General features: G+C 42.3%; 5 protein-coding genes and 1 long non-coding RNA gene across 19 annotated transcripts; 3 read left to right on the forward strand and 3 right to left on the reverse strand.

Annotated features, from left to right (window-relative positions):
* Positions 1–2614: 2614 nt before the first annotated feature.
* Positions 2615–91366, reverse strand: CDK8 (cyclin dependent kinase 8). Of its 3 annotated transcripts, none has more exons than XM_068143607.1 (13): positions 90916–91366; positions 64604–64679; positions 49493–49603; positions 46378–46518; positions 28875–28932; positions 25988–26119; positions 23802–23945; positions 21221–21290; positions 20145–20217; positions 11177–11274; positions 9762–9840; positions 9484–9639; positions 2615–4465 (listed from the first exon to the last, which is right to left on the reverse strand). In XM_068143607.1, exons 1-13 carry the CDS (start codon positions 91041–91043, stop codon positions 4340–4342), a joined length of 1392 nt encoding a protein of 463 aa, XP_067999708.1. In that variant the 5' UTR covers positions 91044–91366; the 3' UTR covers positions 2615–4339. The 3 variants fall into 3 exon arrangements, with proteins under 3 accessions (XP_067999708.1, XP_067999700.1, XP_067999716.1); XM_068143599.1 differs by having other exon boundaries at positions 9484–9642; XM_068143615.1 differs by lacking the exons at positions 28875–28932; positions 49493–49603; positions 64604–64679; positions 90916–91366 and having other exon boundaries at positions 2770–4465; positions 9484–9642; positions 46378–46466.
* LOC137442942 (uncharacterized) lies at positions 57411–63903 on the forward strand. The gene is made up of 3 exons (XR_010987799.1): positions 57411–57525; positions 61462–61647; positions 62847–63903. It is a non-coding gene; the product is annotated as an uncharacterized lncRNA (long non-coding RNA).
* Positions 91367–98040: 6674 nt separating the features above from the next.
* RNF6 (ring finger protein 6) lies at positions 98041–110567 on the forward strand. Of its 6 annotated transcripts, none has more exons than XM_068143636.1 (5): positions 98232–98315; positions 100236–100395; positions 101729–101941; positions 102852–102959; positions 104154–110567. In XM_068143636.1, exons 2-5 carry the CDS (start codon positions 100344–100346, stop codon positions 105887–105889), a joined length of 2109 nt encoding a protein of 702 aa, XP_067999737.1. In that variant the 5' UTR covers positions 98232–98315; positions 100236–100343; the 3' UTR covers positions 105890–110567. The 6 variants fall into 6 exon arrangements, with proteins under 6 accessions (XP_067999763.1, XP_067999773.1, XP_067999754.1 ...); XM_068143644.1 differs by having other exon boundaries at positions 98309–98355; XM_068143662.1 differs by lacking the exons at positions 98232–98315; positions 100236–100395 and adding an exon at positions 98041–98098.
* Positions 110568–124199: 13632 nt separating this feature from the next.
* Positions 124200–486422, forward strand: ATP8A2 (ATPase phospholipid transporting 8A2). 4 transcript variants are annotated; one of them, XM_068143701.1, is made up of 37 exons: positions 124200–124275; positions 166220–166364; positions 179297–179396; positions 179924–180022; positions 180827–180872; positions 185745–185785; positions 187421–187494; positions 189521–189590; positions 191616–191743; positions 192687–192798; positions 193470–193635; positions 196430–196557; positions 197869–197946; positions 199122–199210; positions 199934–199978; positions 201230–201305; positions 209413–209518; positions 212021–212103; positions 214265–214314; positions 216400–216469; positions 218066–218150; positions 219393–219532; positions 224391–224529; positions 227377–227441; positions 260532–260704; positions 317390–317573; positions 323175–323285; positions 361694–361768; positions 364333–364455; positions 365410–365488; positions 368934–368995; positions 369295–369351; positions 373990–374097; positions 444550–444638; positions 451286–451390; positions 453282–453318; positions 467837–467922. In XM_068143701.1, the coding sequence occupies exons 1-37, from the start codon at positions 124233–124235 to the stop codon at positions 467849–467851; spliced, it is 3396 nt and encodes a 1131-aa protein (XP_067999802.1). In that variant the 5' UTR covers positions 124200–124232; the 3' UTR covers positions 467852–467922. The 4 variants fall into 4 exon arrangements, with proteins under 4 accessions (XP_067999802.1, XP_067999785.1, XP_067999793.1 ...); XM_068143684.1 differs by lacking the exon at positions 453282–453318 and adding an exon at positions 478420–486422 and having other exon boundaries at positions 124201–124275; positions 467837–467928; XM_068143692.1 differs by lacking the exons at positions 124200–124275; positions 453282–453318 and adding exons at positions 154330–154394; positions 478420–486422 and having other exon boundaries at positions 467837–467928.
* A 10734-nt stretch (positions 486423–497156) lies between these two features.
* Positions 497157–502760, reverse strand: SHISA2 (shisa family member 2). 2 transcript variants are annotated; one of them, XR_010987980.1, is made up of 3 exons: positions 502112–502760; positions 499224–500110; positions 497157–498890 (listed from the first exon to the last, which is right to left on the reverse strand). XR_010987980.1 is itself a non-coding variant. In XM_068143724.1 (2 exons), exons 1-2 carry the CDS (start codon positions 502413–502415, stop codon positions 499557–499559), a joined length of 858 nt encoding a protein of 285 aa, XP_067999825.1. In that variant the 5' UTR covers positions 502416–502760; the 3' UTR covers positions 497157–499556. The 2 variants fall into 2 exon arrangements, 1 of the variants encoding a protein (XP_067999825.1); XM_068143724.1 differs by having other exon boundaries at positions 497157–500110.
* Positions 502761–516119: 13359 nt separating this feature from the next.
* NUP58 (nucleoporin 58) lies at positions 516120–552570 on the reverse strand. 3 transcript variants are annotated; one of them, XM_068143750.1, is made up of 16 exons: positions 552253–552570; positions 547506–547645; positions 546535–546570; positions 544648–544800; positions 543557–543688; positions 542964–543074; positions 539973–539997; positions 539511–539576; positions 538612–538786; positions 537231–537310; positions 536457–536575; positions 534472–534554; positions 531933–532134; positions 526048–526095; positions 523055–523150; positions 516120–518210 (listed from the first exon to the last, which is right to left on the reverse strand). In XM_068143750.1, exons 1-16 carry the CDS (start codon positions 552366–552368, stop codon positions 518041–518043), a joined length of 1752 nt encoding a protein of 583 aa, XP_067999851.1. In that variant the 5' UTR covers positions 552369–552570; the 3' UTR covers positions 516120–518040. The 3 variants fall into 3 exon arrangements, with proteins under 3 accessions (XP_067999851.1, XP_067999843.1, XP_067999861.1); XM_068143742.1 differs by having other exon boundaries at positions 525997–526095; XM_068143760.1 differs by lacking the exon at positions 526048–526095.
* Positions 552571–555866: the final 3296 nt, after the last annotated feature.

The raw sequence follows: 555866 nt of genomic DNA on the forward strand, positions 1-555866 counted from the left end.
TGATATGGCTAACTCCTCCATGCTTCACTCACACTACTCATGCTTTGTCATCTTGTTTCAGCTGGCAAAACAGAGTTGAGTTGATAACTCTTCTTACAAAATAACATCTTACTGATCAGTCTTATAGCAATGTGCTGCTCCATGTTGCAGAGAATCAGTCCATGGCCTCCCTCTGACTGGTCTTCCCACCACTAATGCTGAGTCTTTTTAAAAAGCATTACTGAAAAAGATTATTTTACCTGATTCTTCTCAGGTATGTCAAAATTGAGAGCTGCCACAAGCTGGGCTTGCCAGGAGTATCAAGGTGAAAATACAACAGCATATTTATCCTCACAATCCAGCTTGTGGCCCATTTTCAGCATAAACCCATCCTAGAAAAACAATTTGTCCTTTAATCAGAGCAACAAAGACAGACTCCCAGATTCCAGCCATTTCTAATATGCTCAGATCAGTCCAGATAACTGTTGGTGAAAAATGAAAAGCTTTGAAGTTCCTGAATCTAGTAACAAAAGCTCATCTAGGTGAGGAAAGAAGCCCAGCTGCTGCTACTGCATGCCAAGCTAACACCTCCCTCACAGGAACTTGCTAGTCTTCTATCTAACATTCTGAGACATGCTTGCTTTCTTCCCTTTCTGTAACCCTCATCTAAAAAGCTCCCCCTGAGCAAAACAGCAACAGGATTAATTACTTGGTTTTTTAAACAGGAAAGTTCAGGACAGTGATTTAGAGCCTTGCCCTCAGTATTCCTAAAACCATTATTAAATATATACATTTAATTACAATATATTTGATGCAGAAGAACTCTGCCCAGGGAGGTGGTGGAGTCACCGTCCCTGGAGGTGTTCAAGAGGGGATTGGAGGTGGCACTTGGTGCCATGGTCTAGTCATGAGGCCTGTGGTGACAGGTTGGACTTGATGATCTTTGAGGTCTTTTCCAACCTTGGTGATACTGTGAAGTCACCATCCCTGGAGATGTTCAAGAGGGGATTGGAGGTGGCACTTGGTGCCATGGTCTAGTCATGAGGCCTGTGGTGACAGGTTGGACTTGATCTTTGAGGGCTCTTCCAACCTTGGTGATTCTGTGAAGAGGATTTATAATTGTCATGAATAACAAGATTAACCTTACCTGCAATAGAACTATGCCTCATCTTGAAGGTGTAAGAGATGAAACCAAGCACTAAAAAAAAATCTCTTCCTTCTGCAGTTCTAGAGAAACCTCAAATTTCTCCTCCAAAATGACCAGCTGACTCAACTATCAGAATAAACCAAATCTTAAAATGTCACTTCCCCACAGGACCTCAGCGGAGGCCTACCAGAAATGGAGCAAGAATGAAATTAATTACTGAGCAACAGACTATTTAGAACTACAGTGTGATTTAGTTTTATTAGAATCAGTTGATTGGCTGCATCTTCATCTCCAATACCATTTTAATAGCCAAATTAAATTCAAGCTTTGTGTCAGTTAGATGGATTTCCCTGTGCAAAAATGAAATGAAGCCAGCCTGATACTTTAAGAAAGCATTGGAGATCTCACAACATACCAGTATCAAATGAGGTTTGCATTAATATGAATAATATGAACTGTTATTAGGCATTAATAAGAATTTCAGGTTCCTCACTAAAAGGATGAGCGTGTCCAAAGAAAGGCAGCAAAGCTGCTGAAGGGTCTTGATCACAAGATGTATGGTGAGGGGCTGATGGAAGGGAGGTTGTTGAGCCTGGAGAAAAGGAGGTTGAGGGGAGACCTTTGCACTGTCTACAAATACATGAAAGGAAGATGTAGCAAAGTGGGTGTTCGGTCTCTTCTCCCAAATAACAAGGGATAGGACAAGAGGAAACCTCCCCCGGCCCCAAGGGAGGTTGATGTTGCATATTACAAAAAGTGTCTTCACTGAATGGGTTGTGAGGCATTGGGAACAGGCTGCACAGCCAAGTGGTAGAGTCACAATCTCTGAAGGGGTTTTAAAAAACCAAACAGCTGTGGCACCATGGGACATGGTTTAGTGGTGACTTTGCAGTGCTGGGCTAACAGTTGGACTTGATGATCTTAAAGGTCTCGTCTAACCTAAATGGTTCTGCATACACAACAGGGGTAATGTGATTTTATGAAGGCACTGTACTTTTGTCTGCTATTAAAAAAATATTGCTGTTTAGGACATAATCTGATACAGATCATAGAATATTAGAGGTTCAAAGGGACCTCCAGAGATCCAGTCCAACCTCCCACCCAAAGGAGGATCACCTAGGGTAGTCCACAGAGGAACCCATCCAGGTGAGTTTTGAAAGTCCAGAGAAGGAGACTCCACCTCTGACTCTCTGGGCAGCTTGTTCCAGTGCTCCATCACCCTCCCTGTAAAGAAGTTTCTCCTCATGTTGAGATGAAGTCTTCTATGTTCAAATTTGCATCCAGTCTCAAATTGTGCCAGGAAAGCTTTAGGCTAGATGTTACGAAGAAGTTCTTCATAGAAAGAGTGATTGACCATTGGAATGGGCTGCCCAGGGAGGTGGTGGAGTCACCAGCACTGGAGGTATTTAGGAAGAGACTGGATGGGGCGCTTGGTGCCATGGTTTAGTTGATTAGGTAGTGTTGGATGATAGGGTGGACTTGATCTCAAAGGTCTCTTCCCACCTGGTGTGGTGTATTGTATTCCTTGTCTTACCACTGTGCACCACTGAAAAGAGAGTGGTTCCATCCACTTGACAACCACCCCTCAGATATAAACATTGATCAGATCTCCTCTCAGCCTTCTCTTCTCAAGACTAAACAGCTCCAGGGCTTTCAGTCTCTCTTCATAAGGGAGATGGCTCAAGTCCCCTAATCATCCTCACAGCTCTCTGTTGGGACTCTTTCCAGCAGGTCCCTGTCTCTCTCAAACTGGAGAGCCCAAAACTGGACACAGTATTCCAGGTGTGGTCTCACTAGGGCAGTGTAGAGAGGGAGAAGATGTAGCGGGGTGGGGGACACAGATATATGATGGGAGCACATGGTGATGCTGTTGATAATAAAAAAAAGGAATACAGACCAAGGTCATATGCAGATTTATGAAAAATAAATTTATTACATAACACCTTGTTTTAACAATGTTTGATTTTTTTTCTCTTTTTTCTTTTACTTCAGAATACTTGTGTCATTCATGTAAAATAGTTTGATACAGTACATCGTATGTAAGTTTTCCCCCCCCATAAACTCTAAGGCTCTCCTAAGACCTCGCTCCTCTGCTGTAGGAACGGCACCCCTAAACGACGGTGTTTGAAAACAAAACCAACCAACCAACCAACCAACTTCAACTGAACAAAACTTAAAACCCACTACACCAAGCTGGTTCTCAAGAAATCATGAGGAAACATCTGAATGGATGCCGCACCTTTTGAGGAAATAACCATTCATGCTTTCTGAATCCCAAAGCATGCTCACAAAATCGTTTAACACCAACAGGAAGGGGGGCGGGGGGGGGGGAATAAAGGAAACAAAACACTGTCTATGACCATCATTTGAGTTTGTTTGCTGAACCAAACATGTTTATATCAATGACAACATACTTATTTTTCACTATCAAATAGCAGCTTTAATACCAGTCAAGTCATAGATTGGAAAAAAAAAAAAACCCCAAACAAAACCCAAAACCTTACATTGAAAATTAATCTTTGGGCCTTTTGTAATTGGGGGGAGGGGGGGGAGGGAGGGGGAAATAAAAATGCAAATGTCTTCATGTTCTTGGAAAATAAAAGTAATAAAATCCTCATTGTAGCAATTGTCTCGGTCATAAAACGTTGATCCAGGTGGAAAAAAAATGAACCAACCCACAAAAGTCACTAAAAAATAAAGGGTCTATCAAAATTGTGTCAATCGGAGTCACGGTTAGTTTGCTCGGGTGTTGGTTTTTTCTGCCATGGTAACATATACTGTACGCTTCAAGTACCAGTTCAAAGATGTTGTGTACTATTGGTCTGATAAAGTTGTTACATCAAGAGAATTCACCACATACAACAACAAAAATGCTTGCCCCTAGCACATTTCACAGCTTCAACTGCTACAGACTGTCACTGAAAGAAATAAAACGCATCGGTCAGTCTGAACCATGTCAAGTAAACTATGGAAGTAGCATATCCACAACACAGACTGTGCTAGCACTTTCTTTTCAAGTCTAACCCCAAAAACAGGTACAATTTGGGAGCCACTACTCCGCTCTGTGGAAGGGGGTGGATCGTGGCGGTCGGACAGGTTGGAGGTGTGGTTTTACAGTACATTCTCGTGGCCCAAGCCAGGTTTCCAGGCAGGCAGCTGTGGGGCTGGTCCTGCAGCATTAGCAACAGTGCATTGACGTTACGGGGATGCAGCTCAGTACCGGTGCGTCTGGTGCGAGTACTGTGGCGGCTGCTGGGAGGTAGTTGAATATCCCATGCTGCTCTGTGGCTGCGATGTGCTTGGTCCGGGGTTGGGGTACGCAGCATGGGGGTTGGAACGCTGCAGAGGGGTAAAAGCAGAGGAAATGCAATCTCTGCTAACAGGTACATCACAAGACAGCCTTGCCTACCCATTCATTTCAAGAGGTACAAAGCACTACACTGTTTGAAAGTAGCTGCACTTCCAGGCATCTTTTCACTTACTCCAGTTACAGTACGTGCAGGTATGGACATCAGGAACACCGGATTAGAAGGTGACAATTACCACCCTTCAGTTCAGCCTCCATGAATCTACAACCACCATAGTCAAACCTCCAGCCAACCCCACAGATGACTACAACACACCTGCATGGAAGTGGTCATCCCCACTTGCTGCTTTCCCCTACTGAGAAGGTATGCTAGGGTACAGGTCCAAAAGGTGTATCTTACTGCTGATGAGCCATTCTGCCTTACTCTGGAGATGTTCCTATACACACAACATGCTTGCCATCCTTTTGTGCAACCAAGGATTAAAGGCTGACAGCACTGTGATTATTTAGGCTAAGGTGTCATCTAGCAGCAGCCTTACACATATTTGAAGGAGAGTTAGACAACAGCCACATGCTTCTCAGTGGAACCAGGTATTTCAGAAGGAAATGGCCACAAACTGAAGCTTGGGCTGGGTATCTAGGGGGGAGGAGGGGAAAAGTGAAGAAAAAATATTTTCTTTTAAATGTGCTGAAAGATCAGTACAGCTCTAGAAAAACTTGCCCTGAGAGACTGTGAAGTCTCCATCTATGGAGGTTTTTAGGACTCAACTGAACAAAGCCACGATTGACCTCATTTAGCACTAGCACAAGGCCTGCTTCAAGGGGAATATTGAACTAGATGGTGTCCAGAGGCCCTTTTCAACCAGCATTTGGTGCAATTAATTGAAGGGAGCATTCATCATTGCAAGAAGCTCTGACTAAACCAGCAACTGCCTACTTCAATTTTAACTTAAAAGTTTGTTATTTACATATCATGCATTAGAAAGAAAAAAAGGGCTGCATGCAAGCTTTTCAGAGTTAACATATGACCCCTTAATAGCATCTAACATTCCATTAAATGAACAACTTCAGTACATTACTGTGCTGATTTATATTTATGTTAAGGTTTGCACACACACAAATGTGCAGCATTTGGAAACTGCTGTGAAACTTCTGGACTCTTGTTATGGCACAGTGTCTGAGGACTTTTAGGAAAAAGTGATTCTAGTCAAGGTCTGGAAACTTTTCTAAGGTGAATATTCGAGGACTAGGATATTGCTACTGAGACCTGAACATGCAAAACTATGGTGAACCAACATCCTGAAAAAGTACAACATTCCAATAGCTTTACAGATTTTATCAGTCACAACATAAAAGCATAACTAACAACTCCATTTTTCCTGTCATTCAGCATGGAAGCTACTATTTGGATGCTGATATGATGGCAGAAATGGAAAGGCAAACTCTTACTTTTTAGCATGTGCTCACAGGACTGAGAGAATTCTCTGGGTTTGTACAGCACAAAGGGGAAGAAATGCCTGGACTAGCGCTTAATGGCAGCAGGAAGAAAGCAGCGCTGCTGAACAGCACCGTTAACACAGTGCCTGAACTTTTGTGACATTTGCCTTCAGTCCTGAGAGACAGGCAGAGTCATTCATCAACAGAAGTGCTCCAGCTCTGGGTCACCCTTCTCAACATAACAAATGTACTTCAGAGAGGAAAAAGAAATCCCTGAAGGTTCTTCCCCAAGCACGGCTCTCGTATGCGGTAAATACACAAGCTAAACCATTTAAAAACTGACCATTCGTGTCAGTTGCAAATACTTTCTGCCTCCTGGCTTCTAAGCCAGACCTTATTTTAAGACAGAGGAAATTAAAGAACATTGGATTCTTTCATGACACCAGCACAACACATGGCTTTGGTTTAAGAACAAACATAAACATCCAATCCCTTCTAAATACCATTAAGCATCCAGAAGGTTATCATAAGCAAAAGTGGAATTGCTCCAGCCTGTTTAATCACACTGCCTTTGGAAGTGTCACGTTGCACATTTAAACAAGAAGGCAAGGAAGTCTGTGTGCCATGTGTCTACTATTTTTATGCATGGCAGAAAAGGATACAAGGTCAACTCGCCCTGCAGAGAATAATTTGACTTCTGAATGGATGGAGAAACTGTCTTTGTGTGCCTTGCCCAGGAGATGGCAATCCTTCTTCACAAGCTTTATGTGGGGAATGGGAGCAAATTAAAGGAAGAACAAAGGAACAGGTGTTTGATTAAAACAGAGGGCTGTATTGTAATATTTGTTTGCCATCTCCTCAAGTTGCAGGATTAGAAGCAAAAAATGTGAGGAATTTTTTTTCAGGGAGACCTGAAACCACTAACCAGCAGTTTCTAACTGCTATTGTTCTAGTGCTAGCAAGTTCAGGTCTCCTTCCTTGATTACCACGTTCGGTACCTTAATCAGAACAAATCTAGCCACTGCCTTCTTGCAAGATCAGGGGGCAGGGTAATTGAGTGAGAGAGATGCACTTTTGAAAAACAGGTGTTCTGCCTCCCAGAGAGACAGCAAAGAGCTTAATCAGGAGCAGTCAAGTTTACCACTAAGAGCTCCTGAAATAGAGAAGGAGCAGTTATCAAAAGTGTTCTGAAATTAGGTTTGTGACAAGGGCTGCCCCCAGCTATAATCCCAGGATGGATATTTGAGAGTATGAAAGTTTTCATCAACATGAGCTGAACAGAAAATAAGGTCAACTCCTGCCAAGGCAATTTGAGTCTTCTGACTTCTCAACTAGCAATCCTCTTGTTTACAGAAGTGGAAGCTGAAGTTTGTTCAAAATGCCAAGCTGCAGCAGTAAACTGAGGTGAGCGGTGTGGAAATAGGACACATAAATGGGGCTCCCTGACACAGTACATGCAACCTTTGCATCCATCTTCTCCAATATGTGACTCAACACAAGGGGAGGATTAAGAGTTATGGCTGTGTTTGCCTACTTCAAAAAACACACAGAGCAGAAGTGATGGGAAGAGCCAGCTAGAGGGCCATAACTGTGCTGCACTACAGATTTCCAAATTGAAAGGGATGAAGCTCCTGTAAGGGAGTGCATTGTGATGCACAGACTAAAAGAAGGAAGATGTTAATATTTAGAGGCACTCCACACTGCAGCACTGAAGTTAAACTGACCACTGTTTCCAACAGATCAAAAATTAAGATCATTCAAGGAGAATGGCTTAAAAATTTGTATGCTGTTTGAAGCTGAGCAACAGCACTTGGGGACTGCATGAAGGATCTCACAATAAAGATCCTGAAAATTACCTTTTTTTACATTTTTTTCAGTGCTTTCAAGCTTTGGCCAATGTCAAAAGCATCCAGATTTATGTAAAGACAAGGGTAATGCCCCCAGGCAGCCTTTGAGGAGAGTACTTGAGAGATTTCAAGATGAACTCTGAAATGCAATATGTCAAAGCCTTTTGGTGTTTATGGAGAAACACTATCAAACTGTGAAAAGCAAGCTGACAGCAGTAGTTTTACTGACACCATTCCTTAACTCTCCCTAAGTTTTACTACAGAATATAAGCATAGCTAAATGGGTTTCCAATCTTAGGGTCTCAGATTTAAATTTTATATTAACTAAAAATACCACCAGTACTGTCTGAATTCCCTATCTTGATTTCATCCAAGACTCTCTCCAACTGACCTTCGGTACTGTGCATTCCATGTAAAGTGGTATATAATACTTCATAGTATCAGTCAGGGTTGGAAGGGACCACAAGGATCATCTAGTTCCAACCCCCCTGCCATGGGCAGGGACACTCCACACTAGATCAGGCTGGCCAGAGCCTCATCCAGCCTGGGCTTAAACACCTCCAGGGACGGTGCCCCAACCACCTCCCTGGACAACCCATTCCAGGGTTTCACCACTCTCATGGGGAAGAACTTCCTCGTCACCTCCAGCCTCAATCTCCCCACCTCCAGCTTCATTCCATTCCCCCTAGTCCTATCACTACCTGAGAGCCTGGGAAGTCCCTCCCCAGCCTTCTTGTAAGCCCCCTTCAGATACTGGAAGGCCACAATAAGGTCACCTGGGAGCCTTCTCTTCTCCAGACTGAACAGCCCCAACTCCTTCAGTCTGTCCTCATAGGAGAGGTGCTCCAGCCCTCTCATCATCCTCGTGGCCCTTCTCTGGACATGTTCCAGCACCTCCATATCCCTCTTGTAACAGGGGCTCCAGAACTGGAGGCAGTACTCCAGGTGGGGTCTCACCAGAGCTGATTAGAGGGGGGAGGATCACCTCCCTTGACCTGCTGGCCACACTTCTCTTGATGCAGCCCAGGATCTGATTGACTTTCTGGGCTGCAAGTGCACACTGAGAGCTCATGTTGAGCTTCTCGTCCACCAGCACCCCCAAGTCTCTCTCCTTTGGGCTACTTTCCAGCCAGTCACTGATATCCTAATGTCTGACCAAAAGCCCAAATGCAGGAAGGCAAGAAGGATTTCAATTGTTCCTCAGGCTTTTTGCCCTACACTCCTCCTTACCTTTGTCACACAGTGATCACCATCACCTCACCTGTCTCTTCAGATCTGTAACACTGGGCTTACATAACCTGGGATCTCCCTTGTTCTTCAAAACAGATTATGACAGCATGTTTGTTATCCAAAACACTGTTTTCCCATCCATTTGCCCAATTAAAATTCTTGTTCAGATTCTGATTTCACAGCTTGTTTACTGCAATATCCTTTGCCTCCTACCGTTGCAGACTTGTCCAAATAAGGAATGGTATTTTTAGGTCACAGAGAGCACAGCACAACAGGCTGCTGGTCCATAATCACAACTCCCGAATACAATGGTGATAAAATCACTAACTGCAAAAATTTCTCATGCTAATTTCCTCACTGCTAACCCACAGATCATCACAATATCAATTTACAGACAAACTATCTACTAAACACACCTAACAAAACACATGAAAGATGCCCCCAAAAATACCAGTTAATACAGTGAAATTTTTTAGCTTACAGAAACACTGCTGTCAAAATGAGAACCAAATACAAAATATACAAATGAAAAATACCTGATAGTCTGAGGTCATAATAAGTCCACCTGAGGTAGTGGTAGGAGGAACAACTCTCACTTTTTTCAGTGGGGGTCCCTGTGTGTGACTGTTGTCTTGGTTCCCTGGATGACCAGTTCCATTAGTGTGGTTATTGCCCTGCTGCTGCTGCTGGTTCTTCTCAATTGTTCAAACACAAAGAGAAATTTCAACTCAAAAGCAGTACGTGAAATACCATGAAAACAGGAAATAGCATGAAAGCCAGTGAAGCATGATGAGACTGTTCTTCCAGTACTTACTTTGTCTCCTTTATCATCTGGTTCTTCTTCTGTTAAAAATTCTCGTTTTGGGTAAGGGATTTGACAACCTGCAAAAACACTGCCCCCCAAAAAAGTCTATTTATCACTGTATTACAACAGAAGGGTTAGACCTGCAAGAGTCATACTTTGCCCATGCTAGTTTTCAAATTACCTGAGCCACAGCCACCTGCAGCTACAGGAGTTTTCCCTGTCTTACTTCTATGGCATTCTAAACTTAGTAAACCTGTTTGTATTTGATCTGCAGTTGCCTTCTACACACTTATTTAAACTCCTACCAATTGCTGGTGACCAGTGACCAAGCTGGTGGCTTGAAAGGTACACCAGCTGTTAAGTGACTGCAAGGGTACAAAGAGCTATCTTAATCCAGTTACCATGCAGTTCACAATCTCAGAACTAAGTAAAAATACTCCTGGAAACTCCACTGACTATAAATAAACCCACCTGGAACAATTTAAAAATATAAGCAGAAATTTCATCTGTCAATTCATACCTCATGGTCCACACAAATTTGGTACTGCTACTACAAGCTAATATCTACCTGCCCTTGAAGAGTAGAATGTATTTATAGTAAAGTACACCTATTAGCATTACAGATTGTGTATTCACATCAAAATGACAACCTGAGGTTGAGAAAAAAGCCAAACACTGTCCTAAAAGTAGGTTCTGCAAATCATTCACATGATAACCTTAAATCATACAGGCAGATCAGGACCTATTGAAAGTCACCTAGTAGGTTTCAGTGAAATAATTCCACTTTTAATTAATTGCTCATACACATAACATATAAATTCTTCAGTAAATAATGGTAGACCATAGACAGGACATACTAATAACTCTCCTAAAAAACTATGCTCTCTGGTTAGTCATTTGGGAGAGGGCTTCATTTTTAATGAAATCACTCATTGTCCTTGAATTTTCCTCCTTTTGTTAATCTCATTGCACCAACAAAAATGAGGAGTGTCTACAGAAAATGGATTTAAGTTGTTAAGGATATCAGCACAGAGACACAGAGCTGATTTCCCCCACCCACTGAATTTACAACAAAGGCTAAGACACAAAAATGTAAACTAATTAAAGAGAGTCATCTGGCATTTTGGAGCAGAGAAGTAGACCTGCAGGCACTTAGCTGTTGTCTACAAAGATCTGTAGCATGCATAATCAACCTGTCAGTGAATAACAAGATTAGTGCTGTGACTAATAGGATCAAAGTTCCATAAAGCAAAAGATTAATAAGAATGCTACTTAATTTCAAAACCCACAAATGGCATTTTAGTGGTTATAGCTTCCTTTGGTTGTTAGACAGTAAGTATTTAGCTCAACATTCACATTGATAGCAGAGAGAATGTCTGAAGTGCCTCTCGATGCACCGATACGTTAATAAACTGACCACTTACTCGGATGTGGGAAGAGGATCTTCTAAGAAATAGGGATCCTGCATAGCCTGTTCTGAGGTAATTCTCTTTATTGGATCCATAGTGAGCAATTTCTGAAGCTGCACAAAATAAACAATAAGAATGCTCTGCGTTACGGAAAGCGTCTACAGAAACTTCACTGTGTGAAGCTTGAAAGACAAGCTGATACCAATGTGCCTGAACTCAAACTCTTAACCATAAATAGCAAAACCACATTCTTCTCTCTGGTTATAGCAGTGCTCCATTTCCCATCAAAGACCACCTGTTTTCACTTGCAAAGCCCAGGACACTCCATTCCAGTCACAAATACCATAACAAAAACACTTTAAAAGTTTCCACCATGTACCCAGCAGCTCTGTGGTCTGTTCCCTTCCCACAGGAAGATGTGTGACATGCACATATTTAGCCTGGTTTCTTCAACTAGCTGCACTTCACAGGAAGCAGCATCATATCCTTTTAAATTAAAGCATTTCTTAGCAATTAAAGTGATTCCATGTCCGGTAGTGCTCATTATTTAGTTCTATTATATTAGTACAGCTACTGTCACTCATAGTATAGCACAGTATCACAAAGGTTGTAAGAGACCTCGAGGATCATCGAGTCCAACCTGTCACCACAGACCTCATGACTAGACCATGGCACCAAGTGCCACGTCCAATCTCCTCTTGAACACCTCCAGGGATGGTGACTCCACCACCTCCCTGGGCAGCCCATTCCAATGACGAATGACTCTCTCGGTGAAGAACTTTCTCCTCACCTCGAGCCTAAACTTCCCCTGGCACAGCTTGAGACTGTGTCCCCTTGTTCTGGTACTGGTTGCCTGGGAGAAGAGACCAGCCCCTTCCTACCTACAACCACCTTTCAGGTAGTTGTAGAGAGCAATGAGGTCACCACTGAGCCTCCTCTTTCCAGGCTAAACAATCCCAGCTCCCTCAGCCTCTCCTCATAGGGCTTGTGCTCAAGGCCTCTCACCAGCCTTGTTGCCCTTCTCTGGACACATTCAAGTGTCTCAATGTCCTTCCTAAACTGAGGGGCCCAGAACTGGACACAGTACTCAAGGTGCGGCCTAACCAAAGCAGAGTACAGGGGCACAATGACTTCCCTGCTCCTGCTGGCCACACTATTCCTAATACAGGCCAGGATGCCATTGGCCTTCTTGGCCACCTGGGCACACTGCTGGCTCATGTTTAGGCTTCTGTCAATCAGCACCCCCAGGTCCCTCTCTGTTTGGGAGCTCTCCAGCCACTCTGACCCCAGCCTGTAGCTCTGCATGGGGTTGCTGTGGCCAAAGTGCAGCACTCGGCACTTGGACTTGTTAAATGACATTTCATTGGATTCTGCCCATCTGTCCAGTCGGTTGAGGTCCCTCTGTAGAACCCTTCTGCCCTCTAACTGACCAACATCTGCTCCTAACTTGGTGTCATCTGCAAATTTGCTGATGACTGACTCGATGCCCTCATCCAGATCATCAATGAAGATGTTGAAGAGGATGTCAAAGATGTCACAATGAATTAATTTCTTAGAAAATCTTTATGCTGTAAAAGAAAGTGGGAATCAACACATTCAAAGACGACCACCTGCCCAGGTATGTTTCTATCACCTGCTGCAGTAAGTGCTTCTTGATTCTGACAAACACAGACACATCAGTGTGCAACATGCTGTTCCCAAGAGCAGTTGTGCTAAATTTTCAGTTTTAGCTGATTTCTTGCATGAATGATGCAAAAAACCTCAAGAAGTCTAATAAGCTGCCTCCTCCATGACCATATTAAGTCTAAACCATGATGCTGTTGCATTACAGTGAAAAACCTCAGTCTTTGTCACAACTGAGGAACCAACTACACAAAAATAATCTTTCCAAAATGCCTGTGTTGGTTAAGAACAATGAAGGGGACCACAACACAGAGTATGTTGAAGACATGGCAAAACACAGTATTTTACAAAATAGTTCAACTAAAACTCTAGCATAGCCTTACCCCTTGAGAAAGCTCATCTTACTCTCATTGGCAAGTGACAAGGGAGGGCCACAAAGCACACTAGGTATTTGCTCAGTGCTTAACTTGAAATATGCAAGATGCTGCAGTAACAGGCAGCAGAGCAAAAATCCTAAGGTAAAACAGAGATAAGAACTTAACAAAACATGAAAATTTCATATAAAAAGAGTTACAAACACTGCTACCTCAAGAGACATGCTATGTGAAATGCTTCATATACAAAGCCAGAAAGTCTTCTTGAGTAACTCCAGATAGTTTTTATCCATTTTAGGAATAGCAGACCAGAGTAATTTTATTTAACTCCTGCACTGAACCAGAAGTGAAACATTCTGCAAGTGTTTCCTACTCAGAAGGCCTAGTGTATATGCACGTGTTTTTCCCCATCCACCAGCAGTTACTCTGTGTGAAACAGATGCTGGACAATTAATATCCATAAACAGAAGGAGTTTCAGATACAAACAGAAAAGGCCAAACAATGAGTTCTCACATTTCACCATGGAATACAAAACCCAAGGAAAAACTACACCATCAGGTATTGGCAAAGGCAATGATCTTTAAAAGAAATACTACACTTTCAACCTGTTGGTTTTGCTTTCAAAATCATAGATCACAGGATCCTACAAGATATACAGAAACTACCTAGGCACATAATATTCAGGTTACATTTTTTACTCATACTTTTCATGGGATTAAACTAACCTCTTAAGGAAGACCCAGAGTCATGAACTATGCCTGAACTGGTTTTCTCCTTTCACTAGCTATTAAGGGAGCATACACAACCATGAGGCAGACCTTTACACTGCATAGTTAAAAGTCAGAAAGTACATCTCTCCTCAGCCTTCAGATTTTAATGGCATGCTAAGAACAAAATAAATATGTATTACCACCATCAATCCAGCTTTGTTTTTCACATCAGACTCACAATGAGTTACTGCAGCTCTCTGAGTCTGCATGTAGTCTTTGTAGAATACCAGTTTGAACAGAACAATTCTTGTTGCTCTGAAAAGCTCAAAAAGCAATCCCAGGAGCCAGAAAAAGGGAAGGGAAAAAAAAAATGAGGAAAAACTGCCAACATGCTGAAAAACATCACAGTCAAAAATCATTGCAAAACTCTGGCAACATTTCAGGCAATTAGGTGATGAATTTGTCCATCACACGCTGACAAGAAGCGAGCAAACTTGGGTCATAATCCACAAAACAGAAATAGCAAGAGAAGTTCAATGATTGTGCAACCATTATCACACAGGGGATCAAAATTCCTATTTTGCCCCCTTGCTCAGGTGACAGCACATGAAGGGAACCTTCTAACTGTTATTCCAAATATTTTCTCTCTTAAAAATTGTTCAACCAAAAGATCACCTAGCTGAACAACAAAAATGCAGTGAACTACACATAAATCAGCAATGAACGGGACAATCACAGCACTTGATATGGACCACTGAAACCAACTGAAGGATGAAGCATCACTCAATCAGCCAAGAGCAGCAGCCACATACCCAGTTTCTAGGACATAAACAAGTGTGTGTGTGAAGCAGGGGGAGGTGTATCAAGAAAAGGGGGGGAAGCAAGCTGCAAAAGCAGGAAGAAGCCAACACTGTCTCATGTAACATGTAGGTTCTGCCTACGAAGAGGGGCCACGTGCATGAATGTCAGTAAAGAGACAGGGGATATTCGGTTAACTGAAGCTGGGAAATCAAAATACTTCAGTTTTGGTACTAACAGCAAATTCTGGATTTACTAGTCCTGGAATTACCAATTCTGGAATATTTCACAATAGCAGATGTAAATAGTTTCTCTGTTCTGATGCAGAGAGTCAAAAAGGCAGCGTGACAGCTTGTGGAAGCCTAAAAACTGGAGTATCTCTGGAAGAGCTGGTAACAACAGATGCACTGAGCTTGTACAGGCTGCAGAGGGGTCCAAGGAATTCATCTGCAGTTCAGCCTATCCTCAAACCGAATGCAAACCTAAGGCACCTGCAAGTTCTGACAGTGTCAGAGCAGAGATACTAGACATTACTCTGGAAGGACCAGAGGTTTTATATGCAACTCAATTTTCATTGAACTGTTCTGACAGAAAGCAGCCAGTAGAAAACTGAGTGGATCCCCTTTGGGCTAATTAGCCCTAAACTTCACAGTGCTTCCCTCAATCTGCACCTATGTGAGGCATACAGGAACATGGTCATGCCTACACTACTAAACACCCTGCTTTTTAGCTTGCATGACACTGATGACATCCAAACTACATGAAGTGCTCCATCACCACAAGTTTTGTTGAGAAGGTGGGTGGAGACCCAAACTGAAGTGAGTGGGAGAGGCAGTACTAGAGCAACACGTTCATCCAAGAATCCATGCTCAAACTCACCTTCTGGTACTTTTATTTGCTAGTCACAGATATGACCAAGAATGAAGGGGTGGGTAGTGGCCTGGAAGAGGATCATTCCTTGATTTCACATTTCAATGCAACAACTGCTTTTTGGTGTAAGTACAAACACCTTGAACAGAAATGCTGAATGCATTCAAACATTTATCTTCACAAGGAGAAGATAAAACACAGCAGTAAGTGATTTGAGTTATTCCCATGATAATTATGTGACTAGTTTTGTTATTCTATTGAAAACAATTTCCACACTTGCAAGATTGGGAGAGCAGATGAGAAATTTCAGGTTGGTTTGCTCACAGCACTCACTGCTTGTAAAAGTTGCTAGTTCATTCAGAGAAACTCTTTTTATTCCCCCCCAAGACATTCAGAAAAGCTGGCTGACACTTTTACATGAGCTGCTGTTAAGCCAGCAGAGAAGAGGCTGGTGAGAAAGAAAGAGGTGAGGAATTGAAGGATGGCAAAGCATTTAGGTTACTTAAAGATGAAGTCACTGTCCAAGTTATACAGATTGTCACATGGCAAAAAGTTTTACCTCAGATTGCCTAGATATGATATAAAAATCTAAGGCAACTGATCTTAAAAGGCAGAACTAACTGAACTTTCTCAGATATTTGGCCAAGAAGGCAAATGGCATCCTGGCCTGAATAGTGTGGCCAGCAGGAGCAGGGAAGTCATTGTGCCCCTGTACTCAGCACTGGTTAGGCCACACCTTGAGTACTGTGTCCAGTTCTGGGTCCCTCAGTTTAGAAAGGTTGTTGACTTGCTGGAATGTGTCCAGAGAAGGGCAATGAGGCTGGTGAGAGGCCTCAAACACAAGCCCTAGGAGGAAAGGCTGAGGGAGCTGGAGAAGAGGAGGCTCAGGGGAGACCTTATTGCTGTCTGAAGGGAGGTTGTAGCCAGGAGGGGGTTGGTCTCTCCTCCCAGGCCACCAGCACCAGAACAAGAGGACACAGCCTCAAACTGCACGAGGGGAAGTTTAGGCTTGAGACGAGGAGAAAGTTCTTCACAGAGAGACTTGTTAGCTGTTGGAATGTGCTGCCCAGGGAGGTGGTGGAGCCACCATCCCTGGAGTTGTTCAAGAAGGGACTGGACGTGGCACTTGGTGCCATGGTTTAGTAGTCATGAGGTCTTGGGTGACAGGTTGAACTTGATGATCTTTGAGGTCTTTTCCAACCTTATTGATTCTATGAGTTGGCACTAGTGACAACTAGCCACTTCCAGATTTTGGTACAGCAATATAAACTTAGTTTTAGCAGCCTCAGACTTGAGATATGTTACAAGTGCAATCCGTAGGTGACAAGCAGCATGCTTGTCCTGAAAGACGACGCTGGAAAAGTAAGCACTGATGCATGCAGTTGTATAAGCTTATGGAACACACGCCTAGGGTGACTGATGAGAAGGATCTGCAAATGTGTGCAATTTGCTGCACTGAAGTTTCCAAGGATGAGTTTTTATATCTAAACTTCATCCTTACATGAAACATCATATTCAACAGATATTTCATGTTCATTGCTTTTTGTTTGTTGAATTGCTTACATTTTCAGGAATACTGTTTAGGCTTTGATAGCAATGTAAAGTATTATCTATTTGCCATGTCAAATATGTTTTTGAAAGTATGTATTGTCATAGTAAACCAGAACAACAGCTTGGTAAATACACAATATGCATTTTCCAAAGCTGAGTTATAAACAGATACATGGTAAAAATTCATTAATTATGAGCACTTCAGTTCTTCACATGTCAATACAAACTTTTTATGCATCACAAATACACAGAGTGTTCAGCAGCTTCCAATTGTACTTGGATAAAAAAATTTACATCAAAACTAAAAAAGTCTTTATCAGAACTAGTTTCCTTGCTTATGTAAGTATCATAGAATCATTCAGGTTGAAAAGAACCCTGAGATCAGACCAACCATTGACCCTACTCTACAAGGTTCACCCCTAAACCATATCCCCAAGCAACAGATTTAAATGACCTTCACACACATCCAGGGATGCTGACTCAACCATTTCCCTGGACCACCCATTCCAATGTCTGACCCCTCTTCCTGTTAAAATGTTTTTCCTAATGTCCAGTCTAAACCTACCTTGTTGCACTAGGAGACCAATTCCCTCTTGTTCTATCACTAATTACCCCCCTACAATGCCTTTTCAGGAAGTATCTCTAGTTTTTCACTACTTTCAACATTAGAGAGTGGAGACGCTTCATAGAAAATGAAGCACAGCTTCCCGGTAATTTCTTGCAATAACCCCTTGGTTCACCTGGTTATACTTTTGGGTTTAATCTGAACCTTGAACACACATTCAGTTTTAGACTGGTTGAAGCATAATTCATCTGCTTGGAAACCTCCATTCAAAAATGCTCACGCAGTATGCCACTGAAAGAAAGCTGCCACTAAAGTACTGTGACAAAGATAAATACCAACATTTACACAGAGGAAAAAGTAGTGAATAGAAAAAAAATATGGCATCTTAAAAATCCACAGGCCTGATCATTAGAGAAGGCACAGCTTCCAATGACTGCAACAAAAGCCACATGGTCCTCAGACACTCAGGCCTCTTGACCATCTTCCTTTTGTCCAATTTATTCCTTCCGTCTCCAAGGTCAAAAAGCTTCCTGTTGTCTTGCCTTGCTCCTGACCCCTCAAATATTTACCCTATATTCTAGGCTGAAAACATTTGACTTTAAAACATTAAGATAAGGAGCACATCCATTCAGAGAGAGCAGATTCACTAAAATTCTTTCTCCATATCATATATGTGTGTGTGTATATATATAAGATTTAACACATCCAAGTGCCAGGTTCTGCACATTGGCCACAACAACGCCATGCAGAACTACAGGCTGGGGTCAGAGTGGCTGGAGAGCAGCCAGGTAGAGAGAGACCTGGGGGTACTGGTTGATGGTAGGCTGAACGCGAGCCTGCAGTGTGCCCAGGCAGCCAAGAGGGCCAATGGCATCCTGGCCTGCATCAGGAATAGTGTGGCCAGCAGGAGCAGAGAGGTCATTCTGCCCCTGTACACTGCACTGGTTAGGACACACCTCGAGTACTGTGTCCAGTTCTGGGCCCCTCAGTTTAGGAAGGATGTTGGCTTGCTGGAACGAGTCCAGAGAAGGGCAACAAAGTTGGTGAGGGGCTTGGAACACAAGCCCCATGAGGAAAGGCTGAGGGAGCTGGGATTGCTTAGCCTGGAGAAGAGGAGACTCAGGGGTGACCTTATTGCTGTCTACAACTACCTGAAGGGAGGTTGTAGACAGGCAGAGGTTGGTCTCTTCTCCCAGGCAGCCAGTACCAGAACAAGAGGACACAGTCTCAGGCTGCACCAGGGAAGGTTTAGGTTGGATGTTAGGAAGAAGTTCTATATAGAAAGAGTGATTGCCCATTGGAATGGGCTGCCCGGGGAGGTGGTGGAGTCACCATCACTGGAGGTGTTCAGGAGGAGACTTGATGGGGTGCTTGGTGCCATGGTTTAGTTGTTTAGGTGGGTTGGATTGGTTGATAGGTTGGACGCGATGATCTTGAAGGTCTCTTCCAACCTGGTTTGGTTTATTCTAAATAAATGGTTTATTCTAAATAAAGTTTATTTTAGAGACCTGACTGTTCTTTAAAACAAAGAAACAAAAGGTCAAATAGAGTAACTTCAAAAACTACATAATGCAGGCACTTCCAGGGTTCAGCAAGTGTGTAAATTAACTGGAGACACCATTAAAAAATAAAACAGTACATGTTCTACAGAGAAAATAATTCTTGTAAGAGTACTAGGAATTCTTCATAACAAATCTGCAAAGGATTAGTACACCAGGAAGACACATGAAACCCTTCTGAGATACATGTTTGAGCCTCAAGTTAATTTTGTTTCAGGATGTAATGAACATGTAAAAAATTAGGCATTCAGGATTTTAAAAGTAAAAATTAGGCTATTAAAAGTATGCAAAGCAGGAAAGTGGCTAAGGACTGTGGCAACCCTGCAAACACAATTACAAACTAAACATGACTTAAAGAAACTTCTGATATACTTGGTATAGAACCTAATTCAGTGAATCACTCTCAATCTTTTTACCAGTGTGAGAAGATCACAGAATGTTAGGGGTTGGAAGGAACCTCCAAAGATCATCAAGTCCAACCCACCTGCCAGAGCAGGATCACCTATACCAGATCACACAGGAATGCATCCAGACAGATTTTGAATATCTCCAGACAGGAAGACTCCACAACCACCTTGGGCAGCCTGTCCCAGTGTTCTGCCACCCTCACAGTGAACAAAATTTTCCTTGTGTTTCCATGGAATTTCCTGTGCCTCAGCTTCCACCCATTGCACCTTGTCCTGTCAATGGGCATCACCGAGAAGAGCCTGGCTCCATCCTCTTGGCACTCACCCTTTACATATTTATAAACATCAATAAGAAATAGAGTGGGTGGCTTTGCAGTTCTCCAATTGCAGCACATCAGTTGTTCCTAATGTTATTTATAAAAGAAAGCTAGTCACAGAACACTTGACACCAGCTCAACTCTCAACTTGAACACCTGTAACTTGTATGAGGCTTTTGATTTTGTCTTTATGCATGCAAGAACTTACCAAGTGGAAAGCCTTACTATCTGGTTTGACTTTATGTTTTTCCATGTATTTGATAAGGCTGCAGTTGGTATACCTAGAAAAGGAAAAAATGTGACATTTCCAATATGCAAATTTGAAAGAGCAAAGCTCTCTTAGTAGCCACAAAACATCAAGAAGGTTTTTGTTTCCCTTGCTAATCCCCTATGCAGGGCAGGGGGGAATCTCCTAACACCAAAGACTGCTTAAAGTCATTCAGACACTGAAGAAACACATCTGTTTCCATCACATGCTTGTAAAAGCATATCACATCAACATAAAATGCACATTTTAACCCAGGTGCAGACACCAAGCTATTACTGGATTTAAACTGCCTTTCACCAATTTTGCTATCACATAGTTTCATTCTATATATTTATAATGCCAGTAAACATGCAGATAAATAGTAATCCACAAAAACACCCATGGATTCACTTTTTTGAAGAGGAGCTCAAAAACAAGGTTTCTAAATGGTTACAGTAGAATGGCAGATGCAAGAAACATAAGTAACAGTACAGCCTCAAATCCCTCAGCATGCAAACAAGGCAAGGGTAGGGTCTTAAGTGCAGGTATCAGACTGGCAATGTGACAGTAAAACTGAAAGGTGTTCTTTTCCTTAGCCTTCATAATCTATGCTAGGCACAAAACCTGACAATTATACCCACTGCTTGTTGGAAACAGTATAACATTGCCAGATGCCTTTTAGGCAGCCATCACAGAAAAAAACATTTCTAGTACCACAGATTTGGAAACAGCTGTGACAAACTCTGCTCAGCAATCTTCAGAGCTGTGTGGGGTCTTACTGGCATTACCCATTTCACACCTGCCACCTTACCATTTATGTCTGTCTCCAGCTACTCTTGTGATTCACACCACCTCAACAGGTCAAGGTCACCATTATGAAACCTCAAAATTATTTTTTGTTTTGTGGGTTTTCTTTAAACACAACCTAAGTCACAGCCATTTCATAGTCCCTGTTTGGCACCTGCATAGGAAACAATGGGAGCTACAAGAAAAGCAAGTATGCCTTCTTAACAAGGCTTAACTCGAAGCAGACTTACGTGTTCCTCCGGAAGTCTTTCATTAAAGTTGAATGTTCAGGCATCTTTTTTATGTCTTCCCAATCTTTATCTGCAAAATCAATATGTATTAATAATTTTTTTCCTCCCCCCTCCCCAAAGTAAAGCAAAGGCTGTTGAAGTATCTCTATAGCCCTGATTTAAGTCTGCTTCTCTACCCTTGCAGTTACTGATTTCTCTGTACATCTTGACTCATATTCCTTCATCACCTCTTCACAATAAATCTTACCAACACTTAAGAGGCTCCAGCTGTGTGCTGATTAACTCAAGAACGTGAAACATCAGCTGCCAGCTACAGTGAAGATCACCATACACTCAACAACAAGCTTGTATGCTTTAGGAAAGTTATTTATTTAGGCAGAGTTGTGATCTCAGGACAGGAGTAAGTGAGACTCCCACAAACATTTTCCCCTTCTAAGGAATTTCCCAATCTGACAGCACTGTCCTTAGTTACAGGAAAATGCCCAGGGGTATTGTGCAAATTTCTGCTGTCTCAACATAAATGTTGTTAGCCAAGAAAAGGTTAATAAAAACTAAGATTTGCACACCCAAAGAATATTTCACCTAAATGTCTCTGTGCAGACAAAGCCTGAAAGTGATTTAAAGACAAAACAAACAAAAAATCCCTACCAACACCTAGCCTCAAGTGTATTACGTTCTGAAACTCCTGAAAAGGCTCCATGGACAAGTAGATTGATTGCACTCAAATCCTTACTAAGTCTTAACACACCTGCAGAACACTGGAAGCTTACAAATTTTAAGTGAATACAGAGATCAGAGATGAATTATTAAATGTGTCCAGTTCTGGGCCCCTCAGTTTAGGAAGGATGTTGACTTGCTGGAACGAGTCCAGAGAAGGGCAACAAAGTTGGTGAGGGGTTTGGAACACAAGCCCTATGAGGAAAGGCTGAGGGAGCTGGGATTGCTTAGCCTGGAGATGAGGAGACTCAGGGGTGACCTTATTGCTCTCTATAACTACCTGAAGGGAGGTTGTAGACAGGCAGAGGTTGGTCTCTTCTCCCAGGCAGCCAGTACCAGAACAAGAGGACACAGTCTCAGGCTGCACCAAGGGAGGTTCAGGTTGGATGTTAGGAAGAAGTTCTATACAGAGAGAGTGATTGCCCATTGGAATGGGCTGCCCGGGGAGGTGGTGGAGTCACCATCATTGGAGGTGTTCAGGAGGAGACTTGATGGGGTGCTTGGTGCCATGGTTTAGTTGTTTAGGTGGGTTGGATTGGTTGATGGGTTGGACACGATCTTGAAGGTCTCTTCCAACCTGGTCTACTCTATTCTATTATTATTTAAAGATTCTCCTCTTCCCTTATGCCCCATCCCAAAGAAAACTGACACTTTCAAATACAGCAGGTGTCAAAAAGCATAAAATTTGCTGCAATTAAAATATTTTTTTCCTGACAAGAAACAAAGACTTGGAAAAAAAAATTAAATAAAACAAATCAAACAGAGAGCACTTGAAAGAATTATTTCAACCACTCAGAAACAAAAGTGAGAATATTGTCTTGTTATGCAAGCTACACAAAGACAACGTAAAAAATGAATAATGTAAGAAAAGGGTAAAATTCTGGGCTAAAGGCAGAAAAGGGCAGTATTGCTTAAAGAAACACCATGAAAGGGGATGTTCAAGAAAGTAAAAGTACTTAATACACAAAGACAACATTTCCTGGAATCTCACAGAGTAGTGGAAGCAATGAAGCACATACAGGACAAAGAAAAGTCAAAGGGAAAAATATGAACAAATGTCATTTAAAAATTGTAAACCAAAACCAAAATTCATGTGATGGCAAGAAGAAAGTCTATCAGAAGAGTAAAGAAAAATATTATTAACAGTGAATGGACAAGAGCTGAGAACACAAGCCGTGAGAAAGATGACCAAGAAGTAAAAATATCACTGACATCTGCGATCAAGTGAACAATAGGAGACAAAGCATTAACTGAAAAGATGCAAGGCAGCCTGTAGAAAAACAAGAGATGAGCAACACTGAGGGGAAAACGCAACAAGTGGTATTCACATTGTAATTTGTTTTGGTTCATGCAACCAGTTCTCTGTTCCAGTTTGGAATAGAGATTTTCTCCGTGTCGCAAGCTTTCTATTGGGGAATTAATGAACAGATTAAAAAAAATTATATATATAATAAAACTTTCCCCCCCCCTAGCTTCAAATGTCATGTTTAATTTAGCATGAATTAAACATCTGCATAATATTCACTAAATACATAGACTTTTTTCCTTGGTTTCGTACTATCATCTGTCACTTTCCAAACCTAAAAATATTCCTTCTGATTTTTAAATCATCCACCATTAAACAGGACCTTTTAAAACTATAAAATATTGGTATGTGTAAAAGCACAGATAATCCTACCATTAATAATGGGGGGGGGGGGGGAGCTAATAGGACTGTTAGACTCTAGATTCATAACTCGTGAAATAAAGACTGTGTTTGAACAGCTTTGTTGCTTTGATCGGCTGCCACCTTCATATGCAAAGAAAGCAATACAGATATCTTTCTTTGAACAGCAGTGGGGAAAAAAAAAAGTACAGTGTGTACCTGCAGGAAATCCCATTACATTGAATATTCTGTCCAGCTGGTCATGGTGATAAGGATTACTAGTTTTGATATCTTCTTGTCGACAATGGAATATTGGCTCTGATGTTAGCAGCTCTGCAAATATACACCCTATGGCCCAAATATCTTTAAAAAAAAAAGGAGAACAGGAAAACAAAAATTCAAGTGAATCTTTCCAAAAGCATTTTGGTGAGGCAGAATGTTAGTTTTCAGCTTATTAAAATTTCAAGTTTGTTTTGTAGAACTGCAACACTCCCTGGACTTCTTTTGCCTATCAACTCAAGTACACAATTCAGTAACTACAGAGGAGCAGAGAGAGTAGCATACAAGTTCTTGTGGAGTTTAAAAGTGTAGTTACCAATTATTGCTGAGAAAATTAAGGAAAAAAATAACTAACAGGAAACTACTTGGGTAACTGCCCACATAAAATACAAATGAAATCAACCAATATTTAATCCATTCACTGCCATACCGTCCCCACCAAGAGATGAGCCCTTTCTGATCAGCTATTGGGTTTAAGAAATACTAAATGACCCCAAAAACACCAAGATGAAAAGCAGTGAGACTGGAATAAGCCAAATGCTATCTACAAAAGCTTGCAGAAAGAGAGCAAGAAGAAAATCCATGCACACATACCTCACCAACCCATTAGATAATATTCATTTAAAAATATACCCAAAACACCAACCAAAACCAAACCAAAGCAACCCAACCAAACCCTTTCTGTTATACTCAAACCTGCAAAACTGGATAGACTGAATTTTCCTGGTTGTCTTCCTGATTCTTTTTCTAGTATATGTAAGTGGAACTTAACATACATAAAATAATGGTAGACTGAAACTTGAATGAATGAGAGAAGTTCATGAACAAGGGCAAAAGCAAATGAAGCAGAGAGCACAACCCCATTACTCAGTGTTTGTGTACAGACAGTTTTTATCTATGCTGAAAAAAAATCATGTACTGAAGGCTATGACCATTCATGCAGTTTCACATGCTGCAAGCAGAAGGAAATGCCAGTGAAGGAACATGCAAACAAAACAAGAGAGAGACATTTAAAGGAACACAAAGAAAGGTATTTAATCTGTGAAAGAAATACAGTATCAAAAGATAAGTAGATGAAAATACATAGAGTCACAAACATCAGAATTTCTGACAAGAACTTCAAAAAATAGTGGCTACAGTCTGACAAAAGAACTTCTGGTTATAGAAACAACAACATGTATGCCCACAGACAGCCTCTGTGTTTGCTGCTAAGTAAGCAGAGCATTGCAGGGGAAGTTATTTCCCCCAGAATGGTTGCTAGGCTTTAAAATATCTTTTAAACCCAGCCAGAAAGAGAGACCTTTCCAGTCCTCTTCCATACAATCTCTCTCCCCCTTCCAGGGCAAAGCTGTTCACACCTACTAAAGGTGAACATCCCTCCAGTCTGCTACGGGGCTATTGCCTCTGTCCTACAGTCACAGTCCTGAAATGGCATGGGACTGGCAGAGCTAACTCAACTGTGCCACGCTTCAGTCTGCTAAGTATGAATTAAGTGGTGAGGAGGGTCAAGCATTAAGCTGATGTGACTAACGCCATCCTCACCACATCTGCATTGTCATGTTTGTTTTATTCTGGATATACCTTACACAGTGTCACAGCCTTATCTGTTGCATGACTGACCACATCTCACTACTTCAAACAATTCCTGTTCACATTTATGCATAGAAAGAGAGGCTAAAATAGAGCTTATTTTTACACTTCAGTTTCAGTACAGCAAATATATTACTCATTCTACACATTGCTGATTTCATCTGTTTATTACACTAGGCACAAACTTACAATAAAATGAATGCTTTGTGTCTAATCATTATATAGATTCTACTAGTAGTTCAGAGATGCATCCATGGTTTGGCTTTGCCTCTAACAGCATTTACAAAGTCCTGTGTGAAAGCCACAAACTTGAACTGCATTGCAGGGCATGTGGAGCCAGCACCCAGAAACACTCCACTCATATATAGTCAGAAATCACAGTGAACTAAACAATTTGTCGAAGTCTAATATTACTTCAAGAAAATAGTAACATACCTTTAGCTCAGCTACTGTCCTTAGCGCTATTTAATGCCTCAACACTAAAGCACAGTCGAGATGAAGAACAAAATGGCACATTTTTTCCCCATTTTACTTACCAATAGCTTTGGTATAATGCCTCGCTCCAAGAAGCAACTCTGGAGCTCGATACCAGAACGTTACAACTACCGGATCCAAGTCTGCTAAAGGCTTCAGGGGTGAATTAAATAGTCGGGCAAAGCCCATGTCAGCTGCAAAATTCAAAGAGAGAGGCTTTAAAATTTGAGGAAAACCACCCTGATTTTTTTGTTGTTTATTTTATACAAACTGTTCACTTGTTAGTGCTACCATCACTGCTAAACAAAATACAAATGTGGACTGTAGCAGGTAAGAATTCTGTGAGCAGATTTTCTTACAGCTTTGGCAGAAGATACCGGATGTCATGACCTACGAAGTATATCATTATAAATCATTGCTAACACGAGCCATTTAGAACCAAGAATTAACCACTGTTCTGAAAAAGCGCACCAACTCACTTCTCAGGACACTGGTGAATCCCCATTCATTTTACCTGATATTCTCCAGTAAAATATTCCATTATTACAGGATGGTCTTTCGAGAAGCATCATTTTAAAAAGTGAACAAAATGCAGGTTCTGCAAAGGTTAGAATGATTTATAATACATACATGCACATCATCACAAAAGCTCCCTCCTCATCAGTTAGCTGTAGCAAAATTTCCTTCACACAAAACCAGCAGCTAAGCCTACGGCATCTGCCTCTCTGCTATTTTCTGCCAAGACGTATTTCCGGTATCAAGATACAAGTACTAAATAACATTTAGGCTATGATTTTATATGTCTGTTGGGGGGGGTTATAGTATTAAAAATTGCCTTTTTTTAAGAATTGGTCATATACCAATACAAAAGCTGTCTGAGCTACCAAATAAGTGATACAGGAAAACACGGGCAGACTAAAACACGCGCCTTCTCCCACCAAATCACTTTCTGAACCCACCAGTCCCCAAATCACAAGCCAGAGAGACTCTGTGGTGCGGGGAGATACACATGCTGAGAAAGGCTCAAATGAAACAGGAGGAGTAGCCATTCTGAGGGAAAAGCAGCTGCAGGTTACAGCTCACTGGTTGAGGGAAGGCTGCAGTGCAAATGTGGGGCTAACTCGACTGCACAATCTGAAAGCTCTGTTTTTCATAAGCATTCCTATTTATGATTGTTTTAAAAAGAAGCATTTTACAATAGTCTACATTAAAATACCAACTACTCAAGGTATGATCAATCCATTAGTAACTATGAAAAAAAATTATTTGCAGAAAGTGAATTTATGACTCAGATGACACAAAAAGCCTATAAAAATGATTTTAAGTTAAATACCAGTTATGTATTTTTAAGAAAAATTAGTTACATTGAAAAAGTGGAAGCCCTTGGTATAGGTGGAACTTCTGCATTCTTCTCCTGCTGTGGCAATATCTTAGGAAAATAAGAAAAAAAACCCCCTACATTTTGACAACACACTTAGAAATGCAGGGTTCCCCCTCCCTCTTCCCCCACTGGGAATGGATGGCTCAGAGGACTGGTGGTCCCATACAGAATCTTTCACCTGTCCATTAACAGAGTCTGACTAAATTTAGTTGTGCATTAAGTTATTCCCAATTTAATTCAAAACTAAAAATTAAGAAATAAATGGGTGGTCTACGTGCAATAACTAGCAAGTAGTTGTGTACAGCAAATATCACCACCACGGCTGAAAGCAAATGTGCCCAGAGGATGACATAGAGTCTCAATTTTGGAAGCAACTGCTTTGTGTAGAGTAAGGTAGAGTAAGCAGAAGACATTTTCCCTTCTGCTGTCCATGTCTTGTACAGAGAAGTCCTCAATCTCTGCTGTCAACTTTAAGCCTCAGAAGGGCATTAAAAACTTTCAGGGTAGGATCTGCAGAAGTGTTCAGCACTGGTCCATCTGCTCCTTGTATTTCAAAGGGCAAGGGGAGGACTAGAGCAGCACTGAGCGCTTGAGGAAAATCCTAGCCTGAATCATTACACTAGTGATTAACAATGTCGTTCAGATAAACAAAACAGTAAGAGTACAAAGCAACAATGCAGAAGAATAATCTCACAAAAGAAAGCCAAAGGGAAGTGAAAAAGACCAACCAGGTTTAGAAAAACCCAGTTTTCAAAAACCTTCCAAACAGGGCTGCATTACCGTAATATATAAGCAGACTGTGCATTAGCAGTTTGCTATCAAAGCATTGCCATGCTAAAGCACAGCCTGGTATAACTTATTACTGTTAGAATACAGTTAATGTTTATTTATTTATTTAATTTAAAACAACTGAAGTTCTACAAATTATCCTCTCAATGTGAGCAGTAACTCCCACCAGATGATGTTACAACAGGGGGAAATGGGTTGCGTCCTTCCTACTCTGGTACACCCTGGGTTGAGCATTTAGCAGTAGTTCTGTATTACTATGTTTTCTGGACTTTTAACATCCCTTGCCTTGATATCCAAGAGACCTGTCTACCCTTTCAAGAATGTTTGGTAGGCTAAATGCCACCTTTGACTCCATTATGAAAATTTAAGGTTTGTAGCAATGAATAGTTCCCTATTTAGATTTTATAAGCAGCAGCAAAATAATGTCATGGCATTAGAGGGGTAAAGGGTGAACATTTTAAAATCCCACTTCTCTCTTCTCCTTTCCCCCTAGCTGGCTGTCATCTTTATCCCCCATACAAAAATCCCCCACCCCACACAAACACCCACTTAAACAGAATATAATGACATTTTCCACTTCTTACTGATGAGGCTACAGCATTTCATCATCAGAACTGATGGGGCTAATATCAAGAAGCCAGTCACTCAGAAAACAGCATTTAGGCAATGTGCCCAGGCACATACTAGTATTACAGTGACTACTTTAGATGGTACAACGGCACCTTCAGAACATTCTAACTTAAATGCTACACTGGGACTTATCAAAGATATAAACATACCAATTTTTACTCTTCCTCGCTCAGGACCTTCACCCATAACTAAAATATTAGCAGGTTTCTGTGGAAAAAAAAATAAATATACAATACATATACCACGATAAACCTAAACATTAGTCTCTGAAAAGTTAGTTAAGCTTTGTTTTGCCAGTTTTAAACCAACTTTGATTTTGATAAAAATGACAAGTTTCTCTATCACCAGAAAGCTGTGCAAGGACCCAAACACAGACTCTCCCTGACAGCATGTTGTTTGTTTCTTTTTGGTGTTTCTGCACTCCAGCAACACGCTTCCTAACTAACCCCCTGGTGTCTGTCCTCAACTGGCAGGAGTTGCAGTTGCCGACCAACCAAGACTTCTACCAAAGCTGCCCCAGATCTCTCTGGTGGGAGGCAGTCCCATTGCCGCCTTCATTCCCAGCACAGGGTTGGGTGGCCAACTCTACAACATGCTTTGTCCAGGGCTATTATGAACATTTGCAGACATTTTACATGAAAAGATACCTGAGTAAGATACAGATTCAACATTATCACATGACTTCATAATGGAGATAAAAATCATCTAGATTAGTCCTATTTAGAAGCACATACTAATTCAGATATCTGCAAAACTACAAAGCATTGATTGCCCTTTATTAGAATAAACCTTTATTAGAATAAACCAAACCAGGTTGGAAGAGACCTTCAAGATCATCATGTCCAACCCATCAACCAATCCAACCCACCCAAACAGCTAACCCTTCTTTTCTTTTTCTCTCCATCTTCCTTGTCTTTTACTGAAGAAGCGAGTTAAAAAATTGAGGTAGAGTTCAGCTGGTTAGAAACATAACCCACTCATCACTACTTCATTCTGTATTTTCTGTCATCCTGCTTCTCATAGTCCAGTCTTGGCACCTGCGGTCAGAAGATTCCTAGATTCCTCAAACACTAATACTGTTTATACAAATCAAACCTGCGCTGCTTATTTTGAGAGGGGGAAAAAAAACAAGTCAGGAAACTCACAACTAAAGCTGAAAATGTATGCTAGTCTTGTTTTGAAATGAAGTGGTTTAGATACTCATTCATACTCTACATCCTGGACAGAAGCTCCTGCTCAGTTGTGAACTGTGAGAATACACAACTCTTCCTTTGCTTCCCCAGTTTAAACTGATCTGGAAAAAAACAAAGGCACCCTGGCAAAACAGACTACCTAAGAGTTAAAATAAATCTTAACTATCTTAGTGTGATTTACAAAAGCATTCCAGGAAATTCTCAAGTCTTCCTGAACCTATCAGGCTCTGGTGGAAGTACATTCAAAAAGACAAAAGACCACAATTTGATACCTATCTAGAAGAAATTAGTGCTGTGTAAAACAAGGTACAAAAAATACATAATCCAGTACAAGGTGTCCTTGAGAAACTTAATTACTGCTGTTTATGGAAGGCAACAACATGGATTTCTGAAACAGTACAATCCACATACAAAATACATAAACAGAATTTGAGGTGTTGCCTCTCTTCTCTGAGAGCAGCTTGAAGACAGAAGAAAATGTTACAGCCTAACTATGATTAAAAGGTAAAATACATCCCACTGTCTTTCCAACAGCAATAACAGATCCAACTTGTGCTGCATTAGCTAAGCAATATGCAAAAAGACTTGTGTCTGTCCCACACCAACACATTTCCCCCAGTGTTGGTGTTGGGGTTCCCCCCCAATAAAAGCATACACTCCATGTCAGTACTGCTTCATCACAAAACAAATGCAGCATGTGGGCATACACCTCACACTGCATTCCATCTTGATTGTATCTAGAAACATCCTAGAAATAAACAAGCAGCACACAATCTTTAAATTCAGAGTTCATGTCACAGTTCAAAGCAATTCAAACTACTAGGTAAGCAAACAATTTCACCACAGAAGTGATTCTATCACTAGGCTGTGACTCCGAGGAAATATTTGTGTTTTTTACAAAAGCTCTTCTCAGCATATCTGAGGGGTTAATAAGCTACATGCCTAATCAATATTCCTTGGGTAGAGTTACCAATACATTACACAGCCATGACAATTTTTCAGATAAACAATACACTGACCTCAAGTACCATTTCCTCCTCTGCATTTTCGCAGGCTGATAACACTCCACAAAAATGCTTGCAGCGTCCTCGTGATGTTTTTTTACCTTAAGATATTTTACGGCCTGGATTTTGACAGGGACAAGGAGCCATATTCACACACAGACTCCCTTATGCCAGATTAGCAACGAGCAGAGCACTGAGTAACAACTCCTGCCCCAAAAACTCTTCCACCCTAAGTACAAACTAGGCAACAGATTGTAAAGCAAAGTACAAAGATGAGACAATGCTAGCGAACAAAATCAGTAGCAACAGGCTGATTCACATTCAGATTTTTTTTCCTCTTGGCATTTACAGAATATATTTTTTTTAAATACAGGCAATCTGGAAACTCCATAAAGAGTCTTATAGGCCACAAAATAAAAAAAGCCCTCAGGCAATCCAGAATAAGCATTTACAGCAGTTCACCTCTTTCTCGAGACAAAGGCCCTGCACTGAAACAGTTCTGTTTGAAACAAAAGGATTTCTACAAGACAGAAATATTTGTATAGGCATATCACTGTAAAGATACATTTGAAGACTTTGAAGTCACAGTTGAAGACTTAATAATTTCAAGATCACTGGTCTTATTCTGAAGGCTCTCATTCCTAAGAAGCATTTCATCAGTAGGCTGGAACATCATCGTTAGTTGAAAACATCTTTTTACACACAAGACCATTAATCAGTATTTAAATTCAATCGGGGAATATTTACCAGAAAGCAGTGTAGGGACAGTACTGGTGTTCCTAAAACATAAGCATTTTGAAGACTCCCTGAAAAAAATTCAAGAAGACTTCCTGAAAAACACTCCACAAATATCAGAACTCAAGTCCACCATCTGGAGGAAAAAAAACCAACTCCCCAGTTCTGTCTCTGTGCGCAACTCATTACATATTAAAAATGTATTTGTAATGAAAAATAAGCAGGCACTAGAAACAGAAGGGAGAAATCTGGACATACTTCAGTTTCATTTCTTAAATTTCAGTCTAATCATCCAGTGAAAATTAGAAATTATTCAAAGCACTTGGGCTGAGCAAGTGAAGAAAAAAACGGATAAAATCTATCAGCAGTTTTTGCCTTGTGTCTGAAAACACACTACTTCAAAAACAGCTACCTTCTTTTATAATTACAAGTAAGCACCTTTAAAAAGTCATTTCTTTTTGTTCCAAAAGAGGCATATTTACTTTTGCCATCAAGCGAAATAATTTGCTCCTGCTGGATAAAGGCAAACGAGAAAGCTGTTATGAACCTAAACCAAATGTGAGGAGTCATGCACCAATGTACAGCTGAATACTTTGGAGACCAACAAAGCAAGTTTTCTGGCAGCTCTGTACAGTGAAATTTAAGAGAAATTGCTCTTCTCCCCTCCCTCAACATCCCACTTCAGCAGCAGAGGAATAATTCATTCCCATGGAAGAATGGACTCACGACCATAGCACAGCACTAAATCTTATCTTCACCTACATCTGGCCTTGTCAGACTCCTTGTGTGACTCCTAGACAAATTCTGACTTTTTGCATTTTATCACTACTACTACTGTAGAGAGAACAAAGTCCTCACTGAAATATTTTTTAGGTACTTAAAATTTAATCAGAAATACTAAGAATCAGGCTAATTCCAAATAAAGGAGCTAAAAACCACCCAGATGCTATACCAACAGGTTTGTAGATCCACAACGGACTTCAGTGTCACCTTCATCCCTCTGCCTGACCTGGCCCACAGTACTGCTCTCTGTTCACCCACACCATGAAGGCTTTGATGATGAAGGCTGCACAATTCACAGGCAGTCTATTTCACTCATCTCTGTTTCAGTGTTTTTCCTGTCCTTCTAACTCCACAAATGAAATTGCCTCTTTCCTACACACCAGCAGAAAGGGCAGACAACTACTCCTTCACTGCAAGATCTTCTTACACTTCTAAAGTTCTACAAATCTTTTCAGGCTACCACCTAGATTAAAAGAACTCTCTTCTGCTCAGTGGTCCCTGGTAGGTTGGCTTTTTTTCTGGATGTATGATCATTCTTCTTGTTCCCCTCTAGCTGTTCTGCCTTGGTCCACCTATTCTTCTGAATCCGAGTGCTGCAAATTACATGCGGCTCCTGCTGAGGCTTCACTGATGCTAAACACAGCAGAGAGAGAGTCGGACATGCCTTGCACAGCATGTTCCACTCCATACAATCCCAGTATGGTATCTTCTTGTTTCTCATTGTGAGTCATGTTAAATTTGAGCTATGTATTTTCTGATACTTTTTTTTACTTACTAAATAATTGTTCCATCTGAACAAACACTGTAGTCCCAGCCTGCTTCTTACCATACTGAAAATGCAGTCAAAGGAGAAACTCAAGACTTTGCAACTCATTTAATGCAAATGCAAACAACACGACAATGATTCCAACCTATGTCTTGATGAGATATAATTGTATCAAAAAAGACAGCATTCCTGTTGCTCACAGCAAGTTATTCATAAGAGTGGGAGATGATTACTTACTCAATGTCAACACACTAGATGTCTGGAACTCAGGAGATACTGTCTCATGCTGCAGGAAAGGCATTCTGCTGCTCGGTCCTCTTTCCACTAAGTTTTACTTATCAAAGCAGTGAGGAAAAAATTGTCTTTTTGGACAGCTTAGCCATTGTGATCTTTGACATTTCTTACTTTCAGCATCAAACTAGGTCTGTAAGAATTATCATTCCACATTTTTTTGCTACTAGGCTGTTTCTGAACTCAGTTTTCAAGGGTTGATTTTAACTACAGCATGAACAATTAACCAAATTCCCTTGGAATTATCTATGGTATTGTAACATACATGCTGCCTTCCTTCTCCCTCCATTTATCAACAGTTGGCTGTAGTTCCATATATACTTATGAACAGATTCACTTTGTTAAAAGTGTCCATTTTAGTACATGTTTTAAGGCTTTAGTATCATCCTAACCAGGTTCTATTGGGATAGTCCCATGATAAGAGTTTGGCTGCTGAACCATTACTGAATAGAGGATTCACAGTGACGGGTTAAGTCACACCACTAACTTTTGTTATATACTAGTATTTGTGCATCACTGACGGTTGTGCCACCAATTTTCCAACCATCCATTCCACTCATTTCTACCTGTGATGAACCAAGATCATTCAAAAAGGTAATACATTGAATTTTTAATAAGCAACTGTAACTTTTAAAGAACAATACCAAGTCAAGTACTTTTAGCCTGAAATTAGTTCACCTTTCCAATCATGGCCCCAGCAATGATTCTTGGAAGATTAATACTTTGAAGCATTATAGTAAATGATACAGGAATGGATTGCACAATCCCACAATCATTAAAAAAAATAAAGAATTCAAGTTCTTCAGCTGTATGTTGAGCAAGTGCCTAAGAAGCATGAAACACAGGTTGGACTCGGTGATCCTCGAGGTCTCTTCCAACCTTAGTTATACTGTGAAGTAAGTACAAAATGTTTTGCCATGAAGGTTGTAATTCAATAACATTAAAAAAAACAACTAAAAGATAAGAAAAAAAAATGTTTTGAAAGGCAACTCTAAGAGCCTGGATGAGCACTTTTGTGACTTAGTGGTGGAAATCTTAATATACTGATGTGGTTTAATGACCTTGTAGTTATGCCCTCAATAAGAAAAAACTATGCAGGGAAAACCTACTGAACCTTCAGCTGGCCTTGCAAAATTCACACGCCGTCTCTGGGTCTATGAACCAGCAAGATATTTAAGTTTCTTAAGGCACATCTGTTTTAACAGTCTTGTTGATCTTCAAGCAATCACATTTGCTTATTACCAAGGTGGGATGCTCCCCTACTGCAATCTAAGGAATTGAAACTGACATTTTTGGTTAAATACAATAATTACATTATTTCCACTTTGAACAAAAGTGATTATGTCAATGCTAAACAGCACTCTAGCACAATGAAAGTGTCAACAGAACCACATTCAAATGACAGTATCAGCTCTTTTCGGAGGATAATTTATTTCCTTGAATTCAGAGATGTGCATTCACAATTAAGATAATTTTCATTCTATTCATCAACTGATTTGCAGCTTGAAAATAAACGGATCATGAAAAGACCACTACAAACACCAGTGAAAACACTGGCTTCACAGAACTCAACATGTATTAAAGCTAAACATCAAAGCCATCCTTTTAATTACAAAAGCTTAAAAAAAAAAAGTGAAAAGCACTGGAAATTAAGGAAATATATTTTAATACACTGTGTTAAATATCATCTTATACAGATCTCAGAGCTGTTAAAAAAAAGAGACAAACACACACCCCCAAGCATCTAAATACAATTGTCATTAGAATTACTGGCAACAGCCAAACAAAACCAAAACCCTAGAGTTATCAAAGCACACATGCTCAAAAATTTTATAAGTACAGAAAGTATTTGGATAGGATAGGATACCATGCCTATGCCAGGGAACCCTTCTGCTAGTTCCCATCATGATATTTTCTCTCTGTTTCAGCCTGAGGAAAGCTGTTAGCCTCACTATTGTATTTTTATGCTCTGAACACACTCCAAGAATTTCTCTTCTCTTGCTGTCACTCAATTACTGCCAATTTGGGGCAATGCAACTTATTACAGTCTGTACATTGCCTCATACAGAAGCTTTCTAACACTTTCACTGGAAGACCAAAAAAATTCATTACACTTTTCAGGCTGAATCTCCTACTGCCTAAAAATGAACATCAGGACAAGCTGAAGGACATGACCTTCTACACTAAGTCTCCAGGGAAGGAAAGGTGGGTATCGTAAGTAAAAATGTTATTTCAGCAGGAAAACCTCACATGTCAAATATCATTAAGACATCATCCAAAACCCTAATAGCAAACATAATATATTAAAACAAACAGTCTTGCAGAAACTTACTTCCTGTGGATTTTGCTACACAAGAGATTACTCTGTCCACAGGTCAGGATGTCCATAGGACTGTGGATGCTGTGTACACATCAGAGCAGGATCAAAGGCAAGAGGACAGTGTGCACAGAAATTGGGCAGTTTTGTTTGGGGGTTTTGTTGACGGTGGCTTTTGTTGTGGTTTTGGTTTGGTTGGTTTGTTTTGCTGGGTTCTTTTAGGTGCTGTGCTATTCCAAAGAGAATTCCATCTCCTTTTTCAATTTAGAGTTCTGCCTCATAAGAAGAGATTTTGAATGGGTAATATAACTACTGAGCACCATTTTCACTCACTCATTTTGTTGAAGCAGCTTCCCCAGGTTGCCAGGCATTCAAGTTGTGCTGCAATCTCATACTTCGTAATACTTCCACAGAAAAGAAGGAAACTGCCTTATTTACTCCTTGGTTTGCATGCACTTGAGGTAGCCTATGTCATTTTGCTTAACAGCTCTATTCTACCTCCAGTTTTCCTTTAACTAGTACTCTGACTTTCACATCACCCTACTGGTATTGAATAATACAGAACTGTTCCTGTTCTGGAGAAAGAAAAACAGAAAAGATGAAAAGCCTACACAATTAATACTATCCACTTTCCACTGGTTGTCTGGGCTTTGTTTGTGTTTCCTTGTTTACCTCCTTTGCATACAGAACACACAATACTTGAAAAAACACCCCAAAGGTGAAGCTTTGTGCCACTCAGAGCAAATCAGATAAAGCCAGGAGTTCAAATAGACCAAGCTTTTACATGGGCATAAGTGTGCCCTTTTTATAAGGTGAATTTTTCACAGGCTACTTTGAAGCTGCTCAGATTTAAAGTTGCTCAAAAGACTTCTTTCTTTTCTTTTCAACTTGTCTATATTGTGAGTATAGATCATGCACACAGATCACTGCATTTGCTTTCTATTGCAGGCTATTTCCTATATTTTGAATGATTTATATTCCTACCTTCCACAGCATTTTACACAGTGATAACTTCACTATAACTTTAAGAAGGTATTAAGTACTAAAAAAACCCAAAACAACAATCCTAAGCTGCAAACTGCATCTAAGTGTTCCTAAAATCATACTCTAGGGTTTTTACTAAACCTTACTAGAGAGTTTTTATTAAGTAAGCTTACTTCAAAGGTACATTTATGATCAAAGAACTCCTGGTTCTCCACACCTCTTTCATGTGAAAACCAAAAGTGATGTTGATTCTTTTTCTGTCTCAATAGTACAGTTTGTTACCTTCACAATGGGAATTAGATCTAAAGTTTCTAGAATGCCTTTTCTCTATACAAGTCTTACCTCTACTTCCATTTATGTATCTGCATATGAAAGTTAGATAGTTTACTGCATGGAAATTAGTCATTGGAATGGGTTGCCCAGGGAGGTGGTGGAGTCACCATCCCTGGAGGTGTTCAAGAGCAGATTGGACGTGGCACTTGGTGCCATGGTCTAGTCATGAGGTCTGTGGTGACAGGTTGGACTCGATCCACGAGGTCTCTTCCAACCTTAGTGATACTGTGAAATGCATTGAGATGACTGAGCTAACCTGCAAACAGTGAAGGACTACACATTACTCTTTCCAACTCCATAATCAGTATCTGGACATCTTGAAAGGCCAGCACATTAAAAGCCAGCCTAATAACACCCAAACCCCCAAACTTAAAGCTATAGCAAAAAAAAAAAAGCAAGGTAGTACAGTCTGCCCACCAGTTAACACACTAGTAGCCCCCAGGTTTCATAAGAGACCTTAAATATCATCTAGTTTCAAACCACATTGCTCAAGGCCTCATGCAAACCAGCCTTCAACACCTTCATGGAGGGAACATCCATGACCTCCCTGGGCAACCTGTTCCAGTACCTCACCACCCTTTTCTTCCTAATATCTAACCTAAATCTACCATCCTCAAGCTTAAAACATTCTGTCTTGAAATGTCACTACAAGCCCTTGCACAAAAACCCCTTCCCAGCTTTCTTGTAGGTTTCCTTCAGGTACTGGAGGGCTGCTATAAGGTCTCCCCCTAAAGCCTTCTCTTCCAGGCTGAACAGTCCCAGCTCTCTCAGCGCATGCCTGTAATAAGTGCTCCAGCCATCTGATCATCTTTGTGGCCCAGGATACAGTCGGCCTTCTGGGCTGCAAGGGCACATCACCAGCTTATGTTGACTTTTTAATTAACTGACACCCCAAGTCCTTTTCCTCAGGACTGCTCTCGAGCCACTCCTCAGCCAGCTTATATTTGTGCTTGAGATTTCCCTGACTCTGGTGTAGGATGTTGAACTTGGCCTTGTTGAACCTTCATGAGGCTAGCATAGGCCCACCTCCCAAGCCCGTCCAAGTCCCTCAGGATGGTATCCCTTCCCTCCAGCACGTCAATTGGGCCACACAGATCTGTATCATCTGCAGACTTGCCGAGGGTGCACTCAACTCCACTGTCTGTATTGCTGACAAAGATGTTAAACAACACTGGTCCCAGTACTGGCCCTAACTCAGGCAGGACTTCTACTATTAGAAGGATAAAAATGGGTTTGGGTTACAGAAGTGTTTCATGCCCAAAGCTGGTTACAATTTGATGATCCAATAGAAATACATCTTTCATTCTACAACTATGCAGCTTCCAAAACTTTTGGGGATACATCACCTTCTTTCCCCCTCACGAAAAGAAAAGGGCACCACATCCTCCCACTCATTATACGGTTGTCAAGATACCTTGCCAAAAAATTCCTCCTTGGTTGCAAACACTTTGTGTTTTACTGCTTTAATCACATTGTTCCTAATTCTGTATGAGCTCTTTGATCCTTCACATTCTTTTAACACACCTGCTCCCGCTACTGCCCCAGCTTCCCCTCTATCAATTTGTCATGAGCTGGATTTTAGATTTGAAGATGTAGCAATGTAATTTTTCATAACAGATCAAATGGTTAAGATATGCACAGAATGACTGAGATTGGAAGGCAGCATTGGAAACCATCTGCCAACTTGTTGAGGGTGTGCTGTGTCCCCTTGTCCAAGTTAAACAGCACAGAACCAAGTACCAGCCTTTGGGACACTCCACCAATGACTGGTGTCCAGCTCAACTTTGTGGCACTGATCGCAGTCCTCTGAGCCCACCTATTTGGCCAGTTTTCAACACACCATTCACTTCACTGACCTGGCCTATACTTCACTAATTTGTCTACAAGGATGTTATGGGATGCAGTGCTCAAAGCCTCTCTCAAGTAATCAACACTCACCACTCATCCCTATTCCAAGCTAGTCATGGAAAGCTTTCAGGTTGGCTAAGCATGATTTCCCTTTCATATATCCATGCTGACTGCTCCCAATCACCATCATGTCTTCCAAATGTTTTGAAATGGCCTCCAGGAGGATTTGATCCATCACCTTCCCAGTGATCAAGGCAAGAATGACTGGCATGTAATTTCCCATAGCATCCTTCCTGCCCTTCTTGAAGACTGGAGTGACATTTGCTTTTTCCTCGTCACAAATCTCCTCTGATTGCTATGACCTTTCAAAGACAGTGGCCTCAATGATTTGCTTATATGAAGCAAATGATTTTATAGATCCCTACAGGATTCTCCATGGTGAATTCAAAGAGATGCTTTCTGCATCTCTGACTGGAAGGCTGGTGGTACTGCAGCAACAGAATCTGTATTCCTAGCTTCAAATCTGCATTTGTACAACGTTGACAGACATGGCTCAATGGAAATCCTGACCAAACAGGTCATTGCCAACAACAACGCCCAAAAAGAAAGCAAGCCAAAAGGATTCTCATTCACACAGCAGTTCAAGATAAATAAAATTGAAAACCCACACAAAACCTCACACAAAAAGAAGGCAAGTTTGTTTGGGGTTTTAATGGGGTTTGGTTTATTTTAAGTCACTGGCATAAGCATCAAATGCGTAGTCTGATAGCCGCTTCTGACCATTTCTACACTTCAATTACTGGCTTGAAAGTTTGTTCTAAGATCACTAAAGAATGCTCAGAAAAGCAGGAAAGGGAGTAGCCATGCTCCCTGTAAATAGGAGCATTAAAGAACACCAGCTAATGTTATTTTACCTATAGAACATTCAGACCTACAGTAAACACAACTCACAGGAAAGCACGTTATTACAGCCTAGGCAAGAAAACAAGGTTTCACCAGACGCATTGTTCTTTTGTGATCTCATGAAAGCACACACTTACATCGTGAAAAACACCTTGGAAACAAAAATCTTGGGAACTACAACAGCTGGCAACCAAAACAGTGATTGGGGTGTTTGGCTTCACCCACCACCCCACCCCCCTTTTGAAAGCAAATCACCAGTAAGTCATTATGATATCTTCTGGGAAAAAAAAATGCCTCCTATCTTTTTACATACTTAAATAGGGGAGAAAACCACCCTGCTTTTAAAACATGCTAACTTCTTTCTAGTAATGTGCACAGCTTTCCCTACAACTCATTCTTAATTAATTAGGTTCATTGCTTAAAATGACCCTAGTTTTGTAAGCGCTAGAGCAGGACCGAAGGGCATTCTTGTATTTCTGAAGTAATCATTAAATACCGAGGGAGACATGCTTGGATCTAATGTGGCAAATGGTAAATTGGCAGGGTAAATGTTCCACATACTTAACTTTGTTTAAAACACATACTTAATGATTCACAGCCAGAGCCTGGAAAGCAATTAAGATATTGTCTACTGAAAACCACCCTGGCAGTGGCTTCTCCTCATTTTTTGTTAAAAGAACATCTTTTATGTTCCTGCTAATCCCAAGTCTGGCAGCAGGTATCCTTGGGAAGAGCTCAGCTCCCAGAAACCTACATTTCATCTGTATTAAAGCTTGTTCACCTGAAAGCTTACTAAAAAACAGTGCTCATTCCACAGCAAGAGTTTAGCTGAGCTGCACACTCTGGTAGCACTAGCTCACACAGTCACATCCACAGTGATACTGTCTCAGACTACCTAGAACGTGGATGTTACTGATAAAGGCTAAGACACTGTCATGCCTTGGCAAGAGATAAGAGGAGGGAAATGAAAAGCTGGAATCCAGCACTGTGTAGCTTATTTCCATACCTGATATACCAAGTGGCAATTCATCTGTTCAGCACCCACTCACACTACGCACAAAAAAATAAGCCAGGGAATTCAGTCTGAAAATTTGGGTACAAAACATGTTCAGAACGTCTCGGCAGCAGTGCTACAAAAGCTGTGAGATATCCTTCAGGGTTTTGTTTATTTGGGGTTTTGTTTGTTTGTTTGTGTTGTGGGGGTTTTATTCTTTGTTTGCACATTTGTTTTGTGGGGTTTTTAATTTTTGTTTTGGGGATTTTTTTGCCTTTTTAGGGGGAGATGGGGATGGCTTGGGCGTCAGGGCAGTGTTGCATTGCTACACCACACGAGCACTTTAGTAACGGATTTTGCACTGAAACTATCTGAATTGGAAACACAATCACCACACAAAGCCCATAAAGAGCTGATCCTCTCATAGATAAGACTGGATCCTGACTGTAGGCATGACCACTGCAAACTAGTATTAAATAAAGGTGCACTCCAAAATGCTAACAGGCATGGCAGAAGTTGCTGTACCATGCAAATCATGTGCCCATTACTTAAAGAAACCTTCCAAGCACACTGCAAAGCCCATGCTCTCTTTTCTCTCACTATTCCAGTTCTGGGCCCCTCAGACCCAAGTTCTGGGCCCCTCAGTTTAAGGACATCAAAACACTTGAACGTGTCCAGAGAAGGGCAACAAGCCTTGAGCACAAGCCCTGTGAGGAGAGGCTGAGGGAGCTGGGGTTGTTTAGCCTGGAGGAGATTCAGGGGTGACCTCATTGCCCTCTACAACTACCTGAAGGGAGGTTGTAGCCAGGAAGGGGTTGGTCTCTTCTCCCAGGCAACCAGCACCAGAACAAGGGGACACAGTCTCAAGCTGCACCAGGGGAGGTTTAGGCTGGAGGTGAGGAGAAAGTTCTTCACTGAGAGAGTCGTTCGTCATTGGAATGGGCTAAGGCAGGTGGTGGAGTCACTGCCCCTGGAGGTGTTCAAGAGGAGATTGGACGTGGCACTTGTCACCACAGGCCTCATGACTAGACGATGGCACCAGGTTGGACTCGATGATCCTCAAGGTCTCTTCCAACCTTAGTTATACTATGATACTGTTCTGGTTGCAGATTGATGAGAGCAGATCTATGGCAAATCTTCTGCTTACAGTAATTTTTAGTGTGGAATAAGAACTTGGAGTAAAGGAAGAAATACAGTAGCTGAATATCATAAAGTGGGAAAACTGCTAGGCAAAGAAGTCAGCAAAATGCAGTATGTGTCAAGCATGCTTGATAACTAAACTCAAAACATTATTAAAACGATAATGCATTTTGTAGTGATTACATGAAGTGTCCTTATTTCCTTCCTGCTACAGTCAGAGCATGAATAAACAATCTGCTTTCAATTGCTTTCAGTCACAAAATGTAAAATAAAAGCTAAAGACTATGAAAGTCAAATCAGGAACTTTTTTTTTAAACTGGCATTTATTTGTTGAAAAATGTTACTGGTATGTTTCAAAGACTTATGGAAAAGCTAACTCCTCAAGCAGAGGAGTTAGTAAATACAGGAGATAAATAAAATGAACATCTCCCTTGCTCTGCTGAAAATGGTGAACCTCTTTTACTGGTTACATGAAAGCAAAAAAAGTTAACTATTTAAACAGTTATATTACTGCTAAAGCTTGTATTAATTTCCTCCATAAAAGACAAAGTAGGACTAGAAAATAACACAACAGACAATTATTGTCTTCCTATAGTTTTTGCTGTTTCATACAGAATACATCCATCCCCCAGGGATCAGTGCTGGGCCCTGTCCTCTTTAACATCTTCATTGATGATCTGGATGAGGGGGTTGAGTCAGTCATCAGCAAATTTGCAGATGACACCAAGTTAGGAGCAGATGTTGGTCAGTTAGAGGGTTGAAAGGCTCTGCAGAGGGAACTCAACCGACTGGACAGATGGGCAGAATCCAGTGGAATGTCATTTAACAAGTCCAAGTGCCGAGTGCTGCACTTTGGCCACAGCAACTCCATGCAGAGCTACAGGCTGGGGTCAGAGTGGCTGGAGAGCTCCCAAACAGAGAGGGACCTGGGGGTGCTGATTGACAGAAGCCTAAACATGAGCCAGCAGTGTGCCCAGGTGGCCAAGAGGGCCAACGGCATCCTGGCCTGCATTAGGAATAGTGTGGCCAGCAGGGGCAGGTAGGTCATTGTGCCCCTGTACTCTGCATTGGTTAGGCCACACCTTGAGTACTGTGTCCAGTTCTGGGCCCCTCAGTTTAGGAAGGGCATCAAGACACTTGAGCATGTCCAGAGAAGGGCAACATGGCCGGTGAGAGGCCTTGAGCACAAGCCCTATGAGGAGAGGCTGAGGGAGCTGGGATTGTTTAGCCTGGAGAAGAGGAGGCTCAGGGGTGACCTCATTGCCCTCTACTACAACTACCTAAAAGGTGGTTGTAGCAGGAAGGGGTTGGTCTCTTCTCCCAGGCAACCAGCACCAGAACAACAGGACACAGTCTCAAACTGCACCAGGGGAAGTTTAGGCTCAAGGTGAGGAGAAAGTTCTTCACCGAGAGAGTCATTAGTCATTGGAATGGGCTGAGGCAGGTGGTGGAGTCACCATCCCTGGAGGTGTTCAAGAGGAGATTGGACGGGGCATTTGGTGCCATGGTCTAGTCATGGGGTCTGTGTTTATAGGTTGGACTCGATGATCTTTGAGGTCTCTTCCAAGCTTAGTGATACTGTGATTTAAAACTAGTCTTAATTCCTCCATTCTGCTGTTATGAAGATGAAGTTCATTCCGTTTGTGATTTTTAAGTTTTACTGCCTGGCTTGAGGATGCAAGCAAGAAAGGAGTTACTTCATCATATTTTGTTTCTGATTACAGAAAGTCTAAAAAAAATAAATATCCAAAATATTAATAACCTACCTAAAAGCTCTAACTTCATTAAGAAATCTTTAAAAAGCCCCAAAACAGCAAACCGCACTGAGGTGGGATATCATTTCCTTCCCAAAAGATGAGCTCTCTTGCCCTTTAAAAAATTGTTATCCTATGCCAGAGGTAGAGCAAAGAAGAATTTTTCCTGCCAAAGAACTATATTCTTTAGCTTGCTTACACTTACACTCCCCACCGCCCCTCCCAACACCATCACTCTTACAATACCCAGTATATGAAATGAAAGTAAGCATATTACTTAAGCAACTCTTGTGTGTATCTGCGCACATCTAAATCTCAGGAAAACCTTCAGAATTACAGCAACACTAAACAGCTCAAAGAAACACAATAAATCTGCCCAACCATCCAGTAAGGAGTTAAAATTGAGGATTTAACCACCAATATTCCTGAAGGCTAATACTACAGGTAGCCTGGAACAGAAACCCACACCTAACCACAAGGCATTAATGCCAGTTATTTTGCTGGGGATCAGAATATCCATGCTACTGAAGGCCCAACTTGCAAGCTTAACTTTGCATTGATACTTCCCTGTCTTGCTAAGATAAAGCACTAGGGAGAATCTCTTCTGTTACTCAGCTTATTCCCAGAGATCCTGATAAAAGGAAGAACACATCTGGCAGGTAAAATTCCTTCTCGCCTGCTGCATGAAACACATGCCTTCAAAATTCAGCTCAAACCAAACGGTTTCAAAACGACAAACCAGAAGGTTTCCAAGGACAAGGCAGCACAGGCAGCCCCTGCACAGCTTTCATAGGATTCTCACCAACATGACTTGACAAGGTTCCAGTGGGAAGACCACTCTCAGTCTCTGCCTCAAGCTTTTGGTCTTCTCGTCAGATTACCAAGAGATACCCAATTGTGAAGGTGGTTTTTCTGCTGGAAGAAAACTTCATGCTGGACTGAGACCACCAACTCATTTCACACAGGTCAGAAAATGACATGCTAAGAGTTTTTCCACAGTTGCCAACTTAAACTGTATTTGAGCTGTAGACCTAGATGTGAAAGGCTCTGTAATAAATTACCAATCTCCTGAGCCATCCAGTTAACACCAGGCATGGTTTTCTTTTTAAACTCAATTATGCTTAAGTTCACAAATTATCTGAAACTGTAGAAAGTAAAGCATTAGCAAAATTAAGATATTTGATGACAGGTCAATTGTTTTCTGTAAGCCTCTTAAAAATATGCTGAAGAGTAATGTTGCAGACAGAGCATTAGAGTAAGACCTTTTTTTATCTTTCAAACAAAGTGTATCTAATAAGTAACATGCACTATGCATTTCTACATTGTGTTTTGCTCCCGCTGTGACAAACCCACCACAAGCTTTTTGACTTTCTCCCTCGGTGCTGATGCTTTTGTTCCATTTCTTAAACAGGGGCAAATTAGAAACAACAGCCATACAATTATTTTCCTAAAGGAAAGCTTCGTTGTGTTTCATCTCTGCAAATGTTATTTATCAAAGATAAATCTTTCCCCATCAGTTTAAATAGAGACTGGCACTCTGTAAAAGCATTTATTTGGCATGAAAAGACAAATAACTAGTCATTGTCTACATTACCAGGAACACTATGAAACCTACTTCAAGGACAAAAAAAAGTGACTCTAGAAGAGGAATAAGGAAGTCAGCCTCACTGCACTGCACAGAGAATATCACTGGTAACACTGACTCATGGGAATTAAAGGTCAAACTAACAATACTCTCATGCACTAATGAAATGTCAGTAATTAAAAACATATGTAGACAGTATCACACTTGGATAGACTTTTTTCCCACCCCCCCTCCTCCTTTTTCAATTTACTTCTAAGAATAAGAGCTACAGAAAACTGAGTCAGGAAAAGTACCCAATTTTAAGATGACAGAACCAGCTCAACCAGCTGTGGGCATAGTTCAAACAGGTAAGACTTGGTTAGATGCACCAATTACAAATCAATAGTACTTGCTGGTTAAGAAACACCAACTCAGGCTCAAAATGTTTTGCTTACAAGGTAGTTTGGGAAAACATGATTGTATTAGCAGAATACTTAAAAAGTTGGCATGGCTATATTTCTGATATAGATTATAAGTATTAGGAGAAGATAATGACCTTCCAAAAAGTTACTTTCTTAAGTAGGAAGAAGAGAATGACCTTCAAAAAAGTTACTTTCATAAGTAGGACTGATAATTTTAGGGAGTTCTTATTTCATTAAGAGTTCTTAATAGCCAATCATCCTCTCCCCCACCTACACACATGCTGTATTTAGTTATTTATCTTGCCTGCAGTGATACTACCACAGGCATTTTCTGCACCTCAACATGCCTGTTATTTAAATGAACACTTGCAAAAATAGTTTATTTAGAAAAATGAAAGACAACAGGCATCTGATACACTTTGCTGTCATAAGCATATCAGATCATAGCCAGCTTTTAAAATTCTCTCTACTAATCAAGGCTATCTGACTGCAGCATAAGAACACATATTCATTAATACATGCCTTCAGCACAAAGAATTGTTTCCCAGCAATCTTTCATAAAAGACAATCCTTGCCCTCACATGTCCTCCCGGTGCTAAAACCCATTGCAGATCCACTTACCAAATCCCTGTGTAACACCCAGTTAGCATGCAGGTAGTGAATACCATCTAGGATCTGATACAACAGTGACTTCACCATTCCCCGAGGTAACTGAACTGGTTTCTTGTTTGCTTTAGAAGCCCTGTGAAACTTGATTATGTGCTGTAAAGGGGAGAAAGAAATAAAAATAAAAGAGTGTAATGTTTTGATCTATGGCATCACACAAAAAAAAGATTGCCAGCAATTCCTTACACAGGAGCTTTCATCATTCATTTTCAAAACTAGAAATGTGCACCTGAAGCACTAGAAAATTAATACTGTATGAGGTAAAGTGATCGCTGTCCCAAGCAAGGGTCTCAAACAGTAACTCTGTTGTGACTGTGGTTTAACCTTGGTGGGCAGCTAAGCCCCACAGAGCCACTCAACACTCTCCCCACAGTGGGATAAGGAATACAAAAGTGAATACAACTGTCAAAACAGTTGGAGGTTCAGGGGCAATTGTATTGGGGGGTTCTTTTTGTTAATATAGGCTGATTATCTTGCATATTACAGTAATGATTCTGTGATGTAAAAGTGCATTAGCTAACTCCTAAATCATTTTATTTCTAGGTGTTCTCCTAGAGCAATAATGACACTGTAAGCACCCAATCCCAGACAGAAATTCTTGCAAACTGTGTTGGGAGTTTCAAACACTTAAATGAGAAGCCCAGACTTATCCCTTCTTTATTTAAAGCACAGTAGTCTGAAAACAAAAGCTATTGGAAGTCAGCCACCAAGCCAGACACAGAAAGGAACTTTATCAATTTTAAGTGTATACACAGGCAATGACGTTTGGCAACAGCAAGGAGTCCAAAAGGATATGTTGTCTTAGCACTTGAGTCCCAGGTGACACTAACTTCAATAGCATGAGGTGTGTCATGGTCATGAGAACCACTTCTGTGTTAGTCTCCTTTTGAGAGAAGTGATTTCTAGAACAAACTTTGTGTGCATTCTCTCTTTCATAGCAGTTCACCCTTTTGTGATTATCAATACAGCCCTGGTCTTGTCCATCCAAAACCTGGCACCAAACTTGTATCACATGTTCTTCTCACATTCCTGAACTTGCATATTTCAGGTGTTGATTAGGTACCCAACTACTCAGACCCCTCTGAGAAATTGCCTTTTCTCCCCTGCTGCAACTCAGCTCCATATAGCCTGGCATCCTACAGTTCAAGTGTCTCACTTGGCTTTTGTAGGAGGGCAAGGTAAAAGTGGAGCTGCACAAAAGAGATAAACACAGATGGACAGGTGACAGCCCCTGCCTCATCAGTCAAACACCATGAGCACAACCATTCCTCAGCCTGAGACACGAGTTTCACCACCTCCTGCCTCCCACTTCCACTGACTTGAATACAAATGTTATTTTTCATGCAGCAGCCAAGAAAGAGAAGTACATCTTCAGACAGGCAGAAAGACAACTTTTTTGTTCCTGCTCTACTACACCCTGTGCCCTTTTCCCAGCCTTGATTCAGACCTGCTGTGCTAGCTATGCTCAGCGCTGGAGGACTGGTCTGTAGCTAACTCTCAGGGGCACAGATTGAGCCCAGTAGTGTATTCTCTTGCATTCAAATATAGTGAACAGGCAGGAACTGGTACAGCTGGGGAGATGTACAGTTTATACAGGCAAGTAAACATAAAGGTCAAACTAGAGGGTCATTCCTAAGTTACTTGTATACAAGACAATGTTTCTTTAACAGAACTGCTTCTATACTGATTTTGCTTACGTATGAAGCAACGTAGAAAGGTATAAACATGAGGATAGGTCACTACTAGTCACAATCATCCAAACACAAAGCCTTGTAGTGCATTTTAAACCAAAACAGACCCCACAAACTCAAACATCCTTAAACTTCTGTAGCTTGGAGCATCACAAATATAGGAAAGCAGTGAGGGGAAAAAAAAAGTGCTTGCTTTCTCTCCACTCAAAAAACCCCTTTACTCCATCTCCTCAACGTTTTTGCTTGTTTCTGTACATCAGCACTTCAGCTGTTCGGTAACTCCTTTTTCCTCTAAGCTGATTTTGGTTACAGAAGCTCAATACCAAGCATCAGAACTTCCAAGACAAATTTAACTGGGAGAAAATGTCCTTCAGTTAAGCGGAGTTGAAGATAACTGACGCACCAGCTCTTGGGAAAACACTGAATTATTCCCAACTATATGGAATACCGTTTCCAGCAGAAAATAGCTGTACTACGGTTTGTGCTGTCTGTCTAAACTACCTGCAGAGGAAAAGCCAACTCATGATTTGTACAGCAAAATTCTTCTATGAACACATACATCAAAATGTCCATTTCATTCCAAATGGCCTCTCTTACACCTTTCTTACTTCTTTGACCCTTCTTAATACCTTTTAAGGTTAGTAGTACAAGGCTTGTTCCAGTGAGAGCAATGCTCAAAATGTATGCCAGTTGTAATTTGAGGCACATCCTTTTTTTTTCAGGCTGCATGGTATTATGAATTCTTGAAAAGAATACTTTTTTGTTAAATAGTCCCATAGATGTTAAGCTTACAAATACTACAGTTAAAGGGTATCTATCTTAAAAAAGAAATTACTTCATCTCCAATGTTTACATTTTACAGCTAGATCTTCTAAGTATGACTAAACACCTTTCCTCCCAAATATATGAAATTTCAGCAAATGAGCTGAGGTAAAAAGCTCTTCCCACTGAAGCTTATTCATTAAATTTCAGTTACATACAGTGGCATTATTCTACATACTGCATGTGTTCATGGAAGACATGCCACATAACTAAAACTCTAACCTGTCCTATTTAGCCAGTAAGTTGGCTGGTTTTGAAAGAGAATCCTCCGACATAACCAATTACATTTGCCTGCATCCTGCTTTAGCTGTAAGGGATGGTAATATCTGCATTTATTTTACTAGATTTCTAGCTACTAAGCACTGAAGGCAGATTTTCTCTTCTTAAAGAGGTCACAGAGTGCCTACTCCACATTTTCAATTGCTTTTCCTTTAGTAGTGAAAATGTTTCCAACAGAGTAAGAGGCTACACTGGTTTTAAAACAATCCCTCTTTTCTGCCCTTGTCTCTTTTCTGCCAGTGAAACTAAGCCTGATACCTACAAGCGATGCACCTTACCCAGAGGTCATGCTCAGCGTAGTCGAAGAGAAGCCACACTTTCCTGTCAGCGTGAGAAAGAAACACCTTCTGCAGAGAAATGACATTTGGATGCTTGAGCTCCCGCAGCAACTGCAAAACAAAGAAAGTCCACAACAGTTATAGCCACACATCCAGAGCTGCGAAAGGGCTAGAGAGGTTGTCGAGGGTTGAGGGGAAGGCCTCAAGCTTTCTTTCCCCCCCCTGTAAGTAAAGGGAGGAAAAAAATGAAAGAAAACCACAGCCAGATTAGCAGAGGATTGTGTGCTGTATTTACAAAGCAGTTTAAGGAATGCAGGGGAATATATATACACAATTTACAGTATTTACAATATATACAGAAATATACAACAAAGTAACACAGGAATGAGATTCCCTTCCCCCACCAGGAGGAAGGGTTTCCCCCTGTACCCCCTTTATTTAGAATAAACCTTTATTTAGAATAAACCAAACCAGGTTGGAAGAGACCTTCAAGATCATCGTGTCCAACCTATCAACCAATCCAACCCACCCAAACAGCTAACCCATGGCACCAAGCACCCCATCAAGTCTCCTCCTGAACACCTTCAACGACGGCAACTCCACCACCTCCCTGGGCAGCCCATTCCAATGGGCAATCACTCTCTCTGTATAGAACTTCTTCCTAATATCCAACCTGAACCTCCCCTGGTGCAGCCTGAGACTGTGTCCTCTTGTTCTGGTACTGGCTGCCTGGGAGAAGAGACCAACATCCACCTGTCTACAACCTCCCTTCAGGTAGTTGTAGAGAGTGATAAGGTCACCCCTGAGTCTCCTCTTCTCCAGGCTAAGCAACCCCAGCTCCCTCAGCCTCTCCTCATAGGGCTTGTGTTCCAAACCCCTCACCAACTTTGTTGCTCTTCTCGGGACTCGTTCCAGCAAGTCAACATCCTTCCTAAACTGAGGGGCCCAGAACTGGACACAGCACTCGAGGTGTGGCCTAACCAGTGCAATGTACAGGGGCAGAATGACCTCCCTGCTCCTGCTGGCCACACTGTTCTTGATGCAGGCCAGGATGCCATTGGCCCTCTTGGCTGCCTGGGCACACTGCAGGCTCATGTTCAGCCTGCCATCAACCAGTACCCCCAGGTCCCTCTCTGCCTGTCTGCTCTCCAGCCACTCTGACCCCAGCCTGTAGCACTGCATGGGGTTGTTGTGGCCAATGTGCCCCTTTTTCCCTTTTCCCCAGAGAGGGTTAGAAAGAGAGAAAAAAGAGCCATTGTTAATTAAAAGCAGTTATATGTTAGTAGAGGCCTTATCTGCTCAAGGTCAGTCTGGGCGAAAGCCCAGAAGCTGCAAGCTGCAAAAGGGAAGGGAAGGGAAGTGTGAGACTGACTGAGACCGGTCTCTGCTGAACTCCGAGTTCAAAGTTGCTTTCTACCAATCCACCAATGAAATTAGTTTAGACCTGTCCCTTGTTTATAAAACATTCGGCCATGGTGTCCCTTTGTTAAAGGCACCGCCTCAAGCGGTCACAGAGGTGAACACTTCAATAGTCTTTGCTACATACTCTACAATACAAACAACAGAAGTTGAAATCGTCAAATCAAAGAAAGCAGCACATTGTTTGAAAATGAAAGAACCAGTCAACAGATTGAACCCAAAGCTGAGAGCAGGTCAAAACCCCCTTAAGGCATTCCCTTCCTATTCATTTTCTAAAAGCTGAAGCCTGTGTAAACCTCACTATTATCCAGGATCAAGGCAACTTGCAAACAGCCAGCTGTGCCATCTGCCCTTTCCCATAGGCTGCAATCTTCGATAGAGCCATTTGGGGTATCCAATTTTCTCCTGAATACCAATAACCTGAAATCTGTGCATTTTGGTTATAATGATTCAGGGCTCAGTGGGATGACTCATTTAGAGCCTGTCAATGTAGTCAGGCATTGTAAGATCAAATCACCTGATCTACAAGGACACTAGCTATCTACAGAAGAAGGTCCAACTCCCTCCCACAACATGTATTACACTAGTTACTGCACTCTTCGAAGTCATCTATGAAATAACTCCCAGTTCAAGAGAAAACTAACCCAGAAGCACAAAGGAAGTCATTCACTTGTGAGCTCCTTAGCTGAAATGATTCACAGCACTAGCAGCAGGACAAGCACTAGCAAAGGAACACAGCTAGGAGCAAGAAGTTCTTTAAGCAGCAGTGAGCAATGCATTAGGCCAGCTCAGCTGCTTTAGCAACTACAGCTTCAACCTCCACTAAAATGAAAACATAGCTGAGCTACAGCACCAAATCTGAATGCAGACATAAGTCTATTTGAGCTGTACTGATCGTTTTGCAATCATACTGTACTCACACAATTGCCAAGAAAGAAATAAAAACTTTATCTAAGCAAACTATTGTCAAGGGTGGCTACCCTAGATTAGACAAACTCTTGCTCACTCAAGAAATGATGATGTTTTTAGTAAAAGGAACAGGTTTGGTGTTTTGGGGTGTTGGGTTGGGTTTTTTTTTTTGGGGGGGGAGGGTGTTTTGTTGGTTTGGGGTTCTTTTTGTGGCCATTTTGGGTTAAGCCAAGGGAAACATGAAATATTTGCTTACAAAACAGAAAGTTAACATAACTGAAATTGGTACTATTTCAAATAAAAACATCATGTTCCTGCTACATAATAGAGGAAACATGAAAATTCATTCTTTTATACTGATACCTCTGACACATATGGTACTTGAGTACTGTGTCCAGTGCTGGGCCCCTCAGTCAAAGAAGAGACTGGACGGGGTACTTGGTGCTATGGTTGAGTTGATTAGATAGTGTTGGATGATAGGTTGGACTCGATGATCTCAAAGGTCTTTTCCAACCTGGTTAATTCTATTTTGTTCTATTTTAATTGCTACTGAGACAGTAAAATCGGAGTGGATATCTGCATGTTTGTTTCCCTCTTTTTCAGACATACTCCCATCCTTACTCTGCGAGCAGTCTTCAGCATGGCATTTCTTGAGCGAGAGAACCTATAGCTCACAGAGCTTTTATCTCAAGTATGAGATCAAAAAGAAGGAGCACTGAGGAAAAAGTGTGACTTTACAGTATCACAGTATCAAGGATCATTGAGTCCAACCTGTAACCACAGACCTCATGACTAGACCATAGCACCAAGTGCCACATCCAATCTCCTCTTGAACACCTCCAGGGATGACTCCTCCACCACCTCCCCGGGCAGCACATTCCAATGACTAATGACTTTCTCAGTGAAGAACTTTCTCCTCACCTCGAGCCTAAACTTCCCCTGGTGCAGCTTGAGACTGTGTCCTCTTGTTCTGGTGCTGGTTGCCTGGGAGAAGAGACCAACCCCCACCAACCCCCTCAGCCTCTCCTCATAGGGCTTGTGCTCAGGGCTTCTCATCAGCTTTGTTGCCCTTCTCTGGACACGTTCAAGTGTTTCGATGTCCTTCTTAAACTGAGGGGCCCAGAACTGGACACAGGACTCAAGGTGTGGCCTAACCAAAGCAGAGTACAGGGGCACAATGACTTCCCTGCTCCTGCTGGCCACACTATTCCTAATGCAGGCCAGGATGCCATTGGCCTTCTTGGCCACCTGGGCACACTGCTGGCTCATGTTTAGGCTTCTGTCAATCAGCACCCCCAGGTCCCTCTCCATTTGGCAGCTCTTAGAAATCAATGCAGAAAGTAGCAGTTCCAGCATCTTAAATACTTTCAGATTTGTAAAAGCATTACACAGAGGAATTTTAAGGCAGGATCTGCAAGAAGTATAGAATTCTATAAATGCCTATAATTCCTATAAAGCATAAGATCATTATGGAAAACCCCAAAAAAATTGCAAATATGCATTTCTTATCAGTTACAGGTGGGGTTTATCTGTGGTGGGTTGACTCCAGCCAGCAACTACACCCCACATAGCCACTTGCTCATCCTCCTTAGTCAGGAAGAACAAAAAAAGGTAAGAAAATTTGTGGGTGAGGATAAGACAGCTTAGTAAATAACAGAAAAAGGAAATAAAAGACAAACCCAAACCAGAAGCAAAGTAAAGGCAATCACACCTTCAGTTCCCACAAGCACACAGATGCCCAGCCAGTCTCCAAGCAAAAACTACCTTCCCAAAAGGAGAAGGGGCAGAGCAAGAACCAGGAAAAGGCTGGATGTGGCGCAACCATCCCTCAAGCAACACCCAGAACTCTTGAGTTCACACTGCTTCAGTCATGAATCCAAACCAATGCACCATACAGGCTGCTAGGGAGAAGATGCACTGCATCCCAGTCAAACCCAGTATAGCATCCAAGACCACAGGTGGGAGTCAAACTCTTTAAGAGCAAATTAAGTTACAGGATTTAAGGACACAGTGTGCAACTCCCTATAGCAAAGGGCTTTCTGTTGAATCCATGTAAATTCACAGCTTAAAATTATGCTCAACATTTTGATGAATTAAGTGTCCCCAGCAGATTACATCACAGCTCAGCAACTATGTGCCCATACCAAAATTTTATCAGACTTCCCGTAGACTGATGGCACCTGTACCAGACAACACTCTACTTCCCAACAATAGAGGCAGGTATTAGTCAGAGCTGTAGAAAATAATGTAGTTTTCCCCTTCAACCTTTCCTGTCCCATCAAATCAATTCCACTCCTTACTCCCCAGGTAGCAACTATCACCAACTTTAAAAGCCCAACCTCCTCACATCAGATGCAATTCGCAGAGAACACATCACCTAAACTGAACTTGAAACAAAGATGAGAAACTGAGTGACACAGCAGAAGGGTTCCCTGTTTGTACAGCAAGGCACCATGTTTGTGGCAGGGGTAGTCAATCCTGCAGACTGAGATTCACAGCATTCCTCTTGGTCTGCTAGAGGACAGGCTGCTGCTCTCGCCTGCTTTCAAATACAGCCAGTAGCAAGCTACAAGAAACTTAGGATGCATTTCCTACAAGCACACACACAATACAGTCGTGACCGGCCACACAGGTATCAGAGCCAGAAGAAAAGCATCTTCTGTGCAGGCTCCCACACAAGTACCAACAGTACCCATCTAAAACTTGGAACAAAACAACCAGCCTGGATCCTATTTCTCCACTCTGGCAAACCAGGTTTAAAGTACTCACAGATCCCCCTGACTCTGGTGCAGACCTTAAATCTGTTCAGAAACCAAGCTCAGACACCATACCCCTTCATCCAAGTTCCAGCTATGACATCAGGTGCCTCCAGATTTCAGTCTTCTACTTGCTGCTTCCGCAGGTTTGAGGTTCACAAGCAGGTCAAATAGATGAGCTACCAGGGATAGTTGTGCGAGTGTTCTCCTGACCTACATCTCTCCTATATCCGGCTTCTGCAGTTATAGAAGACAGACTGTGATGACCACGTACAGAACTTGGCCAGACCAGCATGCTGCCCAGTGGCCTGCTTACAGGAAACCTGCCTCTTACTCCAGCCTTGTTTTTCCATGCATTTTCCCCTGCCAATCCACCCAGATCACTCTCTTGCCTGCGCTTTATCCTTCCTTTAAACTTCTCACTGTAGTTTTACAGAGTTCCAGCAGTCCTCATATCCAATAAAGCCTCTTTCCTTCTATAAGATACATAGCCATCTGCTTTCCACCTCATCAGTTACAAAGCCCTGATTGACTCTCTTCAAGGACCTGAGAGGTTTCTTTTGTGGCTCATCACCAATGTTTTGAGAGTTCTGGCCTTTGTTACTGTCACTGATACCAGCTGTTATTGTTTATCATGCTTCCTGTGTTTTTCCTTTGGCTTTTATGCTGAATAGCCCTTAACTACATGTTATTTCAGTTTGCTTAAAAACAATGATGGATTGGGTCAAAGCTAGAGAGCTACAAGCACCCCAGTGAATAGGATGGCTAATACACATCAGCAAAACCATCAAAAGGAGGAAATGATTGCTACAGTGGTGACAGATTATCCCTGAATCACCATCTTGGAAATGCTGAAATGTTCCAGGACAGTCATAATGCAGAGCAACAAATACAGACACTGTCTGAGGGGCAGAAAGCTCATGCAGATGATAACACATCACATGGGTTTTAAACAGCATTTCCAGCAACCTCACTCTCCATAAACCAGGCCTCTCTAGCTCACATGCAACATACCTTTCCTACCAGATGACTTCACTCATGTCCAGCAGCTGACAAGAGCCCACCGAAAACCAAGTGGACTGCAAGAAATACAGTTTGACTATCAGCATGATGCCTGCTGCTGATTGGACAAAATATGGCCCTTATCCAATTGCTACTGTCTATCCCAGCTCAGTTCTACGGAAAACCAGGAGAAAGTACACAAAAAGCAATGTATTTGCCTCTCACTAAAATCAGCTTCCTTTTCATTTGCACATCACATGATGATTACAATTCATTTCCACACCCAGAAAACTTCCCACCAGTCTTGGTGCTTTTTGTAAAAAAGGCCCAACTCAACTTCAAAGAAATAAAAACCATCCAATTATGAAGACACTGACAGATATGTTCTGACCTAGAGTGTTAAAACCCCATGTTGTTCCTGGCTGGGCCTGCCCTTGCTTCCACAAACACTAACGGAAACAGGATCTCTGCGTGCGAGTCCTGGGTTCACACGAAGCTTTCTCCATCACACTCTTCAAATGCAGAAATACTCATTCCACAGCCATGGGTCAGCAGACACAGTACATGAAAGTGTCCAAACAGCACATAAAATTTTAAATTGTTTCATGATCAAGGATGAAGCCAGAAAAGACGGGATGGATGTTATTAAACAACAGCAGCAGCCTGGCAAACAGACACATGACTATAGCAAATCTGCTCTTGCACAGGCACACCAATTGCCTTTCTGTGGTGAGTTGAAACTACTCCCCAACTCATTTGGGGAAAACTACCACCAAAACAAAACTGCCAACTAGCTCAGCTTGGGATAGAAGCAAAGGAAGCTAAACTGACAAGCAAACTAAACTCTAGAAATATGAAATGCAATGAATATGTATAAAATACACAGTATATGTACAATACATGTATATTTACAATTTATAAACAGCACAGAAACTCCTCAGACCCCCAAATGGATCCTGGGGACCCATTCACCTCCTCCTTCACTCCCTCCTTCCCATTACCTCAACACAGTAGTCAAAACAGATACCCTGCCAAGGCCATATGAGAGAGAGAGAGCGAAGAAAGTTGCAAGCAGAAGCAACAGGAGAAGAACTGAACTGTTATGCCTCTGCTCCAGATTCCCATTAGCAATCCAGTTAATTATACAGACCTTATCCCTGTTTTCCTTTTGCATCCTATGGTAATTTCTTCTACTTTCAGTCTTTGCAGTCAGGGACTAGGCTACAGCTCCTACTTCAAAGTGTAACACTTCACAACAAATATGAGCTGAACCCAGCACAAGTCTTTACGAACATGATCTCCTTCATCTGCACATACTCCCACATCTCCTGTACAGCTCTCCACTACTACAGATACTTCTCATGAGCCAAGACATTGCACTCCACCTAAGCTCTACTGCAAACGTCATTCCACCCATGCTCGTGATGCTTACTACTGTATGCAGTCCACAGGGAATGTAGCAGTACTACCATGTTTACTTACATCATCAAGCACAGACTCATTTGTTAAAGCAACTGGCCAGGTGATCTGGCCCAGAAAGTTTCTTTGATGTCCAGCCATTTTAGAAAGGGCAGCTCCATGATCTCACTGCCTTCCCCTCAGTGCTACACAACACATTTCTCCCACAGCTTAGGACAGACAGTAGGTTGCCTAGGCACAAAGCCATTGGCAACATCAAGCAAAACATTCACTTAGGCAATGTGGCCGGTTGACGTTGCCCCCTTAAGAAAGGGAATATGGTGGACGGAAGTTGGTAAACGGAAGGAATAGTCTAAACTAATTTCATTGGACGAGTGGGAGGAAGCACTTTATGAGCTGGGACTATACTGAGTTTCTCCAGCACCTTATCTTCAGTCTTGCTTCCGCCTTTGCATGGTGCAGCGGCTCTGCAGCTAACTCTGTGCTGGGCTTTCTGCCAAGGCCCCGGCCTTGAAAACAAGATACCAGGCCTGTATATTAACTCTTTTCCAATTAACACAAAACTGCTTTTAACTTCTTTCTTTCGCTTTCTCGCTCTTCTAACCTGATCTGGGGAAAGGGGGGGAAGAGAGGGGAGAGCGGAGGTGGGGGACCTCTCTGCCGAGAGGGGTTCACTCTCATTTCTGTGTTACTCTGTTGTATATCTTTGTATATATTGTAGATATTGTAAATTTGTAAATATCTCCCTGCAAACCCTACATCGCTTTGTAAATATAGCTCCACTGCTTTGCTAATTCAGCTTGCGAGTTTTTTTTTCTTTTCCCTTCAATTTTTTTTTCCCTTTTACTTTACAAGGGGGAAGGGAGGAGGCTTCTCAGCCTTACCCCTTCCATCCCACCACAGGCAAAAAACACTGTGTCATCTTGCTAGCTTGATGGCACACATTCAAAACCTAATCATCATTTCATGCTTCAAAAAAGGCTCACATCAGTTCCACCAATTGATTCAGCAAACACTCATATATATTAATAGTTGCACTAAGGCTTTAAGATGGAAGACAGGCAAACAGGGACTTGAAACAAAAAGCAGAAGGCAATTGATATGAAAAGAAAAGTGATTTCCAGACTAGAAGATGACTGAAAGATTTAGGCATCCCATAACAGGTGAAATACCAGTGGAACTACTGCTACAGTAGTGAGCCATCACCTGAAATGCTATGCATAATTCTGGCTTATTTGGGGAAGATTAATCTCCTATTAAAATTATTCAGCTAAAATCCAAATTTTATTACACAAGTTCTTAAATCCCAAGTGGCTTAGCTGCTACCCCACAGATTTAAGGTCTGTTTGTTTCAATGTAAACATGATTTCACATTTTCATGCTCTAAGTCATCTGACTTCCCCAGTGCTAGAAAGGAACAAAACACCTACTGTTTGCCTTTCAAAAGCCTTCAAAGGAAAGCTTACAAAGGCAATGTTGAAGAAAAAGTTACAATGCTTCTCACTTGAATTGATTATGAAGCTGACAACGTGTTTTTGAAGTTCCAGTTCTTCAGACATACAACTGTGTCAAATTGTTGCCTTATTTTCCTTACTTCATTATTTTGTTTTTATTGCTGAAGTTCTAAGTGTTGGGAAGAAAACAAAAAAAGGAAAAATAGAAGCCTGGCAACATAAAGTGTCGAGGCAAAAAGAAATACAAATCCATATTTAGTAGCACCTCTTGTGTCCAAACACATTCAGCATACTAGAAGAAGTGTTATTAAGGGTTCTCTGAAAGTAAGGAGGTGGATGAAGACTCCATGAGAGAAACACAGGATGTCAAGCTTGGTCAAATTCTGCTATTCAAAGGTAGCATTATGATTCCTAAATGATTCCAATTTCTAACAATCAACATCTTTATCCTGCTTTCAGAGAATTAAAGTAACAACACTACCCTCCCGTCATACAGTACCTCTTAAAAAATAGCCCTGTAACATAGCTTGATACTCAGTCACAACTTGTTTGATATATCATACTACTATTAAAACATTCAAAAGTCACTAGACTTGCCCAGGACTGCCAAATCAAACATCTGCCATCTTCAATACCTTGTCACCTTTCACTACATGGAAACACTGCTAAGAAACTGTTACTTCTGACTTCAGCATTGTAGTCATCTAAATGAGTTCTGTGTTTGGTTATAGGGGAAACTGCTCTTCCTGTTAGTGTGGAAAGGACATGATAGCTGCTAGAACCTGAGTAACCTAACACCCAAATATTGCCCCATATGGTAGAGTTGATACAAGATCTCTCCCAGCTTGCTCACTGGGACAGTCATCTGCTCTTTACCAGGGGAAGATGTTTAAGACAAAAAGTCCTGGAGCTAGCCAGTTGCAGCTTCTGACTCATGAGGTTCCTCCAGCTGCTGCACACTGAATCAGTCTTTGTTCACCTTCATAACGCCTCTGAAAGTGCCCTTAAACCCTTCTTCCATTCCCTCCACTGACAGAGGGAAGAAAGATCTGATAATCATGCAGCAATATGCTCTTGTCACCCAGGACATGAAAGCCCCAGTGTGTGCAGAGGGCCAATTCATCTCTACAGCAGTCTGCCTCACCAAGGCTAACTCAGCCAAGAACACTAGTCACTGGCAGCTCCCTTGGACACAGACCTGCTCCTCTAGCACTTCCTCTCCCCCTCTGCCAGCTTTCAGGCCAGAAGCTGAAAGCCTGGGTGATGGAGCAGCTGCAGAGTTGAGCAGGACTGATGCAGATGCCTTCCCTATTAGGTGTGAGCAGCAGTCATCAATCAGCTAGCTTTGTGCTTACTCTCACACTGCCTGAGTGCCATCATGCCTACTCCCTGCACACCCAGCCAAGTTCCTGACAAAAGAGCTGTGCTGAGCCCTGAATGTCCTACCTGGGAGATTGAAATCAACATTCTCTTTTGCTAACACTCAGACATGTGAACACTAGCATTATATCCAAGTCACCTTTGCAAGATTCCTACCATTTTCCATCAGCTAGGCAGCAACGCAACCTAAGGATGGTTCAAGTCAGCTTGTTCACACAACAGGAAACTATTCGTTCTCCCCTCAGTGAAGATGACATTTCTCATCCTACAGCCATGCTATCACTGGATCCAACAAAGAAGACATCACCTTTTATGATGGCAGCCAGCATTTCTTGTAACAGAAAAGTACAAAATTCTAGGAATGCCCAAATGCCTCCAAGGCAAGCCTCAAAAGTGGGAATGATCAGAGAAGCCATTTGCTACTGTTCTGTAGTTGTCTCTCCCAGCCCCAGCAAACTCAAGGCTGTTCTAACTTGTACAAGCTGGCTATAGTATTTAAAGGACATTATGAAGACAGGATACAGCCAGAGTACATACACCCCACCCCCATTTTATCCCATTCAGCATTTCCACAATTGAGTCATGGACTCTTCAGAACCAAGACATGCTGGACAGATGGGCAGTGTCCAATGTTATGAGATTTGACACTTCTAAGTGCTGGGTTCTACACATTGGCCACAACAACCCTATGCAGTACTACAGGCTGGGGTCAGTGTGGCTGGAGAGCAACCAGGCAGAAAGGGACCCTGGGGTATTGGTTAATAGTAGGCTGAACATGAGCCAGCAGTGTGACCAGGTGGCCAAGGCAGCCAATGCCATCCTGGCCTGTATCAGGAACAGTGTGGTCAGCAGGAGCAGGGAGGTCATTCTGCCCCTGTACACAGCACTGGTTAGGCCACACCTCGAGTACTGTGTCCAGTTCTGGGCCACTCAATTTAGGAAAGATGTTGACTTGCTGGAACGAGTCCACAGAAGGGCAACAAAGCTGGTGAGGGGTTTGGAACACAAGCCCTATGAGGAGAGGCTGATGGAGCTGGGGCTGCTTAGCCTGGAGAAGAGGAGACTCAGGGGTGACCTTATTGCTCTCTACAACTACCTGAAGGGAGGTTGTAGACAGGTGGGGGTTGGTCTCTTCTCCCAGGCAACCAGCACCACAACAAGAGGACACAGTCTCAGGCTGCACCAGGGGAGGTTTAGGTTGGATGTCAGGAAGAAGTTCTATACAGAAAGAGTGATTGCCCATTGGAATGGGCTGCCCGGGGAGGTGGTGGAGTCACCATCATTGGAGGTGTTCAGGAGGAGACTTGATGGGGTGCTTGGTGCCATGGGTTAGTTGTTTAGGTGGGTTGGATTGGTTGGTGGGTTGGAAGCGATGATCTTGAAGGTCTCTTCCAACCTGGTCTATTCTATGTATTCATTCTCCTGCTTTGAGGACTGCAAAACAGCATTTGCTGCACTACTTCAGATGGATGGGCTTTAACAACTTTTTTCCTTGTCATGAAATCAGAAGAATTGAATGTTTGGGCTTGTACATTTTGTGTGTGTTTGGTTGTTGGTTTGGTTTTCTTACACAAATCTTCTCACCATCCCACCATTCTGCTCTCTCACCTCATACACTTTTATCTCTCAGAATGACGACTGCACAGCTTTAAGTGCCTACTTAAACCCTCAGAAGTGGAAGTGTAAACAACAAAAAGACTCCCAAAATCCCAGGTAGTGCACACATCTGCAGAGAGCAAGAGATGAGCAGCCTAATGTTAAGGTTCTGGAAGAGGCAAGATTCACAAATGCCTACCAAGGTGGATCAATGGAGAAAGTAAGTAACAATGTAACACTACAATTATCTTGACATTAAAAAAATAGCACATAATTTGCACTATAATTGCTAATACTAACAGTTAAATGGTTTACATTATTGAAGTAAGAGGTGTGTTTTTCAGTGATTTTAGAATAGGAAGCTAGCTAGGTACTTGAACATGAAGTCTAAGTTCTCATGCTGCAGGAATTCCTGAAAAAATCAAGGAAGTCTTTCATATATGTATACACACAGGGGATGAGCTCTCCCATAACTGAGTCACAGCTGTTTCAACTGAGGTTTCTGACCTAGTTTCAAGCATTTCCCTGTAACTGATGTATTACAACAGTTTAGGGGTTTTTTCTGAAGATCTGATGCTGTCCTTCAGCTGGGGTTTTTTTAGCCTGGAGAAGAGGAAGCTCAGTGGGGACCTTATTGCTCTCTACAACTACCTGGAAAGGAGGTTGTAGACAGCTGGGGGTTGGTCTCTTCTCCCAGGCAAACAGTTGCACAGTCTGAAACTGCACCAGGGGAAGTTTAGGCTTGAGGTAAGGAGAAAACTCTTCACAGAAAGAATGACTGGCTAGTGGAATGGGCTGCCCAGGGAGGTGGTGGAGTCACAGTCCCTGGAGATGATCAAGAAAAGATTGGATGTGGCACTTGAAGCCATGGTTTAGTTAGTCATGAGGTGTTAAGTACTAGGTAATAAGTTGGACATGATCTCTCAGGTCTTTTCCAACCTGGTGGATTCTGTGTGATTCAGCTCAGCTGTCTGCATCAAACAGAAGTTTAGGAGAGTGGCTGTGGGTGTTTTTAAACATAGAAGTCATTCAACATTCCAAAACTGGAGTTAGTGGGGAAGGGGAGGGGAATTAATTTCACTGAGACTCTTTTCGGAGTCACGTAGTAAAATATGCACCACGTAACGCAAACCAAGTCACTCTAGTTCCTCTTAATACCACAATGCTCATAAAAAGGATTGAGTAGTCCAGAATACATTGTATCAAAACCTGCCATTCAGCCTTATTTTAATTATGACAACAAATAAGTAAATTAATCAGATGTACAGATGACATTTTAAGGTACAACACTGATGATCAACTCAGTAGCATTTTAATATATGCTTTACACATACTCATAACTGACAAAAACAGGTCAAATTGAGGATAACAGCCATGCTATCTCCATTGTAAGGTTCCTTTTTTCCCCCCTTTTATTAGATGATAGAAGAGGACTGAAGGAGAATTCTGTGTAATGGAATTAAAATAAACAACACATTATAGGGGGAAAAAATCCTGTGAACTCCACAATGCAATGCCAAAAGAACAGTAAAGAGATCCAAACCACAGTGAATTATTCAATCAGCTGCAAGAAAAAGTCAGCCACAGTATCAGCAGTTGCAAGCCTGGAAGCACAGCTGGAAACAAAGTCAATAATGGCTCAAGATATGCTGCTTCAGTTTACTACTTCCACCCCTACACACCTGCCTCTGGGCTACACTTCTTGCCTTTGATGTCTGCTTTCTTGGCATCCCTCATGTCTTCAGTATGTTCCTTTCCTTTTCCCCACTAACCCTGTCCCACATAGACTCCACGTTGTATTGCTGTTCTCTTCAAAGGGTGTATGCTGCAATAAGCTCAGAGCAAGGATAAAGCCTCCCTTCTTGCTCCTCTGCTGTTACTACTGAGCATCATGCTGCCCCAAGAGGAATGGCTACACATGACTCTTCAAGCCACGCAATGAAGCCAAATCCTTCGTGAGTTAGTCTCATAACCAGAAAGGGAACCAGAACAGATACACCTCCCTAACACTAGCCAAGCCCCTTCTGCCAAATTCAAGCACAAGAAGAGTCTCAAAACTCTTCATGTAAATCACTACAACAAGGCAAACAAACCATTCCCCAAATCCCTCCGAAATGGTAGCTGAAAAATTCCTAAAACATTCAGCTTGAATGGGACTGAAGGAATTACTGCATTTGGAAAATCTGCCAGAAGAGTTGAAATAAGCCAAATGTTAGACCCAGTTTTAAGTTCCTTTACTTCAGAGTGGATGTCTATAATGACAAGGAGGCTCAGCATACAACAGGCAAGAGCTTCTCCTGAGGAACAGTCTTGGTGCTTCATTCCCCCCCCTCCCCCAGTTTCACTCAGTTCAAGAAAAAAAACATTTTTGAAACTACAAATCCAACTGGAAGTTGCGAAATCAGGAAAGCCTACAACTCACTTCAATCAATAAAAATGAAATTACTGCAGATGTAGCTTTAGACTCTTGAGGAATATGGATTGAAAATAAACGATTCACTTCCCTTCAACCACTTGTTACTTGCTTTTCCTTTCAGTAAGAGATTTCAGCTGAAACATTTCAAAGCAAAATAAATGAAAGCAGCAGTATAGCTGAAGAATACACAACAGTTAAACCTCAAAGTACCAGTTTTACCTGTATTTCTTTACAAGCTTCTTCCAAACCATAAGTAGACCACATTATTCACCAGTTTAACAACATGGAATACACAACTATAAACCTGAATAGGCTAGGAAAATGTTTGACTAATATTCAGGGATATACTACAGCCTGCAGTTTAGTTTGAAGTCTTCCCTTAAAGAGAAAATAGCATGCTTTAATCATCATGAGACAATAAGAACTAATCTCGTTAGGAAAACAAACTGAAGCACTAATGCAAAAGTCAGATCAAGCATGTAGTGTAAGCCACTGACTGTAATCATGTTTTTACACCACTGCATTTAAAAGTTAATCTGCCCTGAGGTAAGCAGTAAATTCCAACTTAAAACCAGACATCTTTGGACAGCAAACATAACAGGTGCACAGTCTCCCATAACATTTGTGTTCATTTTATACTTCTATGATAAAAATGTAGCACCCAGAAGGGAACATGATTCACCCAACATAAACCAGCATGCATTCAAATTAATTCTCTTAATAAGGCTGCTTGCTAGTAGAAAGAACTGTTGTTACTTACTGCTATTTCTCTGCACGCAGACATAGAAATTCCAGTACCTTCTATCTGCTTTAAAGCATAATCTTTATCATCTTTCCTGTGAAAGAAGAAAAGACTTTAGTTAATTGCACCATGAATTCAAAGTAAACTCATCATCACCATTCAGAAGATAGTTTAGTCAACACAATTCATGCAATTAATAATAATAGATGGGTATAATAATAGATAAAGCTAATAATTTAATTAGTACCATTTCTGCATCTTATTTTCTTTGGATTCTTTATTAGTTCCAGGTCTGGGTATCCAGCTAAATCATAAGCTAACCACACCACTGTGATAAAGCTACAATATAATTTTCCACTCACTAAATAAACAGGGATTTTTAAAAACATACTCATCAGAAATTCATAGAATGTAGGGGTTGGGAGACACCTCTGGAGATCATCTAGTCCAACCCCCCTGCTAACACAGGGTCATTGAGGGCAGGCCAAACAGGAGAATACACAGGCAGGTTTTGGAAGTCCCAAGACTCCACCACTTCTCTGGGCAGCCTGTTTCAGTGCTCCACCACTCCTGCAGTAAGGAAGCTTTTCTTCTTAAGGCAAAACCACAATAAACATTTAGTACATACTAATAACTCTAGCTGGGGCCACATCTCCCACAGATGTATTACTCTGGGACACAGTAAGTCTTCCCCATATTTTAACAGATTGAGTAGCCCAGAAGCAGCATCATAGTAACAGCTTACCTTTTAACAAAACAATGCCTTTCCCCCCTCCCCTCCCAACAAAAAGTGCCCTAAAAATTTTATTCCTACCAAACCAATAAAGCTACCAAGACTACTATTTAAAAACAAAAAAAATATTAAAGGCATCTGTGTAATCTGGAGAATCCCAAGAACTGTTTGTTCAGCTGTTCAATGTGTGCAACACTTCACCACCACCTCTTTAACCAGTATGCACCATACTTGATTTAGGATGAATTACATAATCACAGAATTATTCAGGCTGGAAAAGACCTCTGAGATCATCAAGTCCAGCCTATGACTTAACACCATGACATCAGCTAAACCATGCCACCAAGTGCCACATCCAATCTTTTCTTAAAGACCTCCAGTGATGTTGACTCCACCATCTCCCTGGGCAGTCCATTCCAGTGGCTCAGCAGCCTTTCTGTGAGGAAGTGCTTCCTAATATCTGACTTAAACCTCCCCATGTGCAGCTTCATGCCATGGCCCTGGGAGTGTTCAAAAAAGGACTGGACGTGGCACTTGAAGCCATAGTTTAGTTAGTAATGAGGTGTTAGATATTAGGTAATAGATTGGACTTGATGATCTCTGAGGTCTTTTCCAACCTTACTGATTCTATAATTCTGAATTTCAAGGCATGGGAGGATCTCAGCCTAAGCAGTGCTGCCATACAACTGACATCATTACGAGCATTCTGCTAGCCGTGTCTGTAATGAAGCCTGCTTTGCATTGAAGATTATGCAGCTACTTTTAATTGGTCAAAATTTTGCCAAATTAAGTCTGGACTAAAATTTTCCACACCAGATGGCAGACTTTCCCTGGAAACTTTTAGAAGTAGGGAAAAAAAAAAAAGACAACAAAACCCACAACAACTTCAGCTGTTTGCTGTGGCAATGTCAGCAACGAGCAGTGTGAGCAATCTGGCAGTGCAGGCCTTGAGCCTGACAGGGTGGTAGGCATCAGTGCAGAGCCAGCTAGCAGTGTAGCAAAACAGTGCTGTGCCTGCAGCATGCAACTAAAACAGGACACTGGTAGCTATAAACATAGAAAGTTATCTTGGAACAACAGGACATGCACCTGCATCAACAACCTCGCATGTCATTAGTAGTCGGACCGCTAATCTCTAATAGTGCGATGTGTGGTCACTCAGAAGGAACCAATGAAGCTATGCCAATGAGGCTCTCTGAGTTTATACAAGCTGTAGAAGTTCTCTTGATATGTACTTTTACCTTTCCTTTCCCTTCTTCTTTGCTTTGCTTTACTGTGCTATACTCGCACTATAGGCCTACAATACTGGAACAATAAAGGAACAATACTCGATCATATTGGTCAGCTGTATTGACTCCAATCTCCATCCCATCAGTTTGCTAGAACAAAACTGGAAGAACACTTCCAGCTGCATAAGCTAACTCTCTTACAATTATTGCTGTCATGCTGACATTTGACAAGGTGCTTCAAGAACATACCATTTGGTCTCCTCAAATCAGCAGATGAAATAAGAAGTCTCTGAAAATTCATCTTCTCACATTAAAAGGCAGTTAAAGACCTGAGATTCAGAGAACCCATGCCTACATTGCTCTGCCCTTACAGCAACCCAGGGCTGTGGGCAATTAACCACTTGCTTGTTTTCTCTGACCAGATGCTGCACGCAACAAGAGAAAATGAGCACATTGCAAAGCTTTAGTGTTCAAATGTCTGTTATTTCTACCTTAAGCATACTTTAGGCACAAGATATCCTACACATGGAAGGAAAAGGAAAAAACAAGAGGCTTACTACCTAAAAAGGAGTTAAAAAAAATAAATCAGCTCCACTGTTATTTCACCTCATGTATCACACATTTGGCACAAATGTGTTGACACAATGCTAAACATTATATCCTTTACGCAGATCATTACATCGGCTTAAAATTCAACTAATTGAGATAACAGAATTTTAGCCTTGGAATCAGTGGTAACAGACCTGAATTTACTGAACAGATTAAAATATTCTCCCTAATTCAAAATGAACTGGTCACAATTTCAGAGTAGTTTTGTCTTTAAAAACAAGGAAACATAAAACTTGGATGTAGTTAAATACCTGAGGGAAAGAGGCTCTATTAGTCTTACAGTTACCACAGGGAATTATAAACGCGGAATCTCTTCCACAGAAAATGCTCAGGAATCTGTTAATTGTTTATGGTTCTTATTCCCTACAGAATACAAGAATCCTGATAATTGAAAGAGAAGCCTAGCAATAAAACACATGGTTGGATTTTTTTAATCCTACCCTTGAGAATTCTATTAACATCAACAGCAGTAAAACTCACACATCCTGACTAAGCACCGCTGTCATACTACTGCCGGAGTGATTCAGCCTCAGCACTACTAACTCAAAGTTATCTCAATGCATTAAATACAGCCAAAAAGAACTTTGTGCAAATTATCTTTGAACAACTCACCAAGGTGAACACTTAGCATCTGAAGCCCTCAGCTCCACAAATGGTAGCACATTGTCACTACTAACAGCAAAACATGGCAAGCTTTCATACATGCTAAGGAGACAGGTAAGGCAAAAAACCATTACACTCTTATTACCTACCAGAAAGTCAAGCAAGGAAATAATGAATCAGAGGATTTAGTAAAGATCAGAAAAGCATTCAAGAGCGAAGATTTCAACATGGAGCTAAACTGAGGCATCCCATTTAATTTCCTCTGTCCCTCCTCCTATGTTATACTGAAATTTAACACAACAAATACACAGATATACTCCAGAAGTCGATTTGAGATGGAAGGAAGAACTCAGCAAAACACAATAGATATAAGTTAGAACATGAAAATAGAACATGTATGACAGCAAACTATATCCTTCAGGAGACTTGGCATTTTCACGTTATGACATCATCCCCACCTCCTCCCCCAAATCCCAGCAGTGTCACTGTTTGGTTTTGATTTTAAATCAAGTCTTTAACTAAATGAAAATCACCCGAGTCATGCATCACATCTAGTGAGGTCTGCCTGAAGAGGCAGCAGTACAGCTCCTCAGAAACATATGAGCACACAAATGCAGTTCTTGAAGCTGAAAGACTGCACACCTCTACACTAAATGCAATGCTGTATACACAGCAAACACTTAAGCACGCACCAAAACAGGATGTCATTTTCTAGAAAGCACAGCAAGATGAGGGCAGACTGGTGTCCATTCAAATGGTGACTTGGGCAGAACAGAATCACCTCCACTTCCTTTTCCAGCACCACATTCACAGCACCCAATAGTCTTGCTAGAGGAAAATCTTTATACAGGAGTGTTAGTTGTTTATTTTGCCATTTTGTATCTTCTAACTACCAACCCAGAAAAGGGATGTGGTGGGGAACCAAGTGACAAAGCACACAAAAGAGGCGCTCTGTGATAACTTATTGCTGGTTTTCACATCACAGTTCACTGGCACAGCCACCACATTCCCAAGGTTAGTGGCACAGTCTCAATAAAAGAAAATAGAAGAATACCACACTGGGGATGACTTCAACAAACTGGACAGACACAAGACCATGTGACTAGATGGGGGGCATTCAAGGGCACTTAATGGAGCTGGCAAATGTCATTGCAAAGCCACTCTATCATCTGCAAAAGGTCAAGAGGATCATGGCAGATTCCTGACAATTCGAAAAGGGCAAATATGAGGACCCTCTTCAGGGATGGCAAAAAGGTTCAATGATATTATAGGCCAATCAGTGTAACCTCAGTTCTTGAGAAGGTTATGCAGCAAACCTTTCTGGGAAGCTATTTTCAGGCCCATGAAGAAAAAGTACTGACTGCAAACAGCTGACAAGGATTTTCTAAGGATGAGTTGTGCCTTATCAGTCTGATTGTCATATAGTAAGAAGATTGGACAATGGAAAAATACTGGATGTTACCTTGGTCTCAGTAATTTGGTGACGTGATCTCATAGTATACTCATAGCCAAATTGGAGAGCTTGGACAGCTGAACTAACTGAACAGATGACAAATCAATTGGACTGCCAGACTTAGTTGTAATCAATGGTATGAACCCAACAGGCTGCCAGTTACTAGTGCATCCTGAGGGCAGATGCTGGGACTGATATAACATCTTCATTTATGAACAGACACCAGAAGGAAGGCATCCTCAACAAATCCACAGATGCTGCTAAATTTGGGACAATGGCCGATGCACCAAGGAACTGAGTCGGGCGGGGGGGAGGGGGCGGGAAATGAACTAATTCTTTGTTGTGCTTTGCCTTGTGTATGCAGCTTTTGCTTTACCTATTAAACCATCTTTACCTCAACCCATCAGCTTCTGCACTTCCACCCTTTCCGTTCTCTCATCCCACCTCAAGCAGCAGCTGCATGGGGCTGAGCTGTCTACTGGGGTTAAGCCTCAAGAAGCACATTCAAGATATAGAGTCTCTATAAGTGGAAAATGAACCAAATTTTACTCAAGTTTATAGTGACAGTCCAACTGGCTGCAACTGAAAAAAAAATTAAATTATAAAATTATTTCATGTATGAAACTCAGTTGTAACCACCACACACATTTAAATGTACAAAGCTGGAGGGCTGTACCTGTGCAGAAGGAGATACAAAGTTGGTGAGGGGTTTGGAAGACAAGCCCTATGAGGAGAGACTGAGGGAGCTGGGGTTGCTTAGCCTAGAGAAGAGGAGACTCAGGGGTGACCTTACTGCTCTCTACAACTACCTGAAGGGAGATTGCAGACAGGCAGATGTTGGTCTCTTCTCCCAGGCAGCCAGCACCACAACAAGAGGACACAGTCTCAGGCTGCACCAGGGGAGGTTTAGGCTGGATGTTAGGAAGAAGTTCTATACAGAGAGAGTGATTGCCCATTGGAATGGGCTGCCCAGGGAGGTGGTGGAGTCACCATCATTGGAGGTGTTCAGGAGGAGTCTCGATAGGGTGCTTGGTTGCATGGGTTAGTTGTTTAGGTGGGTTGGACACAATGATCTTGAAGGTCTCTTCCAACCTGGTCTATTCTATTCCTTACTTTTACTGATGCTCTGAGGATTTTATATATATATATATATATATATATATAAAAATTTCCAAAAAGGTATTATTCCACAAAAGCTTAATTGTCCAAGGGCCAACTGCGAATTTTGCTTCATCAGCAAACAAGAGAATTTCAGTTATATTGGCTAAAACTATTTGGATTAATCAAGACCAGAAGGTAAGCAGTAGCTCAAATTACTGCTTCATTTGACTGAACTTAAAAATATACTGCAAAACAGGATAGTCCTGTAACATGCATTAAACTCACAGAAAACAGGTTAATGTTACCTTCTCTATCAGACACTGCCTGCTACACAACCAGAGCATGACTATTTTTAAAAGTTCAGATTTATTCAAGCCCAGAGTATTTAAATGTATTTACAAGCAGCTTAAAGTTTATCCCATCATCGATTCTAGCTTGTTCCTTTCAGGAAAGAAATCTGCCAAAAAATCAGATCACAATCCAGATTCTGTTATGAAAGCCTCTTATATATTAATAAATGAGAAAGGATCATGAATAATGCAACCGAGTCACAAATGCTGGGAGTCCAAGCTACTTTGTCAAGGATTTCAGCTATAAAGAGCAGTTCACAACTACTCTTCTCTCCTCTAAAAAGTTACTCCCAAAGACATTCCAGGAAGAGGTGAAGAGAATAAAGAGCAGTTGGTACAAGCTGATCTGCTGAAGAAGATATATATTTTTCATAGAATAGTGTGAGGTTCATACATGCTCATGATAGCCACTAGAAGCAGAACCTCATACTTGCTCTCATGTGGCTGTTGGCATCACTGTGAGCTATACAGTGTCACACACCTTTAACAGCACTCACTCCCAAAGGGAAATTTCAGATACCTCTACAGCAATGTGTTATCTACTGCTTCTCTAACTTCAGACATGAGGTACACAAAAAAAGTCTGAGTCAAAAAATATGTGGAAGCACATTTGCAAAATTGAGAATCCACTAGAGTGGAACAGAAAGTCTGCAAACAACACAGCAGCCCTGCTCTGGCAGACCACCATACAACCACAAGCAGAACTGCACTGGCACACAAATGCACAGATTAGTCAAGACAGTGGTTGGGAAGAGGAAGCAGCAGGCATACTCCCCTGCTAATATCACCATGGGAGTCACTGCTGTAGTGTGGATGTAGACCAGCACTACCAAACTCAAGGAGCTGCTGTCTTCTCCAACAGGTGCATTTCCAATGGAATGTCCTCATTTTCACAGCTGCTTCTGACATGCAGAAGCATCTAACTAATCTCAGAAACACTAGTTATATCTTCGCTGGTTTCAGAGAAAATTTGACAGACTAAACCAGCACAGTTGTTTCATGGCCAAAAAAAATGAAAAGGAAAAAAACCAAAGGCATCACATGCTCCATATATTTAGGTTCCTTTTCCTTTGTGTTTAAACAGTGTAAGAACTACAAGTGAACAGGGGAAATCTAGAAAGCCAAATTTAAATTTCACTTTAAGACAGTAGTTCTGTATGAAAGATGAAGCAGAAACCTGTCAGTAGGAATAATGTGGCCAGCAGGAGCAGGGAAGTCATTGTGCCCCTGTACTCTGCATTGGTTAGGCTGCATCTTGAGTACTGTGTCCAGTTCTGGGCCCCTCAGTTTAAGAAGGACATCAAAACACTTGAACGTGTCCAGAGAAGGGCAACAAGGCTGGTGAGAGGCCTTGAACACAAGCCCTATGAGGAGAGGCTGAGGGAGCTGGGATTGTTTAGCCTGGAGAAGAGGAGGCTCAGGGGTGACCTCATCGCCCTCTACAACTACCTGAAGGGAGGTTGTAGCCAGGAGGGGGTTGGTCTCTTCTCCCAGGCAACCAGCAACAGAACAAGGGGACACAGTCTCAAGCTGCACCAGGGGAAGTTTAGGCTTGAGGTGAGGAGAAAGTTCTTCACCGAGAGAATCATTAGTCATTGGAATGGGCTGGCTGGGGAGGTGGTGGAGTCACCATCCCTGGAGGTGTTCAAGAGGAGATTGGACGTGGCACTTGGTGCCATGGTCTAGTCATGAGGTCTGTGGTGACAGGCTGGACTCAATGATCCTCAAGGTCTCTTCCAACCTTAGTGATACTGTGAAAGCACCACTACATGAGTGTCCTAGTCTTGCTTCACTTTCTGCAGATAGGCTAGAGTGAACTGTCCAGCTGGATAGACATCCCATATGATCCAGAGCAACCTCTCCCAGTAATTAATGCAGCCTTTCATGTTAAAGGCCTGCTACAGACTACAGCTACATCAATCCAAGTTTCAGTCAGTGTGCTGTATGATTACACCGTTTTGGTGAGCCTTAGGAAATGTTTGCATAGTTGTATCATTACATTCCAATGAATTGCAAAACTCAGAGAAGTTGACAGAAACTTTGTATTTAATTTTAATTACCCTACTGTTCTCTTGTCTTCTTCTCCCAGAAAGGTAGCCAAAACCCCATTATTTTAATGCTAGACAGCAATTACTTTCAAGTTTTTCAGTAATGTCCAGATGAAGTAAACTTAAGGAAAGACTAGCAGAAAACTATTTTTTAGATGTAAACACTAAACAATGCAGCATAATAAAAAAGGTAAAGGCTTATCTCTAAGAAATTTCAACAAATCTGCATGTTTACGTGATGGGTTTTTTTCCCTTTTAAAGGTATGTATATGATGCACAAAAGCATGCAGGTAAAATGCATGCCTATTGGAATGGGCTGCCCAGGGAGGTGGCGGAATCGCCATCGCTGGAGGTGTTCAGGAGGAGACTTGACAGGGTGCTTGGTTGCATGGGTTAGTTGATTAGGTGGTGTTGGGTGATAGGTTGGACACGACAATCTTGAAGGTCTCTTCCAACCTGGTTTATTCTATTCTATATTACTTCTATTCTATATTCAGAAGTGAGAAAAAAAGCCAGTTTGTGCTCTTCCTTGTTGCTATTAACCTCCCTCCTCAGAAAGACACATTACATCCTCACAGAAAAGTAATGCTTCAGCATGACCAAGTAATGCTAACATTTGCATAGGCTGAAGTATGTAAGGTTTAGATTGGGAGTGCTTTAAGACAAAAAAACCTTCTTTAACAAAAGGATAGAAGGGTACAAAGGACAGTGTGTGACTAAAGCATATTTCACGGACTTGGATCTAAATTTACAAGACCTCATGTGCAAATAGAGCCATGAAACTCACTAAATTGCTAATACAGAGGAATTACTGCAGAAGATGGACTAACAGAACTGAATTTAAGGACCTAACACAGGCATTCATACTTTATCCATCCTCCAATACAGAGTATGACAACATTGCCATTCCAGACAGCATTATTATTCTCATCAGGTACTAAGGCTCATGCCACAAATATTTTCTACTTCAAAATAAATCCTTCAGTAATCAGACCTTTTTGTGGGTAAATAAAGGTCATCTCCACAGCTGGAGGAAAAAAACATCAACAGGAAGCCAATATACACTAAGACTTCTGAGACAGCTGATAGTATGTGGTGAATGGCAATTACTGATTCAACTTGATTCCTTTTGTTCTTTGAGGTTTTTTTAAATTAGCACCTTTCTCCACAACAGGCAGTTTGGCAAGAAGTTAAAAGCAAGCAAGTACATTCAACGATACACTGTACACGTGGTTCTTCTGATCTGAGAATTCGCTGCTGCCAAAAGAAAAGCCTTTTCCTGACCTATCTTCCTTGCTGCTCACTTATGCCAGCTCTGATCTGTGCCACACTCCTCCATGACATGATTCACCTCCTGCATTTGCAAATGCAATTTCCTTTTTCCCTGGGTTACAAATTCTGTTAGCCTACAGTAGAGTATGGTAAGTATCAAAAACAGCATTACAATATGTAGTAGAATAATAGAATAGAATAAACCAGATTGGAAGAGACCTTCAAGATCATTGTGTCCAACCCATCAACCAATCCAACCCACCTAAACAACTAAACCATGGCACCAAGCACCCCATCAAGTCTCCTCCTGAACACCTCCAATGATGGTGACTCCACCACTTCCCTGGGCAGCCCATTCCAATGGGCAATCACTCTTTCTGTGTAGAACTTCTTCCTAACATCCAGCCTAAACCTCCCCTGGTACAGCCTGAGACTGTGTCCTCTTGTTCTGGTACTGGCTGCCTGGGAGAAGAGACCAACATCCACCTGTCTACAACCTCCCTTCAGGTAGTTGTAGAGGGCAATAAGGTCACCCCTGAGTCTCCTCCTCTCCAGGCTAAACAAACCCAGCTCCCTCAGCCTCTCCTCATAGGGCTTGTGTTCCGATGAAGGAATGGGTAGAAGAGAAATGAAGAAGAGGAAAAGCAAGATGCTGCTCACCTTCATTCCTTGCTTTCTAGTGGTGATGAAACCACAGGGAGGATGCCTGACCATAATTTAAATAAAAAAAAAGTCAACCTCTCACCCAGCCCTGAAACTTACTCCAGCACAGAAGTTCCCCAGAAGCAAGAATCCCAGGGATTTAATTATTTTCTCCTCCCTCACCCCACAAAATTGTAATTTGACAGCCAGTCTAAAAACTAAGTTTTAAAACCACACAACAAAGACTGTTTTCATGAGCAGACTAGTTGATGGACAGCAATATCCCACTCAGGACTTAAAGATCCATGCTGCTTTATTAAAGGCCATGGCAGTCTCAGCAGTACTTTCGCATAATGCAATACCAGAGATACGTATGCAAATTGTGTATGAAGGTAAAGATTGCTGGATTCCATTTGCACTTCCCTCTCTCTCTCAAGTAATCTCAATATTTGCACTACTTTAGAAAGCACAAGCTGCATAAAGACAGCTCAGCATTTCAAAGCATCTGTTCTGAAAAGCAAACAAAAAGGGCTAAAGCACCGGTCTAAACCTCAGAAAACCATTATTTCGTTGGGTAACTTCTATTTTTGGTACATTTCTGTTCAGTAGTCAATCTGTGACATTGTTGGGTTTACATGGAGGAAATAACATATTTGTTGCTTTTAAAAGACTTTTATGATGAGAAGACAATTTTAAGTCACAGAGTTGCCTAACAGTCACAAGCACACTGCTATAGGCACTACAGGATGACAGAGGATATTTTCTTCTTGAATAGCCCTTATGTTTTATAAATCCACCCAGTCACTGAGTAAACTGTTTCCTATCTTCCCAGTGACACTTAGGATTCTAGAGACTTTCCCTCTCTGTCACAAACAGAAGAGTCCTTGTCTATGGGAGCAAAGTGGCTCCACATTTAAGTATCCTTGTTAGTCCTCCTTAGATCTATTACACCCTGCCCAGGATGAAAGGATTAGAAGCACCTGCAATACTGGAAATAGGATTTACAGTAATAACAACAAGACAGTGTGTTTTGTTCTCCACTCCACTGCTGGTAAGCCTTGTGATTCCCACTGCACTTCAGCAGTTACTTGCACAGAGTTGGCACTTGCACAAAACCATCATTATAAACTCCCAAATCTTTTCCTTATAAAATAATCAATCCAGAGGCTATTGTTGTGTGTGTAAAGAAAGGACCATACACATCACATCAGTGAGTATGAGATATTGTTAGAGGAAAAACTTTGTGATATTGAGGGCAAAGCCTTCACAATTGGTCCTTGTCCTCCCTACTGCAAGTAACACTCATCAGCAAAGCTACTTATCAATGATTTATGAGAAGTGATTTCCAGACAAAAACCTTTGAGCAACAGATTCCCAAGTACCACCACTACAGACCTCTGATCAGTAAGTCACATCTCTAGCTTCACTATCCAGAGAAGGACCATCTCTAACTTGAGCTTAAGTTTTGGATAGGAGACTCGACCAAATGCCTTTTGGAAATCTAGACAGATGCCATCAACTATATTGCTGTAACCTGTACGTTAACTCTATCACAGGATTTTAGTGTTCTTAGGAGGCATTTAACGTGTTGAGCTCTCTGCTCCTGGCTCAGCTTACTAGTTAGTTTCCACATTCCAAACCAACCCTTTATAAAACTGGAAAGGAGCAGTGGTGATATCAGTCTTCCATGACTGAAACAATTCATAGCACTGGATTATACTTTCTGGTAAGTCATTTGCTGATTTCATTCTTAAAACTCCTTCAGATGTGGAAACATCTCATCTTGATGACTGACTGCTCTTGTTTGTTCTAAAGACCACTTCCCCAAAGACTGCAATTTAAGACATCCCCTGATACATTCCTTGATCTCCAGTTCTTTAAATTCTTTCATAATGTACAGATGAAACCAAAGCTTTTCTCCTGCTGTCCTTTGATAACAGTCTTTTCATAGGTCAGTGGTGTCCTGATTCTACAGGGAGCATTATACTCCTGATGCATCACAAGAGAGACAGAAAAGGGAACATAAATTTCATAGCCTTCTCAAGTAGTTTCTCAAGGTTGGGGAAGCTTGTGTGTGGTTTTGAGGGCTTATATAGGGACAGGTTACTAGGGATGCTTTCAATTTAGTCTTAAACTCAGCCTCCCACCACTTACCTTCTATTTCCATATTCATCATTCATAGAAGACTTATGTTTCCAAAGAACATATCATCCCCCCAAAGCTTTTCCCTTATTCTATTATTTCACCATCTCACATTTTTGTAACTGTTGGGTTTGCAGAGTATCTTGATGAGCCATACAGACTTATTGAGAGCCCAGCAAAGCTTCAAAAATAGTTCCCAAACAGCAATGTTTCACCTCCTTGGCTCTCTTTATTTTCAAGAAGCTATTCTCCTCACATCACCACTCCACTTTTTATTCCTGCAACTAAAGTTAAGCACTAATTCAAACATATTTCTTAGCCTTGTATGGATTCAGCATCCCTCCAGGAAAAAAGAACGAACCATGTTTATCACAGGCAGGCTCAGACTGTAGTCTGAATCCTACTGTAGACCAAGTCTTGAGTTGATTCTCCTGCTTGCTATTCACTGTTCTGAAGTTTTGCCTTCATATCCCTTCCTGATAAGAGCATCCACCTAAACAAAATGAGGCTAACAAGCCATTCATTGCTGTATTTTCTGCTTTGCAACCTCACTAATCTCATACAGTCAGACAGATGGAAATGCAGTCTTAATGCTATTTTCCCCCACCTTACATGTGCCTGGAATTCTACCCATAGAGCTTTCCGTGTTGCGATAGCTACTCTTTTCTTGGGTCCTTCAGTATCTGACACTCACCTGGCAGAGTCATATAAGCTCCCAGTTGAGCTTTTATAAAATTGAACTAACAGTGAATGGCACTGTTAGCACATTTACTGGTGAGGAGTTGTTTTGTTCAACCCTGCTTAAACAGGATTGACGGTCAGCCCAAAAAAGGCAAGCTTGAATGGCAAGCAGTTCAAGTTCAAAAAGGGAGGTAAGATTCAAATTACACTTCGGGACAAATTTGCTGCCTTCCTGTCTTGAAGCTCACTCAGGTAGAGCTTGAGCTTGCTCCAGTTGCTTTTGTTATTCTCCATGCCTTGAACAATAGCTCTGTGGGAACAACACAATTGATGAAACCTGACTTTCCAAGGCTTCGTTGTGGGATTATCCAGTGTCTGAATGCAAACTGTACTTGAAAGTACACCTGCAACAAGGCTCCCCTTCACATGGTACAGCTATGCCTCTCCCAGATAACACATCTTGGACAGAAACACAAGGTAGAATCAGGGGTTTGTTGTAATGTGTATTCCAAGTTCTGAGCTGCACATATTATTCACAGCAATGAATTGAGTCTTCTTTTTGAGTGCAACTCTCAAGTGTCCTTTATTCAAATGTCAACATCTTGTATGCAAGGTGTTACAAGCACATAGCACATAGCTTTCACAGGAAAACAGGCAGATTGTTTTGGTGACCTTTAGTTGTGTTCTTCCCTGCTAGCAAAATGTGCATTTTTTTCCCATGATTAATTTCAATTTTTGATGTTTAGGATATCATCTGTAGTTGAGAAAAATCCCTGTGTTCTCCTGAACATTTTGTCCTATAAAGAAAGTATCTGCAGCTTTAATCCTGGCTTAGAGCTCTTGGCTGCAAATTCTAAACACAGTACATTTTGCCATACTACCACTTAACATCAAGGTAGTTAAGACACTTGAATAGAAACTGTTGTCTAAACAGCAGTATTTGTGCAAGCATTGCATGCAATTTCACATGCTTAAGTCAGTGTTTCACTAGGAACAGGCAACAGGGCAAAATCAGTATGATTGTCTGTAAAAAAGTCGTAATATTAAGTTGTCCATTCAAGACCTTTTTTATGTAAGCTAAGGACTTGATATGCTTCTGTACAAAATTCAATATATTTATTCAAAGAGCTATTTCTCAAATGAGAAGCCTGAAACACACAAAAACTAGCAACTAGTGCACAAGTGGCCTTGTACCTACCAAAAAACTGTAGCTATGAATAAAGCTATGCTGTAATCCCAAATGTGCTATTACGGGGGCTTGACAAGGTCTCAGAAACCGTTTGTTGAGTCTCACAGGACACAAGAGAGAACAGCAGGCCAGCCAGCCAGAACACAAAACTCTCTTGAATGGTTATCAGCCTGCACATAGCAGTAACATGCAGCGTTACTTGCCAAGCACTCAAAGCAAAGATGGGGGCAGTGGGAGGGAGAAGAGCATGAGTTAGAGCACTGATGGGATGAAGCCTGAAACTGAAACTTTATACCCGTTCAAACGGAAGCTGCTCTGCTCTACACTCAAGGCTGCTTTAGAGTGGAAGGATATCAGAAAGAAAGCCAGCCTTTTATTATAGCAGCAAAGTTCAGAATCTTGATGTTCCTGACCCAGCTTTATTACTTTACTTGAACAAATGGACAAATTTTGTCTGAACCCAACTTTAAAGAGCATTTCTACAACTTAAGATTAACAGAGGAGGGTGACCTGATTAACATCGTCTACAAAGTCAGGATCCACAATTCCAAATATTTTGTAATATTACAAAACAGACTGCTGGCTTACTCTGTTAATACTTTAAACAAACATAAAAGAGAAAGCCAATTATATATTGATTAAACATAATCTTCGTGGGCCTACTCAGTTTCAAAATGAGATTTTTTCAATGAGGTCAGATATTCCCTCAGCGTGGGCCCTGTTGTCATGGGCATTCCCATGGGCTGGAGAGCGGCCAGGCACAGAGAGACCTGGGGGTGCTGGTCAATGGTAGGCTGAACATGAGCCTGCAGTGTGCCCAGGCAGCCAGAAGGGCCAATGGCATCCTGGCCTGCATCAAGAACAGTGTGGCCAGCAGGAGCAGGGAGGTCATTCTGCCCCTGTACACTGCACTGGTTAGGCCACACCTCGAGTACTGTGTCCAGTTCTGGGCCCCTCAGTTTAGGAAGGATGTTGACTTGCTGGAACGAGTCCCGAGAAGGGCAACAAAGTTGGTGAGGGGCTTGGAACACAAGCCCTATGAGGAGAGACTGAGGGAGCTGGGGCTGCTTAGCCTGGAGAGGAGGAGACTCAGGGGTGACCTTCTTGCTCTCTACAACTACCTGAAGGGGGGCTGTAGACAGGCAGAGGTTGGTCTCTTCTCCCAGGCAGCCAGCACCACAACAAGAGGACACAGTCTCAGGCTGCGCCAGGGGAGGTTCAGGCTGGAGGTCAGGAGGAAGTTTTACACAGAGAGAGTGATTGCCCATTGGAATGGGCTGCCCGGGGAGGTGGTGGAGTCACCATCACTGGAGGTGTTCAGGAGGAGACTTGACAGGGTGCTTGGTTGCATGGGTTAGTTGATTAGGTGGTGTTGGATGACAGGTTGGACAGGATGATCTTGAAGGTCCCTTCCAACCTGGTTTATTCTATACTATTCTATTCCCTTAGCATTGCCTTATGAAGATCCAGCAGCTCCACTTCCCCAAACACATGCCCAGAAAGCACATCTCCACCTCGGATCTGAGCTGATCAAATCTAAAATAATTCACAGTATCAGCCTGGAAGAGGACATGGAAATTATTACTTCTGCACAACACATTGTTTGCCTCATCCTGGGAGGCAGCCCTAGCTGCATGTATGCTTCCAATATGAATTGGCATTTAGTGGATAATTACACAATACAGCAAAGCACCTTTGTGAGGGGAAAAAATACGTTTAAATCAAGTTTCACAAATGCCATTGCTCACACAACTACGGTGTGAGCTACAGAAAATTACAACCACGACTAGTGCAGCCTGTGACTTGAAGACAGCAAGACTGATAGGATTAAGGCAGACAGTATCTTTACAAATGAAGAGCTGGCTAGAGGAAGTTGAGATAAAGAAAGAACCAGACAGTCCACCTTTGACAATGTTACACAGAAATCACAAAGAGCCTCTGCAAGTACCTCACCAGGGGTCTTGCTGTACATCAGCAGGGGGTTCTCCAAAGATAGCAGGCACTGAAACCAGACTTCTGAACTTTTAGGACAGCGGGCAGGCTTAATATGCTACTGAATATGACATTCTGCCCCCAGAGAAGTGAGGAACCTAATTTAAATGAACATACAATGTATGATGCAGGGGGCTATGTGTAAAGGCAGACATGTATTGGGCAGATCGGGAAGACCGTAAATTCTGAGTACCTCAGCCCATGGGGAAAAGGAGAGAGAAGCTTGCATCCAGGAATCTAGGATAAAAGAGAAGCTGTGCCTTCCAGCAATTTGAGAAATTCCATTAGGATTATTAGCCCATGGATTCTCCCCTTATTTGAATAAAGTTTTACAGGATTCCTCTGTCTCCACTGTGAACATGAACCTCTAGCAACAGACCAATTTTCCTTACAAGACCATCTTCCATTTTCCAGCATCTCTAAAGCAGCTAATACCTCAGATCTCTTCATACAAGGGCTCTGTACAGCCACACAATCGTTTGGAGTTTAATAGTTTCAGAAGTACAAAGGTTATCAAGTAGGTGTAGCTATAAAATTAATATTCTCATCATTTTTTCATTATGGTCAAGACATTTCTGCTGGTTTTGCAGAAATATCTGAGTGCTGTATTTTTCCATTGCAAAGTTACCACATGTAGATAACAGGAACAATATTTTTTTAAATCAACAGAAAGGTTAAGAAATATACATCTGGATAGTCATCCACTATGGGATGTTCCTTTAGAATCTGCAAAAAGCCAGAAAAGGTCCTGTGCAAGCATGGAAGGTGTCAAAGCCTCGTTACACTCACACCTAAAACTAAGGGAGCTACCACCACCACAAATCTGCTTTCAACCTGTTTGCTGAAGAACAGTGTTACCTAGCAAAAGTAGTTTGTTTCAAATGCACAAAACTAGAATCACCTTTTAATGCTACCATTTTATTCCTGCTCTCAGACATAATGGGCTTCTTCCAGGACAGGCTTACTAGGGTTTTTCCATCATTTCTATCAGGATCCTCAAATCTCAGTGCCAGAAACAAAAGCTGCAAGATCTGTTCTCCTAGCCCAGGAGACCTCCACAACCCAGTTTCCCGACCCATCTCTCTCCCCCTGCTCATTCCCTGAGACAGAAACACAATTCTACTCTACACTCATCACTGACTTCAGTCCCAGAAAAGTTTCCAATTTTGTAGTTTTTCTCCCTGTGTCCAGACTGCTTGGTAACACAAACAAGAATCCACTGTCCTAGTCCACACAGTCTAGCTGCACAGACAGGTGCTTTCCCATGCAGATACCATCCCAAGCTCTGAGCTCCTGAAACCTGCAGCACTTCCCAGCCACTTCCACCTCCTCACTCATTTGTCCCTGAAAACATGTAGTTTCACGTTCATCTGCTCTTCTTGAGCAACAGATGGCCTATAGCATCCACCACTTCTTTCACTGTGCCCAACTGCACTTATTCTGCACTGCCATCCCTGCAGCACAAAGCATTGCTTCTAGCATGCCAGTAGACATCTTGGCACCTATGGACAGATAATATTTGTCTCTCTTCCACCATTTATTTGCAGTGCATAATATCACCCCCAAGTACACTCTTTTAGATACTATTGATGATTACTTGCAGTCTTCATGTGGATGGGCAAGGAAACAGACCAGTCTCTTCTGCCCTCAGAATTTTTCACAAGTTTGTGGACACAAACAGGATCTAAACCCCCATGATTCATTCCTCATGGTGACTGGAAAAAATGCAACATGATAGTTCCTGGCATACTGAACCAGTCTATCAAAAAAGCTCTTGCTTACTGAAAAGCACAGGCATAAAAGCCCATTTTCACCACATACAACTCGCTTCCTTCTTGAGATTTTGCAGTCATTCATGCTTACTAACTACTTCCATTTTATTCTTTTCATATTCAGTTACATATTAGCTTCATGTGTTCAAAAACTAGGACGGCATTAGAGTTGAAAGGAAACTTAATTAGTCTGCCACTTTTGTTGTAAATATTATGACTTCTTTTTTCCACTCTCCAAACAGAAGACACTACCAGATCATGCAGTTAGTTATGATCCTCCCTGGACTCGCCCACCATCAGCATCCTCTACATGAGCATCACTGCAACAACCAATTTCTGCTGCTTCCAAGGCAGCTTTCCATGAAAGGAAGCTAGAGAAGTCCACCTATCACTGCTGTCATGGACTCTCACAGAAAAATTCTGATTAACATCACGCTTCAAAAGGATGAAAGGATTATCCTCTGGATTCAAAACCAGAGCCAAGACTGAAAGACAGGCTGCACAGCAAAAAATATAGACATGGCAAACATTTACCAAGAAAGCAGTAAAGACTGAAGAAAATGCGCATTTTGCCAGCAGAGAACAAGAGAAACCCTGTGAATCACATGAGGTGTCTCCTTTTGGGGCTGGAGCCTAGTATTTCTGCTAAAGAAAGGGTATTGGTTACCAGTTGCTAGGACCAATATGATTCTGCTTTCCAGTTCTCACTAATTATCATGTTTAAATTTAAATAAAAAAAGATGAAAGGCAACTGTACCCTTCTGGAACTGGACTTACAATTAACAGCATCAACCACATCAGGGGTGGGAAGACACAGCCCACGCCAGCAGCCTCTGCGCTGCCTTGCATGCTCAGTTCATTACAGCAGCCCAGCCTCCATCCCACGTAATCACAAGTCCACCATAAAGGTCCATAGTGGGAAGAAAGAATCCTGTTCCCAAGAATGTTGTCAGCGAAAGCAAAAAGCAGGATGCTGTTTAGAAGACACTGCTACACAGACATCTGCAACTGATGTCCAACTCATTGTTCCACTACTTGTCTATGGAAAACTATTTGAGTGGAGGATGAAGCATCTTGATCTTAAGTGGCTATTCTGGACGGTTCGCTTCTACCACCATTCCAGGTACATCACTGAATGGCTTGCAAGAAAACAAACCAAAAACACAAACCAGATTTTGATACAGTAGCACACCACCCCCTACTCCCTAGAGGTGTTGAAGGCCAGGCAAGATGGAGGTGTTCAGGAGGGGATTGGACATGGCACTTGGTGCCATGGTTTAGTCATGAGGTCTGTGGTGACAGGTTGGACTTGATGGTCTTTGAGGTCTCTTCCAACCTTGGTGATTCCATGATTTGGCTTTGAGTATTCTGGTCTAGTGGATGGTGTTCCTAACAATGTCAAAGGAGTTGGAACCAGATGATCTTCAAGGTCCCTTCCAGCCCAAACCATTCTATGAATCTAACAATCACCTTTTCCCACCCAAATGGACACCTTTGGACTGTAACTCCTTCTTAAGAAACGAGATTTTTCAGTTTCTGCTACAGCAGCCTGCACATCTCCATTGTTTCACAGGTTTTTATTAAAATAATTTTTTAACATTTCAGAAATATTTTTTGAAAAGACAAATCAAAGAGTAGCCAAGCACTAAACATGCTGCTTAACCACCATTTGGCCAAAAGCAACATTCCTTGATCATGTACACGTTCTCCGTAATTAGTACCCTCCAAAACCACCCTGCTCCCTCATGAGAAATTAAGTACAGCAGTACACACCCTTGTTATTTACATACATTATTCAAATTAATAAACCTAGAATAAAAGCAGATACAAATCTTCAGTGTTTTGCAAGAGTATTCTCACACCTTCCTTCTCTGCACTTGTCAAAGGCTTCGGGTAGGAATGAGACACCTCACCTTTGCCTGAGGCTACGAAAAGAAATGAACACATCTATGACAAGATAACACAAGTTCACAGTACATAAAGTTCAAGGGCCACAGAAGGACTCACTCCACTGCCTGCCCTTAAAAACCTACAAAGCTTGGATCCACCTAACCACATTAGAAGGGAAGGAAGCAGCTGCAAAGACAGTTTATGAGTGGTTTACCAGAAAAATGAAGGAGCACAAGACATCATGCAATACAGCATGCATACCACATTATGAAGATATAATTAGGACTTCCTAACTGCTATGGTAATGGATCCAAGACAGACTCAGGGCATATAATTTTAAAAGATAACACTACATACTACCTAAATAAAGTTTGTGGCATTTAGAAATTCCACACACTGTAAACAGGAGTCAGAAGCCAAAGGCTTGTATGACAACTCTGCAGCCCTCACCTCAGGTCTACGAAACAGAGAACAATTGTCTTACAGTGAAAACTAACAGCACGAGCTTCACAGTACAACTCCTGCAAGGGCTCTGTCCAGAACTAATCAAGAAGCTGTTAAATCAGATCTGTTCTTTCGCTTCTTGACAAGTAAAATTTCTCACTGGACGCATTATCTCTGTTTGTGACACTCCCAAACTCAATGTACATCTGATGTAAGCACTAATGAAATAAGCTATGACCCGACATAACTTCACAGCATGTACCCACAAGACAAATGAAAACTTACCCAATGACCTTAAAAAGGGTCAAGTGTTTTAATTATTTATTGGTGACTTTTTATTTTAACAACAAAACACACCACACCCAAAAAGCCAGCCCAAAATTGCTAAACAAAGGTGGGCTCCTTTGCGTGCACTGCAGTACGTGACCCCATCTCTAACAGAGCAGTCCAGATTCTAAAGCAGAGGAACAGTCAAGTTGTTAACAAAAGTTAATCAGAAGCAATGGGGTTTGAAAACATTACAGAAGAGACAGTAGGCTCTTGACTTATCTTTTTCCTTTGACAACAGGTTATGCACTTTATCTATGCTGCATCAAAACATTTCCTTATCATTCAAAAACACATTTGTGTCCTCCTCTGAAACAAGCATAGCACCAGCATCTTATACAATGAATGGTTTGGATAATGTATCCAAGTTAGACATATTCTACTTTGTTGGTTTTTTTTTTAACTCCAAGTGAAATATCACCAATCTCTTCAAGCTCTCTTTACAGAAAAATGTTTGAGAAAAGCATATTGCAAGATGATGATGATTCTAAGGAGTGAGTATAATATACCATATGAGACATTAAGCAAACCAGTAGTTCACAGGACACCCACTAGTTTTCCACCATCCTGTTTGTTACACAAGTGTCAGATCCTCAAGGAAAAATACAGATAGAGATTTGACTGCTTGGAGCACTCATGGAAAAGTCCAGCAGATTACGTACACTGCACTGGTTAGGCTGCACCTCGAGTACTGTGTCCAGTTCTGGGCCCCTCAGTTTAGGAAGGATGTTGACTTGCTGGAATGAGTCCAGAGAAGAGCAACAAAGTTGGTGAGGGGCTTGGAACACAAGCCCTATGAGGAGAGACTGAGGGAGCTGGGATTGCTTAGCCTGGAGAGGAGGAGACTCAGGGGTGACCTTATCACTCTCTACAACTACCTGAAGGGAGGTTGTAGCCAGGTGGGGGTTGGTCTCTTCTCCCAGGCAGCCAGTACCAGAACAAGAGGACACAGTCTCAGGCTGCGCCAAGGGAGGTTTAGGCTGGATGTTAGGAAGAAGTTCTATACAGAGAGAGTGATTGGCCATTGGAATGTGCTGCCCGGGGAGGTGGTGGAGTCACCGTCATTGGAGGTGTTCAGGAGGAGACTTGATGGGGTGCTTGGTGCCATGGTTTAGGTGTGTTGGATTGGACGTGATGATCTTGAAGGTCTCTTCCAACCTGGTTTATTCTAGTATATGTATTTTCAGTGTTTCAATTACAACATGTCAGTCTGTCCAAATGAAAGAATGTATCTCTCCACTACACTTACAACACAGAACTATAATAGCTGACATTCAAAAAATAGGATTTGAAAAACAACAACAAAAAGATCTGCACTTGTTTGGGGTCAACATCACCTCTCAGTTCCACAGTGACTAGGAGAGCACAGACTGAATTACTACTGGATCCCCACCAGAGATTAAGAAAAGCTCCCAATAAAGCATGGGGGGACACTACTAGAGCTTGAAATCCTCAATTCTGTCATTTTGTTGTCGTTGTAATTAAAAACTTAGATGTTTTCAATAGTTTCTTCTTCTGATCCAAACCACATTCAATGAACAGGGAAAGTGAATATTTGGAAACACTCCAAATTGCTACTGAAACAGACAGCCTTCCTCCACAGAACAGGCTTTGCTCTCAGATATCCAACCATAGCTGTATCAAAACCAGAAGGAGAGTGAACAAAAGAAAGCAGTGCAAGATCAATCCAATTAAAACCACACACTGCTTAGACATCAGCAGTACATCAGCAGCACACACTGCCAGCTCCATGAGAGCATGTCCCTGGTATGCTGCACTAGCTGGGTGACAGGGCTAGCACGAGCAGCCCCTAGTGTACTGCCACCTCAGTCTGCCCATATCTGGCACTTGGTTAGTGAGCTGTGAAGCTGCTTAATCAGTTAATTAAAAAAAAAACATTAAAAATTAACAGTCAAATCTGTGTGTTAGTCCAACACAGTAAAAACTGATGGCGTATTTTCCAAGTCCAGCATAAGTCCAATAGGTAGGTTTTGTATCTGGACTAAGCAATGTTCCAGAGGAACTTCTATGCCAGAAATAATAGGCATTTTCTAGAACAAATAAACCCACCACCACATCTATCATACTGCCACTAGAGATGAGCAACAGTTTCTTTATCTGAAGACTGATGCTGAACTCGCCATGCTGCTGTGTCCTCTTCCCAGTGGCTGCCATTAGAGTCAACTGCCACCTTGTACACCTTTCAGCTATACATTTTGTTCAAGAGCACACTGCAGATACTGCACTGATGAAAAGGGCAACAAAGTTGGTGAGGGGTTTGGAACACAAGCCCTATGAGGAGAGGCTGAGGGAGCTGGGGTTGCTTAGCCTGGAGAAGAGGAGACTCAGGGGTGACCTTCTTGCTCTCTACAACTACCTGAAGGGAGGTTGTAGACAGGTGGATGTTGGTCTCTTCTCCCAGGCAGCCAGTACCAGAACAAGAGGACACAGTCTCAGGCTGCACCAGGGGAGGTTTAGGCTGGATGTTAGGAAGAAGTTCTATACAGAGAGAGTGATTGCCCATTGGAATGGGCTGCCCAGGGAGGTGGTGGAGTCACCATCATTGGAGGTGTTCAGGAGGAGACTTGGTGGGGTGCTTGGTGCCATGGTTTAGTTGTTTAGGTGGGTTGGATTGGTTGATGGGTTGGACACGATGATCTTGAAGGTCTCTTCCAACCTGATTTATTCTGTTCTAAAAGATAGCACCATTCAATTAAAAAAAAAAAAACCAACAAATAAAAAAAACCACCACACACTAACAAAAACAACAATGTAAACAAAACCCCCTGGCTGAGGCCACAGACTTAAAAATATGAGGGACTAACATAAAAGAATTAAGACCAGAACACGATTTTGCTGCAGGCAATGCACCAGGTAGAGCTCAGCTGCAATGCTCAACATTGTTACTCAGATGATTTGATGTTCAGCTGGGTCATGTTTGGCAGCAAATACGTAAGAAATGCCCATGATACCTGATGATCCCCTAAGATGTCCCAGTCAAGACCCCAAGCCTGGCCTTAAGGCAAAGGGCACTGCAGGGCTAGCTTGTTTTTTTTGTTGGAGAAGGGGATGAATGCTCGGCTACACCCTTACCAGGTTGCTAAAGCACATACCACAGAACATCTCTTTCACTCACCACGATTCTCACTCTACAAAGATTCCTGTAAGACTGTCCTCCAAAACATTCCTGTATGGTTTTAATGGCATACAATTAACTTCCTGCAATTAGAACACGCAGATGCTATCTAGTTTTGAATTGCTATTCTGCACCTCAGAGGCAGCTGTAAAAGCAATTTAAAAAGGTGAAGATTGCAGTCATACCACTAAACACAGTAACTCCTAATACTTTTATAGTAGATTTTTATCACCAAGAGCTTTTGGACATACATTTGCACAAACTGAATTATTAAACTTCAGTTCTTTTCTGTTTTTCTTCTACTTATCAGACATCCATATGTAGATGTCATTTAAGAAAAGGCTGCCCAATTACTTTTAATAAAACATTTGCAGTCCTGAAGCCCATTCTTCAGAGTACTCCAAAAATCATGAGGTATATTAATAAACTTATGAGATAGATAAAGCCCAAACTTCATTACATGAATCTAATTCATATTTTAAATAGCACCTTATACGTTCATGGGGGAAAAAACCTGTGAAAATCAACTGATAACTTCATAAGCAAAGAAAGTCTGAACTGTAGAAATACTATGAACAGCTCAAAAAGCAGTTTATTTGTCAACCAGTGTGTGCCAAGTGCAGATTACGGAAACAATGCAAGAATATTTGTAGTCAGTATTTGTATCTAACAATATACAAACACTGAGCTGTTTCATACAATCCCCACTGCAAGATATAACATCCATCCACGTATTACTACAGCTTCAGGAAAACTAAATGCAATTACAGATTTGCTTTTGCAATTTAATTGACTCCTTTGAATATAAGGATGCAAATGGAACCTGTAACTTCAACCCAAAATCCATCCATATCAGTTATAATCACATACGGTAAGTCATGGATGTTTCTGTCTTACAGGTTTTAGTGATTGTCCAAGGACAATCACACAGCATATTCGAAAGAGAATTTTCAGAGAAGTGGAAGGGGAAATGTGCAAATGAAATGTCCCTTTCCTTTCTGCAAAGGGAAGGGAAAGGAATCACTAAATGAACAATAAGGCAAAAAAAAAGCCAAAAGGGAGACGATATACATTGCTCACGCTTTTTTGCTAACTCCTAGCAAATACCATACCTTGCTTTCTGCCCCCACCAAAAGGAGAGAGGATTTAAAATCATACATGCTCAAGAACCAAGAGGAAATTCTACCCTGAAGCTTCCTTTGAGCAACCACGCGTTTTTAAAGCGCACAATCCCATTTTTCTGACACTTCTCAAAATGACACTACCGCCAGCAGCTCTAAAAACACAGCCGACTGGCGATTTCACCAAAACTGTGTTTGAATATATACTTCCCCAGTGTCACATGTTGAATTCCTTACACACTGCTGCAGTCCAACACGTTGAACAGCTTCCACAGAGCCTAACACGACCATTGGAGCTGTAGTCAAGTCTTTCAGTCCCTCAGTCTACTTTTCATATTACAGGTCTCTTTATCGCCTTTGAAACCACAGCTGTCTGTACTGGCAGTTAGTACCTACACGCAGAGACTTAAGTGATCAAAATGTTTATTCCCCTTCCTCTCCCAGAAAAACCGAAAAAATATATAAAAAGATAATCAGGCGAGATAAGAATTCCTCCTATGAAGGATCCAAATGTAAAATCTGAGAAGAAAAGTAGCTAGCTGTCTCCTGTTAGCCTGCTGAAGTAACAATGCCATAACTAATATCAGCACGTTTAAAACAGACAAGGTAAGGCATCAGTAGTTTCAATACAACTGTTCCGTAAGTAATGGTTAAAGCATTTCTAGAATTAAAGCTTATGTAAACAGAATGAGAATGTGCTTCAGCCACAACGGCACACAACCTGCTTTAAAACTTCTCTATTCATCAAATACAAAAATAACGCCCAGACTTTTAAAACGCACATTACTTAGGACCTGCGACAAGAAAACCCGTCCCTCTCTTGCTTCTTCTGCTCCCTACTTCCTATTGTTCTGCTACTGAGCAAGTGATGCCATGTCATGGACAAGAGGAACCTAAATGACAGCAGGCTAGATCTTTCTTCAAAACATTGATGCACAGAAATTAATTTACTCAGGTCTGTACCACGAACTGGCCAAACATGAAGCTCTTTTGTGGCATTCTAAAGCCGCTGAAAGACCAGCAGACTTTGGCTCCCGAAGCAGCCAGCAAGGATACCCAAAATGGTGACTACAAGTAATAAATTAGACAAAAAAATAATTATGGAAAAAAATAATAATCAAACCCTGTTCTATGAAGCTGATGGTCAGGCTATACAGTCTAAGGGGCTAACCATTCATTCATAATGAAAGCTCGTCAACTGTTTTCCTCAGCTACATTTTTTCTACCCCCTCTGAAACCAACCCCTACCGAGCCCAGACTCCAGTATTACGCTGCGGGGACGGCAACTCTCAGATTAAAACACGCTCAGAGTAACCTACGAGAAACGGAGCAGTCTGGGCGGCGAAACAGGGGGGTTAACCGGGCAGAATCGTGGCTTCGAGCGAGAGAAGATAAAGCAGGGCCAGAGAAAGGGCGGCATTAACGCGGGGAGACGGGGAACACACAATCCCGCAGGGCAGGAGGCGGCAGGCGCCGGGCAGGGCAGCCGGGACAGGCAGCGGGGGCAGCGAGAAGAGCGGGGGGGGGGGCGGGAGGGGCCGGCGGGAAGAAGCCGCAGACTAGATGGGGACCGGGAAAGCCCCACTCCTCACTCACCCGTCCTTCCGCTTGGCTTTGTAGACGTGCCCGTAGGTGCCCCTGCCCACCTTGCAGCCCTCGTACTCGAAGAGGTCTTCCACCCGCTCACGCTCGCCGGTCAGCTTCACCTTGAAGTCATAGTCCATCTTCAGCTGCCGCCTTGAGCCGCGCCGCGCCGAGCCGCCCCCGACAACCGCGCACCCCGCCGCGCCCCGCCCCGCCGCGACCGGGCGGCAGCAGCAGCAGCAGGAGGAGGAGGAGGAGGAGGCCCCCGAGCCGCCCCGCGGACCATCCAGGGGCGGGCGGACGGGCGGCGGCGGCGGGGCTGCTCCTTTCCCTCGCGAGCCCCGTTCTCCGGCTGCTCCCTCCCCGCCCCGCCAGCTAGCGGCACAACCGCCGGTTTCCCAGGCGGAATACGGCGGCCGCGCCTGGCCGCACTGCCGCAAAGAAACGTCGCAAACCACGGGCACCTCCCCGACCCCGGGCGCGGCGGGCAGCACACCACGTGGAAAGCGGCGGGCTGAGACCTCCGCCAGAACCCCGCCCCCCGCCCGACCCGGCATGCCTTGGGGGCGCGCTAGCACTCTGGAAAATGTAGTTCGAACGAGAGGGAGGCGTAGAGCGCGGCGCTCCGCGGTGCATGCCGGGAGTTGTAGTCTTCAGCCGGTGAGGTGACGCGTTGCTTCTCGGAGGTTGTGGTCCCTGGCGAGATGCACTACAGGTCGTGGCAGGGCCAGGCACATCTGTGGCTGCAGGGCCCAGTCTGAGCTAACAGGACTGGCAGGGGCTGTACGTGTGAGTATTCCCTGGACCAGGCCTCTTTCACTGGACTGCCTGTACTAGGTGCAACACAGGGCCCTCACCGGGGGCTTGCACTGGATCAGACCCCTAGGCTGGGCAGCTGGAGCTGCAGACAGCTGTCATGACAAGCTGCTGCTGTGGTTATGGTGAATATTAGGGTCCGCAGTTTACTCCAGACTGGCAGGCAGACAGTAATAGGTCTTTGTCTGCTCTATCTACCAGACCACCTGTTAGATTCATTATACATCTAGTAATTCCATGACTTCAGATGTAGATACAGACAGAATATTAAAGCATAAATGAAACGTCCTTTGCATAGCTGCAGAGACAAATCAGGATCACAGCAGCAGGTATTTAATGCTAAAGACATTATGTTTTAGCAAGTCCCTTATGTGTGACCAGTAACCAGGCACTTTTCAACTCCTCTCTCTGTCTGGCAGAGCCATAGTTACCAAACCAACACAAAGCCAGCTGGTCATATTATAGAATAGTTTGTAAATAAACAAAAGCTACAGCAATCTTTCTAATTACAGCCTAGCTTTTGGCATTTTTAGTAAACATGAACATACGCTTCCCATTTCATCTGAGGAATGCAGTGTGGGTAAATAAGTGGGCACTCAAATCCATATGAGACAAAATACCACAGAATGTGGGGGGTCCTGAAAGGAAAAAAAAAACATTTGCTGGAACTGTTTGAAATAATCTCCATTCCAATCTACAAATCTCAGTTTCCATTTACACATTAAAGTTGATTCCAGAAAATCTGGAACACTGGTGTGCCTGCCTCCTTAACTGGCATCCCTCAATTGGACTGATGTCAGATGCCCACAGCTGGACCATTGGTATGTTGCTATGTGGTTGTTAGGGATATTATATATATTAGATAAATCAGGTGTTACAAAAATATGTACAACTGAGAGAAACAGCAAAAATAAATTGTATTTGCCCAGCAACCCAATCAAATGATGTAAGAATACTGCTTAGCAACTCACTATGCCAATCAACCTGAAACAGCTCAGGGGAACCCAGCATCCCATAAAAATCAAATGGCCTGGAAGATGCATCCATCTCGTAAAATTCATTCACTTCAGTCCAGAGCAGAACAGTGCAACTCTGCCTTCAAGGATGCTTGGCTTTGGGGGCTTGGAATGGAATGAAGCTGGAGGTGAGGAGATTCAGGCTGGAGGTGAGGAGGAAGTTCTTCACCATGAGAGTGGTGAAGCCCTGGAATGGGTTGTCCATGGAGGTGGTTGGGGTGCCGTCCCTGGAGGTGTTTAAGCCCAGGTTGGATGAGGCTCTGGCCAGCCTGATCTAGTGTGGGGTGTCCCTGCCCATGGCAGGGGGGTTGGAACTAGATGATCCTTGTGGTCTCTTCCAACCCTGACTGATACTATGATACTATGCTTCCAGGGATGGCAGGGACGAAGCTTTCATGGCTGAACCCACCGTGTTCAGCACCTCCTGCCTGCTGACAACCCACAGGCTTGTAAGCAAGGAGGAGGAACATAGGAATAATCATTCTTTTGTAACTTTGTGCTCTCCTTTGCATTATTAATCACTCCTCCATGGATGCAATAAATACCCAAGCTCCTTCAGACAGATCCAATTATTGCATGGTAATTAATGGATGATTTTAGTCTGTCCTGACCTGCAGGGTACGGAGGAAAAACAATGTCTGGATACGAAAGAAAAAGAGGGCATGAATCAAAACAAGCAAAAAGAAACAAGACTTGTTTTCTGAGGATGTGTGCTATGTTTTACGTGTTTACACAAACTGCTCAGAAAGAATTCCATACTTTGATGAATAAACTCTGAGAAGTCAAAACCACAACAGAAGGAACTTTTCTTCTCTTTCAGAGCTTGGTCCTTCTGTAAGAATATTTACAAGTCTGCCTTTCTGCAAATGTTTCTCTCATTATTTTTTCATACCATTTGGATTATAGGCCTTCCATACTGAGCTGTACGTTTGCCTCTGCTTCACGCTGTTTTCACTTCAGTTGCTTGTATTGCAAGCCACCTTCAGTTTTACCAGTGCAGATGGATGGCCCCCAAGTCATAAGAGATTGGAAACAGAAAGAACACCTTGATCTTTTTAAAGCTGAGGAATGAACGCTGGCATTTCAAGTCAACTTTTCATTTTGTTCCGCGGAAAACTGCATGCTTTTCGTGCTTTATTGTAAAAAATCTGTCATCATATAATACCATTTCAAGGGAAAAAATATTTTTGGCATCCATTCTTAAAAGGAAAGACATGACTAGGCCATGATCTGCTATTCTTGACTCCCAAGTCCCCACAGTGGCTTTTTAAACTGATAGAATTTCTTATCTTACTGCTTGTTTTGTACACCCTCCTTTCACGCTGTCTCGGAAAATTGGTTAAAAAACTCCGTATGCTTAACATGTCCTTCTGAATTTATCATAGTATCATAGTATCATTCAGGGTTGGAAGGGACCACAAGGATCATCTAGTTCCAACCCCACTGCCATGGGCAGGGACACCCCACACTAGATCAGGCTGGCCAGAGTCTCATCCAACCGGGGCTTAAACACCTCCAGGGACAGGGCCTCGACCACCTCCCTGGACAACCCATTCCAGGGTCTCACCACTCTCATGGTGAAGAACCTCCTCCTCACATCCAGCCTGAATCTCCCCACCTCCAGCTTCATTCCATTCCCCCTAGTCCTATCACTACCTGAGATCCTGAGAAGTCCTTCCCCAGCCTTCCTGTAGGCCCCCTTCAGATACTGGAAGGCCACAATTAGGTCACCTCGGAGCCTTCTCTTCTGCAGACTGAACAACCCCAACTCCTTCAGTCTGTCCTCATAGGAGAGGTGCTCCAGCCCTCTGCTCATCCTTGTGGCCCTTCTCTGGACATGTTCCAGCACCTCCACATCCCTCTTTGGCTCTTTGCAGCCTTCCTCTTTGTCTTTTCTTCCCCCAACATTCATGGCTTTCTTTATCCTATCCTTCTTTTCCAAGTTTGTGTAATTTCTGATGTTTTCTGTACAGACACACTTCTGACATTTTTTGTTTGAAATCACCACATGTGGGAAGAAAACCCAAGTTCTCCAGAGGAAAGCAACTGTTACCATGTTAGCACTGATGATGTGCAGAGGGCTGGAAACAGTTATTAAAGAGATATCCTAAGAAGAAAGTACTCAAGGAACATTCATATCATTAAACATCTCTGATGTTTTGGCCATGCAAGCTTGCACAGTTTGAGTATTTTCCAACCCTGCATGTGGAGATGACCTGAATACATGCAGCATTTAAGATTGTTTACTTAAAGCAACTAAGTAAAGTACTGGTTCTACAAACAGTTTTGTATGCAAAGCAATGGCTTGTATTTTTTAGCTTTTATTTTGCACATAACTACACTTTACTATAAAGTTGATCAGCAACTATAAAGTTGATCAAACCAGTGACGTGCATGGCATCCTAGATTCTGCAGGAGTGAAAGTTATTAACAGTTCAGTTTTTCTACCCCAGATGCTACAGATCAGGAGAGTTGTGCTTGCAGACAGTGAAACATCTGTTTGCCAGACTCAGGACCACCTACAGTAACTATCACCATGACTAGTTTATGCTCATGAAAATGCCAGAAAATCAACAGTCACATAAACGGAAATAATCACTTCACAATAACCCATTGTCTGTGTTGCTCTTGATACAAGGCTGTTAGTCTTCATGGGTGCTAGGGTACACTCCTGACCCCCATTTAGCCACTGCCCATCAGGAACTCCCAGCCTTTCCTGCAGGGACAGTTAGTACTATCTCAGAGGGCTGGTCTTACATGGTGGAATATGCATTTGTCCTCATTAAACTTGGTGAAGTTGCTGATGGCTCACTCCTCCAGTCTGTCCAGGTTCCTCTGAAGCATATCAACTCAATGTCACCACTTTGGTGTCATCTGCATGTACTTAGATATCATAGTATCATAGTATCAGTCAGGGTTGGAAGGGACCACAAGGATCATCTAGTGCCAACCCCCCTGCCATAGGCAGGGACACCCCACACTAGATCAGCCTGGCCAGAGCCTCATCCAGCCTGGTCTTAAACACCTCCAGGGATGGCGCCCCTGGACCTCCCTGGACAACCCATTCCAGGGTTTCACCACTCTCATGGTGAAGAACTTCCTCCTCACATCCAGCCTGAATCTCCCCACCTCCAGCTTCATTCCATTCCCCCTAGTCCTATCACTACCTGAGATCCTGAGCAGTCCCTCCCCAGCCTTCTTGTAGGCCCCCTTCAGATACCGGAAGGCCACAATTAGGTCACCTCAGAGCCTTCTCTTCTCCAGACTGAACAGCCCCAACTCCTTCAGCCTGTCCTCATAGGAGAGGTGCTCCAGCCCTCTGATCATCCTTGTGGCCCTTCTCTGGACACGTTCCAGCATGTCCATGAACTGATTATGAGGTTCTGCCTTACTTTCATCATATCAAGTAATAAAATATAGTAAAGTTACTTTCTAAAGAAAGGACCATGATTTAACAAATGAAAGGCAGGGTTACAGATTCTCTGTTATTATGAAACATAGTCATTGCCTGCGGTTTGCTGCCCTCCATAGGCTATTGCTATTATAGCTCCATATATTAACTCTGGAAAGTGTTGCAACTGTGCAATAATAATATTCTGGGAATTTTTGTATTTTGTTATTAGCAACAGAGCATGAAATAAACAAACACTGTACTTAGCTACAATGTATTGCTTTGAAACATCAGTATGGACACTACCTGATCACAAAATTCTGCATCGTGGGACAAATCAGTGAAAATAAACTAATTCAGTAGAAGGCTTCATTGTGGAAATATGGATTTATTTGTCTAAAACATAACTGTAACCTGGGTGAGTAGCCCATATATGGTCTTGAAAGTAGAGATAATGTTGTGCTTGACTGTGGAGTAATGATTACTGAAAACAGACTCTAGGAGGAAAAGAGTTAAAAAATAGGACAAAAAATAATTGCAGTGAAAAAAGGGATCCAGACAATATTTTATATACTCTGACTTCTCTTTTTAATCTTCAGGAAGGACATATTTTTAATTGCTCCAGGCAAAGGAAATCATAATGTGATACTAGTAATTCATACTTTGATAAGGAACATGAATAACAACGATGGTTCCATTTCATGAGTACAGGGAGGAAGTAGTCTGTGGTCTAGAGTTATCACTAACAACGTGTTTCGACCCTCAGTTTGTATCATGTACTGGAAAAATGAGCACAATCTAATGCAAAACCTAAATGGAACACTTGTGTAAAATCTTTTTTCATCCAGAATAAAGAAGTTCTGGGTTGTGCAGTTCAAGTGTTCAATGGAGGTTCTCTTCCTGCACACTAGTCCTGAGCCATTCCTGTCACCCCATTTGTAAGTGAGGGGTTTGTCTTTGCATCAAGACTGCAGAAGCAACTCACAAAAGGAAGGTCGTGGACGCTACCAGTACATCAGCAATTAGCATTTGTGAAATTTGTGAAAGGGTCTGTGTCGTGTGAAAAACTTCTAAGGCTCTGCAAATTGAACTTGCTAACATCACAGCTCAAAACAACAGTGTCTGTGAGGACACTGGTTTACTTTAGAAAGCGGAGGTGAAAGGAGATTCCTGCAAAAAGTAAATAGAAAGTAAGGAGAGGCAGAGGGCTGAAAAGCAGGAGACACACCCCAATTAAATAAAGGTAGGCCTAAGAAGGAGAGAGCAGGGAAAGTGATTATAATAGTATTCCTTATGCACTTCATTATAGAAGTGCCCAAGGAGTAAGTGAAGGTGCAGTCTCATTCCGACTGGGCAAGGCACAACAATGGTCACTGACATCATGAGATTAAAGATGCTGAGGTCGTTCAACAGTTGAGAAGCAATCCCCTGTGAAATCCTATCCTCTCGGTATCTTTATCTCCCTTTATTGTTACGACTTACACCCACCAGGGCGGGGATAAACAAGCGAGTTTCCACCTGAGACGACTTCCGTGACGTGCTTAAAGGGAAGGAGAGCTCTGCAGAATGGCAAGTCAGTCAAAGCAACAACAATACAATAATCCCAACCTTTAGCGAAAACATACAGAGCGCACACGGCACCAAGCGGGCTGCCGGAGGACGGCGGCGGGACCAACCCGAAGACCGGCTGCAGACGAGGACGGGCCTGGCGGCCGACGGCGCTTCCGGTTTTCCTCCCAGTCTTCGCATTCGCTGCCCCTCGGCACCTTCCTTCCGCATCCGAGCGAGCGACACAGCCGCCCGGCCCGGCCTACGGCCCCCCCGCCCCGCCCCGCCGCCGCTGCGCGCATGTCCGGGGAGGGCGGGGCTTGCCGCAGGGGCCGGCCTCGCGCGCTCGGAACCTGCGCTGGCGGCTGCCGGTAGCCGCCCGGACTGCAATCGGGGCTGGAGCGCGCCGGTGACATACATAGGGGTCGGTTTCGTTCCGGTGTAGGTGGTTTCTACCGCCGGGTGGGAAGGGGAGCGGGGACCGAGACGGGCTGCCTTGGACAGCGGCGCGGACAGCAGGCAGGGATGGGTTTTTAAGTCTTCTTCGGCTGTACTCTCGGCACTCCCCGCGGGGCAGGCGGACTCCTTCCCAGCTTGTCGCAACCGGTGATGCCGCTCCCTGGCTGTCAGGGGAGACGCAGGTGCAAGCAGCGTTGCAGGGAGTTGATTCTACGGGTGGCGGTTAGTGGCGGGGCCCGACCAGGGAGCTGGGGAGGAGAGAAGCGGGAGGACTTGGGCTGCCCTGCCCTGCTGTGATTGGTCGGTGGCCGTAAGCTGGCCAGATAATTGGGCGGAGGCCTTGTCAGTCACTCACCTCATTCTCTGCCCCAGGCGTCTGGCAACAGGCGCTGCCTGGGGCGGTGGGGGTGGCCAGGCCGGCGGCTCCGTGCTTCGCCCGGAGTAGCCCGGGGCTCGTCGCCTGCGGGCGCGCTTCGGCCAGTGCTAGGGATGGGCCGCAGAGCGTGAACCCGTCGCGGGCCTAGGATATGTAGGCCCTACTGCCGGCCCTGGGGGGCTAGTGGGCGGCCCCAGACCCTGGTTTCTAGATCGCCTTGGGAGTCATGCGGCCTCTTTCTTAATTATTTTAGGATTCTTCCTTTGTATTTCCTTCCCCTCGCACCCCAGGCTCTGGGGGGTTTCTGGGTGTGGATTTTTTTTCCTTTGTGTCACCCTCCCCCCTCTCCCCCCTCCCTAAGTTCGGTGAGATCATCTCGCCTGGAGGCTGCAGTGTGACAGAAATGCTAACTAGCCCTGTCGCTCGGGGAGGCTTCCTCATCTAAACTCCGTAGTCGTCTTGCTTGCAATCAGGTGGTAGCCTTTCAGAAAATTAGTACCTAATGGAATTGAGGGTAGTAATTCCTGGAAAAGGGCCAATTCCGGAAAGGGTAAGATGTGTATTGCTTAGCTAAAAACGAGTGTGAGTCTTACAAGCATGGAGCCATGTAACTGAGTTCGGAACTAAAGGAGTTAATGCTAGATTAAAAATTCTAGAAAATGTAGATAAACTGTTGGCATCTGGTCCCCGTTTCTTTGCAAAGAAGAGGAATCCTGACTCATAACTGGATTTCAGTTTTTACATCTTGATAGTTAATACTCTTCAACTTTTCAATCCTGCGAAATATTTTATGTGCCGAAGTATTACAATTTGGTGCAGTTAATGCCCTTCAATTTTAACTACTCTGTAACATTTTAAGTGCCCAAGTACTTAGTCTTGATGGCATTGGATAAATATGGATAGTAGTTGACATCCATGCGGTTATGTTAAACAGATGGGACAACTGAGCACTTCACACTTCTTACTGTTTCTAAGTGAGTCACTTAAGGAGTGTGACTAATCATCCTACTATACAGTTGTCAACAAAACTAATTTTTTTCTTTTTCTACCACCCACAAAGTCTGAGGATGAGATTTCCAGATTTTTTTGTGGATGAGAAAAGAATACCTCTCTTTTCAGCAACAGTTTAATTTTAGAGGGACTACATGTGATGGACTTTTTGGGGATTTGTATGTAGTTTTTGTCTCTAACAATGTAGTGATGCACCCAAAAAGTCAGTTAGGTTACTGTGGTCACTGCTGGACAAACAATAACAATTAGTTGTTTTAAGGCTTTAAGTGGCAACTTTTCATGTAGCTAAATGAATGTTATCTGTCCTCTTTCCCCTCCTTACTTTACCTGTGTCAAGTTTAAGTGGTCTAGTACACAGATGTTTCTGTTTCAGTGTAGTGTGGACTGGGAATTTTTGTGGTAATAGTGACAAATGTCTTCAGTGTAATAATAGTTCTAACTGTCTGTTGGGTGGGAGGGTGAGGGAGTGGGAATTGCATTTGTTTTGAGGTAACCAAGGGTTTGCTGGCCAAAGAGCTGAGATATTTGTGGAGAAAAGTGGTGTGAGAAGTGACCTGATTTGAACATAATGGAAGTCAGGAGTTATCTGCAGCTGGTGAAGCAGAGGTAAAAGGGAGAGAGTACATTTAACCTCCCCCCAAATATTGTAAGAATAGAAAATGTCTTGAAGAGGAAGTACACAGATTTTATTTCCTTTATGTTAATCAAATTAAAGATGTGATGGGACCCGGGAGGCAGATGAGTTGAAAGACTGAGTGAGAAGAAGTGTTTAGAAGTGCAATTATCTACAAGGCGGGAGGAGAAGTAGCATGTGGGGTGGAAAATGAGGAGACCAAGGATGCATCAGAGTGGATCTCACAAAGAGCATAAGCAAGGTATATTAAGTGTGTGCCAGCTTCTGCTGTTGGCAAATACATTTTTGAATTCTTTGTATCTGTTAGCAGTTTTGCTCTTCATTGAATGTATGTCTAACAGTTGTTTGGTTTGGTCTGTTTGTTGTCTCATCACCTTTCCTGTGAAGACTAATTACTCATCAGGAGCGTGCTGAGAATGATGTTCTGTGTTTTCCCACAAATTCATACTTGAAGTGCCTTGGATATGTTTGTGAACTGACAAAAAGGAGGGGAAAAAAAGGCAATATTTACCCAGCAATTCCTTCTCCACATAATGGTGTCTTATGGTTGGGGGTTTCTGACCTAGTGACCTCCTTTTCAGAGACATGGTCTTTCTTGTCAGGTGTCTGCCTCAACAGGTATTACAGATGGCTTATATTAACAGGAGAGGATTACACTTTTCTCTTCCTCCACATGTAATGTTGAAGAACAGATTTTCTTCAGAAAATCTAGAAGTTGGAGAGTGGTGTGAGAGCAATTGGCCCAAGATTGAGTCCTAACCAGAGAGAGGTGGTAATAGCACAGAAATCACAGAAGACAATGCCTCTTTTTGTCACTGGAAGGTTATTCATGCCTTCTAATAGCATGGTCCTACTGGTCAGTAGTTGGAAAGCGATAAGGAACTCTAGATGAAGTATAGCCTTTGCTCTTTTATTTAAGTGTTCTGGAGATGGATATCCCTTTGCTACCTAGTCCTTGGATTAGAGAATACAAGGAATGTGTATAAGTAATCTAAGAACATCATAAGAGTCATTCCCATTGGGGAAAATAAAATAATCTGTAGGTTTGTACTGACAGGGGTAGTACTGATGGAGATACTAATGTGGTCTTGCCTGCTCATCAGTAAATGTATAAGTGGAAGGTAGTCTTCTCTGAAGTAGTACTTGTGGTTGACAGAAGTCCACACTGGGTAACTACAGTCCAATAATTAGAACAATGTTTTCAATTACATTTTCACTTCTGAAATACTCAGTGCTGCCATTGCTTTTTACTTGGGAAGGGTAATTAATTGTATACTGAGCACTCTTAGTGAGCTTAAAAAAAACCCAACAAACAACTTTGTCTCTTTTTAGCTTGAATTTACTGTTACCAACTGGTATGTCCTTTCAATGAGTGAAGGGAACTTTTCTGCAAGCTACAAGCAAAATACTTGCATGATAAACTACACTTGGCAGGTAGCATGGCACTTGGTTCAGCTTAATCATCTTTAGTTATTAGTAAATTAAGTAAAAGTGCTGGGAACATTTTGCTGTAAATTAGGTAAATTCTGACTGTAATTACTCTGCAGTCTAACCTCCTGTATTTTTTTTTTCAGGACGGCCTGGCATTGTCATTATGGATCGCTCTCGGCACCGTGCAGGTAATGGCAATGAGCAGGCATCTTCTCGAGAGCAGAGCCACGGTGAAGATGAGAGACAACGACAGCTGGAGCGCCTCAGTAGGGAGGAGGCCTATTACCAGTTCATTAACGAACTCAATGAAGACGACTACAGGCTAATGAGAGATCGAAACCTGCTTGGCACTCCTGGTAAGATGCAGATGTCTTCAATAGAAATGATGCAATCTAAAGCACCCCTACTGCTGTGAGGCATTGCATGTGGTTGTATGAGTCAAGTGGTCTGACTCCTGTGGCTTTGTGCAAAGGAAATACCCCTCCATTTTCATTCAAAATGAACAATATGCAGTAAAAATTAAGACCTTAAATAGCTACTAAAGCTGGAATAAAAATACAAGTTTTCAAATGCAACATCTCTTTAAACAGGTAGTATCTAAACCCAAATAATTAACTTCTGGTACACTAGGATATGTCTGTTGGTATGTGGCAATTTTGGGGGGCATCTGAGTTGTTACTGGAAGTTGGTGTGCTCTTGACATACATTCTTCTTTGCTTCACCCCAGCACCTACATATTATCAATGTACCTGTGCTACAGCCTCACATTAGTGCTCTTTTATTTGGGGTTTCATCAATTTTGCTTTATTTCTGAAGATTTTAATTCAAGGGATTTGTGACTCTTTCATAGCTGTGGATACAGGAATGAAGGGTTAAATCTTGGAGAGCTGAGCTCCAAGCACTGCTGGACTGATAAGAGGAGACAGTGTTGGCCTTGATGGCTTGTGAACTGTGGGAACATGGTGCAGCAGTGTAGTTGGAGGAGGGCAGATACCTGGTTACAAATGATTATGACCTGAGAGTGTAAGACTTCATATATAGCAGATTGATATAACAGAGTCCCTGGTTCCAGTCATAAACTGCTTCTGTGTTGTATTAGCTTTTATAAAGAAGGATTTTACATAATAAAGTGGACACCTGGCCTGCATCAGGCTGAGTCCCATCTCTTAATCGCAGCAGTAGAACATACTGTTATTTCTGCATTGCTGTATTGAGCCAATAATAATGTCTTTTCTAATGGAGTTATCAAAATGCATGTTCTTTTAGGAGAAATAACAGCAGAAGAGTTGCAGCAGCGCTTGGAGGGGGCTAAGGAACGTCTGGCATCGCAGGCTGATATGGATAACAGGGAAGGTGAAAGCAGAACCGTTGGAGGTAAACATTCTTCATTCGTATACATACCAATACACATTGTATGGGATGCATAAATGTTGTTCTGCATGAAATTCTGAGGGACTTCAGTACCACCCACTTCAAGTCTTGTGTTTTTCATTGTGCCTCTGTAGGTGGTTTTAAAATTCAGAGAGATTTCCTAATGATAGAAAAATAAATGAGATACCTCATGAAAACTGATTTATGTTAACAACAAAATACTTTCTCTTCTTTTCCTGGTCTCCCTTTGTGAGTAAACTTCATAGTGCAAAAATAATTGCCATTCTTCCAGTTGTTGAAAGGTTTATCATGTTTTAGAGAAGTTGGAACAGAGAAGTAGTTAATTGGGAAATAGTTAATCTTTCCACTACGTTGGTGTGTTTTGTCATTTCATTTCCACTTCTGTAAATGGAGTGGGGCTTGTGTTACATGTTCTATTTGTCTTCACTTGCTCATGCTTATTGTCTTAACTATTTGGTCAGTTTTGGTCAGACTTAGGAGAAGAATAAGAAATTTAAGAATAAAGATGCCAAAATTCTTACATGTTTCATGAAAGTAGTGAGATGGGTTAAGGGAGAGTTTCATCTGCTCCCTTCAAGGGAAAACTTTCACTGTGGTCATGACCACTGACTTGCTTTATACACATAGGTAGCACTAACAACAACAATTGTATCTGTTCTTGAGCTTAGAGTTGGAGGATGTTTGGGAGCACAGCTGTGATACTGTAGTAGAAGAGTGTTTACACAAAAGGAACAAATCTTTCAAAACCTTGTATTGCTTAGAAACTGTATAGAAAACATTTCCTTAATGTTTTCCAGAAGAAGAGGAAAAATGTATCATACTACTTTTTGCTTTATGATAATTAATTGACTAGGATGCTCTCAAATTGATAGCTTAAGTGTGGGACAGATCCTGGACAGCTGCACCTAAATGTGGAATAACTGAATCCGAACACATTCTCAGAGGAGGCCATGTGGGCATGTTAATTTTTGTGTACCTACTGCCAAGACAAACATTCTAACTTGAAATGAAGAGTTATTCTGATGTGTTTGCATACAGCATATTTTCAGCAAAACGAGATTAGCATAGCAAGGTAGCTGTCCTGCTGTTGTATTGTTTCTGAGGTCAGGGCCCAGCAAGCCTAGAGAATTTGGAATGCACCATAATGTTCTGAGTGTGCAATTCTTTTTCACTCAGATTCTGATGTTCTTGGAGAAAACTCAAACGGTGACTCTTTGCTCGAATGGCTGAACACGTTTCGTCGCACTGGAAACGCCACTCGCAGTGGACAGAGTGGAAACCAAACCTGGAGAGCTGTGAGTCGAACAAATCCAAACAGTGGGGAGTTTCGATTTAGTCTTGAAATCAACATAAACCATGAGCATAACGGTTTGGAAACTACTGGTGAGGACTATGTAGGTATAGATAGTAGCAGAACATATTCAGAAAGAAGACATCAAAGAGCTGTCAGTCCAGTAACCACAAGAACAAGGAGCAGGACTGCAAGAGAGGCAAACAGGGCAACTTCAAGCACTGCAAGAACCAGGTCTCTAAGGAGTTCCATGGCACAAAGCTCTGAAACAGCCTCTCATCCAATCTCAGGGAGGCTCAGGAGTAGAACCAGGGATTTGACGGGCCATTCCCAGATCAATGCTGCACATAATAATTCTGCAGCTGCTGGTGAGCCAAGAGTAATGCCAGAAAGAGGTAATTCTACAGGAGGCAGAAGAGGTAGAGCTAGCACTAATGATCAGATGAGTACAAACCAAAGACTAGAAATTCTGCGGCTGAGATCTACGTTAAGTAGTCGAAGTCGCTCTCCGCTGCGAAGGCAAGGTGATGCTGCTGATTCTGAGGACCATGGACAGAGGCGGGATAGAAACACACCGCAAGTCACCAGAAGTAGAAGGCAAACAGCTCAGCATTCTCCACAGCCTGTTGAAGAACAAGCAAGAGGTGATACCCAGACTCCTCAGCCTTCCAATGTAGCCCCATCCTTGGGAATAACTTTGGAAGAGGAAGAATCTAGTAGACCAGTAGCTGCTGTTAGAAGGCATCCAACAATTACATTAGATCTTCAGGTGAGAAGAATTCGTCCTGGAGAAAACAGAGATCGGGACAGTATTGCCAGCAGAACTCGTTCCAGAGTGGGAATGGCAGAGAACACAGTTACCTTTGAAAGTGACAGTGGAGGATTTCGCCGTACGATATCCCGGTCGGAACGCGCAGGCATTCGAACCTACGTTAGCACTATAAGGATACCTCTTCGTCGGATTTCAGAAACTGGGCTTGGTGAACCTTCATCAGTGGCTCTTCGGTCAATCCTTAGACAAATTATGACAGGCTTTGGGGAGCTGAGTTCGTTAATGGAAACTGAATCTAGCTCGGAAGCGCAGAGGGGTGGTCATCACTTACCGGATGTGCAGTCAGAGCAGAATAACTCAAGTTCAGCAAACAGCAGAGATCCAAGGGAGGTTTCATCTAGAAATGGACATGGAGTAGAAGGCAGTAGGGCTGCAAATGGACGGGGTGATGATCGTCGCCGTTATGGTCGCAGTAACGAACACCACCAAGATAACAGGCAGTCTCACGATGCTAACAACCTAGTGGAAAATGGAACGCTGCCCATACTTCGACTTGCCCACTTCTTCTTGCTGAATGAGGAGGATGACGACGATCGCTTAAGAGGTTTAACCAAAGAGCAGATTGACAATCTTTCTACCCGGAACTATGGGGATATTCACACTGAAAATGAAATAAGTAAAACCTGTAGTGTTTGCATTAATGAGTATGTAGCAGGGAACAAGCTAAGGCAGTTACCCTGCATGCATGAGTTTCACATTCATTGTATCGATCGCTGGCTTTCTGAAAACTCTACTTGCCCCATTTGCCGGCAGCCTGTGTTGGGGTCTAACGCCACAGACAACGGCTAGAATTGCTCGTACCGTTCTGCACTCAAGGATTTGCTTCTGCTCTCTTTATGATGAGCCAGACAGAATTAAGTCACTTACACAGGGGTCCATTTGTGTGGGGGAGTTTTGTTAAACTTCTTTTAAAAATAATAGGAAACTTGTCTAAATCTAGCAATGTAAATACTATTTTTCTCCAGGTGCAGATCGAGGAGTACACATAGAACCAAATGATATCGTTAAAGTTTCTATTTTTTTAGGCAATTTTGTTATGCTAAGCACTTTTGTAAATACAGAAATGCAATAGTTAATCAGTCCTGCTTAATGTATGGTTTCTGTGTTTTGTTTTGGGGTTATTTTTGGTTTTTTTTATTAACAGTGTCATGGACTCACTTTATTTAGATTACAAATTATTTCACACAGACCCAGCACTGTGTTGAAAAATTAGTGTCTAAATAGCCATTCATTAGATTTTTTTGTTTTGTTCTAAGAACAGTTTCTTTTATGGAGTTTCTTTGCTGGACACGTTTGCTCAAGATATTTAAGTTACTTGAAGTGCTCCTTTTAATAGACTATGCTTTTTGGATTGTTAACATTGAAATATCCTTTCAAAGAACTTGCCAGTTTGGTTCTATTAAAAAAGAAAAAGAAGGTAATTTTTTGCATGTGGTTTTACACAATGCTTAATGCTGCTGAGTTCATATTCAAAAGCAGATGGGTTAGTGACATTATAAAAATGTACATAATTAAATGCTGTCTTTGACAATCTCTCTCTTTTCAATGCAGACAGCCATCAGATCAATCATAATTCCATGAGGGTGTGTCTTACTGAATGTGATATTTGCTCCAAGTCTAAGCGAGCACTAGAAAAGCCTTTTCTACTCTTCCAAGTTACTCAGTTGATATTCATAGGTTTTTAACTGCCTTAGTTGAAAGAGGGAAACACTTCCTTGACCATTATATTGTCTACAATATGCATGACTTATGCATCTCACTAAAAAAAAACAAAAGAAATTCCCCAAAGTCTTGGAAGTGTTTTTGTACAGAAGTTCAAGGTACGCATACACCAATAGTCCTCTTAAAACATGTCTGAGAACCAAATGGCAAAAGACACTAAAAAGGACAAAATAATCTTCCCTTAAAATCCCCTGGTTACTGTGTAATTAGATATTAAACTTTATACCAATAACTTATAAAGAAATAAAGTTGCAAAGTAAATAATTGAGGCTTTGTGTGAGTTACTGCTGAGCCGTGCCCTCTAAACGAGTAAGAGGATTTATCATTTTGGTTTATATTCAGTTTTCAGTTTCCCTGGTATTCCACAGCTGCATATTTGAATTTCAACTGTGTGCCAGCTGATGCGGTAGATGAAAATGCAAGGCAAAGCACTCCTGGGGTTTCTAGAAGTAAGCTGAGGGTTACAAAGCTCATCAAAGCATCTCAGTCCTTGGAGAGGCAGAATTGTGCAGTACTCCTATGTGTGTATATTCTGAGCAATAGAAAGAATTCTTAAACTGAAGAAGTCCTACTGACTCTCTCTGCCTACAGATGGCTGTGACAAATGCACTTGCGTGCCAGGTGCTTCGGGTAAAACATCTGCTCATGACATTCTTGAAGGGAAACTCAAATCTTGTTTTAAGCTATTGCGTATCCACTTCAGCTTTGCAAGTGAAAAACTTGTGTCAAAAGTTTCACAGGAGTGCTGCTTTTTATTCCTAAAAGTAGTCCTAAGAAATTCTCTTCTGAAGTTTAGACAAGTTGAAAGATGTTAAGATCTCTTCTGATGCGATTTGGACTGCTGATTATTGCAAAGACTGTTGACAGCTTTCTTGAGTGCCTCTTTAGCCATATCAAAAAGTGAGGAAATTTCAAGATGACTATCAGAGCTAGCTTATTTTTTTTTCCTCTTAGCTCCTGATCTTGAACCATATCTAAACACATGGGTGCCTTCTGCTAGTGCCTCATCTCCTTATGGCTCCTTTATTTTTGAAAGCTGCCTGACTCAAGTGCCACACTTGCAGGAATGTGCCTGTGGCTCACCATTGCCTTGCTGTTTGGTTTTTTGTTTCAAGGTCAATTTTAACAGGAATCCTTAGTTCAGGGGATATTTTCCCTTTGTATTACTTTTTTAACTAGTTGGAATCCTGCTCAACTCCTGCACTAATGCACTGGAGGTAAAAGGGGATTCACTGTGCCTTCTTTAATTCAAATGAGATTTTGCTGTGTAACAGAGCACAGTTCCACAAATGGTTCAAAACAAGACCCTATGTGACAGTATGCGTGTAACTGAGCTGCTGTGGAGGAATATCCAAAAGTACAGTGAGAGCTTTCTGTGGGAATCATAGGCTGTTGGACAGGAAATGAAGTCTCCCACGCTGTTTCTGTCCTGCTGCATGTGACCTGTCAAGGGTTGATGCTCCACTGGAGGGGCATGTCATTTGTTCCTCAACCTACCTAGCAAGTTGTGTTGACAGGACCCAGTCTGTCTCAGTGGTTAGGTTTGGTACTGGCTTCTGTTACCTGTGTTTCTGTGGTGTTCCTTCAGTTCTACTCACATGCCCCAAATACTCTTCTACATGGGCAGCAGCTTGGGGGTTTCATGATTTAACAGCCCTCTCTGGGTTTTGGAACTTGCATTTTTTCTCCTTGCATTTCCTGCTGCTTCTCAAACCCCATCTTGTGTGCAACCCGGTCTTTGCAGCTGCCCATTGTAGAGTTAAACCATTTGTTTGGGGGTTTTTTGGTACTTTTTTTAATACTTGGTTTTAAGTATCTTAGGTCATCTGTGCAGTTCCTGTCTGTCACTGAATGTGGTTAGTTCTTAATTGCTGTTGAAATAAAAATGTATACTGCAAAGTGTGTGTTACCATGTATTTGTGTACCTGGTCTGCTGTGGGAAGCTGCCTGCCCAGAGGAGGTGCTTCATGGTGCTAAAATCTGGTGGTTCCCAGGTGTGCTGAGAAGGTGACCTAGCCTGGATCAAACCCTCTACCCCATTCATGTGACAGAGGCAATGAGAAACCAGTGACATGGTGGAACTCAGAAGGCTTTCCTAAAGCAGCTGGGAGCAGCTCACAGGAAGTATTGGACATGAGAGTGAATGTCAGGGATTATCTTGAGCAGTTTTGAGGCCTGAGTTTAGGTGCAGAACCAGTGGGAGTGTGAGATGTGGGACAGGTTGGCACTTGCAGAATTGCCTCATGATGCTCTCAGGAGAGTCATAAAGGCTTTTGTAGTGCTGAAGTAAATAGGGTGAGTGTGTGCATTCATGTATTACATAGCTCCTGAGAGCGAAGTAGACTGGTGTGTGATCTGTGAGGTTGATGGAGGGATCAGAGACCCAGCACCCGGTACTGGGCTCTGTTTCCTCATCTCTTTAACAGCAAACCAGTTGAACATTAATGCCTGGTTTCAGCTTAATGTCAGAGGTAACAAGTACCTCAACATTTGGTTGTATGCTCTTCAGTTGCAGCTGAGTAATGGCCAGATGGGGCAAATAGAGTTTTATTTTTCATAGTCCTCTTTGATCTGGAAGTACCAGAACCAGTTTTGACCACAAGAAGCTTTTGGGATACATAGTTTGTTTAGCAAAAGCCTCTACTAGCCACAATTATGTGTATGCCTTTTGTTGTGCAAACTGAGATGGGTATTTTAATGGTGGCTTTCCTCCAGCAAGTGCAAGTTGCAGCAGCAGCAGCTAAGATCATGGTGAAGCTGTAGCCAGGCCCCGGCAGGTCCTCACCCACTGATGAGTAGGTGTTTTATCGCTCATCCCTGGTGTGATGTCTTCACTGTACTCAGTATTGGCATGATTAAAATAGGGGGAGGAAGGTACATATCTTCCTGTGATGGTAGCTCTTTCAAGCAGACAGCTTGAGTGCTACCAGTTCAAAATAAAGCAGCACTTGTTGGCTGGTGCAGTGGGACCTTTGGCAGTGTCAGGGTGCCAGCTCCCAGCAATGTGGAAGGTGGAAGATTACTTCCCTCAGCAGCAGAGGCAGGTGTCTGTCTAGCCAAAGTGACAATCACCCACTTCCAGCACAGGCTGAGAATGCTCCTTCATCAGATTGCAGGCTTACATGGAGCAAGTCTGGAGCTTTTGTGTCTGTGATAGCAGCCAAAAGGTGAGTGCATCCAACTATATGAAACTGGATGGCTAGAGATTTTTGCAGCCTGCCAGTTACTGTGATGGTTCACATGCAGGGAAGGTCTTATCAAAGCCTATATAAAATAAATAATGAGGTGACATTTACTGGATACAAAAGACTTGAAGACTTATGGTAACTACTGTGAAGGGAATAGGGTGCTCTTAGGTTGGGGTAATGAACCTCTTGCACCAAAGCTGGATCACTACTGATGCATAGCTTAAGGCAAAAGACAGCTCAGGACTGGCACATCTGTGCAGAAACAAAATGCTACCCAAGTGTTACTGCAGGTCTGAATTTGAACAGACCAAGCTGGAAAGTGTGAGAACAAAGCTTGCCTGTGACACCAGGCTCACATGCTGAGCTGCTAGCAAACCTTTCTTTGGTTTCTATTAAATGCCTTGGAGTCTTTTTGTACTCCATGCGTATAACTCTTCTCTTTAAAGGAAGTATCTATTTCTTCACGAGTTACTTCATAATGCTTATTGTTCAAATGGATAATTTTCTCAAAACCTTTGAGAGAATGATCTGCTTTGTACTCAGAAATTTTACTTCTCTTTGGAAAAAATAAAAATTAATATAAACATCTATTTCTCTGACTGTCTTCTATTGAGATATTTAATGAGGTGTAGTTTACATAAATGTATGCTATGAAATCAAACTACAAGTAAATGTCCAAGATGAACAGCATTATGTACCCAAACTGGAGGAAATATCCACACTATTAGACATTTATAAGCATTCATAAGATCCCCTCTCAGTCTTCTCCATGCAAAACAGGCCCAGGTCTATCTGCCTCTCCTGCTCCAGTCCCATAGGCATCTTTGTAGCCCTCTATTGCACCTTCTTCACCTTCTGCACTCCAGAACGCTGTTGGGATTCTCTGCCACAAGAGCACACTGCTGTCTCATAGTTAACTTTTTGTCCACTGGGACTCCCAAACCTTTCTCCACAGAGCTGCTTTCTGGTAGGTCAACTGCTAACCTGTAGGGGTGCAGCCCCTCCAGGGTGCACAGCGATTGGTACTGGCATCAGGATAGCTCTATTTTTGGAAGAAGTGACAGGTTACATGACTCTTAAGTAATTTATTTCTATGGCAATAACTAGAAAGTTGTAGGCAGAAGTTTTTAAAATAACAGTTTATTTCAACTGAAATATCCAATTCAGGTCAGCTGGCAGCGCTAACCCAGAGCCTCTCCTGAAAGCCTTAATGCAGAAAAATGACCCTGAAAGCTGGATTGACAAGGACCTTGAAAAACATGTAGAGAACTATCAGATTAAGGTAATAGGTTTTTCCATTTCTTGTGTGTGTGATGCTATGAGTGACTTTTTAGCTGATATGGTCCTCCTTTGACTCCCTAATACTCTTTTCTTTAATAATGTATGATGTAGAAATGGATTCTTGTGTTACCAAGTAACTGCAAGCTAGGCAGAAGTGGTTTCATTTCATTCTGTTCCTCAGACTTTTTCCAACTTCCTTTTCCTTTTTTTTCCATGGAGAGCTGTCTGGCAGAAAGGGACCTGGGGATTCTAATTGACAAGCAGCTGAATATGAGCAAGCAGTGTGCCCAGGTGGCCAAGAAAGCCAATGGCATCCTGGCTTGTATTAGAAATGCTGTGTCCATCAGGGGTAGGGAGGTGATTGTTCCATTGTACTCAGCTCTGGTGAGGCCATCCCTTGAGTATTGTATCCAGTTTTGGGCACCTCAATACAAGAGAGCTGTGGAGGTGCTGGAGTGAGTGCAGAGGAGGGCAATGAAGCTGGGGAAGGGCCTGGAGAATAAATCTTATGAGGAGTGACTGAGGGAGCTGGGGCTGTTTAGTTTGAAAAAGAGGAGGCTGAGGGGAGACCTCAGTGCTGTCTACAACTACCTGAAAGGACATTGTGAAGAGGCTGGTGCTGGTCTCTTCTCTCATGTAATTAGTGATAGAACAAGAGGGAATGGCCTTAGGCTGTGTCTGAGTAGGTTTAGACTGGACATCAGGAAAAAAATTTTCACAGAAGGAGTGGTCAGGCATTGGAATGTGCTGCCCAGGGAAGTGGTTGAGACACCAACCCTAGCTGTGTTTGAAGGTCTTTTGGATGTGGTGCTTGGGAATAAGGTTTAGGGGTGAACCTTATAGAGTAGAATTACTGGCTGGACTTGGTGATCCTGAGGATCTTTTCCAACCTGAATGTTTCTGTGATTCTGTGATATTCATAAGTCATTTTTATACACCTGTAACCATTTCCAAGCTTTCTTCCCCATTCTTTCATCTTAGGAACCAGACTATTTCTGCATATCACTTTCTCTGGCACTACCAAAAAGTTCATGTGAATTGCATATATGTCTAGAAAGGGGAAGAGATTAGGGATAATAAGAGCATCCCTGCTTCTGGGTTTCATAGTCTCATTTTCAGGGTTTACTGAATACACGCTGTCCCAGAATAGCTCCAAGGCTAATTAAAGGACATCAGAGTAGTTTTGTGTTTCTATAGGTTGGTGACAGTTGTACAATAACATAATCAGAATCACAGAATCTATCTGCTTAGAAGAGACCTTCAAGATCATCCAGTCCAACCTTTGACACAGCAGTGAAGGGTCAACACTAAACCATGTCCCTAAGCACCAGGTCCACACACTGCTTAAACATTTCCTGGGATGGTGACTCCACTACTGCCCTGGGCAGACCATTCCTATTTTTGATAACCCTTTGAATTAATAAATATTTCCTAATCAATGTCCTCATCAGGACAATGGAGACATGGTGAGATAGTTCACACAACTGAGTGATGCAAGGGATAGATACTGTCTTTTTTGGAAGGACAGCCCACACTGGTGATAGGGAGAAGTTGCCCTTCATATCTGTAAGCAGCAGAAATACACAAACTCTCGTGGTGGATGAGGAGCCAACTAAGACCCTGCAGGTCATGACTACTGGGCATACCAACATGACAGATCTTGTAATAGGCATCTGCTGTAGATCACCTGATGAAGAAAAGGAAGTAAATGAGACCCTTTTCAGACAACTGGAAGAAGCCTCATGTTCATGGGTCCTGGTCCTCATCGGGAAATTGTAACCACCCTGATAACTGGCTGGAAGAGTCATGCTGTGGGCCACAAACAGCCCAGGAGATTTCTGGATTGTCACTTCACAAATGATAGTGAGCATTCTTGACAGTTTCCTCCTCCTGTCAAAATTGAAGGGCTATTTCTCCAGCAAAGAGATGCTGACATTAAGTTGTAGAATTTACCAGTTCCTGAAGAGGAACTGACTCTCCTTCTGAGTGCACTGACCGTATATTGATGTAGTCTGCAGGATTTTAAGGGAGAGAGGGGGAAAGCAACAGAAACTCCTGCGTTTTTGTTGTCCTTTCATACACTGTGGTTCTAACTATGGGCCTGTGCATACCCACTTTGATCAGAGCAGCATGCGCAACAAAAGAAACAGGCACGCTCACAGTGCAGTGCTTGCAGAGGAGTCTTCAAAATGAAAGCTGTCACTTGTCCTAATAAGATGCTGTGCAGCTTATCTGATTCATCCTGTACGCAGAAACCATCAACAGATGAGTACTGCCCAAGATCCTGCAGCCTTCCCTCAGCCTGCTCTCATTTACAGTGGGAATGGGGTTAGCCCATCTTTTGGAGGCACAAGATACCTCAGAGCAAAATTTCTCCCATTCCATTTCTTTCCCTGGGCTTGCATGGGACCTTGACTAGTTTACATGACACCTGGAGCAGATGCACCAAATACCAGAGCACTGCAAGTTGCTTCGTGGCATCCACATCTTTCAGAAGGTGTTTCTCTCACCACTACGCTTATCTTCAGTGTAATGTAAATTGCCTGAAGTGCAAAAATGAAACCATATACACAATAAAACAAAACAAACCCAGGGTTTTTTTCTTCTGTAGGTTGAACAGCTATAACAGGATATGTGGGATCACTCTATCCCTTTATTTTAAGCAGTTCTTTATAAAGGCCTAAATTTCAAGCACAGTTGAGGCTCTTGTTCTGAGTAAAGTGGGACAGATATAGTGTATCTCTTACTTCTGCTTCCAAGGAAAGCACTTCAATTTTTATTCGGGACCTTTCTGTCTCATCTTTAGTGGCAAGCCTTCATCTAGGCCAGTTCCATTATAATGCATTTCCTTATACAACGTCGGTTCTACTGAACATTTGACATACCTTACACAGCCTGTGAGCTATTTTTGCAGTTCAGACACGTTTGAGCTACATTAATAATGGCTTGTCCCTTTGCCTTCTAGCATGCGTGCTCAGGAAAGCATATCGTGTAGCTATTTTAAAACAGAGGTCTTGCCCTTCTCTGAGTGAGTAATGCATGACTAGAGCACTTGGCTTGCCTGTACTGTTCCTTTCACTGCTGCTTGAACACATTTTGTGTACAGTTTATTCCATTTGTTCAATGTTAATTGTGTACATATAAACTCTGGAATGACAGGGAAGGCCAATACGCATTTGAGCATCCAGTTAGTGTGTCATGAATGTGCACATGTGTAGTGTTCAAGTTAACCTGAAAAGGCATAAAGTGAAAGAATCATATTATTCCTTGCCTAGCATTGTAGGTTATGTCTTGGTGTCCACACATAATAGATACATACAGAAACTGAAATCTGCAGAAAACCCCCATGTATTCATAAGAAAAAAAAATATAAGCACTATAGTGTCATGATTAAGTTAGAATTATTGCACATAAGGATTCAGGTCCTTCTGTTGGATTACTTTAGTGTTGTATATACACTACTGTTGGAGGCCATCCCTCATATGACAGTGGAGGAGACCTTTTTCCTATGGAAACTGTTTAAATTCCATTTGCTTAGTCTGTTGATATGAAAGTAAAACCCCAAATCTGTGGTTATTTCAGCAAAGGAGTTCTGTGATGTAATTCATTCTAACTCTGATGGTGGTAAAATTGGGGGTGGCAGAACAATTTGAATGAGAGGGACTGTGTGGGACAGAATCATGCTGAGAGCAAAGGCCTGGCCGTGGCCCCAGCGCACGGGGTCCAGGGCTCACACCTGTGCACTTGGTGGACCTGCTTCGTTCAGATTCAGCCTTCAGCTTCCAAGACGAGGACGTGTGGCGCAGCAGAAGAGGGCGCCAGTCAACAATGAGCAGGTTCTGACCTGGCCGTGGTTCCAGACTCACATCCCTCTCTCAAAAAGGGAAAGTGACCCGGCAATCCGGCACCGGGGCGGTGCGGAGAGCACCGGGAGCCACGGGGAGCGAAGGGAGACACGCTGCTCCTCCCACCGAGACACAATTTCTTCTTGTGCCTTCCAAATCTTTCTAAAGATTTTGGAAAATAAGTTTCTCTTCCCTCGCTGCTGATCCCCGCGCTCTGCGGCGGTGATCGGCGCTGGCGCCAGCGGGTAAGGGCGGGCGTGAGGCGGGGGCCGGGGCTGTCCTGACTGTCCCTCGCGTTTCCGTTGTGGCCCTCCGACGGGACGAGGGAGCGCGTCCAGACCCGGCCCCAGCCGGCGGGAGCTCTCCGAGGTGCTGCAGCGTCACTAGCGTTCGGGCCTCTGTCGCTGCCCGCCGCCACTGGCAGCCGGCTCCCACGGGGCCCGTCGCTCTTTGCTAAAGGCGTTCCCCAGGGCAGAGGCACTGGGTCCTTGTTAGGGATTTGTTTTTCCAGATACCCCAACCAAGGCCATCGTTTCTCTCTACATCTCCCCTGGCCTTGGGAGATGGGGACAATGATGTTGCCTCCTTGTAAGCTGCTTGGAGGCAGGCGTCTTAAGGACCAGGTCTCCAGCCTGCAGAAACATCTCTTGTCAATGGAAGAAAGCTCAGTTTGCAAGGCACGAGTTGGGTGCACTTTCTGAGAAGCAGCAGGGCAGAGAGTAACGTGCATTTTATCCTATTCAGCCAGGACACTGCAAACAAAGAGTGCCCAGAGTTCTGGTTCCTAGAGGATGCAAAATTCCTCTCTGATATATTAAACTATATTTCAGTGTTTTTAAAATTATTTTGGTATTGATTCTATGTTGTATGTTACATTGAGTTGTTTGGGGGGGTTGTGTGTGTTTGCTGTTGTTGGGTTTTGTTTGTTTGTTTTAAATTTAACTATTTTAAGTAATGTGTCAGTCACATGATTTAAACTCTACTCTCACAGATATATACTGAACTCCATTTCCAACCAAACGGTAGCCTGGCCATAATATCTGGCTCAAAATATCTTTTGGAACATTTACACACTTGCTGCAGAATAATGTGTCAGGTCTCTCAAGCTTTTTTTCGGTGTTTCTGAGCACACCTGATTTGCACCAACTTCTGCTCTTCTGCATTTTTTTACAACATCACACACTGAGTGCCATCAAAGCAGCATGGCAGCATTATAAGCATGCTGTGGTGGGTGAACCCTAGGTACCCACCAAAGTGGCTCCATCACTCCTCAGCTGGACAGGGGAGAGAAAACCATAACAAAATGCTCATAGATCAAGATAGGGGCAGTTTAATAAAGCAAAAGCAAAACCCATATGTGGAACCAAAGGAAAACCTAAGATTTATTTTCTGCTTCCCATCAGCAGGTCATGTCCTGCTATTTCCTGGGAACAAGGGCTTCAATACATGTAGCAGTTGCTCTGGAAGACAAACGTCATAATAATAAATGCCCCCTTCCTCCTCCTTGGCTTTTATTGCTGAGCTAGAGTCATGTGGTATGGAATAGCCCTTTGGTCAGTTGGGGGTTAGCTGCCCCAGCTGTGTCCCCTCCCAACTTCTGGTGCACTCACAGCACTCTTGCTGGTGAGGTGGTGTCAGAAGCAAAAAACTCTTGACTGTGTAAGCCCTGCTCAGCAGTATTTAAACATCCCTGTGTTATTAAGATGGTTTCCAGCACAAATCCAAAGCACAGTCCTGTATCAGCTGTTGTGAAGAAAATGAACCCAACTCAGATCAGCACACATGCCTTGGATTCCATATGCACTAATCTTAGTGATTACAAAGCCAGAGAATGTTGGACTCACATCAGCTAGCAACCTCGCTGTGGGACAAGGAGGTGAGTGAAGATAGCAAAAATACACCTCATGCATCTTGACCACTATTTACTTTCTGAAAATAAATCTCACCTTAAACATTCCTCCATTAAGGTTTTCATTTCTCCAGTATTAGTCTTCTTTTCTTAAGAATATTATATTTTCTTCATTACTAGCTAATTACTAATTTGACTCAGTATAAACTGAGGTCTACTGTACCATACATCCTTCCTGTGCAAAGCATTTGTAAAGGCTGCTGTACACACTGTGGCATTTCCACCAAATTGTGAGAAAGATAGTGGTCCCATCCAACTAGTTCCACCACAATGAGCTAAGATACAAACTAACAGACCAATTGAGAGCAGGACCATGGCTGCAAGGTGAGCCAAGTGGCCTCATGTTGAGCCAACTGGCTAGACCTGCAGAGCTGGTGGCTATTTATTGAGACATATATGAATGTCATAGTTCCACTTTCCCACAGCCTGCCTTGTTAAGCCCACTGATTCATCTATATTTTAACAGGTGTTCTTCTCCCCAGTTGCCTTCAAAGACACAGCACTTTGTTATTTTTCACTCCCATCATTTTCTCACAGTGTGTGGGGTACAACATCTCTTACCACTTCCAGGGCCCCACAGTTATGAAGGCCACCTAAACATTTTGTTATCACTCCCCTTTTGGGTTCCCACACACAGTTTTCCATCAATTGCCAGAATGATTAATTCCTCCTGTGGACACCATTATCATGGAACAATAATTATTTGTTCCAATTAAGCGCACTGTAGTTTGAATGTATATAAGCATAGACACTTGGAGTTACTCTGGTAACGTAATAACACTGATATTTATTTCCTGAATTAGCTTGCAGGTATGAAGAGGCTCCAACAGCTGGTATAATACATACTCAATATGGAGGAAAAAAAAGACATTGGTTTTCTTTAGTTTCACTCATTTTGTTATGTTAATACACACAAGGTTCAGTATTTTTCAGTTTTCCACTGTTTTTCATGCAAATCACAGATCACTTCCTGCTACAAAGTTTCAGTTTCCAACATACCACAATGTGCTTATTCTACTCAGTATAATTTTATTTCCATGTGTCATTACTCCAAAAGTCATCTGAAAACCCTGATGTGCCTGGCACTGATTATTTTCCACTGGGCAGAAAATTTCCCTTGATATAGCCCTGCTTTGAATGTGACTTGAAAAATGAGGATGCCTACATTTCCAAATCTTTGACCTTTTCCCCACCACTTCACTCACAGGTAGTGGTTTAGCCTTCCTCCACCCTGCCAGGCACTCATGGCATGTGCAATTCATCATAATCTTTGAGGTTAAATCTGTGGGATAACTGTCAGAACAGTGTATTGCTGAATGAAGCCTCTTCTGCATTAGCAAGTACAGGAGACTATTGGATCCTTTATGAGGTCACATGTGGACCAGGCACACATTAATACATGTCATGTCTTAATGGTCACATCCTGTACTGGTCTATAGAGACACAGCAACTCTGGAAAGAATCTGTAAAAGATTTCCTGCATTTTCTTCAGCTGAGTGATGCGAAGCACACTTTCTGGATCTGGAAGTAGCTGCTTCTGTGTATCTAGAATCATAGATTCATAGAATGGTTTAGGTTGGAAGGGAGCTTGAAGATCATCTAGTCCCAAACCCCCTGCGATGGGCAGGGACACCTTCCACTGGACAAGGCTGCTCAAGGCCTCATCTAACTTAGCCTTGAACATGTCCAGGGAGAGGGCAACCTGTTCCAGTGTCTCACCACCTTCATTGCAAAGAATTTCTTCCAAATATCTAGTCTAATTCTACCCTCCTCAAGCTTAAAGCCATTATTTCCTGAACTGTCACTACAAGCCCTTGCCAGCTTTCCTGCAGGCTCCCTTCAGGTACTGGAAGGCCGCTGTAGGGTCTCCCTGGAACATTCTTTTCTCCAGGCTGAACAGCACCAGCTGTTCTTGAAGAGCAAGAACTGAATCAGCAAGCACTGGCTTTCTGACCTTTCTTAAAAAGTTGTGATGAGTGACAGATACCTTGTGTGTGTCTCAGCACATAACTTGCATCACACAGGTTTTCATCCTATGCATGTAAAAACAGGCAAAGTACCATAGCACAAAGATTTGTTTTGAGACCAAGACAGACTGTTGTGGGTTTTTTTTCAAGACAGCAGAGTTAGACAAGCAGAATGAATTTTCATGTGATTACTGTAGTCCTGCAGCCCAGTAACACAATTGCTGGTAGGAGGCCACAGGCTTTGTATGATCTTTGCAAGGCCTTGGGGCTGAGACTTCCTTTGCCTGAGATTTTTCTGACCTGTCTGCAGCTTTCTTTTTAATTTCTTTATATGTAAGAGGAATCTCTCTAATGAGCAGGTGGCTATGTCTAACTGTTTTACTTTTGATTAATTTTGTATAGTACAACTGTAGCCTTTATAAGGAGAGTGACATGAAGTTACACTCTGTAGAATCAGGTATTTGTAACTAGCATAATGATGTAGTGTAGATGAACATAGGCATAGTATAACAGCAAAGTCACCTGAAAGTGGGGACACAGGACACTGTACAGGAGGCATAGGATGGTCTGATATAGGAGCCATAGAGAGGCACAGTCTTGGCACTGGAGAACTCAGGGATATAAAGATGTCTCCAGCAGTCAGCTAAAGCAGTGCAGGCCTGGAAGATGGGCAAAAAATGGATTAGTGACAATAAAGAGAAGAACAAATATGTAACATACATAAATGGCATCACATATAAAACTGGATGCATAAAACTGGATGCAATATAGAGCTGTAGACAGGAAAAGCATGTAAAGGCATGTTAAAAACATATAAATAAGCCTGTTGGGAAGACACAGCTCAGCAGCTGCAGCCCCTACACTTGCTGCTTGAGGAAGGCCAGTAACATAAACCCTAGGTCCCAGAGGGGCAGCGGAAGGCAAGCAGAACCTCAAGAAAAGGACAGACAGGAAGAGTATGTCTACAGAAAAACTGAACTGCACTATTATTTGTAGCAGCATTCTTCACTTTTTTCTTTCTAAATTCATTTTTCTATAATAATTAGCTCTTATACCATGTTTGTTTGGGTTGGTTTTTTATTATACCGTTAAGTTTTCTTCTGTATTAATAATAAATTCTGAGTAAGGTGTGGGGTTTTTTGTTTGTTTGTTTGTTTGTTTGTTTTTCCCCCAGGACCAAAGTCTGTGCATAACATGAGAAATTGGAGCAAAGGATGCATCTTTTGGAAATTTGGGCTTAACAAGATCTCCAAGGTCCCAGACAGTATCTGGCACCATCAGAAATAGAATAAAGATATCCTGTCTCCTCGCCTGGCACATTAACCACAGGACCACTCTTCCTGCCTTTGCTTTATTTATTGCATTGGAGTAATTATTATTCATACTGAGCTCTTTGAAAGTACATTGCTATAAATACTGGAAAAGTGAGTACATTGTAATTTGAAAAATACCAACTCCTGGTTTTAAGTACATCATTCAAACCATGGAGCCATTATGACAGGCCCTGGGGAATCATATTGCCATGACTCATGCTTTGATAATATATAATTTATCACAGATCAGCGCTGTGACAAAGAAAGGCCTTGCATCACAAAATGACAAAGGTGAGTCCAGCACAGCCAAACAATGTTTCCTAAAACTCAGGGCTAACCTGCTATTTATAAGCTGGTTACTAATGAACGTGAGCTTTCAGAAACACAACCAGCTCATGTTCACCTCTGGACTGCACACTTAGCTTTCCTCCAGGAGCTACTCTTCAGGCTGCTGAGCAGGACTCGAGCTCTTTCTCAGTTTCTGAGATTATCCTGCACATTTGACACTCTTAAGACACATTTGCAGTCCACCTACTTCCCTCAACTTCCTATTAGACTGCAGTGTATGATTATATTAACCTGTGACTGTAGACAGACACCGGAGGCAGGTCCTCCGATACGCACATTTTGTGCAGGGAAAAAGATATTTCTTCTTTCATCTATGCCATTATGCATTATTGAAATGTCTGGCTGCTAATCCTCAGGGGTTTGCCTTCCATAGAGATACATCTCAGGCTTGTTGAAGTTCAGTGTGGGTTGGGGAATCAAATCTCTTTGAGAAGCTCTAGTAGTCAAGTTTACGTGACTGAGTAGCCCCATGTAGACGCAAGCCAGATGGTGTGTTAGCTGGATCACTCTTCAAGAACATTGAGGGTGCAGAGGTGAAAACAAGTGCAGCACATGAGAAGAAAGGAGTGCATTCAGCTGCTACTTGGGCTTGCAGGCTGACAGGGCTGACAGCTTACAGTCGACAATACTTCTAGTGTACTGTAAACATAGCTCACCTGAGGTTAATTTCTGAAGAAAAAAGTGAACATGAAAACAGGCATTGCCATTCTTTACAGGCCCTTTTTTGGATCATTTTCTTTGACTTTGATCTGACAGCTTGCACCCAAAGCAAACTTCACATTAATTTGTCTGCTACCTAACAACAAACGTGAATTGATTTTCTGTTCTCCAGGCAACTCCTACTGGTGCAGAAACACTGACTGCACCAGAAAATAATTTGTGAAGAGGTGAAAGAGTAAGCTGGTGGAGAAAATCATGTTCATGAAAATAACCATCTCTTTTTCAAGGGCTTAAAAGGGGAAAGGCATGCAGGTGTGCCAGCATTCGGCATTACTCTGGCCAGATGATTTCATTCACAAAAGGGGCCACCCTCTCCCGCAGTGATAAAAACCAGAAGAGTAAAAGCTTCTCACAAGCAAAGAATAGAATAGAATAGAATAGAATAGAATAGAATAGAATAGAATAGAATAGAATAGAATAGAATAGAATAGACCAGGTTGGAAGAGACCTTCAAGATCATCACGTCCAACCTATCACCCAACACCACCTAATCAACTAACCCATGTAACCAAGCACCCTGTCAAGTCTCCTCCTAAACACCTCCAGTGACGGCGACTCCACCACCTCCCCGGGCAGTCCATTCCAATGGGCAATCACTCTCTCTGTGTAAAACTTCCTCCTGACCTCCAGCCTGAACATCCCCTGGCACAGCCTGAGACTGTGTCCTCTTGTTCTGGTGCTGGCTGCCTGGGAGAAGAGACCAACCTCTGCCTGTCTACAACCCCCCTTCAGGTAGTTGTAGAGAGCGATAAGGTCACCCCTGAGTCTCCTCCTCTCCAGGCTAAGCAGCCCCAGCTCCCTCAGCCTCTCCTCATAGGGCTTGTGTTCCAAGCCCCTCACCAACTTCGTTGCCCTTCTCTGGACTCGTTCCAGCAAGTCAACATCCTTCCTAAACTGAGGGGCCCAGAACTGGACACAGTACTTGAGGTGTGGCCTAACCAGTGCAGTGTACAGGGGCAGAATGACCTCCCTGCTCCTGCTGGCCACACTGTTCTTAATGCAGGCCAGGATGCCATTGGCCCTCTTGGCTGCCTGGGCACACTGCAGGCTCATGTTCATCCTACCATCAACCAGCACCCCCAGGTCCCTCTCTGCCTGGCTGCTCTCCAGCCACTCTGACCCCAGCCTGTAGCTGCAACAGTTCTATCCCAAAGAAAACATCCCTGGGTGGTCTATGAAGTCAGTGTAAAAAAATGCTACAGTTCTACACTACTTTGCATTTATGAGGTGTTAAGTGATTTATCAACAAAGTTTCTGTTTGTAACTTTTTGTGAAGTTGTGTCTGGAAAGTATCAATCCTATAGTGAGATTCAGGGGTTTATCATGGCTTACTATCTTTGAAATAACACCCTATTTCCTATTGTGTACGCTAGACAACTTCTTCTTGTAACTTTTTGTGAAGTTGTGTCTGGAAAGTATCAATTGTACAGTGAGATTCAGGGGTTTATCATGGCTTACTGTCGTTGAAATAACACCCTATTTCCCATTGTGTATGCTAGACAACTTCATAGGGTAGTGTGGTTTTGATACAGCTTAGAGCTGTTTTTCACAGGTACTTGGGACCATTTCTTAGGAAGTAGGTCTTCCTGAAACTCAATAAATCCTCATCCTGTGGAAGCTTCTGCGTCATCATCAACCATCCTGCCTTGCCCACCTAGGGCAAACCTTTAAGATGCAGCAACCACTGCTAGCCATGCCTGATTGAGACCAGCATCTGTAATAACCACAAGGCTTATTTTTTGTTAATTTTTGTCTTTCAGTTGAATTCCTTCTTTGCCGGTCCCTGGTCGGTCAATTCTCATGGCTGCAAACATTTTGCACAGAAAGGCAACACGCTATAGTAGATAAGTGGTATATTGATTAATCTTTCCTCTGTTTCTTTTTTCATCCTTGATTTACCAGATATTTTGAGAAGGAACACTATCTTTTGTGAAGAGGCTGGCAGCATGCCACAGTGATGAAAGATGCCCTTGTAACGGGAACAAAGAAGCCTGGTTAGGGATCCCAATACCACAAGGTGCTTCGCTGGGTTGCTTTATGTGCCTAGAATGTCAGTACGATACTAGGTTCAGAGAGATGCTTCAAAAACCTCTTAGGCCCTGACTTAGCTGCATTTTATGCAATGATTCACACTGGGTATATGGAGCTGTGAGAGGCTGTGTTACCAGAGGAGTAGCGCCTTGCGGAGGTACAGATGGCTGCAGGGATGTGAGGCAGTAGGTAACCAGACCAGGTCCATTTATAACCTACAAAAAGGAGCACCAACTCCGGGCCGCGCCGTTCTCTGTCCCCGGGGAAGCCGTTGTTTCGGCAAGCCACAGCGAGGAGGTTGCCGGGACCCGGGCCTGCACCCCGCCGTATCGCCGGTGTCGTTAGCAGAGGGGGCTGGTAGGCGCCCGGGAGAATCAGACCACACCGGCCCCCTCACGCCAGTGTCTCTCTGGGAGCGGGGTCGGCTGGGCCCGCGCCGGGGCAGCCCTCCTCTCCCTCGCGCCGGGCGGGGAAGGAGGCGCAGCCCCCGCACCTAGAGAGGCTGCCTTTGGCCCCGACCTTCAGGGAAAAGGTGGAAGAGAAAGCAGCATCCGCCGCGGTGCCGAGCCCCCTCCTCAGCAGAGCACCTCCCCGATCCCGCAGCGGGGAGCTGATCCCGGCGAAGGCTTTACGCCTCGCCCGCCCCCGCAGCCAGGCCGCGGCGGTGCCAGCGGCTGCCGCCGCAACGCGGCGTCTGCGTGGGGGGGGGCCCATGGCCATCCCGCCGCCGCCCTAGCCGGCCGCGGGCTTCGCCTGCCGCCCCGGCCGCAGCATGCCGAACAGGGCCGGCCTGGACACATCGCTGAGGATGTCCCTGCAGCGGAAATCCTCCAAGATCCACTCCTCGGCTGGTGAGGAAAGGGCGAGGCGAGGCGGGAGGGAGCAGCGGGGGGGAGGAAGGAGCGCAGGGGGAAGGGGGACGGCGCCTCCGTGGGCCGGCCGCTCGGCCCCGCAACCCAGCTCCACCGCCGCACCGCCCGCGCCCCCTCCTCCTCCTCCTCTGCCGCCGCCCTCGCTGGGGTGTTCCAGCGGCTGCAGCGACGGCGGCGGGAAGCCCGCGGTACTGCCCCCGCCCTCGGGGTCTCTGTGCGGGACGGAGGCGCCGTGGCCCCCGGGGATCCCCGGTCTGCGGCGGGGCAGGGCAGCGCTGCGCGCCAGGTCCGTGCGCTCCATGCGCACCGGGCACCCTGCCCCCGCCTCCACGCTGCGGGCCCAGCAGTGGACCCTGGGGATCTCCCCACACCCCAGCAACCCCGGTCACTGCGCTCCGCAGGGCTCTTGCATCCCACTGAGCACCAAGCCCACGGTGCCTCCGGCCAACAGGGCCCCGCACATCGCAGGCCGCGCCGCTCTGGTTGCGGCTGCACAGGCATTGCCGACTCCTTCTCTCAGTTGCGGGCGTCAGGGCAGGTGGTGGACAACCTGCAAGGGCAGCCTGGGTGCTGCCTTCTCAGAATGGCACCACTGAATGGGCAAGGCATTTTCCTCCTTCTATCTCTTGGTTCTGATAATTTTTGACAAGAAAATCCCTTGGTGCGCATCTGGTCAGCGGGCAGTACCGCCGGCGGGGAGGCAGGGATGCTGTGCATCCCACCTCACTGGTCAGGGGCCTCCAACCCTGGGGAGAGCACCGGGCACTGCCGTGAGCTTGCAGAGGTAAATGACGAGGTTTTTCAAGAGAGTCATTTAGGAAAATGCTTTCCAATTTGGTCATGAGCAAACAGACAGAAGTGAAATAACTTGAAGGTCTCATTCTGGTCCCAGAGGACTTCCACTAACTTCTGCAGGACCAAGGTGCATTCAGAATTAATTTTTGATACCTATTTTACTTAGGGATAGCTGAAGCCTCAGTGCCACTGTGACTTACAGACAGGTCCAGGAAAAGGCTGAAGCACCTGTTTCCCTGCAAAATACTTGTGTGCCTAGTACAATCTCTGTGGCAAGGGTGCAGGGTGATGCTCCTTCAGTAATTGTAATTTGAGCAAGAAATGTGCTTTTGTAGCATGTTTCCTGGTTAGCTTCACTTTGAGTTAAATCTCAGAGCACCTTGGAGACCATATACTGTATGGCTTTTGAACGATGCTGATGTCCTTAACCACTCATGGCTGTTCACCCAGTGGAACCAGACTAGAACAGGCTTGAGGGTGAAGCCACCTTCTGTTTGGCTTTTCTGTGTAACCTGGTCACCCTACTAATACTCTTCTGTTTGGCCTCACTGCTTGCTAGCAAGGACAAAATCTGAGAGACCTGCATAGTAGCTGAAGTAAGCTGAACATGAGCCTGCAGTGTGCCCAGACGGCCAGGAGGGCCAATGGCATCCTGGCCTGCATTAAGAACAGTGTGGCCAGCAGGAGCAGGGAGGTCATTCTGCCCCTGTACACTGCACTGGTTAGGCCCCACCTCGAGTACTGTGTCCAGTTCTGGGCCCCTCAGTTTAGGAAGGATGTTGACTTGCTGGAACGAGTCCAGAGAAGGGCAATGAAGTTGGTGAGGGGTTTGGAACACAAGCCCTATGAGGAGAGACTGAGGGAGCTGGGGTTGCTCAGCCTGGAGAAGAGGAGACTTGGGGGTGACCTTCTTGCTCTCTACAACTACCTGAAGGGAGGTTGTAGACAGGCAGAGGTTGGTCTCTTCTCCCAGGCAGCCAGCACCAGAACAAGAGGACACAGTCTCAGGCTGTGCCAGGGGAGGTTCAGGCTGGAGGTCAGGAGGAAGTTTTACACAGAGAGAGTGATTGCCCATTGGAATGGACTGCCTGGGGAGGTGGTGGAATCGCCATCACTGGAGGTGTTCAGGAGGAGACTTGACAGGGTGCTTGGTTGCATGGGTTAGTTGATTAGGTGGTGTTGGATGATAGGTTGGACGTGATGATCTTGAAGGTCTCTTCCAACCTGGTCTATTCTATTCTATTCTATTCTATTCTATTCTATTCTATTCTATTCTATTCTATTCTATTCTATTCTATTCTATTCTATTCTATTCTATTCTATTCTATTCTATTCTATGTGGGATGCTAAGCAAAGAGATGTGTAGTGCTAGCTCACAGGACATGGTAAGGTTTCAGAGTAGGATTTAGCACATTACCAGCTTTACTTATCTTGAGCATAAGCCATTCAGATGAAAGTCACAGTTAAGCAGATTCCACTCTCCAGTGCTTGGGGTTGTGGCCACTTCAGCAGTCTGATCTGAAATCCTGTCCTGTGGCAGTACAGCAGATCTGTTTGCAAACTAATGTGTGGAATCCAAACCTAGGTGCCCTTACCTATAACCATCCTTTCAGATGCTGAACACTTGGCATTTGAAGAATGTTTAGCTTGAACATGTGGTACAGAAGGAGTTCAAGCTTCAGTTTTTGTACATCGTATTTGTGGATCTCAGTGGTTCAGTTACACCCAGGCACGCTCTGCATGCCTGAGGCACACAGATTTCCTAGTGAGGGCAATTTATCTCTGCACAGGCTTAGACTTACATGTTCAAGTAAGCAAAATCCAAATTAGATGACACTTTGAAGGAAGGTCAGGCTTGCTAGTTAGCATTACTGTCACAGCTTCTCAGTTGTTGAAGAAAATATTTCATATTTAAATTTTTTTTATGATAGAATAATATTTAGAATAGGTACATGCTTGTGAACTTGCTATTCAATAGAGTGTGCCCAGGAAGCCAAGAAAGCCAACAGGCATCCTGGCCTGTAGCAGCAATAGTGTGTCCAGCAGGACCAGGGCAGAGGTTGCCCCCCTGTACTCAGCATTGGTGAGGTCACACCTCAAATACTGCTTTCAGTTTTGAGCCTCTCATTCACGAAGGACATTGAAGTGTTGGAGAGGGTCCAGAGAAGGGCAATAAAACTGGTGAAGGGTCCAGAGAACAAGTCTTGTGAGGACCAGCTGATGGGGCTGGGGTTATGTAGAGAAATGGAGGCTCAAGGTGGACCTTCTTACTCTCTACAACTCCTTGAAAAGCAGGTCATAGCAAGGTGGGGGTCAGTCTCTTATCCAGGTAATAAGCAATAGGATGAGAAGAAACAGCCTCAAGTTGTGCTGGGGAGGTTTAGTTTGGTCATTAGGTTGGACACCTTAAAAGTCTCTTCCAATGCAAACAATTCTATGATTCTATATAATACCTATCAAAGTTTACATAATATTGGTTTGTGTAACTTAATACATAGAAGAATGTGATTGTAGTTTATGTAAGTTAGTACCTAGAGGCCACCACTCAGAAAGTCCTGCCTTCCCCTTTCCTGCATATTCTCATTGCCTTTCTTATGTCAATGTTACCCATCAGATGGTTACATGGTCGCCTGGATCAGCACTGATGTGGCTCACTAACAGTCTGTGTGATCTCACATAGCAGCAGGACTCTTGATTTTCACAGCATCCTGTGGCTTGGTGTGCAGACCTGCTCTCTTGTGTGACTTAACAGGTTCTGAGAAGGGGCTCGGGACTGTGTGAACCAGCTATGAAAACACACATTGGGAGACTCAGCCACTGTCAGCTAAAAATCAGTTCAGATGTGGCTGTGTGAGGCATTGCAAAATCTGAAGACCTTCCTTGAGATGAATGTTGTGGAGGGAGAATTGGTCACCCTTTTGTCCTTTTCAGTTGGGGTCAGATAACCCTGTCCTCATCCACTGTGGTTTTCTTGACACCTGTGTATCAGAACATTCTACCTCCTTTCCTTTCTAGAAGGGATGATGTTTCCTGATTTAAATTCTCACAGTGTGTCTGCTAGTATTAGCTTTTAGTTTGGGTCACAGAGACTTACAGTGTGTATTTTAGTAGCTTATGGATGTTTTTAGTCAGCAAGAGCACTACCTCTCTGATGATCTAACAACGTTTTTTCCATGTCAGATCCAACTGTGATTTTCTACTTTCCTGCTATTCGTAGTGTGGCTTCCATGTGTGGTAGCATGTTACAAATTGTAATTGGTATATTCAGTGGAGTTTTAGGCCCCTTCAGCACAGGACTTCACAGAAGAAGAGATGATGTGAGAAGGAGAATCCAGAGATAATGAGTCACCTTCTGCCACTTAAATGATGAGTCCTCTTTTTTTCTTTATGCATTTGCTCGTTAATTGATTTTTTTTTTTGCTTTGTGCAACAAAATCTTTTTATTGCTGCAATGTTGTACCAGTGAGCTAAATTGATTAGATTTAAATTATTCTCAAAGAGGTCTCCAGCTCTTGATGGTTGGAACCACAGACATCAAAGACCCGTGCTTCTCCTTTCTGCCTCCTTAAAGTCACTAAAAATAAGCGACTGTCAATAACACATTGGGTGATTACACAATAGCACTTTTATTTTTAGGGTGAAAAATCTTAAATTCCAGCTTTAGAGTGGATTGGAGGTACAAATGATCTTGATGCCATTTGCTGTGGTCTTTTTTCAACTGGTGCACATCAGCAAGAAGAAATATTTTTAGTGTAAAGGTAGTCTCAAAATCACAGAATTGTAGGGGTTGGAAGGCACCTCTGGAGATCATCTAGTCCAACCCGTTTGCCAGAGCAGCTTGCACAGGAGGGTGTCCAGGCAGGTTTTGAGTGACTCCAGAGATGAAGATTCCACCACCTCTCTGGGCAGCCTGTTCCAGTGCTCTACCACCCTCTAAGTAACAAAGTTTCTCCTTATATTTAGAAGGAACTCCCTATGTTCAAGCTTATGCTTGTCACCTCTTGTCCTGTCACTGGGCACCACTGAAAAAAGGCTGGCCCCATCCTCTTAACACCCATCCTTAAAGTACTTACATACATTGACAAAATCCTCCCCTCAGTCTTCCCTGGGCTAAAAAGGCCCAAGTCCCTCAGCCTCTCCTCAGAAGAGAAATGTTTTAGTCCTTTAAACAGGGGAGGTTTAGGCTGGAGGTTAGGAGGAAGTTTTACACAGAGAGAGTGATTGCCCATTGGAATGGGCTGCCTGGGGAGGTGGTGGAGTCGCCATCACTGGAGGTGTTCAGGAGGAGACTTGATAGGGTGCTTCGTGCCATGGTTTAGTTGGTTGGGTGGTGTTGGATGATAGGTTGGACACGATGATCTTGAAGGTCTCTTCCAACCTGGTTTATTCTATTCTATTCTAATCATCTAACCTCCCTTGACCACACCCTTCTTGGTGTACCCCAGGATGCCATTGGCCTGCTTGGCCACAAGGGCACAGTGCAGGCTCTTGGTCATCCTGTTGTCTACTGGGACTCCCATGTCTTGTTCCACAGATCTGTTATCCAGCGGGTCAGCCCCTAACCTGTACATGGGGGTTATTCCTACCTAGGTGCAGTACCCAACACTTGGCCTTCTTGAATTTCATAAGGTTGCAGTGTGCTCAACTCTCCAGCTTGTCCAGGTTGCACTGGATGACAACACAGACTTCTGGTGTGTCAGCCACCCCTCCTTATTTTGTGCCATCAGCAAACTTCATTTAGGTTGTTGATGAATATATTGAACAGGACTGGGCCCAGTATTGTCCCCTGGGGAACACCACCTGTTACAGGTCTCCAGCTCAACTCTGCTGCTGACCACAATCCTCTGAGCTCTATCTTTCAGCCAGTTTTCAATCCACCCCACTGTTCCATTCTTCTAACTCACATTTCCTAAGCTTGCCTATAGGAATGCTGTGGGAGACAGTGTCAAAAGCCTAGTGACAGAATCTTTTCCTGGGACATGAGGAGCTTACATATAAACATCCTTTGATGGTATGAAAGCATATTCCTTTTCTTTTCTATCCACATATCCCCTTTAACAGTTCATTACACTTTGTGTTGTGGATTTGGTGTTAAGAACAGCAACTGTCTCTTAGTTTTACCACCTTCTGTCTTTTGTCAGAGGAACATCTATGTAAGAGCATCTTGGGAATAAACATTTTTTTGTGCTGTGATATAGTACATGACTGTGATTGCAACTGTTGGGAAATGTCACATAGAGCAGTTAAAACTGCACACAGGCACTTGGAATTTTCTCAAAGCTTTCACCTGTAGTCATTTAGGAATTATACATAATTCCTATGGATACATGCAAAACACACAGTAGCTATAAGGGAAAAGTTGAGAATCAGCTATGCACTAAGCTACATATCGCTGCTGCTGCTGCTGCTGCTTCAAAGAAGCTGCCTTTTGGTATTGTGGAGGTCAGATTCAGATAGTGTAAGAAGCACGGTGAAGGCTAAAGCTTTCACTGTGAAGCTCACAAAAGTCACCTGTACTCATGGGATATCCACATTGTATTTTGTGGGCAGACCAGCAGTCCTCCTGGATGCCCTTTTAAGTGAACAAAACCTTGTAAAAGTGGTCAGTATAGTGCTGAGGTAGCAGATGCCTAGATTATTAACATCAAATGTTTACTAGAGCAAAAGCCTTGTTCTGCTGTGAGAAATATACCTGGCAGGTGTAGTGCTTCTGGGCAGCAGACAGTAAGGTGTACTTCCTTAGCAATTGCATTTAATACCTATTAGCATTACCAAAAGTAACAGAAACTTCTAGCAAGACAGTTGCAAGTGTAGTGTTGACACATAAACATTCTCTCTTTATGATGAGAAGTTTTTCCAGGTGAAGGCTAAAGTTCACCTGTGTTTTATGCACACACGCAAAACTGTGTGGTGGTCATTTTGTTCAAACGTTATGGAGCTCCTGTTTATTTTCATCCATGTTTAACTGGCACATAAGTAGTGTAATGTGCAGCTTATTCAGCCACTTCAAAGGCTCAGTCTTATTTCCATAAACACCAGTGACAATTATGCCTTTTCAGCAAGGCCTCATCACAATAAACCCCGCGCTTTACATTACTGCTTTTTTTATAGGAGCACAAAGCAGAGTCTTCTCAAGCAGTGAGAGATCTTGCTCTGCTGTAAATTGAGGTGGTGACAGTGATGGGGCTAACTGGAGGCCAATCTGAACTTCTACTGTCTTAACTCACATAAAGCTTGTCTGACTGTGAGAGTAGGCATTAGGATAGAAGGGAACTTAGAATACATCTGCTTATGACACTGAATTAGAAAAAAGGAGTTAGAGTATCACAGTATCACAGTATAACTAAGGTTGGAAGAGACCTCGAGGATCATTGAGTCCAACCTATCAACACAGACCCCATGACTAGACCATGGCACCAAGTACCATGTCCAATCTCCTCTTGAACACCTCCAGGGACAGTGACTCCACCACCTCCCTGGGCAGCACATTCCAATGACGAATGACTCGCTTGGTGAAGAACTTTCTCCTCACCTCGAGTCTAAACCTCCCCTGGCGCAGCTTGAGACTGTGTCCTCTTGTTCTGGTGTTGTATGCATAGTTACTGGGGAATAACTTTGTATGTAAACAAGGTCCTAAGCAGCGTATCAGAAGGAACACTTTTTTTGCCTTACTGTGGCTGGGTAGGTGAGATCATGGATAAATCCATTAAAGATCAAAGTACTCAGATGATGTGGAATGCAGTTATTTAGGAGTTAGTTGAAGAAATTCAACTACCATCCAGTTTTTAATATTAGATTAAATATATTTAATAAACATTTCCAGTCCACTGTATAGTCAGTACATGAACTCTTTTGTGTTATGTTACTTGACTATATTCATAACTCCATTGAGAAGAGACACATGTATTGTCTATTTGTAAGAACTATTTTAGTCCTTCTTTACCCAGTGCTTTCTCCATAGGACTTTTGCTTCAGCTTTTAGTGCCCTAGCAGTATCTGCTTTTAGTGTACTTCTCTGTACTGGGTAAGTCAGCATCCTTCTTGTTTTCTAGGTAGATCTTAAAGCACTGCCCTGCTTTAAGATCTGTTGTGGTTTGGAAGTAATGTTGTTGTAGTTCTATGCAGGGTTTAAACATCTTACAGTAAAGTGGTTGCATGGAAACTTGCTTGTCTGTTCAGGGTCCTAGAATGTCTCCAAGACAATGAAACTGCTCTTGTAGTCATGAGGTCTTGGGTGACAGGTTGGACTTGATGATCTTTGAGGTCTTTTCCAACCTGGGATTACTGGGTATAGAAAGAAGAGTTGTATAGTATTGTGTTTTCACTGCCGAGAGGTTTGAATACAATCTTGATCTCTGCCAAGTTTATGGGGAGTTTTTAATGTGGAAATCTATGGCTTCAGAATTATGCTAATTTAAAGCATTCTCTCTCACTCCTTTTTTTTTTTTTTAATTTAAAATTTTATTAAATAACTAACTAACTCTTCTCTCTCCAAGAAGTTCTAATAGATTAATAGATGAGGGGCGAGCAACTGATGTCATTTACCTGGACCTGAGCAAGGCCTTCGACACTGTCCCGCACCACATCCTGGTCTCCAAACTGGTGACACATGGGTTTGATGGGTGGACCACTAGATGGATAAGGAACTGGCTTGATGGCTGCACCCAAAGAGTGGCTGTCAATGGCTCCATGTCCCAGTGGAGGCCAGGGACAAGCGGAGTCCCTCAGGGATCAGTCCTGGGACCTGTCTTATTCAACATCTTTGTGGGGGACATGGACAGTGGCATTGAGTGCACCCTCAGCAAGTTTGCTGATGACACCAAGCTGTGTGGTGCAGCAGACACGCTGGAGGGAAGGGAGGCCATCCAGAGGGACCTTGACAGGCTGGAGAGGTGGGCACAAGCCAACCTCATGAGGTTCAACAAGACCAAGTGCAGGGTCCTGCAATCCCAGGCACAAATCCAGGCTGGGCAGTGGCTGGCTGGAAAGCAGCCCAGAGGAGAGAGACTTGGGGGTGTTGGTGGACAAGAATCTCAGCATGAGCTCTCAGTGTGCACTTGCAGCCCGCAAAGCCAATCAGATCCTGGGCTGCATCAGGAGAAGTGTAGCCAGAGGTGATTCTCCCCCTCTACTTAGCTCTGGTGAGACCCCACCTGGAATACTGCATCCAGTTTTGGAGCCCCTATTACAAGAGGGATATGGACATGCTGGAACGTGTCCAGAGCCACGAGGATGATCAGAGGGCTGGAGCACCTCTCCTATGAGGACAGATTGAAGGAGTTGGGGCTGTTCAGTCTGGAGAAGAGAAGGCTCCAAGGTGACCTAATTGTGGCCTTCCAGTATCTGAAGGGGGCCTACAGGAAGGCTGGGGAGGGACTTCTGAGGATATCAGGTAGTGATAGGACTAGGGGGAATGGAATGAAGCTGGAGGTGGGGAGATTCAGGCTGGAGGTGAGGAGGAGGTTCTTCACCATGAGAGTGGTGAAACCCTGGAATGGGTTGTCCAGGGAGGTGGTTGGGGCCCCATCCCTGGAGGTGTTTAAGACCAGGCTGGATGAGGCTCTGGCCAGCCTGCTCTAGTGTGGGGTGTCCCTGCCCATGGCAGGGGGTTTGGAACTAGCTGATCCTTGTGGTCCCTTCCAACCCTGACTGATACTGTGATATTATGATACAATGAAGCTGACAGCTCCCATTGATTCTACATGGCATTTTGGATGATCATTTGAAAATAGATGGCAGCATCTCAAAACATTCACTCCTCAATTAGTTATCAATTCACAAGGTACTTTTATTGTAATATAGACTTGCTGAGATGCTGAGAGTCCTATAAACAACTCTCATCCATTTCTGCTCTTCTGGAACATTGTCAAATGGTACTCCATAGACTTGCTACATGATGGTACTCTTTGCTGGTTTATTTCCCTTTGACCATTCTTTTTTGAGCTGTCAGGGATGCCCTCTAAATAATCTTTAAATCTGAGAGCACTGATTTGCTACTTGTGAAGTAATATTCAAAGTGCCTGTGTTGGCTTTATTACTATAATAGATTACTGTTTCATGTTTGGTTTCCTGTACCATGTTGCATTGTGACACATTTTAATTAGTTTGTAGTAGTACAAATATCAGAGTATCTGTAAAGGGCAGTATAGAGCCTGGTTGCCAACAGGTTCTTTTAAAGGGTAGTTGATCACAGCATCTTTCTTGTATATGTAGCTGGTAGAACAGAGCAGAGCAGTACTTTAGATGTTGAGAAGGCAGTTGAACATTTCTTCAGCAACAGTTTTCTGTTTCTGGGACACTCATTGGAATAGAATAGAAAAGGGAAATGGAATGGAATGGAATGGAATAGAATAGACCAGACCAGGTTGGAAGAGACCTTTGAGGTCATTGAGTCCAACCTATCATCCAACACTATCTAATCAACTACACCATGCCACCAAGGGCCCCATCCAGTCTCTTCCCAAACACCACCAGTGATGGTGACTCCACCACCTCCCTGGGCAGCCCATTCCAATGGCCAATCACCCTTTCTATGAAGAACTTCTTCCTAACATCCAGCCTAAACCTCCCGTGGTGCAGCTTGAGACTGTGCCCCTGTAAGTGTAAATATCCTTTTTATCAACACAAATGTTTTCCTTTCAGTCTCATATTTTCCAGCTAGGCCTTTTGGAGCACTTGTGGGTGTATAAAACATGATATCTGAGAGCTTTAGACAGCTCAAATGAGTGTGTAAGTTCCATAAGGGAGAGAAGGCAGCTTTACATCATGTCTAAATCTGACTGGAAGATCTTGACTTCTAATACCTAATTTCTTGCATGTAGACAACCAAACCCATTTATTTGATTTAATTAAATAAGTAGGTAGTCCTAAAGAGGGAAAGCAAAAGTTCTTATCTCTTTACGTTGTAAGACCACCCTAATTCATTTGCTGCTTTGAATAGAAGGAGGGCTCAGGTGCTATCTCCTGCTGACCCAGCGCTGTTCTGCCTATTCATATGAAGCATAATGAAGTTAATCTAACATCCTGTGCCTGTGAGAGCTGGGAACATTCAACCCAGTGCTGATAAAAAGAGATACATGGAACTAATACTCCAGGCTTTTGTGTGCCTTTAAAGATTTTGAGCAAATGTCACCTTAACTTAATAGATGCAGTTTATTTGTAAATGGGAGACAAGAGATGGTTAAAGAAGTGTATTAGAAATGCTGTGTCCAGAAGCAGTAGGGAGATGATTGTCCTCTTGTACTCAGCTCTGGTGAGGCCACCCCTTGAGTATTGTGTCCAGTTTTGGGCACCTCAATACAAGAGAGATGTGGAGGTGCTGGAGCCAGTGCAGAGGAGGGCAACGAAGCTGGGGAAGGGCCTGGAGAATAAATCTTATGAAGAGGGACTGAAGGAGCTGGGGCTGTTTAGTTTGAAAAAGAGGAGACTGAAGGGAGACCTCAGTGCTGTCTACAACTACCTGAAAGGACATTGTGAAGAGGCTGGTGCTGGTCTCTTCTCTTGGGTAATTAGTGATAGAATGAGAGGGAATGGCCTCAAGGATAGGTTTAGACTGGACATTAGGAAAAAATTTTTCACAGAAGGAGTGGTCAGGCATTGGAATGTGCTGCCCAGGGAGGTGGTGCAGTCACCAACCCTGGATGTGCTTAAAGGTCATTTGGATGTGGTGCTTGTGGATATGTTTTAGGGCTGAACTTTGTAGAGTAGGATTATGAGTTGGACTTGATGATCCTGAGGGTCTTTTCCAACCTGAACAATTCTGTGAAGGAGTATGTGCAAAGTCAATAGCAGTCATTGTACCTGTGGAATACTGTGCAGCACAGCTTCACAATATTTTGGGATTTTGTTTACCACCTACCAATCTGCATTTGGCATAACAGTTACACAGATGGGAATCAGCACAGAACATGTAAGCTTTAAAATGAAATCCACTTGTCATTTACTCAACATTTCTGCATGCCTGCCAACACTCACCCTAGTTCCTGCATCGGTAGCCCTGTGGCTACTGAACTGAAATACATTGACATAAATCCTAGTGCCTTGCTTTGAAGATGGACAGAAGGACAGGGTAACTAAGGTGTGTATTTGTTCCCCCAGACCGGCAGGAAGACCAGTTCTATTTTACAGATTAACAATAAAATCTTCCCGTGGTTTCACTAACACCAGTGTGCACTTGGAGGCCATCCTTGTGCCATTTGTCTGCCTGGTTATAGTGGGGGAAAACAAAGCTTTCTTAAGAGCCTAGAGAGAAAGACTGGAGGGGAGAGCGCTATCCTTCTGCCTCCATGCCCCTAGTCAAACACATTTTAATCCTGTGCTGCCTGAAGAGCAGGCATTGTTTACTCTTCATTCCTTAACTAAAATCCTGAGCCTTGCTGAAGTTTCCCCACAATCATCAGCAAGTAAAAAGGTGCTTATTCTCCATTTTTGAAGGAAGCAATTTTATTTAGAAATCTCAAATGACCGTCTCTGATCTTTCAAAGATTTTAATCTCTACAAATCTTCATTAGGGTAACAAAAAGGGGGGTGATCAGTCTTCAGAAAGAGAAAGGAGTGGCTAGGGAGGTCTGAAAGATTTGAGGAGAAAGACCTTACAGATCTCTTACAGAAAAAGCAAAAATATTTTGGTTCTGAAATCTTGCATTCCAGTCACTGTATTTCTTTTCACTCTGGAATATGGACATCCTTTGGATATAGCTGGCAATTAAATCAAAGGGAATTTTATACATTACCTACTTAAGAGGCAGGACAGCACACGTCTCTCATCCTTCCTAATCAGGAGCTTCCTACTGTGACTTGTAGCTGTCAAACTAAAATTGCCCATGGATGATGCTTTTCCTAAATGCCAGGGAGCCCTTCTATCACAAGTCTGAGTTAGCTGGGACTATGTAAACAGCATCTCCCCTTTACTATTCCCTCACTTCTGACAGAGTATCTCATAGAAAATCTGCTAAGTCACAGATCCTACAGTAGATCTGAGAAAGACTGCCCTTCCTGGGCTCCAAAGAAGATGATTCTGAAGTCCTCAGCACTGAGTTTTGTTAAAGCTTTGGTCTGCCTGCTGATTACCTAAACCATTTATTTCTGAGGGCTTTTTGCCAAACCCCAAAGAGAGAAAAATGGCTGCAGTAATAGGCCTGATATGATTTTGTTGAGACAGTTCAATTTTGTGATAGTGCTAAATAATATGGTTTTTAAATAATTTAGTACTCCTTTAGTACCTTTTTGGGTTCATTAGACAGCCAGGTTCCCAAGCTCTACGCACAGGCCATTCCTGCTATGATTGCTGTTGTTTAAACTCTTTTTATCAGGCTCAGTGCCATTTCCTCTGCAGAAAAATCCCTGACAACCACAGGCAAAAGTTAATCTTATACATTCTTCCAAAACTTTCCTTTTTTTAACTGAAAGTCCCTTGTAACACACCCAGCACTTCACACACAACATCTTGCTGAATTTCCACTTCATTCTGTTGCAGGCTATGAATCAAATTTAAACATCACTTTTGCCAACCGATGGGCTGATAGGATTTATATTTATATGGCCCAGTTCATGTCTTAACAGGGCAGATGGGACTGTTAGAGTATCATAGTATCATTCAGGGTTGGAAAGGACCACAAGGATCATCTAGTTCCAACCCCCCTGCCATGGGCAGGGACACCCCACACTAGATCAGGCTGGCCAGAGCCTCATCCAGCCTGGTCTTAAACACCTCGAGGGCTGGGGCCTCGACCACCTCCCTGGACAACCCATTCCAGGGCTTCACCACTCTCATGGTGAAGAACCTCCTCCTCACATCTAGCCTGAATCTCTCCACCTCCAGCTTCATTCCATTCCCCCTAGTCCTATCACTACCTGCAGACCATTAATCTGAAACTCAGCAACTGTAAACAACCATACTTTTTATTTTCATCAGAATTAGTACATTCAGTAATAAAACAGTACCCTAAGCAAAGGCCACAACATTTACCGAGGTGGAGAACAACACCAGTGATTTGGTAGCTTCTGTCTTGATGGGGAGCTAAAACTATTTCACTTCAGTTCCGCTTATTTTTATCACCAGTATCTCCAGAGCAAGGAAATAATTTTAGTTACCTATTTCTTAGAGTCAGTGTGAAAATTACAGGCAGCCACACAGCATTTGTACGGTGCTGGGAAAAAGAGGATGGTGTACAACAATATGTCTTTAAACAGATAACTGCAGCCATTGAGGTTGCCTTTTTTGATAAGTGTTGTCTGGCTTTTGTGATGTCAGACATTATGACACCAAGTCCACTTGGATATTCTGGAAAAGACAGAGCATGATCTGCTATGAATGAGCTTTTATTTAATCCTCTAGTTCTTGTAAAGGTTTAATTTTGCAACAGCATTTTGTAAGCGTTTATTCCTATAGGTTTTTGAACATTCTTTCTTACTGTTTAAACAGCTTATTAACAATGATTCTACTCCTACATGAGCAATTTTAGTATGAAAAGGATTTATCAGTTTTTGTGGACTAAAATTTGAGAAGAGGGATAAACAGCTTGAATAAGGGGGAAGGGAAGTACTACATTAAGAAGATTGGCAGTGCTTCAGCTAAAAGACTATGCTGTCTTGCTATAGCCAAAAATAGAATTGGATTAACAGAAGAAAAGCAAGTAGCTAAAACTAAGGTCAAAGCAGAAATAGATGCTGTAGAATTGTCTCATACACCCAAAGACAAGACAAGATATTCAAGGAGTTTTCCTAGCATATCCACCTGTGTGAGAAAAACCCAACAGTTCACACAGAGGAACTGTGGAACAAGTTCATATCATAATTTTTGTCAATTAAGAGACCAAGAACTAAGTGTTAAGATGAGAAGAAACAAAACCCACAAAAACCTTTTTCAGTTACTGATAAAGGCTTTAACATGTATGCTATTACAAATAAATAAAAGCTCTAAAAGGCAGCTGTAATAATACTAACACAGTATCAGAGGAACATTAAGTTGTTTGAAGAGTCTTATTAAAGTAGAGCAATGGAGTGATTGTTTATCACAGTATCACAGTATCACAGTATCACTTAGGTTGGAAAGGACCTCGAGGATCATCGAGTCCAACCTGACACCGCAGACCCCATGACTAGACCATGGCACCAAGTGCCACGTCCAATCTCCCCTTGAACGCCTCCAGGGTCGATGACTCAACCACCCCCCTGGGCAACCTATTATTGTGCTTTAAGCTTTTCTCAGAGCCCAAAAGCCCAACGGAGAAGATGTAAGTTGCTTCCCTTCTCCCCTTTTCTCAGTAGGGAAAGAAATCAGGGAGAAAGAGAGAAGTAAAACTACAAAAGAACAGTCTTGCATCAATTTGGAAGTAAAAGGGTAAGTTTAACACAAAATAAAAGGTACTTAAGGAGAAGAAAAGCTACAAAAGCATAAGGAAAAAGGATAAATAAAAGTATATACAAAACCAGACACAGATGGCAAAAGATTCTCTTAGGATGCAGTCCCTTACATGGCTAGAACAACATGAAACAAGCCTGACCTCATAGTTGACAACAGTTCACAGCAACAGAGTATCAAAAAGCAAGAGAAAAAAAACAAAACAGGACCCTATCCCCTCTTAAATAGAGTTGTGGAAAGGAGTGGAAAAACTTTGACCCGGGGACACCTCGCCCTGGGAGGACGCCAGGTCTCTGCTCACCTGGATCAGGTTTCTTTGCCCACCTGAAGCTAGGTTTTTTTTTTCCAGCCCACCTCTCCTGGGCTGGGCTTAACCTGCGCACCCGTTCAAGCTGAATAGGTTATGTTGTAACTACTCACCAGAAAGAAGGCTTAACAAGATACAGGTTGTACCTGATGCCAATTATTACAGCTCTGTTTATACTAATGAGCCCTAGTCTCTTAATTTGTGAGTGAGAGGAGTTAATGTATGCAGCTATGAAGACTTTAAAAGGGGAGAAAGGGCTTAAAAGGCCATGTCTGTAGAAGTTTCAGGGGAGTAAATTGTAGTATGTGAGAGGATTGTCCTTTCTTTTTGGTTTGCATTTTAGTCAGGTAAGTTTTTTAGGGTTTGAGGGGAGGGAAGGTTGCACTTATTTATGAAAGTGGGTTTTTTTTTTAATGCATTATTCTAGTGTTCTGAGGTAAATACTGACTTTCTTTTTTCTCCCTCTTTTTCTCTATGTTTAAAACTTGAAAGCCTGCTTTCTTCATACAAAGGTTTACTCAGAAACATGCAGTCATGTAGTAAGCAAAGCCTATGTCTGCCCTTACTGTAAGGGTTTTGTTCTTTTATTTGTCATTAGCTGCTGCTTGGTGAAAGTATAGCTAAAACTTAAGTCTGGAGAGCAAACAGGTATAAATCTGTATCAGAATGACTTTTTCTTGTGATTTCTTGTTCCTGTTGTCATATGCTCTTAAATGGTGATCTCAGCACTGCAGTGGTGGTTCTCAACAATTACATTGTAGGACTTATGTTAAAGATGACAGGTATGTTCAGTGTGAAATTTATTGGGGTGTAAGCTTAATTACAGTATCACCAAGGTTGGAAGAGACCTCAAAGATCATCAAGTCCAATTTAATTAACAACGAGGAAATGTTTTAACAATGAGTCCAATGTTAAGATAGTAAATGAATAGAAGGTATTTATTTCAATTGAGTAGCTCTAATACTCACAGCAAATGAGAGCAGCTATATAGCAATTACATGGTAGGAAAGAGTGGCTGGAGTTTAGTAGATAAGACTTTCTTAAGAAAGAAACAGTAGTGCTCACTTTACTTGGATGGATGCAGTGTCATTGGAAATTGAGTCAGCTAGGGGGTGATGTTCAGCATTTAGCAGCAGTTGGTTGATCTTTGCTGTTTGCCTGTTTTCCCTGGGGCTATTCTGTCATGAAACACTCCTCCAGTATTACCATACAAGTCATAGACATAATTTCCTCTAAAGCCACAGCAGGTTAAACAAAGCTAGATAATTAAATATCGTAAAGGTCTGTGATTCTTTGCTCATTCTGGTAGCAGTTCAAATAAAGCTCTGCCTATTGCAGACAGGTACTAGAGTATCTCAGAAGTGACAGGTGGATAAATACAGATACACTTAATCATCAGCAATGATGGAATAGATCAAGCTGAATCCTGATCTGATAGAAAACAAACATTCAGTATTTTGGCAATAACAAGCCTTGTGTGAACTGTAGCAGGTGACCTGTATGGTCATAATCTCAGCTGATTCTGTCAGCATAACTGTGCCTAAATCAATTTCGCTGTCAGCAGTGTGTAGCACTTCAGTCAGGTCTACAGGCTTCCCAGAAAAGTCTCCAGAAGCCATAACATACCTTTTAGAGGTCAAGACACTGAGACTATTACCTTCTTTTAGGAGAGGGGGAAAAAGTAGGTAGGGGGGAAAACAGAGGAAGTAATACTTTAAGAACTCCTTCAGTACTGATGTTGCAAGCAAGATAGATGTTCCAGGGAGAACATCTAGAGTAAGAAGGCATTTTAGGTTGAGATTTTCATAAGGAAAATACTTCAGCTGGAGAAGTTTTCCCCAATATACTTCTGGTATAGGGCTTCAGCATAACAGAAGCAAGTGGATAAATAATACTTACTACTGCAGCATTGCAACAACTGTAATTGTTTTTCATATGATATAATTCAAAGTGATAAGGAAGGAGGTTCTGTCTCAGTAGGCTTTCTTCTCATCCCTGATCTGATCTTCTGAGGGAGGCTGTAGAGCAGAGATAAGACTGGCTGATACTGCAAAACCTGTAAGCCTCTCATATCTGCCAACACTGGTCTTTTCCTGCAGGCTACAGGCGGAGGCGTATCATGGCAGCTCTTCTCCTGTCCTTGGATGAATCTAACACTGCTGTTCAATTTTCTGGTTTGGAAGCCTGTTTATACATCCAATAAACTTGTCTTACAGTGAAGAATTTGATTAAGCTCACAAGTCTGTCCTAAGCTTTGTGCAGAGATGTGGCTTTGTTAAGCTGCCTTAAACATTAACTGTGTTTTGGTAGCTCTTGGTGATACAAATCACTGATAAGTAACAAACGTTTTGCATTGTATTCCATATATAATGCTCAAGGCTGAGAGTACAAGAGCAGCTCTTCTAGGTCAAAATAGAAGCAATCTGAAATGCAGACACCCACTGTTTCAGACTCTTGCTTCCAGATTCTTCTTTTGGGGACATGGTTTAAATTTCTGAATCCTCTGGAAACTGCCAGGTGACAAGGGGAGCTGTTAATTCTTCCATCAGCATAGATACTTCAGTTTTAAGGTGTTCTAAGGAAGAAAGTGTTTGGTGGTGCAAGAAAATTCATCTCTGAGGAATGTGCTACCTCTCTGCATGCCCTGTCTGTGTGGTGATAGTGATGTAGGATAGTGGAGTCACTCTGCAATGTTATTGCTGGTGCTCTGAAAGCCTGAGGTCTTATTCCTGCTCTTAATAGTCAACTCCATGTTGTCCACTCTGCACTGAGAATGATGTTTCTTGTTTCTCCAGTTGGAGGAGAGTAATGGGTCTGCATGGGTTATGCTTGTAGTTCTGGGTTTCTATGCAGTCCTTTCCATCTGTGTGGAGTATCCCTTCTGCCATGTTGGGATTGCTGAACAGTACATAGTCTGAAGGTGGAGGACTAAACTATTCTGGTGATTAACAAGGCAGTATTAATTGTGTTCTTGGGTTATGTCAAGCTTCAGCATAGTTAATAGGTATTACATTAGAAAAAATAGTGTAAGAGTTAAATAAGAACATGATGGCCTAATTCCATTATTACACTGCCAGTTACAAAGGTGCTGGGTTTTGCAAGACATTTGGCTGCTGCATGAGAGAGCTGAAAATGTATTGCAATTAGTAAGGATGAATTGGTTGCCAATTTTCTCTCTTGAATGGCTGCATTAACAGCCCCACTAACGGTTGTAGTGAACCTCTAATGAATATAGTAAACCACATAACCCCCATGAGCCTGTGTGGCTTGGTACATGGTGTGCTCTGTAATGGTACCATCCAAGTCAGGCTTTCCATCCTATTTACTAAGCACTTTGTGAACAACTTGGTGTAAGTTTTATGTTAAAAAGAGTTGACTCAGTGAGAATAGATTGTAACTTAGTCCCTTCACTGTTAATGCATGTCTGCTTTGTTCTGCTAAGTATGTACAAAGAAAGGCTAAAGTAGCAGAGTAGTAAGGCTACAGTGCATCAATAATGTGCTGTTCAGTTTAACACTCACTCCTTAGAACTTGTAGGATGATACCCCAGGTAATGCCCTGGGTAGGATCAGTGCCTTAGGTATTTCGGTGGCTTGTGCAGGCAGTGTAATTCTTAGCATTACAAGCAGGATCTGCTCCATGCTCATTCAAAGGTGTATCTGTGTATCTCTTGGTACAGAGTACTTGGATGCATAAACCTGTACTGAGTAGCAGATCCTTCTTCTAATAGAGGCAAAATGAGGTAAAATTAGGTCTTCTGCAGTAGCTGAGCCAAAAGGAACTTCAGAATGTCCTAGTGTCTTCTTCCTGTAAGTGATCCTTCCCTGTTATCTTCTCCATTACAAGCGACATAGCTGCCAAGTGCTTTGAAGAAATTCAGGGAGGGAAGATTGTGGTGACTGCTTAACTGATATCTCTCAGTTTGTCCTTGATGATCAAACAGTTCTTTTTTATTACTTATGGTTCAGTCTTGCTAGTCCTTTCCTCCCCTTGGAAAAGAAGTGATACAGATTTAAAACTGGGATTGAAGGGAGGTTGTTTATACCTTTGTTTCCCTGCTTTGTAGTCAAATGTCTCCTTGAAAAGCCAGTGCCAGCTGTCTTGTGTTGCATATTGGCATGCTTGAGGTATGCCTGTGGGTTATGCTATTTAAATATAGAATAAACCAGGTTGGAAGAGACCTTCAAGATCATTGCATCCAACCCTTCAACCAATCCAAGCCACCCAAACAGCTAACCCATGGCACCAAGCACCCCATCAAGTCTCCTCCTGAGCACCTCCAATGATGGTGACTCCACCACCTCCCCGGGCAGCCCATTCCAATGGGCAATCACTCTCTCTGTATAGAACTTCTTCCTAACATTCAACCTAAACCTCCCCTGGCGCAGCCTGAGACTGTGTCCTCTTGTTCTGGTACTGGCTGCCTGGGAGCCATATGTTTTCCCCAAGACCAGTGTTCTGCTAACATCCTATAGAGCATAGAGTGATGGGTTTGGAGATGTTTTTATTTCTCTTCTGGACAAATGTGGGGGTAAAATGTCTGGGGGGTCTTATAGGGGTAAAGTGGGAGTTGCCCTCAAGAGTGCTGAGGGATCCCACTGCTTTTCAAAGCTGGTTCCACTTTGTTCTGGGACATCACAGTATCACTTAGGTTGGAAAGGACCTCAAGGATCATAGAGTCCAACCTATCAACACAGACCCCATGACTAGACCATGGCACCAAGTGCCTCGTCCAATCTCCCCTCAAATGCCTCCAGGGTTGATGACTCAACCACCTCCCTGGGCAGCACATTCCAATGCCGAATGACTCGCTCGGTGAAGAACTTCCTCCTCACCTCGAGTCTAAACCTCCCCTGGTGCAGCTTGAGACTGCATCCCCTTGTTCTGGTGCTGGTTGCCTGGGAGAAGAGGCCAACCCCTTCCTGGCTACAACCACCTTTCAGGTAGCTGTAGAGGGCAATGAGGTCACCCCTGAGCCTCCTCTTCTCCAGGCTAAACAATCCCAGCTCCCTCAGCCTCTCCTCATAGGGCTTGTGCTCAAGGCCTCTCCCCAGCCTTGTTGCCCTTCTCTGGACACGCTCAAGTGTTTTGATGTCCTTCTTAAACTGAGGGGCCCAGAACTGGACACAGTACTCAAGGTGTGGCCTAACCAAAGCAGAGTACAGGGGCACTATGACCTCGCTGCTCCTGCTGGCCACACTATTCCTAATGCAGGCCAGGATGCTATTGGCCCTCCTGGCCACCTGGGCACACTGCTGGCTCGACATGTCCTTACAATGGCCTAGCTCAGGTCAGCTTTCAGGATGTGGGGAAACAGTGTTCACTGAAGCATGGCTGGCTTGCTGCTGGCTAAGCCCTTTCCACTGACATCAGTTGGTAGTGGGGAGATAGTGTTGAGTTTGTGCTTTTGCAATAGAAATTGTCACAAAATGCAGAGGCACCTGTGTTGGTTCGGTTGGCATTAGGGCTGTGGTCTGTTGCATTCTGGTCTTAAGAGTTAAAATTTACCCCAGTGCAATTATCACCTGTGTCTGATCAGGGCAAGATATTCATCCTTGTCTGCATAATTGATGTTTTGAAGAAAGAGTGTTTCCCTAGTGAGTGTTGTCTTGCTGAGCTCTTCCACAGTAACTCTACACAATGTGTGCTGCTGTAGAAGAGTCTAAACATGAGTTACTGGACTCTTGTTTTCTCAGTGCTCCCAGCAGTGGGCTTGTCCTTAGTTGCTGTTGGTTGATTTGAAGTTTAGCAACTCTACTGATCGTGCTCGTTGCTTTTAGCCTCTCACCTCACCCCATGAAAGGTAGCAGATGTTCTGTCCATGTATCTCCTGGCTGCTGTATAGTGTTGCCTAGTGAGCAAATGGCTGGTCTAAGCTGGCTTGGACAAATTGAGTGAGTTATCTGCAGCCTAGTTCATTAACCAAGTCTAAACAGTGAACGCTGTGCTGCTAGTATTGCTGGTGGCATATAAAATCACAGAATGGTTTTGACTGGAGGAAACCTTTAAGTTCATCAAGTCTAACCATTAACCCAGCACTATCACTGCTAAACTGTCCTGCAGCACCACATTTACATGTCTTACATTTTTCCAGGGATGATGATTCTACCACTCTACTGTGCCTGTTCCAGTTCTTCACACCCCTTTCAGTGAACAAGTGTTTCTTAAGCTCAGATCTCTTCTAAACATCCCTTGGCACAACTTGAAGCAGTTTCCACTGCTTCATGCAGATTCTCCTCCTCTGCTCTGGTGAGACTCTATCTGGAGTACTGTGTACAGTTGTGGAGCCCCTACTACAGGAAGGATCTGGATGTGCTGGAGAGTGTCCAGAGAAGGGCCCTGAAGATGATTAGAGGGCTGGAGCACCTCTCCTGTGAGGACAGACTGAGAGAGTTGGGGCTGTTCAGTCTGGAGAAAAGAAGGCTCCAAGGAGACCTTATTGTGGCCTTCCAGTATCTTAAAGGGGCCTACAAGAAAGCTGGTGAAGGACTTTTTAGGGTGTCAGGTAATGATAGGACTAGGGGGAATGGGGGGAAAAAAATAGAAATGGGTAGATTCAGATTGGATGTTAGGAAGCTCTTCACCATGAGGGTAGTGATACACTGGAACAGGTTGCCCAGGAAGGTGGTGGAAGCCCCCTCCCTGGAGGTTTTTAAGGCCAGGCTGGATGTGTCTCTGAGCAACCTGATGTAGTGTGAGGTGTCCCTGCCCATGGCAGGGGGGTTGGAACTAGATGATCCTTGAGGTCCCTTCCAACCCTAACAATTCTATGATTCCACTTGGCTCTTTTTACTTGGGAGAAGTGATTGACTGTTGCTTGGGTCCAGCTTATTTTCACTGAGTTGCAGAGAGTGTTAAGATCTTCTCTGTGCCTCTTTTTTTCTAGGCTAAACAACCCCAGTTCTCTCAGCTACTCCTCAAAGCACTTGTGCTCTAGACCAGCTTTGCCATTCTCTGGCCATGTGCCAGGACCTTGATGTCCTCCTTTTGGTGAGGGACCTATGTATCTTGCATGCTGTCTTTCATTTTTTGGTCCTCCTGCCCCTTTAGTCTGTACTTCAGTTAGGAGTGTACCTGCTAATGCCCCATGTGTCTAAAGCAGGTGCCCTGTGAAAATAATAGGGCATACATGCTTCAAACAAGTCTGGTTAGAGCAGGTGAGAGAAACTCAAGTTGAATGATGACCAAAGATAGATGGTACTGGATTTTGTTGGAATTATTGTTAGCTATTTGTTACAGAGGATTGCTCTTAAGGGAGTTCCTATGGATCCACTAATCATTAGAGGCTCTTCAATAAGAAGAGTCTCAGGGCTGTATTAAACCTGCCTTGAGGACCTGTAGGGAAAATGCTGTCTTTGGTCTCTGTGCTTACCACTATAGCACATCATCTTTGAACCCTGAATTTTTCAGTTTGACTTTGGCCAAAGGCCTTAAACTAGATCAGAGGGGTTGGATATGCAGGAATTTTAAATGATGTAGTTCCCTTTTAGATCATTGCATGTGTGGCATTTAAAAGGCATTTTTGTGTAGTGTTTCAGCTGGTAAATGAGTTGTCTTCTGGCCTGTTAGAAGGCAGCAGTCTCAGGCGTAGGCCGAGTGCTACTGCCTCAGGGTATAAGGAATGCATTTCTGTGCTTTATCCTGTGACTAAGATGATTTTGTTAAATGCTTCTTCATTTCCTCCCCCTTTACACAAATCTAGAGTTTTTGCCTCTAGAAATGAGCTAAATCAACACTATATAACATTGTTAATGCTGGGTTACTATAAGTGTAAATAAATGCATGAAACTGTAGTGGCTTCAGGCTAACTTGAAAAGACCTAGAATTATCTTAACATGGTGAATAATTGACTTTTGGTGTTTATTTGAGCATATTAAAGTTAAAAGAATGGAAGAAAAGTGTCCCTTTTTTAATGGATAGTATTACACTATTTGCAAGCACTTCATATTCTTTTTGTTCAGTTTTTTAGCTATCTAAAATAGAAAGCCTATTCAATATGGAAGCAGCTACACTGCAGAAGAATATTGATAACTGGATTGCAAGGATTATCCATGTCAAAATGCATGACTATATTTTGGTGGCTTAAGTTAGTAGCAGAGCACAAGTTAGGTGTCAGGATATTAGTTCACAAAAATGGCAAATGGTTCACTACATTTATTCACTGGTATTTACAGACAATGAATGTATATAGCATTGCTCCTCTTTATTTAAAGGCTGAGTTTCTGTGTGTTGGTTTTTGTTAGCTGGAGGGGAGATCATTCCCGCGTTAATGTGGGACTGATGGTGACATGGAGGGTGGGGGTATGCAAAGTGTTTTTTGCATGGTTGCTCTTGGTTATCCTGTGGCAGCCTCTGTTTGTGGAAGACCCACAAGGCTTTTGCTTCTTACTGGCAGAAGAGCATCAGGTTTCTCCTCCTAAACTAAGCATTGGTCTCTGGCAAGAAGGGAGTTCAGGGAAACATTTTGCTCTGAGAAGTTGTAACCATTACACAAAACTATGGAAACCTGTGTTTCTTTATCACATCAACAGCTTCTGGTTATCAGATTGGACTGTGTTGTTTAGATAGCAAAGAGCCTGGGGTAGTGGCTGAAGGGAAAACTTCATGCAGAAAGCTAAGTGGAATAGAATAAGGGAAGCGAATAGTGTAAGTCTACAGCAGGAGATGCAAGCTGTGAGAAATGAAACAATCCAGGCCTCCTTCCAGCTGGAACTCGAGTTCTGGATACAGTCAGTCTTGTCACTCTGTGGAGTGTGAAGAGAGAGAGTTGACTGACTTGAAGTATAAATGGCTTTTGATATAGGAGCTAGCTTCTCTTGTGCCTGTTAGTTTACAAACCCTTTGTTTTCAAAAGTTGGGATGCTTTTGTGACAATCTTTGAATACAAAACTAGCAAGCATTTTTCTCCCCTAGAATTCAGCTGTGAAGATTGCAGGGCAACAGAAAAGATTAATTCCATTCAGGTCTGCTCTAAGACTCATCTGAAACAATGATTGTTAGCAGATGGGACCAAGTACCTTAATGCTGCTCAAGGGATGCCTTACAAAAGAGGAGTAGCTGTATTTAAGCCATCCATTTTGCACTGGAAAAAACAGTTGCAATTGTATTTCTTCTGTTAAGCTTTTGAAATGAAAGCAGTATTTCAAGAAAATTTTGCAGAGAAGGGGAATATAGGAAGGCCTTCTTTAGGGGATTCCTAGATTGTGATGAATCTCACATTCACTGATTTATATCTATATACTTAAACAAATAATAGATGAACTGAATCCTCTGTAGATCTTGTGGCAATGTGGGCTTTGGTGCACAACGATGGAATCAAAATGATTATGTGTACTTTTTCACATTAAAATTCCATAAACATGAGTTGACTGACTCGTCACTGGAGACCTTAATCTTACTCCAATAACATTATAGCACAGAATAAGAGGCAGGAAATTGATTTTTATTTAGTTCTTCTTGGTTGTACTGCATGTCTTTGCATGTGCTTATTATTTCCTGTTTCTGAGGCATGCTATCAGCAGCTTGGAGATGATCTGATAAAAATTAACTGGAAAGAGAAAGTTCCCTTACTAAATTACTAGATGTTACACTGTGGTCTCCCTAGCTGCTGAGCTGCTCTGAGAATTAATTCTCTTCCCTGTCTTTGGCAAAGAATATGAATCATTGATTACAGAATAGAATAGAATAAACCAGGTTGGAAGAGACATTCAAGATCATCGCGTCCAACCTATCACCCAACACCACCTAATCAACTAACCCATGCAACCAAGCACCCTGTCAAGTCACCTCCTGAACACCTCCAGTGATGGCAATTCCACCACCTCCCTGGGCAGCCCATTCCAGTGGGAAATCACTCTCTCTGTAAAACTTCCTCCTGACCTCCAGCCTGAACCTCCCCTGGCGCAGCCTGAGACTATGCCCTCTTGTTCTGGTGCTGGCAGCCTGGGAGAAGAGACCAACCTCTGCCTGTCTACAACCTCCCTTCAGGTAGTTGTAGAGAGCAAGAAGGTCACCGCTGAGTCTCCCCTTTTCCAGGCTAAGCAACCCCAGCTCCCTCAGCCTCTCCTCATAGGGCTTGTGTTCCAAACCCCTCACCAACTTTGTTGCCCTTCTCTGGACTCATTCCAGCAAGTCAACATCCTTCCTAAACTGAGGGGCCCAGAACTGGACACAGTACACGAGGTGCAGCCTAACCAGTGCAGTGTACAGGGGCAGAATGACCTCCCTGCTCCTGCTGGCCACACTGTTCTTGATGCAGGCCAGGATGCCATTGGCCCTCTTGGCTGCCTGGGCACACTGCAGGCTCATGTTCAGCCTACCATCAAACAGCACCCCCAGGTCCCTCTCTGCCTGGCTGCTCTCCAGCCACTCTGACCCTAGACGGGGAGTTACAGTTAAATAGTAACTGCATGCTCTTTTTTTCATTATTAATTGCCTATTAGAAAAAATGTCTTCCTGACTTTGCAGGTAGTTTTATGCACACCTGTCCATGTTTGGTATCATGATGCCATAAAACTGATGCTTGATGCAAGCGTTATCTCAGGACTCTTCTATAAAGCACCTGTTTAAAAATCTTGAAGAGATAAATCCTGAGGGGGAGGGCAAAGAGCAGGCTTCTAAACAGGAACAATGTCCAGCTGAAAACCAAGAAACAAATTAGTTGTGCCTGAACTTTTGGCTGGAAAACACTCTCAGATGCAAGCAGCTGTAGCAGTTGCTACCCTGATCATTATCTGTATTTGCAAAGTTGATTTCATGACTGGTGTAACTGAGCTTGAACTAGTGAAGTTTAATACAGCAGTAAAATGATCTTAAATCACTTAAATATACTGTATGACAGACTGATGGTACAAGAGTTATCAAAATGTAGCCATGAGAAGGGATTACCTCTTGTAATTAGATGCTACTCCCCTTCATCGTATGTTTTGAATCAACATGCTAAACCTTTTTGAACTTCTAGTATGAAATAGCAACTAAGCTAATACTGTGTGGGATGGTGAGGTGTAATCAGTGGAAAAACTTGTCAGTTCATCCTGAGAAGACTCCCATGAGCTTCAGTGATACCAAATCTACCCTGAAATTACTCGAACGCAGGCTTTGTAACTTTGCTTAAACAAAATGTTATTTCTGTTGTACTAAAGATCCAAATTATCTAACAAGTGTAGTTTGTCTAAATATAGCTGCAAAAGACTACATTCAAGACTTCAGAAATCCTTAGTTGCTACAAGACTTGAGTAATTGCTAATAGGTGTGGTTTGTGGCCAGTATTTGTGAAGTCACCAGAGCAAGAACAGAAGTAGTTAAGCCAATTGTGGTATTTTGTTTTCTAGATTGTGGTTCTTCTCACGGGCTTTCCAGAACCCCTCCCTATGTATTTACTTGCTTTCTACATTGAAGTACAAAGATTTATGATACTTGCTTTATTTCTAACTGTTACTTTGCTGGGACTATGAAGTTTTTACTGAATTGCAGTGTTTTGAGCTATGCTTGTGGCTGTGGGTGCTGTATGGGCTTCCAGTGCTATGCCATATTTCTCTTTGCCTGCCCTGCTGACCTTGTGAAGAGAAGGTACTTTGCTGGTTACCAGCTTGTAGAAATACATTTAGATGGGCACTTTGCGTGGAATGAAGGTGCTACAGGTGATCAGCAGATAATGAAGGGATCACACATTGGAAGGCACAGGAAGAGCTTAAAATCTGAACTGAAATAGTGTTAAGCAATTCAAACTTTGCTAAGGAGTTTCCTTCCTTGAGGAGCAAAAATCTCTCTCTGTTCCTTTTATGACGATCCTCAACAGTTCACGTGATGTTGAACTGTCAGAAGTGTTTCTGATTCAGACTGGGTATTAAGAAGAAATTCTTTACAGTGAGGGTGGTGAGATACTGGAGCAGGTTGCCCAGGGGGGACATGGGTGCCCCCTCCCTGGAGGTGTTTGGGGCTGGGTTGGATGGGATGAGGTCCAGAGCAGCCTGCTCTGCAGCCAGTGGTCCTTAGGACTTCTAGTCTAGTCCTAGGATAGGGAGGGGAAGAGGCTTGTTCTACCTGATTAAGAATTGTCCTTTAAAAGTTTGCCTGTTCTGGTCTACCATCTAATGGTAAAATATGTTGGGTGTGTTGGGGTTTTTTCAAATGTATCCCAAAAGGATATGGAATAATTAGTAAGGGATATGATTTGGTTTGTAGGGAGCAAAAGCCAGAGAAGGATTAAGTCTTGCATGAATTCTTGGGGTTGCATTCTGGGGAACCTGATTCTGTACCTGGCTAGTCTGATGTTCTTAGCTCACTCACCTCAGGATGTGATAATGGTGCCTCTGCTGCCAGATCCTGCTGGCCTGGAGAAGGTGAGATAAGCAGTTTTGGTTCACCATAAGGTCATTCATCTGCCTGATAATAAGGAACCCCTCATCTAGGCTAGCCTAGTCAGATGGTGAGCTCTTACCATTTTTAGTAAGAAAAGCAGAGTACAGCAGTGTGCAGAGGACAGATACAACACAGTCTGCTCGTGGAGTCATCTGTGCGGGGAACAGATAATGTTCTCAAACATTGTTCTCAGATGTTTGCCTCATGCATTATGCAACACACTTCCCTAATGAAAGCTGGATAAGAGCAACTAAAATTTTGAGTTACCTTCCTCTCCTGAGGAAAAAGCACTTACTCGTAGCTAGCAGCGTCTTCCATGGTTTCCTGTCACTGTCTCGCTCATAAATAATTGATACCGTTTACGTGATTATCTCTTAACAACTTTCATTGTGCCAATTGCAAGGTGACATTCTAACTGATCTTCCACTTGGCTTCCCATTGCTCGTAAGACATGGTCTTGACACACCCCTCACATCTGGAGTCTGGCTTTCCCCATACATAAGCAGAAATGAATTCTGGAGTTGATGGTGTCATGTTAGTGTGCTGGGAGCTTCAGGGAGACTGAACTGACCAAGCTGCAGCTGGTAGTTAACAGCCAGAAGTGGTTCTTGCCTTCTTTCCCTGCTGCTTTCTGGCTTTCTCTGAGCACACAGCTGTCCTAGCATAACTCTATTCCCTCACTAAAATGACTTGATGTATCACTGAAGTGGGCCTGATGACTACAGGGAGGTTTTTCTGCAGATTCAATACTTTGCTGAGATGGTAACTTCTGATACAATCTAAAAGCTAAATCCTTGCCATCTCCTATGGCTGTCAGCTTAGGTTTTAAGCACACTGATATTTTTTTTTTTTTTTTTTTCCTATTCCCCAATCACAAAGCAATAGAGTAGTCTGCACAGGTATTGTCTGCACAGGGCCTGGCAGTGGGCAAAACCCTAAGGTGCTTCCTAAGTTTTTGTGCTGGTTTGACACCAGACAGAACATGGAATTTGCCCCCAAAGGGGATCTGTCCTCTAAGAAGGACATTGAGACACTTGAACGTGTCCAGAGAAGGGCAACAAGGCTGGGGAGAGGCCTTGAGCACAGCCCTGTGAGGAGAGGCTGAGGGAGCTGGGGTTGCTTAGCCTGGAGAAGAGGAGGCTCAGGGGAGACCTTCTTGCTCTCTCCAACTCCCTGCAGGGAGATTGGAGCCAGGTGGGGGTTGGTCTCTTCTCCCAGGCCCCAGTACCAGAACAAGAGGACGCAGTCTCAAGCTGTGCCAGAGGAAGTTTAAGCTCCAGGTGAGAAGAAAGTTTTTTTTTCACATAGAGAGTTGTTAGCCACTGGAATGTGCTGCCCAGGGAGGTGGTGAAGTCCCCATCCCTGGAAGTGTTAAAGAGGGGATGGGATGTGGCACTTGGTGCCATGGTTTAGTAGTCATGAGGTCTTGGGTGACAGGTTGGACTTGATAATCTTTGAGGTTTCTTCCAACCTTGCTAATTCTATAATTCTAATTCTAGTCTGGAGGAGGGTGGTGGGAATGGGGGGAAACAGTCTGGACATTGAAAAGCTGCTGTAAGTGCTGTATAAGTAAATATGACTCTAAATAGCTGCTTAAATGAACAGAGTTACTACAGGTGAAAGCAAAAGTCAAACCACCTCTTTCCTTTCTTAAGAGAGAAATTTTGATTAGCTGAATTAATCTTTAATATTTTCATTTAAGAGCCAAAGTTCTTTGCCATTAAAACTGTTAGGAGAGAAGGAAAAATAAGTTTACAAGATAATCTTTTATACCTGCAACAATGAATGGATCTCCTGACCTGTAACATCATAGGAAGCATCTCCTGGGGGAACTGAACTTGAGTTCTTTTCTGTCTATTAGTATTTCACTTGAGAAACTGTGCTTTGAAGCTCAGTATGGAGGGGTCAGAGACCAGGAACTGGGCCAAGGGGTTGTTTAAAGTGTCAAAATACAGGATGCTGCTGAATTCCTCCTTTTTATTTGATGAAATACCTTAGAAGGTTCAGCAACAGCCCCTGCTGTCTCTTGGTGCGTAGATATCCATGGGTACCTACTGCACATTTTCCTTCTGTGCATCCAACTTTGAGCAGTTTGAAAGTGCAAAACACATATATTTCACAGATTACCGTGGGGATCACTTTAATCAGCCTTGAGACCTGCTAATGCTGTAGAGATCTTTGAAGGACTGCTCCTGTTCATCTTCATGCAGCCAGTGCAAGGAGGAATGAACATCATGTCTCTGTGCCGTCGCTGGAAGAGATGCTTCTCTCTAGGTAACTGTACAATGGGCAGCTGCTTTTGTTGTGCATTACACTGAACTGTGGGTGGACAGAAGTAACAACAGCAGCTTTGGGAACACTTCAGAGCAAAAGGTCGGTGTGTATTCAATAAATCTTTCTAATCAAGTGTTGGCTAGAAGCCAATGTTACGGTCCCTCTGGGCTTTTAGCAGAGGAATACAGATAGCTTTGTCACGAGCATATAAATGGGAAAACATTTATTTCTCTTGTTTGCATTGTTCTTTTAGAAATCAAGATCAGCTGTGCTTGCAGCTGATATGCTTAAAGCTGTTAGTAAATTGTTACAGAGCCAGATGCATTACAGAAATGAGGGGAAAAAAAGCATTTCTGTGCCAGAATACTGGCAGAATTATGATGTGCCAAAGATATTTTTAGCTTCAACCAATATTAATACAGGGAAACAAATCTTAAAGGTGGGAGGAGAGAAAGCTGAAACTGCTCTCCTCTAAGGATTAGCTATGACTCTCAGTTGTGCTAATGAGATTATGATGGCTGTTTTTTGAAATATTTCACTAATCACCTATCAGATCCACTGTGCTTGATAATACATGGCCCACAAATAGGATTAGTAGTCATGGTTATCCAAGGTGTATCTGACAGAAGTGCTAGAATGGTAGGATCCTGGTTGAGTAGTGGCATTATTCAGAGGAGAGATGCTTTTTCTAGTTTTAAGTGTAAGAATCCAACTTAGCTGTAACTTTGTCCACCTCATGTTCACTTCTGAAAACTGCTTTAACAATCCAGTATTTTATCAATTACAGCAATGGCAAATAATGATACTGAAAGAAGGAAGTAAATTGTCAAATGCAATCTTTGTGGTATTAAATGAAGTTTTTCTTTATATAGGATGATTTATTGAGCTGAAAATTCATAGGGAATGTCCTAGTGAAGTTGTCTACATCTCAGAGAGTGAAAATGCACAAAGTGGACCAACTATGTGTTTTGATGGGTTTGCATGGTGGAATCTGCATTTGCACTGTTGCCTTGTATATAAAATGCTTTGAAGTTATGTTAAACAATGAGCTATAAATCCAGGTCCTCCAAACTGTCTCAAATGGAAAGAGCAGTGAAATGTTGATGTGATATCATGACTAGGTGAGCAGAAACCTAGTTCCCCAAAGTTTCAAAACTCTGTAACCCCAAAAGGTGAGCAATAGTGGTTGGTATATTGAGGTCTCACAGCTTCAAGACCTCCACAACAGAATCATAGAATGGTAGGTGTTGGAAGGGACTTTTGGAGATCACTTCCCACTCCCATCCCCCCAATTAAGCTCACCTAGAGTAGATTGCACAGGGTGATGCCCAAGTGGGCTTTTAAGAACTCCAGAGATCATAGTATCAGTCAGGGTTGGAAGGGACCACAAGGATCATCTAGTTCCAACCCCCCTGCCATGGGCAGGGACACCTCACACTAGATCAGGCTGGCCAGAGCCTCATCCAGCCTGGTCTTAAACACCTCCAGGGATGGCGCCCCTGGACCTCCCTGGACAACCCGTTCCAGGGTTTCACCAGTCTCTCCTCCTTGAAAGCTGCCTTACTGCTGCTTCTTGTTACAGGACTTGTGGAAACTGTATGCTGTTAGTTGGAAAAAATTGATGACATTTATTGTAGGATACCTTGGTGCCTTTGTAGTCCTTGCTAGATTGTTGGAAATCTGGAGCATATGGAACTTGTAGTTTTCAGAGGTGAATCAGTGTTTGAGAAATGGTCGTTGTTTGAAGCAGCTCTTAGAAAATGTCTTGTGCCTGTCATGTTTAGATTTGGACTTGAGGGGTTTCCAGGACAACTCAGGAGGCTCCTCTGGCTTCTTTGGGCTGCAGTATTTGTTGCCTGTTTAAAATTCTGGTGTTGAGCAGTGGCTGCTGAAGCTAAGTATTCAGCTTTGCCATGCTGTTAGATCTAATTTCTCTGCCACCTGAAATTTATTTTTTTCAGGCCTCAGATGTATCATTGATTCTCATAAATCAGACCCAGCACTGGATACCAGGAAAAAATGTGCTTGAAGTCCAGGTACCTGGTGACAAGCTTCTAGCAAATACACAGAGTTTGGGAAGCAACAAAGGAAAGAGTGAAACAGGAGTGAAGCTTTTTTTATCCAGTGAATTATGGGAGTTTAAACCCAACAACATACCACTTGCTTTAACTGGTACCAATTATGAAGGTGCTGAAGTCTGGAAGCTGAGGCATGGAAAGGAGCAGCTAATTTCTTTTTCCTTACCAGTGATTGGGGTTCAGCCTTGGAATTTAGCTGACAGTTGTGGCTATGAAGAATGAGGCAGAATAAGAATAGATAATTTGTTTCCTGGAGCTTTATTAGCTCAGCACTATCAGCAGAAGCTGCTTGGATTTGAGATTAAATGAGCAGGTACAGAATGACTTGGGAGATGGAGAAGAGCTATTTTAGGCAAAGTTCTGCTCTTGACATGGTCTCTGAAGGGCTGCATATGAGGCTTATCAGAGGGAATAGGAATATCAGGCCTTTGTTTTGCCATTCTAGGAAGCAAAAAGAAATGCATCAAGGAGACCTTAATTCAGACCATGGGTTACCTTAAGCACCTTTACTCTCCCATACCAGAGTATTTTTGCCAGTTCACTTTTGCGTTGAATAATGTGCTGTCTGCTATTCATACAGGTGGAAGTCATTTCATTTGGGCCTGCTTCTTAATCCTTGCCTCTAAGAGTTCTGCTCTGCCCATTGAAATGCACAGTATTTGTGCATGATCATGCATGTATCTTCCCTATACATAGCTTCTGCTAAATTGTATACTTGGTTCCTGCAGTAACTCCTGCTGCTTTTTAGTGTCTCTAGTGTTTAGATAGCAATCTCTTTGGTTTCTTGGTGACAAGTAGCAGCTTCATCCAAATGAATTTAGACATACCCAGCAAAATCCTGACTCTAGCTGTTATTGCCCGTGACATGCAATTCCATTCACAATCTCATCGAGGCTGCCTTTTAAAACAAGCTGTGGTTTGTGCCTTGAACTTCTTAAAGTTAAGAACTTCCTGGTTTATAATTTAAAATTATTCAGATTTTTTCCAGTGTTGTCAAATTTAGCTTAAATTGGGATAAACACAAGAAAGAAGCAATTTCTTTGCAGTTTGGGCTGGGTGCCCTCTGCTACAGGGGTGTTTCCTGTGTCCAGAAGTCCAGCCCAGTGGGTGGACACAGGAAACTAGGTTATTTCCTACCATGATCCCTTGCACCACTAAATTTTACAGCAGGGTCTGGCACTTCCTCTTTCCTTCCTCTCCGCCACCTGGTAACTGGGGGAGAGATCTCCCAGCCATGGGCCTGGTTAGGCCCAAGGCCACAGGGGGATGGGCAGTCTCAGATCTGGCCAGCTGAGACTAGCCTAGCAGTGGGGGGTGGAAGGAGGAGCCCTGGGGGTTTTGGGTGCACCCTCAGGTGGGGATGGGATCTTTCTGGGTCTGTTTTGGGGTTCTTCTTGTCACTGTTTCTAGTTCTCTGCACGCACTCACTGTTTTCTATTTAAACTTTCCATCACTTTTGCAATCCGTTTGTCTGAGTCATTATTTCTGCGCGTGGTGGGGAGGGGGTTTGCCCCAACCCATTACAATCTTCAAGACACAATCTGTTCTTGACCAGGAATTAAAAGGGCCGAGCAAATGGACTTTTTATTCTCATTTCTGTAAGCTCACAGTTGCTTTTGTCAGCTAAGGCTAATAAAAATCATTCACAAACGTGCAATTCTAGTCACCTACTGTAAGTGAGAGTTACTGATGCTATGTCTGTTAACATGATGGACTGGTCATATATTAACTTCTGATCCACAAGTATCTCTGTATCTGTCATGATACTGCATTTCTTCTGTAGCTACATCACACTGGAAAAATCCTCCTTGTGCTGACCAGTACACCCAAGCTTTTCTTTTGGCTTATCTGAGCTTCCAGTTTACAGCAGGACTTCCTACTCTGATCCCTGAAGTGCACTGTTAGGTATTTGTACTGTAGGATTTTTAACATGTCCCTGAAAGATGGATTAATGCACGTGTTTGATACTTGTATGCTGCATATAGCTTCTCTCTTCAGTATTCAAAGTAAGCAAGCCCAAAGTGGTGGCCGCTTGCTTGTCTTGTGTGCTTGGCTGATTAAATGAAATTATCCCTAAAATTGGTCTCAGAGCAGGTTGACAGGTGACCTCCTTTCAGCATGACAGCTTCTCTGACAGAAAAGCTTATTAGAAGCTCCTCCTGCATGGCAGCTTCTCTTCCAGAATAATTTACTGTCTCTTGTTATAAGCAACTACTTTTGAGTGTTAAGCAACTTCTGAAATCCATATCACATGGACTAGCATTCCTGTCCAGCAATACGCTTCTCAGTCTTGTTCATCTGGATAGTCTTCACACACTGCGTATATATGAAGAGGAAACAAAGTTGCAGATGTGCCTCTAATTTCCTTTGCATTATCTGGGCTAGTTTGATGACAAGTTTGCCTTGCATCTTGCAGTTCAGAATATAAGATTCCTTTGCTTGGTTCTCTCATACTTCTGAAGCTTTACTGTTTGAAGGGGGAACTTCAGCCTAGTCTGAGCTAGTCTGGCAATTTATTTTGGGGGTAGTTTCTCCAGATTAGCCTGGGGGGTAACTTCAACCCACCACACTGTCTTAATTTGAGTTTCTATTTCTTTATTGGTCTGTATCTAGCACAGAAAAAATCCAATCTTCAAATCTCATTTTTCTGCTGTGCTGTCCTTTGCTGTGCACCTGTAAAATATCTGCTACAAAGGTATTGATGCCTTTTTTGTGTTCTGTCTTAAGCAGAAGACTTAGAGCATTAAGTCCCACTGCCTCAAGTTTGACTTCTGGTAGGACTGTTCTATAGCAATCTAAAGTTGCTTGACTTGAACACAAAGCCTTCCTACTGTAGCTTTAGCTGTTGGCAGACATAAATTCAAATGAACATTGAAGAATGAGATCTTGTGGCAGAACTCTAATCCAACGTCTTGCTCAATCAATGTCCTGGTAGTTGTGCTGGAATGGGCAACTACTTAAAAATAATTCTAAAGACAAACCCAACCATATCCAGAGGACAAAACAACAAGACCAAACCCACCAAAACAAGTACAGACATTTGGAGAATGTCCCTACTAGCTGTAGTGTCAGAACTGAGTTAACTTCTGACTTTGCCATTTCGTATTGTCTCTAGCCTGTAAGAAAAACAGTCCCTTCCCTGTGATTGCATATAATGTTCCTTGTGCCTTAGTGCACAAACTGGTAATGGGAAGGACTTCATCTGACTGAGCAGTCACTCAATTATGGAAATACTAATGCAGACTTCTGCCTGTATTAATTTGTTCTCCACTTGCTTAGGTGTGGTTTTGTGGCAAGCATTTCATCCTACTAGTACAAAAGGCTCACTGCAGGGTTCTTAATTTGAGGAGATAGGGAGATGGAAGGATAGCATTTGCTTCCAGCATCACGAGCATTTCCTGATGATCCTCTGAAGGCTGTGTATGTGTGTCTTCATGTATTGTGGACGGTGTAGATAGCAACCATCTCCTGTCACTAGAATCTGTCATGGCCTCCTTACCTGAGATAAAAGCACTGAATGATAATGTTTTGGTCTAAAAAGACTAACCATTTATGCTTAGCTCTCATATTAGCAGAACTAACACCACTGCCTTTTTGGGTAATTTTTTTCCCCTCAAACCTGATCAGACACTAGATTCTACTTTACTTTATAGTTTCTACTCTAGCACAAACTGAGTGCTAGTGAAGTCCTAAACTGAAATATACTTTACTTCTACACTTAGCTCCTTGCTTTTTTTTGTTCTTACCATTTGCATTCCTGTGGAAATCTTTCACTTTTTCCCTATCATAGATGTAAGATTGGTTTTTAGTAGCTGGCCTGTGAAGAACTTCTGGTTGGCCTGAAACTCTACTGGGAAAGCTGAGGAAATGCCCTCTTCCACTCTGCTTTATAACTAGCTATGAAAATTTACGAGACTGTTCATGTGTCCATGATCCAAGTTAACTGAACACTGGACTTCTTAACTGTGAAGTTTCTGAAAGTTAGTTACATCCAGGATGCTGTTTACAAAACTTCAACTGTTTTAAATAAAACACCTGAAAGCCCCCATCTACTAAAAAGTTTTCTTGATACAACTTGCTTTTGTCTTGAGACACAGGGGAAATACAATCTGGGAAGGAATACTATGCTGTGCTTGTTTCTTTAGTAAATGAAAGAGCCATTATAGTTCTAATAACTTCAAGCACATCAGTTCTTGTATAATATTTGAGAGAACTGAGAATTCCAACTGCAGTATTAACTAGCAGGTTGTTCTTATTAGGAACCTTGGTACTTGCATGCCGGTGATGTAAGGATATTTTTGCAGGACATATATCTATGAAAAAGAAGCATATTTTAAGTTCCTCTTGATAATAGAAAAGCTTTGCTGTGAGTTATTCCAGGCTTTCCTTTCTTTGGACTTGAGTATGTGGGAACTTATCTTACACTGTGGAACACTGCAGAAGTCTTCTATGATCTACAAAATAAAACCTTAATGCTGTTCATTGAAGTTTTTTGCATGAACTGATTTTAACTCAAGGGTTAAGGTAACCTAGTCCTGGTGGGAACAAAGCTTTCCTGGAGGACTTGGTAGCTGAGGTCATGCCCTGCATCTCCTGTGAGAGCATGCTGTGCTCTGCCTGTTTGAACTCTTGCCTTGATGCACTTCTAGATTTCACTTGCAAGAGTATTTCTGTTAAATGGTGAAGACAGCTAATGGAATGGTGCAAGGAAAAAGTGTTTTAGTAACCCAGCCAAGTTTCAAAGTCACTGTTTATCTCTGAACTCATTGATAGTCTTCAGCTGCAGAACTGCTAGCTGATTTGTGAAGGTAATTCTAGGGAAAGGATGTTATCCCAAGAAAGTGACAGCAATTGAATCAGGAGTGGCCTGGGAAGAGCAAACTTCGTATTTTGGTGCAGACAGAAGTCCACACTTGTCTGCTACCTCTCTAAATATGGGTCTTCTCAGATGCTCAGTTTGCTCTTTCTTTGGGACTAAACCTATACCAAAACCTCCAACCTGTCATTCACAGAGTAGATGGTGGCTTTTGGTGAGGGTCTTTCACTCTGAGGTAGGCTGTCTTTTAGATGTCTCAACTGAAAACTGCCACTGCATTGAGTTAGACACAAGGAGCTCTGTATGACTACTTAGTTTAACTTGTAACTGTCTAAGCCTCAAATCACAGTAGCTGTTAGAAAGGACCTCTGGAGACAATAGTCCAGCTCTGCTGAAGTTGGGTCAGCTTCTCTAGCTCATTGTCCTTTCTTCTACTAGTTTGTAGTCCTGCAAATAGCATGCAAAAATCAGTAGGATCTTTTTAGGCAGTGACTCTTAGTATCACTTCAGATTCTGAACTTGACATAATGAAGCCAGTTGGGTGAACTTCTCTATTACAGACCTGTTTCTCGTAACTTGTGCTTCTGCTGTCTTGGTCAGGTGCTTAATTGCTTTATTATCCCTTGTTTTTTAAAATGGTGTGTATTACAGCAATCAAGAATCCCACCAAGACACAGAAACAGTAACTAGCTGGCTAATCTACTTGAAAGTGGTGTGATCTCAGCAAGAATTCTCTTGTGACTTCTGACAGTTGGGAAGCTTCCCAAGTGACTCATCTTTAAAAACACTTCAGAATTCACAACACTTTATTTACTCAATCATACAGAAGCTATGCTTGTTACTGAGCAGACATTAAGGAGGCAGACAGACATGGAGAATGTTATCTTTGCAGGCCCAGTCAAGTAAGAGTATTAAATTATAATTCATTGCTTTTCAAGTGGCAACAAATGCCATATGAATTCGTCAGGGCATCAAGTCTGACTTCTCTTAATGATGAGAGAAAGCTATAAAATCTCTTGGTATTTTTGTTGAGCTTTAATCCCTTTACAATTTTTCTTTCTTTCTTTTTTTTTTTTTTTTTAAGAAAATGAGCTTGTTAAAGTAAGAACCTTGAAGAAACTAATGGGCTTTGTAAAAGGGAGTTTGACTGAAGTCTGATTCATGGAACTTGTAAATCACAGTGGGATACAGTATTAGACTCCTGCAGTAAGTGTCTTGTGCCTTGGATTTAAAGCAGGATATATTGGATATTCCAGTTCTGTGAGGATCTAAGGTCTGTAAAAATAGGTAGTGATCATAGTTTTGCTGTCATAATCATGCTGCTGTATCACAGTATCACCAAGGTTGGAAGAGACCTCAAAGATCGAGTCCAACCTGTCAACACAGACCTCATGACTAGACCATGGCGCCAAGTGTCACATCCAATCCCCTCGTGAACACCTCCAGTGACGGTGACTCCACCACCTCCCTGGGCAGCACATTCCAATGATGAACCACTCTCTCAGTGAAGAAATTCCTCCTCACCTTGAGCCTAAACTTCCCCTGTACTAGCACTTTAGTTCTTTCACAGAATATCTGTGGGTAGATCAGCTTGCAAATACCACCTGAGATTTTTTTTTTGTGATTGGGCTGTTTTGTTTACTTTTTGATGTTTCCTGCTCTCCTCCAAGTTGGTTAAGACTTTGCAGTTTGTTTCCTTAAGTGATTATTCCCACTAATTTTTATGATGTGTTTTGATTTTATTCCTGATAATGTTTGACCAGTACAAAATTTCTGCTTTCTGTTCTTCTTGTGTGCAAGTTACCAACTGAGAGCAGACGAAGTTATGTCATTAGCAATGGACTTTTCATGTCTGGGGTGGGGAATGATACTGACAAGAGGACTAGGAGGACCAACAGCAGAGCTCAGGTGATATAAGCTGAGACAAATAACATTGTTAGGAAGTGAGCAGAGCTATCTGAATAGCACAGTACAACCATGCTAAGCTATTTGTGTAGGGTCAGATTCCATTTATCAGATTGGTTTGAATTCTGAATATTACACTTACAATGAATTTACATTTGTCTATGCAGGTCACCTCAGGGTGAAATGCTGATGTGCCCTGAAGTTGATAAATCTGATTCTTTGGATACAAGGAATTAAACACTATTGAGTAAGAGCCACTCAGACTTCAGTTTTAAGTTCCACCATTGTTGGAGGCAGTTAAATCTGCTGCTGTATTTATTCATTGCCTTTCTGAAACAAAGAGCAGAGGTGAAGTTGTTCATGTGGCTGAAGTGATGGTCTGCATTGCATGTTGTCAGGTCTTCTTGAGAACAGATGCCTTCTGAAGGTGGTAACTGCTTCCCAGTAGGAGTCCCTCAGAATCTCAGGGCTTCCTCAGCTTTTCTAAAGGCAGGGAATGAGTGAGTCTACAGCCAGTAGCATAGGTCACTGTGTCTGCAGGTGTCTGGATGTCATTAGTAACGGGAGGGAGGTGCAAGGCATTCCCAATGTGCAGGATTACTAGATAATCTTCCAAAATGAGGCTCATTCCACAAGGAGTTGAAGCAGCTGACTTAAGCCACTTCCAAAAATGAAAACTTTCTTAATACAGCTGTTTCTACCTCCTCACAAGTCTGCTGTGAAAATAAGGTGGATGTTTTTGTCCTTGGGACACTTATCTGGGAGAGAGGAGCCAAGGGTGTAGTGTGTTAAGTAAACCTAAATACCTCTGAATTTAGCTCTATTGACATGGTTAATCCTTAAAGTTGTGAGACAGCTTCATGGTACTTGGCAGTGAAGAGAGCTAGTCAGCAGAAGCATTTCAAACATTAGAGGGAGTCATAAAGTTACACAAAAAAGGTCTTTGAAAACCAACAATTTTTACAGTGTGTTTGTTCTAAAATAATTGCACTTAGGTTCTGAAGCTTGACTAGGAAAACAAATGAAAGCTGCTTCCTTGCACCTAATGCTCTTAAGAGTACTGTTGTTTGATCTCCTTTACAGTTACACAACATGAAATCAATGGGAAAGAACGGCAAGTATCCAGTAGTGTTCTTAGCTCTGTTTCTCTGAGGGGGAAAATACCCACTCGGCAAGACTGAGTGGTCCTCTGTGTTGTGGCAAGCTCCTTGAGACTGAGTAGCCTAATATAGTACTATAATGGCATAGTCTTGCATAATGTATAGTCTTATATATTTCAATTCCAAAGCTGTTTTTGTCCTTTATCACTAAGTAAATACTATCGAGCTGGCATATTTTTGCAGTCTGAATCAGTGTCAACCAAAGTGATAGAAAATCAATTTGTCTCACACAAGTTCAGCTTAATGTTTCCAAACTATGAATTCACAATGTGCAACACTTGCCTTGGGAAATAGACAGTGCTGTTGAAAGCATATTAGTTTAATTGCATTAGCTTCGTTGGCCAGCTACTCGCACTGCGAAGTTGGTGTTTTTCTTTTAGTATAGTGGACTGTTTTGTAAGATGAATGGATAATGTTGCCCTCCAGTGGCTAACGTCTGGAGGCTACAGAGCCTGTTTGCACTAGCAATGAAGAACCATTCAGAAAGTCTGGGATGAAGGAGTGGGATTTTAGTTGAGACCCATATTCTAACTTCAGTGTTTGGTATACTAAGATTGTGTTATGACTGAACCGTTCCCTGAAGCTGTAGCTGATTCCTGCCCCCCCGACTGATTCAGATAAGTTTCTTTGCAGTATGACCTTACCTCTGTGTAGCAATTGGAAATAGCTGCTGGATTTAGCTTTATAGTAGTGACTTCTCAGCGTTATCTGTGAATAGACTTTTCTAAGAACCCTAAACCAGCACCTTTAGCAGATTCCTATGAAACATGTCTTATTCTTGCCCAGAGCTACCTGTGCTGCCTTAGTAAATCTATGGCTTATTTCATATGCTGATACTCTAATATATTTACAGCTCAAGTAATATTAAGCATGTCCTTGGCTCAGAATAGGAGGAGAAAGCAATAAATCTGGCTCCAGTAACTTTTGTAAGACTTTCAAGCTTGACAGAGGAAATGCTAGCTCCATCACCTTATATTTTCTTTCTTTAAAAAGAACGCTAAACAATGTTGCCGAGGAGACAATTTACTCTAGACCAGTTGGAGATGAAAATCAAGGCAAAGATTTCAGCTTTGAAGTTGTAGGTACCAAGCGAAGTGTTTTTTTGTTCATTTCAGTCTAAAGCTGAGTCTTCTTTAGGTGTACAAACTCTGCAGCCAGCCCCCTGTGCGGCCGCGCTGCAGGGGATGTTGGAAGGTGGCACAAGCAGAAGGCAGCTTGCTAAGCAGACACGTATGCACCTGGCCGTGCTCGTGGGGGCCTGGGCGAGGCCCGGGTCGGGCTGGAATGCGTTCCACGTGGATTTGTACTCGGACGCGTGGGATGCCTGCGGGCAGGTAGCGCCCGCGAACCGAGGGCCTGGAGCTCCGTGGCGGTGCGGTGGGTGCCGCAGATTGCCGGCGATGCCCCGCACAGCAAAGCCTGCGAAGCGTGGAGGCGGTGGATCCCCGGTTGCCAGCTCCTTAGCCTCCGCCGGCCGGCTGCCGGTGGGAGCTGGGCGGGCGGCGCGGGCTCGCCACAGGCGGTAGAGGGGCTGCCGGGGCGGGCGCGGCGCTCCCGGGGGCGGTGCGGGGTCTACGTCCCTCCCCGCGGCCGTGGGGCGGGGCGGGGGGCATGGGCCTCGGATCTCTTCCTCTGCCAGCTGGCTTCGGGCGAGTCTCGCCGCCCCCTCCCCGGCTATCCGTTATTTATTCATCTCTGCCGCGGTAAGGACCGCGGGGGGATCGCTCACAGCCGTTGCCCGCCCCCGGCCCTCCTCGCGGCGCGCCTCGGCCCCGGCGGGAGTTGCCGCCGCTCCGGGAGCTGCCCGCCCGGCTCTGGCGGGTGCGGCTCCCCTCTGACCGCCTCCTGTCCGCGCTCTCCCTGCAGGACCTGTCTGTTCCTCCTCGGGCTATAAGAAGGCGGATGATGAGATGTCCGGAGCCACGTCCTCGGCGGATCTGGACGAGGCACCAGCCCGCACCATTTACTTGAACCAGCCTCAGCAGAGCAAGTTCCGCGACAACTGGGTCAGGTACGGAGCAGCCCCACTTTTCCCCTCCCAGGCATCAGCCTGATCACCCCTAGCCGTGGGAAGGGAGGCCTGTGGTCCCCCACTCTGCTTCTTGTCCCTGCCTTGACCTTATTTCAACACAGTAAGTTGTCTCTGCCGACGGGTTTGTTGGCTGCAGGGGCACCAGGGTCTGGTTAGTGGTAGGGGGGAATGGCAGTAAGGAGCAGTAAGGGGCAAGCTGCTTCTGTCTGCATTAGGGAGCTGCATGGGTATGGTGCATGAAAAAAATCTTTGGTTCGGTGTGGCCACTGAATTTTGAAATAATGAGACTTAATCTAGTACTTCTGGACACAAGGGCTCATCCACGAAAACATCAGTGTGTGATTTGGATAGAATCTGCTATGTAAACTCTGAGGTGTTCTCTTAGAAATTAGCATCTAGTTTTGAGAATGTCTAGACTAAGTATAAAAAAAATCATGGAATAGAAAAGAAATGAAAAAGTCAGGACAAGAATAGCTATGGAGTTTACCAACTCACATCCCTGTGTGTACTAGGTATGGCCCACTCGTGTTCTTCAGTTGAAGATCAGCAGGAATTTTTTGTTGTCACTTGAAGCCTTTCATTGTAGGGGTGTGTTTGAGTCCTGTATGTGTGATTAATGCCATGTTATTGCAGTTTGGAACCACAAAAGATGTGCACTGAAACACGCAATGTAAGGATGCATAAGATTTGCAGATTGTGGCTGTGCTTGCCACACTTGCCTTGAGTTGGCTAGGTGAACAGATGGCTTCTGTCATGACTAAGGAGGAGTGTTACTTAGTGGATTTCTGTTTGTTAATGCAGATGTTTGGGTTGTTGTTCAAAGAATGGCTTGCACGAGTGCTTTTATGGAAGCAGGAATATCATGTCCTGCTGAAATAATGGTTTCCATTAGGTGACTTGTTGTGTGTATTATCAAGGACAATTCTGAGAATATTCTCTGGGAGGAGGCTTGTGTGCCAGATAGCACAGCAACTTATTTATACAGGGTTTTCCACCTCAACTTTGGCTTCTTGAATCCTTTCCTAGGAAAGTGTGTGGTTTAGGAGAAGTTAAAATGACAGATTTTCTTTGTCTTGGTATTTCTATGTGGGCAGCATCATTGGATGTTTTCTCAATTTATTTTTTCTTACTGTGAGCTGAGTTTGACTGTTCTCAGTGGACTGGCTGCTTGTGCTTTTTCCTTTGTACAGAAGGAAAAGCAGGGAATAAAGAGTTTGCAGAATTTGCAGTTGAGGTTTTCCTGAACTAACTCTGTTGTAATCTGCTTTAATCTTATGAAGTAGTAGTGTGTGGTTCTACTACCAAGAACTTGTTTCTGATAGTAATATCTGGGAGCAGCTGTGTCTAACTCACTATCTGAAAGCCATCCCTTGGTATCTGTAGAAGTTTTTTCAACAGCATTGCCTCCTGACAAGGGCCGTTTGAGGTGAGGTATATTGGTATGTGAGGGATAGGACAAAATGCAAGTAGTGTAGTGGGAAAGCAGAGATACTTGCATTACCTGATTAGAGATGTTAGCTCCTTAGTGTCACTTAGAAATCAAGTTCTCCTTATGAAAACTTACTGCTGCTAAGTAAGAAAGCTTTGATCTCCCTGACTTTTGATAGGGTAACAGGCTTTGACTGTGCTTTCTCTATCCTCTGGATTAGCTTTCTTTTCCTCAGTCCAGTGAGGATGAAGGCAAAGTTGACACTTGAACTCATAGTATGTTAAGTAAGGGTGTCTTGTGTGGAGTTGAGTGGTGGTTTATTTATCTCATCTGCTATAACATGAATATGAGTTTCTCTTGAGGAACTGCAGTCCTATATTGCCCTTAGACTTTCTTGCTTACGGTGTTGAGCTTCTAGTTTTTGCAGTACCATTGGGTTTGAAGAGATATATTGTCTCCATAGGGGAACATCAGTGTGTTATAGTGCAAGGCACTATTTAAGCAGATTAGACTCCTGTACTTCAGCCCTTGCAGTGAGTTGAGCTGAAGAAGATGATAAAACAGTTTGTTGTAAATTATGTGACCTCCGTCAGCTTTTGGGTAGTCAGTGAGGATTTTCTGAACAACAGTGAGCATTTATGAATGCTCATAGGAAGTTTTCTAAGTTCAAAGGTAGTGTGGAGTAGTTTGCTCAAAACTAAGCAAAATACAAGAAGAAATGGAGATGTGTAAGGCAGGGCGAGGTGTGGCTTTTCATTTAAGATACTCTAAGCATCTTGATATTTCCAACTTTTTTGAGGGGAGGAGCACTATTAAAAGTGAATGCATATATATGTTGGTGGGAGCAAAAGGAAGAAGTAGTAAATACCAATAGCTTTAATGTTTGGACAAATTAGAGTTGTCAAGTTTGCTGAATACCTTATTTCAATAGTATATTGTTCTATTGCAAAGCTCAATGAATGGCAAGATGTCACTGACACTTGGACTGTCAAAGGTATTAAAGCTTCAGGATGTTAAAGGGAGAACTGTTTCCTCTTTGCAAGGCTTCCTGGTGTAAATAAGTAAGATTATGTGAACTTGTAGAACAATGGCTTTTTTTAAATGCCTTTCAAACTTCATCACAAACAGTTGAAAACCTGGTGCTGTAAAGCTTTGTAGGCTTTGTCCTTTGTCACCACTGTATCAGTGGTTCCTTTTGTAAGAACGTATCTCTTCTACCTGCATTGGAAGCCTTTTTAATTCCTACTGTGGTCACATTGAAAGACTTGGACCTTTTAATAAAAGGTAAATTACCTTCCATTTTAAGCTGAAGCATTTTAAAAGTTTTGAAATAGAAAAATGGAAACAGAAAAAGGAAGTAGCTTCTTTATCCAGCATGCACAGCTGTAGTTGTATGATATGTTTACTTTTATGAAAGCTAACTACTACCTTTAGACTAGAATGGAATAGAATTAACCAGGTTGGAAGACACCTTTGGGATCAAGTCCAACCTATCATCCAACACTATCTACTGAACTAAACCATGGCACCAAGCCTGTTTCGACTTGTTCAATATCAGTAACATAAATGTTTGATTGGAGTGTTTCTTTCATTTCTTTCTGGACTTAATGCGCACAGTTCCTGAAAGCTTTCAGGAATTCTGTACACAACTAAATGCTGCTTAAGCAATAATTATAATCTACTCACAGGCAGTCTACCTTTAGGGATTGAAGTCTGCTGACAGTTGTCATAAACATAAGACTTCCCTGGCCACATACAGAGTGAGATTGTCAAGATTCTGTGGAGACTCAGCCAGCATGTTTTCTTCCCCTCCATCAGTGTGCTGTGAGAAGTTTTTTTTGGAGTTCTAAAAGCCAGTACTTTAATTTCTGATTTAGGTGTGAAACTCATAGTAGTGGATCATTAATGTTTCAAAGCTCCAACTCTGCTGTTGGGTCAATTTGGCAGTTTGTACACTCACTACCTAGTGGACCAGCACACTGAAAATAAATGTTTAGCCTAAGTGCCAGCTTGTCTGGTGGTGTTGATTCTTTGAATTGTTTGGCTTCTGTTTTCTGACCCAGCTTTCCCAGTTGCTTAACTTGTAGCTCTTGATTACTAGATTTGATTTATGTGATGACCATGAATGGTGGGTTTGGGGGTGACTAAAGTGGTTTATAGGTTCTGAAAGCAAACTTGTCTGTCTTGTAGAAACACAGCAATACAGATGGGGTGTGATAATAGGGGTTTGAATGCTGTGTCAATGCATCTGAGATCACCAAACTAATGGCATGAATACTTTTCTGAAGGTATAGTCAATGAAGACTGGTCTGCTTTGCTTAAATGGAGAGTGCTCTGTAGGTATGAAAGGAGGTTGAAGTGAGGTGGGGGGTGTTCTCTTCCCCCAGGTAACTAGGGATAGGATAAGGGGAAACAGCCTCAAGTTGCCTCAGGGGAGGTTTAGGTTGGATATTAGGAAGAATTTCTTCACCTAAAGAATGGTGAGGCATTGAAACAAGCTCCCCAGGGAAATGTTGAAGCCATAATCCCTGGAGGTGTTCAGAGAATTTGTAGAGGTGGCACTTGGGGTTGTGGTGTAGTGTTTGCAGTAATATTGGGTTGATGGTTGGAATTGGCGATCTTAAGATTCCATCTGGCTTTCACGTAAATACAGTATCTGCATGGTTCTTGCTGGTATCAGGAATTTACATCAGTGACTCTTATGGAATGCATAACAGTGCTGTACTGAAACTTCCTTCAAGAGCATGCAGTCAAAATCACCAGTTAAGTGCTTTGAGCGCCTCCCTTGTTGCCTGTAATAATGTTGATGCCACAGAAATTGGAGGCACAGAAGGGCTGTGATAACTATAAGGACATTTGTAATTGTCTGCAAACTTTCTAAGTACATTGCAGTTGTAGTAACTGCTGCTTTATGCAATATTCTTCTATTGAAGTTCTGATAGTGCGTCCTAGTACAAGTCTGACATGCATCTCCATTGAGATGCCAAGCTCAGCCTTGGTATGTGGCTTCAGTGGGTCAGGGAGGGCAAGATTCTGCTTGTATTTTTTAAATGTTGTTGTTGCCAAGTGTCTCATCAGAACAGAATTTGGTGGCCTTATCTACAAGGGAGATCCCAAAAGGATCATTCTGATATCCAGAAAATCCTTGGGTTAGAGACTCGTCTTCTGTACAGGCAGAAGTTAAATTCTACTGGAAAAAGGTAGTGAGCAAAAGCCTTCTGTGTTCACTTTTAAACTGTACGCAGTCTTAACACTCATGCAAACTGGTGAGACAATTTCTTTTTTAAGAAGGCAGAAGGACCACCGCTAGGAATGTGGTGCTTAGGACTGAAATAAGGCTTCCAGTAGTAGCACAATTCCTTTTGTTATATGGTCTGTAGTCCTGCACTTCCATCACTGCCTGCATGATGACTGCTACAAAATGTAGGCACAGTCTGAGTTCTTTGGTAATTTCAGCTGTATGTTGTTTTTAAAGGAGCAAAGTACATGTCTTTCTTAGCCTGTGAATAAGTTATTGTAGAAGGCACTTGTGATGTAGAGGTGTTACTGCATGTCAAATGTGTGGAGGTACTCGTGCTTGAGGCCCTGCTGCTGGAACATGAGTTGCTGGTATCACTAGCAAATTAGTGTTGATACTTGTAATATGCATATTCAGAGCTGGATGTTATAATCTGCGGGTGAAAATGTCAATGGTGATCTTTGTGCAAGTGCATGGACCTGCACTTAGTGCTGTGGACCAGCATTCCTCTTGCATTAAAGTGTACCTTTGCTCTTTAGATAGGACTGTCCCTTCTTGTGTTTGTTTGGCTTTTGGTAGAGTTCAGACACTGGTCACTTGTGCTACTAGTGTTTGTATTCCTTTTGGAAAGCTCTTCTGTTGTCATGTGAACAGATCACCTGCCTGACTGCAGAAAAGCATTTTGGAATTCTTCAGAGAAGGGAAGTTTTATTATATTGTGACTGGTGTAAGTGTAATCACATTAAATCAGTTATCTACTCAGAACTGAAGAGTTAAGTGTTCTTAACTGAAAAGTAATACTCAGTACTATATACTTGTAAATAAGCAAAAACTTAATTTTCCTGCACTGCAGCTGTTGCTGATACTGTGATCTATCACAATGAAAAAAGAATTTGGTACAGCTATAGAAAAAAATGTAGCCATTAAAACTCACTAAACGTAGTCACTCTTGCAAGCCTGGAATTGATGTGTTTACAGATTCTGCTGATGTTTGAAGTTGCTGCATCTTTTGGTCTCAGGAGGCTGCACCTTGGGCCAGAGTCCCTGGGCAGTTGAACTCTCGAATTTTGCCTAGAAGAAAGCAAGCCACATGTGAGGGAGTTTAAATACCCTTCTGCCTGCTTTATGCTTTGCTCTGTGGCATTTTGAAGTTTTACTGGGGTTGGGGTTATATATATCTTCATAGATTTTATACATCAGCAATAGCAACACTGCAGGTGAATTAAACTGCTTTTCTGCACCCCTTTGTAGATAGACTATTTAAGTAACTTCCAGACAAAAGAGACAAAGCTTAAATGCAGTCTGAGTTCATGAAAACAAAGCTACTTTTCTCTGTTGTAAATATTGACTCGTATTCATTGGTGTGTATTTCTTTGTATTTCTACTTAGGCTTCTCCTGTTGATTTGTATACAAGGGAAATATGTGAATGAGAAGTGATTAAATCTTTTTTGTGAATCTTTGTGTAGTAGAGTCTTCACTTAGAGGTGCTGTGTACAATAAATCTCTTGCTGTTTATATACATATGTCCTTGTGCTCAGTACTACAGACCTCACTGTGTGACTACTGGTGGCCCTTAGAAAAGGGTAGAAGAGTAAGAAGTTCTCTTAAGCTGGCTGAGGTAGAATTCAAGAGCTCTGCTTTTCATATAGTTTCTGTGGACTGTGAAGTTACTTAAGGGAAAAACAAGTGTTCAATCCTTGCCTGTCACTGGAACAGTAGGTGCTTAAGTTGTGGCATCATTTGAAATGAAGTAATGGCTTTAAAACTGCAGTTAGCACGCTGGCTTTTAGACAGCTAGCTGACTTGTGACATTTTGTTTTTCTTGGTGTGTTTGTGTTTGTTGTGAAGCATAATTTGGGTTTGGACAGTAACTGTGTTACTCAACTTCCTTGTTTAGACGGTATTTCTAGGTTAACTGTTCCAGTGTTGGCTCTTTACTGAGTTGTACTTGTCAGCAGGGCTAATGAAAAGCAAGAGTGTATTTCTATAGTGATGACCTGTCAGTATTGCAGCATGCTGAAACAATACCTTGCCTACAGAGCTTTCAGTGCTGCTTCTAAACAGTCCTTTGTCTAACGTGTTTGTTACTGGAAAACCAGCCAGGAGTCTATTCCCCTTTCTGTAGGGATTGCATGAATAGGGAACAAATGGAAAAGCCTTTTCTATTTGCCTGCTTTAGGAACAGCCTCCAGGGTAGGGGCTTTGGAAGCAAAAATGTTACCGCTTCTATTAAATGTGACCACTAGGTCTTGTTTTCAGGTTAAACTGAGCGTAAGCAGTCATGCTAATGCCTGCTCTGCATTAAGACTGCCACAAGCACTGCTGTAGGAGGCCTTTCTAATGGAAGTAATAATACTTGCTTTGGCCACGTGGTTAACATGGGTTTGTTCAGTCTTTCACTGCCTATGTGTGGCAGAGATCTTATTGATACTGGAGCAATCTGACACATGATACGGTAAGCTAGAAATTCTGATAAACCCTAACTCCAGTTAGGAGTTGATCTTGCTGAACTAGAGAGGTATAATTATACTGTCATGCTTCAGCGGGCAGCTGTTCATAAGGCATTTCCACGTACTTTTGTCTTAGCAATGGTCCATACAAAGATAACAACCGAAGTGTGAAGCACTTAAAGATAAGCTTGTTGCTGATTCAGCTTCTGAGGAAGTGCAGATAGATTTGTCAGCCTAAACGTCTTGCCCCTGAAGTGGAACTTCTGCATTAGAGTAGATAAACACTACTTGCCAGCAGAAGTAGTAGTAATGAGTATTGCACTCACCACCCTGCCACTTTACTAGGTCTTGGTGTAAGACACAACACTAATATTATGTGTTGCTAGTAAGTAATGAAGAAAGAACATATTTGAGATGTCTGTGTGAATTTGCATTTCCTTTTTGGTAAAACACTATTAAATCTCAGTGACTGTTTTTCTGGCTGACACTTGTCTGCTCCTCTCGTTTTCTTTTTTTCTCTTTAATTTATTTATGTATGAAGTCTTGAATTGAGCTTCACTGTCTTAATACAGCAGACCTAAATAATTCTTTCCAAATTATGTTATTTAAGAAGAAAGGGCTGAGGTTGTAAGATACAATCAGCCTTTTCTGTTACAGAGGAGGTGAAGATCAAGTCTTCTAAATACAGTAGTACCTTTAGTTGGTTATTGTATAAGTGAAAGAATGCTTGTACAAAGTAGTATGGGGAAAGTGGGAGGTTCTTGCCATGTAAATTGTCCAATTGGTCAGAGTCTCCACAAGTACTGAGCACTTCATTTTAAAGCTGCTAGAAGTGTTTTCTGTTGAAGTTCAAATGGATACCCCCAAACGGTTTGTGTGGATAATTCAGGACAATAGATTTGTCCCTTTTCTACACTATTTCCACAGCTTTGTTGGGAAATCTTTGACAATTTGCTACTTTAGTGACTGGACAGAAGAATGTCCTTTAAACAGTTGTGACTTGGTTTTATCTTTTGATATGAACTTGTGTAAGATGTCATTGCAGTTATAGAGAAACTCTGGAGGAGTGCAGGAAAAGATGGGAACAAAACAGGCACTTGGACTATGGATGGTGTCACTCCAGAGCTGTGTGACACGTTCAAGTGTGATGGCTCTTGGTTCTTTGCTTTGCTCTGACAATCTCTGAGCAGTAATATCTTGTAGAATTCAAGTCTTGTGTTTTTTACTGTGCAAGAGCAACTCCTTTTATGTTCCTCTATTTTAACTAAAGCTTGGAGTTTCTCATGCTGCCCAGAGTATTTAAGCACTACCTAGCCTTTTCTTAGCAGGTGGAAGCATGCAGACTGTATCCAAAGCAGTAAAACCCTTATTGGCTGGAGTGTTCCTCTCCAGGAATTGTAGTCATCTGACAGAGTGAGTTTCTTGGAAATTCCCTTGGTTCAGGTAGAAATTGTTGCCTGCTTTAACAAATGCTGGTTGTTTAGGACCCAGTTTCCAGCTGACCAATAATAATTTCATAGGCACAGAAGTAGTTGCTCCTTGTAAGACTTGATGATGTGTTCTTTGGAGAATTCAAAAACAGCTGATTTTTGCTGCTTTAGAAAATTTCATGATCAAAAATACACCATCTTCCCTGCTACTCTTCCCTGGTGACACTGCATCTGGAGTATTGTGCCTAGTTATGGACCTCTCAGTTCAAGAACAGGGAGCTGTTTGAGTCCAGCTCAGAGTCACAAAGATGACTAAGACAGTGGAACATATCCCTTATGAGGAAAGGCTGAGGGAGCTGGGTCTTGTTGTCCTCAAGAAGAGGAGATTGAAGAGTGACCTCATTAATGTTTATAGATAGATGAAGGGAGAGTGTCAGGAGGTAGGAGCCAAGCTCTTCTCAGTGATGCCCAATGATAGGGCAAGGGGTGATGGGTGCAAGCTGGAGCATAGGAGGTTCTGCCTAAACATAAGGAAAAACTTTCCCTGTGAGGGTGGCAGAACACTCGCACAGGCTGCCCAGAGAGGTTGCGGAGTCTCCTTCTCTGCACACATTCAAAATTCCTGGATTCATTCCTGTGTGATCTACTCCAGGTGATCCTGCTGTGGCAGGGGAGACTGGACTGTGTTCCAAGGTGCCTTCCAACCCCTAACGTTCTGGAGATGATCTTTCATTTGTTGCATGTCTGTAACTGCTGAGAGTCTTGTTTGTGATGCTCACATTTGTAACGGCCTAGCCATTGGAACGTTGTTGGTGAGAGATTGCTGTGAATGAGCTTTCTCTGTACCAAGCGTAATAACTGCTTGTTGGTTTTTTGTGTTAATATAGTACAATAGAACTAGAAATACATAAAGATTGCTGCTGTGCCTCCCACAGCAATAATGATTGTCTGGAGGTAACTTGTGTTCATACTGCTGCTGGGTTTGAAAGCTACAGCAGAACCTTTGAAGCTGCAGTGTCTTGCCATGAAAAGACGCGTTGTGTGCTTGTGAGACCTTATCATGCACCAATTCAAATCTTGTTATTTTTTCCTTCCTTCTCTCTTAACAAGGCATCTGATCTTTTCTGCATGTTACTGGAAACAATGCCTTCCTGGTGAGAGAAGAGTTCGAGGTCTTACTGTTCACTTAAGTCACCCAGCCCCTCTGCAGTGTTTCAGATATCTGTCTGGTTTTCTTACTAATTGTTCGTGCAAATGGATGTGTGCTAAAAGCACTAACATCAACCAATATTCATCCTTCAATTCTTGGATTAGAGACTATTTCAAGTGTGTGAAAGGAGTACTTGTGGGTGAACGTTGCTTAGAAAAGGACAGTTAGTTGTACTTACTGCCTGTGGAAATGAGACCACATGTTGCAGTGAGAGCCTGTTGTGGGTGTTTGTCTTTGTGTGTTTGGGTTTTGTAATGGTTAGCCTGAAGGTGGAAGTTCATCTCAGAGTTCTCAATTTGAATTCTTAAAGGATGGACGTGCTTTAGATGGCTGACTGGGAAACTGTAGAGCTGTGTTCAGCTATGTGTTGCCATCACATACGCACTTCCTAAGGGAGTAGCCGCTCTGTCTTAGTGGCAGCGTTTACCTGTTCAAGGATGAGTCAACAAAGTAAAACTTAACTTTTTGAAAAGCACTGGGGAAACGGGCTAAGTGGCAGCTAATGGGAGCTGTCAGACAAAAATTCCCTGTTAATGGAGCTAGTTTCTCAGTGCAAAGGTTTGCTACTTTTTTGTTAGTATTACCCAGAATAACTGATCCTTAATACTTCATTTGCATGTCAGTGAGCTAGGGTGTGCAAATGACATGAATGTTTTGAAATTATAAAGTGATTGCTTTCAGAAGAATCAGGGTCTGGTAGTGTTCCTCTTGACCTGCACAGTGGTGTCATTTGGAACATGACTTAATTCTTTTAAGTTGCAGATACAGAGGAGGCATCTCTTATACTGTTTGCATACCTGTTTAAAAGTCAAACTTGTGTAGTTAACTCATATTGCTTTAGGAAAAAACACTGTTACTTTGTCTTCTATCTGTGCTTCCCTCCTTTCTCTGCTACAACCTGCTCTGCTGGTTGCAGCCGTGGTGTTTTTGGAGCTGCGTACTAGGTGCTTCCTTGATTGATTAGATGGCTCTGACTGGGGCTGGTCAGAGGGCTAACCTTTGCAGATACTCAGCTTTAGTAACCAAAATTGTGCTATGAGCAAGCCTCCTAAGTGTTCTGCCTGTTCTCCTGCGGACAACTTTTTTGAGGCTTTGATTATCCTGAAGTTCTTTACAATGAATTTATCTGTTGGGAGGGAGCACAAAGCTTTTTAAGACTTTTAAAAAAAGGATAGTATTTGTTCTTTGGAGAGCTATTCTTCAGGGTGAAATTAATCCAGTTCTCCTGCTTAAAATATCAGCTTTTCCACAGAGGTTTCTTCTTGGGTAATAACATGTGCTTGCTTGTTTATAGAATCATAGAATTCTTTCATTTGGAAAAGACCTCTAAGGTAATTGATTCCAGCTGTCAATGTGAGACCACCATGTCCTGAAGTGCCACGGCCGCACATATTTTGAACATCACCAGGGATGGTGACTCTGTCTCCCTGGGCATCTTTTCCAGCACCTGACTACTTTTTTCTTAAAGAAATGTTTCCTGTTATCCTATCTAAACCTCCCCAGCACAATTCAGACCATTTCCTCTTGTTCTGTCTCCTGATACTATACATACACTATGCATAACACATACACTGTTCTTGGTCTGCATGGTAACAGCTGAATATGCCCCTCTCTAAAGCTGTACCTATTTTCTGTAGACATCTGTCATGTTACTTAAGCAACAGAGTACATGGTGTGACTTAGTGTCCATAATGCTCATTCAAAAGAGCCTTATTGTGTTGGCATTAACATGATCATTAGAAGAAGAATATTGACTGCCCCAGTTAGCTGTATGGCTGGTAAATCCTCTAATGAATGTTTGAGCTTGGTGGCAATCAGACAATTTCTTGCTTTAATATAGTCATAGCAATGTGGTATCCAGGGGGATTTTGATATGAAAATCTGTCAGTGTTTAATTTGTAATTAATATTGCCTGGGGAGTTTATTTGTAAGTCCAAACTGTTACATTGATTAACCCATATTTTTCAAGTCACAAGGTACTTCTGAGACTTGTGTTTAATTATTTTCTGTGTTGATGGAAGGTTATTACATGAGAGACAAAGGAAATGTGGCTTTAAAGAAGCTAGTACAGCTGGAACAAATCATTAGCATTTCAGGGAAGTAACTTCATTTATACAATAAATCTGTGATGCTACAGGCTTTAAACCTGGATGCTGGTTTTCACTCAGTTGCCTGTGTTGTAGTCTGACCACCTGAAACTTCTGTGAAATATCACACTGAGCATTTGAATACAGGATTCTGCTGAGCAGTAGCAGCAATAGGAAGTCTTCGGGCTATAGTGCTAGAAATCGTGTCGTGTTGCCTTAGAGGGCCAGTCCAAGAAGTAACTGATTTGCCTCAAACCTAGCATGGGTTTGTAGTTGCTTGAAGGAGGACCTAGGTGATAAGATGGGATCTTAGTTGTTGTTTGACTGTGTTTAACTTACCCCACTGATTCTGATCTAGTGGAATCACTTTGGACACTTTTTTTTCTGAAGTTGTATTCGTGGCCATCATGAATTTGATGTGAGGAAGATAAGACATTATGTAGATTAAGACTAGTTAGTGCAGTATAGTTTTTGTTTTCAGGTAGAAAAAATAGATAGTAATATGGCTCTTCAGTTAAACTATCCAGAGAATGCTTACATGACAAAAATGATTATTTTTCTGGAGGACCATTCATAACTCAGTGTAGAGTGGTTTTGAAGGACCGTTTGTAACTGTGTGCAAGTGGTTCTGAACCAGGAAATGAGGCATTTAAAAATAGCAGTGGAGCTTTTCTGATTTCTGCTGTATCTAACAGGGCCTTCCCTGACTTGTAAACTGCATGTTTTGATGAGGAGTAAGCACTTGTCAAATGCTTAGAACTGAGGTGGAGGATTGCCTCTCCATGGTGCTGAAGTTTGGATTAATAGTTCATCCAATGACAAACATATCAGTGATTAACTTGGGACTGCCAGCTTTCTGGGTCTGGGTGGTACCTCTGTTGTTTGGTACAACTCTTCCTCATAACCCAGGCAAATGCAATATGTCTTTACTGTGTGATTGCTGTTTCTTTTTCAATCCAACCTACTTTATAACTACTTTTGGGAACCTACTTGAAATTTTGTTTTGGTCTTAATCACTGTCTGAGATTCCTATGAAGTACTAAAATAAACACCTTCTAACCTGCAGCACAGCCAAGTACAGTGTGGTGACATTTCTACCTCGATTCCTGTATGAGCAGATAAGAAAAGCTGCAAATGCATTCTTCCTCTTCATTGCCTTACTGCAGGTATTGCTTTATTGGTTTACTTTGCTTATAAATGAAATTGTAATGTGGAAAAAGTTGTTTCAGCTGTTAACCACAAAGATAATATTGAACATATTTTAATTAGATGTGTACTTTGAAACTAGAAGGCAACTTAGACTTTTTTCAGTGTAGTTTGTGAGATCAAGCTACCTTTCTTTGTAAAAAAAATGTAGTAGTGCTGAGCAAAGCATGTGTGAAACTGCTGTTTGTCAGTCTATATTATCGCTGCTTCCAGGTGAACCACATAATTTAAATGCTTTTCTTGTGAAGAGTGGATAAATAGTAGAAAAGGCATGTACAACCACTTTGTCTTCAAACTTTATGGTAGTAGTTTCTTCAGATCTACTAAGAGTTTAGGCTAATTTACCTAATGAAATTGGGTGTTAGTCAGGTTCAAATGGGAGAGCTCTCTGCTCTGTCTTCTTAGAGCTTTGCATAAAGTTCTGAATTCCCTGGTAAAGAATTTTAATTACAAATACCAAATGATTGTCTTCTCCCTCTTTTCACAGCAAATTCCAGATGTCTCTCCGACAGGAAGGTATACCACCTTGGTGCCATTGCTGTTTATTTTAACAGTTGCTGGCATCAAAGAAATCATAGAAGACTATGTAAGTATGATTATGGAAAAGGCTGTGCTAAAGGCAGTATTTGAAAAAAGCTGTGTGAAATGCCATGAAATACTGCATCTCTGAATTCTGAGTCACTCCTCAATAGCAGCAAAGTATCTGTTGACATTAGAAGTTCTGAACTGGACTAGAATTCATGTAGCATACTAAAATAAATAAAGCATTTTAGTTATAGATGGTGAACAAGGAACCAGTAGAGGTAAGGACACTTGTTTCTACCTCTTCCAGCTTGTTTATTCATGATTTCATTAGATAGCTCTGGCTAGTAAGACACTCTAGAGTCCTGGCAGATGTGGCCTTTTTAGTGCATCTTGAAAATGCAGGAGGTGCCAAGGTACCTTAGAGCAATTTCTTTAGGATCATCTCTGTACTAACTTGCTTCAGTATTTTTCACAGTGAGGAGGCCTTTCTGCTTTGCAAGGTTGTGACAAATACAGTAACTTAGAAATCGGAATAAACAAGTGGCATGTAGAATGTGTGGGGCCGCTGTCATCTGAATGTACTGTTCATCATTGTTCCTTTGTTTTTCTTGCCAAAAAATGCTGCCTCCAAAACCTGTTTTTGAATTTTATATAGATGTGAGCCTGACATCCAGTGTAGGAACTCTCACTTGGCAGGTCTGTTGTATTGTTTTACAAACCATTTTGATGTAGGTGGTATTTTTGGTTTAAAGAAAAAAAAAGGGCTAAAAAGGCAAAAGTTATCCAGTGTATCACCCTGCAATTTGTTGTGTTTCTAGCTCTAATGGTTTTGGAATCTGTAATGAAATGTTTTGTTTCCTTGCAGAAAAGGCATAAGGCAGACAGTGCTGTGAATAAAAAGAAAACAATAGGTAAGACTAAATAGCCTTTAAGTATTTGAAGTGCAAATATTGAATGCTAGAGCACTTGATTATGAGCAACTGTGTTGGTTAAATAGCTGTGATGATGGGGAATGCCTGTCTTTTTGGTCTAGGCAGTTGATGGTGTGTTAAGTTTTTAATCTACTGAATGTTTCAGGCTGATGCTGATAGTGTAACACTTGAAGGCAAGGCATGGAGGGGGATTGTTAAAAATTACAAGTTCATCGAATTTCAAGGTTGTCCAGGGTTATACCATTCTGAGCTCCTTCAAGAAAACTAATCAGTTAACTCTCCTGCCAAAATCTATGCTAATTATTCTTAAAAAAAAATAAATCTCAAAACATGCTGAACAAAAACTTTTCTCAAACCCCCCAATAAGCCCTTAAAACACAAAAAACCTTACCTTTATGTCAGTTCTGCTGCTCTTAAAATATAGTAGAACTGTGGGATTCATGTGGATTTGTTGTTCTGTCATGTCACTGAAAGAATACAACTCATGTCCTCTGCCTACATGTGTCCCCTATGTATTGATGCTATTTGGTACTGAATATCTGAAGGTGTTTTGACTTTTTTCATCACTAACTGAAAATTTGTGTAGAAATAGGAAGAATATATTTATGGCTGTGCTTCAGTCAGGGCATCTCTGGCCCTGTGCTGGACAGCTCCTCTCATGCTCCTCCACGGTGACACTCAAGTGAAACAGGAAACACATGGGTTTGCCCTCTGAGTAGAGCCCCTTCCCAAACATGTTTAACTTAAGTCTCAAAAAGCTAGAGGAACTTAAAGGAATACAGGGAACAGAAAAAGCAGCTGACTTTGTGCTTCAGTTAAGAGACGCAATGTTTGCAGGAATGTTTTGAGCTGTTGTGGTGTTGTTTTGTGTCTTTTCCTTTGTACTTGAGAAGTTGGTTGTGTGTTAATAAGCATCAGGAAGTTCTTCAAGGTTATTTCTCTACCACAGAATGGGAAGATGTTTCAAGTTCAAGAATGCTATTTATCAGTCATAAGAAATTGTCACTCACATAGTCCAGCAGGCCTTCTTATAGGTAGTATGAAAGACTGCTTTTTCAGAGGTCACACTAGAATTCATTTGTAGCTAGAGAACATGTGCCAGCACATCAAGGGAATTCTATCACAGTAATTGTGGAGAGACAACCTAGACACAAGGGTTCCTGAAGGAGCGAAGTGGCATTCAGTGCTTGAAAAATTATGCTCAGATGTAAAAATTAAAACCTGAACAAATAGTCTGAATACAGTTTTCAAAATTCTATTGAAAACTCTATCCTGTTTCTTGAGAGAGGTTGAAGAGGCTCATTCTTGAGACTTCTAAGAATGAAAAGCTAATTTATGGTCAAGATGGGATTAAGTTGAATTGAGTTTTAGCTTCTGTATGTGTCTTTAGGTGGTTCTTGTAGCATGGTGAGGTCTTGACAGTGCAGTCAGTATAAGGCAGTTGAACTTGCTCCGATGGACATCTGCTGGCTGCATGACTATGTTCCAAACTTTACTGCCTGCCATGACCATATGCTTCCGTAGCATCGCGTGTAGGCTTTGCGTTTCTTTTCCTGTCCAGTGTTTTGAGCAGCAGTGTATCAACAAAGCACGATCCTTGTATTAAATTTTCTATTGAAAACATTGGTTTGCTTTGCAGAGTGGCTTTGGTATGTAGGAATTAAATTCTCTTTGGAAACTAAATTGAGAGTTCTTCGGGAGAGCACTGTACAGCTCTATTAGGAGCTGGAGCATATTAGGCTCTGAGGATTATGGGGACAACAAGTTGAGGAAGATGTGGTAGATGGACAGGGAGATGACATTTCGGAATGTTCTTCACCATGCGAAGAGTTAAGAAATGTCCATGAAGATTACACCAGTAATCAGGAGCCAGTTCTAGCTTGGCTTAGTAGGTGTTATGATACAGGTGCTCCAGCTCTAATGGTTGGAGACAAGTCAGCAGCTCAGTTAGGATCTCTCTCGAGGGATAATGGAATAGATAGACATCTAGGCAAGGTTCTCGGTAAGGTCAATCTGTGGATATGCCTTTTAATGGCAGTTGCCCTGAGATACCCTTCCCGAGACGATCTTCCATGGAATCCTAAACCCTGGACTACCATAGATGAGGGAATTAAGTGCCTGAGAGAATTTGCTGTTAGAGAGATACTCTATGGTGAACATGAAACTCTGAATCCTGATGACATTCCTGCGGGAACTGGTCTTGCTAAAAAGCTCATCAAGCTTGCTCCTTCTAATTATGCAAACATTCTGGCAAGCAGGATTGTGTCAAGAAATTATGGTGGAGCTCCTCCTATGACTGGCCAATTCACTGATCAAATGAGACAATTGGAGGATAGCATGACACATGTTTCTTTGGTTTCAGCCATGGAAAATCTGTCTGGAAAAATTGAGAATTGCATGAAAGAGCTGAAAGATTCCATATACCAACTGGCACAGAGAGATAATTCTAATTCCTCCTCCAGGTGGATACAAGTTTCATCTGTGAGGAATAGACGTCCTCCAAGGACAGACTAGACTAAATGTAATTCCAAGGGAAGCCCCTGAGCTACACATAGCATAGATACAGAGAGCTTGGTAATAATTGACTTGATGTACTGATCCTCTCATTGTCAAATTACAGAATGAACATTTAATACCTTATGGGATGCCCTTAAATAGTACAGAATTACAGAGCTGTTGAACTATGGCACAAGACTAATGGGAAATGCTTCCCTTTGAGGAATAGCTCCTCAAATGACCCCACGCACCTAGGTGTGGTTTAAAGAGTTTGATAGAAGGGTTTTATTGCAGTTCTGGTTTTGAAGCAGAATAGTCTTTTTTTACATACTTTAACCAGATGCTTTTGACAATTGATTAATCTATTTGACCCCTGTATAATATTTTGGAGAGGACAGCCTTTTCTGTCCTTAGGCGAGTACTCCTATAAGCTATGTTAAACACAGTAGAAGGTGTGAAATAAACTCCAACATTTCTGAACTTAACAGAAGCTTTGTCTTTGGCTTGTAGAGTTGGGAGTTTAGAAAAAAGTTGAGCAATTTCCTTGACTGAGTTGTGTTAAATTGATTTTAGTAAGCATGGAAACCAAGTTTTATTAAATGTCTGCAAGACCAGGGTCCAAGTACTTTAAGCCACAAAATACAGTCATTGCATGCAAATAGCAAACACCTCTGAAAAAGGTGGCTCTGAAAATTCTCCAAATGTTCTAGTGGAACAGGGAACTGGTTAAGGCACAAGAGATGCTGAGTGTTGCAGTTCTTTTGAGGGTTTGGATCTTGAGTCGAAGCTGAAGGTACATGGCTTTTGCACGTCAGTTTCTGGGCTCAGGCCTTCTGAGTACTGAACCAAGCAGAGCTTAATTCAAGTGCGGCTTAGAGGGAAGGAAAGGGTGCAAGAAAACTCTTCTTACCCTAAACAACATATATTTGTATTGGTGGAAGCTCAGCAATTTAGACACAGCACCAGCAATGTTTCTGTTGCTGCCCATTCATTTTTTGTTAGTTTACTTCACTGTCATTCTTCCACTGTAGCATTAAATCTCAGGATTCAGTGCTACAGTGTGTGGCCTGAGGACAGGAATCAAGGGATGAGTTGTTTTTGTGCTGGATCTGTTCTGACAAATCTTGCATTCCTCTTTGTGGAGTGGTATAAGCCAAGTAGGGCAGCTGAGGCTGCCCACAGTGAAGTTCTATGTTTTATAGTATCATAGTATCATTCAGCGTTGGAAGGGACCACAAGGATCATCTAGTTCCAACCCCCCTGCCATGGGCAGGGACACCCCACACTAGATCAGGCTGACCAGAGCCTCGTCCAGCCTGGTCTTAAACTGGTTTTGAGAATTCACTCATTTCAAATGAGCCATATATGTCAATTGCTTAGAACTGAGGAGAAAACCCTGCAGTAGGGGGCTGGCCTCTTCAACTTCCATCTATTGCACACTGCACTTTTTCAAAGTGTTTTAAAACTGTCTGCAGCTGCTTTCAGTGAAGAGTTTGAGTTTGTTTAGGTGTATTTGGTGTGTTCAGACCTGGGCTGGATTTGGGTACTCAGAAATGATTTGGTATAATTCTTTATTTTATTTCTGGTTTACAAAAACACCAAACCCACTTACTCTTTAAGTAGTATTAAGTATGTTTAGAAGCATCTAGAGAAACTTCTTAGGTGGAAAAACATGTTCTGGAGTAGAACAGTACTGAGTGTGTTAAGACAGCAGTATAGGAGTCTGATGCTGTGGAAAGCAAGGTGATTTTTTTTCAGCATCTTGGGTTTTTTTGTTTCCATGTCAACTTGGGCATTTAGGTTTTTGGAACTGCCAAAGCTAGTCTTTGCTTATCAATAGGTCTTTGAGCCGACTTGATGACTAAGCCTCAGACTTGTAAGGGCCAACTGATATACTAGTGAAATTGGATGTCAGAGTCAAAACATAATAAAATGCAAGGTAAAAGATGAGAAGTGAAACTTCTCTGGTTAAATTATACATAAGGATGCTTCTTGATATTGATTGGCAGGGAGCAAGGATGCCCTTTGTTTTAAGGAAGGTCATTTCCAAAACAAGTAGCAGTACTGCCAGCCTGCGGGTAGTGTGAAATGATGCCAGAAAGAAATCAGGCCACCAACTGTCGTCTTGCAGTCAATAAACATGATTTAAATATTAAGGGCAGACTTTCCTCTTTCCTGGATGCACATGTCTGCAGCTGAGGAGAAGAGTGTTGTCCCAGCTTCTGAAAAGTACTTTTTTAAATGTGTGTTTTATTTCCCAATCTGGTTAGTGCTTGCTATTGCTGATACGGTGGTTCTGAAATTTGTCTGAATCCTGGTTATTTGCTCTGATCTAACCTCAAGCTTTCTTTGCAGTTCTAAGAAATGGCATGTGGCAGAACATTATGTGGAAAGAGGTAAGTAAAATTGGGGATGGGAGGGAGTGGAAGATGACATTCAAGAATTACTTTTACCAAAATAAATTCCAAGGCCTGGAACTGATATTGTACTGTAGGAATTCCCTGTGACTTGGAAGGGGATGGATGCTTCCTGCTGCAATGATGAAAACTGCCCTCAGCAAGGCACTTCAGTTCTTATCTTCAAATAGTAGTTCTATGTTTCAGTCAAATGCTATTGAACTGTTGTATTTTCCCTTGGGCAGTTCAAACTGTGTTTTTGGTTTTAGGCCACATCTAGAAGAGTAACTTTCACTGCAATGTTGTACTTCCTCTGAAAGTCTAACAAAAGCTGATTTTGCCCCCTGTGTAAAAATGTCTTCAGATTTTGAGGCAAATTAGTAAGCTGATTGCTCAAGCAAGGAATGCAAGCTCTGCTCTACTTCAGGCACTTGGGACTTCACTTTTGTGAAGCCCTGTGCCAGGACCTGGTGAGCTTTATTTCTAGAACTTGCTGAAATCCCTCTGAATGTATTGATCTCATTGTGGCTCTTAATTCCTTTTCAAGAACAAAACTGGCCTTGTTAACTAATAAATAGGGGAAAAATAGACCCTTTTCAAACCTCTGGGAAGTGAAAGCCACCTCAAGAGACCTGCTGAAGTGTTAGGCCCTAGCGGAAACGTAAGATTGCCAAGATTGTCATGGCTAATGCCCATGTCTGTACTAGTAAGGATGCCAGACTGGAAGATATTTGAAGCTGAGCTTGGAATATGGTTTTCCTGTACCCTTAAATGGTTCTGCAGTTAGCATGTGGCTACATCTGCATGTTGTCTGGGCTTTCTTTATTGTTTGGGGATAACAGTACTGTGCTATGTGTTGTTTATTCTAACGCAGACTTCTGATCTTTCTTGGTGCTGAAATTTGCCATGAATTTTTAAGTGGGATCAGAGTAAGAGTAATGAATCTGGTAGTTCAGACATGCCAAGTGATTAAATTTTTATCAATTAATATGGTAAAAATATTTTAAGCTAATTTCAGGCTTACAGGAGTGCATTTGTACTAAGCAAATCGTAAGGTGGGCTTGGCTTACTGTTCTGAGACTGGTCTTATTTAGACTGAAAGGCCCATGCATGTGTGACTCCCATTTAAAGGGGCCAGACACTTAGGTATTGGAGTACTGGAACCCCAGCATCCTGGAAGTCAGGATTCTGTACATCTCCAGTTACTATAGGTCAGGCAAGAACTGGTTGATTCTCTCTGTGGTGCCAGTGCTCCTTGTAGTGACCGGTAAAAGGATGTTTCCCTACTTTGAGATGGTCAAGTTTGAAGATATCTTTTTGCTTTAATATGTTAAACAAAACTAAAAGGGGAAAAAAAAATCAAAATTGGATAATGGCCACAGAAATTCACACTTTCCACTGAATATTTCTCTTTTTTCTATAAAGATTTGTTTACTTTTCAGGGAAGGGAAGGCTTTGATACTTCCAAACTTGCAGTGAAAGTTTGCTGCCTTCTAGAAGCACTGTCTCTAACTGTTCCATGCATGATGCAATTCTTTTGACTGTGTGAGAGAAAATAACAAACTAACATTCCAGACAAGCAAACTGTTTGTTTTTCTCTTCCATGCTACTGTACTCCTGCCCCTGACTCAACAGGTAGCGGTAGGCGATATTGTGAAGGTCACCAATGGGCAACATCTTCCAGCAGACATGATCATTATATCTTCCAGGTATCCTGAGTGGGTGTGGAAATGATGTGTCTGATGAACTGAGGTGCAGAGGATTTGAAACTCTGTATTTGCTGTTAAGAAAACCAGACACCAGATGATGCAAATTTTTTTTTCCACATCTGAAATCAAATTTCAGTGTCAAAAGGCTTCAAGTCTTTGTAATATGGTGTACCTGTAATTCACAAATTGAATTGTCTCAAGGGATTTGTTGGAAGTCTAAAGGTCTGTTATGTAGTTAGCTGCTCTGTGGCCTCATGAGGATTTTTCTGTTTAAGCTTAAGGGTTTTTTTTTTCCAATTAATTCCAGTGACTTTATAGCATACTTTCCTGCCTCTCAGGAAAGATTTCTATTTCAAACAGTGTTTCTAAAAGTCTAGCCTAGCTGACATGTAATAACTACCCTGAAAAACAGCTTTTAGGTTTCTTTTGTTGATCCCTTGTCTTTGCTACACTGCATGTAGGACCCATCCCTAATACTTTATCAGCAGTACACTGTGAGTTTTGCTCATTTTTAGTTTGAGATATGGGACAACTTCTGTATACTGATACACTGACAAACAGAGCTTGGTTGTTCCTAAAACTATTGCAGTGGTACTTGACTGCTAATCTAAATTCTATGTTGTTGAAAAGCTTGAGGCCAAATCAGAACCACGTGCCACGTAGATCAGATTTAGACAAAAGACAGTAGCACTGTTCCTGTTCTTGAGCATGCTTTTTTCTTAATAGCCAAACTTGATGGCACCTTGCTCTTCTCCATAATTTCCTTGTTTGCAAGCTTTCCAGTGGTGACTCCAGGTTCCTGTAGTCTTCTGTTCACTTAGATGACAGAACTTCCAAGGAGGCTTATTTCCTAAGCTGCTGCATTTTCTGGTTGTGTATGTGGTGTTTGGTGGTGTGTTTTCTTTGTTTTTTTATAAAGATGTCTGGGAAAGCTTGGTTTTTCTGAGCTATCTCTTGATCAAGGGTAGAAGTAACTTAATTCCATGATACACAATACTGTAGTTTTAAAACAAACCAAATTTTGAATAAGCAGTTGTCAACCTTAATATGCAGTTAGGCTACACTTTGGCATTAATGATTTGTTTCAGCGTTGAGGAATACTTGTTCTTCTTGAACTTCTTCTCTAATGTATTATACTAAAAAACCTTGTGATTTATATCTAAACTTGCATGAGTCAGCCTTGTTCTACATTATTCTACTAACCTGCTGTCATTGGTCATATAACTGGAGAATTTAACTTGGAAGAATGTTGATCTGGAGACCCTTTGCTTGAAGTAAATATTAATTCCTATGGCAATTCTGCTTCAAAATGGGTATTGTCCCTATGATTTGTTCAAAAGACAATACTAAGTGTCCTCAGTTCACCAGAAGGCTTTGCATGCCCTGAAGGGGTGTCTTGCATGTGTTAATTTTCTGTATCTGAGATGACTGTTAGACCTGAAATAAACACTTGCTATTGTCTCGACGTTTTCTTCCCCATAGAGGGAAGGTGACATCAAAAATTTTTTACACAGAATAAATTTACATGAAAGAGAAGAAAAATCTAAACACAACTTTGTATGAAAATGCTTTCACATCTCTGTGGAAATGAGAGCTATTGTTTTGCAAGAGTTCTCCCACCTGAGTTAACAAGGGTTGTAAGGTGCTTGTGTCAGAAATAAAATTGGAATCGCTCTAGACTTAATACGTGCCTGGGTTCAGATTCAGCTTGCCACTGAGGGAAGAGACAAAGAACAGACTCTGAACTTGTCATTTTTTTAAAAAAAGAAAAATTCTCTGGAGAGACTTGATAAATTCTTACTAACCTTCTGATTTAGCCTTTCTCTGTAGCTTGTTGTATGAAAGCATTCATATCTGAAGACGCTTCTGTGAAATGTGTACTTTCAGCTGGTGCTCTCACGGTCATATACCACCAAGATAGACTTTTGTCTTCTGTAGTGTATTGACATGTGTTGACCATTTTAGTGCAAAAGCAGCATGCAAAACCCAGTGAATTCTAATCTTGAAAACATTGTGTTCCTCCCAGTGAACCACAAGCCATGTGCTATATTGAAACGGCTAATCTTGATGGAGAGACGAATCTCAAAATACGACAGGTAAAACTATTTCACCTTTGTTTCCGTTTAGGTAGCTAATGCTAGATGAAAGCAGAGCCTAGTTTTGCATGACTACAATAACTATTTGTTTTTTCTTCCAAAACAAAAAAAAGCCACTCAAAACAAACCAGCAAAAATAACCCCCAACCCAACCTCCTCTTCCCCCCCCAACTTCTTCCAGGTGGCAATAAGTTGTGGTTTATGCAGATAACAAACCCCGGCAGTAATGCTTCATGTACAAGCGTAAGAAACTACTGTAGAGGAAGTGGTGTAAGCTGACAAAAACCAATCAAGCAGACCTTGGCTGTTTTGCTCTATGTCCATTAAATGGAAATAAAGTGTTGTATTAGGGAAAAAAATAAATAAAACCCAGCTGTACTTGTGATGAGAGCTGCAGCTGATGCTGTCACAAGTCTCAATCTGCTTCTGGCTCATTGGAGTGCTCAAAAGAATCTTTTACATGTTTGAAATAATTTGTTCTCTTTTTGTGGTAATTACCAGGAATTTGTTGCTTCTTCCTAGTTCTGTTGCAGAAATACTGTTCTGTTTAGAAATAGGTATCCTGGCATCCTGGCCTGCATCAGGAACAGTGTGGCCAGCAGGAGCAGGGAGGTCATTCTGCCCCTGTACACTGCACTGGTTAGGCTGCACCTTGAGTACTGTGTCCAGTTCTGGGCCCCTCAGTTTAGGAAGGATGTTGACTTGCTGGAGCGTGTCCAGAGAAAGGCAACGAAGTTGGTGAGGGGTTTGGAACACAAGCCCTATGAGGAAAGACTGAGGGAGCTGGGATTGCTCAGCCTGGAGAAGAGGAGACTCAGGGGTGACCTTATCACTCTCTACAACTACCTGAAGGGAGGTTGTAGACAGTCAGATGATGGTCGCTTCTCTCAGGCAGCCAGTACCAGAACAAGAGGACACAGTCTTAGGCTGCACCAGGGGAGGTTCAGGTTGGATGTTAGAACTTCTTCCTATACAGAGAGAGTGATTGCCCATTGGAATAGGCTGCCCAAGGAGGTGGTGGAGTTGCTGTCATTGGAGGTGTTCAGGAGGAGACTTGACAGGGTGCTTGGTGCCATGGGTTAGTTGTTTAGGTGGGTTGGATTGGTTGGTGGGTTGGACGTGATGATCTTGAAGGTCTCTTCCAAATAAAGGTTAGAATCTTTGCTTGCTTTCATAACAAAAAATTAGATTAGGATTTTGAAATACAGATTTCTGGTTTGTTTTTATGAGATGTACATTTCCTTCTTGTTCACTACCTTAGAAAATGTGATTTATTGTTCTGGTCAGACTGATAAATAAGATTTTGAGCTCCTGGCACTTTATTTGCCCCAGGACACATGCTTAAAATATGCTAATGAAGTTGTGGGGCCTCTTAAGACCTAGGCCTGGTTTTCAGTGCTTCAGCCAAACTCTGGTGAAAGAAACACTTAGCCAAATGGAGATGGTCATAGACAGATGAAACACAAGGGAGTGTTATATATACACTGAGATGGAGTACCAATATGTCAAGTTATGGTTGCATGGTAGATTGATAATTGACCTTGAGCAGAATATAATGGCTGCAGTGATCCAAGAGACTATACTTAGGAGTAGCTATATTTAGCTACAGTAGAACATTAGCGGAGCTATACTTAGAGAGAAAACCCAGCCCTGTTTATACTTATCTTCTGCTTCTTTCTGCACATGTAAAACTTCTGGATACTGTGGCGCAGGGACTCTCCTTTTTGTTACAGAACATGTAGGTAGCATAACTCTTTATCCCAATTCTTTACAATTGAGATTCTGTCCACAGCAAAGGTTTCTTGCAGGAAAGGGTAATTGAATACTAATTTTAAAACCAAAACCAACCAACACAGCTTCCCCTGCTCCCCAACAAATCAAACCAAACAAATCCCCACCAACAAACCTGAGAGTCAACATGCAATTACTTTTGGTATCTTAGATGTTGGAAGAAAACACCTTTATCCTATGTTGCCTTCTAATAACGGTTTTTAACAGGAATCCCCTTTGAATTTGTTGCTGCAGGGCTTGTCTCAAACTGCTAGTCTCCAGTCAAGAGAAGAATTGATGAAAGTATCTGGAAGGATAGAATGTGAAGGACCCAACCGTCATCTTTATGATTTCATTGGAAACTTGCGCTTAGATGGTCAAAGGTATTGACTAAATGAACTCAGCTACGAAAAAAGCTTCCTGTGTGCTTTTAGCGGCAGTGCTGAGCACATGCATGCTTGTGCTGTGGAAGAGGAGGGTAATAATTAACAGCTGATAATCAAGCACCTGCCACTGTAAGATAGTTCTGTTTTCCTATGGAGTCTTCTTGTTGTGTGTGAGTTGGTTTCTTTGGAGTTCTAGTGAGATTGGTTTTTTTTTTGTCCAAAGTGACATCTCTTGGAAAGAGGCGGGGAAAAGGTTGGAGTCTTTGGGGTCTACTTGCTTCAGGACATGTGCAGAAGTGGCAATGCTTTCCTTTCCTGTTAGAGCCAAAGGCTATATCAAGTTGAGATCTATAAGGAAATATTATACTAGAATCTGCACTTTTTACCCATGTGACCTTGAGCTGTTGCAACTCTTAAAAGAGGTTAGATTTAGTACTGGAAACCTTTATAATCAAGTTCTATGAATTCATCTAACTATATCTCTTTTCCTACACAAAAACTGCAGTTCTTGGACAAGTCAGCTGAATGGTGACAGATGCAAAACCAGTAGATGGTCAGTTGTCCCACTTGAAAAATCAGAGTAAAGTCAAAATGCCTCTTTAATGGCATGCGAGGTTATAGTGTGTTTGGAACACATAGTCCTTGCCGAGCGTAACGCTTCTCATCCTTGATGTGAGAGGATCTCTTAGCCAAGGTCAAGTTGAGAGCAAGCTTATTGCTGCCACCTAAATTCTCGAGTTTTGGATAAACAGATAAATAGCCCCTGCTTTAACAGGGGCTTCAATGTTTTGTTGAATTGTATGGGTGGTGTATTGTTTACATATGGTTTTCCTCTTTTGGTTGTGTTTTGGGTGGTTTTTGAGGGGGGAGGAAGGCTGAAAGGAGAACTGCTTTCGTAAAGAGTTAGCAAGGATTAAAAGATACACTTCTTGCTTTGCAGCCCGGTTCCTGTTGGTCCAGACCAAATCTTGCTAAGAGGTGCACAACTAAGGAATACTCAGTGGGTCTTGGGTATTGTGGTGTATACAGGATTCGATACAAAACTCATGCAGGTAAAATTTTAAGAAGATACAGAGTATATTTTGGTACAAGCTGATTTTTTTTCTATATTCTCCATATAGTCTGGTCTTGTTATTTATGAAATGGTTTGACTTGTTGTTGCTGTGTAAGACCGGGAGGCCTTGAGGAATAAAGTGGTACTGTTGTGTGTGAGACTGCATGTGCACTGCATAAATATTTATTGTGATATCTGTCTCAAAACACTTCACTCTGTTAGGAAAACTATTTTATCTTAATTCACGTGGTAGCTGTATGACATCTAAAACTGAGGTTTAACAGCTGAGATGGTGGTCTGACCACTTAATGATTTTTGCCCTTGGAGATGATTAGGCTGAGACTGCAGTCTCTCTGTATTGCCTTGATGACAGAGTGTGCTTGGAGAGACCAGCAATTTTTGTTGCTCACCTCTGATCATCAGTGTGATGGCTCACTTCCTGGCTGTCCTACTAGGTCTTCAGAACTGAGTGATTCTTTCTCTGATCTCTTGTCAGTTTTGGAGTCCTTAGGCTGTGTGCTCATGTTACTACCTTGTTGAGTTTTGCATGTCATTTTGAGCTGAATAAAGCTGAAGTAGCAAATTCTGTAATGGATTCTAGAGAACCAATTCATCTCTGCAATCTCCTTTGTGTAAACCATTGCCAAACTTTTCCCTGCTGCTGTTCAGAACTCAACCAAAGCACCTTTGAAGAGGTCGAACGTGGAGAAAGTGACCAACATGCAGATCCTGGTGTTGTTCTGTATTCTCCTGGTGATGGCCCTTGTGAGTTCTGTAGGTGCCTTATTATGGAACAGAACACACGGTGAAGTCGTCTGGTACCTCGGCTCCAACAGTAAGTATGCAGGCCTGGGATGTGTCAGATTGCAGGGCTGGCCAGGCTCTTAACTTTGCTAAGTGAATGCTTCAAGTAAGAAACAAAGAGAAACTAAAAAATTTGGGGTGGCTTTATTTTATTTATTCACTTGAGAATGGTCTGTTATGAGTTATACTTGCCAGTGAGGCTTCTGTTAATAAAACCTTCTAAAGGTTAGGTAAATATCACTGGGCTGCTATGCAAGAAGCAGGGCAGAAACAGAAGAATGGAAAGGGTTATTTCAGGGTTTATGGTGCTCAAGTTTTTCAGCTTTGTAGAGATGCTATGCATAAATTTCTTTTTAGAGCAGGTTATCTGTGGCCTTAGATATTGTGTCTCACTGTACCTGGCTGCTGGACAGCAGGTATCAGTTTGATACTGACTTCAACTGCTTGCTTGTGTTCAGAGGCAAAGGATTTCTTTAGCTGTTTTTTGCAGTCAGAAATGCTCATCTGCTGTTGTAGAGAACTGCTAAATGCTGAATATTAAGATTTCGGTTATTGGATAATCATGGAATCATCCAGTGGTCTGGGTTGGAAAGGAATTCCAAAGGTCATCTAGTTCAACTCCCTGGCAGTGAGCAAGGCCATCCTCCATTAGATCAGGTTGCCCAGTGCCCTGTCAAGCCTGACTTTGAATATCTCTGAGGATGGGGCCTCAACTACCTCCCTGGGCAACCTGTTCTAGTGTTCTGCTACCCTCATGGTAAAGAATTTCCTGCTGATGTCCAATCTAAATCTACTCTTCTCTAATGTAACACTTTTGCCCCTTGTTCTGTCACTACACACCTTTCTAAACAGGCCCTTTCCAGACTTCTTGTAGGTCCCCTTTGGCTTCTGCCTTCTGTAATTTTCTAATGAGAAAAATGATCTCTTAGCATGCTTATTAAAGGAATTTATTTGATTTAATTCATACTACTTGAATTTATTAGGCCAGACATCAAAGATGGACATTCTACAAATGCTTAATGATGAAATAAAGTGCCCTCTGGCAGGATTCTTATTTAAGGGGGTTACACTAGCTAGCTGTAAAATATTATGAACATCTTGAGATGCAGATCTGGAAAGATTCCTCACAAACTGCAAATTACCTTTCTGCTGGTGATTGCAAAACAGATGGCAAAAGGAGTCATCTTCTGTTTAGGAACTGTAATTGTGATAGTAATGAAAGGAATCAGTATAGAGGGAGCATACAAGTGCCTCATCTTTGACTCTGTTTTTTTGGTAGTTGCAATGTCTTCTAGTAGCAATATCAGTAACTTTCAGAATTTCTTCCCTACCCTGTCCCTTGATTTAGTGAGGAAGTTCTAATTTATGCTTTCTGGTGATAGAAGTAATATGGAAAAAGATGAATGCAACCAACTCTTTAACTTCTGGTGATACAAAATAGGTGCGTTCTGTCATAAACTAGGATGACAAAAGTAGTTTGTATGGATGCTGGTTTTGTGCATGAAAGCACAATTGTTATCATGTCTGTACCTACCACACATGGGAAAGACTTTCAGCCCAGGCAGGTAGATGGTAAGCTTTTGTTTAATGTCTGATTTCTATGAAGATTGGAGTAGATTAATCAACATTAGGTATACTTCTATAAACCCATTAAAGATTAAAAGAATTTCTGTGCTTGTACTTGGAGGTGCCTGGGTCCAAACATGAAGTTTTGCTCTGGTCTTCATTAGGCTTCAGCAACTTCTATGGTTTCTACTTCTCCATAGTTTGCTCCTCCGCTTTCTAATATTTCCAATGTTGAAAGCACCTGAGCTGTGGGCTGTGACCTTTTTGTACTGAGTGCTCTGCATGCTGATGGAAGTCTCTCCCTAAGTTTCAGGTTAAGTGAGGAGCAGATAGTTGTGGAAGCTTTGGATGTGAAGGGAGACTGTGGGCAGCACCACTAACAGGTGCTTTCATGCTGTGTTTCTGTTGAGCCTTTTCCATTTCTGCCTGTTGTCTTCCTGTTCCTTTTAGGACCAGTTGTGCTGGCATATTTGGGCAGCTTGCTCAACATTGCTCTTGTGCTGAAGCAGGATACCTCAGTTCATTTACTAGGTCTCTATTTAAGAGCCAGCTTCTTTTTTTTTAAGGCTTCTTTTGTATACTTTGTCAGCTCTGCCATGCTGGCAGGTTTTATTCAGTATTCCTAAGGTTGGAAGGGACCTCAAAGATCATCAAGTCCAACCTGTCACCCCAGACCTCATGACTAGAGTAGGGAGGACACTACTGCCCACTGCAGGCTTTGAACTCACAACCTTCCCATTAAGGGTCTAATGCACTACCAACTGAGCCACCTGAAGGACTCAAAACTTAATCTTCTTTTGTTTTCTGATTCCACTGAGACAAGTGGACACTTTCTGAAAGGTCAAGTTCTGGTGCTAGTGATACTGGTGGCTCTTAATTGGGGCAATAGGTACATAAGATAGATCTAGATAAATACATAAGATAAATCTACATTTGGGTTATTATGTAGCATAATCATTCTTCTCACCATCTGTTTAGGTAAAAATTGTTCAGAAAGCATTCTAACATAATTTTGCCAGTCTTGCCCTTTTTCACCTGGCATGATATGCTGTTTATCTAGGCATGTGTTCTGTGGGTGTTGTATCTATGTGCTATTGAAATCAGTATTAAAAAGAACCTTATACCTCAGCACCCTAGCACAATTGCTGATTATTTTAGCACTATTAAACCTGGATAGGTCAACTGCAGTAAGATGATTGTCTCTATTTGGTACCACTCAGACTTCTCTCTGCTGATGTTTTATGCCTTTTGGTTTACAGAAATGCTGTCTGTCAACTTTGGGTACAATCTGTTGACATTTATAATCTTGTACAACAACCTTATTCCAATCAGTCTTCTGGTGACACTGGAAGTTGTCAAGTTTACTCAGGCTCTTTTTATAAATTGGGTAAGTAATGAGAATGCATGTGTTAATGTTAGGTTTTGAAAGTGACATTAAAAAAAACCCACCACACCTAACCAACCACTTTTGAAATCTTTAGCAGATTTTCTGCTGATTTTTTCTGATGCAGCTTCTGGGAAAGGAAGGGAGGAGTTCAGATACTTTATATCAGTTCAGTTTTCCACAGGAAATGAAAAATTTAGTAGTATGAAGATTCACTCTGCAAATGATCCGCTTGTGTATTTCAGGCTTTTGGGATGAGAAGGAAGGCTCCACTGATGTGGTTGAAGGAGGTCTCTAGCTGACTTCAGTAGATGTCTTTTGAAAACTTCTCAGTACTGTGTGGGTTCTCTCAGCCACAGCAGAGGGAAAGACTAGACTAGTTTGGGGGTGTAGGTTTGGGTTTAGTGGGGTTTTATTTGGTTGGTTTTGGTATGCTGTGTTGTATGGGGTTTGTGATTTTGTTTGTTGTGGTTGGTGGGTGTGGGGTTTTTTGTCTGCTTGGTCTTTTTTGTTGTTGGTTTTTTCGTTTTCCTTTGAGGCTGACCTTGAGGGTTCATCTCTTGTACAAGTAATAGTATTTCTGTAAGGAGATGAGCTGATGATGTCTTCTACAACAAAACATTGATTCCTCTGTTCAGGCGAGCTTTGACTTCAAAGTGTGTTTCTCTTCAGTTGTGCACCAAAACTACTGTAGTGATTATCTCTTAAGCTGAATAAAACCAGGAGGAATCCTGTGTCTTGATATGCATTAGTTCTCGGATTTACAGCAGTAGTTCCTCTAAAATGTTAAAAAACAAGCTCTAACGTGTTTGTTTTCTGCTTATACACTGGAAATACTGGATTAGCTTATCCAAGAAATTGCTTTGGTTCGTGAGGCAGCTGTTATGTTTGTGCTCCAAATTAAATGTAGTGATAGGACTTAATTTCACTAAGTGACTTAAATTGCCTATTTCATTATGGTTGTGGCTAAAGTGAAAAAACATTGTTGTAACTGAAGACCCTTGTTTAGCATGGCTAGTGCCTGCTTTCCACTGTATTAAAGTCTTAAACTAGAGTTGCCGTGTATGAAATGATAACTACCGATAACTGAATCTTGCTTCTTATGTACATGTAGGATGGAGGTATACTTAGGTTAGGAGGTGTGATAGTTTCAGGCTGTTTCATCCCTATTAAGCCTGTGATACCCTCTCACACCTTTAGGATCTCCACCAATAGATTCATGTTAATCAAGTCACGTTGAAGCTCACTAAAAGATGCTTGGAGATTTCAGTGTTTAATTTGCTTAGCATAGGTCTAATTTTCCTCTCATTGCAGGACATAGATATGTATTATCCTGAAACAGATACGCCTGCAATGGCCAGAACCTCAAACCTTAATGAGGAACTTGGGCAGGTGAGACATCATTTCAAGAATCATGTTTGTGAGATGTTCTGGGAAGTCAAAGTTTGAGAGCATGCCATGCAAGTGGGCTTTATTCGGTTGCTCTGTGGTTAATGGGACATCTTTTATTTCATTAGCCCAAGCCTTACAAGTTAAACTATGAGGTATCACAGGATCAAATCTGAGGTCATATAGGTGATGTTAATTCTGGGAACAGAATTTTTTTTTCTCATGTTCACTCTAAATTGACTTATTTTTTTAAAATTGAGAGTCATGGAGAGATGCTCTCTACCTGTGACTGTCTATATTGGAACGATGTACAAGAGTGAGCAGGCCTATTTAGTGTTGGACACAATGTTTATGTATATAGAATATAGTTGTGTGCTGCTCAACAGGGTGGTAGTCCACATTCTTTCCACCTAATCCTATTGGCCTTATCCTTAGGATTGGTAAAACTGGATTATTCTTTTTTTCAGATGGTTTTGATGTGAAATTATCAAGCTGCCATTCCTGATTTGACCCCAGTAAATCACTGTGTAGCAGAATGTATTGAGTTGGCCTGCATTGTGATTCCATATAACTAGACTGACTTTTTGGATTTGTTAATTGAATTACTTGTTTTTTAAATTACTAGTTTTTTTAACTATATGGTAAAATGGATCATTTGGATACTCAGACATCTAAGGAAGTTCACTTTGACTTCTAACTTTCCCAGACTCCATTACTGGTGGTTTTCTTTTTGTTTTTCCTTTTCCTTTTTTTTTTTGGTGGGGTGGGGAGGGGGGGACAGACATACCAACACCCAAACAAATTGTGTTCCAAAGATCACTATGAATTTCTTCAGTGTTAGGTTTTTTGGTCTTGCTTTTGGGTGCTAGCACAGTTAAAATGTTAATGTTCAACTAGCACAAGCAAGTACATCTGCAAGTACTGAGCACACTGAAACCTTGGCAATTTATATGAACTTTTCTTGGTTCAGATATAAAGAAGAAAATTCCATTAAAAACTTGACTGATTATTCTTCTGTAGCTTTGGTAAGACAAACCAAGCTGTTACAAGCCCACATTGGTCGATACTGTGACATTTGAGCCCTATGTCTTCTAGAATTTTCCTGAACCTTCATGTCACTTTGAGGTTTGTTACTTCGCTAGTTAAAAGAAGAAAAATGTTTCTTTTCTTTTCCCCAGGTGAAATACCTGTTTTCTGATAAAACAGGTACTCTAACATGCAATATCATGAACTTCAAGAAATGTAGTATAGCTGGAGTGACATATGGGTAGGTATAATGGCTTGAGAAACTGTTGCTTAATGTCTGCATGTTAATGGTACATAGTTTTTAAATAAAACCAGGATTAGAACATTCTATTTTTCAGTTTGTACTTCAGTATATTTTGTGATCTTTGGTAGTAGCTTTTCTTTTCATGTCCTGCAACACAGATTAGGTGCAGAGCTTAGGGTTATGTCAAATGAAGTCAGACTTGCTCCTTAATTTATCTTGATTTAAAGTAAACCAGAAGTGCTAAATAACCTGTTCAATTTCCAGAGGGAAGAAGATGCAACCCAAGGGTAATAATGGTCAGTTACATTTCTGTGACTCCTTCAGATAATCCAAATTTTGCTAAAACCATGTAGTTGTGATTGTATTTATGAAGTTGAATCTTCCACAAGAGTACTTACTGAAATATTGCATGGGAGGGATACATACATGATGTTTTTGTTCTTTTTCTGTCAAAAGGATCCATTTGAGTCATGCTGGTATTTCATATCACTTGTTGTCTTGCATAGTTTGAAATGGGCCATCTTAAGATTTCTGTGCAGGCTAAGCTTTCAATTTCATAGTAGCTAAATAAACTTGCAAGTGTATAAACAGCTGAACCCATGGTTTCATCATGTGTTTCTGTATCTGAGGACTTCAGGGACTTCTGTATCTTTGCCTTCAAGCTATTTTTTGGTTTGAAAAGTGCAACAAGTATTCTTTTTTCGTTTTTATACCCCTCAGTCACTTTCCTGAGCTGGAGAGAGAGCGTTCATCAGAAGACTTCAGGTAAATACATTCCAACACGTTTGTGTTCTATATAGCAGAGTCAAGACAACTTGTTAAGATAGCTTCTTAATTTGTGACTGGATGAAGCCCAAGAGAACAATGTTTGTGTAAAAACACAGAGTTGGTTGGTAGCGATGGATCCTTCTGCATGGGGATATGGTGGGTGAATTGGCTGGGGTGGCTTGGATGTGTATTAGTGCAGTGCTTTTCATAAGCAGACAACCAAATTAGGAGGCAAGAGTAACCTTCTTTACCCTATGTTTGCCTCTAGTAAAAGGCTGTTACTCTTCAGTCACTGAATTCAAACTTGACAAGGAGAAACCCAAAATTCTTTATTAAAATGCTGTGTTCTAATAATTGAACCTGGAAAGAGCTTGATTATTGAGGTGTCTGATGACAAGAGAGCTAACTACTTCTCTTTGCTCAGAAATGTAATGAGCAGCAGTGATGGGTCTGTCCCATTCTACTGAAAAGAGTTTGTTAAATCTGAAGTGTCACTGTAGTGTGTTCAAATGAACAGGCAAGGGGGAAAAAACAGAGAGGGATGATGAGACTTTGGCAAATATAGGTAAGAAGTGACTTCCCGCCTAAAAAGCAGGCAGACACTGAATGCTGTCAGCAACTTTCTGATGAATTAAGTTAGTATCTTCCACTGGTCTATCTCATTTATATGATCACCTTTTGGGAAGGTGATATGATGGTGTGATGCTGCTTTGGGTGAGATGATTTCTGTGGATGCTTCTTTTTCTTCCAATGTTTATTTCCTTCATGAGCATCTCTTTCTTTTTCCTTCTCATACACTTCTTTTCTAGTGAGCTTTGTGGAAGAGTTTTTTCCTGGTATTAGTTTTGAGCACTTAAAGTTGATCTGTGAAGGATTCTGAGTTTGGAAGCAGAACTCTCTGACTGGAGAGGAAGCTTAGGGATATTGATCTTTCACCTATCCTAAAAGTAACTCAGCTTGGAATCACTGGGTTGATTAAAAGATGCTCTTCTGTGTCTGTCCTAGGAAGTGTGTTGACACTTGATTCTCCTCACATTTAATGTGTTTTGGGGTTCTTGGTGGTGGTCTGAAGAAATTACTGTTATTTTTCAGGGTTTTGTACATTGCTCATGTGTTTTTCACAATGCTTTCAAGTAAAGTGGAATCTTAATTTTCTTTTTGGGAAGTAAAGAAAAAAAACATAGATCAAGTGCTAAAATCGGAAGTATTGTCACTGCTGTGTTTGAATATACTTGTCTTGTTCTTTAGCCAGCTACCTCCTTCCACTAGCGAATCATGTGAATTTGATGACCCAAGGCTGCTGCAAAACATTGAAAATGACCATGTAAGTCTTCTCTTTGGATATTGTGTTGCTTGACCACTCTATTCTAGGTCTCCTGAATGCTAGACAGCTCTACTTGTGTGTAGGTGTCAAGCAAGCACAGTAGGGAAAAAGGTTAGTTCCCTCAGCCCCTTTCTGCTCATTTATCTCATTGAAGAAACAATGGGTACCAGCTAGCTATGAAACAATTCATTTGTGCTGGTATAGATGGAAAACAGTGTCTTCACAGAAATAACTGGGAAACAGAATTACTTGGGATGTCTAAACATCTGTGCTTTTGAAATACTGCTTTTAGCAGTAATCCATGGCATTGCAAGATGATTCTGGTGTGAGACCTGCTTTAAATACTGCAAATGTTGGGAGTTCTAATTACATAAATGATGCAAGATGTAAGACTTTACTGAAAGCTTAAGTTTAGCCTGGGTCTTAGTAATTAGCATTCTTAGCTGAACTGGTTGTGTCCTAAAGGGTCCTGTTACTTAGGAGAGTGTCAATTCATTGTTTATTTAGAAGCCATGCAGGTAGGTTGTCTCAGGTCCAGCCAAACACTTCCTAAGTCACTTGTAGGAAAAAAGCATAACCCGCCCCTTACTGCAAGATGTTTTCTGCAGAATAGATCTGGGTATTGACAAGCACAAACTCAATAAGCTGTTTGTTCTCCTCAGCTGGTGTAACTTCTGTAACTGGGCTTGGTTAACTTTAAGAGCATCTAAAATATAGTTACCATGTACCCTTCATGTGCAGTAAAGCTTTGCTTTCTGTCTTGCTTTACGCTACTTAAAGTTGAAATGCATCATTGTGTTTATGCCTGAGGGATTATTTAGTTACTTTGTGTGTCACTATATATTCCTCAGGATGGTAGAGCCTGAGGATGGCTCTGCGCTCTTATCTTTAAGATGGTCCTACCAGGACAATGTACTGGTTTCCTGTATGGCTTTTATAATCATCTGCACTGGAAGGACTTCCCATTGGCATGACACTTGCAGCCAAGATTGGGTTACTGCATGTTCTGTGTTCTGTTTGCTTATATATGGGTACGGTCACAGTTCATGTCAGTTACTGATTCTAGCTTGTCTGTTCTGAATGAAAGGCTACTGGTTTAGGTTTAAGCTAAGAGGCAATGTGTTAGAGTTCTTCTTTATTTGCTGTTGTTTTAAGCATGTATACAGAAAAGTGCTTTGGTCTGTTTCAATAGTCTCAGCAGCAGGGATCAAATGGGCCGTGAGGTGGAGTTTCTTATTTGGTCCTGAGATTGCCCCCTAACTTTGGAATATCTCTGTTGTTGTTTGTCTCTGGGTAAAGCTTCTGCTTGTAGATATAGAAGGAATAATTGCTATTGCAACAGACAGTATTTTGGTAGCTTCCTTAGGTGTCAGGTGTTGAGACAGCTCTGATAGAAGTCTTCATTCTTTACACGCTCAACCCTTATGTATAAAATTCCTGCTGGCATGGTGTACTTCTGTCTTTGCACTGTTGACTGTTGGACTGAGCACTTTGAACTCATCTTTCAGACCATCAGTGAGTGAGGGACAACAAGGTTCCCCCCCCCCCAAACAGGGGCAACTTGTGGCTGGTAAGACTTAAGGTGTGGATGCCACTCACTGACAAGTAGCAATTTGGCACAAGACATGAGATTACAAGGACTTCATGTTGCAGTTTGCTTAAGAAATTCAGATCTGCTTCTCAAAGTGCATCAGGGAGATACTAACTGGATCCCAGGCTAGTGAGAGAAGGAAGAACTGCACCTTTCTAGCCCATTAGCTTTTTGCAGTAGGTCAGCTGTTAGAGTGCATAAATTACCTTCTGCTACCTAATTTCCTTAGTGTCTTAGTTGTCATAGCTACAAGATAACTGCAAATGCCATTTACAGATATCTGACAATCTCTACTCATTTAGTAAACTGAAGTAATAACATTAAAGATTTCTAGCCCAAGCTGCCTTGTGGAGCCAGATGGTGCAGTATTGAGCTGGACAACGACTTGCCTTTAAACCTTTGCCCTTTTGCAGCTGCAGTTGTCCGTGTGCCGTCTCTCACTAACACGGGATAAGTGCTCGTTGCTCTGGTGTTGAAGATTTAATTTTATTCAGTCCAATTTGAAGTGTTAGTGTAGAGCTGTGTGAGTGCCAAGTAAATTTTTTTCTTTTTCAGGTTGAAAATAAAAAAAAAATAAAATTGCCTTGCCCTCATGAGACTGTCTTCCATCTGCTAGGAAGATTTTTATCGCTCTGCATTGCCTGTAAATTTGATAGCTCTTCTGGGCCACTGGTGTGTTTGGACTGACTGATGGCCAAGTCTGCTCTTGACTAACAGTTGAGGAATTATTGCCTCGCAGGAAGTGTTCCAAGAAAAAAGAACTTGTCTTGAAAACACGTGTAGGTTTCTCTGGCTTCTTTAGGATATTAATGAGGAAGAAAGTACTTAGGTTTGTCTGCCTGTGCTTTTTCTTTGTGACAGCTTCTGCTGGGTGAACTGTGCAGCAGTACCGAGGGTATGATGCTGGTTTGTTTCTCTAGGGAAAATCATCTTAAGTCGTCTTAGAATAAGATCAGTTATTTCTATGTACTTACAAGAAAGTTTGGAGAATATGCTGGATGGTCATTATCTTGGTGCTTGTGAGTTGCATGTCTGCTATGAATGAACTCATGGACATGAAATCTAGCTTCTGGGGTTACTTTTACCCTAATGATAAGAGAGCAGGGAAGGAGGTCAAGAATTGGAAGAACTATTACATTTCAGTCTCGTTCTAGGCTGGTATGTCTCTGGATTCTTTCAGAACTTCCTCTACTAGTTCCACTCTGTGTATAAACCCTCATGGCTTGCAGATTACCACTTGGGGAAGAAGCTGCAGATGCATTAATTGATTCAAAGAGTGTGTCAGAGCAGGTTAAGGATCTGGCCAGGCACAACAGCTAACTGTTGTGCTTGTACTGAGCTTTTACCTCAGCTGAAGTGTTCATTTAGCTCTCAAACACGTCTGCTTATTTTCATGAAGTGTGTAGGAACTGAGGCCTTTTATCCCATTAGGCTTTGTTGCAATAACCTCTATCATCATCTGATTGTTGATTCCTTGAGAAAGCAGAACAAGAAAAGCATATAACTACTGGGATGAAAAACTAATTCAAAATGCAGTAGGGAGAGGAAAAAAAAAACCCCAGTGAAACCTGTTCAGATGGTGAGAACCTCTGGGAGACTTTAATTCAGAAAGTAGCTGTTGCCTAGAAACTGTCAAAACACTATTACACAGCTGACAATTAAATTGTTGTAGCTTAGTGAGAAATATCTTACATTCTTCTGCTTTTTTGCTTATTGTACAAGGGACTTTGGTACTTTGGCTCAAGTGCAAGGCAGTATCAAATTCTAGGCTATACTTTGGTGGCTTTGGACAGGATAAACTTGCATTTAACTCTGATTTTTAAATGCTGGTTAATGTGTTCGCTTAGTCTGTGCCCAAAATACCATGATCCCCTACAACCTGCACTGTTCTGGAGATGTTTGACATGGCTGGATCCTCGGACTGTTCTCCATGTGTTCTAATGAACAAAGCAGTAGGAAGGTCACTTCTCTTAAAGATAGTGAGTCAGATTTCTTCCTGGTAATGAAATAGGTAAGTACTTTACTAGCTGTCCTTGGCAGATGGTGCCACATTTATGTGAAGAATTTCAGGTGGTTCTTAGAGTGTGCCTTTATATCCCATTGGCCGTTTCTACATTTCTTGGCCAATTTCTCAAAAACCTATCAGTCCTGCTCATCTGGAGGTATTGTGAATGGAGGCATGGATACCATGCTGCTGCAAGTAAAAAGAGATAAAGAAACATGCTTAACTTTGTATGCAACTTCCTTGTAACTTCACCAGGCTGTGAGCAGTTGGCTAGATCAGTGCAGTTTGTCTTCAGAGTGAAGAGGCCCAGATGAGGACATGTGGGACAAATGTGCAGATACATAGCTCTGCAGAGTGCAGCTTGCTCCCCAGAAGACAGAGCTTGATTTCTTTGAATAAGGGAGAGGATGAAGGAATGAGAACTTGTAATACAGCTTCCTGATAAGTGGTCTGTGCCCTGTTTGATAAAGGATGATGTTGTGCCTTCTAGATAAGGAAACTTTGCTTTCAGTGTAGTTAATGATTTGTAGATAACAAAACCTAGAAACTGTTCCCAGAAATGTGAGACTGTGTGTGTAGTTCTTGGATTGTAGAGGCAGCATGGGAAGTAAGTTGAGCTAGTGGGTATACTGTTGGTGTAGTCTTTCTGGTGCTGTGTTTTGCAGTGCTGTAGCTGGGTGTTGGTAACACACCAATGTTTTGGCTACTTGTGGTGGGTGGAAGGGCAAGGCCAAGAAGCCTCCTCCCTTCCCCCTTTTAAGGTGAAGGGAAAAGAAAATTGAAGGGAAAGGAAAAAAAAAACCTCACAAGCTGAATTAGCAAAGCAGTGGAGCTATATTTACAAAGCAATGTAGGGAATGCAGGGGAATATTTACAAATTTACAATATCTACAATATATACAAAGATATACAACAGAGCAACACAGAAATGAGAGTAAGCCCCCTCGGCAGAGGGGTCCCCCACCTCCGCTCTCCCCTCTCTTCCCCCCCTTTCCCCAGAATGGGATAGAAAGAGAAAGAAAAGAGAGGAAAAAAAAATGTTAGAAGCAGTTCGTGTTAATTGGAAGGGAGTTAATATACCGGCCTTTATCTATCTTCAAGGCCGAGGCCTTGGCAGAAAGCCCAGCACAGAGACAGAGAGCGGCCGCACCGTGGAAAGGCGGAAGCAAGACTGACAATAAAATGCCGGAGTGCCCAGGATATCTTTCCTACACTCCCAGTTCAGAGGGTGCTTCCTCCCACTTTACCAATGAAATTGTTTAGACTATTCCTTCCGTTTACCAACTTCCGTCCACCATATTCCCTTTCTTAAGGGGGCAACGTCAACCGGCCACACTACTGCTGAACCAAGCACCAAGGCTGTGCTTTTCCAACATTTCTCCACCCAAGGAGAACACTGAGGAGTGGGCAAGAGTTTGGGAGGGGCTAGCTAACCCAAATTGGCCCATGGGGTATTCAATGACACGTGACATCAGCTCAGATATGTAAGCTAAGTGGGGAAAAAAGGAAGCATGGAGACATTAGTTGATGGCATCTGTCTTCCAGAGCAACCGCTACACAGAGAGCTGTGCTTCCTGGGGAGTGATGGGCAAGATTGAATAACATATTTGCTTTTGCTTCTGTGTGGCCTTTGCTCTTGCTTTGCATTATTGAAGTTGCTTCTACCTTATTACCAGTCTTTTGTTACTTTTTTTTTCCTTTCCCCTGTCGGTCCAAGAAGGGGAATGATAGAGCAGCTTCAGTGGGCATTTGGCCCCGAGCCAGGGCTAAACAATGTGCTTTGTGGATCTTTGGGAAAGACATCGAGAAAGAAGCAAAAGCTTTCACCCAGAGCCACTGGCTCATGGAGACAAAAAAATGAAGTGAGAAGGCCCTCCGAGTAAGAGCTACCTATGGACAAAATGGACATATGAACAAGAGGCTAAAATGTCCTGCTACAGATAAACAGAAGAAAAAGTAGGGTAGGAAGCACAGAGCCTAACTAATGAGCAGGCAAGGACTGTCTTGCAGACTATCACTAAAATTGGAGTAATATAATAGCAGAGCCATGCTTTAGTAGAGGGAAATAAGTACAATTGATTTACCAGTGGGACTTCTCTCTTATGCTGTGGTTGAACTTGTCATGGTGCAAGGGACGTATCGCTAAAGAAGCTATTAATGTTTTTTCTGTTCTCAAAAGTAGGAGTTTGTGTGCTCTACTCTGATTCATACCACTGCAACAAATATTGTGTTAATGCTGGAACAATATAGGAAGGAAACAAATGACAGCTGTGTGGAGGAGCTGACATGATAAGCTGGCCCTCTGGTGATCTGTTGCTGCAGAATTGGAGGATTGCCACGTAACACATTGTGAGCTGTGAAAATACCAAGACAGCAACAAATTACCTTGCTGGCTTGAAAGCAGAAATGCATACATAGGAAGGATTAAAATCTATGACATGATTGAAGATAGATTGTTTCCAGCTGACAGAACACATACTATGAAAACATGTAAGAACAACATTAAAGGGCTGCAGCAATGGATGCAGAAATGAGAATCTAACAGGCTGTGCATTTTGATATGGAGGTAAAATTTCTGTTCCTTTCACTGGAAGTGAGGGAGCAGTAGTAACCTCCTGACCAGTAATTTGCTGTGGACTTAACGTTTTGCACACTGCTCTCTTATTACATTCCATTAGGACATTTTCTTGAAGACAACTTTTGCACTCCAGCATGTAAAAAGCTGCGTTACCATTTTAGTGGCATATGACCATAACAATTCAGAAGTCTCAATATGCAAAGATAAAGGTCCTGAATGCAACAGTTACTTTGAAAATATTTAGAGTAGAATAGAATAAACCAGGTTGGAAGAGACCTTCAAGATCATCGTGTCCAACCTATCATCCAACATCACCTAATCAACTAACCCATGCAATCAAGCACCCTGTCAAGTCTTCTCCTGAACACCTCCAGTGATGGTGATTCCACCACCTCCCTGGGCAGCCCATTCCAATGGGCAATCACTCTGTGTAAAACTTCCTTCTGACCTCCAGCCTGAACCTCCCCTGGTGCAGCCTGAGACTGTGTCCTCTTGTTCTGGTGCTGGCTGCCTGGGAGAAGAGACCAACATCTGCCTGTCTACAACCCCTCTTCAGGTAGTTGTAGAGAGCAATAAGGTCACCCCTGAGTCTCCTCTTCTCCAGGCTGAGCAGCCCCAGCTCCCTCAGCCTCTCCTCATGGGGCTTGTGTTCCAAACCCTTCATCAACTTTGTTGCCCTTCTCGGGACTCGTTCCAGCAAGTCAACATCCAAGAATATAAGTGTTAGGTCTTCAGTCTTTGTTACACTTTTGATAAGATAGTGGTTTTGTTTACACATTGTCACAACATTTGCCAGATGCCATTTTGTGGCTTGTACAGTTATTTAATTCCTACTAATTAAATGCTGCCATTGTGCATCTTTGTTCTGTACAAGTATGTAGGTTATGTGCACCGCATTGGAAGAAAGACAAATGAAAATCAAACAAAGACTCAACAATTTTTCCTGATTTTTTTTGTCCCTGTAATAGGACCTGAGACAGAACAAACCTTTGGGGTGTGTTTTTGTTGTGTTTTTCTTCTTTGTTTTGTTCTTCCACATAGCTTGGCTTGAGGAGAAAAGCATGAACATGTCTGAGAGCAAACTGAATGCCGGTAGCCGGATTGTGAGAAATAGCATCCAAGCGCCCCTCTAAGTTGGAAATGGAGTCTTTAATGTCTCAGTAATTCCATGTGATTAAAGGGTATTAGAAAATCTCTGTGCTGCATTTCACATAGTAATAATGCACATGCTCTTAGATGCATGTAATAGAAGTCTCGCATCAGAGGACTTTTGGTGGCATGCAATTTTCACTTGAAGCAGTATCATATGAACATGGTAGCTTTTCTCTATTGGAAAGCATTCTGGTGTAGAAGCATCTTCTAATTAATTGCCTTTAAAAAAAAGAAACCTGGATCCTGTTTTAAAGGAGTCTTGTAGGGTTCATCTCTGTCCAAACTTGGTTTAAATATGTGAACTGCGGGGGAAGCTCAGGCTGTGACCTGGGCAGCTGAGTACCATTCGTGACAGATAGGAAACTGGAAATGCTGTGCCAGAGGCAGGAATAGAAAGGACGAGACAATGGGATGGGGGACTCCATTTCAACTCACGTGCCAGAATTAGCTCATCAAGAGGCCTGCTTTAAGTGCTGTAGCATCTTCACTGAATTGTAGACCTGGTGTCTCTTTGAGCACTTTAGGATGGCTGATTGACTATACAATTTGTGGACAACATTTCTATTGTGTGTTCTCACGATGCTGAATGTGTAGGCAGTAATGGCCTGATTTCTGTACTCTGATTCTTTAATGGTGCTGCTGTTGATGTTCTTGGTCCAAGACAACTACTATAAATAGAGAACAGAATGATTTTTTTGCCTGTGGTACCTGAAGTCTTTGTGAAAAGCTGCCTCTTAGCCTGTGTGTAGTACTCAACCCAACTCTCTGATGTTCTGTCCAGCCCACAGCTGTACACATACAGGAGTTCCTCACTCTGCTGGCTGTGTGTCATACTGTTGTTCCTGAGAGACAAGGAAATACAATAATCTACCAGGCCTCCTCTCCAGGTTGGTTGTTGCATTCTTTTTTTGGGGGAGGGGAAGAGTGAGTAGAAGTTGATGAAGGGAAGGTCCAGAAATTTCTGTAGCAGACATTGATCTTTAAAGCAAGATGTCTGTTGTGATGTTGGCAGTAGATGTTTTGTGATCAGTGTACACTGCTTTTGAATGTCTCCTCCAGAATTTTCAAGTCTCTTGTGTTCCTGCAGAGATAGGGTGGGCTTATGATCCCTTCTTTTGTCATGAGATTTTCTGCTCTGCCTTTTCTGCAGGTGTGAAATGCAAAGATAAAGCTTTCAGTACATACAGTCTTAATAGAATGCTTGACAAGTAGGGTGAAGAGCCCATGTAGGGTAGCACTGGTCAGTGCTGAATGGTGAGGAGACCAAGGGAGTGGTGGACATGAGGGTTGCTTGTGTTGACCGCTAAATCCACCTGTGTGGTATCGCAGTATCAGAGTATGTTAGAGGTTGGAAGGTACCTCAAGAGATCATGGGGTCCAACCCTCACATCCCCCCCTCGCTAAAGCAGGGTCACTTAAGATGGTCTGCACAGGAGTGCATCCAGGTGGGTTTTGAAAATCTCCAGAGAAGGAGATTCCACTACCTCCCTGGGCAGCCTGTTCCAGTGCTCTGTCACCCTCACTGCAGAAACATTTCTCCACATGTTGAGTTGAAATCATCAATGTTCAAGTTTGAACCTGTTGTTCCTTGTCTTATTACTGTCCACCACTGGAAAGAGCTTGCCCCCTTCCACTTGACACCCACCTCTCTGATATTTGTACGCATTGATCAGATCCCTTCTCAGTCTTCTCTTCTCAAGACTAAACAGCCCTGGGGATCTCAGTCTCTCTTCATGGGGGAGATGGCCAAGTCCCCTAATCATCCTTGTAGCTCTGTTGGATTCTCTCCAGCAGTTCTCTTTCTTGAACTGGGGAGCCCAAAACCAGACTCAGTATTCCAGGTGTGGTCTCACCAGAGCAGAGTAGAGAGGTAGAACTTCTTCTCTAGACCTGCTGGGCACAACCTTCTAGATGATCCCAGATATCCTTGGCTCCTTTGGCCACAAGGACACATTGTTGTCTTTCTCTCTGGAGCTGCTTTCCATCAGGGCAGCCCCCAAACTGTACTGGTTCCTGTTGTTATTCCTCCCCAGATGCAGGACCCTGCACTTGTCCTTATCAAACTTCATAATGTTTGCCTACACCCAGTTGTTCAGCCTGTTCAGATCTCATTGGATGGCTGCACAGCCAGACAGTGTCAGCCAACCCCCCCCAGTTTTGTATCATCAGTGAATTTGCTGAGGGTACTCTCAATCCGCTCATCCAGGTTGTTGATAAAGATATTGAACAGAACTGGACCTGATACTGATCCCTGGGGAACACCAATGGCCACAGGCACCCATGTTGACTCCGTGCCATTGATGACAACCCTCTGAACTCTGTCAAGCCAGTTTGCAATCCACCTTACAGACCAGCCTTCTATGGCACATTTCCTGAGCCTTTCTGTGAGGATGTTATGGGAGACAGTATCAAAGGCTTTGCTTAAGTCAAGATATGACATCCCTCTTCCCTCATCTACCCATTTGGTCATAATTTCATAGAAGGCTATCAGACAGGATCTCCCCTTGCTTCTAGAGACTGAGGGTCCTGAGGACTGGTCTTAGGAGTAAAGACTGAGGCCAAGAAGGCATTTAGTTACTGCCATCTCTGCATCATCAGTTACCATATCTCCCATATCATTCAGCTGTAGCCCCACCCTTTGCCTTCTGTTCCTTTTATCACTGATGTATTTGAAAAAACTTTGTTCTTTCATCCCTCTGGTGAGATTTGGTTCCATGAGGGCCTTGGCCTTCATTGTTGCATCTCTATATTCTCTGGTTATGTCTCTGTAGTCTTCCTAACTGACTGGACCTTTTTTCCCCATATGGTAAGATTCCTTTTTCTTTTAGAGTTTTATTAGGAGTTCCTTGTTTATCTGTGCAGGTCTTCTGCCTGTCTTACTTGATTTCCTCCCCCTGCCCCAAAGGAATACCTTTCTCTTGAGCTTGGAGGATGTAGTTATGTTAAGTTATGTTAAGTAGTTAAGTTGCTTGCTCCTAAAAGAGACTATGTGTCAACCTACTAGAAGTGGAGGTGTTTGCTCTAGTTTCAGCAGAGTTATTTGAGCAGTCACGAGAAGATAATGCTGTATCCCCATAGCACCTGCCTCTGCAGATAGAAATTGATTAAATGCATTTTGTAAGACTTTAGAGAAACACAGCTTTGTTGCTTCACAACAGAGATGAGTGCTCTGGTAATTGCAGGGTGTGCTATACAGAGTTTTCTGTAGTTGATGTTGCATGGCCTTTGTAGGCCAGAAGTGTGTGCAGAGCTACTCCAGCAGCCTTGCAGATGGGGGAGTACATGGCAAGTGGGACCTCTGTGTTTTGGTATTGTGGCATATGTAATTATGGGCTTTGCAGGCTTCTCCTATGTACCAGATTAAACAGAAGCTTTCCTTACCTTGGCAGATGAAGGGGCATTAGTGAAAGGAGCCAAAAAGCTTGGTTATGTCTTCACAGGACGGACTCCACATTCGGTTATCATTGATGCGGTAAGTAGTAGGTGTGTGTGGCAGAGACCGCCAAGATCATGCACAGCATAAATGTCTCTTGGGTGGCTCTTGTGAGTTCCCCTGTACAGGGCCTTTAAGATGTTACATGCAAAAGGCTTTTTTGCAGACCAGGAAAAGTTGTCTTAGATTGTATACGTGGAGTCCTTTCCCCTTCTGTGTGGTGTGGGCAATAGGAGGCTGTAGCTTATGTGAGAAAGAGCAGCAGTTGTGCCTGAAGATTTCCTTTGTGTGGGAAGCAGAGACGAGAACCCTCACATTACAAGGAAACTTATGTATTTGGGAAACATTCTGACTATTAAGTCGGTTAGTGGACTTATAAATATTTCTTCAGGTAAAATGGATGTGTTTTTTTTTCCTTCTGAGTTTGATCTTCTGTATCTGCTTAAGCTCTGTGTGCAGGCTTGCATAGTTGATTGGGCACAAGCAGTCTGAGACTCATGGGGCCACATTCTGACTTAAGTTGCAGTCTCAGCTGAAGTGGCTGCAGATTTACACAGGTGCAGCTAGTAGGGTGCTTATTAAGAATAATGGATGTATTTTTGTCCTTCCTCCCAAGTGTCTTAGCTTTCAGGTTTTTTGGTACCCTGCCAAGCTAAGCACATAAAATATGTATCTTCCTAGGACTTGTAAAAAACTCTCTATGATCTCTCAGAGAACTGCTGCTTAAAGAGCTTAGCATGTGCAGTATTATCTGGAGCTATCTAGATTGTTTTCTGCAGAAAGTCTCAGGTCTACCTGACCTAGTTCTATACTACTTGCATATACCAAGGTGGTAAGCATGGTCAGTCTATAGCCAGCAATAAAATCTATCACTCTTGTCTCCTCTTGTTGTCTGTATCAGTGGCAGCTCATGTAACACAAATTGGAGATGGCTTTTGGTGTTGGGGATATTGCTTAATTGCAGTGTGCCTTGTGGGACATAGCTCTGTATTGCAGTTTTAATCACAGTATCACCAAGGTTGAAAAAGACCTCAAAGATCATCAAGTCCAACCTGTCACCACAGACCCCACGACTGGATGTGGCACCAAGTGCCATGATCTAATCTCCTCTTGAACACTTCAGGGAGGGTGACTCCACCACCTCCCTGGGCAGCCCATTCCACTGGCCACTCACTCTCTCGGTGAAGAACTTCCTCCTCACCTCGAGTCTAAACTTCCCCTGGCGCAGCTTGAGACTGTGTCCCCTTGTTCTGGTGCTGGTTGCTAGAGAGAAGAGACCAACCCTTTCCTGGTTACAACCTCCTTTCAGGTAGTTGTAGAGGTCAATGAGGTCTCCCCTGAGCCTCCTCTTGTCCAGGCTAAACAATCCCAGCTCCCTCAGCCTCTCCTCATAAGGCTTGTGCTCAAGGCCTCTCCCCAGCCTCGTTGCCCTTTTTTGGACATGTTCAAGTGTCTCAATGTCCTTCTTAAACTGAGGGGCCCAGAACTGGACATAGTACTCAAGGTGTGGCCTAACCAATGCAGAGTACAGGGGCACAGTGACTTCCCTGCTCCTGCTGGCCACGCTATTCTTAATGCTACTGGAGTTCTGAGGGTCCAGTAACTCTGTTCCAGAAAGCAAGATGTTTCTAAATCATTTTTCTCTCTCAGGTTGATTATGCTTGATCCCAGCAGTTACTGCTGAGAACAGAATGACTCCTCAGTTCACTGTTTGTTTTTTCCTCAAATAAAGAAAATCTTATATGCTTGTAAATTCAAATAGAAGAAAGGTTAAGGCAGTTCTGACAAAAGGTTATTGTCATTCTGTGTATGTCAATGTTAATTTTTAACTTGGAATAGTTCCCACAGTTTTAATGTCTCCTACTACATAGCTATTAAGAAAGAAATATTCACCTGAACTTTCAGAGCATGCTCATACATCTGGAGTTAGTTATTAATTAGTTCCTTGTAGTAGTATAGTAGTAAATGGAGGATGCTACAATGCTAGGTGCTGAAAAAAGTTTAGTGTGCCTCCACTAAATAAGGTCCTAGGTCATTTGTACCAGGAGAGGGCGCCATTACCACATCTTATTTACACTGGGCACCCCATCATATTTGCACTGGGCTGTGTAAACAAAGGTGTTTAACCAGCTTGTTTGTTTGACACGGGTGAGAATATACTGCAAGTTATATTTATGATGGCACATCCTTTCTTTTGTAGCTGGGAAAAGAGAAGACCTTTGAAATTCTGAATGTACTGGAGTTTTCCAGGTAGGTTTTATTTTAGTAAATGGGGAGGGGGGGGTGTAATAAGAGAACCATTTTTGCAAAAAAATGATCAAGAAAAATAGTCAGCTGATAGAGTAGAAAAACTGAACTTGCTTAGTTTTGTCCTACCCTTCTGTTTTCTGGTTTTCAATACAGGACTAATACAGAGCTTCCTAACTGTTGACGGTTGTCACGTGAGCATTAGATTCTTCTCTACCACTGCAGCTTTGTCTTACTGAGAAGTTGCTGCTCTGGCAGTGTCATTCTCTGCCCCATTGGTTTCCTTGTGTGTCACTTGTCTACTTCAAGAACATGCTTTGAGATTGCATTTTCATAGTGCTTCTGTAAATTACTTTTTTTTTGAGCAGGTGGAATCTACAACTGGAGGACTTGTTGGTGCCCCTTTTTAAGAACCACTCTAGCTATGAAAACCCAAACATTATGACCACTCCTGTCTGGTCAAGCTAGTTAGGGTGGGCACCACTTGAGTGGCAAGAGGCTTTGTGTCATCAATTTGGTCTCTACATACCTAGAAGTGACAAAAGGTGCTCTCTTTGTCAGCTAATAAAGTTTTGCCACTGTGGATGGTTCTAGTCAGCTGGCTTTCTGATGGTGTTTCTACTCTTAATGTGTCTTAAAGCCTTCAAGTCTTCCTCTCTGCCATGTTTGAGTTGGCTGCTTCTGCTTTGAAGGAGTAAATAAAATTGAGCGTAGCCATCTTCGGGTAGGCAGCTTTTTTCTGTCCTGGCTTGTTTTGAAGGTTACTGTTGACTGCTTTCCTGTTCTCATTCAGAATGTGGCTTCTTAGGCTACTTGTGGGAACATCTGAAAACATACTAGAATGGTCTTTTAAGGTTTCTGACAAGATAATTGGTACCCTGGTGTCTGTAGACAGGAGGTAGGTGTAGCCTGCATGGAGCAGAAAAAACCTCTTAGTTCTTCCCTGTGTGGAGCAACTTCTTGCTTCACCAGTGAGTTCTTATAACTGGATTTCAAAAAGCACAGGGAAGTTGCCTAGTGTCATGAGCTTGCTGCAGAAATTCTGGGCACAGATAATTGCTGTCCTTCCAGACTTTCTGTAGAAAATCTTAGAAAGGATTGTTCTGTTTGATTATAGCTGCCACGGGCTTGCTTGCTTACCCAAGGCTCTTGAGCCCTGATAAAGGGGCTAGATCTCACAGAGCTATTTCACAGGAGGAGGAAGATGGCTCTCTACTCTTGATTTTTGTTTATGCGTACTGGCAAGAAGGGAATGGGGAAGGGTGTTACTAAGTAGAAGGATTATATGAAAAGACATGCTGTTAAGGTTTTCTTCATAAGAGTTTGTCCTTGCCTCTGCTGCTTACAAACTGTTTTTCTTTCCTTTCAGTGCCTTTTAAAGGAGAGCTTAAATGAAATGACAGACCTAACCATTAAAAATAAATTCTTGCTTACTTTCCTTTGTTAAACACCTGTGTACAGTATGCTAATGTTTATCTTTGTTTTAAAGATCTATCCCAACTTGGCTGTCTTGATTGCAGCTCTGCTCAGAGGGTCTGGCTTTGTTCCATGTAATCGCACCTGTGGAGGTGAAATTAAACCAATATATAGAACCTGTAGGGAGACTATGAGCTCATCCACACCATGGTTCCTTGTTATGACATTTCTGTTTTCGAGTTAGGGAGTTAAATAATTTCTCTTGTCAGTGGATGCTTATGTATGTCTGTTATGTATATAATAAATGTGTGTTCACCCTAACTTCTAGCCCAAGTCCTCACAATAATTTTCTTAGTGGAATAAGGGAAAACTTGAGAATAAATGTGACTCTTGCTCTTTTAAGAGAGTTTTTGTGCCATCCTGCTCTTCTCCAAATTCTTGCTCACTTTTGGGTGTAAGTTTGTGCTCTGTGCTGCTGATGGGAGCTGAAGGTTAGAAATTGACAATTCAGCATTTTTCCTTGCTGTCAAAGGTTGTCAAGTCTTAAGTTACTACTGCTACCTCTTGCCTGATCTTAAATGCACTAAACACATTGGAGAAAATTCACTGGTGAGAACAGGGCTTGCTCTTCATCACTGTGACTAATGAAAGCAAATATTTTTCTTTCAATAGCAACAGGAAGAGAATGTCAGTGATTGTTCGAACTCCAGCAGGACAGCTACGTCTCTACTGCAAAGGGGCTGTAAGTAATTACGCTGCTTAATGGAGAACTAACACTACCAGTTATTGTTTCAGCAGTTGTGGTTGATACTGACATTTTGTCTCATGCATAATGCCTGTTGGCTCTCTCTTTAGTGCCAAGTGACTTAAGAAATCTGTCATTACTCCTCTGGCTCTTTTTGCAGGCAGGAAGATTGCTAGGCTTTCAACTACCCAGTTGAAATCTTGAAACTAATAGGAGCAGTACCCTTTACTTCAGCAAAGTCAGGGTTTCACACAGCTGTGCAGCAGCAGTTCTGAACCTTAGAGTGTTGCTGTTGTCTGAATTTGTAATACTGAAATCTGTTAAGTGTTTGCTCTTGATCTGGGTCTGTTGCATCTCTGCATCTGCTGTTGTGTCTTTGAGTTGCACCATGTTGTGCTTCCATTCTTCACGGATAAGCAATAACCTACCCAAGTACAAGGGCTGCAAAACTGTCATTATCTACAGGCAAACAGTGGTTAAGTTTTAATAGAAAACTATGCAAGTGCAACAGGGTAAACTATTCCTGACTTCCCATAGGATCTGGTTTACTTTAAATGATTCTTGCATACAGATCTGGGTACGCTGCTCTGTTTCAGTTTAACTGCCTTCATTTGATATATCCGTACCAGAGTAAATTAAGCTCACTGTCATTGTGTGATGTTATATACTTGAATGTCTGGTAGGACAGCACAGATACACAGCTGTTTGTTGCTCATACTGTCCTTGAGTTCACACTGTTTCTTGGAGCTTGCCACTAGAAAGTAGGCAGAACCAGAGAGTCTGTAGTAAAAAACTTCATGCTGCCTTCCATATGAGCAGTTTCAGATGTCTAACAGAGCAGAAAGGTTATAGCAATTAGTATAACTCGGTGTTTTGTCTTTTATGTTCTGCTCCATCCTCCACTCATCCAAACTAAGTTAACTGCCTCTTCTACGTGAACTCTTCCACGTTCTGTGTAGTCATCTCTCACTCTGTTACTGCCATTGTCAATTGATTGTTTTGTTTGCCAATCTTTAATCAGTGATAGGTGTGGGCTTGTTCACTTAGTTGAAGCCTACATGTTTGAGCAAAAGAAGGGTTTCCCTGTTTTACATGGGTAGCAACTTGCTCTGGTAGTTGCAGGAGACTTGATACGTAGATGAGGATGCTGTATTTTCATTGCATCTGTTATCTGAGCATTATGAAGGAATTTGCTGCAAGAAGGTTATTTGGAAGAATTCTGTGGTAGAACCTGGTCAGTATTTCTGCCTTCTGTTTTCTTTAACATTGGTTAGAATGTTTTGTGGAAAGGACTGAAAGAAGCTTTTCTGAATGGGACTACCATGTGTGCTGAGTAAGACCAGACACATTCTCTGAGAAGCAATAGGCCCACCTAAGAATACAGAAAGGAGTGTTCTGAGCTGCTCAATAATGGGGATCCCCTTTATGGAAAGAGGCTAGAAGGGCAGGGTGTACTTTTGTCTACATCAATTTAAGGGGTTGCAATGTCTCTGCCACTGTATCTGTTCAGGTTACTCCCCTTGAGCTTGTATAGACATAAATGGAGACTTTGTGTGTAGACTCATTCTCTTCTAATGACTTTGGTTTTAATAGGATAATGTAATTTTTGAGAGGCTTTCAAAAGATTCTCAGTACATGGAGCAAACACTGTGCCATCTTGAATACTTCGCAACGGAAGGTAAGAGAAACAGCATGTCATGAAAATTACCTTACCAAATTGCTTGCAGCATGTTCTGTGTTGTGTAACCTTTGCAGAACCAAGAAAGATGATTATGAAGATAAATTTAGAAGTGGTGTATAATAAGCAAATTAGCGTTTCTAGGGTAACTTGAAGTCGGAGGAAGTTTGTGGTCTGCTTCTGTGTTATTTCAGTTAGGGAAGGGAAATTAGAAGATGGAGATGGGCTTCTTTGTGCTCAAGATAAGGGAGAAGGCCTTAAGTTGTATGGCCTGGAATACCTGAATTAAAGGTGTGTTGTTTTTACTGCTGTGAAAGTCAGATGACAAAGTCCCTGGCTTTATAAAGCAGAGTGATAACCTGAGCGCACTGAGAAGCCTCGAATGCTGCTATATCAATGGTGATCTGAAATAACCTGTAAGCTCTTTTTGCCTGATAGAATGTCTCCATTCACAGGGAAGTATTTGGCTTTGTTTCCTCTTCTGCATGGGATATCTGCATTACAGTCAAATGATGAACCAGTATATTTCTGGCTAAATCTTGAAAACTTTATTCAACTTCAAAATTTGTTTTCAGACTCCCGCGTTGCCGCTACCAAAACTTTTTTATGCCACAGATTGCTTTCTGTGGCATCAAGGCAGGAAAGAAAAAGTATTTGTGGATGTTCATTTTTGTCAATTAATAGAACACTTTTCATACTTCATGGGCCCTTTACTCTTTTGTGCATGTGTAACTGCCATTGTTCATGTGAGTTATGTGCATATGCTGAAGGAGGAAATGGACTTTGTGAAAGGAAATATGGAATGTGAAGTATGTTTGGCTAAGTAATTTCTTCAGTCACAATATGCAGCCAGTTCTTTAACTTGATCTCTTCAAAAATACATGAAAGCCAGTCTTGCTTTCTTACTTAAACTGTAGAGATTAAAGATTACACTTGTGTTGCTTTAGTAGGGCTAGGTTGCAATACTGAAAATCAGGGAGAAGGTTGTGTCCATTAGGCTCTTTCTTGACTTGACCCACATTAGTAACTTCTTAGCCAGGCTTTGGGTCCATGTTTTCAAAAACTCCAATGATTAAAAGAGTATACAGGGAGATTTCTTTGGAAACTAGAGTGCAAGAGTGTGAATTAAAGCTCCTGTTCCAGAGAGGGGATTAGAATTCAGCATTCATTAGGGCATGAATTATTTGTTGACGGTACTCGGCATAACTTTACTGTGTGTGATGTCTGTGTTCTGTTTCGTAGGTCTGAGGACTTTGTGCATTGCTTATGCAGATCTGTCAGAAAACTCTTACAGGGAGTGGTTGAATGTCTACAATGAAAGCAGTACAGTTCTGAAAGACAGAACTCAGAAACTGGAGGAATGCTATGAGATCATTGAAAAGGTAAGATGCAGACTTCTCTGATCAGTTACAGGTTACCTTATGTGTCTTTTCCCATGAAAATTAGGCTTTATACAGTAAAAGTTAACTATTTCTTTCATGAGAAACTGAAATGGTGTTCTTTATTGGCAACCTCTTCAGTCTATAGAGCTCTGAAATTTTAATTTGTGAATCTGAAAAAAAAAAATCAGGTGTGAAAGGTCATAGCTACTTTTCTGATGTTGTTTTTAATTTGTTCTCTTGTGTAAGGTTGATGTAACTTGATAAAGGTAACAAAATTGTGGTGTGGCACCAGGTCACCATATACAGGTTGGACTCGATCTTTGAGGTCTCTTCCAACCTTGGTGATATACTGTGGTACTGGTACATGAAGATAAATTTGTGCATTGTTTTTTCACACAGCTGTCACAGTTCAGGTTTTTTTGAAGGCTGTTGTAGCATTGTAGGCAAAACTAAGTGCTCACCGAGAGCTGTACCTGCATGGACTGATAAAAGGTGAAACGCTTCCTTCCATGCAGACTGCAGAACTCATAATTCTGTAAAGGGAAAGTGGATATTGGAGTTAGAAATTGTCATCCCATACTGAGTGAAATACTAAAATGTCAACAGTAGGGGGCAGTGTTTCTTTGCTACAGACTGGTTTTCCTGCTTTCTGAGACAATGGCAGTCACGCTTCATACCTGGTCTTGTTCATGCTCTTTCCCCTTGCTCCTCTTATTTCACTTACTGGTTTCATTAAAAAGCACTTTCAACTTCAGTTTCTTTTGTAATTAAAAATAACAAAGAAACTTAAGTCCTGGAGCACTCTGTTATTTATTTTAGAGTCATGGTATCATTTCAGTTGGGAAAGACCTCTAAGAACATCAACACCAACTATTACTTAACTCTACTAAGTCTGCTTCTAAACAGCATCCCCTAGCACTACATCTTTGTGTCTTTTGAACATCTCCAAGGACTGTGAATAAACCACCTCCCTGGGGAGCCTGTTCCAGTGTTTTGAAACCAATTCAGTGAAGGAGTTTATTCTAATATCCAATCTAAATGACCTCCCCTATTGCTATTTAGAATAAAAAATAAATAAACCTTTATTTAGAATAAACCAAACCAGGTTGGAAGAGACCTTCAAGATCATCGTGTCCAACCCATCAACCAATCCAACCCACCTAAACAACTAACCCATGGCACCAAGTACCCCATCAAGTCTCCTACTGAACACCTCCAATGATGGTGACTCCACCACCTCCCTGGGCAGCCCATTCCAATGGGCAATTACTCTCTCTGTATAGAACTTCTTCCTAACATCCAACCTGAACCTCCCCTGGCACAGCCTGAGACTATATCCTCTTGTTCTGGTACTGGCTGCCTGGGAGAAGACCATCATCCACCTGTCTACAGCTTCCCTTCAGGTAGTTGTAGAGAGCAATAAGGTCACCTCTGAGTCTCCTCTTCTCCAGGCTGAGCAACCCCAGCTCCCTCAGTCTCTCCTCATAGGGCTTGTGTTCCAAACCCCTCACCAACTTTGTTGCCTTTCTCTGGACATGCTCTAGCAAGTCAACATCCTTCCTAAACTGAGGGGCCCAGAACTGGACACAGTACTCGAGGTGTGGCCTAACCAGTGCAGTGCACAGGGGCAGAATGACCTCCCTGCTCCTGCTGGCCACACTGTTCTTGATGCAGGCCAGGATGCCATTGGCCCTCTTGGCTGCCTGGGCACACTGCAGGCTCCTGTTCAGCCTACCATCGACCAGTACCCCCAGGTCCCTCTCTGCCTGGCTGCTCTCCAGCCACTCTGACTCCAGCCTGTAGCACTGCATGGGGTTGTTGTGGCCAGTTTGGAGCAGATGATGGAAGAAGGTTGAAACTAGAATGTGTATGAACTTCCAAGTGTAGCAGAAGAGCTCTTTAATAGCTGAAGATTAGGTCTTGCTTTTCAAGCTAATGCCTTAGCCTTGGTTGGTCAGTAGCAGTTGGTTATCTAATCCTTGGTTCTGTAGGTTTGCATATAATTCCTTTCAGCTTTCTGCTTCCAGCATTGTGCTCTCATACTCTTGTCTTTATTAAGGTGAGAAAAAAAGTCTTGATTTTCTTGCTTTGAAATGTGTTCTCGAAATTTGCGTTTTCAGGCATCCACTTTCTGCCTCTTCTCCCAAGTTAGTATCTTCTACCACTCACTCATTAGTCCTCTTTTAGAACTGGAGTCTTGGACTTAGTGCTGTGTTTGTACGCATATCCTATTAATGTTTGCCTGCTAGTCATGGTACAGAGCAGTGAACTGCACTTGAAACTTAGAGCTGGTGTTTCCCAGCTTAAGGTCTGATCTGTAGGCACTTTTTCTAGATACTAAACTGGTACGGGGCTGTCAATGAGAACAGGAGAACTGCTTGGTTGTTCTGAGTGCTCAGATCACTGGACCATGGGTGCAAGTTCACATGAGGACATGAACTAGTTACTTTCTCTTCCTGTGTATCAGCTGTCAGGGCTTCAGCAGGCTTGAAAGTAACTCCCCTGCTTTGGTAGCTTGGCTGTGCCAATGAGTGTGCTGTCACGTTGAAGTGCTTAACAAGTGTTTTTTGGGGAATAAAAGACAATCTACACTAGCACACTTAGATTGCATTTGTGACCTTCAAATGTTGTTAGCATTGATAGGCCTAAGGTTTCATAGGGAGTCTGTAGCATACTGAGGAAAATTACTTGTGTGATTTGATTCTGCTACCTTTACCAGCTGAATATCTCTTTTATTAAACAGTGTCAAGACCTGTAACTACTGCAAGCTTACACATAGGTATGAATGACAACTTCCCCTCCTGTTCTTTATGCATGCGTAGATGCATGCAGGCATGAGCTGCTCTATGGTTTATTCTATTCTAATGCCTTTTTCATAGTCCCATAATGGTATGGGTTGGAAAGGGGCCTTAAGGATAATTTACTCCATGGGTAGGGGACACCTTCCAGTAGATCAGGTTGCTCAAGGTCCCATTCATGTTGGTTTTGTATGCTTTCAGTGATGAGGCATCTTCATCTTCTGTGGGTAACCTGTTCTGGTGTCTTACCACCCTCACTGGTAGGAAATAAAAATAAATCATTCTGATGTCCAAATTAAATTAGCTTTAAAATGTTACCCTGTGTCCTGCCACTGCATGCCTTGGTAAACAGTCTTTCTTTCCATCTTGTAAGCCTTCTTTTATAAATACAAAGACCACAATCAGGTCCCACTGGAAGCTTGTCTTCTCCAGGCTGAGCAACACCAACTCTTCATTGTTTACTTCATCAGTTTCTACTTGGCTTTGGTAATTATAGCTCCTGCAAAGAATAGATGATGTTACTTTTCCCTTGCAGTTCCTGAAATGATACAGTAAAACAAAACTCTGTGTATGAATTTCTTTTTGAACTTAACACTTTTATGTGTCCTAAGGAATCATAAAAGTACTCTTGGAGCTAAAAATCTGCGGAGTAGCTAGTGCCTTTTGATAAGTTTTATTGCTCAGGTGTATTTGCCTGACTTTCTTTTTTTCCCTGTAACACAGCCAAATCTCTTTCAGCAGTTGCTTCAGAATTGCATGAGGATGTGGCTAACTTGGTAGTATTAAATTTGTTGTATGAGACCTGGTTTTGTAGCAGACATCGCTATGTAGACTAGAGATACTTTGATTCATGTTCATACCACTTGTATTGTATACAGGTAGTGATTAAATCCATAAATATCACAGTATCACCGAGGTTGGAAGAGACCTCAAGGATCATCAAGTCCAACCTGTCACCACAGACCCATGACTAGACCATGGCACCAAGTGCCACGTCCAATCTCCTCTTGAACACCTCCAGGGATGGTGACTCCACCACCTCCCCGGGCAGCACATTCCAATGACGAATGACTCTGTCAGTGAAGAACTTTCTCCTCACCTCGAGCCTAAACTTCCCCTGGCACAGCTTGAGACTGTGTCCCCTTGTTCTGGTGCTGGTTGCCTGGGAGAAGAGACCAACCCCTTCCTAGCTACAACCACCTTTCAGGTAGTTGTAGAGGGCAATGAGGTCACCCCTGAGCCTCCTCTTCTCCAGGCTAAACAATCCCAGCTCCCTCAGCCTCTCCTCATAGGGCTTGTGCTCGAGGCCTCTCCCCAGCCTTGTTGCCCTTCTCTGGACACGTTCAAGTGTCTCAATGCCCTTCTTAAACTGAGGGGCCCAGAACTGGACACAGTACTCAAGGTGCAGCCTAACCAAAGCAGGGTATAGGGGCACAATGACTTCCCTGCTCCTGCTGGCCACACTATTCCTAATGCAGACCAGGATGCCATTGGCCTTCTTGGCCACCTGGGCACACTGCTGGCTCATGTTTAGGCAGCTGTTGATCAGCACCCCCAGGTCCCTCTCTGTTTGGGAGCTCTCCAGCCACTCTGACCCCAGCCTAAATAGTTCTTGTACATACAGACTGGATTCTCAAAACATTTTGTGGGGGGGAAATAAGTGTAAGTCGTGTGATGCCAGGTGACTTTTGTTTTGTGAGTTTGAGAAATGCACAAACTGTAATCACTCATGTTGTTATGATGATTAGTGAATGCTCTAGTATATATGTTTATCCATAGGCTAGCTTTGGAGTTGTGTAATTTCAATTAATTACTCTTGAAGTGTTGCCATCTTTCTGATCAGAAACACTCTTTCCCATTCTGTATCTTCTGAAATGTGAATTTAATGCAGAGGAAGTAGAACAGTGATCAGCTGTAGTACATACTGCTTGACAAAATGCTGTGCTAGCCATGAGGCACAACAGGCTGTCTGGAAATTCCTCTTGGAGTGTGTTCCAAAGAGAGGTTTGTCTTAAGAGAATGGTCCCATCAGCTTATTTTATTTTTTTTTTCTCCCCCAGGATTTACTGCTGCTTGGAGCTACAGCCATTGAAGACCGCCTTCAGGCAGGTGTTCCAGAAACAATAGCCACCCTAATGAAGGCAGAAATTAAGATATGGATTCTGACAGGGGACAAACAGGAAACAGCTCTCAATATAGGTATCCATCTTTCTGGTTACCCTTGCATTTGTCTGGTATGTGGCAGGTTATGTGCTAGATCAGCTCCATGGGGTTCTACACAGCTTTAAACTGCTGCTTAGAGAATGGGGCCTTGGTAGCAGGCAGGCATGTGGTAACCTTTATTTTGGAGAAGGTGTGGGGCTGTTGGAGTGAATTGTTTTCACTGAGTGTCAGGCTATACTCAGCTCTTAAGGCAAAAGGGGCACTTCTCTTGGTTAAGTACAAGTCTTGTACAGAGTGACTATAGGTAACTGCATTCCTGTGGGAACTGGAGCAGTCAACCAGGCTGTAATGGTTCAGTTAAAATGTACATTATATCAAACTTCTTTACAACAGTTACCTTTTCTTAATGATGATCATTTTTAGACTTTAATGGAGTTTGGGACATGATGGGAAATAGGGTAGTACAAAGCATATAGTTAGTAACTATTTGCAAACTTCTGTGGAAGTAAGTGGATTCTTGAATTATTAATGGCTTCATATGTCAGCTTAATACACCTCTGTCAGTCAAGCATGTTTTAAGAGTGTATGTTGCTGCTACTCAGTGTATGGATAGAGTTTAATAGGTGTTGTTTTACCAAGGCACAATATTTATATACTTGTCTCAAACTGATTGATTTCCAGTCAATAATAGTGTGTGTTTTGGGAATGGGAATGCAGTGTTTACTGAACTGCGTCCCTCCCTTGAACAAGGAATCAGTCCTTACAGTTGAGCGAAGCACCCTTTCCTAGAGCATGCATTCATAGCTTCACTGCCTTACAATCATAGAGGGATTTGTTTTTAAAGGGACCTTTGAAGATCTAGTCCAGTTCTCTGGGCAGGCACATCAACTAGATCAGTTTGCTCAAAGCTTCATCCACTCTATCTTTAAACCATTCCCATGATATGGTATCCCCAACTTCTCTGGGCAGCCTGTTCCTGTGTCTTACCACTCCCATCACAGAAAAATTTTCTTCCTTACATCTAGTCTAAGCCTACACTCTTCCAGTATAAAACTATTGTTCCTTGACTTGCTACTGAAGGCCTTGGTAAAAAGTCTTTCTTGTCTGTTTTATATGCTTTCTTCATTGAAAGGTCTCTTCAAAGCCTTTTCTTCTTCCGGCTCACCAACTCTCTCAGCCTTTTTTTTGTAGGAGAGATGTTCCAATCCTCTGCTTTTGTGGCTCTTCTCTAGACCTAGTCTAATAGGTCCATGTTTCTTTTGTGCTGGGAGCCCAGAGGGGGTTGCAGTAGTCCAGGTGGGTTCTCATGCCCACTTTTCATCCACTGGTACCCCTGGGGTAGTTCTCAGTATGGCTGCTCTTGGTACATTCATCTCCAGGTCTGTACTGATTGGTAACAGTCACAAGTGCAGGATCTTGCACTTGGTCTTTTTGAACTTCCTTTAGGTCCTCATGGTGGGTGCTTCAAGCCCATCAAGGTTTCTCTGGATGGTATCCCATGCCTCTAGTGCATGAACTACGCCACTCAGACTGGTTGTTGAACATGCACTCAGCTCCCACTACCTGTCATTGATGAAAATATTAAATAGCATTGATTCCAGGACTGATCCTTGAGGGACACCACTTACTATTGGTTTCCACTTGTGTATTGAGCCTTTGCAGCTTTTTGGATGCAGTTTATCCAGCCCATTTCTTGCCCATCTACCAGTCTGTCTGTCAATCCTGTATTTTTCCAGCTTAGAGGTAGGAACACTTCTGTTATGGTGAACTGTGATTTTATTGTTTTATTTTCACATGAGGGAACAGAAGCAATTTGCAGCATGCTTCCCTATATCCTTATATGAAGTTTGGGCTGGGTTTGTGTGTTCTCTCTAAACACACAGGATAATCATTCTTGCCTCAGATGCTGCATTCTGTATGTCTACAGTATGCATGTGCCTGTGGGCTATGATCTTGAACTCTGGTTCGACTAATCTTTCTCCTAGGACACTTGAAGGGAAAGAAGTCCCAGAAGCATCTGATGGATCTGCTTCATGGACTTTTAGTCAGGTTTTTCAAGAGCTTGAGATCAGGTTACAAGTGTGGATTGATGTTTTATATGTGACTTTGAACCAAAGGTTCATCTTGTTGTACTAAGAAACACTGACAAATATGCCCTGTTCTTAGTGTAATTTTTGCTTGCTGTGTCAGTAGAACAGAATAGAATAAACCAGGTTGGAAGAGACCTTCAAGATCATCACGTCCAGCCCACCTAAACAACTAAACCATGGCACCAAGCACCCCATCAAGTCTCCTCCTGAACACCTCCAATGATGGTGACTCCACCACCTCCCCAGGCAGCCCATTCCAATGGGCAATCACTCTCTCTGTGTAGAACTTCTTCCTAACATCCAGCCTAAACCTCCCCTGGCGCAGTAGTAACTATTATAAGCCTACGGTAGAACTTGAAAATAGGACTACAAGTGTCACTTGTAATCTTAGAGTTATCACTTTGCTTTATGCTACTACAACTGATTCCATGTGCAGCATAGCTACAACTGTGCAGTTAGACCTGTTCCATTAATGTGTTCAAGGTAATTCTGCCTTTGTGTAGGGAGGAGAAAAAGTTAGGCTGCTGTAAAGCCGCAGTCTGTTTATTGCACGTAGTTCATACAGCATTTCCTTTTCTTAAAATGTCTTGAGTGATGTATTTGGAAACAGATAAAATGCAGCCTGCATTGCTAGTAGAGGTTGGAGTGTGTCCTATACATGAGCATTTCCAGTAGCTTGCCTAGCAGGCTCAGTAAATTATCTGATCCATAAATACTTTCCTTAAGGTTTGATTAAACCTTAAGTGTTCTTCAAAGTAAATCCTTGTGGGTTGTGTTTTTTTTTCTCTTGCAGGCTACTCTTGCAGGCTCATTTCACAGACTATGTCTCTCATCTTGGTCAATGAGGATTCATTAGATGTAAGTAAGCAAATTCCATTGTATTACTTGACAGAAGGAAGTGTTGCTAACAAAATGGAATGCTTTTGTGTTTCTGTTTTGCTTCTCTATTGCCTTTAAAGGTAGCAAGGTAAGCAATTCATGCAAAACCAGGGTGGATTGTGCAAAATGTACTCATGAGGTCTCCAGTTAAAAGCTGTACAGATCAAACTGAAGTCTTGGAACAATAAACTCATCTGTTGGTTTGATTCTGCTGCAAACTGGTGAAACCTGTTGCGTGTCATCAGGAATATAGTTAGAGTTTAAGGATTGATACCTAAGTAACATGTTCTGTGAAGAAAGACAAGCTTAAAACCTCATTTCAACCTAAACTATCTGCAGCATTGCATGGAAGAGCTGTAATCAATCCCATGCCATATATTGTGAGCTTGACTATGTACATCTCTTGAGACCTAAAAACTGGCTTAAAAATTGCATGTATCTGAGGAGCACAGCAAATATAGACAAAAGGCTCACCAGAAAAAACTTTTGTTGCAGAAGAAAAATAGAAGTTTGAGCTAATTTTATCTATGTACTGAACATTCTTTAAGTCCTATTAGATCCTTCTCCTCCTTAGTCAAGTGTTTGATTCTTCTCTTGAAACATGAGAAAATGAAGGCCTGTGACAGCTGTCTTAGATTCAGTAGCTCCCATGTGATGCTAAAAGTGCTGCTTTAGCAAGAACTCATTGTTGAGCCCATATCTATTCAGCTTGTTCTGTGTGCAGTTGATAGACTGGGTGTGTGGCTTCTGGGGAAGGAATGCTGACAGTCTCCTTAAATGCCTCTCTTAGTGCCTTTCAGAGGGTCAGCTGCCAGGTTTGACAGCTTCACTTGACAACCCTTGCTTCAGTATATATACTAAATGCCAAACTAATGGTAACAATGTGGAACTTGTCCTCCTTATTCTTATCTTAGTGTAGATCTACAGGACCAAAAAATGGCTATGAGAAAGAAAATGAAGCCAGTGAAAAATGAGAGCTAAATGCTACAGGTTATAGAAAATGCTGAAAGATAAGAACTAGTGTACTCCAAGCAAGCACAGAGGGAATCTCCTGTTTTAAAATACCTTAAAGCTTATTTTAATTCCTTATTATACTTAGCAAATGTGTTTTGTGGTCCTCAAAAATTCAACCTTTTTTCCTGAAAATTAGCCAAGAGGTATGAAGGGAAGGTAATGAAATGTGAGAACTGAACTGGGGGAAAATGTCATTGACTGAAGCATCTCCTCTGTTTCCCCCACAATGGATACGCAAATACTGTGGAGTGCCAAAACTTCACTTGAAGTGATAGGCAGGATCCCTGTGGAAATCAATTAAATTAGGAAAGACAAAATATTAATTTCCCTACTAAAGGAAGGTTATAGAAGGGAAGAAAGGTGTCAGACCCCAGCCACTTGCTGGATCTTGGATCCATTGCCTGGTTTCAGTTTGAAGTCTTTTGATGTAGTGGTGCAAGGACAGGCATGATCAGCCATCTCTGCTGTCTAGGAAATGGAGACTAGAATCAAGTGAGTAATAGTAGGGCAAGCAGTTAATTTAATCAGTAAATATGGTGCTTCTTTTTAGAGGCATTTTACTAGCTACTTGAGAAATGGAAACCCAGTCTGGAAAACTGAATACAGAACTATGAGTTTGTGCAGTGCTATTGCAAAAATGAGTAGGTCTCAGAGTTTTAACTCTAGAGGGTTAATTTCCATCTTCTAGAGAAACTCAAGCTCTCAAACAGCTGTATTCCACATTGAAAAACAGGATCATTAACTGAGAAGCTGAAAGGGTTGAACAGTCTAGAAAAACTTGAGGTTGTGTTAGTCTTCATGATATGGGTTAAAGAGAAATTATTGAAACTACTGCTGCTTTTATTGATAATCTGTCCTTTTATGATGATGAAGCTAATCAAGTCACCACTATAAGCAGCTGTCAAAGGTGTATTGATAGACTCCATGATTATTAAGGAGGTTGTTGGTCATATGTAAAACATGAAAATATTGCTGGGGTCTCCTACTGTCTCAATGACAGAAAGCAATTTGGTTGGATAGGTGAGGGTGTGGAGCCTCTTTTAAGACCCTTGAGGACTCTCTATTTTTTAATTACATATTTTTTGGGGGGTGGGGATGGGAGATTTTGTGACTCTACTAAATACTGGCCATTAACATGGATTTGTTTCTCAAATAAGAACAGTTACTCATGCTAAAAACACAAGAGATTGAGCAGGACACCATCAGTCTAATGACTTAGAGTGAGAAGCCCTGATGAAACATGGATTGTTAAGCAATGACTTCCATCCCTCCCCTCTTTGCCTGACCTCTGCCAATACAGAATAAATTCTGTGTATGTAAAGTGACTTCTTATCAGGCATACTTGGAAATCCCTAGATAAAAAAAAAAAGGGAAATTCTGTCCTCATCTTTTCCCACCTGCTATTTCCAGTTATGTAGCTGAATGAGATCTGTGGAATACCGATGTCACAGCAGCTGCTCCTAACTTGGAACTGTAGTGTTGCTGATGGCTTATGTCAAGTTGAATGATTTGCACCTTGATTTTCTTTTTTTTTTAGCTTAGACTGCAGTCATCTACAGTACACTTAAGGATTCATTGTTGCAAACAGCTAAACATACTTTGCAAAACTCAATGCTAAGCGCGTACCATGGTAAATTCATGTTGTGTGGTCCTTGGTGTGCATAAAGTATTGGTGGGAGAAGGGGGAGTGGAAAGAAACAATAGAACGTTTCCACCTGTGCACAGCAATATATCTTCCACACCTAATTTTAGCGGATTCCTTCTGGTTTCCCTTCCATGAGCTGAAAACGTGAGATTGTAACTTCTAGAAGTCATAAAAGATTGTTGTCTTAATTTTTCACATGTTCATTTGCACAGCTCTTTCTTGAAAATAGCATTAGCTGAATTTCAGAATTACACAAAACTGAGAACATTGCTTGTCCTGTAACTCTGGATAAAGCAAAGGTGGGGATGACAGACTTAATCACAGCACACATGTCTCTGGTAGAGGTTAAAAGGAAGGGGTTACAGCTGCTGTTGAAGTGATCTGAGTTTGGAAAATGGTAGTTATTACACAATGTTCCCTGTATAGAGTTGAGAATTTACTTCAGGCATAACACATCAATATTCCTGGAGCATTTTGGTATTAAGTGAAAAGGCCTGTGAAAGATCACCATGGTTGATTCGTATTGAGCGATGCAGAGTCCTTAACAAACCGCTGAAGTGGGTAGGTTTTAGCAAAAGCAGCAGGTGAAATGGTACCTATTTTGTAGTCTAAGTTCTAGTTAGACACCTGCACATATGGAAATAGTTTTGTGGCAAGTGAGTGTTGTGTGTTTTAATTTTCCTCTGCTGCCCCTTTATCTGGTAGCTGTTCTAACAGTTCATGTGTGGTAGACTTTGGGGATAGAATCCAGCCTTCAAGCTAGGCAGTAAGCAAGTGGATTGAAAGTTTCAGAACATTAAAAAAAGTCCCAAAACACAGAGGAAAACAATCACCAAACCCCAAGCAACAAAACCAAACAGGAAAAAAAACCCAAACAACAAAAAACCCCACCACACACAACCCCCCAAAAAAAAAACACAGAAAAACCCCAACACAAAAAACCACAGCAAATCAACCAACCAAATGACCTCCACAAAACAAAGGGGAAAAAACCCACCCCAAAACACACACACCCCAAATAAACCCCAAACCAACAGCAAACCAAAACACCCACACACCAGAAAACCACCATCACCCAAACTACCCAAACAACAAAAAAACATACAAAAGAAAACAAAAAACCTGATACTACAAAGCCCCAAAACAACAACAACAAACCAAACATTAAAACCCCCCCGCCAAGCAAAAAAACTCCCAAACAACAAAAACAAATTAAAAGCAAAACAACAAAACCCAGAAAGAGAAATAGAGAACTGTGGCATTCTAAACAAGCAAAAATCCCCTCGTTGATAGACAGTGGTATTTTAAGAGAGAGAAATAGGAGATGACATGGCATATCGTGAAGATACAACTGATCTTGAAGTTGACTGTGATGCTTTAGCTTAGATGTTTGGTGTGTTGGTTTTTTTCCCCCCTAAAACAGGACCAGAGACTTGTGGAGCTTTAACTGGTACATCAAACATGCTTTGTGCTCCATCAGTCTTGCTTTTAAACCAAAGGCATCATGGTTTCCTTTCTTTCAAGTACTTTTATTTGTATTTTAATATGAAACTGAGCTCTGTTGAAATCTCCATGTAGGACTCCTATGTGTTTTGTTAATACTTGCCACTGGCTGTTTCAGTTGAGGGAAGTGTCTTTAGCTACTTATTGCCAGTTTTTTGTACTGTAGGGTTTTCATTGTAATACTTTTGTATGTTGTACTTGTAACAGAAATTGTCTTCTGCTCAACTGAGCCTAAAATCTATGAATAGATTTTTTTCACTATTCTCACACTGAAATTCTTTAGCATTATCTTTAATATATTCCACCTCTGAAATCCTTTAATGCTAAAAATGAATTTTTACAAGATCCAAGTTGAGCTTGCAGCCTTCAAATATTGATATACTTTCCCCTTTGTGCGGTCCCTGTGTGACTTTTTTCGCCGACCTCTGCTCCTTGGCATGCAGCAGCAGGTGAGATGTGATCGAACAACTGTCTTGGCTTGGTTTTGAGAGCTAGATTTTTTTCCTAAATCATGCACTTGAGGGGAAAAATCAATCTTTTAGGTTCTCTTCAAGGAACTGCTGGGAATAGAAAAGACAAATCCCTAGCCTGATTCAGCTGAATTCTGGAAACTTAGCATAATAATCTGCAAATGTTTATTCCTTATAGACTTAACTACTCGCATACATATGCTCTCTTGTTTTTTCTTTCTTTTTTTTTCTAATAAAGAGTTTTCAAGTGAAAATATTTTGATTATGAGGTTTATCTTGAGTGTTACTTTTGGACTCAGTTTCTTTTTAATTATTTTGGAAGCACCATAAAGTCATCTTATGTAGCTCTTAACCTGGACAAATTTCTTTCATGGGCGTTTCGTAGAAGTTGAGTTGTGAGAGCAGTGAAAGGGCCATCTGAGGGAGGGAAATTGGGTGATCTGGAGAGGTCCTGAAATGCTTGAGATCACAGCTGGGGGCATTTTATGTTTCCCCACCCTGCTTTCAGTGCTGTAGGAAGAAGAGCTGGCAAGTCTATCAATTGTTTATGATATGGAGTTGTGTTTAAAAGTAGTGGCAAGGACAGAATTGTGCATAGTATTTTACAGTTAAGTAATTCTGCTGATTAAAAATAGAGCTGAAGCATTGAGAGTGTCATAGTATCAGTCAGGGTTGGAAGGGACCACAAGGATCATCTAGTTCCAACCCCCCTGCCATGGGCAGGGACACCCCACACTAGATCAGGCTGGCCAGAGCCTCATCCAGCCTGGGCTTAAACATCTCCAGGGATGGTGCCTCAACCACCTCCCTGGACAACCCATTCCAGGGCTTCACCACTCTCATGGTGAAGAACCTTCTCACCTCCAGGCTGAATCTCCCCACCTCCAGCTTCATTCCATTCCCCCTAGTCCTATCACTGCCTGATATCCTGAGAAGTCCTTCCCCAGCCTTCCTGTAGGCCCCCTTCAGATACTGGAAGGCCACAATTAGGTCACCTGGGAGCCTTCTCTTCTCCAGACTGAACAGCCCCAACTCCTGCAGATCTGGTGTTGTACATAAAGGCATAGTTACCAACAAACTGATACTTGGTGTAAGAACCTTCAATGCCACCATCTACCAGTGATAATCTGACTACAAGTAGAAGCATAGATGCAGAAGGTGGCCTTTCTCATTTCTATACTTCTCAGCTGTTATCTTTTGTGCTTCACTGCTTGGCTGAGCTACTGAATGTGAGTATGGGTAGACCTGTTTGTGATGTAATGGTGTTGTGTAGTGTACTTTAAAAAACAAAACTTCAGTGTCACTTGCCTATAGTTAGTATCTTGACCTCCACAACTGAGTCTTAATATTTCCAGGGAAGCTTTATATGCAGTTATGTTCCAGCGTGCAGCTCTAGCGGTGAAAAGAGGGAACCTGGAAAATGGTGGCTGTCTTCATTTTGCTCTTCTGGTAGAATAGCATTACTATGAAGGTTCTATAACCTGTAAGGAAAATCTCTTAAGCATGAGAATTTTATTGGATTTGTCTGATGACTTTCCTGACCTTCATGCTTTTGGACACACTTCCTTCCCACACTTGTAATGAATTAGAGCTCTCATCTGGTCACTAGATTTACCCATATGCTAGAAATAAGCAGGTTTTGTTGGGTTGCTGCCCAAAATAAAACTTTTCCTAATAACCCTTGGGAAAACTCAGACTGTCTGTGAAAGGAGGAAAACTTGAGGATTAGGCTATCAAAAATAAATTGTCTACCAGCATGTCTGCCTTCAAGCTAAGGACGCAGTTACAGTAATGTTTTCTGTACCACTTACCAGGATACAGAGATTTATGTAGCTTTATGGCTTCCCTAAGAAAGGTCTTATCTTCACAGGAATTTCTTTAGCATAGGCAATGTGTGATTTTTTTTCTTTGTTTTTAAAATATCTATTTAAATGTGTCTTTCAAGGTCTTTAGCACAGCTACAGGAGACATTGCCTGTGAAGCTCCAAAAAGCTTTCTGTTGCTTTTTGGATCCTGAAGCTTCTACTCCTGGAAGAAAAGGAGTTTGCATCTTGTCTGTGGCATCATGCTGATTATCCCCGTTCTTTGGGAGTAAAGTCTTTGTCAGCTTCTCAGACTAAACCCGAAATTAACTACTACTGGGAGCTCCAAAGCATTGCTATCATGTACTTCAGTCCTTTTGAAAGCTAGTATGGTGTGCAGTTAGCTGCTGGGAAGATGACAAGTCCTGTATTGTTAATGTCTTGTAGATGCTTTGAAGTTTACATCTTGCATGTTGCACAAGAGGTGAAACTGGCATCTTTGGTTGTTTGCTCTGTTCTACTATCATCTGCCCAAGTGGTGACAAAGTTAGTGTTCTGGAAAAATTATCTATGTGGACAAGCTCAGTTTTAGTTAACTATCAAGTTTTCCTTCAGGGAGGCATCTGGGATGCTCCTCTCGTGTATTGCATCTAATAAGCTACTTCAATTGCCAGACAGCCTGGAATTGTAATCAGCTCTTCTGTGTAGCACAGGGAATTTGTAGAAGATGATAATTAGGCGAAGTAGGGAAAGGAGGTATTTCTCCATTGGACTAAATTCTTTTTGCTTTTCAGATCCCTGTTTTTCTTAGTCTAGAAACAGACGTGAAGCAAATAAGTGGGTACACAAGGAATAGTTGTGTGGTAATCAGGTAAATCTTCAAAACTATTGGGTAGAAGAGAGAAAGTATTTTTTCTGGTTTGTTTTTGATGAACAGAAGGATCTTTCATAACTCCTGTTATTTGGTAATCTGCATGGCAAGTTAGTTGTATGGATGTGGACAATGTGCAGCTCCTTATGTGAAAAGCTGCTTTAGTTTGGGCCAGAATCTCATTTGAAAGAATAGAGGTGTTACCTGGACCTGTAAGTTTAAGTACACACAGGACTCTGTCACTTAAGTATCAGGTTACCTTTTTTTTCAGTAAGTTAATACAAACTGTGAGTGGTGAATGAGTTCAGCTGGTATTTTTGTTTCATTTTGCTTTCCCTTTTTGGCATTTGCTAATGACTGTTTTATCTCTGGCACTGTTCTCTTTGTGTGGGGTTGTGCGTTTTGGTTTGGTTTTTTGGTGGAGTTGTGTGTGCTAGTGTTTTCTGGTGTGGTGATAGATGCTTTGGATGAGGTAGAGGCACTTTAACTTGAAGGAATGCAAGGATCTTCTCTATTCTGAGCACTAGATTTCTAAATGCCTCTTCTGTGTATAGTTGGAAATTAAAGGTGGCTATTAAAAAACCAAAACCCAAACCCTCTCATTTGTAAATTAGTTTGCCCTTCATTTCTGAAGTTCTAATAGTGATTGCATTTGACAACACCCCAAAACAGTCTTGCAGCTTTAGGCTGCAGGTGTTGCAGCAGTTGAAAGCTCATTCTGCTAATGCTTTGTCCATTCTATAAGACAGAATCAATCATATTACATAAAAACAGAAAGGAAGCATGTGTGTTCCTTGAATTCCATATAAAATTCAGTCTGTTATAAGAGTTCATGTATGTTAGAGACAAATGACTGAGAACAAACACTATCTTAAAACTGCTAGTGATCTTTAGATTTCTGAATCAATAGGTGATTCCTAGGTGTTAACCAGATCTGATTTCTATTGTGTAAGTCACACTATAATAATGGTTTCATACCTCTTTGCTTTAAAGATGGGTTTCTCTGCAGCATGCTGAGAACATTTCTTCCTAATAAGCACATGAGAACATGAGGATGCCTTTAGATGTGAAAGCAGGATTTTGTTAAATGAGAAGCTACCCTTGAAATGCAGTTTTTGCTTATGTTCAAGTATGATGGCTTGTTTCCTAGGGGAATAAGATAAAGCGGGTGTCTGATCCATAGGTAAATGGATACTCATCCTTTTGACTGATGCGGCTAATACTGCCCATCTGTAGAAACAGTTCACATTTGTCTTTTATATTGAAGCATAATAATTAAATGCTCCTTTTTGTGTGTGATATGTATTTTCATATCTGATTCTCTGTTTTCATTAAAGAAGAGGAGGAGTCTTTGTTCATTCATGTTTGTGTGGGTGTGTTTAAGCATAAGCGGTCTTCCTTTCTTGGTGCAGAGCCAGTGTAAAGCAATAGTATTTGTCACCTGAACTCTTAGCTTCATATGCTAGTGGAGAACTACTGCTTCAGGATAAGAATTAGGGTGCTCCTTGATCATATTTTCAGAAAACAAAGATAGAGTGATGGGCATCTGGTCGTATTTTTGTAGTTATTGTAATACTGACTTACTCTCTTGTTAAACCATTTCCTGGAAATGATTTCCTTGCTCTTAAGAATTAGAGAGTCATTCTTGTAGATGAAGCTCCATTATTGCAAGCCTGTTGATGGGTTACATAGGAATGAATTTCCTTCACATGAGAATTAAGGGAAAATATGAATCATGTTTGGTTGAAGCTATAAAAAAAATCCCAGTGGGTTTTTCTAGGCTGATGGGTCTGTCAGGAACTAGAATTAAGCAATTCTCCAGCTGTATGAAATAAATAGCTGCTTATGTATGTGTTCCTTCTGCCTTTTAACCTTATGCATAGAATAGAACTGATCACAGAAATTCTCCAGAAATCCCTAGGGTTTTGAAATGCCTTGGCCATGGAGAAGTATGCTGATTTTTAACTGGAAAATGTGTCCAGGTGTGTTTTTATCTATGTAGCTCCAGTCATTTAACTGAGGCAGTAATGCTTGAGTGTCAGTTTTGCTCTGATAGTTAGAAAGCCATTTGTTAAGACCAGCTATGATTGAAGCTGGGTAGTAAGTGCAATCTCCTCTCTGTAGTTTCGAGATGAAACTAATTTGGATATCTTGGGTTTTCAAATTTCCAGCTCCTGAACTTATCATAGCTAATATTATAAGTAGGTCTGAAGTGATAGTTCTAAAATGTCAGAACTTAATGTGGTTTTGAAGAGCTTTGGAAATAGAACTGAGGTGATTTGGATGTCCTCATGAAGGTTCTGTTGTGCTGAGTTTTGATAGGTATGTGTGTCCTGTAGTCTGGTTTTTCAAGCTAGCCAGGCAAGGCAGGAGTGCATTTTGTAGATTGTGACAGCCCTGATGGACAGCAGTGCTGTGGTGCTGCAAAGAGTTTGACATCAGATGGATCATCTTAAGTTAAGAGTTGATGTTCTTGGCAAATCTGACTCTCATGTTCCTCTTGCATCTTCCTTTTATCCTTCTAACTATAAACAGGCTAATTTAGGAAGGGAATCAAAATCCATGGAGAACTTAGCTATTCATTTGCACTGCTGCGCTCTCCCCTCTATCCCACCATGATGAAAGTAGATAGTGCATTTGAGTTGAGGAGTAGTAAAAAGTTCTGTGAGCTTGTTTCTTGGTAGGCTGTGTTGTGGCATGCCTCCCTTATGTAACACGTATGCCACAAAACAAAGTTGGCTTTGTCTTTGAACCACACTCCTCAAGCTGTGGAAAAGCCTCCTGTTGAGCTGTCTGTTGTGCTGTGTGATGTGCTGCAGGTCCTTCATGTTTTTTCCTCTTCTTTATCATGAACATTAAATTCTGTTAGTAAACATTCTGTGACCAATTATTTGTGTGGCAAAGCTAGCTGTGGAGAACATAATCAACTTGTAGTTTTTTAACCTTTTCATTTTCTTCTTTTCTCACCTCTTCCATAAATCTCAACTTTGTGCATGTGCAGGAGTTCTCATACTGTAGACTTTACAGTTTGCCCTTACTTTGTTGAAGGAAAAGTATGGTCTTATAAAAGCAGAGTGTTTGTGTACATCAAGGCAGCTCTCATGCATCCTTGTATTTGCTTAAATGAGCCTTATGAGGTATTGTATTTATTTGACCCTATTAGTCTTGTGGGAACAGAATTAAATCTTAACATTTTTAACCAAATCAAACTTCCAAGCAAAAAAGGTACCGTATTCATATTGTGTCAGTCTTCTAATGACAGAGTAGACCACCTGTATTAGCCTTTAAGAAATAGAATAGAATAAACCAGGTTGGAAGAGACCTTCAAGATAATCACATCCAATACCACCTAATCAACCATGCAACCAAGCATCCTATCCAGTCTCCTCCTGAACACCTCCAATGATGGTGACTCCACCACCTCCCCAGGCAGCCCATTCCAATGGGCAATCACTCTCTCTATATAGAACTTCTTCCAAACCTCCCCTGGTGCAGCCTGAGAATGTGTCCTCTTGTTCTGGTGCTGGTTGCCTGGGAGAAGAGACCAAACTCTCTCTGACTGTCTACAACCTCCCTTCAGGTAGTTGTAGAGAGCAAGAAGGTCACCCCTGAGTTTCCTCCTCTCCAGGCTAAGCAACCCCAGCACCCTCAGTCTCTCCTCACAGGGCTTGTGTTCCAAACCCCTCACCAACTTTGCCCTTCTCTGGATGCGCTCTAGCAAGTCAACATCTTTCTTAAACTGAGGGGCCCAGAACTGGACACAGTACTCAAGGTGTGGCCTCACCAGTGCAGTGTACAGGGGGAGAGTCACCTCCCTGCTCCTGCTGGCCACACTGTTCTTGATGCAGGCCAGGATGCCATTGGCCCTCTTGGCTGCCTGGGCACACTGTAGGCTCATGTTCAAGCCTATCATCAACCAGTACCCACAGGTCCCTCTCTGCCTGGGCGCTCTCCAGCCACTCTGACCCCAGCTTGTAGCTGGAGAGTGGCCATTGGGAGCGGTTATTGGGGAAAAAGTATTTTTTGTTTTGAATAGTTTCTTCTGAAAGTAAACCCAATACAATACCAAAACCTTCTCAATCCAATAATAAAATAACAGCAAAACTGGAAACAACCCCATCAAGGGAAACACCCCCAAAACTAAACGCTCCTTCGGTTTGTTTATAAATACAGCATATTGTCTGTATAACTTCTTATTCTTTTGGTTTGCTACTCACTAATTGAAAAAATAGGAATGCCTTGCAAAGTTACATAAATTCCATGGGTGAATGTTTTGCTGTTGAGCTAAGGATAACCACATTAGGGTCCATAAACCAGCTAAATTAGATTGTTGCAGGCAGCACTGCTGTGAGCTGTGGCTGCGCTAGTATTTATGGAATGGTTTAATATGTTGGTTTCATGCTGTGTTTTTAGCCACAGAGAAGTCTGAAGCAAAATACGTAATTACTAGTTCGTCTTTGAGGCATATCTTGGCAGGATGGTGACCCACAGACAAGCTGTGCTACATAGGGTGGTTTTTTTTGACAGTTTGTTACTGCATCCTAATACTTGTGAACAAAATTGTTGGTTGTAAGCTCAGTCTTAATAGCCCTTAATTGATATAGGGCAGCCACCCTTTGTTTTAGGACTTGAGAGAAGCTGGGCTACATCTTCCTGCCACTTAATCCAGGATAGTGTTGTTGAAATGAGGAATTCTTTTATTAAAAAGAAAAAAAAGAGGAACTGATTGAACTTTTGTTTTACTTCCAGGACCAGTGTTGGTACTAGGTACTAGTACATGTTTTGTTCTAATGCTGGTTTGTGTGTGCCACAAATGTTTGATGACCTGTCAAAGGGCTGACTTTTTTGGTCACTGAAATTAAGCTTTGATAGCTTTTTCCTGGCTGAGATGAAGAATGTAGGATGCATCTAGTATGTGCAGTTATTTACCCTGTGTGTTTTTATTGCATTGGTGGTTAATTTGATCCCGGTCTCAGGCTTTCCTTGAAAACTTGTTCTGGGAAGCAGTTCTGTCAAAACGGTGGTGAAGCCTAGTTTTGTCTGCCCTGTAAGCCTGACTTACTCTTTATTTGTCCTCTTCTGATATGTTCCAAATTTACATCAGTCTGAAAATCAAACTCTTTTTGTAATTAGGGGCTTGCAGTTCTGTAGCTAATAAACTGGATTTAAATAAATACCCCCTGGTGAGCAGACCAGCATCTGGGGGGCACTGCACAGGCGTCAAGGCTGAGTTTTACAGTCAAGTCATGACACTACAGCTGAGAAGTGAAGAGATTCTGAATAAGTAAAAGAGAATTAATTTTTGGGTGCTGTGGACTTCAAGAGAGTACTGACATTTCTTTGAAAGGCTTTATGGAAAGGTACTTAGTGTTCCAGCATTGCAATTCTCATAAAACCTTCAGCAATCCAAAGTGAAAGCATGGCTATCTAGTTGTGGTGGTTTAGGCTGGGTGCTGGCCCGGACGCCACTGCACAGACTACACCTGTGGTCTGTGTAATGGGTTGGGGCAGACCCCCCTCCCCATCACACTAGCCCATTTTGCTAATGTGTGTGTTTGGTAGATGTGTCTTTGTATCCTTTAGTGCTTCTTTCTAGTGAGGTGAAGGAGTTGTTCAATAGAAGGTGCTTTTACTTTCTCGTACTTATCTGAAACATGAAAAATAGTGAACTTGGGCATCCTAGAAGGGTAACTTGGACATTAGCACAGTCTACCTGTTTGCATGTCTTGTTAGAAGTGTAGCTATAGGACATTGACATCCCTTGAATAAATCCTTGTGAGCAAGTCTTGCCTCTGAGGTAAGAACTTCAGCTGTGGAGTATTCTGCTTTGAGGTCTCTGCTGGCGCATGGTACAGTAGGGTAGGAGTTAATCATAGAATCAGTATGGTTGGAAGAGACTCCAAGGATCACCAAGTCCAACCTGTCACCCAAGGCCTCATGGCTACTAAAATATAGCACCAAGTACCACATCCAGTCCCCTGCTGAACACCACCAGGGATGGTGACTCCACCACCTCCCTGGGCAGCCCATTCCAATGATGAATGACTCTCTCTGTGAAGAACTTCCTCCTCACCTCGAGCCTAAACTTCCCCTGGCACAGCTTGAGACTGCGTCCCCTTGTTCTGGTGCTGGTTGCCTGGGAGAAGAGACCAACCCCTTCCTGGCTACAACCACCCTTCAGGTAGGCTTCATTTAGGCTGGTATGACAATATTTATCCCTTCATTACAAAATTAATATTGCCCAACTTTATCTGTAAATAAGACGAGAAAAGGAGAGAGAGGTTCAAAAAGTAGCTTGCTGATTTCTTTGAAAACATCTGCTTTCTTTTCAAGTTATTAAAATTTAATTGCTCTCTTTGTATTAGGTTTAATATTATCAAGTTCCCAAGGGATTTGTAGTTCTATCCAGAGCTTGACAGACAAACTTTACAGTTCAGTAGACAGACTTAATAGGTTTAGTAAATATTAATAAAATAAATCTATTGTACGACTAAATCTTGAGGGAAATTAGTCTGGTGGTTTAATTTTAAAAGGGAAACGTGATCTTAATGATTTTTTGTGGGGTTTTCTTATTGAAATTATTTTTAGTAATTGAAGCAGGTATCATATTTATTAGATAAACTTTAATAAAAACTTGGGATGTACACATGGGGGAAACTGATAGGGAAGCAAGTGGTGTGTTTTAAACTATGGGAAAAAAGGGTCTTTGAAAGTTAGTGTTCCCCTTAGGGAATGATGTTTATTTGGCTAGAAAAGAGAAGTTTGCCTGGGGCTTTCTTACACAGCACCTTTATATTCTTGGCTTTAAAAAGAAAAGGGGGGAAAAAAAAGTGAAAATACAGGAAACCATCAGGATGAAAGCAAATCAAGTGTTGTGTCCAGATTCTCAGTTGAGTGGGTACCATTGTCTCTGCTGGGTAACAATTAGGCAGTGTCCAAGTTCTTTCCAGTTCTTTCTGGAATCCGACAAAAGCAGTGGAGCAGCAGAGCTACTCTGGCTTCTTGAGCTACCCTTGGATGTCATGGAAATGGCAGTTTGCACTGGCTGTATAAAGGAATACAACTTTTATTTAAGATGCTGGAACTAAGATCAGCAATGTTAAAACTGTGCTGGTTTGGGATGCAGAGATGCTTCTGAGCTTACCTGAATTGCCATCGTAAAGCACGAGTTTATAATGCATTACAGAATAGTTTAAATCAAATGAGAACAGGGTTTACATAAAGGCTGCTCCAAGGAGGTCATAACCTCTGTATGTCTTGTGCCATGCAGCTATTTTTGAGTGGCAATTACCCCCTCTCCTGCCCCCATATGTGCATATGTGTGTGTATAGATATATTAAAACTTGTATTTCTTTGTTGTTGCTTTTGAATCTGCAAGGAATAAACAAGTCTAATTGAGGAAGGAGTTAGAATGGATTATCTGTGGGCATCTGGAAGGATATATAGCATCTAAAAGAAGATGGTCTTTACTCTGTGATTTCCTTACCTGCCATTATCAGTTTTATTGGAATTTGTGTTCTAGGTGGCCAGTACTTTGGAGAAATCAAATAAAGACAGTAGAGAAAGTCTGTGTGCTGGTTGGGGAGGAGCTAAAAGCAGCAGATACTTCCCCCACCCCCAGTTAATTTGGTGTGCTTTTTTGTTTGTGGTGGGTTTTTTTGGTTGGTTTGGTTGGTCTTTGAAAGTATGTGAAAACAAGAAGAGGAAATGGTTGGACTACTTGAGGTCACAAATAAAATGGAACTTGTAACCCATTTTTTGACTTGTAATTTAAGCAGCACTCAGGACCCACGTGAGGCTTCAATAAGGAAATCAGAGGCATTATTCTGGCAGAAAACCTTAGAAAGTGTTTGCTATGAATGAGTCATTCTTATTTGTGAATATATTAGGAGGGTGCTGTGCCTAAGGCAACAGGAAACGGTTGCTGTAGATGTTGTACAGAAGTGTAGTAGCTATGTTCATCTCCCCAAAGCAATATAGTTTCTCTATATAGGTTTGGGGTGGTCACCTATTGGAAATTCTCAAACTAAACATAATTTCAAATGTATTTTTAAGTGCACAGTAGTCATGTAGGACCAAGCATGCATCTGGCATATCTCTGAGGTGAAGCACTCATCAGTGCCTCAGTCTTTGCGCTGGGCACTTAGGTCACTGGACCAGCACGGTAGTGAACTTCTAGTGTATTGCCTACTCTGACCATGAAGTCCTGGAGTGCCTGTACTGTTCAAACATTGCAGCATCTAGTATGAAGGGGAAAAAAAAGGCTGGTTCCTTACTGTTTGTTTTTGTGGGGTAGTTTTTTTGTGTTTTTTGTAGTGTTTTTTTTGTTTGCTTGGGTTTTTGTGGTGGTGGTTGTTTTGGTTGGTTGTTTTTTTGGTCTTGCTATTAGTATGTCACAGAATCGCAGGATGTTAGGAGTTGGAAGGGGCCTCCCAAGATCATCAGGTCCAACCCCCGTGCCAAAGGATCATAGTATCATTACTGCTGTAATGAGTATTCTAACATTTTTAGCTTCTTTTTTATTTTCTCATGGAGGGAAGCTTGTGCCATGCGTGTGGTTTTTTGGAACATAAGATAGAACAGAATAGAATAAACCAGGTTGGAAGAGACCTTCAAGATCATCACATCCAACCTATCAACCAATCCAACTGAAGCCCCAAAACAGATAGCTTTCGAGAATGTGAAGCAATGGAAGGGAGCACAAACCACATAGAGTAATAAATCAGCTGAGGCCTGGGACACTGTGACAGAAAAAGGAGATAAGTGATAAGGACTGACGGAGAAAGCATGATTCAGAACCAGAAAGGTCAAACTGACCCTAACAGCCTTGTCCAGTCAGTAAAACTAAGCCAGGCACACCGGGAATTGACCAAATTAGGAAAGGGTTCAAAAGTTTAAGAGAGGAAAACTCATCAGAAGACCCCTGCCCATGATGAAGGCCACCGGAATGACCACCAAGAGGATCCTCAAAAGAGATGTCCCCGCCCACGCTCCGCCTACACTACGCCTCTTATGAATATGTATGCAAAGATATGATTATGTATGTGATCTGATGCAATACCACATCCAAAACTGTATAAAAGACATGCTTTTGTTACGGGAAAGGCAGAAATCCATTTAGTGATTTCTCCAATGCGTTGCTAATAAAATACCTCCTGTCTATCTGACTTAAACTGAGTCTCTTAGGCAGTTATTCTTGCCTTTTGGGGCAAAATTCGGCATCACAACCCACCTAAGCAACTAAACCATGGCACCAGGCACCCCATCAAGTCTCCTCCTGAACACCTCCAATGATGGTGACTCCTCCACCTCCCCAGGCAGCCCATTACAATGGGCAATCACTCTCTCTGTGTAGAACTTCTTCCTAACCTCCAGCCTAAACCTCCCCTGGCACAGCCTGAGACTGTGTCCTCTTGTTATGGTGCTGGCTGCCTGGGAGAAGAGACCAACCTCTGTCTGTCTACAACTTCCCTTCAGATAGTTGTAGAGAGCAATAAGCTCACCCCTGAGTCTCCTCTTCTCCAGGCTGAGCAACCCCAGCTCCCTCAGCCTCTCCTCATAGGGCTTGTGTTCCAAACCCCTCACCAACTTTGTTGCCCTTCTCTGGACACGCTCCAGCAAGTCAACATCCTTCCTAAACTGGGGGACCCAGAACTGGACACAGTATTCAAGTTACTTTGTGAGTAAAGGACAATCAGGGCCTGAAAGAATCTTGGAGCAGGAAAGTAGAGATGTATATGTGGCATGGATGACTACTGACTAAGCAGAGGAGTGTTACTCCTGCGCATCATTTAAAGATAAATTTTGTGGTGTTCAACTCTGGTAGTGTCTTCCAAAAGATGGGCTTCGACCTGAACTTATTTCAGAGTTCAGATTTACTGTGGCTAAATCCTTAACTCCTGTTGTGACCGTCCTAACACACCTGTGCGATGAGATTATAGTTTGTGTAGTCAGACAGGTAGCGTGCCTCATAGAAGAATGAGTATTTTAGAGTTACAAATATTGTTACCTTTCTTGTGCATTACTCTACACTAGAATTGGAGCTCTGGAAATATTTGTGTTGCTGCATTTCAAAACTCTGCATTTGTATAGAATCCTTTCCGTAGGCGAATGTAATCTTATGTGGTAAGGGAATAAGCTGTGGAAGGAATGCAGTACCCAGAGCCTTGAAAGGCTGGGGTGAATGAGGGCTCAGCATCCTTGAGAATGAAAAAAAAAAAGTATTAAAATGCTGTAGTAGACCTCATTATTTTGGCTATTTCTGATTCTTGTCAGAATTTATTGGCCCAGGTAAAGCATTTATTGACTTCAGCTGGGAGAAGGCTTTCTGTGGATTTTGTTTTATACCTGAAATATTAAATTGCTGAGACGGGTTGCTACATGATGTTAAGATTTTGTAGTAGTAAAACTCTTCCAGCAAATAGCTGTTTGGGAGCTCTCTGTAGCTTCACATCAGTATGGGAACTTCTAAGTAGTTGTATGAAGTGATTTGAAACTTGGTCTGGCCTCTTACAAAAATAGCTCTTACAAAACAGTCCTTGAATGAGCTGCTTGGTAACTGAAACAAGCACGTGTCTCCTGTCTCCTTCTCTCTCAAACATGCTACCTGAGATTGTTGGATAATTTTGCCATGCTTTTTTGATTTCATTGTCTAGTGTTTTGCTGGTCAAAACTCTACCAAATCAGCTGAGCAAGTATGTAGCTATTTGGATTTCTGGTACTTGAGAGTAACAGTAACTACCTTGGTTTTCATAACCTTTGGTTTGTGTTCTACTACCCACGTCAATATTTGGGTGCCTTTCCTGTCACTTTCCTTAAGTTACTGAGTTATTTGAACCTATGCAATGAGCAAGCATTGAGATAGTAAAGATCTCTGAGTAGCAGGAATGTGTCTTCCCTTGCATGGTTAATCCAACAGTGCTTCTCTCCTACCCTAGTGTATGCCTCTGCTTCACTGTAATTGATGGGTTAAAAAACCTACAGTCCAAGGTTAACATTTTCAGTCTTGCTGCTGTCCTTTCTTTGAATGTTGAGCTGTAGAGCTCTTAGTTTCAGTTTAGGGGCTGGGGGGTTATCTGTTTTCCACATCTTTGCTGTTTCAACTTTCCTCTCTCCAGTTCTTCCTCCAATAGTCTGTTGCCCAGGTGCAGGATTGTCCTTCAGGGCATTCTTAGTGCTTTCCTTGCTCGGGGTTTCTCAACCTTGGACTGCCTTTATGGGGCAATGTGGTGACTTTTGTCTGAAACACAAGCATTGTCACACTTGAGTGTCATCTTTCTTACTGCTTGCTGAAGGGACTATCTTGCACAGGAGAATCATAGAATTGTTAGGGTTGGAAGGGACCTCAGATCATTGATTTCCACCCCCCCTACCATGGGCAGGGACACCTCACACTAGATCAGATTGCCCAGAGCCACATCCAGCCTGGCCTGAAAAACTTCCAGGGGTGGGGCTTCCACCACCTCCCTGGGCAACCTGTTCCAGTGTCTCACCACCCTCATGGTGAAGAACTTCTTCCTAACATCCAATCTGAATCTACCCGTTTCTACTGTTTTTTTTCCCATTCCCTTTAATCCTATCATTACTTAACACCCTACAAAGTCCCTCACCGGCTTTTTTGGAAAGCCACAGTAAGGTCTCCTTGGAGCCTTCTCCTCTCCAGACTAAATAGCCCCAACTCTCTGTCTGTCTCCACAGTACAGGAGCTCCAGCCCTCTGATCATCCTTGTGGCCCTTCTCTGGACATGCTGCAGCATGCCTGGATCCTTCCTGTAATAGGGGCTCCAGAGCTGGATGCAGTGCTCCGGGTAGGGTCTCACCAGAGCAGAGGGGGAGAATCACCTCCCTCAATCTGCTGACTGTGCTTTTCTTGATGCAGCCCAGGATCTGATTGGCTTTCTGGTCTGCAAGTGCACACTGGTGGTTCATGTTGAGCTTCTCATCCACCAGCACCCCCAAGTCTTTTTCAGGGCTCCTCTCAAGACAGTCACTGCCCAGGTTATATTGGTGCTTGGGGTTGGCCCAACCCAGATGCAGGGCACTGCACTTGATCGTGTTGAACCTCATGAGGCTGGCTTGTGCCCACCTCTCCAGCCTGTCAAGGTCCCTCTGGATGCTATCCCTTCCCTTCAGTGTGTCTGCTGCACCACACAGCTTGGTGTCATCAGCAAACCTGCTGAGGGTGCACTCAATGCCACTGTCCATGTTGCCAACAAAGATGTTAAACAAGGCTCAGGGACTCCGCTTGTCACTGGCCTCCACTTGGACGTGGACTCATTGACAGCCACCCTTTGTGCAGCCATCAAGCCAGTTCTTTATCCTCTGAAAATTCCATCCATCAAACCCATACTACACCAGCTTGGAGACCAGGATGTGGTGTGGGACAGCATTCAAAGACTTTGCTCTGGTCCAGGTAAAGGACATCAGTTGCTTGGCCTTCACCTATTAATGTTGTGATCTTGTCATAGAAGGCCACCAGGTTTGTCAGGCAGGATTAGCCCTTGGTGAAGCCGTGCTGATTGTACCCAATCACCTCTTTGTTATTCTTCTGCTTCAGCAGTGCCTGCAGGAGGATCTGCTCTATGATCTTAGCAGGCACAGATGTGAGGCTGACTGGTCTGTAGTTCCCTGCATTGTCCTTCTTTCCCTTATTGAAAATGGGGCATATATATCCCCTTTTCTAGTCAGTGGGGACTTCCCTGGACGGCCACAACTTTTGGAGCATAATAGAGAACAGTTTAGCAACCTCATTCACCAGTTCCCTCGGGACCCATTGGCTGTATCCCATTGGGTCCCATGAGCTTGTACACTTTCAGGTTCTTTGTGAATGTTGCCTGCTTGCAGGGCTTTGTTTTGTTAAGAGGTCCTTGAGAGAGCACTGATGGGACTGAGGCCAGGAATGAAGTGGCCATGGTAGGTTGTTGCACCCTGCCTACTCTTGGGCAGCTGCCAAAGGGCAGGAAGCCTGAACTAATCTTTTAATGAGTCAAAGTGATGTTCTGGAACTGTAAATGAGCTCAGGAGTCCTTACAGTAATCCCAGTTGGATGGGAACAGTGAACAAATGTGCCTCTTCCTCATTTTCAAGAGGCTTTTGGGAAAGAGGTATGGTCATGGGAATACAGCTTGTATCAGCTCCTTCTGAAAGCACCTTTGTGTTTGGCTTTATTGCCTAGTCAGCCATGGGTAAAAAGGAAAAATATATAGTCCAAGGGGTGTGAGTAACTTCTCATGCTTGTGCTTTGAATGTACAAGTAAAACCTCAGAGGGTATTTCAAGAAATGCAAGTTCTCTCGTATTTCTGTTCAATACCTGTATTGTGTCAAAATCAGGGCTTCAAGAAAACAGCTTAGGTTAAATGGCATCTGCTTCTTAAAAGCCAGCTTTATTGCAGAGCTTGCCTGTGCTAATCAGCCGCTCTGGAACTTTCTCTGCTTCACTTGAAGAAAGAGAGTTGATAATACGCAAGCACTTGAAAGCACCACAAATATGACAGGTTGGCTTGTTGCTTGTGTGGGACGGTCTGGAGTAGCTTTGAGTTTATAGTTTTGCTGCTTGGCTTAATGCTCAAAGCAGTTTCCTTTTACTGAAGTACTGGAATAACTCTGGCTATGGAGTCTGACAGTGGTGTGGCCTCTGTTACTTACACTAGCATGCAACTGAGCTATTAACTACACAGATACTAGTAGTGATTGATTATTTTTTTTTTTTAAGAGGTATTTGGAGAGGAAACAGAATGGAAGACTAAAAAGAATTGAAGCTTTGGCTTTCTGTAGCCCTTTAAACATTTATTTTTCTGTAAAGAGAAAAATTCTGTGCTTGCAGCTTTTATTTTGATGTCTTACAGATTGATGTTCCCTATGTGAAAAGCTAAAACCAAATCTTGTTCTATTCCAGACTACAAATGTAATGTGACTTGAACATACTAGTATGAATTTCAGTAAACACTGGGTTTGGAACATACTTATGTCTGTACTGGCAAGGTACTGCAGCATGAGAAATCACGCTGAGGCAGTCTAGTCTAGCACAAATCCATCTGCTCGATACTATGTGTTTCCTTTGTTGTATAGCATCATTCTGGAGGAAAGATGGTTTCTGTCATCCAGTCTATAGAGTTTCAGTCTTTTATACATTAATAAACATGGATTCTTCACTTGATATTCAATGGTAAAGATCTGACAGTACAGTTTTGGCTCCATTGTTGGCTGTTCTTTCTGCCTCCCTTTCAGGAAAAGTTGTTCTTGTCTCACTGAACCAGGGTGGTTATACTTTCTACATATCAAGCAGGGTGTTATGAGAGTGATAATGCACATACACATTACTCTCTATGTCCACACACCACTGTCATTTTTTTTTTTCATTGAATTATCCTTAGCAGCGTGCTGAGTGTGCTAACAACTTACATGTGGAAGTACTGTAACACAATCTTGTGTCTTCATGATCTAAAGCAGAAGTGTTATCTTCCTAATGTGAAGATTTAGCTAGAGAGGTGAGAGGTTGGCTTTTATCTTTGGGAAATTATTCAGCAGGAAAGTAATTTCCTTGAAGGTTTAAACAAGAGCTTGTTCTTCATCCGGAAAAGCTGGGCTGTGATACTGCGACTAGTTTGACAAAAGTGGAAGAAATAAAACCAATATCCTTTTCTGTTGAATGAATGTAATAAAGCTAAAAGATCAAAATATGAAGACATTGAGGCATTCTAGCTCATTAGTAAAACTAACAGACTGATGCTTCTTGGCAGGTAGCAGTTGCTTTTAGTAATTCCATAGATGGTGTTAGTGCCCAGAACAAGCATTTGTTTCTTGTCATTTCTGTCATATGAGGTCTAACTTATTTGTACCATAAACTGTTTTGTGGTCAAACATGTAATGTGTGTTGAAAGCAAGAGAGGTTTTGTGGTATGTAAAGCAGTTCAGGAGTAAATGAAAATTACATAATGAGCCTAATCAAGCTCTTACACTCGTCTTCACTGTAGGTATATTGAATAGAATAGAATAAACCAGGTTGGAAAAGACCTTCAAGATCACTGTATCCAACCCACCTAAACAACTAAACCATGGCACCAAGCACCCCATCAAGTCTCCTCCTGAACACCTTCAATGATGGTGACTCCACCACCTCCCTGGGCAGCCCATTCCAATGGGCAATCACTCTCTCTGTATAGAACTTCTTCCTAACATCCAGCCTAAACCTCCCCTGGCACAGCTTGAGACTGTGTCCTCTTGTTCTGGTGCTAATTGCATGGGAGAAGAGACCAGTTCCCCTCCTGTCTACAACCTCCCTTCAGGTAGTTGTAGACAGAAATAACGTCTCCCCGAGCCTCCTTTTCTCCAGGCTAAGCAACTCCAGCTCCCTCAGCCTCTTCTCATAGGGCTTGTGATCAAGACCTCTCACCAGTCTCATTGCTCTTCTCTGGACCCGTTCAAGTGTCTCAATGTCCTTCTTAAACTGAGGGGCCCAGAGCTGGACACAGTGCTCAAGGTGTGGCCTAACCAATGCAGAGTACAGGGGCAGGTTTTCCTGCTCCTGCTGGCCACACTATTCTTGATGCAGGCCAGGATGCCATTGGCCTTCTTGGCCACCTGGGCACATTGATGGCTCATGTTCAGCCTACTATAGACCAGTACCCCCAAGTCCCTTTCTGTCTGGCTGCTCTCCAGCCACTCCAACCCCAGCCTGTAGCACTGCATGGGGTTGTTGTGACCAAAGTGCAGCACTCAGCTCTTGGACTTCTTAAATGCCATCATGTTGGACTCTGCCCATCTGTCTAGCCTGTCAAGGTCCCTCTGGAGAGCCCTTCTATCCTCTAACAGATCAACACCTGCTCCCAACTTGGTGTCATCTGCAAACTTGCTAATGGTGGACTCAATCCCCTCATCTAGATCATCAGTAAAGATATTTAATAGAATTGGGCCCAGCACTGGTCCCTGGGGGACACCACCAGTGCCTGGCTGCCAGCTGGATGTGGCACCATTCACCACCATTCTCTGGGCTCGGCCCTCCAGCCAGTTCCTAACCCAGTGCAGAGTGCTCCTGTCCAAGCCAGGGGCTGACACCTTGGCCAGGAGTTTGCTGTGGGGGGTGGTATCAAAGGTCTTGCTGAAGTCCAGGTAGATTATATCCACAGCCTTCCCCACATCCACCAGGTGGTTCACCTGATCATAGAAGGAAGCAGCCTTAGCATGCAGCCTTCTGACATTCTGCAACATTCTGCATTAAGTTTGGCTTGAATACATAGCCAGGTACTTCTGAAGTAGTCACCTGCTTGGTGCTGATCTTTGCAGTGATTTTGGACCTCTCTTGCAACACTTCTGTGGGGTATGTATTTGAGATGGTCTGACGTATTTGGAGGTTATTTTTCTGTGATCAAAGATAGGTTATAAGAGATGTAAATTCTTGTTTTTAAATTTCATTGGAACGTGCTTGGAGACAAATGTGCTGCTGACAAGGCAGAGGTTCCTTCAGGGTGTGTTTTCTTCCCAATTTAGCATGTTTCCTGTCTGCTGCATAGTCAGTTACAGAAATGAAAATGTTCTCGAGTAATTATCCACAGCACTCACTGCAGCTCTAGATGGCTCTACTCATCTGGACTTTCAGCTGCCACTAGAGATGTATAAGTACTGATATGATCTGTTTGTCTAAGTTTTTGAAGGCCAGGTTTGGTCTCCATAGGTGATAACCTGAGACTTGCTGTGCAGATTAAGGACTCTTTGTATGTAGACGTTTTAGATTACGTGGCTTACTGTGCTGGAATTTCAGGTTGATGTTAGATTCAAAGCTATGAAAATGACCTGGGTGAGGCCATCTGATATCTCTGGGCCCTTCATATGTTTTTCTTGGCATGGTGGGAGACCATATACGTGCAGCAGAATCATGGCATTATTAAATAAGCAAATACTGCTGCATAGGATCAGTGACAGCCATTTGACTGACATGTTATAGGAATGGGTTTTTATTGTCTTACCTCACATTTTTAGTGATACTCAAACTTGCTGTATTACAATATTTGCCTAGTGTTGCATGTGGTGGTTCTTTAAACATGGAATTTATTCTCTCATAACTAGGTTTGGATGAAGGGATGACGTTGGGGTTGTTTGTGTGTGATTGTGCTATCTGAACTTATTAAATACTGTGGTAAGAGAAAGACAGATGTTTCTTGATAAACTTCTACAGACTGTTGTTGGAAGGCAGGTCATGATGAGAATAACTTCTTCTGGAAAATTTACAACATGCAGAGTTAAATTGAAACTTCCAGGGGCTTTCTTGAGGAATCCTCCTGTGAATGGTTTTGAAACTGAGTGTTTTCTATATGGTACCTGCAGAAATGGTTTAGAATAAACTATTTCCCAGCTCTTTTCTATACATGCTTATGTTATCACTAGGCTCTGAGAATATTAAACAGTTTTGGCTCTCCTGTCAGAGTAATCTGGCATCAAATGTCTTATAACTAGTTCAGGCTGAGGTTTTCTCCAAATCATGCTTGGTTTATATTGGAGAGGGACTATGGAGCACTTTGTTACACTCTTCAGTCCATGGAGAATTGCTTCTAAGTGGTCAAGTGAAGTAATCGATTGGGACTTAGATCAAGTTAACGTTGATCAGTGTGAAGTGTCAATGGAGTGCTCACATAGTGCGTGTGCTATTGCATCTCTTTGTTCTCTCCTGAGCACTGCAGTAGTACTGAGCAACAGCTATTGATGAGTTTTGCTTTTTGAAAAGTTATATTGTAGTGGAAAGAGTAAATTAAAGGTGGTAACCTTGTCTCAGTCCAGAGAGGGAAAGAGACTCAGTTCTTTTGAATATTCCCATGTTATGAAATTAGAGGTACAAACAAGGCCAAAATACCAACAGCGAGGCTATTTATTGCCAGAATAAAGTGGGTGGATCAGAAGGGGAGAGAGAGAGAGAGAGAGAATAGAGAGTGGGAGAGAGAAGAGGAAAGCAGTTATATTACCACACCCCTCACCCACCCAAGACAGTTTGGGTGTGTGGAGGAAGGTTGCTGCAGTTTTGAAGTGGAGGAGAGGTTATCCTTGTTGGCTGTGCTGTCCTCTGAGCAGCCTCTTGAGCTCCATGAATTGCGGCAGGCAGAACTTAGGACACAGAAAGAGGGTTCCTCTTGGTCTGCTTCTTCCAGGCCACATGGTGATGTCTCTAATTTTTCTCTCTTGGTATTCTCTCCATTTTACTTCAGAGCAGCATTGTCCTGGTCTTTTCCTTCTCTCATGTTTTCCTTCTATTATGTTTTCCTTTAACTGAGCCAGTAGTTGCTCAGATCTTTTATACAGTTTTCAGGTATGAGTCCAGGTGGTGAATGTGCATATTCCAGAGAGTATTGATAGCAGTGGTCTCTGCCCATTATTTCCAAGGCAGCTGCAGTCTGGTGAGCAATCTTTATCTATGCACCTTCCAGAGAGTCATTCCAGTGGTATCCATCCGATACACATCAGCTAATGTCTGGGCAAGCAGCAAAGGTGATTTTATCTTTGTTGAGTCATATCAAGAGAGACAAGATTTAGTCTCTCACAAATCTGGAATCTGGTCTTCTTCCATGATCCATTTACTGGGTGATTTTGGCTGGATTTTGAATGAATCATGTGTTTTAAAACATTTAAGGCTTTCTAAACTTGGAGATGATCATAGTATTTCTTTTTACATGTGAAGTAGTGAAGTATTGGCAGTTGCAGTATCCAGATGGAGAGCATCCTTATATTCTGTTTTTCCTGTAAATCTAAGGAATAGATGGACTCTTAAAATGGAGTTTTAGACCTGATTCTCATAGGCATCTCCTCATAGTGCTATTTTGCAGTGAGCTATTCAACAAAACTCTCTGCTAATTTTGCCTTTACAAGAACTGTACAGGTGGAGAGTTTTCATACGGAGCTGTGTGTTTTGTCTCGTTAGGTATTGTTGAGCTATTTCAGTATATGAATTTCTTTTCTATGAGTCATTTTAGTCAAATTTCTCCTCTTGGCTTCTGTGCCATAATCCCATAGCTTGTGCATCCCAGCATTACTGCTGTTCCTTTGGACACTGCAAAGGCCTTTGGGAATTTTGGAACTTGTTGGAGCACCTGATGACACATTCCTACTTTTCTAGTACTTTATCCCTGCTTCCTCTGAAAGAAGCTTTAATAGAAAAAGGAGAGGGGCAAAACTGTGTGGCACAGGAGTGCTCAACCATGTGAACACAAGATGGGGAGCACAAAAGGGGTAGGTGTGTCAGAAGCTTAATGTGTGAAGTGTTCTGCTGAAGAAGGAAAAAGTCAAGAAATGATGGCACAGGATTATAGCCTGCTCTGTTCAACTCCTGCTGCCTTATCTGTTGCACTGTGTAGTCAAACTAATGCCCGTACCAGTATCATGTTTGTGGACTGGGTTTTTTGGTATTGTGACACAACTTCAAGGGTAGAAGAAAGACAAGGTAGTTTAGTGGGTGTTTTAAAGAATATCCTTATCCTTGAGAATGTCTGCAAATGCCTGTCTGAAAGTGGAGGTCCATGTTACAGTACAACTGATGTGTACTTACTAAAAACTAAACATTTTTAATTCTGCTGAGTTGCCATTTAATTGGTTGTAAACTGCAGGGTTGGGATCTTTTTTGTGTAAACAGTTTGACACAGTGCAGCTAACAAGTACTGCTATATTTACATTATGTGCAACCACTGTCTAATGCTGAAAGTACACAGTAGCTAGTCAGCTGTTCAAGTACTGATCAGTTGTAGGAAGTTAAAGAAAGTTAAAAAAGGGGGGAAGCAGAGGAACCTGACCAATAAGTTCTGCAGCTGATCTCTTTCCATGCCTTTACTAGGCTTCATGGCAATGTACTTTGTACCCTTGTTTACAGCTACGTGTTTGGACGTTGCTTGTTTGTTTTTAGAAACTGAAGTTATTTGTGCTAGTCAAATTTGGGGGCAAAACTTGGAAGACTGCCAGAAGTGAGACTCTCTCCTGGAAATTAAGTGGTATTTTTTTTTCTTGGTTTCTAGAGAGGTTTCTGGGTTAGCACTTGCACATGTGCTATTTATTGTGGAAAGCACTTCCAGTGACTCTTCTGTCCAGTAGGTCGTTATCTAAATACCTGTATCATGTTTCACCCACTTTGGTTTAAACATTGGTTTGTCTTGCCTTTATATTAATTATCCTAGTTCATCCTCTGTAAGTTCACTTCTGTCAGATGTCCTTCCAGGTCCCTGGGGAACAGCAACCTAGCCAGTTTGAAGTAAAAGACTTCACCAAACATGTGGTGAAGCTTCTATGTAGCAATTAAGTTAGAGTGGAAAACATTTACAGCTCTACTTCTTGAAAATTTATCTCAAATAGGGGTTAGGCAATGAAGTTCTTACTTTTCTTTCATTTAATGCTGGAGGGCAGGGGGCATGGCTTGTATTTTGACTTGAAACTGCTTTTTAGCACAGTAAGAATATTGTTACATGTGACTTTTCACCTTATCCATGTGTAGGAAGGAAACAACAGGAATCATAAAAAGTAAATCCTTGGACTGGTAAAGCAGGTTGAGCTGGCATTTCAGTGTACTCCAGAGCAGAGTGAGCCAGATGGTGCAGTTTATATAATCCAAGAGACTTGGTGGTTTGGAAATGAGTTCTAGGATGATGGAAGTTAAATTGAAAAAATCTTTAAACTGCTATAGCTAGCAGTATTGTCTAGAATTACAGTAAATACAGCAACAAATAGTGTATGCAGTTGCCATAGCTTAGCTTACAGGTGAACTAATGGTTAAACATGTCCTAGTGCAGGAGCTTGTTCTGTGGAGATCATTTCAGCTCTTCTGAGATGGAGAAAAGGTGATGCAAGAAGGGTGCCTGAAATATAGATGCCTAAGGTGGCAGGAAATTAAGGCTCATGTAGAGTTATATGTGTGTCTCAGAGGTCACAGACACATGGGTGAGTAATTCAACTGAAGAGGGCTTTTTTTGTCCATGTGATGCTAGTTGTCATTTAGTTTTCTTTCCAAGACACTTTGCCTTGTGTTTCAATCTATACTTAGAATGAAATGTGAAAATTAAGCTGCATTTCTTTCTCTTGCTATCATCTCAGTGACCTTGTGAGCCTCTTCAGGGAAAAGGAGAGGAGGAAGGGGAAATTGGGAACTAGTAATTACGATGATGTAATTGTCCAGTTCTTCTCTGGGTGTCAGCTTGTTTGTAGCAAATGTAGGGAGTGGCTGATACCATGATAGATTATTTTGCACCTAAGATTTTTGTAAGTCCTACTGACTTTTTTTTTTCCCATTAGGCATCTGATAGCTTCATTCTGTGCTGGATACCAAATGGCATCATGCACTAACATTTCTGGATGTAGCTTACAAACTTCCCAAGTTCTCCTGTGAGGGAATGGGCTGTATGGTGTGCTGCTGTTCAACAACAAAAACCCAACTAAAAAGCCCCCATAAACAGAAAAATGCAAACCACCCTGAGGCACACAAACACAAAATCTCCTTAATGTCTCTTTATATAACCTATGTAGTAATGTGTCTCATGTTATTACACTATAGAGTCATTTCTTGTTTCCAGTGAAGGCAGGTTTCTGATCAACTCAACTCTGATAGCATTGACTTCAAATTCACTCTAAGCATCATGTGAACATTGTTAATATTTGCTTTGTTAAACTGAAAAATAACAGCCTGGGAAGTACCAAAACTTGTTTGTCAGTTTTGTTATTTAGATAGCAAGATGGGCATAGCAGAGTGTTTCTGTGAGGCTTTAGGAAGTGAGAATTATGCAACTGTGCTGTAGAAGTTCTGTTAAAATCTTTAGAGTGCAGTCCAGAGAAAAGATCTCGCGGTCTCTGCTTCAGAGTGTTTTTGTTTTATGCCTTTCAACAAATTATACTCTGCTGTGGAATTTATAGTAGCATGCTAATAATATGGATGGATGGGAAGTATGTGCAACAGAGCAGTAAAATCTGGAAGTTGAAGCAAATTTGGGCTGGATGTTAGGAAGAAGTTCTATACAGAGAGAGCGATTGCCCATTGGAATGGGCTGCCCAGGGAGGTGGTGGAGTTGCCATCATTGGAGGTGTTCAGGAGGAGACTTGATGGGGTGCTTGGTGCCATGGTTCAGTTGTTTAGGTGGGTTGGATTGGTTGGTGGGTTGGACACGATCTTGAAGGTCTTTTCCAACCTGGTTTATTCTATTCAAGTAATGCAAGCAAATGCTGTGCTCAGGGTTTGTCTTTGTGATTGCGACTTGTTAAAATGAAAATAGGAATACAAGCAGGGAAAAGCATGTGGGGTAGGTTTATTATGGAATATACCACTATGTTTTGAATATAACTCAAGCATAGAGGCTATGATGACATTATCTCCTCAGTGCAGTTTTGTTAGTCAGAGTTGTTGATATGTTTTGAATCAACTACCCCAACCATGTGTAATGTGCAAAAGTAGCATACAAATAAATGAAAACCTAATTTCCTTAGCTTCCTCAGTTTGAGGTCTGTGGTTGAGTTTTTGCAATCCAACCAATCTGTTTTTTTACTGTTTGTGGTCTGAAGCTTTGATTTACTTGGCTGTCTTCCACGAATCAGTTCTTTAGCCCTTGGGAAGCTCTCATTGAACTGATAATGTTGTTTCGATTCAATAGACAGCTGAAGAGTGTGCACATGGTCTTCTACTGGCTAATGAAGAGTCTGTCTATTTGAATAGCCCATTGAATCAGGGCTACTGAACTGAACTTTTTTTATTGGTGCACTTTCTGCCCTTAAGTAAAATTACATCTTTATTTTTAATATTTGGGAATTAAGCCAGTGCAATAAGGTCTGGCTGGCAGGTGACTCGCCAGGTCTCCCAAGAGCAGCTGGATGCCATATGTGTCCAAAGGAAATCTTGAGTTTGGAAACCCCAAGTTGATTATGGATGAGTCAAGTGCTTGTAGTGTTTTCTTCTGTAATACTTTACTTGTGGAAACCCCAGACAAAGCTGCTGTTTGTTCTTGATGGGAACTCAGTAAAATGACAGGGGTATTCCACAGGACTGAACTGATCCATGTACTTTTGTTAAGACTACTATTGATTTCGTGCTTTATCATGCTTGTTCTGATTAAGGATTGATTTGTTCTTGCTTGATATGACTCAAAAAGAAACATCATACCCCTTGGTGTCAAACACAGAGTGAAAGCTAGGTATCAAAGCAGAGATTTTTACTCTAGTTATCAGTAATGAGTTGCCCATGGAAGGATATAGTTTGCTGTAATTTCCAAATGCTTGTACCTCTGCTTACTTGAGAAGCATCCAGTGAGATTTAGGGCTAATTTCTTTTGGTTAATTGCACTGGTCTGCAGGAGCAGTAGTTGTCCTTTTTTAGACTGTAACATTTGTAAATATTTGGGAATAAAAGGAAAATAATTAGTGTTAATTTTACTGTATAAGCTATTAGGTTGTAGGGTCACCAGACTAAGTATATCAAGAGCTTTACATACTGCACTTTAAATCAGATGCTTGACTTGTAATCCTTGATTTATAACTTTTGGGGATACTATTAAACCTGTGACTAATTCTGTGATATGTTGTATTTAAGAGGAGTAAGGCCAGTGACCAGAGTATGAATTGGGTGAGGCTTATGCGTAGCTGTGGTAAGCTATGGAGAGACTAGGAATCTCATCTGATAAGAAACATCACCTTTTGTAAGTCTTCCTGTTGATATGTGACTTTTATTTTAGGCAATAGATGATGAATAATCCTTCAGAGTTTGCCCAAAGGTTTTATTGTGCCTTGGCAGGAGGGTGTGATTGGGCCCTAAACCTTCACCTTCCTTTAGGTCAAGTACAGAAGCAACAGAAAAATTAGTGTTTCCTTTGACATGTGAGAAGGGCTAGACAGGAAATAAAGGCAGGAGCTGTCTCCCTTGGTTTCAAATAAGGAGTTTTTCAGCATGTGAGTAGATTGGGGAGGAGGACAGAGTATAGTTCTGGTTTGAGAGCAAGAGAAACATTTGAGCAAGACTAAGAGGAACAAGTAGAGAAAATGGTCTTGCTCCAAGATTCCAGGAACAAGGGTTCTTGGGTTAAGTCTATCTTTTGTGACATTACCCAAACTGTATCTCTTCTACCATCCTTGAGATTCCTGTGAATGCTTTCACTGCATAGTAGTGCTGAACTAGATGAAGCAGCTTTCTTCTTTCAAGATCTTCCCTTGTTTTCCCAGTACCAGTCTACAATGGTTTAAGCATAGTTGGTGCTTAAACAGTGCAACAGTTCAAGCACAGATTTTAAACACAGTTTGAGCATGCGTTCATCTTTCAGGTGCAATGTAAATAAAGCATGCCATGAAGTCATAAATCAAATCCCTCACAGTGTAGCAAGGAAGCAGGGAATGAAAAAAGTCATTCTTGTGATGAAGATGGAGCAAAATGTAATCTGTTTGAAGTGTCACGTGAAAATGTCTCAATATCCTTCCTAAACTGAGGGGCCCAGAACTGGACACAGTACTCAAGATGTGGCATAACCAGTGTAGAGTACAGGGGCGGAATGACTTCCCTGTTCCTGCTGGCCACACTATTCTTGATGCAGGCCAGGATGCCATTTGCTGCCTTGGCCACCTGGGCACACTGCTGGCTCATGTTCAGCCAGCTGTCAACCAGTGCACCCAGGTCCCTTTCTCCAGCCACTGGAGAGCTGACCCCAGCCTGTATTCTTTCACTCATTCTCATTAAGTTGGTTTTTGGTCATGGACTTGTTTTGGTTTGACTGCAATTTTTGTCCTCTATTTTACTGGCTTGCTTTGTGTAGAACAGATCTAGGCAAACTTCAGAACTTCATGCAGCAGATAGCTGATAGTGCTGCTATGTTTTGTAGTTTTGATTACTTCTCAGACTTCTGATGTGTTTGGGTTTTTGTTTGTATCTTTGCTGTTGTCTGCTTTTTTTGTGGTATAAACATGAATCATGGCAAGCAAAAATTTGTAGCCTCCAACACCACAGTACACTCTTCAGTCTTGCTGTTATGTGTACTGTGGTGGCTACCTGTCTTGACAGAAGTCAGATCAAGTTCACTCAGCATTAAGTATGGACCATTACTTCATTTTTAAAAATGAAGTAATTAATTAATTTGGGAGGGTAGTGTATTTTTCTGGAAGGAGGTGATTCATGTTTTGAACTGGAAGTAAAAAGATAAAGGCAAGAAGTTAAAGGTCATTGCCATAATTTTGTGGTAGAAACTTCTGCAGGGAAAAAATAAATTGAATCAACATAATGGGAACACTTTTGTTGCTAAGTATTTCAGCTTTCAGCCTGCACTATTTCACTGCAGTAGAAAGGTTGAAATATTTAAGGTGACAGTGAAACATGAACACTTGCTAGATTTCCCCCCCTGCCCCGAGCAGCAGCTGTCACTGAAAATGTTTTTAGGGTAGGGAATACTGTTTGAAGAAGTCATAATACTTTGGGTGGTGTCAAAAGCCATGAAAGGTGTTAGGTTCTATCTGCCCTAGAGTCGAAATGCATGTGTTACAGCTGCTGTAGGCACATGCCATGCAGGAGCATGTAGTGAAGTGGCCAGAATCTGCAGTGAAACGAGGCATGTGTTCCAAGGCAACTCGATGCAGCTTTTGGTAATTTGTGACCCAAATTGATACCTCTGCATGAGGTCCTGTTAAAATACTGACTTGTGTCAGTTCTAGTTGAGGTGTGTGCATACTGTGCTGCACTGCATACTCCAGAGATGCCTTGCTGTAGTTCAGATGCACTACTTATATTAGGAAGAAATATGATTTTTTCTTTTTCTTTCTTTTTTTCCCCCCTGTTTATTCTTCAGGCAACAAGAGCCTCTTTGACTCAACATTGTACCAGTCTGGGGGAGTCGCTGGGCAAGGAAAATGACATTGCTCTGATTATTGATGGCCACACACTGAAGTATGCCCTTTCGTTTGAAGTCAGGCAGAGCTTTCTGGACTTGGCACTCTCCTGTAAAGCAGTCATTTGCTGCAGGTAAGAAACTGTGGGACTCTTTATGGTTACAAAATGGGCACAAAGGCCATGTTAACTCTTCTTTCATACTTACTGTGCTCATGGGAGATACAGCAGCAGGACAACTAGTGTGATATTCAAAAGGAAAGCTGCAGTGGTGAGCTGCTGATAATATAATAGGTTTTTCTGATGTGGAACTATCGCCAAGTGAGGCTTTGCTGGGAGGAATAAAGGAGAACTGTAGAGAGGTATTTGTCATGTCACAGATCTGCAAGAGGGTTATAAGGCTGACAGGCCAACAAAGTTTGATTTCAGTTTTTTGCCTTACAGGATGCTCTACCATGAAGCAGTAGAGCTTGCACACCTTCAGGGTGGGCAATCAATCATCTGATTTATTTTCTGCATCACAGGAAGGCTGCACGATTTTTAATGCTGAGAAGTGATGTGACTTTGAGCATTGTGGTTATCTATATGTGTGTGGCTGGGGATGACTGTGACCTGGAAGGGATTGTTGGTTTAGATGGATGGGAAGTCTCACCTGTGTTTTAGAAGCAAAACCTGCTTTATGGTCTCACTATAAGAGAGACTGCAAAACAATACTACAAGGTCTCTCTCTATGTATGTGTGCACTAATACTGACTGGCAAAAGCAACTGCAGTCCATGCATCTGAAATAGATGAACTCACTTGGCACTTTTCATCTCTGACTAATTTCTGTCCAAGTGCTAGGACTCTTGGACTGGTGTACTGCAGAATTCAATACTGGTGCTAGTGCTGTTTTATGTCTACATTAGCAACTTGACCATCAGAGGATGTATGCCCTCAGCAGGTCTACAGATGACACAACATTGTGAGGAGTGAATGACACACTAGGAGGTTGTGTTGTCCTTCTGGGGAACATTGTCAGGCTGAGGAGTTCAGCAGAGTGAAGCTGAAGAATTACAGAAATGCAGAATAGTGGGGGTCAACTAGTCCACAACCACACCCTCCAGTAGAGCAGGATCATTTAGAATAAATTGCATAGAAACACATCCAGGTGGGTTTTGAATGCTTCCAGAGACAGACTCCAGAACCTCTCTGGACAGCCTGTTCCAGTGAATGGGAAATGGAAAGTCCTGTGCCCAGGGAGTTACAGCCTAGTGCACCAGTAAAGGAAGGTGTTGACAGGCTAGAAAGCAGCTTTGTTGTGAAGGGTCTTGGAGTCCTGGTGGACAAACTCAACCACTAGAGCATCCTAGTAGGAAAAAAATCAGGTAGTGACCACCGGTGTCCTGGGCTACAGTATGAAAAGCATTGCCAGCAGGTGAAGGATGGTGATCTTTCTCTACTCATTACTTGTGAGGTCACATCTGGAGTGCTGTGTTCAGTTTTGGGATCCAGAGCCCAGTGCAGGGCCACTGAGACAAAGGACTGGAACATCTTCCATATGAGGAAAGGCTGAGACCATTGGGGAGCCTGGAGAAGAAAGGGCTCAGAGCAGCTCTTATCAATTTGTATGAATACATAATAAGAGTGAATGATGGTGAGGGAGCAAGGCTTTTCTCTATAGTGCTCACTGACTGGACGAGACATAGCAGAAAACTTCTAACAGGTGCACATCTGTCTGAACACAGGAAACTCCCACTGTTTTACTGTATGTGTGGTCCAACACTGGAATGGGTTTGCCAGAGCAGTTGTGTGTTTTCAGAGAAATGGAAAACCAAACTGGACATTATGGTGCTGGATAACCAGTTCTAGGTGATTCTGCTGTAGCCAGGGATGTTGTTGGATGAGCTGATTTCCAGCAGTCTCTTCCCATGTGAGTGATTCTAGAGTTCTTTGGGGACAACTGTCACTTTCTCCAGCCAGTGGTTTTTGTCTTTCTCTGAAGGCCTGTTATAAGCTACAATGACTTTCCTAAATTAGTTTTTAATACAATTTTTTTGCTCCTATTGATTTTATTTTGTTAATATATATGTATATATATTTTAATAGGGGTAGGGAGAGGTCTTAGAGACCTATTTTTAGGTCTCTAGAGAGGGGAAGAACATGAGGTCTTAGAATAGGGGGTCTCACTGTCATAACTGTATCATGGGAGTGAACAAGAGTGTTTTGCAAGAGGGAGCTAACACAAATGCAGGAATCTTCTCTTGAATACCACAGGCTCAGCCATTTTGCCAGTAAGGTCAGCTTTCTCTTCTTTGTGCAATTTACCTTGGGGGCTTGGTGCTTCCTGAGCCCAAGAAACGAAGGGACCTGATGTAGAGTTCGGCTGTTGTCTTTGTGGGGAACTTAACAGACCTTGAGGGATCTAGCACAATACTTTGGTAGGGATTCTTCCAAATCAGTTGGTTAGCTTAATTTGCAAAGATTTGGTCAAAGACCTGCGTGGCTTGAGAAATCACCAATTGCCAACTATTAAAATTAAAGTACATTAATATGGGTGACTAAGTGAAGATAATGAATGGTCTTGTTTTTCAGAGAGGCAGGTGATATGGACATTTCCTCTATCATTATTTCATGACTGGCCTGACAGCAATTTCAATTATTACTGAGTTAGAAAATTGAGGAACAATGGGGGGGGAGGGGGGGGGGGAACCTCACTGTAAAATATAAATCAAAGGCAGAAAGATGATGTAATTTCATAGGCTTAAAAAGAGGAATAAAAACAACTGAGTCTTAAATCCCCAGGGAAAAAGAGGAATGCCTTTAATAGCCTGTAAGGCTTTGCAGGAACCTTCCATTTACTTGCCAGATGCTTGATATTGAAGAAGGAAAAAACTTCACTTTTTTTTCCTGCTCTGGGTTGTTCTTAATAATACTGTGTGTGTCAAATAGGACAGTGCATGTAAAAGTCACAGGATGAAGTTATAAACTGTAATTGGCATAGCAAGAGGAAATTTCAAATTAAGTAGTCTTCAAAGAAAGATGTTAATTGGGAGGGGGTTCTGAGTCTTTAAACTTGGTTATGATGTCGAACCAAAATTCGGCATCACTGTGGGAGGAGTTGTGTTGTTATTTTGAACGTAGCACAAATATGTGGCACTTACTATTTCACAAATTTACTTCAACATTTTCACTTGCTTTGGAGAGTTTCACCTGCAATTGCCATTACAAGATTGTAATTTTTTTTTCCTCAAGAAAATGTATTTAAGGTACACTGTATACTTATTTGCTGGAATTGAGGTATAAACTGTAGTTGAGTTTGATTCTCAGGAATAATCTCGTAAAATGAAATTGTGGCCCCATTTTGCAGTAAGAGGAAGAGATGGTGTCTTCTGCTGCTACAGTGTGTCTAAAAGTCACCTGGCACAGCAGAGGAGAATAGAATAGAAGAAACTAGGTTGGAAGAGACCTTCAAGATCGTGTCCAACCCATCAACCAATCCAACCCACCTAAACAGCTAAACCGTGGCACCAAGCACCCCATAAACTCTCCTGAACACCTCCAATGATGGTGACTCCACCACCTCCCTGGGCAGGCCATTCCAATGGGCAATCACTCTCTCTGTATAGAACTTCTTCCTAACATCCAACCTAAACCTTCCCTGGCGCAGCCTGAGACTGTGTCCTCTTGTTCTGGTACTGGCTGCCTAGGAGAAGAGACCAACATCTTGCCTGTCTACAACCTCCCTTCAGGTAGTTGTAGAGAGCAATAAGGTCACCCCTGAGTCTCCTCCTTTCCAGGCTAAGCAACTCCAGCTCCCTCAGTCTCTCCTCATAGGACTTGTGTTCCAAACCCCTCACCAACTTCGTTGCCCTTCTCCCTCAGGACACTTGAAGCTTGCAAAGTCAAACCAAACAATTCTTTAAGAAAAAGCCCTGTTAGCTAGAAGTCTTTTCCAGAGACTGACAAATCTTATCTTCCCTCACACAAACTGGGAGGTCAGTATGTCAAGAGCAAGCAAAACTTACTTTTCAGTTGAAGTAAACATTTGAGAGGCAGTTCAATTCATGACTTCATTTAAGAGATCTGAGCTGTTGATTGCCTGTTTCTAAATGTTCCTTTAAAGAACCTGGTTTTATTGATGCATTGTGAGAGCAGCAAAGTGTTAAGACTTAGGTAGAAATGAGACTTTTTTTGAAGCAACAAAATGGAGTTTGGCCATTCATTTTGTGTTTATACCTCTTAGGAAGTTAGTTTGTACAGAGGGTAGCTGTGTTTGACTATAAAAGTAGCAGAGAAGTACGCTGCACGTTTTACAGTAGCATAGCTAATTCTCTGGTGAAGAGTCTGCCTTCAAATGAAATATTTGTATTTGTGGTGTTTGAGAAAAATTTTGACTGCCTGCTTTGTGAGTGATTGTTGTTGTTGTTGTTGTTGAATAGAAGTTTCCTGCAATTGACAGTGACTCTACCTTTGTGTGTGGATTTAATGCAGTATTAACAAGAGTTGCATCAGGAGGAAGCATTTTGACCTTCTATAAATTAAATCATTCCAAGAATTTTCTAAATACTGAGGTACTTGCAATTAATTTTTAGGCATCAGGAGTAGTCCTTCATTTAATATCTCTCATAGATGTAAGCGCAATGAATCAAGCATCTCAAGATGTGTGGCTTAAGGATGGGAACACTGTTGTGAAGTCACCATGTGCCCAGAATTATGCCTCAAATATTGGAAAACTTGTCCCAATATGTTTGGCTGCGTTCCCCCTTCCACCCTCCTTTCTGGAGTGGGTACTCAGCCTAGAGCTGAGGGGGACAAATGCCCAGGGTGCCAGCTAGACAAGCCCAGCTTGCCTTCTGAGGGGTAAATACAACATGCACCCATCACATGGGAGGCTCATGCTCCTGCTAAGTAAGGGCATAATTCTAGCTTCATGCTCTTTATAGGCTAAAGTGATTGTTTACGAGATTGCCCATTGGCCAAATCCAGCCTGGAGAAACCTACAAGTATTACCCCAACTTGTAAACAACTTACTCTCTCTTTGCTGGAGTTTGTAAGCTTGTTGCTTTTGTGCTGTAGCCTTTGCTATTAAGCTCCTTGCTATTGCTTCTATCAAGCTCTGCTGGCAAGCATACTAGTGGCCTCTGCAGTATGGTGGGAAGCCAGCACCCGGGCCGGGCCATCGAGTCTCAGTTTACCCAGGAAATCTGCAGGGGACAGAGTCTGTCACTGAAGTTGGCCCCCCGGAATGGGTCATACCGGAGCAAGCTGGGCAGGCAGCACCTCCTGTAACCTAGCAACTTGCTTCACTTCAAACACAAGACAGTGTATCTCTCACGTTTGCAGCGCCCACTAACTTTCAGTTCAAAGCCTCCCGCGGCTTAACCATGTGACAGTCCCTAGCTTAAACCTCTGACACACTGCAACACTTCCGTGTATGTAGTTAAAGAATAGAATAAACCAGGTTGGAAGAGACCTTCGAGATCATCGTGTCCAACCCTTCATCCAACACCATCTAATCAACTAAACCATGGCACCAAGCACCCCATCAAGTCTCCTCCTAAACACCTCCAGTGATGGCTACTCCACCACCTCCCTGGGCAGCCCATTCCAATGGGCAATCACTCTCTCTATGAAGAATTTCTTCCTAACATCCAGTCTAAGCCTCCCCTGGTGCAGCTTGAGATTGTGCCCTCTTGTTCTGTTGGTGGTTGCCTGGGAGAAGCAGCGTCTTGTCAAGTTGCCATATGGTGGACAAGTGGTGGAATTGCAACTTTGTTCCTTAATTGATATTAATTCTGTAAATACTCTAATTGGGTTCAAATTGTACATGCAAAACCAGTTATGGGATATATCTCATAATCATACACTAGACTGTATATAAAATAGTGATTCATCAGTTATTAATGATTCTTACTAATAAATTCTTTTTCTTAATCCAAATTTCATATTCATAAATGAATAACATCTTCATCACAGCCACATCCTGTCGTTGGGCTGCCTCAGGGTTGTTTTGGTTTTGTTGCTGTTTTGGGTTTATTTTTCTGCTTGTACTAGTGGCTATTTCTCCAGTGTTGCTTAAGGTGCTTGTACTATTATGTTGCTTGAACAAAATATGAGTTTTCCACACATGTCTTCAGAGCAGGAGTATTAAACTGAGCTTTTGTACTTGGGTTCTTCAGCCTTTTTCAGCTGAGTAAAGCTTACAGAAGAGTTTTTTTGTCCTAAATCCCTTCTTTCCAATCTGACTTCTCAGAGCTAGTGTTCAGAACTTCCATGTTTTCAAACAGAAGATCAGCTGGTATGTTTGGATGGTAATCAGTCACTTTGTATATCCATTGTGTGATTTCAAGCAGAGGCCACTCTTAAGTTTTGTGTAGTTATTTTGCAGCAATTTGTGAAAAGTTGCTTACCCAGCGAAATTCTGTTGGTCTATCCTGTCCCTCTAAGACGACATTGACGCTTCACTGGATCGTGATGTTACACATTCTATTTGAAGGTCATGATGTTTCTTGGACCAACCACTTCTTTTCCTATACTTGTTACATAAGCCCATCTCTGTGAGAATATCTCCTTTCTCTCACAATGTATGTTTTTCAACGCAGTATTCATCTGTTCCTGCTATTCATGTTGTGCTGGTGGAAACCAACATAGTTATGGCTGATTCAGTGAAGGTACAGTGACTTCATCACCCTGCAGCTCTGTGGTAGTAAAATCTATCATGTAGATCTATGTAGTGGCGCAGAACTAGGAACAGAAATTGAGGAAATCCAGTATGAACAATCTGATGTTTCCACAGGAGTACTTGCCGTTTCATCAGCAAGGTTTTGCTAGCTGTGATGTCTGAAAGGTGTGCTGTTGTTGCTTGGCATCCGAGCACTGACTGCAGGATTTCTGCCCAGCCTCACTTGTGAATCTTTGTTTAGGTCATGGTGGCACAAACTGTTGCTTTCAGCAAATTGAACAATACTGGAGCTGTAGTAACAGTGACTAGGAACTGAGAAAAGAAGCTCACCAGGTCAGAAAAAGCATGTTTTGTGAGCAGTTCTCCATTGACAAAGACTGGTGACTGTTTTCCCACCTGTATTGCTTTCTCATACAGTATGCAAAGCAGGAGACAGGAGGATGTGAACCCACGAACATCACTCTGAGAATAAGTGCTAAATGTTCTGGCATGAACATAACCTTGGAGTATAGTGTGTCTTCTTGGGAAGGGATTTAATGAAGTGAAAACAGTAAGGTGATAGAAGGGAAGGAGAAGAGCAGGCTGTGATGAGTACTTATTGCTAATTGTTAGTGTCACTTTGTCAGCTAGGTAGCAAAAAAGAGATGAGGAGACCAGGAAGTTGTCTTCACAATATATCATGGCCGTAGAATGGTCACTTCTGGTCTTCCATCATCGTTTGGAGGGGACATTAAAAATACAGCTCACAAAATGAACATCTGGAATACCCCTTAAATATTTATGCCCCTTGGGTCTCTTTGTTGCTGGTGTTAGTATTTGACAAAGTGGTGATTCTGTGCTGCAGTTCAAAATGTATTTATTAAATCAAGAAAGTGTCTTGTTGGCTTTCATTAGAAAAGATCCCTGTTTGTGACAGAAAATGGCAACACAATTCTGATTAAGAGTATGCAAACCAATTCTAACATTAATTGGCCCCAAAGAAAATTGAGTGTTGCATCTTTCTGAATGTATATCTTATGCTTTTCCTCATCTGTCACCTACTAAATTATCTATGCTCATTCTCTTGTTCTATTTCTGACAACTCATGACAGCTGTATTCATCTCATAACTTTGAAAACCGTGAGGCAAGAAACATTCTGGCAGCTTTAATGTTTGTAGCTAATTGAAGTGGGAGGGGAGCTTGGGGTTGCAGAGTGGTGTGGTGCTCTCTGCACTCGTGAATAAAGAGTACTCATGGATTATGAGAAATGATAGCCTAAACTGTCCAGCAGGTATGAAGGCATGTGTAAAGCCATTCTGGGACTTTCTTAGGATTACTTTTTTTAAGAGCTTATTGGCTCTAAATAAGAGCTAAGTGACCTTGCAGAGTACCACCAATTCTGTTGTAAAGCCATATGGGCAAACTGTAAGAGAAGGCTGGTCTTCCAAGATTTGGTATTTTTTGTCTTTCAAGTGACAGAGTGAGTTTTTGCTGAGTGTTCTGGCTTCTGTTTGTTCCTGTTAATCGGTGTTCTGGGCTGCAATGATTACTGAGCCTCATGCTCAGAGTGACAAGGGGAAAAAATTACTGTTAATTCTAGTCACTGGTCAACTGAAATAATAAAAAGCAAAGACCTCTCTGATCCTAAGTACATTAATGTTTCTGTATCAATTTGATACTACTGGTATATTTTTCTTCCAACAAGTGTTACTGTCTTAACCCCTTCTATTCTGGTCAAGTTCCAACTTGAACAATTACTTCTCGCTGAAATTCCCCCTGCTTTCTCTATTGAATATAATGGGGGAAGTTGTAGACAGGCAGAGGTTGGTCTCTTCTCCCAGGCAGCCAGTACCAGAACAAAATGACACAGTCTCAGGCTGCGCCAGGGGAGGTTTAGGTTGGATGTTAGGAAGAAGTTCTATACAGAGAGAGTGATTGCCCATTGGAATGGCCTGCCCAGGGAGGTGGTGGAGTCAGCATCATTGGAGGTGTTCAGGAGGAGACTTGATGGGGTGCTTCGTGCCATGGTTCAGTTGTTTAGGTGGGTTGGATTGGTTGATGGGCTGGACACGATCTTGAAGGTCTCTTCCAACCTGGTTCATTATTATTATATTGTTCACTTCCTGTTCAAAGATGTTGTGAGGGTGTCAGTGTGAATGCTGAAGGTCGCCAGGTTTTAACCTAGAGGTACTAGAACAAGCTCCTGCTTGTGAAAAACCATTCTGACTGCTCATGGCCCTTCTGGCCTGTAAAAATAATTTTGGAAGTGTAAATGTTGTCACCATATCACCACTATCTTTACACAAGATGTGTCGTGTCTTTTGCGGTGGCTTTTTTGGGGAGTGGGCTGGAGGAAAGGGTCATTTGGTGGTTTGTGGGAGGGGAACTTTGGATATTTTTGGAGGGTCTTTTGAGCTTTTGTCAATTGTATTGGGGTTAGGCTGTTTTGTGTATGTGTGTTTTGGTGTGGAGTTTTTGGTTTTCTTGGTGGGTTTGGGTTTTTTTGAGGAGGTATTTTGGGGTTTTGTTTGTTGTTTTACAATGGGGGGATGATGTATATTGACTCTGGACTTACCAAGTCACTCTAGTTTTCCAGTGCAGTTGAAAATTAACTTTGTAGTAGTTTTAAGAATCTGCTCAAGTTCTTAGAAGTTTGCTGATGTCACATACGTTGTGTATTGTCTCTGACAGGATGTACAAAGGTACTCTTTGCTGTTTATACTTCTGTGTATGCTTTCTTAATATGATGAAGCACGTAGGTGAACTGCAGCTAACTGTCCTGTCTCAGATGCAGCTTTTTCAGACACTGATTCTCTCTTAGACCTCAGTAGTGTAGAATTTTCCCCCCTTCAGGCATTCTGACAAAATTATGCCCTTGATATAGTCCTCTACTGTCTTAGTGCTTCATACACTAAATACAGTTTTCTTGATTTCCTGGAACAGTGTATTGTCTGCTATAGGGAGTGAGTGAATGTTTCTTTCCTCTTATGGCATTGCTGGAATTGCCTGGTCCATCAGGTTGGATGGAGGCCAAGGGCCTGGTGCCTTTCCACAACCATGCAACTGGTATGTAAAGGATTCTTACTGAATAGAAAAGATCTTTAATTCTTTGCTCACCAGTTGCAACTACAAGGAAATAATTTTCCTTTTCCATGTTCTAATGATCTGGAGAATGTTTCAAAGGAATAGGTCACCATCCTCATTATGTCTTGCTATTCTGAATTTCCATGTGGAAATACTGGAGAGTTACAGAAGCTCTCAAAACTGTCCTAGAAGGAAAGGATTTGTGGAACACTTATTGCTTTTATTGAAGCACTTTGTCTTCCAAATTTAATATTAAATATTTGTTAATACTCAGATGCATGAAGGCCTCTAATCCCTGGAGGTGTTCAAGAGGGGATTGGATGTGACACTTGGTGCCATGGTCTAGTAGTCATGAGGTCTTGGGTGACAGGTTGGGCTTGATGATCTTTGAGGTCTCTTCCAACCAATGTTGATTCTTTGATTGTATTCTATGATTCTAAAGAGTGTGGTGCTGCACTACATTCAGAACCAAGACACTCAAACCAATTGTGATACCACTCCTTTCATAAGATCCAGCCAAGTCTTGTGCTCTGTCCCATAGGACCAGTTTAAATATTGTGTTTTCCATTGTTGCAAGTACTGCTTATATAACTGGAGACAGTAATGGTCTGTTCTGCAAGCTCGATAGTATTGCAGGGAATTAGTTTGATGAGAACTCTGGGCTTTAGTGCGCTGTAGTAATATATGGGACACTGAACTGTTAAAATGGCTCTGGGTGAAATTTCCAAGAGTGCTTAGTGTTGATGGAAGCTAACTAGAGTATGACTAAATTCAGTAGGAGCACAGCTGAATCTATACTAGATGCTTGGAAAAATCTGACCTTACACTGAATAGAATGGGTAGCCTTAAACTTTTCTGGTGTTCATATTTCTGAAGTCATGGTAATTAAACAAAACTATGCTTGAGGGAAATGTAGTGAACCTGATTTGATTGCACAGCCTAGAATAGGAAGCAAACTCTTTGGGACTGTTTAGCAGGGAAGTGAAGAGGCCCTGGCTCTGCTGTGTTATGCAGTTTTGGACATGCTTATGTGCCTGAAAAATGACAAGACCTATAGACTTGCCTTTTCACTAACTGTGTGAGTAAATCCCACCATGTTCTGCAGGGCTATCAAGGTTGCCCAACTGGAAGTGATTTAGCAAGATAGACATTTCTAGTGGATGTTATGATAGCTTTTGAGGGATTTAGACTTGCATGTGCAGCATTGCCCCCAGACAGCAGAAGTCATTATTTGCTGAAATCATTATTTATCATTATCTTACTATCTGAAATCATTATTATCTTAGGTATTGCAGTTGCTACAGCCCTATAAGTGATGCTCACCTGCTTATGCAATACTAAACTTGTCCTCCAAAAAATAAGAATATTTCTGTCTGTGCCAGTAATTCTCCTTCGTGCTCCTAAGAAAAGGGAAGCTAACAAATGTGTGAGGAGTAACTGGACTTGCAAAGAAGGACCAAAACTTGAGGAAACGCTCATTGTCATGCTGTAGCTGAACTGCCGTTCAGTTTAAGAGAAGTCAGTTTTCTGAACACCACCAAGAGGGTTAAAATGGTAAAAGCTTGGATTCTGTGTTCAAATTAAGGCTTTTGTTGTGCTTTCTCCGAAAAATCAGGTTGAGATAGCTGCACTGTATTTTGAGAAGATTGCCTTGATAGCTCAGTTTGGCACCTGTGCTGCCTTAAGTTTTCTTCTATAATTATTTCTCTCAGTGTGTAGAATAAATGATACAGGGATAGGCATTGAAAATGAGCATATTTCTCTTGGTCTTACTCCTACATATCCCCATTATTTTACTGTTCCCCATCTCCCAGCACATGATTAGACTTTAAATAGTTTCATCTCTCAGGTCTTCTGACAAGTGTCTCACTTCATCAAATATGCTGTCTTTGTGCATTTTTAATATTGATTTATTTATGCCCTACATACACCTTTTCTGTACAACACACAGCATCTCGAGTTTCTACAAGGAGCTGTTTGATCAGAGCTTCTAAACCTTTGTGGGATGTTACCTGTAGTTATTTACCTACGTGACATCTTGCAAGAGCTCATATGGGCTCTAGGAAGGAAGAACCAAAAAGTCTTAAAGCATAAACCCCTGTGACATAGTAACTGTGTTAGGGTCCTGAAAGGAAGACAAGCTGTTAACTGGATGAAGATGGGATGGAGAAACCTTTTTGAGAACTCAAATAGTTTCATAGTTTCATTCAGGGTTGGAAGGGACCACAAAGATCATCTAGTTCCAACCCCCCTGCCATGGGCAGGGACACCCCACACTAGATCAGGCTGGACAGAGCCTCATCCAGCCTGCTCTTAAACACCCCCAGGGACGGGGCCTCGACTACCTCCCTGGACAACCCATTCCAGGGTTTCACCACTCTCATGGTGAAGAACCTCCTCCTCACATCCAGCCTGAATCTCCCCACCTCCAGCTTCATTCCATTCCCCCTAGTCCTATCACTACCTGAGATCCTGAGAAGTCCTTCCCCAGCTTTCCTGTAGGCCCCCTTCAGATACTGGAAGGCGACAATTAGGTCTCCTCGGAGCCTTCTCTTCTGCAGACTGTACAGCCCCAACTCCTTCAGTCTGTCCTCATAGGAGAGGTGCTCCAGCCCTCTGATCATCCTCGTGGCCCTTCTCTGGACACGTTCCAGCACCTCCACATCCCTCTTGTAACAGGGGCTCCAGAACTGGACACAGTACTCCAGGTGGGGTCTCACCAGGGCTGAGTAGAGGGGGAGGATCACCTCCCTCGACCTGTTAGCCACACCTATTATCCTTCTGCAAAACAGCATCTCATTTTTCAGAAGCACGTGTTGAGCATTCAGAGGTTACTTGCTGAAGGATCAGCAGGACCGGAGAGGCAGAACTTGGCAGCATCTGTGGAAGCTGCTGCGATGATCAGAAGATCTTTTTTGTAGTTCAAGAAAGGCTGCTCTTCCATGTCCATAGAACCATTTACTGTAGTTCACTTCTTGGTGGTCTGTGACTTACTAGTCTTTCATTTGGTGAAGTGTTAAGCTCTGAACTGTCTGTACTGGCGAGGTGGAGGATCACTTGGATATGGTCTTTTCGGTGTCAAAGTCAGTGCCAAGTTTTGCCAGAACTTTCTACTTTCACTCTCCTTATCCTGCAAGTGAGGTAGTTCTGTATGCCTTGATACAGGGGCTGTATGAACATATCATCCAGACCCAGTCTGAGCTGTGCAATTGGTTTCTTGGCACTCTAGTTGAGTGGTTGCGTCTAGAAAACTGAGTGACTTTATACACTCCTTCAGTGATAGGAGAGTCTCCAATGCTGAACTGTGGTGGCATTGAAGTCACTGCTCAAGAAGTAGTCATAGCTCTGTTGAGTGATGTTTATGAGGCCTTTGTGTGTTTTTCTCCTTCCTCCCATCCTCCATGGAGTAACTCAATTTCGAATTTTTATGAAGAGAAAGTAGTTGTACTATTGGATTTTCTTTGGTCAGATGAAGTCTGTTTAATACTGGTTGCTATATTGGAATCCAGAATGTTACCAAGTTAACCTTAGAGTTGGGGAAAACCTCCAGAGCAGCAAGCAACTGCTTGATTATTTTGATACACTGCATGATGATGTTTATAGCTGTGGTACTGTTTCGGAAGGGAAAAAAAAACCAATCAGACACCATTTGTGAGCTGTTCCCTTCAAGCTATCTGACCCCATTGCTGTTAATCCCTGGTGCTTGTGTCTGTCCCTGCACTGGTGCTGGGTGTCTGTTTTTTCAATAGAAATGATTTTAGGGGTATGAGGAAGAAATGTGTGCAAGCTTTCTCCCTCATTGTTTCTCATGTCTGTTTCTTTTGATAACCAACATGTGTGGGCTGGAAATTTAAGCTCTTCAGGGATGTTTTGTTAGGGTAGACTTTTAAAGGCAACAGAGAACTAAGTTTTATCCTGCCCAAGTGTATGTTTTTACTTCAGTTGCTGAGCTCAGGAGTTCTTACCACATTCATAGGATTTGTTGGTTTTGTCTGGCTCATGGAATGGGTGAAGTAATTAGTCATGATTTCAGAAAAAGTGGCTACATAGCCCACCTCATGCCCCCTTCTGGTAGTCCACTATTGTTTACAGTAGAGCTGTTCATGAAGACTGTCTTGCTGTGCCTGGTCAGCTAGAACCCTATTGAACTGTTCTGGCACATCTACTTCTCACAGTGGACTTAGGGTGATACCTGCCGACTTTCTGTCCTTAATTATCTGCTACTGCTGATTTGCTTTTTGGTAAGCCAAAGATACAGTGAAATTATTTCCAACTATAATGCAGCTTTCATGAAACTTCCAGTACCTTGTGTTATGGCAGTGCTTAGAAACTTCGAGAGTTTGCCTTCTCTCCATGACAAGGCAACTGTTACTCACAATTTGAACTCAGAGTTTTAAAGTCCCCAATACTTTCACACTTAGCAGATATTGCATGGCTATTTTAAAACCAGACTTTGACTGCATGTGATTCTCTGGCTTATAAAAAACAAACATGTGTACAAGTATGTCAAAGGTTCATGGGTAACAACCTGCAGATGTTTTTCCCCATTGTTTGACCACTTAATATCTCTTTGGGCACTGTGGGTAACCGGAAGCTGAGCATGGACATGATATAGACATTGTATCTGGGCTGGCACGCAGCAGAAAATCAGGGCATGCCGCAGTGGAGGCTGGTGGACTCCGCAGCGGCTCTCCAGGGGACTGCTGAGGCAGTGAGGATGCTACGCTTGTCAAGGTTCTAGATTGTGGGAAACTCGATTCCTTAAAAAGTTAAATCTCATCTATGTCTTTCTAATATTTAACCAGTTGGTTTGAGGAATCCTGTAAATATTTATTGTTGTGGATTTTGGTCAACCATCAGGATATTCCATCCAGATGAGGCAGGTTGACTTAAGTCCTTGGCTGGGTAAAGAAATGACCTTCAAATGATGCGTGCTCTTTAGGCATCTGTGCCAACTGTTACTTGTTAGGTCTTTACCAGGGCTTTTATGGCACTTAAGATGATGTCCTCATAGGACTGGATAGTAAACTACCTGTACCAGATCTGATGATCTAAATTATAGGCTGAACTGGTGAGGTACAGGATGTTTTTGTAAACAACAGCCAGTGGTTGAGGGCCTCTTAACCATAACTTTATAGCTGCAACCCTCTCCAAAGCAAGAGCCACACCTGATGTCCATTTGAAACAGAAGAGCACAGGAGCTACTAAAACAATTGATTCAGTTTTTGTAAACCTGGGTAATCATTGCTGGTGCCTTTGAATTACTTGTTTTACACATTCAGAAGACAAATGTTTTACAACACAGCCTAAATCTGTTCAGTACCTACTCAGTGGTGTGTGGTTGGGGGGGGTCCCTGCCCATCTGAACTGCCTTAAGCAAAGACTTGAGGACGAAAGTCAGCTTAGTACTTGACCTTTCTCCTCCTATTCAACCACCAGTTTTGAACAGTCTGTTAAAAACAGAAATATATCTACTGAAAATTCCAAGTAGTGAATGTATTCATAGTAAATGGGGAAGTAACCATGTTCAAATGAAACTGAGTCTGATTTACAAGAAAAAAGTAAGGAAATAGTGAGTTCAAGTTTAAGCTCTGACCACAACACACCTTCTGTTGCAAAGTTGAAGAAAATAGCTGTTACTAAAGGATGCAGTCATCGTTTTAATTCTGGATTTAGTTTCCTCTTCTGGCATCCTTTTGTGATAGCATACAAAATAGCATTTGGTGGGGTTAGGGAGAGGATCACATAGAAATTTCAGAGACCAGAAAACAGATGGCAATAGCTTCTTTGGAGCTTTTGTGGTTTATTATATGGATAAGCATTTTGGGGCCTTTTAAAAACATGTATCCTGGACCCAATACCATATCCCTAGTCCTGAGAGTTCAATATTAATGTTTTGATACAGTTGGGATCTATTACAGCATATAAAAAGCTCCTCTGATTTGGAGCTCTGTTTTAGTGTGTATTTGTGCCTATTAACAGAGGTTGGCTCCTGGTGTGCGGCTTATGGCTGTGCTGAAAGGGGAAACATTCCAGGAGCTCTGGTTTTCGCTCAGGCATCCTTTTGGGTAAAGCTGGTGCTTTTGTCTCTGCAGTCCCTCACTTAAAGGATTGATCATATGAATCACCCCAAGTGGTAAAAGGGGTCAGACTTCTTCTTTCAGTATCTGGCAGCTTAGAAGAGACAATTTAAAGTATGTATGGTACAGCAACATTTTCTGTACCTTGACTCACAATGCTCAGGGTCAGATGAAGTTAGTATCTGAAGACAGTGAAGAGGTTGAGCATTTCCGCTTGGTCCCAGGTCTCCCACAGTGCTATGGACATCTGTCATTTCAGTGTGTGCTGTGCAGCAGTGTGAATTTTCCTGGGCCCTTTTAATGTAGAGAGAGTTATGGGGAGCCTGAAGAGCTCTTTAGGATGCTGGTGTCACAGCAGGGAGCTTTGAGACTGAAGAAGATGTGAAGGCAGAAAGGATTCTCTCTACCTGGGTGATATTTTGCTCAGTTTTTGTATTGTTTCAAATCACTTCAATGATGACCCCTGAATTCTCTCTGCTGGTCACCAAACTTTGCCTGTGGTTTTGTGTTTAAGGAACAAGAGCATTTTTATTGTTGGTTTCTGGCTTTCTCTAAGTTTATGCTGATGCTTTAAGGTGTGCAATCATTTTGTGCAGACATTTGACTATTTCTTTTGTCTCTTGCTGTTGCTGATCAGTAACTACTTCGATTGTGTTAGTAACTGTTACACTGTTCCTGTGCTCAGGATGGAACCATACAAACCATCAGTGGCTGTCTGGTGTTAAGTGCTGATACAAGATACTGTTCATATATACCCAGTTCAGTAAGCATTTTAAAGATGCAGCCACCTGTGTCTTCCAAAATCATAGTCTCCTTTTCTTTCTGACTCTCTTCTGTCACAATTGCTGTTTGCATTCCCTTTTCCCCCATACACCTCTTTTCAGTTGGTTTGTGAACACTAGTCATGCATGTCAGGCTGCCAGGGTCATCTATTACCTTGTGAATTTGCTGTATCTAGGGCAAAATTGCTTTTTTTTTTTTTTTTTTTTTTCCTTACCAGGTCTGTGCTGTGGAAGTCAATGTTGTATGAGAGGGTGCAGAACAGGCAGCCGCAATTTAGCTGAAGGCGCAGCAAATGAGCCCAGTGTGCGTGTTCAGTATTCACAGTCCGAGTCCAGAACTGGGAGGGTTGGAAAGAATTTTAATTTTGGCCTGAGAACAAGAAAAGGATTAAAAGACCAGTGAACTTATTTCAAGTTTTCTTTCCGAGGGAAAGAAGGAACCGAGTGCGGAATGGAGTATAGGGTGGTATTTTATGTAGTGATGACTACACGTTGTATAAAGGTTTTCTTCTATTGTCTGTCCTAATTGGCGGCTAGCACTGATTAGCACTAGGAAGAGTCTCATAGTATCATTCAGGGTTGGAAGGGACCACAAGGATCATCTAGTTCCAACCCCCCTGCCATGGGCAGGGACACCCCACACTAGATCAGGCTGGCCAGAGCCTCATCCAGCCTGGGCTTAAACACCTCCAGGGACGGGGCCTCGACTACCTCCCTGGACAACCCATTCCAGGGTTTCACCACTCTCATGGGGAAGAACTTCCTCCTCACATCTAGCCTGAATCTCCCCACCTCCAGCTTCATTCCATTCCCCCTAGTCCTGTCACTACCTGAGATCCTGAGAAGTCCTTCCCCAGCCTTCCTGTAGGCCCCCTTCAGATACTGGAAGGCCACAATTAGGTCACCTCAGAGCCTTCTCTTCTGCAGACTGAACAGCCCCAACTCCTTCAGTCTGTCCTCATAGGAGAGGTGCTCCAGCCCTCTGATCATCCTTGTGGCCCTTCTCTGGACACGTTCCAGCACCTCCACATCCCTCTTGTAATAGGGGCTCCAGAACTGGACACAGTACTCCAGGTGGGGTCTCACCAGGGCTGAGTAGAGGGGGAGGATCACCTCCCTCGACCTGCTAGCCACACTTCTCCTGATGCAGCCCAGGATCTGATTGGCTTTGTGGGCTGCAAGTGCACAATGAGAGAGCTTTTTGCCTAGGAAAGGAAAGACAAATGGGCAATTTGGAGTGGAAAGCTACTGAACAAAAGGAGCACTTACGTTCCTGTACATTCTAGTGCTTTAAAAGAAATTATCTTTCTGCCCTTCAGTCTTTTAGAATTACAGTTTGGGTAGTACCATACAGAGAGCAATTTTTTTTAGTAATTTTTAACTTCACTTAAACCCTTAGATGCTTTGATCCATTTTTATGTCCAAGTCTGAACCTAGAATTTGCCTACAAACTGTTGATGATTTGTTTTCTCTCCTGCCTAAAAAATAAAAAGGAGGAATAGGGAAGCATATGAGAGTGAAGTAATAACTCTTTCAAAGCTGGTCCATGGGATGGCTTGTAAGGCATTCCTGTACTGTGAGCTTTTGTCTTACCATTCATGCAGTGGTGCCAGTGGCATGAGTGAATATTGTGTCTTGGGCTGTCTAGCAGTGAAAACAAACATCTGGGACCGTATCATCAGACATGAGGAGGAGATCCTGCTGGAATTTTGAACATTAACTGCTAGCACCGTGAAGGCTGCCTTTTTGAGTCTGTCTCTTCTGTTTCAGCACAAACTTGCAAAGGTGGAGTGTGCATGTCTCTTAGTCACACTTTAATTTAAACAAATCTCAGCAATGATCTGAAAGTTAAGTGCTGAAGTTGGCAGGCTGCGCAGCATGGATCGTGAGTCCAAAATGCTTTCTCTAGGAGGAGAAAGGCAGAGAATCCAAATCAGGTTCTTGCCTTTCACATTCTGAAGACTTTTCAAGGAGCAGTAGTAAGTAACTGGATGGCTTTGCATCTGTGGTGCTTGTTTTGGAAGTCTGAGTACCTGATCTGTGCTTCCAGCTGGCTGTGGAGACTTGAGACATCTGACCTTCCTGTAGTTCAGCTCTGTCTGTAAAATTAGGGGTTTGTGATGATGATGCCTGTTCTTGCAGGCTTTGCTTTGTGAGGAACTATGTGAACTTTTTGTTTGTTCCAGGATGGCTTCAGACAACGGAGTGGTTCTGCAGGTGCATGGGTGGGAATCTATTTCACAATAACAGTGAAAAGACATCTGTAAATGAATAGTAGCTGTATTTTTAAACTTAAAGGGATTAAGGATTAGCTACCAAATGTACAAAATCTGCAAGTATATGTTGAAAGGTTGGTGACAGTAACAGATAGGAGGGGGAAAATGCAGTACTGATATCTTCAAGTACAAGAACAAACTGGAACTAATTAAATATCCAACTGGCTTAGGTGCTCAAAGTTGTTTAGCTGCAGCTGCCAGCAGCTTCTTCAATAAGATCAACGGCATAGTGCAAAGTCTAGGCTTCTGTAGCCAGGCTGTGTGTATCTGCTCCCAGAGCATCTGCTGTGAAGCAATTGGCTGTGTATATGGGTATTAAACAGTAAAGGTTCTTGATGTTAATTGCACATCCAACTTTACATGAAATGTCAACACAGAGACTGGAAGATACATCTCTAATAGTCTTGAAAATAATAGAGCTGTGTGTGAGAAACTGCTGATAGTGGTAAATCAGATAGGAAAGAAGTTAGAGTATTTTATAGATAGGGGAATACTTACGCAGCCAGTACTTCAGCAAGCCATTTGGAACAAATTCCTCATAAAACTTCGAAAAAAAACCCCACCTTATTGGCTTGAATAATGCACAAACTGGAAACTTGCTGAGGAACCTGAAGTATTACTAGTAGATGTGGCAGTAATTTGAGCTGCAGTGCAGGGAACAGTGCTTGTAGGCTAAGTATCAGGCTCAGTTAGATTGAGTGTCGTTATTAATGTTTTAAAGGAGGCTAAACAGCTCCTCAGTTAAATTCACAACTTGATACTAAATAGGTGTAGGTTTTTTTGAGTGAGCTCAGATTGAAAGAAAGCCTTGAATACAAAATGTGGAGTGGGTAGATCTTAGGAAACAGGATTAAACCAAACTGAAAAAGATACTTATGTTGCTGGGGACTGACCTATTTTTATAGGAGAGTTTGTTGAGCATGTTTTACCTGGCTGCATGCGTGCCTTTGCTGCACCAGTTTGGAGAGGTGCTTTGGCAACTGTAATTAGTGCTGTATTCTTGGTCATGCTGAAGACTATAGGTAAGAATTAAAAGTGGGTCATAAACACTGTAAAAATGAGAGGCTATTTTTCAAAAGATAGTGCCTCTCTGAACAGTGGTTTGGTTCTGTACAAATGCCGGAGGACCATATTCTTTAGGACTTGTGACAAATGAGGACATTTAATACCTCATAAATGAAACTAATTTTCAAAACTTTGCCTCACAAAGAGGTAGTTATCACAGCTCATGCTCTGAGCTAAGCTGCACTTCAGCCTTTTGTTATTTGGTGTTTATGCAAACTGCTCTCTTTCAAAATATTTAAGTGGCTCAGTGAAACAGTTTTTTCCTGTTTTGTCTGTAGGGCAGAAGAAGGGACAGGCCAATTGTGTGTGTGTGAGGCCCTGCCAAATCCATGCGTGTGGGTGTGTATTGTTCCTGTGGGGTGTCTGAGAAAAGCAAGTGAATGATTTCCAGTGTAGTTAAACATTACAACAGACTTTAGCTGTACAGGCTGGAAGTAGGTGACATCAGCATCCTTTTCTGTGCTGTGTGGAGTCAAGAGCACTGATACACTTTGAATAGATCCCCTATTCAGAACTTCATTCGCTTTCAGGGAACAGAGCAATTCTAACTCCAGTAGTGCTATACTTGTTAGTCTTGCCAAAAGCGTTTTAATAGATGCTGTTGTAACTGATGCCTGATATTATTATGACTTGGGGAATGGGTTGTTTTATAAATTACATGAATAAAATGTAGTACTAATGAAATCCTCTGTTAACAATGTTTGAATTGGTCATGTGCATTATAGAGAAGACTTAAGGCACCCTGATAGAAAACATTAGACAGTTTTCTGCTTGATTTACTGTGGATAGTTAAGACACACAAACATGGAACAAAATATTTCACATTTATCATTATTCTTTTTGAAAAATGACTTAATATAAATTCTTTACAAAGCCTTCCACTCCTTCTTATCAATTATTGAAGTATTTTGAGGGTTTATTCCTACTAAACCTTTTCAATTCCTGCTTTCAGTACTAATATCATAATTTTGCCTTACTGTTGGTTCAGAATACCATCAGAATATTCCTTAATGTCTTGCATTTGAAAAACAGGTAATTTCCATAACAGTGCTGTGATAGTTGGTTGGTACTGAAGAAGGGACAACTCCTTCAGCTAATGAAGGATGGAACCTGGGTGAGCTCCAGCAGGAAACTCTGCATCAGACAGTTCATAAGGTTTTGCCAGAAAGCTAGTCCTTTAGTCCTTGAAAAAAGACAGCTGGTGTATATGATGGGGTTAGTGTTGCTTGCAGGTGTTACAGGATGACTCAGTCTAACTGTGGACCCCAGTTACTGGATGCTTATTCACTAGAATTTTCTCTGCACATTATTGAAGAGTGGTTGCTGCAGTTCAGGACATGTCTGGAGGATGGAGTGCCTACAGAGGTGGTTACTGGAAGGGCAAAGAGGGAATAACAGTAAGCTCAGGAAAAGTAATGTTTTGGGGTTCTAGAAGATTAGTGATGAACAGCTGAAATGAAAGGCAGGGCACTTGCTTTGTAGGTAAGATATAGGCAAGGCTAGGAAGAATATTGAAATTGAGACTTAACTAAGATCAGGGTTTGGTGGTGATTAGTGATTTCTTAGATGCAGTTTTTCATGTTGTGTGGGAAGGCACAGTTTGTGTAAGTACAAAGCGTTGCAGTAGCTGATGGAAGATGAGGGGCAAGTGGGGGTTTCTGCTTGATTTTTTCAGACCAGCAGGTGTGAAACGACTCCTTGACAGTCTGGGGGAGATTTGAACTGAGGAATCCCATGCTACTGCTTAATAACGTCTTCATGATGAACTGACAAATGTTTTGTTTGCTTCCACAGCTTTGTATGTAGCTTGTGCACTATTACAGTGGGCAGGAGTTTAAAAAAAGGAAGTGTTTTGTACAGTGGCCTGGAATATTACTGACTTTCTCCAGTGTCTTACTCTAAGAAAGGTTCTCCACAGTCTGGTACCTCTGCTGTGACTTCTGCATTTCCTTCTGTTGTTAATTCCTTTTAGCTGAGCAACAGATGCCTCTGGAAAGCTTGATGTAGTGTAAATACTTGGCCCACAATAAATGGATTATTGGTTTTGTGATTACATTCAGGTCTGTTGGCTGGGTTATGCTGGATAGTAAATCCCAAGGTGTGAATTGGGGTCTCAGTATGTTTTGGTGATGGTTGAGGTTTTGGTGTGTCAGTAGGTACTTGTAGTTTTCAACAGGTCCCAAAACTTAGTACTGATGATGGTTGTGGGTTGTTTTGTTTTAATAGTTACTTTTCTTATAGGCTTGCAGTCTGAACCAAGTTCCAGATACATTTAAGCCAAACCTATTTCTGATTGAAGTGATTAGCTTCTGATGGACATCTGGCAGTAATCCAGTGGTAAACGTCCTTTTGAAATTTTATTTCACTTACCATTTCTCTAAAAGGTGGTTTCATTGCCTGGAATTCAGAAAGTTGAATGCTCCTGAACTATGTGTGAGCACATGTGGGTTTTTTTCTTGTTAGTTTATTTTTGTTGTGTGTTTCTGTTTTCTTCTCTCTTTTTGTTTGTTTGTGATAATTCTTTTTCTTCTGGGCAGCAGCTTATTTAAGGGTTTTTGCTTTCTTTCTGTTTTCCACACTGCCTTGCTGCATAAGTAGCATGGAAAAAGGTAGCATAATGGGATATGTTAAATTTCACGGGATTGCTGGTGTCCTTAACCTGCACCAAAAGGAGGGATTGATAAAGTGACATAGAGGCCATCTCTGTATCCTGAAATTAAAAATATAAATGTAAATATTTGTTTTACAAAGCACCTTAAGAATTTAGGACAAAAGACATGCTAGAGGTGGAGTAGGGTAGTTCAGAAAAGAATCTAATGGCTTGTGTGTAAGACAGTATGTATAGCAACTGGGCAAGGAATTGTCTGCTACTAGGAGATAAATACTGTTTACAGATGACACCACACTACCTTGCAGGAAGGGAACTCTGTAGTGCAAGAAACTGGGTGATTAGATAGAAATTCAAGACAAAGAGGTGTGATTCGTCACAAAAGACTGACCACAGTCATGGTGAAATGATTGGCGCAGTCTTATTTCTTGTGTTGTGTCTCCTAACTTTATATGTATGAACATTTAAATACTGATATGATAAAATTGTTTGGGTTATTAATGGTAGATGAAAGGGAAATAGAGTATACCTCTAAAAGTTAGGAAGTTTCCAGTTGTTCCTCTTAATTTTACTCCTGGATGAGTTGTGTGTATGGTGGTCAGAAAAGTGGTAGAAAAGCTACAGAAATCTGTTCTGAAATACCGTGGATTACTGGAAGGCTTGAATGTCTTTGCAGTCTAGTTGTAGTATAACATTTGGAAACTACTGTGATCAAGGAAGCCAGCATTGAGTACTATTTATTCATCCTAATATTTGGCTTTTTAACCAGTTCTTGAGAGATAAATTTGTGTGAGTTATGCTGTGGAGATCAAGGCAAGAATCCTCTGTGGAAATCAGCTGCAATAGCTTCCCAGTCCCCTGAGGATGGCAGCCTTGTCATGTATTCAGAGCAACCAGGCATAGTATTTATCTGAAAGTGATATTACAGTTGAGAAACCATCTCTCCCCTCCTATTGGCTGTGTTCTGGCTTGTATTTCCTTGCTTTCTTAGGCTATTTGAGCTGAAGTCATGGGTTCTCCTGCAAATACGGTGTCTTTTAGCATATTGATGTGGTAAATTTTCTTCATAGAGGTTTGGATGCAAATCTATTGTGAAATCAGCCCTGATGAATAATCCTTAAAGTATAAACTTGTCTGTTCTTGTTTCTTAACTGTTACAGTTTAGCTGTACTTTCCAAACATTTGAACAAGAACAACTGCTCAATTTTGGAAGCTTCACCAAGGTATTTCCGAAGAAGCTTCCTATCAGAATGCTGTGATTTACCAAGGTACAATCAGCACGGCTTCACCAAGGGCAAATCCTGCCTGACAAACCTGGTGGCCTTCTATAACAAGGTCACAATATTAACAGACGAGGGTTGAGCAACTCATGTCATTTACCTGGACCTGAGCAAAGCCTTCGACACTGTCCCGTGCAACATCCTGGTCTCTAAGCTGGTACAGTATGGGTTTGATGGATGGAACATTCAGTGAATAAAGAAACTGTCTTGATGGCTGCACCCAAAGGGTAGCTGTCAATGGGTCCACACCCAAGTGGAGGCCAGTGACAAGTGGAGTCCCTCAGGGATCAGTACTGGGACCAGTCTTGTTTAACATCTTTGTTGGCAACATGATTAATTGAGTGCACCCTCAGCAGGTTTTCTGACAATAACAAGTTGTGTAGTGGGGCTGAAATGCTGGAGGGGAAGGATGGCATCCAGAGGGACCTTGACAGGCTGGATAAGTGAGCCCGTGACAACCTCATGAGCTTCAATAAGATCAGGTGCAGGGTACTGCATCTGGGTTGGGCCAACCCCAAGCACCAATATAACCTGGGCAGTGACTGGCTTGAGAGGAGCCCTGAAAAGGACTTGGGGTGCTGGTGGTTGAGAAGCTCAACATGAGAAGCCCTTAGTATGCACTTGCAGCCCAGAAAGTCAATCACATCCTGGGCTGCATCAAGAGAAGCATAGCCAGTAGGTCAAGGGAGGTGATTCTCCCCCTCTCCTCCACTCTGCTGAGACTCCACCTGGAGTACTGCGTCCAGCTCTGGAGCCGCTATTACGGGAAGGATCTGGGCATGTTGCAGTGTGTCCAGAGAAGGGCCTCAAAGATGATCAGAGGGCTGGAGCTCCTCTACTGTGGAGACAGACTGAGGGAGTTGGGGCTGTTCAGTCTGGAGAAGAGAAGGCTCCGAGGAGAGCTTATTATGGCCTTCCAGTATCATAAGGGGGTCTTACAAGAAAGCTGGGGAGGGACTTTTTAGGGTGTCAGGTAGTGATATGGAGAATGGAGCAAAACTAGAAATGGATAGATTCAGATTGGATGTTAGAAACTCTTCAGCATGAGGGTGGTAAGACACTGGAAGAGGTTACCCAGAGAGGTGGTAGAAGCCACATCCCTGGAATTTTTTAAGGCCAGGCTGGATGTGGCTCTGAGCAACCTGATCTGGTGTGAGGTGTCCCTGCCCATGGCAGGGGCGTTGGAGCTGGATGATCCTTGAGATCCCTTCCAACAATTCTGTGATTCTAATGGGAAGTGATTGGAACAGCTGTGAAGAAGTCATCATTTTATTAACATTTGTGTTTGATGTGTGTAGCTTTAAGATGCTGTGGAAATGAGGCAGTTTTTCATGAACTCAAGAGAACTACTGTGCTATGTAGCTAGTGATATCGAACCTCGGACAGGGATTTGCAGGTATTTCCTTTAGCTGCCAGTGTCTAGAGGACATTGAGCCAAGATGATTCCCCAATAGGTAACTGATATACTTGCAAACATGAGGAGTAGGTGAGTGTTATTTATTTTCCTTTTCTGTTCCTGTGCTTCAGATCAGAGTGAAATGTCTGCACAGGGAAGGGCAGTTGTGTTGTCTTGGAATGTTTCATATTTCCTTCATCTTTGGAGTAATAAAGCTTTTAGAAATATGTGAGGCTCTGCCCTTCACTTGCTTCCACTGGGTGACATGGGAATAGTACTTTGGGTGGTAATGTGTTTGAGAAAAGGCTATGTGAGTAGTGGTCTAGCAAGGGACCTGGGCTATTGTAGAGCAGTAAAATGCTTCAGTGTTTTAAGTGTCAGCAGAAGAAGGAAGGAAAAACCAAAAATTGTGTGCTAGGGGTATGTGAGGCTGTTTCCCTCCTTTGTCTTCTTCGGTGTGTTCCACTTTTCTCCTGTTTCTAGCAGGTGCCAAATTGTGTCCTTTGTGGGTACAAGATTGGCTTTAGATGTGGTTTAAAGACTCTCTAGTAAAATTCTCTTTACAACTTGATTCTGTGAGGCGCTAAATACCTCCTGCTAGATGCTGCTTGACACAATGTGGAATTAAGATGTTAAATCACGCTTGTGCAGTGATGGTCCTGTGATACTTTAATAACAAATAACACTAAAACACTCTGTTTAATGTTTGAAATGGCTAAAAGATGCTCTTTAAGAGACTACTGAAGTTTGGGTGTCATTTCAGAGATGTTTTACAATGGTGAAAATGAGATCTAACTCCAAGCCTGTGAAGGTGTTGTATAAGGTTACTCCCCATCTAAAATGTCGCTTTTGTTGGTTGTTTTTTGGTGGTGTTTGTTTTTTTAGAGGGAGGTTTTGTATGGCCCATCTACAAAAGGGCCTGATGGAGGAACCTGCAAACTACAGGCCTGTCAGCCTGACCTCAGTGCCAGGAAAGATTATGGAGCAGATCATCTTGAGGACAATCACAGCGTACCTGCAGGATGGCCAAGGGATCAGGCCCAGCCAGCATGGGTTTAGGAAGGGCAGGTCCTGCCTGACCAACCTGATCTCCTTCTATGATCAGGTGACTGTCTGGTGGATGTGGGGAAGGCTGTGGATGCAGTCTATCTGTACTTCAGCAAGGCCTCTGACACTGTCCCCCACAGCAAACTCCTGCCCAAGCTGTCAGCCCCTGGCTTGGACAGCAGCACTCTGAGCTGAGTTAGGAACTGGCTGGAGGGCTGAGCCCAGAGAGTGGTGGTGAATGGTGCCACATCCGGCTGGCAGCCAGGCACTAGTGGTGTCCCACAGGAATCAGTGTTGGGCCCAATCCTGTTCAATATCTTTACTGATGATCTGGATGAGGGGATTGAGTCCACCATTGTTAAGTTTGCAGATGACACCAAGTTGGGAGCAGGTGTTGATCTGTTTAGAGGGTAGGAGAGCTCTGCAGAAGGACCTTGAGAGGCTGGACAGAAGGGCAGAGTCCAACATGATGGCATTTAACAAGTCCAGGTGCTGCACTTTGATCACAACAACCCCATGCAGTGCTACAGGCTGGAGTTGGAGTGACTGGAGAGCTGCCAGGCAGAAAAGGACCTAGGGCTACTGGTCTATAGTAGGCTGCCTGAATATGAGCCATCAGTGTGCCCAGGTGGCCAAGAAGGCCAATGGCATCCTGGCCTGTATCAAGAATAGTGTGGCCAGCAGGAGCAGGGAGGTCATTCTGCCCCTGTACTGGTTAGGCCACATCTTGAGCACTGTGTCCAGTTCTGGGCCCCTCAATTTAAGAAGGATTTTGACTCTTGAATGTGTCCAGAGAAGGGCAACAAGGCTGGTGAGAGGCCTCGAGCACAAGCCCTATGAGGAGAGACTGAGGAAGCTGGGATTGTTTAGCCTGGAGAAGAGGAGATTCAGGGGAGACCTTATTGCTGTCTACAGCTACCTGAAGGGAGGTTGTAGCCAGGTGGGGGGTGGTCTCTTCTCCCAGGCAGCCAGCACCACAGCAAGAGAACAGTCTTAAGCTGTGCCAGGGGAAGTTTAGGCTTGAGGTGAGGAGAATGTTCTTCACAGAGAGAGTCATTGGCTATTGAAATGGGCTGCCCAGGGAGGTGGTGGAGTCTCTGTCCCTGGAGGTGTTCAAAAAAGGATTGGATGTGGCACTGGAAGCCATGGCTTAGTTAGTCATGAGGTATTGGGTGATACATTGGACTTAATGATCTCTGAGGTCTTTTCCAACCTTACTGATTCTATGAAATTTAAGATAATGAGGTACATTGATTATTCACTGCTTGGGCACTTCAGTCCAACCTATAGGTGTTTGGGTGCAACCAAAACATGTTTTATTGTAGAAAATTTAAGGCACCAAGGTTACCTTTGGAGGTCCCTTCCAACCCAAGCCATCCTATGAGTCTATGAAATGCAAGTATACAAAGCAGAAATACCTTCAAATAGTAAGGATATTTTCTCTCTGAGGTCAGATTTAGCATGGTCCCTAGTGCCTCTGGAATAAAAGTGAATGCTAAATGCAAGGGAACTTGGTTTTGGGATACTTGTGGTTTGCAGGCTCAAACCTATTTCTCTGTTACGGATTAGGCATAGCTGCTGTCTTTAATTGCCAATTGGATTCTTTAACCATCTTGAATAGTCTTAAAGAGTTTAATGTTAATCCATTGGAAAGCTGATAGTTCATATAATAGCTTTTAACACTCAGATCTCTTCAGGTTGGTGAAAATATCTTTGCTTACATCTCTCCTTGTACTCCTGAGGAGGAAGACTCTCAAAATATGCCTGGATATTTTGGGAAGGAGGGCACTGAATCCCATTTACACACAGCAGGGGATGGTGTATGCAACAGAATGACATGTAGAACGCTTGCTTGAAATTATTACAACAGTGAGAAGAAGTAGTGAGGTTTTGTCGTCTCTCACCTGGAAGCTGCAGTTAGTTCACAGTATGGAGTAGGGCATTTGAAGCACACAGTACAGTTCCAGCTTCCATTCCTTACTTTCACTGCCCTCAGCCCCTAAAAATCCAACCCCCAACAAAACCCCAAGGATTGTGGTCTGAACTAGAGAGTAAAAACAAAACAGCATCTGTGCTTGAGAGATTGCCAAGATGGAATTAAATTATTACTATAGTGTAAACATTGTTTTGTTACCTTGAGGGAAATAACCCTCAGCAGAAGTGTTTTGCTTCCTAATTTGACCAATTTACACAAAGCAATTTAATGCATCTTTTGCCCTTGCTGTGACACTTGCATTCTTAGACACAGAAGGTCCCACCAGCAAGGGGAAGGAAAGCAGCCAGCTAAGGGGAGTGATGCTCTGTGCCAGCTTCAGATACTGAGAAATGCGAGAACTGACATCTGTCCAAGGCAATTCTTTTCAAGCACTGACACACAGAGCCCTGCTCTGTGGGGTTTAGCAAGGGGGAATGTGTTATGGTATAGTAACAGCTGGCTACGAATATGGATAGCAGGCCTGAAAACACAAACAAAAGAAAGCTCCTGTCTAGGTCAAAATGGGTAAGGGAAGGAATATATTCACTGTACAATTGTTAGGTCTAGCTACTGTTCTTTCCCTAGCACTCTTCTAGTACATTGTAAGGATAAAAGTAAGCTCTCTTGGACAGTCCATTAACTCTTTTGGTGTTTACGCTCTCAGGCTGTTTGACATATGCAGGTTTTGGTTTTGCTGAATTACAAATGTCTGTCACTCATCTCTCCCATTTCTTCCTCTTCTAGCCCAAATGTTCACTAGCTTTTGGAATAACTTTGAGTGTGTGTTTTCCCTTGGTTTGGTAAAAAGAAGTTTCCTGTTTTGTGTTGATGCAACTACATTCAATGCTGGAAGAAAATATTAAATCAGCAGTCAGTGTGGAATAATAATCTGGTGCATCTCTTATTGCCATGATAAGCATTGGTCCATGAATTTTGCATGTCACAGTATTTATGGCCAAAGAGCCAAGCCTGGTACCACCCAGGGGAGACTACGAAAGAAGCTCTTTTGAGAAGGAAGGAAGCATAGCAGGGGCCTCAGGAACTGAGCCTTGGTCAAAGTTTTGTGGCAAAGAACCAAAACCTGCTCTCCTCAACACACTTAGTGTCACTCACATAAGTCTTGAGAGATGTAGTTTTACATGCTGATCATGCTGTGCTCTTCAGTGGTTTGGGATAATTTAAGGGTGGACTGCATATCCACTTAACATGCTTCTTAGGAGACAGTCATGAAAGGCTCTGGAGCTGCAGGTATGTGCAGTCAGATAGCTCTTTGGAGCTGCACTGAAGGCTTAAATGCTGCTGTTAAGAATTCATGCAACTGTGCAGAAATACTGCAGATGAGGTAGTGTCCTTTGTAACTGGTGCTTCAATTGTTCCACAGAGATGGAGATGAAAAGCTGTGAAGCAGCCTAGTCAATGAAAGAAATAAACCAGAAGAATCTCAGGCAAGAAAAAAATAGTGTATTTGGTGTACTGTGATCTGACATGGAGCCTGGGTGATGGTCTGGGTGAAATACTAGGCTTTGTTCAACCAGGCAGTGTTTCAGTGGAGCAGTTGCTTTGTATCCCTTTCATTTGTGTGAAAATGAAAGTTGCACAGCAAGCCTGAAGGTGACTTGTTTCAAGATGTTTTCATGGCCTCAAAATCTTTGTGTAACTCTAAAGAATATTTTGTTTAATAGAGAGCCTGACTACTTTTTTTTTTTTTTTTTTTTTTTGCAAGAAGTACTTTTTAGTTGAGATATTGGAAAGCCTGGCTGAAACATAGAGATCCTCATATATTCAGATGAGTGTCATAGATACCTGTGTGAGAACTGAATAACAAAGAACATGTGTTTTAAGAGGTCACAGTATCACCAAGGTTGGAAGAGACCTTGAGGATCATTGAGTCCAACCTGTCACCACAGACCTCTTGACTAGACCATGGCACCAAGTGCCATGTCCAATTCCCTCTTGAACACCTCCAGGGATGGTGACTCCACCACCTCCCTGGGCAGCCCATTCCAATGATGAACGACTCTCAGTGAAGAACTTTCTCCTTACCTCCAGCCTAAACCTCCCCTGGCGCAGCTTGAGACTGTGTCCCCTTGTTCTGGTGCTGGTTGCCTGGGAGAAGAGACCAACTCCTTCCCCTTCCTGGCTACAACCACCTTTCAGGTAGTTGTAGAGAGCAATGAGGTCACCCCTGAGCCTCCTCTTCTCCAGGCTAAACAATCTCGGCTTCCTCAGCCTCTCCTCATAGGGCTTGAGGTGAAATTACTTTTTATAAACATGTAGGAAGGATATTTCAGTAGAAGTGGGGATCATAAATGTTTGTGGAACTTTTCCTTGGATTTTTTTTAGGAAGCAAGTATTGAGTCTTGCTAGGAACGAACATTTTACCAGAATTTGTTGCTCCTTGGGATGGAAGGTGGAAGTGTGAAGGCTTCTGAAATCCAAGTACTTAAAGAATTGGAAATTTGCCCTTTAGGTCTCTTCAGTATTTGTTGTGTTTCTGTTCTAAGAGAACTTATATTAGCCAAAGGAGTTTTGAGTTGGACAGAAATCCTGCCCTTCCCCCAGATCTGCAAATCACTGAAGCTTTTTTTTGCCACACTGCTTTAGGATATATGGATTCATGGTGTCCATAAATTGAGCGTTTGCCTGTGGCTTGATTTATATCTGAAAAGCTTGTTGACTTCAAGCTTTTATGCCAAGTAGTCTTACAGGCAAATGAGAGGGAAGGCAGACTACAGGACTGAAGAGGTGATATGCAGGTCAGGCATCAATACTTCCTGCATCTGGGGTGTGTAGTGTAGGGGTAAGTGCACAGCACAGCATAGGAATGTGCTTCTGCAACTAGATGTCCCCAAACACACTTCAATTCTGCTACAAAGTGGAGACAAGATGTGTTTGGAGGTACAGTAGATCAGAAGGTCAAGTGAGTAGGTTGGATGCATGGCTGATATCAAAGGAAAAGGCCCTGGTGCTGTGTGTGTAAGGCTTGTTTTTACCAAGTATGTTCATAAATTTGCTTTGCTTACCAAGATTAAGTAGTGTCAAGGGAAAGCAGAGCTCCTTTAGGAAGCTGACTCTATTTGTGAGATTTGGGAAGTTCATACAGGCTGAGTTAAAGCCCTGTTTGCGGGAGTACAGTCTGATAGTCTGTTGGCTGGTAGGAGATAAGAGCTTGAGGCCTGTGATCTTAAAGCACTAAAAGATAAATAGCCTGAGGTAGTCATGCATTGATGCAAATGTTGTGTGTTGGGCCGTGAGCTGCACCAAAGAGAAAGTGCAAAGGAGGCCTGCAAACGCATTGAAGCACTTTGCCCCAAGGCCAGTGTTTTACCCTGTGGGAATAGTGGAGGAAGGATTTGTCTGTGGAGAGCTAACTGCTGTTGTGTGTCAGTCTGGAGGTTGAGCTACAGCATGAAAGCGTAGTGTTGTTCTACCTGGGATTATTGTGGAACACTTCAATTGTATGCTTCTCCAAGTTTATATTATCAGCTCACATAGCAGGACTCTGAGCTGCTTTTGGAGTTGTGTTTCACAATTTGAGGATTAATGACATTCTTCTTAAACTGAAGAGTTACAGAGCTCACAGTAGACAAAAATCATCTCTCAATGTTTGTGTGTGGATGATGTAGTAGATGGGTTTAAAGGATGATGTTGAATGTATGGTGATGATTGTAGTGGTTGAGAAAAGCCTTTGGCACTACAGTGCACTGAACTTGGAGGGAATCATAGTGGAATAATGGGCGGTAGTACTGTTTTGTGGAGAGGTCTGGCAGAGTAGGAAGGTGGACAACCTTTTTAGAAACCTGAGAGGAGAGACAAAGGAAACAATGGTATGAACTCAGTGTTGAAGGAAAATGTTCAAAAAGCTTTTACTGTAAAGCTGGTTTTAAAATTTTATTTTATTTTTGATATGTGAATGAGTTGAAGTTTAAAAAAATGGAAGATGACCAAACAAAGTATATTACTGCTTGCCTGATGAAGGTGCATGGTTTTTGGCTTTTCAAAGGCACTGGAAACTACCTTTGGGTTTACTGTGATCCACAAGTCTCTCCTAATTTTGCTGTTGTCACCCAGATCCCATCTTTCCCCTCAGGGAGAAAAATCTCATGCTGTTTCTATCACAGTATAACTAAGGTTGGAAATGACCTCGAGGATTATCGAGTCCAACCTATCAACACAGACCCCATGACTAGACCATGGCACCAAGTGCCACGTCCAATCCCCTCTTGAACGCCTCCAGGGACGGTGACTCCACCACTTCCCTGCGCAGCTCATTCCAATGACGAATGACTCTCTCGGTGAAGAACTTCCTCCTCACCTCGAGTCTAAACCTCCCCTGGTGCAGCTTCAGACTGTGTCCCCTTGTTCTGGTGCTGGTTGCCTGGGAGAAGAGACCAACCCCTTCCTGGCTACAACCACCTTTCAGGTAGTTGTAGAGGGCAATGAGGTCACCCCTGAGCCTCCTCTTCTCCAGGCTAAACAATCCCAGCTCCCTCAGCCGCTCCTCATAGGGCTTGTGTTCAAGGCCTCTCCCCAGCCTTGTTGCCCTTCTCTGGACACGTTCAAGTGTTTCGATGTCCTTCTTAAACTGAGGGGCCCAGAACTGGACACAGTACTCAAGGTGCAGCCTAACCAAAGCAGAGTACAGGGGCACTATGACCTCCCTGCTCCTGCTGGCCACACTATTCCTAATCCAGGCCAGGATGCCATTGGCCCTCTTGGCCACCTGGGCACACTGCTGGCTCATATTCAGGCAGCTGTCGATCAGCACCCCCAGGTCCCTCTCTGTTTGGGAGCTCTCCAGCCACTCCGACCCCAGCCTGTAGCTCTGCATGGGATTGCTGTAGCCTAAGTGCAGCACTCTGGTTTTGTCTTATGCTAAATCTGTGTACCTGAAGCTATCACTGAGAGGGGAAAAAACCCTACAAACCAAAATCAAACAAACCACACAAAACCCCAAACCCTCAAACCCCACCCTTTTTGAAAAGTTAGAATATTCTTGGCATTTCAGCTCTTGAAAAGTTAAATTTATGTTATCGTAAATCAGTCTCCTTGATATTAATCAATACTTTCTCTCAGTTTTAAAACAGGAAATAGCTTCAGTCTGTGTTTAAACCCTGCAATGTCTCATGTCATGACCTTTTAGTAGTTTGTTCCTTTTCTCCCCCTTCCCCCTGTTTTTCCTTCTTTCCAAAGGCCCCTCAGCCTGTCTTCCTAAACAGTTGGAGCTGTAGGTATTTCGGTTCTGGCTTCAGATGCATGCATCTTACCAACTTCCAGCACCAAAGTTCTTGACTTCTTTGGCCTTTCCCTTTGCTTTCCTTTCCCTTTTGAACATTCTGTATTTTTCCTAATTCTTCAGCTTCTTCCATCCACTTCTGCCACAGAGTGTAGCCTTCTAGTGGTCTGAAAACCCACTGTTCCACCTGCAGAGATCATGAACTCCTTGACACTAGTTGTATAAATCACTGCTGCAGATGGTAGTGTCAAGTAGGTTAGGACCATATGGGGGGGCTTATCCTTCTCTCCAGTGATGAAGGCATCCATCAATACAATGCATTAGGAAGTGGAAAGTCTGTACTACTTTGTGGCACTGGCAGTTGAATAGCATTAAATCCTTTCCTGAAGGGGCATGGGCACACGTAGTATCTCTCCATTGGTTATCATTTGCTCTGTCTGCAGATCTGAGTACTGGGGAGCTCTTAGTCTTAACTGAATAGACATGTATTGAGAGAACCCTGTACATGATTTAATTGGACCTTGGCATAATTAACAGGATCTTTTAGGAGTGCATCCAGGACTAAACTGACCAGAATATCATGCCTAATTTTCAGACTTTGAGCCGGGAGGGTCCTGGCAGGGCAGCTGTCTGGCAAGACACTGGTACATTGAGCAATGCTGGTGTGGACTTACACATTCATGTAGCAGAATAAACACGTGGCACTGCTAGACATCTGCATATTTTCTTTCTTTTTGGTGCTTGTGTTTAGTGTCTTTATGAACAGAAAAGTTTTTGGTTTTGTTTTTTGAGGTGGCTTTTTTTCTGTGTTGGTTTTATTTGGCTTTTTGTCATTTGTTGGGGGGGGTTTGTTGGTTGGTTCTGTGGGGTTTATTGGTTCATTTGGGGTTTGTTAAGATGCAGGAAAAAGTATACTAGTTCGCTGGCTGCTTTATTCCTTCTTCCTTGCCTACAAGAGATGTCTTTTTAAAGAGCTAAGTCTCATGAGTGCTGTCCTGAAGTTAAGTTTCCTGGTTGAAAAATCTGCATAAGGTAATGCAATATCCTTCTCCAGGAAAGATTTTAATGGCATATGTAAATGAAATAAGACCAGCCCCTGGTGGTATTGACAGGATGCTGAGAAGGAAGCTGACTGTGTATTAACGTGCCTGCAGCTTAGGTCATTCTCACCGAACCCTGCAGCTCTGTGAGGTTCAGCTGCTTGGTGGAGATGACTTCGCATTCTTTCAGTGACCCTTTGTAAAATACTGTTTTATTAATGAGAAATATTTTTTTTTATAGCCCTCTCTCCCAAACTGTAGATGATATTGAGTCAGATGTGTAATAGTTCTGTTTATACAGGCATAATTATAGAAATATGAGTGGGAGCCCAGCCAAAATCTGGTGTAAACATATTACAATGGGAATAATCACTTTCTTTTGTGATCATTAAATGCTTTGGATCAATCTGGTTTCTCCAGATTTCAATCCTTTTGAGGCCAGTGTGGTTTCCTTTACTTAAGCTTTCAGAGAAACTTTGATTTCTATCAATTTCTTTGTTACTAAAAGCCAGAACTTTTAGTCTGAGTGGAAGGAGATTTCACAGCAAACATTACTGGTACGTGGATGTGCCAGAGCAGTTCCCAGGCTCACTGTGGCCTGATATATTGCCCTTTTTAAATGTCTTTATTTGTGTCAAGAAGTTTGATTGAGGAAACTTCATAGTTCTCCTTCAGAGCAGGAGGAAAAATGATCTAGACAGAACTGCCCATCAACATCTTACCATGTACTTCCTAAAATATGGTGTTGATGCATTTCTTGCAGAAGTCATCAAGTTGTCTTATTTCACAGCTGGAAACTTCCTTGGGATTCTGGAGCACTGAAAGGAGTATTTGTTTCCTGTGTTCAGAAAGCAGTAAGCTTTTTGTCTTCTTGCCACAGTACTGTGTTGAAAGCCAAGCTTCATGCAGATTGTTTTTACCCTTACTGTACTTGTGGAACAGAAGGAGAAATATTCTTCACTGGAGCAATTGGTTGTTTTCATCAAGTATTTCCAGCTTAGAAGATATGTTGGCAGCAGAGCTGAGGAGCTTCTGTTGAACAAAACACTAATGAAGGAGCAAAGTAACAGGAATCTTTCTGTAGCAGGAAAAGGGAGTTTGCCTGCTGCAAATTCGGTTGTACTAGCTGCGGATTGAAGAGCCCTTTGACATCCTATTCAAGGATGAGCAGAGGGCTGGAGCACCTCTCCTATGAGGACAGACTGAAGGAGTTGGGGCTGTTCAGTCTGGAGAAGAGAAGGCTCCGAGGTGACCTAATTGTAGCCTTCCAGTATCTGAAGGGGGCCTACAGGAAGGCTGGGGAAGGACTTCTCAGGTTCTTAGGTAGTGATAGGACTAGGGGGAATGGAATGAAGGTGGAGGTGGGGAGATTCAGGCTGGAGGTGAGGAGGAGGTTCTTCACTATGAGAGAGGTGCGACCCTGGAATGGGTTGTCCAGGGAGGTTGTTGGGGCCCCGTCCCTGGAGGTGTTTAAGAGCAGGCTGGATGAGGCTCTGGCCAGCTTGATCTAGTGTGGGGTGTCCCTGGCCATGGCAGGGGGGTTGGAACTAGATGATCCTTGTGGTTCCTTCCAACCCTGACTGATACTATCATACTAAGTGGAGCAATAAGTGCATGTCATTATTCAAAGCAAAGCAGCTAGACTTATCTCTAGATGCCTTTCGGTTATATAATGGTCTCCAACATTTTGCTGTAGAATACATAGTATAGTTTTAATGTCCTCCTCCTCATGAAATAGGCAGTAAGAGTAGAAAAAGAAACTTAGGTTTTCATGTTTATAAGTACTGTAACTTCTCAAAATCTCTTGTACATTTAAACTGGTCTAAATAAACTTCCAGTAATTATCATATGTTGTTAGGGATTGTTGATTTCTTTTTATCTAGGAGGAAAGCAGGCTTACCACTGTCAGGATTTCAGTTCAAAGCAGTAAGAGATCAATTATCTGGCATGACAGTGCATTATGTTTCACTGCACAGATTGCTATCCAGTTCATTAGAAGGTGAGCTTTTTTCTTGCAGGAGGTTTTCAGTAGGGTATCGCAAAATTTGCTGGGTAATACTGCAGTACATTTGTTTTCTCATCTAGTGATAAGTATGTATAGAAAATTACATTTCATAGTTTCATAGTTTCATTCAGGGTTGGAAGGGACCACAAGGATCATCTAATTCCAAACCCCCTGCCATGGGCAGGGACACCCCACACTAGATCAGGCTGGACAGAGCCTCATCCAGCCTGCTCTTAAACACCCCCAGGGACGGGGCCTCGACCACCTCCCTGGACAACCCATTCCAGGGTTTCACCACTCTCATGGTGAAGAACCTCCTCCTCACATCCAGCCTGAATCTCCCCACCTCCAGCTTCATTCCATTCCCCCTAGTCCTATCACTACCTGAGATCCTCAGAAGTCCTTCCCCTGCCTTCCTGTAGGCCCCCTTCAGATACTGGAAGGCGACAATTGCTGTAGTTGTCAGCTAATTATCTTAAGACTGGGTTCAGCTATGAATGTCTTGTGTTGCACCAGACCAAATCTAATCCAGTTTTTGGTTTCAAACAGTGATCGGTAGCTACCTTGGGAATGTGTATGTAATTAATGAATGTGAGACCTGTGTTGCTAACAGCTGTATCTGCATCTTGTTTTCTTAATCCTTGATGTATTTATTCTTTCTATTTAATTAACTTTAGAGTTTAAACACATTCAGAAAGGTTTCATCTCAGTATTTCAGTATCACTAAGGTTGGAAGAGACCTCAAAGATCATAGAGTCCAACCTGTCACCACAGACCTCATGACTAGGGTAGGGAGGACACTACTGCCCACTGCAGGCTTGAACTCATGACCTTCCCATTAAGGGTCTTATGCACTACCAACTGAGCCAGATGTTGCTCGAATCTCAACTAGAGATTAGTCTGTAATCTCACCCTGGATAAAGGGTGTTATATGCTCTGCAGAGGAAGTATTTCTTTCTGCTTTTAAAGTTGCCTGGTAAGTTGATTGGATGCCATGAAGTTCTTGTGCTTGATGAAACGATGAATAATCGTACTTTGGCTGCTCTTCTTCCACCTCATCAAAATTGCCACCAGGATATTGACTTTTAGTTGCCTTTTTCAGATAAAGGATCTTTGTTTGAAAGCACTTCCACACATCTCATCTTCCCTACTCCCCTTTTTTTAGACCCCCTTCTGGTTGTTTTTATCTGTTTGAACAAGAAGATCTGTCTATGGAGAATGTTGATACACCCTGCATTCATGCATTTACACACTGGTGGAGGTTTGTCATTTGTGTTTCATAAATGAAGTTGTTACTTTTTGGACATAGCTGAACAATTGCCTTAGATGGAGCTGAGATTGCTAGATCCAGAAATAAGATAAACTTGCTTAATAACTGATGTGCTGAAGGTCTGTAAACATAGCTTCTAGGTAGTCATGTCCCACACGAGGCCAGAGGAACTGAGAAAAGAGGCTGTTGGAAGTAACTGTTGCGCTAGAATTTGTCTGAAATGCGTGAAATAGGCATCCATACCCGTAAATGCTTTTAAGGTCTGGCTTTGGTATTCATACTGAAGGCATCCCATGAATCAGCCTTAAAATGAGTAACCTGTTTAGACTGTGGGAGTTTAGAACACCATCTGCCTTGGGGTTGCTTTTTTCTTTTTTGGTTGGGGAGTTTTTTGTGGTTTTGTTTTGGTTGTGGGTTGCTTTTGTTTGGGTTTGTTTTTTGTAGTGGTCTGGTTTTATTTGTGTGTGGGTCTTTTGAGATCAGGCTTAGGTAAGGTGTGCTACCTATCTCCTACTTGCCTGCTCAAGGAGGACAGGACAGTGGATCCTAATTTCTAAATCCTGCTCCAGTTGTTTCATCTACCAGTTACCCAGAGCGTAAAATGCTCCCTTCTCCTTTAGCTTTATCTCGGTCTCCTAGAAGCGAATGTAGTTACCTATCTGTACTAAAAGGAACAATTTGGTTACCTTAGGTGTTTTGTGCATCTGGGACGTAGTTGGTTAAATACAACCAGAATTTTTTTTCCTAGCAGTTAAATAACTTCAAATTGTAGAGTACACATAGTGTGGGCAAAAATTGTGCTGAACCCTGGGAGGGTAAAACATAACATACTGCAGCCAGAGTTTTTATTAGTTGTAGTTCAGAATGTCAGGGGTTGGAAGGGACTGTGAAAGAGTATCTAGTCCAACATCCCTGCTGGAGCAGGAGCAACACACTTGAAAGAGTCATAGGCCATTTGTTCAGATTTTGTGTCTGTATGTGCCTTAGTGTTCTTCTGTAAACACTGTAGCAGCTTTGTAGAAAAACAGGATATTGGGAAGTTGAAAATGTCTCCACTGAAGTAATGAAGTAATACCAGAGAAGTTTGTCACTGGAAGATCTCCAGTGCAAGGATGTTGAAAGAAAGGTGAGTCACCGAGATGGAAGACAGAAAAAGGAATTTTAGGCAGCATAAAAGGCAAAGAGGGGTCATGTTTGTTTTTCCTAATTATGATTTCAGGAGAGTAACTGGCTGCAAAAATGTTTAATTATCTTGTGTTTATTGTAAACTGCTATGCTTTCTCTGAAGACAACAGAAGTTCTTGTGTGTCATAAATCACGTTAAATCAAAGCACTTTCCTTGTATTAAAGAGCTCTATAAATTGATGTCACAACTTAAACACTTTTATCTTGAAGCACTTAAGAATGCTGCCACTTTCAGAACCATGTAAGACATTAGTAGCTGGCTTGTTCAGCTCCTTTCAGCTTTCATGCTGACGCGTACCATATTGAAGACGTTGGTTGTTTGTGTAATACTTGGTTTGATCTTTTTTCCTGCTACTTTCAGTACTATTGAATCAATCAAAGGAAGTTATTGCTCTGGGCATTAGCATACATTTAGATGTTTCTGCATTAAGAACTATTGACAGAGGAAAAAGCTTTTATGTCAGAAAGGAGAGTAAACAGTGTGACCGCAGCTGCTTTGAGCTGTGCTGTTATTTCTGACCCACGGATATTTGAAAATGAGCCTGTTTGTACTGGCAATTACGCTAGTTCAGGTTACATGGCTGTGCAAGGTTCCCTCCTCCTCCTCTTTTTATTTTATTTTAATTCCTTTAGTCTCTCTAGCGACTTGGCAAATGCTACAGATGGGGAGATGATTTTCAGTGTGTCTTGTGATGGCTCGCTTCGTTCATTCATTAGCATGCACAACTGAGTTGATTTCTGTATCTACTGCTGTGCGATGTACTGGGAATAGCAACAAAACGATAGTTGCTAATACTAAATATTCAGAATTTCTGCAGGATATGTGGATGGAACATCCCCTGGAAACTTTTTAAGGTGAACTTATTAGGAGAACCCGGGTCTACAGAGGGCTGAACCTTATTCAAGCCTCATTAAAATCCGTGGAGGGATTTGCTGTAGACCAGCCTCCAAGTGATTAGTTAGCTAGTAAATTGAGTGAAGATAGACTTAAAATGCAACTGTGGCTTTCCTAATAGCCTTATTTAAACTGTATTTTTTAAATGTCACAGATTTGTGGTCACACACAGGAAAGGTTAGAGAGGGAAATGTGTGTTTCAGGTACAGAAACTGGGAAATCTACGTAGAAGTTAGCACTGACCATAATTATGGCACAATGCAAGTGAAGAGGATTTGGTGTTTTTTCTTTGAACTTCCATATTTTCAGTCAAACCTCTTTTCACAGTGAAACACAAATAAATGTGACATAGTGTTTAGGAGTATTCCAACTCTACTAAAGATCAAGTTTCATAGCAACTGTTACGAATAAATGAGGCTAATGGTCAGGGGTTTTAAATTAGGAGGACTACATCTAGTGATCAATTTCCCCTTTTTTAAGCAAAGATGAGAGAAAGAAACTAGCAATCTGTTACTGTGAAGTCCCACTTTGTCTGAAAACTGGGTTATGATCATGACTTCATGCACTAATGAGATTAAAATGTTAATTTTTGCTAGATTTGGGAACAGTGATATGGGGAGTGCTTCTGAAAAAATGAAGTCTTTGAGAGCTGACCCTTTTGGAAGGAGTATTTCCCATGTGGAACTTTTTTTGCCAGATCAGAGCAGTTTCTGTTGAGTCTACACCGGCTGTCTAGCTTTCTCAGGAGATCTGTTTATTTCTTTTGATTGATTGGCTTTTATGCCAGATGTATTTTTTGAGATTTTTTTCTTTTTTTTCCTGAGGAGTCTGTGGCATAAAAATAACTGGGAAATTTTATAGCATCTATCCAAAATGTTAACTTAAAAGTTGCCAAGTCTAACGTAGCCACTGTTAAAGCACAAAAATCTTATTTAAGGAAATTATGCACAGAGTTATTTATGTGATTTCTACACCAGTGGGTTATTCAGGCAAAAGAAAGGACATTATGTGATGGTGCAAGGAGTCTGAGGTGCTGATGGATAAGGAAAAGGCAAGGCTGGAAGGAGGAGGCTGTTTACCTGAGGAAGGTGCTCTAGTAACATGGCACGATGACATGCAGGTGAAGGAGATGAGGTCACTTCTGCTGCGGCACCCAGTCATACTTTATCTGAATGGAGAACTTCAGCACACAAAGCAGCATGTGTACTCAATTCCTTGGGACAGAACCACATAAGAGGGACTTTGACAGGCTGGAGAGGTGGGCCCATGACAGCCTCAGGAGGTTCAACAAGACCAAGTGCAAGCTCCTGCATCTGGATCAGGGCAATCCCAAGCACCAATATAGGCTGGGCAGTGACTGGCTTGAGAGCAGCCCTGAAGAAAAGGACTTGGGAGTGCTGGTGAATGAGAAGCTCAACATGAACCACCAGTGTGCACTTGCAGCCCAGAGAGCAAATCACATCCTGCTGCATCAAGAGACGCATAGTCAGCAGATCAAGGGAGGTGTTTTTCCCCCTCTACTCTGCTCTGGTGAGACCCCACTGGAGTACTGTGTCCAATTCTGGAGCCCCTATTACAGGAAGGATCTGGATGTGCTGGAGTGTATCACAGTAGTATCACAGTACACAGTTCTCTGGACACAGAGTGAGTCCAGAGAAGGGCCACAAGGATGATTAGAGGGCTGGAGCACCTCTCCTATGAGAGCAGGCTGAGGGAGTTGGGGCTATTCAGTCTGGAGAAGAGAAGGCTCTGAGGAGAGCTTATTGTGGCCTTCCAGTATCTGAAGGGGGTCTTACAAGAAAGCTGGGGAGGGACTTTCTAGGATGTCAGGTAGTGATAGGACTATGGAGAATGGAGCAAAACTAGAAATGGGTAGATTCAGATTGGACGTTAGAAACTCTTCAGCATGAGTGTGGTGAGACACTGGAACAGGTTACCCAGGGAGGTGGTGGAAGCTCCCTCCCTGGAAGTTTTTAAAGGGCAGGATGGATGTGGCTCTGGGCAACCTGATCTACTGTGAGGTGCCCCTGCCCATAGCAGGTGGGCTGGAACAGATGATCCTTGAGGTCCCTTCCAAACCTAACAATTCTATGATTCTAAGAATCCTCTTCAGGGACCGTATTAATCCTTCAGTTGAAAAGTGCCTCTGTTGGCACTAACCTGAGACTTCAGCTGAAGGACAGTCCAGGTGGATGTGACTTCTAAAAGCCTACTCCAGTCTCTTTCTCAAGGCAGGGTTGTCCACAGTAGGTCATGTCAGCCATGACTCGCTGTATTTGAGCCATGGAAAACTCTTGTAGGCAGAGATTTCACAACTGCTCTGGTAAATTTTTAATGTCGCTCAACATGCATGACCCTCAACTTAAACCTCCCAGTTGGCAATACAGCCATTGGCCCTAGTGACATTGTTTGATGTAATGGGAGAACTTCAATAACTCTGCCTTGAGTAGTAGTACACTGTTGTTCCTAAGCTATCTCTTACCTGCCCAAGCCCAGGTGACGCAGGCTTTTATTACTGGTTATGTCCTTTAGACCCCTGACCATCTGGATTATTTTCAGTTTCTCTCCTTCTCTTGTTTCACTTGATTCGTGTGAACTCTGTTTTATATGAAGAATGCTGTTTAGCTACATCTCAAATACACTAAAACAGTTGGATCCTCACCTGAGCTAATCGCTCCGCTCTGCTCTACTCCAACTTTTTGGCTTGCATTTGGGTTGTTATTTGTACTGGATATGAGCAGTGTGAATGAGAATCAAGTCTGTATTCCCAAAGATTAAACAGCAGGGCATCTACAGTACTACTATAGCCAAGTGCATCTAGAGAATAAGTAGATTTTCTGTTCCATGTAAACAGTTTGGGTTTTTTTTTGCATGTAGAAGACTTAGTAATTGACTTTTTTTGGCATTCAGTTTGTTTTTGCAGAGTATTTTTAATCCAAGGTTTTAGCTTTGATATTTGTTTTTTTTAAGTCATGATCAAGTGTGAGTGTAAGGCTATTAGTAATCTGTAATCTTAATGTTTCCCCATTATACTCATGGGAGAGCAAGCTGCTCGTTTAATATCTCTCCATCTTCATAAAGTGAGTGTTTTGACCGCTTTCATGTTAGAGCTGCCAAGTTCTCCTGGGTCTTTGCAGAAGTAATCTTTGACTGTGCCTTGCACATCACTGCCAGCAAACTTCTAGCAAGGTTACTCTGACCCTCGTTTGAGAAACGCAGTGTAGAGCTTTGTCTAGACGTAAACAAAGTGAAGTGGCTTTTCAAAACTTAACTTTGAGAAAGGGTAGTGCCCTGAACTCTGTTTTGTGGTGGCAGTTGCACGTGGGAATATGTTGTCAATCAGCATATCTGACTTTGGGAGGCTTGCGATCAGCCAGTCGTGTAGTATCCCCCTTTTCCATCCCAACCCTTCTCCACCCACCCTTGGGCACAGCTTATTCAAGGTAAGTATGTACATTAGTGTGCCTTGTGTCCTGCTGTGGAGACAAGCTTGTTGAAGATGTAGTGTGTTTACCAAGTTCTTTGAACATTACAGTTTTTCATATTATCACATTTATGTTCTGCTTCTGCAATGTATCTGAAGAGCTTTCTGGTTGCTAGGTCATGTTTGAATGCAGGGCTTACTTTTTACCCCATGAGCTTGTTTGGCTGAAGGATTCCTCCCCCCCCCCCCCCCCCCTATTTATTGTGTTTTGAAAACAATTTGCTGTTACATGTCTTTTGCTGGTGTGTTTAATAACTAAGCTATATAGTAAGCAGGCTTATGTGAACTTCCAAGTCTTAGCTTGTAACTGAAAATAAAATAGTAAAGTCTACTGTGTAAATTAAGATTAGACTACATGCTGCTATAAAAGCCATTTTATTAAGTCACATGAGTATGCACAGGTTTTTAGTCCTCTGGAGAGAAAGCACTGTCAGCTGACTTGCTTTCCGTGGCTGTGTTTAAGAAGGCAAGCATCAGTACTGATACACTGTGATGCAGATTAACTATCATGTCTAACTCACAAAAGTTGCTTTCTTGCTCCCTATAGAGCTGATGAATTTTTCAGCTCTGGGCAAGTTATCTTTTCTCCTCCCCTCCTCTTTCTTGTTTTGTAAAGTTTGCTTGAGTTGTTACGAAGTGTGTCAGTGAATATAGCTAGCTTCCATTGTTTCCTTCTTTGTCTCAATTTCCCTGGCATCTTTCTAACAAAATGTTTCCTGGGGTCTGTCTCATTGCACTCCTCCAGATGTAGCCCAGGGTATGAGTGATTTAAGTTACCTTAGCAGTCATGAGGTAGCTCTATCTGATACTTCACATTCCACTGGCACTAATGATTTGGATGTGCTCACATAGAATGTTTCTGTGGTACTACTGGTTTGAAGCAGCCCAGTGCTCAAAATCACTAACAGTGAGAGAACACCTTTTTCTTTGTTCTTTTTCTAAGACCAATCTGATGTAAGAATGAACATGGAAGAAATCTGCTCTCCTGCCCCGGTAATGGACTGGTACTTTATGCTGTTGCCTGACAGTTCACCATGGAAGGCCACAAGTTAATAGAGAGGGGCTCATTATAATGCCTGCTGAAAATGTCTTAAAGCTGGCTTTCTCTCTGGGGAAAAATGGTCTTTCAGAAGGTCCTTCTCTTTGCTTTCAGGAAAATGTTAGCTGAAGTGCATGTAACCTTGGTGTTCTAAAGCTCCTTAGCTAATTGTTCAGGTGTCTTTTTATGCTATTTAATTAAAAGGGGTGGTAGAAGGAACAGTTTATCCTGGCATCATATTACTCAGCAGACTAAGCGTGTTCTGTGAAGCGCAACCATGCATGTTACCCAACTAGAACTGCATCATTTTAAGTCCTTTCTATAAAGATGTTTGACATAGATTAAGAATACAAATCTAGGTGCCGAAACTTCACTAATTCGGGAAGCAAAATTATTGGCATAGTTTGAGCTATTAAGCAAAATATTTGTGCTTTTTCTTGACTGGCTGTACTCTACAGAGAGCACTATCATGTGCAAGCTCTGTCTGTGCTGGTAAGGCTGATCCTGTGGCCAAAAATATGGATGAGACTAAAACTGAAAATCATATGTGCAAAAGAAAATCAGCTTTGAGAATTGAGACATGTGCAGGAAATGAAACTGCAGTTTCTTGGCATTTTTTTGAAGAAACTCCTGAAGATTCTTTTCAGTAATAGCAAGGTGGCCAGCTTGGAGTTTTCAGAAGAGCCATAATTCTGATGTCAGTGCAAGCTTGGGAAAACAAAAGGGAGTTGAGTGTTGTGAGGCTTTTCCTGCTCTGTTAAGCACTTTATCATGTGCATACAATTATTAATAAGAGCATGAAGGAGCAAGCATTGACACTGGACTGTATATGTCAATCTTGTTCTGTTGAAGTATTCCTTGGTTCTGCCTGGATTGCTCCAAAATGTCTGGACAAGTTTCTGGGAACAGTGAGTCTGAGGTTAGAGGCTCATGTACAGCTCCTTTCTTGAAGCTTATGTTTGGGAGTAGTGCAGGTGCTGTGAATGTTTTCCTCTAAGTTAATACTTAAGCTGGTTTTGAAAGGAGTGCAGATTTAATAGGTGACTTATGAATATGAATTATGATTTTAGTCAGGCAAATATGGTATTTTTACAATTATTAATTGTTATTTATTAGTATGAAAATTGCAGAACAACTTTGTAATGGGTATGACGTGCAGCTGTAGTATATTTGCAATGGGTATGTACAGTATGTAGGCAATATTAACAATTTAAACAGTATTAGGCAAACCAGGGAAAAGAAGACTGGGAAAAAGAATCTGCCACGGCATTACACTGCTTGTCCACTAGGGATGGACCTCACAGGAACCTTGCCAAAAGGGCAGCAGCAAGACAGAATCTTTTACAAAGGGGCTTTATAGAGATAACCAATTACTCACAAAATGATTATTCTCTGTAATTCTCTCCAGGGCTGCAATACAGTCCTGGATACACAGAACAACAGGAGTTCCACCCATGTAGAAGGATGCTGCTGCTGTACGTTAGCTAGTAAGGGTTTTTGGGGTGCTCCCGGGCGCTGGTTGCTGGCAGGGTTGTCTCACTGTCCCAGTGGGCAGGCTGGCCGTGGCACAATGGCAGGTGGCTCTCGAAGCTTCCCAGGGTTCACAGGCTGTCTCGGGGTTTCAGGCTCTTGACAATAGGCTGTTTCTCTCTACGCTTTGCTGCAAGGTCTGGGATTGAGAAGCAGGCACTGAAGCTGGAAGCGACTTATCGCTGCAAGGGGACGATTCCTGGGGTCTTGGCTTGCCTGGCCGTTGTCCTTTCTGCCCGGCAAGACACATCTGTGTGCTCCTGGCCTTTTGCAGTGCAAACAGGCTGAGTGTGGTTTCAGTGGAGCATATGTGAAGGGGCTTGCATCTTTCTGGGTCAACTGGGGCACAGCAAAGACTGAGTTGCAAGGCTTGTGACTTCTTTTCCCAAATCATAGCAAGGCACCTTGTTTACATTTTGGCTTTGCTTTTACCATTTGTCTGAGGATAAATTTGACCAAGTCACAATCAATAGAAAGGGATTTCACTAAGTTGTGATCATATAAAGTGAAGACATAAACCTAGTCAGAGTGAAGCATGGGCAGTGCAGGTGCCTGTTTACCACAAAGGGAAGACATATCCCTTGTTTGCCAGACCCTCTGATGCCTGGGTTGTCTTTTTCCCATGTTCCCCAGACCCCTGCAGGAGAGAGGTGTCATGCCTGAACACCACAGTGACCAAGACTGAGCTAGTCCAAGTCAGATGTGCAGTTGCCCATGTCCTTTCTGTCTTGAAGTGGTCAATTTATATATATATATATATACATATATATAAATTTTATTTTTTAAATCTTAGTGGAAACACTCTGGTGCTGAACTGTGGAGAGATTGTGGAAAACTAGAAGTTCAGTTCTTTTCCCCCCCTTTTTTATTGTTTGAAGATTTAGGGACTTTACTGTAAACATTTTATAATAATAGAATAGTAACAGAACAATAATAAACCAGGTTGGAAGAGACCTTCAAGATCATTACCTCATTACTCTCTACAACTACCTGAAGGGGGGTTGTAAACAGGCAGAGGTTGGTCTCTTCTCCCAGGCAGCCAGCACCAGAACAAGAGGACACAGTCTCAGGCTGCACCAGGGGAAGTTCAGGCTGGAGGTCAGGAGGAAGTTTTACACAGAGAGAGTGATTGCCCATTGGAATGGACTGCCCGGGGAGGTGGTGGAGTCGCCGTCACTGGAGGTGTTCAGGAGGAGACTTGACAGGGTGCTTGGTTAGATGGGTTAGTTGATTAGGTGGTGTTGGGTGATAGGTTGGACGCGATGATCTTGAAGGTCTCTTCCAACCTGGTTTATTCTATTCTATTCTATCATCGTGTCCAACCCATCAACCAATCCAACCCACCTAAATAACTAAACCATGGCACCAAGCACCCCATCAAGTCTCCCCCTGAAGACCTCCAATGATGGTGACTCCACCACCTCCCCGGGCAGCCCATTCCAAGGGCCAATCACTCTCTCTGTGTAGAACTTCTTCCTAACATCCAACCTAAACCTTCCCTGGCACAGCCTGAGACTGTGTCCTCTTGTTCTGGTACTGGCTGCCTGGGAGAAGAGACCTCTGCCTGTCTACAACTTCCCTTCAGGTAGTTGTAGAGAGCAATAAGGTCACCTCTGAGCCTTCTCCTCTCCAGGCTAAGCAACCCCAGCTCCCTCAGTCTCTCCTCATAGGCCTTGTATTCCAAACCCCTCACCAACTTTGTTGCCCTTCTCTGGACTCATTCCAGCAAGTCAACATCCTTCCTAAACTGAGGGGCCCAGAACTGGACACAGTACTCGAGGTGTGGCCTAACCAGTGCAGTGTACAGGGGCAGAATGACCTCCCTGCTCCTGCTGGCCACACTGTTCCTGAAGCAGTCCAGGATGCCATTGGCCGTTAGAGACAGCTTCAGGGAATACTGAGAATTTGCATTTCTGTGGTGGTGTCACAAGAAAATTTGGGGGGAGCTTGTCTTTCTTCCATGATGGAATGTGACCCTGACTTTTGAGGCGTACTGGTAATTCTGAAACTGAAATTCTCTTTTTGTTACAAAGAGGTAGCACTTTCATATTGAGTAATAACTCCTCAACATGATATACCGGTACATTGCAGCTCTCTGATGATAGTTAGTCTGTTCTAGGAGCATGTAATTCATGGATCCTAGATTTTGAACTGTTAACGTGTAGTTGCAAGTTGCTGATTTCTCTTCTCGTTTGAAATTCCAGGACACTGTAGTTCCTAGAAAGAAGAGTAAGCCATGCAGATCTGTTATAACATAGAGTGAATAAATGAAACTGCTGGTCTTTGTAGTGCTGCTGAAATGGCAACTATCTAAAATCTACTGTTTACCTCTCCCTTCATCTTCCTCCCATGTCAGTGTTTGTGGCTTATTTTTTAGGTAGATGATTATGCAGAAAAGCAGTAGTTTACAACAGGAAGGCTATCTGAAGGTGCTACATTTTATAGTTCATGAGCTGTAGTTAGCATGGAGGAGCAGGGTGCCTTTCAGTAACAATGCTGCCCGCATGGTGTGGTCGAAGCTACTGCAGTGTTGCTGTTCTGCTTCTAGAGGCAGGTGCTCAACCTGGCTCTCCAGTTGATCTGTTGCCTTCAGCACAGGGGCGATGTGCTTTTTAATTGTCATAGTCTCAACTGCCACTTCATTTGCCATGGGTTGCAAAAGTCTGTGAACACCTCTGTGATGTGAAATACATGGATGCTCACTTGCTGTGCATGTCCTTAAGGCCATAGAGGCTCTAAGCGGTACGTTTTACAGCTGGAATTTTTTTACTCTGTCATTAGAAAAAAGGCAGATTTCTGTGTTGCACAAGAACTGCTAAGGCTGATTAGCATGGAAATGAATGTGCCTTAATCAGCTTGGGGTTAAGGAAGCTCAAAATTAATTTGAAGCGTTAGTTTCAGTTTAAATAGTTGTTATTATTATAGCTGTTGCCGCTAGTGACTGCTATAGTTAAAAATGCAAACTAGTTTCCCATTCAACACCGTTTTTATGCTAACTCATCACTTCCCAAGTCATTCATTTTCCAAACTAGATTTTCCCTCTTTAATCTTTGCCCCATAAAGAAGGTTTGGGGGAAGGGCTATCAGTCAGAAACATGCAGGGAGGGATATCAAAGATGAAGAAGATGCTGACTAGAAACTTAACCCTGTGTTCACTGAGGCACTGTGTATTGTATCACACTGTTTAATACGCTGAATCCAGCTTATAAAGAGATTATTTCATAGTCCTCTGAAGGTAATTTCCATGGCAATTGTGAATGGCAAATGAGTTGTTGAAATATGGAATGCAAGGGAGAAATTCTCTAGTGATGCATATATTAAGCCCAGCATGTATATAATTAGAAAAAGAGTCTTTGTGATAAAAAGGTACCAGTCCTCTTCAAAAGACTGTGTATGATTCAATGGCTTTGTAAGTAGTACAAAGAGAGATTTATATGAAGAAGGCATTTCCGTCATACCTGAAGTGATGCAGAAGGAACTGTTTTGGTAACGGTTCAATTAAAAAGGGCTGCTGCATGTTCTGTGAGCCTGCAGAAGTGTGTGCATGTGTTTTGACTCAGAGCCGTGCTAAGCACCAAAAATACCCAGTTCTGGATAACCTGAAATTTACAGGTAACGTATGTTGCTCTGTCAAGCATGTGACAACTCAGTGAGGCTTGTAAGTATTTCTTTTTTGTACTTGCAACAAGAGGAAATGTGACTCCTGGTAAGTGAAGTAAGGTGTAAAACTCAGGCTTGAAACAAGCCTTATGAATTTGGAAGAGTAAAACAATTTGGAGGATGGTTTGCTCAGGAAACGAAGGTAGTATGGAGAAGTGAGATCACAGCTGAAATGACCAAGGATGATCAAGTTGTGGTTGTTTTTACAGAAGCCAGTAGAGGTTTGGGAAGATGTATAATTGTCTGTGTTCAGAAAAGGTGGGTCTGGGGAATTACTGCAGAAGAGAATTTGCAAGAGCTGGCACTGCAGTGAGGAAATGACAATTTTAAGAGAAGGTGAGGAGGACATGCTTTATCAGTCAGTTCAGCACTGGATGTGTGTGTCAGGAGGAAGCAGACACTCCATCTTGCTAGAAAGCAAGAGAGGAAAAGCTTGTCTTATGCACATGATTAATATAAAGGTGTTTAGCACTGCAGTTATGTAAGATACATGGCATCCTGTGTCATATTACGTATCAGTAGTAGGCGTTTTCATGTGAGCTAGTTACCTTCAGCCCTCCCTCCCCCCACACCTTGGTGGAGAGATAATGGCACTTGTAAGAGGAAATAAACTATACCCTTGAAGTACCTGTCTAAAATAAGCCAGATTAACTGCACTCCAGAAATGCTAGTTTCTCTCCATTGACTATAAAAGGAGCGTGGTGTGATTAGTGCAGATAGAGATGTCTCCACTGGAAGCACTTATACGCAGTTGGATGAATTCCTTTGGTGCTTTTTATGAACATTAAACTATCAATCAGTTCACTCAGTGCTGTCTTCAGAGTTGTAAGTATTACACCAGAGCCAGTCCCTGTGAAATTATGATTGTCAGCAAGTGAAGGAGATTGAGAGTCCTTGGTAAATGAGAAGCATTCCGGTTCAAGTCTATTTGTGTGCTTTTGTTCACTCTTCTGCATAGGTTAACTGTGTTGTCATCAGTCTGTCTAAGGTATCTCAGAACATCGTGAGCATAATTCAAGACTTGTCCTTGTTTGGATAACACATGGTGGAAATCTACACTCTGTGTGTCAGAAAAAATAATGTGTAATTTAGAATTTCTAAGTATGATGTCATAGTAACATTCCTTGCTACTGTTAGTGGTGTGATGACATTTATCTTACCTTCTTTTTCTGGAGACAAAGGCAATGTTTTTGACAACTGTTTGCTTTTTCTGGGCTGTCTTCTGTCTGTGCTTTTTTTTCTGAAGATGAGGTCACTGAGCATCTTGAATTACTAGTGTATTTTATGGTAGAACAGGGTAAAATCATGTTCACTGCAATAAAGGTAGACTCTTATGGGCCTCTTGTGCTGCATTAGCAAGGCCTTTCAAGGAAGCAGAATATCAAATTAATGTTTCATGTTCAAGACATTAATGTATTCGTGTTTAATCCCTGTTACTGTGTGGAAACAGAAAGAGGTAATACTTGAAACAGCTTCTTTCCTTGCCTTCCTCTTTTCACCAAGGAACATTAAAAATTTTGAAGTGTGGGTAAGAATGTCTTTAGAGTAGTTTTGTATCGGGGTGGGAGAAGTATGCAGCCTTCAACAGAAATGTTTTGAGTCTTCCTGTTTTGGAGGAGGAGGCCCACAAACAAAATCATTACCTGCAAAAACCAACACATGTAGGCAGAATAGAGGAACTTGCCAAGACAGCGTCAAGCTGTGCCTTGCCCAGGTGTGGAAGAGCTTGTGGGGCTGCCTTCTCTTCATTGCCTTTTAAGATGGTCTGGACATAAACTAATCCCTTGCCTGTCATAGATAGAAGAGCTTCAGTGAAGTTTTGTTCTTTTGTCTCTTTTTATATACAGTTGGTAGTTCTGTAGCAGAACCATGTCTTCATGGGGTCTTTTAGACTTGACTTCAATAAATCTAAATGGTTTCTTTTTTTCTTTCAAATACTTCATTTTTATTTCCTATTTGTGCTTTGTCTGTGTATTTAAGAAGCATCTGCAATGATGCAGTAGTTTAAGGGCCTGTGTGAGAAGTATTATTTACAGTCATGCTCAGGGATCTGTAACTGTACTGTAAGTACTGATATGCATAGGGACAGAATTAAGAAAGTGTTTCTCAGTTCCTGCTGATATCATCTCGGTGGAGTGTAGCTGACCTATGTGTCACAGACTGGTGGTGCTGATTGTGTCCTTCCTGTCTCATTTGTGTCTGCATCCATTTTGGTATTCGATGGAGTCTGGGAATGAGAGAGATTAGCTACCTTATCAGATTGCAATAAGTGCAGTAAAGGAATTGATTGATCACAGCACATTAAAGCTGTGATGCATTGCTTTGCTTGGTTAAAATGAATGTCTTAATGTGTACTTCTGAGGTGTTAGAAAATGGGTTTCTAAATAGTTTTAGAAAAATATTTTGTTACAAATTTTGAGCAGAAAAGTAGAAAAATATAAACAAATCTCTATTGGGTGTATAAAGGAAAACCAATAAGATAATTCTAACCAATTCCATTGGATAAATATCTGCTGTAAGATTCCTTGTAGCAAAACATTCTTGGGGCTTCTCTTCTCTACTTGTGTCACTTGGGAGAGAAATACTAATCTGCTTCTGCCTGACCTTGGCTGTGTTGTTTTGCTGAAGTCTAACACTTCCTTGTTTTCTCTGCTCCTTTCTCCCTTTTGGACGGTGGGAGGGGAGGTGGGGGAGGCAGCAGAGAGGCAGCTTCCCTGGTCTTTGACCAGGGGAGTTTTGTGCTGTTTGTTAATTGTAAATACCTGTATAATATTGTAAATCCTGTATATTTTGTACATATTCATTGCATTCCATTATAGATTGTAGTTTTGCTCATAAATACAGCTTCTATTTGCTTCTAAGGGAGCTGGTCTGGCAAAGTTAATGTTTGGGGGGGGGCAGAAATTTCAACCCAACACAATTTATCAATGAGAATTTCACCACTACACTAATTTGTGGTGGTTTGTGTGTGAAATCTTTCACTCAAAGATGTCAGAGCTGGTACAAATTTGTGAATTCTTCTGGTTGTCCTGATGGGGGGGTGGGGGGGAAGTGAACTGGAAGATCCTTTATCTATGCTTGAATTCTCTTCTTAAAGAAATAACATTAACCTTGAGCAAACCTCCCACAAAATGCTGAGGGGAGACACAGAAAATCTCAAGTAGGAAGGAACCCATAAGGATCGTAAAGTCCAACTCCCTGTTCCTCACAGGACTACTGAAGACTAAAACATATGAACAGAACTTGTCTAAACATACAAAACCTATCAGGTAAGATGTTTGCTCGTAAATATCTGTACCCAGGCTAGAGAAGTTAATGAAGCATAAAGGTTTTAAGCTATTGGGAGTTGATCTGCAGAAGTGGGAAGCCACATTCAACATCCTCTGTGGAAATAAGCTGGTTTACCTCTCTGGGCTTTGTCCTGGACTATTGTTTTCATGGGCTCTAAGTACAAGAGGGACCTTGAAGTATATACTGATAGTAAAAATATCGCACTGAAAAGTAAGGCCCTGACTCATTCCACAGTTTCTTTGTGTATTTAAGTGACCTGAACATAATTAGGTTCATATCTTTCTGAGAATCAGTGACTGCATTTCTTTCCCAGCTTCTTCGCAAGGTTTAGCGCTTTGCACCTTTTCTTCCTTGCACCCCAGCCCATGACAGAGGAAGCAATGTGATATCAAGACATCAGTCATCTCACTCAGGATAGAAATGGTTTTCTGCCTTAATCTGTTCAAAGTGCCAATAAAGACTGAGAACAACCTGCTTTTTCCCCAAGTCAACTTACCCTCTCAAGAACATGGCTACTGGAAAGACACCTCAAAAGTGTGCAAGTAGCAGGTTTTCTGTAGGACTTCATGTATCCCTTCCATCATCCATGAATGCTTTGCATTGCACACCCAAATGGTGAATGCTGAACTTTATAAAGGCACAGTCTTGACCCCAGGCTACTTCTACCTAGAGAAGGTTAAATTCAGGTTCTCAGGAAAGCAGATTGAGCAAGAATGTGAAGACTTGATCCTGTAGGTATAACTGTGGTATTGGAAACATGACTTATTTTTGTTCTTCTTTTCCCAGAAGAATGTATAAAAGAGAGAATCAGTGTAGACTAAGGTGATTGTATCTGTCACAGTGTGGTCTGCAGTGGAAGCCAGGGATGTTGCACCAAATGATAATTACCAATAGTTGCCTGCTGCTACAATTTTTTTTCTCCTGAGTAATTAGCTGTTTGCTTGCATTTTATGCTTTGAATTGGTCCAGGAATCTTTGTGAATCTGGCTGTTCATTCTCTCCTTCCAAGATATCACCTGGGGGAAGCTGCAGGTTAATAGTGTGCCATACTATAATGTTGCAGTTATTCATGTAGACAGCCTATCAAATGTGCAGTAATCAGCCACAGCTCTTATCTCTCTAAGGGGATTAATGTCATCTGACGCAGTGTGTTGGTACCAAATAGATTACAAGAAGCAGACAAGAGGTTTGGGGGCTGAGAGAGTGAGTTTCAAGAGGAGGGAACACTGCAGAAAATCATCAGCCATCTGAATTTGCAACTTTTATAGTTAACACACTGTGTGAAACAAAACATATTCTTTGGAATGGTGGATGTACATGGTGGGGAGGTTATCAAAGAGGATGTTTGCTGTAAAGATTCTGTTTTGAAGATACAGCTATAACCAAGTAACTTTTTGCTGAAACCTTGGCTTAGGTTTTCTTATTAAACCAAGTGCAGAAATGTTTTTGCTGTTTAAAGTATGTATCTAGTATTTCCTGTAACGTGTTTAGTCTTACTAGGCATATAAGGATGTTGGTCTTTAAACTGGGTGGTATGTAACTGTAGGTATAATTAACTTTATTTGGTCAAGACAGTAAAAGCACACTCTGTGTACATTATGTAGTAGTTGATAAATGTGTTTATGTTGAGGCATTCCATTGATTTGACAAATAATAGGTCGTGAATGGCAAAGTCGACTTAAAATCTGAAGCCACACCTACCCTGCAAGCACAGAAGTAAATGCAGGATATATTAGTTTGCCTGACAGGTTGCATCCACACTGCACTATAACAACCTTGAGCATCTCAATCACATTCTACTCATGTCTGGGGTGTGTGTAGACAAGTTACTAGTTTAAACTACGCAATCAGAGATGCTGTTCACAGTCTGTCTTTTTTCATTCCCCTGTTATTTTAAGCATATCTAAAACCACAGAACTTCTTAGCTCTTTATGTTGCCTTGTATCTGAAAACTAAATGAATGTCAACTGAACATCTGAGAGATGTGTGTGTCTGAGGAGCATGTTAGCAGATATGCACACTGCTCAGCTGCAATGAAATAATTGTATGAGGGGACTGCCAAAAGCAGACGGTCCTGTGCACTGAAGGTGCCCCTGGGGCTGGAAATGTGGTTCTGTGCACTCGTCTGGCCCATCCCTCTATGAATGACTCCAAGTCTCTCTGGAGTTCCCATTTTATGGCTTCCCATTTTGTTGACTCCTTGTTCCATGTGCTTGTATTTAATTATGTGACATTGAGGGGCATGGTGCCAGGGGAGCAGGGGGCTAGTAGAAGAGGTCAGGGTGTGTGCAAGTGGTTTTGTATGAGAGAGAAATTAAAATTTGATGCACACTATATTCACAGCTGCTTTATAATTACAAAATTGCACCTTTCATGCACTATAGGTTGGTTAGCGTGCTGGGGGCTTGTGTTGGTAGTTTAACTGTGCCCCAACACTGCCAAGTGGTGTTTTCATTGCCAGGTAATTGAGTGCTTAATAAATCTATCTAGTGGTATTAAGTAAATTTTGTGGCTCAGGCAACTTTTTCCTATTTTCAGCTTTTAGGAGCAGGACAGCTGCTAGACTTTTCAGGTGGTTTAGTTCACATGGGAATTCTGAGTCCACCAATTTTTTTCTTAGGAGCTCTTTCTCCTCTTATTACTCAAGTTATTTTAAGAGGCGATCAGCACTAAACAAAACCAAGGCCATAAAGCAAAATGCCAAACAAGATAAGTCTGGGGGTTTTGATCAGTGGGTAATCCAACCAAGTGTATTAAAAGGCTGTGTAAGTTGCTCCCACAGGATATATGCTCTGGAAAAAATTCTCAATGAAAAATCTCTGCCTCTCCCATTCCCCAAGCTCCCCATTCCCCTCCCATTTTAATAGTAAAGCTTTTATGTATCAGTTACATCCTTTGTGTTGAGTTTTATGTGGCTGAGTCGAGATGTGGCAAAGCATTATTTAAGGGAATGTAAAATAATTTGGGGCTTTAAGTAAAACTGATGGGAAAAGGAATTCGGGTTGCTTGTACAGATGGGGTTAGAATGGAAATGTTTAATCTACATCTAGGTATTTCCAGCATACCTCATATGATTTGGTAACCAGATCCAGCTTTTTCAAGAAAAAGAGGACATTTTAGGTGTCTTGTCCAATTTAGCAACCTAGTCCAGATTATTTTCCCACTTCTCACTGATTTAAACTTATTTAACTCTATTGAATTCCATGAATTTTGTGGAAGTGTAACTGATGTGCAATGAGAGAAGGATCAGGTTAATTTAATAACTACCAATAAAAATATTCACATGCCATGTAGTCAGCCTTTTGTTTTTGTGTTGGAATTGAGTAACATCATCGAAGTCTGAGTTGTAGCAGCACACAAGGTGCATCAGGGAGAGACCTTATTTTTTTGTGATCCTAACTGTGTAGTCTGAGATTGGAAAGATGGTCTGGCAAGTGGGGAAGTCAGCTCAAGGAGGAAATAGGGTAAGTCTGCAGTACCTTTTGCCAAAAGGCTGCAAATGTCTCTGCTTTACTTTCTGATTGTACTAGTGGTCTTTCTTCTCCTGGGCTGTTGGCAGCAGACAGGGAAGCCTGTACTGTTAATCTGTAAACTGCTGTTGCGGAAGAGGAAACTTTTCACCAGTGTTCCTAATATAACATCACTCATCTATGCTAAAATGCATTGGGTGAGTTGAGTTGAGGGTGGAGTGCAAAGCTTTTAAGTCTTTCCTATCTATTTAGTCTCTTTTGCATACAACATGAGCAAGTACATCTATGTGAAACTATTTTTAAAGCTATTTTCTCTTTCTGAAACAGTCTGGCACTTGTTCTGAAGCTGAACTGATGAATAAAGAAACTTCCCAGCAACTGCCCTTTGATTACATCTAAATGTAGATTACAGCTGTTCTTTTGGGAAAGGCATATTGCTCAGCATGTTAGAAACTGACACCTTTTTCTCTCCTTTTCAGAGTATCTCCTCTACAGAAGTCTGAAATAGTAGACATGGTCAAGAAACACGTCAATGCCATAACACTTGCCATTGGGGATGGTGCCAATGATGTAGGAATGATCCAGACGGCTCATGTTGGAGTGGGGATCAGTGGCAATGAGGGCATGCAGGCAACTAATTGCTCGGATTATGCTATCGCACAGGTCAGAGGCAAAAAAAGCAACTGCGGTGTCCTGTTGTCAGAAAAGAGCTGTGCAGTCATGTAGTGCTTGATGGCTTCTAGCCTTCATGCTAGGAGCATCTCTGGTTGTTTCCTTTTCCTGACAGCTGTCTAAAACAGGTATATTGAATGATGTTGGGGATTTCTTATTAACAATTTATATTCTTCAGGTCAAAGCTTCACCTCACCTCGAAGTATCAGTTTCCTTCCTGACAGCTGTGCAATGTCTTGGTTCTTCACTAATCAGGGAGAAGTACTTTCTGTGATGCTTATGTTAACATGCTTTTAAGTGTAACTTATTTCTCGGTACACTTCTCTCTTACTACCAGTAGGCATTATAACCAGGTATGTATGAGTTGGACTGGTTGGAAATTCTTATTTTGAGGTGCCTTTAGTTTTCCTTTAGTGTGCCTTTAGTTTTCCTTTAGTTTTCCTTTAGTTTTCCTTTAGTTTTCCTTTAGTTTTCCTTTAGTTTTCCTTTAGTTTTCCTTTAGTTTTCCTTTAGTTTTCCTTTAGTTTTCCTTTAGTTTTCCTTTAGTTTTCCTTTAGTTTTCCTCCATGGTGTATCCAAGAATTGATCACAGTCCTGGAGAGCTGGTTGGTGTTCTCACTTTACATATGTTATTTTTGATATTATTTGGATGAGTGCTCCCGAACTACCCCATCAAATTCATCACTGATTACTTCGGCTAAGGAGGAGGGTAATAAAATGTTTGCAATTTACTGAAGAAACCAAGTTGTGGAATAAAGACTTAAAAAGAAACATGAGAAAGGAAAGAGATTATGGACTTTCTCTGGATAGAATAGAATAAAGATACTACTTACAGTTGAGGGAAGCAGAGATGATCCATTGTTTTCTTGGTCATCTGTGAACATCAGCTGATGTTCTCTTCTAGCAGGATGTAGGCAGATTTGCTCTACAAAGTGATAGGAAATATAATTTTTGATAGTTTCAGTAGAAGGTGAAGTCTTGAAAAGGCATGGGTAGTGCTGCTGTTCACACAGATAACTGTTTACTGTGTTAACCATGCTGCGAAGCAAACTGGCAGTCTTTTATTGCTGCTCTGTTCTGTGGTCTGATAAAGCATCCTGGGTTTTAGGTTTGAATAATTGAGACCTTTCACCAAGTGTATCTTGAAACTCCTAGGCTGTTTTATCAAGGCCATATTCTGTCATGAACAGTAACATGTTCCATGAAAGCTCCATGGTAGGAGCTTTCATAATCAAAGCCTGTGGTATCTTGTTATGACTTTTGCATTTTTAACTTTATTAGACTATATATTACTTTTACTGTATAACATAGTTGAATGGTCTTTACTTAGACTTTTTCAGATTAATTTATTACTTCCATTCTCATAAGCAAACATAAGCACTAACTGTTGTCCATAGAGGCTCCCACAGGCTAATTCCTTTTGTGCTAGTTGCAGTAATGTTAAATCTGAAGAAGTCATTCCGTATTCATGTGGTACTGCCACATTAACACCCTCCCACACCCCTCTGCTCCCATCTTTGCGTTTAGAGTTAGAATGTGGGAGTGAGTGGCTGTGGGTTTAAATTCCAGTCAGGGAGTTACTGACAATAGCAGTGAATCTTCTTGGTTCAGTATGAAATAAAAGCTGCTTGCAGCAGGGCAGGATTTTAATTTTCAAAAATTAGCAGAACACTGTGGAACTGTGTGGGGGGTTTTGTGGGTTTGGTTTTGTGATTTTTTTTTAAGTTTTTTTTTTTTTTCTTTGGTGGTTGTATAGAAAAGCTCTGTGCTGATTAGAAAACGGAGCAAGGAGTCTCTCTTGTGAAGAAGACTAATACTGTATGGTAATGCATGCTTCACAAAGTGTTCAAAAGAAAAACTTGATCTCCTTGGGGTATATTTCTTTCAGCAAAGACATAACTCCAACTAAAGCCTTATTGTGTGTGTGCATGCCTTGAAGGCAGAGTATGTTCTTATTGAGTAATTGAAGGCAACCACTATCATGTAGTATCTCACGTTCAAATCCTGTTTCAAATGCAGTGGTGCCGGAAGTAGGCACTTATGGAAGACTAAGCCTCCATATAGGCTTGTACAGGGTTCCAGGGGGAATCAAAGCATTAATGAGACAAAAATAAGACAGCAACTTGGGTATGATTCTACTCCAAATAGCTTGCACAGGTGCAAGGAGCATCTATTTGAATCATCCTTTTCCCTTGTGGCATTGAGTGCACCCTCAGCAAGTTTGCTGATGACACCAAGCTGTGTGGTGCAGCAGACACGCTGGAGGGAAGGGAGGCCATCCAGAGGGACCTTGACAGGCTGGAGAGGTGGGCACAGGCCAACCTCATGAAGTTCAATAAGAGCAAGTGCAGGGTCCTGCATCTGGGTCGAGGCAATCCCAGGCACAAATACAGGCTGGGCAGTGACTGGCTGGAGGGTAGCCCTGAGGAGAGAGACTTGGGGGTGCTGGTGGACAAAAAGCTCAACATGAGCTCTCAGTGTGCACTTGCAGCCCGCAAAGCCAATCAGATCCTGGGCTGCATCAGGAGAAGTGTGGCTAGCAGGTCGAGGGAGGTGATCCTCCCCCTCTACTCAGCCCTGGTGAGACCCCACCTGGAGTACTGTGTCCAGTTCTGGAGCCCCTATTACAAGAGGGATGTGGAGGTGCTGGAACGTGTCCAGAGAAGGGCCACGAGGATGATCAGAGGGCTGGAGCACCTCTCCTATGAGGACAGACTGAAGGAGTTGGGGCTGTTCAGTCTGCAGAAGAGAAGGCTCCGAGGAGACCTAATTGTGGCCTTCCAGTATCTGAAGGGGGCCTACAGGAAGGCTGGGGAAGGACTTCTCAGGATCTCAGGTAGTGATAGGACTAGGGGGAATGGAATGAAGCTGGAGGTGGGGAGATTCAGGCTGGATGTGAGGAGGAGGTTCTTCACCATGAGAGTGGTGAAACCCTGGAATGGGTTGTCCAGGGAGGTGGTCGAGGCCCCGTCCCTGGGGGTGTTTAAGAGCAGGCTGGATGAGGCTCTGTCCAGCCTGATCTAGTGTGGGGTGTCCCTGCCCATGACAGGGGGGCTGGAACTAGATGATCCTTGTGGTACCTTCCAACCCTGAATGAAACTATGAAACTATATTGCGCTAGTGATCCATGTTTACAGAATCCCTAATCAAATGACCTGTTTAGAGAGACAGTAGTAGATTTTTATAACCACCTTTTCTTCAGTACGGGGCTTTATCATCTTAATCCAGAGAGCATCTGGTGACTAGGAACTGCTGCTTTTTCTTAACTAGGAAAACTTTTCTTAAACGTCTGTGTTTCATTGCTCCCTTGGAAAATTTGCCTTCCATTTTGGATTAATTTTCACTCTTAACTGTGTGTCCTGTCCCTCTCCCAACGTGGCAGCATCTCATCCTTTAGTCAAGATGGAGGGTATCTTTTTAGAAGATAATCACTGTATAAAAAAAGTTATGCTAGGCTTGATACAAAGATGACTGAAAAGTTACACAAGCTATTTCACAAGTAGACTGGCCAGATGATCATAATGTTCTCATCTGATTTTAACATCCACAGAACAGCAGTGTCTTAGTAGAGCCCTTTATTTGCAGGTGCTGAAGTATGCCAGTAGCTGTGTGTTTCTATTATTTCAGTGAGCAGCATAAAAATAAATTTAATTCCTTGCCATGTCTTAATGGGATTCTTCATCACTTTGAACAGACTCCAAACTGCATTACTTCAGTAACTAACATCCTCTTTGCTGGTCTAAGCAATGTGCTCATTTTAATGAGTACAAGACCAGCTGAGGGAGCTGGGATTGTTTAGCCTGGAGAAGAGGAGGCTCAGGGGAGACCTTATTGCTGTCTACAACTACCTGAAGGGAGGTTGTAGCCAGGTGGGGATTGGTCTCTTCTCCCAGGCAACCAGCACCAGAACAAGGGGACACAGTCTCAAGCTGTGCCAGGAGAAGTTTAGGCTTGCGGTGCAGAGAAAGTTGTTAGCCATTGGAATGGGCTGCCCAGGGAGGTGGTGGAGTCACCATCCCTGGAGGTATGCAAGAGGGGATTGGACGTGGCACTTGGTGCCATGGTTTAGTAGTCATGAGTTCTTAGGTGACAGGTTGGACTTGATGATCTTTGAGGTCTCTTCCAGCCTTATTGATTCTATGATAATGGTAGATTTTTTCCTTCCACTGAGCCCCAGAGAAGACTACATCCAAGATGGACACTTGTTAGACTCAGCAGAGAGAAGTTTTTAGCATGTCTGTTCTCTACGAGAGTTGTTCGGAGTGACTTGCTGAGATACAGAGGCAAGTTTCCCATCACTACTTATGTGTCTTGCTAATGAATTTTGATGAGAAGTTGTAGCTGTGAAGCATCAGGTGTCAGCTACTCCCCATGAGTGTCCCACTTTCAGTCCTGGCTCAAGTTGGGCAAAGACTGAACTGTGAAGCTTGGTTCACTTTTATTTTCTCTCCTTTCTTGCAGGCATACCCTAACAAATCTGAGTTACTGATGTGTAGGAGAGAGACTGTTCTTACAGGATTTGTGGTTCAGTGATTTCAGTGCTAGAAATCATGGGAGTGGCATTATCTCCTGACAGTCCTAATTATTACTGCAGCTTTCAATTTCAAATAAGCTTTGGTTAAAACAGATGATCTAGAATTTAAATTTAGGAGGTCAAGCTGTCCTATCAAATCACTTTGTAGAAAAGGAGACAAAGCCAATAATGGTCTCGCCTTAGTGTCCAAGAACCCTTCAGGTACACACATGCTGAACAGTAAATCTGGTCACCAGTTTGAGCTGTCTGTAACTGAACAAAAGAGGAATGCTGCAAGTCATAAAGTTTACTGACAGTGCCAAGATTAGAAAATTACCCAAGTCCATTTTCAAGACTGTGGAATTGAGAAGCTGAGTTTGAGCTGTACCTGCAGTTCAAATTAGTGTTGAAAGGTATCAGTTTTTACAAGATTCATTTACTTGCTCTTTTTGGCAAACACTCCTTTCTTTAGTCAGTAGTTTAGGTTCTTTGTGTAACGCAAAATTGCGTACTTTTTGTGGGCTGAAAATGTTCATGTAAGATTTCTTCTTATATAATCTGTGCATGTCTGTTTTTTTTTCTCCCTGTGTTCCCAGTCTGGTGCATTTTATTTCAACTTAAGAGAGTTCAAAATTTCCAGACTTTCATTATTTAACACAAAGAAAAGAGGTTCTGAGCCCTGTAAGCCCTTGCATAGAGGAATCTTCTTGGAGCACAAAATGAAAGTTCTTATTTACATTGAATCCACAAGGCTATTTAATGTTGACCTCACTTGATTTTTCTACCAGGATAGTAATATACTAATTGAAGACTTCTTGCTGTTTAAAGCCAGTGAAGACCACTTAAAAGAATTCAGATGCTTTGCTACCAAAAAATACTTGTAAATACTTTGTGTTGCTTTTTTACATGTATGTACTGCTAAGCCATTTAAATATTGTGCTTGAAGAACAGTATTCACGAGTCATCTGAGGGTTGCTTTTTCCTGAGGACAGGGGTTTGCTTAACCCATTTAAGTTTTTTTTCTTTAAACAGTTCTTCATATATATGAAAACATATTTTTTTTTTGTGGTCTCTTTCAGTTTTCCTACCTGGAGAAGCTGCTGTTGGTCCATGGAGCTTGGAGCTACAATCGAGTTACGAAGTGCATACTATATTGCTTCTACAAGAACGTGGTTTTGTATATTATTGAGGTAAGAGTAACTAAATGGATGGGTCTTATTGGTGCTTACTCCTTAAATCATCTCTTATAAAAGGAAAAACTTATCCAAATGGATTGAGCTAAGACAACTGGCATTTTTTTCTGTGCTAACAGCTGTTCCCTTTCTCAGATTAAGTTAGTTCGCTTGAGTCTTGTAATGTTTGCAAAAGGAAAACTGAAGGTTTCAGTACAGTGAAGCCTTGGATATGATGTGTCAGGGACAAAGTTCATTCCTTCTGTGCAAATGTTCTTATCAAAAGCTTCTTTGCATTCATGGAAACATTTCAAGTAGAGCTTATTTTACACACCCCACCCCCCCCCCCAACAACTTCTGTAAATATGAAATCAGTAGAATTGGGAAGAACTTTATAGGCAAATAATAAACTAGGCAGAAACTACAGCTGTTTCTTCCAAATTATAAAGACCATAACTTAGCTGGAACTGAAATTTGTTTGCCTTGTCCTTTGGAAAGAGAGGACATAAATTTGCCTTACCATGACAGTGAAATAATAAACTCAAATCAGGCTAATATTAATAATATTTGAAATGCACTGAAATACCAGTCTGCTCAAAGAATGTGAGGTCAGGTGATGTCCCCACTGTATTAGTCTCTGTGCTGAGGCAAATGAGCTTTTCTGTCTCCTGATGTCCATGGTTAAGAGTGGGAGTCAGTGTCCATTTGAGCACTGGACAATATGTGATGAGCTTCAGCCCTGTGCCTCAATTACCCTTTTGTGCTTATACTGCATAGAATTTGTAAGCAAGGTTAAGGCTTAATGGAGATGAAGTGACAGGAGAATCTTGTAAGTCTGCAGCAACAAGAAGACAACAATTTGTTTTTAATTGCCCTGATGTTTGCTTTACTAGTAGCCTTACAGTATGTCCCCTGCAAAACTGTCTAAAACTAGCCAAATTGCCTGTGAAGAAAATAGACACTAATTTTGGTAGTGTAGGGATGTGGAAGAGAGAAAGAAGAGATCTCTAATTCCCTTCTTAGCTTTACACAGGGAGAACTGACTTGTTTTGTATTTCTGCTCTGAGGCTTGGGACCAGTGATCAGTTTATGATATAGAGTGATGCTCATGAAAGATGAGCTCCACAAGGGAAAAATTCCTTCAACTTGAGAGAATGGTAGTTGACTGCCCACCACTCCTGTTCTGTTCCTTGTGCATATGGTATGCTCTTGATTGTTTCCCAATGCTCTGGACAAGTTTAATGTTTACCTGTACTTCCTGCTTGGATGTGTAGTGTATGGGGAATAGTCTTTTAACATTGTAATGAAACAGGGATTTGAACTTGAACTACTTTCTTAGTTAATCTTCTGAAAGATTGTAGTGAGTAAATATTTATAGAGTTGAATCAAAAAGCATGTTGGTGAATATACCTTTGTTACTTTATCTGTTTTATTTCAATAGATCTTTAACACCTGAGGAATAACTATAGTATGCTGTATGTAGATAAGTCTTGCAGCAGTGAAGCACTGGGGCTCATCCTAACTTTGATGCCTTCATACTTTCCAAGTTCCAGAGAGAAATAAGACACAGCACTCAGCAGATAGAACATCCAGACACAACTTGCAGAAGTACACTATAAGTTCAAATGTCACTAAATAATTATTTAGAATAACCTATTGCTGTCTCCTTTCCTAGCACCCTAACGCTGGTGTTTTAATACCCCTAATGCATTTTTAAGTTTATCTTGATTCCAGTCACTCACACCAGGAGGATGCAAACTGTGGCATGTGTAAGGGATTAGACTTCATCAGCTCTTCTTCAGTTTCTGGGAGAAGTGTTAACTGAAATACAGGATTTGAAATTTGGTGGGAGGTGTGTTCGGGTGCCTGGCACCAAGGGCTTTTCTCCTGAGAGCTACTGTTAAGCTGGTACTTACCTTGCTGCAATGGCTGATTCCTTATGAAGAGCCAGGGGCCCCAGGAACTTTTTTCAGGTGCTTTGACAATGATGAAAATGGGCGCTCACATGGGGGAAATTTTATGCGGCTAGAGAGCTAATAAAGCAGAAAGCAGGCCCTGTAGTCTAGTGATTGCAGGGGAAATGGAGAACAGAGTGTATTTTTCCTCTCCCTTGATTAGACCCTCCTTTTTTTTCCTCTTCTTTTTTTTTTTTTCCCTTAAGAAGTTAGTCGTTGAAGTGATAAAGCTCAATGAAGTCTGAGAAGATTTTGGTTAGGCTCAACAGCCACAAACTCAATGTTACTCTGACCTGATGTCTCTTCTGTGTTTCTTCATCATTATCCTCCTGCCATTTAGTTAAATTTTCCCCCTTGTGTTTTTGAAAGTACAAAACTCAGTGAAATATCTATATCAAAACCAGAAAGAGAATTAAGTCTTGAAAATTTAAGTTCTTTCAGTGTGATTCTTAGCTTGGTTCTTGAGCCATTGCATTTCACTGCTGCCATGGTGCTTTGGGGTGTAAAGCTGGGATTCCTGTACTACAGGCAGGGGGATGTAGAATCAAACCTTTCTTTATATAGAGCTGATTGATAGATGAATTGCTTCCCTGCTTGAAGTGGCCCTACTGGGTCTGTCCTCACCCAGTCCGTTTTTCTGTATGTAGAAAGCTATCAAGATGGCTGCAGGGATGCAATTCAAATAGGAAGACTGCTCTATTGTATCCATTCCATGTACTTTCCATGTCTGTTACTGAGGAAAGTAAATCATTCAGCATCATCCTGAAGCAGGTAGTCAGTGATAGGGTTTTGGCTTCTAAGAATTTGACAAGTACTTGGGCATCATTACAAAACACCATCTCATCCAATTATTTATGTAGCTGGCTTTAAACTGAGTAGCAAAACAAAAGATCTGTTTCACATCTGTTGAGCAGATACATTTCACTGGAGATCACATAAAGTTGTCTTGATGACACCAGAGCTTTGAAATATAGCTGATTTCAAATGTAAAAGAATACAGGAATGTTGCTTTCATGTCATGCTTGGAGAAGTAGAAACACAGTAAGATCAAAGGCAGTATCAGAAATATCAGGTAAGTGTTCAAGGCATTTGGGAGTGGTTCTGTGGAAACAGTAGCATCGAAGATCACTTTCAGGTCAACAGTGTGCAGGAAAAATGTGCTCAGTACTTCACTAGAGCATGTTGCATATCTGAAACATATTGAATGTGAAATGCTCTTCCATTACATATTGCAAAATGAGTGGAGTGGTGGGGAAATAGATGGTCCCTGTGTCAAGGTCTGGCAGTGTAGGACCATGACCAAGAAGTGATTGGCAAGTAGGAAAGGGAGAGTATAGTTTACATACCCTGACACTTCATCATGTTCTGCCCTAAGAATGCAGAGATAATTTGTAAGCCCACTTTGGAAAGCAGTTTCTTTATGGAGCTTGAGGGGGAGTCTTACATGTGAGCAGTGTTAAACAAATGAGAAAAGTGAACTGAAGAGCAAAACACTAAGATCCTAGTTTCTCTTTTAGAGCTGCATTTTCAAGTCTTAAAAGCTCTGTTACTCAGAGCTCTGCTACACAGTACCTAGATAAACTTGCTTCTAAATAAGTGGTGATTTATTGGACTCCAGCAAGGTCTGGCAATGAGAGCTGTGAAGTGCTCCACACGCTCTTAGCGGTTGCCACTTCAGACTAGATGATAGCACAAGCTGTGAAAGAACGAAAGAAATGTTGCTGCCGGAGACCTTTCCAGGTTTTCTTGTTTTCATGTTCTCCTGTCAAACACAACAGGTATTTTTAAAAATAAAGAAAACAGACAAGGTAATTTTAGTCCTGTTATCCACAAATGGCATGCCCAATTGAGTGTGTCTGGTGTGATACTAAAACATACACAGCTCTAATGCTTCTGTGCTCTTATCCCTGATTTATGTAATCTTTTACCTATATCCCTGTACTTTCTGTTTCCAATTGACTTAGCAGCTCTAAGGGTACAGTCAGGCACTAGACAACCTTAAGCACGGAATTTTTGCAATGGATTCAGGACTGAAGTGCAGTAACTGTTGTCATAAAAAGCAACTTTGTTAAAATATGAGAGCAGTATTTCCCCCCAGTGTTAAATAAAAAGAACATCTGGCTGTAAAACTTTCTAATAAGGATAACAGTACAGGCAGCTAGCTGTCTTGTCGTGCTTATATATTCAAATTATTCAGTGGCCTGTTCAAACACTTCAAATGCTAGTAGTAGGTATTTAGCAGTCATTGCTTCCTCGTGCATCTACTCGGTTGGTGTGGTAAGCTTATAGCAATGCTATGTTTTGATGAAGCTGAATAGGAATGTGTGTGATTGCCATTTTATTTAGCTTGGAAATCAGGCTTCTTGAAATCTCTGGTGCATGTATATCCTTGTGCATGCAGCTTATCTGTAGATATTTGCTTTCAGGTAGACAAGAAGTGGAATTCAGTGTCCTTAGGATTGGTATGGGTTATAAACTCAGGTGCGTGAGAGAAACCCATGTGGTGTCCATGTGGATAGCCTTTGGATGCTCTGGGATCATGGAGAGCTGTATGAGAGCAGCATGGGACTGGCAAGTGTGCTACAGGCCCTTTACCTTTCTGCAGCAGCAGCATTATTACTGAGGTCTTTGAGGTGTCAAGGTAACTGAATCTATCCAGGATGTGAAGGAATTATTTGGGGTTTTTAATTGTTTTTCTTGCTCCTTTGGTTTGGAAACGTGTGAAAAGGAAAGAATCCAAACCCCTCAGCTTGGGGATTGTTAATGGGTTCAAAAAGTGCAGAATATTTATGGAAGTTACAGTGCAGAACTTGCAGACCTGGAAAGCGCAGTATTGGATACAGTGTGAGGAGCAAAGCATGTGAGACTCAGCCCTGTTTCTTGATTTTATTTGTTGTAGTTGTAGAAAAGCAGGTCTTACGTGTGTGCTTATCGTTCTGTTTCTCATCAGCCTCGTACCCAGGTTTAGCATGCAGAAGTAGATCTAGGGCAGAACAGAACACTATCCCCTTCCTGCACAAGGAAAAAATGCTAATCGTAGACTCTGATTGAAGAAAACTTAAAGAAAACAGATCCTGCAAGTAGCCTGCCAAATTTTTTGGAATATCATAAAATACAGTTGGCCAAGCTAAGCCAAAATTGTCCAGATAGTGCTTTGCTTTTTGTTCTTAAAAATACAGTCTAGTCCGCTCTGAGCTGATTTATAGTGCCTGGTTTATATTGCTACCACTGACAATTTGTTCCGTATTTCAACCCTTCTGTTGTCTGAAGAAGTTCAGAATTGCATATGGGCTGGTCTCACCAATTTCAATCCAAGACTGACTTCTTGATTTTTGGGTAGTTTTTAAGGAATTACACACAAAGATAAAGGCACATTCATTTTCCTTCCTTTCTCAGTGCTGTGCACTGCACAGTGAATCATTAGAGAGCAATCCATTGTCACTGAAAACCAAGTTGACTCAGCTGTTAAATGACCAGGTTTGAATTTTTTTACAACCCTTTTCAGAAGTGGTGGAAGAAGTACCAGCAGAGCTCTGACTTTTTATGATCACAGCTTTGATTAGACCCTGCAACCACCACAGCTTGGGTTTTGGCATTCCAAATACTATAAATCATAAATCAGGTTCCTAATCAGGTTTCTTAGCGTGGTCTCCAAGTCGTTGTGGGAAACAGCTATCGGATTCAATACGTGCTGCTACAGACTGCTTCAAGGAGGCATCAACTGTGATATTTTATTTGGCCTGGCTCAATTCTTTGTGCATATTTGTATATGCAAGGAGTATAGAACAAGCACACTCATTTTAAATGTTTTATTTTCCTCTGTAAAATCTGTGCTTAATTTGATGTTGAAAGATACTAATTTCACATTTGCAGTAATTAAAGCCATAATAATGCTGCTCTCTAAATTTGACACATGAGCTTTCCCCTGAGCATAGTCCTTTAAAGCCAGAATCCTGTGACAGTGAATGGATTTTTTTCAGCTTGTCACCAGTGAAAATACAAGTTGATGTTTAGAAGGGACATGACCTAATTTGAAGAAAGTTTTAAGGAGGAAGCTAAACCTGTAGCATGAAAGGTAGGAAATTCCCAACTTAGGGCTTTTTTCCATCAAACAAAACCAGCTTAGAAATGGAAGGATTTATCCTTCTTGAGTTCACCCCCCCCCCTTTTTTATTTTCCAAAACACAGAAGTTTTCATATCAAATGTAAGTCATCTTATGGCTTTGAATACTGACTTGAAAAATGTTGGCTGTTCTGCTTCAGTAATATTGGATAACTCCTCGTCTTAATAAAACTCAAGGGGAATGGATTCTACTTTCCTATCCACCTAGGCCAATTCAGTGCATATGGCATTACTTGTGGGTTCAGAGAAGGCCAAATTTCAAATTTCTATCAATGTTAAAAATGTGCAAATAAACCTTATCAGGGAGTAGTTTGTTCTTAGCACGTTCATGCCGTATTTAGCAGTGTATGATCTACGGCACTAAAGGAGGTCATTTTAAGAGAGCTTTTCTAAACTCCAGCACCCTATATACATTGATATATGTATGGTAAGACAGCTCTTCATAAGTATGTCCTTTGGCCCTGCACTGATGTTCTTTATGTTCACAGATTCTCAGATTGCATCAGTTCAGAAGGCACCCTCAAAGGTCATCTTGTCCGACCGCCCACAGTGAGCAGGGACACCTCCAACTAGATCTGGCTCCCCATGGCCACATCAAGTCTGATCTTGAATGTCTCCAGGGATGGGGCATTGACCACATCCCTGGGCAACCTGTTCTAGTGTTTTACCACTCTGTTTGTAAAGGGCTTTTTCTTTATGGCCAACCTAAATATACCCTGCTCCAGTTTGAAACCATTGCCCCTTGTCCTATCACTATAAGCTCTTCTTAAATAGTCCTTCCCCAGCCTTCTTGTAGGTCCCCATCAGACTCTGCAATGTAGCTATAAGATCTCTCTGGAGCCTTTTCTTCTCCAGGCCGAACTGCCCCAATGCTTTCAGCACAGGTTTTCTAGGAGAGGTGCCCCAGCCCTCAGTCATCTTTGTGGTCTGTGTCCCTCTTGTGCAGGGGATCCCATAACTGGACACAGTACTCCAAGTAAGGTCTCACCAAAGCAGAGTGGCAGAATCATCTCTCTTGATCTGCTGGCCATGCTTTTTTAGATGCAGCCAAGAGTGTGGTTGGCCTTCTGGGCTGCAAGTATGCAATGGTGGCTCTTGTCCAGCTTCTTGTCCGCCAGTACCCCCAAGTCCTTTACTGCAGGGCTGCTCTCAATTTCATCATGCCCAGCCTGTATTGATACTGAGGATTATAGCTGGCCTATATCTTTGTAAGTAAACTTCATTTAACTCAGGCATTTCTGATTTATGTGAGAATAACTGAATAAGATGCTGTGCGTATTGTACATCTGAAGGAGTTTTTGTCTATGTTACACGTTTCTAGACCAAAGCAATGGGTTGGCATGTTGAAGGTGTGAGTATATCTTCTTTTTCACCTGTACCTCACTGCCTTAACTAGCTATCTTCAAAATGCATTTCTACAGCAATTTATTTTTGAGAAGGATAATACAAATTCTTACATATGGGGCTGTGTTTTGCCAAAAGAGGACTTGGTATCACAGTATAACTAAGGTTGGAAAGGACCTCGAGGATCATAGAGTCCAACCTATCAACACAGACCCCATGACTAGACCATGGCACCAAGTGCCATGTCCAATCCCCTCTTGAACACCTCCAGGGACAGTGACTCCACCACCTCCCTGGGCAGCCCATTCCAATGATGAATGACTCGCTCAGTGAAGAACTTCCTCCTCACCTCGAGTCTAAACCTCCCCTGGCACAGCTTGAGACTGTGTCCCCTTGTTCTGGTGCTGGTTGCCTGGGAGAAGAGACCAACCCCTTCTTGGCTACAACCACCTTTCAGGTAGTTGTAGAGGGCAATGAGGTCACCCCTGAGCCTCCTCTTCTCCAGGCTAAACAATCCCAGCATTGGTGATAGACTCTGGCCTCCTGACTGCTGGCAAATCAAAACAGTGAGCTTAGTTACCTGATTTTTGAAGCTTTGAGGTACTCCTGTCAAAATAGCCCTATAAGCATGTATGTTTTGTACCTGGATGCAGCATGGGAGAGAAAAGCAGAATCACTTAGCTCTGGCTGCTGCAGTTAGGCTTGGGTGTTATCCTGATATTTGAAAATGCTGCTTAGCCTAGGTGCGAGAAGGTATTGGCACAGGTCTTTGTAAAACCTTTTTAGGTAGTGCCAGGGTTTGGAATGTTGCAGATGAGGTGCATTATCAATCATGAGTTGAGTTTGTGGAATTTCAAAGTTCTGTAACTTTTTATTTAAGCTAAAGGTATTCTGAAATTCAGGTCATAGCCCACTTTAGGGAAGGTGTGGCGGCTTGCCTGTGAGCAGTCCTGCTGAAATCACCGAATAGCAACTATATTTTCTCTTTCCTGTCAGTTCTTTGGAACAGAACAAATTTATTTGTTCTAAGCCGTGTGCTTAGTGTTTGTTGTTGTGTGCTTTGAACAAAAAGCATACTGGTCTGTGTGGGCTGCATTTCCTTTGCCTGTGCTGAGGTCTGCCTGGCTGCCAGCTGCTCAGCAGTAAGGTTGGGCTATATGGCTTGGTGTTTCTTGACACTAAGTAACTTTATCATAACTCTGAAACTTTTTGTTTTAGTTTTGCGTTCTGTCATCTTGAGGCATTTTACTAGTACTTTGTTGCTTCACTTTGGGGAAGATAAGGGTGATGAAGTTGGTAAGGGGTTTGGAACACAAGCCTTATGAGGAGGGGCTGAGGGAGCTGGGGTTGCTTAGCCTGCAGAGGAGGAGACTCAGGGGTGACCTTATTGCTCTCTACAACTACCTGAAGGGAGGTTGTAGACAGGCAGAGAGAGTTTGGTCTCTTCTCCCAGGCAACCAGCAACAGAACAAGAGGACACAGGCTCAAGCTGCACCAGGGGAGGTTTAGGCAGGAGGTTAGGAAGAAGTTCTATACAGAGAGAGTGATTGCCCATTGGAATGGGCTGCCTGGGGAGGTGGTGGAGTCATCATCATTGGAGGTGTTCAGGAGGAGACTTGATGGGGTGCTTGGTGCCATGGTTTAGTTGTTTAGGTGGGTTGGATTGGTTGATGGGTTGGACGCGATGATCTTGAAGGTCTCTTCCAACCTGGTTTATTCTATTCTATAAGCAAAAAAAGGTGTCTTTACCTGAGCTCCTGCCCATTAGCAGTCTTGTCAACTTCTCTTTTCTAACTGTGAAGGCATTTCTCTGTCATGTGAGGAGGCACCACTGCAGTATACACTTCTAATGACCACCTTGTAGTACTAATGCATGCAACTGGTGGGTTCTTGCTATCTTAATACTGCTTTACAGACAGCTACAAAAACCTCCTGAACACTATCACAGAAATGTGATGTTGCCAGATATTGTTTTTAATATAGAATTTCTTTCCAATATCTGCATCAGAAACTAAGCTGGTCCTGATTACTTTGAGCTTTCTTGGTTTTTTCAGGACCACCATCCAAAGAAGCTAGAGCAGAGAACAAATTTAAGTGAATTTTTCATGTTGCCCAAAAATAATTTTGCCATTTCACTTAGATGAGTACTAATGATAAAAATACCTCTCTCTGGTTTCACTAATTAACCACTAGAGACTGTTTCATTTTGAGATTCATGAAAGGCATCTGTAATCTAATTTAAGGGCATGCACAGAATATAAAATAAAGTACATCTTCTGTTTGTGAAGGAAAGAACCTAGAATGTAAGTTTGGAGGTTTTGTTTGCCCAGATTCACCCTGGAGAGAGGTGAAAACCACATCATATCCTCTGTGATCAGTCCCTTCCTCAGTGCAGTTGTGCAGCAGCTTAGATGTTGCTTTCAAAAGTACTTTTATAGCCTCTTCAGCTGGAAAACCACTTTAGTCCATTGACTGTATTTGACCCAGGGGGATGTCTGCACTGCGAGGAGCGAGAGCTTTGTGGCTTGGGAAAGGAGAAAAGGAGTTGTTACCACTCACTGTGCTTGAGACACTCTCATCCTGCATGGGAATCCTGCATCGCCTAGTTGGCTGGCACACAGCAGGTGTAACGGCTTTGAGTAATCTGTCCAAAAAAGTTGTGGGGTTTTTTCACTCTGTAACAAGAAACTGAGCACAGTGGAGATAGCCATGACTCCTTATAAACTTCTGATTATTTATATACTCTAGAGATCATATAATTGCTTTTTGCATCTCTTTGCTCTTTTCAATAAAATCACTTAGAACATATTAAACTGCACTAGAAATAGCAAATTATGCTGCTCAGTGATAGTGTTACTTGTGAGTTACGTAGCCTGTCTCGCTGTTTTTTTACTGAAAAGACATAAAAAATGAGCCAGTTGCAGCTTTCTTTTCCTCCCCCAGGTACTCTATTACCATTCTATAGTGTTTTCCATTAGTTCTCCTCTTCCTTGCTACTTTGAACTTGATTCTTCTTTTGAACCACTGCAGTTTGAATGTAACTGCTGTAAAGTAAGTAGTTTTAGCTATTTTAGTTATATTGTTTTTGGTCTTTGAGGGCCAGGAAGGATGGGTCACTGTAGCTGGGCCTCTGTCAGACAAGGGAGAAGAGAATCAGGACCAACACTTAAAAGGCTGAGACAACCATAATCATAACTTGTATTTGTGGCTATATTGGCACATTGACTATAAACATCAGTGTAGTCCGTAGTCGTGATCTTAAGTTAAAACCCTAGAGCTATACCCTGAAAGGCACAGAGGCCTCTCCTGTGGAAAAGCAAGAGCTACGTTGTGTTGATGCTTAGTTGTGTGTGTCAGAATCTGGTTCTGCCCCGTCAAGACAAAGATGTGGATAACCACTGATGACTTCATGCTGTCAAAAGAGTGAAAGAGGTCAAAATGTGGTCTGCCAGCTTTTAAACGTGACAAAGTTGTTTTGCTTCCTTTCTTCTTGCTGAATTTCGTTGCATTCCTGCAAAAGCAATTAAAGATTTGGGAAGCAAGATGATGGAATATGTGAGCCTTAGCTGTATGTAAGTTCTGCAGGAATTCAGTAAAAGTATATATTATTGTATAAACTATGTAAATATAACGTGTCTAAGTAAAGAAATGTAATACTACACATTCTCATCCAAAACCAAATAATGCTATCTTAATAAATGACACTGCAGATTGATTTTATTACTGTTAACTGACTAAAATATGTAGACAACTCTGTGCAAGTGCAAGCTATCAGTAACTAGTAACACCTGAACCTCTCAGCCTTATTTGTGATGATGGTTCCTGTCAAGTTCAATTTTGGTTTAAAAGTGAGTCTCCCTATTGGGCTTACTAACAGTGTCTTGACCTTTTCTCCCTTTTGTTGCTGAGGAGTGACAGGTGTCTGGAGCAGCTAAGCAGTATGACAGTCAGCCTGTGCTCTGTGTCAGCTGGCATTCATTAGTGTTAAAAATGACATGTGGTTTTGTACTACTGAGAGGTGTTTGTCTGCCATCCTGCTTCATGGACAAGATAGGGATAGACTACTGTGTTGCAGTTCTTTCCACAGTCTAGTGGTGGAATATGTAAATCAGATGATACCTAGTGACTTCCCTAGTGGCATCCTTAATCCTTGTTTGCCTGCTGCAGTCTGCTTTAGTTGCATCATGCCAGTGATATGGTGGTGGGTCCAGCAGCTTTCTATGCTGTAAGCTTTGTACAGGGTTCACCTTCAAGATGCTTCTTCCCTTAGGAAGTTCAGGACACAGCTGTCATTCATACATTTCTGTACCAACACTGGGCTGTGCTTTCACCATCATTTGAATCCACAGCTGGGCTGAGCTTTGATCGGACATAAGTGCACACTGCTGTTAAAGGGCAGTCTGATGTTCGTTTCTCCCTAGGAATGTGATTTCCCCCTTCCTTGCCAAGGCACCAGTGTTTGAACAGCTGCAAGATGAGCTCTTTAAGGTTAGAGTTCAGCTGTATCACATTCCTGATGCACACAGGAGTTGTCGGATGAGAGGTCGGACCAGTTCTTCTGATAGCAGCGTAGACTTTTGTCAGACTGGAGTGTACATGTTATATTTAATAAGAAAAGGTGGGAGCTTTTGCTTGTGCCTCTGCAGAAAGGAAAATAATTGGAGTTGCAGTGAGTCAAGGGCATGAATTGGTGTTCAGCCTATCTTCAGTAACCTCATGGCATAGCTGTTTGGGGACGTACCAACCAGTTCTCACCTTTTAGTCTGTCTGAGTATCTGTTACTCAAAGACATCCCAAATGCAGAGCTGAGGAAGAGGGAAGGAAGTTGAGAAGTGGTAGTTGATCCCAAAGGTACATCTGAACAAAACCCCCTTTCCCTGTGTTGGTCACATGTTTTTCATGTGCACAAAGAAGCTATGATCTCTCAAAAACTGAGAATACTTCGGAGACCATAATTTTAATGGAATGTATGCACAATTACTGGATTTTATGGTGTGTGATTTGTGGTATATGAGGGGGGAGGGGATCTTTAAGAATGTGTATTAGGCCGTCTGGGCAGCAAAGAGGAGTTGGCTTGCGTTAAAATAGAAGGTATTCCTGCAATGGAGGAGTGACAAAATGATAGCAGTGAAAGTCTTGGCAGGCTTTGCTTCTCTGGAAGCAGTTACAATTTTTCAAGCAGCTCCTAATTTATGCTGAGTTGAAATAAGAAGGTGGGAGCAGTAAATCTAGGGGAATAAGCAAGAATATGTTACCCAAAAACCAGGAGAGTGCTCCAAGGGATGAAAGATGTGAGAATTGCCATTCTTTAAGTTGCCTGATGTTGCTGAGAAATGTTGTAAGGAAGGCATGAGACAAAATCTAGGACTTTTTGAAATGTGAATTAGGATTGGAAATCTGTGTGTTTGGATTTAGCTGCATAAAAAGTTACAAGTAAGCCTGACAAGCCTCTGTTCCTTGTCTTGGTGAAGAAAGGGGAGCAGCTGCTCATGGCCTTTGAAGGCTCTTTGTGGGGTTTGTAAAGCCCATTTTGGTTATGAGAGAAGTGGCATTTGGATAGACATGAAGCTTTGTCATTCATTTCTCTCCCTGAGGAGAAGGTGTGTTTTCTCTTACCAATTAAGTCATTACCTTGTTTGCATTTCTAAAATTATGTAAGCTAGCTGATTTTGATTTTCATACCTATCTGTGTGGTTTCTAATGAGTAACAGTGCTGTGGCTTGCTTCGGCTTGCTGTCAATACAGCCACACTCAGTGAGAACAGCTTGTGAGCATGAAGATCTGTCTGCCTGAAAACTTGGTATTTATTGGTGTTTTTTCAGACTGACTGTTCCCTACAGAGCAGGTTATTGGATCAGTAAATGATGGTCTCATGAGAGACACAATTCCTCTGGTCTTTGCCTGTCAGTCTTTCCAGAGGTGGCTGCATTGTAATCTGAGTGGTGACTAATAGGGGTTTTGGGTGGGTTTTTTTGGTTGAGTTATATTCTTTCTTCACTGGTGTGTCAGTAGAGAATCATGAGAAGTTCCCAGTGCTTCCTCTAGTCACACTGGTATTTACTTGAGATTCATACTTGAATTTGTCATTGCTTTCTTAGAAAGAAGCATATACGTAGTGTTTTATTGCAGCCTCAAAGTGGCAGTAAATGATGCAAACGCTGTGTACAACAAACTCCACTTAGGGTTGTGCTCAGGCACTTGGTTAAATTTCTCAGTTGCAAGGAAAGCTGCTGCAGCATGCACTTCTGTAATATAAAATCTACGAATACTCCCACATCTACTGTCACATGAAAAAATAATGAAGATGGTTGAAACTTAAATTACCATATTTCTCCATTTGGAGGTACAGCTGGAAGCCACTCTGGTGGGCAGGAAATGTCTGCTCTCCTTTTTTGGAACAGAACTAATTACTATATAATTCACCTGCCAGGCTTCAGTTATTACTCCTCTTTCCTCCTGCACTGGTATCAGTCACAGTGAGCTCCTGCAGTATATATCCCAATCCAAAAAGTAATTTTGGCAGATGACTGCCTGCTTAGTGGTGTATATGAAGAATGATACCCTAAAAAAATGGCTTTTGTATTGCATTTAAATGTCTCCTGCTTCCATTGCAAATAGGGAGTTCTCTTCACCTTGTCTTCTGGGATTTGGTACTGAGAACACTGGTTTGAGGTGTGTAGTGGGTTGAGAGAGAAGGCCTAGCTTTTCCTCCCCCAGAAAGAGGAAAAAAAACCCCACAGCTAACTCAGTCGGAGAAGCAAAAGGGATGCTCTATTTACAAGCGATGTGAAAATGCAGGTTATACTATGTACAGTCTTTACAATATATATACAGAAGTATACAGCAAAGAAGAATACAGGAACAAAATTCCTTCCTCTGGACAGAGGAGGGTTCCCCCCCATACCCCGCTCTCTCCCCCTACCTCCCTTTTATCCCAAAAAGGGTTAGAGAGAGAAAAGGCAGTTAGTAAGGAGAAAGGTTTTAGTGGGCCTCATGTGAATTAATGCAGGATTAGTGCTTATCTTATCCAGGGTCAGAACTCCAGCAAGTTGCCCAGAAGCAGGCAAGCTGGAAAGGGAGAAGGAAAGGAACAAACTGAGAAAAATTCCAACTGCACTAAAACTTAAAGCTGCATTCTACCAATGAAATTCATTTAGACCTGTCTTTGTTTACAAAACATTCAGCCAGAGTGTCCCAGCACTGTCCCTTTCTTAAAGGCACAGCCTCAAACGGTCACAAGGTGTCACTGTATTAAACAAACAATCCCGAAACACCCCAAAGCAAACAAACATACCCAAACAAACAAAAAAACAAAACAAACCAGCAAGCTATCAGCTCCTGTCAACCTTAGGTGTGCATTTTGAGGGTTGCCCACTTTATTCCACAAAATATCAGGGTCCTGCAGCAGTGTCATCTTTTGGAAGACACCAACTCATTCCAAGCCAGTACTGTTACATGTGTGGCTCCTCTGCTGGGAGGTGCAACACCATGCTGAGTATAGTCTTCCTTAATTTTTTCCCCCCCTCAAATCACAGATTAGACAGTAAAATGCAGAATCCCTTTTTATTGCACGGCTCTGCCTCACAACTGAGTCTGTCAACTTTTAAAAGTAGTTGAAGAAATAAAAGTAATTTTTGACATGCATGTTTGTTTTAGGAAAAAAATGGTTTAGTTGCAATTGTGCTTTGATATTAGAATAAACCTTTATTAGAATAAACCAAACCAGGTTGGAAGAGACCTTCAAGATCATTGCGTCCAACCCATCAACCAATCCAACCCACCCAAACAGCTAACCCGTGGCACCAAGCACCCCATCAAGTCTCTTTCTGAACACCTTCAATGATGGCTACTCCACCACCTCCCTGGGCAACCCATTCCAGAGCGCAATCACTCTTTCTGTATAGAACTTCTTCCTAACATCCAACCTGAACCTTCCCTGGCACAGCCTGAGACTGTGTTCTCTTGTTCTGGTACTGGGTGCCTGGGAGAAGAGACCAACCTCCGCCTGTCTACAACCTCCCTTCAGGTAGTTGTAGAGAGTGATAAGGTCACCCCTGAGTCTCCTCTTCTCCAGGCTGAGCAACCCCAGCTCCCTCAGCCTCTCCTCATAGGGCTTGTGTTCCAAACCCCTCACCAACTTTGTTGCTCTTCTCTGGACTCGTTCCAGCAAGTCAACATCCTTCCTAAACTGAGGGGCCCAGAACTGGACACAGTACTCGAGGTGTGGCCTAACCAGTGCAGTGTACAGGGGCAGAATGACCTCCCTGCTCCTGCTGGCCACACTGTTCTTGATGCAGGCCAAGATGCCACTGGCCCTCCTGGCTGCCTGGGCACACTGCAGGCTCATGTTCATCCTACCATCAACCAGCACCTCCAGGTCCCTCTCTGCCTGGCTGAGTAAGGGGAGTGGTAATGTGTCATTTCATATGCTTTCATGTTTGATTTGTTGGGCTTGTTTGTAACAACAGACAAAAAACATATTAAGTGATTGTCACATAAGCAGAAAGCTGTTTAGTATAGAAAGTGAAAGCATCTTTCTACATCCCCAGTTTATGTTCCAAAAATAATTCATTACTTTTTTTTTGCCAAACTGTTCTAGGAAATTCCACCCTAAAAAAAAATAAAAATCTTTTGAGCTAATACCAGATTTGTTCAGTTGCTCTCTGCTGCATGGTGGAACTAAAGCAGAGAGGAATTAGAGGTTTGAAGGCCTTTTCCTGGAAACTCGCATGGTGTTTTGTAGCACTGATAGGCTTCTTTCCTTCCAATCCATTAGAAATTTCCTTCTAAATTAAATGTGCATGTTTGTGTATGCACCACCTGAAGGTAACTTGCTTTGCCATGAAAATGTTTACAGTCTGCTGTAAAGCAGAAGGGATACCTTCATAAAAATTGTTAGTCACAGCCTTTCCCCCAGTGCTAGGGAATGGACTCAGAGTGGGGTAGGCATGACAAAAAAAATTACAATAGTACCAAGATAAAAACAAACTTCCAGGTTTCTCTTTAGTACTTGTTGTAGGGTTGGGGGAAAGGCCAGGCCCTTCCCCCCCACTGTGAGTAGAGGGAAGGAAAATTGAAGGGAAAGGAAAAAAAAACTCACAGCTGAATTAGCAAAGCAGTGGGTGCTGTATATTTACAAAGCAGTTTAGGGAAGCGCAAGGAAGTATATACAGAATTTACAGTATTTACAATATATACAGAAATGTACAACCAAGTAGCACAGAAATGAGAGTTGCCCCCTCTGCTGAGGGGGTTCCCCACCTCTGCTCCCCCTTCTCTCCCCCTTTCCCCAGAGAGGGTTAGAAAGAGAGAAAAGAGAAAATTCATTAAAAGCAGTTATGTGTTAGGATGGTAGAAGAGGCTTTATCTGCTTCAAGGTCAAGCCTGGCCGAGAGCCCAGAACACTGTGAGCTGCAAAGGGGGAAAAGCAAGACTGAGGAAAAGTGCAGGAATGCCCAGGATTCTCTGCTGCACTCCCAGTTCAAAAGGTGCTTCCCCCAATCTACCAATGAAATTAGTTTAGATCTGTCTTTCGTTTACAAACATCAGACCACAATTCCTTTTCTTAAGGGGACAGCCTCAAACGGTCACAGTACTTCAAACAGCTGGAAGTTCAGCACAGGTCCATTGGAGAATGAATAGTTTAACATATCCTATTGATGATTAGTGAGTTTCAGCTATTTCCTTACAGGCATTTTGAATTTAGTTGCATCAATGCACATGTCCTTTTGTATCCTTAATGCATTTTTCCAAGATGCATTTCTCCTCTTTGTATTATGCTGAACTAGGGAGCTGATGTTTTGATGGTTTGCACTTGAGCCCTTGCACATACCCAGGGAAATTTATTGTGTTCAACATGGGTGATACGCTGATCATGGTGATTAGACAGTGTGGTGGCCTCCCACTGTGCTCTTTCTCCCTTGAGGAATCTTGAATGGTGTCTGCTTTGCCCCAGAATGTACTCAGCTCACTAGTACCATCCCCATGCGTTAACGAAATGTATTTGCTTTGACATCCTGGAGATGAGCTGCTGTGCATGTGACACAGAATTCACACAGGGGCAATAGCATGTTCTTGGAAGGTATTAACAAAGATTCATTTCAGATGGATGCCTCTGGAATGCAAACTGGGTGTCAGCCTTTTTTCTCTCTGGGTTACAGAAGGCAATGATACATGACTGTGACTGTTCAGGTTGTTCTGAGAGGAATTTATCAGGAATTACTAAGCTGCCTAACTTCTGATATCACTCTCTTACATTTTCAGGTAACACGAGATATCAGTGGCTACCACAACTGTGTAGAAACTTCTTTTCTGGATCTGATTTGTGTCCAAAGCTGGAAAATTGAATTCCAAATTTAGAAGAATACTTTCATATGGCAGTCAGACCCATCTGCATTTTAGATAAAAATATTACTGGGTGTTGCTTATTCTCTGTCCAGAAGTGCAACAGCCATGGTAGGAAGGAGAGCGAGCTGCTTCTTGGAGGAAAACAGCATGGTTGGGTTTTGTGTGAGGGTTGGGGCAGTTCCCTACTTCCTCCAGGCCGCTGTTCTCTGGTGATACATTGTCTCAGTGCTGCCTGCCTGTTTTTCAATGTTTACCTAAAATCAATCTCTTCAGCAAAGAATATTAACACCTAATGCAACTGAATGTAAGAAGATCTTATTCCATAATGTTTCAGTGAACTGAAGGATTTAGCCAATACTGTTCAAAACTGACAGCTGAGGAGTATCTGGAGGATGACAGATTGTCACTGGGGTGGCACAGGATGCATTGTGTGTGTATTTTGAGTTAGAATGAGTCTCTTTAGAGTCCAGGGGTCTTAAGAAATGCAGGAAACGTGAAGAAACTGTCATCCTGGGTAAACCCTATGGGAGGGCAAGCTCATTGTGTCACTTTTGGTAGTCATCTATCATGTTACTCCTGGTCAGGATCAGGAAGATCTCAAAGTCTCAGGAGAGTCTTTTGCAGGGGGTCATGGCTTGTGTAATGATTATGATCGCAATTCAGAAGTGTAGCTCATCCATCAGTAGTGTTGGTGTACACATCTTTCCTCTATGAAGGAAATACTTGTGCTGCAGTTGATTTATTTCCCTCCCCACCCTGTGAGTTACTCTTACTGGCCTACCACAGATAATATTTTTTTTCTTCCAATTATTTATATGTTTTCTGATCTAGATAGGGTTCCCTGAAGTGATTCTGCCTGTAGTGCTTGCTCTTTCTCTCAGAACCTGTTATGAAGTTGTAAAGGATTTACATGGTGTTGCATATCATTTATTTCTATAAAATCAGTGCTGAAAGTTGAGAAGTAACAATCTTGATATTCCGTCTTAGTCGCCTGCTGCAGCATCACTGCAGAATTGAAAAGTTAGAGTGCAGTCCTGGTTCTTTCTCAAGCTTTGTCTGTTAGGACTTGAGGCAAATTTGCAAGCTGAGAGATGACTTGTGGCCAGGGCTTTTTAACAGGGAATTTATAAGTTCAAAAAAGGGATGATTATCACTCCTGCTTCAATAAAATTAAAGCAAATAAAGAAATCTGTGTTTTAAACTACTCAGAAGAGAATACAGTAAAATTTTTCTTAGAGCTTATGAGCATAAATATAGCCAATTTTTTTTTACATGTTGTAAATAATACATATCATATATATATAGTTTTTTCCCTTAATCTATGATTTATGCCATGGCTTTCCAATAGAAATGTGTGGAGTGTAATGAAGTGCATGTACTGCAGTTCATGTGTACATATTAAAATGGTTTACAGTAAGTCAAACCCAATCATACTAAGTGACATGCATTGATACCAAGTGGTAATTCTGCCTAGTGCCCACAGCAGTATTCTGATTTCAAGTAGCATACTGTGGTTAAATTGAGCATTCTGTGAGCACATAAACACAACTGGCTGAATTTAATTGCCTTGCTGTTTACTGTTTAGTTCCACGGTACGACACAGCTCTGAGTACTGGTGTCTTTGAAAAATGAAGTGTCCAAAGTTTTAAACTATTTATCTGTCAGATGTGGTGAGGTGATGTGTAGAAGACCTTTAGAGAAAAGAGTGAGAGGAAAAAACAGCTTTAAATCACTCCAGGGAGAGCCTCAGAAAAACAGAACCCAAAACACTGCCTTCCAATTTTCAAAGCAGCATATGCAGGCATAGCTGCATGACTCTCATTAAGTTCATCTGAGTCGTGCAGCTAAAGCCCCATGCAGTGTTTTGAAAATGTAGGAAATAAAAATGGTCTTAAACCAGACATCTGGGCTTCTATCCAGTTTTCCAGTGATAGCGTCTGATGCATGCCGTTAACAAAGCATCATCCGTGGGCTAAATTATTAAACTCTAGAACTATCTGCAGAAGGTTTGTGAGTCACTTTTAAATAAAAAACCAAAATGAAGCAGTAAAAACAAGCCAAAAAAAGCTCATTTGTACTCTTCAGGAACCCCTACTTTACCCCGAAGCCCGTTTGCTTTTGAAGTGTGTTAACTTTTTTCTCATCACACTTTTTAATTGTCTTTTTGTCTTTTTCCTCAAAGTTCTTACAAGGCACCCATCTGAAGTCCACATTCTGTGTCTAGTTTCTCATGGCACAGAGTAATTGCCTTCTCTTTGCTGGTTCCCTTATCTCAGGTGAACTTCTGCACAATACAAGTACCAATATTGGAAAAACACCCCTCTTCAAAGGTGAAGCTATTTTGCTGGTTCTCTCTTTTGTATGTTGATGTTGACAGGAACATAGTGATGTTAGTAACTTTTTAAAGGTTTATTTTAGTGAAACAGATAATCTTCCTCACTGTTGAGATTTAACTACTTCTCTAGAAGAATGTCTTCATGAGGGAGGTTTAGTTTTGCCTTCAAATACTGACAACTAAGCTGTATGTAGTTAGCAAGTTCTTTCCAGAATTCCATTAATATAAGTAAGTTAGTAATTACTGTACTGTAGTCTTAATTGTGTGTGGTGGGTTGAAATTATTCCCCAACATAAAATTGCCAGACCAGGTCAGTTGAAAGCAAATGAAGCTATATTTACAAGCACAACTGCAATCTAGAAATATGAAATGCAGTGAATATATATAAAATATACAATATTTTACAGGTGTTTACAATTTATAAACAACACAAGAACCCCCCTGGACAAAACCAGGGGGTTACCAACGGCTTCCCTCTCTCCTCTCCCCTTCCACCCCTCTACATAGGACAAGGGAAAGAGAAGAGCAGAGCTTGTTATTACTTCACCACAACAAAGCAATGCAGCTAAGCTCAGCAAGCTAGAGTGAGGAAGTAAAAAAGAGAGAGAGTTAGTGTACACAGCTAACTTCATGCTAAATATCAGCCCAGTGGGGTTGTTTAGACCTTATCATTATTTTCCTTCTGCATCCAATGATAACTTATTTACATTCTACTACTTTCTGTTCAAGGCCTGTGGAAAACTGCCCAAAACTACCACAGTATGTTTCCATTTCATAAGTGTTATCAGTTTTGCCTTAATGTGGTGTAAGTATGGGAGGAATTAGTGGAATTGTGTAAGTGAAAAGATGAGCTTCTCATTGTGCTTTTTCAAAACTCTTACATGTCTTTTTGGAACACTGGGAGCTCATAACTTGCCTGTAGTATCTGTAATTTTGGCAAGCTGATGGCGATGCATGCAGAGAAAGCTGAGAGAAATATCTCTGTAACTGCAATGTGCAAGTAGGGAACACTCTCAGCTATGAGAAATAAGCTGTTGTGCCGTATGTGTTTGTTTCAAACTAGCCAGGGTGCACATTCTTTTGCATCCCTGGATTTCTCTCAAGATAGTATTGTTCACCTTTGTTAGACATTGAAGTTGTTGGTTATGACTGAATCTAGTGTGGTATTGAAGAGCAGTGTTGTGCTGTATTAGAAATTATCTTGCAAGATTTCTGTTTGAAGAAAAGGTTTGTTTGTTTTTTCTATGGGCTGCATGTTATAACTTACCTTGACAATGATGTTATATACAATTAGAACCTATAACTACCAATATTCTTTTTGGCTCTTCTGTTCATTTTGGGGGGGAAACCAACCGCAATTTTGAGCATAGTATCTTGTTTTAGAATAGAATAAACCAGGTTAGAAGAGACCTTCAAGATCATCGTGTCCAACCTATCATCCAACACCACCTAATCAACTAACCCATGCAACCAAGCACCCTATCAAGTCTCCTCCTGAACACCTCCAGTGATGGTGACTCAACCACCTCCCTGGGCAGCCCATTCCAATGGCCAATCACTCTCTCTGTGTAAAACTTCCTCCTAACCTCTAGCCTAAACCTCCCCTGGCGCAGCCTGAGACTGTGTCCTCTTGTTCTGGTGCTGGTTGCCTGGGAGAAGAGACCAACCTCTGCCTGTCTACAAGTCCCCTTCAGGTAGTTGTAGAAAGCAATAAGGTCAACTCTGAGTCAATATGATTTAACCTCTAGGTTTATCCATAAGAGTGAATATGTGTTGATCTTAAAGTTCAGTAGTACACATACTTCCATCATGCTGTGAACTTGCCGTATAAAATTAATGCTCTTTATTTACTGTGCAGGTCTTGAAGGGCTCTTCCAACCTGCTCTGCTCTGCTCTATTCTATTCTATTCTATCTTATCTAACTTTTTTCCTTCATTTTTTTTATCATAAGAAGCTTGCTTCCCAATACTCTAAAGTATTCACATGAAGTTATTTCTTCAGAGAAGTGCTCTGTTATATAAAAAATTACCCCACAGGAGCCCCAGAAACTCCTCATTTTATTATATCTTGTTTCCTTAACACTGGGCAGAAGGCAAAAGCTTTTGTAGCAAATAACCTCTTTTCTCACCTGTGGTCTGTTTTTCAGTGTCTGAGCTTGAAGTCCGAAACGTGTAAAATGGTCGTACTGTAGTTCTGGCACCGAGGTGGTGATTTCAGCTGGAGAATGAAGTAACTTTTGCTCTGGTTCAGCAATGTGAAAAATATTCTTACCCCAAAGAGAGGGCATGTTGATTGTGGAGTAATTGAGATTATTAAAATCCAGCTGCTGTAGCTTTTACTTGAGGAAAAATATTTCCCAACTTGTCAAATCCTTTTCACTTAGTACCCTTCAATTAGGACAGTGTAGTATATGAGCAAAAGGAATGTGTGTTCATGCTTAAGATGGCAAACGAGGTAGAAGAATAGCTCCCTGGGAATGACTGAAGGCACTGAGGACCAAGTGTTTGCATGTCAACCTATTCCAAGAGACTTCCAGCCTAGTGTAGCGCAGGAGTTAGCAGTGTCATATACATGGTAGTTCTGAGGCTGGGGCTTTTCCTCTGTTACTTTGAACACTCCTGGGTGCAGAAACGTTTCGAATGTACCTTTTGAATGGCAAGGTCACTGATGCAAGTAATCACTTGCCACTTTAAAAATATCTGTAAAGGTAACATCATGGCAGTAAAAACTGAATGGTGGTTCCAGGGATTAAGCAAGATTAAAAGCGAAGTTTGGGGTTAAAAGCATTAATTAAATTTTATGAATTACCTGAATTTGCCTAGTAAGGCTGTAGAAGATCTGATATATAAATTCTGGATGTATGTCCCCAGAAATGGTTGGACTTTGCCATATACTGCACTATACTCTGTTCTTAGAATTGAGCACCTGAGACAAATCCCGGTGTAAAGTGGTTTAAGGTTACATCTAATATTTGAGTACTGGAAGCAAAACAATAAGCTTTTTTTCCTCCCACCTTTCAACCCTTAGTGCTGAAATCCCTAAGCAGTGAAGCAAAGGCTACTTCTGACATCCTCTTTCAGCTCACACAGTCATCCAAACTGTAAACAAATGTTCCCTTGCCTGCCATATGAGCTTGCCTACACAAGGAAGTTACAGTGGTTTAACTGCAATGTGATTGTAAATCCACTTAAATTGATTCCAAATGTTCTGTGAGCACTCTAAGCCTGGTTTAAACTGAAACGATAGCCTGGCTAGTTTGTTCCGCAGGCTTAAAACCTGCTGTTCAAATTGAGTAGGTGGTTGTGCTGCAGTGTGGAAGACAGAGCTTTAAATAAAACACTAAGTCACTGTCTGTTGTGATATCCAATCTGGAGTTGAAATTACTCTCTGTGGAAGGTGCTTCTCAGCAGCTGGAGGCTGAGAGCCCCATGTAATACAAGGATTGTTTGCTTCATTTCATTTCAGATGATTCTCTACTGTGCTGTATTTCTCAGTTCTTCCAGAGAGCTGATCACCTAGGCTTACACATGTGGCCTGGCTTGTGTCTGCGTTGCTCAGTGTTACAACATGGAGGAACAGCAGGTTGACTGCCTTCTTTGGCCCTTTGTACATGGCCTGAGTAGGCCAGCTATGAGGGTGATTTTATTTTATTTTATTTTTTTACACTTTGAAGTCCTGGAAAAAATTAGGTCCGTGTATTAGTGAGATGTATTGTGGGATATAGGGCAGGATAAGAGGATATTTGAGGGTACTAAGCCTGACAAGATAGCTTAAAGGACCACATGGGTTGAGGGTGCCAGATTTCAGACTAGCTGTGAGCCATATGCAGTGAAAGGTGTTTTTCAGTTCAAATGCTTTTGCCATTGGAGAAATAGTTCTGATGCCTAGACTAAGAGACTACTTGTCTTACCTTTTGGCACACTACTTACAACAGGTGGGTTTTTTCCCTGTTCTGGTTCAAAAACATCTGTAGGTGATCCGGGTACCTCTCTGTTCCATATGTATTTGTCACCAGCCCTATTTTCTAGGAACAGTTGGTTATTAGGTGTTCAATATTGTTTATTAACCCAGCCAATGGAGTTCTTGAAATTTGATGAGAAACATTGCCTCAGCTATACTTGACTCACTGGTGTCCTGTTCATAGTATTCCTTCCCCTTGCTAGTCAGGTAGGTCCTAAAAATAAATCTGTCAACTGCTGCAGTAGCTTTCTGCCTCATGTAAAGGACTGAGCTTAAGCTCAGTGTTTTGAAGTCCTACCTAAAAACTCCTTGTCAAAGGATATTGTATTGCAGGATGTTTATACAGACTTAAGAGGAAACAGGAAAAGAACCAGAAAAAAAAGCAAGCTGTTGCATGTGCCTTACCTAAGCAAGGCACAGGAGACTGAAAAAAACCTACAAAGCTGGATATTTGCAAATACTGGGAAAGTACCTGGAAATCGTATCATCCATCCTCTTTCCTGGTTTGCATGCACTGTTGAAGACAGGCATCTACGTGGGATGAGCCATTGGCCTGAAATAGGCTTGACTGTTCTGATAGAACTGCCTTTGCTAACTGTGCATAAGACTTTCTGGAACTCAGATGCTCGTGCAGAGCTTTCTTCAGTAAGCAATATCTTATGAGGACTGCTATGCTTCTCAGGAAAAAAGAAATGGTAGTGCATTGGACTTGAATAGAAGTCTTTCCATATAGCTGATTAGTCTTCATATGTTCTGGTTGCTTTCCATTTGCACAATGTACTGTATTGGTTCTTGAGTTTTTGAGAGGTCTTAGTGTTGTCAAGCCACTGAACAGACTGCCCGAGGAAGTGGTTGAGTTGCCATTCCTGGAGATATTTAAAAGACCTGTGGATATGGTGCTTAGAGACATAGCTTAGTGGTGGACTTGGCAGTGTTAGTTTAATGATTGTAGTTGTCATTATTAAAGATCTTTTCCAACCTAAATGGATGTATGATTAGTGTGTCTCAACTCAGATGTTAAATTGTTACATTCTGCACCAAGGGAACTACTTTTCTAAAGATGTCTGCTGTTTCTATCTAGAATGAAGGGAGAATGCAATGAGGGGAAACACATCACTGATACAGTTGGATAAGTTTTCATATAATACAGGATATCTGTAGAGAAAAATGTTTGAATCCCTTGCTCTGTTTTGAAGAGCTCAGTGTTCCAAGAACTAATGGAGAGGGAGTAGACATGCATCTTCTGCATCTCATTTAGTTGACTTGTGAATGGAAAACATCTGCTTGTCCCCTCTTGTACTCTGTAGATGCTTTTTCACACCTGAGTCTAGTTCTGAGATACAACTGCTGTTGGAGAGCTAGAAGGAACTTTGTACAGCAGATAGTCATGCTGTTCCATGTAGATTAAGTGTATCATTGTATAGCATGCTTTCTGTGTGTTTCCCTGCCTCCCACTGTCTGCTGTGTTAAAAACTATCAATATTCCTGCTCTTTACTGAAGTTAGATCATGGAACTCAGGATATAAACCCCCTGTGGAGCCTTGTCCAAATAACATTTTTATTATATCCATTTTCCTAATTCTCAAGTAAGTTTATGGCTAATTTTGGTCCCTCTATGTTGTGCAAAAGATGACAAATACTTTTTTATTCTGAGTTGCAGCTTCCAGCACTGCCTAAGCTAAAACCTCATTTACAGACCTCATTCCTGTGAGTGTCACCTCAGTTGCCATCTCAAATTTGTATTGTGCATAACCACTCAGTCTTATTATAGTTTTGTGGAACTTGCTAAAAGCCCTATCTAAAGCAGAGGGATATTGCTGGCCCACATTCAAAGGCTTTTTGGTGGTCATTTGCAGTGAAGGGTTTTCCAGCAGGGAGATAATGGTGTCAGTTGGCTTGCTCTTGTTAAAAACTTATTTGCAAAATGCTGTGAAACCGAGGACTGGTTCGTAGCAAGCATCCTCGTTGTGCCTTTGTTTCTCCTTTACTACCCAATGTTTGTAGGAGAGTTGTTCATAAAAAGAAGCAGCCTGTGCTGCTTGCTTGATGGAGCGAGCACGCGTGCGATCCCCTTCCAAAGCCACATCGTGAAATGTTGGCCTGAATTCGGGAATCATGTGAATGCATAGCTCCTCCTGTGAATGAACTTCTAGGTTTTTCTCCTCTAAGGTATTTTTCCTGATGCTTTGACATTATTATTTTTTAGGGGGGGGGGTACACAGCTCTGTCAGAAAATACAGTGAATGCTTTAAAGGCACACCAAAGCGTTTCATTATATATTGCAGTGAAAGCAAGCTAATTGCTTTCAAGAAGTTAAAACATTGTTTCTTTAGCAAGAGGTACATAAATGAGTCATTTTCCAGTGAAATGATTGCACGTGCTTAGAATGTGCTGCATGTTTTGGCAAAAGATGTTTAGTAGTCAAGTCTTTTAGCTTTCGCCAGCATGTAAAGGAATACATTTAGACTTAAACTGCCACTATTAGGAATAGTGCCTGCATTAGGAATAGTGTGGCCAGCAGGAGCAGGGAAGTCATTGTGCCCCTGTACTCTGCTTTGGTTAGGCCGCACCTTGAGTACTGTGTCCAGTTCTGGGCCCCTCAGTTTAAGAAGGACATCAAAACACTTGAACGTGTCCAGAGGAGGGCAACAAGGCTGGTGAGAGGCCTTGAACACAAGCCCTATGAGGAGAGGCTGAGGGAGCTGGGATTGTTTAGCCTGGAGAAGAGGAGGCTCAGGGGTGACCTCATTGCCCTCTACAACTACTGAAAGGTGGTTGTAGCCAGGAAGGGTTTGGTCTCTTCTCCCAGGCAACCAGCACCAGAACAAGGGGACACAGTCTGAAGCTGCACCAGGGGAGGTTTAGACTCGAGGTGAGGAGGAAGTTCTTCACCGAGCGAGTCATTTGTCATTGGAACGGGTTGCCCAGGGAGGTGGTTGAGTCATCGACCCTGGAGGCGTTCAAGGAGAGATTGGACGTGGCACTTGGTGCCATGGTCTAGTCATGGGGTCTGTGTTGATAGGTTGGACTCGATAATCCTCGAGGTCCTTTCCAACCTAAGTTATGCTGTGATACTGTGATACTATTGTATGTGTTTTCCACGAGAGAAGTGGCAAGGAGAGCAGGGGAGAGGCTTTGTGGACAAGCCTGAGAGCCTGTAGGGAAAGGGTAGCATGCTTAAAAGCGGTTGTGTGAAAACGAAAGTGATAAGTCCTGTTCTACTTTGAGTTTGTACCACTGACCAAGAAAGCAGTTGTATTAATAAATAAAAAGGGAGCAAATGTAAGATCAAGTACATAGTGGGGAGTCTTTTAGCTTGTAACATGTTTCCTGGTAGTTTTATATAGACGACGGAGAGAGGAATCAATACAGCTGATCAATATGATCTAGTATTGTTCCTCTATTGCTCCAGTGTTGTTCGATTACAATGCAAGCATAGTACAGAGTGGATAGTAGTGCTGACAGGCTAGTAAGAGAAGTGCATAGAAGTGTGTATTAAGGGAACCTTTACAACTTTTATAAACTCAGAGAGCATTGCTGGCATAGCTTCATTGGTTCCTCACGTGTGACCACACACTGTACTACTATTGATTATTGGTTAAACTAGTACTAACACTCAAGGTTGTTGATGCACATGTGCACTGTTATTCTGAGATAACTCTCTGTGTTTATAGCTACCAGTGTCCTGCTTTAGTTACATGGTGCAGGCACAGCACTATTCTGCTACACTGCTAGCCACTTTTGCACCCATGCTGGACACAGCTTACCACCATGTCAGGCTCTAGGCCTACACTGCCAGACTGCTCACACTGCTCGTTGCCACCATTACCAGAGTTTTAGGCTAGAATGTTGTCTCTGCTGCAGTGCTAATGGAGTTGCAGGTCATGAGAAACGTGGGGTACTCCTGAGATTACTGTTGTAAAGATTTACTCCTGTCAGTATGACAGAAGATGAGCTACGGTTTCTGTAGTGGTTTGGCTTTTCTGTGCCTAATTTTACTCTTTTCCTTGGGCGCCAAGCTATCAGAAAACTTTTTATGAAATTCCTGGATAAAAGTAGCTTAATGCAAGGGCTTACAGAGACTGAATTTTGTTTCATAGGGAAGAAGGAGGGAAACCAGACTTGCAAGAGGAACCTGGCTGTTCATGTAGCCATAATAGGGAATCCTAAGGGAACTGTGGTTCCAGACCTGAAATGACCTTGCTACAGAACTGCTCCTATTACACTTAATTCAGCAGCTCTGCAGAAGGATTCCTTTATGTGGTGACAAGAAAAGCAAAATCTGTGAACTTAACATTTGTTCATACAACATAAGGGAATTCTGCAAATAAAAGTAAGAAAGGAAAGGATTGAAATGAAATGTCCTGTAAAATGGTTGAGTAGTGACAGTCAGGGTCTTAGTAACCATCAACTGTAGTCAGTTGGTACTGGGAATGCATTTGGAAATCTTAAAATAGTTTTGATTGCTGTAAGAGATTGCCAGGGTTCATATCCAAGAAGTAAGAATGCACAGCTGTGTTTTAGCTACATTAACTGAGTATCCATCACTTAGATTTCTCTTGTCATGCCCTTTGTACCATGTGCAGATATAAGTGAATGCAGTATGTTGTTTGGGAACTCTGCTTCAGTAAGCTACACATAGGCTAAATGGAAACTGCCAGCTACACAGCTAAGAAGCCAACTAAGCAAAAATATTACCATTTTCTTAATGAATTACTGTGTTCTATATGGTCCTTTTTTGAAAGCAATTCTATTTTCCTCCATCCTGCTAAACCTCTAGCCTTCAATGGTTTGGACCTCTAGATTCAAAGGGATCTTTACTACACTTTCCTGTGTTCTCACGATGGCCTCCCTGGGCTAGCATGTAAATAAGGTCTGGATTTGGGTTTTTTTGGTGGGTTTTTTTCCCAGCTAACTGGATATGAAAGCAGGATAGTACTACTTAAATAAAGAGTGCTTGTTAGTCACTGCCTGGCATGTTCATACACGTATGTAACACGGTGTGGGTTGTGGGTTACAGTAAGGCCAGCCCTAGCTTGAGTGGTACCAGATGTATTCCACCGGTGTCCCACAGAGATACATATGCACAAGGACAGAGCATCCCAGTGTGGATATTGAGGTATTGTTTCAACACTTCCACTCTTCCCTTCCCAAATGCACACAACATTGGGGGAATTTTTGCATTCTGTGTGCTAATTTCTGGGGCCAGGTTTGTGTGAAAGCTTCTCTTCTCTGTTCTTGTTTTGGTATGAGAGGTGTTGATATACCTTGCTACAGGTTTGTGGTGATGTGCTTTGTTCAGGCTGCAGTGAGCCCTAGTTTAGTCTTACTTTTGACTCATGGTATTATCAGGCTTCACTTGTGGAGCGCTCTCCATCCCATTGCCTTTCCTTTTGCATTTACATCCAGTACTGGACTGGTGGGCCTGTTGACCTTTACTGTAGACATTTCTGTGCTTTCCTTCCCGTCCATTGCTCTTACTACTCTAAGTGATAGTAGCAGCATCCTTTGTTTTACAGTTCACTCATTTTCTGTTCCAAAAAGTGCTATTCTTTCAGGCACAGTTTTTATTAAGCCCTTAAAATCCAGTAGCAAAATTTCAAGTGGATACATCCCCTGGAACTACTGATGTTTCCTCATTTAGAAATACTGAAATTATGTTTGTGGGTTTTTTTTTGTTGTTTTGGGTGTTTTTTTTTAATCTATCTATTTCAGCACTAGAGAACAAATTAAGAATAACAACCCCAAAGCATTTCTATTACTTTTTCATTGGTTAAAGATACCACTTAGCTTTGGAAAAGCCAGCAGGTCATTTAAAACCATGTAATAGCATGTCCTTATCTTCTATGTGAGATATGGGTCAATTACACAGTTGTGAAAGTTGTATCAAGATGAGTCTGGAGTTATTATATACTGAGAAGATACCATATGTTCTGATTAATATATGCCAAGCTATTAACAGTCTAACTGTAATTCTGAGTTCTGCAGTGATGTGCTCCTAGTCAAGAGCAGTTAAAGATAATTATGCAAATGTGAGGGTGAAAGAAAACCCAACACTAACAAAACCCAAACAAAACCACACTGCAAACTCAAAGCCTCCAAAAGTGTTCTCATTACTGAATTGGCCACAACACCATAGTCCCTGTTCATAATCATGTCTACCATGTCAGGGAAACCTTTCTTTTTGCTAAAGAGTGTTACTAATAGTGTTTTTGTAGAATGTGGCTGATGATACTGGGAGTTTATAGCATGAGTTTCCCTGGACAATGGCCTGGCATGATGTTTCCAGCTTGCAAACCAGGTAGCTGAGATCACCTGCCTCCCTAAACAGGGATAGGAGCAGGATGTAGCCAGCAAGCTCCTGTCTTGTCTCTTCTCAGCTGACATCTTCCAGCCATCTCAACCCAACTTCCAGCTGGAGCAGGACGCTCTGCTGACTTTGTAGGATATTCATGGATGAATTCCCAGCATTGTGATTTGGACCCCTTTGATGATGCAGGCATGCTGAATCTGGATCTTGATGGGGCTTGACTGAACTGTCCTGAGCCATGTTGGTTTTCCATTTGATTTTTTTTAGAACAATCAGTGCATGAGGGTGTCACATCTACGTGATGAGGAAAGACTGAGGGAGCTGGGGTTGCTCAGCCTGGAGAAGAGGAGACTCAGGGGTGACCTTATCACTCTCTACAACTACCTGAAAGGACGTTGTAGTCAGGCAGATGATGGTCTCTTCTCCCAGGCAGCCAGGACCAGAACAAGAGGACACAGTCTTAGGCTGTGCCAGGAGAGGTTCAGGTTGGATATTAGGAAGAAGTTCTATACAGAGAGTGTGATTGCCCATTGGAATGGGCTGCCCAGGGAGGTGGTGGAATTGCTGTCATTGGAGGTGTTCAGGAGGAGACTTGATGGGGTGCTTGGTGCCATGGGTTAGTTGTTTGGGTGGGTTGGATCGGTTGATGGGTTGGACGCAATGATCTTGAAGGTCTCTTCCAACCTGGTTTGGTTTATTCTAAATTATTCTATTCTAAATCCTAGTGTAGCAGTGTCAGATTCCTGGATATTCCAGAAAACTTAAGGAAAGATGGAAAAATAAATTCAGAATAGAGCTGACTGTTTGTAGAAGGGAAATGTTCTGGGGAAATGTCAAGTTTCACTACATCTTTTGGCAAGTACCTCAGCCCTCTGGCAACACAGGCCATTTTTAATCATGTTACCATAGAATTGCTTCTGCAGCAATTAGTTTGCTGGAGAGATAGTAAATTCCTGAAACTCTTCACACCAAAAAAAGGTGGAGAAATATTCCTACCCTTTCTGTACTTGGTTTCATAAGGTTTTTTAGGGATTCTTTTTAATGAAAGAATCAGATTACAGCACGCTCTCTCAAATCTGCTGTAATGAGCAGCGTGTTCGTTGCACCAGCATTGTAAATATTACATGCATAATTTGGCATGCTGATTAGATGTTCATCTAAATCATGGAACACAAAAAAAAAAAGAAAAACACAACCCCACTGTAAAAAAACTAAAAAAGACTTTGCATGGCCTTCTGCATTTTGGGTTTTTTTGTTTTGGGTTGGGGTTTTTTTTGGCTTTTTTAAAACATATTAATCAATGTATCAGGGCCAAATGTTGCTGGAAGAGGCAATCTTCTCATGTCGTTACGTCTTAAGTCCTTTGATGTATACTGCAGAGTCATCTGCAGATGTGATATCTTTCTAGAATGCTCAGAACTCCTGGGGCAAGAATCTTGATTGTTATCTAATGATAACCACTGAGAAAAATAGCAAAGATTTGCTAGTTCTCATTTAATTTTAAAGTCTTCAGAATTATCCTGAAGATTTAAGCTGTAAGAATTTAGAATAGAATAAACCTTTATTTAGAATAGAATAAACCAAACCAGGTTGGAAGAGACCTTCAAGATCATCACATCCAACCCATCAACCAATCCAACCCACCCAAACAGCTAACCCATGGCACCAAGCACCCCATCAAGTCTCCTCCTGAAAACCTCCAATGACAGCGACTCCACCACCTCCTTGGGCAGCCCATTCCAATGGGCAATCACTCTTTCTGTATAGAACTTCTTCCTAACATCCAACCTGAACCTCCCCTGGTGCAGCCTGAGACTGTGTCCTCTTGTTCTGGTACTGGGTGCCTGGGAGAAGAGACCATCATCTGCCTGTCTACAACCTCCCTTCAGGTAGTTGTAGAGAGTGATAAGGTCACCCCTGAGTCTCCTCTTCTCCAGGCTGAGCAATCCCAGCTCCCTCAGCCTCTCCTCATAGGGCTTGTGTTCCAAACCCCTCACCAACTTTGTTGCCCTTCTCTGGACTCGTTCCAGCAAGTCAACATCCTTCCTAAACTGAGGGGCCCAGAATTGATAGTGTCTGTAGCGGTGGAGTGATGTTCTTGTGTCCCTTAAGACCCCTCTCCTCTCTGTTCTGCTCTTTGTATGTCCCTCTTGTTGAATACTACCTGTGCTTTGGAGGAAGGACATCAATGCTTGATTGGTTGGAAGAGCATGGAAACATGTCTAAGGGAAAAATTCAATTTTCTGTGTATGTCTGTTCTATAAGTAAGGAATGATGATGCTGATCAAATGTGCTCTTCAGTATGCTGCAATATAAGCTATCTGTAGTGAGCAATAGAAAAAATAACAGCTGTTCAGGCTTGTTTAATAGATTAGTGTTAAAAGCCAGGAAATCTCTATTATATTGGTTGCTTTGATATCTATTTATCTGACCAAGCTTTGCTGTAAATGCGTAGGGAGGTGTTTTTTTAATGAGACAAAAGCAGCACGAAACTTTAGATATAGTTAACACTAGGGGAGAAGGTTGGAAATGGTCAGTCTCAAGCTGTGCTAGGGGAGATTTAGGCTAGAGGTTAGGAAGAAGTTCTTCATAGAAAGAGTGATTGGCCATTGGAATGGGCTGCCCAGGGAGGTGGTGGAGTCACAAGCACTGGAGGTGCTTAGGAAGAGACTGGATGGGGTGCTTGGTGCCATGGTCTAGTTGATTAGATAGTGTTGGATGATGGGTTGGACTTGAGGATCTCAAAGGTCTCTTCCGGCCTGGTCTGGTCTGGATGCTGTGCTGTGCTGTGCTATTCCATTCCATTCCTTGGGGTGCCCAGAGAAATTCTTTTCAACAGAAAACAATATCTGTTTTAAGCGAAGAGTTAATCAACAGTGCAGGCAAAAAAAGCAGCAAGGGCAATATTCCTTAGCAGTCTCAGGCAGCCATGCCTACCCTGTCAAATCTCATTAATAGGGCTTTTTACCTATATTATAAAACTGGTGCTGTACATTCTCTAATTAAGGAATTATTTTAATGTTGTGTGCATTTGAGCAGGAATAAGAGCATGACTTTGAGACACATCTGTAATGAGAGATTTTTAATCAGGATACATTATTAATGAACTGCACAGGAGACACAAACCTGCTTTAGTAGGCAAACTGCAAATGAGCCTATTTGGTAAGAACATGCAAAATGTGTGTGTGCTGAGAGAGGATATTTTGAGAATTTACCTCATTTCTGAGTAGTAAAGGCATGCAGTCTGGCTGTAATTGGTGCCTGTGGCAATTGTTGATGCCCTGCCTACATTAGCTTTCTGTGCCCTTTAGCGGGATGGGGAAAACATTTCTAGTACTCGTTAAGCTGTCTATTATCAACACTTCATAAATAGACAAGTTTAGAATAGATGATTTGCTATCCCAGTGCCTTAGAGCACTTAAATAAATTAGTTCCTACTATTTCAGGCATTGATGTTGCGGTAATTATGCATGAAGCAATAATGCAATTAAAATTGCCTTCCAACTCACTCAAGTGGGAATATGTTTTTGAAAATAATGCTTGATCTTTTCCTGAAATATCCTCCAGAGCAGATGGATGGGCTGGGTGGCTCAAAATGGCAGTGCAGGGCTGTTTTACCTCGAGATCCTGTTGGCCTGCAGCTCAAGTCAATATGAACCAAGTATTACCATCTGTTGGCTTTTGTTGACCTCTGGAAGGAGGCAATATTCTGATTTGTTTGCTTGTTTTCTTTTTTCGCTCCTCCCCTCCCCCTTCTGTAGTGGCAAAGTGCCCACATCACAGCTGGCATCAAGTGCTTCAGCAGTGGGGTTTCTCACTTGAACACTGCCAGACTTCAGTGTGGGAAGCACAGGCCAGTTATCAGTTTGCAGCACGTTCCACTTGCCTTATGCGCAGTACCTACTCGTTTCAGGTCTTTGCAGTATCTGCTATAATAAACACAGAAATATATCAACCCAGATTTCAGTCTTGGGTCTGAATTTCTCTAGGTTTAAATTGGACCTCTTGTTCCTTTGGAGAAAAATGTATATTTTGTAGCTGAGTTACAAATAAGCTTTTCCAGCTTTTTGGCAGCTAGGTAATAGTTAAAATGAAAAGGTTTCTTTTTTCCAGTCAGAAAATCACTTTAATAACTTTGGGTCCATTTGTTCATAGCAGTAGTGGAGCTGAGCCTTGCAAACCCCTGGAGCTTGGCAAGCCAGGCAGACTTGGCAAGCTTTCCTGTGAGCTTACCAAGTCTGAGTCAAGCATGCGTTGTTGCAGCTTCAAATATATTTAGTACATTTTGTTAACAGGAATGTTGAGATGGATTGGGGGCTGTGTGTTGTTTCTTTTTCAGCTTGCTAGCCTTGAAGATTACCTTAGTCTCTCAAACACTTGGTCATTAAACCATGTATGGCAATTTCTCGTGTGTGAAATTCAAAATAAATGTGTCACTTATGCTGAATATTTGATTGAGTCTTGACATGAAGATTTTGAGGAAGTATGTGATGTCTTTTGTGTTGATTGGCATTTGATAATGTGATCTCTGGACAAGACAAGGAGAGCCATTATTTTTCAGTGTCATAACTGTAACAGATTGTGCTTTCTCTTCAGAGTGTGTGGTGCATGCAGGATTCATAGGCATTAGAAGTTCTGGCTTCTAATTTTCACCTCTATGGATCCTGCCAGTAGAAAAATAGTTCAAATTTGACTTTGGAAATAGCAGACCATTAAAATTTCTAGATGTTAATTCTTGCCCATCTAAATTATAGCAGAAAATCCTTTCTCTGGTGAAGCCTGGATACTTATTTCCACTAGACTTATTTCCTATAGTAACTGACTGACCTCAAGGTGGTTTTAGCAGGGTCATTAATGATTCTGCATCAAGCAGTTGTGGTAAGGTAGGAGCTTTTAGTAGAAAGAATTGGGTTGTTGAGGGGATATTTGTCACTTTTATTTTGGTAGTCTGCTGCTTTTCATCTCAACAGCTTTACTTTTTCCAAGTTCTATACTAATGTATATTATTATTACTTATTATTTATTACCAATAACATCTTTGTTTGGAAATAAGAGTCAAGATTTGCCTGGTTTGGGACTTTTCTTCTAGTCACGGGTCAGCTACGCCAAGTCTGGCAACTTTGTTTTAGTCTCTTGATGAAGGAGTCCCTTCCAACCTGAGGCATTTGAGTCTATGAAATCAGAAGTGTCTGTTGCGGGAGGACTAGTTGTGGGAAGTTATGGCAACATGAGCCAATGTTGTAAAAGGCCTCAACATTTGCTACCAAACCATTAAAGTTTGCTTTTCCCTGTGTGATCTAGAAAATTGAACAGAGCCAGAGGCTCAGGTTGCTAGCTAGGCAGACAAGCTTCAGATTTGTGAGCCATTTATTTTGTAGGATTGCTGCTCTCATTCGTATTTGCAATTAATTGCAAGAAGCTTGGAGATGGTAAATGCCTGGATCGTCATTGCTGCATATCTGGAAGTATGTTAAGGCTGGCTTTCTTCTCATGTGAAGAAACCATGAAGTTCTTTACCTGACAGCCCAAATGAATTGTGGTTTCTTTGTGGGACCTCAGACTTTGTACCCAAGAATACATTTCATTTGAAGGGCTGAGGTATACAGCTGGTTGAAACTCTGCAAGTGTGAGAATGAGACTGGTCAGTATGCTACTTTGGGCCATGAATTGAGTCCTTAGAGCACCATTTAGAGAGTGATGATTATTCAAGCTATCCATACAGTATAAGTTATGAGAAAAGTTGAGATGTTGAATGTCTGTCTTGTGTCCTTTTTGTGGACAGAGCAGTAGAGGGGAACAGTGAAATGCTTATTTAAATAAGTGCATGACTGACAACATGAAAGAAAGAGAAGTTGTTTGTTTTTTTAGGAACCGGAGAACTATTTTGCAGTTTACACTAAGTTGATTTATTTCAACTAAATGGAAATAGGATGAAACTTCAGGCCCTTAAGGAAACTTACAAGGGCAGTTCTAAAAGGCAAGCTGCAAGAAGGGCAGCACAAGAAAGGCACAAACTTTAGAACAGTGTCAGGTGTAATCAATAAACATTCCATGCTGGAAAGCAGTTGAAGGCTTAAAAAGTTGTAGGAATTAAGTCCAAAAAAGCTCATCTACTGTGCAAGGCATATCTGTAGGCAAATTACTTGAGATCAGTGTCATTGCTTCTTACTTGAACAGTGAGAATGTGTTAGAATGATGATTAAACAAAATGGTGATAGCATAGATGTAAGCACAACTGTAGAGAGTTAGAATGAGTTCAACTCTCCTGGTTTCATCTGTGAACAGTGATGGTTCTCTGGCAGATTCATCTGGTCTCCACCTTTCTTTCTGTCATAGTCTTTTTACCTTCCCCCCCCCCCCCCCCCCCCCAGTTGCTTTTTGCAGTTAGGCAGGCAGTCCCATAGATCAACCATGTCTTGAGTGAAAACATTTTACTTTTTGTGTAGCCCACTCATATAATCTCTTGCAGCAGTGTCTGTTTGAACAGCTAGTTGTTATTCTTGTTCATCTCATTAATATTTTAATCCTCCCTTAAATTGCCCCTGTCCCATGTTCAGGAGTTCCAGCCTGTTTAGATATTGCATCTATGAAAACAGTTGCAGGCCTCAATGCAGTCTTGTTAATCTTCTGTTGTCATCTTTCCTAATGATTTTATGTGCATTTTGAGTAGGACATACAGTTAACTGATTGTTAATCTGAGGTATTTTGCTAGGATACTAAAACTGCAAAAGTGAGCAAGGGAATAAGTGACACCAATAGGAGAGGGCTGGAATATGAGAGTGACAAAATGGTGTAAGAAAAGATACCTGGCAGGGAGTGCCGTGGGCTCTCTGGCAGTGAGAGGTGAATAGGTGTGGGCACCACTTGGCTGCTCTGCAATACCTACTGCAGCCAGTACAGTGTGAACTTGTCAAGTAAATGCCAGGCTAAACATACTGAAAGGAGGTGGGGAGTGTTCCCACACAACGTTTGGATTAATTCTGAACAAAGTGCCATGGTGCAGTGTGAATTGTAAAAGGGACTACAGCCACAAGTCACAGAAATCCTTTGTTATCTACTAAGTGCAGTGATACACATGAACTGTTTCAGGATGCCTTTTAACTGGTGATTTTTCTTCCAGTTTCCAATTTACCGGTGAAAAGAGAATACTTTCCCTTCTTGCTTATATTCTTTCCTAAGCTTCTTTCACTGTCCACTGATGAAGAAATGTTCCAACCCAGTAAAGCAGTTCTTGCTTCAAAAATCTGCCTAAACAAGATAAGAAGTAGGCTTGAGGAAGGCTAGGTGCAAGGAAATGCTGGAAAGACTTTACCTATGCAGTGCATCTTATGGCAGTCTCCTGGGATTGTGGGATTACAGAATCCCCTTACTTGGAAGGCAGCTTGGAGAGGCAGTCAAGTCCAACTTCTTGTTTAAAGGAGGGTTAAGAGTGAATTCAAATGAAGTTGCACAAGGCACGCCCAGTTGTGTATTGTAAACTTGTAAAAGGCTGGAAACTTCACAGCCCCTTTGGGCAAACTCTTCAGTGTTTAATTATTAAATAGGTCACTTATAGTAGAGTTCCCATAATACAGAAATTAAACTGTAATACAGTTATGATTATGTAACTGATAAGTTGGTATCAGTGTAACTCTGGGACTGTAAAAATAGGACATGGAAGTCAAATAGAGCATCTATCAATGCACACTTGTTTTGAAGATTCTGGTCTTTGTTGACCATGATGGAAATGAAGTCAGTTTCTAGCTTCAAGCATGAGGATTTTGAAATTGTTTTGAGGTTTGGGGGGTTGTTTTTTTTTTTGGTTGGTTGGTTTTTTGGGGGGAGAGGTGGGAGGTGGGTGTTGGTTTTGGTTTTTTATTCATGGTGCTCCATCAATCCAGTATATAAAAGGTAAGACTTTAGAAGATAACAGCTGTCTGGTATTACTGATAATTACTTCTAGAGCCTGACAAGCATCTGTTTCCAGATGGTGGTCTGTGTTCCACATCTCTCCTCTACTGTAAACTGAAACATGTACTGCAACAATAGTCTGAATCTTCTTGTCTGTTTCAGCTTTGGTTTGCTTTCGTTAATGGATTTTCTGGGCAGATCTTATTTGAGCGGTGGTGCATTGGTCTGTATAACGTGGTAAGTGCTGCACATTTTGACTTGATGGTGCTTGGCACTTGTATGTTACTTTGTAGTATCCCAGTTCTCACAGGTAACTTTCTTTGATGTGTACCAAGAAAGGTGAGTTCGTTTTGAATCCACTCTGAGGTAGGTAAAAAAAGTAATTTTGGATGGTGTTTTTATCACAAAAAATATATTTGAGAAACTGTCTTGGAAATGTGCTTCGTCTGATGTAAGCTCCATAACGCTGCAGCTTTTAGATGGAATTCAATTTCCTTTTGAAAACATCTTCGGTGTTTCATACCGAATATTTGGCTGGTTGGTTGTCTTCAAGATGCATACTGAGCTTTAATCTTTGAGGGTTTATTTCATATTTTTTCTGGGCATCTGTTATGGGGTCTGACAGAAGTGTTACAGTGATGCTTTGGATTGACTTATGCTACATTAGGTACAGAACAGGAAGCAGCATCCCTGTGTCATCAGCATTCTTCACTTTCACCAGGAGCAAGATGTGTCATTCCAGGAGTGATTTCTGATTTTTGCCAATGCTCTGCAGAGTGCCACATTGTGCTGCATGCCTTTAGTGCTTTAAGCAGTAATATTTGTTAGAGTCTGGAGAATCTGTGGGACCTCAAGCTCCATAGCATAGCATAAACCCATGCTGGTGTTTCTGACAGTTACATTTCTAATGATGCTGATGGGTGGCTTGTTGTCTGGATTTGTAAACCATTAGGATACTTTGTCAGTGTTGAAAAATCCTTTGAATTTCTCCTTGGAGGGAGGAAATTAATTTTTTTTCTTTTTTTAGGAAGACTCCTTCCAAATATATGGTAATACAGAGAAGGCAAATTATCACTGAGTAGCATTAACAGAAACACTTAACTTCTGTCACATTTATCTTAATGATAGCACAACCCCTAATACTCCTTAAGATTTCCTGGGTTTTATGAAAGATATTTATTCAGGGATTTTTCCATCCCTTCATTCTCTTCGCCCTAATTTCCTGCCTGTTACTCAGTCTCTGTCATTCATGTTTAGATATTTGCATCTATTATCTTTAAACCTGATTTAATGGATCTGCCTACCCTGCAAAATGCCCATGCATGAAACTCCTCTTCTAGAATCAGTGAAGTAGAAATGAGCCCTGGGTTTTGTAAGGTTGGTATTTGCTAAAATTAGGACTGGCCACGTGGACTCACAAAGAATCAAGTGCTGGTAGGGTGTTAGGGGCTTCCACAATTTGAAGGAATTATACTGTAAAGTTTTAGCTCTGTCATTCTCTTCTGTGCAGATTAACTCCTTGTTTCATTAGTAGTCTCATCAAAATGTTAAGTGTAGGAAATCCTAATAGCATTGTAATTACTGCTTTTGCACTGGAGACTTGCCCCAAGAAACAGGAGACAACTGGAGAAATACTGCAAAGCTGTATGAGAACCTGCCCTTTTTCTGGAATATTTTGGACCAGTTTCCCCTACCTCCAGCTTTGCCATTTTAACTTTCTGGTTTATCACTTTGTGCACAAATAAAACACATTCCCAGTGTAATGTAGAGATGTAATTGTTGGTTCTTACTAGTCTCTAGTCATCCATTTCTTTGTCTACTCTGAGTTCCACTTCCCTGCTGGTGGGAACCGCAACCCAATCTTTGCCAAGATGCATGCCTGCTAGAAACAGAAGCTGCCTCTTAGCTTCAAGAAAACTTCTCAAACTGTTAAAAATATATGTATGGCAGTACAACTTTTTTCTAATATAAACTGTTAGTGTAAAAGGAAGTGAATGAAGTTTAGACATGCACACTGGTATTATTTCCACTCCGTGCCTGCACTGTAGACTTCAAGAAGCATGGATACCCAAGCTGGCTTTAAATGAGCTGCCTCAGATCCTGGAAACACTTTAAGGGCTGCAATGTGGGACTCAGCAGAGGCTAATTTACTCTGCTTCTGGCAAAGTGTCCTGCTGCCTCTCCTGGAAAACATCCACGGCTTGGTCATCTAAGCATCTGCCCATCTCACAGACACATAATGCTGCAGTTATTTGTTGCTATCAGTTCATGCCTGCCTGGAGAATCTGCAAAGTACCATCATACAGATAGGCCTTTTTCTCAATTTTTAATATTTTTTCTTTAATGGGATTTCCACATTTGCTTTGTCTGTAAACTTAGCTTTGGTTATGCATATTATATATATATAATTATGGTTACAGCTATATTTGATGCCATTCCTAGAAGGCTTTTTACTAAGAGTATGTAGTCTTTCCTTTGCAGTCTGATGTGCTTTACTCTCACTAGATTAGTTGGTACACCAGAAACTACTGATGCTTAACTTCTTGGATTTAAGCTAATTAGCTAGCAGTACATATTTTCCTCCCATGTTTCTTTTCTTGATAAGTCAATATTTGAGAGTTTTTGAAATTCATGTTTGGGCTTGTTTAGATGTTTGGAAATTATGTCACAGAACAATGTAGTTGGTAATAGGTCTTCACTGAAGTCTGTGGGAATTTTGCTGTTGTCTAGATACTGAAGTATTATCTGAGATCCACCTAAAACTAATAGCTGCTTTTAATTAGCATTTGCTTTCCCTGCAGATTTTCACAGCGCTGCCACCCTTTACTCTGGGAATTTTTGAACGCTCATGTACTCAAGATAGCATGCTTAGATTTCCACAGCTATACAAAATTACTCAAAATGCAGATGGGTTCAATACAAGGGTAAGGCCAAGCTTGTTTCTTTAAGAACAACCACGGACATTCTTATTTTTCAGGTCTTTCTCATGCGGAAACTTATTTCCCACTGTAACTTCTGTTCTGTGCTAGCCACTGAAATTAAGATTGCTTTGCCTTTTCAAGGGATTATGTGTTTTTTTAAACAATAATAATAAAAAGTCCATGTTTTTAAATAAAAGATTTTTTGCTATGGCTTCAACTGAAACTGGTCCTGAAATAACCATGAACTTTGATTTCATAGGAACTAGATAACGATGCCTGGATTTTATTTAATATACAACTTGACATAATGCTTTCTACTAGGCCACCTTTTCCCAATTAATATAGGTCTGTTCCCATAGTTCTTCTGGAAAATAGCAATTGAATTGATTCATTTGGACTTGGAGTTTCAAAGAACACTTTTTAGCTCATTTTGCTGTTTAAGTGCTGGAAAATGACCAGAATTGGAGTACATCTAAATATACTTCTGATTCAAGGAAACTGCAACTGAATTGTTCAGAGAGAAGACTGTTGGAGTACATAAAGCTCTCATTTGTGCAGAATAGCATTGTGAGTTAAAGATTGTGGGGTGTGAATTATTTGCCTGCTGAAAGAAAACAGAACACTTCTTAGTACTGACTTGATCATTTAAAATAGTTCTTTGAGGTAATTAAAGAAGGGTGACTCCATGTGTTTGCTGTATTCTGATAAAGATCTTAAAATGCAATCATGCTTGTCTATTATATTTTAAGCTGTTGGAATAAAACCATCCAACTGGACCAGTGTTTTCTTGTGAAAGTGCAGAAATTTTAGAAGGAAATAGATCCTGCAGAAGTTTAGGTATTTTACTTCAGGACAAACATTGTCTGACTCTAAACTACACAATGAAGTGTTTGTTAGGAGTTAGAGAGAGGTCAAGAGTTTTGGACTTTCCTGGAGACTTGGTTTGTTTTCCCTCAGGTTTTCTGGGGTCACTGCATCAATGCCCTGATCCATTCCATCATTCTCTTCTGGTTTCCACTGAAAGTACTGGAACATGGTAAGAGCTTCATTATTTCTTACATCAGTAACTGGTGCTCAGTCTTACAGAGGCAGTGTGTTTGCAGAATAGGAGGTTGTGACAAGTAATAATAATGCTGACAGGCAGTTCAATAGGCTGTAGCTGCTGAACTTGGCTAGTTGTCTAGCGCTTTTCAGAACTTATTCTTACTTAACATAATTGTTGTTCATGTGCTGTGAAAAAAAATACAGTTCTGCTTTGTCAAAAAATCTTATGTGAATAATGTTCTATAAAATGCCATATTTGTTTTTTTTTTTTGGTAGCAGATTGAGATCTCAGCTTTTTACTGTGATATTCTTACAGCAGCTGCATTGCAAATACTTGCTTTTTATTTTGTTGGACCTTTCCCATTCTGTAACACGGTGCTGTAAAATGTAGAATCAGGTAGAGAGATTTTGCTATTCTTGAAGTTGGTCAAAAAAAATCAATTTACTGTATGGGAAGTAGATGAGATCAAGAGTCAGAAATTGGGGACATGAGGCTTTTTGTTGTGTAAATTAGGTTTATTATGTCATACTTCCCACAAGCAGAATGAGGAACAGTAAACTTCACATGGTTTTTACCTAGCTTTACAATGTAGTTGTGTGGGCAGGAAAAAGCATTGCCAATCTGTTCTTGGGCTGTTGTAAGAAATAAGACGAGATCAGATGAGAAATTTTGGAGTGGTGGGAAGCAGAATGGTATTTATCTAAAACCATGAGGTTTTCAAACTAGAACTCTCCTGGAAAACACAACATTCAGGAAAACCTTTTCAGCACTGCGATGGATTGAGGAGGAAGTGAAAGAAAATGGAAAAGGAGGGAAGATGAATGGTCGCATTAGAGACATGATGGTGAAGCTATTTGTGGGAGGGAGCTTTGTGCTTCTATACCTGGCTGAGTAAAATGTCAGTGTCATGTCCTTCACATGCTGTCTGATAGATCATTTAAAAAGAAAAAAAGAAGAGACTTCTGTTTCTTCTATGTGGGCAGGGAGCTCAGTTCACTTTTGGGAGAGATTGGTGGATTGAATTTTGCTTTGATTTCAGGGGGGTTGTTTTTGTTTCACTGGTTTTACAAGAAATGTCCATTTTAAATGTCTCTTCTTTAAATCTAACGTCATAAATTTTATGCTCATGTCTGCGGTAGTGACAGAGACAGTTTTTGCCTTAGTCTTCCATAAATGTTTTTACTTAGAAAAAAAACTTCTAAATAATCTAATTCCTAAATAATCTACTTCAAATTGCAGCAATTAAAAGTATAAAACTGGAGTACTTCCCTGCTCAAATGGTAACTTTCTGAGTTCTTTTAAATAGGATGCTTAGTTTGCTTTCTTAAGAGGAATGAATATTGAATTGTCACGTTTCTTTCTCTTTCCTAGTGAAAAAGGGATTTCAGTGTCAGAGACAAAAATGTGCCATTCACACCGGCTTGTTTTTAACCTCTCAAGTTCTTTAGAATGTGAAGTACATGTAGCCCATGAATGGGCGCTTGTATAGCTTTAGGAATGAATGTTCCCTGAGCATCCTGCTGTTCTCATTAACAGAAATAGCGTTCCCCTTAGGACCAAATAGCTTCCCAAAGGGAAATGTCATGAAACAAAAGGGCATTAACTTACTGCATTAAAACATAACCTTAAAAAATTGAGACACCAGCAATTATTCAAACGTGTTGCATTAGAGCAATATATAGTGGTCATGAGATCAATTTATCCTAGATCTGTCAAAACCTGTATATGTTTAGGCATGCCTCTCTCTTACTAAGCTGAGGCCTGTGACATCAACATTGAATATGGAAGGCTTAATTCTCTAGTACTCTTCACCTTTTTCACTGATGCTAGAGGAAGGAGCAAAGTGATCATTGAAACGTGGTGTGTATTTGTGAATGAGGTGTTAAGTGCTTGAAGCTACAGAGCACAAGGGGAGGAGTGGCTAGAAACCAAACCAGTTCCTAAACACAATTGTCTCTGGTTTTACCAGTGTTAGAGAGTAGCCTGTCTGCTGCTGTTTTTTAGTGGTTTGTGCTCAAAAGAGACAAGAGAGCAGAGATACAGAACCAGGAACTTCCAGAAAATGTTCCCAACCTGTCAGTTCTTTGGAGGCAACTATGTGAAGCCACTATAGAAGAAAATCATAAGTAGTTTGTGGCAATTGCACTGACTAAATATGTAGTCTTTTTACCTGTAAGTTGGGTGGTCTTTGCCACAGAGGTCAAGGTGTTAAGTATTCTTCTCTATAGAACTACAAATGTACTGATCCTGGAAACCTACATTATAGGAACATAGTTAGCTAAGCAGGTGAGCGTAGTTTAAGAATGTCAAATCCAGTTGTGCAAATCTAGGCAAGTATGTACCCATGTAGTAGAAACACTGTGCTATGCAGTATGCATTTAGGAGCAGGTCCAAGGTTTTATCCAAAGCCTTTTTCATCCCTGCTGTTTGTGTATTTCTCTAGCAGTTGTCTTAAAACCTGTGAATACAGCAATACTTACATGCTTGAGTAATGTTTGAAAGCTCCTGTGAGTACAAATTCATTTGGCATTAGTGTGGCTGTCAAATGTGCTTTCATGGTGTTCCGGTTTTATTCAGCAAGGGCTAAGGAAGACTAAACAGACATTTGAAGTATTGCCAAAGTTGGCACTTTCAAATGATAGATTAACATATACTTACCCTTGTGCTCACATGACTAGAGAAAGGGTACATGGAGGCTGAATGCTGTTCAGAATTAACCTCTGGTAAAATATTTTGGATGTTACGCCTGTCTTTTATGGATGAAACTTTTGCAGCTCTTCTTAATTTAGCTGTATTTTGCCGCAAATCAGCTGTTGGTTTACAAGCTTTTTTCTTCACAGACACAGCAAATAATGGGATTTGTTAAGTCTTAGTAAGTAATACAGAACAGATAGTGGCAGAAAAAGTGACACTGACATACTTCAGCTCTTATGGTCTGACAAACGCTTCCTCTTTTGCTAGAATAGCTTCTGGCAGTGAGGACGGTCCAAGCACCGTGTCTGAGGCCTGGCTTAGCAAAACTTCTACATTACTCTTACCTCACAGCTTCTAAAAGTGCTCTTAGTTGTTCTAAAAGGCAAGGATGATGTGGTGGGTTGAAATTCCACCCCCCATCATTAAATGCTTCAACATTTCTTCTGAAGCATCTAGATAATGAAATGATGCAAAGAAAGGTGGCCTACTATAGGAGCATACCTGATGCTGAGGAGCATATTAAAGACTTGGAGACAAAGCTTCATGAGAATCTCTTTGTCAGGGCTGTGAGAGCATACAATGGTGACAACTGGAGAACATCCATCTCAGACATGGAATTGGCCTAGCCTAAAACTACCACAGATGAGGACAGTTATTTTCTAACAAAAACCTCTGTGTTATTTCCTCCATTTCATTGGTATTTACTGATTCTGAGTGTCATAATCTTTCTTTTTTCTTTCAGATGCAGTATTCACAAATGGTCAAGGAATAGACTATTTATTCGTTGGAAACATAGTTTACACTGTAAGTTTGTGTGCCTTAGCAATTCTTCAGCAATAGGATTTCTCTTTTTTATGTGCCAACAGAAAAGGGTGTAAACAAAATTGTGCAAGTAAAATAAAATCAGACTTGTACTCTTGTACCCCCCACCTTCTTTTTTTTTCTTCTTCAGACAACAGTATCTTGTGTTCTGTCCTTCCCCCAAGGTGTCCTGGGTAGTTACCCAAATGCTAGTAACTTTTTAAGCATAAAGGGGAGATTGGGCTGTGAACACCTTTGCATTTGAGAGGGTTAGTACTGATTTTGTCCTTTTTACCTTGCAGTACGTTGTAGTCACTGTTTGTCTGAAAGCTGGCTTGGAAACAACTGCATGGACTAGAGTAAGTGCATTTCCCTATCTTATTTTATCAGCATACTTTCCCCCTTAATGGTTATTAGTACAGAAGAAAAGTACTAAATATCATTTGAGACTTCAGTGTTTTAATTAGGTCTTTTATATAAGGATGAACTGCTAAGCTTCATAAATACAGGATGTGAGTGGAGAATGAACTCATAGATCACATGTGTGATGAAAAGGGGCAGCCTGTCAGAAGCAGGAAGAGAATGCTACAAAGATGTTGCCAACATCTCTAAATATTTTTAAATTGCCAAAGTTTTGCATTAAATGAACATACTGCTATAATTGCTTAAGGAAAAAGATCAAGAACTTTGTCTTTGTAGCTCCTTGAAAAATGAATGCAATAGGGAATGAAAGGTGTCTTCCCAAAGAGGAACAACTAGGCTTTGAAAACATCTTTGAAGCTAGTGAAAAATACTGGTGACTTCACTTTGGATGAGATCTTTTTGTTTGGAAATTAGTGTAACAAGGATGTTTGTTAAACTGGTATGTAGATTTCTAGACTTGAGTCATTTACCTCCAATGAGTCAGTGCTCTGCAACTGGTACATGTCAGAATCCAGGAGGGCAGTGACCTCCAGTGTGGGAGGGGATCCCTGTGTTTGTGAAATATCAACACTCTTTCTCCCCCATCTTTCTTCCAGCTACTCTGAAACACTGCTTGCTTTATTTTTAATTTTCATGGGTTCCCTGTTTCTCCACACCTATAAGATAACTTAGAGGAACCTTGATTTCATGACATACTAAGACACTCAGCTCTCAAACCCAACCTGTTTTGAGGACTCTCATATTCTTACTTTACAAATTGCTTGAAGGTGCCTGTCTTAAATCCTATGAACTCATTGCTTCTGTTAATTGTAAAATGTTAGGGGTTTTTTAATTCCTCACAGAGGATTTAAGATTTGTCAACTGATGTCCGTTCTGAATGTTGAAGATGAAATGTTATCTGTGTGGGTTCTTTTGTTATTAGAGAGATGCTAATAATCTCTCATCTGAAAATAAAATCTCTTGTTCTTTTGCTCTTGCTTATGGGTAAGTTCTGTGTTGTGTGTCAACACTTCAAAATGCAAAAATTCCACAAATTACTCCCTCATGCACGACAAAAAGATGTACCCAAGTCTGCATTGGAGGCATGTGAGCCTGCTTAGATCTTGTTATGTTGTGAACTAATTAATAGTTCTTTTTTCCCTGAGTAATTGGTGTCTTTTCAGTGACTTGGGGATTATCACGATACCCTTCTCTAATCTTTATAAGACACCATAATGTTTAATGGATCTCAGTGTTTTTATCACTGACATTTTATAGAGGAAATTTTTGTTCACAGAAAAGTCATTGTCTTTAGAGAAAATCACCTTTTTTGTGTATAAACTTCTGATTCCTGACCCATTGCTTTGACTAGTGACTCTCTCAGTGTTTTAGAGTCTGATCTTGGTTACATTTATTGTTTCAGCTGTGAGTATGTCAACATGCAGAGAATCTGTAGGTTACATGAAGAGTATTAAATGTGCAACATTCATTTAAGCGTCCTCTCCATCAAGTGGATTGGTTACATGCAATTTTCTCTTGAGAAGGAGAGGGACACTGCCACTTGGGAGAACATGATGGGTTCAGCTGAAAACTTTAAATACACAGTTTTAAAGTGGTTGAGAGCCTGATATACCAGTAGGTAGCGTGGAAAGAAGTGGCTTGGTAAAAGTGGTAATGTGATGCAGAACAAAACTTGCATATTGGAGCTGTGGGGAGCAGCTTCATGATAACGTGTTAGCTATCTAGAATACTACAGTAGGATTTTCCCCAAGCACAACTCTCTTCACTGCTTGACCACATTATATGATCAGAGGGCTGGAGCACCTCTCCTATGAGGACAGACTGAAGGAGTTGGGGCTGTTCAGTCTGGAGAAAAGAAGGCTCCGAGGTGACCTAATTGTGGCCTTCCAGTATCTGAAGGGGGCCTACAAGAAGGACAGGAAGGGACTTCTCAGGCTCTCAGGTAGTGATAGGACTAGGGGGAATGGAATGAAGCTGGAGGTGGGGAGATTCAGGCTGGAGGTGAGGAGGAGGTTCTTCACCACGAGAGTGTTGAAACCCTGGAATGTGTTGTCCAGGGAGGTGGTCGAGGCCCCGTCCCTGGAGGTGTTTAAGCCCAGGCTGGATGAGGCTCTGTCCAGCCTGATCTAGTGTGGGGTGTCCCTGGCCATGGCAGGGGGGTTGGAACTAGATGATCCTTGTGGTCCCTTCCAACCCTGACTGATACTATGACACTTTATGAACTATTTCATATGAACAGGATGCACAGGATGGCCCTACAATGTGTGTGATTTTTATGTGACAGCCTTGATTTCTTTCTCCTGGCGTTAATTTAAGACGCCTGAGGGACTCTTGTTTTGCACATGAAATTTCAAGAGGTAAATGATAGAGATCAGTGGAGACTTAGCAGTGCAGCGGCTGGTAAGGCGAGTGTCTAAGGAATGTTTTCAGGCAGGGCAAGGAGGGCTCTTCTGAAAACAGAAGCTGTTTTAAAGGTATAGATGCAGTTCAGGTAGGTACAAGCCTGAGACAGAGATGACTGGGACAACCATGAGAAGATGATAAAAGACACTGTCTAATGAGCAAAGTCTTTGCTCTCAGGTGGAGAGATGCAGATCTCAAAAACTGTCCTACCAGCAGACTGGAAAGGAAAAGTAGGAGACAACAAAAACAAAGATATGCTTTCACTAGTATGAATACGCCTCCTACAAAATAAGACTGTCTTATATTGGTTTCCCTGCTTGCCTTTGTCTTTACTGTTTTTAATTGTGAAGTCTGTAGGAGTTTACAGCTTGTAAGAACCAGTCCAAGTTTTTCTGAGCTTTCTGCCCTCTTGTTTATAAGGAAGACTCTGGCTCAAGAGGAGGTGTCACATCCTTTGGGGAAAGCAATGCTGGTGCTGTTCTGCCATTTTATGGGACTTGCTTTTCTTAAGGATTAATTTTTGCAGCAGCCTTGTAGTATTTTCTCTTTGGGGAACTGAGCACTACAGTTGTTTGCAGTGGCAGGGCTTTACCTCAGTCAATCCTGACATGGATTTTCCCTCATTTTCAGAAAAGTCAATATATTGGAAGAATAAAAATCTTCCATTCCTCTGTTTTTAAAGAGAAATAAAATAAACCCTCCCAGTGGCTTAGTTTTATTCACCTTAAAACCAAATTAAAAAGTCTTGAGTTTTGTTGGGTTTTCTTATTGCTGCTATTGTAGTTTTTGTTGGTGTTGAGTTTGTGGTTTGGTGGTGGTTGTTTTTTTAAGTAAAGCTGTTGCTGGTCAGATCTTGCAGGTGAAACAGATTAAACAGAAAATTTTGAAAAGAAGTCTTCATTCCCACTGTCCCCCCCACCCAGGAAGGGTCTGTCCTATGTTCTGCTCATCAGCCTAGCACCTTTTAGGGTTGAACAAATTTCAGCTCTTCAAGAGTGCCTAGAAGAATGTTCTTTCCATCACCTCTAACGTTTTGCTGTATGAATGTGACTACTGTAAGGCAGCTTCTGGTTGCTCCCACCTATCTGCCAGTCAGCACTGGTGCTGCAGACTTCTTGCTTGTTTCAGAGGAGCCATCTTCTCCTTCCAGAAGTTTGTGTCTGTCTCACAGTGGGCAGAAGAAAATACTCAGACACTTGTTCAGTTCTCAGTCGTAATGTTGAAAAAGTCAATAAATGCAATCATCAGGTAGAAAGTATAAAGCTGAGAACTTAACAGACACACTGTGTCCACTACAGCAATCACTGTGTGAATTCATTCTCATGTTCCAAAACCTATGTGTAGTTAGTAATTAAGATTTATGCAGGTACTTGTCTGAATTGGAGCCAAAGTCATCAGCCTCAGAAGTTGTTGGCATCCAGAAAAGCTGGAGCCAATAATGAGCTCAGTTGCTTGTTACAACTGAAATTACTAGTTCAATCCACTGCAGTGTAAAACAGCTTAAATCATCTGAGCAGCAAAATAGGGTGTGTAGGGGAAATTATTTTCTTTAATGCAACTGAGACGAAGTCTGTGCCGGACATGGGTTTGATCACTGTAATAATATTTTTATTTACTTCTAGTGCATCTGCAGACTAAAGTGCATTTTATATCTGTGAATCACTTAAGGTACCTTTAAAACAAACAAAAACCCCCAAAGATGATCAGTAAATGTTGATTCTGGTAGAGTGTTGCACAGCACTCAGTCTTCTTCCATGAAAGATGTGTGAGTGGTGCACATGGCTTGTATGCAATCCACTCTGCCATAAGGGATTTGTCCATGTGAACCTTAACCTGAGCCTTTGAAAATTTCTACCTTGATGTATGTGTTGAACCTGGCATGTGCGTGACAGGAAGCAGGAACTAGATGAGAGAAATCAGAGTTCCGAGGAAAATCTGATGAGCTTTTGGACCTCCAAGTAGGGCAGACCGGCTGAGAGACTATCTGTCTGCCCTGTTGTCAGGCAAAGATTAAAGAGGAGGACTGCTAACAACCTGTGCTACTGGCCTGAAACCAAATGCAGGAGACAGGCCTGAGTGAGACTGACAGAAGCCTAAACAGAGGAAATACTAATAGGTTACATAGACAAGTGCTCTGTGTTGACTGTCCTCCTTTCTTTACTCCTTAACAGTTCAGTCACCTGGCCGTCTGGGGAAGCATGCTGCTCTGGTTGGTGTTCTTCGGTGTCTACTCGGCCATCTGGCCCACGTTTCCCATTGCACCAGACATGTTGGGACAGGTCAGTACTGACACTGGGCTGCATGGTGAGCTGCTTAGCACAGCACTCTGCTGTTGCCAGTGCTGCACACAGTGCTTGGAAAGGAGTTGGACTCTAGTAGTAGTGCTTCTACTTCATGTTAACCTGTCTTTCTGTCTGTCTTTCTGTCTTTCTGTCTGTCTTATCCTTGCATTCATTTAGCTTAATCTCTTCATTAGAAGAGCTCTTATTCTCTACCAAAGTAACGTGATGTGTAATCACATGTGTGATTATATGCACTGTGGGTATTACGTGACAGTTCTTGGTTCAGCTGCACAGCAGTGAGACTGGGTCTTTCATTAGTGCTTTCCTACTAAGACTTTGTGTGTTTGACAAAATGCCCAATAGAAATTTAGTTTGTTTTGGTGTTGTGCTTTTTCTTGTGGGTTCTTTCTTTTCTATAAGTTTTGTTTTCCTATTCCTTTTTTCCTGCATTCATTTTAAATAAACCAGAATTTACTTGCAGATAGGATGAGATGGTCTGAAGCAGAAGGGAAGCTGATGTGTTACTGATCCCTTTATAATAGGCCAAAATAATTTTCCTGGGCTGCATCAGGAGAAGTGTGGCTAGCAGGTCGAGGGAGGTGATCCTCCCCCTCTACTCAGCCCTGGTGAGACCCCACCTGGAGTACTGTGTCCAGTTCTGGAGCCCCTGTTACAAGAGGGATGTGGAGGTGCTGGAACGTGTCCAGAGAAGGGCCACAAGGATGATCAGAGGGCTGGAGCACCTCTCCTATGAGGACAGACTGAAGGAGTTGGGGCTGTTCAGTCTGCAGAAGAGAAGGCTCCGAGGTGACCTAATTGTGGCCTTCCAGTATCTGAAAGGGGCCTACAGGAAGGCTGGGGAAGGACTTCTCAGGATCTCAGGTAGTGATAGGACTAGGGGGAATGGAATGAAGCTGGAGGTGGGGAGATTCAGGCTAGATGTGAGGAGGAGGTTCTTCGAGGTTCTTCACCATGAGAGTGGTGAAACCCTGGAATGGGTTGTCCAGGGAGGTGGTCGAGGCCCCGTCCCTGGAGGTGTTTAAGAGCAGGCTGGCTGAGGCTCTGTCCAGCCTGATCTAGTGTGGGGTGTCCCTGCCCTTGGCAGGGGGGTTGGAACTAGATGATCCTTGTGGTCCCTTCCAACCCTGAATGAAACTATGAAACTATATTAGGGTAATTTTGGATTTCCTCCTTCGGTGTCAGCTGAGTTCCTGGTGGCGATTTTTTCCCTTTAGTGTCATTATTGCAACTTGAGAAGATTGAGTCATGAGCCTGTCAATATCACTCAAGAACATTGTGCATATTTAAAATAGAGGTTTACCATGAACAATGAAGGACTTAATAAATGTATGGTAAAAAAGTTATTCCACAGAAGTAGAGCTGCTGACAAGATTACCAGAAAAAGGTATTTATAAGCTTAAAATTCTTTAATGTAAAGATGCAGTTTATAATACAGAAAGAAGAAATGCAGTAATTTTAACAAAGAATTGAAATAATAACCTAAGAAAGTGCCAAGTAATGGCAAGCCAATTGGAGATTTTGAAGGTTACTCTCATGTTTCTGCTCAACAAGAGCAGTCAAGTGTAATTTCGTTGCTGTTCTGGCCTAATACATATTTTATTGTCTTGTGCTAAAGCACTGGGGATGATGGAGGCCATGGCAGATTTTCATGAACAGCCCTTTACAGCAGAGAGTGACAGCTGACAGGCTTGGATCAGCAACTAAGTGACTGACAGACAAAGCCTGAGTCCTATGATAGTATTTCATGGTTATCGTTGTGTGTCTCACAGCATATAGAGCATTAGTACCTCTCACTCACATTTTCATATATCAAGCAGCAATTTGACTTCAGCATTGTACAGAACCATATCCATAGCAGGCTTGTAGTGCTACCTTTAACACATCAGCCTTCTAAAACACAAGCAATAAGGTGAGCTGCTCATGTGAAAAGAGTCGGACTATCTACCTTGGTGGTGTTGCTGCTTGCCTCTGTTGGTTTTTATTTCTTCTTTTTCCCTTTCTTCCAAAAATAGCTCCCTTCTTTTTTTTTAATGTCAGCTTAATTCCTGTTGTGTTGCTCCAATATAAACCACAGATCTAAGAACAAAAGCTTCCTGTTAATAAGGTTATTGTTTCTCTTGCATGTATTTTTTAGAAAGTGTTTCTACTTAAACTTTGGGGTTTTGCTTTCTGACGTTATGATTTGAGAAGTAGTATTAATATCTTGCTGCAATGAAAATTATCTAATGCAGTGTTTTTAGTGGGGAAGACATTTACTTTGTCCAGTCCTGTACTTGTGGAGCTGTATCCATGGGTCAGTAATGATCAGTCCATGTTAGGAATTGCTCGTTATTGTACAAAGACACTTTTCGAATGCAAGCAGTCAGAAATCGTCTGTTGTATGGCTTTCAGTGTGTGTCTCAATACTATTTTATCAGTTTTCTTGTGGTTTTGAGAGAAGGCAAGGCAGTGGAAGGCAGTGGTTATTTTGTTTCTTTCATCCTTTTACAAAATCAAATAAAGCTCCTGAGGTAAAGGGAACTAGCTTACCACTCGTGTTAACTTACACCATGTCTTTTGAGTCAGCAGTTGCTGTCAGATCATGATGAAATGGGCTGGGATCATGTCAGTAAAATGAATTGTCTTGCTGCTTCCCAGACTTCAGCTATTCCTTTAGTACTCCAATGTTATAGTTCTACATTTACAAGTGATCAAAGTGTCTTATAAGTTTTGGGTTGCTTTTAAATCGTGGTAGTGTATCATCCAGATTATTCTAGATGATCATACTGTGCATAACCAATAGCAATTGAAGGGAGCTGTTTTAAACTCATCTAGCATCTGTACCAGCCAGCACTTTGTGGTATCAGGATAGGAAGTGCAAAACATTTTATTCTATCCCTTTATCAGGTGTCAGCATGAAGCCTTGTAAACTTTTAAGTATGTGAAAAGATGCTTTGTTTCCTCTGGGATTTATTTAACCATTTTCACGAAGTATTTCTTTCCCTTGCCTGTTACATCTTGATCATTGTCACAGGAAAGAGAATTTATCCCCCTCCCCTCCCTGCCCCTCTCAAGCTCAAATGAAACCAACTTGGCTATTCTCTGCTGCTAGAGAGTCAATATATTTCTTACGTTTCCATTACAGCATTCATTATAGAATACATGTAACATAATAAGACAAAGCTGTGATAAATATCTCAGTAGTCCTTAATAGAAGTTCTGCAGTAGTATGACATCTGGTACTTTGGAAATAAGCTCCTTGACAGTTTGGGGGAAACTTTTTTCAGACACTCAAGTAATATTTTCCTGTAATAATATCAGAAGCAATACTGTAAGACCAAGGAAGCCCTCTGTTTGCTCTCTCTGGTAGTTGTGACTTACCACTGCAGGTTATTGGTGACAAGTAGGTACCTATGGATTTTTTTTAAACCCCCAGGCAACCAGTACCAGAACAAGAGGACACAGTCTCAGGCGGCGCCAGGGGAGGTTTAGGCTGGAGGTTAGGAGGAAGTTCTATACAGAGAGAGTGATTGCCCATTGGAATGGGCTGCCCAGGGAGGTGGTAGAGTCACCATCACTGGAGGTGTTCAGGAGGAGACTTGACAGGGTGCTTGGTTGCATGGTTTAGTTGATTAGGTGGTGTTGGATGATAGGTTGGACACGATGATCTTGAAGGTCTCTTCTAATCTGGTTTATTCTATTCTACCCACTTTGATACTCATTAATTATGAGGTGGTACAGAAATTTGCTACTTGAAGGAGGTGAATGCCTTCTTAATTATCCTCTGCCTGATCTTTTAATGTTTGTGGCTCATAGCCACCAGTAGTATTTTGTTTACCAGCACAGTATCTATCTTCATGAAATGTTGGGTATTCTGTTTACCTTGGGGATGGAGATTTGATGTGCCAGAGGGAACAGTGAGCCATGACATTTGTGCTCATTTCTTGCATGTGTCATAGAGGTCATGTAAGTGAAATGCTACCATATTCTTTTTTCTTTGTATGAATTTCTTAGGAATTGTAGCATACTTGAGGTTTATGAGAATCATATTTCACTGTACGGGATGACAGTCTGTGCAGGCGTTACCACTCCTGCATGTACCTAAGTATCTGTGTATGTGTACAAGAGGGTGTTATATATATGTATGGAAGTGCTTAGTGGAAACAGCTATATGCAGGAGACACTTTCCTAATGGTAGGCATGCTCTTCGTTTCCTACTGCTGCCCACGTGTGGTTCAGCCCTGGCTGGGGGTCAGATGCCCACCGAAGCCCCTCTGTCACTCCCTTTCTTAGATGGATGGGGAGAGAAGGAAATAGAGCAAAAGGTCTGTGAGTCAAGATGGAAGCAGTTTAATAGGATGCATTGCCACAGCCTGGCTCAGCAGTTGCCAAAACACTGGTGTGCAATCAACACCCAGCTACAGCACTAGAAAGATGCTCTAGGCAGAATGAACTGCAGCTCAGCCAAACCCAATACACCACACTATCACTGACAGCAAGCATGTCTAGTTTTTCAGCTGAACCATAAAATTCTTGCTAAGTTGTTTATCTGCACATGAAGACTTCGAGGAAGCTGTGCATCAGCTTTACCTGCACTAAGAGTGCCTTTTACAAGAGCAGTGTAATCAAGATATCTGGCTGGTCCGATGTCATGTAAAAGCAGCAGGACTTTGTCATATGATTTGTCAAGAAAACATCTATCCCTTTGCTTTTTAGCAAAGCTTTCCATTATTCTCTAGGTATGCCCTTAACAAGACAGGTTCACCTTAGCTATTGCATGATGTCATTAGCTTCCTTAAGGGCTGGACATGATATGAAGGGTTTGATGGACTTTGGGTGTAGTCACTTGTAGCTGGCCTTGAGTCTGAAGCACTCTTAAATTCTTGCTGATGCAGTTTTTACCAAAAAATGTGAGAAAACTTCATGGTTTGGAAAAACTGGGAAGCAACACAAAACAAAACCAAAAAATCCTAGAGGCAAGATAACAATCATTATTGCAATGTAATAAGCAGGTTTCACGTTACGGCTCTTTCAAATTCACACGAGAATACTGACAGCTTAATGTGTGTTTTCATGCTCTCCAGAATTTCTATGCTTTTCTGTACATTTGAGGCTTCTTTCAGAGGTCTTAGTTATTGTTCTCTCTGGCTTCTCATACATTGAGTTTGGTGCTGGTTAGAAAACTGGCTGCTCTGATTGTGGTGTGTTTGTCTGCAGTGCATTGCACATTACATTGTGGTATCAGCGTTTTGGTTGGTGGAAATGCTTCATCCAGCTCGTAGGCAGAAATCAGCCTTTGCCTTCAGCCTGAGGTCCATAATGCCTGCTGATTGTGTTTGTTTTTTATTACTGTGCACATCAGTCTCCATGGTGCTTGATGTGGTTTTGGAACATTTTCTGCAGTTCTGGACTAGACTCTGAGCAGACAAATTAGACTAATGAAGCGTGCATATGTTTATAAGCATCTGATGGAGTGGGGTTTTTGGTTTTATAAGCCACGCACGGCTTTCAGAAATGAATCTCTTGCTTCTAGATCCCTGGCATTGTGGAGCTCAGTGTCATACACCAGAAAGATTGAAAAAAGGAGATGAAAATAAATATTTTGGTAACTCCTGAATGTGGAACTACTAGATTAAACGTGGTTATTTTTTTGGAGGCTAACACCCCAAAGCATGTCCTTTTACCTATAATGCTGCAGCAGACTTCACAGACATATTTTCAAAAGATGTCTCATACTTAGTTCTCCTTGAAATTGAAAGCATTTCATGAAGGCTTTAAAGCAGGGACTATATATGCAGCTCTGCCCAGCACTATGTTGACATTTCCTATATAGAGTTCTGTGAAAATAGTCTGAATCTATGAGCATAACAGCTTGTTCTGGTTTGGGAACTAGAAGTGCAGAGCAAGACAGCTGCCCTTCAGACTTCTCTGAAGTCGTCATGAACCCACCTTAATTTTGTCTGTTGTTCCTGCCTTGCAGAAGAACTGTGGCTATTGGGCTAGTCTGTTAGATGAAGGAGAAATAGGAAAGTAAACGGAGATAAATGGTCACCTGCAGGTTGTGCAGATGGTGCACGGTGTCAGCTGGTTTTCCTTACGTGTTGCAGCGTAACCTGGATGCTAGCCATGCTGTCTGGCCAACGTCTGTTTGGAGATCAGTTAGCCCTAACAAGTTTAAATTCTGCTCAGTAGCATGAACAGAAATACAGTGTGCACACAGAATGCTTCTGCGTAATTGGCAGATTATCCTGATTTATTGGGTTTGGAGTGGCGTATGTAGTGGTGTCCAGGAACCAAGCCGCTTCATTCAGATTAGAATTAGTGTTCAATAGCGATGGACTGTGCTTTAAAAATTGCATATTTTTTCAATTTTGAGTTCTGAATTGCTCAGTGTCCTTCAGAATTTCCCCAACTCACTTCAACTCACTTTCTTGTATATTTAAAAGTAACAAAGCCCTTCTTGCATGCTTGTGCAAAGATGTTTGGAAGATCGCCTGTTCAGTATTTTCTTAATTAGAAACAGCTTTAGTTTAAATATAGAAAAGCAGCTACTGTATTGTACCAAAGGCAGTGTGTACTAATCCATATGACTACAAAGAAGTGTGTGTTTTGAAGCCCTGTTGATGAGTAAGGACAAACTAAGAACGCAATGGATCAGCACACTTCTGCTGTAGACTGTGTTCTTCATTAGGAACTTAAGGAGGAAACCTAAACAGCTGTGCAGTGTGGGTTTGTCATGTAGGACAAGGGTTTGTATGCAGCTTGGTAAAAGAAAAAAGTTTGGTTTTTTCTGGTGGATAGAGTAGCTGGAGAGTAGCCAAACCGTTTTCATGCCTCTTGCGAAGCACTCAGCCTCTGTGGCATCTTTTGTCTATCAACTTTGTAGGCTAGCAGTGTGCTTCATGGGGGATGGGGTAGAGTGGGCTGCAGGGGAATGAAAGGGGCTTCATAGCCAAGAGATTTGGCTCTACCTTGGCGCATGCTTACTCTTTGGCACCTCTTGTCTGTCATCATATGTAGGGACCAGCTACTTTTCTAGATACTCTGAAGGCATCAAGCAATACCCTGCTTCTACATGGAGTTTATTGCCTAAACTGTCTGGCATGATAAGGACGAGCAGGAGAGAGGGACACAAACTTAGAGATATCAATATGCCATGGTTCCTCTAATCCAGGACACAAAGAAAAGAAGGTGGTAGGGTAATTGTGCGTGTAAAACGGTACCTAAAAGAGTATCTAAGCTTATAGCAATGAAGCTGTGACTGCTTGAGAAAATAAGAGCAGCAGCAGATGGGATCTGTTCCAGAGGGCAGGAGGTGACTGTCTGTGAGTTGGAATTAGTGGTTTTATAGTTTACTTCGGTCGCACTTAAGTTGCTTTCTTTTCTGATGGATGCAGGAAAGCCTGGCCAGCAGATTATTTGGGGTTTGTTTAGATTGTTTCTCCCTTTCATTCCTTGGGGACAAGGCAGGTCGTGTTGTGGCTTTACTTGAATTTGCATATTAGAAAGGGACATTGTTTGGGGAGGATTTCATTCCTTGTTTAGCTGAATTTGTGCGCTCCATGCCACTGTTTCTCTCCTGCACAGGTTAGACTGCATTTTTGTGAGACAAGCATAGCTGTTTCATGTGGGAAAATATTTCCAGATCAGTCTGAAACATACCTTTATTCCCTTTCCTCCCTACAGTATACGTTTCATGAGATCATTTTTTCCCCAATCGTGTTATGTCAAAATTTGATCCAAAAAGCCCTGAGGAGTGGAAATGATCTCTCTTATACTGTTTTAAGGCAAATATGGATACAACAGACTTCAGAGAGCTGTGCTCTTTGCAGCCTCACCACTCCTGAAGTACCCTGCTCGCTGCCATGGATCAGATGGTGCAATGCCTCCTGCAGTTTTCCTCTTAACTCAGCTGGTGGTGGTGGTGGTACCTCAGACTGATTGTCTGTCATGGCCAACAAAAAGTAATTTTAATCTGAATACTGTAGGTTTTAGGAGTGCCTTTGGGTGCCTGTGTGGGAACTGTACCTATTTGGCTTGTAGAGTGTAATTTTTCATTTGGCTGTATCACTTGAGCTGGTACTTCTACATCAATAACCTTGCTAGAAGATGTGGGAAGGAGCCTGGAAAAGATGAACAGTGTTACAACAATGCTAAGCAGATACATGCACTTCCAGAGAGCCACATTTTCTTTGGAGTACAGGATTGATAGGAAACAAGGACATAAAATGATACAAGTGTTGGCTCTAACCTAATGCCTGAAGTGTGAAGGATCCATTTGAGATTAGATGTTCCACCCTTGGTCTCTGTAGCATAAAACTCAACAATGGCATCTCTCAGTAGCTTGATGTTGGGAAGCAATTTTTTTCCACCATTAAGAGCTGCAGTCTCTCTTGCCAACCATCTTGTAGGACTCTATTTTGGAGCTCTGCACATATCTCTCTTCTGGTACACAACTGAAGGTGATTTGGTGCTTATTGTAGACTCACCAGGCCAATGCAGAGAAAGCTTGGACAGTAGTTTTGTCATACATAAAACCCAGAAAAGTAACCATAAACATCCTTTCTCTATAGTGCAGAGTGCTTCGGAGGATGCTGGAGAAGAAGGAAGGGCTCAGTACAGTGGCTGAATGCTAGAATGATTGTTAAAATTGACCCAAAATAGCTTTTTGTTTGTTTGTTTTCAATTAATTTGTCCAGACTCATGGTGCTAAGCAGTGTTACTCAATTTCTTACCCTATCTGGCAATATATAGATGCCAATTCATTTTGAAGTGATGAATCAGAACAATATTATATGCAAACTTACTTCCTTCATCTCATTCTCTGAAGTGAAGTCATTCACATTGAGATTGTTTAGAGCAGTTCTCATTTTCAGAAGATTTCTGGGAAGGAAGAGGATGAACACCTACCAAACGTCAGTTCCACTGGTAATAGCCTGTGAGCTGCACCCAGTATTCAGCACAGTAGATGCTGAGGGAATCAGATTCTTAGTTGCAAAATGAAAAAACATGAGCTTGACTGTCAAAGTTTCTGTGCCATCCTCAATTCGTTGTTTGATGTTCAATGAGCGTGCTAAATGTATGACTGGGGCAGAAGATAATGTAGTTAGTGTGTCATTTTAGACAATAGGAAATGGCTATCACCTTTGCCATGACTTTGTGCAGTATTTTGGAGTGACCATCTGTTTTGGTCAACAGCTAAAGGGTTTTAGTTTGGTGTTTCTTTTATTAGTCCTACAGTTCTTGTATCTATGTGAGCTATTGCCTGCCGTGGTTTATCAGACTGTATGTATGTAAAATAGACAGTGTTTGGCATCTCGTTTCTGTATGTGGAAGAAATGGTGGGCTCTGAAAGAGTTTTTGAGTCAGATGTGCCAAAATGGGGTGCTCTTAGGCTGTTTATATTTTAGAGAAGCGTAAAAAGTAACCACTTCAAGCTTTGTTTCAACAGAAGCTGCATTCCAGGAAGGCTTTCTAAATTCAAGTGAAGTTTCTGCCATGGCCAGCAGGAGCAGGGAGGTCATTCTGTCCCTGTATGCTGCACTGGTTAGGCCACACCTCGAGTACTGTGGCCAGTTCTGGGCCCCTCAGTTTAGGAAGGAGGTTGACTTGCTGGAACAAGTCCAGAGAAGGGCAATGAAGTTGGTGAGGGGCTTGGAACACAAGCATTATGAGGAGAGACTGAGGGAACTGGGATTGCTTAGCCTGGAGAGGAGGAGACTCGGGGTGACCTTATTACTGTCTATAACTACCTGAAGGGAGGTTGTGGACAGGCAGATGTTGGTCTCTTCTCCCAGGCAGCCAGTACCAGAACAAGAGGACACAGTCTCAGGCTGTGCCAGGGGCGTTTAGGTTGGATGTTAGGAAGAATTTCTATACAGAGAGTGATTGCCCATTGGAATGGGCTGCCTGGGGAGGTGGTGGAGTCACCATCACTGGAGGTGTTCAGGAGGAGACTTGATGGGGTGCTTGGTGCCATGGTTTAGTTGTTTAGGTGGGTTGGATTGGTTGATGGGTTGGACGCGATGATCTTGAAGGTCTCTTCCAACCTGGTTTATTATTATTATTATTCTCCACTCTCATGATACAGAAGACAGATGAAGTGATGGTGACTTTCTTTGGTAGGGTTATATTGTTGATATCCATTTTGTTTTATGGAATTGCATACAGATGTAAAAATTTATACTTTTTAAGGGAGAAGTGAGCCTATGGAGTAACAAAACAGCATTTGGTGGGAAGCAGAACAAAACAGACAAAGCCTTAGGTTTGTCCTTAGGTGCTTGTGAAAAAAAGCTGTAATCGTGTGGTTAGGCAAAATCTCATTGAGCTGATGGATCTCATTGCTACTATTCCTTCAGGATATGTGTGAAGAGCAGCTGAGCTCATGAATCACCTTGTATTTTCACACAAACCAAAAGATGTGTGGAAGGCAACCACAACATCCAAAGTGTTTGCATAGCCCAAATAAACATTTATTGATAAGTATACTTGTTTTCAGCTGTAAGGAAGGGGCATGGAATTATGTGAGAAAGTTGGAAATAGCCCGAGAGAGGACTGAGAGGGAGCTTTGAAGTAAAATTAATAGATGGATTTAGAACTGGGACTAAGTAAGTGGCAACCCATAGTAAATCTGGATGCTGTGGTTTATTTCAGAACCACAGAGATGAGCACTTCTACCATACTTGATTATTCTCATTTGCTTTCTCTTGCCACACTGTTAAAACCTCTAGGCCCTAAATTTTCTTTGCTGCAGAGGCATCACTGCTGACCTGGGAAGGTTAAGCTGAGCACTGGGTTTGTTCCTGCTATGCTGCTGCTCTCAGTATTGGCCAGCCACAAACTTTACTGGTCAAGGTCCCTGGCCCTTCACCAGCATTCATCTCCAGGATTTTCCCTGCAGCCAGCATCTTCACTGTCTTTCCAAATCCTTCCTCCATTTTTTCCAAGACAATCACTTCTTTTCATGGACTGTTCTTTTTGACACAAACCCCCAAGCCTTGTATATATACATAATCAGCCTTGTAACTGGGAGTCATGTCTTGTATTTCCTTCTTACGTTTATGTGTGGTTAACAAAACTTACCACCAGCCTGTACTAGATGGAGCTAAAGCAAACTCAACATCATAGTTTCTTGTGGTTTTAGCCACAAATCCTGGAATATATTGTTCTGCTCTTGAAATATTCTTGAGGATCATGTTGGTCTTGTTTAGGGGAAGGAAAATCCACTCAGTGAATCAGCCCAACTGGATAGATACAGTGTTGTAGGAACCTGAAGAAAATACTCTTCCCAGAAAGCCAAGTTGCTGGAGTTTTTTTATGGATAGTCATCAAGCCTGGCTGATAGCCTGCTGCTTAGGTCTTCCCCTCAGCCTCCTCTACTCCAGACTGATTAGGCCCATTTCTTCAGATACTCCTCATAAGACTTGTTCTTGAGACCCTTCAGTAGCTTCATTACCCTTCTTTGGACATGCTCTAGCAACTCAATGTCCTTTTAGTGAGGGCCCCAAAACCCAAGAGTGTTGCCTCACCAGTGCCAATTATGGGGGAGGATGCTCACTTCCCTGTTTCTGCAGGCTGCATGATTTCTGATACAGGCCAGGATGCTAATAGCCTTGGCCACTTGGGCACACTGCTGGCTCATGTTCGGCCAGCTGTGAATTAGCACCCCTACCAGGTCTTTTTCTGCCAGGCAGCTTTCCAGCCACTCTGCCCTAAGCCTGTAACATTGCATGAGATTGTTGGGACCCAAGTGTAGGACCCAGCATTGGCCTTGTTGAATCACATACAATTGATTTAAGACCCATCAGTCCAGCCTGTCCAGATTCTGCTGTGGAGACTTCCTACCCTCAAACAGATGAATGGTTTTCCTCAACTTGGTGTCATCTGCAGACTTCCTGAGAGTGCCCTTGATTCCTCTTTGAGATCATTAATAAAAATATTAAAGAAAACTGGCTCAAATACTGAGCCCTGAGGGCCACCAGTTGTGCCAGCTGGATTTATCTTCATTCAACATTACTCTGGGCCCAAACGGTTTCTCTAGGAGAATGCTGTGGAAAAATATGTCCAAGGCTTTATTAAAGTACAGGTAAATGACATCCACAGCCTTGTCCTCATCCACTAAGCAGGTCACCTTGTCAGAGAAGGAAATTAGGGTAGTCATGCAGGACCTGCCTTTCATAAACCCATGGTGACTAGACTGGTTTGTTGGTTGGCATAATGGCACTCAGGATGATCTGCTTCATAACCTTCCCTGGCACCGAGGTTAGACTGACAGGTTAGTAGTTCCCTGGGTTCTCCTTCCAGCCATTCTTGTAGAAGGTGGGCATGACATTTGCTAATCTCCAGTCAAATGGGACCTCCCAGGCCTGCTGATAACAGTGGAAAATGACTTAGTGAACATTTCCACCAGCTCCCTTGGTGCACTGGGGTATATGTCATCCAGCTCCATTGATGTGTGTCACTGACCATTTCCTTTTGGATTATTAGGCCTTCATCCTCCTCCTCATCCCTGTGGTCTAGCCTGGGGGGCTGGCCACTGATAGAACAACTACTCCTGTACCTTTTAAGATTTCCTTCTTGAAGAACATTCAGCCTACCTGCACTCCTTTGCCCCTTCAAGACTGCCTCCCAAGGAACTTTTGTCAACCAGTCTCCTAAACAGCTTTAAGTCTGCCCTCCAGAAGTCTAAGGTAGCAATTCTGACAACTTCCATCCTTCTCCATAAATCAAAGCCTGTATATTTTCATGATCACTACACCCAGGTTACCTCCAACCTTCTTTCTGAGGAGTGAATTTATAGTTGCCTGTTGCATCTCTCTAGTTGTGCAAGTCATTCCACCACATTCCCATGATGGCAGCTATATCATAGTTTTCCTGCTGTAGAATGGCTTCCAGCTCCTCCAGTTGTGCTGTTGATCCTACCATCTTCCTTGGGGAGAAGGCCTAATTTCTGTGTGACCACTCTCAACTGCTTCTGTGGTTTCTAGCATATCAAATAAGCTTTCCATCGTTGCTGCCACATGGATTTCCATCCCCTACTCTGCTGATATGGCAGAACAAAGGACCTTGCTAGCATGATGTCCCTCAAATATTGATCTGTCTTCTCTAGTGAGCCTGGTGCAAAGATTCTTCTCCCACTTTGAGACATCTGTTGCTAGCAGTGTTCTTGTGCATGATGCAGGTGAAGTGTTGACGTAGCACGCATATTCATCATCAAATGTTTTAGTTCCTTTGCTCCCCTACTCTACTAGTAGAAGTCTGTGGCTTTTAAGTCCTTCAGTACTCCTGCAACATGCACAAGATGTAGATGCTGCTCAGGGTGGTCATAGGAGGGAATGGGCTTTGTTAGTCACACGGTCACATATGTCTGAAGAAATAGTTCTGTGCTCTATCGCTGCCACAGCATGTGGGAAATGTTGCATTGGTCTGGTTAGTGCTTCCTGTATGTGACATGTCCACATAGTGCTCGCAGAGCTGGTTAATGTTGGGACGCTTTATGCTGTGGATGAAGGACAGAAATGGGCTGGAAGCCTGAGTAGAAAGGATTTGCTAAATATAGCGTGTGAATGTTAACAGCTGTAGTTATGTTGTAGCATCAGCTGCTCTCATCTGTTGCATCAGAGCTCTTTCTAAGGTTGTGTCTTTTGTAAGTGATTAAACTGGAAGCTTGTTGCTAAACTGACAAACTTTGATTGTACAGAGCAATTAAGTTCAAGGTAACCTTCTGGATACTCATTAAGGGGGTCCTGAGCTTCCATGAAGTGGGCTGTAAGCAGATATGTATGTGTTTATCATCTTGAATGTGTCTACAATTACTTTTTACACTAGAATCACTTTAGATACTGCTTTAAGACAGACTACAAGAGGGGTTGTGTGAAAGAAAGAAATGTCAAGAGGGGCAAAGAGAAACAAGAGCTGTGGAGGACATTGCCTGAGTTAAATTATGCTCATTAATTCAATTTGAGGCAGGAATGTGTGTAAATAAACCCTGGCAGCTGCAGCAGCTCTCATTTCTGCAGGGCTTTGGCAGGAATGCAGGGGCCAATGGACATGAAATCCTGGCGCTCTTTTGAGAAATGGCAGGCAGACAGCTCTGCAGCCAGGAGAAAGAACAATCCAAGACTTACTGAAAAGACGTAATCACTTTAAGCAGACTTGAAGGGTGTGGAGTTTCAGACATGCAGATTTGGAGGTAAAATTAGTGCAGACAAGAACTAAGTCATTTAAAAACCACAGGGCTTACCAAATTCTCTTGGGTTAGTGGCATTGTTCATGTTCCAAATGTCCAGCCTCAAAACGTAGTACGAGAACTGTAGCTGCACCCTTCAGTGTCTTCAGAGTCACCTCGGTCTGGATTTTCACAAGCAGTTGTCTATAGGAAGTTTAACTGGTTTTGCTATATAGAGGAAGCTGGATATGCTGGCCACATGAAATAAACTGGCATTTGTCCAAAGAAGTTTAGTCTTTAGTGCTTTTCCTGATACTGGATCCCCATGAGTGCCTACAAAAGCATTCCCATCACTTCACATGATCCTAGAATTTGTGTCCCCCTGTCTTTACAAACATTCAGAGGATAGATACCTCAGTGGGTGCTGCAGAGCTGAAAAGGAGAGCAGCAGTTCTGCAGCAGTTAACAAATGGTGGATGGATTCTCAGATCCGTGGTTTTTCAGTTGTCTTTTTTTAGTAGTAGCAGTTGGTATTTGTCTGAAACTAGTTTGAATATGAGCTTGATATATCAGAGGTATATAAAAACCCAAGCAGAACAGAATGAACGGGTTTAGAACAAAAGAAGAGTTCTTGGGCTTGCAGGCTTTCATTTAAAATTTGAAATAACAATGTCACCTAGAGCTAAAACAGTTAGCATTTTTGAAGGCAGCTGAATGCTTTAGTAGCAGTAGTTGAGGTAACCATTAGTTGCTGATATTTTACCAAAGAGCTGAAATCTGATAGTTACTTTACTGATATATTTTAAAAAGTAAGATTCCATTTTATTTTTACCTCGAGTGAAAACCAGCTTCGGCACTGGTCTTGTCTCTTACCTCATTGTTCCATTGTCTCCAAATATTTCCATATCTGAAAGTTTAAGTGTACTGGCAAGGGAACCTGTGTGAAAACAAGGTCTTGTAAGGTCGAAACCATAGAGCAAAAGGTGCAAATGGAGGAACTTGATGTTAACAGTAGTAACAATGCTTAGTATTTAGATGTTCATTGAGTTTTGGAGTAGCATCTTTGTGTGACATGTTAGATAAATTAATGCATGCAAAGTGCCATATGTATTTATTTTCTGTCTTTTAATATGTTACAGACTTTGTCACTGTCACTTCCAAATTACAAAGTAGGTTTCCTGTGTAGCAGTTCTAAATATGTGTGGAGTCTGACTTTACCACTATCTTTTTATGTTGGATGTACTTACAGACTCCTGTGTGTGGCTGATGATAAGCCAGGAGGCACTCAGGGAGTTTCATAAACAAGCAGATTAATTGTTCAAATTCTGATCTGGCTGCTATTTTGTTATATAGCTGTCTCAGTAGCAGAACCAGAGCTGCACTTAATACATTGACTGACACGTCATAAGTTTTACTTACCGCTCCGCAAAAGAGTACATAAGCAGACCAGAGATTTTGTGCCACTGTATTTGGAGCACCAATGGACATTTGGAGATATAGGTCATAAAAACAGGGCAGTAGGAAAAAGCAGCCCAGCAGTCAAGCAAGGATAGACCCAGTCACACGTAACACTGGCATTCATTTTGTTGGGAGTGATGTAAAAACAACAGCATGCAGAAGTTTGTTGGTCCTTCAGGCCATTTAATTGTAAGCTTGTTATAAATCTGCTTGTTTTGGTATGGAAAGTGTCTGCCTGAGCAGTGGTTGTCCAAACTCAGAGCAAACTGCTGAGACTTGTAGTACAGTGTTATTTTGTTCCTCCTTTTTGAGCTATTGTTTACATCCAGTTTTATTTTTGCGCCTCTCAGCCCAGTTCACCCTTGATACTACTAACTTCAAACATGGCCTAATGTGAGATTTAGCGCTAGAAGAGCAGCAGGATCTGCTCACACCTGCTGTCTTTCAATAGCTGCCACTGGGTCAGTAGCCTCTGGCTGGCTTTGCTATTCTTGGGAAACTTGAATTTTAATCGTTTGCTCCTGTCAAGAGCTGCATAAAGAATGCTCTTTCCTCGGTCTCAGTACAGGGAGTCTGAACATGTGTGCAAGTCCCCTGAAGTCTCTGCTTGCAGCAGGCTTTGGCTGGAATAAAATCAGTTGTGATTTGTGTTTTTCCCTCTTGTGAGCTTCACTGTTGACATCCAGAGAGGTATCCAGCATTTAAAATGTGCACGCAGCACACCCGCACTGGCATGACTGCTTCCCTCCAGCTTCCCTGCCGTTGCTGCCTGTCTTGGTACAGCCTGCATCCTGGCATATATCCCCATGCTTGGGTGCAGCGCATCTCTTCCTGTTCATGGTAGTTGTTGCCCACACTGTGTGCTTGTTGTGTACACTCAGAGGCTTACAGTGCTTCATAACTTATTTTTTACTCATGTACCTGCATCTTTTTATAGAAAAGATTTTTTCACTTCTCATATGTCTTAAATTTACACCATTTCCTCTCTGGCTGCTCTGAGACAGCTGAGGAGCTTCTTTTGCAGCTAAAAGTTTGACTCCTTATCAGTTGGCTCCTCGCGGGGACCCTGAGCTGCACAGGGCCAGCACCACAGTCCTGCTTCATGCTCATTGCTTGGACCCTGTGCACCTGTTCAATAAACCACCTCAAGGAAGGTCTCATCCAGTGAAAGCTTTTCCTTTGCCGCAGACTGTGCATTGAATATCATAGTATGGCTTCAAAAGAGTAGAAGGAACTTGAGGGAGAAATTCTATGAGCTCTCCAGCAGCTACAGCAAGGGATTGAAGGGCATTTTCCAAAGTGCCCTCAATTCATTAGCATTGCTATGGCTAAAAACTTACTGGAGCCCTGGTACAGCTATGAGTGCCAGGACTGCAGGGAAAGCCCTGAAGAGTCATTCCACCAAGTTCTTTGCCTTATGTTTCATTCCTTCGATTTTCCTTTTCCTTCCAAAGGGACTCAACTAGGAAAGAAGTCACAGCCTCACTGAAAGGGAATTTATCACAGTACATTACTGAGTTGGAGCCCTTCCTCCCTGCTTTGCTACTGCTGGCCGTTTCTGTAATCTGTTCAACAGTTTGGAAAGTTTTAGTCTCTGCCAGAACTCACTATGAAGGACAAAAAAATAGCTAGTGTTGTCTTAGGCTGAAAAATCGATTTGATAGTCTATAGTGGGGCTGTGTTGCTGTACTGTGGTCATCGTAGTGACTCGCAGAGCCCTTCTTTGCCACTCTGCAGTTCGGATTTAGCATTCCCCAAAACGAATCAGCCTACTGTAGTCTGCCTGGGGCTTCTGGTTTCTGGGTTTGGTTTTTTTCAGTCCTGAGCCAGTGATGGCTTTGATATCTGTGTTAAGGCCATAAAGCAAGAAGCTTAATTTCATAGCAGTGGAGAACAAAGATTTCCAGATACTTACCTTATGCATGGGCCTACATATATGCTTTATATCACACAGGGTTGTCAAATACACTGTATAAAACTCAATAGGAATGTTTGTAACCAAATCAATTCCTTTAAGGGTAGGGTTTTTTTATCTATCAGGGAAGGCAGATTTTTTTTTTGTTGGAGCCTGAGGCTAGAAGGCTGAGAGGATGGGAGTGTTAGTATGTTAAAGTAATTATTGCTTTGATTTTATAGACTAATGGGTTGTGACCTTTATCTGCCTCTCACTGGAAAGCTAGGGATTTCACTCTCTGTGGTAATCTAAATCTCTTATTGTTGAATTTTTATGGTGAAAAGATCCTAAATGGCCATCAGCTTTGCTATAGAATCTTGCTGTGGTCTTAAGTAGTGTCCCTGTAAAACTTGGATGAGTTTTAATGTGACTTTAATTCTGCCATCATATGTGTGCTTTACAATATGATTGCCACTACAATTGCATCTTTGTCTTCAAACAATAGCTTGCAGTGCTGTGTAATTTGTTTCATGACTGGTATATGTGTCATGTTTAATAGTGCTACTTACTGTATTGTGTGCATGTTTCTTTGAATCACAGAATGTCAGGGGCTGGAAGAGACCTCGAGAGATCATCTAGTCAATCCACCTGCCTGGTATAGGATCACCTATACCAGGTCACACAGGAACTCATCCAGGCCGGTCTTGAATATCTCCAGAGATATTCAATCTCTGGACTCTTGGGGGGGGAACAGTAACTCTTCATACACACCAAATACGCCAAACTGATTATTAGAGCAGGTAATTGTGGCAACATGGTAATTCTAACCCCAGCTAAATTAGCTTCCTATAGCCTACTGCATCATCCCCTGAAGTCAAAGAAACCATGCAGTACAGAGCTGCCACCTAGATGATTAAAATGTGTTCCTTGAAGAGATGTGTTCATATGTAACTCTAACTCAATAAAGATTTAGTGGATTTTGTGATAGTGGGAACTGAGTAAATATCAATGATCAAGTGTTTAAAAAGAAACCTTGTGATGAATAGTATTCCCATTTTAGAAATGTGTGAAACGTTTTAATGACAGCATTGAAATACTCTACTTCAGCTGTACTCTTCTGCAGGCAAACTTCACCAGTGTTAATTCAACATATTTGTTTTTCTCTGGCTGTGCCATTTCTCAGCCCTCAGCTACTTAAGCTACTGCTTCAATTCCCAATTATTTTCCATCTATCTGTCTACCTATTTGTCAATGTTGATTTCCATGTACTCCCCTCCACTTTATGCAAGATATTTAAGGCAAGGAGAACTCGAGATCTGATGTAGCTGCTTTGTTGTCTTTTCTGCCTTCAGCAGCATTGTTCTTGTCTACTTCTTCCAGCAGTCCTGCCCTCCTCTTCCCAGGAAGACAATGATAACAACCACCACGCCACATTATTTGCTGTATCTGAAATGCTTTTGTATCCATTCTCTTGTTTTTTCTTTATTCTGTAAGCTATTGGTTTTCCCTGACATCTGGCAAATCATACTACTTTTCCTACCTGCTTCACCACTCCCCAACAATCCTTTTTTTCCTGTTGTTTCTTTAGTCACTGTAATGTTGGTCAGACTTTGTTCAGTTTCCACTTTTCTTCAAGCAAGACTGTCTGCAGTCCTGTTCTGCCATCTCCTTATCACAGACTGGCACCTTCATGATGAGGTGTCAGTCCACTGGCTTTTTTGGTCTCTCTTTTTCAGGCAGTGCTGATGTCATGTTCCTTATAGAAACCATCTCTTGTCCCAAGTTGGTGTGTTAATGTCATGCCATCTCAGCTCATGTGGGAAAGAATGCGGCAGATACTACTGCAGTACAGGGAACTAGTTTTATTAGTAGTCCACGGTCACAGTTACCATGCAATATCTTGCTAACATTTTCCAGTTACCCAGTCTGATTAAGGATTTCTCTGTACTTAATTTCATAAAGCACATGCTTAGACAGTTATTTGAGCAGATGGTTAATAAGTATTTATAAGCAATGTTCAAAACAAATGTGCAACTGTGACATCTTACTAATGGTCTTCACCCATAACTTCATTGAGGGGAGAAGTACATCAAAAGGGTTAAGAATCCATAGATGAGATTAAGGATCAAATGGTTCCACAGAGGAAGAGAGAACTCAAGACTGAAAAATGCCGTGAGCTTTCTTGGAACAGAGCACTGCCAGCTGCTGTTATAATCCCATCACTCTCAACAGGCACACAGCGGGTCTGGGACACTTGTGTCTCCAAGTTCAGTATTAAATGAGCTACTTTTGAAGCTGGCATGCAGGGTTATGTCATCCTCTTGATGAAGTGGCCTGTAGTGTTCATCCTTTACACATCTGTAACCACTTAGGAATGCCCCTAAAGTTTTCCAAACTGTTACAAACCGCAGGATTAACAAGAGTAGAGAAATGACACGGGAGGGGGCATACTGTGGATTTTGTAATGAAGTAAGCTTCCAGTCCAGTAGACAGTGAATAACTTTGAAGGAGAGATGTCTGCTCTGACTAAGCACTTTGGTTGGTTTGTTGGTTGGGGTTTTTTCGAAGCTAATTTCTTTGACACCATGTCACTGGATCTTCCTGTGCATATTTTGTACTGGACGGGCATCTGAGCTTTGGTCTCTTAGAGACAGCATGCGAGCTCAGCACAGTAGTTGTAGGTGCAGAATACAGTGTTCATGCAGTTGCTGGTCTTCTCAAAGTTATACTGGCCTAAGCTGAGAGATGTGTAGACAGTGACAGGAGGGGAGTGTGAATATCTGAAGAACCGGTATAAGGCAGAGGCCAGCCCTTTATTTAAGCTTACAGGCTCTGCTTGAACTTTGTGGGGTAATTGTCCATTTCTTAGCACAGTGTAATGTGGGAAGCACTAGTGTAAAGAGTTCAAGAACAAATCAGGTGCTTTTAGGCACACTCTAATAGTTTTACTGAAGCTACTCCAGTGTGTGTTACAGAACAGGCTCCAACACTGCCTAGGTCAGTATCACTTTTCCAAGAAGAGTCAGTAACAGATTTTCTTGATACTGAATCCTTTAATTCCAGTGTGGTACTAAGGGGGTCTGTGTCAGGAGCTACTAGCAAGTTGAGAGGTCTTCGTGAGAGCTGTGAAAGGAGATCTGTCACTCTCACCATTCTCCTTTCCTGTAAAACCTTAATATGTGCCAGCCATCTCCTGAAGTGTTTCTTGCCCTGACAGAGTCCCTTTCTCTTTCAGGGTCAGGTGCAATAGCAACTTTCTGGTCTGACTGAGGGTATCCTGGTTGTCCACATGCAGGGGCTGAACTCTGTCAGCATCCTGTGTGACAGAATTTTGCTAATTCTGATTCATAGTCAGTCAAAAGCAAGGGCAGAGTCTAGCACCTGGCTGCCCTGATCCACTGTAACTTCCACTAGCCATTCTTTTTTAAATAGTAGAATGAAAGGGGTTAATTTTAAAAGTGGATTCAGGGCATTATTCCCTGAGGAAAAACAGGATTTTAGCTCAGACTTGCAAATGCATCTTAGAGTTAACAAGCATTTTTTGTATGCCCCTGTGTCTGTTGCTAAAAGCTGTGCTCTTTCTATGCTAATTATCTTCTTCCTTGATTAGTCCAAACTCCTCTGTTTTGATATCCCTAATTCCCAAATCATACAGTCAGTCTTTCCAGGCTTCAGCAGCTTAAATTCTCTTTCTAATCCATTAATCAAAACTTGCATCATTTCAAATTCCTCCTCAAGCTCCTCATGTGCTCTTTCTAGTGTTGCCAACTGTTGCCAATTTCTTACAAGCTATGTGAGCCTGGCCTTAGCTTAGGATGCTGTAGGAACAAAAGAAAATTTTCAGTGTATCCCTTCTGCTTTCATATGCTTTGGAAATCAATTAAATTTCTGCCTGATGTACCGTGGCATGAAGAAATTGCTCTTTTCATCAGGTAAGTATCCTGCATCCTTTACAGTTGTTAGTGATAACAAACACATGTCTCTCTCGCAACCTTTTCTGTTATTTGGTATTACTTTGACAGGTAACTCGTTTATCATATCTAACAATTCAGCTTTTAAGGGTGGCTTCAAGGAATAAAACCTCTTTGTATAGACAGATACAGAGAAAAAGAGCTGTTCTTTGCTATGCTGCTTAATGAAGAAGCAGACAATGCTGCAAGCTTAGTTAACCCACACTGGTGCCATAATGCTTTGCATTCACCCAACACATAAGATGATTTCAAATCAGTGCTAGTCTCTCTGTGCTGATATAGAAGCTCACTTCCATCTCTTTAATATTCCACATCAAGGGCTATTGTGTTTTGCTTCATTCCTTGGTAATACTAGTACAGAACACTCTACCTGCATTAATCAGTGCCGGTACACCTGAGATGTGAGATTAAGCAGCTGAAATGGTGGAGGAAAGGTACTTCAAGCTTGGTGTCTTCTTGATTTAGCAATATAGATGAAACTTTACCATCTGCTCCCACCTTCTGTGGCCCACCTGTTAGCAGGCTAGGTTTCCAGTTTCTTTTTCTTAAGTTACCTTTTGTGTTACAGAAAACTGACAGTTCTTAAAAGCATAGTGTGTTTGGTGCTGACCTTTTGGCATTTTGGAGTCCCGATTTTGGTTAGATTTTCTCATAAGCAGTTTTGCAGGGCACAGCCTACTGTGGGGATAAGTTCTGTCATTGTTGTTTGTGCTTCTCCAGGAGAGAGTCTGATATGAGAACACAGGCTTTACTCAAATTTTGTCTTTCAACTGATTCTATGATTTTATAACTGATCTTTCAGTGTTTATACCCTTTTATTCCTTACTACCTACTACCAAGGTCATGAGTATTTTATATTTAGTTTTATGGCTTGTGAAGCTGAATAGTCAGTCCATTCTAGTCCTTCCTCACCTTTCTGGGGCTTAATTTTATAAGAAGAAATAGAATGTATTGTTTTGTACATATGTTATAGATAGAATCTACCATTCCTTTCTTTCAAGATGGTTGTAATAAACACCTGAACATTTGATGGCCCCTGCTTGGCAGCAGAAAGAGTGGTGGTTCTGCATGCCAATCCTGTATAAGATGATTTTCTGGAAGCTTGCTGTTGCCACATGCTGGACTAAAAATTTGCTGGTAAGGCAAACATCAAGGCAGATGATTCTTGCTGTACTCAGTGAAAACAATACTTAATGGATAGACAGGAAATGTGTGATTACTTTACTGATTGACTTTCTGTAATATCACCCTAGATCTTTCCAGTTGAAACGTTTTAATATGTTTACTCTTGACTGTGCTCCTAAAGTGTTGCTATCTCAGTGAATGCAAGCCTGAAGTTAAGTTCCTCTTCTGTAATTGTAATGCAAATAGTTCTTCCATCTTTGACCTTTTCTGACTGGTTAGTTGGGTTTTCTTTCTTGGTCTTTTTTCTTGACCAGATGCTCAGTGTAAATTTGCACAAGACAGTTGGAGGTCTGTCTGTAACAAAGCTCTTGAGTCAGGGACAATTTTAATTCAGAAAGAAGCACCTCTGAGTGCCAGTAATTAGCAGTCAGCTCCCTTGAAGTCAAACCAAGGTGCGATCTGACCTTCTGTTTGAAAGAAGAAAAAAAACACGTTCTCATCATGTTACCACTTACTGAATGTTTTTTTAAGACAAACAATCTGCACTGCAAATATTTTATTTCCAAGCAGATATTGTGGGAGTCAGAGAAAACTGGTAGCTAAGGTTTGTACAATAGTATGCAATATTTAACAGGGTGTTTGAAGTAGTCATGTTCTGGAGCAGTTTAATTTATGAGATGGGACTCCTCTTTCTGGTTTTGAGAAGAAATTTTTAAACACTTTTTTCTTGAATTTACCATGGAGGACCTTGTATCTCATCCTGAGTGAGCAAATAGTGGAGCTGAAAGAAAGCAAGAAGCCTTTCTCTAAGGTCAAATCAGCATTTTCCAAACACCAGCAGAAGCCCCTAGCAACACTGGTTTGGTAAAGGTGCCAAGTCAGAGCAGGAGGATAAAACACACGTGCCAGCTGTTGGCCAAAGGTAATAAAGGCAATAAAATGTTACTGGTGCAAAGGCTACTGGAGCTATTACATCAGTGGAACAGTTGCTTTAGCAGAGACCAAATAAGAGCCAGCTATCTGCTGCAAGGTGATTTTCACTTGAGTCAAACCCCGGGTTTGTAACTGGATCACTTTCCTGAGGGTTGACCCACAGATCAACCAATCTGCCCTGCAGTTTTCCCTTTTTTGGAGCCCTTCAAGGACCACATGAAAGATCTTTTTTCTGTTTACCTTCTTAGTTCAGTGACATTTGAGTGAACTTAAACTACTACAACTACCTGAAGGAAGGTTGTAGCCAGGTGGTTGGTCTTTTCTCCCAGGGAACCACCGACAGAACAAGAGGACACAGTCTCAAGCTGTGCCAGGGGAGGATTAGGCTGGATGTTAGGAAGAAGTTCTTCACGGAAAGGGTGATTTGCCATTGGAATGGGCTGCCCAGGGAGGTGGTGGAGTCACCATCACTGGAGGTGTTTAGGAAGAGACTCAATACTTGGTGCCATGGTTTAGTTGATTAGATAGTGTTGAATGATAGGTTGGACTTGATGATCTCGAAGGTCTTTTCCAACCTGGTTAATTCTATTCTGTTCTTTTCTATTCTACTACTCAGATGGGATCTTCTGCCAAACTTCTTTGAATTTAGCCAATATATTCCAGATTTTTAAGAAGAGTCAGAACAAGGCATGATAAACTAATCCTTAATACAGAGGCTAAAGAGACCTCTCTGTTACTTGTTCAGCACAAAATTCTGCTGTTAGGGGTTGGAGCGATGATGTAGTTTAAGAATCATTTTGTTATTCCAGGATGGCATGATATAGGATGAGGAATATGCCAGAACAGTACTGCATCCTTGAAAATGAATCATCTTTCATTCTCTTCTAGGATATACTGCTGACCTTAGAATGCCTCATTGTTGCTGTTCTCGTCATCTTTTTAGACCTGGGTTTGTAAAGGAGATAAACACCTGACCTTTGCGCATCCCAGGTCTTTTTTTATGGCATTTTTGTTGGATTGAGAAGCACAGTTGCAGTGAGTGTATGTGCCTTGTGGGGCTGTTACAGAGAACAGGAAATCCCTCTACAAATATGTTAGCAACAAAAGGAGGACTAAGGGGAATCCCTGTCCTTTGTTAGAAACAGAGGAATGCAGCAACAAAGGGTGGGGAAAAGGCTGAGGTACTCAATATCTGCTTTGCCCCAGTCTTTAGTAGTAAGGCCAGTTATTTTGAGTGCCCAGTCCCCTGTGCTGGACAGCAAGGACAAAGAGCAGGATGAACCCCTATAATCCAAAACGAGTTGGTGTGTGATCTGTTGCACCACTTAGATGTACACAAGTCTGTGGGACCAGATGACATGCACCCAAGGGTCCTGAGAGAAGTGCACACCAACCCACTTACCATCATAACCAGCAGTTCTGGCTAAGTGGAAAGGTCCCAGCTCACTAGAGACTGGCAGATGTGACACTCAACTACAATAAGGGCTAGAAGGAGGACCTGGGGAACTGCAGTCCTGTCAGCCTAAAACTGATCAACTCACCATCCCTGGAGGTGTTCAAAAAGCGTGTAGACATGGCATTTTGGGACGTGGTTTAATGATCATGGTGGTGTTAGGTTGACAGCTGAACTTGATGATCTTGGAGGTCTTTTCCAACCAAAATGATTTTGTCATTCTTGGGGTCTCATGTCCTAGCTGTCCTGTCAATCTTCATATTAGGAAGAAGTTCTATACAGAGAGAGTGATTGCCTATTGGAATGGGCTGCCTGGGGAGGTGGTGGAGTCGCTGTCATTGGAGGTTTTCAGGAGGAGACTTGATGGGGTGCTTGGTGCCATGGATTAGTTGTTTAGGTGGGTTGGATTGGTTGATGGGTTGGACGCAATGATCTTGAAGGTCTCTTCCAACCTGGTTTATTCTATTCTATTTATATTGTTGTGACCGTTTGAGGCTGTGCCTTTAAGAAAGGGACACCATGGCCGAATGTTTTATAAACAAAAGACAGGTCTAAACTAATTTCATTGGTGGATTGGTAGATTATGGCTTTGGACTCTGAGTCCAGCAGAGACTTGTCTCAGTCTTGCACTTTTTCCCCCTCCTTTTGCAGCTTACAGCTTCTGGGCTTTTGGCCAGACTGACCTTGGAACTGATAACCGTGAGGCACTAACACATTTGCTCTAATTATAACTGCTTTTAATTAACAATTATTCCTTTTCTCTCTCTCTAACCCTCTCTGGGGAAAAGGGGGAGAGAGGGGGGTACAGGGGGGAAAACCCTTCCTCCTGGCAGGGGAGGGGAATCTCATTCCTGTGTTACTTTGTTGTATATTTCTGTGTATATATTGTAAATACTGTACAGTGTGTGTGTGTGTGTATATATATATAATCTCCTGCAGCCCCCCTTGTAAATACAGCACATCCTTTGCTCATCCGGCTGTGGTTTTCTGTCATTTTTTTTTCTTTCCTCCACTTAGAGGGGGGGAGAAGGCTGAGGCCTTCCCCTCAACCCTCGACAATTGTTTACAGAAAAACATGGTGAGAGGTTAGATCAGGCTAACAGCCTTCCAAAATTGAACAGTCCCTGAGATTGAGCTCGCACTGTTGCATGGATCCTGGATTGGGCTGAATACATTCCAGCTCAGACTCCTGAGAGGTGCACAAAAACTCTTGAGTTTCCAGGGCTGTCCAGAGGAGAAGCTTAAAGATGGCTCAATAGCCTGTGGTGCAGAAGAGGAGCAAGCAGGTCATCAAATTTAACAAACCTTCACAAATTGCTGAGTCTGCTCTTCCTGTGCAGCTTAGACATGGCCATTATCTCTAAATAGGAGGCACTCTTGAAGGTCACAGGGTGTCTTTAAGAGTTTGATGAAGTAATTCTATTTGCTCTCTTCCATATATATATATATATATAAAATTTAGTTTGCTTGCTCAACTAGAGATACTCACTTGTTTATGTTGCTAGGTAAGAGTGGTGTAGCAGAATTTAGTTACTGAATCTGTTAATAGCACCCCAAGTTGGAGAAGCATTTCTCTCTCAACATGTGTAATAGCAGTACAGTACAAAGAGGAGCATATAGTACTCACAACGAAATTTCAGAGCACTTCTGCAATCACAGTAAGTAGGATCTTACTGGAGTAACAAGAGGATAAATTAGCCTGAGGAAAATGCCTTCTACACTAGTCTGTGCAGAGCACCATGTATTTCTGTTAACTACTGGTGTTAATCTTGGACCCTATCTCACCATTCGAATTTTGATACAAGGTTTTCACTGGCAGTTGTTAGATGTGGTGGTTTATTGGCGCTGTTTCTTCCAGAGGCTTTGCTCGATCTGCAGTTGTCTTTTGTGAGCTACATTTACCTCTACGATAGTCTATGTTAATTCTGAAGATTTATTTTGGAAAAAGCATTGTATACTTCGTTGTGTCATGCTTTGTAAAATCTGGGAATACTTTCCAATGAACTCAAATATTTTTGCTTGAGAAATTAAAACTCATCAGGCCTTATTTCTGCCTGATGCTTCTGCAGACAAGATAGAATTCAAATCCTCTGATTATTCCTTTCTTTTTTTTTTTAATCTTGTCAATGTGAGGAACTGAGAATGAGAAGATTTAACTTGTGTGTTATGAAGGGACACAGACCTGTTGAGCGCAAAGTTGGTAACCCTTTCAGTCTGTGCTCTATGCTCGATGAGCGTAGAGCTTCCTAGAGTGTCCGTATCATCTGACATCTTGCCCCAGAATAGGGTGAAAATAGAACAAGATCTAAGTTAGAGTGAAATAAGCAAACAAGAACCAAGTGTCTCTGCCATCACGAGCAGGCTTCTGCACTGAAAGTTTCCTAACCCCTCCCTTAGGGGTGGCTTTAAATAAAAGATGGGTGGGCTTTTGTTTGGTGTGGGTGTTTATTGTTTGTTTGGGTTGTGGTTTTGGAGGGGAGAGTGTACACATTGGATTTGCTTTTTTTTTCCCCTGAGACATTAACTATCAAGTCTAATGCAGTTGCTTTATGGTGAATTTTGATACAGGCACTCCTCAAAATAGTTTGCACATTCTGTAGCATTGATTGTGGTTTGAAACAAGCCTTCAGCTATTCAGGAGGCCCTTCGACTGTTGTTTTCTCTAGTTGCATGATCTCCATATAGTGTTTTTCTTTCTTTTCCTGAGCCACTTTATTTGAGGTTGGAGCTGACAAAGGCAGTGGAGCCACAGTGCAATCCCAGGCTGAGCAGTTTTCAGTGGTAGAAAAATGATAGACTGGAGTTGGTTCTGTGCTACTGTGTCCCTGAGATTTGTGTCAGTAGGTGTGATGCTGCCTCATCTCAGTTTGACATTGTTGCTGGTAACCTTCATCTTTTGATCTGGAGAAGTATGGGGACAGTTGATACATTGATGTTACATACAGTTTGTAGGCCTTCTGCTGCAGGACTCATTGCATCCATAAATGCACTTATATCAAGTGGCAAAAAATCTCTGTCATAAGAGAACCCATCCTAATTTTTGGCAGGTTTCTTTAAATGCTGTAATGGCTTTATTTTGCAAATCTCTTTACAGCATGCTTTTCATAGCAAATATCTCCTACCTGTTCTTACAGTCTATCATTGTTTCTAGCTAGAGTTAACAAGTTAAAACCTCAGGAAAAATAGGAAAGAGTTAGCAGGTAAAACCTCGGGAAACAACTAGTTCAACATTTCCAGAAGTATAAGAAATAACTATTTGCATGCCAAAGAAAATAACTCCTTATTTCTGTGAAAAAGAAGGGTTTCTAATTGAAATAATTGAGTCCCATGGCAAATCTGAATTATTCAATCAGGTTTGCTTAATTTGATCTTTAAAACCATTTCCCTTCCTACTTGCCAAATGTCAGATGCAGAAATACCGATCATTTTAAAGGGAAAAGGAGTAAGACCTTAACTCAGGACAAATGGAGCAAAAAGGGCTGGAGAGCTAAATGTAACACTGTAATGTTTGTGTGTTTGAAATTCCCTTGAATGCACCTGAAGGCTGTGCAGCCAGTCAGCAAGACTTGGACAGACTGGAGAGCTGGGAAAAGAGGAACTTAATGAGGTTCAACAGGGATAAGTGCAGAGTCCTGCATCTGGGGAAGGATAACAAATTGCAGCAGTACGGCTTGGGATGCACTGGCAGGGGGTTGGATTTGATGATCTCTGGAGGTTGCTTCCAACCCCTAACATCATGTGATCTTGTGAGTAGCTTATGTCTATTTTTCCTGTTGTTTGTCAGCAGGAAAAAAAAATGTTGTGAACAGAAAACTGGGAATCCTGAGCAACAAGCCCATAATGCTGTGCTCTGAATTCTGGCTTCCCAGATGTGACATGTTAGTTCCCCCCCCCCCCCCCCCCCCGCCCATATTATGAAGAAAATAACACTATGCAAATTTAAAATGTGACAATTAATGACTCTTTAACAAATTATCAGGTTTCATAAAGGAGCTTACTGGCTAAACCACAGATTTGTAGTCTGATGGGCAAAAATAGCCTGTTGGCTTACTGTCTGTAAAACAGGTTACGTACAGTGTCTGCAAATCATAATTTCTCCAGCTGGAAATAGAGTGTAGTAGTTGCATACTCCAGGGGACTGATACTATTAATAATGCATATGTAAATAATTTTAATGAGAATATCATATGTAAGATCACAGTAAATGTTATCTGATGATACCGAAGTAGAGGAAAGGAATAGCAAACACTTTGGAATTTATGCAGCTCTTTTCAGAGGGATTTGGGGTCTTGTAAGTGTCTGAGTCATTCAGTGGAAAATGCGCTTTAATGCTAACAGATGTAAAACAACGAGTCTAGCTGCAACCACAAATACAGAGTATATATTAAACAGCACTGTCTTGAAGTTCTCTGGCCACACACAAAATTGAGGTATCCTTAACAGCAGTGTAGCTGCAAATACAAGCCCAGTGTAGTTGTGCAGGAGATGGTAAGAACGGGAATTAATACGAAGAGTGAGAAAGGAAACTGCAGTATCAGTCCGAAGAGGTGTGTCGTGATTGTACAACACGTTCCTGGGGCACAGAAAAGGATGAAATTGGCTGTGGGGTTCCACAGGACAGATTTCAGGCAGATGACACCAACAAACCAAAAAAAGATTAAAAGAAATTGTTAGAGTAGTGAGCTCACAGGATCTGTCTGCAGGGCATTGTTTCAGTAGTGATTACAGTGTGGTGGGGCTGAAGGAACAGCCAAAGATAGTGTCATCCATTTTTGTTGCAAGGGTTAGAGCTCTAGGCATTTGGGTTGGGGTTGGTTTGGGGGTTTTGTGGTGGTGTTTTTTGTGGTAGTTTGTTGGTGGGGTTTATGTTGTTGGTTTTGGGGGGGAGGGTGTGTTTATTGGGGTTTTGGTTGGGTGTGGTTTTTTGTTTGTTTGGGTTGGGTTTTTTGTGCTTATTTGGGTTTTGGTCAGGTTTTGTTTGGTTTTGTTTCTGCTTTCTGGGGGTTTGTTTTGTGTGTGTTATGGTGGATTGATTGTTTGGTTGGGGGGGTTGTATCCCCTGTTTTGATTTAGTGGTTCTGAACCATGAAAACAATGCCCGGAGACCTGTGAAAGAAACCAAGGGGATGTTTCCTCAAGATGATACAGTAACTGAATTACAGCGAATCTAAAAAGTGCTTAAAATAGTAAAGGAAGATGCAGAAATACTAGAGGCAATCAAAGCTCAACAGTAGGATCTAAAAGAGGTAAACCACACAAGTGTGTTGTGAGAGAAACAGGAAGGTTCCAAGATGCTGTTACTGTTCTTAGCATGATTTCCAATGAGAGCACTTTGCCCTGAAGAATCGGAAGTTTGGGTAGCATCACAAGCATTAAAGAATAGGAGTTACAAGTGTGGACCCAATTCACCATTGGACAAATCTGTCAGAAGGAACCTAGGCCAAGATAGTTTTAATATGATGAACCTAAGGTGCAGGACTGGTTTGTGGAGGCATCTTAAAATGTGGTTATTAATACTGAGTGAGCATTTGTGATGCTACTTCAGTGATCTGTAACAGAAGGAAGACATAGTTGGCTCAGCTGTCTTAGAAATAGAGCCATCTGTTTCCAGATGTGTCCAAAGCAGGCCGTGTCTCTTTGAATGGTGGATGACTGATATGTCCTGTAGTTGCTGATAAAAAGGAATTTTGATTCATTAGCTTTTTGCTCTGAGATGATGTACCTGTCTCAGAACCAAGGCAAGTATAATGGCTCCTGAAAGGATGCTCTAACGGGGAGAGAGATTTTTGTGTTGGAACTCTCTTTCGCCCCAGTGTATTGGGTTAGCAGTATTGTAATGGGGAGTAAAGCTGAGCTTTGGAGCAGAACTTTAATTTTACATGATCTAAGACTTGCACATAACTGCATCTTGATGCATCAAAATTATTCTCAATCCTGATGCAGTAAATAAGACTATTGGATGGGACACTTGATGCCATGGTTTAGTTGATTAGATAGTGTTGGATGATAGGTTGGACTCGATCTCAAAGGTCTTTTCCAACCTGGTTCATTCTATTCTATTGTCTGCCTGGCCAAGTTTTACTCTTAGTCCATCAGTCTCATCTTTCCCTGCTTCCTTTTTCTTCCTTACTCCCTCAGATATTCTTACTGTTCTGGGGCTCCAGTTTCTTACTCCACCTTATGGAATAGCTGTAATGGTTTAGTGCAAGGGCTAACTTGTGGGCTCCTCCAGCACAAAAGTGAGTGGAACAGCAACACACACAACTCGGGGTTGAGATAAAGAGATAAGACTTTAATATAAGGTATCATAATCACAATGCATGATTATCTTAGCTTAGCCTATTTGCAGAAGCAGCACAGTGAAATACAGGGGAAGGAGGGGGAAACACAAGCATGAAACAGAGAAGGAAAACCAGCAGCTACCTGACTCCCAACTGTTCCACCACCTCCAGAAGGAGGAAAAAAAAACGCCCAATCACCCAAGAACCTGGAACCCAGAAGTGGCAACTGGAACAGGAAGCCACCCACGTTGCGATTTAAACATCAAGCCCCATAGTACTTTGCTCCAGTTAGCATTTTCATTTTTGAAGCTGGCATGACTGCAGCATGGTATGAATAACACCAGCAGATTCAACTCAATCCATGACACTATTCATGGCTTTAGGAAAGCAGGGCTGCTAACCCACAGTGTCCCACTAGAGGGGCTTTCTCTAAGTATAAACCCTGGACCAGGATGCTGGTAGAGGTTGGGGTTGCGGGCTGCTAAGAATCATGCTTCATAGGCAGCAGCGCAAGGACATTTCACCAACCAAAGTAACAAAAGATAGACGTAAGAGGTAGAGAGAGGAAGTTGACCACACAACCAAATAACAAGTTGTGGCTTGGTAGAGAGAGGAAGTTGACCACACAACCAAATAACAAGTTGTGGCTTGGTTAAAAGAATTATCTACAACCTCCTATTGAGCTTTGGCTGAAATGGAGCTGATGATTTATTGCATTTGTAACAATGTTTGTGTCGGCATAAAAGCCTTTGGAGGCAAGTGTTTCCTGGTGGGTTACAGACTAGTTTATTCTCTGCAATACAGAGAGGGTTTGGTAATCAAGGAAACTTCAGCAAGAAATTGTGCCTGCTTTGGTGGAAGGAAGAGGTTGGTTGTAGAATCTGGCAGGTGTAAGGGTCACCTGAACCAAGCACAGAGGAGAGCAGAGGCTGTGGGAGGGATGGCTATGGAAAAGTGCACCTTCTGATGACATGAGGCTTTGTCCGGTGCTGTGCATCTGTAGAAATGAAGCTGTCTTTTCTCTTGTTTAAAATTGAAGTAGTTCTTAAGATTTATCCCCAGAACTGGAACTTAGCGCTGTTCTATGATGGGCAGAGACTCCTCTGATTTATGGACATAATTCAGTCACAGGTACCAACTTCACAGGTGCAGAATGCATTTTTGGTATTTCATCTGATCATTTCCTCTTTGTGTTTCACATTTGGTCTTGATTGAGTATCCAGTGAAATCAGTGGGAAATCTGCCACTGATTCTGAGGGGAGCTCAAACCCTTGGGTCTTTATGCTTCTGGTTATTTCTACACTTTTATTTAGCTAATAAGAATTACACAGATGCTTCTCTTAGAGAAATATTCTTTTTGGCAGTAATAATATACATTTCCCCTGAGAGCTACTTTTGCTGTACTGCTATTACTTTCTGATCCTTAATGGCTGAATCCTGGTTGAGCTTCTCATGAAACTAGTCTACAGGTTTATAGGCTGTGTAGTCAGAGTGAGGCAAGCACAGCATGGCCCAAAGACTGCCTTTTACTGCCTTTACTAAAGCAGGAGGAGTGGAAATACACCTCTTTAAAATGCCTTTTCCTTTTTTTTAATGGCCACATAGATGTGTGACAGCAAATAAGTGCATTTTCTAGGTGATTTAATCCTATGCAGAATCAATGGCATGAAAAGGAACAGAAGCCATTCAGATTTCCGCTTTACTGAATGGAGTATTCTGGACTCTTATATCGTGTAACTTTACACCTAGAGATGGGAGCAGGGTAGCAGCAAGAACTGTTGGTATCAGGTTGTAGATAAGGGTGACACTGGAGCCTTTTGCCCCTTTAGGTGTCTTGTAACAGCCTTTCACGACAGCTGTTCCATTTTAAGGATGAGTGCACACAACAAATTCCAGACATCCCATGGCTGGTGCAGTTGCTGAATGGTGAGTTTAGGCTTCATTTGGTACAGACCTCGAGAGGGCTGAGACAGAGCTGTCAGGGCTTATTGTTCAGCCTACAAGATCTAAATAAAGAAAACATTTCAAATTCCAGTTGTTGCTGTTGTTTTACCAGAAAGAAATAAACATATGGGGCATAGATAGGTTTTTTTTAAGCTAGTTCAATCCCTGTTGCCTTTGTTTTACGTCTTAACTATACGCCTAATAATGTGAAGGGTTGGGGTTAATATCTTTATAACCTCTGACAGTTAAATAAAGGAATTAGAAAAGCAGATTTACCCAGTGACCAGAAATAAATGAATATTCATTGTTGAGGACAAATTGACCTGTATGCTTTTCTTCCTAAATTGTCTTCAATATCTCAATTCCATTCAGGAGCTCTAAGCATAACTAATACGGCTTTTCTCAAGTATGCTTTTAATAAGGCAGGTTTTGCTCATATTAGTAGCTTATATGTTTATTACTAGAAATGACTGCTAGTATAATGTTGGCTTTTCATCAGTGTGTAAAATAACTTTTTGAGGGGAAAATCAAAAGAAACAACCATACAGTTTAGATAAAATAGTAACACTACAAAGAATCTAAGGGCAGCCTCACAGCCTTAACATTTGCAAGCAAATTTGCCTAGCACCTACTAGTGCTTTTTCTAGTGACTTCTTCCTCTGTTGAGCAGTATTTATTCTTTCAGAAGCTCCTGCATAGATGATTCCTCCACAGTTGTGGGAGCTTTCTTAAAACAGGATTATTTTTTTACAACTGGCACAAAAGCCTTCTAAATGTTCCCCGAGAAAACAAAAAGCTGCAGAAGGAATGTCTGGAATGACTGTCACACATGCTGGTGGAGAAGCAGAGGTAAACACTACCAGTGATTACATGCTGCAGCGAAGCAGAATGTTTGTTTGTGACATGAAGATTGCATTTAAGGAAAAAAATGTTGTAGGATTCATTTCTTCATCTCTTTGCACAGCAGAACTGATCAGAAAACTGTGACTATGTCCAGGGTGATTCATCTATGGATGGATTTCAGTGTTATCCAGGGAGCTGCACCCCTGTCTCAATCCCTCTCCAACCATAAATCTTCACTATACATGCTGTTACTTTAGAAGTTAGTCCAAACCGTGTTGCTGGCCGACCAAATGGTAGTGCGGGTCTCCCAGGAGAAAGAACACATTGTTTTTGCAGTTTTAAATAGACCTGAAAGTGTAGTTGTAGTTAGCTGACTATTGAATTACTTTCTCAAATGTGCTAGGAAATGCAGTTGATGGTAGGGAATACAGAGAGAGCCGGAGCTAGACAGAGCTATTTCCAAATGTCAGCACCAAAGCGTGTTTCGATAGAAAGCCTTGTGATCATTTTATATAGGAATTATTGTCTCTACAGTACTAAGGGAAACTGGACATGGTTTATCAGTACAAGATGATGCTTGTGTGCATGCATAAGACTGCAAAGGTACAAAGAATAGTACATGTTAAGGTTAACGACACATACATATAATAGTGTCAGCTATTATACCTGAAGCTCTCCCGAGAGATAATAAGCAAACATTCTGCAGACAAATGGTCTGATTTTTTTTTCCCCCTCTCTGCTCTCCTGTGAGGCAGTCCAGGGTTATAAATGTTTTGATGATTTATTTCCTTCTCCCACTTTATTCCCCTGCTATTCCTTATATTCTCTCATCCTTCTTGTAAAATCATAGTCTTCCTTACCCTGTTCTTCCCCATACTGAGTTAAGAAAAGAGAACTTGAGAGTAAAGTAATGTTCATTTTGGTCTGGACATGAATAATTCTTCGTTTATTTCCATGCACCCTATGCCAAACCCATTTTAGCTTTTATTTTGGGGTGTGAAAGACTGCTGCTTCTCCTGCCCATTCAAGCTGCAGGTTTTTTGTTGCTGAAGTTCTTTTCACTTTTAAGAGTTTTGTTCCAGGTATGGGTGGTTTGCTTTGGGAACAAGTTATGGAAACTTAAGTAGTGTGCTCTGGTGATCAGATATCAATAGAAAAATGAAGGGAATATGCTTTAAAAATGTCACTATCAATAGAGCCAGAGGGAATGTGCATAAAAAAATATCACCTGTATGTTTGTTGCTCGACTTAACCTGGACATACTCTTACAAACTAGAGAAGTGATTTTTCCTTATATGATTCCCAGGGAGGCAGTGGACTTCCACAGTTATCCAATTAAGGTAAGAGAGTTCCCTTTCAAAGGTTACAGTCTCTCCCAGCATACTGCAGAAATTTCTGCAAGTGTCTGGTGACTGGTCTTTGAGAATTTCTAACATGTCCTGTTCCATATTGTATGCTGCCCCTTGGAGGGAGGAAGATATATCATAGTATCATAGAATCAGTCAGGGTTGGAAAGGACCACAAGGATCATCTAGTTCGAACCCCCCTGCCATGGGCAGGGACACCCCACACTGGATCAGGCTGGCCAAAGCCTCATCCAGCCTGGGCTTAAACACCTCCAGGGATGGTGCCCTAATCACCTCCCTGGACAACCCATTCCAGGGCTTCACCACTCTCACGGTGAAGAACCTTCTCCTCACATCCAGCCTGAATCTCCCCACCTCCAGCTTCATTCCATTCCCCCTAGTCCTATCACTACCTGACATCTTGAGAAGTCCCTTCCCGTCCTTCTTGTAGGCCCCCTTCAGATACTGGAAGGCCACAATTAGGTCACCTGGGAGCCTTCTCTTCTCTAGACTGAAGTCCATGTCACCCACAAAGATGTTGAACAAGACAGGTCCCAGGACTGATCCCTGAGGGACTCCGCTTGTCACTGGCCTCCGCTGGGACATGGAGCCATTGACAGCCACTCTTTGGGTGCAGCCATCAAGCCAGTTCCTTATCCATCTAGTGGTCCACCCATCAAACCCATGTGTCACCAGTTTGGAGACCAGGATGTGGTGTGGGACAGTGTCAAAGGCTTTGCTCAGGTCCAGGTAAACGACATCAGTTGCTCGCCCCTCATCTATTAATTTTGTCACCTGCTCATAGAAGGCCACCAGGTTGGTCAGGCAGGATTTGCCCTTGGCAAAGCCATGCTGACTATTCCCAATCACCTCTTCACTATTCTTCTGAGCGAGTAGTGACTCCAGGAGGATCTGCTCCATGATCTTTCCAGGCACAGAGGTGAGACTGACTGGCCTGTAGTTCCCTGGTTCCTCCTTCTTGCCCTTTTTGAAGATGGGGGCAATGTTTCCCCTTTTCCAGTCTGTGGGGACTTCACCAGATTGCCATGACTTTTGAAATATAATAGAGAGGGGTTTAGCAACCTCATCTGCCAGTTCTCTCAGTACCCGTGGGTGTATCCCGTCGGGTCCCATGGACTTGAACACTTTCAGGTTCTTCAGGTGATCACGAACCTGATCTGCACTTACAATGGGCAGTTCTTCCTCCCCGTCCCTGGCATTGTCTTCCATAACATCAGGAGTGTGGCTAGAGGCCCTTGCAGTGAAGACTGAGGTAAAGAAGTTATTAAGTACCTCAGCCTTTTCCTCATCACATGTGACCATGTCACCATTTTCCTTTCTGAGGGGGCCCACACCTTCCCTAGGCTTCTTCTTCCCATTAATATACCTGTAGAAGTTCTTAGTGTTCCCTTTAATCTCCCTGGCTAGATTCAACTCAAACTCTGCTTTGGCTTTCCTAACCAGGACTCTTGCTGCTTGGGCAGCTTCCTTATATTCCGCCTGTTCTACCTGTCCTTCCCTCCACTTCCTGTAGAGTTTCCTTTTAAGTAATAGTGTGTCCAGTAGCTCCTTGCCCATCCAGGTAGGCCTCCTAGCATTCTTACCTGCTTTTCTCTTTGTTGGTATACATAGCTCCTGGACACAGAGGAGGTGGTCTTTGAATACTGACCAGCTGTCCTGGGTCCCTCTTCCCTCCAGGGCTTTGTCCCACGACACTTTGGCTAGCAGATCCCTGAAGTGACCAAAATCTGCGCGCCTAAAGTCTAGGGTCGTGAGCTTGGAATACTTCCTCCTGATTGCCCTGAGGATGTTAAATTCAACTGCTTCATGGTCACTGCAGCCAAGGCCATCTCTGAGCCTCACATTGCTTACCAGCCCTTCCCTGTTGGTGAGAACAAGGTCCAGCATAGCACCTTTTCTTGTTGATTCCTCTACCATTTGGAGGAGGAAGTTGTCTTCTATGCAGTCCAGGAACATCCTGGATTGCTGGTGCCTTGCTGTGTTGTCCCTCCAGCAGATGTCCGGGTGGTTGAAATCACCCATGAGGACCAGGGCTTGTGACCTGGAAGCTGCTTCTATTTGCCTATGGAGGGCCTCATCTGCTTAGTTCTGCTGGTCAGGTGGCCTGTAGGAGACCCCCACAGTAATATCTCCTTCCCCTGTCTTGCCTTTAATTTTAACCCATACACTCTCAACCAGCTCATCATCCCTCCCCAGGTGGAGCTCCACTGATTCCAGCTGGTTATTGACAAAGAGGGCAACATCTCCTCCTCTCCTTCCCTGCCTATCCTTCCTAAAGAGCTTATACCCATCTATGCCTACATTCCAGTCATGGGATTCATCCCACCAAGTTTCAGTAACAGCCACTATGTCGTGGCATCCCAGCAGCACAGTGGCCCTTAACTCATCCTGTTTGTTGCCCAAGCTGCGCGCATTCACACAGAAGCACTTCAGCTGGGCTGGCCCTGTCCTCCTCTTGTGCCAAATCCCCTCGGTTTCCACAGAATGTCCTCGTGGATCATTCTTGGCTTGCCTCAGGGCAGCAAGTTGAGAGCCCTTACCAGCTCTCCATCCCTCTGCCTCTGGTGAGCTGCCCCTCTGTTTGTCACAGGCCAGCAGGAGACTATTAACCCCTTCCCCCTTCAAATCTAGTTTAAAGCCCTATCAATGAGCCCTTCCAATTCCTGCCCCAGGATCCTTTTCCCCCTCTGGGACTTGTGGCATTAGTATTTCTATAGAACATCACCTTGCTGATGATGAGCTTAGATACATCGTTTATCTTCCTGAACCTGAGCAAAAGCTGAGTAGCTGGGCTGAGCATGCTGCAATGACTAAAGATTCTTTAACATTATTTTTTTCCTGGGGTCAAGTTGCCCTCCCTGATGTTTTCTCTTATTGGTAGGAGGCTGAAGAAAACTGGCATTTGGGAAACTGTTTGAAGGCAGTGTAATGAAATGTGAAATATCCAGGGAACAGTATAATAAAAAAATTAGCTGGAGTTACCCTCTGCTTTCTCCTCGGTTGTTTTCCTCCTTTGCTGTTGTGGCTTTTCCCCCATCCAAAGCAGAATAGTTTTATGAAAAAACAGAATCTTGAGTTCTGCATGGAGGTGAATAGTTTCCTTGTGATACACATTAGGCCATTGCCAAAGTACATTTTCCTTACTTATTACTTTGTGTTCTGTAACTGGAGGTTTGGTTTGCAGACTGAAAGGGGGAGGCACTTTTACCATTTTCTCCTTTCTTTCTCTGAAGCAGAGTGGGAGGTGATTTGCTGCTTTGTTAGTAGTGATGGTTCTAACTCTTACCAGCCTTGGGGAACACAAGAGGTGGATATAATAAGGTACATAAGGTTACTCGTGTATTAGAGGTTGAGCCTGCAGTTATGTGCAAGAGCTCTCTTACTGGGAAGCATCTTGGGAAACAAAGTGCCAGCGGTACTCCTGCAGAATTGGATGTGGGCTGAGTGTGCGGTTACTTACACAAAGGTTGCAGGACCGGATTGTTAAAGCTGATCTCAAACGTAACAGACAGTACTGACAAGTGGATGCTCATATTTCTCCTTTAAAGGTAGCATTGAAACGATAGTCTTAAACACTGGCATCCCCGAATATTATACATTAGCATTAAATGAGCTTATAATAGTAATGGGAAAACCATTAGGAATCACGACCTTTAGAATCATTTGAACCGTCTGCTTTCTGTCAATTTCTGCCTTTTAGAAAGTGCTAATTCTTGTTAAGTCCGCATGAGAGACTTGTTTAATGAGCAGATTAAATGGGTGATTATATGTCTTTTTTAAATGGTTTTTGTGGACGAGCTTCATGATGCCACTCTCCCATTTGGCGCGGCAACATAGAGCAGTCTTTTTAATTACCCCTGCAGGGTCACTGGGACCCAAGCTGTTTGCTTTATTAAACCCTGATGGCGCCTTTGGAGCAGCTCCTTCTAAACTCTGCTGTCACAATTGTATCTAAATTAGCATCTGAGTGACCCTCTTTTCAGGCTTTCCAAAGCCCAGCTGACAGGGATTGCCAAAAGATGCTAATTGCTTGGGCTGGGCTAGGAACAAGGGCTTGCCAAGATAACAAAAGGACTAATGTTTTTTCAGTATGCGTCCAGATTCACATAAGTACCTCTTTTAATTACCAAGAATTATTGTAATGCCCAGTCAATGGAATAATTGACCCTCAACAGCGAGAGCTTATTATGTAATAAATAATGGCGTCTGCCTTGTCAGAGTAGCAGGTACCGAGGTGATTTGCTGGGCTGAAAAGAGCTTTTCTCAGCAAGCGCTCCGGGATAGACCAAGGCATCCCAGTAGGAGTCCAGCAGAGGGGACTAATTTGAGTTTAACTGGGAGGAAATTCGCTGAAAGCTTTTAGACTTATCCTTGTGATGACAAAGGAAGAAACAAAAAGGATTGAGTTGGTAGTTTAGCAGCTTCCATGGGAGGGAATCTTTCATGGATGAGGCAGACAGTCAAGTGTTGTGCAGCTATTTCTAGTCTGCGGGGGTTTTAAGAGTATATTTTAATCAGTGATACTCGGGAATAATCACAGGGGGTGTTCCTATCTAAGCCTAATTTATATCTCTGCCTCAGCACTGCATATATTCCCTTTGCTTACACAAGAATAGAATTGCATTATTAGATACAGTTAATGGATACATGTAAAAATCTTCTTTTTTTCTTTGTGTTTTGTTGCTTTTTTGTTTTGTTGTTTTTTAATAATACGAAGAAACAAATCCAACTTGGTTATGCCTGCTCTCCTGTTCTTGTCTTCCATTTCGACTTCTAAATCCCAGGAGGGGCTGCAGACTGGAGGGGTTAGATCCGTTCTCAATGACGCTGAAGTAAACTCAGCGTTCATTTATTTTGTTGGTGTGCCTAGAATAACTCAGAAGTTAAGATCCGGCTTTCTATTCTGAAGTCTCCATGTTCATAAAGAAAATAGAGTCTACAGTAGAGCAGTTATCCTGGTGCTCAAAGTAGGCTCTGGGGATAATCTAGCAACTGTTGGCAAATATATATGGAAAACACATACAGACATGGAAAATCCCTTCCCCTCCCCCTTGCAAACATGGAAAGAGGCTGTGCACACAGCGTGCTCCTGGGGGAAATATTTGTAGTCTCATTTATGACAGGGCTCTTGTCCTTTTAGGTCAAACTATTGCGAGTTTGGCTTGAGATATGTTGGCAGAGCTACTTGGGGAAATCTGCATAGTGCCTGCCAAAACAAGTTTTGGACCAAACCGTGCTTTTTAGTGCCTGCTTTTATGATTAAGGTCACTCCTACAAAGCATACATAAAGCAAGAAAATAAATATTGCCTTGGCTAGGTGATACGTGAATAGCACTTTTTGTTGTGTTTATAAGGTCACCAAAATGATCTGATGGAATTGCCTCCGTGTGCTGAATTCCATTTCAGTTTATCCACTGTTCTGTCTTTTGGGAATATTTTTTTGTGATGTATGGTGCATCAGTATTCTGAAAAAAATAGATTCTAGTTCAAATACGTTTCCAGCATGATGCTTTTTTAAGTAGACAGTTCTTACTTTGCATGCCCCTTAACTAACAGCATGGTCATCCAGGGGAAATTTAGCATAACAGAAGAAATACTCCAGCTGAAGGCCAATAAACTAAGTATGAATAGAAAATGAGTGTTGTAGATTAATTGCACATAAATCATCTTAAGCTCTTTCAATTTAAATGTTCTCTTCTCTATTCCTTCTAATCTGTCCTTATGTGTTAATCAGACTCAGCTTTCTCAGATTGCCAGAGCAAGAGAGGAGCAGGCCTGAGGATAAACTCTGTCCAGTAAACCCAACCGTTTCCTCCTTGAGAGTTCAGCAGTCTCCTGCAGAGGTATTCACATCAAGACAGGCTGGCAGCCCAGCAGACACGGTGGTATTGGAAGCTAGTTGTACTTCATGTCATGTGGTTACCAGATAGAAATGTTTTCATAACTCTGAACGAAATTTAAGCAACATTTTTAGGATCTGTCAAGACTACTGTGGCTGTGCATGTTCTCTCGTAGAGACTTTGAGCTTGTAAAGTACAGAGAAATCTTAAGAGCATCCTTGCCCTTTCACCTTTTCTTTTTCTTTCTGAGCTATCCATTTGCCTTTCCTGCTGAACTGGGAGCCTTCATGATTCTGCCATTAGGCTTTTTATGGGAAAATCTCTATCTGTAGTATGCTGTGAGTATTCAGCACCAAAGAACAGGGAGAATCAAAGCAAATGTGCCGTATTGCACAGTGCATAGATCTGACAGGAAAGGGGTGTTCTGAGTTGGGATAGTGAAGCGAGAGAGTAAAATAGCTTTGATAATGTTTTCCAAGAGGCAGCTTCAAAGAAATTGAAGACATTTGGCTGAAAGTGCTAAGTCTGTAGTGGGCAACAGCTTCAATATTGCTGAAATCTGTTTGAAGATAAACCTTAGTATTCTCCCATTTTTTACCAATATTTCCTTGCTTCCTTGATTGGTGTCCTTTCTTCACCTCTCTCAAGCTCTTTGCTGGCCTCTCCCCCTCCCCTTCCTTTTCAGTGGAACTTGAAGCAGGATTGGGATGTGCCCAATTTGATGTTTGAATGAAGTGGCACTTGTGATGAGTTAAGGAGATCAGTATTACAATGTTTTATTTTCCTTCCCACGTGTTCTGTGGGTAGAAATATCAGCTGATCATCGTCCTCCTTTTATCTGACTGTAGGGCTAGTCATTCTAAAACACCAATATGTGAGTGATAGCTAAAGTAGATGATGAGGTGCAGGGAAGTTAGGAATTATTTTACATCTGTTTTCACTATAGAAGATGAAGGGGGAATTAGTATTCCAAGGGCATTTTTTTTAATGGAAATCAGTGTGTGACCTTAGCAAATCTTAATATTTTAGGAGAAAGTTAGATCTATGGAAAATTCAAGTACGGCAAATCACTCAAATTTTCTAGTGGAGGTGATGACAAGATGAAACAATAAATCTGTGCTGGGCAAATTCCTTGGTAAAATAGCTGTGTGAATGGAACATAGTAAGCACTTTAAAAATCCCTTCCTCTAACAAGTACTCCTGAAAACCTTAAAGGTATGCAAATAAAGTCTGTCTTCAAGGGAGAGAGCCTAAGAATTAGAAATAATTTAATTTTTATTTCAGCTCTTGGAAATGAAATGGAGGAATGAATTTTCCTATTGGGACAACAATAGCCATGGATAACTCCATCAGGTTTTAATTTTTTTCCTGAATCATTTTTATGTAAGTCAATATGGAGTTCAGCCCACAAAGATTTCCTATGTGAAGAGAACAAGAGGAAAATCAGGTTAATGTAACTGAAGTCAAAATGACATGGCTTTTATGAGGAAATTGTGGTTCTTTGTATTATCGGTGCTATTGAATAAGCTGATGGAAGATAAAGGCAACCTGCATGAGACTAATTACTTGGGATTCTTAAAGCTTTGCAAAATGCCACTCCTAAGATTCTATTGAGGAAAATAAAAAGCCATGTAATCCAGGGCAGAGTACTAGTGTGGATTAAAAACTCTTCAGGCAGGTGTGTACACAGGAAGCAGGATGGAGACAAGATCAGTGAAGTGACCTAGACAACAGTGCTTTAAGGCAAAGGTGATGGAGGATGTGGGAAAAGAGGGCAAGAAGCTTTTGTCAAGTTTATTCAGATGGGAGATTGATGAAGAAGGTACTAGAATAGAAATCATCTGTTCTTGAGACTGGTACAGAGAAAGAAAACTTTTATGAAGAGCTAACTGGAGGAAGATTTCACAGGTCTTAGGAGCCTATGTGATGGAGAAACTGAGGAATGGGAGAGAAGAGTGAGCAGCAATTTGTGGAGGGCTGCTTGGGAGGGATTACCAGACTAGTATACAGTGATGTGCAGTTAGAAGAAGCTGGAAAGTTCCAGGTAGATTTAGCTTGAATATTTAAGCAGAAAACAGTAGCTGAGTTAAGAAATCAAAACTTGCTTGGAGGATTAAGATGATTTGACCTAGAAGGAAGCTTTTAAGAGCATTTGGCAAAAGAGTGGCATACTGTACGTAGCATGAGGAAAACTGAGCAGTCTTCTGCCTATCGTAGCTTATGAAAACATGAAGGTGTTTGGTGAAATTAAAATGCTAATAAAAGATCCCTTTTCCATAAAGTGATAAAACTACCCCAAATCACATGCTATACATTAAGAGGTGTTACAAATAGAGCAGCTTTCAGTAATGATGCATCTGAGCAGTACTGCAATGTAGACAGTGAAATGTAGTTCATGCCTGCTAAATTAACCTTTCAGTTCCCTTCAGACTTCTACAACAAGTACCAGTATCTTTCTTGCTTCAAGTCATGTACAGTTCTAGTGGCCTCTCCACTGTGTCTGGGTCACTGGACTTCTGCCTTATTGAGGACTAATGCTGGCCCCTGCTGAGAGGCATGAGATGGGCAGCCCAAGTGTAGCACTGCAGCCCTGGAACAGGCTGCCCAGAGTAGTTGTGGAGTCTTCTCCTCTGGAGACTTTGAAAACCTGCCTAGGTGCATTCCTGTGCAGCCTGCCCTAGGTGATTCTGCTTTGGCAGGGGGCTTGGACTTGGTATCTGGAGGTCCATTGCAATTCCTAACATATTGTGATTCTCTGATTGTTTTATCAAATGTTTAAAATACTCCTCTCAGAACACATGGTTCTTAGTGCTCGTTAGGTTTCTAGTTAGCATGGATTCTAGGCCATAGCTCTACAGTTGTCACTGCTTAGTTCAGAGTCATGGAACATGAGGGGTTGAAAGGGACCTGAAAGGATCATCTAGTCCAACCACCCTGCCAGGGCAGTTGCTGAGGAAACATAATTTTTGTTGGGTTTTTTTTAGAGACTAGTTTATTAGAATGCAATACCACTACAATTAAATGTCAAGTAAATTAGTGTTAATTAACAAAATGGTCTGTTTACTAGCCCTGAGAAATCACGGTGAGTCTGCAGTCCTTGTGGAGATGGATATTTGCAAAAGACAACTTTCAATAATGCATTTTATAATCTAATGATGGAGGTCAGTGTTTTGTTGCTTCCTTTGTGAACAAAGCTAGCTGCACTGTAGCTGTAGTACGGCATATTATAATCAGTTTTACACAAGTCTTGGACTACTGCTGGCCGTCAATTGTACTAGCCTAAGCAAGCAGAGGAATTCTTCAACCATCAGTCCTTTCATGGTCTTTGACCAGTTTCCAAGCAACAGTTACCTCAGTCTTTCCTCTTCCTTCCATACAAGCTGCATAAATACTCTAGTACTTATTTTAGGCAGTATTCTGGGCAGACTTCAAACTTCAGCAATTTTTGCAGTAGCTGTCTTCAGAAAGTATGATTAGTGATTTTTTTAAACACAGGGCAAGCAATTCTAATTTAATCACATCTTTTCCAAGTGTGGGAGAGATCACTTCAGCTTTACACAAATAGCTTGTTTTCTGGAAGACACATTTTTTGCTTTCAATTAAATAATGCTCTCTACTTGACCACCTGGGTAGGCCTATTGGCTTGTGGAGTCTCGGCAGTACGAGAAAGCTCTGAAAGTAGAAATGGATAACATTTTAAAATCATAGTTGTGATTACTATTTTTGATCAGCGTGTTTTAACACCTCTTTTGTTGTGTTGCTGACTAAACCTTTTGGAGAGGAATATATTTGTTTGTAACTGAATCATTCTGCCCCTGTACGCTGCACTGGTTAGGCCACACCTTGAGTACTGTGTCCAGTTCTTGGCCCCTCAGTTTAGGAAGGATGTTGACTTGCTGGAGGGTGTCCAGAGAAGGGCAACAAAGTTGGTGAGGGGATTGGAACACAAGCCCTATGAGGAAAGGCTGAGGGAGCTGGGATTGCTTAGCCTGGAGAAGAGGAGACTCAGGGGTGATCTCATCACTCTCTACAACTACCTGAAGGGAGGTTGCAGACATGCAGATGTTGGTCTCTTCTGCCAGGCAGCCAATACCAGAACAAGAGGACACAGTCTCAGGCTGCACCAGGGGAGGTTCAGGTTGGATGTTAGGAAGAAGTTCTATACAGAAAGAGTGATTGCCCATTGGAATGGGCTGCCCAAGGAGGTGGTGGAGTCACTGTCATTGGAGGTTTTCAGGAGGAGACTTGATGGGGTGCTTGGTGCCATGGATTAGTTGTTTAGGTGGGTTGGATTGGTTGATGGGTTGGACGCGATGATCTTGAAGGTCTCTTCCAACCTGGTTTGGTTTATTCTAAATAGCCAGCTAATTTGCAAAACTAGGAGAACACATGTAGCCCACCTGGTGTTTCACAGGTTAAAAACAGGTAAAGTTCAAAACAGAAAACTCACAAGTTGATGGGTTTGATTAAGATTTAGCAAAACACTTTGGGGAGAGGATTTCGATGTTAAAACTTCACTGAAGTATCTCAGAGAAACTCAATCATTTATCAAATGTGAAGGAGGCTAAACATAGCAATGACTGGATTTACAGGATGACAGAAAAGCATTAGTTTAATGGGATAAATCAAGGTCTTTAAAACACAACGTAAAGAAATGAAGAAGCCACTTGCTTAGTGAGTCCCTTTTTATGTCAGTGTTCCATCTCACTAATTCCATGCATCAGACGTTCAGCCCATATTGAAACAGCAGGTGAGCATGAGGAAGCCTTGTCACAGGTATTCCTTTAGAAGAGTGCATTGCTTGTTACGCTGTGATCCTAGTTTTTCTGAAAGTTAAGTAAAACTGTAAGTTAACTATAAATTTTCTTTACACTTGTTTACTTGCCTGCTGAGCTGTACCATGAAAGGCTTAGTTGCAGAAGCTGTTTTATACCGTTCTGGATTAAGTGATGTATCACTGAGCATTAGAAATATGTGCTATATTTACAGTGTGGAAAATATTTATTTCATAGCTTATTTAGGCAGATGTGAGCAAGTGTGGGAAGTATGTTAATATATGGAAACGCATAGCTCTTTAAGTCAAATGTTTCCACAGTTGGTAATAACCCCAGCATAGATTAAGTTTCCACCTAAAGCACAGCTATGTTCTTCACTGCCCTTCCCAACCTTGCCAAGTGAAGGCCTATCTCTTTGGCAGGCAAGGATTTGGTTTACTCAGAAGTGGTTTGCTGTGGTCATTTCCTTAACAGGCCAAGCAGGCTGAGGGTCACTGACTGTCCAGCTTTAACCAAGAGGATAGCATTTAAGCAGGATTTATGGCAAGCTAAGCCATACAAATTTTTGCTGTATCAGTCACTAATCCAGTTAGTCCTCTGTCTTCTCTCACATTACACACAGTAGTAGTGTTTTCAAAAACCAGGAGTAGGTCCATCAAGGACTGACTGAAACATGAAAAAGTGCTGATTTATCATAATAATGAAGGGGGCAGCCCCTTATGCCCTGGTCCATGAGGATTTATACCCTTAAAACTGGAATCCCTGACTTGGCTCTTTTGTCATGTCTTAGAGGGCTCATGGCTCATTCATGGAGCATATGTTACTGATCCATGCTCAGGTCATCTTGATCACATGGTGTTGGCTTTCTTTGAATCCAGCTGCTAAGCTACAATAAAAGAAAGCTAAAAATATATCAAATACTTTCCTAAGACTATGTTGCTGTGAAAGCAACTGGGTGGTTGTATAAAGTCGTCATGGAGTTGCAGATGGAAGAGCTGCCCCATTTCAGTAGTCCATCTAATAACACAGTGCATTCCTATATGAAATCTGAGGGTTCACTCTTCCTGTGGGGTCTCATACCAGAAGAGTCAGTGGGGGGAGGAGGGTTCCTCCACAGTCTCGTAGATTGTTTGCTTCAAAGAGATCTTGTTGCAATGTATTCTTCTGGCTCTGTGCCAGGGATTTCCACTTCTAAACCTTCTCTCTCCTTGACTTTGAACATCCCCTTGTCCTTTCTTTCCTCCTGCCAAGGGTGATTAACAGTGGAAAATAAGGCAGGCTGGTGATCTTGCTGGGTGACGATGAGCTTGTTCTGATTTTGGATACCTTCAGAAGTATCTGCCAAGTACAAGGATTCTACTTGTGTTCTCAGACTTTAAGATGATGAATTCTCATCCAGGCCCATTACTTGAGCCTCATCTCCATTTACTTTGTGATACAATTGGCAAATACATGGCTGTCAAGTTGGAAAGTTCCGGTATTTTTGTCAGCTGAGAATATTCCAGATACTGGGTATGTTTATGCAGCTGAGTGGGCTTCATTTTTCACAATGGCTTTTGTTTAACACCTTTCACTGGAGCTGGAGATTGTGTTTCTCCGAGGCAAGGATGCAGATAGTGGCTCTGTCAACATTGCATCTACAAAGAGGAAGGTCTCAGTATCTTGGCATCCCTCCGATATTTCTTTTCTACTCCTCCTCTGTGAGATCCTAACCCAGTGCTAATGTCTCTGATGTGCTCATCTTCTGGAAAACGCCGCTTAAAATCAGAGAATTGTTAAGGTTGGAAAAGACCTCTGAGATCATCAGCACCCCAGGATCCTTTTCTGCCAGGCAGCATTCTAGCCGCCCTGCCTGAAGCCTGTGGTACTGTTTGGAGTAGTTGTGTCAAGTGCAGGACCTGGCACTTGGCCTTATTATACCTCATACAGCTGACCTTGGCCCATCGATTCAGCTTGTTCAGATCCCTCTGCACAGCCTTCCTGCCTTTGAGCAGGTCAAAACATCTGGCACGGTTGTCATCCATCTTAACTTGAAGTTTGAAAAATTAGAGCAAAACATTTTTTCACAGGTATCAACTCTTTATAATAATGTTTGTGGTTCTGGGAAGGCCCATGAAAGAAAAGATAATTCAGAAGTTGTAAAGGGAAGGGCTGTTCAAATGCTTAGGGAAGGAAGGAGAGACTAAGAATTTGCCTCCTACTTTGCAGGAGAGGAAACATGGAGAGGAAATACTACTTAAAATACAGTTCTGTTACTAGTTTTACTGTAGATGGGACACCACATAAGGAAACATATTAATCATGTTGAACATATTAATGCATTATTAATTTTTGTTAATGCAAAATTTACACAAGCCCTGTATAAACTTCAGCTAAAGAGCACTTGTGAAGAGCTGCTTCCTAGGTGAGGAAGTTCCAGGACAAATTTCCAGTAAGATCAGCAACAGTATAGCAAGAGGTAAAAAAACAAACTAACACCAAACCAAAAAAGCAACCAAACACCACTTAAAAACAAACAAACAAATAAAACCCACACAACCAAAAAGCTCTAAAAAAACCCCAAACCAACCCACAACCCAAACCTAACTTAACTGCTTTGGAAGGAGGAAGATTGATGTTTTCATGAGAACATCTCTAGCAACCAGCACCAGAATAAGGGGACACAGTCTCAGGCTGCGCCAGGGGAAGTTTAGGCTCGAGGTGAGGAGAAAGTTCTTCACCGAGAGTGTCATTCGTCATTGGAATGGGCTGCCCAGGGAGGCGGTGCAGTCACCATCCCTGGAGGTGTTCAAGGGGGGATTGGACGTGGCACTTGGTGCCATGTTCTAGTCATGAGGTCTGTGGTGACAGGTTGGACTCGATGATCTTTGAGGTCTCTTCCAACCTTAGTGATACTGATACTGTGAAGACAAATTGATGGTAATGTGCTATTGAAAAAAGGACCTTCACTTGAAGTGGTGCACCCAGAGGCACAGAACAGAGCACTTTATAGCTCTTAGAGAAACCTTTCAGTGTGTCCTTGAAATGACACTTTGCTGCCAATGTGAGCACAGTGGAAATTCCCAGTAATCTGCCATAAATTTTCTGTTAGAGTTAAGCCGATCTGGCATTTTAATATTATGATATGTTTCATATTCATTTTTACTGTTTTGTCGCCTCAGAAATGTTCACTTGGGGTTCTACACTCTTTCTGCTGTGCATGATATGCCCAAGTAGTGTGATTACAAGAGTGAGATCTCCTGGATTTAAGATGATCCAAATCATGTCTCTACTTCATGACAAATCTGACATATGAAGGATGTGTATTTCTCCTGTAATTCCCTTTTTGAGAGAACAGAAATACTTAGGGATGGAATAAACAGTAAAATAGTGTGCATATGTTACAGCCTATCTTTTAATCTCTGCTTCAAAACTCATGGTCAATAAGATTCCCAGGAGGTGTTAATCGGTGTTGTTCCAGCCTGCCACCTTTTGGTATGTATCATTACTTTATCGTTCCAAAGGAAACCATCAGGAGCCATAATCATTCTTAGGAGTTCATTCACTATTAAAGCTGAATTCAATTATTCCATTTTAAGTGATGTCTAAAATGCTTTTTGGTAACTGTGTTGATATACACCAGATCAGAAGAGCAATTTTTAGCCCTCCTCTTGCTTTAACCAATACTGTAGTGCATAGCCAAGAAAAACGTAGGCTTTTTTTCTTTTCCTACAAATCTTCTCCAAATAATAAGATGAAAACTATGTAGTGGAGTGAGGTTAGGAGCAGCACATACTTGATTACTTTAGACCACACAAACTCGAGTCTCGGAACTGTTTAATTACAGATTCTTTCAGCCTTGTACTTAAAATTACACTAGAATTGAAAACCTTAAACTTTGTGTTACTGAAATTCATCCATGCTTTTCGTCATACAATTCAGAGAAGGTGCTTAGCATAACCGCTAGATTATGTGGATAGAGGACAAGCTTATGTTCCACACTAGTTGTACATTCTGTTACATTGGAACTGGGATTTTTGTGGGGGTAGCTTGTTCTAGTTTTGGGTTTTCTTTTATAAGAAACTCACTTGGGGTGTATAAAAAAAGAAATCAGGGACATCTGTACCTCTGTCGTCTTCCTCTTTGTAGCTGAACTATTGTGGAGCTCACTCTGCTAATTTTGAGGGGTGTCTAGCATGGTTACACAATTCTTTGTGTTGCTTCTAAACCTTATCCTTAAGAACTCTGTTTCAAAAAGGTCACTGTAAGCATCAAGAAGCACTTGACAGACAGCAACCACATGCTAGCATTACCGTGCTTTGTGCAATGTACTCGTTTTATGTATGTACAGTTGGGTAGAGCAGCTGTGAGTTAATAGCTAAATGTAGCTAAACATGATTAGAAGCCAACACCACTATGGAAGTAGACTACACATGTTAGTATATGTAGTTCCATAGCCACATGTGCCTTGCTACCAGTTTGTGTCTCTGCTTACTTAGCTCCTGGCTGCCCATGTCTGGGCCTCAGAAGCTTGTTCCATAGGAGCCCTCTTTACTTAGATGGTGTAAACTGAGGAAGGACAGGTATTGCTCTTCTGGGGACCATTAAAAAAAACAAAATACTTTTTTTCCCTCAGACAAGATTGACCAGTGCAAGACTCATAACAGTCTGTTTATTTTTGCACTGCTAGGCAGGCCTCACTTTTCATTTTGGGAACCTCTGCACCTTCTAGATACGTCAGATAGAGTGGGTAGAGATTGTGTATTGTGTATGCTGGGTCTTCAGCTATAAAGCTCTACTGAAAACCTGTGTGGTCTAGGGGCTTTGTGTGTTTGCATTAGTTTAATTGCCTCTCTGACCCCTCTTCCTCTGTTGGCCTTTCAAACTTTGTGGGCTCTTAGCCTCACTGATATCTCTCCACAGGATCTGTGCCGGGAAGCATCCAGGCTTTCCTGGAACTCTCCCAGCGCTGTTGTCCAGTTATATCCCGTAGTATCTGTGGCTTTTATGCTGAACTTCTGATTTTGCATTTTTAATACCTGTAATTCACTTCCTTCTCTTCTGGTAAGCTGTCGTGGGGAGATTATTAGTTTTAGCTCTCTTCATAATGCATCTGTTTCAGCAGCTAACTGCTTTTTCATTTATTTCAGAAGCATGGTATTTAGCTGCCCTCAGAGGAAGGGTGGTAATTTATAAAAATCCTTCTAGACCGCTTCTTTTATGCAGCACTTCCAGTTATTTGATCATCTTTGTTAATTTCTTTTATTGTTTCCCTGGGTTACTAAGATTAATCACTTTTCCCTACTGTAATTCTTCTGTGTATCCTAGGCAGTTTTAGATCTCAGTCTTTATCGTTAGCAGTCAAAATAGAACACGTTTTCTGCCTTAACAGCATCCACATTAACTTCAATCTGACATTAGGAAAATGCTCAGTCTCACCATATAGTTTTAAATGTAAAATCCAAAGTGGTGATCCATTAATTAGAACAACAAAAGAGGTACTGCATTTTGGACAAAATGCAGCCACATCACTTTCCACTATTCTTTCATTTCACTGTCTCTAAACAGACCCCTGGGACCATTCTGCAGGGAACCCTGACTGTCCAGGTCAGCACCTTGTTGAAATAAGTTACAGCTCTGTTCTAGTCCACACAGCAGTGTTTATTTTCTCCATGAAAACTAGAATGTCACTGTATGGACTTGGAGTAGGACCCAGACACATCTGTACATTTACCTCCTTTGGAGCTAATACATTTAAAGAATAATCCATTGAAGACTCTCATTGATATCTGCATTAACTCTAAGAATTGATGATATTACTTACTGTTCTCTGAACTTTTTGGTGGCCTAGTAAGATTTCAAAGGCTATTAAAATATACAGTATGAAAATCCCCTTGTTTCTCTCAAATTTTCTGTTGTTGATAGTAATATTGCTGGGCTGTCTTATCTCTTGATCTGAATTCTTTGTGGGTTGTTTGAAAAAGATCTGCAAGTTTTTCTGGTGTTTTGAGTCAGAAGGGAATCATGCTCTTACTGAAAGAGAGCTATTCTGGTTGGCATTGATTTTCTATTTATAATGTTTAATGAAAATATGTTTCTCTTTTCATTCCCATGCCTATGGGAAGTAGTTGGTTTTTCTCTGAATGCTCTAAGATTAAGGTGGTCCTGAGTGAATAATGATATTTATGTCACCAGTGGAGAGAGACATTCTGGAGAAAGGCCTGTCTGTGGGGAAACTGGCATCTAAACTGCAGAACTCTGAATATGGCAGAAAAAAGCCTTATCAGTCTGTCATTCCTAAATAAGCACTTCTTGGGATTTCTACTTTCAGGTACTGCAAATTTACTGAACACAGGAGCACTCAGTTGATCAGCTTCTACTGTCAGAATGTGCTCTTTAGATCTCGTTAGAGCCTTTCTACACAACTCTAATGGTTGTGTTGTACACAGGCCTAACAAGGAAGCCTACCAGGGTCAAGCTGACATCTAAGCAAGTGCTGGAGCCTGTTCTAAGTGAGGAAAGATTAAGAAAACCTGGAATCTGACAGTGGGACTGAACTCAGTTTTCAACAGCAGAAGCTTTGCCAGGAATTGAGAGGACTGATGTCTCTGAAGGAGGTTAAAACAGCTGTCTTACTATTTTAGCCTTGCAGAGCTCCAAGTTCACTTTCCTTTGATTTGCCGGTTCCTATCAGTACCTGAGTTCCCCTGCCTTACAATTTGCTGTTTGTTCTCTAAGGAACACTACTAGTGTAATAGTAATGACATGGTGATACCATCTTACCTTCTGACCTGACAGTGAGCCCTCTTGTTTGCTCTTGACTAAGGCTGTCAGTTGAGTGAAAGCTACTGTGTCATGTTAATAGATTATTTTCCTGAGGTTGATTATTGTCTGCTAATTGCAGTAACATTTACATTTTTTTTCCTTATTTTCAATACTTCTGATGACCAGTTAAGCTTCGTAGTTGATTTGGATGGGGGAGTGGGTGTACATGTAGATAGGTACAGCTACACATTTATCTCTTTTCTGCTGTTTTGAATCCACTTGCAGAGTAATTGGTAAGCAGCTATTTTGGTTTGGTTCTCCAAACTTCTTAGTATTGAATGCCTAGAACTTGCAGTTTCATATAGTGTTAGTGCTGGATTAATAAACTTAAGATCTTGGGTTAGTAAATAAGATACAGCTCTTTTGCTGCTTGTTAAAATATCTTGGATATGGTTGTTTCAGGCTTATAGGCAAGATATTGCTCCTGTGACCATGCCCTGAAACTTGGCACACGGTGTCAGGTGATATTATTTATTTGCCTGTTTGATTTGCTCTCTCTAAAACTGTGTCAGGTGAAACAGTGGGTGTCTAGACTGGAAAAATAACAGAAGGCATCTAACTCCTGAAAATGTGTAATCAATATATGTAGCTTTCATCATTTTCAGAAACATTATTGGCATGCTGGCTTAGACTGTAACCGTGTTAGTCCAGTTCCAAGTGGATGTGGAAACACCCTGAATCTGTCAAAACAGAGCCAGCAGCTGACAGTGTGTAGAAATCAATCATTTGATTCTTTGTTCAAGTGATGTGTGAATTGTGCATTTTAATGAAGTAGACATGAACTTCTGAACCGAGATATGCCCCCATATCAAAACCAAAAATACAAAACAGTCCTTTCCTGATTAACAAATGCTTTTACTAATGAAAGACAGTGGCAGTTTTAATCCCCTACACTCAAGAATGTCTGGCTTTTTGCCAGAGAGGAATACAGTAGTAGCAAAACTAATTAAGCATTTGTGTAGCATGCTTTACCACTGGATCTGAAATAATGTAGAGACAAGTGATTATCTTCATGATCATTGTATGACAGCTTTCATTCTGTGAATAAGGAAAGAAAATTGCAGAGAGAAAAACAGACAGGATGAAGTGCAGGTAGTAGCATGGCCTTCCGGTGGGGGCAGTTGATGGTACTGCAAGTAACTGTATGTGTTGTGGCTTCTTTCAAATCAGCATAAAAGCCTAAAGCTTCCACTGAAATTTTTTCCCAGGCTATATTTTTATTGTAGGTTTAGGGGAAGAACCACAAAGTGCATTTTTATCCAAATGGAGGTACCCTGTAAAGGGAGTTGCAAATGGAAACACACGTGATTTGGCTTTTGTTTTTCTGCTAGAGCTATTCTTCTGAGGAGATGCAGGAATCAATTAGAATAGAATGGAATAGAATGGAATTAATAGAATTTAATAGAATGAATAGAATAGAATAAACCAGGTTGGAAGAGACCTTCAAGATCATCGCGTCCAACTTATCATCCAACACCACCTAATCAACTAACCCATGCAACCAAGCGCCCTGTCAAGTCTCCTGAACACCTCCAGTGATGTTGATTCCACCACCTCCCCAGGCAGCCCATTCCAGTGGGCAATCACTCTCTCTGTGTAAAACTTCCTCCTCACCTCCAGCCTGAACCTCCCCTGGCGCAGCCTGAGACTGTGTCCTCTTGTTCTGGTGCTGGCTGCCTGGGAGAAGAGACCAACCTCTGCCTGTCTACAACCCCCCTTCAGGTAGTTGTAGAGAGCAATAAGTCTCCTCTTCTCCAGGCTAAGCAGCCCCAGCTCCCTCAGTCTCTCCTCATAGGGCTTGTGTTCCAGGCCCCTCACCAACTTTGTTGCCCTTCTCTGGACACGCTCCAGCAAGTCAACATCCTTCCTAAATCTTGACACTGAGCCTGACTAAATGTAAGTGAGGGAGGCTGGTGAGCTTCCTCTGCCAAAAAAATTAGCATAAAGTAGAGAGGTTATGATAGGGTTTAGTAAAATGAAAACAATGTGAGTACACACACTGCTGTCAGTAACACAAAAGAAGTTTAAAAAAAAGAAAAAGCAGCATTTCTTGTGTGAGGAAGCACCCCTGTCATGTTAAACTGGGGAAGCATTTGGCTCCTTATATTTAATGTCACATCATTCATTTAGATCCTTAAAAACAGTGTTTATAGCAAAACCCCTGACACAGCCATGGCTAGTATGATTCAAACGGCCTCTTTCCTCTTAATTTGTGAGCAAAGCCCCTTCTTTGAAGAGAAGTATTTGTTTACAATTGTTTATCAGGGCAGGAAACGGATCAATTAGATGGTTAACTTTTTAAGTTAATTGACTGCCACTACTAAAACCACCTGACTCTGCACTGGTGCCAGTAATGCCAGATGAGAAATCTCATCATTGTTGCTGTGGGAAAGGCAAGGACATGATGGGAAATGTTATTCTTGGCACTCAAAAGATTAAAAATTTTAAATATTTATAGAGTCTTATCTAAAATACAGATTGGTTATTAGTGCCTTGAATTGAGGCAAGGATGTGTGAATCCCTAGAGCTTTATGACTGTATCCCAGCTGAATTAATCTGAAACATTAACAGGGAATTGGCATTCTAAATCTTCCTCTAGCTCTATTCTCCTTTCTGTACTGCACTGTCTTTCCTTTTTTTTCCTGCTGAATTCTGTTGTTAATGATCTAGAATATAACAGCACCCAGAAAAAATACTGCAGAGCTATATTGGGGGGGTGGGTTTGGTTTTGGTTTGGTTTGGGGTTTTTTCATGCAGCACAGCTTTAGAATCCTTTTTGCCTGTGTGAAAGCAGAATGACTTCATTAGCGTCATGCTACCTTGGTGCTACACTGAGCTTAGCAATCTTTTCTGCTTCAATGATCCTTCCTTCCTGACTTACAGGTTTTTTGGAAGCAGGAGAGATGTGTTTTAATCTAAATACTCCGGTTTATTTTTTCCTGACGAATTCCTGGCCTATTCAGAGACTTCAGAAGCTATTGGATGCATTTGTTGGTGTTGCAAACTAACATTTTTCCTGGGAGTTGCAGAAGAGCTCCAGCTTTCGACAAGTGTGAAGAGGTCTTTGCTTATGCATTTGCTGCCTGTAGCAAATGACCTTGTTGCAGGAACTAGGAGCCCTTACAGAAAGCTCCCAGAGTGAGGAACACAAGTGAACATCTTCCAAGATTCCTATCTCACCTCACCTTGAGCCTTGCAGGAGGACCCCTTAGTTTCTGTCTCACTTGTAGACTCATTTGGTGTGGCTAATGTTTATCAGCTAGTTAAATAAGTTGTCATATTTTCTTCTGATTCTCTTGTTGCTGTCAAGGCCGTGATAAAACACTAAATGAGTCAACTAATTTGGGGTATACTTTAAGGATATAGCAGGTAGGAAAACTCTCCATGTCAGTTATCTTAAAAATAAGTCTCACATTTAATAGGCTTGTGAGCCTAAGTGAAGCTTAATTAAACTTAAAGGAAAGCCCAAATTTGGATTACTCAATTGTGTATGGTTGTGGGATTTGTTTTGTGAGTGTTTCCCTGTTTAGCCCAGATTCTCAGCATCCTTCTTACCCTCTGTGTGTGGCTGTCGCTGAAGGAAGAGAGAAAGGGATTTAAGGTTTTCATTTGGGGGCTCAGAATGTGCTTCAGGTCGCCCCTTCTCATATCAGACTTGGCCTCAGACATGTTGTAAAGTGTGCTTGTAAAGATGAGGTGGTACAGTGATAGTCTTTTGAGTATTTATCCCAGACTGTATCTCTTCAGCTGTCTTCATGTCTGTGCCTTGGAAAAGGGAATACTTCCCTGTGAGAGATTGTAAAGTCTCATTTTGCATTGTAGCTTAATGGTAAGGTGCAAGGTGGCCACAGTGTATTTGAGCTGCAAGCTTGTCACTTTTGAAGGAGCCTGTCACACTGGTACACTACATATTCTTTCAGGAGCTCTATATAGTGCTCATCTGCACTGAGTTACCTCTCTCCCTTTCATTTGATTGAAATGCACATTGCTTTATCAGTTTAGTTTTACCTGTCTATTTTGCTTAAACAAAACTGAAAGCTTCAGAGAGCTACAGTGGATTTAAGTATCGCTTAGGCAAGTGACTACTTTGCCTTACTGTGAGAAGAGTTAGTCAAATCCCATCTGTTATGTGCATAGGTCCTTAGTTTCTCCCAACTGAGAGTGAAAGTTACTGTGTAATTATGCCACATGGTCACCATTTTGAGGATTAGTCACTGGAATGTCTGTTAGGTCCTCGCAGAAGACCTTACACATGTTCAGAGGGTTAGTAGAAATGAGTCAGATGTTTATTATTAGTATCAGTCTTTGGAAACCAGCATTCCTGCTAATGGCTGCTAATTGTCCCAGACAACTATCAGCTCTGTTCATCTTTGTAAGCCAGGCTTTCCAGCAGACTGGGTCTCACTGAGTTTCAGCACCTGAAGGATGAACACAACATTTAATTTGAGAACAGTGGAGGAGTAGGTTCTAGAAGGCAGAGGAAGCTAGGGGAAAATGGGAGACGTAAGCCAAAGAAGAGGAGTAGGGACCAGTGCGGTTCCAAGAGGATTAGGCCTCTCACTGTTGTGTATCCTCTAGGTCTTGCCCAACTGGTTTCATTTCATAACAGAGAATTTTTGGTGCTCTCAGTATCCTCATTTGCAGCCTCAAGCTGGTGCTATCTAAATAGTGCATACTTAATCTCAGTAGAGGTTAACATCCCTGCTGCCCAGTGGCAGATGATTAGGAAGAGTATAAGAATAGGAAATGATATAATGATACTTATGTAATGTAGTCTCTCAACTCTAAGCAACTGAGGGATTTCTACGCCTAGAAACACCACCTTTATATTTATTAATCTTTTTTTCTTACCTCATAAACATGGTGTAGTGCTCAAATCAATAAGCAGCTTTCCACCTTCCTCACTAGCCAAACTTTTGAAACTGTTCAGGGTGACTTTCTGCTGACGTGGTTTTGAAGAGTAACCATATCAAAGTGTTTCTTTTAAAGCTACACACAACCTGGCATTGCAGGATTTTTGCACACAAAAGAAAATAAACTGGGTCAAAAGAAGTCACCCTTTAGTCTTCCAGTATGAAGAGCATCTATTTTAAGTGGAAGATGAGAAATGAAATAGTAATTGTTACCCCAAAAAGGAAAACCAGTGCTGTTTATATATTTAATTGGTCAGGGCTTATAATGAAGCTTTGAATTCTGCTGCTCTCAGACCTTGTCCTGCTGCTGTCAATCACAGTTTTTCTTTTTCTTGAAAGACTGTCAGTGAATTTATTTTGGATAGTTTCTTAACAGGTGTTTCCTCGATGTTACGAATGCTTTAAATGAGAACCATGCTCAATGTCCGGAGTTCTCAGCTGAAATCACACTGCAGCTTGACACGGGTGCCGGTGTGTTTACCCATCTGCAGCCACGCTGACTAGCAGGCACTGGCGGGTCCCCGCCACAGCCCGGCCTGGGCGCAGAACAGATGGCAGGGATTAGGGGGAAGGATTCAGGGAGGCTTTCGGCCTGTGCGCTCACGGAAGTAATTCATTGAGGAGGCTCAGACAGGGCCTGCTGGACCTATGCTGAGGAATCAGCTGAAATGGGTCCCGGTGGGTTAGAGTATCCAAATCAGAAACAAATGTTTTCCTGGTACCTTTTAATTAAAGGGAAAGCATAAATCAGTATATTGAAATCAATGCATTAAATGATGTGGTAGTTTTGCAGAGTTCTTCACAACAAAGAAGCTGACAGTGTGGGACTCTTAAAACAGCGCTGCCTCACTGGCTGCAGGCAGAAAGGCCACCTGGGCTGCCTTGCTGGCAAAGGGTGTGAAGGCAGCAGGCAGCTGTGGAGGCAGAAGACCCTTTTCACCTTGGACTAGGAATTGTGGCTGTCTTGTCATTTTGTCAGTGTTTTATGATTATGAGATCATTTCCTGTGGGGACTACCTGGCTTCAGCTGTAGGAACGTCTCTGATTGTAGTGTTTTGAATTTCATATGTTCAGATAAATCATTCAGCTGTGGGGAAATAGGACTGGCACAAGGTGTCCAAGACTGAGCAGTGCGCATCTGCCACGGTACTAAGTGTCCACTGTAGACATTAAGTATTGCACTACATACTCCTGAGGCTTTTCAGGCCTTTCTGTGGGCCAAACAGCATCTATAGCTGTGGTTTGCCGTGTGATGTGGAAAAGAGCATTGATATAATCACCTCTGTCTTGCTCTGCTGTTAGGAAGATTTCAGTAAAGGGTGAAAGGAAGAAGAGAGAAGCAGAGCATGCCTCCAGGGTTTGGCAAGAGGTTGTAGCAATCATTGCAGATGTACTTCATGAAGAATAGTACAAGACACAATGACGTGGTGACTGTATAAAGAGATTGTATGTGCTCAAGCAATTAGATGAATTGCTCTGAGAAGGAAAGTGAAGGGAAGAACCAAGCTTATATGGGGGAAAAGTGCCTGTTTGTGGTAAGATTTCATTCATCTGAATTAAACTGCAGTTGTGCTTAAAATAACCCAGACTCTTTAGGACCTTCAAGAGAGAGAACATGACAGTAAAGAAAACTTGGAGCTAATTGCATTCAGAGTATGTTTTAAGAACAGAACCAATGAGTTAAAGATAAAATTCAAGGTGAATATGTAGTGACACAGTAAACTGCTCTTCCTGGAGAAATGTAGTGTGGGGAAGCAATGACTTACCTAATGCAAGTCAACCATTACTATAATGGATTAAGAACAGATGAAGATCTATAAAATTTAGTTTACAGTACATAGACTTTCAGAATGCAGAACCTGTCTATGGAACTGCTGTAGTTTCAGCTGCTACTGACTTTGGTAAGCATTCAGCCTGCTCATTGATTTATAAGCCTATACCCCCTTTTGAAAAACTGGAAATAATCTGCTTATGTGAACCTTGCAGTTACTAGATTTAATTCATGCTATATGGCTATCAATTATTTCCTGAAATTCTTGAGCTGTTAAGGAATCTTCTAGATGTAAAACAGGGAGTAGTATTACATGCATAAACTTAATGTAAAATCATATCAAGACTTAAGTTAAAAGCAAAATGTTGAAACCCACAGTGCTTTCTGTTTGTGGGTTGCAATGCTGTAGATCGCTGCAACAAGCGAACCATATTTAGAGTCATAGTCCTTTTTGACAACCTACCTGCAAGTGTAGGTGTCTTCATGCTCCATCTAAATTGCTAGATCAAGACTCTGAACAGCAGCAGTCTTGCTGAAGTCAACTTATTTACCAGATGTGGAGACAATGTGCCGAATCTAATTGGAAAACGTATCAATGAAAGCCTTGCCACTGGCTGTTCCAAATCTTTGTGTGTGCTGTAGAATTTATTTTGATCAGCACCTACCATCAGAAGACAAAATTGTTTAGATGGCTCAGGTGTGTGGATAGATCCTTGGCTATACTTACCTGAAATATTTAATAGTGTAGCCTCCATCCATAGTGTAGTCACCATCATTGGAGGTGTGTAGGACGAGACTTGATAGGGTGCTTGGTTGCATGGTTTAGTTGATTAGGTAGTGTTGGGTGGTAGGTTGGACAGGATGATCTCGAAGGTCTTTTCCAACCTGGTTGTTCTGTTCTGTTCTATTCTGTTCTGTTCTATTCTGTTCTGTTCTATTCTGTTCTGTTCTCTTTAACATGGTTTATGTTTTCTTTCTTAATCCACTCTCTTAAGATGGTCTATAAATACAAATATTTAGCACAAAGATACACTCAGTGGCAAGACAAATAGAAAAGGAATAAATGTGGACTTCAAAGATGATTTAAAAAAAAAAAAAGTTAGTGAAATGGAGCAAATGTTCCTTGATACTAACATAAAAAAGCTGATTTTACTCTTTTTTAATATCCTTCTTGTTCTTGGTAGAGCACATTTTTACTCAAGGGTGCTACTTCACCAGTATTAGAAAGGGGTGAGTGTCTTTCGACAAGTGTGCTTCATGCAGGGAAGACAGTGCCGTTGCAGTAGCACAGTTGGAAAATTTTGGCACACAAAGTCAGGAAATTCAAAGGTTCTGACTTGCTGTAGGTGTAACTTTGTGTGTTGTACAAATATCTTATATCTTTACTTGCAAGGAACAGCTTCAGCTAAACATAATTACTCCCTTGGAGTTTCGAATTCAAAGGTGGGTTCTAGAAAATTTAATTTCCTCTCACTGCAGCTTTCGTGATAAAACCAGAGTTATTAAATAAGGGCAGCTACTACACAGAGTGGGTTAATATTAAAGCCTGCACAGGGAAAGCTACAGGCACCAAACAAGAGTGGTTGCATGCTGAACATGACTTCAAAAGGAGAAACAATGTGAAGTATAGATTTCTTTATATATGTGGCATAGAAATTTACACTGAAGTGCGTGAAATGGTGAACAATATAAACTGTTTCACTAGCAGCTTCATTTATCAGAGTTACTGTTTCAAATTCACTTTATTCTTTCTGTTCTTGCCTATGTTGGTTTAATTGGAGGGAAAGGAGAGGAAAAACTGCACAAATTCCAGTATCTGAAGGGGGCCTACAGGATGGCTGGGGAAGGACTTCTCAGGATCTCAGGTAGTGATAGGACTAGGGGGAATGGAATGAAGCTGGAGGTGGGGAGATTCAGGCTAGATGTGAGGAGGAGGTTCTTCACCATGAGAGTGGTGAAACCCTGGAATGTGTTGTCCAGGGAGGTGGTCGAGGCCCCGTCCCTGGGGGTGTTTAAGAGCAGGCTGGATGAGGCTCTGGCCAGCTTGATCTAATGTGGGATGTCCCTGCCCATGGCAGGGGGTTTGGAACTAGATGATCCTTGTGGTCCCTTCCAACCCTGAATGAAACTATGAAACTATGAAATTCTAGAAAGTGGTCTATAGGAGCAACTTTGCTTTCATGATAGGAAACACACTTTCATACAGGTTTTACTTGGGCTTAGTGAAGTTACAGCACTGTGGCAGGTAGCTTACCCATACACCTACTCTTTCACTTCCTCAAGTATGTGTTCCTCATAAACTGAAATAGAAAAGATTATAGTGTGTTGCCCAACCAACTAATTGAAGATATCTCAGGGAACTCAAAGTATGGTATGATTCGGAACAGTATCAAACCTGACTCAAGTGAGTCAGCATCTTGGATGCTGTCAACAGTGTCCTCTGTATCAAGGTTTTTTCCAAGGTGTTCATGGTTCACAAGAAAGCGTGTGAAGGAAGGGATTACTTAGATTCAGGAATTTTGATTTGAGATGTGGGAGCTCAGACTAACACAAAATGATATTGGAATGTGCTGCCCAGGGAGGTGGTGGACTCACTATCCCTGGAGATGTTCAAGAGGGGATTGGACGTGGCACTTGGTACCATGGTTTAGTAGTCATGAGGTCTGTAGTGACAGGTTGGACTTGATGATCTTTGAGGGCTCTTCCAACCTTGGTGATTCTGTGGTACTTTTGAGATGTTCATAACAGGAAGAATAGTTAGTGCCTGGTGCCATTTATATAAGGATTTACTGAGGTAGTTCATCCACTTCAAGGAGAAAGTGCTTTGGTTAATGAGGTCTGTGCCATCTAATAAAATATCAGGAATCCACTTGTAACCATTTAGGTGGAGCATAATTTTGCTGCTGATTTTTAACCAACAGTCTTCTTCAAATAACTTTAAAGAAACATTCATTTACATTTTTTTGTTGAACGTAATGTAATTAGCAATGAAAAAGAAATTACAGGCTGCATGAAACTGCTTCAGAGTTTACACTGCTAGTGAACCATAAAATCAAATTTTAAAACCATCTGATTAACTGTCTTAATTCTCTCTTATCAGAGTAATAATGGAGAGTAACATGGACAAGCTCCCTGTTTAATTGGTAGTGTTGTATACTAATTAGTAATATGAGATATAGCAGTTTTTTTCTCAGGCAAGGCTGCATACGTAGAATATCTTTTTAGTTAAGGCAAAATACATCTTATTAACACCCTTTGGGACACATTCAGCCAATGATATATTAAGGTATGTATCAAATATTAATTTCTGTAAATTTCATTAAGAAATAGTGCAAAGATAATTTGGTACGTTGCTATATTTATCCATTATGGGAAAAATGGTTCCTCATAAGAAAATAAAAGGGAGTATAGAAGATCTGAGGGTTTCAGTGGTCCTGTGGCGTTATAGCTCCGAATATTTTCTCATAAATAGTGGCAGTGTGTGAGAGGTTGCTTGGTTTAGTTTTTTCCTCCCTTGAAAATACTACTTTTGGGGTTTGTAGCTTTGTATTGCCAGCTCCTGTAATTTTCTGATCATGAGAGAGCTTCAAGTGGTTTCTCTTTTGGGAGTTTGCCATTATCTCTGTTGGACATTTATGTACTTTAGTTTGTGCCTTCATGCTTGCTTTTAACCATTGTAACTAGCTGGTCGATGGCAGGCTGAACATGAGCCTGCAGTGTGCCCAGGTGGCCAGGAGGGCCAATGGCATCCTGGCCTGCATTAAGAACAGTGTGGCCAGCAGGAGCAGGGAGGTCATTCTGCCCCTGTACACTGCACTGGTTAGGCCACATCTCGAGTACTGTGTCCAGTTCTGGGCCCCTCAGTTTAGGAAGGATGTTGACTTGCTGGAATGAGTCTAGAGAAGGGCAACGAAGTTAGTGAGGAGCTTGGAACACAAGCCCTATGAGGAGAGACTGAGGGAGCTGGGGCTGCTTAGCCTGGAGAGGAGGAGACTCAGGGGTGACCTTATTGCTCTCTACAACTACCTGAAGGGGGGTTGTAAACAGGCAGAGGTTGGTCTCTTCTCCCAGGCAGCCAGCACCAGAACAAGAGGACACAGTCTCAGGCTGCGCCAGGGGAAGTTCAGGCTGGAGGTCAGGAGGAAGTTTTACACAGAGAGAGTGATTGCCCATTGGAATGGACTGCCCGGGGAGGTGGTGGAGTCGCCGTCACTGGAGGTGTTCAGGAGGAGACTTGACAGGGTGCTTGGTTACATGGGTTAGTTGATTAGGTGGTGTTGGGTGATAGGTTGGATGCGATGATCTTGAAGGTCTCTTCCAACCTGGTTTATTCTATTCTATTCTATTCTATTCTATTCTAAAAGCTTCTTGCCTGAGACCTGTATCTCAAAATATCTTGTGCTTTACTGCAGGAATGATGAATATATACCTTTGTGGACACTGTGTTGACATACTTTCTTTTGCTCCAAGTACCGCTTCTGTCGTTCTTCCCTACATTTATATACAGATATTACATTAAAATCAGCAATAAGCTTGATAACTGTATTGTGGAAGCTGTACAAGGGATAGATTTCTTCTTCTAGACTTCCATATGGTTTTAAGTATGACTGGCAAAATTAAGGAAACAGGGTCGAATATCTGGGTACGGTATCTGACTTCCCCCCCCCCCCTTCCTTTTACTGCTCTCAAGGGGGATACAGCTGTATGAGTGGATACTGGGACAGGGAGGAAATAGGCTTGAGACTGGACCAGTGTGTCATTGTGTTAAATCCAGCCAGCCAGTGAAGTCATTGTTTTCATCAGAGCAATTTCAGAATGAAAGCTCTTACATTATGGAAAACATTGCACGTCTTTATTTCAGACACGGTAATATCCAACCAGTCTTTTAGTGGTAGAGCTTGGCAGATTTCATCTGAGGTACTCCTGACTCCCAGTGGTGTAAGCAAAAGGGGAAATCAGATTCTTTTGCCTTGTTTTTTAACACTTTGCCACTAACCCAAAGGGGTTATTCTTCAGGCACGTTTCCAGCTAAGATGCTTGTTGAAGAGAGAGCTGGTAAATCTGTTGATCACACCTGTCAGCCCTGAATCTAGTAAATCTGTCTAGCCTGGAGCTGGCTACAGTTATACTAGGGGGGAAAGACGTTCTTAAGCACCGACTCATGTTGAGGATAGATTATGTTCCAATGTGCACAGGGAAAATCCTTGAGGCTGCATTCTTGGATATTGATTATATTTCATACTCAGGCTTCAGTGGTCTCAGTCTTGGTGTAGTATGATTTAATTGAGGGATTTGGGCAGTCTGCCCAGCTCTGCGATTGATTTGTATGACCATTGAGCAAACCCTGTCTTCTTTCTCCACTTGGGTTTTAATATATTTGGTCTTTAAGGTAGGCCTGATATTGTAACACTTAAAGATCTTGTACAATACAATATGTGTAACAGAATTTGTGTGTTTGTACAACATAACAGCACAGGAAGTAGATACTGATTGTTCCACATATGCTAATAGAAATCAAACAAATGATGGTTTATAAAGTGGGAGAAACCCATTGCTTCAGCCCCTTGTACATGATGTGCTCATACCAAGCCACTGGTCTATAACTGATGGAGGAGAGTTATTGACAAAGATATCTGCCTCAGTTGATTACTGTAAGATGGAGTTAACTGCCTGCTGGTGTTGCAGTTCTTTCTGCTTTGGTTATTGAGGTAATGCTGATGGAGCAGCTGGGCCAAAACTCTTACTGTGGCACTTGCAGCTCCAACCACATCTCTTGTCAGCTGGATATGCAGAACAATAGTGATAGCAATGAACAATTATTGTGCTGTTGCCATATATGAATCCCCCACAATAATCATGCAGCCATCTTCCCCCTCTCTCCTCCTTTCATAAGTGCTGTGAAAGGCAGCGCCATGCTATCATCCATGTTTAACTGGTGGACCAAAGTGATACCTCACTGCAGATTGCACTTAGATCCCTAGTGTATGAAGCTGAGATTGTATGAATATGAATCATATTTGGGTAGCTTGAGTGCTTATCCATTGCTCATGAAGAGAGTTATGAACAGGATCCAGGCATAGTTCTAGCAATAAATTTTGTTGTGCTGTGCATATAAAGCCAACTGTTTCCTTTATGATTTTATGCATTTGCTGTCCACTTTCTATCTGTGTTGGGATGCATGGATCTATGAGGAAATGAAGTAATAAAAAAGCTTTTATTATTCAAAATAGGCATTTAATTTGTCTCGCTTATACTGGATGAAATAAGGTGAATGAGACCCTTGTTTGGTTTTTCTGAATTTACTGTTTCCTAGCTAGCAACTAACCATGCTGCATTAGGAGTACCAGAACTGTCTGGATATGTGACTTCCCAACCTTGGGCACTTCTGACCTTGTTGTTCTCCTTGGAAGTTGTTGAAAATAGCGGCACCACCTGTTGGTATAACAATAACATTATGAATTTTGCTTATTTGCATACAAAGAAAGAATAGTAAAATGGAGAGAAGAGTTTGAAATGTATTCCATTTCAGATTATTTTTATGATTATCTATGACCTATTTGATACACTTGTGTAGAGAATGTCCTTGATTTAGAACAAACAAAAAAAAACCCAAACCAAACAAAAAAAATCTCTTAACCTAGAATCATAGAATCAGTCAGGGTTGGAAGGGACCACAAGGATCATCTAGTTCCAACCTCCCTGCCATGGGCAGGGACACCCCACACTAGATCAGGCTGGCCAGAGCCTCATCCAGCCTGGTCTTAGACACCTCCAGGGACGGGGCCTCAACCACCTCCCTGGACAACCCATTCCAGGGCTTCACCACTCTCATGGTGAAGAACTTCCTCCTCACGTCCAGCCTGAATCTCCCCACCTCCAGCTTCATTCCATTCCCCCTAGTCCTATCACTGCCTGAGATCCTGAGCAGTCCCTCCCCAGCCTTCTTGTAGGCCCCCTTCAGATACTGGAAGGTCACAATTAGGTCATCTTGGAGCCTTCTCTTCTCCAGACTGAACAGCCCCAACTCCTTCAGTCTGTCCTCGTAGGAGAGGTGCTCCAGCCCTCTGATCATCCTTGTGGTCCTTCTCTGGACACGTTCCAGCACCTCCATATCTCTCTTGTAATAGGGGCTCCAGAACTAGACGCAGTACTCCAGGTGGGGTCTCACCTGAGCTGAGTAGAGGGGGAGGATCACCTCCCTTGACCTGCTGGCCAGACTTCTCCTGATGCAGCCCAGGATCTGATTGGCTTTGTGGGCTGCAAGTACACATTGAGAGCTCATGTTGAGCTTCTTGTCCACCAACACCCCAAAGTCCCTCTCCTCAGGGCTGCTTTCCAGCCAGTCACTGCCCAGCCTGTATTTGTGCCTGGGATCACCTTGACCCAGCTGCAGGACCCTGCACTTGGTCTTGTTGAACCTCATGAGGTTGGCTTGTGCCCACCTCTCCAGCCTGTCAAGGTCCCTCTGGATGGCCTCCCTTCCCTCCAGCGTGTCTGCTGCACCACACAGCTTGGTGTCATCAGCAAACTTGCTGAGGGTGCACTCAATGCCACTGTCCATGTCACCGGCCTGTGCTGCTTAGAAAAGCAGTACAGAGCAGATCTTCCTAGTCACTCTGACTGCCTAGGTCAATCACTTCTTTTATTGTGCCTAAAAGAACAAAAATAAGTACCCACCCTTACAAAACCAGTTTACCAAAGATAAAAGGTCTTAGGACCTAAAGTGTTCATTCCTCAGTTGTGAAATACCTAAAGCAATATTTTTCTTTATTTCCTTGTTTCTAATCTTTCTTTGTAATAAATATTTATCCCTCCTTTAAAAGAAGCAATTTTACTGTTGCAACCTCATCTGTGCTTGGAAGGCAGCCTGGTGATGGCAGCAGTTCAAGCTGTGCTGTCTTCAACAGGAGGAGTTGCATAGTCTGAAGTGTTTTTGGGGTGTCATGGGATTGATGGTTCCTGGTAGTTAGCTTTGGATGTGCTGGTCACTAATGTTTACATCAGTAGACAGACTAAGAATTACTTAGCTGTGTATCATGGAGCCTGTGTGAAGACAGCTGGTCAGATTTTGAATAACTTTTTAAAGCTTTCTACTCTGCCTTCCTCTGACCTTCATAAAAGGAAAATAGATATGGTGCTGATTTCTGTTTAGTAGCTCTACTTTTCTTATTTGGGGAAGATAGCTGATAGCTGAAGATTGTTATTCCCTGGGACTGTGTATGGAAGTGCTGTGTTTCACTGAAGATGTGTTGTGCTACTGTGTTCACTGCTGTGTTCACAGCTGAACAACTGGACTGGAGAACAGCTGTGAAGCCTAAGGAGGACTTTTTTGTTATATATAGGTGTTTTTACTATGGCTTCTGTTCATAACTCAGCCTCTATTCCATAAGTTGGAGAATGTCCTAGAAATGCTGTCACTGGATGACCTCAGAACATGTTAGGTGGTTTCCAGTGAATCCTCAGTTGAGAAGCTCCCATAGTTTCAACAGATGGTGTAACCCTGCTGGAAAGGAGTTACAGGCAGAGCTGTGCATGCAAGACAAGCCATTTCACTGTCATGCAGCAGAGCAGTCATCACTCCAACAGGAAACTAAAGATGAGCAGGGAAGAAACCTTCTACAGGAGGTCAGGAATGGAGTAAAATCTTGGAGAGGGTTGTGTGGAAAAAAGCTTGCCAGTAGTCCAGTGAGTATCTGTCAGGATTCAGATGAGATGAATAGATTTCCTGTCATGGTGCAGGTTTTGGGCTGAATAGTACTTGAGTGAAATGCATAATTGCAGGCCAAATGTATTTGGCTCCTGAAGTTGGTTTTGGTGTTAAGCTTAACAATGAGATGTCAACATTTATAATAACCATGATAGCATTTAAACTTCTATGAACACTTACTTAGATTTTTGTGCACTTTGAAAGTGTCAAGTTACTTTCAGCTAGAAGAGCAGAGAGTGGAACGTGAAGTATTTGAAACAGAAATAGCAGAAAATGCCTATAAAATACTATAGCCCTTTTTTTAGCCTTTATTAACACAGGCAATGGAAGGATGGGCAGTGGAAATGATTACACTGCTAGCACCTGCAGGGTTGCATCCAGAGGAAAACAAAGCATGAGGATACACCTCATTGTGTTGTGCCATTGTGTTACACAGTTCAGCTCTTTAGCAAAGTAAGTTATGAGTTCCCTATCATTCCTGCATGTCATTTTCCTTAAATAAGCACAGATCAATACTTCCCATATGCTTCTGGCATCCTCATGCCAATGGAGGCATGAGGGCTCTGGAATAACTGAGAGCTGATTATGGCACTGGAATGTGCTTGCTGTCTGTGTGGGTGGCAAAGTGTCCATAAATGTTTTAGAACAGTCTAGCTTGCTCTTGCATTTGGCACAAGATTTAGCCCTGATCTGCCAGTCCAGCAACAACATGGAGGATTTAACATTCAAGAGTGAAAAACTCTTTTAAAAGTACTCAGTACTTGGCAGTCCAAGGGCAAGTTGCTGCTAAATCTGAGTGAAGTTTTGAGCTGGGCAACCTTAAACAGATCAACACCTGGAGGAGATGTTGGGTGCTACCGGTGAACATCCTGTCAATGCAGTGTGATGGCTTTTCTGAGTTTGAAAGTGGTGCAAGTTCTTTTTGTTGTGGTCAACCACATTTGCCTTAGAGTGTAATTGCAGATATATTTTTTTCCTTCTCATAGTATATTTCAAAGGCTAGTAGACATTTTGTTTGGTTCCATGTTCTGCACTTTAACTTTGTATTTGTCTGTAAAATGCTTTGCAGGAAGTGTGTGTGCGCATACAAGAGGTGGTGAGGTCATTTCAAGAAAACCCAGGCTTTGTTCACCATTAACCTAGCTGTGAAAGTTTCTGATGGCCTAAAATAACGTTTCAATAAGCAGTGCTGTATTTCAGCTTTGTCCCATAACTATGTGCCTATGCTGGGACTTCCAGTGGTTCCAGATCTCTTCCTTCTCAAATCCTGTCAAGCTTTTTCAAGTATTAAAACAATGAGAAAAACGCCAGTTTAAATTTATTGCTCTTTGTAAAACAACAACAAAACCCCAAAACACACACACACAAAAAAAAAGAAAAAGGAAAAAAAAAAAAACCAACCATGTGGAACACATCTGAAGCATTTTAGTGAGAAATGTCTCGAGGTTTTTTTAATGTCAGTTTGATGCTCCTCGGAGATCTAGAACACTGGATAGAATAAGCAACGGGCGCAAAAGACTCAAAAGTGCAAGCTAAATACAGTAGTCTTCTCCATGAGTGAAAATTTGTCTGCTTGGATCCACAGATATCAAAATGTTTGAGTTTGGAGGTGTTTTCTAGATCTCTCAGGACTTTGAGAGCATAAGGAATGATTGCAATGAGAAATGCCATTGCTGTTTGCGAATTATAGGCATAATTTCTGTTAAGACTTGAGATCTGTTCTGTTCTGTTCTACTCTGTTCTGTTCTACTCTGTTCTGTTCTACTCTGTTCTGTTCTACTCTGTTCTGTTCTACTCTGTTCTGTTCTACTCTGTTCTGTTCTACTCTGTTCTGTTCTACTCTGTTCTGTTCTACTCTGTTCTGTTCTACTCTGTTCTGTTCTACTCTGTTCTGTTCTACTCTGTTCTGTTCTACTCTGTTCTGTTCTACTCTGTTCTGTTCTACTCTGTTCTGTTCTACTCTGTTCTGTTCTACTCTGTTCTGTTCTACTCTGTTCTGTTCTCTATTCTATCTCCCCCCACCATGAAACTGCAACCTCATCCAGATCACAGGTATTGTGCCTGTTTCACAGTATCACCAAGGTTGGAAGAGACCTCGAGGATCATTGAGTCCACCCTGTTTGATGCCATCACTCTACCTTTTCCTTGTAATTTACTTGAAAACATTGATCATTTATTTGTTGTTTTTTTTTTTCCTTTACAGGCTGGAATGGTGTTAAGATGTGGATACTTCTGGTTTGGTTTGTTCCTTGTGCCTACTGCGTGCCTTCTTAAAGACGTGGCATGGACAGCGTAAGTCCCAAATCAGTCCTCGGCATTACCTGAATTATTGTCTATGCACGTACTGTCCACACCAGTGTTGTTATCTAAAGAACTACAAAGCCTTTCAGTAAGTGCAACATGATGGTAGTCCTTTGGAATACCTCTGAGCCAAGTGAAATGGGAGTTGGTTTCTCACTTTCCAATGCAACCAGCAATGTGAGATAATGAAGTTAGTCCTGAATCTGAAGGAGGCAGCTTTGTCTGAGTAAGGAAGGTGTGCCATCTTATGTTTGTGTTGTCCACCCCTTAGTTAAAGGCAAGTTTAAATAGGACATCAGGGATTTCCTGTTCCTAAAAAGGAGCAAATAATTTAATTCAATTTGACTAAGGTTAGGTAGAAAGTAAAAATGTGGCATTATGAATTCATACCGAGAAAGCTCCAAGTTCTTTGTCAGCTGCTCTTTAGATTTTTCTTCAGCAGTGGGTCTAACAAGATTTAACTGAGAGAAGAGCAATGTTCTGCTCTCTGTGGCTAGAGTAAAATCTTAATGATTCCTTTCCTGCCTAGAGAGTAGGAACAATGCTTGTGAAATACAAGCTCATGTAATTCCCTTCTCTCAAAACTGTGATTTCAAAGCATTGCAGGAGGAAAGCAATTTCAAGAACTTTGATTTAAAGAGAAGCAACTTAAGTTCTCTACCACTGCAATTTGAAATGCAGAAGTATTACTTTCATTTAGAATTTCTGGTGGTTTGTTCAGCTTGCTTTTAATGCCTTAAGCACCAAAGTGTGTCCTTTCCCTTGGAAAGCTGTGTTACAACCAACAAGGTTTATCACACGGATATGTAGTAACCGTGTGCAAGGAGGACCCAAGGAATTCCAGCTGTGGGTAAAAAGGCAGATCCTGGCTGGGGTAAAGAAGGAAGATAAGTTAGCTTGTCACTAAGGCTTGAAGTGAAATCATTGTAACACATATTTTTCTCCAGGAATGACATGCCAGTCAGCCAAGAAGATTCTTAGAATCGTAGAATCATTTAGCTTGGAAAGGACCTCTCAAGATCATGAAGTCCAAATGTAAACATAATGCTGCAGGTTCACTGATATTTACAGAGAGATACAGAAAATGCTGAAAAAGGCAGAAGGTGTCCTGCACATAGGCACACTTCAAACACTGGCATAAAAGAATAAGTTAGAGCATATGCGTATATCTGAAAATCTTGTCTTCTTCCTAGAGAGCTGGTAGCATAGCTAAACTAAACTAGTAGGCAATTTTACTAATCAGTAAGAAGTAATTAAATGCTTTGCTGTTTTCTTTTTTTTGCCTTAATTTTCACAAGCTACACTGCTAAAATTAAAGCTAAGTATCAGAATGATTTGCCTAGGGATATGGTTGCGGCCTGATCCCTGGAGATATTCAAGATCAGACTTGATGTGGAACTGGGTAGAATATAATAGAATTAACCAGGTTGGAAAAGACCTTTTGAGATCGAGTCCAACCTATCATCCAACACTATCTAATCAACTAAACCATGGCAAAAAGCGCCCCATCCAGTCTCTTCCTAAACACCGCCAGTGGCGGTGACTCCACCACCTCCCTGAGCAGCCCATTCCAATGGACAATCACTCATTCTATGAAGAACTTCTTCCTAACATCCAGCCTAAATCTCCCCTGACGCAGCTTGAGACTGTGTCCTCTTGTTCTGTTGGTGGTTGCCTGGGAGAGAGACCAAGCCCCACCTGGCTACAACTTCCCTTAAGGTAGTTGTAGACAGCAATACGTTGTCCTCTGAGCCTCCTCTTCTCCAGGCTAAGCAATCCCAGCTCCCTCAGCCTCTCCTCATAGGGCTTGTGCTCCAACCCCTCACCAGCTTTGTTGCCCTTCTCTGTACATGTTCCAGCAAGTCAACATCTTTCCTAAACTGAGGGGCCCAGAACTGGACACAGGACTCAAGGTGTGGCCTAACCAGTGCTGAGTTCAGGGGCAGGGTAGTGTGATTTAGTTAGAGGTGTCACTGCTCACTGCAAGCAGGTTGGACAAGATGACCTTTGACAGTCCTCTCCAACCCAGTGTAACCTGTCCATCATGTACAATTTCTGTTTCAGGCCAAACCATGATTAATAGTTTAATATAATAATAATAATAAACCAGGTTGGAAGAGACCTTCAAGATCATTGCGTCCAACCCATCAACCAATCCAACCCACCTAAACAACTAACCCATGGCACCAGGCACCACATCAAGTCTCCTCCTGAACACCTCCAATGATGGTGACTCCACCACCTCCCCAGGCAGCCCATTCCAATGGGCAATCACTCTCTCTGTGTAGAACTTCTTCCTAACATCCAACCTAAACCTCCCCTGGTGCAGCCTGAGACTGTGTCCTCTTGTTGTGGTGCTGGCTGCCTGGGAGAAGAGACCAATATCTGCCTGTCTACAACTTCCCTTCAGGTAGTTGTAGAGAGCAATAAGGTCACCCCTGAGTCTCCTCCAGGCTAAGCAACCCCAGCTCCCTCAGCCTCTCCTCATAGGGCTTGTGTTTCGAACCCCTCACCAACTTTGTTGCCCTTCCCTGGACTCGTTCCAGCAAGTCAACATCCTTCCTAAACTGAGGGGTCCAGAACTGGACACAGTACTCAAGGTGTGGCCTAACCAGTGCAGTGTACAGAGGCAGAATGACCTCCCTGCTCCTGCTGCTAGAGGGAGTTTTGTTACTTTTACAACAGAGATTTTTTTTTAATATTGTTGTTAATTGTAAAGGTGAGGTCAAAATGTTTTAAATCCAGGTACTTAGTGTGTCACTTGCTTTCTAAAGCTCCAAAGAAAACTCTTCAAATTCATTTAGCATAATGAGCCCTGCTCCTGTGTCAGGCATTATTTAGAATTACCTGCTTAGGAGTCAGTGGGGCTGCTGTTGTGATTAAAGCTAAAGAGGAGCTCAGCTGTCTGCAGCATCAGGGATCAAATACATATTTAGGCATCCATGATTATGCTTTAGTATTTTAAATATTTTCATGATAATTGAATGTCCTGAAGCTATCTTCTGTTCCTATCAGTTCTTGGCAAAAATTACTCAAGAACTGTAAAACAGACCAGACCAAGACAGGGTCATCCTCAGCTATTACTCATTTAAAACTGTTGCTGACTCAGCCTTCACTATTTCTTTGAGAAGTCTCAGCAACATAATCCTTTCAGTGGTTCAGACCAAGAATGTACAGCGATTGTGAAGCTCTCAAGACAAACATGTATGATTGATAGACTGGACATTTTCCCAGCAGATTTTAAATGGGACATTCCCATGAACATGAAGTGAAAAAGCCCTTCTCTGAGCAGGGCTTTTGTTTTTCCTTTTTTTTAAACACATCACTGAGAAATTAACACCATTACCATTTTAACTGGGATAAACGAAATGACACAGCTATCGGCACCGCCATGTGGAAGGAGTGAAGGTCTGTTTCCTTTCCAAGAAGCTTGCCATCCAAAACTTGAGCCCAAGGTCTCTGGAAATCAGCAGGCAGATTTACACAGCAGTGGTTACACCACAGTGCTGTCTGTAAATCAGCAGAATCTGCTTTTGGCCATAAAATTCTAACAGCTCTGACTTCTCATGATTATGGAATTTATCCCTTTCAGTTTCTTTTGGACATAAAGCATATGTCCACAGAATGAGCTTCCATGTGACCCAGAAGGTGAATGCCTAATTTCAGTACAAAATATTGCTGGGAAACCATAAAAACAATACATAGCTTTTGTCTGGAAGAAGATTAAAAGGGATTGGAAAGTGTTTCAAACCCATGCAAATCTTTGTTTTCAAAGTGTTGTGCTGCATCCACTATCAAAACATTTGATGTTGGAAGAAAGAGCTACTTTAACATGTTCCTTTTGTTATGCAGGCTATGCTTGTCAGTACACCTCTTATTTTTCATGTTCTCTGCAGATCCAGGCTTTATTTACCTCTCCCCCCCATTTAAAGTGAATCAGGGAAATGTGGAAAACTCTTTAAAATGAGAAGGAAGCTTATTAATACTTGGCTGCAATACTCCATTGTTAACTTTGGTCCACTACCCAGAACCCAGTGGCTTGGTTTGAATTTGGTTTTTGCCTTGTAAAAGTCCCACTTGTCCTACCATGGAAGCAAACTGAGCTTTATAAGGTGAGTGCTTCCTCACACTTGGCATGTGTCACCGGTGCTAGGAGGTCTCGAAATAGCTGAGCCACAAAGCTATGTGAGAATCATAAAAACACAGAATGCATTCCAGGAAAATAAGGCAAGAGCGCAGGAATTTATTAATAGTTGGTGTCTTAAATAGTTAGTGTTACAGTGAAAAATTTCTTGAGCCTTCCAACTATTACCAAAAACTTAATGTACTTTTCTTGCCATGAAGGGAGAAGCGTGTTGCACTTGCCAGCTCCACAGTGTAAATGAGAGAGAGCTATGAGTTGCTCTTCTCATCCTTGTGCACAATTGCAGTCCCTGGAGCACAAGGCTCCTAAAATTATGTTGAGGGTAATGAGGCAGAATAAAGGTGTCATCATGTCTGAGAGAAGTTTATGAGTGTAGCCATGCTTTTCCCTAATAGATTCTGGCCTCCTAAATATTTTTCTGGAGCAGTGAAGTGAAGCTATGCACTTCCCTGGCCTCGAAGGGAAAGGGCCACCCATAACATAAAGATAACCTTTTGCCTGTTCTTGTGGTGCATGATCTTAGTGTCCTGGTGTGTGTGTGAAAGGTGAGTTTGACTTTGTCATGTATCAAATTCCAGCTGAACATCAAACACAAGATCTCATATTGTGAAACATCAGTGCAATGCTTCCTTCTGCTGTGCTGCACCAATTGGACTTTATTGCTCAGGCTCCGTTGTGTTGAATTTTGAATTCATATTCACTCAAAGGGAAAAGAAAAACATCTCTCATCTCTTACTGTTTATAGCAAGATAAACATGGAACCTTTGGAGAGATTGAATAATTTGTAGACTTCTGTGTTCTTGTCTGTGGGAACACTGGTTATAAAGGATTGTAGAAGTTCAAGGTCAAAGTTTCAATGTATTTTACCTAGAAAGTGATAGTAAAGTCAACTGTAAACATTATAAGACTTAATAGCTCAAAGCTATCTCATTTGGATGGCTATAGTTTCCCTTCCTCAAGGAGAAGCCCAGACTAATCATTAGCCTAACTACTTACCAGAACTTGAATCTAATTAATGTCTGTGCAGCTATTGGTAATCTCACATTCTTGAAACATTTTTTGGTTTTAAAATATCCTTGCTCTACTGATTTTTTGCCCTCATGGTACATTTGTGTTTCCTTTCAAATTGTAGACATTTGGTGATTTGTTTTAATAGGGTGCTCCTCTACCTACATCCTGATACTCCTTACCTCCAGATTTTGCTGTGCTTCATCTTTTGTTGTTCTCTTTGCTTCCCTCTTAAATGCAGATGTGTTTTGAAAAGTAGTTTCCATTTTAGCTCCTTATTTTGAGACATTTGGGGCCTAATTCAGCGACACAAAGACCGGATAACCTAGTATTAACATCAAGGCACTGTCACTTAAAATAATATCAGGGAAAACTTTGTGGTCCTTGTTTCTTATTCCCAGTGGAAAGAGTAATAAGAATCATGCTTTTTAAAAATAAATGCATCTTCATTATATTTTAATTACATGTACACCAGTTACTCTTTTTCTGCTGGAGGGAATTGGACATTGTTTTGCAGCACTGCTGCGAAATTACGCAGTACCTGCACGTCAGATTTTTATAAAACTTTAAACAAATTTTTGCCATCTCTACAGAGTTGAAGAAAATTATTCTAATGCCATGAAGCAAGTGGTGTCATAGCTGACTTGGCTCCGTCTTGCGTCAAGCTTATTGTGTAGTCACATGCAAATCAATATTATCTCATGGGACACTTTAAGCGACACTGCCCATTGGAGAAAGATCTCTGCATTTTGTGTTGCTGCTTTGTAAGTGCCAAGGCAGGGGACTATATTCTGTCTTTTAATTTTGGTGTAATAGCACTGGTGCAGTAAGGTGAAACAGGGGAGAAAAGGCATAAGTCTCTTCGTGGGCGACATTGCTCTCCAAATTTTGGATGCACATGTGATACATGGATTACTCTTTGAATCCCCCAAGCTGAGAAAATAGGGCACAGCCAGACTTGTTACCATCACTTTGAAAGCTCAGTGGGGAGAGAAGTGCCTTTCCAAGTCATGTGAGACTGATAAATGAAAATAAAGGGGCTTGAATGGCAATTATTATCCAAGACTCTCCTCAGGTTTTCAGAGCAGTGCCACGCATAGCTCAAAAGACAGAGTAGAATCATGTTTTACTGCCATGAATATTCAATGAAACCCAGCTCTTTTGTCTGAGCGCCTGGGTCCTGAGCAGTCCCACGGCAGCAGTGTCAGGTCTCCATAGGCCCATAGCTTTGCTGCTTGGTTAGATTTTGAGTGGTGTGTTGAAGCAGCTGAACTCTGCTGAATTTAAAGTCTTTCTGATTTCTCGTTTCTTAAGTAATGTATTCCCGGGTATTGTGAACCTGAACTGACACGCATACACTGTGCCTTATTTCCTTCAAGGGTCAGCTGCATGCCTCTAACCTGAGAGGTGAATGTTGGGGTCTGGAGCAAAACAAATGTTCATATGGCTTTCTTGTTTTGTTTTTTGTCTTTTCCTTGTGGAACAGGGCCAAGCATACCTACCATAAAACTTTGCTGGAGCAAGTTCAGGAGTTGGAGACGAAGACAAGAGAGCTGGGAAAAGCCATGCTTCGTGATAGTAATGGGAAGAGGTGCGGCAAGTTCACGTTAATGTTTAAAACAGATCTTTCTTGTTCTCTCCCCCTCCCTGTTTTTCATTCACTATTCAAATCTGGGTAAGATAGGGTAAGAAGGTTTCTTTCATTATTTGTTGTTATTTCTTTTCATGTATGTCTGCTCCCTGCACTGAAATCAGCCCTTCCAGCTTCATTTCTCTTGCATTATTGTTCTGAGGCTGTACTGGAAACTGCCACTCAGTCTCTTGCCTGGTAACATGTAGTGCTATTACCTGGCCACTGAGCCAGACTAATTTTGAAAGACAAAGATAGATCCTTCCAAAAGGAGAACTGGCTAATCCAGTGTGCCAGTTTCACCCTAAGGGATCTTTTTTTTCCCTGTGTTTGTGGTTTTTGGTTGTTGTTGTTTAAATGCTTTTGCTTTTTTCCAATGCAGCCCCTGTTTTTTAAGGGTTCTCAGTTATGCCTCTCTCTTACATCCACACCATATGGACTTGAGCATATTGTTATGATTGAATCTTTCGCTGTAAGGGGAGAGTATGTGTTGTGTGGGAACTTTTGTCTCTTCTAAATGAACACAAAGAAAATCGTACTGAGGCTTTTGCGTCCAACAGTTTCATTTACCATCTCAGAATATGGTCCTGCATCAGCTGGTCAGAAAAGCTCCCCAAGTTCAAAAAGGTTTTATAACTAACTCACAATATGGCACCACATGACTTGCTAAGAAACTACATGATCATTAAACTGGATTTTAGCAAACCTTATAAACTAGCAAGCTGAGTGGAATGGGGCTTTTAAAAGATTTTGTTCTTCTAGGGCAGGGTCATCCTTTGAGCCTTTGATGTCTATTCTAAGGTAAACTAATTGCCATATTGTAGCTGCTGCTAAGATGAGTGGATAGATTTTTTTTCAGCTGAACTTGTGAGTTAATAAGCCCTATTTTTAGTGAAAATTATCAGGGAGTGAGAACCAAGATTATAGTAAAGTGAAAAACTTTTTAAATGCTTGTTTGAACTTCAGCATGTTTATAAGATGTCCTTGGTGACCAGCGTTCGTTTCACAGAAGCCAAGACAAAGTAAACACAGTGTTATTGATTAAGATCATTTCAAAACACTTGGTATGTTTAGTTTTTCACTTTGAGTCTCATTCTTCTGCTGTGGCTTTTGGTTCCTACAAAACACAGTTTATGTACTGTGCTTACTTGCAAGAGTCGCAAATTGCATATCAAATTGTTCAAAAAGAGAATGCAAATTGTGCAGCGCGAAGGCAACCCTCTCTGCCACAATGAAAACCAACAAAGATGCCTGGCATCAGGTATTTGATTAAAAATGGCCCTTGTTTTTGGAGGGCTGAGCAGTCACCTTGAAGCCTGTTGGAGCCAAAGCACTTGGTACCAAACTCAGTTCAGCCTTCCCAGAAAGAAAGGTGTAACTGAGTGTTGTGAGGTGCTGACTTGTAGACTGTTTAGATTCCAGAGAAGTGGAATCCAGGCCAGCAAACACCACTGTCTGAAGGCACATGGCGCTGGTAGTTTGAGTTGGCTTGTTGCTGCGGTTCTCATCTGTGCAAAGGGTGTAAAGCTGCATTAGTGTTGGTTTGTAGCATTTATGTTTTCCTGCCACTATTTAGTGCCAGCTACTGACAGTGGAGAGTGATTCAACATTTTGCCTGATGAATCTCTATGTTGCAAGACAGGTTGACATACTGTTAATAGTGAGACAGCATTTGATCTGTGTCTTTGTCTCCAAGAACTTGATGAGTTTCTTCCCTGTTTACACACTGTCCTGACTTTCTGTAAATTTGATAGCCATGCTGTAACTCCTTCATACAGTGCATGTCTTTATAGCCTTTTATTTTATTGTGTTCTCACTGCAAACTCTTCATCTGCATTCCTCCTTCATATAGCTACACTTCATTCTCGAAACGCTTGCATGGAGATGATGTAAGGAATCCCTCCTGGTCCTCCTTCCCATTCTCCCTCCCCTCTTCTTTCCATGCATTTGTTTGTTCTCATTCCTAATTGCTCCCAGATTTTCTGGGTGGTCCATCTGTGAACTAGATAATAGTAGAGTGCCTCTGCCTACTAGGAGCTGCTGTGCTGTGCTTGTGATGTGGCTTCCTGAGGGCTCTTCAGAGTTGCTCTGTCTTTTATCTCTCTTGCTTGTCTCCTGGCTCTTTCACACCTGCTGAAAATTGTGGTTTTGTCCAAAGGGAAGGAGAGGGCAGGAAAGAGGTGGAGTGCCAACTTTCTGCAGTTATAGTCTTTCTGATTCATGTTTTTTAAAAACTTTCTTGAAGCTGGTGGAAATGAGTTGAGACATGTGCTCAGCTCTCACCTCCTGCCCCCAGCCCCATTGCTCTTGGGTATTTCTGGCAGTGTGATACCATGCAGCAAGGGAAAGTAACCCGAGTCTCCTCATTTCCATTAGGAAGTGGAGAGCTGTGGTTAAACTGCACAGGTCTGTCCACTTCCAAGTAACATTGCTAGCTCTTGGTTGGAAGTGTTCCTGGACACATACCCATTAAATGTTGGTTTGTTCAGGCAGCTGTGGAAGATAAGCTGGCTGTCATCACAGTCTATTTTCCTGGCCCACATAGCAGACCCTATTTTTGTTCCATGTTTTTCACAAGCAAGCAACAAACAAAAATCACACCCAATTACAGATGCTTAGGGAGCTAATTGCTTTTATCATTGCCTAGAGCTTAGACAAAAAATGAGGTGCAAGATCTGAATGTTTAGGATGAATCCTCTAAACAAAAACCAATTCACAAAGCCTGGAGAGCAGTGAGTGCGTCTAGGCTTGCACAACAGGATGCCGACAGTTTGCTGTGGCTCAGTTGAATTTCTGTAAATGTGAGCAGTGTAGTACCTGGGTCCTTGCTGCACTCAAGGAAGGAGTGCCACAAGACCTGTATCCACTTGATACCCAAATACACATAGCCTAAGGAGGTCTTCACCCTGCCCACCGTTCTTGCTAGACACAGCTTTTCCAGTTGATAAAAAATTGTCTGCACTAGTACTCATTACATCTTTGTGAATCTCAGCCCCTTTGAACAGTTTCTAAACATTGATTTGCTGTATTGATCTAAAAAAGCAGGTGCATGTTCTTGCCTCACTAAGGGCAGGGAGCAAACAGCAGGGTGAGTGGTAGCACAGGGAGTGTTTGGTTTGCACAGGGGAGAGTGTCAGCATTCCAAACACTACAGCTGGGTCTTAAAAACCTTGTAAATAATGTCAGAGTGATGCTCGGAGGGTGTATCACTGCTTTGTTTTGAGCTGTAAAGGCTTGTATTCTCATTCATGATGTATCTGGACAGCTCAAAGCCTACTTTTTCTGCATGCTGGGATAATTACAAAATCAGATGATTCTAGGAACGGGGGATTTCATTGGAGGGGGTTTGGGGGTGGGGGGTTGGGGGGAAGTGAGGGGAGTGTCTGGAAAACTAGCAACTCCAGAAATAGCTTAAGAAGGAGAGGAGGGAGAGTGCAGTTAAGGGGCTGATGATAGATCTTATGCCATAGTTGCCAGACTACTTATGGAGGATGTGTACCTGCACTTGCCCTCCCCAGCCTGGCACCCAGTAGTGCTAGGCTGGACTTCAGCCCAGCTGTGATGTGAGCAAGCCTTGAGAAGGGAGAGGGGCTCCCTGGCACTCTGATGAAACAAAAGGCAGGATTTAACACTAAATTTACATGAATTTGGAGAGGTGAGAGGGACAGCTTGCATGCCAAAGCAAACATGGACATATGGAGACACCTGCCCAGCAGACCTAATTATGTTAACATGCAAGATTTACACAAAGAAAACAAACAGTTTTTCTACGGGTTTGCATTCAAAAGTGGCATTGAGTTCAGCTGCGGAGGTTTTTGTGTCTTTAAGTAAGTTTACAACTAAATCTTGGCTCATAACTGGCCAAATCTTCAAGTCTTCATTCACTTTTTACTCCATCTAACTTCTCATTGAAGCCAGCAGGAGTTCAGGTGGAGTAAAGCCTGATTAGGGACCAACGCAAACTTTACTTTGGAATGTCACTTCATTGCTCCACTGGCCAGCTAATGGAGAGCAAGCAAAGCTGTGCAGCACCCGCTTTGCAACAGTAGATTTCCTGTTTCAGAGGGTTTCTCTGTCTTAGAATTGCCAGAGAGCCCCCTTTGAGAGTAGTTTTTTGGTTGTTTCTTGTTCTGTTTTTAATCGGTTAGTGGCCAGCATTAGATTATTTGATACTGAAAACCAGTGTAGCTTTCATGATTTGCATACTCTACAAGAAGCTGAAAGGCCTGTCTGGGGCATTGCAGAAAAGTGTCTGCAGCACTGAAGTGTTAGCAAAATGTCTTCAAATTATTTGGAAATCTGGGAGGTGGTGTCTTTTCTTTAACGAAGGTGAAGAGAAGCAACTACAGAGCTAGTGAAGTACAGCTGCAAGTGACAAGGAAGCATTCCAGTGTGCTTTTGCCCAGTGTTTTTTGATATGCCTTTTTACTCTTGCTGCTTTGAGACAGCCACTCATGATAGCTGGCCACCTCTTTCTTCCATTTCTATTCCATAAAACAAACACTGGTTTATGGTGTACCTAAAACACCAGTTCCCCACAGTCTCTCCTCTGTCTGCCTTCCACGAGGAGACCTGCTGGTGGAGATTTTCTTTCATTTAAGTGCTTCTCACAAAATTGAACTCTGTTGCTTTAGTGAAACACGCATGACCAGCTCTCACCCTGAGAGCGAGACGTCTTATTTATCTTAGCCTCAGTTTTATTTGTCAGATGAGGGCAGATACCTATCTCATTTCAATAGCGGTGTGACCCAACGGGTAATCAGTGAGCTGACGCAGGTATCCGTGGAGGCTTGTCCACTCCACAGATCCCTGGGGAGGCGCAAGAGGAGAACGTGGGAAACTGTACTAAAGCTTTTGGTTGTGCAAGAGCCAAGAGTGGCAGAGCCCTCAGCCTCATGCCAGCAGAAGCAGAAATGGTAAAACAGACTTCACTTTTCTCTTGACAAACTCATGAATGAGCTGAGGATATGATCACGTAATTCCCAAGGAAAAGGCAAGCTTTTTCATTAACATCAAGAGGAAGGAGGCTTGGGCTCATTATATTTCAAAGCACTTTGTCTCTTTATTGATGCATTTCAAATTACATCTACTTGAATAGGGAGACCGTGCCAGTAAGGCCTCTTCACATCAGCAGGTACAATGAATCTTACTTGAAACAAACTGAGTCTTGTGTTTTCAACTGGTTAAGCAGCATTGGATATATGGAGCCAAATTCTCATTTCAGCACTGTGTTGACTTCAGCGTATTTACTCAGGATACGCATGACTGTGATCTGAATCCGGCCCATCCAGTGCAGCTGAGCGTAAAATGAGGTTGAAGAGGGGGGGAGTTGTATTTGGATTTTGAGGTTTCAATGTTTTTATCAATTTTTCCAGATGTTCTTCGCAGGGTTTCTGGGAAGCAAAGCTGAGATTTCTCCCCCAGCATACACAACAAAGTGACGGGCGTATTTACGATTTTCCCTTGCAGCTTTCCCAGTAAAAAGATATTAGACTCCTTTTACTAGCAGAAAGCACATAAAATTATATCAGTGGATTTTTTTAAAATTCTTTGATTCCATATGGTAAACATTCGTGGATGGTAGGTAGAAAATGCATCGTTTTGGTTTATTTTACAGTGAGTCTTTTCTCTCTCCCTCCTGCCCCATATCAGTACAGAATCATCATATTATTTCATTTTAATAGGTACTGTTAATTTCCAGTATTTCTGTCCCATGTGTGGGAGGCTCTTGAAAGGGCTGGGTTTGATTCTGCTCAGAGTTGAAGAGTGGGGAGGCTGTGGGGCAGAAGTGGGAAGGAGCAGAGGACACAAAAGATTTTGGAAGTTGGCCAAAGGGATGAGGGGGTGAGTATGCTCCCACTGGCACTGGGGACCCAAGTGCCCAGCTGCTAGCACAAACCGGTTGGAGCTAACATGGCCTTTATCAAGTGCAATTAATTATTTGACATCCTGACTGTGCTTATCATGTAACCTTGAGGGAGATCCAGTGCACAAATAGGGTTAAAACCTGGTGACCTGGAGAAGGATTTAGAGCTGTGATCAAATCTGCCAGCAGAGTCGAAGTTGACAGAGGTGCAGTATCGGCACAAAGGCCAAAATAAAGTTGTAAATTGGAAGCAAAGATTAGAAAGAACAGGACATAAGATGATGCAAGTTAAAACTGATTAAGGGGCCGATCTCTCTGGTGCCTAATCCCGAGTTACTGGGTTGGGCACTGAGGATCTCCACAGGGGAGAGAAGAAGAAATCTTCCCTCCAGGCTGCACAGCAGGAGAACTGTTCCAAAACAACTATTCCAGCCTAATGGCTTCAGCAGTCAGCCTCCGCTGGCTAACCCAGTCTCAGAAGAGAGGCCGGACAGCCTGCATTCACACCTCTGATCTGTGGCAAAGAATGGAAGTACTAAGTTACATGAGGCAAGGACAAAAAAAACCCAGAAAGTTGTGCTAGGTATTAATTTTTTAGTGGAAAATTGTGAAATCCTTAAATAGTCAGAGAAAAGCTATTTGGTTTCTTGCAGATCAACCAAACCCAGACACTTCCAAAGTTCACCAGTTTTTGCCTTGAGCTGTTCAACTTTTTTTTTCTCTAAGGATAAGGAAGGAAAAAAAACAGAGAGAAGTTTAGAGTTTTTGAACACAGTAATCTTTTTTTTAACTTTACTCAAAGTCTTCAAGTGGACTTCTGTAAAGCCAGAATGTTCAGATAAAGTAAAAAATACAACGACAAAACAAACCACCCAAAACCCTAAACCTGCCACCTCTACATAGAGACCAAGCATGAAAAACTTCAACCTTCAAGGTGACTACTTCAGAAAAAAATGAGTGAGTAGGAAAAGAATGTTATAATTGCAGCTGTATTGCCACCTTATCTGTAGAAGATACGACCAAGCAGCCACTAGACTAAGTGCAAAGTGAGGCACTTATGGACAAGAAGTAAACAGCACTGATACCGAAAGGATAGCTGAAAAGCAGCAAGCCACTTAGCTTTTTCTGCTTCTCAGGCATTGAGTCAGTTCCCACATTTTGTAACAGCCAAAGCCAGAAATGGGTTTTGCTTTTGTGTTAAGCTGGCTTTGGGATAGCTGATAATTATTTGTGTCCCCCCTCCAGTGTAATGAAATGCATAAACACACGCTTAATATTTGTGGTGCTCAGAAGAAATGGAAGGCAGTCTAAGCAGAGAGAGATCTGCTTTATTGCTTTCTTAGGATTGTTGCTTTTCAGAGAGGCATATGATGTTTAGTGTCTGCTTTCTTAGATGATTTTTTTAAAGGTGCTTGGTTTTCTATTCAAAGTAGTAGTTTTGGAAAGAAATTTAGGAAATACCATCCTCAAAAATGAGGGCTAGAATGGATTTGCCATGTGATTTGTGGAATCAAAGGAATCAATTTGGCTTTTCTGCCTTAGGACATTTTGATGACAAAATAAAATGTAAATTATCCTTGCTTGTCACTGGAAGGAAAAGCTTTGTCCTGCTCTTAGCCATAGAGCTTTAAGGACCAACCTGAAGGGTTTGTGGGCTTAGAGTGGAGAATTTGGTCCTAGGACTCTAGGTACAGTCTGGGTGCTGCACACAGGGCTGGCTGAAGCTCACAACATGCCTTATCTTCCATCTACTGTTGCAGGGTGATTTTGACTCTAGCACAAGGTGATGTGGCAACATGGGTAGACTTGCATACACCTTACATGGGGCTTACTGCTATGTGCTGGTCGCAGGCTCTTTTTCATGCTGGGGGTCTGCATTTGAATTTCCAAGAAGTAACAGGAAAGGAGGACTGGTGTTTCAGTGATGTAGCATGCTACTGGGCCAGATCACAAGCTGTAATAACAGTGTTTCTGCAGAGCTTAAGAGTTTGCCAGACTATTCCTTACCAGCCATGGCCATATTGGCTCACCTTTGCTCTCTCTCTTCAGTTGGACCAGCTCAACTTTCTGTCGGTTCGTGTGATGAACAAGCTGAGGGAAGTGGGATGGTATAGGGAGCACTGTCAGCTTCTCTGACTGATGGATAAGAGCAGAAACTGGTTTAGCCATCAGTCACCACAAAGGACTTCCACAGAGCTGCTGCTGAACTTGTGTGACACTCAATATGTTCATATGCAGGCAGGATAAATGACTTAGTCTTCTGTGAGTTGGGCTCAGGCCTGTGCACTGCAGGTCTGGAGAGCTCACCACTACAAGCCTGCTTTAAGTATGTTCCAAGTTGGTCTTGGTGGGCCACATATCCCGATGCATTTGTTGTTTAACAAATATTTGATAATGGATAATGTCAAATACAATTCATAGAAAGGGCAAGTTCCTTAAGTAGTTGCCTCCTTACAGAAAGAGAGCTGCTTCTCTGTGGCTGTGACAAGTATTTGGGAGGTTGCTGTTATACTGCAGCACAGCATAAGGCCTTCGGCTTCCTTGGAGAGCTGGCTGTTGCTGAATCTTCAGCAAGCACTTGGACTCCCTAAAGCCTGACTATCTTGATGCAGGAGGCATCTCTGATCGGTAAATTCTTGTGTATCTCAGCCTGCAAGTGGCACAGGCACGCTTCTGTCTTCTTTTCCTTGTGGTTTGTGCCTGGTGACCCTTTGATCTTCTAGCCATGGTCTGGGTTTTTGTTGATGGCTTATGGAATATTTAAAGAAAAATGCACAAGGAGCATGGATTTAGATGTCTTTTCTTTTTCCCCAGCTGAATCCTGAGTGATTAAGGAACAGTGTGTGCAGACGCTGACTCTGCAAAGAAAACGCTGATTTTTGTTTTACTGTTTATATGCTTCAGACACTTCCTTGTGAAATGCTCTGGAGATTTCCTTTGATTACACTGCAGCTTCATTATCAGTAATGCCTGTTTGCCTTTTAAATTGAAAAGACCTCCTATTCTGACCTCATAGTAAAACATTCCTGCAATCCAAAGCTAGATAACCAAAAATAACATCTCCCCTTTACGGACCAAGGGAGGAAAAACCAGCAGAAGCCTGCAGTTGATACTTTAGCTGTTCCGTAGGAGGGTAATTCCTATCAGGGATGTCTCTGAAGCCCAAGCAGTGGAGGTGTATTTGCTTACTCAGCCAGTCAGTCCTTCCACAGCCCTGGATTGTCCTGGGTGTTTGAACATAGAGTTTTACTGAACCCTCTGCATTAGTGTCGCTTGCATTTGAGATGATTTACATGCTTTGCTTTTCAGTTCTTGGTCTGCAGGAATGTTGTTTTTATGTTCTTCTTATGCCAACTCTGCATTTATTGTCATTTCTCTGCCCACTACATAACTCAACAACTCTGTTGTGTGAATTCTTGTAATGCACTTGTGTCTAAATTGAAAGAGACCGAGTTAAACCATAGACAAAACAAAAAACTTTCATTTAAGTTACTGTTTGGAATGCATAGAAGGAATGAAGTATTGTATTTTGATTCTAAACTTTTAAAAAGGAGAGAAGAGTATCAATGCTCTTCTCTCCTCAACATCTTCTCTACAGCTGAGGCTGACAGGGACAGAAACTTCCTGATCCTTTGCCTTGTGTTTAGCTACATTGGATATTTTGTCAAAATACTTCTTTTCCTCTCCCTCACTGCTGCTCACAGTGTGAGGACAACATGTTGCAAGACATTTCTTTGATCAGGAGGGGAATACAGAGGCCAGTCAGGGCTTCTCAGGCAACAACAGGTTAAACAACAGTGGAAAGGAGGCTGAGCAAGGGTTTGTTTGCTGCTCCATTTGAAAACGTGGAGGAGTAGTAGGGAGGCTGTGGAGTTAAGGGCAGAATTTCAGCATAAGTTTTGGAGGGTTTTCTATTTTAAACCAAGCTGCAGAATGTGTATCTGTTGCTAAATGCTGCAGCAGCAGCAAAGGATAAAAAATATGGTGGCAATGCACCTGCAGGCAGTAGGGTGAGAGGATTCATAGCTATTCAGATGTGCTTTGTTGTTCTGTGGGCTTACCCACAGGTGGATGGATGTGCCTTACTTGCCCTCTCTCTGGGCTTAGCCATGGGTATCTTGCACTGAAGGGCCATGCCTGGGCCATGGAGTCTTTGTTTTTAAGGCAGAGGGACAGCAGCTCTGGTAAGGGTTCACCAGCAGTTGATTAGGTGGTGTTGGATGATAGGTTGGACACAATGATCTTGTAGGTCTCTTCCAAGCTGGTTTATTCTATTCTATTCTCAGTTCCTCCTTTGAGGAAGTGGCAAAGCAGAAACAAGACCAAGTAATGTAACCTGTGTGTATCTGACTTAATTCAGAATAATGCAGAGGGCAGCAAGTTAAAAGCAATGGCAAATAAATGACTGCCCATTTGTTGTGCCTGTGCGTTCTGTCTCCTGTAGTAAATCATAACAAAACACAAACTTATTTCTTCAGGGTTCAGTACTTGTAAGAGAAGGGTGGTCTTGGATTATTTAATTTTCTCTAACTGGGCTCTGTGTGTGTTTTCTCAGGGAAGATCCAATTTTGAGAGACACCTGCATCCACTTTAACCTTCCCTTCTTCATAAGCCCTGCTTTTGCCACTAGCCAATTAGTGGACTCTGGAGGACATTCTGGGTCAAGCTATACCAAGTATCTCAAATCCTCATTAATGCTAATTAGCACTCAGTAGGTTAATTGGTGCTGAAGCTCATCTTTTTTTAATTACTTGAGCAAATGAGCCAGTGGGACCTTGTGGTCAGCTTTGAATTATTCTGTTTGTTTTGATGCAACTCATTTGAATGTGTAAAGCCAGATGTTTGTTGCCTAGATTTAAGGTCTGTTTCCTTTTGTGAGGGATGAGAAGAGAACACAGAAAAGATAAGATGAAAATTCTCTGTTGACACCTTAGAGCAATTCAGATATGAAAACAGAAGAGTCATTTTGTTCCTGAAATGGAAAATATTGTTAGGAAATAACATGTTGCCTTTAGTTTACCTTTTGATTTGTCATTCACTTAATGAATTTACATAATGTTGTTGGTGCAGACATCCAGGCAAACAGAAATCATCTTGACCCACTTAGGAAGCCATTGCAAAGGTATTTCTGGCCAAAGGTATTCTTCACTACTGATAGCAACTGAATCTCCTTTTAGATTACTTGAGTGATGTCTGGGTTTGATGTTGTTGTTTTCTATAGTAGCCCTCAGAATTGGGACATTTTTAATGGGTTTTGCTCTGGTGTTCTATTTGTTTTGTTTAGTTCAAAGCATTTCATCTGTGTCCTTTGTCCTTTATATAATTACAGATAGATGGTGTCACTCCCTTACCCCTTCCAAGGTCACTAACTAACCAACTTAACCATACTTCACTGTCACTTTCCAGATCACTGACTCCCATAAACATTTCTGTGTTTCTGATTTCTTCCATTCTGACACCATTTTGGGGATCTTGGATCTGAACACAACTACACCAAATATTCAGAATATGATATTTTATCCTTTTGCCTCAATGCATCTTAAGATGCTGTCCTTGGACTCCATGGGAGCGTTTAGGCACTGGCTCTGAGTCACTGGAAAGCAGAATTAACACTTAAAATCACAGCTAAGACTTGGGATTTATTTACAAGTAATATTTCTGTGAGCAGTGTCTAATGTGGTGCCTGCAAGTCTGACCTCATAATTTGCATGATTTGCCTCTAAGAGTGAGAGAAACTGAGAAGCCTTCACTTTATCTGTTGGTAGCAGACTGAAACCTTTTTCTGAAAGCAGAGACTCTTGGTATCAGTACAAATGTGGTAGCTAAGAAGCCCACTTACCTTCTCTTTCCTTTCAGGGCTTGTATTGGGAGATCTAATATCTGTTAAAAAATCACTCATCCATTTCAGAAGAGCTGTGTTGCATTTACCTTTATTAAGAGTTCATTTTAGAGTACTTAACTGGTCTTGACTTGCAGTCTACTTAAACATCCCTTGTACTTAAACTGCAAATGCTCTGATTCTTTTATGAGGTCTTCCTTTCTCTGCATAGATACAATCCAATGTAACTTTCCAAATAGGAAAGTCAGGTGGGCGTTTGGTTTTATAGCTAACAATATCAAAGTCAGTCCAGATCTGGCTTCTTTAAAGCTGTAATGTGTCACTGCTGTTCAGAAGCCCCATGACAGCACACTTTCTTCCACTATCCTTCTACACATGGGCCCCAACAACCCCATACAGTGCTACTGGCTGGGGTCAGAGTGGCTGTAGAGCAGCCTAGCAGAGAGGGACCTGGGGGTACTGGTTGATAGTAGGCTGAACATGAGCCAGTAGTGTGCCCAGGTGGCCAAGAAGGCCAATGGCATCCTGGCCTGGATCAGGAATAGTGTGGCCAGGAGGAACAGGGAAGTCATTCTGCCCCTGTACTCAGCACCGGTTAGGCCACACCTTGAGTACTTCTATTTACCTTCTTAGTTCAGTGAAATTTGGGTGAACTTAAACTACTACAACTACCTGTAGAAGGGAAGTTGTAGCCAGGTGGGGGTTGGTCTCTTCTCCCAGGCAACCACCAACAGAACAAGAGGACACAGTCTCAAGCTGTGCCAGGGGAGGTTTAGGCTGGATGTTAGGAAGAAGTTCTTCACAGAAAGAGTGATTGGCCATTGGAATGGACTGCCCAGGGAGGTGGTGGAGTCACCATCACTGGAGGTGTTTAGGAAGAGACTGGATGGGGCGCTTGTTACCATGGTTTTGTTCAATAGATAGTGTTGGGTGATAGGTTGGACTCAGTGATCTCAAAGGTCTTTTCCAACCTGGTCTATTCTATTCTATTGCACGTAGAATCCTCAGGAGCTAACCATTACTGGCCTCTAGCAGGTACCATTCTGCACTTTGTCTGGTGCTGTGTGGTAAACAGGAAGATTGAAGAGACTGTGTCAGAATTTTGTGGCAGGTGTTGCTTGCTTGTCCCTTAGGACAAATATGTTTGATTGGTTTATCATTCCCTTTTTAAGCCATCTATCTAAACCCACCTCTACTTCTCCTGCTGAAACCAGAAAACCTCTCCCTGTATGTTCTCCAGCTGCAGAAGATGAGAAATTAAATTCAGGGGGTTTTGCTACACTTACCAGTCAGTGGATTTAGTTACTCAGCAATTCTCTGAAATCAGTGGGAGGCTGCACAATAGAGCATCACAGTTTGCATATGCACTGGTAATGATTGGTTCTGTGGGCTGTCAACTTTGAAAGCCTGCTAATGGTTTGAGAAATGTCACATTTTCCTCCATGCTTGCCATCAACTTACCTGGTGACTCTTTGTACTATGTACTTTCTGTCATGCTGCCTGTTTTGAGCAGTTGGAGGTTTCTTTATGTGCTTGATTTTCCTTACAAGGAGGTTTGGTTTGGGGTTATTTTAACCTGTTGGATCTTCAAAGATTCTTAGAAGCTTCTGTGCTGTAACTCTGGGTTTAGTGGAAACTCAAAGTTCTTCCTTGAACACGTGCAGATCTCATGGTCCAATAGCTCATAGTATCAGTCAGGGTTGGAAGGGACCCCAAGGATCAGCTAGTTCCAACCCCCTGCCATGGGCAGGGATACCCCACACTAGATCAGGCTGGACAGAGCCTCATCCAGCCTGGGCTTAAACACCTCCAGGGATGGTGCCCCAACCACCTCTCTGGACAACCCATTCCAGGGCTTCACCAGTCTCATGGTGAAGAACTTCCTCCTCACCTCCAGCCTGAATCTCCCCACCTCCAGCTTCATTCTATTCCCCCTAGTCCTATCACGACCTGATATCCTGAGAAGTCCTTCCCCAGCCTTCCTGTAGGCCCCCTTCAGATACTGGAAGGCCACAATTAGGTCACCTCAGAGCCTTCTCTTCTCCAGACTGAACAGCCCCAACTCCTTCAGTCTGTCCTCATAGGAGAGGTGCTCCAGCCCTCTGATCATCCTCGTGGCCCTTCTCTGGACACCTTCCAGCACCTCCATATCCCTCTTGTAACAGGGGCTCCAGAACTGGACGCAGTACTCCAGGTGAGGTCTCACCAGAGCTGAGTAGAGGGGGAGGATCACCTCCCTCGACCTGCTGGCCACACTTCTCCTGATGCAGCCCAGGAACTGATTGGCTTTGTGGGCTGCAAGTGCACATTGAGAGCTCATCTTAAGATTGACACTCCCAGTTGGAATCTATAGTTTTGCTTATAACTCTGTTATCAAGTTCTCTTTTATATTGAAGGAATACTACTGACTGCAGGCAGGGAAAACAACCTGCCCTGTCTATTGCAGGTGAGATTCCATGTTGCCAAGTGAATTGTATAACAGAATCATAGAATCCTTTTGGTTGGAAGAGACCTTTAAGATCATCAAGGCCAACCATGAAGGAGCAGAAGAGATCGTGTGTGTGAAACTTTGACAGCTTGTAAAGATTTTTAAGCAGATACCCATAGGCTGTACACTTTCTAGTTCAGGTGTCTGAGTTTAGAGACCACAGGGGAAAATAGGAGGAATCCTCCTTTTTTTTTAATGGATGTCTCATGCACTGAACAGAGGACTGTGAGCCTGGATACCACCCTAATGGACTATTAAGTGGCATATAAGCCTGCATGACTGGGTTACATATTATAGGCATCTTGGAGGCTCTTGGGTTACTTTCTTGTTTGAAGTTAACAAACTGCTTTAGTGAAAGGGAGTTGTTTGTTTAAAATGGTTGTAAACTTGTTGACAGCAGCAGCTGTGCTCGCTGGGATTTCTATTCCATCTACCACGTGTAGGTGAATTTGTAATGTAATCCAAGATGGGTAGCAACGTTGGCATTCAGATATGTAACCATGTTTGCAGCACAAGCAGTGGAGTTCCTGCTGGCAATGACCATGTGAAAGAATGAGCGGACTGTGGAAATAGAAGCGGTGTAAATGTGGTTCAGATGGGATAAACACACTGCAAGGAGCTGCTGCACTGGCTCCATCTCACTGTTAGGTGCAAGGGTGAGATGGGAAAAAACCCCTAACTCAGTCACAGAGGAACTCTGAACTAAAGCAGAGGGTTCAGTGTAATTCTATTTGGACACCTAGGTTATTTTGAAGTCCACTGAACTTTGTGAGACTCATATACCTGATAAGGTGCTGGGAAAGGTCAGGCTCTCGGGCATTGTTTGTTAATTCTGGGCATCCAGTTCTTGATGAAATGAGTTGTGTTTTTAGTAAAAATCAGAGTGGAGAATCTAATGATCTGTGTACCCATGGTAAACCTACTGTAAGCATGCTGTATTTTCTGCCTCAGCTTTTAATTTTCACTTTCTGTCAATTCAGTAATAATTTTTCAGGCCTTTAACAGGAAATGGGGTAAACCAAAGGGGTGTTGAATTAAAAACTGGATAGTAAGTTTCCTTTCCAGTATGGGAGGTGAAAATGAGTGTTCTTTAGAAGACAGTTAACTATGGGTTCCACCTTTGATTGCTTCAGACCAGTTTGCAGGTGTGATAGAAGCCTTTTACCATGTCCTAAGCCAAATGCTTTGCTCCTCTTCTCTAAGGCAGTTTGTAGGTGCTGTGATTTATGTGCACAATGCTAAGGAGAGGTCTCCTTTTTTAGTGTTCCATACCACTTGATGTCAGACTTCTGATACGTTTTGTAATGATTTATAGATATTGCTCATACAGAAATCAGAGTGATGATATTAGTAGGATAGTAGAGGTTGATTAACTAAATGTAAACTCATACAAAGTAGCCTTTGAAAACAGAATCATGGAATTGTCAAGGTTGGAAGGGACCTCAAGGATCATCTAGTTCCAACACCTCTGCCTTGAGCAGGGACACCTCACACTAGATCAGGTTGCTCAGAGCCACATCCAGCCTGGCCTAAAAAACTTCCCAGGATGGGGTTCCACTACCTCCCTGGGCAACCTGTTCCAGTGGCTCACCACCCTCAGGGTGAAGAACTTCTTCCTAACATCCATCTGAATCTACCCACTTCTATTTTCGCTCTGTTCCCCTTAGTCCTATCACTACCTGACAAACAGCACCAGAACAAGGGGACACAGTCTCAAGCTGCGCCAGGGGAAGTTTAGGCTCGAGGTGAGGAGAAAGTTCTTCACTGAGAGAGTCATTCGCCACTGGAATGTGCTGCCCAGGGAGGTGGTGGAGTCACCATCCCTGGAGGTGTTCAAGAGGGGATTGGACGTGGCACTTGGTGCCATGGTCTAGTAAAGAGGTCTGTGGTGACAGGTTGGACTCGATGATCTTTGAGTTCTCTTCCAACCTTAGTGATACTGTGATCCTAAAACATCCCTCACCAGTTTTCTTGTAGGCCCCCTTCAGATACTGGAAGGCCACAATAAGGTCTCCTCAGAGCCTTCTCCTCTTCTGTTATTAGAGAGTTCTCTTGGAAATGTGCAGTTTAAAGAAAGAGAAAATCAGGTTCTGCGCTACAACCATCTTAAATACTGACAAAGTCCAAGCTGCCAAGTGCTTCAAGTAGGTTTGACTTTTACCTTGCAATTATCTGGTTACTGACTGGTGTTTTTATTGTCTTTCTCCCCCTCAGCGTGAACGAACGTGATCATCTGTTAAAAAGGCTTGGCAGGAAAACTCCTCCGAGCCTTTTCCGGGCTCATTCTGTCCAGCAAAGCGTGTCACGTAAGTAGCGGATGGTGTGTGCAAGCGTTTCGCTGCAACCAGTCCCAGATGAGTGCAGCACAGGCTGATTATTTTTTAATTAAATAGTAGGTAGAGATCATCTAGTGCAGAGGCTGAGCTGCCAAGCAAGACACAGACATTTGGAAGTGGAATTAGTGTACATGGCCTTAGGCAAGTGGAGCTGAAATGTGGATAAATCCCTGGGATCTAATCAATAGGCCCCAATGATAAAATCCCAATGTGCAGGTCCTCTAAATGTAAAACCCTGATGGACTCGAGAACACTGTGAAATCAAAAACACTGCAGAATTGAATGGCTGTTGTGATAGAGCCTACCTTAAACAGTAATGGTTTCTTTATGAAGTCAATGTAGCTGTGGTTAGCTGGTACAGCAATATTTCAGGGGTGTCACTTAGGGGTTCTGTGTGTTTCTGATGAGAAAAGACATGGCATGCAGAGCTTCCTCTCTCCTCTCCCTCTTTGTCCTCTGCTGGGAGATGCAGTGTCACATCTTGCTACTGCTGCTATTTGGTATAAATTGCATTTTGTGTTAGTGTAGAGGCCATTAATTTAGTCAGCTTTCTAGAAGAACATGTGACATACCTGGCTCTGCTGAGCTTGATGATTTTTTTTTTTGGTGTCAGTGTTACAAAGGCTTCCACTGTGTTAAAAATCATCTAACATCTCTGTGAAGTGGGTACACTGAGGGACCATGCTGTCTCAAGGGACCAGGGAGTCCAGTCAACTCCTTCTGGTGGTAAATTGCAGTCTCCCTTCAGATTAAACTGGTGATCAAAAGATGCTGATCTTACTAGAAAAAACAGCCCCCCAGCACGCAGTATTTCTGAGCAGAGGGCAATGAGTGGGCACTCAGGATTTCTATTTCATATCTTGCCATTGCAGTGAGAAGTAAAACCTCAGACTGCTTAGGAATCCCAGGCCAGTAAAATCACTTTGCTGGCTGTGTCATCTTCTGTAGCAGAACTCTTGTTTAGGCCATGGTGTGGTATTTGAGATCCCAAATGCCTGAGATACTCCACTTTTCCACAGGGAATTTGACTAGAAGGGGAGGAACACTGATGGATATACTAGTCTTTGGCCTTCATAGAGCCATTACAAGGCCATCACTGTCAAGGGATGTAGGGTCTGTAGTGACCAATCCTATTGCTCCTGGAAAAGAGGCTGGCGCACAGAGCAGACCTTTGGACCATGTGCTCCTGTCAGGATTTAATCCTGTGTGTCAAGGAGCTGGGGATGCTGATGGCAGTGCAGCTTTGGGCGTGAACACGCTTTGAGGGGATTCCAAAGTCAATGATTGGCAGAAGAAATCTGTACATGCATAAATTAATTGAGGTCTAAGCACTCTGCTATAGAGACTTATCACTGTGCAGAAGGGGAAGATCTGCTGGAGGGTAGAGAGGCTCTGCAGAGAGACCTCGACAGGCTGGACAGATGGGCAGAATCCAATGGCATGAGATTTAACACATCCAAATGCCGGGTTCTGCACATTGGCCACAACAACCCCATGCAGTGCTACAGGCTGGGGTCAGAGTGGCTAGAGAGCAACCAGGCAGAGAGGGACCTGGGGGTGCTGGTCGATGGCAGGCTGAACATGAGCCTGCAGTGTGCCCAGGCAGCCAAGAGGGCCAATGGCATCCTGGCCTGCATCAAGAACAGTGTGGCCAGCAGGAGCAGGGAGGTCATTCTGCCCCTGTACACTGCACTGGTTAGGCCACACCTCAAGTACTGTGTCCAGTTCTGGGCCCCTCAGTTTAGGAAGGATGTTGACTTGCTGGAACGAGTCCAGAGAAGAGCAACAAAGTTGGTGAGGGGCTTGGAACACAAGCCCTATGAGAAAAGACTGAGGGAGCTGGGGCTGCTTAGCCTGGAGAAGAGGAGACTCAGGGGTGACCTTATCACTCTCTACAACTACCTGAAGGGAGGTTGTAGACAGGCTGATGATGGTCTCTTCTCCCAGGCAGCCAGTACCAGAACAAGAGGACACAGTCTCAGGCTGCGCCAGGGGAGGTTCAGGTTGGATGTTAGGAAGAAGTTCTATACAGAAAGAGTGATTGCCCATTGGAATGGGCTGCCCGGGGAGGTGGTGGAGTCGCCGTCATTGAAGGTGTTCAGAAGGAGACTTGATGGGGTGCTTGGTGCCATGGGTTAGCTGTTTGGGTGGGTTGGATTGGTTGATGGGTTGATGGGTTGAGTGCACCCTCAGCAAGTTTGCTGATGACACCAAGCTGTGTGGTGCAGCAGACACGCTGGAGGGAAGGGAGGCCATCCAGAGGGACCTTGACAGGCTGGAGAGGTGGGCACAGGCCAACCTCATGAAGTTCAATAAGAGCAAGTGCAGGGTCCTGCATCTGGGTCGAGGCAATCCCAGGCACAAATACAGGCTGGGCAGTGACTGGCTGGAGGGTAGCCCTGAGGAGAGAGACTTGGGGGTGCTGGTGGACAAAAAGCTCAACATGAGCTCTCAGTGTGCACTTGCAGCCCGCAAAGCCAATCAGATCCTGGGCTGCATCAGGAGAAGTGTGGCTAGCAGGTCGAGGGAGGTGATCCTCCCCCTCTACTCAGCCCTGGTGAGACCCCACCTGGAGTACTGTGTCCAGTTCTGGAGCCCCTATTACAAGAGGGATGTGGAGGTGCTGGAACGTGTCCAGAGAAGGGCCACGAGGATGATCAGAGGGCTGGAGCACCTCTCCTATGAGGACAGACTGAAGGAGTTGGGGCTGTTCAGTCTGCAGAAGAGAAGGCTCCGAGGAGACCTAATTGTCGCCTTCCAGTATCTGAAGGGGGCCTACAGGAAGGCTGGGGAAGGACTTCTCAGGATCTCAGGTAGTGATAGGACTAGGGGGAATGGAATGAAGCTGGAGGTGGGGAGATTCAGGCTAGATGTGAGGAGGAGGTTCTTCACCATGAGAGTGGTGAAACCCTGGAATGGGTTGTCCAGGGAGGTGGTCGAGGCCCCGTCCCTGGGGGTGTTTAAGAGCAGGCTGGATGAGGCTCTGTCCAGCCTGATCTGGTGTGGGGTGTCCCTGCCCATGGCAGGGGGGTTGGAACTAGATGATCCTTGTGGTCCCTTCCAACCCTGAATGAAACTATGAAACTATGACACGATGATCTTGAAGGTCTCTTCCAACCTGGTTTGGTTTATTCTAATAAAGATACACTAGTGGTGCCTGGTCAGACTTGATGTATATTTTTAGTCTGCTAAAACACATCACCCAGTTGTTAGTGGATGAGTAGCTATTGGAAAAGAACAAAAAATGAGATATCACAATCAATGCTAATTTGCATAACCAGCTTCCCTATCAATGCAAATGATTAAGTGCTAAATGAGTCAAGACAGGTTACAAAGAGCCATCTGTTTTTCACATGAACGTACATTTGGATTGTGAAACTGTTAGGATTGAAAGACACTTTTTATGGCATATCCATGACCCTCTAAAACTTCTGCCGTCTCTTGTCAAGTGTTGTTTTCCAATGTTGCATAGCTGCTATATGTATGAGGCCGTGTGAAATCCAGGGAACATATGTGCTGTTTGCACAACCCTAAATTGTACAACTGTTTACTAAATGCCCGAGCTCTTCAAAGCAGAGAGCTGATGAATAGGGCAGTAGCCTTGACATGCTGGGCTGGTATCTTAAATCACACTACAAGCACTCTGTTTGAAGTCTTGAACTGTTTGCGTGCTTCCACCCGGCTCCAAGTCCCTAGCCTGTGAAGGCCACTTCTTCCAAAAACTGCTTGTGTGACTTCATCTCAGAATCTGATGCTTGCATAAGAAGCAGGAAAATTATTTGTTTAATTAGAACTGGCAAAGGCTTAAGTAAATCAATTGCCTTGGTCCCAACAAGGAAGGGAACCAGGCTTTCATCTCTTCTTTTTTTTTTAGCCTGGAGAAGAGGAGGCTCAGGGGTGACCTCATTGCCCTCTACAACTACCTGAAAGGTGGTTGTAGCCAGGAAGGGGTTGGCCTCTTCTCCCAGGCAACCAGCACCAGAACAAGGGGACACAGTCTCAAGCTGCACCAGGGGAGGTTTAGACTCGAGGTGAGGAGGAAGTTCTTCACCGAGAGAGTCATTCGTCGTTGGAACGGGCTGCCCAGGGAGGTGGTTGAGTCGCTGTCCCTGGAGGCGTTCAAGAGGAGATTGGACGTGGCACTTGGTGCCATGGTCTAGTCATGGGGTCTGTGTTGATAGGCTGGACTCGATGATCCTCGAGGTCCTTTCCAACCTAAGTTATACTGTGATACTGTGATTTGATTTCCTAGTGCCTACTGTAAAGCTGTAGTGCTGTTTTGAGAGTCATGTTGTTATGTTGTTTTTGACAACAGCTGTTTCCAGATTTTTTGAGAAGAGAAAAAAATGCCTAAATAGCTTTGTGTCAAATCACTTGGAAAGGAGGAGAATCCCATGGAGAGTTTCAGGGCCACTACTAGTAGTCTACAGTGGGGAAAAAGTTGACAGAAGTAAATCTCTGCAGTGTCCTGTATCAGAAGGCAGACTCTCACTCTTACATGTTTCCTTAGCTGTCTTTTGGTGAGCCAACTTCTCTATGAAAGCATTAGCACAGCACAAGACCTGGCTGCAGTGCTCTCATTCAGCACCATGTTCTAGCAGACACAGCCCCCAAAATGTGGAGTAGAGTAACACTGCCCGTGCCCTGTCAGTGCCATACAGGAGTGTCAGCCAGGATTAATCTTTCAAAGATGTCTTGCCAGTAAAGACAAGATGCTCAGGAGTCTGCCTTGGAGAGTAGCCCCTGTCCATCTGGAAGGGCATGCTCTTAAAGTGGGTATGACCTTCCTGGCTCTTTTTCTTGCTCTGCCTTTATTTTTATCTTCCTGAATCATCACCTGTAGAACTGTGAAGCATGAAAGAAATCTTGTCTAGTAACTGTACTGTCAAAGATCACATGGTTCCTTCCTACCAGTGTAACTTCTGGGAGGCCTAAAGAAAAACAAAATAGGAAAGTTCCCATTGGATGAGATTGTCACAAAACTGTAGTGGAAGAGTTTTTATGGTTGTCAAGACTATCATAAACCATCTCAGTGGAATGTAGTAGTAAGCAGTGACCATGCTGGCTTCTGGGCTTGGCAAAGGTGCCTGGAGAAATTAGGGGATTGCTTATTGCCATCTGCTTTGTAAAGCCTCGTAGGAGTGAGCAGGAAGTGCCACCAGGCTCCTCTCAGATGTACCTTTGGACCTTTCCCATTAGTGTGCTGTAGGGTTCAATCTCAAGGGAAGGAGCAATAATAATTGCTAAAAGTTTTCCCTCTCGGAGAGTTTGCCAGCATGGAGGTTTTCACCAGGTGAACTTTCTTCAAGTCTCCATCCATGTTCATGTCTTTTTTTCCTGCTGTGACTTTGTGAAAGTAGCATCTCCATTAGACAAGCTCTCTAGACACAAAAAGTGGTTCCTGACCTCACCTTTCTTCCTGCATAACTGACCTATATCAGCTGTGCTCCCAGACCCTCACCAGCAGGATGTGAAAGGTGATGCTCTCTGCTTGCTTAGGTACCCCCAGACCTATCTGTCTTTAAAAGAAAGTCCCATACCATCCCTCTAGTGCAGTTTCCCTCCTGTAGTTCAGAATACCTCCTGCCAGTGTGTGTCATTTGTCTCAACATGGTCTTAAAAACAGCTGAATCCCGCTCTCCTTAAGCACTGCTCCAGCAGGATTCCCCCTAAAGTGCCAGAATGAGGATTACTGCACTTGGCTCAGGCTTCCTATGCTAGCAAAGAAAATCTCCCTTCGTTTGACAGAATATGGTGATTGCATAGAGTAAATCTGAACACAGAGCCTATGGTGTGCACCTTATTAATCAGTGGAGAAAAAGCACCTGTCATCTGAGGGCCCTTTCACAGTGTGGGGGCTGGCAAATAATAAATAATAGTAATGTGTTCATGCTGAGCACTCTAATCCCACCATTTATTCTCCACTAGCAGACACCACCTTCCTCTTACTTCTGCTGGTGTGTTTTGATTTGGCAAACAACGGGGATAGCTACTTGAGATGGTTTTTAAACTCTCTTCCTATCTTGCTTGGGTTTTTAAATGTAATATACATTCTGGTACATATTTGTGGACTGTTGAGGGGAGTTGCAATCTTTTAAAGTCAACTTAAGAAATAGGAATCAACAGCGTAGAATTGACGCTGTGACATCTGGGTCTGTTTTCTATGTGTGGTACAAGTAGGTTAACATCTGGGACAAAAGAGATGGGACCATTTGTTAGGAATTCCTCTTGGATCCTTCAGAAAACTCAGGGATAGTTTATCAGCAGAAAAATGAATTATTTCTGTAACCATTAGTCAAAATGTTTAACACTTAGAGCAGCTCTCACTTTCCCAGGATAAGTGGATGAGGGTTGCTGGAGAAGTCAAAGCTGAGGGAGCATTTAGAGTTTATTTGGTACATGTGAGCCACAGTATCATGGCAGAACTCCTTAAGAACTGTGCAAAACCAGACATTTGGCCTGAGAAAGTATTTGGCTGCCCAAGCGATATCCTAACAGTGTTTTTTTTGTTAGGTTAGGGAGAATATTGGTATTCAAGAAGCAGCATTTCCTATTGTATTTCTTCTTCAAATCCTCCCAAATCCTAAAACAGAGTGGATTTGCAACTGGCCTTTTTTTGAAAGGCAAAGGACATGATGTGAAATGCATTTCATACAGTGGGCTGTAATGTCAGTGCATGTATGAAACAGTGACATCCTGCAGAAGATAAGCTTTCTGACAGGCAACCAGTGAGAACTGCTGTCTTAGCCCAAACCCCTGGACAGCCAGTTCACAGGAGAGTGCAAGGAGTAGGTGGCCTCTAAAATAAATCCCTGAAGTGACTAAAAGTGTACTCAGTACTTCCATGAGCAGATTTTCTAGAATGGAAAAAAAAACCACTCTGGACTGTTTCTAGTCCTGGTCTTGGAAGCTGTTGAATGTGAGTGGGCAGTTAGTTGCACAGTGTTGTGTTCAAGACGCACTCGTGGTTTCTCTGATCCGGCATTGCGTAGATCTGAGCAGTCATTGCAGGGAACAGAAAGAGTGTGTTAAATTAGAAACCTAATGGCAGACAAGATTCTGATCTACTGACACAATATCAAAGCTTTAAATAAAAAAAGCCACAGCAGGATGCTTTTAAAATTCAGTAGGTTACCTGATAACGTCTGGTACAGGTGAAACCTTAGATTTGATGAGAATGTGAATCTCCACTTAACAACTGAGCCCCACTGACAGATATTCAAAAGTGCACCTTTCCCCCATTAATGGAAAGCTCCTGAACACAATGGTCCTGCCTTCTGCAGTGGCCATGAGTGGCTTGTGCCCAGAAAGACCCAAAGAAACATGCTTCTTCCTTGGGCTGTTGCAGGGCAGCTGAACAATGAGAGCCTTGTTCCCAGGGCAGGCTCATAGGTACGGTTTTAAAACTGGAGTTGGGGGAAAAGTTCAAACTTCCAGAAAAGTTCTCTGGTAACAGGCAGATGGAAACTTTCATTGTTTTTGGATGGGATCTGAAAATAGTGGAAACGTAGACCTGCTTGGGGAGTGCTCATGGGACTCAAGCATTCAGTGTTCTGACTCCGCAAGGCAAAGTCAGCTGCCTGAGCAGCTTGAAGCTCGATTTTAATTGTACTGTTAATAAAAGAAATGCATGATAAATGTAATAAATATGTAATGTGATCTCATCTTCCTGTACAGAGATCAACAGGAAGAGTTTTAAATAAACTGCCAAATGTTGAGCTTCCACTAAGTAGGGCAGTGTGCAAGTATGAGGGTTACAACCTTTCCCAGGATACATGCACAAAACCCTCACTGCTAGTGTTTCAGGATGGGTCAAGATGGGTCAAGAACATGAGGGTGTAAGGGTACCATTGCTTGTCTGTCTTAGCCTCCAATATTTTTGCCATGCTAAGGTTTTTTTCTACCAGTGTGAGAGTGGTGAGTGTATTTCCTTGATTGCATTTTGTATGGGTTTGCAGAGTGCTTGGGCTGCCTGGATGTTTGTAGGTCTGTGCTATCACTGGAAGTAAGCAGGTCATGGGAAGATGCCTGTGTTTAACAGGCTCCCCACACTTGTGTGGTCAGGGCTAGACCTGCAGGAATTGTGACAGCTGAAGAATTTACTGATCTGAATGATCTTACTGAATAAGTAAGTGTAGGAAAGCCATCTTGATGCAGACCAGATTATGGGACATGGGTTTCAGTCTTCTAGGGCTTCAGCTTGTGATCTTTGACTAAGCTGACTTTCCATTGAGCATGTAACCAGCAAAGCTGGCAGTATGCTGGCCCTTAGTGAGGAACAAGCCTACTGGAGGTACTTTTTTAATTGTAAATCTGACCTTTTTCACATGAAAGCATGTTTTTATTACCCACCATCCACATACTTTCTTCCAAAAGACACTCTGCATTTTGTGAATGTGCTCTGTGAACTTTCAGCTAGAGGCAGGCAAAAACAACCTGTACTTCTGTAGCTGTATGTATGTTGGCATAGAATTGGTCAGGGAAAATCAAATGAGATGCTGGGATAATCAGTATTTCCATTTGTCAGTAAATGGAGGGGATTCAAAGATTTCCTACCATGCTGGTGAATCCTGATCAGTTAGCCTGCTGGTAGTGTGCTGCATGCCTTCTGCCTTAGGAGTTCACATGTATAGTGAAGCCCCTCTGGCTTCAAAGGTGGCATTTACCTTCATTCTGTGAGAGAGGAGACCACCATTCACATTAATTAAATAGTGGTCATCCCTAGTGTTGTGGGGCTCTCTTCCCAGCAGCTTACAGCTGTATAGGATTTGCTAGCCACCCTCTCTGGGCAGGCATCAGCCAGAAGAAAAGATGTGCCCATGCTTGAGCATCTGTCCCAACATGTTTGTCAAGGTGAACGTTTAACAAGCTTCACTCTGGGGATACAGTTCATTTCTAGCCTTCTGGGCTTCTCCTGGCTATCAGCATTGGTCACCTGCTCCAAAGCAGGATGCATTCAGGCCCACAGGGAACAAACTCAGTCTGCAGCACCAAGCTGCTTTGTGCCTTTCTGTGGTAGGGTCCCTTGTGTTGTGTTCAGCCTTATCTCACCTCAGCACCTGATCTGGGGGGCATATATCTTAAGCCTGTTAAAGGAAGACTTCTGAAAGACACTTGCTAGGTCTCTGGTTAGTAACTGGGACATCATCTTGGTACTGTGTCTTTCAGGCTAGTATGAATCTGGAGCAGGATTTCAGAATTCACAAGCTCTTGTTTCCAGAGCCACTCAGGGAAGGTGGAGAATCGCCTATGGAGAGTTAGCTGTGAGAGAGTAGACGACCTTTCACGTTCTTGGGTTCTCTCAGGCAATATTCACATCTGTCAGCTCTTCCTTGCTTTCTTACTATAAAGCATTATCTTGTTCTGTATAAGCTGTGACTTTTCTATTGCTCCATTTTTGCAGCTATGCTAACCTGCCCTTCTCCTTTTTCTGGTTACTCATTTACACCTGAAAATGACCTTTCTTTGCTTGTCACAAACTGTTGTCCTTTGCTATAGTTTTCCATTCAGAATTTTCTTCAGGGTCATGTCTGTTTTAAACAGTTTGGTGTTTCACCATGTCAGCTTTTGTGACTGTTTTACAAGAAACATGGTGTTTTGCAGATGATGTCAGATATGGTCCTTGCCTTTAATGTGTGCAATTTGTAGGGAGAACAAAGGGTCGTGCTAACTAGCAGGATTAACCTCCAGAATATGCTTCAGTTTGCTCTAAGATACAGGTTGCTGGCCAAGAGAATCAAGAATTTACCAGTTTAATTTGTCAGATGCCACCTGGAAACATGTAAAAAAAAAATCCTGAATGGAGTTGAGAGGGAGATGTGACTCAGAGCCGTCATCTAGATGTTTCCATGTTCCTCCAGAGAAGCTACTGATATCAAGCAGACTATAGAGGATTGGAGCCAAAATGCAAATCTTTACCTGTCTATTAAGTCTTTAAAAAGAAGCTCTGCTACTGTGGGAGTACACGTGGTGTCCAAATCAATCTGTGGTTTATTAGTCACATTAACTCAGGGAAATGTTGACTGTGTACACTGACCTGGCCTGGGGAGTAGTAAGAAAGAGCTGGCAGCAGGATGTTAGGAACAAGTTCTTTACCATGAGGGTAGTGGAACACTGGAACAGGTTGCCTGGGAAGGTGGTTGGGGCCCCATCCCTGGAGATACTCAAGGTGAGGGTCAACAGGGCAGCCTGATCTAGTTGAGGATACCCCTGTGCAGTGCAGAGGGGGTTGGACTAGATGACCTTCGGAGGTCCCTTCCACCCCAGACCATTCTATGATTCTTCCTGTGCCACGCGGGCAATGTGGTGAACATCAGCAAATGTCAGCAGTATGGTACAGAAATGGAGATTGTTGCAGTCTCAGTCATGTGGCTTCCATGATGCCTAAAACTGTCCTTGAAACCAAGCCCTGCCCTTGAGCTGGACTCTGCTGATTTACCTCTTTCTGCTTTGCTTTCACAGATGGGTATGCATTTTCTCAAGAAGAACACGGCGTCGTTTCCCAGTCGCAAGTTGTTCGGTCCTACGATACAACCAAAAGGAGAGCAGAAATAGAATAGATGGCCCTTCACTTGATGGGTGGTGGGAATAATGGGATTTGGATCAATGCATCCACTGTTAACACATTCTTGACAAGGGTTGGCAGCAGCAGCCAAAACACCAGAGAACTCATTTCTGTGGCCTTAGCCAACAAGTTTCTGTATCCTCCCTGCAAATCTCGAGCAGAAGTTGCGTGGGTGGGGGAATCATTGTTTGAATTCAGTCGCAAAGCTCTGCATAAAGTTTTGTTTATGTTGTTATGAAGCATTTGACTGTGCTATGTGAGGTGTGAAATTAAAAGCAATGTTTTACCACTATTTAAAACATCAGCATAAGGTTGTTCTGGGAGAAAAGTAGAAAATTTATGTTCCATGAGAACTCAGCCTTTGCTTAATTGGAGCAGGGTGCTGAGGTTTCCTGTTTGGTTATGCACAGGCCCAGTGCACATGGCTGCATGCAGACTTTATTCCCTCTAATATTCACTGTTTACTAATTGGGCTGAAATTTTAACAGACAATTTGGGATAAAATTTTTGATTGCAACACAGTCTGCAGCTAAAAATGCTTATTTGCCTTCTTATGACACAAGAATAACACGAGGTAGTAATGAATTACTTAGAATATTTCTTGCCCTCTTACAGCATTTATTAGGGCTGTATCTTAGCTTTCTAAAACCCAGTTAATAGGTTACTCACAAAGTCAGGATGTAGAAGTCAAAAGAGCTCAGCAGGGCAGCTGCTGTGAGTGCATGGCATTGTGCACAACAATGAACTCAAATAGGTGCCTCCTGGTAACTTTCATGATGTATGTATTTGGACATGCATTTCAAATGTAACCCAGAGTTTCCCCTCCATGATCCCATTCCCACTTTAACAATAGAGCAGACAGAGAGAACTTAATAGGTACAAGCTTGTCAGACATTGAGAAGGATGTGCATCCATGCAGGAGGCTGTTACTATAACCCCAAAGAAACATTCTGCTGACCAGGAAAGACAGGCTTGCAAAGGCACATTTAGGAGGGGTTTCCACACGTGTGTGCATACACATGTACACACACAGAGAGCTGGGCATTGTGAAGAGACCCACTGGGTGGTTGTTCAGCCAAAGCAGTCCCTCTTCTAGATCTGATCCATCAGCAGGCTTCCCAACACACTCAACCTCCTGAGCCCTGGAAAGAATGCTAGCTCCATGGCCTTGCCGTGCCAGTGGGACAGGCATGCTGCTGCATAGATCGGAGTTGTGAAGAAAAAAAACCGCCAAAACTGGGGCATAAGTTAAGGCTGAAAGAGCTCTTAGAAAACTTATGCTGTCCTCCAGACAAGTTCTAATAATTCGAGTCGCCAAGCCACGTTTCTGAATGGCGTAAAGTAAATACTGCTGTGTTTTACCCAGGTTGCGTGGTTAATGTATGTACTACAGCTGTGCATTTCAAAAGTCGGCGTTGTATTTTGCACTATTGACTGTCATCCAGGACTTTTCACTGATTTAAATATATCTGAAAGCAATTTGAATATGAATATTTATGTTTAGCAAGGAAAAGGAAAACGCCAGCCTGACCCCCCCTCCCCCGGCTTAGTATTCCTGAAGGGTTGTGAGTAAATGCTGGCGCTCAAGTGTCGTGGTTCAGTTCCCAGTGTCACCTCAGAGGCTCCGGTTCCCGTTCCATGTTAAAAAGCAGGTTTTTGCTCTGCAGCACCAAGCTCTTCAATTAGGCTGATGGCACAGAGGAAAAAGTCATCACCTTCTTTCTGCAGTGCTAATGAGACAATTATGCAATAAGGGAAACGTGCAAATAATGTTGCCATAGGCATGAATGTCAAGGGGCCAGGGGTGGGTGGACACGTTTTCGGGGAGGTGAATTTTATTTACAGGCACGAATAGTAGTGCAGAGAAGAAATAAAAGGAGGGTAAGCCTGATCCCGGGAGATTTCAAGTGCTAATGTTGATCTAACCTGTCAAACACTTCGTTGTTTAGAAACAATCTATTTAGGAAATGTGTGGTGTAAGCCTGTCTTCAAACCTGCTAAACGTTTCTTCCTTTTGTGACAACACCAGGAAAATTAACTTTTCACTGAGACAAAGAGAGAGATCAGCTTAGTATTTGCACTCTAAGCCACATACTAAACGTTGGTATGTAAACAATTGGGAGGCTTTTCATGAGGATACAGGGAGAAAAATGTCTAAAAAGCTCTGGATAATAAAGAAGGACAAGTAAATGTGTTGAACGGAGCCTGGAAAAGATTCTGGAGCCTTTTCTCAACCTCGTGCAACAGAGTTTTACAAAACAGAATGAGAGATCGTGGGGAGGAGAAACTGTCATCTAATGTGATTTATTTTATTAGTGCAGGCGACAGGCTCTATCATTTTGACCTCTCTGTAAATTGAGGTCAGTGTGTCACAAACACAAACCCTCTGTAGAGGGAGTAGTGGCTTAGACTGAGGTGCGTGTGTTGATGTCAGCTCAATGGGAATTACACATGGGGTTTGTCACAGGCCTATACAGTATGTGACACTGGGGCTCATGGGTCAGACTTTATCATCACTGTAAGGTCTTTATCTCTAGCAGAGTTAATCCTGTAGAGCCCACCTAGGTCAAGACCTGGCATTCTTCTTGTTCTTTGGAGTCATTACGGGAATTAATGTATTGTAATATGCTGTAGCCTGACTGTTGGATTTGCTTGTCTTGGTGAGCAGTGATGAGGTGTGTTAGCAAAAGGAGAATGGCAGCTGCCCTGCATCAACAGAATTCCTTGTTCACTAATGCAAACACACGTAGCAGTAAGAGCAACCTTTAAAAGCACTGTGTGCAAGTGTTATCAACTAGACAAGGTATCAGAGCAGAAGGGATGGGGGATTTCTGCTTGGCTGTCCAGTCTTAACTACCTAGGGTTTATCAGAAAAGGATTTCCTGGGCAGCTCTCTGTGCTGAGCAATGTTGGCAGGGGTGAGGACTGTGAGTATTCAGAAGGAAGTGGCAATTTTCCTGCATCAAACCTGTATCTAGTTGTTTCTTTTTGAACCGCCATAACCACCACTTGCAGAGAAGCTGCTGCTGCTTTAACAATTGCCTGGTAGCAAATTAAAGCCGGCGAGTGGGAGCCTGAACTGAGCACTGCTGAGAAGTCTGTTGACATTTTCTTTTTCTTGACAGGGCTTCAGGCCTTGCTGTAGGGAGCTAGCATGGGAAATCAGTAATAACTTGTCAAGGAGAAATGGCGAATAACCAATAAAAGCATCAGAGTCAAACTAAGCTGCTAATGTATCTAAAAATGTGTGTGGAGTTAACATGAACTATATGGGCTGTAAATTAAGATAACAGTCAAGCCTGGCTAATCTGCACTTCACTAGACCACACGCCTCTCACTGCACGCCAGAAATGTGCAGTCTCTTCTCCTGCCTCAGCCAGCAGCTAATAGCACATGCTGCAGGGAACTCTCTTGTTACCAAGATTGCATTATTTTTACAGCATGTCCCTGAGTGTGTTTGCTGGGAGACAGTGCTCATAAATAAAGCAGAGGCAGCTCAGGTGGACTGGAATAAGTGAAATGCAAGGACTATGATTTGGTTGGTGGCCTCACTGGGTGCAACTTAGCACTCTATGGACAGCCTCAAGAGCTTGAAATGTACACTGGCCTTGTCCTACAGGCTTATTTTTGCCCTTCTGGGCTAACTCACCAAATCTGCTGTTTTGCCTTGCTTCCAGTCCTCAGTGCAGACTAGTGCTGCCCTATTTACCTTCTTCCTTGCATTTATAAATAATGGCTTAATTTAATTTTTAAATATTGTGGGCTATAGTATTATGCCTCACAATTCAAGTTTGAAGCAGAGCAGCCTGACACTGTCTCCCATAACATCCATGTAGGCAAGCTCAGGAAGTCTGGTCTAGGAGAGTGGATGGTGAGACGGATCACAAACTGGGTAAACAACAAAGCTCAGAGGGTTGTGATCAAACAGTGCAGAGTCCAGTTGGAGACCTGTAACTAGTGATGTTTCCAGGGGTCAGCACTGGGTCTAGCCTCATTCAACATCTTTGTCATTGAATTGGATAAGGGAATAGAGGAGAGTGCACCCTTAGCAAGTTTGCTGATGATACCAAAGAGGGAGGAGTGGCTGACAGACTAGAAGGCTGTGCAGCCATTCAGTGAGACCTGGACAGCCTGGAGATCATGGGCAAAGAGGAATTGAATGAGGTTCAGTAAGTGTAGAGCCCTGCACCTGGGCAGGAACAATACCATGCACCCATACAGATTAGGGGTTGACCTGCTGGAAAGTAGCTCCATGGAGAAGGACCTTGGAGTTCTGATGGACCTTAAGTTATCCACAGGACAGCAATGTGCCCTTGTGGCCAAGAAGGCTAATGGTTATGCAGGGGTGCATTAAGCAGACTGTGGCTAGCAGGTCAAGGGAGGTTCCTCTTCCCCTAGCATCCAATGGAGAGCTATGAGTATGGTTCAGGGACTGGAACATCTGTCTTATGAGGAAAGGGTGAGACAGATGGGGCTGTTTAGTTTTGAAAAGGTATATATCTGAAGGGTGGGTGTTAAGAAGAAGGTGCTAGTCTCTTCAGTGGTGTCCTGTGATGTAAGACGAGACAATGAATACAAACTAGGATGCATGAAATATCTCAACATGAAGAAAAACTTCATTGTAAGGGTGATGGAGCGCTGGAACAGGCTGCCCAGAGAAGTTGTAGAGTCATCTTCTCTAGAAACTTTCAAGACCTGTCTGGAATTGTTCCTGTGTAACCTGACCTTGGTGATCCTGCCTTGGTAGAGGGTGTGGACTCAATCCTCTGAGGTCCATTTGGACTCCTACCCTTCTATGATCTGGGTCGTAGTTTGCTTCTGAAACATGGCACAGACCATGCATGTTCCTCAGTCTCCAGACAGCTGGGCTCTTTCTGTCCTATCGGGAAGGACCCTTCTACTCATTTCTTCTCCAGTCTGCCTATGCTGCAGCTCCATGCCTCCTTGAGGATGCTGAGCACCAAGCAGACCCAGACCCTTCTCCCTGCTTTATACCAGCAGGGTGCCCTGGGCACAGCCCTGAGGCTGCCCTGCAGGCAGGCTTTTTCAGGGCTGAAGAGCCTCTCAGAAATGGGCACAGTTTTCAATTCAAATCCAAAGTGTTGTCCCTAGCTAGAAGTCACGTTTGTCACTGCAGATAGTGTAAAGAGATACACAGCAGATGAAGACTCAGCAGGTTATGAATCTGATGCCTGAACTTGTACATGGTCTGTTCACATCCCACCATTGGCCCTGTGTTCGTCACTTGGCAAGTAAGCAAACACGCACTGATGCTTCTCTTTAGTGTGTTGCTCACTTGTCATGTCACTGTTCTTTGGAAGCCCTCTGTGCAGGAGGTCTGTCCCAGATCCCACACTGAAGGGTGGCTCTCCAGATGGGCCGAGAGGCACAGCCCAGAGGAGTAGCCTGTGGGAGCTGCCTGTAGGAGTTTTCTTTGTATCATAGCTGGTGGCTGATGGGACTTTGCCAGCAGCAGCAGGCATAAAGCAGGCTGCTCCAGCAGCAGAACCCCTGCTTTCCATACCTTTTTCTATACCTAGCAGCAAAATTAATGGAGGCTTTGAGCCTCTTTGGCAAAAATGAAGAGCAGAAAGTGCCCTGTGCTGAGTGGCCAAGCAAATAAATCCCAAAGGTGATCACTTCTTAGAGCCCAAACAGCAGGACTGGATTTATCTGGCTGGGAATGTGTTCTTGGATGGGCCATTTAGAGTGGTGATGGGACGGGGAAACTAAATAGCTTGGCCAATACTATTGCTGCTATTAGAGACAAGGGAGGGATTCCTCAGCTTTCCAGAAGAGCTGAGACAAAGCTTGTGTCCCTGGTTCCTTCTTGCAGCTATAGCAAAGGAGGAAGACAACTGTGTTGCGAGTTTGTGAAGCTCCATTAGCTCCTGAAGTTGTGTTCTCTGGTGCCAAGCTGAGTTCTGGAATTGGAGAAGGGGAATGCATCTCTGCCAGAAGCCCCCCTGCTTAGCACACGCTGGCTCTAGCAGGTTGTTTTCAGGATTAGGCTAGATTGCTAAATTGGTTACTAGCTGCTGTTTGCCTCCTGGACCCACAGAAGCTATTCACTGAAATTGTTTCAGTCCTGACAGGAAGTGTCTTTCACAGTGAGTTAACAGGACTTCTTGGGTGTTGTTTCTGAGCAGGCTCTTGTCTCTGAGGATGGTGGAAGGGACTTTTTTATGTGGCAACTTGGGTCTTTTTGTGATAGTGTGAAGCTGAGAGGTTATTTCATTTGATTCATGACTTGCTTATTTGTGGTGTGGACAGAAGATAAAATAGCCCAGTGGTGGTGTTTCTCTAAAACTTTCCCTTAGAAAGGCCACGAGGATGATCAGTGGGCTGGAGCACCTCTCCTATGAGGACAGACTGAAGGAGTTGGGGCTGTTCAGTCTGCAGAAGAGAAGGCTCCGAGGAGACCTAATTGTCGCCTTCCAGTATCTGAAGGGGGCCTACAGGAAGGCTGGGGAAGGACTTCTCAGGATCTCAGGTAGTGATAGGACTAGGGGGAATGGAATGAAGCTGGAGGTGGGGAGATTCAGGCTGGATGTGAGGAGGAGGTTCTTCACCCTGAGAGTGGTGAAACCCTGGAATGGGTTGTCCAGGGAGGTGGTCGAGGCCCCGTCCCTGGGGGTGTTTAAGAGCAGGCTGGATGAGGCTCTGTCCAGCCTGATCTAGTGTGGGGTGTCCCTGCCCATGGCAGGGGGGTTGGAACTAGATGATCCTTGTGGTCCCTTCCAACCCTGAATGAAACTATGAAACTATGAAACTATATATGAAGGTGAGACAAACTCTCCTAAAGTCTGCTGTGAGGGGATCATTCTCCCTCAGCATCTCTGTAACTACTCAAGAGAAACAGAAGTGGGTAAATGACAAATTCAGTGTGGGCAAGTCCAGCTCTGGGCAGTTACACAGAAGTCTAATGATGAAGAAAAGACTAATATATTGCCAAACTGTCACTGTGCAGAGCTGGGAGGTCAGCACCCTTATAATTATGGGGTGATGAAGCCGAGGGAAAAAGCCAACACTAAGAGAAAGACGTGATTGTTTCAAGTTCTGACCACCTTACTGGGTGGCTTCCCTGCGAAGATGTTCCAGATGTCGTCTTGGCATAAATGAATCAGCACCAAAGCATCTGCAGGGTTTCTTAGAAAACATGGAACTGAACAGGCAGTGGCTATGCTCTCCTTCACCTTCCTGGTGGGTATTTTGATTCAGGAAGGGAATGCAGGTATTCTTACTAGCAAGAGCTCTTACATTGGGAAGTTGCTCAAAGTTGTTTCTCAACTCTTTTTTTCTTTTTCTTTAAAAAGGAATGCTCCAGATGATATAAAGCAATGAGGCAGCCAAGCCCTCTGGGACTGTGTGTGCATGTGTGTGTTGGAAGAGTTGTCTGACTTGAAAACCTCCCCTGTCCCTCCTCCTGCCCCCAAAGTGCAGCCCATTGTGCTGAGAGGTCAAATATGCAGTGGCTTGAGTGACAGGGTCTTTAACAACATCTTTTTCATCAGCGAGCCAAGTCATGTGCCAGCTTGTCTGTCATATCTGTACTCAAATTGCTTAAATATTGTTTCAGATGGGGAGGTTTTAATCTGGATATGCAGAGAGGAGCAGTGCTGTGGGGGGATGTTTAATTGGCTCCCAGCAGAGCAGCAGTGGTGTGTGGGTTTTTTTTCCTCTAGAAGTGTTACCATTTTCACGTCCTATTAATGTCCTCTGGTAGTTTAAATACGGCATCACGTTACAGTGGAGTTTGTTTCCCTCCCAGACTGAATACAAATGAAGGTCATTTACTTGTGTTTTTAGAGGGTTTGGAAAACTTAGACAATTTGTAGCTTTGAACAGCATTGTTGACTGTTGTATGTCTGCACAAAAATATTTCCAATAAACCTTTTATTAAAGCAATCCAACAGACCGAGGCTTGTTTGTTTTCTCTCTCTCACACGCACACACCCCCCCACACACACAAGTTTTGCAGTTCAGTGTTAAATGTATTTGATTTTTAGCCTGCAAAGCTGGTGAGTGGATGATTTTTACTTTGTCATGACCTTTTGGTTGTGTGTTAAGGGCCTGCTTCTGTTAGTGCTAAGGACATACTATGATACTATGACAGTGCCTGGATTTCTGTAGTGGGCCTCAAATCAGAGTGCTACAAGGATGATGAAGGGACTGGAGCATGTGCCCTATGAGGACTGGCTGAGAGCCCTGGGGCTTTTTAGTCTGGAGAAGAGAAGACTGAGAGGGGATTTAATAAATGTGTATAAATATCTGAGGGCTGAGTGTCAAGAGGGAGGGGACAGGCTCTGCTCAGTTGCGCCCTGTGATAGGACAAGGAGCAATGGATATAAACTACAGCACAGGAGGCTCCACCTCAACGTGAGGAGGAATTTCTTCACTGTGAGGGTCCCAGAGAACTGACACAGGCTCTCTAGGGAGGTTGTGGAGTCTCCTTCTCTGGAGACATTCAAGACCCATCTGGATGCATTGCTGACTAGTTTCTATGGTCCTGCTCTGGCACAGGAGTTGGACTTGATGGTCTCCAGAGGTCCCTTCCAACCCCTAACATCCTGTGAATCTTCTGTCCCAGCTAAATCACATTAAGCTGGCAAAAATGAAGGCCTAAAAATATTTGATGCCTTGCAGCTGAATTATAACACTGAGTCTGCTTATTCTTGTGTTTGTGGGGCCATAGTGGTCTGATAATGCATCAGATGTGAGGTGATGCAAGACCATGAGTGATGCCTTTCTCCAAACCATCCTAAGCCTAGAGGCATGATCTTTCTTGCCTCTGCCTGGTCAGGAGTATCACTTCCAGTCTCTGCTGTTGGTGCTTAGCTGATGCTGCTGAGCTCACTCGTGTTGCCTTGCCTGGAGAAGTACCTCTTGAGCTCACTTGCCTCAAGCAAGACCAACAGCATGAAGCACCGCACAAAGGCTCTCATGTCCCCAGTAGCTCTGCATCCATATGCTCTGGGGTAGACAAGCTGTGATCCTCTCTGCTCCAATATGTTCTTTCCATTTCACAAATATTTTTCGATAGTTGAGCTGTGAGCCACCTTGTCCTTCATGCTGGGCCTGCTGGGAGGCTGGAGGGTGGCACACTGGAGAGCCTCAGCTGCTCATCTGGGCAAGCCTGGGCTGCAAGACCTCAGGGCACAGCCAACTCCAGGCAAGAGCAGCATCCTTCCTGAACAAAACCATCATGTGTGCAGAGTCAGGAGGAATACTCAAGTCACAGCTGAAGTTGACTTTGCAGGAAAGATCGGTCTTGCTCGATTTTTGGTGACCATGTGGAGTAAACCTTTTAAGATCCCTACAGAAAGTAAAAGCTTTAACAAAGAAATCTTTTTGCCCAAATGTTGCTAGATACTGGAATTAAACCTATTTTATCAGGAACAAAATGCATATTTATATATTGTCTGGCTAAAACTTCACTTCCTTGGGGTGCTATAATTTGCTGAGTGTTCATTTTCCTTGCAGATTGCCGACAGAACCACTTTTAAGAGCACAGAGAGACCTTTTTAAAACAACAAATTACTTCTGGGTTCTTTAAATTAGGAAACAAAAAGGAGGTGTAAGCCAAATTTCCCCTCTTCCCTTTACGAGTCATTGCTTGAGCACATTTCAAAACACTTTTATCCCAGAAGCCAGTCCTAGTACCTGCTTTTCCTTTGCAGAGAAATAAAAAGCCAACGGTGAACTACTCGTGCATCCCTGTTGTGCAGCAGTAAACGCCTACTCCTTCCCTGGGCCTCCTTAACAGCAGTCCAGCCCACGAGTGTGGAGCAGCAGGAACCTTGCTGTATGTAAAAGCTTCTCACACATCTGGACAATCAATTATGCCAAAGTAAAATTGATGATAAACCTGAATAAGCTTTGTTCAGTTGGTGGTGGGAGAATTCAATGCTTGGCCAAATAGTCCCCGCACTGTCATCTCTTGTACAGCCTGCTAAAAGGAAAGTGATTCTCAGAATTGTTAAATATAATGGATTGCTTCTTAAACCCCTTATTAGATATATTAGTTGACTAATCACCTCAGAGACTTTCCCTCTGTTTGACAGGCAAGGCTGTGAGAGTGTCTAGTGCTCGCGGCCCAGAGCCAGATATTTGCTGGAGCAGCTGTTAAGTCCGTTGCCAGCAGTCTTTGGTGCCTCATACCAGACCAAAGCAGAATCAAAGTCCCTAAGCCCATAGATTAATGCTCAAGTCTGAAATGAGAGCATTAAAAAATACAAGTGAAACTGAGAAAGGGCTGTTTGAGGAATGTTAATCAAGAAGAGTTCACAAACATAATCCCTTTCTGTGAGTGATGCTGCAGCAGTACCCAGCCACCTAGCACTGGTCCTCCCTCCAGCACAGGCCAGAGCCTCTTCAAGTTTCCCTAGCATTATGAATGCAGCAAGTCCTCAGAAACTTGGAAGGAGCACTCCAGTTTCCTCCTGCTCTCTACCCAGCAGAAATACAGGGCTGCAGAGAAATGAGCCTGGAAACATCACTGAAAGCCACTGCTAGTTCTTGACTGTCCACATCAAGGAGGGAGCTCTAAGGTAGATGATGGGTGGGCTGGGTCCAAGATGGGAGAATGGTGAAACATGCTGGTGAGACCTTTCTGTGGTCGCCATGCTTAGGCAAGGGACACACCATGAGGAACCTTGACAGAAGAGAGCTCAGGCTGCATTTTTCATACCCTGGCTGATCAGAGTATGATCAGTGGGATGATGGCAGAAGAGGTGGTCCTTGTTCTTCTTTGCATTTGCCAAGGTAACAGTTACTGCCCCTGAGGATGTCATGTTCTTAGGTGGTAAGGAAAGCCATTGAGCTTGCTGGGTTGTGTGAAGCAGGCCCTTGAGTGATGAAGCTGCAGGCTCTCAAGGTGTTTTGGCGCTTAAATCCTACAGTGAGGTGTCTGAAAGCCTCAGCATTCACACCAACTTGTGTCTGGTGGCTTGGCTGGCACTGACCTGCAGCTTGATTGCAAGCAAGGAGGAAGGAAGACTTTCCCTTAGTCAGGGGGACTGGGTTAGAAATCAGCTAGACAAACTGGACACAGACAGATCCACGGGCCCCATGAATGCTGAAAGAGCTGGCTGAGGTTATTTCTAAACCACTGGCCATCATTTTTGAAAGGTCATGGAGAACAGGGGAAGTGTCTGAGGATTGGGGAAAAGCCTGTGTCATTCCAGTCTTCAAAAGGAGCAAGAGGGAGCACACAGGAAACCACAGGCCAGTCAGCCTCATCTCCATCCCTGGAAAGGTGATGGAACAACTCACTCTGGAGGTCATCTTTAAGCATGTGGAGGAAAAGAAGATGATTAGGAGTAGTCAGCATGGATTCACCAAGGGGAAGTCTACCTTGACTTCAGCAAGGCTTTTGACACTTTCTTCTCTAACATCCTCATAGGTAAAGTTAGGAAGTGTGGGTTAGATGAGTGGACAGTGAGGTGGGTTGAGAACTGTCTGAATGACAGAGCACAGAGGGTTGTGATCAGTGATGCAGGGTTTTGTTGGAGGCATGTGGCTACTGGTGATTCCCAGGGGTCACTACTGGGTCCAGTCTTGTTGAAGATATTAATCAATGGCCTGGATGAAAGAACAAACGTACTGTCAGTAAGTTTTATGATGGTACCCAACTAGGGGGAGGGGCTGACACACCAGAAGGCTGTGCTGGGATCCAGCATGACCAGGACAGTCTGGAGAGTTGGGCAGAGGGGAACATCATGAAGGCAGGTGTAGAGTCCTGCACATAGGGGAAAATAACCCAATGCTCCAGTGCAGGTTAGGGTTTGACCTGCTGGAAAGTAGCTCTGTGGAGAAGGACCTGGGAGTGCTGATGGACAAGAAGTTCTCCATGAGACAGCAATGTACCCTTATGGCCAAGAAGGCTAATGGTATTTTGGGGTGCATTAAGAAGAGTGGGGCCAGCAGGCTGAGGAAGATTCTCCTTCCCCTCTAACTCTGCCCTGGTGAGACCACACTTGGAGTATTTTGTGCATAGAGTTCTGGGCTTCCCAGCTCAAGAACAACAGGGAACTACTGGAGAAAGTCCAATGGAGGGCCACAAAGATGATTAAGGCACAGGGGCATCTCTTTTATGAGGAGAGTCTGAAAGACCTGGGGCTTTTAAGCCTGGAAGTCAGAAGACTTAGAGGGGAGGAAGTTCTTCAGTTGGAGGGTGCTGAGACTCTGGAATATGCTGTCCAGGGATGTTGTGAGTGCCTCCTCCCTAGGAGTGTTCAAGTCAGGTTGGATGAGGCCTTGAGCAGCCAAGTCTAGTTGAAAGGTGTCCCTGCACATGTCAGTGAGTTTGGAGTAGATGAACTCTGAGGTCCCTTCCAACTTGAGCCATTCTAGGGATCTTATAAATTTGTATAAATGTCTAAAGGGTGGGGTATGAGGATGGGGCTGGTCTCTTCCCAGTGGTGGGCAGTGATAGGACAAGGGACAAGAGGTACAATCTAGAACACAGGAGGTTTAACTTGAACTTCAGGAGAAACTTGTTTATTTCAGGTTGCTGAAGCACTGGACCAGGCTTCCCATAAGGGTTGTGGAGTCTCTGTCTCTGGAGACTTTCAAAACCCACCTGGAAGTGTTCCTGTGCAACCTGATCTAGGTATACCTGTGTTAGCAGGGGGTTGGAGTAGATGATCTCCAGAGGTCCTTTCTTTCAAACTCCTTCCATTTTGAGTCTATGAAACATTCAGCACAGTTGTCACAGTAAACGAAAGAAGACTGTTTGGTTGGTGTTAAGAGATGCTGGGAGCCTGTGGTACTTTGCTGGTAACCAGTACAGGCAGCAGGAGCACCTCCCAGTCCCTCAGGAGAAAGGAGACTGGAAGAAGGGGACTGTGAGTTGAGCTAGTTTAGTGCACTGGGTTTGTAACTGTGCTGGTCCATCTCCTCCCTTCATTTTGCCAGGGTGTGGAAGAAACTGCCTGGGAGGATGTAAATACAGCCTTTTGTCTGGAAAAAATGTCATGTGATTCTGGTGTCAGTTCCCTTGGATGTGCCTGGTGCCAGAGCTTGAACTGCATACCTGTATCACAGGTGTTAATGAAATCCTGTGTCACACGGCCTGTGTTTATTCACACACAGTGAAAGGGACAGCCTAGCTTCTGAACTGAGTGCATGGTTTTGACTACACCATGGGTCTGCAGCAGTTGGGTTTGAGTTGCACCCATGTAATCTGAGAATCCTTTTTTCCCCCAAAGGGAGACATTTACAACCATTCACAGTCTGATGTGTGAGGTCAGTAGGATTCTTTCGCTCAAAAGCAAATAGTGAGGAAATTAGCAGCTGCACAAGCCACTGTTTACCAAGTGGGTAATAAATCAAAGTGGAGACTGCACAACACATTGACATCAGGTAGTGACAGGACTAGGGGGAATGGAATGAAGCTGGATGTGGGGAGATTCAGGCTGGATGTGAGGAAGAAGTTCTTCACCGTGAGACTGGTGAAACCTTGGAATGGGTTGTCCAGGGAGGTGGTTGAGGCCCCGTCCCTGGAGGTGTTTAAGACCAGGCTGGATGAGGCTCTGGCCAGCCTGATGTAGTGTGGGGTGTCCCTGCCCATGGCAGGGAGATTGGAACTAGATGATCCTTGTGGTTCCTTCCATCCCTGACATACTATGATTCTGTGATTCTATGACATCTTCATCTCAGAGGAGTGACATCCTGTAATAGGCAAGGCTTGCCCTAGGCCTTAGTGCCACTGAGCTCCAGGAAGACTGTGGGCCAGCTAAGCTTGGCTCTGTGCCCAGCAGCCTCAAATGCTCTGCCCACCAGTCCCTACCAGATTTCAAAGTTCTTTCCAAACCTGGTTGAAGGAAGTTGCTTAATACCTTGAAAAGGAGACAAAGAAGTGGTCTTACTGCTGTGTTACTACTGCTGCCTGAGATGGCGTTCACCTCCCACTGACTAATGGCACTGATAGAATCTGAAGTGGTGCCTTCCCACTTTTTGTCCTCAACCTGCAAAGACAAACCAGTGTGGGCTGCGCCCTGAGCTGGTTCAGCATTAAACCTGGGGAAAGCCTGATGGAAAGCAACTCCTCTCTTGAATTAAGATTTTTTCAGCTTGGTGTATCATTGTTTACCTTCATCTTGCTGGAGTTTCTGAAGACTGGCAACAGTGACTAAGGGATGCGTACCTGAAAGTGAGGGATGTTTAGGAGAAAGGATGTTATTTTTACTCACAGGATCACAGGATGTTAGGGCTTGGAAGGGACCTCTGGAGATCATTGAGTCCAACCCCCCTGCCGGAGCAGGACCACAGAATCTAGCACAGATCACATAGGAATGTATCCAGACGGGTCTTGAAAGTCCAATAGGAGACTCCACAACCTCTCTGGAAAGCCTGTTCCAGTTCTCTGGGACCCTCAGAGTAAAGAAGTTCCTCCTCATCTTGAGGTGGCACCGCCTGTGTTGTAGTTTATATCCATTGCCCCTTGTCCTATCACAGGGTGCAACAGAGAAGAGCCTGTCCCCTCCCTCTTGACACCCAGCCCTCAGATATTTATACATATTTGTTAAATCCCCTCTTAGTCTTCTCTCCTCCAGACTGAACAGCCCCAGGGCTCTCAGCCTGTCCTCATAGGGCACATGCTCCAGTCCCTTAATGATCCTCATAGCCTTTTGTTGGACCCTGTCCAGTAGATTCTTGTCCCTCTTTAACTGGGGAGCCCAAAACTGGTCACAATATTCCAAGTGTGGCCTGAACAGGGCAGAGTAGAGGGGGAGGAGAACCTCCCTCAATCTGCTGGACATACTCCTCTTAATGCACCCCAGAATATCTCCTTGACTATCTGCTCTGTGCTTTTGCTGTTATATGCCTATCACATGAGTGAGAAGAGTCTGTGACAGCAGACAAGATTCTGTTTTCAAAGTTTAAGGTGAGTTTTCTTTCATGTTTTCTGATGTGCTGTCAGCAATGCAAATGAGAGAAAGAAACAACATCTGTCCTTGGCAAGCTGTAGACCAGGCCTTGCCCACTGCAGAAGGTGACTGAGAAGGTGACCTTTGTGGTTTCCTCTCATCAGAAATAACCACCAAAATTGATAGATACTGAGAGAAAGTAAATTAGCCACCTTTTGCCACAGGCAGTACAACGCTGGAGGCACTTGCAGTGTGAGAGCTGTGATTCCTGTGAAAATTCTGAGAGAGGTTTATCTCCCCTCTTCTAATGAAAATCAGGGAGTAAGCAGCTCCTCAGCCTCTGGCACACCTAGCAGCTTTTCAGCCATGCCTAGTGAAACGTTTGCCTTCCTGCTCTCAGTATTTGGAAAACCAGGAAGACCCCACCTTTGATGTCACATGGACACGTGTTCTCGTAAGGAAGCTCTGCTTCTGCTCCTGAACCAGCTGCCCCAGATGTCTCCATCCAGCACAGCTACTCCTGTGAGAGGTCTGACTCGGCAGCCACTGCAGCTTCACATCCAGCTCTGTGCAGGGCTGGCATGGGGGGCAAGCAGGAGACAGAAAAAGCAAATGCAGCATTTCTGTTGGCAAATTAGAAGACCAGCAAGTATCTAGATAGGAGGGTGTTTCTCTGCAGCAGGGAGAGAGAAGCCAAGGCTATAGGGTCTCCCCAGGGGCAGCTGCCCCTGGGGCCAGGGCCAGTGCAGGAGGTGGGGGCAGTGACAGATCCTGGAGTAGCGAGGCAAGACATCATCCACCCCAACCTCATTGCCAGGTCTTACCTCAGATGGGCCAACACTGATCATGTTTGACTGGTGCAAAGCAGCCATCCTGTGGTGCTGCTTCACGTGAGGGCTTCTAACAGACAATGCCCACACTGATGCTTTGTGCCACATGATCCAGCATGATGAGCATCTCCTCACCTTCCTACAACAACAGGAAGTTGTAACAGCACCAGTGATTGGTGTCTCCTGGCCATTCATGATGCACAGAAATATTATCAGAGAGATTAAATACTTCACCACAGGACAGAGGACACTGTGACTTCCCAGTTGGGCAGATCTCTCTGAACTGGCTCTATTCGGTGCAGAAGCAGGAGGGGAGAAAGGATGGCACAGGCTCAAGTGACTTGTTCAGTCCATTTGCAAGTGATTCTGGGCAGGAATGTGGCAAGCCCCAGTGAGGTCTGAGCAGTAATACAAAGGGACCTACAGAGAAGCAAGAAACGTGCGCTGGAAACAATAAAATGAGATTCAGCTTGGAAAAATACAAGGGAATACATACAGGGTTTAATATTTAGTAGCAACTTCAGTGGGAGGAAAAGAATGGAAAAGCAGAAAATCTAGAGGGGAAAGAAGAGCTCCAGCAAGACCAAAAGTGACCAACAAATTAGATATTTTGAAAGGGAGGTGCTGAGATGAATGTGCTAAGCTAGGACACAATGCCCAGCTCGCTCTCCTGGGGGCATTACGGGGCCACATTTAAGCAGCAGCCCCTAACTGCACCAACCTCCACCTTCCTTCAGGGAACATGGTGATGTAACAACTGCCCAGACCTCATGCTAATAGGGAGGATTGGGCTTTGTCCTCTGACCATTCACAGATAATAAGTAAGACATTTCAAAGTGGTTCTCCACATGTATGTTGTGAGAGGGTCATCCTACTGCTGGTGATTTCATGCTGTTCCCCTGCATGGCTCAGTGCTTTGGGCACCAGGGGTTGGCCAGGCCCATGTAAGCCAGCTTAAGGAGTGGCTTTGCCAAATCAAAGCTACCTTCTGCAGGGAACCATGTACAACCTTTCCAAACAGACTGCAACAGCTTGTGTAGTTGTTCCTCTGTCATAACACATTGAGCTGTTGTTAACATTTGCTTTAAAAATTGTGTAAACAGCTTTTGTTCTTTAGAAAATCCTGAACCCATCTCGTGTTTGTAAGAAGAAAAAAGAAGCTCACCCGTAAGCTGCACACCAAAACCAACAGGCCATGGGCTAGTTGATTAGTTAGGGTTGGACTTGATCTTGGAGGTCTCTTCCAACCTGGTTGATTCTGTGGTTCTGTGAAACTGAGCAAGCAAAAAGGCCTACAGCCTCTCAGGGCAGGTTTACTGTGTCTTCCTGCCCTGAGCTGCATGACCTGCCATGGAGAGCCCTCAGCCAGGGTTGCAGATCGGGTGAGGTGACTGCAGGAGTGTTTCCATCATTTCCTACAGCCATGCATGTCTGGGCCATGCAGCCTGTTTACAAGTGCAGCTACAATATTTTTAATCTTCATATTGTAGGCTCTTGCATTATTAAGAAAAGGGGTGTGTGTGGGGGGGGTGTGTGTGTGGGTGTGTGGGTGTGTTTGTGTGTGTGTGTGAAAATTACTTTCCTATGGAACAGCTGCACATTCATTGGTAGAACTTCAGTGTGGCCATGTCCACTATGGTCTGAGCCCATCCCTGGGCTGCAATGGTGCAATGCCACACAGCAACACTGAACCAAGGAGTGCCAGTTACAGTGTTATGCATTGGGACTGTGCCTTCTCAGTTGCAACCAACTAGACCCTGGGCTCAGCTAGCACTGTAGCCTACAAAAATTAAATGCATTTTTCCTAACCACCACGAGTGTTTGCTCACAAGTCATTAGAAAACAGTTGTCACACTGTCTTGCCCCATGCCATCCACAGTCATTAAGTGCAGTGAGAAAAACCCTGCCCATCTTAACCAAGGGAAAAACAACTCCCAGGGAAACCAGACCAAGCAAACAAAAACCAAACCAAAACCAAACAACAAAAAAAGGCAAAAAAGCCCAAGCACAAACAACAAAAGACACACCACCAAAACCCCCTAAACCCCCATATATAACAACACAAGGAAAACCTTTGACACAAACTATTGGCCTCTCCTGCTGTGAAGTGCTCATCACCTCAACACATCTGCTCCAAGCCCTAGCTGACCCCCTCCCCCTCCTTCCCTGCCAGCTTTCTGCCTTCAGTCCTGCCCCTTCACCTCTCTGGATGACAGGAAGCTGTGGTATTTTGGGATGTACTACATACAGACTGACCCAGCCTACATTTTTCCCTATTTGAGTCATAACCATGCAGAACCCACTGCCCCAGCTGCTCACCTGCTGGCCTCGGGACAGCCAGTGCCAGCATCACCAGCAGCAGGAGGGAGCAAACAGCAGGAAAGCAAAGTGGCCTTGTCCCACCTTGAGTTATGAAGCCTGGCTCAATGGGGCACTGTTTTTTGTCTAACTTAGTAGGATGGAGCTTGCTCAAGTGAGAAGGGTCCCCTGTACAGAAGGTGGGAACAGCACAGCCACTTACAGCTAGTGCTCAGCTGGTGACAGTGAATCAAACCAAACCCAAAATTCCCTGAAAACATCCTTTGTTGTTGAGTGTGTGGCATTATTTGGGAACAGGGAGCCTGATGGGCCCTTGGGCTCTGCCTATCCTCCTCCTGCTACTGTCCCCCAACCATCTCTGCAGCTGCTGGCACCCCAGGAACCTCCAGCTCACCAGATGCCGAGATACCCTCTCCCCTCAGACATGCCCCACCCAGGTACAGTGTTAAGCCATGTCAATTGATGGGTTTAACTGCTATTATTTAAAACCACAGCCAGAAATCCTAACTTCACTTCTTGGCCAGAGAATGGGGCTGGTCAGATGTGTTCTTGTAGACAGAGAAGGGGGGAAAAAAAAGAGAGTTATAAAGAAAAAGCCAAAGCAAACCGAACCAAAGTCACACCATAAAATATTTATTAAGAAACAAAGGGCCTTTTTTTTCTTCATTTTATAAGAAACACTTTAAAGCAAGTGTCCTCTCAGAGATTTAAAAGCTATATCAAATGGTAACATTGGTTTTACATTATTGTACACAACACTTAAAAAACCCCACCACATCTCACAAGCTTCCTGTTATCACAGCTCAGGTTTCTCTGTAAATTACTTTCTACAGACTTAAATTTAACTTATTCTTTCGTTATCATTACTTTAAACAAGTAAACAATGTACAAAGAGCTTCACCTGAATTTCATAGGTCAGAGGAAGTGTCCTTGCCTGGGCATGAGCAAGGCAGGCGGTGTGCGCTGGCAGAAGAGGAGCAGCGGGTGGGAGCTGACTTAGCTCACAGCTGGGGAAGACCATAAATACATGGATGGGCTTGTTGGCTGGCACACAGGAACAGACCAGGTCTCACCTGAGGCCAAGCACATCCTGCCAAAGCTTTTTCTAAGCCCCTACACCCAATGCCAACTCAGCTTTGGTCAGAGTGACTAAGCTGCAATGTCAGCAGGTAGAAACCTAAATCCCCACAAAATCCGAGGGCCCATTGGGTCCTTCAAAAGCCTAGCAACACCCAGCTCAGGTGCACATACTGACTTTGAAGATGCCCTGAGCACTGAGCTGTGGAGGCAGAGCAAAGAAGTCTCCCAACACCTCCAGCAGCCAGTCACTGCCTTGCCAAAGTCGCCCAGCCTGGCTGGAGGGGCAGCTGGTTCTCACAAGCCAATCTTTCTGTCCAGGTCCTGCACACCAACGGAGCGATCACAGCCAGGAACAGCAGATCTGGGATAAATTGCCTATTCATCTTCCTACCTCAGTCAAACCATTTCTGCTCACTGCAGCCTGCCTGTGTGTGGCATGTTTACAAGTAAACCATTGGATTTGGCAACACATGGATGTGTACTTTAAAAACAGACATACAAAAAATCGTAGTGTCACAGTTATTGCTACATACTGATACAGTATCAGACAATAAGAAGCCTTTCATCAGCTCTGGTCCGGTTACAGCAATTGCCCGGTTTTGGTATACGCCCTCAGTCCTCTGTCGTGGTGTTCTGGCTGAAGAACAAATGGATGGAAATGCAGAGACTACATTTCTTTCAGAGACTTAAATAGTTTGTTGCATCCAGGGTGATATATTACAGTTAGCACAGTCTGATTATTCCCAGCACGCTGCTGCCTCTTCGACCTGGAGCTGTATTTTTCCCAGGATAAAGCAAAGCAAGACACAGGCAGCAGCTCCAGGGCAAAGCATCCCCAGTGCAAGCCTGCGCCTCCTCTCTGACCCCTGTGACATCACAGAGAGCCATGAGCGCCTTCACCCTTTGGTTGTGTCTTTTTCCTTATTTTTTAAATACAGCTGTGCCTTCCTTGGCCCCTGCCTCACGGGTAAAGAAGAAAAGGGGATGGGTTTCCAACCTCTGCCAGCCCCTCCACATTCACACGGGTTTACTGTTTCATGGGAAGTGAGGTTAAATCAGGCATGTTTGGAGTCACAGTGTGACCTTTCTCTGCAAAGGCAGCTTCAGCCCAGATTTGTGAGCTGTACCAAAAGCTCTGCTGAGCATCAATCAGGAAGAGCAAGCGCCTCGTACCCTGTTTTCAGTAAAAAGTTCACAAATCCTGTACAAACCACTTCCGGGTCCTGATCTTGAGGTAAAACCAAACCAGGAGGGGTTTCAAGTGCACTGGAGGAAAAGAGACGAATAATTAACTCTTCTAATTCCTACATAAATACCAGGGACAAGGAGAATTGGTCTTTGCAAGACTAAGCCTTTTGTGGCCTTCCACCCCAAGCCAGGGGTGCATAAGAAGCCCTAGGGGCTGGTACCAGCACCCGGCAGGCAGGGATTGCACCGTTCGGCTCTCAGTTGTGATTGTCTGTAAAGCAACGGGAAACGTCTTTAAGGAGCTGGGAGAGGAGAAAAGAGGTGTCGAGGTGTCTTAAGCACTGTGCTCTTGCAGTGTAACAAAACTCCTCCTACAAATTAATCAGGCAAATACTTCTGACCATGTCATACCTGAAGGGCACTTGATGGCTCCAGCATCTGTCTCGCAAGTCAAGCGATCTGCAATCCGTCTGCACTGCCAGCGCCATCCCTCGCCGCTGTAAATCATGTGCTGGAATGAGAGTGTATCTGGCAGCGTTAATGCAGAGAGATCATCCTGATGTTTCTGGCCACGGACCCCGGTGGAAATAAATGGTTTATAAACACTGTCTGACATGCATGAGCCTCGCAGAATTATTTACAAGTGATGTTCTCTGGGAGCTTCATTCCGAGGAAGTATTTCTCATCTGTTCGGTTTTGATAGTAAAAATCTGCTGGGTGGGGAGGGGGAGGAAGGCGCCAGCGCTACACAGTCACAGCTGGGTACATCTTCTGTTCACTGCTGGTGTGCGGGTAGGGAGACTGGATCTGCCTGTAGCCACCCTGCAGACCGTCGAGGAAGGGGGGCACTGGGGTCAGCGGCATCGAGTCATGCTGCACGGCGTAGCCCACATACTGAGGGTGCAGGTACTGCCCCTGGTGTGGCACAATCTGTGTGGCCTGCTGGCAGTTCAGCACCGAGAAGTTTGTTGGCATGTTGACATAGACATTATTCATGGTCCCTTCCGGCAAGCAGCAGTTGGTCTGGGACCTGGTTGGCGGGGCTCTGGCCCCTGAGTTGGCACTGGAGCTGGAGCTGGCAGCAGTGCTTGACTGGCGGGAGGAGGAGCCCCGGGAGGTGCTGGCACTTGGGATCATGGGGATGGTCTCCATCAGACGGGTGCCCCCAGGGGCTCGGCTCTGCTGGGGCTCCTGCTTGGGCCGCAGGCATCTGCAGCAGCAAGCTGCCACCAGCGACCCCAGGATGATGAAGGCGACAAATACAGATCCAACAATAAGGAATGGCACGTAGATGGGCACTGCAACAGCAAAGAAAACGTTGTCACTGTGGGCCGAGGACAAACCTCAGCAGCTCTCACAGGTCCCCTCTCACCCTAGCCAAGCCCACCACCCCACCAGCACAGGCCAATGCAGAGCAAGCACTGAAGGCCATATGAGCTGCTGAGCATTTTACATAACGAAGAGATGTAAAGGGCTGCTAAAAACAATGGCTGGATTTTCTAAAAGCACCTTTATAGTTACTAACAGGGAAGAAAGCCCACAGTTCACACCTCTCTCCTGCTGATGGGAGCCTAAGTCATCCACATCAACCATCACTCCACATCTCACCACATCATCTCCTATATGTCCTGCTAGAAGAATCATAGAATTGTTTTGGTTGAAGAAAACTTTTAAGATCATCACTTTAAAATCAGTGTTAACTCAACACTGCTAAGTCACTACATCAATCATGAAAATGCTGAATTTGAACAGTGCCATAGGCAGACACTTTGGGGGCAAGATCCCTGCTCTGCTCTCAGGAGACAAAATTGCATCCCTCCCCATCACCAGCCTCTGGATCTGCTGCCACCCCTCAGAGCACAGAGACAGCTGGGTAGTGACCAGGTAGCAGACACAGGGGTGCTGCCACCCTGTAGCCTTGGGGTTGAGTGTCTGGCTGCTCTGTGCTTCAGCCTTGGGTTAGGGAAAAACCACAGGGTGGGTGGTGGGGTGACAGCAACATGCTCTGAAGCTTCACTGCCAGCAGAGAGGCAGCATTGCTCTTTTGTGAGGCTTAAAGAAGGGACATCAGGGCAGGAGGAGTGAGGGTGGGTGAGGAGTGAGAGCAGGAAGCATGGGTGATGCTTCAGATGGTGAACACCATCCTTGGAAAGACCTGGAGCCCAGTGCTCTGCACTCCCAAGGAAAAAGCTGGTTTCTCTTCCCCAGTAAGAAATCTGTAAGGATATATCCTGGAATAATGAAAGGAAGGTGCCTCCCTTCAGTGCCTATGAACGCTCCAGACATCTGGGGTTCACCATTTCTACTGAAACCTGGAAACCCAGACCCAGGCAGGGCTGTGAGCCTCTGCCTGACCAGCACTAAGAAAGCTGCTGTTAAGGACATGCCCTGGCACAGCAGCTGCTCTGCCTGCATATCAACCAGTGCCAGTGTAAGGACACGACTCCCAAACTCGCTGAGCAGTAAATACTAATTAAGAAAATTGATTGTTAAGGAAAAACATCTTGTTCTCCGAATTGCAAAGGGGGGAGGGAAGGGGATCATCTGTCTGCTTACATCAAAATACCTCCTTGCACAACTGAAGTCACATTTCTCCCACTTATTTAATGATTTTAGCACTTTTAAAACAAAAGGCTTGCAAAAATTTGTCTCTACTTCTGTACTTGGCGCTCCAGGAACTCTTGAGCAGGTGCACACGCTTGCTACAAACTGTAACAGGCAAGTAAATCTGTCATTATAACATCACTTCAGGCTACTTCTAGCACGTTCAGCAGGCGTGGATGGCAGCAAGGGTGCTAGGAAGCCACCGAGAATTTTTTCAAACAACGGTAGACCTGGGTTTATCCTTGAAAATCGACCCTGTAAAACACCGTGCGTGGGGGGGTGGGGTGGGAAGGGACGGGAGACGGTTATCTGAACTGGAAGAACGTACACAACTGGAGTAGGGACTAGTCAGAAGTTCTTTTGAAGTAGCATGCTATTATTTTTTTGTTTTGCACAGATAGGGTGTTTCATTTTTTTGTTTTGTTTCCTTTGAACTGGGGGCACAAACGGGACTGAGGAGGCAGAGCTACACAGGACCGCGGCGGCGGATTTCAAATAAAGAGGGAAAAATGAGTGCCCAGGCGCGAGTGCTTATCCCCGCGTACCGGCAGCGGCTGCCCCACCTCCATGCCTTCAGCCCTGCAGCTCCCCGGCGGAGGGAACAAGGCAGAAGGAACGGGCAACAAATTTGCCGCAAACCCAGGGTAGCTCCCGCGGAGCTGCCGAGCCTCGAGGAACCCCCGGGACGATCTCACCTGCCGTGCCGTCGGGGCCGTCCTTGCCGGGGCGGCCCGATTCGCCGCCGCCCTGCCGCCGGTCGTTGTCGCAAGCTCCCTGGTCGAGACGCGCCTCGGCGCTAGAGCAGCAGTAGCGGAGGGCACAACTGCCACAGCAAATGGTGGCGTCGCCGCCGTCGAAGCGCTCGGGGCACTGGAAGCCGTCCCGCCAGCCGCCCTGCCCGTCCAGCCAGCCGTGGCAGTACTCGCCGCTGGCCGCGGCCCCAGCCGCCAGCAGCCAACCTAACGCTGCCAGCAGCAGCCAGCACCGCCCGCCCCGCATGGCGCCACCGAGGGGGCGGCGAGCGGGCGGGCAGCTCGGTCAGAGCCCCCCCGCGTCGGGGCAGCGCCCCCTGGTCCCCCGAGGCATACAGCCGCCGCGCTGCAAGGAGTCTCGTCGCGAGTTCTGCCGCCGCCGCATGCCCGGGGCTGGTCCGCGGAGCTGCCGCCGGCGGCGGCAAGGACCGCCCGGGCGGCGCCGCTACTCTCTACTCTCGCCCGGCCGCCACGCCAGTCCGGCCTGCGCCCAGCGCCCTGCCCATAGGCGAAAGGAGGCGGATGCGATATGAACCGCCGCCGCCTCCCGCCCGGGGGGCCGCCGCTGCGGTACGCCCCGTCCAGCGCCGCGTCCGGCACAGCCGCTGGGTGGGGGGGAGCTCCGCGGCTCGCTCTTATAGGCAGCGGCGGCGGCGCAGCGCGCATGCCCCGGCCCGCCCCCGCCCGGTGGGGCGACCGCGCCCCCCCTGCCCAACGCCGGCACGGGGGAAGCGAGCGCCGTGCTGGGGCGACTCGCTGCCGCTTCCCGGAGCCCCGTGGTGACCCGGGCGGGCATCCTCCCCTCCCATCGCTCCGCCGGGCGCTGCGACTGAAGTCAACCACTCCAGTCCCAAACCATCCATCCGCCCCGATGGGAGCGGCAGCAGAGCCCCGCTACGCTCCGCGCTGCAGCACCACACATTACCGCTCCCAGCACACGCGGTGGTTTTGCCTCACAACCTTTTAAAACTCAGGGGCAGCTGAAGGAAAGGCGTAGGAATGCTCTTCCAAACGTGTCCGAACTGCTGAGCGGTCAAGAAAGTTTGGGTTTTTTCTCTCTCTCGCCAATTCAGATCAAGTATGACCAACCAAACCAACACAAAAGATCACGTAAAAAAATACTTTTTCTAATAAAGCAGCAGAAAGGGGGTGGCTCCGAGAACTGGCGCTGCCTTTAAAACCCGCTGCTACGTCCTTTCACCACAAGAACTGCAAAGTTCCATTTCTCTCATTCTTTCAAACTTTCCAGTGAAATTACTGACTTTGATTAACACCCTACCACTCCTTCCCCCTCCATTTTTATCTCCCTCTTTTGTTCTCTTTTCAGCCACTCTCAGACAGCTGCAGGCTTTCACAGAGGTATTAGTCTGGACCAACAGATTCTGGTCAAATTACAGCTCAGGTAATAATATTTTGCCCCCTTGGCTGTGCTGCTGTCCCAGTAAGTTATTTCCCTTCTGCCGGCTCAGCCCAGAGCCACGTTGCTGCTGCAAGAGCAGGGTGCAGAGGTGGTTCATACACATCGTTCATGTTCCTTAAGCACAATTAATAACCTGGAGCAGCAAACCTTTAGAAACCCCTGTAGTTTTCATTTTGATAAGTGGGGTGCAGGATGACCAGGTTCTGCATGGTCCATATCAAACCAGCTGGCTGAAGAAGAAACTTGCAGGGATTTGCGTGATGGAATTTGAGTTACTCCATTGCAAAACCCCATTAAGTAGCTAGCTACAACTGCTGGCTCTAGCACATTTAGCTCAATTCAAGAAGCACACCATGAGTGGTTGTGATTAAAAACAGATTCCATAGAGGTGCCCTGCATTGGCCTGCAACACTCTTGTATCTCCCTCTCTGGAAATACTCAAAACCGACCTGGATGGGTTCCTGTGTGATCTGGGATAGGTGATCCTGCTCTGGCTCTTTCAAGGTCCCTTGAAGCACGTAACATTCTGTGGTTCTGTGTATTGTGGGGCAGCTTCAAGGCACAGAAAGGGTAGATGATCATCTAGAGGAGTTAAATCCATGAGTTCCCATCAGTGACCTTTCAGGGTATCTGTCAGCCCCATCTGACAGCACAGCAGTTGTTAAATGCCTACATTCACAGAGGTCTTCCTGCAAGATCTTTTTCATCTGGGCTGGAGTGATGTTTTCATAATAGGAAAAGCAGCTTCTTGATTCTTTTATATGTGGCAAGCAAAATACTTTCCCAGTCCCATCCTTCAAGCTGATGGTTCACTAATACTCAGTAAGGTGGACCTCTTCCAATAGCAATAACAGACTATTAGAAGATAGCCTGCTCTCTAGCCCACCTGTATTCTCAGTTAGGAGCCTTGATCACAACAAAATACCAGCACCAGATCCCTTGCAGAGATTATCTGTAGCAGGTGCTTCACATATTCAAGCTCAGGATTTGTTTCAACTTGTCTGAGTAAAGCTGGAGATAACAGCAGACCTCATTATGCTTATGTAAACCTGAAAACATGTGGCACTTTACAAAGTGATTTGGAACACATCTGGCAATAGACTCATTAGCTCTTTTTTGTTGTTTTAACAAGCTGATCAGGTAATATCTGTATGATTTAAAGTTTAAAGAATGTCAAACCAAATGTGTGAAAGTACGTAAGTATAGCAACAGTCTTTCATTCTGTGGCTTTTTCATTCACACTTTCCCGTGCCTAGCAATCTCATGACAATAGCTGTCTTGGGTATGAGTGGACAGAAGCTATTTTACCCATTCCCAAAGGAGTAAAATAAAAATCCTCCACACAGGACTAGAAAGACTTGGAAATTTAAATGGAAGTACTATATGCAACAGTACCATCACTGGAGGTATTTAAGAAGAGACTGGAGCAGGCACTGGGTGCCATGGTTTAGTTGATTAGATGGTGTTGGGTGATGGGTTGGACTTGATGATCTCAAAGGTCTTTTCCAACCTGGTTAGTTCTATTCTAGTCTCAATACCAAAAAAACATACAAAATACACAAATTCATATTCAGCCTCAGCCCAGTCCTTCAACCTGGGCTTACAACCACTTCATTAGGCCAAAACCTTCCAAGACCTCCCCCTCCAACCAGACCTCAATGCCAAACTTCAGTTCCACCCCCTCCCAGGCCCAAATGACACAGCAGAAATTAGCCAGGCCCGCTCAAGGCCAAAAGCCTCCCCCAGAATACCAAACAAGAGATAGCAGTCTACCCCAGGAACAGGAGAGAGGGGGAAAAAGGGCGAATAGCCTGTGATGCTCTTTTACACAGGGAAGATGCAGGAATAATGGGATGCCATAATAAATGATCACACTTTCCAGTGTCTACCTCTGTGGACTATCTGGGCCTGGACCAACTCCATGGTCAAGACATCCAGTCTTAAACCCACAACATTAGCTCAGTTTAATTCAATGTAAAGCAAGCCTATCACTAAGGCCCCAGGTGTTGAGGGACACCAAACTCACTGGGTCACACCAAACTGAGCATCTTGCAGCTGAGATATAATTGAAACATGAGATATATACGTCACAGTCAGCAAAGATTTTTAAAGTTGAGAGATATTCAATAACAATGACAGTTTATAAGTCTGTTATCTATTTGAACTTATTTTTCCTAGAAGTCTCTGGATGTTTACTACTACTGCCAGGTGTAGTTTGATGAGGCCTTTGGCTCAGTGGAAAATGTTCTTTACCCTTCTCAAGCCAAATGCATGTTCGCAGGAAAACAAATAGCATGTTTTTATTTCAGTCATTTAAAGAACTCCTGTGCTGTTCTGTGGTTGAATCCTCCTATTCCTGGAGGGGCTTAAAAGATGCATAGATGTGGTGCTAAGGGACATGGTTAAGCACCAGACTTTGTAGAATTAGATAACGGTTGGATTCAATGATTTTAAAGGTAAAGTCCAACCAAAGCAACTCTGTGACTCCTGAAAAACCATCTCAAAGCAGGGAAAGGAAGAGTTAAAATTACTTTGATCAGCTGTCTGATAAAATTCTTTTTCCATATAATGGTTAACACACTGAGGTGCAAGATGCCTGTGCAGCAGTGGAGAGAATTAAGAACATTTACAACACATTACTGCTTTTACAGGGCCCAGTGTCCAGCTGTTGCACTGGCTGTGAGCTGATACCCACGCACCTGTGTGCCCAGGCACTGAGCTCTGGCACAGCTCTCTGCACCAGTGCCAGACTGGGATGCTGATCCTTGCAGGCAAAGCTGCCGTGGGATGATCACTAGCACATGCGTAAGCAACTGGTGAAGACTGGTATCTCCTTACCTTCTAAATTCATCCTGTCACTGCACTGACAGATACTCTCCTTAGTGGGACAAAGGCACTTCTGCTGGTTTACTGCTACACCCTCTCTATGGGGAATTTGGGGAATTTTTCCAAAGTAATTCTATGCCTTTGGTGCTTTGCTTTCCTTAGGTGTGCAGGCCTCATTCATTAAAACTCTTTGCAAATACAACTGCTTCTGCTTTAAAAAAAAGTCATTAGAAATAGGAAAGGCTTATCTTTCATCCTTAGTAACTCCCAGTTCAACACTGAGAAACCCAAGGACACCCCACCTTGAGGCCGAGTTGCTGAACTGGTCACAGTGAGGTTCCACAAACACTCGTCAGGGCTGGCTGTGCCCACACACTTTGGACTGGAAGAGAGAAAGGATAAATTAGAGGAAATTGTGACAATGATAAGTAAGAAACAGCAGTCCCTTTCCCTCTCCCCTGAGTCACCATCACAGAAATTCTCTAAGGTAAAGCAGGAACACAGACCTGTCACCTCATTCGATATCTCTGGCTTTGTTGGAACTTCTTCAGAGCTAGGAAAGGAAAATCCTGCAACACAACTCTCCAAGCTACTGTGAGATTCTGTGGACGTGAATAGAACAGAATAGACCAGGTTGGAAAAGACCTTTGGGATCATCGAGTCCGACCTATCATCTAACACTATCTAATCAACTAAACCATGGCACCAAGTGCCCCATCCAGTCTCTTCCTAAACATCTCCAGTGATGGTGACTCCACCACCTCCCTGGGCAGCCCATTCCAATGGCCAATCACTCTTTCTGTGAAGAACTTCTTCCTAACCTCCAGCCTAAACCTCCCCTGGTGCAGCTTGAGACTGTGTCCTCTTGTTCTGGTGCTGGCTGCCTGGGAGAAGAGACCAAGCCCCACCTGGCTACAACCTCCCTTCAGGTAGTTGTAGAGAGCAATAAGGTCTCCTCTGAGCCTCCTCTTCTCCAATCTAAGCAACCCCAGCTCCCTCAGCCTCTCCTCATAGGGCTTGTGCTCCAAACCCCTCACCAGCTTTGTTGCCCTTCTCTGGACACGTTCCATGTGCAACTGGCTCTTGCTGTTACGAATGCTGTGCTCTCCCTATTGTATTTCCAATCCATACTATACAACTTGCCACATTCCCTTGATGGTGAAAGAGACATAAAATTGGCACCAACTTCTATCCCCTTTTCCTTAGAGCCCACTGGTGATAAACTTTAGATGGTGGATGGATGCTTTCTTCTCTTTCCCTTTGGGATATTCAGTTTCACTCTTGTTAGCCTAGCCACCTATTTACAAGTGAGATTACCTGGTTTTCATTGCCCAGGCGTGGATGCCAAACAAGCATTTATGTGCCTTTCTCATTACATTTAGCTAGTCTATCTACCATTACATCTTTACTTTTGAACAACTTTGAAACCTGATCAGAAGCCTCAAAAATCAGGATCCAGGATTTACTGCTTTGGCTCTGCAGTTGTATCCACAACGTCATAAATCAGGATTGAAAGTTAAAGCTCATAATCTGAAGTCTTCTCCATCCTTCCTGTAGAGAGAAACTACACTACATCATCACAGTACTATCATTCAGATCACTCGGCATGTAAAAGCCAGGTGGTGCTTACTGCAAGAGCTGGATTGTATTGTGGTTTGTACACTTACATATCGCAGCTTAACACTTCATCAACAGAGATTCCTCTTCCTGGCAATATAAAATAATGGAATCAATTCCCGTCTGAAGGCCAAGCTGAGTATGTAGGGATTTGGCTATTTAAAAGCCTGCTTGCCTTGTTTTTGTTCGTTTGTTGTCTGAACAGCATAAACAAACCACCTCCGAGTCAGAAATCCCGAAGCCTTGTACATTTCTCCTGGCAAAGCCGTTTCTCAGGTAAAAGGGTAACTCCTGCTGATAAAGCAATGCCTTGCTGCCCCCGTGTGAAAGGAAGCGTTACTAAAACGCCATGGCTAGGGGTTGTGTGCAAAGAACTGTTGCAATCAAGCCTGCAGTCCTTACCAACAGGTTATACTAACGTCATTTCCCTGATGAGAGGAGTTACTAGAAAATAAGAGCTTAACTCAGCAGGGTTTCCATCTCTTCCAGCCATGGCTATTAGCTACCTTTGACACTCATGTAGCTACACCTGTCATAAGTATTTTTTTAAACACCATCAGTATATTTAAAGGCCCAAACTGCTATTCTGATTGTGGTATTACTTGCATAAGCTGGACTGGTTTTTATTTCTGCTTAGGGAACATATTTAATATCTCCATTTTAAAGTACACGTGTATTCATAGCAGAGAGGCTTTCTTTTATGGCTCTCATTTCCTGGAAAATAATTAGAACAATATGACTGAAGAGAAAACAAATAAAAGAGCAAAATCTCAAAGAGTCAAAGGACTGTAAAAGCAGCTTACAGTGAAATGATATGCATTTCACACACTCCCCAAGGGCTGGGCTGTGAATCTGCAGAGGCTGCACCGGCACCGAGAACATCAGCACGCAGAGCTCGGCTTCTGCTATCAGTGCTTGCCGCCTCACCACAGGCAGCAGGGACAGCAGACATCAGTGCTGGCACCACATTATCACAGCCAGTGCAGACACCTCCACTATCACACAGCTGGCCCCAAAATGCACTGCTGGCCTGATAGTAGGGTTAAGGGATGCAGGCTGAAAGAAGGTGACGGGGTGACAGTATCTTAATTTACAGTGCTGGGGGACATCTCCCTTCAAATCCATGAGGGCAGCATTGCAACAAGGAGGAGGCTGTTTCTCAGAAAACGTTGCCCAGTTTCAACACTGAGCCCTACCAGTCCAGGGCTTTAGGGAGTTCATTAGCATTGTCCAACTACTGAGCTGTGATCAATACAGCTGTCATGCTCTTCTCCTGGGAGTTTTGGTACATTGGTTTTTGGAACTCCCACTTAACTGCACACAGCAAATTGCTGTTACACTATTTAAAAGCCTGCCCACAAAGCTGATGTGCACATCTTCAAATTGAAAGGAGTACTGTTTCCTAACTGAATTATTTCTGCTCTAACCAACCACTCCAGACACTAGCTTTTCCCTGATCCTCAGACAAAAGGAAAAGAATTACTTCTTGTGGACAAACCCCATCTTCCCACAGCCTGCCCTCTCAGTGAGACTGGTCATTTTGAAGAGGCATCATTATTACACAGTTATTTCAATTGAAAAGTAAAAGCTCCAAAGCAGAGGAATTTTCCACATTCACCCTCCAGATTATGCCATGCAGAGCACGAAGAATGAACATTCTATCACATGCAGGAAGAGAGAACTAAGAATCACTTCAAAAGCAAAGTGTACTGTTGCTCACCTCCCCATGCCATAGCACAAGCAAAGTTTCAGACACAACATAGTGAAGGCAGCATGACCATGTAGCTGTAGCCAGATTGCTGCCAAGATTAATGAGCTGCAGACATGAGAAAAGTGATTCTTGGTTTTTTCTCAGCAAGACTTACTACATCCTAATTTATGGGTTTGGATTTTATATAGGGATTATTAGTGCAGATTAGCAAGAAGCAGTGACTTGGTGCAGAAAACAAACAATATTTATGAGCATATTGTAGATCAGGACACTTTTTTTATACTGCTTGCAAAAGAAGTAGAGAAGACTGTATCTGCTTCCACCATTCCTCTTTTACTTGACATCAACAGCTCAAAACATAACTTAGAATCATCCAATCATTTTGGTTAGAAAAGGCCTTTAAGATCATCAAGTCCAACCATTACATAACTACCAAGTCTGGAGCTAAACTGTGTCCCTCCCTCAGCACCACATCTGACAAATGTTTCTTACTGCTCCCATCTGTAACAAGGGGCCAATGTCAAGTAAAACTCTGCAGCAATTTGTGCACTAGGAAGTTGAAGAGCAGTAGCAGAAACTTCCCACAAAAGGGAAGAGCTTTGACAGGCTGGGACAATCATGAAAGCTCATTAGCTTCTTCCTCTTTCAGCTAAGAAAGAAAAGAGGTGGTCTGGGGCCTCTTTAGTGGAGAAGTAGCAAATGGGTCAAAACACAATCAGAAGACCTTGTTGATTCAGATAATCAGTAACAAAGCCAAGAAAGCTCCATCCAAACTCTCCTGTACTTGTTGGAGTTGGCCTGATGCTGATAACCCTCATCACCCCAGGCTTACCTCAATGAGGCTTTGGAATTCTCTCTCCACTGTTTTCAGAGCTAACTTTAAAGGAGACAGCCACCTCTCTGCAGCAGTGTTTGGTTTTTAGTGTTATTAATATTTTATAGTGTTATTATTAGTGCTCAATGGCTTGAAGCCCAGATGGAGGGCAGTGACAAGTGTTGCCCCTCAGGGGTCCATACTGTGACCTGTGCTGTTTAACATTTTTTATGAACTATATAGAGGGCAGGCTCAAGTGCACCACAGCAAGTTTGCAGATGACACCAAGCTGAGGGGTGGTATCGATATGCCAGAGGGATGAGATATCATCCAGAGGGACCTGGACAAGCAGGCTGAGGTGATCCTCATGAGGTTCACCAAGAGCAAGTGCAGGGTTCTGCACCTGGGCTGGAACAATCCTCACTATCAATGCAGACTGGGGGAGGAGGGGATAGAAAGCAGCTCTGAAGAAAAGGACTTGGGGGTGCTGATGCATGAGAAGCTGGACAGGAGCAGGCAGTGTGCATTTGCAGCCCAGAAGGCCAATCATATCCTGGGCTGCATCAAAAGATGCAATACCAGCAGATCCAGAGAGGTGATTCTGCCACTTTGCTCTGCTCTGGTAAGACCTCACCTGGAGTACTGCATCAGGTCTGGAGCCCTCAATATAGGAAGGACATGGACCTGATGGAGCAGGTCTAGAGGAGGGTCACAAAAATGATCAGGGGGTTGGAGCACCTATGGTACAATAACAGGCTGAGAGAGCTGGGGTTGTTCAGCCTGGAGAAGAGAAGGCTCTGGGGAGACCTAAGAGCAGCCTTCCAGTACCTGAAGGGAGCCTACAAAAAGGATGGAGAGAGACTGTTTACAAAGGACTGTAGTGACAGGAGGAGGAGCAATGATTTCAAACTAGAGAAGAACAGATTTAGATTGGATGTTAGGAACAGGTTCTTTACTGTGAGGGTGGTGGAACACTGGAAGAGGTTGCCCAGGGTGGTGGTTGGGGCCCCATCCCTGAAGGTATTCAAGTGAGGCTTGACAGGGCTCTGAGCAACCTGATCTAGTTGAGGATGCCCCTGCTGACTGCAGAGGGGGTTGGACTAGATTACCTTTGGAGGTCCCTTCCAACCCAGACCATTCTATGATTTCTGTTGCTGTTGGACCACTATCACTGTTTGCCCAAGCCCCTGATCTTACCCAAGTGACCCTTTTGCCCCGTGCTTCTCAGCAGCTCTTGAGCCTGGTAAGCCCTGGTACACCACAGTGTGGGTATCACTATAACAGAGCAAAAAATAACAGCTGTGCTGACTGCTGTGGCACTAGAAATAAAGCATGGGGAAAGGTGATGAGGAAGATGTCATTTCCCATGCAGTGTCAAATTACTAAAAAAAAAAGCACTTCTAGCTAAATAGTGTTATTACTAAAGTATAAATTTAAGCTAATAGGATTTGCTTTAGACATGTATCTTCAGTACAGTAGCTTTTGCCCTGTGAAGGTCAGCCTAGATGAGCTGTCACAGCCTCCCGGACATCTCCCAGCACAAGCAGGAGGTTGCTATTGGCACTGACAATGTTACTATGCCTGAAGCCAACATAAACAATGTTAAAAGTCTTCCCTCTTCACTCTCAGGAGCAGAGCCCAGCATCAACTTCACTTTGCTACCACAGGATCAAGTGAGAGCTTCACCCTTGTGGCCTGTACTGCATAAGCTTCGCCAATGACCAAAGCAAGTCTTGCCGTCCCTGGGGATAAGGCTTTCCACTGGTTTGGCTGCTAGAGGTACATGAACATTTGCCAGATTATTGCAGGCTATTCTTGTAGTTTAAGCATCACCCTGCTACCACGGGCATAAGCAATGGCAATGTTACCTGCAGTGAGCTTCTTCAGACAGCCACCAGTCCCCTCAGCCCGCAGCCAAAATAAAAGGTAGAAGATGGTTCCTTTTTGAAACGGATACAACGGGCACTGCTGAGACTCCTTTCTGTGGCATCAGGGCCAGCACATCCCCTCTGCTATCACTTTTGTCTGTTCAGTTTTTCCAACTCCATGCTATGTGAAAACCACCGTGGCTGTCTCTGGCACTGCTGTTAAGCATAATGGAGGCAAAGTGCTGGAGAACTGTGCCACGCACAGCTTCATGAAACAAAGGTGACATGCTGGCAAGATACAGGTATGCTCAACCACCACTCTTCCACCCATCTCCAGCAGAGATGGAGAGATGTCCCCACACCACTAAGGACCGGGGCAGTGCTGGCCTAACTACTGCCATTGCATCCACTTAGCACTTGAGCCCCAGCAGTTCCACGTGGTTGGGTTATTTGAAAGGTGGACTCTTTTTTTCAGTAAGGACTCCTCTATCACATGTACTTGACCTTAACTCTGGAGAGAAAAGCAGCAGAAGTGCTCATGCTTAAAGGTTTGAGTCCGTTGTGTGTATGCTGATAAAGAAATATAGGGAGTCCAAACAGCCACAAAACACTAACTGGTTAACAGGATTAGAGGGGGTGGGTGGGTTGGTTTGTTTTAGAGTAGCTTCTGCTTAGGTATGTAACCACACAGTTAATAGATTAGTTTTAGCTACCCACCTGTCCATAGTTTGTATTTTTCCCCCCCAAGGTTTCACCCAACTGAAAGTCTACTCAAGCTGCCCATCACAATTGCCTCTCCCATAAAAACTTACCCCTTCTTCTTTCACTAGGTATTTTTGAGAGTTTCAAGTTTCACATAACAGTTTGGTCTCAAATACTTGATTCTGACTATTTTTCAAGTTTGTGCTTCTTTCCCTTTGCTATGCTGTAGCGCCTGATCACAACTTCATAATCCTAGCTTGCTTATGTGACTGAGATCATCACCTCTGAGACATATCCTGTTACCACAATGTGCCACATTAAATACAGAGCCAGCAGGGGATTTTCTTGCCCAGGAGATACACACTAGACTTTAATCAGAACAGCATTTTGGAAGGAGTTAGACGGTGTTCTAGTTGGCTGCTGTTCAGCTGCTGCCCAAGCACATGGTGTAGAGTGACACCTGCATTGAAGAGAAAAGAAGTAGGGAAATCCATTAGTCTGTGAAACATTTGCTGAACAAATAAAGTATCTTTTGCCTGCTCAGCTACTGACCCATTTAGGACAGAAATACATACTCCAAGTTTGCTATGCAAGTGTTCAACAGAATTACCCTGATATCCTTGTGGGGGCAGATTTATAGTCAAAGAAAAGTAAAATCAACCACAAAGCTTTTCTAGTTTGTAGAAGTCCTAAGCCTAATCATAAGCTGTTCATAATAAGCTAGAATTGCCTTACTGCTAAAAGGTGGGGAAAGAGAAAGCAAACTATTTCTGTAAAAGGTAACAAGGCTTAAGTAACATGCAGCCTACTCAGCTCCTCAGCGTGGCACTTCAACTGCAGAGATGGGCTATAAAGATTAAATTCCCAAGGCTGAGTAGAAAAAGCATTAAGTAATAAACCTCAGAACAGGAGTCAAATGGGCCAGAAGGACCATTCAGATATTGGAGTTTAAGAAAATCCTGCTACCTTAAAAAAGTGAAAAAAAATGAATGACCTGGAAACAGAAGTGACACATTGCACAATAGCTGTGTGGCCAGGGCTTTGTAATGGCAGCACTGTAACTGGCAGCCTCCTGCCAACTGGTGAAAGCAGCATTCTCCACCAGACCTGATGGAATCCTGATAGGACTCCTTTAATTTTATGTCTGCCTTTTGTTTGTTTTGTTTTAATTCCTTTGCTTATGGAGTTAGCTTATAATTATCTTTCCCCTTACCAGTAAGAAAATATCACCCATGTAGAAAATGGAATTCCTATGGTCTTGTTTCTACCTATTAAATGTAATGTTCAACCAACACACCAAAAAATGTATTACAAAGTCAGCTGGTTTGGGACAACAAACCCACTAGCATATAGACATTGAATGTTGAGTTCAGAGGAAAGAATCCCAAAATCAAGCAAAGCAAGTTGTCCTGCTCACATTAGGGAGCCTTGTACTCTACATCCCCTCGTTCCTCCCCACACTTCTCTCCCCTCAGCATCTTCATTTTAAGCAACCTACCTGTCTGGTTGGGTGGCTGGGTTAAAGCTCCATGGGCACTGCTGCAGCAGGTAACTGCTGCCTTCCAGAGCTGCTGCAGGAATAACTCCGTGTCATTTGCCCCTCCAAGCCCAACTGCTGATCCTCATGAGAAGCTGTACAAGTCTACTACTGTGATATTTTAACCATCCATCAGTGCCTAGAGATACTAGCCACAGCCCTGAGAGGTACTTAACCAGGGGAAAGAGAAAAACAGCCTGACAACACAATCCCAGCAATTAGTGCAAAACTTCTGTACATTACCATTAGAATTTTTTGCACATAGCCAGTTCTTTTTTCTTAAGAACTTGAATTTAAGGGAAAAACACTTCTCCAGAGCATAAGGCATTTATCCTGTACAGTACAGATAGGTTTTTCTATACAGTTACTTTAAATTTCTCACCAAGAACTTAAAAGATGCTTCTTCCACATCCTCTGATGAGATATTCCAGGTAGCAAAACCATAACATGTAAAAGCTGACATGAGTGACTGAATTATTTCTACTATTAACAAGAGTAGTGGAAAGGGAAAAAAAGAATTGCCACTGATGTCAAAGGGGGGGGCAGGGGGAAGACCACTAAATCTACATTCCTAAACTTCATGTCAATTAAAAAATAATGCCATAAAGGCACTTCAGGTTCAAAAGTAAAGTTATGTCATGAATATTTAGATGGGAGTTTATAGCATAGCTGCACAAGAAGGCATAAAACTATTAGAGAATCACATCCTATATATGTGACTTTAACCTTCCTCTGGAACATTTTTTTTCTCTCCTTTCTTTCCTCCTTTAGAAATCCAGACATGATTTCATTTCAGGCCATTTCATGACCTGTTTAAGTACAGGTCAGCTGCTTTAATCTACCTTACAGAAAGGCAAGTCACGCCTTGAATGTATTTGTATTTTGCCATTTGATTCTATTACACATCTTGAAATTAGGAAAGTACAATTAAAGCATTTGGAAACAGCTTCTACAATGCTGATCCCTAAAAATCATGGCTAAATTCAACCACCCAAGTCATATTCTGGGAATATACTTTTCAAATCCCACTTTCAGTCTAGCTTGTACTATAGCATGTGATTATTCAATTATGTAATTGTGTTTTGTTTTACTTAGGCTAAATTAAGGACATAACTGTTGCCTTAATGTGAAAAGAAACAGAAAACACAGATACCCAGGAGACTCAGACTGCTTTAGAACTTATAAAGCCATACCTAGCGCTGTGTTACATTACAGCATGATCCAAGTTCATGTAGCACACTGTGAAGAGATTCTGGACAACCTCCCCCAGTACAATGCCTCATTTCTCCCCCCACCCTTTCAATCCAGGCATCAAGGCTCTAACTTCAATAAGAGCAGCTTTGCACTACATAAATTCTAGGAAAAACAATTCTGTGTATTAGCTGACTGTGTTTTTGTTTCTCCTGCAACACAGAGAGAACAGCAGGAAATGATCTTTCAAACAGGAAAGTATGTATTACAAGGATCACAGCATTACTGTTTTATTGTTTGCACAATGCTAAGTTGCACATATGGACAAACAGTACACGTTTAAAATTAGTTTCACAAATTAATACATTACAAGAGAGTCCAGTGGTTTAACATATTAACTATTAAAAAAAGCAGTAACAAAGGAATACAAACATTACAGTTTCGACTGCAGCCCAATAGAGGTTTAAAAAAAGGTTGAAACCAAAATAAACTGTAAGCTTTATTTTTCCCAGACATAAAAAAACAACCCCATTATACCCCTTCCTAAAAGGCAGCTCTCACAAAGATGCAATAACATACAAGTAAAAAAAAAAATATTGAAGAACCTTGTGCTCAGTTTCCCTTAATTTTAGCCGATCAAGTGACAAACTGAACATCTGTCAAAGAGCAATCACTGCTGAATGCAGACATTTTCAAAACATACAAAAGGGTAATAACACTTTAACAATAGAAAGCAAATGACCCAGTACTAGGAAAAAAAAAAGGATCAGGTGCACTGTAACTGTTTCTGGAAAAAAAAGAAAGGTGCTTTTGTGAAAATGATTGTGAATATTCATTTGATGCATGTTATATACAAAAACATCTCCTACCTAAAAAGCAACTTGGCTCCGAAGTTCCATGTTCACACTTCTACCTGTGATTTAATTGATCTATTTTTTTTCCCCCCTCCTTATGATGTTTAACCAGCTATTTCTAGCAGCATCAGATTAGAAATGCAGCACAGGAAGATATGCTGTTGCAGGATTCAAAAACTACTATTGCAATAGCTTTCACCTTCAAATCACATTTTCCCCCTCTGTTCTTTAGCAGCAATATATTGTACCACACCTCGTATTGAAAAAGCAGTTGTGTTATCTGCTTAAGTCAAAGCTAGTAGTGCTAATGAGAAGCTAGGGAATCAACTCTTGTTTTCTAATAGCCAATTTGGGTCTTCATAAGGATAGCACATGCTCTTTCACACAGTTGCAGGGAAAAACTCATCCAGCCTGACATTGTTTGCTTGGACACAGACCTTGTGGCATCCTGAGCTTTCAGCTGAAATCCTGCAACACTTCACTGCTCAGCTCAGGAGGAAAAACAAAGCCAAACATCAAGTGTCTGTGTGACAAATCTAAGAGTTTTCTTCAGAGTTGGCTGCTAAATGGGTCAACAAAAGGTTGAATACAAAAGAAAATCCAGCTACTAATCACTACTTACCAAACTTTATGAAATAGTAAACATTGCATTTCAGCTGGTCTTGAGCAACAAAACACAAGCAGCAATGATGACACAGCCCAGGACCCACCATTTGAAACTCCTAAGAACATCAAGATATGGGACCACAGGGCAACATGGAGAAACAGAACACACAAAGAAAAGGAGATCTGTCTATGGGGCAAGGTTTGCACATCTGTATTTTATACATATATACACATACGTACACACAGACGTGTGCACTGTACTGTATATATTTACATCCATATACACAGAACCACCCTGAAGTAGATTTAAAGGCCATATCCAGGAACAGAAGATATGAACTCTAGTATTTTGTACTAGAATATATTTTATCTGTACAAAAACCCAAATATGCATATATTCATATGGTATAAAGCTTATTTAACAGAAAAAAATACTCTGCTACTAACATTAGGGTTAAATAGATGGTCTGACAAGATTCTTTAAGAGTAACACAGGATAGAACGTCTCTAAAACTAGGGCCCAAAATAAAAATACATAAATGGATTTCTATTCACAAGAAAATACCTGTTCAGTACAATTTCAGTTTTTATTATTTCAGACTTAGGGAAAAGTAGCAAAAGTTTTATAAATCTCCTGGGATGCAGTGTAATCAACGCATCGATCTAGAAAAATAGACTCTTCGGGTGCACAAAACGGATTCACTTCCCTTTCCCCCAAAGGGGTGCCTATCTTTTTCCTCGCTTGTTTCCAGCTGGAGGTTTCTTCAGCTGAAGAAGCTGCCCTCCTGTCCCAAAGCCTGCAGATGCAGGATTAGACACCCCAAATGTCAGGCCAGCTGATGCTGTGATGCCGGGATTGCTGAAGTTAAACCCAGATGTAGTCGAGCTGCCAAAGCCTTATAAGGGAGGGAAAAATATTTTAAAACAAGTTATGTCAGGATTTGTGCTCCTTGGAGCTATGAACACCAGCCACTTCATTAACAATATTTGTAACACTTTATACCAGCATTGATCTTCAACACTTTGCCACATTACTAATGCCCTTGGACTTGCTCTGACAGCTTGGACATTACAGCACTAACACAGTCTGTTTCAGTAATTGTAAACAACTGTATCTCAGAATCATAGAATAGTAGGGGTTGGAAGGGACCTCTGAGGATCACGGTATCACAGTATCTCCAAGGTTGGAAGAGACCTCAAAGATCATCAAGTCCAACCTGTCACCAGAGACCTCATGACTAGACCATGGCACCAAGTGCCACCTCCAATCCCCTCTTGAACACCTCCAGGGACGGTGACTCCACCACCTCCCTGGGCAGCACATTCCAATGGCGAATGACTCTCTCAGTGAAGAACTTTCTCCTCACCTCGAGCCTAAACCTCCCCTGGCGCAGCTTGAGACTGTGTCCCCTTGTTCTGGTGCTGGTTGCCTGGGAGAAGAGACCAACTCCTTCCTGGCTACAACCACCTTTCAGGTAGCTGTAGATAGCAATGAGGTCACCCCTGAGCCTCCTCTTCTGCAGGCTAAACAATCCCAGCTCCCTCAGCCTCTCCTCATAGGGCTTGTGCTCAAGGCCTCTCCCCAGCCTTGTTGCCCTTCTCTGGACATGCTCAAGTGTCTTGATGTCCTTCCTAAACTGAGGGGCCCAGAACTGGACACAGTACTCAAGGTGCAGCCTAACCAATGCAGAGTACAGGGGCACAATGACTTCCCTGTTCCTGCTGGCCACACTATTCCTAATGCAGGCCAGGATGCCATTGGCCTTCTTGACCACCTGGGCACATTGCTGGCTCATGTTTAGGCAGCTGTCAATCAGCACCCTCATGTCCCTCTCTGTTTGGGAGCTCTCCAGCCACTCCTCTCTGCTACAGCAGGTTCACCTGGATAGGTTGCACAGGAACATGTCCAGGCAGGTTTTCAGTATCTCCAGGGAGGTAGACTCCACAACATCTTCAGGCAGCCTCCTCCAGTGCTCCATCACACTCAAGTTTTTCCTTATGTTTAGGTGGAACTTCCCATGTCATAGTTTGTGCCCATCACCCCTGGGCATCACTGACTGGCCCCACCTTTTAGATATTTATAAGATCCCTTCCCAATATTTTCTGCTACAGCCTGAATAGCCCCAGGTCTCTCAGTGTCTCCTGGTAAGACTCCAGTCCCCCAGTCACCTTTCTAACTCTCCCCTGGACACTCAGCAGCAATTCTCTCTCCAACCAGGGAGTCCAGCACTTCACACATTACTCTGGATGTGGCCTCACCAAGGCACAACATAGAAGGGGGAGAAGAACACTACTCAACCCTCTGGCCACACTCTTCTTAATGCACCTCAGGATGCCATTGGTGTCTTTTCCAGATCCTTCTCCACATACCTGCTTTTCAGCAGGTCAACTCCTAATCTGTACTGCTGCATGAGGTTATTCCTCCCCAGGTGCAGGGTTCTACACTTGCCCTTTTTGAACTTCATCAGGTTACCTAACATGGTTTCATTAGTTCTCCAGTAGATAGTTAAAACAAGCCTTTGGTCATATTCAGTATCTTCAACTCAACATCAAAACATTTTTAAAGCATGGAAACGAAACCCCAATATTTATCTCATCAAAATCCTTAAGTGGCTCTCAGAACCCTGATGTCCTTTTGTCTCAATTGTTACTGATGGTTTGCACCAAAACCTACTTCAAAATGCAACATGAAACTTCCTCCTGCAATGTCTGGACCTGAGTTACACAGCACATAATAGTGCCAAGAAATTCTGCAACTATCTACACTGCAGTAACTGCAGTCCTTCAACATGCGGTTTTGCCTGTGCAGAACTCATTGTCAATGTAATGCGTCTGCAGATCTAGAGTGGGACTGTATGACATCATTTATTTGGGTATTGACTACATTTTGCTGACTAATTCATCTCTTGTTCTAGAACGTAAGGGGTGAAGCAGACAACTCCATTTTCCTGCTAACTGAACTCCAAGTAAGATTTTTAGAAGAATAAACTTGTTCTTCATCAGGGAGTTTATGGGGGGGAATCCTTAATAACCAAAACTGTTCTTGATCAGTTACTCTTTTGCTTTTAAGTATGTATCTGAGACAACAGGTAAGCATTGCCTCCTATAGAAAGCATCATGAATGCCACACATAAACCTGTATGAGCTACAGCATCAGGAGTTCAGTAGGCAAGGGTAAAGTCTTCATGAATTACCTCCACCTAGTGTCTGCTAGATGAAGGGAAAGTAAAGGACATCCTGTCCTTTGAGGGCACAGACTTAGCATCTTCCTGAAGAACCTCTTGCATTTCCACTTCAGTTAGTACTTTAGATAGACAAGCTAAACATGAGGTACACACCTCTCCACAGCAGGTGGGTTTTAACACTACAGGGACAGTGATTCAGCAAATCTCAAAGGCAATCTAGTCCTGCCCTCATTCCTCACACCCACAAATAGGTGCTCTAACTCAAAAAGGATTTCCAGCATGGCTCTGAGGGATTTACTACAGCCTCTGTATCCAAAAGTGACTCAGTTACACATGGATTATATTTTGATTCATTTTTCAGCAGTGTAAGTATGTCCAGCTATAATCCCATTTATTATCATCTCTTACCCTGTGTACCAAGGCTGCTATTCTCCAATAAAAATGGTCCCTACACAAATTCTCCACTCAGCTCCTCAAAGCCTATTTAGCATCTCGATTTTCACAACGAGAGTTTGTGCACACCCTCTCTCTATCCCATTGTTAGATCTATAAATCCAATACTGATTTTTTTTTTCTTTTTCTCATCACTTTAGGAATCTTAATGCTCTTTACAACATCCCACTCACATCAGCTATTTCACTTGCCATCAAATGAATAGGAGTAGGAACTAGCTGGGACCTGGAGTCAGCTTTCCAAAGCACTGTGTGCATTTTAGAGGGAAGTCTGACACACTTGTTCCATATCACAGTTGTGTGCACTAGAAGAACTGAGAAAAGACTGCAGTTGCTCTGCTTTCCATCTACTGGCACAGTAGACACCAGTGCTCCTGGACTAAGCCAAATTTACTATTAGAAGATGCTCAAATACTTTCAGAGGACTCAATTCCGTCTTCAAACATGCAAACTGAAATGAAGAGTAGTAATACTATCAGAAACAGCTTCAAGTCTTTTAAAGCAATTAAATTTAACTCAACTCACAAACACCTGACAGAAGTAATTTAGAGAACTGTACTTCTAAAACAAGAACAAACCAGTGGAAAATACGTGGAGAAGACTTGGGACTGTCACAGCACCCTAGATAGTTTGATGGAATTCTTAGTAGCTATTAGTATGGGAAAAGACTGAAGTGCTCACATCTACATGCAAACACTAACAGTATAGCCCAATACCATATATTAATTCAATTTTCCTAGCTTTTGAAAAGAAAACAAATCAGGAACAAGATATAAATACCATATGGTAATATAAACTAAAACATTGTTTCAGGTTTCTGTAAATGTTGTGTAAGAAACAGGACACACAAAATTTAAATAAATATGCCTGAGGCTAGCCAGGTTATAAAATTCAAACCCATTTATGCATCCTCAATAAAATTAAATTCAAGATCACATGCAATGCAGAAGTTACACAGCATAAGATTCTGGATATAAAAGGTAAAAGTTAATGTGCTGCTGGGCTACAAAATTTTAATGGAGGCTTTGATTCCATAATCCCAGTCTGGATCAGGACTTCACAATCACTTTAAATACTGTTCCTGTCATGTTGTGCTTATAATCTTTTACATGCCTGGTCAGCACCTTCTGTAGCCAAAACTTGAGATAACTGTTGAAAACTATCTTCATTTTATTGGGTTCAACACCCTCACTGCTCAAGAAAGATTTGACACAGCACTAGTCCAAGATAATTCTCTGCACACCTACTAATAAATACCAGTCACTTCCTATGATTGTATTAATAGCACTTAAGATAAAAAGTTGCTTTTAAAAAAGAAACATGCTACAACAAGCCAGTCCTAAAAGACATGATACTCCTTCAATCTGTCATTGAAGAAATAGTGTAATTTAGACTGCAGTAAATGATTTGCTCAAAACCAAAGTCCTTATTAAAAGGTAAATAGAGATTCAAGCTGTGAAAGTGATTAAGACTTCAGACATCTGAGTTAAGGAGCAATTGCACCCATACCATGATCTCACCACCACCAAAATTAAACCAAAGTAGTGAAATGAGTACATCATAGTTCAATGGCCACAGAGATGTTTTCATAGTAGTTACCACAATGCATTATTGATATACAGAGATACAATACCTGTAATTATTCAAATAGAAAGGATAAGCACATCAACAGTTTTAAAGAAACATTCTGGGCTTCTAAAAAATAATTCAACTATTCTTATAAATTCAGGAAGTCAAGTTACTGGTATAGTGGTCACAAATTTCTACACTAATTTTAATAGCTCAGTAACCATACAGCCTATGCAGTCAAGTAATAACTGCATTTCTGTGCCTCACATTGCACCTGATGCAATCTGATGCACCTGATCTCCTGCATCCACTGATTAGACACCATCAAATGGAAAACATTACCACTGAGTACTATCTACCTGGAAGACCTTTAAGAGAACCTGAAAGCTTCTCTGAAAACAAGTATTTAGCAAGTAAACTCATATATCCATGCAACTTCAGGCACATTTGTTTCAAAAGCTTTCTTAGATCGAGTACAGCAGTTTGATTATAACACTTTTAAGATAAGACTGAATTCAAGAGAAACAAACCAACCTGCACTTAGACTTCCTGATGGTTTACTTGTAGTTCCAAACCCAAATGATGATGCTCCTGTGGCACTACTTCCAAAGGCAGAGCTACTTCCAAATCCTAGTAGAATAATAGTAAAGACATACAACAAAAATTACAGACACAGCAATTAAAGACACATAGGTTTTGGGCAAGTATTCTAAACCCCAACATAATTCTAATCATTATTTGGTAAACATATTCCTAAGATTATTGCCTCAAGAGTATTTTATTCTCACTGCCTTAAGAAAACAGTACAAACAGAAAAGTATTGGAGAAAAATACTTCCTTCAACATTGAGTAAAGGGAAAAAAAACAACAAACCAACAACACAACAATAAAAGATGAAGTAAACTATCAGAGTTTACCAAATTGCTATTGAACTGCAGTTAGACTGGCAAGAGAATTGTGACCAAATAGGCAAAACCTAAGAAAATTCAGACACAGTTTATATGACTTCTATAACAGAAAGCTGCAGTCTTCATCTGCAACTCTGGAAAAAGAAATATTCTATGTTTAAAACAGAGTACACATTTTCTTGAGTTTACTTCAGGCTTATTTCAGAGTCACCATCCCCCTAGGTTATTGGGGATCAGCTTTCTTTAGGAAACAACAAAACAGGTTAAATACAGAGTAGAAGCAGAATTGCACAATAGTTAGTGGGTAAAATCATCATATAAAGGGTGGCCATAAACATACAGCTGTAATAAAACTAATTCTATTAGTTTGACAGTTAACATAATTCTGTGTTTCAAACTGTATTAATATGAGACCACTTCAAAGGAAAAGTCAGCTGACACTTGCAGCAGGAGACAAAAGACGAGACAAAAGGAACAGTAAGAGAAATACATTCTCCAATTCTGGCTGTCTCAAGAGGGTTTCAAAACAAGAATACTATTTGTGTTTGAGGAAATTATGCTCCCATCTTCACTTCCAAGTGTCAGGGAAGACACTTGTATTTTTCTGCAGATTGAGCCTTTATCACTCCTTTACAGAAATAGTTATGAGATTTTAAAGCTGGCAAGTATTGAGCATGCCATCAGTAAAAAGTGTTCCCTAGTCTTCTGCAATGTTTTATTTTCAGGAGCATATAAAAGTATCATTTGAACACAAGAGTTTATTTACATGATAAACTCTTCTGTCCTATCTAGTTTGAAATGAATTACCCATGGTCAGGCAAGGTGCCTGCAAATACTTAAAGCAGCACAGGAACTGTATGCTACATATTTTACACACTTCAACATAAAAGCTTCTATGTTTATCACTGACATAATTCACAGAGTAGTTATCATAGAAAGAGAGCAAATTTCCCCAATTAAAATGCTATTTCAAGAGCAGACACTAGAAACTCCTGTTAAAAAAGACCCCAAAACTAAAAAAAACCCTAACAAACCAAACCAACACACACCCCAGCAAACCAACCCTAGGATAAAAAGAGAGTCCAAAATTCTCATTCTGATAATTTGTTTCCAAGAGCACACCTGCAGGATATTTTGCATGTATTCTTTTATTATTCTACACTTGGTCAAACAGTCTTCTTGGTTGGTTAAAAGGAAATCATTTTCCAAATGAATACAGAATAAATAAAAGCAAATGCCTTCCTAAGCAGAGAACCAGCAAAAAAGGAATACAAGTTAGGCTTCTGAGAGAGAACTAGAAGCAGTTGTCCATCAGTGTAAAATGAAACGTTCTTTAATTTACATTGGTGAATATATATCAATAATCTTTAGTCTACCCCTCAGGTTGAAGAGGAAGAATTTTTATGGGGTTAAGGTATTTAAAACACTGGGAATGACCTGGTACTTCAAAAGTACTTTCCTTTAAGTACTTTCCTTTCCTGTTTATAGAAAACAAGACTTACTTTCATCTGAAAAAGCTTGTAATCTGAGGAGAAAGGACACTGGCAGATAATTTCAAGAGGTTTAAGGTAAAAAACGATGTAGCATTGAAGTTACATCATCATCTCAATACTGGGTGATGTTTGAGCATTTTACATGACAACACTGATTCACATTTGGCTCATAAAGAGCCAAAATAAGAATGTGGATTGTAGCTGCAGAGAGGATGTAACAAAACCAATGACACATTATGTTTGTGCTCAGCAGGTGTGATAAATTTCCTTTGCATAACTCATACAAAAGCTTCACAGGACACTAGGGTCTTTTGACTTGCACTTTAGGAATCCCTGACCCATATAGACATGAAATTAACATGCAGAGTAGATAATATTCATCACTTACATTCTACTTTAGTTCTACTACTGAGAATTCATTACATTTAAATTAAAAGATCTACATGAATAGTTGGGGTTTTTATTACCACTACCTACTATTTCCCTCGTGTTCTCTTGGAATATATTCACCAACACCACTGTGAGCTTTCTGAATAGCATTTTTCTTTCATTTCAAAATGTTTTTTAGCTTGAAGACTGATTGTTTTTCTACCTCAGCATTGAGGGACAGGGTGACAGCTAAAGCAAGAAGGATCCCACAACTGTAATATTTTTTAGTATTTGTTCTTATCATTATCCACGTAGAAAATGGTCCCTATCATTAAGTTACATAGGTGAAAAACTTCAGTGGATTAGCTATAGCATAATCCAACATCAGGTGTCTAGTTTTCATGTATGTAAAATTAAGTCAAGTTGTAGTTACATAAGGATGTACTTTATGTACTTCCCTAGCTTTAAAAAACAGAGCTTAAGTGATTATTTTACCCTAATCATCCTGTTTTCACTACAATAGCTTATTAGCCTTAGCTTTAGCAACTCTTTGTGCAAGGCATAAAGAAATTTGGGAAGTGCAGGCTGCCAAATTGCAAGGGCTTTTCCTAAAGCAGACTGTCCTCTTAGTGGAGTTATAGGTTTGCAAGAGATTCAGATGTGCGGTACAATAATTAAATGAAACATTAGAAAAGTTAAAGTGTACCTCCAAGGCTTGAAGAACCTAAGCCACTTGATTGCAAGCCAGTGCCAATACCTGAGCCGAATGGCGTTCCAAAACTAACTCCCAGAGATGGCTGTGGCCCTGGTATAAAAAAAATGAGAACAAACTTGCCTTACTCTTTCATAGTATAAAGAGGTTCTTTATTTAAGTATCTGATAATGTGAACATCATTGCTTTCAACAAATCCCATTAACTTTACCTCATCAAAATTCCTCACTTCACTAACTGCCTCTATGTCCAACTGGTAAATATCTAGAAAACAGACTGGATTAAGGTGAAACTGGTGAAAGCTAACAACATCACACCATTTAGTATTTTTTCAAGTTCACCAGTCTCATCTTAAACTTCAAACCCTGAGAGAACTCACAGATAACAAAATTTTGCCATCTGTATCAATGGAATCAAAATGAGGGGAGAACCTTGTAACCAAAAGCTTAAGAACTGACACTAATGCTACTAAAACTACACTATCCAAAGTTTATTTAATAGGAATCTTCAAAACTACTCAAGTATTCCATCCAAATTTAAACAGAACACTAAGATAAAAAAACAAGACAATGACTTTATTTTATTAAATTTATTGTTGATTTTTAAGCAAGTCAATTACACAGTAACATGACAATTCAGTTCTTTTCCACACAAGTAATAACTGAGTTCTGTTAAGCTCTGCTACATAACACCATTGAGTAAGGTAAACTAGTCAAACCACCTCTATAAATAGACATTTACAAAAGGCACAATTCTGTGTACCTTAATTAGATACATTCAAAATTTCACTTAGATTTTTGTCCCATAATTTAAAAACGTTGACAGTACTTTGTCTGCATATTCACACTAAGATGCAGGACTGTCAAAAACATTTTTAGTCTGCCAAGATTAATTTTACAGCCTCAGTTCCTTCCCCCCTCCCCCCCTCCACCTTGGGGAACAAAGAACCAACTTGCTAGCCCATTACTAACACATTTTAAAATAATTCTGATAAATAATATACTTTGACAGTTTTCACAGTTACAATCTTATTTTCCTGTCTTTTCCAAACAGTTTTCAGTGCACTAAGAAACTTAATCATTGCAGATAAAAATACAGTGCCAGACTCTTAATCCACAGATATTCACACCTTTCCTCAGGATAACCTTCTCCATCTTTGAACATACTTTATGTATGGTATCTGTGAAAGTGATGATGTATTCCAATATTACAATAAAGCTCAGATGATTGCAGCCTTTCGCCTAAGCCAGCATCAACATCTGATTTTCATTCAAATTTTCCTTTGTACTACAAAGTTTCCCATTACGAACATTTACCTACGGTTTTAAAATGCAAACATTTCAAGCTTTTAAAATCCTTTCAGTAATTAAAGATTTGACTGGAAAACCATTTTGAATCAAGTGAAAGGCACTGTATTGAAAAGTAACATTTTTTGCTAGGAACACAACTCTTACGTGATCCAAGCTGAATGACATCTGCATACTCAAATTAGTGTTAAACTAAATTTTACGGGCAACTCAAGTTGTTAGCTTTGTCTCTGCTTAGCAGGGAGTTCCTGGGAAGCCCAAGCTTTTTTTTTTTACCCCTCCCCCAACTGAAAAAAAGTATATTCAGATGTAATTACAAATTTTCCACAAAGATTTCAAACTAAACTTGTTTACATCCAGTTTAAATACTGATACATCTACCTAGCAGCTCTTGGAAAATAACGAAATTGTTGTCAATAAAAAGAAACAAAAACACTCTACACAAGTCAGACATCTAATAAACTAAAAGAACCCAAAAACATATCCAGTTCCTTCTCAAGTGCACAGGTTTCTATTTGTTAGAGGCACTGGTAGTAGAAGACCTTAAAACAAAACACTACAGTCCTCTGGGGCAAGCTTTTTACCAAATATAACATGCCAGTAAAAAAATGTTATTCTAAAACATCTCGGATAATACAAAACAGGATCTTATGCCTTAGGCTAACAAGCTTTTCATTGAGCAACAGCATATGGTATTTGCTGATTTTGTACCATAATGTTCTGAAGGCAACATCACTACTTACAGTTCTTGTAAGTAAACAATTTTCAGTAGCAAAAAGCTAGTAATAAAGTTTCTTTGATGCCAAAAGTACTAGCAAAAAAAATGGCACTTCCGGCTATTATAGGTATGAGACAAATTCATTATAACAAGTATTTTAACGTCTTAAAACTTGATGTGTTTGCCCTGCAGAGCATTTCGGTTTTATGAACAGGACTCACTACAAAAAAATCCAGACTAAAGTGATATTCTGCAGTCTTTTAAATCACAGCCGATCTTACCAGGGAATAAATTTCGTGTTACAACTTAGATTCAATAGTAACATACTGACTAATTTTAATCAGGGTTAGTATCAAATTACACAATAAAAGTTTTAAGTGCTATAAAGATTTCAGTATCCTTTCCCATTAGCACTTCAATGTCACACCAATTCAAGTTAGAACACAAGAAAGCATGGTAATAGCTTGGTAATGCTTTCACTAGTTCTGCACTTCACCAGTAAAGGAGAGAGTAACTAAGTTGTCTGTGGGGCTAGGAGGGTATTTTATTTATATTTAGAGGAGGAAAGGTGAGCTTGAAGAAAAGCAGCTAAGACAACTTAAGTCTTACCAGAAAAACATCTGGTTTGGCCTCATGCATTTACAGCTCTTAGTTCACTAGGCTTTAATTTCCTTTACAATTTTTTACTTCAATAACATCAGTTATAGGTAGATGACCCACCATCATTATACCTTCATCAAGTTCAAGACTTCTCAGGGAAGGTGCAGGTGAGGCTCTGGTTACAACTCTAGCTGCTCCTGCATAAAAGCATTATCAGCCTCACTGCTACCATTAAAGCTGTGCTCAGAGCAAAAGTGCTAAATAAGGGAAACAGGTTGTGTGCTGACAAGACTTTAAGCATCATTTTAATAACTCCATCTTCAAAACATGCACAAAAACTGAGCTTCAGTGTGCATGCCCGAGTTCTGGTGTCCTGATTATCCATCCCAGGAGACCAGTGGAGCGCATATTTGCTCCCTTTCTTCCATATGGCCAGGATCCACTGGCTTCATTTATATCAACAGAAGCCAGATATATCTTGGCATACAGAGAGAACATAAACAGGGTGCACATCTACACCCAGGAACTGGGGAAACATTCCCTGATCCCACAGCTTAGATGTAGTTAAACTGTTAACTTGTGAACACAAATTTAAAATAAATTACTTCTCTTTCAGAGAAAGAACAGTAACTAAGTCTAAATTAATCTTAGGAAACAGACTTAACCATGTAAACATCAAAGATTTTTTTACAAAAGCTTCCTGATCCCTCTCAAGTACCGTATATTAGATTTTAGTTAAAAACATTAAATCCCAGATGAATTTTCTTGGTTTATTCTTGTTTTCAAGAACAGCAACATCAGGTCAGGTACTACGCAGACACCCCCTCTCCCCACCTTTACATATATCATTTCAGTCTTTTCTCTCATAACCTTCTATCATCCCACTCTTTGGGTCTAGAACTTCCAAAGAAATATGCATGATGTAAGTTTCTAGCAGACAGTTTAATCACATCCACAAAGTCAAAATCTGCAGTTTTACTGCAGCCAATGGCCTCCTGAAAACTCAAACAAGGAAAAGGAAATGAAGAGAAGGCAAGTCCTCTTTTAGAGAATGTAAAGATTCCTGAAAAACTAACACAATAGATGCTTTTTTTTTTTTTTAATCCCCCTTTTAGAGTAAGATGAAAAGTGACAGCCTTAATCTGAAGCGAAAAGAAAGTTTCTGGTAAGTCGTTGGGAAAACACCAAGCACTGAAACCAAGAATTTAGGCAAGGAAAATTTCACAGCTTTCTAGAAATCTTTTAAGACTTCAGGACATCTCAAATAGTTCAGACCTGACTAATCCTGCTTTTGAGCTAGAGGAACAGAAGAGAAGACTGAGTTCCATGTAACTCCATTGTCTAAGAGTTTTAAATACTCTTGAAGTGCCACTCAGAACATGAATCTAGTTCTGTTTCTCCAGGTCAAGTGAGTTACACGAAGGGTAACTATTCCAACTGAATAAATGGTAAACAAGTTATTGTGTAATTTTGTTGGCATGTTTGACATAAGTTAATCATCACTCTTGTAGTTGGCACATTTTTGGCTTTTTAAATACTCTGCCCAAACAACCAACAACAAAACAAAATCAATCAAAAAAAAATGAACACCCCTCCCCAAACCAACCTACAGGTGCTCCCATTTGCTCCTTGCACTACAAAACATTACAAAACACCTCTAGATAAAAATCACCTTACCTCTGGTGTGTTGGTACAGGTCAATTCTGCCTTTTGTTTTTTTTTTTGCCCCTCCCTCTCTTCATTCCTACTCCTAAGAGGATATTCACGAAGTCATGCCGTAAGTGGCATCAATTTAATTTATTAGCAGTTCTCTTGAATCTGGACTAGGAAGAGGAAGTTTAAATCCCTCACTTCAAGCCGTGAAAAAGCAGGGATAACTTTATGTGCAAATATTTGACTTTCACGCACAACTAATCCTGTAATTACCACACAGAGTATTTAAAAACAACAAAAATAAAGAAAAGAAAAAGAGAAAAAGATGAAGAGAGAGGGAACTACTTTGGCAACATTAGAGAGAAGTGTGGCTTTTGCAGGCTGTCTTAAAAACCCTGAAGCGTGACATTATGTTACCACATTTTCTGTTTAAAACCAGACTTGTGCAGATGTCACTTCAACAGAGTTTCCATAGATTATTATAGCAGCAACAGAAAGACTGATCTATATTGGAAATTTAGAAGATAAATTTCTCATTAACATTTTTTGTTTTGTTTAAACTATTTTGGCATATTTATCTTTTAAACCCATCTCTTGGCTGTTTGTAAGCACCAGAAGCACATTTAATTTTCTTTTTATGAAGAAGGCAAGAACAGTCTAATAATTTGTCAGACTTAGGGTGGTTGCTGCATAGGTCTCTAAGCCATCAAAAATCAACTGCTGTTGTAAGACAAGAGAATGAAAAAAAGCCAGTATGAGTTTCAGTACACCTATGATAAACATTTTGGAAAACAAATGACAGAATGAAGTTTCCTATACTTTTCTGATCTGCTGACAGACACATATCCATGTTCAAGTAAAATTAAATAGAATTTACCTTCTTTCTGTTAAATGATTAAATAATAATTCAATTCTTTACATTCAGGAATCAGTCTCTGAGAAGCATTGGTTAGTATAACAATGTCAACTAAGGTGCCTTAAGTTATTTCCTTTGCCATACATATCCATTCTTCTTGCAGTGGGTTATGCACTCCTGTTTTGGTCTTCCTCTTACACACAGAGCCACTGAACTACCCTACTTTCCCTAATATATTTGCAACAGCAGAATGGCCAACAAAAACTGCTCCAACATCACCGTGACAAAGGAGTTGTCTATGTAATAAGCCAGGCATCCCTCTTCCTATTCCACAGATGTTTCCTCCACTATCCTTCCTGCTCTGCAGCATTTTTCATTTTACAGTTCCAAAGTGCTATAGAAAAATGCATTATTAACTTTACACAGGAAAAGGTAATATGCATTTAGATATTTTCTCCTCACCAATTTGCAATAATTTACTATAACCATACAATTCTGGCAAGAGGCTAGACTACGTGTATTCAGAGATGTTAAGAGTGAAGACTCACATTCCAAGGGGTAAGTTAGAGCAATACAGTAAATACCACTAATACAAGTAAGTTCACAAGATTAAGTATCTGTTGTATAATTATTGCTAAGTCTACCCTGCATTTTTCTATTGGCTATGAATCAGTAACTTTGCTCATCACAACGTTTAGATTTTCAGTCTAACACAAAAGGAAGACTTCATAGAAAATTTTACACAACTTTACTATTGTCACAACACTAATAATCTATAACTTGAATGCACTCAGACCTGTAGCAGGCTGTTGCTGCTGAGTTAGTGTTGCAGCCATCGCAACGGCTGCTGCATTTGGTATGTTGCTGAAAGGGGTCGGTCCAGTGGTAACACGTGGCGCGCTCTGCCACTTCTTAGCTTCTGTTCGTCTTGCCTCAAACACATCCATGGCATCTCCCAGAAAGGTTTTCCTGTAGCCAAGGTATTGGTCTTTGAGCATCTGAAGGGTGTAGGGGGAAGTAATTAGTTCAACGTAATTGACATAAACCTTAAGTCACTAAGAAAAGAGATGCTGCATTATAAAGTTTCCTTAAAAAACCCCAAACAACAAAACCAAACCCAAGCAAAAATACCTGAAAGGACCTAATCAGGCTACAAGCTGGAGAACGGTTTTGCATCAGCTAAAGCCGTAACAGGTTTCTTAAATTCTGCAAAGCATTCAAGTATTACAGACTAACCTATTGAAGGGCACCAAAATCTTTCAGAGTTGGTGCAAATGAGTACAATTCAATTTGTATCACTGTACTAGTTGAGTTAAGAGGCAAAACACAGCCACATTACTTGCTTGTAACATAACATTTCCTCAGTGCTACCTTTTCTACATACAGTCTGCTTTTGATTGCCTGTCCTTCCTTTCATGCATGCATTTCTCAGCACAAAGCTACAGAAACTACCAGAATTTTAGAATGATCTCATTTCTGATGCATTTCACCAATCAGACCAAATCTGTTATGTCATACCACATACCCTCCCTTTCCTTTGCCCCTTCCCCTCTCAAAGCCCCACGTTCTGTGACAACACCTGGCTTGATGTCTTCATCATGAGCCAATTCTACCTGTCACACAGGAGGGAAACTAGGGATATCTTAGGTAACATAAAAAGAATAAATGGGTTTGATTGAAAGATCAGAATAATTTTCATCTTCTGAGAATTTAATAAATCTGATACATTTAACAAACATTGAATGTAGGTTCAGTTGAATTTTTATGGAAACCATACTATGCCTGGTGTTCCTGGCTAAGGATATGCTTGTTTCCAAGAGGAGGAACTAACAGTCCCAAAATTCTGACTCAGGAGTTGAACAGCTCTAATTCTAAATCTATCAGCAACAGCAGGAAACACAAAAGAAAGAATGACCTTATTATCACATTAAGTGTGATGTCTCTTGAGAGAAGAGACATTTATAGAGCTCTGCTGAGATTTAATACAGTGCCATAGTGACTGCCATAGGAGCGACAAACGACATTAAATCTTAAGAACTGCACTACAAGAATAATCTATGTAGAATGATTTTATGAAATTCTGCACCAGAACTGTGCCAAAACGCTGACCTTGGATACAGAATGTATATGTTCATATATGATATAAATATATTTAACTATCCCCATGCAAAGATGTTTCCAGTTGTACTTTTCTGCAACTTTGGAATCAAAGTATATGTGCAAGCCAGAAAGCCTGCTTCAGACAAAGTCATCAACTGTGTTCACAGCCTTCACACACATCAAATAAGGCATGCCCTCCATCTCCTAGCTGATAAACTAAAACAGGTGGTCAGAATGAGAGACACACTTAAGCAATACATAATTTTTTCTGCTTTTCTGAAGCTGCAGTTATAATTGTGTCTTCCCAAATATCAGCCTTCCTATTCACCCACTGTATTACATCTCAAGAAAACTCCCCAAAAGAAAAATCCTTAAACCAATCCCTTAGTTTCAGGCAACAGAGTATTTCTTAAGCTGGAGTGAAGTCTTTCCTGTTCAGTCATGGTGAAAAGGTACTGAAGGCAACAGTGCTTATATCTGCATACTAATCCAGTTCTTCACATTGAAGAAAACAAAAATGTGTCAGCACAAAGATGACTCACTGCACGAGTTCAGGCTCTACTCAGATCTCAGAAATGAAGAGCTCAGAACATATTTGGGATCCTTTGTGTAATTCCACCAAAATAATGGAGAAACTGATATACATCTGGTACCAAAACCAAGTTAACTAAGAACACCGCACAACTATCTGATGGCAGGTAGCTGGACACCAGTGAATATCCAAGCTGAGAGAAGCAATGCATCGCAAGGAATCTAGTTCATACAAGATCCTCAGTATTCCCAAGCTTTACTCTGGAAAAGAAGTTTCAGATGTTCAGAGAACTAGCAATACTGTGCAGAAGCAGCTTTGAGAAGGAAACCAGCAGAAGAGTTAGCAGAGCTGTTTCCATTAAGAAAGTCACCTAGTAGAGAAAATCACAAACACTTGAGTACTCTTTCCCAAGGGATGGGGTTTTTGTTTTCGGTTGGTCTGCTTTTCTTGTTGGTTTTGAGGGGTTTTTGGTTGGGCTTGGGTTTTTACGGTTCCTGGTTTAGAAGAGAAGAGAGTTAAATAACAACTGACTACAGCCTTTTAGGTTATGAAATATTTATCATCATCAGTGTGAGAAAATAATTCAGATTGGACTGCAGCTAAAAATTAGCTCATTCTTAAAGGACTTCTGCAGGACAGCTGCAAAATTATTCAAAAGTTAACTTAACAACAGACAAAAAGGAACATTGTCAAAACAACATACCTTTACGTTCTCATGTATTGATTGGAGCTGTGCAGCTAAAGCTACAAATGTTTGATAGATTTTCTGCATAGCCATAGACAGATCTGTAAAGAGGCACATAAAATACTGTTGTGACAATCTCAGTACCAGAAGACTCAGAGCTTATACCACAGCAAAAAGCCCACCCAAAACCCATGCAGCACAAAGCACAAGAACAAGTTAGTTCAAACACAAAATCTGAGAGCAATTGGGTGGCTCGTGTCACTAAGGACTACTTTCTGAAAAGGCTTCTAGCTTTATTCTGAAAAGTTCTCTCTCAGTTTTATTTTTACATACATGGTAATTAATTTCCTATGATTCTATCATTAAGTAAACTCAGAAGTATTAAATAATCTAACTTTATCTAATTACACAGAACATTTTACCTCATTGTTTTTTTACATACAGCTAAATCAGATTCTTTTGATATTTTAACTATTTTCCACTCTGACTTGAAGCACAGTTAACTGCTCAGTTTGCCAGAGAGTAGAATAGAAGCTTTACTTACATTAAGACATGATTAACAAGCATCACAGGAAATCTTAATCTAGTTCCACCCACAAGCACATCATAAAAAGAAAACACAATGATGAGCTTGTTGTTCACAGTCTTAAGTTTAGGTTATCTTACTTCCCAAACAGATATGAAAGTGTTCTCAGCACACTACCCAAACTAATACAAAACTTTTGTATTACAAGGGAAACGTCAAAGGCTTTGGCAGAACAAGGCATCTGCGGATGAAAAATGCTTTTCTGAAAGAAGCACTGAAACAATGTACCCAAACGGAAGACAAGAAAGTGCTTCTTTCCTCTGAAGGATGTATATACCCTATTGAACTGCAAATGGCAGCTGTCAAGTTGTAGATGATCTAGCAATGATTCTTGAACTAAAGAAGACAGCCTCACCAAAGGGAATTTCTCCATTATAATCCACATTTCTTTCAGAAAGAGAAAAGCTAGGAAATAAATCTATGCCAACTTATACAGTTATGAAGGCAGTGGCATCTAGAAAGACTGCCCACAGTTTCCAAAGAATCTGGAAGCAACCTATTGATACTGAGTACTAGACATTTCAAAGTCTTCAAGACATTGAGTCAGAGTTTCTTGTGCAGTAGAGGATGATTTTCCTGTATGGTAAAGGCACAACAGATTGAGCCTTGCCTACACAAGCAAGGAACACAGACTACTGCAGAAACTGCCGAAAAACCTGAGGAAAAACATCTGTGAAAGCATCCCACTCAGTCTGGACAGATAAGAAGATCACACAGAAAGATGGAGCACCCTCAGGATTCAGCTGATCTTCCATTCTGGAAGCCAGAAAGTCTAGAAAGTTCCCTTGTTTCTGACAAGTTTAGTTTAGGTACTATCCTGTGATGGCAAGATGTTCAAATATTATTTGGCACAAAAAGACAGGCACTTGACTGCTTTTTGCAGGACCTGTACCTGAAGCCTCCCAAAACCTCAAAATGTCTATGATCACAGGAACAGTAAATAACAAGGAGACTACAGTTCAGAGGTCAGTATTCTCTGACCAGAGAGATTCTCTCATGATTGAATGATGTGGCAGCAAACAACACTAAGTTTTCTTGACTGGTCAGAGTTGAAGGCAACTGACAACAGGCTCCAAGTAAGGAAGACTTCCCATTTGGTCTGGAGCTGGCAGATCAGACACCCATATTTGTCTGGTCAGATAGCCCAGTGCAAGACAGAATATGCCAGGCATCAGCCCTTTAGTAGCTACATGTTGAAAGGAGGGAGATGAACGAAGTGGATACCAAAATAAACCAGGCTGACAAATTGCACCTCAGTTACTGCATCTATAGATAGATGACAAAATCTATCTGCACATTATGTATTTCTGCAGGTTAAATAGGAAGATGCAACAATAACAGAAGAGGAAATTCTTTTTCTTATAGGTTTACAACTTCTTAATTACTATACATGAAAAATTAAAATGGCAACATTTACCTTGTGGAGTTATGTGTGAATTATTTGCTTGAGTAGCAAGATGATTTTCCAGTTCTTCTATTTGTTGCCTATATTGTTGCAGCTGTACTTCAAACTGCTCAACCAAGATTCTGAAGTAGCTAGACGGGTAAAACAATGTAATCATGATTAGACTTCATTATTGTTTCCACTTAAAAAAAGATCTACACTAGTGCTGATTTTCATTAAATTCATTGCAACATTTAGGCTCCTGATATCCCCCTACTAGGGGAAAGGGAGAAAAGATTGTATGTCTCATGTCTATGAGAAATTAAGTGAAGAAATAAAACACTGATGTTACAATGTATTTAGTACAGCTGTTACAAGAAGCAAAAAAAGTTATGAACATACATCAAATCACAAAATGGTCTGGGTTGGAAGACACCTTTAAAGGCAATCTAGCCTACCCCCTCTGCAGTAAGCAGGGACATCTTTGACTAGGTCAGGTTCCCCATCCAACCTGACCTCAAATGTTTCCAGAGATGGGGCATCTAAGTCTCTGGGCAACTTGTTCCAGTATTTCACCACTGTCACTGGAAACAAAAAAACAATCTTCCCTCTATGTTGCCTAAATCTATCATTTTTCAGTTTAAAACTATTATGCCATGTCCTATCACCAGAGATTACCAAAATGTCAGTCCTCATCTTTCTTATAAGCCCCTTTTAAGTACTGAAAGGCTGCAATCAGGTCTCCCTGGCATCTTCTCTTCTCCAAGTTACAATATTGGCTATTTTTTATGAATAACAGCAACTCACTCTGCTGGGGCTGTATTTTCATGCTGGAGACCAGGAGGAGTTTTCTGTGTTCGTAATGCTATTTCTGCATTCTTTAGCTCCTAAATATGTAAGGAAAATTAATAAAGCATAAGGTTCTGTATGAAGCACTCAGAGGGAAAAAAAAACCCACAAAACTTCACTGTTAATTCACATATATATGAAACATTGTGATAGAATATGACCAGAAATTTTTCAAAGACCAGAATGCTAGAAAGTTGGAGAACTTCAAAAGACCAGCAGAAGTTTAGAGAAGGAACAAACAACAAGACATACTTATAATGCACTCAGAAGCTGAGAGAACATTGCACTAAACTGTCAGGGATAAAATCTAATTTCTGTTGAACTTCAGAAATCCTGTTACAATTATTGAGAACTACAGGACAAAAGCAACAGTCAAGTGCAAGGAAGTAATATACCTAAAGAGAAGAAATAAAGTAAAAAATTATTTTGCCTTTAATTCTTAATATTAATAACTCTGCCATTAAGAATTTCTCAGTGCCTGGTTCTGCAATTATTCTCAACTGCACCATTTACATAAATATGAGAATATCAGTAACAAGTTTGTTTTGGGTTTTTTTTTGTGTTTGTGTGTGTTTGGCAAGGCAAACCTATAGTGTATTTCTTTTTGGTATCACAAGATATAGAAAAATATCAATATTCTGATTAGCATAAAATACACTTATTTATATAGCAAGCAGCCTTGACATGCCAGGTGAAATACAAAGCAGTGCAGAACTTATCTTGAAGAGCACCCACACCAAAACTTAAGATCAAATTGGTTGCCCTGGTTAAGATGCAGACTGGTGAAGAGAGTTGGGACTCAAGTTCACAAAATTAATACTAGTACTACAAAAGACATTTAGAATGAATGAAACATCATGTTATGGAGTGTTTTTTGTTTGTTTGGGGCTTTGGTTTTAGGGGTGTTTGGTTTCAATTTTTGGGGTTTTTTTAAGAAGAAATCATGCAGTTCTGCTGCTCCAGAGTCCAGCATATGGTTAGCAGCTATATATGTAAGTGAAACTCAAGTTAGCACACATTCCCTTCCTGTTACTATTGGTACACAACAATGCTTCTCTGAGTAGAAGTAATTTCATTATTGCTGTACTGACCAGAAAATACTGACTTCCACACATTTCAGTCTCTCACAGTAATTCCAAATAGATTACAAGGAATTCAATTTTTCACTTTGGAAACAAACTGTTAACTTGACTGATAAGGATTGTTATCCCATATAAAAGAATCAACATACGTACTTCTACATAAAATTTATATTCCATTTATTTTCAGTTTTCAGTATCACCAAGGTTGGAAGAGACCTCAAAGATCATGGAGTCCAACCTGTCACCACAGACCTCACCTGTGCAGTTTCCACTTTTAGCTTGTCAATATTAAGAGTGTTTCGCTGTAATCCACTGGCAACTACAGAGAGAAGTTGTTTCAAAGCTTTAATGTCTTCTTGTACTTTCAGCATTGCTTTAGAGGACATTCTACTAATTTCTTCCTGAACTTGTTTTTGTTCTTTCACAAATTTCCTGGGGAAAGGAAAAAGAAGGGGGTGGGGAGGAAACAATTTATTGGACTTAAAGTATATAACAGTGTTTATGTCTCTGTCATATAATTTATAGAGCTATCTAATTATTTTTTCCAAAATCAAGTACTAAACAGCAAAATTACTATTAGTATAGTATTACCTTATCTACCAGCACACTAATACTGTAAGAAAGCCACCCCAAAACTTCAGTAGCAAGTGTTTAAGCATGTTATGCTGAACCTTATCAAACAACAATATATATTATTTTTTACATATATGTATATATATGTAACATGTATGTTAAAACATAATCACTTTGAACTGAAATATAGCTTCTTTGACTAGTCCACAACCTGTCTCCTTCCTGCTGGAAGGCAGGTTCTCTAGTCTGTGAGACCACAATGCACACACAATATAGACATGAGGTCCAATACTCACTATGCACGTGCAACAGGCTTCCAGGTAGAGATGGAACAGATTCCAAAAGCATTATTTGTTGGGCATGCCTATTTGTGTAAGTGCATGGAAAAGCAAGGCTGAAAGAACCAACCACCTAAGGCTTCAGCTACTTCAGAACTATCAGTCTACTCTGTTCCCAGAGTTAACCTGCTGAAAGGCCTTGGACTAGTAAATTATCTGTAGCAGAGCATGTGATATTGATGCTCTATGACAGAAACAATACTTTAGCTAATCAATTATCATAAATTAAAAAAGACACTACTTACTGTAGATTTTCAACATCTTGACAGATTACTGGAGGTAGATTTTCATCCTTCAGTGCTTTGCTATCTCTGCAAAAAGCAAGGCATGTTTAGATGGTGCTTTAATAATGTCAAATGTTTTTGTATTGAGTAGCCATGCAAAAACATTAAAGTAACTGAGGACAGTTTTGCACCCACTCCATCTATGCCACAGCTAGGAATGATCTGGGTTGATTTACACAAATGCTCTGCCAGGGTCCAAGCATCATACACATTTGCAGAAACCATTTTTCAGATCACATGATCAGCATACAGCACATGCCAGATAAGCTGTAGGTATTACATTTGATGGGAAAATTGCAATGTTTTAAACTCTGAATTGGTTATATTACAAAAGTGGAGTGTTTACATTTATGACTTTTAAAAGATCAAACAAAATCCAACAGTTGTTTTCTAGTAAGACATGGAACAAAATCTCACACTTACTCTGGTCTTGTTCCTGTTTTGTCACCTAGAAAAGAAAAACTGTAGGTCACAAATAAAGCTCTGAAGAGCAAACAAAACAACTCTAATGAGATTTTAAGGAAGAATTACTGACTACAATCTGCTTGATTTCTCTTGGTAAAAGGAACAGAGCAGACCACCTATAAAAGACAGACATTTTCATTTACTTCCCCCTTCAGAAGAACAATGGTTCAACAGTTAAGGTGCTAATTTCTTGGCACAGAGTAATGCAAAACATCTTGTGTCACTACAAGAAGTCACTGCAGATGCATAAAGTGCAACTGCATAAAAAAATAATCTGTTCCTCCTTATGCAACTGCCATTCAGATCTGTGACCACAAAACAATGAAGCAATAGCAGTCTCCTCTCAAACACAACAGTAATGAGGTCCAGTCCACTTGACTTTCCTAAGAACTCTGCTATTGCATTAGGTCCAGTAACAAATGAGGTTTTACAGAGCTGAAGGTGGTACCATTTACCTACCACCAGCACACACTAAACTGTGTACCTGTAGATCAAGATGTGAAATGCTTTTGAGCATTGGAGCTGAAAACAATACTGTGCACAACACAGGCCATGAGAAATAGTCACTGTCAGGGGCAGTAATTACATCCATACTGTAGCAGTCTGCTAGAAAGAACATTTTCAGAGAGCCACAGAAGTATGTTTCACCTTTTCAGCTGGATGTAGTTCACATTCTCACTTGCCTCACAGTGCTGCCATGGCAGAAAATAGCTATGCAGCTAATGCTAGTGCCACAAGCATTTTCAGGTACACAAGTCAGTGCTCCTACAACTGGACACATCTTCTTAAACTGTCTGCAGACTATCATCCAATATAATATGAGAACATGAAGCCCACCCAGAGCCTGCCCTTGTGCCTTTTGATAATGGGAAAACAAAACCAGAAATGAACAACAACGAAAAAACAACCACCACCACCCCCCCAAACCAAACAAAATCGGGAAAAGGGAGGATTAAACCCCTGAATTTAGGACTCCTTTCTCTGCTAACATAAAAACTAGGCAAAAAAATGAAGTATACTTGGCTTTTTTATTCCAGCCACTTAATTGTTCATGTTCTCAGTCAGAACAATACAAAGATACAGATTTGAAATCAGATAATCAGATTTTGCTACGTTCTGGGCATAGGAATGCTCCAACTTTTCCATTCTCTAAGAGCAAATTTTTTTTCTTGTAGCAATATTTTAAATAAATACTAGAGAGTCTTCAGTCTCCAGAAGGAAAAGCTTTTATAACCAGTTCCAGAAGAGGGAAAACAGGTGCTAGTCCCCATCTGTCCTCAGATTCCTAGGACGCTTTCCTTTAGTAGCCACATGTCCTACATCCTTTTCTTCAGGAAGGAAAAGAAATAAAAACCTCAGATCCATAAAACCACCATCCTCAAACCTTCAAGTTCCTCCTAGAGCAGTACAAACAATTGTAATAACAAAACTGAGTGGAAGCACACAGGTAATTTGTCTCAGCTGCTTAAACCAGCACTGTCCAGTACAATAAACATTCTTAAAACGTGAAGTAAAAACAACAACACTCAAACCCCATTCTCTTTTGATGCTTCTCACTGCTTAGCTACATTGGGATCTTTGCTTATCATCCTGACAGCAACAGCCTAACTCACTCAGTTCCACTATGCCACATACAGGGAGAGTTCAGGTATTCAAATTTCCACCTTAAGAGCTGGACAAAACAATGCTGAAAGATGCAAGACTAATGTAGGTTTTGAGTATGCAGCACTCTGGTCCTCACTGTAAGATACTTGTACATTGTGGAGGTGTTGTGATATCATAATATTATGGTGAGGGAATTTGAGTTTTTAATCAATCAGTTTCAGTAATAAACTCCAAAACCAATCACCATCATGCACCAGAGCACTCCAACTTGGACAGTCAAAATGCCATCTCTTCTACAAGTACAAAGGAACTATGTCACTAGAACTTGAGTTACTCTAAGAATATTTTCATTGAGTTTCTATATATCCTTCTCTTTTAGCTACTGGCATATCTAATTTAAATTCTGGCTCTTGAATAGCATTAAGAGATTAAATTAACAGTACTGACTCCCTAAAGAAAATACACATTTTATAATCAGCTTCAGTTAAACTTACTCTGGAAGTATAAAAGCAATACAAATTCTAGAATCACAGAATCACACAGAACACATCCAGTTGGAAAAGACCTCCCGAGATTATTCAGTCCAGCCCTGAACCTATCAATGAAGGATCAACACCAAACCATGCCCCTTAGTGCCATGTCCACATGCTGCTTACACACCCCCAGAGACAGTGACTCTACTACTGCCCTAGGCAGAACATTCCAATGCTTGATAACTCTCTGTGAAGATGTATTTCCTAGCATCCACCCTGAGCTCCCCTGGTGCAGTGCCCACTTAGTTACTTCAAAGCTACTACAGAAGTAAAGTGTTTATAACTAGTTTTAACAAACTGCTAGAATATATGACATACAACTATGCACCGCCAGAAATAGAGCTTTGAAAAGTGACAGCTAAAAATAGGACATACCTATTGTGCAGGCTTTCAAAAAAAAGTAAATTTAAGGTCTGTTAAAGCAAGAGAAATCTGGTTTCAAATGAATTCGTTATTAGCTATAGCTCTCCTCCCCCCTCTAGTGGCCATTTGAAACACAGCAGTTCAGAAATCTGCCTGGCTTTAAAAGAAATATTCCCCGAGTCTTCACTCCTGAAAGACTAAAGGGTTTATGTACTACTTCATATTTACTTTAAATAAACTCATGTTACACTGCATTTGCAGCCAAAATTATGTTCTTCTATACAGGCACAATATCAGAGAATGAAATTAACTGAAACATTTTGTAAGAGGGGAGAGGGAAATTAAAACATTCAGCTTTTAATTCCAATTCCACACTAACACAACAATAAATTGTCCGGGCTGTATTGCTCTAATAATTCTCTCCTTTTGAAAACAAAAGAAAACTTACTCTTTTTGTCTGAAGAACTACTAAAATCAATGCCACCAAGACCTTCATTGGCAGTAGTTGAAGGAGCTGCAGTTGTCCCCAGAGTCAAACTTAAAGCATTCTGCCCAAGTCCTGCAAGAAACCCAAACAGAATTTCCACACTTAACATTGATAAATAAAAGTCAAACTAAATGCACATAGCATTTTGCTTGTGGTTTCAGTGTCCATTTACCACATTTAGAGTAAAAAAAAGGCAAAATAAACAGAGAAGAAAGCATTTTACAAACAACTGCACAAGTTTCATGTGATTTTTTCACACTACTAGGTAGCTAATTAGACAGCTGACTCAGCACAATATTTTTTTCCTCTATGGAACAATACTAAAAGATTTTATTCAGACCAAAAGTCACCAAAATCAGCTTTCAACTTCTTCAGTTACAGGCCATACTTACATATCATTGCCCTCTGCAACACTGTTCTTAATTGTAACAATATTACATTTTCAGTGTTAAGATGTTATATAAACTGTACCTTGCATCATGAATACATACAATCACACATTACATTTCAATGTTTTGAGAAACAAAGAACAAAAAAATTAAAGTAACTTTCACCTGTTGCTGTGCTTGTATTCTGGAAGAGTGAACCTCCTAAACCTGTTAAGGCTCCTCCTAAGGAAAGGCCTGTGGAGGCAGTTGTTGTGGGAGCAGTTGTGCCACCCAAATTTAATGTAAAGCCAGTAGTTCCTGCAGAGAAAACAAACCCAACTCATGCAGATGCTGCATTCAAATACATCCACAGACAATCTGAAATAACTGAAAGATCTAAATCAATCACTTATTTCTTGCAGATTTTCCAAACAAAGCTATAGAGACTTTTGAATTACGTATCAGTCTGTTTGTTCTACAACATCATAATCATGATTAGTTCACATCTACCTGCAACTACATAAAACAGAGTTCCCCAGAACACCAGATAATGTAGAATCTGGAACAGAAATTATTTTAGTGAATAATGGATCTAACAAGTGCTGCTTTTTATAGTAAAATGGTAAAAGTTTAATATTTTATGTTCAACATTAAAATATTTTACACAAGGCTGGTGAAACAAATATTTCCTTGGTAGTTTGAGCCGCCTTCTAGAATTAAGCATCATAGCTCTTACCTATCCTTCCAACAACTAAGCAGAGAAAGACCATAACCATAGGAGGTCAGAGCACAGAGGGCATAGATAGCCAAGCTCAAATGCAGACCCCTAAAGTTAAGAAAAATGAACACTAGTCTTAATTATCATCATGCAGTTTAGCCAAGTTAAACGATGGCAAGCATGTGCCAGTATGAGGACTATACCGGAAAAATCCTTGTTTCCACCATTAGTTAACCATTTCAGAGCATCTATAAAAGGTAGACACTTTTTTAGTTGCCAAGTAGGAAGCCTTCAACCTTACAGCATTAACAACAGCAAAAACAATGAGCCAAATAAGCTCTTGCCGTACTTACAATGATTTAGATTCTGTGCTGTATACAGCTCACAAACCTATCTGCATCACGGTAGTCAAATGCAGAAGTACTGAAGTTCAATAAACCTTACGAGAAGTACCACCAAATTATGTAAACCCTAGCTAGAGTGTAAAACTGTTTTACCATAAAATTTTATTAACAACAACAAACATCCACCCAGCCCCAAAGCCGAAACATTTTCCTACCTGCTGTAGGAGTCGATGTAAGAGCAGATGATAATGACAGGCCACCCGCTGAGGTAGAAGTGACAGGTAAAGCAAATGGTGTGGCTGAACCTGCAGGTTTGTTGAAACCTAAACTAAAGCCTGTGGTAGCCGCTGATGTAGTGGCAGGTGTGCCTAAAAGAAACCCAAACCAAATTATTGCTCTTAAAACATACTGTTTGGGAAGGAACACTCAAGTCACCGTCTCTTCTAAACTACTTCTGAAATTTAACCATCATGAGCACCACAGCATCAAGTAAAAATATCCCCATGGTACCTTCAGAGAAATTTAAAGTGTTTATATTAATTGCACAGGCATTTTTGCTCCAGAATTCATAGTGATATGATTGGCTTTAATCACTGACTAGCAATTTTATCTAGAGGTAATAGCAAAAAATTTGTTAAAAAGTCTCCCCAGCAAGAGCATCTACTAAATGAACCAGGTATTGGTAAATGGAGCTGTACATATTACTGCCCAAAATACAGACTAAAACTTCTCAACTGAACATGCATACCACAACGAATGCACATACCCTTTCCATTTGTGACAAGAAAAACATATTGAGAAGTTTATCCCTTAAATTTTGCTTCTGAACACTTCTAAAGTAAAGATTCTACTTCCTGCTGTTTTCAAGGTAAGTATACATTTCACATTCTAGAATCCGTATTCCAAAGGGGGAACGTGCATTTAAGTACACATATCACAACAGCGCACATGAGAAACGCATATTTGGTATTCTCAGTAACTGCTGTGTGTCCGTTTCAGATGACATAATTTCACTGAGTTACTGAAAAGAATGAATGTTCATAGTTCCGACTGCCACATGATTACATATCATAGTCTGTTCTGGGTTAACTGCTGCTTCTCCCTTCTGCCCATTTACTTCCAAGCTGGGGGCAGGGGTTGATCTACTGGAGGGTAGAGAGGCTCTGCAGAGAGACCTTGACAGGCTGGACAGATGGGCAGAATCCAACGGCATGAGATTTAACACATCCAAGTGCCGGGTTCTGCACATCGGCCACAACAACCCCATGCAGAGCTACAGGCTGGGGTCAGAGTGGCTGGAGAGCAGCCAGGCAGAGAGGGACCTGGGGGTGCTGGTTGATGGTAGGATGAACATGAGCCTGCAGTGTACCCAGGCGGCCAGGAGGGCCAATGGCATCCTGGCCTGCATCAAGAACAGTGTGGCCAGCAGGAGCAGGGAGGTCATTCTGCCCCTGTACACTGCACTGGTTAGGCCACACCTCGAGTACTGTGTCCAGTTCTAGGCCCCTCAGTTTAGGAAGGATGTTGACTTGCTGGAGCATGTCCAGAGAAGGGCAACAAAGTTGGTGAGGGGCCTGGAACACAAGCCCTATGAGGAGAGGCTGAGGGAGCTGGGGCTGCTTAGCCTGGAGGAGACTCTGGGTGACCTTATTGCCCTCTACAACTACCTGAAGGGGGGTTGCAGACAGGCAGAGGTTGGTCTCTTCTCCCAGTCAGCCAGCACCAGAACAAGAGAACACAGTCTCAGGCTGCGCCAGGGGAGGTTCAGGCTGGAGGTCAGGAGGAAGTTTTACACAGAGAGTGATAGCCCACTGGAATGGGCTGCCTGGGGAGGTGGTGGAATCGCCATCACTGGAGGTGTTCAGGAGGAGACTTGACAGGGTGCTTGGTTGCATGGGTTAGTTGATTAGGTGGTGTTGGATGATAGGTTGGACGTGATGATCTTGAAGGTCTCTTCCAACCTGGTTTATTCTATTTTATTCTTTATCCAACAATATTATTTCCTGTTTATTCACAGTATGGCTTCCTAAGTTCTTAAGTGCCTGACCACTCTTTTCATAAAGAATGTTTTCCCAATATTGAAATCCAAACTAGTTCCTTACCTAGTGTCAGTCCTGTAGCAATTGTTGTTGCTGTTCCTGTTTTAAGAATGAAAACAGTGTAAGAACAGTAACTGAAGACCAAAGAGCAGTTACTGTGGTAAAAAAAACCCCAAACATAAACAAACCATTGAAATAAAGTAACATTGTGACACAATGTACAGACTGATACATAAGTTTTCACTGTACTATATTGAAACCAAAACTTTATTCACACAGAAGTAGTTTGTAAGCACCACTAGCATGCATCAAAGCGTAACTTACTTCAAAACACAATTTTTCTTCTTAAGAATCTAACAGTGAAGCTGATGGTAACATAGCAGTATAGCAAATTGTTTAGAATTTCAAACAAATTAAGGTAAACAAAAATATGAAAACCAGTAACTCTGTCAAGTGGGGGTTTTTCAGCCAAATGGTAGTACATAATAACATTAGCATGTATAACAGCAGATTTACTGTATAATGAAGCTGACTAGGGAGTCTGAAGTCTTTGTAAAAACCTATGTTTTAGTTTAGAGTTTCTGCCCCACTGGTAAATTTAAAAGACTCTGAACACAGTGCTACATCATTTTGTATTAAAAAAAACCCAACATCTTATTAGAAGACCAAGGGTCATTGAGAACTGAAAGAAACTGGATAGGGTGCTTGGTTGCATGGTTTAGTTGGTTGGGTGGTGTTGGACGATAGGTTGGACACGATCTTGAAGGTCTCTTCCAACATGGTTTATTCTATTCTAAAATTATCCCAGTGCAGCCAAACAGAGTGATACAGGCATTCAGTCCACTACAGAATTTATTTCTAGTACATTGGCTCTTAGAACTTCCCTTATCTAGTCATACAAATGTACAAGAAAGACCACCTTGTCTAGCAATATTGGAGCCAAAGTAAAATTCATAAAGCTTGTCTCTGTGATGACTGAAATCAATAAAAAAAAAATCCACTCAGAACACTTGCTGTTCAAGAATCATATCTACCTGTACTGGTGTTTCCTAGTGTGAAGCCAGTAGTTGGCTTTGATCCAAAAAGTCCACTCCCAAAGCCCACTGAAGGAGCTGATGTAGTTGCTGTAGCCGTGGAAGAGCCCAGAGTTCCAAAGTTAAGTCCTCCTGTTGAGCTATTACAAAAAAACACAAACAAAAACACCACAAACCAAAACCATGCTATTAGCAATAATTCTTTTTCAAAATAAAGACATCAGTTTCTTTCCCATGCTCATCCATTTTCCCAAACCGCACACAATGCATCTGGACAACAGAGTCCAAGCTCACTGCCACTGAGCTTGTATTCCTCTTCTGCAGCTCCACAACTCACACCAATCCCCTGACACTGAGTCCAACATTTGTTCAGCTCCTTGCTGAACTGATACATCTTGTTAGACCAGCAGGAAATTTGAATTTCTCTCCATCAGATCATCTCATGACTGCTGCCTAACTATTCTCCCTGAAATACCAAAATGGGAGAACAAATGCTAGAGATAGGACAAAGATGAAAACAAACCTGCACAAACATCTTTTCAAAGCAGGTTTAAAAGTCAGTTAAGATACCTCTGACCAGAAATCTCAATTAATTTCATTCCAAAATGAGAGTCATGCAACTACAAACAGCACAACTCTGCCTTACCTTACCACCAAAACATACTGGTGCATGAATTAATTTTCTAACTAAAATGCTACCTTTCCCCACAGGTGCAAATCACAGATGACTCACACCTACCATACTTTCTTTTCTGGCTGTATACTTGCCAGAAAGTTAAAGAAATAAGCTTCCAGAGCTATTTTCAGAAATTACAAGGATAAGAAAAGAAGGAAAAAAAAAATCAGAAGTCATTCATTACCAGAATTAAGACTTCTTTATTTATTTTAGGTAACAACATTTTAGAAGCTTCACAGCAAACAGAAACTTTACATTTAGCAGTGAGTGCATTCAGGTACTCCAGGTGGGGTCTCACCAGAGCTGAGAAGAGGGGGAGGATCACCTCCCTCAACTGGCTCATTAGACCTCAGTTCTGGAGCCCCTATTACAAGAGGGATGTGGAGGTGCTGGAACGTGTCCAGAGAAGGACCACAAGGATGATCAGAGGGCTGGAGCACCTCTCCTATGAGGACAGACTGAAGGAGTTGGGGCTGTTCAGGCTGGAGAAGAGAAGGCTCCGAGGTGACCTAATTGTGGCCTTCCAGTATCTGAAGGGGGCCTACAAGAAGGCCGGGGAGGGACTTCTCAGGATCTCAGGTAGTGATAGGACTAAGGGGAATGGAATGAAGCTGGAGGTGGGGAGATTTAGGCTGGATGTGAGGAGGAAGTTCTTCAGCATGAGAGTGGTGAAGCCCTGGAATGGGTTGTCCAGGGAGGTGGTTGAGGCCCCGTCCCTGGAGGTGTTTAAGGCCAGGCTGGATGAGGCTCTGTCCAGCCTGATCTAGTGTGGGGTGTCCCTGCCCATGGCAGGGGGGTTGGAACTAGATGATCCTTGTGGTCCCTTCCAACCCTGACTGATACTATGATACTACTATGACTCTCTCTAACCAATGAAATTGCAAGCATTACCAGCCAGATGAGCTCACAATTTAGAATATTCTGTCTTGAGTTGATGAGAAGATAAAGGATTTATTTTTAGTAACTTCCTTCTCCCATTTTTGAGCCTTTAGAAGCTAGGAAAATTTTCTCTAATTTAAACAATATTTTGCATAACTAGAACAGCAGCACTAAAATAAAATTCCATTTAGACTTCAGGGAAACCCTTGTTGTGAAATATTTTATGTTTCAGGCTTTCAGTATTCTCTCACTGCTCCCTTATCACTGCAATCTTTTCATATGAAGGCAGCTTGTAGGCATAACAAATTAAACACAAAAGCAAATACTTAAAATCCTTAAAAAAAAAACAACATACCACCAAAACCCAACTGATTATGGCAAGTCCAGCAAAAGTTGGTTGCAAGTTCAAAATCCAGGTACGAGTTATTCTCAAAATAGTAATTCAGGAAGCAGAGTAGCCAAGTGGTTTAGAAGGGCACAGACCCACTAACTGTCTAGCTCCACAAGAGCCAAAATATTTCAGCCTTCCTTATTCCAAAATTTCAACATACCAAGCTACCATGACCTAACTGATTGTAAATATACAACTACTGTTCTCGGTAGTCAAAAATCTGCTTCTCATCCTTTTTTGTTTCAGCATTCCAGCAGAAGAAAGCCACGGTACAAAATATGCAACTCCATACAACTACTTTAAGGGAGGTTGTAGACAGGTGGAGGTTGGTCTCTTCTCCCAGGCAACCAGCAGTAGAACAAGAGGACACAGTCTCAGGCTGCACCAGGGGAGGTTTAGGCTGGACGTTAGGAAGAAGTTCTTCACAGAGAGAGTGATTGCCCATTGGAATGGACTGCCCAGGGAGGTGGTGGAGTCACCATCATTGGAAGTGTTCAAGAGGAGACTGGATGAGGCACTTGGTGCCATGGTTTAGTTGGTTAGGTGGGTTGGATTAGTTGATAGGTTGGACACGATGATCTTGAAGGTCTCTTCCAACCTGGTTTATTCTATTCTATACTGTAGGACAAAAAGCCAAAAGCCCCAAATAAGATGATGAGGCATGTTGGGTTTTTTTTTGGGGGGTTTGTTGGGTTTTGTTTGCTTTGTTTTTGAAAAACAGTAAGAAATCAAAATGTAGAAATAAAACAGTGACAGTGTTCTCACCAGCTGTAAAAGGCATGTGCCAGGACTATGTGCTTCTCACAGATGGAAGGAAGAGTGTCTCAGGTCACTGAAGTCAAGTTTTAACATTTTAGAACTAGAACAAAGCAATGCACCTGGCCAAGGCACACTATAGAGAACATCAATCAAAAGAATAGAATCAGTTTAAGTACCCAAACAGCTATGGGTATAATGCAGGAATTAGGTCAGGTGACACAACACACTGGCTTTGGGCTACCAGAATATAATCTGGTCACAACAAACAGTAATACTTATGCTTGGACTACAAAATAAAAACCCCTTTCTCCCATCACTTGGCAATACTCTTTTAGACCCAGCTCAGAAGAACAGCTCCTTAGAGCCTAAAACATTCTGAAGTAAATCACCCCATAGAGATGCTCAAAATTCTTTCAACAATCACCCAGCAGAAAAAGGCCTCCTTCTCTGTCATATTCCTCGACCAACAGCCCTGAAGACTCACCCTCCTTGTAAAGATAAATACATGAATAAAAATACAGAGTACCATATGGCTATTAACACCTGTTAAACTAACTGAAGATACTAGAAAGCCAGCTAGAACAGAAAAAAAACCCCAAATACTCAATAATGGAGTTTGAATAGTTTCATAATCTCCCTTGTTTCATGTAGTATATTAATGTTTTCAAATAAACAAAAAGTACTACTTAAACTTGATCATTTTAAACGACAGAAAATCTGCATTAAGCAGGCATGAAGCAAAAGAAAGTTAAATTCTTTACCGCCTCTATATAAAGTTCGTAGTGTGGGTAAAATAAAACCCAAACAAACCACCAAGTGCAAGTAACACATAGATTTCAGTCTCTCATGATCACAAAATGAAAAGAGTATTAGAAGAGACTCAGAAAATTCATTCCCTCTCATACGAGCTTCTAAAACCCCATATTCCCATTTAATCCAGTGACAGTCTTTCAGATCCAGATGCTCTGTTCCCCTCACACTGCTAACTCCTGACAACAGACAAGTATTTTTAAATCTACCCACTTCAGGTGAAGTTCCCTTGAGCAGCTCACCCTGCCCATTCAGTTTACATTACAGTGGCAAATTCTGCCTGATCAGATCTGGGGGGAACAAAAATAAAATTAATACGAAGCTCCAGTAGTACATCCCTAAACTTCTTCAATGGAGACATTACAGAAAGCAAGCCAGAAAAGACAATCTCTTCTAGTACATTTGTGTGCAAATAAAGAAAACTGATGGAAAATATACCCCAGCAAGAACAAAGATTATCCGTTATTCTGAGACCTAAATACTATGAATGTGTTTAGCAGAGAGCCTGCTGTATGTCACATGTGCATCGAAGCACAGCAAAGTTCTCCTTTTACTCCAATATACTATACATCAAACTCAAAGTTATCTGTATCAGAGTATATCTATAACCCACTAGAGAAAAAAAAAAAAAGGTAATTTCACATTTGAACATTAAACACTTGGGCTCTGACGTTAACAAGCTCCATGTCACACACAAGCTCAGGCTGCCTGTTGAAACCTAAAACAGGCTTATGATTCTGCATTCAGAACATTAGAGATAAGTGTGGAGAGATGCTGCTCCGACGAAACCAAAATAAAACTAATTTAGAAGAGCACATCCCTTTGTTATTATCTACTAAACAGACCGCTCCCTACCTCTGTTTTATAAGGCTGACCGCGAAGCGGAGGCAGAAGGGGCATGAGGCACCCCCAGCCCCTGCGCCCCAGGGCAGACATGGTGAAGTCGGTTCATCTGCGCTCCACAGGCTCTTTCAGCTAAGAGGGTCGGAGCCCCGGGCAGCAGGAGAGACACCGAGATACACGGCTCGGGGTCTACGCTTACTCACCCAACACTCACTCACTCACGCACACACGCCGGCCTGCCGCCTGGGCCTGTCCCGCCGCTGCCGCCCTGGCCCAGTCCAGGCCGCTAGAGCTACGCCGGCCTCAGCGGCGGTCCAGGCCGCGAGAATCTGGGGGCGGGGGCCTGCGGGCAAGGCTGACCCATGCAGGGGTGAGGGACGCAGCATTACCTCGGTGTGGCGGCTCCGAAGGAAAAGCCCCCGCCTCCGCCTCCTCCTCCCGCTCCAGCGGCGGCTGCGGCCGCGGAGCCCAGGGTCCCGGCGCCGAAGGAGAAGCCCGCAGACATGGCGGCAGCGGCAGAAACAGCCGGAGAGGGGGACTGACGGTGGCGGGCCTCGGCGACGGGGACCGGGGAGGGCGGCGGCGGCGGTTACGGCTTCCTCGGGGTCGACGGTTGCGGCCTCCTCAGAGCCGCATCGCGCCCGGCGCCAACTTCGAACGGAACGGCGGCAGCAACCGCGCGGACGCCAGCCACGCTCCGTCCTCGCGCCCACCGCAATGCACCACGGGACAGCGCCGCCGCCGTGCTGCCTGCCGGCCCTTAAAGCGGCAGGAGGGTGTGAGGCGACAGCGGTTTCTCGCCTGTACAGCCGGTTTCGGTCTAGGGAGTTGGTGCAAACGGCCGAATACGTCCCATTCCGGAGGGGCCCGCGCACAGGAGAGTCTCAGTCTGAAAGATGGAAGCAATGCGGCTGAAGCCATGGGGAGGCTGCAGCCGTGTTGGGCACACAGCACCCGGTGGCTTTTCGGATGCCGCCCTTGGCAAGTCTCACCTGCCGGCACCTAGGCGAAGCCGGAGCTGGCTGTGAGGCTGGACACACCCCTCACAAAAGGGGCCACGATAAAGGAGATCCTTTTCGGCAAGTTAGGTGGCAGGAGTCAGCCTTCCTCGGAATCCCAGCACCTAGTCGAGTGTTGGCCCGGCAGCCTTTCTGAAGGCTTTGTGGTGCCTGCCCTGATGGTCCTGAATCCTGTGTCGTTGCCGTGCTGCCCACAGGCAGATAGAGCAGGCTGTGATACCCCAAAGGTTACCTCCAGGTGACCAGCCAGGAAGCAGGAAACCAACTCAAAATCTAAATCAAATTCCATGAAAGCCCCAAACCCCATTTAATTTTAAGCTGAACCCAGATTCAGCACAATGACACGTCGTTCTTATCTGCCTCTCCACAGACCCATCATTTTTTAATGCTGTTATACAAGCCACAGCACCTGAATGCCACAAACTGAATTACTAATCACTGCCCACATTTACTGCACAAATTACTGCTCACGGTTTCCCTACCAGGCTGTACTTCATGCACATATGCCACAGGGCACTGCAGAAAGCTGCATAAACGGTTCCATCTATGCCCTGTCTAGGTGCTGGATCACAAGAGGTCTTCTGTATAAAAACTTGGATGTGTTAAATCTCATGCCGTTGGATTCTGCCCATCTGTCCAGCCTGTTGAGGTTCCTCTGCAGAGATCTTCTACCCTCTAACAGATCAACTCCTGCCCCCAGCTTGGTGTCATCTGCAAATTTACTGATGATGGACTCAATGCCCTCATCCAGATCATCAATAAAAATATTGAACAGGATAGGGCCCAACATTGATCCCTGGCGGACACCACCAGTGCCTGGCTGCCAGCTGGATGTGACACCATTCACCACCACTCTCTGGGCTTGGCCCTCCAGCCAGTTCTTAACCCAGCTCAGAGCGCTGCTGTTCAAGCCAGGGGCTGACAGCTTGGCCAGCAGTTTGCTGTGGGGGACAGTATCAAAGGCCTTGCTGAAGTCCATGTAGACTACACCCACAGCCTTCCCCACATCCACCAGGCGGGTCACCTGATCACAGAAGGAGATCAGGTTGGTCAGGCAGGACCTGCCCTTCCTAAATCCATGCTGGCTGGGCCTGATCCCTTGGCCATCCTCTAAGTGCTGTGTGATTGCACTCAAGATTGCACTCCATAATCTTTCCTGGCACTGAGGTCAGGTTCCTCCTTCTGGCCCTTGGTTCCTCCTCCAGGTGCCCTGGTTTCTCCTTCCAGCCCTTCTTGTGGATGGGCACCATGTTGGCCAGCTTCCAGTCATCTGGGACCTCTCCAGTGAGCCAGGACTGTTGAAAAATGATGGAGAGTGGCTTGGCCAGCTCATCTGCCAGCTCTCTCAGCACCCTAGGATGGATCCCATTAGGTCCCATGGACTTGTGGGGATCCAAGTGGCTGAGCAGGTCTGTTTCCTCCTGGATCAAACAGGGGGCTATACTGCTCCCTGACTCCAACTGCCAGCTCAGGAGGCCAGTTGTCCAGAAGACAACCTATCTTGCTATTACAAATTGGGGCAAAGAAGGTATTAAGTAGCTCTGCCTTTTCCTCATCTTTAGTTACAATATTCCCCTCCATGTCCACTAAGGAGTGGAGGTTGTCCTTGGCCCTTCTCTTGCCATTAATATACTGAACTGCTCCTAATTCAGACAATCATGTAAAGAGCAAGACTTATATAGCCTGTTCTGTAACCTCTAAGATGAGTTTTATCTCATCTCTTAACTAATATGCAGCACAGGCAAGATTTTTGTGCACTGACACCCACATGCATATGATATGGATGAGTCATTGCACTGTGATGCTTGTTATTTAATTCTTGTACAGCCTAAATTCTAATCTCTCCAACAAACTTTTACCAGTTCTTACTTCAGCAAGGCCTTTGACACTGTCTCCCGTAAGATCCTCACAGAGAAGCTGTCAAGGTATGGGCTGAAGGAGCAGTATGGTAGATTGAAACCTGCCTGAATGGCTGGGCCCACAAGGAGGTGATCTGTGGCATAAAGTCTAGTTGGTAGTCAGAAGGTAGTAGTGACCCAGAGTTCAATACCGAGTCCAGTTCTGTTTAACATCTTCATTAACATCTGGATGATGGGGTAGAGCATACCCTCAGTAAGTTAGCACACGACACCAAACTGAGAGGAGTGGCTGATACACCAGCAACTCATTCTGGTATCCAGAAGAACCTTGACAGGCTGGAGAAATGGTCTGAAAGAAATGTAGTTCAATAAGAAGTGCAAAGTCCTGCACTTGGGGAGGAACAACCTCAGGCACCAGTATGTGCTGGGGAGCATCCAGCTTGGAGGGAGCTTGGCAGACAAGGACCTGGGGAGTCCTGATGGGCACAAAGTTGAATGTGAGTCAGCAATGTGTCCTTGCAGCATAAAAGGCAAACCTAGGGTATCCTAGGCTGAATTAGGCACAGCACTGCCCGTAGGTGAAGGGAGGTGATCCTTCCCCTTTGCTCAGCACTGTGTGCCACAACTTTGCATACGTGACTGCAGCAGCTCTCCTATGAGGAAAGGCTAAGAAAGCTGAGTCTGTTCAGCCTGGAGAAGAGAAAGCTAAGGGGACTATTATTAATAGATAAAAATACCTGAAGAGAGGGTACAGAGATGGAGCCAGCCTCCCCAGTGGTGCAGAGAGATGGGTCCAAAGGCAATCGTCACAAACTGAAACACAGGAGGCTTGGTTTGAGTATCAGGAAAAACTTCTTCACAAGAGTGACCAAGCAATAAACCTAATGCCTGAAGAGGTGGTGGAGTGTCCAACCTTGCAGGTATTCATGGGCATGGTCCTGGGCAGCTGGCTCTGGGTGGCTCTGCTTAATCAGGGTAGTTAGATGAGACTCCAGAGGTTCCTTACCACCTCAATCCCTAGGTGATTGTGTAATACAAGAAGAGAACTTTCCAGTAATTTCCCCATTCGTGATAAAGACTGCAATTCGCCCTGCCAAGAGCAGAGGCCTGGGTAACCAGGGAAAG

The sequence above is a fragment of the Melanerpes formicivorus genome, unplaced genomic scaffold (assembly GCF_026170545.1).
Source record: "Melanerpes formicivorus ecotype bairdi unplaced genomic scaffold, bMelFor1.0.p_v2 SCAF_1, whole genome shotgun sequence".
NCBI lineage: Eukaryota > Metazoa > Chordata > Aves > Piciformes > Picidae > Melanerpes > Melanerpes formicivorus.

Bases quoted from the DNA above. Each gene is read 5' to 3' on its own strand.
- RNF6 (XM_068143636.1), top strand. From the start codon at position 100,344: ATGAGGAGACCAAGGATGCATCAGAGTGGATCTCACAAAGAGCATAAG. The intron at 101,942-102,851 runs GTAAGATGCAGA...ATGTTCTTTTAG, and splicing joins AAACCTGCTTGGCACTCCTG to GAGAAATAACAGCAGAAGAG. The intron at 102,960-104,153 runs GTAAACATTCTT...TTTTTCACTCAG, and splicing joins TGAAAGCAGAACCGTTGGAG to ATTCTGATGTTCTTGGAGAA.
- ATP8A2 (XM_068143692.1), top strand. From the start codon at position 154,346: ATGAACATCATGTCTCTGTGCCGTCGCTGGAAGAGATGCTTCTCTCTA. The intron at 154,395-166,219 runs GTAACTGTACAA...CTCTCCCTGCAG, and splicing joins GAAGAGATGCTTCTCTCTAG to GACCTGTCTGTTCCTCCTCG. The intron at 209,519-212,020 runs GTTGGTTGTTGC...TTACCTTGGCAG, and splicing joins CTACCAGGCCTCCTCTCCAG to ATGAAGGGGCATTAGTGAAA.
- SHISA2 (XM_068143724.1), bottom strand. From the start codon at position 502,415: ATGCGGGGCGGGCGGTGCTGGCTGCTGCTGGCAGCGTTAGGTTGGCTG. The intron at 500,111-502,111 runs GTGAGATCGTCC...TTGCTGTTGCAG, and splicing joins CGGCCCCGACGGCACGGCAG to TGCCCATCTACGTGCCATTC.
- NUP58 (XM_068143742.1), bottom strand. From the start codon at position 552,368: ATGTCTGCGGGCTTCTCCTTCGGCGCCGGGACCCTGGGCTCCGCGGCC. The intron at 534,555-536,456 runs GTAAATGTTGCC...GCCTCTTTACAG, and splicing joins TTCACACATAACTCCACAAG to ATCTGTCTATGGCTATGCAG. The intron at 532,135-534,471 runs GTATGTTGTTTT...TACACCCTTCAG, and splicing joins CAATACATGAGAACGTAAAG to ATGCTCAAAGACCAATACCT.
- CDK8 (XM_068143599.1), bottom strand. From the start codon at position 91,043: ATGGACTATGACTTCAAGGTGAAGCTGACCGGCGAGCGTGAGCGGGTG. The intron at 46,519-49,492 runs GTAAGGTGCATC...TCCCCTTTACAG, and splicing joins ACGCTGAGCATGACCTCTGG to CACATAATCAAGTTTCACAG. The intron at 11,275-20,144 runs GTAAGTTCTTGC...TATTTTGTGCAG, and splicing joins ATAGTAAGGCTTTCCACTTG to CTTCAGAAATTGCTCACTAT.